This window comes from Eschscholzia californica, unplaced genomic scaffold, assembly GCF_041429995.1.
Source record: "Eschscholzia californica isolate CP2 unplaced genomic scaffold, dmEscCali1.0.p SCAF_4, whole genome shotgun sequence".
NCBI lineage: Eukaryota > Viridiplantae > Streptophyta > Magnoliopsida > Ranunculales > Papaveraceae > Eschscholzia > Eschscholzia californica.
The window spans coordinates 53,615,299-54,094,118 of NW_028238461.1; the positions used below are offsets into that span (position 1 = coordinate 53,615,299).

The 478,820-nt window shown below is 36.0% G+C and overlaps 59 protein-coding genes, 4 long non-coding RNA genes, 4 other non-coding genes and 2 pseudogenes across 103 annotated transcripts; 31 read left to right on the plus strand and 38 right to left on the minus strand.

The window, feature by feature from the left end:
• Nucleotides 1-885: 885 nt before the first annotated feature.
• On the minus strand, nt 886-11,427 carry LOC147546163 (uncharacterized). The gene is made up of 3 exons (XM_086636841.1): nt 11,294-11,427; nt 10,034-10,285; nt 886-5,468 (listed from the first exon to the last, which is right to left on the minus strand). The coding sequence occupies exon 3, from the start codon at nt 1,944-1,946 to the stop codon at nt 1,044-1,046; it is 903 nt and encodes a 300-aa protein (XP_086492967.1). The 5' UTR covers nt 1,947-5,468; nt 10,034-10,285; nt 11,294-11,427; the 3' UTR covers nt 886-1,043.
• Nucleotides 11,428-13,868: 2,441 nt separating this feature from the next.
• On the minus strand, nt 13,869-16,670 carry LOC147546164 (ternary complex factor MIP1 leucine-zipper protein (Protein of unknown function, DUF547)). Its single transcript, XM_086636842.1, has 8 exons — nt 16,424-16,670; nt 16,012-16,128; nt 15,290-15,924; nt 15,048-15,147; nt 14,896-14,955; nt 14,606-14,689; nt 14,415-14,522; nt 13,869-14,299 (listed from the first exon to the last, which is right to left on the minus strand). The coding sequence occupies exons 1-8, from the start codon at nt 16,490-16,492 to the stop codon at nt 13,994-13,996; spliced, it is 1,479 nt and encodes a 492-aa protein (XP_086492968.1). The 5' UTR covers nt 16,493-16,670; the 3' UTR covers nt 13,869-13,993.
• A 2,876-nt stretch (nt 16,671-19,546) lies between these two features.
• Nucleotides 19,547-21,281, plus strand: LOC147546165 (elicitor-responsive protein 1-like). Its single transcript, XM_086635898.1, has 6 exons — nt 19,547-19,655; nt 19,808-19,879; nt 20,014-20,155; nt 20,262-20,392; nt 20,491-20,545; nt 21,170-21,281. The coding sequence occupies exons 1-6, from the start codon at nt 19,589-19,591 to the stop codon at nt 21,279-21,281; spliced, it is 579 nt and encodes a 192-aa protein (XP_086492024.1). The 5' UTR covers nt 19,547-19,588.
• Nucleotides 21,282-21,972: 691 nt separating this feature from the next.
• LOC147546166 (uncharacterized) lies at nt 21,973-27,221 on the minus strand. Its single transcript, XM_086635899.1, has 10 exons — nt 27,017-27,221; nt 26,539-26,604; nt 26,192-26,330; nt 25,872-26,007; nt 25,723-25,763; nt 23,497-23,576; nt 23,257-23,322; nt 22,836-22,998; nt 22,208-22,343; nt 21,973-22,059 (listed from the first exon to the last, which is right to left on the minus strand). Exons 1-10 carry the CDS (start codon nt 27,084-27,086, stop codon nt 22,000-22,002), a joined length of 957 nt encoding a protein of 318 aa, XP_086492025.1. The 5' UTR covers nt 27,087-27,221; the 3' UTR covers nt 21,973-21,999.
• A 627-nt stretch (nt 27,222-27,848) lies between these two features.
• LOC147546167 (16 kDa phloem protein 1-like) lies at nt 27,849-29,697 on the minus strand. The gene is made up of 5 exons (XM_086633428.1): nt 29,394-29,697; nt 28,990-29,055; nt 28,764-28,902; nt 28,283-28,433; nt 27,849-28,169 (listed from the first exon to the last, which is right to left on the minus strand). The coding sequence occupies exons 1-5, from the start codon at nt 29,458-29,460 to the stop codon at nt 28,164-28,166; spliced, it is 429 nt and encodes a 142-aa protein (XP_086489554.1). The 5' UTR covers nt 29,461-29,697; the 3' UTR covers nt 27,849-28,163.
• Nucleotides 29,698-30,423: 726 nt separating this feature from the next.
• On the minus strand, nt 30,424-32,727 carry LOC147546168 (elicitor-responsive protein 1-like). The gene is made up of 5 exons (XM_086633430.1): nt 32,580-32,727; nt 32,348-32,419; nt 31,086-31,224; nt 30,810-30,954; nt 30,424-30,713 (listed from the first exon to the last, which is right to left on the minus strand). Exons 1-5 carry the CDS (start codon nt 32,641-32,643, stop codon nt 30,708-30,710), a joined length of 426 nt encoding a protein of 141 aa, XP_086489556.1. The 5' UTR covers nt 32,644-32,727; the 3' UTR covers nt 30,424-30,707.
• A 5,827-nt stretch (nt 32,728-38,554) lies between these two features.
• Nucleotides 38,555-43,542, plus strand: LOC147546169 (triosephosphate isomerase, cytosolic). The gene is made up of 9 exons (XM_086632294.1): nt 38,555-38,773; nt 39,174-39,249; nt 40,172-40,295; nt 40,383-40,467; nt 40,591-40,723; nt 41,266-41,360; nt 42,328-42,406; nt 43,093-43,175; nt 43,293-43,542. The coding sequence occupies exons 1-9, from the start codon at nt 38,735-38,737 to the stop codon at nt 43,338-43,340; spliced, it is 762 nt and encodes a 253-aa protein (XP_086488420.1). The 5' UTR covers nt 38,555-38,734; the 3' UTR covers nt 43,341-43,542.
• A 1,914-nt stretch (nt 43,543-45,456) lies between these two features.
• On the plus strand, nt 45,457-48,105 carry LOC147546170 (uncharacterized). Of its 2 annotated transcripts, XR_015224212.1 has the most exons (4): nt 45,459-45,956; nt 46,626-46,842; nt 47,216-47,770; nt 48,078-48,105. XR_015224212.1 is itself a non-coding variant. In XM_086638120.1 (3 exons), the coding sequence occupies exons 1-3, from the start codon at nt 45,732-45,734 to the stop codon at nt 47,701-47,703; spliced, it is 930 nt and encodes a 309-aa protein (XP_086494246.1). In that variant the 5' UTR covers nt 45,457-45,731; the 3' UTR covers nt 47,704-47,906. The 2 variants fall into 2 exon arrangements, 1 of the variants encoding a protein (XP_086494246.1); XM_086638120.1 differs by lacking the exon at nt 48,078-48,105 and having other exon boundaries at nt 45,457-45,956; nt 47,216-47,906.
• A 6,501-nt stretch (nt 48,106-54,606) lies between these two features.
• Nucleotides 54,607-57,728, plus strand: AS1 (myb-like HTH transcriptional regulator family protein). 2 transcript variants are annotated; one of them, XM_086636439.1, is made up of 2 exons: nt 54,607-55,557; nt 56,304-57,728. In XM_086636439.1, exon 2 carries the CDS (start codon nt 56,430-56,432, stop codon nt 57,510-57,512), a length of 1,083 nt encoding a protein of 360 aa, XP_086492565.1. In that variant the 5' UTR covers nt 54,607-55,557; nt 56,304-56,429; the 3' UTR covers nt 57,513-57,728. The 2 variants fall into 2 exon arrangements, with proteins under 2 accessions (XP_086492565.1, XP_086492564.1); XM_086636438.1 differs by having other exon boundaries at nt 54,772-55,307.
• Nucleotides 57,729-104,359: 46,631 nt separating this feature from the next.
• Nucleotides 104,360-107,234, plus strand: LOC147546172 (uncharacterized). The gene is made up of 3 exons (XM_086637339.1): nt 104,360-106,238; nt 106,351-106,441; nt 106,585-107,234. The coding sequence occupies exons 1-3, from the start codon at nt 104,413-104,415 to the stop codon at nt 106,972-106,974; spliced, it is 2,307 nt and encodes a 768-aa protein (XP_086493465.1). The 5' UTR covers nt 104,360-104,412; the 3' UTR covers nt 106,975-107,234.
• A 4,395-nt stretch (nt 107,235-111,629) lies between these two features.
• Nucleotides 111,630-117,595, minus strand: LOC147546173 (transcription factor MYB3R-3-like). The gene is made up of 9 exons (XM_086636602.1): nt 117,269-117,595; nt 116,654-116,838; nt 116,184-116,235; nt 115,983-116,040; nt 115,425-115,519; nt 115,229-115,332; nt 113,601-113,729; nt 112,324-113,387; nt 111,630-112,058 (listed from the first exon to the last, which is right to left on the minus strand). Exons 2-8 carry the CDS (start codon nt 116,809-116,811, stop codon nt 112,334-112,336), a joined length of 1,650 nt encoding a protein of 549 aa, XP_086492728.1. The 5' UTR covers nt 116,812-116,838; nt 117,269-117,595; the 3' UTR covers nt 111,630-112,058; nt 112,324-112,333.
• Nucleotides 117,596-118,244: 649 nt separating this feature from the next.
• LOC147546174 (Pentatricopeptide repeat (PPR-like) superfamily protein) lies at nt 118,245-120,537 on the minus strand. Its single transcript, XM_086636604.1, has one exon. It carries the CDS (start codon nt 120,410-120,412, stop codon nt 118,688-118,690), a length of 1,725 nt encoding a protein of 574 aa, XP_086492730.1. The 5' UTR covers nt 120,413-120,537; the 3' UTR covers nt 118,245-118,687.
• A 2,809-nt stretch (nt 120,538-123,346) lies between these two features.
• Nucleotides 123,347-126,171, plus strand: LOC147546175 (glucan endo-1,3-beta-glucosidase-like). Of its 2 annotated transcripts, none has more exons than XM_086636603.1 (3): nt 123,347-124,717; nt 125,492-125,780; nt 125,904-126,171. In XM_086636603.1, the coding sequence occupies exons 1-3, from the start codon at nt 123,668-123,670 to the stop codon at nt 125,930-125,932; spliced, it is 1,368 nt and encodes a 455-aa protein (XP_086492729.1). In that variant the 5' UTR covers nt 123,347-123,667; the 3' UTR covers nt 125,933-126,171. The 2 variants fall into 2 exon arrangements, 1 of the variants encoding a protein (XP_086492729.1); XR_015223774.1 differs by having other exon boundaries at nt 123,364-125,095; nt 125,351-125,780.
• Nucleotides 126,172-126,943: 772 nt separating this feature from the next.
• On the plus strand, nt 126,944-130,187 carry LOC147546176 (target of rapamycin complex subunit LST8). 2 transcript variants are annotated; one of them, XM_086636605.1, is made up of 10 exons: nt 126,944-127,373; nt 127,446-127,571; nt 127,799-127,900; nt 127,977-128,089; nt 128,596-128,665; nt 128,992-129,069; nt 129,215-129,331; nt 129,415-129,509; nt 129,611-129,690; nt 129,819-130,187. In XM_086636605.1, the coding sequence occupies exons 2-10, from the start codon at nt 127,461-127,463 to the stop codon at nt 130,004-130,006; spliced, it is 954 nt and encodes a 317-aa protein (XP_086492731.1). In that variant the 5' UTR covers nt 126,944-127,373; nt 127,446-127,460; the 3' UTR covers nt 130,007-130,187. The 2 variants fall into 2 exon arrangements, with proteins under 2 accessions (XP_086492731.1, XP_086492732.1); XM_086636606.1 differs by having other exon boundaries at nt 127,060-127,373; nt 127,443-127,571.
• A 1,376-nt stretch (nt 130,188-131,563) lies between these two features.
• LOC147546177 (uncharacterized) lies at nt 131,564-132,689 on the plus strand. Its single transcript, XM_086638151.1, has one exon. The coding sequence runs from the start codon at nt 131,819-131,821 to the stop codon at nt 132,515-132,517; it is 699 nt and encodes a 232-aa protein (XP_086494277.1). The 5' UTR covers nt 131,564-131,818; the 3' UTR covers nt 132,518-132,689.
• A 1,625-nt stretch (nt 132,690-134,314) lies between these two features.
• On the minus strand, nt 134,315-135,021 carry LOC147546178 (uncharacterized). Its single transcript, XR_015223437.1, has 2 exons — nt 134,933-135,021; nt 134,315-134,778 (listed from the first exon to the last, which is right to left on the minus strand). It is a non-coding gene; the product is annotated as an uncharacterized LOC147546178 (long non-coding RNA).
• Nucleotides 135,022-139,273: 4,252 nt separating this feature from the next.
• Nucleotides 139,274-140,137, minus strand: LOC147546179 (uncharacterized). The gene is made up of 3 exons (XR_015239734.1): nt 139,915-140,137; nt 139,767-139,796; nt 139,274-139,657 (listed from the first exon to the last, which is right to left on the minus strand). It is a non-coding gene; the product is annotated as an uncharacterized LOC147546179 (long non-coding RNA).
• A 935-nt stretch (nt 140,138-141,072) lies between these two features.
• On the minus strand, nt 141,073-144,868 carry LOC147546180 (GTP-binding protein Obg/CgtA). Of its 3 annotated transcripts, none has more exons than XR_015239736.1 (8): nt 144,584-144,868; nt 144,382-144,490; nt 144,098-144,180; nt 143,929-143,991; nt 142,473-143,792; nt 141,897-142,153; nt 141,441-141,518; nt 141,073-141,349 (listed from the first exon to the last, which is right to left on the minus strand). XR_015239736.1 is itself a non-coding variant. In XM_086673307.1 (5 exons), exons 1-5 carry the CDS (start codon nt 144,719-144,721, stop codon nt 142,623-142,625), a joined length of 1,563 nt encoding a protein of 520 aa, XP_086529433.1. In that variant the 5' UTR covers nt 144,722-144,868; the 3' UTR covers nt 142,259-142,622. The 3 variants fall into 3 exon arrangements, 1 of the variants encoding a protein (XP_086529433.1); XR_015239735.1 differs by having other exon boundaries at nt 141,897-142,157; XM_086673307.1 differs by lacking the exons at nt 141,073-141,349; nt 141,441-141,518; nt 141,897-142,153 and having other exon boundaries at nt 142,259-143,792.
• A 215-nt stretch (nt 144,869-145,083) lies between these two features.
• On the minus strand, nt 145,084-149,961 carry LOC147546181 (uncharacterized). 3 transcript variants are annotated; one of them, XM_086673309.1, is made up of 6 exons: nt 149,389-149,772; nt 148,995-149,061; nt 148,617-148,841; nt 148,122-148,183; nt 146,186-147,965; nt 145,084-145,872 (listed from the first exon to the last, which is right to left on the minus strand). In XM_086673309.1, the coding sequence occupies exons 3-6, from the start codon at nt 148,777-148,779 to the stop codon at nt 145,262-145,264; spliced, it is 2,616 nt and encodes an 871-aa protein (XP_086529435.1). In that variant the 5' UTR covers nt 148,780-148,841; nt 148,995-149,061; nt 149,389-149,772; the 3' UTR covers nt 145,084-145,261. The 3 variants fall into 3 exon arrangements, with proteins under 3 accessions (XP_086529435.1, XP_086529434.1, XP_086529436.1); XM_086673308.1 differs by lacking the exon at nt 148,995-149,061 and having other exon boundaries at nt 149,389-149,961; XM_086673310.1 differs by lacking the exon at nt 148,995-149,061 and having other exon boundaries at nt 148,617-148,797; nt 149,389-149,956.
• A 4,632-nt stretch (nt 149,962-154,593) lies between these two features.
• On the plus strand, nt 154,594-156,276 carry LOC147546182 (fasciclin-like arabinogalactan protein 4 pseudogene; annotated as a pseudogene). The gene has a single exon (XR_015223775.1). The product of XR_015223775.1 is annotated as a fasciclin-like arabinogalactan protein 4 pseudogene (transcript).
• Nucleotides 156,277-169,190: 12,914 nt separating this feature from the next.
• On the plus strand, nt 169,191-172,201 carry LOC147546183 (putative protein phosphatase 2C 4). Its single transcript, XM_086636608.1, has 4 exons — nt 169,191-171,087; nt 171,206-171,319; nt 171,442-171,706; nt 171,800-172,201. The coding sequence occupies exons 1-4, from the start codon at nt 169,429-169,431 to the stop codon at nt 171,913-171,915; spliced, it is 2,154 nt and encodes a 717-aa protein (XP_086492734.1). The 5' UTR covers nt 169,191-169,428; the 3' UTR covers nt 171,916-172,201.
• Nucleotides 172,202-172,214: 13 nt separating this feature from the next.
• On the minus strand, nt 172,215-184,304 carry LOC147546184 (U-box domain-containing protein 33-like). Its single transcript, XM_086636615.1, has 8 exons — nt 183,742-184,304; nt 181,757-181,875; nt 181,232-181,341; nt 179,750-180,308; nt 179,329-179,546; nt 174,115-174,445; nt 173,014-173,736; nt 172,215-172,628 (listed from the first exon to the last, which is right to left on the minus strand). Exons 1-8 carry the CDS (start codon nt 184,088-184,090, stop codon nt 172,446-172,448), a joined length of 2,592 nt encoding a protein of 863 aa, XP_086492741.1. The 5' UTR covers nt 184,091-184,304; the 3' UTR covers nt 172,215-172,445.
• A 2,533-nt stretch (nt 184,305-186,837) lies between these two features.
• LOC147546185 (actin-like) lies at nt 186,838-190,036 on the minus strand. Of its 6 annotated transcripts, none has more exons than XM_086636612.1 (6): nt 189,759-189,921; nt 189,603-189,678; nt 188,757-188,829; nt 188,176-188,569; nt 187,454-188,067; nt 186,838-187,132 (listed from the first exon to the last, which is right to left on the minus strand). In XM_086636612.1, exons 3-6 carry the CDS (start codon nt 188,814-188,816, stop codon nt 187,067-187,069), a joined length of 1,134 nt encoding a protein of 377 aa, XP_086492738.1. In that variant the 5' UTR covers nt 188,817-188,829; nt 189,603-189,678; nt 189,759-189,921; the 3' UTR covers nt 186,838-187,066. The 6 variants fall into 6 exon arrangements, with proteins under 6 accessions (XP_086492738.1, XP_086492736.1, XP_086492739.1 ...); XM_086636610.1 differs by having other exon boundaries at nt 188,757-188,826; nt 189,759-189,894; XM_086636613.1 differs by lacking the exon at nt 189,603-189,678 and having other exon boundaries at nt 188,757-188,826; nt 189,759-190,036.
• An 8,804-nt stretch (nt 190,037-198,840) lies between these two features.
• Nucleotides 198,841-203,629, minus strand: LOC147546186 (very-long-chain enoyl-CoA reductase-like). The gene is made up of 4 exons (XM_086633655.1): nt 203,028-203,629; nt 202,774-202,813; nt 199,360-200,114; nt 198,841-199,209 (listed from the first exon to the last, which is right to left on the minus strand). Exons 1-4 carry the CDS (start codon nt 203,094-203,096, stop codon nt 199,141-199,143), a joined length of 933 nt encoding a protein of 310 aa, XP_086489781.1. The 5' UTR covers nt 203,097-203,629; the 3' UTR covers nt 198,841-199,140.
• Nucleotides 203,630-207,725: 4,096 nt separating this feature from the next.
• On the minus strand, nt 207,726-211,079 carry LOC147546187 (putative E3 ubiquitin-protein ligase XBAT31). Its single transcript, XM_086636617.1, has 8 exons — nt 210,297-211,079; nt 210,108-210,167; nt 209,933-210,004; nt 209,717-209,838; nt 209,461-209,601; nt 209,233-209,340; nt 208,674-208,932; nt 207,726-208,500 (listed from the first exon to the last, which is right to left on the minus strand). The coding sequence occupies exons 1-8, from the start codon at nt 210,474-210,476 to the stop codon at nt 208,108-208,110; spliced, it is 1,335 nt and encodes a 444-aa protein (XP_086492743.1). The 5' UTR covers nt 210,477-211,079; the 3' UTR covers nt 207,726-208,107.
• Nucleotides 211,080-212,857: 1,778 nt separating this feature from the next.
• LOC147546188 (large ribosomal subunit protein eL36y-like) lies at nt 212,858-216,153 on the plus strand. 2 transcript variants are annotated; one of them, XR_015223776.1, is made up of 5 exons: nt 212,858-212,969; nt 213,237-213,348; nt 213,442-213,641; nt 214,664-214,805; nt 216,092-216,153. XR_015223776.1 is itself a non-coding variant. In XM_086636618.1 (4 exons), the coding sequence occupies exons 2-4, from the start codon at nt 213,247-213,249 to the stop codon at nt 214,692-214,694; spliced, it is 333 nt and encodes a 110-aa protein (XP_086492744.1). In that variant the 5' UTR covers nt 212,869-212,969; nt 213,237-213,246; the 3' UTR covers nt 214,695-214,873. The 2 variants fall into 2 exon arrangements, 1 of the variants encoding a protein (XP_086492744.1); XM_086636618.1 differs by lacking the exon at nt 216,092-216,153 and having other exon boundaries at nt 212,869-212,969; nt 214,664-214,873.
• A 4,613-nt stretch (nt 216,154-220,766) lies between these two features.
• Nucleotides 220,767-221,328, plus strand: LOC147546189 (uncharacterized). Its single transcript, XR_015224279.1, has 4 exons — nt 220,767-220,787; nt 220,871-220,958; nt 221,038-221,121; nt 221,253-221,328. It is a non-coding gene; the product is annotated as an uncharacterized LOC147546189 (long non-coding RNA).
• Nucleotides 221,329-222,564: 1,236 nt separating this feature from the next.
• LOC147546190 (U-box domain-containing protein 13-like) lies at nt 222,565-228,264 on the plus strand. Of its 2 annotated transcripts, XM_086636620.1 has the most exons (5): nt 222,897-224,042; nt 225,278-225,426; nt 225,548-225,664; nt 226,084-226,512; nt 226,700-228,264. In XM_086636620.1, the coding sequence occupies exons 3-5, from the start codon at nt 225,569-225,571 to the stop codon at nt 227,855-227,857; spliced, it is 1,683 nt and encodes a 560-aa protein (XP_086492746.1). In that variant the 5' UTR covers nt 222,897-224,042; nt 225,278-225,426; nt 225,548-225,568; the 3' UTR covers nt 227,858-228,264. The 2 variants fall into 2 exon arrangements, with proteins under 2 accessions (XP_086492745.1, XP_086492746.1); XM_086636619.1 differs by lacking the exon at nt 225,278-225,426 and having other exon boundaries at nt 222,565-224,042.
• Nucleotides 228,265-236,512: 8,248 nt separating this feature from the next.
• LOC147546191 (dof zinc finger protein DOF3.6-like) lies at nt 236,513-238,410 on the minus strand. The gene is made up of 2 exons (XM_086636621.1): nt 238,034-238,410; nt 236,513-237,860 (listed from the first exon to the last, which is right to left on the minus strand). Exons 1-2 carry the CDS (start codon nt 238,082-238,084, stop codon nt 236,856-236,858), a joined length of 1,056 nt encoding a protein of 351 aa, XP_086492747.1. The 5' UTR covers nt 238,085-238,410; the 3' UTR covers nt 236,513-236,855.
• A 4,152-nt stretch (nt 238,411-242,562) lies between these two features.
• Nucleotides 242,563-245,713, plus strand: LOC147546192 (heat shock cognate 70 kDa protein 2-like). Its single transcript, XM_086673398.1, has 2 exons — nt 242,563-243,252; nt 243,744-245,713. Exons 1-2 carry the CDS (start codon nt 243,039-243,041, stop codon nt 245,468-245,470), a joined length of 1,941 nt encoding a protein of 646 aa, XP_086529524.1. The 5' UTR covers nt 242,563-243,038; the 3' UTR covers nt 245,471-245,713.
• Nucleotides 245,714-247,081: 1,368 nt separating this feature from the next.
• On the minus strand, nt 247,082-249,037 carry LOC147546193 (uncharacterized). Its single transcript, XM_086673399.1, has one exon. It carries the CDS (start codon nt 248,296-248,298, stop codon nt 247,330-247,332), a length of 969 nt encoding a protein of 322 aa, XP_086529525.1. The 5' UTR covers nt 248,299-249,037; the 3' UTR covers nt 247,082-247,329.
• A 2,758-nt stretch (nt 249,038-251,795) lies between these two features.
• Nucleotides 251,796-253,812, minus strand: LOC147546194 (uncharacterized). The gene is made up of 2 exons (XM_086638056.1): nt 253,330-253,812; nt 251,796-252,636 (listed from the first exon to the last, which is right to left on the minus strand). The coding sequence occupies exons 1-2, from the start codon at nt 253,724-253,726 to the stop codon at nt 252,170-252,172; spliced, it is 864 nt and encodes a 287-aa protein (XP_086494182.1). The 5' UTR covers nt 253,727-253,812; the 3' UTR covers nt 251,796-252,169.
• Nucleotides 253,813-260,186: 6,374 nt separating this feature from the next.
• Nucleotides 260,187-261,830, plus strand: LOC147546195 (uncharacterized). Its single transcript, XM_086636623.1, has one exon. It carries the CDS (start codon nt 260,187-260,189, stop codon nt 261,693-261,695), a length of 1,509 nt encoding a protein of 502 aa, XP_086492749.1. The 3' UTR covers nt 261,696-261,830.
• Nucleotides 261,831-262,182: 352 nt separating this feature from the next.
• Nucleotides 262,183-264,775, minus strand: LOC147546196 (heat shock 70 kDa protein 4-like). The gene is made up of 2 exons (XM_086636622.1): nt 264,314-264,775; nt 262,183-264,037 (listed from the first exon to the last, which is right to left on the minus strand). Exons 1-2 carry the CDS (start codon nt 264,525-264,527, stop codon nt 262,299-262,301), a joined length of 1,953 nt encoding a protein of 650 aa, XP_086492748.1. The 5' UTR covers nt 264,528-264,775; the 3' UTR covers nt 262,183-262,298.
• Nucleotides 264,776-265,525: 750 nt separating this feature from the next.
• ALB3 (63 kDa inner membrane family protein) lies at nt 265,526-271,350 on the plus strand. The gene is made up of 11 exons (XM_086636625.1): nt 265,526-266,088; nt 266,876-266,986; nt 267,200-267,274; nt 267,702-267,762; nt 267,979-268,052; nt 268,140-268,244; nt 268,905-269,012; nt 269,094-269,197; nt 269,977-270,126; nt 270,212-270,338; nt 271,050-271,350. The coding sequence occupies exons 1-11, from the start codon at nt 265,720-265,722 to the stop codon at nt 271,152-271,154; spliced, it is 1,389 nt and encodes a 462-aa protein (XP_086492751.1). The 5' UTR covers nt 265,526-265,719; the 3' UTR covers nt 271,155-271,350.
• A 416-nt stretch (nt 271,351-271,766) lies between these two features.
• On the plus strand, nt 271,767-271,838 carry TRNAP-AGG (transfer RNA proline (anticodon AGG)). The gene has a single exon. It is a non-coding gene; the product is annotated as a tRNA-Pro (tRNA).
• A 9,879-nt stretch (nt 271,839-281,717) lies between these two features.
• LOC147546199 (Pathogenesis-related thaumatin superfamily protein) lies at nt 281,718-282,723 on the plus strand. The gene has a single exon (XM_086633863.1). It carries the CDS (start codon nt 281,757-281,759, stop codon nt 282,522-282,524), a length of 768 nt encoding a protein of 255 aa, XP_086489989.1. The 5' UTR covers nt 281,718-281,756; the 3' UTR covers nt 282,525-282,723.
• Nucleotides 282,724-284,273: 1,550 nt separating this feature from the next.
• LOC147546200 (uncharacterized) lies at nt 284,274-285,714 on the minus strand. The gene has a single exon (XM_086633864.1). The coding sequence runs from the start codon at nt 285,666-285,668 to the stop codon at nt 284,544-284,546; it is 1,125 nt and encodes a 374-aa protein (XP_086489990.1). The 5' UTR covers nt 285,669-285,714; the 3' UTR covers nt 284,274-284,543.
• Nucleotides 285,715-287,351: 1,637 nt separating this feature from the next.
• LOC147546201 (ubiquitin-conjugating enzyme E2 7) lies at nt 287,352-292,473 on the plus strand. 2 transcript variants are annotated; one of them, XM_086636626.1, is made up of 6 exons: nt 287,352-288,180; nt 288,326-288,428; nt 289,069-289,166; nt 289,255-289,355; nt 291,307-291,384; nt 292,073-292,473. In XM_086636626.1, the coding sequence occupies exons 1-6, from the start codon at nt 288,132-288,134 to the stop codon at nt 292,148-292,150; spliced, it is 507 nt and encodes a 168-aa protein (XP_086492752.1). In that variant the 5' UTR covers nt 287,352-288,131; the 3' UTR covers nt 292,151-292,473. The 2 variants fall into 2 exon arrangements, 1 of the variants encoding a protein (XP_086492752.1); XR_015223777.1 differs by lacking the exon at nt 292,073-292,473 and having other exon boundaries at nt 287,934-288,180; nt 289,255-290,174; nt 290,435-291,384.
• A 2,588-nt stretch (nt 292,474-295,061) lies between these two features.
• Nucleotides 295,062-295,134, minus strand: TRNAE-CUC (transfer RNA glutamic acid (anticodon CUC)). Its single transcript has one exon. It is a non-coding gene; the product is annotated as a tRNA-Glu (tRNA).
• Nucleotides 295,135-295,265: 131 nt separating this feature from the next.
• Nucleotides 295,266-295,996, minus strand: LOC147546203 (uncharacterized). The gene is made up of 2 exons (XM_086636180.1): nt 295,649-295,996; nt 295,266-295,542 (listed from the first exon to the last, which is right to left on the minus strand). The coding sequence occupies exons 1-2, from the start codon at nt 295,958-295,960 to the stop codon at nt 295,402-295,404; spliced, it is 453 nt and encodes a 150-aa protein (XP_086492306.1). The 5' UTR covers nt 295,961-295,996; the 3' UTR covers nt 295,266-295,401.
• A 2,719-nt stretch (nt 295,997-298,715) lies between these two features.
• LOC147546204 (uncharacterized) lies at nt 298,716-299,630 on the minus strand. Its single transcript, XM_086636181.1, has 2 exons — nt 299,287-299,630; nt 298,716-298,880 (listed from the first exon to the last, which is right to left on the minus strand). Exons 1-2 carry the CDS (start codon nt 299,599-299,601, stop codon nt 298,731-298,733), a joined length of 465 nt encoding a protein of 154 aa, XP_086492307.1. The 5' UTR covers nt 299,602-299,630; the 3' UTR covers nt 298,716-298,730.
• A 1,174-nt stretch (nt 299,631-300,804) lies between these two features.
• On the plus strand, nt 300,805-305,778 carry LOC147546205 (SEC14 cytosolic factor family protein / phosphoglyceride transfer family protein). Of its 2 annotated transcripts, XM_086635031.1 has the most exons (7): nt 300,805-300,994; nt 301,529-302,007; nt 302,862-303,016; nt 303,639-303,743; nt 304,444-304,700; nt 304,896-305,116; nt 305,203-305,778. In XM_086635031.1, the coding sequence occupies exons 2-7, from the start codon at nt 301,675-301,677 to the stop codon at nt 305,563-305,565; spliced, it is 1,434 nt and encodes a 477-aa protein (XP_086491157.1). In that variant the 5' UTR covers nt 300,805-300,994; nt 301,529-301,674; the 3' UTR covers nt 305,566-305,778. The 2 variants fall into 2 exon arrangements, with proteins under 2 accessions (XP_086491157.1, XP_086491158.1); XM_086635032.1 differs by lacking the exon at nt 303,639-303,743 and having other exon boundaries at nt 300,807-300,994.
• A 1,307-nt stretch (nt 305,779-307,085) lies between these two features.
• LOC147546206 (uncharacterized) lies at nt 307,086-311,513 on the plus strand. Of its 3 annotated transcripts, XM_086637718.1 has the most exons (6): nt 307,086-307,121; nt 307,331-307,513; nt 307,974-308,178; nt 309,003-309,330; nt 309,660-310,688; nt 311,027-311,513. In XM_086637718.1, the coding sequence occupies exons 2-6, from the start codon at nt 307,428-307,430 to the stop codon at nt 311,143-311,145; spliced, it is 1,767 nt and encodes a 588-aa protein (XP_086493844.1). In that variant the 5' UTR covers nt 307,086-307,121; nt 307,331-307,427; the 3' UTR covers nt 311,146-311,513. The 3 variants fall into 3 exon arrangements, with proteins under 3 accessions (XP_086493844.1, XP_086493843.1, XP_086493845.1); XM_086637717.1 differs by lacking the exon at nt 307,086-307,121 and having other exon boundaries at nt 307,227-307,513; XM_086637719.1 differs by lacking the exon at nt 307,086-307,121 and having other exon boundaries at nt 307,309-307,513; nt 311,039-311,513.
• Nucleotides 311,514-318,567: 7,054 nt separating this feature from the next.
• LOC147546207 (uncharacterized) lies at nt 318,568-321,823 on the plus strand. Its single transcript, XM_086636627.1, has 3 exons — nt 318,568-319,336; nt 319,610-319,777; nt 319,948-321,823. The coding sequence occupies exons 1-3, from the start codon at nt 318,707-318,709 to the stop codon at nt 321,712-321,714; spliced, it is 2,565 nt and encodes an 854-aa protein (XP_086492753.1). The 5' UTR covers nt 318,568-318,706; the 3' UTR covers nt 321,715-321,823.
• Nucleotides 321,824-322,158: 335 nt separating this feature from the next.
• On the minus strand, nt 322,159-324,516 carry LOC147546208 (pentatricopeptide repeat-containing protein At4g21065 pseudogene; annotated as a pseudogene). Its single transcript, XR_015223778.1, has one exon. The product of XR_015223778.1 is annotated as a pentatricopeptide repeat-containing protein At4g21065 pseudogene (transcript).
• Nucleotides 324,500-324,571, minus strand: TRNAH-GUG (transfer RNA histidin (anticodon GUG)). The gene has a single exon. It is a non-coding gene; the product is annotated as a tRNA-His (tRNA).
• A 1,867-nt stretch (nt 324,572-326,438) lies between these two features.
• On the plus strand, nt 326,439-332,534 carry LOC147546210 (uncharacterized). 6 transcript variants are annotated; one of them, XM_086637903.1, is made up of 10 exons: nt 326,542-326,754; nt 326,855-326,937; nt 327,450-327,594; nt 328,495-329,026; nt 329,225-330,325; nt 330,419-330,591; nt 330,706-330,793; nt 330,898-330,956; nt 331,960-332,014; nt 332,155-332,534. In XM_086637903.1, the coding sequence occupies exons 1-10, from the start codon at nt 326,629-326,631 to the stop codon at nt 332,196-332,198; spliced, it is 2,406 nt and encodes an 801-aa protein (XP_086494029.1). In that variant the 5' UTR covers nt 326,542-326,628; the 3' UTR covers nt 332,199-332,534. The 6 variants fall into 6 exon arrangements, with proteins under 6 accessions (XP_086494025.1, XP_086494028.1, XP_086494026.1 ...); XM_086637902.1 differs by having other exon boundaries at nt 326,455-326,754; nt 329,225-330,591; XM_086637900.1 differs by having other exon boundaries at nt 326,533-326,754; nt 328,495-330,325.
• A 310-nt stretch (nt 332,535-332,844) lies between these two features.
• On the minus strand, nt 332,845-337,847 carry OVA1 (methionyl-tRNA synthetase / methionine-tRNA ligase / MetRS (cpMetRS)). The gene is made up of 12 exons (XM_086637905.1): nt 337,151-337,847; nt 336,707-336,850; nt 336,438-336,587; nt 335,939-336,106; nt 335,717-335,841; nt 335,269-335,362; nt 334,999-335,097; nt 334,491-334,671; nt 334,055-334,170; nt 333,530-333,685; nt 333,273-333,401; nt 332,845-333,178 (listed from the first exon to the last, which is right to left on the minus strand). Exons 1-12 carry the CDS (start codon nt 337,487-337,489, stop codon nt 333,002-333,004), a joined length of 1,878 nt encoding a protein of 625 aa, XP_086494031.1. The 5' UTR covers nt 337,490-337,847; the 3' UTR covers nt 332,845-333,001.
• An 8,663-nt stretch (nt 337,848-346,510) lies between these two features.
• On the minus strand, nt 346,511-346,846 carry LOC147546212 (ATP synthase small subunit 6, mitochondrial-like). The gene is made up of 2 exons (XM_086637909.1): nt 346,658-346,846; nt 346,511-346,557 (listed from the first exon to the last, which is right to left on the minus strand). The coding sequence occupies exons 1-2, from the start codon at nt 346,776-346,778 to the stop codon at nt 346,511-346,513; spliced, it is 168 nt and encodes a 55-aa protein (XP_086494035.1). The 5' UTR covers nt 346,779-346,846.
• Nucleotides 346,847-347,545: 699 nt separating this feature from the next.
• LOC147546213 (methionine--tRNA ligase, chloroplastic/mitochondrial-like) lies at nt 347,546-350,138 on the plus strand. The gene is made up of 7 exons (XM_086635900.1): nt 347,546-347,797; nt 348,174-348,317; nt 348,437-348,586; nt 348,917-349,084; nt 349,182-349,306; nt 349,656-349,749; nt 349,917-350,138. The coding sequence occupies exons 1-7, from the start codon at nt 347,546-347,548 to the stop codon at nt 350,121-350,123; spliced, it is 1,140 nt and encodes a 379-aa protein (XP_086492026.1). The 3' UTR covers nt 350,124-350,138.
• A 1,712-nt stretch (nt 350,139-351,850) lies between these two features.
• On the minus strand, nt 351,851-353,382 carry LOC147546214 (methionine--tRNA ligase, chloroplastic/mitochondrial-like). 2 transcript variants are annotated; one of them, XR_015224119.1, is made up of 3 exons: nt 352,957-353,382; nt 352,573-352,801; nt 351,851-352,194 (listed from the first exon to the last, which is right to left on the minus strand). XR_015224119.1 is itself a non-coding variant. In XM_086637906.1 (2 exons), exons 1-2 carry the CDS (start codon nt 352,834-352,836, stop codon nt 351,919-351,921), a joined length of 540 nt encoding a protein of 179 aa, XP_086494032.1. In that variant the 5' UTR covers nt 352,837-353,382; the 3' UTR covers nt 351,851-351,918. The 2 variants fall into 2 exon arrangements, 1 of the variants encoding a protein (XP_086494032.1); XM_086637906.1 differs by having other exon boundaries at nt 352,573-353,382.
• Nucleotides 353,383-354,930: 1,548 nt separating this feature from the next.
• On the minus strand, nt 354,931-355,283 carry LOC147546215 (ATP synthase small subunit 6, mitochondrial-like). The gene is made up of 2 exons (XM_086637907.1): nt 355,079-355,283; nt 354,931-354,977 (listed from the first exon to the last, which is right to left on the minus strand). Exons 1-2 carry the CDS (start codon nt 355,197-355,199, stop codon nt 354,931-354,933), a joined length of 168 nt encoding a protein of 55 aa, XP_086494033.1. The 5' UTR covers nt 355,200-355,283.
• A 1,258-nt stretch (nt 355,284-356,541) lies between these two features.
• Nucleotides 356,542-359,878, plus strand: LOC147546216 (uncharacterized). 2 transcript variants are annotated; one of them, XM_086636628.1, is made up of 4 exons: nt 356,542-356,844; nt 357,392-357,596; nt 358,960-359,049; nt 359,132-359,878. In XM_086636628.1, exons 2-4 carry the CDS (start codon nt 357,484-357,486, stop codon nt 359,649-359,651), a joined length of 723 nt encoding a protein of 240 aa, XP_086492754.1. In that variant the 5' UTR covers nt 356,542-356,844; nt 357,392-357,483; the 3' UTR covers nt 359,652-359,878. The 2 variants fall into 2 exon arrangements, with proteins under 2 accessions (XP_086492754.1, XP_086492755.1); XM_086636629.1 differs by having other exon boundaries at nt 356,749-356,844; nt 357,396-357,596.
• Nucleotides 359,879-366,080: 6,202 nt separating this feature from the next.
• On the plus strand, nt 366,081-377,983 carry LOC147546217 (uncharacterized). 2 transcript variants are annotated; one of them, XR_015223780.1, is made up of 5 exons: nt 366,081-366,342; nt 366,699-366,825; nt 374,455-374,583; nt 375,999-376,125; nt 377,054-377,983. It is a non-coding gene; the product is annotated as an uncharacterized LOC147546217 (long non-coding RNA). The 2 variants fall into 2 exon arrangements; XR_015223779.1 differs by lacking the exon at nt 375,999-376,125 and having other exon boundaries at nt 366,126-366,342.
• Nucleotides 377,984-379,266: 1,283 nt separating this feature from the next.
• Nucleotides 379,267-391,037, plus strand: LOC147546218 (uncharacterized). Of its 4 annotated transcripts, none has more exons than XM_086636632.1 (11): nt 379,267-379,448; nt 379,501-379,601; nt 380,036-380,138; nt 381,573-382,801; nt 383,453-383,738; nt 383,818-384,168; nt 384,686-385,204; nt 385,283-385,617; nt 386,192-386,290; nt 386,506-386,631; nt 388,826-391,037. In XM_086636632.1, the coding sequence occupies exons 4-11, from the start codon at nt 381,662-381,664 to the stop codon at nt 390,530-390,532; spliced, it is 4,563 nt and encodes a 1,520-aa protein (XP_086492758.1). In that variant the 5' UTR covers nt 379,267-379,448; nt 379,501-379,601; nt 380,036-380,138; nt 381,573-381,661; the 3' UTR covers nt 390,533-391,037. The 4 variants fall into 4 exon arrangements, with proteins under 4 accessions (XP_086492758.1, XP_086492759.1, XP_086492756.1 ...); XM_086636633.1 differs by having other exon boundaries at nt 383,854-384,168; XM_086636630.1 differs by having other exon boundaries at nt 379,366-379,601.
• On the minus strand, nt 390,952-395,659 carry LOC147546219 (cation/H(+) antiporter 20-like). Its single transcript, XM_086636635.1, has 4 exons — nt 395,345-395,659; nt 394,129-395,154; nt 391,792-392,736; nt 390,952-391,643 (listed from the first exon to the last, which is right to left on the minus strand). Exons 1-4 carry the CDS (start codon nt 395,522-395,524, stop codon nt 391,242-391,244), a joined length of 2,553 nt encoding a protein of 850 aa, XP_086492761.1. The 5' UTR covers nt 395,525-395,659; the 3' UTR covers nt 390,952-391,241.
• Nucleotides 395,660-400,534: 4,875 nt separating this feature from the next.
• LOC147546220 (cation/H(+) antiporter 20-like) lies at nt 400,535-406,228 on the minus strand. The gene is made up of 4 exons (XM_086636256.1): nt 405,919-406,228; nt 404,752-405,780; nt 401,164-402,108; nt 400,535-401,053 (listed from the first exon to the last, which is right to left on the minus strand). The coding sequence occupies exons 1-4, from the start codon at nt 406,093-406,095 to the stop codon at nt 400,649-400,651; spliced, it is 2,556 nt and encodes an 851-aa protein (XP_086492382.1). The 5' UTR covers nt 406,096-406,228; the 3' UTR covers nt 400,535-400,648.
• A 4,455-nt stretch (nt 406,229-410,683) lies between these two features.
• ABO1 (IKI3 family protein) lies at nt 410,684-416,762 on the plus strand. Of its 2 annotated transcripts, XR_015223781.1 has the most exons (7): nt 410,684-410,941; nt 411,034-411,369; nt 412,013-415,113; nt 415,270-415,371; nt 415,712-416,030; nt 416,249-416,360; nt 416,533-416,762. XR_015223781.1 is itself a non-coding variant. In XM_086636636.1 (6 exons), exons 1-5 carry the CDS (start codon nt 410,780-410,782, stop codon nt 416,025-416,027), a joined length of 4,017 nt encoding a protein of 1,338 aa, XP_086492762.1. In that variant the 5' UTR covers nt 410,684-410,779; the 3' UTR covers nt 416,028-416,030; nt 416,533-416,762. The 2 variants fall into 2 exon arrangements, 1 of the variants encoding a protein (XP_086492762.1); XM_086636636.1 differs by lacking the exon at nt 416,249-416,360.
• A 3,947-nt stretch (nt 416,763-420,709) lies between these two features.
• Nucleotides 420,710-420,781, minus strand: TRNAC-GCA (transfer RNA cysteine (anticodon GCA)). Its single transcript has one exon. It is a non-coding gene; the product is annotated as a tRNA-Cys (tRNA).
• A 2,221-nt stretch (nt 420,782-423,002) lies between these two features.
• Nucleotides 423,003-429,743, plus strand: LOC147546223 (short-chain dehydrogenase TIC 32 B, chloroplastic-like). The gene is made up of 9 exons (XM_086636637.1): nt 423,003-423,360; nt 423,909-424,140; nt 424,264-424,343; nt 424,685-424,838; nt 424,906-424,984; nt 425,293-425,377; nt 425,497-425,543; nt 425,886-426,135; nt 429,587-429,743. Exons 1-8 carry the CDS (start codon nt 423,240-423,242, stop codon nt 426,057-426,059), a joined length of 972 nt encoding a protein of 323 aa, XP_086492763.1. The 5' UTR covers nt 423,003-423,239; the 3' UTR covers nt 426,060-426,135; nt 429,587-429,743.
• A 302-nt stretch (nt 429,744-430,045) lies between these two features.
• Nucleotides 430,046-432,787, minus strand: LOC147546224 (actin-depolymerizing factor 4-like). Its single transcript, XM_086636640.1, has 3 exons — nt 432,264-432,787; nt 431,150-431,415; nt 430,046-430,475 (listed from the first exon to the last, which is right to left on the minus strand). Exons 1-3 carry the CDS (start codon nt 432,264-432,266, stop codon nt 430,325-430,327), a joined length of 420 nt encoding a protein of 139 aa, XP_086492766.1. The 5' UTR covers nt 432,267-432,787; the 3' UTR covers nt 430,046-430,324.
• Nucleotides 432,788-433,767: 980 nt separating this feature from the next.
• On the minus strand, nt 433,768-437,903 carry LOC147546225 (uncharacterized). Of its 2 annotated transcripts, none has more exons than XM_086636638.1 (3): nt 437,156-437,903; nt 435,993-436,451; nt 433,768-434,387 (listed from the first exon to the last, which is right to left on the minus strand). In XM_086636638.1, exons 2-3 carry the CDS (start codon nt 436,431-436,433, stop codon nt 433,932-433,934), a joined length of 897 nt encoding a protein of 298 aa, XP_086492764.1. In that variant the 5' UTR covers nt 436,434-436,451; nt 437,156-437,903; the 3' UTR covers nt 433,768-433,931. The 2 variants fall into 2 exon arrangements, with proteins under 2 accessions (XP_086492764.1, XP_086492765.1); XM_086636639.1 differs by having other exon boundaries at nt 435,993-436,464; nt 437,156-437,820.
• Nucleotides 437,904-439,076: 1,173 nt separating this feature from the next.
• Nucleotides 439,077-442,877, minus strand: LOC147546226 (E3 ubiquitin-protein ligase SP1-like). Its single transcript, XM_086634432.1, has 12 exons — nt 442,800-442,877; nt 442,620-442,713; nt 442,490-442,542; nt 441,616-441,743; nt 441,445-441,540; nt 440,875-441,018; nt 440,731-440,796; nt 440,356-440,468; nt 440,152-440,262; nt 439,815-439,948; nt 439,654-439,732; nt 439,077-439,513 (listed from the first exon to the last, which is right to left on the minus strand). The coding sequence occupies exons 2-12, from the start codon at nt 442,703-442,705 to the stop codon at nt 439,411-439,413; spliced, it is 1,113 nt and encodes a 370-aa protein (XP_086490558.1). The 5' UTR covers nt 442,706-442,713; nt 442,800-442,877; the 3' UTR covers nt 439,077-439,410.
• Nucleotides 442,878-447,805: 4,928 nt separating this feature from the next.
• On the plus strand, nt 447,806-448,583 carry LOC147546227 (histone H2A). Its single transcript, XM_086636275.1, has 2 exons — nt 447,806-448,060; nt 448,169-448,583. The coding sequence occupies exons 1-2, from the start codon at nt 447,848-447,850 to the stop codon at nt 448,412-448,414; spliced, it is 459 nt and encodes a 152-aa protein (XP_086492401.1). The 5' UTR covers nt 447,806-447,847; the 3' UTR covers nt 448,415-448,583.
• An 8,874-nt stretch (nt 448,584-457,457) lies between these two features.
• LOC147546228 (uncharacterized) lies at nt 457,458-462,985 on the plus strand. Its single transcript, XM_086636643.1, has 6 exons — nt 457,458-458,757; nt 458,979-459,105; nt 460,810-461,661; nt 462,006-462,071; nt 462,151-462,349; nt 462,624-462,985. Exons 2-6 carry the CDS (start codon nt 459,103-459,105, stop codon nt 462,698-462,700), a joined length of 1,197 nt encoding a protein of 398 aa, XP_086492769.1. The 5' UTR covers nt 457,458-458,757; nt 458,979-459,102; the 3' UTR covers nt 462,701-462,985.
• An 862-nt stretch (nt 462,986-463,847) lies between these two features.
• Nucleotides 463,848-469,187, minus strand: LOC147546229 (2-oxoglutarate dehydrogenase, E1 component). 2 transcript variants are annotated; one of them, XM_086636641.1, is made up of 9 exons: nt 469,095-469,187; nt 467,241-468,889; nt 466,875-467,101; nt 466,439-466,771; nt 465,895-466,141; nt 465,520-465,648; nt 465,226-465,441; nt 464,581-464,704; nt 463,848-464,295 (listed from the first exon to the last, which is right to left on the minus strand). In XM_086636641.1, the coding sequence occupies exons 2-9, from the start codon at nt 468,789-468,791 to the stop codon at nt 464,057-464,059; spliced, it is 3,066 nt and encodes a 1,021-aa protein (XP_086492767.1). In that variant the 5' UTR covers nt 468,792-468,889; nt 469,095-469,187; the 3' UTR covers nt 463,848-464,056. The 2 variants fall into 2 exon arrangements, with proteins under 2 accessions (XP_086492767.1, XP_086492768.1); XM_086636642.1 differs by having other exon boundaries at nt 467,241-468,893.
• A 1,384-nt stretch (nt 469,188-470,571) lies between these two features.
• Nucleotides 470,572-472,268, minus strand: LOC147546230 (small ribosomal subunit protein uS8). Its single transcript, XM_086636644.1, has 4 exons — nt 472,072-472,268; nt 471,297-471,440; nt 471,024-471,184; nt 470,572-470,872 (listed from the first exon to the last, which is right to left on the minus strand). The coding sequence occupies exons 2-4, from the start codon at nt 471,427-471,429 to the stop codon at nt 470,774-470,776; spliced, it is 393 nt and encodes a 130-aa protein (XP_086492770.1). The 5' UTR covers nt 471,430-471,440; nt 472,072-472,268; the 3' UTR covers nt 470,572-470,773.
• A 2,262-nt stretch (nt 472,269-474,530) lies between these two features.
• Nucleotides 474,531-476,800, minus strand: LOC147546231 (protein SOSEKI 5-like). Of its 2 annotated transcripts, XM_086636646.1 has the most exons (4): nt 476,344-476,800; nt 476,166-476,235; nt 475,179-476,075; nt 474,531-474,871 (listed from the first exon to the last, which is right to left on the minus strand). In XM_086636646.1, exons 1-4 carry the CDS (start codon nt 476,591-476,593, stop codon nt 474,757-474,759), a joined length of 1,332 nt encoding a protein of 443 aa, XP_086492772.1. In that variant the 5' UTR covers nt 476,594-476,800; the 3' UTR covers nt 474,531-474,756. The 2 variants fall into 2 exon arrangements, with proteins under 2 accessions (XP_086492772.1, XP_086492773.1); XM_086636647.1 differs by lacking the exon at nt 474,531-474,871 and having other exon boundaries at nt 475,175-476,075; nt 476,344-476,666.
• Between the last annotated feature and the right edge of the window lie 2,020 nt (nt 476,801-478,820).

A 478,820-nucleotide genomic window follows, 5' to 3' on the forward strand; every position in this document is an offset into this window, starting at 1 on the left:
AAAGTTGTTAATAGTCTCTACAAGTAAGAACACTATCCAAAAAGACCCTACCAATATCATATCTTAATTTCTACTACTCAATAGGAACAAGCGTGACTAGGGGAAAACTTTAGGGAGTTCATAGATTAACCATAGCACGTAACTGAGTTCGAGTATAATTCAATACTTCGAATACTCGATGTTTGCACATGATTATCAGACAAATGACCAACATTAGATGTCTTGATAGATAACGTATTTACGACCTGCATGACTTTACATGATCTGTAAGAAAAAATATCCAACCAACGAGATTATAAAACCACAATCTTTTTGATAGATTTAAGGACGCCTCCATGGAATATGAGTTTTCCCTTGTGAACAATCTATTGGATCATGGGAACAATCTAAGCATATGGTCAAACAAGATAAAAAAACAGAAAAGGAAAACAAGGAAAACCTAGGAACATAGATATAACTTCTCACTCACTAAGATTTCCTTGGATTCCACAAAGATCAAACCACCCTAGTAAATTTTAGGTTATCTTTTATATCTGAAATATTTCTCCTCATATCTAGGTAAACAACTTCTTTCACATTCACCACCAAAGAATCTGGTAAGATCCACAAATAACTCCATTTTGTACCTTCTTTTATTCCCTTGTTTGCTGCTCACCCATTCTCATATTCCTCCTCCTTTTTACCATAACTCTTCAAACTTCTCTTCTAAACAGAGAAAGTAGAGAATTGAGAAAGACATCAGGGATCATGAAAAACCAGACAGACTCTAGACAGAAATTTTATGTGTCTTGTCATGACTCGTGCATTTGATGATTTTGATCTACCAGACAACGAATCACGGCAAGCCACGTATAATTCCTACCTAGAAAATGAAGGAGATGAAGATAATCAAGGTGTATACATGAATTGATTTTTCAATAAGTTGATCCATTAGAATTACATGTTTATGATAGATCAATTCAACTTCCAATGTTAAGAACACAAACAAATCAAAAAAAGTTAAAAACACCCAAGAATCAAAATCAGTCAGTTTGCTTAAAAATTTATTGATTCTTACAACAAATCACCAAAGAAAAATTAATACGTTCTTGTTGATCTTTTTGAAGAAACTTCTCTTCTAACCACAATCTGCTATCTAAAACACTTCTTGTTCTAAACATGAACACAGCAAAACCAGTTGAAGGTCTAAAAAACCAGTCATGAACATCCCACATCAAATCAACTAATAACCCATCAACAAAAATTGTTTGATTTCCTCTGAAATTCCATTGTAATCTCTTCACACGAATCACTTTCTTATTATCAATACAAACAGATAAAACTGGGTATTTTAAACCTAATTCATCTTCAGTACCACATCTTATTAAAATCTCATGACTTGTTCCATTATCACAAAATTGAGCTTTAGTTGAGTAATGGGTAGTTCCTGATAAGTTTTCTCTTCTAGATAGTAAAGTGAATTGAGAGAATGAAATTATGGGTTTGAATTTTTTTGTGATAATTTCTTCATCAATGTCACCTAATACAAGACCTAATTTTGAATCAACAATAATCACAACATAAAACCCATCAATTGGTTCAGGACTTGATTCATACCTTGCATTAGTAAGATCCCAAAACACATCAATGTTTGAATTACAAGATTCAAACATTCTGGTACCTTTTTTCTTCCTGAAAATTCGAGAATTTGTGTTGATTTTGAAGGTTGAAGATGAATCATCACCAATTGTTATACTGAGACCTTGATCTGATAGGATTTTGCACCAATTGATTGTGATTTGAACTTGTTTTTGACTTGAAAGATTTGTTTTGTAGATACAAGTTACTCCATTTAGGATTGAAGGAATGAATTTCGTTGGACGACATTTTCGATTCGGAACACTTGAACAAGATGAATCAGATATCTTAATTACCTGTTCACTAAAACATGAACTAATATCTCTCATTTTGAACAACACTAGAAGAAAAACTTGAAAACCCAGATATAAAATTGCCCTAGTAATGAAAGATGAACTTGAGAATTTGGAAAGGAAAAAAACAGAGGAAAAACAGAGGAAATACAGATTTGAGAACTAGGGTTTCTCTTAAATATTCTCTCTCACTCTCTAGCTTTACTTTCCCAGAAAATGGAAAGAGTGAGACATGGGTATTGTTCTTTTGTGAATTAGAAGGCTTCAAGTTACAGAAGATGAAATAAAAGAAGATGGGAAGTTATGAAAACAATGTTCATAGAAGAACCCATCTGTATTAAATACAATTTTCAGTTATCTAATTAAATGGGACTTGTTAATTTGGTTAATAAATAATGAAAAATAGAAAGATCAAGAAGAAATTAATTTTCTGCGTTTTTTGTCTTAAATTTATTTGACAGTTCATCATGTGATATAGCAAGAAATGGTTAATATGAATAAAGAAATTGGAGTTGGAGTTGGTCTGATTCAACCCAGATTATCTGATTGGCTGATTTACCTATTGTGCTAATTTTTTGTCTCACAATTACTAAGTTGAAAGAAACAGACAAGAAGCAAGAATTAGGAAGGGAGTTGTTTATAGATTTTTATTTTAAAATTAACACTCTATTTAGAAGACTTTATGGTTTGTATTTAGTTTTTTTATTGGTACCACTTACAACTAAGATTCTACTTTTGTTATTATTTTATTTTATATTCTCTTTTTATTTATTAATTTTTGATAGGCCAAGCTTTAACATCTTACTCAAATGCAAATCAAAGTCCTCGTATCTCTATACAAAAACCTAGATAGACTGACTGACAATCCTGGATCGTCAAGGGGGAAGGTCTTGAGTCTAGACTGTATGTACGAGCTCAAACATAATAGCTGTCAAAACCTTCAACTTAATAACTGCAAAGCCTTTCAGAAAAGCTCGTAGAGTTTTCATCGGAAACAAAATCCACTACCTAATGCTATTAAAACAATATCACTACACATGAATACAACCTTTGCTTGTCGTGTGCAACCACCAACAACTCTCTCTTGTGAGAAAGATATATGTAACCGTTTGTACACATAGCACCATCCTATCGCAAAATGTTCATGTGTCACAAACAAAATAAACATTATATCACATCAAGCTTGTACTTTCACACTGGAAATCCTTGACAAATTTGCAAAATGATGTATTAGTCACAAATTCAAAGGATGATTATAGATATTTTTGGTTTGACATGCTAATGAAGTTGGGCCCATGAATTAAAACAAGTTGAGGTAGACCACCAACTTGCAGCCCTAAAACACTATGATGTATATACCTGAGAAATGAAGAAGATAGTTACAAACTTTCCTCCCAAGTGCCCCCATATATATCTCATTTAGTGAAATATTTATTTATTTCAAGTATTAATATAGATAGACCTGGCTTTATCCTCTTACATCCTTAAATTCAATAAATTGTACATGTAGTTGCAGTTGGGAAGGAGGAAGGAGAAATAAATGTTCAATGTAAACTTATGAACAATATAATCTAGGTTTAGGTCATGGGTGTTGTAACAAAAAAAAAGGTTTAGGTCATGGGTTCTTCTACCTCTCCATAAGTTGGTAATATTAAATGTCTACTTATGGAAATGATTTCATCTCTATGCGCATGTGTATACTGTCAGATAACCTTGGGTTACCTATAACAAAATGACGAGCCTTGCTATTTGCCCGTAAAACAGGGTCGACCACCGGCTGGAGGCTGATGTGGTCTGCAACTATTGGGTAGACCATTTCTCTTTCATGGAATGTCCAATTGCTCGGGTCACATCAATTTTTGATTTGTATTAGAAATAAATCTTTGGCCTAAATAAGATTTCTCTAAAATAATACCCTAAACACTTTTCAACAAAAAAAAAAAAAAAAAAACAGTAACAACGTCAAAATTGAAGCAAATACTACCACAATTCCCCTAACTAGCTAGACCATTAGAGCTTGTTCCATTTTTCACCAATTCTTTATTTTTGTTGCAAACCATTTTCAACCAAATTGATGCTTGAAAATTTGATGGTGGGTTATGTGCCCAATTTCAAAAAGATGATATACATTGTTTGATTCACTAATGATGCTATTTGAGTCGAAATTGGGGGACAGTTTCAACTCGAAAGGTAATGTAGTCGGCCCCTATTGATGCATTTTTTTCTCGACACGTACGGATTAGTGGGAGTCGATCACATCAGCTTCTGAGTTGAAATCGACCCTCTATTTCGGGCCAAATAGCATTGTCGTTGGCTAATAACCACACATTTGTTTTTTTTTTTTGTTGAAATTGTTTTGTTTGCTTAAACACTCAAAATACTCAGCATTTTATTTGGTTGGTTGTAAAAATTTTGTAAGTACTTGAAATTTTTGAAAATACCCATAGAACTAAAGATTGGAACAAATTAAGTGTTCATATTTCACAAAAATAGAGGGTTTTAACCGGGGAGTGTTAATTGATGATAGAATTACTAAATAATAGTATTGGGGCCCTATTCCAATGTGCCACATGAAAGCGAGAAAATGAAAGAAAATATATGTAACCGATTTCTTTTTGGGTAGGTAACAGAATTCAAGTTGATGCAGCCTTTTGACAAATCCATTGTACCTTTACCTTTGTCGATTATAACTTGACGATATAAATGGTTTTCTATTTCATTTCCTATCTTGAAAGAAATACTTTATATGGGTTTTAGTTCACTGACTTTTACTTAATAACTAATTCTTGGTGAAAGATGTACATTTCATTTGCTAAAAGATTTTACAAAACAAAATGGTTGTTAAAACTCATTATTCCTAGAGAGAGAGAGAGAGAGAGAGAGAATAGGGAAATGATAGAAGAATGGGAAGTTCTGTCAGGAAAAAATGTCATACTTCATATGGAATTATTAACCCCATAATGCTTTGTCTTAAGGAAATGTTGACCATAATTAGTTAGAATGATTTTCTCTAAGAAGTCTGATCCGTTTAAATTAACATGAACATCCGCTTCGCATACCAGAGGTCCCAAGTTCAATTCTCATAGAAGTGGAAATTTATGATTTATTGAGTCCATTATCCTATGAATGAATAGCTGTGCCAAATTATACGGCTCGAAAAGAAGAATTAAAGAAAACTAGATATCCTTGTAACAAAATATTTAATGAATAATATCTTGTAAATAAATGAAGTGCTTTACTTGCAACTGTGTCCATTAATTTATAGATTTCTTAAAAAATCTTTCAAAGGGACAAGTTTGATTTTCAGAAAAAGGTCCCACTTGTATATGAAGAAGATGAAGATGATTACAAACAGCTCATAGACAAGGGGTCCCTCAACCATGCTATATTTATTTTGAAGTACCAAAGTTATATTCTTGGATAGGAAGCAAATTTATATCTATACTCTCTTTTCCTGCAACTTGAATCAAGAAAGTATATTTATTTATAAACAGAGGGTAGTAATAAGTACCTGTCATGCCCTACTACACTTTCTTCAAACACAATTGAGGTGCTTAACTGCTAATCAAAAGAAGAATACTGAGTTAGAGAATAATTTCTAATTGTCTGTTGTTTGATGGCCTACAATTATCTTACAAAAAAAATAAATCAGAATATCATTATATATTATGATGATGAGCAATATGAAATGTAATTGTAGTTATATGAAATAAATCAAGGATTTTTGAGGGAGAGGCCCAAAAAATGCCCAAAAAAAAAATTAGAACCCAGTCCAAATTGTCAGGACAGCTCACAGTTTCCTGGTTTTTATTTTATTTATCTCTCTTTTACCCCTCCACGGGAAATTTCTGTGTTTTCTGACAATCTGACGGACGACAGCGAATCAATTAATTCCCCGTACATGACGTCATGTCAGAGAAACATTCAGATTTTCTGAAAATTCAAAAATGGCGCCATTTTTTGACGAAATTTCAGCCAATTTTTTTGGATCCCTCCCATTATATTTTGTTTCAACTCCTTCTTTCTTCTTATTTATACATCCAAAAATCTTCTTTTCATCATTCTTATTTTGTTTTTCACATTTTATCTTCTTCATCTCTTTCAATCTCTAAAAACATAAATTTTCTTTTCTTTCTCTCTCTAAAAGTTTTATTTTCTTATTTTTGGATGTCCATCATTCTTTTTTGTTTCACATTTTATTTTCTTCATCTCCTTCAATCTCTAAAAACATCAATTTTCTGTTCTTACTCTCTCTAAAAGTTTTATGTTCTCATTTTTGGGTGTTCATCATTCTTATTTTGTTTCACATTTTATCTTCTTCATCTCTTTCAATCTCTATAAACATCAAAGTTTTCTGTCTCTCTCTCTAAAAGTTTTATGTTCTTATTTTTCTTCTTCATCACTCTTATTTGTTTCACATTTTATCTTCTTCATCTCTAAAAACATCAAAGTACATAACCAAATGTCCAGTGCACAGAACCATTTCCGGTACAGGAGAAAATTCCCAGTTCAAAAGTGTCCAGTACTAAACCAAATGACCAGTACATAGAACAATTCCCGGTGCACAAGAAAATTCCCCAGTACAAAAATGTCTAGTGCATAACCAAATGACGAGTACACAGAACAATTCCCGGTACACAAGAAAATTCCCACTACAAAAATTTCTAGTACATAACCAAATGGCTTGTACACAGAACAATTCCCGGTACACAAGAAAATTCCCAGTACAAAAATGTGTAGTACATATCTAAAAAATGACCAGTACACTAAATAGTTCCCGGTACACAAGAAAATTTCTTTATACAAATCAATGAAATACTACCAAAAATGAAGAAATTTGTTGAGATTGGAAAGAGATCAGAAATAAATCTGGAAAAAAAGAACGAAATTTGTTGAGATTGGAGAGAGAAATATGTGTGGGAGAAAATAAAAAAGAAATAAGAAATAAATCTGGAAAAAAGAACGAAAATGGCAAGTTGGTAAATTTTGTAATGGCAATTCTGTAAATTCATGGAAAGTACAAGGTTTAATGTCAGGTGCGTCAGACTATTTTCCAAAAAAATTCGAATTTCCCGGGAATTTTTCGATGGCAATTTTGTGAATTTATGGAAGGTACACAGTCTGATGGGAGGCGTGTCAGATTACTTGTCAGAAATTTTCGAGTTTCCCGGGAATTTTTCGATGGTCGTTTCGTAAATTTCAAAAAGAAGAAGGGTGTTTCGGAAATTCCACCCCTAGCCTGACTTTTTTGGACCTGCCCCTCATTCTTTATCTGCAGTGGGCCTGATACATATTGTTGGGCTGATTTTGGGCCTTTTGCCCAACCCCTCATAAATCAATAACGAAAACTCTGTCCGTACAAATCAGTCTATAGATACAAACCTCTCTCGTGAGAGATTAGTGGGCTGCCAATGGGTTGACTCGGGGTCAGAACCTGTGGCAAACCCACGACAAAGCCCTCTAGTGTGAGGATCCGCTCTTTCATTTGGAAGGGAAAGACTTTCATCAAGAAAAAAGAAAAAGAAAAAAAAATAGCAATAATATTTATAAATATATTGTCAGAGGGAAAGATCTGGGGTCAGTTAAAGAAGTTCTATTAAGAACTACTAAATAAATACAACTTGTTTATTTTATAATTTTATATTAATTAGAAAAAAATAATAAATGGTAACTTGTAATCGATTGAGAGAGAGAGACTGAAACAGCTTAAGCACGTTGTTAATATACGGCGCACGTCGTAGCTTATTTGCCAAACACTAATGTTATGCAAGGACAGACAGTAGCAACTAAGTTGACCCCATAAAAAGCCTCATGTTTTTATTATTTGTTTTTCTAATACATTTTGTTTTTAAATCTTTGATCTTTATAGTACTGCTAAAATGCGAGTCAAGGTCTGCCCTAGGCAGATCAAAAGACTCAATCCTAACCCTAACTCTAACGTTTTAGTTATCTAGTCGATCATAATCAATCTAACAAGATCGGACGTCTTGAAAAACTATGACTATTTCTAACCGTAAGGTGTTCCGTAGATAAAATCATAAAAATGTTCAATCATAATCCATTTAGGTAACCAGTCATTACTAATAGTCGACACTAGATTAGGATTAATCTGCTAAGGGTTGTAAACAGCCGACATGGAGACATCTAAAACCTTATTATATAATAGATTAGTGTATGCCTATAAATAAATGTACATATACAGTTATTATGAAACAACAGGTAGGAAGTATCATAATTAATGAACACTGTGAAGTCAATACTTGTCTTTAGAACTAACTGATGATTTTGTTGTTTCCTGGAACTTGTTTTGAGACATTTTATTTCATATTAAGATTAATTATAGATATCTAAACTACTATTAATGCAGCTTGGACTGCTTCCTTGAGCTAAACCAAGCCATCAAGCCTCTCCAAGTGGGGTGAGATTTTTCAACCCCACGTAAAAATTCCATGTGATAACTGATATGTATTTGTGATTTACTAGGTTTCCTCCCCGTCCTGCGGACGGGGAAGATCCCTCTTGGCTAACGCCTTTGAGGGAGATTTAATTTCAATTTTAAGTGAAATATCTAGGTGGTTGAGAGAGAAATTAGGAAGATATGGGAGAGTGGGTTAGTTATTTAGATCTCTCCTACGATTTTCTACTGTAAAGTTGGTAATTTCTAAGATGTAATCCGTGGAAGAAAAAAAATAGGGAGAGAAATATGTGGGTAGTTATTCTAACCAATTTTGACTGATTTACATAGATACCCAACTTTTTAGTGTATTTATATAAAAAGATTTTATATTATCCGTCGGATGTGTTCCCAACTAAATCTCTAAAATAAAATGTACGGTCAGACTTATCCCCTAGATAACCGACTGATCTGTTTTAATATAATAAATATACCTTCTAGACTAATGATTGTGGTTATAACTAACAGGAATCTAACTAATCCCAAGGTAAAAAACGATAGATGTTCAAATAAGAGAGCAGAATTCCGGAACAGGATTATCAAGCAGTACATTTTTGCAGCACACCAAGCAGAAGTACAGTATATGATAGCAAAGTTTTCTAAGTAAATAAAACCTAAGTCGTAATTTGCAATACAGCATATAGGGTCTGAATTTTAAATACAGAAAAGGTCTGAAGACAATGGTGTGGGGGGCTCGATATAAACAGAATATGTAATGCTACTCAACCTCAATTTCTTGCACTGAATCGAGGTACCGAATGATGTGGTAACATCTCAACTGTGACATTAAATGACCAAGTATTTAAATGTTCACATTCAAGATGCTGCCACATAATTCGGCACATTGATACATAGAAAATTGGAGCTAAACAGCATTTTCCCAAAGATAAATGTGTCACTGTATCTAAATTAATCAACCATAACGACAAATAACATATTTTTAAGAGTTCCATGGAATCCATACAGAATATGATATAGATATATAATCAGGAACATGCATATGCCTGGCCTAGTTCCAACCTACTGATCCTAGTACTAGAAGTTTAGATATATAGATAATTGATTTGAACTTTGAACCTAGATCAGGATCCCCTGTGCAGTAGAATATGAGGTGACTCGATAAACCCTAACTTAGATTGTAACAAATGGAGCAAATGATTTGCTAGAAAACACCATTTGAAACTAGAAATTCCGAGCTCTTTGTTAGACCTAATTGTTTTGTTTCGAACTTACAGCTATGTAACGGGTGCCTATGACCTAGAAGGCTAGAACTCTTAAAACAGGGTTACGTCATCATTAAAATGTACAGATGAATTAATGGGAAAAGACACAAGCAGTCGCGCATTTTTAACTCGTGTGCGATGTACCTAAACACAAATATGAGTTGACATGAATCAACAACCACATAATAAAAACATCAATTACTTGTGATACTGGCAATCCACACAAGCAAAGGGCACAACATTAATACGACATAGTAGCCAAGCCTAATTTACAAATGAAAGTTCTTTCAGCCAACCCCAGTTTATGGGCAAAAACGAAGGATACTTTTCCTAGCTTTGATCAACTATAAGATATAGTAAGACTGGCCTCAAGTTTATATCATGTGGTAAATTGTTGATAATTATTCTCAACTTTCAAATGAGGGTCCTGAGATAAGTGATTTTACCTTGGCATGCCGATAAAGTTACTGAAGATTTCATAAAACAAGTCCATTAATACTACTACTAGCTAGAGAAGAGTAGAAGACATTTAGTTTCTGTTGGAGCTCCTATGATGCCCATGAGTGAAGCTAAACTGCAAAAATACAAGTGTTGTCACAGAGGCAAACATGCAACCTTTTTCCTGTTTACCCGCCTTATTCTGATATCTTCTTTCTAATCCTTTCTATTCATTTTTGGGCCTTGGAGTACTCTGTCCGCTTCAAAAATGTATTCGATATTTTCAGAAAGAAGAAAAACAACATATATGTTAATGCCAATGATAATGTGAGAATAGTCCCACGTGGGAAAGGAAGATCTAGTAACCAAAAATAGAATGTCTAAGTCTTCTCCACTCATTACCAATTGGTTTTGAGTTAGATGACCACTTAACATGGTATCATAGATAGGTCCCCAGGTGATAGGTTTAAACCCCACAGGTGTTCCATGTCACGCGAGGGAGCATGTGTGGATAGTCCAACATAAACCAAGGTTAGCTTGTGAACCAAATCCATACGATGATACGAAGGTGTTTTAGTAAAATAATAAGCCAAGGGAAAGCCGAAAAGGGATCAATTATCTCATACTGCAAAATTGTGTTCCAAATAGTTCTTTATGGAAAATAACCCTTTGTGTACTAATATTAAAAATTCATCGCACAACTTTGGACATAACTTGCATTTGCTCTTACGAAAGATGAGCAATGCATAAGCTACAAGTTCGTGAACTTGCAGATGGTTCTCAATCAAGGAAACCGCAGATAGGTTCTTTCTTGTATTTCTGCTTAACTTCATTCCTACATAGCTTCGTCCACATAATAACACATTGTAGCTGCTAGCTAACGCCAACAGTCGGTTCTTACTTGATTTGGATCGACTTTTGCCGTGATTCTGAGTTCTGTTTCACTGAATATAGATTATATTAAAGTATCCCCAAATGTAATAACCCTATTCACTGTGATGAATGTCATTTATTGGAAAAAAGAAAGAGTGCCAGACTATTTATGTGATATAATATGAAGGCCAAGAAGTTAAACCTAGGGTTAGGGTTACTCAATTCGATATGAAAGCATAAATACCATTATATTTCCCAAAATTTGTATATCTTAGACTACAACTATATCACAACCTTCAGCAATGGAATTCCTCTGGAATTCTGTGGAATTCAAAGGATAATCTAGAACGTTTTTATCATTATAAGCCGAGGAGAACATAAAAAGGAAAAGTTACCTTCTTAGGGTTATCCGGATTATCGAAGTTTGAGACAGATCAAGCACCGGGATTCTTTTTGGTTTACAACACCGAGAGTGAAAGTAATATATGCCGGAGCCGGAAGGGATAGGGTTTTGGGAGATGCTACAATTAGAGGGTGTTTGATTTTTTAGCACTCATAAGTGATAGATATCACTTAATAAGCGCAACCCCGTTTGTTTTTTATCACTTTTAAGTGTTATGTCATTTGTTTTTCATCACTTATAAGCGTTATAAAAAATGTGAATTGTCTAGATTATCCTTGCATAAAGTCTCTTAATTTTGTATCTTTTATCCATACGCATTTACTCAAAAAACAATCATATTTAATCAAACTTCACATCATAGATTCATAAGGCAAATAAATTTTATGTTAGATAGAGTAATTTAAGAAATTATGCATTAAACAACACGATATTTATTTTTGGAGTTCTTTGTTGTGTTACAAAGCATATACAATAATATTTATTGAGAAATTGATTTTAAGTGTACGAAGAAACAAATTTGGGATAAATTTTATTAGTATGAATGTTGTAAACGAAACATCAATCAGTGAGACAACTCTATACCCGTCCGCAGCATAGTACTACTTGTAGATGGGTTACAATCGCTTACGTGTAGCCTTGATGGGTCTTTGTAACAGTTATTTTGAATAAGGAGTCCCTAGCCAATGGATCACCGACTTTTAGAAAAATCACATACACCTAGATATAGATATCATAGGCCTATCTTCATCTAATCTAAGCCTAAATATCATCTTGCTAGTCAGTTTGTTTTCTTGTTCCTAATCTTCCCTGTATGCACACCACTAATGCATCACCATACATAAACCCCCACTTTCTCTCACTACACTACTTTGACATTACAACACCATACTAACCACACAAGAAGGTAATCAGAAAATACCTCTCTCTCTCTCCCTTCTTCTCATCTTTCTTCTAACTTACACAAATTACATACATAAAAACAACAACAGAATTCATAAGCTTCTCGCAGTCAAACGATACTTCAACTTGAACCCACTTTCAACCCATGATCGAATGCACAAAACTGATTGTGCACTTCCATGTGGTAAGCAAATCCTTTTCTTATCAATCTCGTCACCTTTACTAGAAAAAAAACTCGTCGGGGGAAACAGATGTTGGTTGGACTGACAAAAAATCTCTATCCATTAAAGATACCCAAGGTTATCTTTAATTATTTAGGGTTTAGTTGGTTAATAGTTAGTAATTTCTAAATTTTGTATAGGGTTTTTATGTCTTTTTTATCACTTACTTTCATTTACAAAGTAAGTGCAAAAAAATAAGCTTCAAATTGGAGCTTACTTTTTTGCACTTACTTTGGCACCATTTCCAAGTGATTTTCACTTATTAACTGAAAAAACAAACGACCTAAAATTGCCGGCCCGCACTTAATAAGTGAAAATCACTTAATAAGTGCAAAAATCAAACACCCTTTACTCTGAGGGTCACGTAATGATTTATTTTTAAGGTAAAACATTTTCAAAATTTGACTACGATAAATTTTATCTAGGTGAAGAAACATGTCTACCGTCCTCTAAATAACAGCGGGAAGAAACAGCGAGATCCTAAGTAACTTTAGCATTTCCCTATGATTTTAAAGTTTATGCGGGAAGAAACAGCGAGTAAAACTGAAATGTCGTTTATCCGTTTTAGTAATGATCCAGGAAATATCACATGTATAATGTATTGGGCGGTTGGGCACTTGGCTCTCTACTTGAAAAACTAGCTCATGAGGTAATTTTTTTTCCGTATTTATAAATTTATGTTGTACTCTTTCTACTATTAATGTGGATCAAACTACTAGCACGCCATTTTTCTGTTATTTGTAAGATGCAGTGTTAAATGGAGGAATGTAGGGGTCGGCAAAAAGAAGTTGAACCAAACTAAACTAAAGCGATACAACTTTTTGCCAAATCAAGTGACAGTTTGAGTATTTAAGAAACAAAATAATAGCATCAACCAAACATACATAATACCAATGCTAAAATTATATATGTATTAGCCAATAATATAGTTTAATTATGTGACAAATCATATGAATCATTATGATATGTCTCACATCGCTCGCGATAGTGTCAGGTGTCTGGGTTATAGACGAATGTTCAAACTTGTAAGTGGCTAAGTTTTTTAGGTAAACTCGTGAGACCTTCGTGTAGAACAAAATCTGTAATTGTGGACTTTACATGATGTTTAAATTTTATATAAAGATAATATCTATTGTGAATCATTGAAAATTACAATCTGACAATGTGTATATAGACTTTACGCAATGTTTAAGTTAAATTTAATGCTATAAATGTGTAATATTTGCAATTGGTGGAAGATCATCTGAATCGGACCAAGCCAAACCGAATGCTTGGTTTGCTTGGTTTTGATTGATTAAAAGTCAATCGGTAACTAATCGATGCCCACCCATATCTCAAGTTCCATGTAATTTACTTCAAAAGCTTAACATTTTAAGAGATTTTGTGTTTTCAGTTACCATCCAAATTTCTTTTTGGTATACTATAAGCAAGACATCTCCGGTGATGTTTCATCTTAATACCGGTATTTCCATCACTAAAAGCTGTTAATATCTACGACATGCATACAGAATCAAAACTGTATATACACAATATAGTGAAACCCTTACAATCAATGTTAAAGTAGCAGCAGCTTATAATGGCAATAAGTAACGAAATTCAGATTTGTAAGGATGAATTTCCACCATTTTAGTTACTGGGTACTTGGTTTCTCCATTCAGGCATTCCATTATCAGTCGCTTCACCGTTCCAAACCGTGGCAATTGGCTATAGATCCACTCTAGTAGAGACTCCATATCATCTGCATAATCTTGCATATACCAATGAAGAAGCTTGGGGATAAATATCCTTTTCTTGCTTGTAATCCCTATAGAAGCTTCTAAGTACTCTGTTTTTGCTCTTCCTAACTCGTTCACTATATCTGCCGTGTAAATTCTTAGCTGCAAAGTCATGAAAACTTTCCCGTTTAGTACATAATCGAAACTAGTTATGCTCAACTTCTTGAGCGTACTGTGTGGTCGAAGGACTAGCAATGAGAGGAATGAGTTCACTTACGGCTGGTGACGACCAACTTCCTCGACAAAGAGAGAAAGTTACATCAGGTTCAGGATACTTTAGACCATAAGTATGTCGTAGCAGCCTCTCGTTTTCATCCATAGAACCCTAGTCAATTATTGGTAAATGTGTTATCTCAGAAAATATATAATATGTTAGTGCGTGTGTGTGCGCGTGTGTAGGTTACTTACATTATGCGAAGCACAAGGATGGCGGAGTATAAAATGTTCGATCGCCAGAGCATTTAGTACTATTCCACCAACATTAAGTGCAGCCTGAATGACAAATTTTAACTGACACTATATCAGCTGTCGAAATAGAAATTAAGAAGCATCATGAACAAGGCGTCTTCGGATAAACCGAACATAACATGATACATTCATTGGATCCGCGTCCGACATTGCAGAAAGATTTCTGATCTTTTTTTTTCTGATGAAAAATGCAAGTAAACTGTTGAAATCTGAACTACTTATGAACTTGCCTTGTTCATCAATGCAAGGAATTTGTCTGCTGTTGAGGGCAGTCCATGTTGAAGAAATGCCTGAAAAATGATCGAAGTAAGTTCACTTGAGTTTCCATTTTTGGTATACTATCTGTTTATTTTCGAATTAAAAGGTTGTGTTACAACAGTACATGCATTATGCAGGAATTGTAGATATTGATCCAGAACGCTAACTTTTGCTTCTCCGTCAAGAAACTTAAGTCGATTGTACAAAGTTTATGAATCAAACCCCTGACCACGAAAGAAAAATGAACCAAAATATAACTCTTAGTTCATATTCTAGGCAAGAAAATCTACTCTGTACTTATTTTATTAGTGTCATGATCTTCTAATGTTACCGAAAAGTACGTATGATTTGGAGGATTGAAAATACCTTAGTTTTGTGACTTCTTTGAAGCATTCAGCGACTCCGTTCATGTCTAACGAACGTCTCGTCACTTGGATGAAGTTCTTGTATGGGCCAACATCTCGGAATGTCTGATTAAGATCAGGTAATACACTACAAGAATCGAGGTTTGATTTCTTAGCCTCAAACGCAAATATTGGTGATTTGCAGTTGAATGAGGTCTTGGGTACAAATCCTTTCGTATTCATGCAAGAAACTGTAAGTTTAGGAACAAGAACTGATTCTTCATAGTGCAGGTCAGCTACCGGACGTCTCAGACTAAGAAATATACTTATCAAGCACTTGATCAGTTCTTCTGAGAGCCCATTCGGGTTTTCACTATTTATTTCGTTACAGTTAAAGCTTTTGGGTAATCGGGGTTTTATCTGATCAGAAGCAGAACCTACTGAACTTCGGTGCTCTCTTATCCTTGACGGTTTCACTCGAGGTTGACTTCCTTGTTTGGTTATATGGTGCTTCTGTTTCTGTTGCCGTCGAAGCAGTTCATGGTCTAAGGTTTGTTTCTTGTCTTGGTATATACGTACTGTCAGTTCTCGGACTTCTTTTTCTAAGTTAATTATCTCTTCTTCCACCTTTGTTATTTCAGAAAGAAGCACCTGTACCTGCACCCAATATTTCCAGCTCTTGAGTTTTGTTAGTAAATTGCATTCACTCACCTAACTCGATGATTTAATTACGGAAATAAGTACCTGAGCTGGAAGAAGCGATGAAAGGCGTGGGAGAGGAATTGCAGGTTGGTGCGTTGCTAATTGCAGGACTTTGTTAAGTTTCTTTTGCTTGTCTAAATCTGCCTCCATTTTTACAACCTGAAATGGGTAGAAAATTAGAAACCTTGTGGTTTTTCAGATAGAAGGTAATTTATGTGGGTGTGATGCACAGATATTGTCCCCGCTTTAGACACCTCATACAGGTATGAGAATTTTGTTTTCTAGTGGAAGCTCCAATGCTCCACGAGCCCCCCAAAAGGCCTCGGCATTTACCGAGCTTGAGCTTACACCTACAGCCCAGGCTCCGGACACTCACATGAGCGATGTGGGACTATCACAGTTAAGTATCTCTTAAAAAAAAAATCACATTTAAGTATCTCTATTATGATCTCACCTCGTCTTCGAGATGTTGTCTTTCTAGCTTCTCGTGGCTCTGTTGCATCAAGAAATCTTCAAATTTCATAATCCTTCAAGAAGCTTTAAGAATACAAGGAAGCTCAGAAAAAGTCTCTCTTAGAGCAGATTCTTGTAGTGGATTTGAGTAGAAGAATGGATTACAAGTTGTTACTTGTAACCCGCCATTTAGTGAGAGGTAGTAATGGTAGAGAGAGAGAGAGAGAATGAAATAATTGATAGGCGGTGAAAGGGAACAAGTTGTGAGATTGTTTTTATACAAATTGGGGGGTGGTGTTAATCACATGAACTCTACTCTCTCTTAATGAGAATAAGCCCGTGAATATGTGGAAGTTGAAGAACATTTTTAATACCAACCTTTGAGAAATATGAAAAAGAAGATAATATTGTATGAGATCTTACACTCTAATACTTGAGTTTGGCATAAGATTTTTTAATCAGCTCTAGCCTCTAGTGGGGTGCTCTATTAGACACTTCATAATTAAATAGATGGAGTTATTTTAGAAGCAGTGAAGAGGAAATCTAAATTTATAATGTCTTCTTCAATGTCTCTAAGTGACACTTAGAGACATTGATAGATAAATATCACAACCGCCCCAGAGCTGGGTAACTTCTTTTGTCAAAAATCTTTTGTGATTCTAGCACTTCTCTTATATAAGAGAAATTCTTTTATTTCTGCATGTCGAAAGAGATATCACTTGTGACGTTACATTTAATATTTTTGGAGTTTCATCGGGAATCTAGTTTGAGTTTATTACTAGTATAGAGAGTAGCCTAATTTTCAAGAACTTAATTGTACAAATTACTATGTATTTTGTGGCTGCGTTCTCTTTTCTTTCGCTTTTGTTTATCTGTTTCACCATCGCCATTGTTGATAACCATCTGACGTCACCATTGCCGATTACCACCATCTCTATCTCTCTCCATCTCGTCTCTCTCTCTCTCTTTCTCTCTACTCCACAACTCCTCAGTTGACAAGAAAAATAATAGAGTTACAAGATGAATGGTCCATTAAATCATTTTTGTTCCCACATAATCTAATAAGATACACGACATCTTTGTAGAACTATTGTGCATGTACCTCAAGATTGTTGCATGTAACATTGACCAACTTAAAAGAGTGGTTTGACAGGATTCAAAATCCCTAAATGGGAAGGGTGCATCGTATCCGAGCTAGGCCCAGGATGGCTATTGATCAGTAAATACAAATAAGTTTTTACTCAATTCGAAGATAATTGAAAACCAAATTCCAAAATTTTATGAATGACTTGGGTTGTCCATCGCCCTACGTGCATTTTTTGGGGCAAGTGTTTTTTTCTGGTACGAATAGGTGCGACCAACCCCCTACTAGAAGGGGACACTCGGTTACTATCCAACGTCAATTCCTCATTTCCTCTCCTTCAACTTGACTTGTACCATAACTCCAAAGTAGTTTTTGTTCTATTTCCTACTCTATTTTGCCTTCCATTGTTCTCTTCCCTCTCTGTGACGTATATGGATGGCCTGGCCTGGCTACACAGAAAGTGATGGCAAAAACAAAATTTTGTTTTTTATTCGGCATACATTTTCCAAATAGGCCAAATTTGGAATTCTTGTATGCGACAAATATCAAAGTCACTTAATCGCTTTCTTAGTAGAAAAAAGAAATGGATATGTACCATTAGATGATTCAATTTTTTCTCTATAAAAGGAAATTGTTCCAACACCAATTTATCTAAAATATGTGCAGGGAGGCTTATGTTGTCTTACCTAGAAAGCTCTTGGATGAGGATTTTATGCCATGTAAGTAATGAATCTATGTTTTCTATATTATATTTGTTAAAAGTATGAAATCTTTTCAACAACTTCATTGTTATATGATAGTGGTACATTAAAAATTTCTTAAAAATTATACTAATTGTTTCATGTGGGCGGCCACGCTGGTTCACCTATGTTTACTATGTTTCATAGTTGCCATGATATATAATAACTTTTAAAACGAGGATGAGAAAGAAGAAAAATCAGTAATTGATATTTATTATTTTGTAACTAAATTTTAACATGTTAGAAATTAAAAAGATGAATCATTTCCGTCCTTCATGTTGGCTAAAATATATCGACCAACTTTTAGAGTGTTTTCCTATCGGAAAGTGGGATTATGTCTGGCCACCTTCTCGGGTTGAATACCAGCCGCATACTCTGATTGAAATTCATCTGGGACAGTAGTCGAGCAGACCAAAGTGAAAATTAGTTCCTGGATGTCTGAGTCAGGAGCCCTAACTCCGAAGAGTGAGAAGTCACCCTATCCATGAGATAGAGATGGAAAGTAATTCTCTCATTAGATAAGAAATATTTCTTAAAATATATTTTAAGTATATTACCAAATGGACTAAGACTAATTCTCTTCTCCACGATGCAAAGGGCGAGTTCATGGTGGCCAGAGCAGACAGCATCAGGGGACAAACAGCGGAAGAATGTGAAAGTATGGCTATCCTGACCGCGGTCATATGGGCGGAGGAGCTTCGCCTGAACCACATTATTATCGAAAGCGACAACAAAAACTTGATTACAAAGATACAGGACGGTAGTAACACTATTAACTGGCAGTCAAAACACAATATAGAACAAATCAGGGATCGCATACACCACTTCGAGCATATCCAATTCCAGTTTGGCCCAAGGAAAACAAATGACAAAGCAGACGCTCTTGCAAAGTGGAGTAGGAAGCACAAAGTCAGCAAGATGTGGAGATCTTTGGATACCATGATTGATGATCTGAACTTGTAATTCTTTGGTCCGGTTTTGTATTTTCAACAAAAAAAAAAAAAAAAAAAAAAAAAAAAAGACTAATTCTCTTCCTTGTTGAATAGTTGACCACTGACTCATTGACCTAGTTATAAGTTTGACCAGAGAAGAAGTAAAGTGGTCACCCAACTTGTACAAATTTGAGTTACAAAATCATATCATATACTTATATATAAACACACTGAACATAGAAGCTCAATATACATTTATCAACTTCAATATTTCAAAAACCACCCGTTTGAAGCTCCAGAGTCATTTTAAGTTTTTTTTTTTTTTAAACCATTCGAAACCATATTTCTTTTATAAGTGATTCAATAAGAGTGATTTCAATTTGAACCTCCTGTTTTAGAGAGAGAGAGAGATGACAAGTGGGAAATTGGAGGTGTTGCTTATTGATGCTTGTGACCTTAGGAACATGGATTTCTTTGGTACATATATTTCTGTCTTCATTTCCTTCTCCTTTTTTATTTCATTTATCTCCATAATAAATTAACTATATACATGATGATTAATTAAATTTAATTAAGGATTATTAATTTTATTTTCATAACCAAGTTTTGATTTTCTTTAACAATTAAAGGTGCAGGTAAAATGGATCCATACGTGTTGATTCAATATGGTAATCAAAAACGCAAAAGCACTGTTGCCCGAGGTACATATCATTTAACTAATTTCTTAATTATACATCATGATTAATTTATCAAATTTCTAGTATATTATTATTATTATTATGCTAAATGCATATAATGAAGTAATTAAGCAAAAATAAATAAATTTGATATTCAGGGCAAGGAAGGAAGCCAGAATGGAATCAAAAGTTTTCATTTGATGTGAATTCCTCCGACATTAAAGATAAACAATGCAAGCTTAATTTTGTAATTATGGACGAAGATACATTTTCCCGCGATGACTTTGTTGGCGAATTAGTGTAAGTACTTTTTCCCCATTTTTCAGAAATAGACCATTAAAATATTACTGTTAAGGTAGAAATAAGATTATCATCCACTGATATAATAATGACATATTTTATGCAGGATATATGTGAACGATGTAATATCGTTAGGCCTAGAGACAGGAAAAGCAGAACTACGATCAGCGAAGTATCGAGTTGTTCTTCACAATAAGAACTATTACGGGGAAATTCGGATTGGGGTTTCTTTCGCTCGTAATTAAAGCTTGAATTAGTGGCTACATACTCTATAATTGTAATTAATTACAAAGTGATAGAAGCAGTTTGATCTTAATTTGTTGCATTTTTTATAGGTTCACATGGTACTACTCATTGTAATTCGTATTTCTCAAAATTCATTTATACATTGTAATCTTATTTTTAACTATAATGTAACATTTTTATCGGTATATTTACTTCCAATTATCTTCTACAATCCGAATAGGAGTTAATGGAGAAACTAAACAAAAGTTCGAACGAACAAGTGACTTACTGATCTTTTGCACACAAAATCACCAACAAGAAGGGAAAAATGATGGATCATGAACAACTTAAGAAAAAAAAATGCAAATATGCAACCAGAATGGATGGTCAATTAGTTCAAGACTGACTCAATACATACGATCTTCACATCTATTTGGTCAATGTTACAAATTTTTCTAATACAACTAACAATTTCTGGTGTCTTTAAAATTCATTTAACTTGGGGCTTCTGTTAAAAATATCGGTCCAACATCAAATAAGTGAACTTTTAAAGGCGCTTAATTTTAAATTTGGGCCTCAAATTGGCGCCAACTCCCTTGCGTGATGCTTTCGTGGATAGAGAAGAAGAGAAACATAGAGAGTGAGAGAGAGAATTTCGGTCGACTTTTCAGTTCGACGGAAAGTATAGCTAGGGTTCCAGTGGATAGATTTTTTTATTAGGGTTTTGATTGGAGAGGAAAACGGATGTTTCTTTCTTTCTTTTGAACTCATTCTTGGTTCATTTCATAGGTTAAATATGGTGTTTGCTGTTAGTGCCGTTCTTATAATTCTTGCATCAACAAGAAGATCTTCAAGTGGAAACCCTAGTTTTAAACTACTTATGACATTATATGGTTGGTGATTTTGGAGAGTAAAACCAATGCTAAAGAAGCTAATTCCCCAATTGTTAGTTCTTTCAAGCACTGTTTTCACCCTAACTACTTATTGTGGGTCTTGCTCCAACTGTAGTTCATCCACTCTAAAAACCTAGAGGTCACAACATCAATACCCAGTGGAAGTGAAATCCATCACTTATTGATTATGGGCTTTCTGTGTTATTAAAGGTATAAATTATGACGTTTAGGGTAGTTTTTGTGAGAATATTCCCGAAGAAGGGCCATCTAGCAACCAAGAATATAATGTCTAGGTCTTCATCTCTAATCAGTCAATTACTTTTGAGTTGGATTACCACAAACTTAACAGTTTCTATGACCTTTAACGTGTATGAGTGTCTTTAGGACAGTTTCACACAAATATGTCATGTTTCATATATATGTTGTCATGTTACCTAGATATGTATAAATCTTAAATTGCGAACCATTTCCCACATTCAAGGATGAGGTTCCTTTAGACTTCATGTCCATTTGTTTCAGATAAGTATTTTTTTTCCTTCATATGTCATCTTAAACGATTATTTTAGTTTGTGTTTGAATAATGTAATGAAATATCATAAATTGAAGACTTACAAATGAATGAATTTGAATTTTCCATGCTTACATGAATTTAAACTCACGATTTACATGTACATGCACGATTGATCGACAATAAATTTCACCATCTTACTAGATTTACATAATAACTTATTCAGAAACTAAACTTTGCTTCCATCCTCCCAAATCTTTGTCTACGACATCTTCTACCTGTTAACAAAAAGAACATGTCAAACTTGAAGACTAATATATCCAAAGCTGCAAGTGTCTGTCAATTAAAAACCTGGATGTTTTTTTATATTAATATTTTCTAAGGAGTAACGACACAACCAGCAAAATGGGTTTCGATTTTGCGTACCTTTTTGATGAATGTGACACCGACTTTGATTTCTCCATGATAATTCTTATTACGGAGGACTACACGGTACTTGGTCGGTCTTAATTCCACTTTCCCCTTCTCTGTGCCTAAAGACACGACATCCTTCACGTAAATCCTGCAAACCATGTAAAACCTTAGCCTTGTTTTAAGAACCGATATGTTAATAACTAGACCACATATTGTAACGTGTTAAAACTTTAACGCTGTTTTAGAGAATCAATATGTCTTCTTTTCAATGAGTTTATCTTTAGATTCATTGTTCTGTCACTTATCTTAATACTAACTAATTCTTGCTAGTTGAGTGATTTTATCTCTTATTACGTCTTTGATTGTTCATTTGTTCTTTTAGAAGACTTTAAATTGTTAAATTTACATACTTCTTTTGTCAACTACTGACTGATAGTTTTCATCCTTCTCCCAGAGCTTTATGTATTCCAGAACTCGTGGATAAAAATACATTGCTATCTACAGATTCTACACTCTTTTCGGCGTTTGGAAATTTCTTCGAAGATCATGGGTTAGTGGTTTCTTTCTACTTGACGATTTTAGTTATGTAATTTTCCATTGCTAATGTTAATTAGTATTAGTAAGTGAATGAAAAGCTTACGTTGATTCGCCAACAAAATGGTCCTTGGAACAACAGGAGCGTTTGTTCATGATTACAAGCGTGAGCTTATATTTGTGCTCTTCTTCTTCAGCATCAGGGTATTTTGCATCGAACATTAATGTCTCATTCCATTCTCGTGTCCTACGACCACGTGGCCCATGTCCTATTCATATCAAATTCATAAACATGCTTAATATTAAAATTTAAAAGTCATATCCATGAATCATGATCGTAATGTGAAAGCTTTCTAAGCCCTCTAGATAAAATTATATACAAACAAATTGATGTTAACTCTTTCCAATTTAGGAACAATTTAGGTTAAAAGGGGTAGAAGATTAGGTTCATGTTGAGATGGGTGTGACATTAGACATGAATGATTGAATTCGTTAGGTAGCCTTTCTCTGAAAACTTAGTAAGTTACCTTTGGCAATGGTGCTCTTGCCATTTTGGTTTCCATACTGAATCAATACGTAAGGACGCATTCTACCTGCATATGTTTTAGGAGGAAATTAAATCGATTCAAATATTATGAGTATATAAGCATGGATAGCACCTAAACTTCAAATGAAACATATACTTGGGAGATGATATCATAAAACAATAATATGCTTAGTTGCAGTTATTATATGAAATGGAGAGGTAAAAGCAAATATGGTTGTACCAAAGAATGTCTTTCTAAGATCACAAGCATCGATTAGCGACACCTCTAATCTCCCTCTTGTCACCATCTCCTTCTCCTCTCTAGATATGTTTCTCTCTCCAAACTAAACCCTTCAGACCGATTGATTTAAGCGCTGCTGTTTAATCTTGAACCTTGACGAGGCTTCAATCTTTATTTTGTTTCACGTATGTAAGGTTCTTATCTCTATTATATATATATATATATATATATATATATATATATATATATATATATATATGCATTGTTATATAACGTAAGTATTTCGGAAGTGGAGTGGTTGCTTAATTAGGTAACTCTTCTATAAACAATAACAAAATTATTTTCAAACATATCTTGCCATGGTCAATATGCATAGGCTCTATACAAGAATTAGCAAAATTAAAAATTTCATCCTATTCAGAATTTCAAAATTTCGTGATGAGGAAAGTAGGTAAATTTTTTATTTATTCATGACATTTTCGAGGCAATATTGCTTCTCAAAACCTAAGAATCTCCGGTGAAATCTGTCTTTTTAGTTCTTTTCTTTTACATATCTTGACGAATCTTCAGCATTGGATTCTCACAAGGACTTTTAAGATGCAGAGATACATAAAACAAGGTATGTATTTTATATAACTTGGGAAATGGAAGTGGTTTAGAAAGTTAACGGTAATTGCAAACATCATTTAGGACGACATATGGGTTGAACTTATATAAGAATATAAAAAAAGAGAATGTATGAAAAAGTAAACGACCAGATCCATGTCCTTCACCAATTAAACATTGTCTTGGATGGGAAATCTTTTACTAATTATTATAGGATTTGGTCGAGTCTGATGGCTCCCCGTGTTTATTTTCATATTCGCCTGCTGGATGTCTGGATTTGTCCTTACTCAAATTGGATCGACTCTGAGTACATCCATTTCATTAGAGTGGAACATTTCAAATTCTTAGCCGCCCGATATATCTGAGTGAGACCACGGCTTACAAAATTTGGGGGGTGCCGGGAACTGGGTCAGGTTAAGATTTGGAAGTGTACGGGCTGGGTGGGCTCACTGAGACTTTCTCAATTACATAGTTCTGCAAGTTTTATGATTGGGTTTGGATGCGAAAGGGGAAAATATTGATAATTTTTAAGACTTAGATCATTAGAAATCAGATCTTATCGAAGTTGGCCTTAATTTACACGTCCGATAAAGGATAAGCTTAATTTCCAATCCATCATGGCAATAAATCTAGAGTTCAACCTAATTTTCAACAATGTGAAAGTATTATTTATGTAATAATGTTTGGATGTCATTAAAATAATATCAACTTTCTACCTTAAAGTTGTTTTAATTGTGGCAGCCAGAGACGGAGACAGTAGCGAAGGTGGACAAGTCTTTCTATTATTTGCGTATATTTAAAGATGTCAACTACTGTGAAATACTCTTCTGTTAAAATAAGATCGAAAGAAGCGAACACTTGGAAGTTAAAAAAAAGTCTCCAACAAGGGCTGCTAACCCACATATGACAAGTGAGTTGGTCACTGACTATCTAATTATTCTTTTGACATAAGCTATGTTTTTCTTTGCACGATTAAGATCTTCATTAACATTAATCATAATCTTAAATCAGAGTAAAACAAGTTGGCATGACGCGTTTTATGCCACTAACTCTAAAGTGATGATCGAATGCCAACTTGTCATTTTTCAAAAATGAAAATCAAAAAGAAAAAAATCAAAAGAGCTTCGGCTGATTTTGTGAGAATAATAATTGAAATGCAGACCTAGATGCAAATTTTATCAAATTAGCATTTGTGTCATTTTATAATTGTTTCATGTTCATTTGCATATATGAAGACCAAAAGAGTCTAAATCGGATCTAATAGTACACGAGGATCCCATTTTTTTGATCCCATCAATAAACAGTAAGATTCGAATCTAGGTCTTTTACATTGTGACAACTTGATAGAGTCATAGTGAAAAATACCACCACCACTAATGCACCAAATATCATCCTTTACATGAACATTTTTTTTTTGTTGAAAGTTGTTTACATAAACATAACCTAGCACTTCACAGACTACCATAATCAAACAAACTTAGGTACATGAAGAACTCAAACATGTTCCGATGATGATATCCCTGATTTTGGAAAACAAAATTAAGTGCAATTCCACAATTTTGGTATGCATATACATTTGGTTACATAATCTGGTCTGTAGAATATCTGCTTATTTAGTTAGAGTTGTGCTTCCATCCGCCAAATTCTTCATCATCTTCTACCTGTTTCATTATCCCAAAAAACATAATCAAATACTATAAGATCATGAATCTAGGTTCACGGCGGAAGTTACAGGGCCGCCTTTAAATCTTCACTCCCATCATATTTACCTTGGGGGTGAAAGTTATACCAACTCGTATAGCTCCATCGTAACTTCTATCAGACTTGACGACACTATACTTTCGAGGAGACATTTCAGCTGTCCCTTTCTCAACTCCTATAGCTATAAGATCCTCCAAGTATATCCTGCATCATATCATAAAAGCAACTGCATAACTATCTGTAGTCATGCGAAATAGTCCCACATAGACAATACGAGTCTTATGACCTAAAAAATTACATTTAAGGACCTACTTTAAGACATAGATCACTAGTTAATTACGACAATTAGTAGTTGAGTTATACTACTACTTCTACTACTACTACTTACGTAGCTTCACCAATGAAATCGTCGGCAGAGAATGTGTCTTTGTCCATAATTCTTAATGTGAGCTTGCATTGTTGACCATCACCTGGGTATTGCACTCGGAAAGTAAATTTCTCGTCCCATACTGGATTGCTTCCTTCACCTGTCTCACAACTTCAAATTTCAGTTATATGAACCAAAATAAAACCCAAATATGAAAGCTATATGTAAGTGTCAAGATATGGAAGATAAAATCATATTGTCACAATTCCAAAGTTAAAGTAGAAATTAACTAGTACATATTTTTATTAACTGTTTTCGTGGATGAAGATGAGGGGTGAGTTTAGAGTCAATAGAGAGAAGGTACGTACCACGAGCAACACTGCTTTCGCGTTCCTGACTTTTGTATCTAATCACAACGTATGGATCTATCCCGCCTATATTACATATCATCATCAACATCATATAAGATATCCCCCCAAATAAACAAAATCATAGTACTATCTTATCACCTAATTAAATTAGCTTGAGAGCTAATTACTAATGTTTGTGTTTTTTATATGGTGAACTACCAAAATATCATATTTGAGAAGAAACATATTGAAAATACAGAGACCAAAATATAAACGGAAGAAAAATAAATGCTATTTCAACATGTCCGTAAAAATGGGTAGAAATAATAGTAGAGCATACGAATCCGCCAAACCAATCAAGGTACAGGGCGAAATTGGTCTAACCGTCTACATCAGGTTTCAATTGAATTTCAACACACTTGTTTGAACACCTTACGATTTAATATATAAAGCATTCAGGGAAAATATATATACTTAAGAGATAAGAAGGACAAACCGAACAAACACTCAGTATTTCCTAGACCAACAGCATCAACCAGCACCACCTCCAATATTCCGCTCACCATCTTTCTGTCTCTGTTTCTAAATCAAATTAGGTCAGGAGATCAAGAAATGGAGATCCAAAAGGGGGAGGCAGGTTTTTCAAGTAGAAATTTCTCTGTGTTTTGGTCAAAATTTGGTGTTTTAAAGTTTGGGGTTGGTTGAAGAAGAAGAAGATGAGGTAGTAGTAGTATTTAAGACTCTACCACGATTGATTAATTTGAAAGTGGTCTGATTGGAGGAAGGTTGGAGCCTTCATTTCCTTTGAAACAGTCAGCTGGTCCAGAATTGACTTCTCAATTGGACAACTCTCCTGAGTCGTGAAAGTAGTAGTAGTTGGCACTTTTACTACAAAGGGCTGCTGTAGGTGGGTCGGTCCATTACGGGTTAGGCTTGAGCCCAGCTCGCACACAATCCTATCGTTTGAGAAGTTTGTATGTACATATGGATAGATGAGGCTTCAACAAAAAAGAGATGGATAGATCACCATTTTGTACATACAGAATTTCGTAATAGAAATGGGTGGCATAGTCTTTCTGAAAGCCCATAGTTTTTGTCTCAATTTTTGTTTGATCGAGGAAATGACTTACAAACTGACAATTCTATTGTTCTTTGGTTACTTATATCGCATTCTCTCGACCTGCTCTCTGTTTTCTAACATTATCCTAATTCTAAATAGTACTAATTTGAAACAAAAAAGAATTTAATCGTCACGAGTTGAAGAAATTTAGACAAATTATTAATAGAGGTAAGTTGAGAACTTGTGATGGATTAAATGATAAATTTGATGATAACGAAGGCACCAACGAACCAACCGATATAATCCAATATTAAACATAACAACATTCACACTAAACAAGTGAAACATTTTTCATCAAAAAAAAAACAAGTGAAACATTCATAAATTCAAATATATATTAAGTGTAAAATCGCTTTATACCCTCACAATATCTTGACCTAAAAAATCACAAGACACCTTCATCCGGACGGTTCAATGAGGAGCCATACACTTTCACAAACCAAAATAAAAAAGATTAATTCAAACCTAAGCCCGCAAATAGCATATCATTTATGTAACAACTCGACTTCTTAATTTTCTCTGTTCAGTCCTACAAAAGCAAAACAAGAAAAATGAGCATGTTAATGTTTTATTCAAGCTTATCTTGGTTTAAGTCTTCTTTAGTGTGCATGAAGTAGTGAGATGATAAATAAAATAACATACCGAAATGTTTCGAGTGAAAGTAAACCCGACTTGAATTTCTCCACATTTAGTCTTATGATTATCACTTCCACTGATAATATCGTACAAGCCCGGTGGTTGATGAAACTTTCCTTCTTCCATACCCTTTGCTATCACATCCTTCACACAAATCCTGAAAACAAGAAAATAACAAATATTGTAGTCACCAACGACATTGTTGTGTTTAAACACTACTGACTATCAATCGGACAATGCATTTTTCAATTTCGTTTCACGCACATATTTAGGAGATAGTAATTCGACATATGAGCTTTCCAATCAATATTCAGAAGCAAATCAGACTACGACTCCGACACAATGTACTTTTCTTTAACTAAAAAGAACCACATTACAAACTTATAGTTCCAAAATTATAGTTCCAAAAAAATCATTCGACATACAAGATATTGAGCTCGGTACGTATAAGTATTAAATTTTAATTTGTTTTGCTAAATATACTTACGTAGTTTCTCCAAGAAAATCATCGCTAGAGAACTTGTCTTTGTCCATGATTTTGAGGACAACATCATACTTATGATCTGGTTCTGGATATTGAACCCACAACGTGTATCTTTCGTTCCATATTGGATTAAGACCGTGCCCTGCCATATTACACACTACTATCAATAAAATTGCACTTTATGCACCATTCGACAAAAAAAAAAACATTTGTGCATTGATTTCCAAACCTTTTGAAACGGGGGTCTTTAAAGTTTCGTGCTTGTACTGAATCAATACATATGGATCCGTCTTTCCTGCAAATTAATTTATATTTTTTACAAAGATCAGACGACATAGGTCACATGATTTATTGATTTAAAGAGTATCCTAAGAACATAAAGATCTACTTGGGGACTAGTTATATGTTTTTCAGATCTGATTTAACAGAATTTCGTCCTATAATTTTTCTTTTCTCAAGCTTAAATCATGAAGTAAATGTTTTAAAACTAGCATTAGAATCTGTTCTCAAAAAAGATTAATTAATTATCTGCTCAAAAATGTAAAAGAAAAAAAAGTCAAAATTCAAAAACTAGGATTCAAAACTATGAATTAGAAATTGGTAAAAGAGGAAAAAAATATGTGAATTGCTTACCCCATGAATCGGACTCGGGTATGCCTTGTGCCTCTACAATTATGACCTCCAACAAACCACCTAGCATGGTGCTCCGACCGGTTGCTCCTCCGCCTGAATATTGAAAATCCGGAGCTTCTTATCCTGTGTTTCTTCTCTGATTTTCCAACCTCCGCCCCTGGGTTTCTCCTTCTCAAATTACAACAAATTAAAGAAGAAATCTAATATTCCAAGAAAGTAGATGGAAAAAAAATAAACCTGACAGAAATATCCTTCATCTTTAATTGCTGGCGGCACGTGGGTGTGAGAATATGCCAGGACACTTGCTTATTTTGTTTCACTACCTGGGGTACAAGTATAACCCATGTCCTAGTGGTATAGATAGTTCTATCATCTCGACCATTAAGAGACGAGTTTGGAGGTGTAATATTGACAATTGAAAGTAATTTTGGGAGATGTAATCTCAATCTTTTGAGATAAATTTAGAAAGTGTAATCTTAGTTTTAAGATAAGTTCGGAAGAAGTAATCTCTACCATTGAAGATGAAAGTATATTCTAAAAAAAATATTCTCCATTATTATATAACTTTATTTTAGTTCTAAAATAAAATAATTTTCGTGAACACAATTTAAAGAGATGCTTTTTGGCCAAAAATGAGGCTGACCACACAATCCGAAAGTTGTGTGGGTTGTTCCCATTGGACATACCATTTCTCTCTCCACATGCTCTAACTAATGGGAACCGAACCACATCAATTTTTGGTTGTAGTCAGTCAGTCCTTATTTTCAGGCCAAATAGTATTTATGTCGCCAAGCTGCAATCATCCTAATTCCCAACCAACATTCCTACTTAATACAATCAATTCATCTATACGATTGCAAATAACTTTCTAGCACATTTGTAACCCAAAATTTTTTTCGACGACAAATGTTCTCCACATTCTTGGATTTTTTTTTTCTAATCTTAACAAGTCAATGTTCAAATTCTCTCGTTCATTGTAACGATGTCAAAATTCATAACTTAGGTTCAAAAAAAAAGTTAACACTTATCGTACTAGAAAGCCCTTAGAATCAATATATTAATACCACACTCATTATTTATATTACATCGTGGCTTCTCTCCCTGGCAGCAATTCATCAATGTCAAACCAGTTTCAGACAAACAGAAAAACAAGCATATGATCACTAAGTTATTGTTTTACTTATCATACTTACTTATCGTACTTATCTTGAAGTTGCTACAATCAACAGTAATACGAAAATAATTAAAAGTTTAGAATGGGCTCCTCCGCTCAAACTATTATTTTGTTTACTCTGCTGCCTATATTTGTTGTTTTTATTCCTACAAAACAAGAAGGAAATTTTGTTCGATTAAGGTGTCTTCACCATACGTAGAAGGATGAGTTTGAATAATGAATATCATATAATAAGCACATACCTTACGAGTAAAAGTGAAGCCTACTTGAATTACTCCAGATGAAGCATTATCGTTCTTACTTTCTCCGATAACATTGTACTTGCAAGGTTGTCTCTCGGCTTTGCCCTCCTTCATTCCCAATTCAACCACATCTTTCACCGAAACTCTACCAGCAGAAATGATAAAAGTAAATCATCAAACCACAATTAAAAAAGCATATACACGAAACACAGCGCGTTCCCCTGTTACCCCTTCTATTTGAATAAGTTTGTACTTATTTTTTGGGTTTATTCTTACATAGTTTCTCCGAGGAAATCGTCTTTAGAGAAGGTATCCTTGTCCATAATTTTGAGAGTGAGGTTGTACTGGCCATCTGCCTCTGGATAGTCGACCCATAATGTGAATTTTTCGTTCCACACTGGGTCACTACCTTGTCCTGCATTTAAACATTATTGGCTGGGTATAAGTTTTTTACACGATAAAAGCATCGACAGAAAATAGTTGGTTCCCATTTATGGTTTACTTAAGAACGTACCAGTAAATACGAAGTACAAGTATAAAGTTAGTCTTTAACTATGCTCCATTAACATCGATATATACACCATAAGGTTCACACTTCACAAAGCTAAAAGTTCTAAGATAGTAAGATGTTGCTCCTCTGCTCTCGTTTGTGAGAAATTTCGACTCTGAACCTACTCCCCACTATGGTTTTTATTACAAGTAGATTTGGGGCTTGATATGACATTTTACTATTACTCGACCAGCTCTGATAGTATACCGGTATACCCTGCTGCCACTGTTCCGGCCGGGGTAAGTGACTTAACAAAATTTAGAAAGAGAAAGGTAAAAGCTTTCTTTCTACATCCTGCTCGGACACGTACTTCGACCGAAATTCAATCGAGAGTGTGGTAAGGCATAAAGTCATTTTCCTTATTCGACCATCGATATATAACTATTGAAGCTGACTTTCGAATTCAACCAATCATAATTACTACGTGGAACGGTGGACGGCATATCCTTTCCACGATTCTCTTAAAAAAAATAATGCTAACCTAGTTGTTTCTCAATTCCATTTCTTTTTTAAATATTTCTATAGTCTTGTCTCTTGTGGAGAGGAGGTGAGTGCAAACCCACATACTTCAATCTACCTTGGAGCCTCACCACATGTCGGTGGAAAATTGATGTGGCCGGTCCAATTAGTCAGACCATGAGGATAGAAAATTGATGTGGCCGGTCTGATAGCATGACCAATTGGGACCGGCCATATCACCTTTCTGCCCGTGGTCCACCCCAAAAACCGGACCATTTAGCATTTTTTATCAAAATAAGTTCACAATCAACCATTTTCAACAAATTTCTTTTTTTTTTTCTAAATCAACCATTAATTAGTCAATAAACAGTCTCAAATCAGACCCGAGTTACCCTAGATCTCGAGTCCCATTTCAAAGTAGAGGAAACCCAAGAAGAGTATGTTACTCCAACAGTGCAGGAAAAAAGAGAAGAGAAGAAAAAGAAAGTGTTTGATGAGTATATATATATATATATATATATGTGTATACCTTTGGCGACGGGGCTCTTCAAAGTGTGATTTTTGTATTGAATCAAAACGTATGGATCGGTCTTTCCTCCTGCAGCAAAATAAAGGGAGTACCAACTTAATTTTCAATCTCATATAGTATATCTAATTAATTAATCACTCATACGAGTTCAGCTGAGCTACTGATGATGATGAAGATTGGCATACAAATTGCAAGGAGAGAGAGAGAAGGGTGAAATAGGAGCTGGTACCGAAAAAAGAGTCTTTATGTTGCAAGTCATGTGCATCAACAAGCTGAACCTCCAGTAAACCACTCATTTTGTATTGGTAGCTGCTCTCCCCCTCCTCCTCCTCCTGATCCTAACCCCTCTAAATATTAGTATCTTCAGCCCCCTCTCTTTCGTTTTCGTTTCCTTCTCTCTCTCTATCTCTTGAAGAACGACTTTACTAATCCTCAACTCCTCATTAATTTGGGGGTCATTATATGGGCACCACTAGACCTTCCAACCTTTCTCACTTGGTCCATGTCCCTCGTTGAGTCCACAATTGAAAAAAAAAAGGGTTATTTCTCAAATGACCCCCAACTTTGTGACCAGCTTCCTGTTTAGCCCCCTACTTTAGCAATAATTTCTGTATGATCCAATTTTTCCGTTATCTTTAACTTTTCGTTACTCTTTCTCCTCCATCTCATTTCCTCTCTCTACCAAGTCACATATCACGCCACATCATCATCTTCTCCGTCAGGGGTATTTTTTCTTCTCTTAAAAATATATATATTTTTTTATTCTCTCTCTTAATTTTTTTTTTAACCTTCTTCTCTATCTAGACCTGGTGAATAGAAGAAGGTTAAAAAAAATTAAGAGAGAGAAAAGAGTTTAATTTTTTTTATGTTTGAAGGTCGTCGACCGACGACCTTCACCGATGAAGATGATGATGTGGCGTGCTGAAATGATTTGGCAGAGAGAGAAAATGAGATGGAGGAGAGAGAGTAACGGAATGTTAAAGACAACATAAAAGGGGGTCATACGGCAATTATTGCTAAAGTAGGGGGTCAGGCAGGAAGCTGGTCACAAAGTTGGGGGTCATTTGAGAAATAACCAAAAAAAAAACTATAAAAGAAGCCGAAGGGAAAGATGAAAATGGGTAAAACAATAAATGAGATTAGCCCCCTATTAAATCTTTCATTTTTCTAATTTTGATTTTAAGAGTCATTACGTTTATTACATGACCTAGATAGATACATCATGAATTATTACTTGCTATCGTTATTCGTTAAAGATGTCTTGAGCTCTAAAGACTATATAAATATTTTCAAGACTAATTTAGAGGAGCTCAAACTCATTTATTCCTACATGGTTTATTTAACCAAAGTTCAACAAATCATTAGTTTCGACTGAAAATAGAATCTAGGATATTCAATTCCAGAATGAGTGTGTTGAGATGTGTGTAAAGACGTGATCTACGAGATAGATCGAGATGAACGATCAAGACTATTCCAAGATATTTGAAGATATGTGAAGATCCATAATATTTACTTTCATATATTTATAATATCTATTTTAATATATCTGATATTATTATTAGATAGATTTTATATTATTTCTTAGTTTAGTTAAGAGAAATTGGGAGACCTTAAACCCTAAATTCTTTATAAATAAGAGAGTTCTAGGAATTATAACATCGAGTTATGTCTGACCAATATAATTGATCAAAACCACGAGTTGTAGTGATTATTAATGAAACAATTATTTCTCTGTGGATGTAAATCATGATTATCCGACAGAACCACGTTATATTATCGTGTCAACTATTTCAATGTTTATCTCCGATTATCACATAATCATAAATTTAACAAAGTGTCTAACCGCAACACCAAGTATTTATAACTAGAGGGAATGGACGAAAGGCCCAAAACTGGGCCCAAAATAAGAGCCCAATCCAAACTCCAAACTCAAAATATTAAAAGGTTAGACACTCTGTTTTTTTTTTTAGGAGGACACTCTGTTAAATTCATGATTATGTGATAATCGGAGATAAACATTGAAATAGTTGACAAAATAGGGTGGACTTAACGATCGAACCTAATCCATACCCCAAACTCAAAATATTATAAGGTCGTGGCCTAAACCTAAACCGGGGTACTTGTCTTGATCTTGTTCACGGAGAAGGCTTAGTGTGATTAATATTTCCGCTTCTGAACTCAAGCCCAAGGCCAATGGGTACGAGATCCCGTGAACTCAAGCCCAAGGCCAATGTGTACGAGACCCCATTCATGAAAAGGCTCTATGACCCTCCCTAAAAGGCCTCCACACCTACTAAGCTTGAGCATGCACCTATATAAGCGGGTATAACGGGTAGGATAAACGGACGGGTATGAACGGGTTTGGTACGGGTTTGGTCGGGCGGACTATATAAGCGGACGGATTTCGGTCGGAACACCGGGTAAGGACCTATGCCCGCGTCCGTCCGCTTAAACTTTCGGTCGGGTGGGTACGGACTGATTCGGGCATCGAACAGTCACGGACCTTTCGGATTCGGACGGTCGTGGGCGAGTTCCGGAACACCGGGTAAGGACTTATGAAGGAAGATGAAAATGGGTAAAACAATAAAAGAGATTAGCCCCCTATTAAATCTTTCATTTTTCTAATTTTGATTTTGAGAGTCATCGTGAATTCAATAAATCATAATATTACTGCTATCATTATTCGTTAAAGATGTATTGAACCCTAAACACTATATAAATATTTTTTAAGACTAATTTATGGGAGCTCAAACTCATTTATTCCTACTTGTTTTATTTAACTAAAGTTCAACAAATCATTAGTTTCCACTGAAAATAGAATAAATTCAAGTTCCAGAATGAGTGTGTCGAGATGTGTGTAAACACCTGATCTACGATACAAATCGAGATGAACGATCAAAACTATTCCAAGATATTTTGAAGATATGTGAAGATCCATAATATTTACTTTCATATATGTATAATATCTATTGCAATATATCTGATATTATTATTAGATAGATTTTATATTATTTCCTAGTTTAGTTAGACTGGGAAACTTTAAACCCTAAATTCTTTATAAATAAGAGAGGTCTATGAATTATATCATCGAGTTATGCCTGACCAATATAATTGATCAAAACCACGAGTTGTAGTGATTATTAATGAAACAATTATTTCTCTGTGGATGTAAGTCATGATTATCCGACAGAACCACGTTATATTATCGTGTCAACTATTTCAATGTTTATCTCTGATTATCACATAATCATGAATTTAACAGAGTGTCTAACCGCAACACCAAATATTTATAACTAGGGGGAATGGACGAAAGGCCCAAAACTGGGCCCAAAATAAGAGCCCAATCCAAACTCCAAACTCAAAATATTAAAAGGTTAGACACTCTGTTAAATTCATGATTATGTGATAATCGGAGATAAACATTGCAATAGTTGACAAAATAGAGTGGACTTAACGTTCGAACCTAATCCATACCCCAAACTCAAAATATTAAAAGGTCGTGGCCTAAACCTAAACCGGGGTACTTGTCTTGATCTTGTTCATGGAAAAGGCTTAGTGTGATTGATATTATCTCCGCTTTTGAACTCAAGCCCAAGGCCAATGGGTACGAGATCCCGTGAACTCAAGCCCAAGGCCAATGTGTACGAGACCCGTTCATGAAAAGGCTCTATGACCCTCCCTAAAAGGCCTCCACACCTACTAAGCCTGATCATGCACCTATATACTCAGGACTCTCCCAATTGTGGATGTGCATGGGACTGTTACATACTTACATAGCCAATTCTTATCAATGTATGTAGGATCTTTCATGAAAGGCTCCTACAAGTTATAGCCTGATGACCATTTGTTCAAGTGGAGGCAGGAAAGAAGGTCAAGCATGAAAGAAAAGAGGCAGTCAGGTTAGCCAAAGATGACCCCCTATGAACCATTACTTGAAGGGCCAATCACTCTCCAATCATACATATATATATATATATATGATAAGAGAAGTTAATTAACCTAGTGATATGGAGGACATAGGCAAATCATCCTTGGCTACCAAACAAGACTCTTTACCTTCATGTACGACCTTTCTCCTTCTCAATCCTATGTTTTCATGTTTTGCATATATTGACTGCAGTAGGAGTCTTCCTATTTATAGAGAGTGTACTACTTACAAGTCATGAACTCTTAGAATCTTCATTAAGCATAGGAAAAACTGTATTCTTGTTAGTTCACGATGTGGGACTTTATGGGTGTGTTATGATAAGTGATAACTGAGATAAGGCGGTCAACTTCATTATGGGTGTTTTGATTGCGAAATCTAACTTGTCAACGCGTACCTAACAAGTAGATTTAGCAACTAGCACCAAACCAAGAATCCTGTGACATTCTAGTTGCGCATTCATTTTTCCTCAAAAGAAAGCTTCTAACTGCACTTGCATTTCCAATTAGTCAACATTCTTTTACCTATATAAGTAGATGATCTAGAGTAATTGAAGAATAATTCATCACGTGTGTGCCATATTGGGTCATGTATTTTGGTTTATTCCTTGTATATATGTTCATGCCACTAATGCTAAGCCCTAGTTAAGTATTATGCAGTATGGATAGGGTGTTGACCTTATTACTAAAAAGGAACATATGCCACAAGTTTTAACCTAAAAGGGAAAAGATGCCATAAACCTCTAAGAAGCCCCATGCATGTTGACAATTTCATGAAAGAGCAACATGGACCATAGTCCTCAGCATATATTCTTCATGGACATGTTGATAATGTTGCTTGCATGAGGAAAGGGAGAAGGGGGAGTATCTATAAGTAGACAAGCTAGCAAGCATTGTAAGGGCATCCAAAGAAGTACAGGAGGATGTGTGAGGGATACAGATTATGAGAAGAGAGGTCTTACATGAAGGCAAGAGACATGTTAAGTAGCCAAGGATGACTTGCCTATGTCCCTTCCCAACCAAATTATAAGGGCACTTCATATGTGACTCTTAACATTATGTAGTTGTGGGGATTCATAGGGAGTCACCTGGGCTATCTTGACTTTCTCTTTTCTTTCATGCTAGACCTCTTCTTCTTCGTATTGATTATTTGCAAGTGTAAGTGGGTTGTCCATTAATTCAGTATTTTTAGCCGTAGAAGATGCAATTTTTACAGGTTTATGGCTAGGAAAATGATTCTCTTCCCAGAACCCGGCCGGATGACGTGTCGGACGTGATGTAGAGAGAGAAACGAATTTGGGTATGTTGATCTTTGAACATCTATTTATTATTAGTTCAATATATATTTAAAATTATTTTATAATGTGATTTTAGATAATCGTATTTCATTTTCGCGCACCAAACGTAGATTAGTGGAAACGAATTCGGTATTGTGATAGTATTAGAGTTCTTAAAATCCTATCATCCACTCCTTTCGTGGTCTTCACTCTTCGCAACGGCCGGCTAGTAAGTCTTGGTTAAACCCAGGCCCTTCCAATAAGTTTTGGAGCCGGAGAAGAAATTAGAACCAGAATCGTGGAACATATTGAATTTCAGAAGAGTAGCTTATACGGAACCGATCCGGGCAAGTTAATCCTGTGGGCCTGTGGATAGCCGTCCAAACTATGAGCGTCACGCCGGCCAACGGTTTTCTCTTCCTCTCCTCATCTTTTTCTCCTATTACAATACTACCCTTGAAATAATAAATTGAGCTTTAAAACAAATATACTACTAACATAAAATGAGTCATCACCCTCATTTCATTCCTCAATTACTAAGGGGTTGTACCAATATGTCCCATGCTTTCTTTTGATAACAAATATATCAGTACAATGTATGAGTGGAAACATCACTCCATTCCATTTTTCTCCTGATACCACCACAACTTGACTAACTATTCTTTATTTAAAGTGAATATAGAGACATTTGTAAATTGATTTATAAAAACATCTCAAGTTTCTTCAAAAATGCGAAAGGACTAATCAGAATTATAACAATATAAATTCAATAACTAGACATGCTAGATTGGACTTATAAGTTAAAAGTAATATTCTTAAAGGATACATGACATTATTTAGACAAAGAACACTGATATAATATATTGATAGATAGAATAAATAAAATATAACTATCATGAAATTAACCATTATATATTGTACCATTATTAACTATTAAGGCATCCAAGTGGCATATTCGCCCCCATTGCATATAGAAAACAAAAGGGTGATATAGTAATTTAGGTAAAAACTTTTGGACTTTGTAGTGTCCGTTCATTTTTCTCTCTCCTCATCTTTTTATAAAATCAAAAAGGAGCTCCTCCTCTTTGATTCAGCAGCTAAACCAAAGCAAAAGAAAACAACTACTGGTATCTTTCTCGATCAAACTTTCAGGCGATTCTTCATATTTAGATCCTCTTCTACGATAATGGGCAGAAAATTCTTCGTCGGTGGTAACTGGAAATGCGTAAGTTTTTCTCTTGATCATTAGATCTGTTTTCTCTGCTTAATAACTCAATTAAGACATTCTCTCTTTCGGTTTCAGATTTTTAATTAAAATTCTTCACTGAAAATTAATATCATAAGATCGGATTGTGAGATCTATTTCTTTGGTTTGGATCTAAATGTAATAGTTATATATATCATGTTTACTTACAATTTAGATCTCTATTTATTGATCTTTTACTTCGATTTCGTAATAGATGAATCAATGAAAAGTGTTCAATAGTGAATTTTGTTCATGAGTTAATACTTGATTTCAGTCATTCAGATATGGGGTATTAGGTCGATTAAAAAGTTAGTTATTGAGTTTGTTTGTTTTAATAGGGTTTTAGATTTATTTCTCAATCGAATTACTCTGTTTGCAGAATGGAACTGCTGAGGAGGTAAAGAAGATCGTTTCCATATTGAACAATGCTGATGTACCATCACAAGATGTTGTTGGTGAGTGATGTATAATTTTGACCTAAATGGTTCGAATTTCTAGGTTTTGGCAAAATAGCAAGGTATTGATAGGAAAAAGGTTAATTTCAATAGAAATCCAAAAAAAAAATGACCAAAATAAAAGAAAAGCACAAGAAATTGAAAGAGAATATTGAGATTTATATTCTTAAAATACTATTTTTTTTTTATAGAGGGAATATATCCTTATATGGAGTTATTGGAAATTTATTTAGATCTACAATTTAATAAAAATAGCAAAAAAGAATGAAATATTCTAAACTTAATGTTTTTCTCTATAAGAAAATTGGCGTGTTAACAAAAATAAAAAAAAGGATAGCTAATATATGATCCTAGAGATGCGAAAAAGGAAAGATAAAAATAGTGGGAAACAAGTAATACTAGTATTTTACTTTTCCAGCAGTAAGCCAGTAAGTTATTTGAACTTCATTTTGTGTTCTTTAAGTGAATCACTTTTTATTTTTGGCCGCGACTTTGGGGAATAAAGAAAATTCTCCGGGGAATAAATTCTCGAGGGAATCCAGATTTTTTTGAAAATTCTCCGGGGAATAAATTTTCATGAGGTGTCGAGAAGATGAAGTGGTAGAGAGAGGTGATGAGATGGAGGAGTCTTTATTATAACATCTTTTAAAATTAGAAGCCCCTTGGCAATAAAAAGAAACATAAAAAGTCAATCTTATTTGACTAGTTTTAAGAAAAGTCTTTATTCCCCGGAGAATTTTCTTTATTCCCCAAAGCCGCGGCCTTATTTTTTCCTTAAACATTTTCAGACTGACTGAACTATAGAATAAAAATGCAATACCTTGGTTATGGAAATTAGTGTACAAATGACTGAAAATGTGTTATACCTTATACTCATAGTATTTAAGGTTATATGACTTGTAAATCATTTTTTTTTCCACAGAGGTTGTGGTAAGTCCCCCATATGTGTTCCTTACCTCGGTTAAAAGTTCACTGCGACCTGAGTTTCATGTCGCTGCACAAAACTGTTGGGTGAAGAAAGGAGGTGCCTTCACTGGTGAAGTTAGGTATGTTTCAGATAATGAAATGGATAATTTACTCCGCTTGCATCATGAATAGGAATGTATACAAAATTTTGATTTTTCCTTGTGCAGTGCTGAGATGCTCGCCAGTTTGGACATTCCATGGGTAATTCTAGGCCACTCTGAAAGAAGGGCTTTGCTCAATGAATCAAATGAGGTAACTTGGTTCGCATGGGTAGTATAGGACTATAGGTTATAGAAGCTAATGTAATTGTAAAGCTGTGTGTTTGCAATATCTGTTGGTATTTTGTTATTGCTAAACTTTTTTTGTTTGGTACAGTTTGTAGGGGACAAAGTTGCATATGCACTTTCTCAAGGCTTGAAGGTGATTGCTTGTGTTGGGGAAACTCTTGAACAGCGAGAATCAGGATCTACTATGACTGTTGTTGCTGAACAAACAAAAGCAATTGCAGGTACTCTTAAATTCTAAAAGTATCTGCCTTCGTAGAGAAATATTCACCTCAACGAAGCTAGATATCAATGTAATAAGGTTCATATTCACCTTGTTTTGATTTTTCTGAATTGGGATATGAGTCCTGAAATATGAGAGTATCTGCCTTCGTAGAGAAATTTAAGGCTGACCTGACTCTTAAATTCTAAAAGTTGGTGAGACTCAAATTGCCCATGATCTCCATTTTGTGATTCTATATGTGTTTTGATGTTAAGACTAACATCGACTGTGACGAAGATGTAGAGACACTCGAACTGTTTCATGAATTTATAGTCATTATGTAGCAAAAGTGAATCACTATTTTGAATTTAAGTTCTTAATTCTTGAAAATATGTTTCACTGTCATTAGTACTGGTTGATCTATCCCCTGAACTTGCATGTATTGCATAATAAATACAGGGTCATGTCCTGGCCCATATTTTCAATAGTGATGTCATTGTTCTGGACATTCGGTGTTCTTTGTCTCTATTCTTAGAACTTATTTCTGTTTTCTGCTTTTTGTAGACCGAGTATCAAACTGGAATAATGTTGTCTTGGCTTATGAACCTGTGTGGGCTATCGGAACTGGAAAGGTTGCATCTCCTGCTCAAGCTCAAGAAGTAAGTTAATGTTAACCTTTTCATGAAGTTAATGATCGATGACAGGATAGTATAGGAATAGGGGAATAGCCGTGTCTTTTTTGTTCTACTAGGTATAATCTGTGCCCATCGGGCACGAACGTTACTCGAGATGATGCATTACCTAGTTATAATCTTGAACATATTCTGCACTAATGGTTTCTACATGTAAAGAAAGTTAGGGAGAAAAATTATATCCTTTCATCGATTTGAACTGAGTGAAAAAATTAGGGAGAAAATAATCTTTAAAGTGACAAAATATGAAACATTTTTTTTATTAGATAGAATTACTTTCTCTTTCTTTATTATTTTCAAAACAAAAGTTTACTGTGAGAAATTAAGAATCCGAATCCAAGAGCTAGAATGTCAAGTGCTAATTATTTGGACGGACAGATTTCTTAATATATTAAAACCCCCGTTTAATGAGAGGGTGCATGAAGTAAATTTTGAATGAGAAGGTGACAGATTAAAAGGCGAAGATTGAGCTGAAAGAAAATAAACAACCCAGATTTACAACTTGTCACTTCAGATGACCCCAATGTTTCCTTCTCTTTGTACAGAACAGAGTAGTTCTGAGGAACACAAACCTTGTGAAGTAGAACTTTCATTTTTTCTTCAAAAAACTGTTTCTACTTTTAACTTTTTAGCCCTCTGGAGTCTGGAGGAGAGTTAGTGTTACTCTACATATGATACATATGTTAATAGTAAACTCGCAACGGTGCATACCAACTTTATGTGCTTTCAATAAATGATGCCTAGTACGGGTGGCTGGTTTTAGTGTATCTGTTAATGAGAAGTGAACCAAGAGAAGCTTTGGTATCTCTTATGTTAGATGTAAAAAAAATGTTTACTGGTTTATGTTATTGTTCCATGGTGCACAAGCATGTAGCAAGGAGTTACTCCTGCTTTCACGGACACATTTTCATTGTATTACTTTTTATGTGAATAGGTACATGCTGAACTGAGAAAATGGCTTGAAAAGAATGTCAGCGCTGAAGTCGCTTCGACCACAAGGATTATCTACGGAGGTATTTGTCGTTACCTTTCCCGACAAAATTCTCATGCTTATGTCTGTTGATTATTTGCAGAATGTTAGGCAAGTTAATAGTGTAAGAAACACTAATAGATTTCACTTAGTTAAACATCTTCAGGAATTCATAATAGCAAGATAAGGAATATGAGTAACAAATTATATTTCTAACAGGTTAGGGTCTACCATATTTAAGAAAGATAGAAAATGGTGATTGAAGAGCATTCAGTTATGTCTTTATTACCCTACCTGGTGCAGCGAATTGAAGAATGTACACAATGTAATTGAATTAGTATTATATAGGCCAAATCTCACATAATATAATGTGGATTTTGACATAATAATATGTAAGTCATTTTTTATATGGACTCTAGGGTCATGAATATTTTACACCATAAACCGAATAAGCTCAATAACTACCATCTCAAAGACATCTTGGGCCATATAAAGACCCTTAAGGCCGTCCTATGGGGGCATGGAGCCCATTTATTCCTAAATCTACCTCATCTCTACCCAACTTTAATAAATCATGGATTTCTACTTCAATATGTAAGTATATTAAATCACCTGATAAACCATATACTAGCATGTACATATACTTATTTGAATTACCGGACATCTTAATTTATTTATATCGACGGACAGTTTATTTTGCCTTGCTCATAACATGCTTTCTCATTTCAGGTTCTGTAAATGGTGCAAACTGCAAGGAATTGGGAGGACAGCCAGATGTTGATGGATTTTTGGTTGGAGGTGCATCTCTAAAGGTTGGTTTTATTTTCTTTTCTTGGATCATCTTCTTGGGTTGTTTTTATTCTGATTGCGGGGTTGAATTCCTGATGTTGCTTTTACCCACAACTTGTTTGGTCTTTCTTTTATATCAGCCGGAGTTCATCGACATTATCAAGGCTGCAACAGTTAAGAGCGCTTAGGATGTTTTCACATCGACAAACACACGCATCTGCAATGTTTGTGAAACTCTTTTTATGAGTCAAACTGAGTAATATTTTTATGGGTTTATGGTAGTGCCTGAAACTGGAACTGAACCAGTAAGATTAGAACTTTGAATAAATTGTGAATCCTCTTTTTTTTTGCAGGCTTAAGTTAATGAAACTACCTTTATTTTGAGTATAATTCATGCAATATTTTATCTGAGATATTGGTCGAATCATTAATCAATTTCTAACTCTTTTGACTTGAACCTTTGCTGGGTTGAAGTGAAAGAGAAGTAAATGATGAAGAGCTTTGGAGACAAATTGGAATGTTAAGTTTGTGGCCATCCAACCCAAAACTAATTGGCAATGAATGGAGATGACCTATGTATTATATTTGCTAGTTACCCCTTCTTCCACGTGGGACTATTCTCACAGGGAATATGATCATTTCTACCCTCTCTCTCATGTCAAACTTTATGTTTCATTTATCGTACAAGAAGAAACATATCCACTGACATACATTGACAAAGTCTGACATCAAACTCTTGAATCAAAAGTCAAAGCTTTTCTTTCTCTTCCAAAAATTTGATTGAAGTTCTAGGTTTGACTTCAACAGTCACGAGTTTCTCTCTCTCCATGAAATCTAATAAAAAAATTCAACTTGTACAAGTTCACTTTTCAACAAAAAAAAAAAACTTGTACAAGTTCAACCTGTGACAATCCATATGCAATGTCTCCGACTCTCGTGACATTAAATCCACGTTCAACTAAAAAAAAGTAATAAAGAGACGTCATCCACGGCTGCTGTTAGCTCACGAGAAAACTCTCATTACCATCCATAACTTAACTACTTCCTTTACCAAACTCTTGTATTCTAATCCAACTCTACTAATTCACCAATAATACTCATCTTTTCTTTTATTCACTAAATTATCCTTGCTAAATTTCCATCTTCTCTAATCTTGTTACTTACAACCGCTATTACTTATTTCTCCCTTTCCCGTGACAAACTGAAAGTCTGAAATTGCATTTTTCTGGATTTATGGTATAATTTTTTTTTTTTGGTATCAATGAATTTGTTTGTTTTTTTTGGATTTTTGTTGTTCTTGAACTTCAATAAAAAGGAGAAGTCTATGATGAATTCTAATTTTTTTTTTTTTTCTGTTGAAAGATGATGAATTCTAAGTTAGTTATCATTGAAGACCCTTCTCCTAAACTAATTTTTAATACGAAGTCAATCACTAACATCATAAAACTCGTGGGTCAATTTGGAACAATAAGAAAATTGACTCTGCTTTTTCAAAGAAACTTCACATGGTTCAACAAAAAAAAAAAAACTTCACGTGGGGAACATAAAAGAAACTAATATTTATGTCAAGAAAACAAATTTCTTTAAGGAAAATGGGAATTGAAGATTCTTCTTTGCCAATTATGCACAATCCTCCATTTCTATGTCTTAATTAATTGTGTCCAAGTCTAGGTGGTTAGATCAATGGCAAAACCCCAACATCCCATTGTTGTCGAGATTAATCAAATGGCACATTTAGGATGACTACGTCAAAATAGCATAACATAAAATTTACATCATACATTTTCGATACGGCATAGAAAAAAAAAGCTAATACTGTAAATGTTTTTAACACTAAAGTTTAAGATACATTAATCTGCATATGATTAAAAAAATTAGTTTGTTGTTGAAGAATTAAATTCTTTAAGAACTAGAACCAACTCAAATTATATAAAAATGTCTACTAACTTTAACCACTCATTCGAGGATATGTCTCGCCGATATTGGTATATTGGGTATATTCCGGCCTAAATTCTCTTGGAATATCTGGCCGGATATTGGGTATATTCCCGCCTAAATTCTCTCTCTTTCTCTTTGTTCTGTTTCAACTAGAATAAAGAGCATCCATAACTTAACCCTTCTTTTAAACGGCTAATGAATAAATACCACAAAACCAACCAAATTCATACCCATTTTGTTATCTTATCCATTAACAACTAAACTTGCCAACAAAATCGGTTCCTTAAAATAGAAAAATGTATAAGGGTATTTTAGTCAAATTACATTACTTTGCTTCTTAAATGTCTTCTCTTTTTTCCGTTGCTTGCGCCTTCCTTCGTTCTGTTTTTTTTCCGCTGGTTTTCTTTTTCTTCCCGCCGTCCCCAATTAACACCAAACTTATAAGAAAAAAAAAAAACAAGAATTAGGGTTTTGGTTTTCTTTGATCATCACCACCTTCTTTACTACTCCTATTCTCTATAATTCCCACATTTCGTTTTTTTTGTTTTGATCGAATTGTTCTGTTTGATTGAGAAATTCTGTATCGGGGAAACTATTCTTTTTTTTTTTTGTTGGATTTTGAATTCTGATCGGTGAGGAAGATGGATTGCCGCGTCTGTACCGCGGACGCGGATTTTTTGTTGAAATTGATAGGTGAAGGGCAATTGGTTGGTAAAATAGGTGGTTTTAGCCTTGAAAGTGAGCTTGATTTGGCAGTTTTGGTTAGTGATTTCTTGGAGAATGATAGTAGTGGCCCTAATTCAAGGTGTAGCAGTGATAGCGAATCTGGTTTCTCTGATCTTGCTCATTTATCAGAAAAGATCGTGGTTAGTTCCTCAATTTTTATTCAAATTTGGGTTTTAATCTTTTGCTTGTTTTGTTTGAAATTATTATAACTTAAATTTTTGTTTATGGGGATTAGATTAGATTAATATAATTCAATACTAATTTATATGTCTAATGTTTGAATTATATAATCATGGGTGGGGCAGAGGATTGAGCTAACCTTTTCCTGATTATGTTTGAATTATAGAAGAAGGAAGAATCTTAATTACCCAACTTATGGATTACCTAATTATGTTTTTTCGATGATAACTTATTCGATTACTTGAAAGCTTTCATTGTAACTGTTCAAATTACCTAAGATTGAAAGATAAATGTTGTTAGGTTATAAAGTGTAGATGGTATAGTACTATAGTCATTAGATTTGGAATAAAACTTTTCAATTGAGCAAGAAATGGATGTTTCGGAATCTGATTTCACCTGTGTGATTGGGGGTGTCTGATTGAGAATTGGGTATTCTCTGATTAATAAATGTGAAATAGTAGAAGGAATAGCATGCCCCTCGATGCCCGATGAAATTTTTCGGACATCCAACACGCTCTTTACCAGTCCGCAGCGAAACCTCAAACTAGAACAATGGGTTTGATTTGAATTTACTTTTATATTAGACTGGGCCAATCATTCTAACCTTCACAATTGTCTGTCATTTTCAGCTCTATAAGTACTCAAGAGATCAGCAGGAAAGCAAGCTATTATCGAAGGTACATTCCTTAATAATGTCCATTAACAAGACGGAACTTCATTGTGTCAACTTGGGTTCGTGCAATGGCGGCTGCATAAGGTTTTCTCTTGTGAAGCTATTGAGACTTTCTGGTTATGATGCAGCTGTTTGTTCGTCGAAATGGCAGAAACGTGGAAAAATCCCTGGAGGTATGCCAAAAATGAACTCATCCCGATCAACTTTGTCAAGTGTTTATCATTTACCATATTACTCACTGGCTCAATCCATTTCGTTTGCAAAATCCATGATCTGAACTACTACCTCTTGAGGGTGTGATTGCTTAATTGTGTCAATGTCATGTATCTCATTAGCTTCACATGAAAACGTATCAACCTTTAGGCAGTGGGCTTAGTTCTCTTAATATACAAGATAGGAGAAACCGATTAGAATATCATCTAGTAAAATCTTTGGTTGTTGATTTGAGGTTATTTCCCACTCATTTAAGATACAAGGCTGTAATACTAGTTATGGTGTTACTATTCTGACATTTGTTTTGGTACACTTGTGTGTTTGTTTATGAAGGTGATCATGAATATGTTGATGTGGTTATTCGTCGTGATAGTGGAATATGTGAACGTTTAATCATCGATATTGACTTCAGAAGCCACTTCGAAATAGCGAGACCAGTTGAATCCTATGCCAGAATGTTAAACTCTCTTCCCGTAATTTACGTGGGATCACTGACCAAATTGAAACAGTACCTTCAAGTAATGGTAGAAGCTGCAAAGTGTTCGCTGAAACAGAATTCGATGCCTCTTCCTCCATGGAGATCTATTCAATACTTACAGGCTAAATGGTATTCTCCCCATGGTAGAAAGCTAAATCCAGATGAAGAGACTACCCAAGATAGCAGTTCTTCTGATCAGAAGCAATGTATTGGACATTTGAGGAGGTTAAAATCTTCTCTCCAAACAGAAATTGAAGCGGAGCGGTTATTGAAACCTATAAATAGCAATAACAGGAGGCAGTCGCAGGAGAAACATAGGCTTTCGACACTGATGGCTCTATGACGAATTCAACCCATTTTTAATGAGAGTTATTCGTCGTTTTTATGCCATATTATATCAGAATTTCCTTGTAAGTGAAATATTCAAATTTTCTTTTACAATTCTTATATTAAACTAGTGATTGTGTGTGTATATTATAGTAAAAGCCTATGGATAAAGAAATCCATGGAATAAATGGGTAGAGTTTTTTTCTTTTTTGGCTTCAAGTTCCTCGTTTCGCAAGATTGTATTTTCTTTTTCTTCTATAGAATTTATTTTTATTTGTTCTTGCATTTTTTTTAACCTCTACCACTAACTTGTGGTCAATAGAATGTCTATTTTGCCGCCTTGTGCTTCTTCTATTCTATCACTTTTAAAATGCATATTTCTTGTTGCAGGAATGTAAAATGCTTAGACTGGGTGGTGATGATTTCTAACCTCTTATGTTCATAAAATACAACTGAAAATTATAGAAGGGTTAGTTCCACGTTTGCCCCCAATTTTCAACCAAATGAAAAGTTAAGCTTTGTATTTGTCCACCATTCCAGAAGATTTTTGAAGACCATATTTTCAGTAGGCATTTTTGACAATGAGTATTTTTTTTGTCCTTCAAAAGTATATCTCTTGTCTTTCGGTCTTTTTTACTGTCAGAATGAATCGAAACATAAACTTGCTGTCCACATGAAGAACTAGGATTTTGTTCCTAAATTTTTTTGTCTTTGTGTTTTTTTATGCTTATTCTAGTTTTTCTTGGCTTTTAAGGATAATGTAGGTTGATATACTACTTTTTTGATTATTCGAAGGGTGCTGCTATAGATGTTAGTCTTTTTTGCTCTTACTAGCCCACCCTTCTCTTGGGACTGATTCTCTGGGCTTCAGACTGATCAACATGTGGCTCACGGTTGGGGAAGTCCCAGGAGTGCTTGGTCTAGCCTGAATCCGTGTTGTTCAGGTCCAACACAGATTAGACTTAGTCCGAGTGAGGAACTCCCAAGAGTAAAAAAGAGGAGAGTGCCTATAGATATAGCTTATTGAGTTAGTACTTAAAATCTGAATTTATAAATGAAGTTTTTGATTTAGCACATAGAAATCAAAATGAGGGGTTTGTTGAGTTGAGCATGAGTCCGATTCCTCTTTATTGATTAAGTGTAAGGTCTTCTTAAATCTTAATCATATTGTTCTTACCCACACACAGAGATCTATGAGAGGTCAGATCGATAAGCCCTGACTGACGTTCATACTCCCAAGTCGAATGACATATCAATGGATAAGCCATCAAAACCGAAATGGCCCCTATAAATAAACCCCATCTCTCTCGACATCTCTCACTCTCCTTCTCTCTTTCTCCTATTGGATGAACATGTAAACGAGAGAGAGAGAGAGAGAGAGAGAGAATGAACATGTAATCACCCTTTGGCCTTGGAGAGCCTTGAATTTACAACATTATCTGATATGTCACATCACACTTCCTTCTACTCTCTCTTTGCCAATACTACCCCTGATACCTTTTACTCCTATATGTCTGCCCGTTGAGATCCCAAAGCAAGCTTGGAAAACTTGAGAGACAGACAAATTCATTTTGATTCCATTTTAGGAGAAAAATACTTTGAAAAAGTGAGATTGTCAACAATTAACAACTAAAAGGAATCACTAGTCAAATCCCTTCCCTAAATAAATAGTGGAGTAGTAGCTAATATTAGGGCTATATAGTACTACTAGGCACCCATGACTGTGATGCAATAAAACTAGACAGATCATACAAAAATCAGACTCTCCTAGTAGTAAGTAACTAACGGGTAGTAGGTAAATATGAGAATGGGGGTAAAAAGTAAAAAACCAACTAAAAGATGGGTAGGTAGGTAGGGTTTAAAGAAGGTTGTCATATCATCAGTCAGATCTGAAAATTCAGAATCATATAAAAAGTAAGGTAGACTGAGTAAAAGCACTAATGACAAACTAGGGGGGTTCACCTTAGTGGAAAAAAAGTTAAAAGTTAGGTTTTAAATTATATTGGCACCTCAAGTCTAACAACCAAAAGTCATCAAAGATCATTATTCTGTGAATCCAACGGTAGATTTGATTAGTTAAGTGTAGCGGGATTGAATTATGTATAAGTAGTGCGGGATAAATAATGGTAATACTGAGTAGAAGAAATTAAAGTGGGGGTTTTCCCAAGAGAGAGAGAGAGAGAGTCAGCGATGCGACGTTACGATAGTCCGCTGACAGTAATGGGGGGGGGGGGGGGGGGGTTGGGGGGGGATGGTGGTGGGGGTGGGTTCTGAGAGGAGCGCGCCCATAAGAAAGTGGGGTGGAAGTGGCAGGGGGTGAGGTTGTTGTGTCAACATCAGTCCCACTCTCCCTATGCCGGGAAAACCGGACTACTGTGTCACGGGCCTGCTCCTAATGCTTCTCCCCCTCCCCCCTGCCGACCCCCACCCCTACCCCACTTTCTTTCAACTCTCTATACTCCTCTCCTTCTCTCTCTCCCTATTATGAATGAATGGGTCCCACGCAAATCATGACGATGGCTCTTTCCCCTTTCGTCCCATTTATGATTGGTGGCCAATGCGTGGACAACCGTTTTTCTTATATGGACAATTATCTTATGTGGACAACGAAAATAATTAATTTTTTTATATGGACACAGGGGACAACTCTCTAGTCCTATTAGAATTAGATGTATTATTTTAACACCTCTCTTTTTTCTCCATAAACCTTAAGTAAGTTTGGTCTTCTTCTACTACTTCATCTTCATCATCAATCCAAAATTCTAGAGAGAGAATATTTTTGGAGAAGATTATGACATCAAACAAAGGGAAGGGAATTGTTAAAGGATGTTCCTAACCAGAAATATCAGATCTAAAAACCCGTTAAACTTCTAAAACCTAGAAATCAAAATTTTCAAAATCCTAGATTTTTTTTTTTTTTACAAACAAGTAGAGTTGCTCGTGCTTCGTGGAAAATCGACAAAACACGAGAGATCTTAACTTTTGACTTTTTGTAAAAAAAAAATTCTGACTTAGCCAATTTCGTAGATTTCCTACGAAAATTTAGCATGACAGGAGGAGACTTGCCACGAAAATCTAGCATATTTTCGTGGATTTTCCACGAAATTTACTTCGAATTTTTTGCTTTGAAATCGTTTTGTATTCTTTCAAACCACCTAAACGAAAATACAAAGTAAAATTAAAAAAGTTAGAGTTTTACCTCATCAATGTAGGGTTTGATTAGAACCCATCTAGGATTTGATAAAAAAACAAAGGGAAGTAGTAGAAACTATAGTTCACTAAAAAACAAAGAGAAGTGGTAGAAACTATAGTTTACTAAAAAACAAGGGAAGTGGAGATTGATGAGTTTTATCTTCTTCATTCATCTAAGGTTTGATAAACAAAAGGAAGTGGTAGAAACTATAGTTTACTTTCAGTAGCAGTAAAAGACTAAGAAGAAGACTAAGAAGAAGGAAGAAGAAGATGATGATGAAGAAGATGATAAAGAAGAAGACAACTTAGGTTTTCAATTTTTAACTATTATTTTGTTAATGGTCCATAAGTTAGTAACTGTTTGTATTTAAGACTTTATGGAGTTGCCCCCTTAATAAATCAAAGTCAACTAAGTCAAGCATAATTGACTCGCACGGGCCCGAAAATAGTTGTCCATATAAAAAAAAACAGTTGTCCACGTATTGGCTACCTTATGATTTTATGCACCCTTTTGACATCTCTTCTCTGGTGTCTCCCATCCTCCAACCCGCCCTAGGGATATTTCTTTAGGGTCTTTAATTCTCGATTTCTATTATCTCTTTTGTCGACCTTTAAGAGTTTTGGAGTTTGTGTTTGGTCAATTTCTCTCTCTTAATAAGACACTTTACATTCAAAAGTTCTATAAATTTATTTTATGTAACTCTCATTTAGTTCTCAGAGAAATAACAATTATCATCCATGTAACTTTATGATTGTATCACTTACGAATGAAATATGGTTTCGCTTGGTTTCAAAAAAAATATGTGATTATTATTGTTGATATGCCTTCACTGGTAAATTCAATTAGTTTTTATGTGTAATTGGGTGCCACGTACAAATATATAGGGCACTTTTGAATTTACCATTCTTGACTTGTCCGGATTGAAACCTATTTTCTGTACTATGTATTTGACTCGTCTAGGTGATTGAGCAAGACTCACTGTAAGTATATCTTAGTTGTCCCAGTGATTGAGATATTCAAACTCGTACAAATCAGATTCACAAGAAGTTAATTCCGATGAGTCAAATCAGGGGGTGAAAAACATAAGGCGTTGCTAAAAGCACCTGAAAAGATGTTATGGTCGAGTAGATCTATTAGTAGGTGATTCAAATGGTAACCAATACGTGGACAACTGTTTTTTTTTATATGGACAATTATTTTCGGGCTCGGTGTGAGTCAATTATGCTTGACTTAGTTGACTTTGATTTAATATGGGGACAACTCCATAAAGTCTTAAATACTAACAGTTACTAACTTGTGGATCATTAACAAAATAATAGTTCAAAATTGAAAACCTAAGTTGTCTTCTTCTTCTTCATCATCTTCTTCATCATCATCTTCTTCTTCCTTCTTCTTAATCTTCTCCTTACTCTTTTACTACTACTAAAAGTAAACTATAGTTTCTACCACTTCCTTTTGTATTTTATCAAACCCTGGATGAATGAAGAAGATAAAACTCATCAATCTCCACTTCCCTTGTTTTTTAGTAAACTATAGTTTTTACCACTCCTCTTTGTTTTTTAGTGAACTATAGTTTCTACTACTTCCCTTTGTTTTTTTATCAAACCCTAGATGGGCTTTAATCAAACCTTACATTGATGAGGTAAAACTCTAACTTTTTTTTAATTTTATTTTGTATTTTCGTTTGGGTAGTTTGAAAGAATACAAAACGATTTCAAGGCAAAAATTCGAAGTGAAGAAGAAATTCTCAAAATTTCGTGGGAAATCCACGAAAATATGCTAGATTTTTGTGGCAAGTCTCCTTCTGTCTTGCCAAATTTTCGTGGAAAATCTACGAAATTGGCTAAGTCAGATTTTTTTTTTCTTTTACAAAAAGTCAGAAGTTAAGATCTCTCGTGTTTTGTCGATTTCCACGAAGCACGAGCAACTTTACGTGTTTGTAAAAAAAAATCTAGGGTTTTGAAAATTTTGATTTCTAGGTTTGTTTAACGGGTTTTAGGGTTTTTAGATCTGATCTTCCTGGTTAGGAATATCCTTCAACAATTCCCTTCCCTTTGTTTGATGTAATAATCTTCTCCAAAAATATTCTCTCTCTAGAATTTTGGGTTGATAATGAAGATGAAGTAGTAGAAGAAGACCAAACTTACTTAGGATTTATGGAGAAAAGAGAGAGGTGTTAAAATAATACATCTAATTCTAAGAGGACTTGAGTGAAAATAATAGAGAGTTGTCCCCTTAGAAACTAGTGTCCATATAAGAAAAACGGTTGCCACGTATTGACCACCATTCAAATAGGTGCACGGGCTTGCATCCAAGCACTCGTTGACTTAATGGAACGACGTCAAAGACCATACTGCACCCATCTTCTACTGACAGTGTAATCTAGAGCTTTTCTTTCTTCTTTTCTCTTCATGCATAAGCTCGAATTCTCAAGACTAATACAAGATGAAAAGGAAAAAACTCCGACGCTGATTTATAATTTTCGTAATATGGTGTTTGAACAGGTTTAGAAGAGATTTAAACCTTATAAACTGATAATGTATGTCTTATTGCATAAGCCTACTTAAATTTTTATTTTTTCCAACCATTAGTTTCGACGGTTTAGATTTAAAATCATATACTTTAGTTGTAATTTCAACCGTTAGTCTGGACGGCTTAGATTTAAAATAATATAACTTTGATTTTAACAAAAAATTTTGGATTTTCAAAGTTTTAATAAAAAGGCTTCTGAACTTAATGATCAATGACTTTAATGTTCTAGACCTTTAAAAGTTTCAAAACTTTGAAGTTTTTAAACCTTTAAAGTTCTGAACATTTATGTGGAGGAACACTTAAAATTTCGGAAACCTTTGAAGGTTCGGAACAAAAAATATATAATGAAAAGGTCTTAACAAATAATAACATGCCCTAATTACCTGTCTGGGCTTTCTAGAACACGAACCAGACAACTTAGACTTTCGTGATAGCACACAGACTAGACAGCCCAGGACTTTGTATAAGTTTTGTATATTTTTTTTCCAACCCTTTTTTGGTAGGTATACTCTTTTCTTGGGTTGAACAGGGCAGCCATGGAGCTCTCAAGGTCAAATCGATCAATAGATCTAAAAGTGCTTGAGAATTCCTGGACCCGACAAGCCAATAACGTAGTTCGACAATTATATTTTTTTTTTCGTATACAGGAAGTATTAAAACAACAAATAATGAGTTATAATGTTTATCCACCTCATTAGAAACCCATCTTTTATTGTCTCTCATTGATTCTTTTTTTTGGGTTTCGGTAAGAAGAAGATAGAAGACAAAAAGATCAAAGTAAACATAACCATCTTTAAGGGATGATGGCCTATAGAGTGCTCGGTCAAATGAATCACCTACTTGTTAATAATACTTTGTTCGGATGTTTTTAATATCCCTAAATATCATTTGAATATAGTGTTTTCATTTGAGTTACTTATCTGGACTTACCTTTTCGACAAGCTAAACTAGTCCGAGACCCATACAAGTTACGAGATAGGCCCAGCACGGGGTAGGACGGACATATGTAGTTCACGAATCAGCTCGACTCGTGGCCCACAAATCGACTGAAAAGGGTGTGGCCTAGCCCAAGTTGGTGGCCCTAGTGACAACACTATTTCAGTCCAGTATAATTTGGTCTGATTGTTTAGTGTGATGCAAGGAAGCAGTGAAATGAATGAACCCTATAATAGCATCTTAATGAAACAAATCGTCGGCAATCGAGTTGAGTGAAAGAGACTGAAACAGTATCTATCTTCTACAATTTTCTAGTATAAGAAAACTACTATGCCCTCCCATCGTTATCATGGGCCAAATCCCGTTGACTTACCGTTAGCCCATTCAAATTCACAAAACACATTGCCAATTACCATAACCTATACTACAAACTAGTTTAACCTTTCTCTCTCCATATTCCAGAGTTTTACCATTTTCTCTCTCTATGTTAATACAGTAGTAGAGTTCTCTGCTCCGTTAGGTTTTCCCGTTCTCCCTTTCTATTTTCTTTGTTATAGTACTAGAGGCACACAGAGGAAGACAGAGGCTTACGGAGCACGAAGTCTTTAGTAACGTCAGCAACTTAATTTCCCACTCTCCTTTGAGGGGGTAGTGATTTTTTATTCTCTCTCTAGTTTTTTTTCTCTTCGCGTGCCCTCCTTTTTCGCCTCTGTCAGATCCTTAATAAGGGACGAAATCATTCCCCAACCCTCTCACCTTCACTCCCCCATTTCCCCCTTCTCTCTCTCTCTCTCTAGCCTGGGATTTTCTCTCTTTGTAGGGTTTCTTCCTGCAACAATATTGATTCTGTTTTACCCCTACCCCCATATCTCTCTCTCTCTCTAGAAAACAACAACATTATTAATGGTGGGTGGAGTATCTTCAAACAAGAACTAGTTTTTAGAGAGATACTAAGCCATGTAAGCCCATTTCTCCCTCTTCTTCTTCTTCCTTTCAACACTAATTTTGTTACTTCAATTTCATCACCCAGTTCTTTACTCTGTTTTTACTGCTTATTTCTAAGAACTCTTACACAATTCTGGTTTCAATTTCTTCTGCTTTAATTTGATTCTTACAGTATGTTTGTAAAAAAAGGAGCTTTTTTTTTTTTCTTATCTTTTATCTTCTTTTACGAACTCCCTGAGTAGATTGAAGAGGATGAGCTAAAAGGTATCTAGTAAAATCGACTCTGTTTCAGTTATTTGTAGTGAAACGTATCCATTTATAATTGCTAGATGTATTATTCATGGGTGTTAACAAAACTAGTTTCTCTCTCTAACCCTTGATTTTTTAGGGGTTCTTTTGGTTAATTGAGCACTACAAATCATAACTTTACAAGATCTTGACAACTTACTATGAAACTTCTCCATGATAACTCACTTCAATTTCAGACAAACCTTCAGTTTTTAAACACCAAACAGTTAATCATCTAATTATAAGATGGAAAACTGATGATGGTCCTCCAGATTTGTTTTCATAGTGATCTTGTTCTTGAGATTCGTGAGGTAAATGGGTTTCAATATAGTATTCTTTAATGGCAATAAAACCTGATCTCTCTGTTTTTTTTTTAAAGAAAATTGTATGAATTTGTAAAACCTTTTTGGGTTTACTAAAATGTGATTTATTCTTCATGTTCTATTTAACCTGCAAGTAAACAGGAACTAGTAAATAGAAAGAATTGACCTTTCTGAATGCTTATCCATTTGTTTCTCTTTCAAGATAATAATAATGACATTCTGTTTACTCACTCACTCAACAAACTCACCCAACTCACTCACTCAACTCAATCACTTGAAGACTAGTAGTTTGTAGTACAAGAAGTGAGATGGGATTGTTCAAATGCTTTCTTATTCTGTAAATTAGATTTTTTGCTTAAATTGCTCAAACTTAATTGGAAATATATTCATTTATTTCAGATGGGTTCTTCATTGAGTACGATTTTCGTGTTAATCACTAGTCGAAGTAATTACTCACATTTTCACATATCCTTAGATACAGTATGAAGGATTTGAGGCAATGGGCTATTGCTTTTGCTGCTGGAAATGAAAGAGAGACAGCGTTGGAGAGCTGAAGAAGACGCCTTATTACGCGCGTACGTGAAACAGTATGGCCCAAGAGAATGGAACCTTGTTTCTCAGCGCATGAACACGCATCTTGACAGAGACGCAAAATCGTGCTTAGAGAGGTGGAAAAATTACCTAAAACCAGGCATCAAGAAAGGATCTTTGACTGAGGAAGAACAACGACTTGTAATCCGTCTTCAAGCCAAACACGGTAACAAGTGGAAGAAAATTGCAGCTGAAGTTCCAGGGCGAACGGCAAAGAGATTAGGCAAGTGGTGGGAAGTGTTTAAAGAGAAGCAACAAAGGGAGCAAAAAGAAACATCCAAAACTATTGATCCAATTGAAGAAGGAAAGTACGATCAAATTCTCGAAACGTTTGCAGAGAAATTGGTGAAAGAACGACCAAATCCTCCATTATACATGGGAACCTCTAATGGGGGTTATCTTCAGTCTAATGCAGCTACTGCTCCACCATCAACACTACTTCCACCTTGGCTTTCTAGTTCTAGTGGCCCACCCACAACTTCCTCACCTCCTTCGGTTACATTAACTCTCTCGCCTTCTACAATTGCTCCGTGTACTTCAATGTCCTGGTTGCAGCCTGAGAGGGGCGGAAACGATAGCAACCCCTCTCTTGTATTGGGTAATTTTCCGCCAACACATGTTCCGGTTCCTCCAAGTGGAGGAGATAGATTAATGGTTCCGGATCTTGTAGAGTGCTGTAGGGAGTTGGAAGAAAGTCATAGAGCTTTGGTAGCTCATAAGAAAGAAGCAGCTTGGAGGCTTAAAAGGGTGGAACTACAACTCGAGTCAGAGAAAGCATGTCGGAGGAGAGAGAAAATGGAAGAGATAGAGATGAAGGTGAGAGCACTTAGAGAAGAACAGAAGGTGACACTTGATAGAATGGAAGCCGACTATCGGGATCAGCTGGCTGGTTTAAGAAGGGATGCTGAAGCTAAGGAGCAGAAACTGGCTGATCAATGGGCGGCAAAGCATTTGCGCCTAATGAAGTTTCTAGAACAGATAGGGCGCCGACCGCCAAGTGAACCCAGTGGAAGGTGAGAGTTTCTCTATATCTAAGAGACGTCTTCGAAGTTAACTACTATAACATATGGTGATTGTGCATATTTTGTCCTGGTGTAGTTGTGTTAGATAACTACTTATCTGTTGTTTTATTGGCTTTTTGTACTCCTTTTATGTTAGGATTGAGCTAAGTAGAACTAGAACTTGAGTTTTAGGGTTTGTAAGATTTTCAGTTCTCCTAAATAATCTTTGCATCTATCTTTACATAGAGAGCAGAAGTTTCCTACTTTCGGTTTATCAGAGCTTTAAGTCCTCCATGAATGTATGACTCAATTTTTCTTCGAGTTGAAACGACTCCACTGATATGTTGGGAGAGAAATTCTTTAGCTTGTACTAATATAATGTTGCAATAGAAACAATTTGAGAATTTAGGGCGAATTCAACACTTGATATAGAACACATTGTGATTCTTGAAAAGAGAAAATTATGAAATTTTATCTCTATGTTTAATCCAAGAGACAAAGAACTACAACCTAACCCATTTCTATGTCAGAAAAACTTGTCTTAGAAATTTCAATACTTTCTCTTTGGCATAAAAACTATGATAGTATGAATTGAAACTCATATATATCAGCATTCAAAGAATTCCACCGAAACGACTCTTATCATATGAACACTGGCTCTGTTAAATGGTATTGTGATCTTCGAAGAAAAGTCAAGCTAGGAGAGCGTTCAAATCGGTTTGAAATAAGTAAGTTTGAGCATGCAGTCAAATTAAGCAAGACATTTGGGTCATGCCAAACATATATCATCCTTCTCGTTATTAAAACTTTCGTAAAGTAATTCAGCAGTAAAAGAGAAAGCAAGACGATAGGAAAGCAGGTATGACCCCAATAGCAATAGCTAGAGCTAGCACGGCAATAAGAAACAAACATTACAACAAGGCTACACAACCCGCTTCCTTGGACTCCCACATAATCCGCATGTGAGAGAAACAAAGGGGTTCTCTCTCCACGTGACTGAACATGTGAGAGCAGAGAGAAATCCTTGTTTCTCTCACATGTGGTTCAAGTGGGAGTCCCAGGAGGCAGGTCTACTTTTTGAAGCTAAAAGGGAAAAGAGTAAAGAGTTTAGACCACGGATTTAATTATATGAAGTACGCTATTATACAATTGGGCTAAACCGTCACCGATGATTTCCAGTGGTGTTACTAGAAATATGCCCAAAAATGATGCTCACTTGTCCAAACAGAGAAATTTTCAAACTCAAAGGGAAATATTTTGGCATCCGATGTTTTTACGAACAAACAATTTATGTTATACTACTAAACTTAATAATAGTTCAATGTCGGGTCTGTTTTATGTCATCCTGTATATGTCAATTGCGAATCCCTGCTGGTATGAATTTATTCTTCGACGTTTTATGTGACCACATCTAATTTTCTTAAAATATATATACAGCAATATGTTCCATGCCTTGAGAAAAGTTGATAAATCCAAGATGAAGAAGGTTCAATAGTGTCATCCCACACACAAATTAAAGAAAAAAAAGGTTAACAATCACACACACACACACACACAATGAGGTTCTCCATACAAACTCCTCCGAGACAAACTGTTTTTTTATGCAAAGACCAACAACAACAACACACCTTTACTTACTTTTCAGTGTTCTTCTCTCTATCTGTGTTCCTTCCTGCCTTGATGTTCGTCATGATTTCTTTTTCGTTAAGCTGGTATCCCATCTCTTTCAGTTTCTTAAAAGCGGCATCAAAGGAGCGAAATGACTTTCCACTTGACATTCGAATACACTGCAAAAGAACACACCCACACACATAATGTTTTTAGCCACGAATGAACACCAGTTTTAATCAACTAAATGAACAAACTGTCATTTCAACAAACACAATGAACAAACTAATATGAGCTGAAAAGAAAGATATGGTGGACAAATCACAAAAATGTAATTGATAAGGAAAATGTGGATCTACAGTTGTTATGTCATGTCATAGCTACTTGTAGATCATTAAATCTTATTTTTAGCAAAATATTTACGACGTAATTAGTCACAATCAAGTGTTTATGATGCCATTATTTCTCAAACAGGGAAAAAAGTCGGGGGCGTAAAACACTTATAGTGACAAGTTATACTTCGGTTAATAAGGTTTTCATGACAGTATACAACTATTCGAGGAAAATATGTTTTCTCAGTATTCTATTCATACATAAGAGAGACTTATCATAAATATTCTATTCTTCCTTCGGATCACTGGACACTGGGTTAATTGCAAGTTTTTATATCACTTCTGGTACAGTGTTTCAACGATTTACTGCGGATACCTTACATGCAAGAACACAAATTAAACTGCATATTTAATTAGTTGGTGTCGATTGACCCATGGAATAATGGCTAGCTGTTGAATTTTTGGGATCTAAAACTTTCAAGAAGATGTTTTGATAATGAAACAGTGGCGGCATCACAACCTCGATCGATCTTCACAAACTGTTTACTATCTCTCTTATAGATACTACAACTACTTCAACCAGAACATGAAATCCGAGTAACAATGGTGAGTTTCTAGTCTCTTGTTTTTATCACCATCATTTAAATTTCTTCTCCCGTAAAGAATAAAGTTAACATCCAGAGAGAGTTTCCTAGCAAGAATATTAGGAATAACATTATTCCTTCAAAGATCTCTTTCATTTTATGGGCTTTGTATGTCGAAGCTTTTCCTACTCTTGATATCCTTCAATGAAGGGGTTTCATCTTCCCAAACATGTGTATTCCTTGTAAACAGGAGGAAGAAACTCAGGACAATTTGTTTTTTTCTTGCTCATTCTCATATCAGATATGGAATTCTCTTACCCCGTCTCTCATCAAGCTCACAACCTAGGTACATCATTTTAAGGACCTGGTTGACTTTAATACTTTCCTAAAGACTTTTGATAGGAATATTTTTTGAGGTGTGGAGTGCCTTGTGCTATTATTTGGAGTTTATGGGAAGAAAGAAACGCAAGGATTTATGAAGAAAAGTGTAAGTCAGGTAAAAAATCTTATAATTTCGATCAAAGCTCTCCTTTTTTATTGGAGTACAAATCCAGAATGGAAGAAATCCACCACCTTTTTGGACTTGGTTTTTAGTTAGGATGCACTAATTTGTATGTAATTTTTTATCTTTTTCTTCTGCTTTTGTTATCTTTGTAGTTACAACCTTAGCAATTAGCGAAATCTATTTTACCCTCTTGAAAATTTTTAGTTGGTGTTGATTTATTAGCTATGTTGTAATAAGATAGATGGGTAGATCTTGCAAGATATTTATAGAAGCAAATCTCCCGCCTACTTTTTTTTACACTGGCAGGTACTATTGCAAGGGTCTTGAATACGGTCTTGATATATGGATATATATTAATGATGTTTCTTCCCAGTCTGCGAATTCATAGGATGTTCTACTTGATAACTCTGGCCTTCCTTTATCAATGAACTTGCCTTTTCAAAAAAAAAAAAGAATAAGAATAATACAGATCAATGGTGGAAGCCTAGATGGCTAACCATTCATCACACCGGATGTAAGAGATAGTAAAAACATCCGCATGAGGCTTATAGCCTTGATAAAAAAAAACATCCTTATTCTTGATGTATCGGCTTAAAGTGGTTGATTTGCTCCATTGTTGGTTAGTTTCCTAGTAATGATCATAGGCTCTCCACTGGAATGATGATATTATCGCGGGTTATCATGTTCCGTCTCCGTAGCTTTGTTGTTATGCTCTAACCATATGGCCAATATAATGGCCAGAGGGGTGCAAAGGTGAAGGGAGGACTTCATATCTGTAACCATCTTTGGTTAATTTCCGTTCTATCAATGGTCGAGAGATTGATTTTGTACTACAATATATTAATATGATGAGAAAGGTTTAAAGCTTCCAAATCTTAAAAGTGAAGGGGCACTTAAGGAGAAGTTAACCAGATGATTCACAATTGGATTTTACAGACTGAACATCAGTTTGGAGTTGTGGAGCTTCTTCTAATAATCTTGTCCATGGTTGGAACAACTTTATGGATGATAGCCATAAAAGAAAGGAGACTTCAGAGGAAAACATTTATTCCAAATCCAACTTAGGAGCTAGTTCTTATGAGGATGCAACTTGACGTTCTAACTCTTAATTTTACTGAGAATTCGTGATTGGAAGGCAACCGCTTACAAGAGTCAGTCGAGGAATCGATGGAGGATGAAGCTTCTGTGTAGACTCAAGGTGAGTAGTGAGGAGATCAATCTCTGAAGGGTTGTTATCAACGTAAAGGGTGTTGAGGATAAGTACCCATCGGATCTCATGAAGAAATCTTTGACCAAAGATACTATTGATAAGGATTAATTAGTTTGTTCTAGATAGCATTGAGTTGTTTTGGTAGTGATCAAAATCTTTTGTAAACAGTGAGATCTGAGAGAGAAGAGATCTCACCTATCTATTTGTTACAACTTGTATTATATATAGATGTAACTGTCTCCACTTCAAAGTGTGGAAAAATTAATATAATTATCAAATCATTATATGGTATCAGAGCAACCTACCTCACAATGCTTATGTCTTTACTACAAGAACTACACATTTATGTGACTAGTCCCCCCATCTTATGGTGTGATAATATTGGAGCAACCTACCTCACAGCGAACCCAGTTTTCCATGCTCGTACGGAGCATGTGGAGGTTGATTTTCATTATGTTCGAAAAATGGTCAAACGCAAGCAATTAATTGTTAAAGTTATCTCTACCCAAGACCAAATCGCGGACATTTTCACTGAACCTCTATCTACCTCACGATTTCGATTTCTCCGTAGCAAGCTAAATCTCTGTGGGACAAAGTTTAGCTTGAGGGGGGTTGTTGAGGATAAGGACCCATCAGATGTCATGAAGAAATCTTTGACCAGAGATACTATTTGATAAGGATTAATTAGTTTGTTCTAGATGACCATTGAGTTGTTTTGGTAGTTATCAAAATCTAATTCCCCTTCACGTTCGCGGGAGCTATCAAACCTATCCTTGAAATTGATCCAACTATGAAAAATTAATCGAAAAGCTAAGCCAAGAAACTAAATATGCAAACATAATTAACGAGGTTCGGCTTAAAGCCTACGTCCCCGGGCGAACAAGAAAACTTTTAGATGAAAACGGCTTACACAACCCGCAAGTTCGTCCCAATACAGTATAGAAAATAACCTTCTCTCTCTCTCTCTTGCTCTCACTCTATGTTGAGTAGTTGTTGTGTTGTGTATTGTTAGACACTCAAACCCCCTAGTTATATAGGATATCCACCGTCTTAACAAGCCGCATAATAGGAACTTTGGTTTCTAAATTTTTGGTGCCAATTGCTACAAACCGCCTATATCCATCAATTCAAAACCGCCTCTTCAAGAGAGATTAAAACCGCCTCTGCCTCTCACAATGTAACTGTCTCCACTTCAAAGCGTGGAAGAACTAATATAATTATCAAATCATTATAAAGGGTGTATCTTATTGTGGGTTTCAGAGAGAAAGTTAGAGGCGGTTGAATCCTAAGGTTTTAGTGCACTACAAATACTAAAGTCCTTGAATATTTTATTGTAATCTTGTAGGTATATGTTCACAGTGAAAATCATCACGTCATTATTCGTTGTGAAGTAGGTCTCACCAACCGAACCACGTATTTCTTGTGATTGTTTGCTTCCTTTGTTCTTTTTGCCTCCTCTTCGTCAAAATAAATACCTAAACTTGTAGTATTTATACTATCACACGTTTGGTATTCTAGACAAACTGGTTATATATGTTTAGGTTAGTAGCAGTAGTTTCCTAACATCCCACATGTATAAGAATTAAGACCTAGTGTGTGAGTATGTATACCTTATAGAATTGATACCGACCAAATGAACCCATATAACCTAGAATTGTGTATGGCTACACAGTACCATCAAAGAGATATGTTATCTACAATTAATAGGGTAAATCTATAAGAATATAGAGCTAAGATAATTAGTCTATAAGAATATAGTAATATAATTAACAGATGGTTTATAAATATTACCCTATCAATTGTAGTTCCAGAGTTACGCTTGGTTTCTGCCACAGTCCACCCACGAGGCAACCACTCAAAGTTTTCACAAGATGAATCATATACTTTCTTTCTTTCTTCAATGTTCTTCTAGTAATACCATCAGAAACACCAATAACATTAATATCAGAAGTAGGTGCCCTAAATTGCTCATGATCAAGATGTGAAGTAACATTATGTATTTCCTCTATTTCTTCTGTCTTTATAACCACACTACTACTGGAAGAACCATGCAATACCATCACAAGTAGGTTGAGATGGAGCTACTACTGTTAGGGGTTGTGCTGGTAGTGCTAGAAATCCGATCCCTTCTTCAGATATGTAAATTCTAGGATGTTGAATTATTTTCTCCTCCTTTTCTACTTCCATTGCTTGTTAGTGGAAGAGAGGCTAAAAACAGGAAGAAGTACTTGATCTCAGACAGACAGAGAAGAAAGTGAGAGAGAGATACAAGCTAACCCTACTTATTGTGTCAAAAACATTTCTAGTAAATGTATGGGTCATCTCTCCTGGCCCACTTCCTAGATATTCTCCCATTGAGTACACAATTTATTTTGACAAAAATGCCTTTCTAGTCCATAGAAAAACAATTAATTTTCTTTTTAATTTCAAAATATAAAAAAAAACAATAATTTTTTTTTTGTTGCAAAATAGAAAGACAATTAATTAATGTTGATTTAATTTCCTCTTAAAAACCCTAAGTTAGAAAGAAAATTAAGGCACTTATAATATTGAAATATTAATTAAATACAGATTTAGTCTACTAAAAACAGAATCTATTTCCTTTATTATCCATGATTCCATATTTAATTACAAATTCTATCATTGTGTATTTTAATTCAAATTTTGAAATATTTATCTGATTGTGATGAAATAGAATATTTATCTGATTGTGATGAAATAGATAAATCTAAAAATATTTATCCATAATTCCATATTTTTTTGGAAAAGTAGGATGTGGTTAAATTTTTTTTGAATTTTAGACTTGTCAAAAGTTATTGTACTCTCTGTGTCAAGATGATTTTTTTTGTTGAACTCTGCATCAAGATAATTGACTATATAAAACTTTGAGCTCCAAAATCTATTTTTGAAGAAACATTTTTTGCGAGTAAACTCACGAAAGCATTTTCTTCATTTTGGGCAACATAGTTACTATTTTTCAACTATATAATTGAAAACAAAAGTCTTTATCAATCGCTACTTACCTTCATATTTTCATTGTTCATTGATGAGAAATTTGTTTTACTTTTATTTCTTCAATTAAATACGTGAATATACTTAGTCGTTTCAATCTTCGCATTAACTTTTACATGGTATTGGACCTAATTAACATGGTTAAAATGATAATTCACTTTGTTAGTAGAGAGTATAAAAATTGTTAACTATACAAAAGTTATTTCCACATTTTACATATTTCACTATGAAATATTTTTTTAATATTTGTTTAGAAAATATTCGATCATATATATATATATATATATATATATATATCAAAAAGTGATGAAGCTCCACTGTTACAAGACGAAACATAAAACGTAAAGTAACCCATCAACCTGATACAGCATCAAATTTCAAAACAATACCATTGATTCATGAGAATTTGGATAGATAAATAAATAATTATATTTAGGCACATTTATCTTAATCCAGACACCTAGCAATATATTCCATGTCTTGAGAAAAATTGGTAGACCCAAGATGAAGAAAAAGGTTCAATAGTCATCCCACACAAATTAAATAAAAAAGTTTAACATTCGCAAACACAAACACAATGAGGTTCTCCGTACAAACTCCTCAGAGACAAACTGTTTTTTTTTTATGCAGAGACCAACAACAACAACAAACCTTTACTTAATTTTCAGTGTTCTTCTTTTTATTTGCTTTCCTTCCTTCCCTGATGTTCGTCATGATTTCTTTCTCGTTAAGCTGGTATCCCATCTCTTTCAGTTTCTTAAAAGCCGCATCAAAGGAGCGAAATATTGGCTTCCCAGTTGGCGCTCGAATATACTGCAAAAAAACACAAACACACAAATATATAGTCGTAATCAACTAAATGAACAAACTGTCATTTCAACACAAAAGAAAAATGAACAAACTGACATGAGCTAAAGAAAAATGAACAAACTGATAGAGAAAATGTAGATTTACAAATGTTATGTCATGTGATAGCTACTTGTTCTAGACTGCAAAATCTTATTTTCAACAAGATATTTACGACTCAAGTAGTCAAACGCAAGCGTTTTATGATGCACTTATTTCTAAATAAAGAAATGAAAAGAATCCGGGCGTAAAACACTTATAATGACAAGGTATACTTTGGTGATTAGTGTTTCCGTACCGTATGACAATTACTCGTGGAAAATACGTTTTCTACATATTCTATATATACACAAGAGACAGTTAGTGATGTTAAATACTAACAATATCATTAAAATATATGAACAATTACTAAGTCAATAGTATACAATTACAATGTTCACATATGTAGCATAATAAATGTTTTCATGTTTTCCTCTCTAAACTACAAGATAGAAAAACATAATCTGTTCCTCCTTAGGTTCATTGGGTCAGTTGTAAGTTTTCCTTTATCACTTGCAGTAGGGTAGTTTGAATACTTGATTTTTTTAGTAAATTGTTTCAACTATTTAATGCGAATTTCTTATACCCAAGAACACAAAATTGCCTTGTATATCGTCGTAATAGTTGATTAAATGTTGTTGATTTATAAGCTATGTTATACTAATTAATTAAGATATATGCGCAAATCTTCTCTGAGCAAGATTTTTAGAAGCAGACCTTTGACCTACTTCCTTTCATTGGTAAATACTGTTAAAAGTGTCTTCGGTATGGGTCAATGTCTAATCCAGTTCGCTATGTGTTTGATTATGTTTACCCTAATCTTATAATGTTTGTTATCGATGATTTTATGACGAAAAACATGCCATCAAGAGAAACAATAATACAAAAAAGTAAACAATGAAAGAGAACACGAGAGACTTGCGTGGTTCAGTTGATGAGACTTACTCCACGATGACGCAATGATTTCTACTATGAATGAAGAACATGTTACGAAGATATTTCAAGAGTTTCGGTTTATATAGCCCACTAGAAATCCTAATCCCACCACCTCTCTTTCCAACTCCGAAAATACATGAATCCCCTGACATTGATAACCACCCTAATAAGACTATATATGCTGAGCATATGCAAAACGGGCCAGACAAAATTTTATCATTCATGGAAGCAGTTTCTCGGTCGCAAACTGGTTTAAATATCGACCTTTGTTCAAGAAACTTTCGACAAATGTAAAGGGTGCATCCTATCGTGGATTTTGGGGAGAAAGTTAGTGGTACTTGAGTACTGGGGATTTTTGTGTGCTGTACATATTAAAACCATTGATAAGTCTTTGTAATCTTGTTCTTAATTCATAATGAAAATAATCACTCTATTGTTCCCCAAAGTAGGTCTCACCAACCGAACGCGTAAACCTATTGGCTCGTGTGATTGTTTACTACTATTATTATTTTTCTTGTTCTTTCGTTACAACAAATACCTAAACTTATATATTTAGTTTGTAGTATGTAAACACTATCAGAGGTTATGTATTCTAGACAAACTGGTTCTGTTTAGGTTATAATTTATAGTACTCACGTCGTAGCATCCCACATATATGATACCTAGTGTTAGTATCTCATATAAAATTGATAATGACTCAAATGAAAACATATGACTTAGAATTGTACTACACAGTACCATCAAAGAGGCATGCTATCTACAATTAGTATCTATGATAAAAATGATAGCGACCACTTACCATGGAAGCCGTATGATACCAACTATGATCAACGTTAACTAATATATCACATGTAAGTTTGTGTAAGATCTTTACAAATTCATTTTCATCTTATCTTTATTAAGTATTTGATGTTTTTCGTTTTACCAAATCTAGGTATCCATAAATAGTAGTAGAGAGAACTTTTTTCTCCAGAAAAACTAGAACAAAAAAACTAATTAAAATAAAAACAGATATAAGAGAAGTGGATAATTACCCTATCAACTGTAGATCCAACGTTGCGCATTATTTCTGTCACTGTCCATCCCGGAGGCAACCACTCATAGGTTGCACAAGATGAATCATATATTTTCTTTCTTTCTCCAATGCTTCTAGTACCACCAGAAGCACCACCACCATCAACACCACCATCAGAAGCAGGTACCCCATATTGCTCATTAGAATTCGAGGAATCATACATTTGCTTTCTTTCTTCGAAGTTTCTAATCCCATAAGAAGCACTCAGACCATCAAAAGTAGGTTTCGTAAGTTGCTCATCAAAATGTGAAGAAACATATATTTTCTTCGTTTTTTCAGCGTTTCTAGTACCATCAAAACCACCAACACTATCAGAAATAGGTGTCCTAAATTGGTCATAAAAATGTGACGACTCATAGGTTTTTTTCTTTTTTATAGCGTCTCTGGTACCATCAGAACTACCAACACTATAAGAAATAAGTGTCCTAAATTGGTCATAAAAAAGTGGGGAGCATGTTTTCTTTTTTTCTTCACCATTTCTAGTACCATCAAAACCACCAACACTATTAGAATTAGGTCTCCTAAATTGCTCATAAAAATGTGACGAATCATATGCTCTCTTTTTTCCTTCACCGTCTCTAATACCAACAGAACCTCCTACACTATAAGAAACAGGTGCCCTAAATTGGTCATAAAAATGTGACGAATCATATGTTCTCTTTTTTCCTTCACCGTCTCTAATACCAACAGAACCTCCTACACTATAAGAAACAGGTGCCCTAAATTGGTCATAAAAATGTGACGAATCATATGTTCTCTTTTTTTCTTCAACGTTTCTTGCACCATCAGAACCACCAACACTATAAGAAATAGGTGCCCTAAATTGATCATAAAAATGTGACGACTCATATGTTCTCTTTTTTCCATTTCTCGTACCATCAGAACCACCAACACTATAAGAAATAGGTGCCCTAAATTGGTCATAAAAACGCGACGAATCATATGTTCTCTTTTTTTCTTCATCCTTCTTAGTACCATCAGATCCACCAACACTATTAGAAATAGGTGTTCTAAATTGATCATAAAAACGTGACGAATCATATGTTCTCTTTATTTCTTCAGCGTTTCTAGTTCCACCAGAACCACCAATACTATAAGAAATAGGTGATCTAAATTGGCCATAAAAATGTGACGAATAATATGTTCTCTTTTCTTCTTCAATGCTTCTAGTACCATCAGAACCAACAACATTATAAGAAATAGGTGCCCTAAATTGCTCAGAAAAATTTGACAAATCATATATTTTATTTTTTTCTTTTGCGTTTCTAGTACTATCAGAACCACCAACACTATAAGAACTAGGTACCCTAAATTGCTCATAAAAATGTGGCGAATCATATGCATTCCTTTTTTCGTCTGCGTTTCTAGCACCATCAACATCAAAACTAGGTATCTCGTATTGCTCACCAAAATGTCTAGAGGACACTCTTACCTGAGGTTCAGTAGGAGCTACTGCTCTGAGTGGTGGTGCCAGTAGTGCGAGATGTCTAGAGTACACTGTTACCCGAGATTGAGTTGGATCTACTGCTCCGAGTGGTTCTGCCGGTAGTGCGAGATGTCCGATGCCTTCTTCAGATATGTATATTCTAGGATATTGAATTATTTTCTTCATTTTGATTAGTAGAAGAGAAAGAGAGAAAGGCTAAAAGAACCAGGAAGAACTTGATTTCAGACAGACAAGAAAGTGTGTGAGAGAAAAGCTTACAGCCCTACTTGTGAAAAGGCATTTCTTATAAGTGTCTGGGTCATCTCTCCTGACCAAATCCCTAGATATTCTCCCATCGAGTACACAATTTATTTTTTAAAAAAATGCCTTTCTAGTCCACAGAAAGATAATTATTGTTGATTTAGTTTCCTCTTAAAAAAAAAACTAAAGTGATTTATTTTAGACTTTAAGGCATTTATAGTATTGAAATCCCATATTAATTGAGTACAGATTTAGTCTAATGAAAATAAAATATGCTATATCTATTTCTTTTATTATCCATCCTTCTATATTTAATTACAAATTCTATCATTGTTTATTTGAATTCAAATTTCAAAATATTTATCTGGATATGATGAAATAGATAAATGTAGAAAACATTTGATGAAGATCTTTCAAACAAGATCCTACATATATTTTCAAAAAGTAATACACTATTATTCTCTGTATCAAGATGTTGATTGTATACAACTTTGAGCGCCAAGATCCTTTCATTTTTCTCAAAAAGTCATTTTTTTTTAAAGAGTCATATTTTTTCGAGTAAATACACGGCACCAATTTATACTTTCAGTATAACGGAACTCTTTATCAATCGTTGCTTTCCTTTTTTTTTTTTTTACTTTCATCATCGACTTCATTGATGAGAAATTTGTTTTACTTTCATTTCTTCTGTTAGATACGTAAAAATGCTTAGTCGTTTCAATCATTGCATTAATTTTATGTCGTGATTGAAACTATTTTAAAATGGTTAAAATAATAGTTCACTTTCTTAGCGAAGAGACGAAGAGTATAAATTGTTAATTATACAAGGATATTATTTAAGAAAATTTATTCCACCATCTTACACATTTCACTAAGAAATCTTCTTTTAATATTTTAGAAAATATTCAATCATATAAATGAAGAAGTGTTGAGAAGCTCCACTATTACAAGATGAAACATAAAATATAAAATAACCCATCAACCTTACGAACAAAACCTTAGTACTTACGGATTCATAGAGTATCGAAGCTTAAAACAATTAATATCACTATTGGTTCATGAGAAGTACAAATCTTCCGAGCAACTAATAGTTTTCATTAAAGGACTTATGTTCAGTTGGAGTTCGTCGTTGGATTAGAAGAAGACTACTCCGTTTTAGGATTTGGTTGTTAACCAGCGGACTTTAATAGTTATGTAATTATGGTTTTTTTATTTTGCGATATTTTCTTTTGTATTCTCCAATCTCTCATTTTTCATTGAAATCGCCATTATCTAAAAAAAATATCGGCACATTTCTCTTAAGCCAGATACACCAAATGATAGAGAAGAGCGAATTCGATGAAGCTAGGTCTCCCTTAGAAGCTTGGACATTCCATGTGAGAGGCGGTTTACTAATACCCAAATTTAGAAACCAAAGTAGGCGGTTTCATTCCAATAGGCAGTTTGGTTTCTAAATTGGCATCAATTGTGAGGCGGTTTAGCAACCCAATTGTGAGGCGGTTTGGATTCCTAAATTGGGTTGGGTTTCTTAAATTGAACCGGCTTATAATATGTATAAATAGGGGTCTTGAGTGCTTGTATTCAACACCAACACAAGCAACAACTCTTCTTTAGAGAGCTAGAGAGAGAGAGCAAGAGTGAGAGAAATTTTTCATAGTTTTTTGAGCGGTGTTAAATTTCTCGGTCGTCGAAGATTTAGTATAGAAGGTTATTACTATACGGTACCATCTTGGGACGAACTTGCGGGTTGTGTTAGTCGTCTTCATATATCCTTCAATAAAGATTTCTTGTTCGCCCGAGGACGTAGGCTTTAGGCCGAACCTCGTTAATTTCTGTTCGCATATTTGATTTTGGCTTAGCTTTTCGATTAATCTTCATAATCGGATCAATTTCTAGGATAGGTTCGATAGCTTCCGCGACTTTCAGTTATAACAATTGGAACCAGAGCCTTGTTGAGATTGAACGAAGAGAAAATGGGATCGAGAAGTGGTACGGTCAAATCAGGGAAATATGAGATAGAGAAGTTCAATGGGAAAAACGATTTTTCTTATTGGCGGATGCAGATGAAGAATCTGCTAATCTCGCAGAAATTACACAAGACGTTGACGGGAAAGAAACCAGGAGATATGTCAGATGAGGATTGGGAGGAGTTAGATCTCGAAGCACGGGCCACCATTATGTTGTGTCTTGAGAGGGACGTGGCGTTCCTAGTAGACGGAGAAGCAACGGCGGCGAGTGTGTGGTTAAAGCTAGAAAGCAGTTTCATGACGAAAACTTTAACAAATCGGGTCTACTTAAAATCTAAATTATTCACATGTAGAATGGAAGAGGGTTCTTCTATTCAGGAATATGTGAATAGGTTTGACAGGATTATCTCAGATTTGAAGGATATTGATGTTAAGGTTGAGGATGAGGACCAAGCCCTCATATTGTTACTTTCATTACCTAAATCCTATGAGAACCTTGTTCAAACTTTGATGCTTGTTGGTGATAGTCTAAGCATGGAAGAGACGAAAAATTCGCTATTAGCGGATGACCTTCGTAAGGTTGCTACTAGCAGTATGGCGTCGGGTGGAGTAGACAAAGAACAAGCACAAGGGTTGTTTGTAACGAGGGGGAGGAGTAATGAAAGGGGAAAGGGAAAGGGCGGGAAATCTAGATCCAAATCTAGAGGCTCTTTCAAGAAAACATGCTTTAGTTGTGGTGAGCTTGGCCACTTTAAAGCGGCTTGTCCAAAGAGAAAGTTGAAGCAAAAGAACGAAGGCTACAAGGAGAAACAAGAGATGCAAGAGGCGGGATATGTGTCAGAAGAGGCGGACGAATGTTTCTCGGTGACAGAGGTGTCTGAGAAGATCTTCGATAAGTGGATGCTTGATTCAGGGGCGTCACACCATATGTGCCCAAATAGGGAGTGGTTTACTACCTATAGGAGTATAGATGGTGGTACAGTTATACTGGGTGATGATAGTATATGTAAAACTGTGGGACTCGGAACAATACGGATCAAGATGCACGATGGAGTGGTGAGAACATTGACGGACGTAAGACACATACCCGATTTGCGGAAAAAATCTAATTTTCCTTGGTGTGTTGGAGCGGAACAGCTGTAAGATAATTATAGAGAATGGCTCCATAAAAGTCGTTAAGGGTTCTTTGGTGGTAATGAGAGGTACTCGTTACGGTAATTTATACAAACTTTTAGGGACAACAATTACGGGAGATGTAGCAGTAGGAATCAGTGGAAGGGATCCAACGGCTAGTACGAGGCTTTGGCATATGCGCCTTGGGCATATGTCAGAAAAGGGTCTATCTTTGATGTGCGGGAAAGGCTTGTTGAAGGACATGAAGAAGCCTTGCATGGAGTTTTGTGAGCATTGTGTGTTCAGGAAGGCACACAGGGTGACGTTCTCTACAAGCAAGCACAGGAGCAAAGAGGTGTTAGACTACGTACACACCGATGTCTGGGGACCGGCAAAGTTACCTTCCAAGGGTGGTTCCAGGCATTTTGTTACATTCGTTGATGATCATTCGAGATTTGTCTGGCTTTATTTTCTGAAGCATAAGAATGAGGTATTCAACACATTCCTGGTGTGGAAAGCAATGGTTGAGAACAAAACTGGTCGAAAGCTGAAGACGTTAAGGTCGGATAATGGGACCGAGTACACGGATGGGGCATTCAAGGAGTTTTGTAATCAGGAAGGCATTGTGAGGCACTGGACAGTAGTAAACACACCTCAGCAGAATGGAGTCGCAGAGAGATTGAACCGTACACTACTTGAGAAAGCTAGATGTATGCGCTCCTATTCGGGATTAGGCGTAGAATGGTGGGCAGAATCTGTTGCTACAGCTTGTTATATTGTGAGCAGGTCTCCACATTCTTCTTTAGATGGCGGCATACCTTACGAGGTGTGGTCAGGTGAACATGCAGATTACGGGAGACTTAAGGTTTTCGGTTGTACGGCCAATTACCATGTTAAAGGTAACAAACTTGACAATAGAGCAAAGAAGGCAATTTTCTTAGGATATGCTACAGGAGTCAAGGGTTATCGGCTATGGTGTACGGAAGACAAGAAGTTTGTAATCAACAGAGATGTGATGTTTGATGAGTCATCTATTGTAGCTATGGCGAAAGCTACGGTGCCTAGTTGTGGTGATGTTGGGTCTACTAAAGCTCAAGTAGTGGAAGTAGAAATCGAAGACCAACGGGTTTCTAGGAATCATGATCAGGTGGAGCATCAGGATAATACTCAGGATGAGGAAATTGATGAACCCGATCATGAGGAGGTTCAAGGGGAAGGTACACAAGTTTTACAACAACAACAGCAGGATGTTTCGGTACACACTAGGCCGAAACGGTTATATAAGCCGGTACAGAGGTTAGGGTCAGACAAACCTCTTAGGCATTACGGGCAGGCAAATGTGGTTGAATATGCACTCTCGGTGGAAGACGACGAGCCGGTCACCTTCAAACAAGCTATTACCGCGGCGGAAAGAGAGAGTTGGTTGGTTGCTATGCAAGAAGAGATGGAGTCTCTTCACAAGAACCAGACATGGGAGGTTGTCCCATTGCCCGAAGGTAAGTCTGTTATTGGTTGTAAATGGGTGTACAAGAAGAAAGAGGATTCTTCCGAAATCAAGGGTACAAGGTATAAGGCAAGACTAGTGGCCAAGGGTTATGCACAGAAAGAAGGGGTCGACTACAATGAGATTTTCTCACCGGTCGTGAAACATACTTCTATTCGGGTGCTATTGAGTATTGTTGCTCACAGGGATCTTGAGCTGGAACAACTCGATGTTAAAACCGCCTTCTTGCACGGAGATTTGGAAGAAGAAATCTATATGGCTCAACCTGAGGGATACAAGGTTGAGGGCAAAGAAAATCAAGTATGTCGTTTGAGGAAATCTCTTTACGGATTGAAACAATCCCCTCGCCAATGGTACAAACGATTTGATTTTTTCATGCTAAAGCATGGTTTTCGCAGAAGTGACTATGATTGTTGTGTATACATCAAGAAGCTTCGCGAAGGTGACTTTATTTATCTCATTTTGTATGTGGATGACATGCTTATTGCTTCTCGAAGCATGGTAGAGATAATTAAGTTGAAATCTCAACTCAGTCAAGAGTTTGAGATGAAAGACATGGGCGCTGCAAAGAAGATACTGGGAATGGAGATTAAGAGAGAGCGGTCAAGTAAGAAACTGTACTTGAATCAGAAAGATTACGTCGAACGAGTAGTCTCTCGATTCGGGATGCAGAATGCGAAGGCGGTGTCAACACCTTTGGCACCACACTTCAGGCTCTCGGAAAAACAATCTCCCACTACTACGGTGGAGAAGGATCATACGAATCGTGTACCGTATGCTAGTGCAGTTGGCAGTTTGATGTACGCTATGGTGTGTACTCGTCCAAATATTTCACAGGCGGTCAGTGTGGTTAGCAGGTTTATGGCAAATCCGGGGAAGACACATTGGGAAGCTGTGAAGTGGGTCTTGAGGTACTTGAAGGGTACTACTGATACGGGTTTGTGCTTTGGTGGAGACACATGTCAGGTAAGCGGTTATGTTGACTCAGATTATGTTGGCGATCTAGATAGAAGACGATCTACTACTGGTTATGTATTTAGGGTACATGGTGCTCCAGTTAGTTGGCGATCGATGTTACAATCTACAGTTGCGTTATCTACTACGGAGGCCGAGTATATGGCTATGGCCGAGGGTGTGAAGGAAGCATTGTGGTTGTGGGGTCTTCTGGACGATCTGGGGATTAAGCAGGAGTGCGTAGATGTATGGTGTGATAGTCAAAGTGCAATCCACTTGGCGAAGAATCAGGTTCATCATGCTCGTACTAAGCATATCGATGTCAGGTATCACTTTGTACGAGATGTCATAGAGAAAGGTGATGTTTCTCTCATGAAGGTACACACAAATGAAAATCCCGCGGACATGTTGACTAAAGTGGTGACGTGTAGCAAGTTTCAGCATTGCCTGGAATTGCTACAAATCGACTCGTGTTAAGTTGCCCGAAAGGGCGTAATGGCGACAAGGTAAACTTTATGTGAAGGGTTGGTAGAACTACGGTAGGCTTGATCCTGTAAAAGGGTACGTAGGCAACCATGGTCATATGGTGCAGTCGGATGAAGTTACAAGAAGCAGATATATCTTACAAGGAGTATCCTAGTGTTCGTCCAAAATTTGAAGAGTATCAAATTGTGTACGAGGTGGAGAATTGTGAGAGGCGGTTTACTAATACCCAAATTTAGAAACCAAAGTAGGCGGTTTCATTCCAATAGGCAGTTTGGTTTCTAAATTGGCATCAATTGTGAGGCGGTTTAGCAACCCAATTGTGAGGCGGTTTGGATTCTGGGTTGGGTTTCTTAAATTGAACCGGCTTATAATATGTATAAATAGGGGTCTTGAGTGCTTGTATTCAACACCAACACAAGCAACAACTCTTCTTTAGAGAGCTAGAGAGAGAGAGCAAGAGTGAGAGAAATTTTTCATAGTTTTTTGAGCGGTGTTAAATTTCTCGGTCGTCGAAGATTTAGTATAGAAGGTTATTACTATACGGTACCATCTTGGGACGAACTTGCGGGTTGTGTTAGTCGTCTTCATATATCCTTCAATAAAGATTTCTTGTTCGCCCGAGGACGTAGGCTTTAGGCCGAACCTCGTTAATTTCTGTTCGCATATTTGATTTTGGCTTAGCTTTTCGATTAATCTTCATAATCGGATCAATTTCTAGGATAGGTTCGATAGCTTCCGCGACTTTCAGTTATAACATTCCAGCTATCTATAACCGAGTTAGTGATGCAGTGACTATAAGGCACTAAAGAGTGGCACAGAGTGGTATGGAGAGCTTGGTTTTATTTTGCTTACACTGAGTGAGGGAGGAAATTTTCTTCCTAGGGCCTGAAATTTGAAGAGCTAGTGCTTGGTCATGAATAGCACATACTATGTTTTTTTTCCTTTTTAAACTTTCAACCAGTAGTGATAGCTTCAAAGGAAATTCAGAATAGTAGTACTACTTCGTGTATCTATAGTCGGGTCGAAAATGTTCAACTCATGATGATCAAACCCACATCAATATCAACTCAATCAGTACATCATATATTATAGGAATGTCGACATATATAGTGCGAATTAACTTGTTCAATTACATTCACACCAGTTTCTTAAGCTACATTACTGTTTTCACATCAAGCAAGGAAAGACTAATTCTTAGCCAACTGGTTCTTTTCTACAACATCACGAGCCTTTTTGTTTTCTTTTTGGTTTTTCGTTGCTATCCTATGCAGCCTGTTAGCCTCGTTTTCATTTACAGATATTCCCAGCTCACGGAATCTGTCGAAAGCACTTTTCAAAGATCGGTGTAGTAGTCCATCATTAGGTTCATAAACGAACTGCATAATAACAAAACAACAAAATTAGGGCAACATTAGAGGTACTTGGGATCAAAATCCCCAACTGATTAAAGTAATCTCAAATTAATCATAAAAAAAATTTACTCCCGATTTTGCAAAATTGAAACAATTGATATTATTTCTTTTACCTACATATTCTATCTTTTAAATTGACAATTAGTTACTCATTAGTCAAATATATGAAAAACAATAGCAATCAAACCTTAGCATGATAAAAAAACATATTTCTTATCAGAAATATTATGAAAAGATTGACTAAAGAAAAATCTTAGGGAACGACAAAAATCAATCATACTCGAGGCAGAAATCTTATGTGGTTTGTTATGGTTCGTGTTTTCGATGATCTAATCAACCGAACAACGAACGACAAATAGTATACTATTTCCGCCCAAAGTCTGCCTAGTTTTTCTTGTTCCCTAACAACTAGAGGCATTAGCATAGTAGAATGAAAAAGGCATACATATACACACACAATTTATAAACAATGTTTGATTTTCAGTTACCGAGTCAAGTCTTCCGGTAGGTTGAGTTCTATGTTCGACAAACCATCCAAGAGGGAGCCAGGAGTAGTTTGGACAAGATGATGTAAACAATACAGAATGAACATCTCCATCCTTTGGATCTGATCTGACCCTCTTCTTGGAAATGCCAGTTAACCCTACTTGTTGATCAACCGGGGGAATACGGTTCAGTGGAACCACTTCCAGAACTTCTTGATCCAAAACAGGCACAAGGGCCATCTCAGGTGACTTCTCAACTGAACTCAAAGTTTCAACTCCTTCCGGGGTCTTGCTTTCTGGGTTCATTTTGATTGAGAGAGAGGGGAATGGATGAAGATGGAGAGAGTTAGACAGACAGAGAGAGAGATGATGTTTACATATAGGAGCTGGTATATATAGTTCTTAGGTTGTATAAAAGGATTGTGTTATACAATCCATGGGATTCTAGGAGATATAACGGACACACCTGCCCAAAATCAGAGTTGGCAAAACAGCCAACTATTAATGATTTACTAACTTTTGTCAAATTAATCCAAATGTCAATTAATTCTTGATGGACTTTCTCACTGCTTTTAATAACGGTTGATTATCATTTAAATTTGAAATATTTTTTTTTTAATGTTTTCTATCATTTTTATACATAAAATTATAATTTGTTTCTGTTTTTAACGAGAAAAGATTTAACGACTATCTATATGCCAATTCTTCCAGAGTTAAAAGTAGAAAAGGTTTATGCCTTGAACCGTTAAGGTAATTAAATAATAAATAGGGATCCCTTGAATAAATAATTTGCTTTATTTTGGAATGGGGAGACCATTTTAAATATTGTTTGGCTAATTAAGGGGAACTATAGAGAGGTGGAGATAGTCATACAAGATAAAAAAAGTTAACAATGTTGATGGTATGTCCGGGCAGTATCCCGGCCGGGGTACTTGGACGGGAATAATCTAGTGGGAGAAAGTGTTACCCCGGTCGGGTTTCGGCCTGGATAATTGTCAGGGCATACCATCATTTTTGAAAAGTTAATGTGATTAAATATGATTTAATATGAGAATTATTTTTTTTCCCTGTTATACTATCACATTAGAAGTACAGATTAAGAGTATTGGCTTAGATGCATCATGAGATCATAAGGCATTTGTATCATAGGTGTATGATAAGCTACCACATAAACAAGTAAACAGCTATATACAGATGTGATAAAACAAATTAGTTTTCGGTATGGGAGGCCATTAGTAGAAAAGCAACCATGGTATAAAGAGTTTGTCCATTTTTGCAGATTGTTAACGTCGATCTCTTTAACTATCTCAAAACTAGAGTTGAAGTAAGCATGTACAATGAATATCACATTATAAATAAACTTCTTAAATCTCTTGCAAATAAAATTTCATCTGCTGTCTATTTTAGCATACGTAATTTGAGTTGTAATGACGAGAACTCTATAACATAAGAGAGAATATTTTACGTTTGTATGGAATTCATAATTATATTACTCAAATTGATTTGTTTAAACCGAAGAAGACGTCTCAAAAATTAATTTTGTATGTTTGAAGAAACGTACGTAGCTTTATTAGTTGATGATCACTCTACATAATGTTCTTATTATATGTATGTTCCACGAAGGCAAAATACTACCTCAAAAAAATGATTTTGCTCGGTGTTTATCTAAAAACAGAGATATATAGTAGTAAACGAAGATTTTGGTCTAGTGTTCGATCGGTCTCTTATACTTTCATGCATCATTGACTTATTTTTAAGAAGTGTTGGAAGGCTGAAGGAAGACTGAGAATGTAATTCTTCATTTCCTGGGTATTGGCTCAAGGGATTAAGCTTGATCTCATAAATAGGAAGCTTAGATTCAACTTGAGCGTACACCTATAGCTCAGACTCCAGACACTTTCGTGCGCGATGTGAGACTATCACGAGAATGTAGATTTTTTTAGCAAATTCGGTTTGGGACGAATTTGTATAAGTGACACATATAAAAACCGTTGCGATTTAGATTTGAATGTCATATTATATGTAAGTAAATAAAAAGCAAATTAGTTCAACAAAAAATAAAAATAAAAAGCAAATTAAAAGGAAAAGAGATCTTAAACATCTAATTTAATTAGTTTAAAACTTGAATTCAGAAAAGCAACAACAATCCTATTGAAACACAGTGATGAGTTCCATAGGTGACGCGGTAGTAGCCTGTGCTTGTAACGCGGTAGTAGTTGGTGCTGAGTCTGAAGCAGCAGGTTCTGACTCCTCCGATTCTGGTTCAGCTATTGTCTTCCTTCGTTTTGGTTTGGTTATTATTCCAGTTCTTAAAAAAAATAAAACCGATTTCTTAGACCGAAATCGATAGTCGAACACTGGATCATAATAATACTGCACGCATATATAAATCATATGAAAACATCGTTACTTTCCCCGGTAAATGCCTCAATGTATATGTATATACTATAGTAGTAAAAGTAATTCTCTTGAACAAATAAAAGAAGTTGGTGCTGTGATATATATTTACCTTGTCCTTCCTACTACCATTGGGTCGTTCCTTTTCTTCCATCCTCCAGTCTTCGGGTAGCCATATCGGCCACTCAGTATCAGGACTAACTACTAGCATTTCTGCTTTTGTTTTGGCTTCGTACGATACACGCTTCCTTCCACGATTCGACTTCAAGATGGTGGGTACGGGGGTTGTTACTTCAAGATTATCAGTTATCGTTATCTCATTCCCCGACAATTGTTGAACATCAGTGGCCACTTTGTCATCAAATTGATGAGCCACTTCTTCACTATCATCATTCCATGTCTCGTCGTTTAAACCTAGACACCTCTCTAGTTCAACCTCCCAATCATCCTTGTCCTCGCCCGTTTCTGCCCTAGGAAGCATTGGATCCATGGCAAATGAACAAGGCAGAAAGAGCTAGAGAAGAATGATGAAGATGAGAAAATGGAGAAGAGGTATTTATAGTGATTTTACACTAGTTGTATCTATGTATCTGTATGATATAGTATATCTTTTCATAACTATCTTACAATATGTATATTTGGGTATGTAATTTAATGGCATGAGTGTATAAACTTTTATAATATGTATCTAAATGATCTTCTAAGAATATTAAGGTAGTTGGCCATAATGATAAACTAATTTTTGATTTTTGAAATAAGATATTTTGGATATTTTCTATGAGAAAATCATGTAAAAAAAATCTATGAATTGGCAAAAATAAAACTTATAGGATCATCGAGCACCGGCCATATTTTACCTTCTTCTTTTACCATTTTTAACAAAATATAAGGTCTAAATTCATCATTTTCTGTAAAAGAATAGTGTTTAATCTATAATATACTTTATAATCTATAATCATTTTCTGTAAAAGGAATAGTGATTAATCTATAATCATTTTTACCACGTAAAGTCATTTTTTTAAAAGAGTCATATTTTTTCAAGTAAATTCATGGCACCCGTTTATACTTCACCGGTCAGGTCAACGGAACTCTTTATCAGTCGCTACTTTCCTTTTTTTTTTTGTACTTTCATCGTCGACTTTATTGATGAGAAATTTGTTTTACTTTCATTTCTTCTGTTAGATACGTAAACATGCTTAGTCGTTTCAATCATCGAATTAATACGTGGTGATTGAACCTATTTTAAAACGGTTAGAATAATAGTTCACTTTCTTAGCACAGAGTATAAATTGTTAATTACACAAGGACGTTATTTAAGAACAATTATTTCCACATCTTACACAATTCACTAAGAAATCTTCTTTTAATATTTATTTAGAAAATATTCAATCATATAAATGAAGAAGTGTTGAGGAGCTCCACTATTACAAGATGAAACAAAAAATTTACAATAACCCATCAACCTTACAAACAAAACCTTAATACTTATGAATCCATAGAGCATCCAAGCTTAAAACATTGGTTCATGGGAAGGACAGATCTCCCGAGCAACTAATAATTTTCATTAAAGGACTTATTTTCAATTGGAGTCTGTCGTTGGATTAGAAGAAGACTACTCCCTTTTAGGATTTAGTTGTTAACTAGTGGACTTCAATTTTTATGAAAGGTCGCGGCTTTGGGGAATAAAGAAATATCTCAGGGGCATAAAGACCTTGGTCAATAAGATTTGACCTATGAGACGTATTCATTTTGGGTCCAAAAATTTAAGTTTTTGTCTTTTGCCTCCTAATCTTCATCTCTCTTTCTCTTCAACTCTCACGTTACTCTCCCCGTTGTTTGTCTCTCTCTCTCTGGCATTCTCCCGGTCTCTCTTTGTCACTCTCCCTCTCCCACTATTCTCTCTCTATCTCCTACCAAGCACCTAAAAAACCTAGCATAACAACAGATCCAATAGAAGGAGAAGAAACTAGTCTTAGACCTTTCAACAAACCCCTGTTCCTTTACTTTTTCATTACCTTCAACATGTTTATTTGATATACAAATTGAAACTCCAACTAATCCAATCCCAGACCTCTTTATCAATGAAAATACAACCAGAAGACATATTCACCAAAAGCTAGGGTTTCATCATTACCAGAAAACATATTCGCCAAAAGCTAGGGTTTCATCAATACTAGTGTAATAGGCAGTTTCTAAAGTTTCTAATATGATGGATATAGGCGGTTTGGCAAATTCTTATAGGCGGTTTAGTTCGGATGCATGTAGGCAGTTTCCAATAAACTCAATGCGGTTTTGGTTTCCAAAAATTGAAGTCGGTGGTGAGCATCCAATTTAGAGATGGTCGGCTTATAATAGTTATAAATAAGGGGGTCTTGAGTGCTTCTAATCATCATCAACACAACTACTCAACAACAACTCTTCTTTAGAGAAAGTTAGAGAGAGAGCAAGTGAGAGAGATTTTGTTCATAGTTTTGAGCGGTGTTTAATTTCTCAGTCGTCGAAGATTTAGTATAGAGGTTAATTTCTATACGGTACCATCTTGGGACGAACTTGCGGGTTGTGTGAGTCGTCTTCATCTATCCTTCAATAAAGATTTCTTGTTCGCCCGAGGACGTAGGCTTTAGGCCGAACCTCGTTAATTTCTGTTTGCATATTTGATTTTGGCTTAGCTTTTCGAATAATCTTGGCTTAGCTTTTGAAGATTATTCGAACCTATCCTAGAAATCGCGGAAGCTATCGAACCTATCCTAGAAATTGATCCGACTATGAAGATTATTCGAAAAATAGCGAAGCTTCTTGATGTATACACAACAATCATAGTCACTTCTGCGAAAACCATGCTTTAGCATGAAAAAATCAAATCGTTTGTACCATTGGCGAGGGGATTGTTTCAATCCGTAAAGAGACTTCCTCAAACGACATACTTGATTTTCTTTACCCTCAACCTTGTATCCCTCAGGTTGAGCCATATAAATTTCTTCTTCCAAATCTCCGTGCAAGAAGGCGGTTTTAACATCGAGTTGTTCCAGCTCAAGATCCCTGTGAGCAACAATACTCAATAGCACCCGAATAGAAGTATGTTTCACGACCAGTGAGAAAATCTCATTGTAGTCGACCCCTTCTTTCTGTGCATAACCCTTGGCCACTAGTCTTGCCTTATACCTTGTACCTTTGATCTCGGAAGAATCCTCTTTCTTCTTGTACACCCATTTACAACCAATAACAGACTTACCTTCGGGCAATGGGACAACCTCCCATGTCTTGTTCTTGTGAAGAGACTCCATCTCTTCTTGCATAGCAACCAACCAACTCTCTCTTTCCTACGCGGTAATAGCTTGTTTGAAGGTGACCGGCTCGTCGTCTTCCACCGAGAGTGCATATTCAACCAGATTTGCCTGCCCGTAATGCCTAAGAGGTTTGTCTGACCCTAACCTCTGTACCGGCTTATATAACCGTTTCGGCCTAGTGTGTACCGAAACATCCTGCTGTTGTTGTTGTAAAACTTGTGTACCTTCCCCTTGAACCTCCTCATGATCGGGTTCATCAATTTCCTCATCCTGAGTATTATCCTGATGCTCCACCTGATCATGATTCCTAGAAACCCGTTGGTCTTCGGCTTCTACTTCCACTACTTGAGCTTTAGTAGACCCAACATCACCACAACTAGGCACCGTAGCTTTCGCCATAGCTACAATAGATGACTCATCAAACACCACATCTCTGCTGATTACAAACTTCTTGTCTTCCGTACACCATAGCCGATAACCCTTGACTCCTGTAGCATATCCTAAGAAAATTGCCTTCTTTGCTCTATTGTCAAGTTTGTTACCTTTAACATGGTAATAGGCCGTACAACCGAAAACCCTAAGTCTCCCGTAATCTGCATGTTCACCTGACCACACCTCGTAAGGTATGCCGCCATCTAAAGAAGAATGTGGAGACCTGTTCACAATATAACAAGCTGTAGCAACAGATTCTGCCCACCATTCTACGCCTAATCCCGAATTGGAACGCATACATCTAGCCTTCTCAAGTAGTGTACGGTTCAATCTCTCTGCGACTCCATTCTGTTGAGGTGTGTTTACTACTGTCCAGTGCCTCACAATGCCTTCCTGATTACAAAACTCCTTGAATGCCCCATCCGTGTACTCGGTCCCATTATCCGACCTTAACGTCTTCAGCTTTCGACCAGTTTTGTTCTCAACCATTGCTTTCCACACCAGGAGCGTGTTGAATACCTCATTCTTATGCTTCAGAAAATAAAGCCAGACAAATCTCGAATGATCATCAACGAATGTAACAAAATACCTGGAACCACCCTTGGAAGGTAACTTTGCCGGTCCCCAGACATCGGTGTGTACGTAGTCTAATACATCTTTGCTCCTGTGCTTGCTTGTAGAGAACGTCACCCTGTGTGCCTTCCCGAACACACAATGCTCACAAAACTCCATGCAAGGCTTCTTCATGTCCTTTAACAAGCCTTTCCCGCACATCAAAGATAGACCCTTTTCTGACATATGCCCAAGGCGCATATGCCAAAGCCTCGTACTAGCCGTTGGATCCCTTCCACTGATTCCTACTGCTACATCTCCCGTAATTGTTGTCCCCAAAAGTTTGTATAAATTACCGTAACGAGTACCTCTCATTACCACCAAAGAACCCTTAACGACTTTTATGGAGCCATTCTCTATAATTATCTTACAGCCGTTCCGCTCCAACACACCAAGGGAAATTAGATTTTTCCGCAAATCGGGTATGCGTCTTACGTCCGTCAATGTTCTCACCACTCCATCGTGCATCTTGATCCGTATTGTTCCGAGTCCCACAGTTTTACATATACTATCATCACCCAGTATAACTGTACCACCATCTATACTCCTATAGGTAGTAAACCACTCCCTATTTGGGCACATATGGTGTGACGCCCCTGAATCAAGCATCCACTTATCGAAGATCTTCTCAGACACCTCTGTCACCGAGAAACATTCGTCCGCCTCTTCTGACACATATCCCGCCTCTTGCATCTCTTGTTTCTCCTTGTAGCCTTCGTTCTTTTGCTTCAACTTTCTCTTTGGACAAGCCGCTTTAAAGTGGCCAAGCTCACCACAACTAAAGCATGTTTTCTTGAAAGAGCCTCTAGATTTGGATCTAGATTTCCCGCCCTTTCCCTTTCCCCTTTCATTACTCCTCCCCTTGTTACAAACAACCCTTGTGCTTGTTCTTTGTCTATTCCACCCGACGCCATACTGCTAGTAGCAACCTTACGAAGGTCATCCGCTAATAGCGAATTTCTCGTCTCTTCCATGCTTAGACTATCACCAACAAGCATCAAAGTTTGAACAAGGTTCTCATAGGATTTAGGCAATGAAAGTAACAATATGAGGGCTTGGTCCTCATCCTCAACCTTAACATCAATATCCTTCAAATCTGAGATAATCCTGTCAAACCTATTCACATATTCCTGAATAGAAGAACCCTCTTCCATTCTACATGTGAATAATTTGGATTTTAAGTAGACCCGATTCGTTAAAGTTTTTGTCATGAAACTGCTTTCTAGCTTTAACCACACACTCGCCGCCGTTGTTTCTCCGTCTACTAGGAACGCCACGTCCCTCTCAAGACACAACATAATGGTTGCCTGTGCTTCGAGATCTAACTCCTCCCAATCCTCATCTGACATATCTCCTGGTTTCTTTCCCGTCAACGTCTTGTGTAATTTCTGTGAGATTAGCAATTTCTTCATCTGCATCCGCCAATAAGAAAAATCGTTTTTCCCATTGAACTTCTCTATCTCATATTTCCCTGCTTTGACCGTACCACTTCTCGATCCCATCTTCTCTTCGTTCAATCTCAACAAGGCTCTGGTACCAATTGTTATAACTAAAAATCGCGGAAGCTATCGAACCTATCCTAGAAATTGATCCGACTATGAAGATTATTCGAAAAGCTAAGCCAAAATAAATTTCTTTCTGTGAAAAAAATTGATCCGACTATGAAGATTATTCGAAAAATCGCGAAGCTTCTTGATGTATACACAACAATCATAGTCACTTCTGCTAAAACCATGCTTTAGCATGAAAAAATCAAATCGTTTGTACCATTGGCGAGGGGATTGTTTCAATCCGTAAAGAGACTTCCTCAAACGACATACTTGATGTATAACAACTAGAATAATCAATCTTCTTATTCTCTTCAGATCTTCAACGAATCATTACAAGCAAAACAAACTAACCCCCTTCAAACCCAAATAAAAAAAGAAAACCTTATAGTCTTAATCTTGCTTTCTCTCTCTCTAAAAACCAACAAGTTGTTGATTTTCATTCTTTTAACCAACTATTAATTCTTTTCTTCTTGTACAACAACAACTATTAATAACTTCTGATGAGATGCTTCCTCATGGACCTAGACTTTGTTTCAATGAAACAGAGAGTGATGAAGATTTAGGGGTAAAATGCAATGAGGTTTATATTTGAACTAAAAAATAAATATGCCTCTTAAGTTAATCAAAATTGACTGGGTCTTTATTCCCTGGAGAATTTTCTTTATGCCCCAAAGAATCCACCTTATGAAATTATGTTTTTTTATTTTGCGATATTTTCTTTTGTATTCTCCAATATCTCATTTTTCATTGAAATCGCCATTATCTAAAAACTATACTAGCACATTTCTCTTAAGCCAGATACATCAAATGATAGAAAAAATTAAGAGAAGAGCGAATTCAATGAAGCTAGGTCTCCCATAGAAACTTGGACATTCCAGCTATCTATAACCGAGTTAGTGATCGATGCAGTGACTATAAGGCATTAAAGAGTGGCACAGACTGGTACGGAGAGCTCGGTTTTATTTTGCATACGCTGAGTGAGGGAGGAAATTTTCTTCCTAGGGCCTGAACTTTGAAGAGCTAGTGTTTGGTCATGAATAGCACATACTATGTGTTGTTTTTCCTTTTTGTTAACTTTCAACCAATAGTGATAGCTTCAAAGGAAATTCAGAATAGTAGTACTACTTCGTGTATCTATAGTCCGGTCGAAAACGTTCAACTCATGATGATCAACCCCACATCAATATCAACTCAATCAGTACATCATATTATAGGAAGGTCGACATAAACTTGTTCAATTACATTCACACCAGTTTCTTGAGCTACAATATTGTTTTCACATCAAGCAAGGAAAGACTAATTCTTAGCCAATTGGTTCTTTACTACAAGATCACGAGCTTTTTTGTTTTCTCTTTGTTTTTTCGTTGCTATCCTATGCAGCCTGTTAGCTTCGTTTTCATTTACAGATATTCCGAGCTCACGGAATCTGTGGAAAGCACTTTGCAAAGAGCGGTGTAGTGGTCCATCATTAGGTTCATAAACGAACTGCATAATAACAAAAACAACAAAATTAGGGCAACATTAGAGGTACTTGGGATCAAAATCCCCTACTGATTAAAGTAATCTCAAATTAATCATAAAAAAAAAGATTTACTCCCAATTTTGCAATATTGAAACAATTGATATTATTTCTTTTACCTACATATTCTATCTTTTAAATTGACAATTAGTAGCTCATTAGTCAAATATATGAAAAACAATAGCAATCAAACCCTAGCATGATAAAACTATGTAGAGCAAACATATTTCTTATCAGAAATATTTATGAAAAGATCAACTAAAGAAAAACAAGTCATATTCTGGACATAAATCTTATGTAGTTTGCTGTGGTTCGTGTTTCCGATGATTCTAATTTATTGAACAAAGAATCACGGCAAGCCATGTACTATTTCTACGCAGAGTCTTGCCTAGTTTTTCTTGTTCCCTAACAGAAGAAGTACCGATGAACATGCATACATACAATTAAGCGACTGGAGGCATTAGCATAGTAGAATGAAAAAGGCATACATATACACACACAATTTATAAACAATGTTTGATTTTCAGTTACCGAGTCAAGTCTGCCGGTAGGTTGAGTTCTATGTTCGACAAACCATCCAAGAGGGAGCCAGGAGTAGTTTGGACAAGATGATGTAAACAATACAGAATGAACATCTCCATTCTTTGGATCTGATCTGACCCTCTTCTTGGAAATGCCAGTTGTTAACAGTAGCTATTACATGAAGAAAGAGCTAGGGTTTCGAATAGAAGAGAAGGGAAGTTTCGCACAGACAAGAGGCTAGGGTTTCGAATAGATGAGAAATGAGTTAGGGTTTTCTAACTCATCCTTTTATATGTGGACCAGTCAATGCATCTTGACTCCGAGTCAAGTCCTGGTCGTAGTCCTCTTGGTTCTCCTGGTCAAAGTCAGTCATGTCTGAAGGCAGCCACAAGTCAGCAAGTCAGCAAATCCATTTATCTGAAAGCTCTCTCGAGTCAGCTAGCTGAAATAGTATAATAACAAGATTAGTTACTAAACTGTTTTAGTTTGTTAAAACTAAATCTGTTATTATAACTAATTCAGTTATAATAACAGATCTTCTTCTTTCTCTCTTCTTCTTCTTCATTACTAGTATAAATAGAAGTTGTAATCACAATTTAGAATTGATTGGAATAAAATAGGGTTTTGGAAATTCTTACATGGTATCAGCTTCAGGCTAGATCTTCATCAAGTTTTCTTCCAAACTCAACAACAATCTCAACATTAAGATCAAACATCTCGCAAAATCAAACATTTCAAAGTTAAAATTCGTTACTACAACACAAAAATCATCACAATCTCAGTGATTATCACAGAAAACTTACTGTTTTTTCAGGCCTTTTCATGGTTTCCGCAACTCAAAGCAATCTTCCTCCAATTTCAGCAGTAACAAGCTTCATTACTGAAAAGTTGGATGATTCCAACTATCTTATGTGGAGAGATCAAGTCGAGACAATGCTTAATACCTATGAACTCATAGGTTTTGTTAATGGTTCCATTGAAGAACCACCTCAATTGAAAATCATTCATGGAGTTGAACAGGTGAATCCAGATTATCAGCAATGGAGGACAAAAGAGAGTTTTGTCAAATCTTATCTCAAAAGTACACTTTCAAAGTCAATCTATTTTGATATCTATGGACTTCAATCAGCTCAAGAGATATGGAATTACCTTGATCTCACCAACAATGAAGGCTTAGAATCAAGGAAAGATCAACTTAGAAGAAAACTTCAAAACATTAAAAAAGGTGATGCTTCTATAGCTGAATATCTTAGAGAAATCAAGCTTATTTCTAATTCACTTTTATCTGTTCATGATAGAGTAACTGAGTCTGAGCTAGTTAGAATAGCTATTCATGGTCTGTCTTCAGAATATGACCAATTTGTTATAGCCTTAAGGGCTAATAATGAATCTCTTTCTTTAGCTCAACTTAAATCAAGGCTAGGTCAGCATGAACAATGGTTATCTACCAAAGATTCTGCTCATGAAGTCTACTATGTTAATAGATCAGGATATAGACAAGGGCAGAAACAAAAACCCTCTCCTACTTTCTATAAGAATCAAGCTATTATTAAAAAAGAAGGTATTGTTCTTAATAATTCAAACAATTAATATAGAAATCAGAAGGCAGAAGACTTTGATTTCTCTACAGTACCATGTGGGATATGTAAAAGATGGGGTCATGCTGCTGGAGTATGCTATTTTAGGTATAGACAACATAAAACTCAAAATGGATATCATACTGAAGACATTCAACAAATACCTCAAGATGCTGAAAATATACAACATGATTCTAAATCCTATCCATATGAGGAAGAATCATTGCTAGAATGTAACAATGCAGCAGTTCAAAATCATACTTTTAGTGATGAAGATGATGATTTTCAAGAATGTCATACAGCTATAGTGTCTGATGAGAATGCAGATGAGTTTCATGATTGTGAAAACTTTCATATAGATATGGAACTGTCAACTGAAACATGTTATACAACTAGTAATCTGCCCAATACTACTGCTATCAAAGAACAGTCTTGGCTGGCTGACACAGGAGCCAGTAGTCATATGACTCATACTTCTGAAAACATATTATCTCCTCAAATTTATCAAGGGACTGAAGCAGTTATGGTGGGAAGTGGTAAATTTTTACCAATTGCAAGTACAGGTACATCAAAATTATCCACTTCTAATTGTGTCTTTGATCTCAATAAAGTTCTTTGTGTGCCTAATCTCAAAAGAAACCTATTATCTATCTCAAAATTCACAAAGGATAACTCTGTTTCAGTTGAGTTTATGCCTTGGGGATATAGTATTAAGGATATTTGGTCCAAAAAGATCTTAGCTGAAGGGCCAGTTAAAAACAGTCTATATCCTATAGAAGTACAACAGAATATGACTCCACATAGATCAATAGAAGCACATATGACACAAACTGCTACAACTTTTGATACATGGCATGCTAGATTGGGTCATTCTCATCATGGTATTGTGAAACAACTTCATAAAGAAAACAAAATTCAGCTATCTACAAACAGTGACAAGTCATTTTGTAACTCATGTGAACTAGGAAAGAGTAAATGTTTGCCTTTTGACACATCTCATACCACCACTAATACACCTCTTCATTTAGTTCATTGTGATATATGGGGGCCTTCTGCTATTACTACTCCAAATGGTGCTAGATATTATATCTTATTCTTGGATGATTTCAGCAAGTATAGTTGGATTTATGCTATGAAGTTAAGGTCTGATAGCATCAAGTGTTTTCAACACTTCAAATCTACAAATGAGAATCTACTCAAGGTAAAGATTGTTTATTTTCAGTCTGATGGAGCCCCTGAATTACAGAAAGGGGATTTCAGATCCTTTTTAGACTCTAATGGCATTATCTTTAGGAGTTCCTGCCCATATACTCCCCAACAGAATGGGAAGGCAGAAAGAAAACATAGACACATAACAGAGTTAGGAAATACTCTGTCTTTTCATTGTTCTTTACCTAAGTCTCTTTGGTTTGATGCATTCAATACTGCTGTCTATATCATAAACAGACTGCCTACTCCAACTCTTCAAGGTATGTCACCATTTGAAGTATTGTTTCATGTTGTTCCTGATTATTCCAACTTAAGGATCTTTGGGTGTGCTTGTTATCCTCATTTAGGAGAGCTTAGAAAAGACAAGCTCAGTCCTAAGAGTGTGAAATGTGTCTTTTTGGGGTATAGTAATGAGCACAAGGGATATAGGTGCTTTGATCCTACCACCAAAAGACTATATATTTCTAGACATGTTACTTTTGATGAAGGTAGTTTTCCATACACCAACATCCATAAGAACAAGTCTAATTGTGATCAGAGTTCAGAGCCTTTCATTTCATTACCTCTGCCCTCTCTTATCACTACTCAGTCCTTACAGCCTGAATTAGGTACATCTAGTCCTAGTACTAGCTCACCAGCTAATTCAAACTCAAGGGAGTTGTCTGCTCATGAGATAGGGACACCTAACAATAATATTAGTACACCAGCTATCTCTCAAGTTCAATCACAAACTGAGCAAATAATAACTAGAGGTAGAAATGGTATTATCAAGCATAAAAATCTACCCACTGATTTTGTGGCTCACTACTCATCATCTCACACCCTTAATGTAGCCTATCTTTCCATTCTAAAACTACCCACTGAACCAACCACATATAAAGAGGCAGCAAAACAGAAAGAATGGTGTCAGGCTATGCAAGAAGAATACATGGCATTGCAGGAAAATAAAACTTGGTCATTAGTTCCATATCAAAGTTCAATGAATGTATTAGGCTGCAAATGGGTATACAAGCTCAAACAGAAAAGTGATGGCACTATAGAAAGATATAAAGCAAGGTTAGTTGCAAAAGGATTTCATCAACAAGAAGGTGTGGATTTCTCAGAGACATTTAGCCCTGTTGTCAAGGCTACTACTATAAGGTTGATTCTCTCTTTGGCAGTAACAAAATCATGGCATATAAGACAGTTAGATGTGTCAAATGCATTCCTTCATGGAATTTTGGATGAGGCAGTGTTTATGGTTCAGCCTCCTGGATTTGTACAACCAGATAAAGAGTCTCATGTTTGTCACCTTCATAAAGCCTTATATGGCCTTAAACAGGCTCCTAGGGCATGGTTTAATAGATTTGCCACCTTTCTCTACCACTATGGCTTTCACAAAAGTAGGACAGATCATTCCATGTTCATACTTCATAAAGATTCAGAGATGATAGTACTGTTATTGTATGTTGATGACATCATTCTGACAGGCAGCTCACTGCCTCTCATCAACAAGTTAATCAGTGATCTTAGTGGTACATTCAAGATGAAGGACTTAGGGCCTCTAGCTTATTTTTTGGGAATTGAGGTCTCTCAAGGGTCTTCTAAGCCAGGTATTCTATTAACCCAGCAAAAATACACATTACAACTTCTTCAAAAGGCATCTTTACTAGATTCCAAACCATCTAAGCTACCTGTTTCTAGTGGTCAGAGACTTTCAATTTCAGATGGTGATGAACTACCTAGCCCTACTGAGTATAGGAGCTTGGTTGGTGCTCTTCAGTATCTAACCTTAACAAGACCAGATATTTCATATGCAGTAAACTATACAGCTCAGTTTATGCATAAACCCACATCTTCTCATCTGGTTCTAGTCAAAAAGATTTTGAGATACTTAAAAGGGTCTGTGGGTTCTGGTGTTCGATTATCCCCTAGCAATATTACTCAACTTACTGCTTACTCAGACTCAGACTGGGCTGGCTGTCCAGACTCTCGAAAGTCTACAGGTGGTTTCTGTGTTTTTCTAGGTTCTAACCTAATATCATGGAGTTCAAAGAAACAGGCAACTGTTGCGAAATCATCTACAGAAGCAGAGTATAAATCTTTATCTACTACAGCCACAGAATTAGTTTGGGTTCCATACCTGATGAATGAACTTAAGTGTTCATTACAAAAGCCCTTTCAGTTGTTCTGTGACAAGATAAGTGCCAAATATCTCGCTTCGAATCCCATTTTTCATGCTCGCACCAAACATATTGAGGTTGATTTTCATTATGTTCGAGATCTAGTGGCTGATGGATCGGTTCAAGTTCTTCATGTTTCCACAACAGAACAGCTGGCGGATATCTTTACGAAAGGGTTATCACTCGAGGTTTTTGCTCGTTTACGAAGCAAACTCATGGATCATCTTTCATCTTCACCATGAGTTTGAGGGGGGCTGTTAACAGTAGCTATTACATGAAGAAAGAGCTAGGGTTTCGAACAGAAGAGAAGGGAAGTTTCGCACAGACAAGAGGCTAGGGTTTCGAATAGATGAGAAATGAGTTAGGGTTTTCTAACTCATCCTTTTATATGTGGACCAGTCAATGCATCTTGACTCCGAGTCAAGTCCTGGTCGTAGTCCTCTTGGTTCTCCTGGTCAAAGTCAGTCATGTCTGAAGGCAGCCACAAGTCAGCAAGTCAGCAAATCCATTTATCTGAAAGCTCTCTCGAGTCAGCTAGCTGAAATAGTATAATAACAAGATTAGTTACTAAACTGTTTTAGTTTGTTAAAACTAAATCTGTTATTATAACTAATTCAGTTATAATAACAGATCTTCTTCTTTCTCTCTTCTTCTTCTTCATTACTAGTATAAATAGAAGTTGTAATCACAATTTAGAATTGATTGGAATAAAATAGGGTTTTGGAAATTCTTACACCAGTTAACCCTACTTGTTGATCAACCGGGGGCATACGGTTCAGTGGAACCACTTCCAGAACTTCTTGATCCAAAACAGGCACAAGGGCCATCTCAGGTGACTTCTCAACTGAACTCAAAGTTTCAACTCCTTCCGGGGTCTTGCTTTCTGGGTTCATTTTGATTGAGAGAGAGGGGAATGAATGAAGATGGAGAGAGTTAGAAAGAGAGATGGTGTTTACATATAGATATAGGAGGTGGTATATATAGTTCTTAGGTTGTATAAAAAGATTGTGTTATACAATCCATGGGATTCTAGGAGATGTAACGGACACACCTGCCCAAAATCAGAGTTGGCAAAACAGCCAACTATTAATGATTTACTAACTATTGTCAAATTAATCCAAATGTCAATTAATTCTAGATGGACTTTCTTACAGCTTTTAATAACGGTTGATTATCATTTAAGTTTGAAATAGTTTTTTTTTTAATGTTTTCTATCATTTTTATATATTAAGTTATGATTTGTTTCTGTTTTTAACGAGGAAAGATTTAACCACTATCTATATGTCAATTCTTCCCAGTTAAAAGTAGAAATGGTTTATGCCTTGAACCATTAGTGAAATAATAAATGGGGTGTCCTTTGAAGAAATAATTTGCTTTATTTTGGAATGGGGAGACCATTTTTAATATTGTTTGGCTAATTAAGGAGACCTACAGAGAGGTGGAGATAGTCATACAAGATTAAAAAGTTGACAAGGCTGATGGTATGCCCGGGCCGTATCCCGGCCGGGGTACTTGGACGGGCATAATCTAGTGGGAGAAAGAATTACCCCGACCGGGATTCAGCCTGGATACTTGCCAGGGCATACCATCGTTTTTGAAAAGTTAATGTGATTAAATTTGATTTAATATGAGAATTATATTTTTTTTCCTGCTATACTATCACGTTAGAAGTACAGATTAAGGAAGTATTGGCTTAGATGCATCATGAGATCACAGGGTATTGGTATCATAGGTGTATGATAAGCTACCACATAAACAAGTAAACAGCCATATACAAATTAGTTTTCGGTATGGGATGCCATAAGTAGAAAAGCAACCATGGTATAAAGAGTTTGTCCATTTTTGCAGATCGTTAACGTCGATCTCTTTAACTATCTCAAAACTAGAGTTGAAGTATGCATGTACATTGAATATCACATTATAAATAAACTTCTTAAATCTCCTTAAAATAAAATTTCATCTGCTGTCTATTTTAGCATACGTAATTTGAGTTGTAATGACGAGAACTCTAACATAAGAGAGAATATTTTACGTTTGTATGGAATTCATAATTGTATTACTCAAATTGATTTGTTTAAACCGAAGAAGACGTCTCAAAAATTAATTTTGTATGTTTGAAGAAACGTACGTAGCTTTATTAGCTGATGATCACTCTACATAATGTTCTTATATGTATGTTCTCGCACGTCACTGAAATTAATTCTTCATATTAATGTTTGAATTCGAAATCCACTGATGTACATCATTCCATGAAGGCAAAATACTACCTCAAAAAAATGATTTTGCTCGGTGTTTGTCTAAAAACAGAGATATATAGTAGTAAAGGAAGATTTTAGTGTAGTGTTCGATCGGTCTCTTATACTTTCATGCATCATTGACTTGATTTTTAAGAAGTGTTGGAAGGCTGAAGGAAGACGAAGAATGTAATTCTTCATTTCCTGGGTATTGGCTCAAGGGATTAAGCTTGATCTCAGAAATAGGAAGCTCAGATTCAACTTGAGCGTACACCCATAGCTCAGACTCCGGGCACTTTCGTGAGCGATGTGAGACTATCACGGGAATGATTAGATTTTTTTTAGCAAATTGGGTTTGTGACGAATTTGTATAAGTGACACACATAAAAACCGTTGCGATTTAGATATGAATTTCATATTATATGTAGGTAAATAAACAGCAAATTAAAAGGAAAAGAGATCTTAAACATCTAATTTAATTAGTTTAAAACTTGAATCAAGAAAAGCAACAACAATCTTATTGAAACACAGTAACGACGACCGCCTAGATTAAAAGAAAGTTAAAGAAAACATAACATATGACTAAGTTAAAGGAAAAGCAACAACAATCCTTATAGTAGCTTTATTTTACTCCTGCCCCAGATCATAGGAATCAGATAATATCTGCTTCTCAAATTCCTCCAGCAGCTCCATTGTGGTCTTTTGTTTGAAACTGCATATACAAATCAATCATGAAAGTCTCATAAGTCGAAATTAAGATAATACTTAAACATAATGCTTTATCTATAATAACCTCACCTTGTAACATATGGCTCAGTCGCAAAATCTGTATACATTTCATGAGTGATGAGTTCCACAGGTGGTTCCACAGGTGACGCGGTAGTAGCTGGTGCTTGTAACGCGGTAGTAGTTGGTGCTGATTCTGAAGCAGCAGGTTCCGACTCCTTCGATTCTGGTTCAGCTATTGTCTTCCTTCGTTTTGGTTTGGTTCTTATTCCAGTTCTTAAAAAAAATAAAACCGATTTCTTAGACCGAAATCGATAGTCGAACACTGGATCATAATAATACTGCACGCATATATAAATCATATGAAAACATCGTTAGTTTCCCCGGTAAATGCCTCAATGTATATGTATATACTATACTATAGTACTAAAAGTAATTCTCTTGAACAAATAAAAGAAGTTGGTGCTATGATATATATATTTACCGTGTCCTTCCTACCACCATTGGGTCGTTCCTTTTCTTCCATCCTCCAGTCTTCGGGTAGCCATATCGGCCACTCAGTATCAGGACTGACTACTAGTGTTTCTGCTTTTGTTTTGGCTTCGTAAGATAGACGCTTCCTTCCACGATTCGACTTCAAGATGGTGGGTACGGGGGTTGTTACATCAGGATTATCAGTTATGGTTATCTCATTCCCCAGCAATTGTTGAACATCAGTGGCCATTTTGTCATCAAATTGATGAGCCACTTCTTCACTATCATCATTCCATGTCTCGTCGTTTAAACCTAGACACCTCTCTAATTCAACCTCCCAATCATCCTTGTCCTCACCCATTTCTGCCCTAGGAAGCATTGGATCCATGGCAAATGAACAAGGCAGAAAGAGCTAGAGAAGAATGATGAAGATGAGGAAATGGAGAAGAGGTATTTATAGTGATTTTACACTAGTTGTATCTATGTATCTGTAAGATATAGTATATCTTTTCATAACTATCTTACAATATGTGTATTTGGGTATGTAATTTAATGGCATGAGTGTATTAACTTTTATAATATGTATCTAAATGATCTTCTAAGAATATTAAGGTAGTTGGCCATAATGATAAACTAATTTTAGATTTTTGAAATAAGATTTTTTTGATATTTTTCTATGAGAAATCATGTAAAAAAAATCTATGAATTGGCAAAAATAAAACTTATAGGATCATCGAGCACCGGCCATATTTTACCTTCTTCTTTTACCATTTTTAACAAAATATAAGGTCTAAATTCATCTTAATAACATTAACTAGCCTATTATTTTGAGGTTCATGATTACATATTAATTAAGGATTTAGAAGAATATTATAGATTTATCATTTTATGTAAAAAGAATAATGATTAATGTTAAACAAAAAAGGAATATAAATTGGATAATATATTCCCACTGGTATGAATAGTATGGAATCATTTCTTTTCTTAGGGAAAATGTGTCATTGCATGGTCAACTATGTCTTGGTTCTTCAATCCCCCAAATTTTACTTACGGTTTTTTCTATGATTAGCTTATGGAGTAATAAGCATCTGGTCTAACAATCCAACAATAAAGATGAATTGATACATAAAAATAAAACGTTTTCTTGTGTTTTTTCTTTTAAATTGACTATGACAGTCATTATAAAGACATTGATAAACAAGATAACGGGCCGAATTTAAACCTTGAAAGAAAAGGGCCAAAAGCCCACTAAACTAATGGCCTAAAACTCATCTAACTATATTATCTGTAGCTTTAATAACCCAAGTTCATAAACCATTGATGATTTTTTTCTGGGCTGGCCTATTTCAAATTTGATTTGGTGCCACTACATAACGTGTCGTCTTTCTGGTCTATATTTGATCTTCTTTTCATCGGGTCGTCGAAGGAGCCCAAAACCCAAAAAGATTTCATCTTCTCTGCCGCACCTGCCTACTATTTGTTGGTGCATTTGGATAGAAACAACAGATTACTTGGAGATATTTTATAACAGTGGATGGATCAAACCCAACTTATTACTAATATCAAATCAACCATCTTCTCTTGGAGCTGCAATCAACCATGGAACAAAGACTTAAGGTTCTCTGATTTTATCATTCACTTAGATGACATCTCTCCTGTGTAATCTTTTTAGGTTGTTTTTATTTTGTTTCTGGTTTATGTTTTCCTCTCTTGTGATTTGTAACTCATGCTTTTTGCTTGTTATTGTTGTTGTTGTTGTTGTTTTCTTAGCAGCATGATTAATATATTGTCTTTATCAAGAAAAATAAATCATTATCGAAGCTGGGACCTCCATAATTTAGGAGCTAGCTAGTACATGCATTACTAACTGAGCTATCAGTTGTTAGCTTTTCTTGTTGCTAATTGAACAAAACGGTATTTTGAGATATCTCATACACTATTGCTAGCCACACTTCCGTGCATGCCTTGAAGGCTTGAACCCTCCGAACTGAAGTTCTAGAGGTCACTCATTTTAGTATTATTTGCATCCAAACATGCTTAATTTCGGAAAATAGTTTCTTGTACAACGGCCCCTTTTATAGAACCCAAAGCCCAAGTGCAGGCCTCGAACAACTTACCTAAGGGTTAATAGACAAGCGCTTGAGCCCTCTAACCGAAGGTCATTGGCTTAATTTGTCCCTTTTTCTAAATAAAAAAAAAGTTAAATTTTGTTATACCTAAATACTTAACATGATATATACCTTATGAAATTATGATCGATGGATGTTGATTTTGGTAAGCTTGTTTTCAAGATAATTAACCAAAACCAAACTAATCATCTATTAATATGAATGTGTGCTAGTTGTTGATTGCATATATTAAAATCATTTGGCAATCTTAAATGAAATATATATTTTAAGAAAACATTGAAAATGTTTATCTAAATTCCAATTCAACTAAAACATACTTATTGCCACAGATTATCTGTGATTTACAAGTGATCTGTCAAGTGTGGTTAAATTTCCTCTTCGTCATATACAAACTGTGGTTTAACATAGCCAACGCAACTTTGTGTTATCTGCCCTACTTGGAGAACTACTACTTCTTACTAATGTATTCTATCTGGAGTTTGCCTTTAGTCTTCTTCATCAAGTATAAGATGATAGTATGACTTTAACAGAGATAAATTTTGACAAAATTTACAGTTTTCTCTTTTAAGAATGTTGGTTGTCGTTTAACAACGCGATATATGCTTTGTTATAGTAGAACCGTCATCTATTAACTATATATCTAAACGAAGTTAATTAACTTTGTCACGGGAGAATTTGGGACAAATGCTTTTGTTAGGATTACTGTCACAATACTTTTTCCCTTGTGAAATGTGAACTGTTACAAACAGTTGTTTTGGTTGTCCCTTAAGCATAACTAGACTAGACTTGGGCATTAGTAACTTTTGAGGGTTTGAAATATTTTATAGAAAACAATATTATGAGCTTAAATTCATATGACCTTGTTGCTTGGGTGGAACAAATATATATAATTTAAATTAATTTTGCCTATCATAACTTGTCGTCATCAAGTACGTTTTCTTTTCCAACTTAACGCTAACAACATCCCCTTCTATATATAACCTGAAACTCTATATTTCCAATCCAGAGTTATTAGATTTCTCCAATATTCTCCAACTCCATCGGCTGTCAGCCGTTAACCTTTTTTTCTAAATATTCCCATGCGCTTGGAAATTCTAGGGCTAGATTAGAATTTTAGACTAATCATCCTTGTTAACTTTAACCCATGAAGAGCCTTTAGCATTCTTTTTTTTTTTTTTTGTTAAGGACTTTAGCATTCAATATAGACATAATAGAGATATATTTAATTAATAGTTTTTCATATAAACCAAACTCTAATGTTTCACCAAAGATATCCCAATTCAAACTTCAAATAAAAACAAGTACTAGAGGTGTAAGTTCTTGGTGAACAAGATGACCCCCCGCCCGACTCTCACCAGCCTAGGGTTTTGAGCTTGATTCACCAGCACTCATCTTCCCATTGTGAGAGGTTTCAACAGCCTATAAAAGGAAGACTTGTTCATTACCATTGGAAGAAACAATTTCATGAGCTTGAGTTTTAAGAGATAAAGATGCACGTAGTTTCCCGTTGACGGACTCACCTTTAGTTGACGCAAACGCTCCTGGGCAGCCTTTTGGGTCCGGTACTGATGCCCTTCCGGATCATAGTAAAGCTGCAGAAAAACAACCATGGTGGAAACCAAAGTGGTAACCAACCAAAGCACACCAAATAAGTGAAAAAATAAAAGCATTTACATGAGGCATAGAGTTATTTCATGGCATTCACAGATCCACTTTCTAATATAAAGGCTGAAAGGAGTAGTACAAGCCCGGTCTTGTGAGATGATATTCTCCCTGGAAGTCTTTTTATCATTACCATATTCTTCATTACTCTGTTATTGAGCTCTAACCAAGTGGCCTATAAAATAACAGGAGGGATGCGCATAAGGATGAAAGATTTCCTATCTGTTACCTTTTTTTTATTCCACTCTATTAAAATTTGAGAGATGGAATAGATTGTTCGTAACGAAACGTTGGGAGAGATTAATTGACTCCTAAATTTTAGAAGTGAAGGGGCAGGTAAGGAAGAGGTTTGTTGATGATTCCCAATTAGACTTGCAAAGAGAACATCTGTTAGGAGCCGTGGAGCCTCTCTTGATGATATTATCCATGGTGTGTAACCACATCATGCACTATAGCCCATAAAAGGAAGGAGACGTTCAAGGGGATAACCTTGTTCCAAAACCATTATGGTATATATTATTTGAACTTGAGCTAGCTAGAGAGGATGGTGTTGCTTATTGTTTAATTAAGCTTTTGGGACAAAGATTTAACTGTAAATCCTTACTCTAAAACTTATCTGCCATTAAAGCGAGTATGAAGGTCCTTAGAGGGATATCATCTTAAACTTAATTACCTATCGTTAAAGCACTTTAGAGTGTTTCTGTTAATGATGGTGAAAAGTTATCCTTCCGGGAAAAAATGTGGCTAGATGCCGCTGCTTCGTAAACATCCTTACTGTACCTTTGGAAGAAATCTTAAACGAAGAGCTTTTACTTATCGAGCATCCAAATTAAATGGACAGGGATTTTAGAATGGCAACTAGTTTGTCATTGTCTCTAGCATATCAGCTTCATATCTTCTAAACCGGTTAAGTACATTTGTCACCTCTATCAAATTATGTTAGTTCATTCTCGTTTAAATCTCTCTACGATCACTTAGAGGTACAAACTTCTCCTTCAGATTCTTGTTTAGCTTTTCCTACGGGCAAGATTTGGAACAAATTCATTCCCACGAAGATCTTCTCCTTCCTTTGGGCTCTATGGGAAAATCAATTCCTACTACGGATATTCTTCGAAAAAAAGGTATGATTATGCTTAACCAATGCGATCTTTGTTTATTAGAGGAAGAATCCAACAACCTTTTATTCTTAAAGTGTCAGATTTAGTCAAAATTTTCAAATCATACCCGCCACATCAGCTGGTAACTTCTTTTGTCAAATCTTTTGTGATTCTAACATTTCCTTTATGCAAAAGATTATGGTACAATCTTTGTGGTGGATCGATGTAGGATTTTACTTCTTGTACAACGGTTGATGAAGTTTTCTTTGGTTCCAAAAGAGTGAAAAAAGTTTGATCATAAATTTTTCTAATCTCACTAGTGTACTCCTTATGTTATTATTTGCACTTTACGGTTGGAAAAGAAAGAGAGGATCTTCAATGAAAAGTTTAGAAGAACCCAACATTTGATCATCTAGAGTTACCTTTTGGATTGGAACTACTCCATTCTCATATTTAGTTTTCCGGAAATGATAGATGTACGATTAAGAATATGGAAAAAATATCCAGATCTAGGTGGCAGTCTTGGAAATGAGAATTGAGATTGTGGTGTTTAATGCTACTCCTTATTCCCAAGACTGCCCCATAGGATTTGACGGACTTTTAATTGTATATATAGCATTTCTCTTAGTTTTCGATTGACAAGTTTTGATTTCCATGTTTTTATCATTTTGTTTGTTCGACTTCTTTTAAATGACTACTTTTAACCATCTTTGTTTTTTCAATGAAATTACCATTATCCAAAAAAAAAAAGTTGTAATACTGTAGTTTGGAACATCTTATTTACAGCCTATTCCTGTAATTTGAAACTCTTTTTAAATTTATTGAGGGGCGAAGAAATATTTCTCAAGTAATATCTTTTTGGAACACTTGACACCCTGATTTGATCAAATGTATCGCTTAATTTAAGTCTAATTGCAGTTCTACAGTCCCATAACGTTCTGATATATACCAATTATGACTCCCCTCCTACATTAGGCAAAGGACATAAGCCATGTTAAATTTAGAGTAGATATTTATTAACGTGTATATATACTGACCCGGTCCCATGCGAAAAATTCAATCTTATATGAACATCTCTTGTAAATTGTTGGGGATTCTCTGTTTGTATATTGAAGTACATTTTTAGGCAGTACAAAATACTTTGTAGATAGAGATATCGAACAAACATAAAGAACATAATTTTCGTTCATCAAATTGATTAAAAAAAAATATCAAGAAACCATCAATTTTACCAAGCAAATTCAAAAGGCTATATGGAGGGATTTGAACAGTAGAATAAAAAAGAATGTTTTTTAGATATGAAAATCGACTTAGTAACTACTAATTACTAGGGCATCCATCCTTACTTCAAATCATCCCTTAAATCATATAATAAGTGTGGTCCATGCATCCTATTGAAGAACAGATGTATCCTTACTTCAAATCATCCCTTAAATCAAATGTATCCTTACTTCAAATCATCCCTTCGCCGGAGTGGTTTGTTCTTGAAGAACAGATCTCGGTCTGTTCTTAATTAAGTAATTCTTGTATTTAACAAATTCTCGGTCTGTTCTTCATTGAACAGACCACTCCGGCGAAGGTCTCCCTTCGCCGGAGTAATTTTAGAGAGAGAGAGATGAAGAGAGAAAAAAAGATTTAGTTTGAAGGTCGTCGGTCGGCGACCTCTGCCGGAGAAGGTGATGAGGTGGCGTAACAGCTGATGTGGCGTGAGTTGGCAGAGAGAGAAAACATGATGGAGGAGAGAGAGTGACGGTGTTATAACGGAAGGAGGTCATATGAGTATTTCTCGTAAAGTAAGGGGCCAGGCGGGAAGCTGGTCACAAAATTGGGGGCCATTAGGGAAATAACCCTATCATATACCAAAACAACTCATCCTCTGAGCATGACTCATCCTGTTAACTGTAACTTTTTGTCCAAATAAGCATGGGTGAGCATTTATTTTGTTATATTAATTTGTATTTATTTTGTGGGTTAATTTGACATTGACCCCCATTTATAATGTGATATTAGGACTTCACCCCCAAAATCAAAACTGTTTAGGCGTTAACCCCCAATTGGCCTTTTTCCGTCAATTACACGTTAACTGGTCAGTGTGTGAGTCACACGCGTGAGTCGTGACCAAACTACCCCTCGTACCACCCTCCATCTAATCTAACGGTCTCCATTCCATCTCCCGATGAAGGGTCCAGATCTAACCGAGATTTTTTTAATCTATGAAATCCAAATTTCAACTGCCTACTACCCGCGAGAAACGTTTGGGGTCCTTAGTTCCATTTCTTCCTCATCGAACCAGGTAAACCCTAATCTGATTTTGAGCTCGATCATCATGATTCTAAACGAAATCGTTAGGGCTTTCTTCTTGAATCACTTGTAAAGTATTTTCCTCATTTGATTCTTCCCTTTGCAGCTCGTTTTGACTGAAGAAATAGCTTTCTCTCTCTAGCCCTAAGTCTGAACTACCATCAATGGAGAGAGGACGAAAGTCCAACATTTCTTTGTAAGTACTAATCAACCTAAGTATAATGTTATTTAGCATGTATATTATGATGGGTTTAAGGTGAAATAGGTTAAATGTTCATAGAAATGGCTAAATGTTCATCAAAAGGTTAAATGTTCATAGAAATGGCTAAATTTTCATAAAAATGGTTTCTTACACTCTGTTTGTCTTAGTTGTATATCATAGAAGGGTTTCTAGACACTTTCCATTATATCATATAAGGGTTTTTAGGCTCTATTTATGTTTTTTTAGGCTCTGTTTAGGGTTTTTAGGCTCTGTTTAGGGTTTTTAGGCTCTGTTTTGGTATTTTAGGCTCTGTTCATATTATTGTGTCTCATGTTCTTGTCATATAAGAGTCTGCTTCTTTTGTCAAGAGTCATATAAGACTCTACTTCATGTACTTGTTGATTTTTATGATTATATGCTATCATCTGTTCATGTCTTTAGGCCTAGCAGAGAACTTGGCAAAAGAATGTTGGTGGTAAATTATGATGGTCATTGGAAGAGCTATATTTTTCCTAAAAAACATTATTGGACTTGTGAAGACTATATGAGTGGTAAAATTGCCTTAATTCCAAATGTTGATAGTGATGAGCTTAACATAATTGACTTGGTTCAAGGGATGGTAAGTAGGGACAAAGATCTAGTTGGGCATGACATGAGCTTTTTTTACTTGAAAGAGGGTATTATCTGTAAAGTTGTTAAAGAAGCAGATTTGCTAACATGGTGGATTGAAGGGGACCTTGAATCAAGAGGTAGAGCACAGTTGTTTCTTGAGCACAATCCACCACTCAACTCAACTCCAGTTGGACAGGGTATAAAAAGAGTGAAGAAGAGGACCCCTTGCTTATTGAGTTCTAGTGCTGTTAGGAAGAAATTATATCAAACATCAAGTCCTATCAAGGATAAGATTGAGGTCAGTCAAGTTTCTAGGGTGGAAGAACAGAGCAACATAGTTATTGATTTGGTTGGTAGTCAAGAAGTGGCAGACAGTGGAAGAAAGGATAAGGGAAAGAAGAAAGTTTATGATGTCAACTCAGAGTTTGCTGATCTTATTGAAGAAGAGTTAGATGATATGCCCAACTTGGATGGTATTGATCCCAATGTTACAGAGTCCATTATAGAACCAAATTTGACAAATGAAAGTAATGTGACTCTTGAACCTCAAATCCCTCAAGACCCTCAGACTGAGGGTTTGCCAGATGAGTTGGATGATCTCCCTGTAGAAGATAGTTATCTTAGTTATAATTCATCAAGTGATGATGATTATGACCCAAGTAAGGACAGTGAACAGATTGAGGAAGAAGCAGATGTAGCTTTAGATGAAAATGGTTATAGGCCAAGAACTCAAGAGTTTAATGAGTTTGTGCAAGAGTCAGCCAACATTTACACCAATGAAGACTCTTTGGAGCACCAAAGGCCTGAACTTGCAAAAGATGTGCTAACAGTAGGTCTTATGTGGGACAATATACATGAAGCCAGGAAGTTCTTGAGAAGATATGTTGTTGATCAAAGATTTGAGTACAAATACATCAAAAATGAGGAGTACAGATTAAGAGCCAAATGTGTTAATGCAGCCAGTGGTTGTCCTTGGTTCTTCTATGCAAGGAAGAGTGTAAAGGACAAAGGCACAATTGTTTTGAAACAACTTGATAATAACCACACTTGTGAGCATAACTCTAGATTGAAGAACAAAATGGCTGATTGTATGTTTGTAGCTCAAGTTTTGGAGGAAACAATTAGAGCACAGAAACCAAAAAACTTTAATCCCACAAACATCAAGGCTGCAATGTGGAAAGAATTTACAGTGGAGATAAGTTATTGGACTGCTTGGAGAGCTAGGTCCATAGCTCTTGAGAGGATATTTGGTAACTATGAGGATGGTTACAAAATGGCACCTGCCATGTGCATGAACTTGCTTGCTGCTAACCCTGGCTCTATGGCTACATGTGCAAGGTCTGATTTTGATCACACTTTCAAAAACTTGTGCATTGCATTTAAGCCATTTTTAGATGGTTTTGTGAAGGGTTGTAGGCCTGTTATTGGGTTGGATGGCTGCTTCTTGAAAGGGAAGTATGGTGGTGTGTGTTTGTCTGCAACTGCCTTGGATGGGAATAATGGGTTGTATCCATTGGCCATCTACATCTGCAAGTCAGAGAGCTTTGAAACTTGGTATGACTTCTTAAGACAACTAGGTGAACATGTAAGAGTGCATCCAAAATTACTAACTTTTATCTCTGATAGGCAAAAGGGGTTGATAGAGGCTGTTGCACAACTATTTCCTAACAATCCTCATAGATTTTGCTTTAGGCACATGTATAAGAATTTCAAGAAGTCTTATGGTGGTCAGAATCTTATGCATTTGGCTTGGGGTGCAGCCAAGGCATATAAAAGAGAAGATTATCAATTGTGGGCAGATCAATTGAAGAAAGACAATGAAGCTGCATATCTTTGGTTACATAGGTGTGATGTTAGTTCATGGAGTAGAGCTTTTTTTGATCAAGGAACTAAGTGTGAGCATATTACCAATAATCTTTCAGAGAGCTTCAATAGTTGGATAGGAGACTTGAGAGACTTACCATTGTCATCTATGATAGATAAGTTTCACTTGATGATGATGTCTTTGCTATATGAGAGAAGGAAAATAGCTAGACAGTGGGATCCCAATGGGATTGTACCAAGAGCCAAGAGGGTAATAGATGGGTATCAAAAGAGCATAAGCAAGTTTAGAATCCAAGGAGCCAGTGACCATCTTTTCAATGTGTATGAGGTAAATACTGCAAATAGATGGACTGTGAACTTGGCTAACTTGAGTTGTTCCTGTTGTGTATGGGATCTTACTGGAATCCCATGCATTCATGCTGTCCCTATCATCATGCAAACTAGGAGATCATGGGCAGAGTAAGAGCTTATAACTTATAACTTTTTTGACAATTCTTTAACCATTTGTAGTTTAAGATTACATTACAACATGTGTAAACCTTTTTAACATTTCTTATAACTTCATTGATAGATTTTGTAGTGATTATCACAAGGTAAGTACTTACCTAATTGCATATGGTGGATTTATAACTCCAATGAAGCAAAGCAAAGACTGGGGTGAAGTAAGTGTTGCTAATGATTGCTTTTTTCTTTGATGAATATTACTTTGTTATTTGGTTAATCTTGTCCTAATGATTGTTTATGTGATGTGTTGGTTAATCTTGTCCTAATGATTGTTTATGTGATGTGTTGGTGGTGTTTGTAGTCAATGTATGAAGTGCTTCCACCCATCATAGTTAGGCCAGCTGGGAGGCCAAAGAAGCAAAGGAGGAGAGGTGTAGATGAAGGACCTTCCAGCCAGAAGAAGCCAAAGAAGTGCAAGAGATGTGGTGGTGTGGGTCACAACAGTAGGACCTGCAAGGGTGGGCAATCACAACCACAAAGACCCCCACCAACTCTGCCTAGGGGAATGAATGGTGCTACACCATCTACACAACAGTCCACCACCACTCAGCCATCAACATCCACAACCCAACCATCAACATCCACAGCAAATCCAGGATGCAGGACATTCTTTGGCAGGTCACCAACAATACCAATGAACCAAGTGTTTAGGCCTTCTAAGTTACAACCAAGAAAAGCAGGGAAGGAGTAATTAGGTTGGGTTTATCATTTTGATCATTTTGTGAAGAACATACTTATAGATTTTGCTCTTTTTTTTATGGAAATATGGTTATGTTTAGATAGTTGATCATTTTGTGAAGAGCATTAGGTTGGGTTCATCATTTTGTGAAGAACAGTAGGTTTGAAAACTAAGGAAGATGTGTTAGGTATCTAACAGGAACTATGTTAAGTCTTGTTAGGTTTATGTAACATGTACTTTTGGAGCTATAAAAGTTGGGTATGTTTTGAATCTTAGTTTTTTTGTAAAGTTCAAACCTTTTGAATGTGAGTTGCTACAAATGTCTAATCTTTAACTTCTAACTTATTCAATATCATCTTCATACATACATACTTGGGTACCCTACATACTTCAAAGTTTTACATTGTTAAACTTGTTACAAAACTCTTCAAGAGTAGTTGTTATCACTATTTGAGCTTGAGAATGGTTACTTTGCTTCTGTCCTTGGTTCTTATTCATCGGGCAATCTTTCTTCCAGTGACTTGGATCTCCACAACCATAGCAACCCACGACTCGATGTTGTTTCACACGTTGAGTTTGATATTCAAGCATGGCTTCATCTAGCCACTGAAAAGATTCACATTTGAGGTATTGGCATCTTAAATACTTTCTTCCGGGGTTTCTTGAAGTACTCGACACCATCACTTTTCGAATGCCATCACAATTTCTCTTCGTGCATGCGGAGTAAAGAAAGGGGCAACTTAGAGCTACATGAGCCTTCATCTCACAAATTTGACACATGACTTCCTGAAAACGAAAATTGCACAAAACAGTTGAGATAACACCCCACTGTAAATACGATAATTAGGGAAGGACCCCCAACCGAAAATAGAGGATAACAGTGTATACCTCAGATGATGAACTACACTTAGCTCCTCCTGCCATGGTTTTCGAAACAATGAACACAATTTAAGGTTTCAACCCTCCCAAAACTTCATCATCCATCGATTGAATCTCTTGTTTTTTATAAGCTTTTAGGGTTGTTACCGTTGGGAGCTTTTGGGGGTAGTTTTGGGAAACATAATTCAACAGCTATTTTAAAATATTCAATCTGGACCGTAGATCGGGAGATGGAATGGAGACCGTTAGATTAGATGGAGGATGGTACGAGGGGTAGTTTGGTCACGACTCACGCGTGTGACTCACACACTGGCCAGTTAACGTGGAAAAGACGGAAAAAGGCTAATTGGGGGTTAACGCCTAAACAGTTTTGATTTTGGGGGTGAAGTCCTAATATCACATTATAAATGGGGGTCAATGTCAAATTAACCCTTATTTTGTCTCACTCAACAACACAAATTCCATTTTGTTATATAAATTTAGAAATCCTATTGATCCTTTCATCAACTTTTCTACCGATTGAAACATTTTAGTAGGAAACAAGATTTATCTTCAAAATTAGTTAGAAATTGCTTTTTGCATCCTTATTATAGTTGTTTGTTAGCACAACTTGGGGATTAATAGGTCGGATTTCGGGTAAGTTGCATGGTTGTATCTAATTAGATATTAATTTCTTATCTTCATATCTTATATTTTATCGATAAGAAAAATAAACTTCTATTTCTCCACTAAAAATCGTAATTACTTTTTATCATTTTCACAAGATTAGATGTCATTCTAGATGGGATAGATGGCGATCAAAAAAATTTGACCGAGAATTTAGCCAAAACTCCCTAAGAAATTATGACTTTGGTTAAAAAAGATACATCAAAGTTTTTTAGGCTTCACCTCCCTGGTGACAATTATGTAATTTTCTATTTCAGTGAAAAGACCAACCTAACCCTAGTCTAAGAAAATACCTTGCAAACACCTTGCACTGCCTTGCAAACACTTTGCACTGCATTGCAAATGCCTTGCAGAGCCTTGCAAACACCTTGCATGATTTTTGCAAACACCTTGGATAACCTTGCAGAGCCTTGCGAACACCTTGCATGACTTTTGCAAACACCTTGCATAACCTTACAAACACCTTGGAGAACCTTGCAAACACCTTGCAGACTTTGTAAACACCTTGGATAGCCTTGTAAACACCTTGCACTGCCTTGCAAACACCTTGCAGAGCCTTGCAATGAGCTTGCAGTGCCTTGCAAATAACTTGCACAGCCTTGCAAACACCTTGCAAATAGTTTGCAAATTAGTTTTTGAATTGATTTAACATTGAATTTGTTACAAATTATTATATTTTGTCTAATAGAATGTTGTATCAAAAAACTAGCTAAACCCCTTACAAAATCATAATAGTCATTTTATAAGCTCTAGTACCATCTTTTTATATTTCTTCGAAAAACTTCCAAAGCTTTCATGAAATTTTCAATTTGAACATAAGCCCTTATCATGATTGTCCAAGAATAAACATTCTCACGGCCATTTTCATCAAACAACTTTATAGCTATTTCAACCAACCCAAATCTTGTATAACTAACTACATTGCATTCCGAGCAACAAGATCTCTTTCAAGCATTTTATCAAACACATTCCTTGCATCAACTATACTTCCACAACTTCCATATAAACATCAAAACATCATAACTAACATAGCAAACAAATTACTTCAATCCTAAATAATGAAAACTTGAAAATTGCAACTTTTTCTCTCTAGAATTCTTCACAAAAAATTAACTCAAAACCTTCAAAATCATCTTCAAACAATTAAAGAGATCCAATTACAAAAACCTAAAATATATTGAAGATAAAAAAATTCAGGAAATCGTTTTCGACCTTATAGAATCAACTCGGGAAAATTGTCCAATCCACCACGCTCATTTGATTTTTCTTCATTGATAGAAAACAACTTCCTAGTTTATTAGAAATTTGTTTTTTTGGTATTTTTCATCATACAAAGGGTAATTCTGACCTTAAAAATGTGAGTGCTTACAAGATTGTCCTCCAAGAACCTTTTGAAAAGTTATTTGAAGCCTAGCTCTTTAAAAAGATGAGATGTCTTTTTAACCAAAAAAATCCGAAAATTGGGCCTTCGGCCCAATTTCCTGTTTTACTTTTATGAAATTTCAAAAAGATCTTAATTTTAGCAAAATAAATACGAGGATAAATAAACTCCGTAGAGATGCATCAGGATATCTCCCTTTAATAATTTCAATATTACTTTTTGTGTTTTTTCCATCCCGTCAAGAAATATCTTTTAAAAGGTGGGTGTTACGAGAAAATAAAGAAAATTTTCAGGGTGCAAAGTTTTGGACGGAAACAAAAGTAATTTTGAACTTTTTGTTTCCTCCAAACACCCAAACCCTTATAATTTTCAGCTTCTTCCCTCTTCTTCCTTGCCCACTACCAGTCTACCACCATCAACAAGGACGGAATTAGAACTAAAGATCAAGGGGGGTCAAATTCGAAAAGAAACAGAGAAGTCTTAAAACTAAGTTTAAAATTTAAAATATATGTTGTCTCAAGGGGTTGACCCCGAGTCACTTATTAGATCATAACCACGCAATCCAACCAAAAAGGCTTCAACACTTTGTTGCTGGTTCTAACCTATTATTTGTACTAATACTGTAATCCTTATGATTATGGTTGTACATTAAGTCACCAAGGCTAGGTCGAGGGGGGCCATGGCCCCCTCAGACCTAGCTGTAGTTTCGTCCATGACCATCAACTCCAACGACTTCCATTACAAATTCCGGCACTTCCACCATCTCTGGCGACACATATTCTTCTCTTATCTTTCCTCTCTCTTTCTCTCTCTCTCTCTCTCTGTCTCTCTCTCTCTTTTCTCTATCTCATCTCTCTTTCCTCTCTCTTTTGTCTATTTCCTGCGAAAGGGATGAGCCCCTTTGCGCCCCTTCACCTGAGATAGAGAAAGAGAAGAGAAAGAGAAAAGAGGGAGAAGAGAAAGAGAAAAGAGGGAGAAGAGAGAGAATATGAGACTCCGGCGAGTTTTGTAGGTCGGTGACTATACAGGCGACATAAAATATAGGGTGTGTTTGGGAGGAGATGTTTTGTTTTCCGCCTTTTGATATTTTATTCTCCGGATTTTTTTCTTATTTCCCTAAAACGTCGACCCTTTAAAAATTCAAATTGCATATGTTCTCTTGAAGAAATTCAAATTTCACATTTATAAGCAATAGTTGGCCTCTTAATAGTGGACCTGTCTTCTCGCCATGCCCAGTTAAAGATTACACCAGCCCAACATGATTCGTACCATCTGGAATATCAAAACACTTGCGGACACTATTTTTGTGGTCCAAAAGTGTCTATGGTTGGGCAACTTGTGTTTCTTTATGTGGGAAGTTGTATAGGCTAACAGGGTTTATACCCTGTCTGAACACAATCGCATTAAGTCGAAACGAACACGAAATGGTGGTAACGGTGGTGACAACAATGGTACTGCCGTGCTGCAACGGACAAACAGTAGAGTAGTTGATGGTGGTGATTCTGCAGATGAGAAACAAATAGGCCGGTCACCAGTTCCTCTGGTCTCTTTTTTTTCTTCTTCTGTGATATTCAGACGTGATGTTTTCTGCGACTTGGAAAAGTCTAGTTTTGGTGGTGCCTATATCGCTGTGTTTACTTGGTACAACCATTGTGTGCCCTTAACACTTCCCATTTCATTTTTAACCAATTCTTCACAAAAGATGAAGAATGAACAATCAAATGGAATCAGAAACATCAACTGAGCCAAGAATATATATATATATATATGGCAGTTTCAGGTAAGAAGAAAATAAACAGGAATCGTACTTTGTGATTTTGTTGTCTATTGATATAATTATCTCAAGCTTTTATTCTCCCTCCTCTCAGTGAGGGACTTTTAAGAAGTTTTAACAACCCAACCAACAATCATAAATATTTTGGAGCGTCGGATTTTTATCGTGTCCTTGTTCTATGAATGTATCATTGTATGATGACATGAAGTATGTTTCATCACAAAAAGAATTTCAGATCTTCTGCTACCTGGTGTCGGTGATATTGTATGTGCCGTGGTGATAAATAATCTTCGTAGATAAACATTTTTCGTGCAGTTCCTCCTCGAAACTTGGACCTATAGTCATGGAGGAAACATCTTTAGCCTTCAGCTTCAATATTTGCATCAACTCTATCCACTACATAAACACAGAGGAGAACAGAAGTATAATTGTTAGAAATTTAGACACAAACATGACTCTGACAGAATTCTCGTCGAAAGAGATTACCCATTGTTCACAACATAACAGATCAAACTAATACCAATTTTTAGTCTGGGTAGTTGAAAGGAAGAGAAGAAACTGAGTAAAAGAACTGGTGAAGAGAATATAGTGCAAGCGAAGAAACGTCTATAAAACACAGAAGCAGAAGTCCATACAAAATTATATTTGTAAATATACTCACATTTTATAAATCAGGTCACGCCCATCTTTACCGTTTGCGTGCAATCATCTTTAATACGAGGATTCCCCTTGACCAAATTCATTGATGTGGTTCTGTCGAAGTTTTGTTCGTCTAACGTGAAATCAAGTTGCTTTCCGACTGACTTGAAAAGAGAAGTTCGTTTCAACCTTAACCGATATGGAGGAGAAGGCTGGCCCGTTCCTCCGTTACTATGACAATCAGCAGTCTTGAACAAACTTGAAGTTGTAGCTTCAGAATGTTCTTGGTTATTTGCAGGTTTTTCGTTTACTTCAGGAGTGCATAAACTGAGCTTAGGTTCTACTCTATCTGTTTGCTCTCTTCCTGCTGGGGGCAACGGTGAACAAAAAGCTTCCCTTTTTCTTTTTCTAAATATGGACGGAGTATTTGGGAAGGTCTTAGCAGCATTCTTCAGTATAGATTCTGGGGTTTGCCCACTCTCGATACTACCCTTAGTAGAAACGGGAGTGAAGTAACTGTTAGCTGACATATCAGAACTTGAGCTATAAGTCTTCTGCCTGAAGCAACATGTCTTTACAATATTGGGATCCAAAGGAATACCGTAATTCTCTAACTGTGGCGGTTCATAGTATAAAGAACCAAATTTTGCAACCTCAGTCTGTCTAATAGTTCCATCAACTGGATCAATTTCCCCAATTTTACTTTTCGCTGACTTCGGTGTTGAATAAGAATTGCTATCTACATCTAGTGTTGACGTATTTGTTTTCCCCTTAACATTATTTGGATTTGTGAGGCCAACTACTTGAACACCTGCTGAATCATCTTTAGCTAGAAAGTGTGGAGTAGTTGATCTTAATTTATCTTTGCAGTCTTCTTCAACTTTACACAAATCTTCAGTTTCCGAAGTTTGGGTAGTTAATTTATTCGAACAGGCAGAAAACTTTCCTGTGATTTTTTGTCTCGAAATGTCTTTGGCAACACTTTCAGCAGGTTTCGGGACAGGTGGAAGTTCTCCAGTAGCTAAATAGAAATTTAACTTTTTCTTCAAAGAACTATTCCAGTGATTCTTAATTGAGTTGTCTGTCCTGGATGTACAAAAGATTGACTGTTAACATTATTAAAAAAAAAAAATACTAGATTCGTACATGTAGATGTACATGTACCAAAACATGTACAATTCCATGCTTAATTCTAGTTTATCCTAAGTGTTTAATGTCACCTTAAATTCTTCTGTTTAGATTAAAAAAATCGGTAACTACTATTCTGAGAATCTCAGCACATTGAACAGTGAACACTACCTGCCAGGCAAGACTCTAGCAATCTCAGCCCATTTATTCCCATATACCCGGTGGGCATTCATCACTGCTAGTTCCTCCTCGGGGGTCCAAGCATCTTTTTTTATCATGGGGTTTAAATGATTATGCCACCTGAAAAAATTCAAACTATTGTGAAGAGGAACTACAAGGCAACAAAATCAATACAGAATAAACAACAGAAACTATTTTGAGTGAATTAGTTGAAAATTCCAAGCTGGATAGAATTCAAGATGTCAAACGATATATGTACACGCCAGCAGGTGACACCACTAAGTCAGTTTCTTCGTTCGAAGTCTGCCCATGAAACAATTATCGCCAACAAAGTGCAGCTGAATGCTCTAAAGATGATTCTAACATCCAGCTATACCATATTCTTAACTATAAAAGCATTAAAAAATTTCCCTTGGGCTTGTAGAATATATTGTTTTTTTTTCACTAAATAAGGCAGTAATATGAAGGAAGGAATAAATACAGCGTATAAGAAACCAGCTGTATGGATGTCATATGGGTTGAATAGAACTAAATACATAAAGAGATACTTACAACATGGCATAAAGAGCTAGCTAAAATATAAAATCTTAGTTGGACTCTTATCAAGTGAAATAATTTTAAAAAGTCGTGCTGGAAAAGAAAACAAAATCAGTCTAGAAAAACTTCATTATTACTGGTATAGTAAGAAAACATACAAAAAGCAAGTAAATAAACTGAATAAAATAGCTAGCCTAATATGGTAGCTTTAGACTGATTTTGTTTACATTATCTCTTCTCGTGTGGTGTTTTTCTCCTTTGAAGTGTGCTCCGTGGACCAAATTAACAACCTGGAAATCGTCTTGTCTGGTACCACCTCAAGAGTCCAACATGGGTGCATCGAACCCATAAAATGGTCTAGGCAGGTCTATAATAATAATCTCACCCACATCATCATTGGGGAAGGATGAAGCCAGAGAGAGAGAGAACACGATGAAGTGGTTATGATAAAAAAAAAAAAAAAAAAAAAAAAAAAGGCTAATGGGTGAGGTTTAGACACTACAGTTGAACGAGTGGAAATGGAGGGGGAGAGTCTTTTCAATGCATACAAACTACAAGCATGTGTGATGTCTCTGTAATAAACTCTATGTACCTAGAAAATGAATCTAAAATATATTCCGCCATCTGAGAACAGTCTCATGGTTTCATCCAGAACATTACGAGAATATTTAGGTGGTTGTTTTAATAACAATTACAAAATTTACATTTTTGTGCATTCTATTCGTTATTATTAAAATCGATGTTGTTAATACACTTTGTACAACGGCTTCATACACGTTAAGAAAGTTTAATATGTAATGACCGTAATTCTACCTCTTACCATCTAAACGGGAGACAGACTGACAGAGTATTCATTGTTCAGACCTTCTTAATAGAGCAAGAGAAAAATGAAATGTACAGTTAACTAATTGAGCATTATGACTCGTGAGAATCTAAGGTAATCATATACTCTATATGGATAAGCCATGTTAAAGATCTACGTGCAGCAGCAAAGCCAATTTTGAAATGTAAAAGCAAATACATTCTATAGAAGAAACTAAATTAGCATACTTTATTAGACTATATCATCTTATGTTAATTACCTTTCCCGGCACTGCTTTCCTATGCGACCTGGCAAGGATTTAGCAATTACAGACCATTTAGTTGGTCCATACCTTGACACCAACTCAACAATTCTATCATCCTCCTGTAAACAAAATCAGCAACTAACTAAGACATCTAGATTTGAATAAAACTACATGTAAACATTAAAACCAACCAAAAACTTTGGCATCATACCTCCTGGGACCATGGTCCCTTAACGAGGTCTGGATTAAGAACCTTCTGCCATCTATGCAGACATTGCACTTCCGACCTATCAGGGAAAATTTCAGCTGCATTTACAATAAATTAGATCATAAGACCACCCTAATGTCCTAAAAGAATCAAGAAAAAACGGACAGCAATTAAATGGTACCCTTCCTTGACGGATACATAAAGTTGTGATTGAAGATAGTAAAGTCATCATACCACTTGAAAAGTGTTGTGCTCTAAACCTTCAAGATGGATTAGAGTAAGTAATAGGCAGTGGTTAAATATCATCCATTACCAGTTTATTGAACTTCAGTATTGGGTGAGAATTTATTGGGGTAAAAGTACTAAATAGGCTCATGAAAGATCAATGGTAGAGAAAAAGATGTCGTGTTAAAACGCGAGATATGCCAAGCGACAAGCAAAAGAATATTCAACAAGTGCAAAAAGCAACAGCAGATCTACTAGAAACTATGTGCTTTTAATTGCTAAAACAACCAAACTAACAAAGAAAAATACTAGGGAAATCAAAGAAAAGATCCTGACCTATCTTCTTCCAACTCTTTCCCTTAAATAGTTCAACAGCAGTTCTTAACGTTTCATCCTGTACAAGTTCAAGAGTAAACCAAGTGTTAAAGAGACCACATAGACTACTGAAGGACCAATGAAGTGTAAGGGACGACGAAATTAATGATGACAACTGGCTATCGTCGACAAAACTACATGCTTTGATATAAAACTACTCACTTCCTGTGGAGTCCAACCTCCTTTCGCTCGCCTGATAGGACCAGTAGTTTTCCTAAAATAAAGTTAAGAAGACAAAAAATCGTCACAAATTTAGTACAATTACACAACTCCCCAACTATAAAGATAACTGTTGGCATGTTCCGTTTTTCAAAATTAGCATGTGTAGACAAAACTACAGAAGCCGAACGTTCTCACTCTAAGAACTTACTAAAGTATTAAGAACCTGTTTTTAGCTCTAACATTAATCCTACTAACGTTACCCATATTCAAACTATATTAATTGTCTCAAGTTAATCCCATGTTCTTCTCAATGGGTCGTAGCTTTATATAAATGGATAAAACTGTACCAAATAATTTCAAAAATCAACAAATATAAGATACCCAAATCCCTTACCAAGTTTACCCAGAATCTAATATTCCATATCAGTACATTTAGCTAATTAAAATGTAATAAATCTGACTACTAGTACTTTTGAGATTGGGCTGGGGAAGTAGCAGTGGTGCTGCAAATTCCAGGCGACTTCAACGCGACGCTACAACTACCCTCTGAAACAGAAGAGCTTGATGTTGCAGCTGATTGTTTGTTCTCAAGGCAAAGCTCCATTTTTACCTCATCCATCTCCTCCATCTATAATTATCTCCAAATTCCAGCATGCTGAGAAATATAAATTCCATTAGACCACTTCAAAATCTCAAAAACTAGTACAGAACTACATATACAAATTCAACAAACCCACAAAACTAGAACTACTAAACCAGTCTAAATCCCCAAAAACCCTAGCAACAACCTCCAATACTTTCTTATCTAAACCTTAATATAGATCATAGATCTTAGAATCTCAAAATCAGATCAAACCATTAACCACATAACAGAATAAAATAAAACTGAAGATAAGATTTAAACACGAAATTCTCTAGTTTTGACTTGAAAACTTGAAAAATTAGAGAATACAACCTAAAATTTCATGAAACTGGGGCAAAACAATCTATTCAATTGAATTTGATAAACAAAACACAGTGATAAAACAAAGATTAAGAAAACGAGATTTAGGCCAATTAAACAACAATTAACGTAATCTCTATACCTGAAGAGAAAACGAAGTGAAGAAGTTCATCCGGCAAGGAAGATTTTTTTTTTTAGAGAGAGAAAGTGGTGTCTGTTGAAGGGGAAGGAGAGAATAAAAATGAATTAATTATTAACAACTCAGATCCAACGACGTTATCGTTTGCTTCCGTTAACTTGCCTTCTTCACATTTCAACCTTTGATTTGTTTTCTTTAAGCTTTTCTTATAACGGAATTTGACGGCGTTTATTAAGGGCGTTAAAAATCAAAAATGAAAAGTTTGAACCTCAAACGGCACTCTGAACTTCTCTGACTCTGCCCTACCCCGGGTTAAACGTCGAGCATCTTATTAGGGAAGATGATAGATCCAGGTTCTTTTATAACCGTTGGATTATATCTGATTAATATATCTAGTGGGGCCCTTTGAAATTGATGTTTCAACTAATCTGATATCTAAAGGCTTGAAACATTCGACTTGGGAGATTTTGGACGGTTGAGATTGTTTTAGGATGTTAATGATGTGGAGATGGAAACGGTCAGTTTTACCTAAAGAGTAGTTTACAAGAAAAGAATAAAAACCAACCGGATATCAACGGTTGAGATTTGGTTTTATTACCACCATTGCCATAGGATGTGGTACCATAGCAGCTCTAAAATAGTGAGTATTAGTTAAAACATGAAGATGTTGACAATTACGATAACCCACTAACAAAGTAATTAACCCGCTAATCCATCACAGATTCCTCCTCATACCACCTCAAATTGTAGACCCGTTCTCTTAAGTGGGTGGATTGAGGCGGTGTATCCGTGTAGGTATTTCTTCCCAACCTAGACGTAGAGACTTGAATTAACTCAAGTTAGACTTCACGATGTTTACTTTTATACGATGTATGCGTCTGAGGTTGGGAAGTAGTTGATCCAGACAGAAGTTTGAATTCAGACGACGAAAATCAGTTACGAAAAACGAGATCGGTCTCACATAATATCCCTACAAGTGTTTAAAAAGTTACTTGGCCTTAGAAATCCTCCACAACCCCTACATCCAAATTCACTATCAGTAAACGCCTTTAAGTATTGTTCAAAATAAACTTCTCAAAGAAATTGACTACATTATGTAATAGTATTATGATCATGACATGTTGCGAAACTGTGTAATCTTAATTTCTAAATGTGTTCCGAGTATATACATAAGCTTCTCTTCATATGTAGCTCAATAGGAGATCCTTTGTGCGGCTTGGTGGTGACGGGAACCATTAGGGTCTTGGTCCTGGGCAGCGAACAAGCATAACCAAATGCTACAGAGCGTCTACCGTCCCATACGCATTGAGATAGAGATCTGAACTGATGAATCTCATGTTAACAACTGTTTGCTCAAAAAATTCAGTATCGTTCTACAAGAGAGAAACGAGCACACCCAACAACAACAAACCTCTTCTCTCTCTACTCCTTCACTTGTTCAACCTCATGGTCTTCATGTTTGGCTTTCGATACAGAATTATAAATTGATTCAGGTGGCTCTAACCCAAACCCAACCATCTCATTAACCAATAACTCAGCTTCTTGCAACTTACCATCTTTGCAAAGAACACCAATGGTTAAACCATAACTAGCCATATTAGGAACCATTCCATTCTCCACCATTTCCTTAATCAATCTAAATGCCCTAAAAGAACTCCCTTGTTTGCAATACCCATAAATAATTGTATTATAAATCACATCATTTGGCTTCAAATTCATCTCGCTCATTGAATTAAACAATTTCATTGCATCTCTCATGTTACCCATCATACACAACCCATGTATCAAAACACCAAAAGTATAAACATCAGATTCTAAACCGGAACTCTCCATTTTCGATTTAACTTCAAACGCTTTTTCAATGTTGTTTGATTTAACAAATGCATCTATAAGAACAGTATATGTTACCTTTGAAGGAGATATTCCTCTTTGTTCCATTTCCTTAACAAGATTTGCAGCTTCAACTAAATTCCCAGCTCTACAAAACCCTGAAATTAGAACATTATAAGTAACTAAAGACACATATAGACCTCTAACTTTCATCTCATCAAGTAAACTTGAAGCTTTATCGAATTTCCCAACTTTACAAAACCCATCAATTAGAGTGTTATAAGTGATTGAATTTGGATTCAAACCAGTTTTCCTCATCTTACTAACCAATTTTTCTGCCTCAAATGGTTTCTTAACTCCACATAATCCGCTAATTAATGAATTATATGTTACGACGTTGTACACAACTTCTCTCTCAAGCATTTCATCAAACAGGATGAAGGCTTTACTCATATCACCATCTTTACAATACTGATTAATCATAGAATTATAAGTATAAATGTTTCTAACAATGCCTTTGAGTTTCATCTCCTCATAAAGCTTGAATCCATCATTTTTAAGTCCCTTTTTGAAATACCCATTAATCAGAGCTGTATAAGTGAACTCATTAGCCACTAAACCCAACTTCCCCATATTGAAGAACAATCTTTTAGCTTCTTCAATATTTCCATTTTTACAACACCCATCAATTAAAGTAGTATATAAAACAACATTTGGAGAAAACCCCATTTCTTCAAATTGAGATAAAATCTCAAATCCCTTTTTCAAATCACCAAAATCACAACAACCCTTCACCATTATTCCGAAACTATAACTATCTAATTCAATCTTACCTTTTGTTTCATGAAATACCCACCAAGCTTTTTCAAATAAACTGAACTTTAGAAGAAGAGTTAGAAGATTATTGAAAAGGTTTGATCTTGGTATAACGCCCCTATTGATCATTTGGTGAAAATAAAAGAGGGACTCATCAGGCATTTGAGATTGGATATGGGCATTGATGATTGATTCATACAGAGGAAGAAGAAGAAAAGAATTGGGAGGGTTAGAATCAAAAGGGAATTGTTGAGTTATGTATTGGAAAAGAGATGAAGGGGTGAATGATGAAGAAGATAATTTACCAGAGAGTAACTGTAGAAAGAGAGATTGAGTTTCTGCCACCATGTTTGAGGAGATTAGAATGTGGAGAAGAACAGCTGTGGATTCTTGTGTGTGTTTAAAGCCTTCTTGGGTGGAAGAATTGAAGAGGGAAAGTGCTTTCAGAGGTGGGATTTTCAACATTTTCTGAATCAAAGTTGAAGCTTGGTAGGTTGACATTATGGATTCTTCACATTCCTTCTCTCTTTACTCAGTTCACGTTCTGGTTTCATATAACTATGAACCCAAAACTCAGTAGTCTCGTACAGCAATAGTGTTTTTATACTTATGAAATTCTACAGCAATAGTGTGATTTTAGTACATTTGGTTTTAAGGTTAATTCCACTTTAGATCCCAAAAATGACCAACACATCAAAAATGACCAATTGTTTGGCCCCCTAAAGAATCTTTTTTAGGAGTCAAATTTAGGACTTTTTCATTACCTATCAGGCTATCTCTCCTACTAACACAAAATCTACAAAATTCATATTTTAGGGTTCACCAACCAAACCGTTTGACATGGTACTTTTATCGTATGTGGTAAACAGGAGGTAAACAACCACACTTCTTTTATTGTTTTATTTCAAGCAACAAACATGAACCTACACTGCTACACATATATATACATTCACTAAACGATTAACACATTAATGATGAATTCGTTTAATTGTATAAGAAAAATTCGTGTATTTGTATAAAAAAAATACAAAATTCGAAAAATGACTTATATCCTAATTTTGATTAAGTCTAGGCGTTAACTCCGCCATATTTTTACTTTGGCCTACCACCCACTAGCCAATTTTTCTTTTGTGAAACTTCTATAAATCCACCCCATTGAACGGGATAATAATAAAACTTGAGTCGGCCCCTATAGTCCCAACTCCCAAGCTTCAGACGTCCCTTTAACCAGTGTAGAACAATAACAACAATTTTAAAAGTATAAAAATATCTCCGTAATAGTCTCGATTTACATTTTAACTAAACAACAATGATACAAGGATGTAAATAAAAGTCTCACCTTAAGTCTCTATCGTACATTTGCTTTAATGCATGAGTGCTATTTGTTAATCGGACCCCTAATATTTTCCTAAATAAAACTTGAGACAGAAGTACACAAGTGAAACAATTATACTTCCCTCTATTCACATGTATTTTACTATTTTTTTTTTTATCTATTCACACATGCGAACATATAGTTTGAGCTCCACTATCCGTTAAACATTTTGAAAGGTTGATGTTTCACGAAAATTTTAAAAAGGGTTATTTTTTAAATGGTTCCCAACTTTGTGACCAGCTTCCTGTCTAGTCCCTATTTTAACAATAATTTTCGTATGGCCCCCTTTTCCGTTATCTTTAACCTTCAATTTTTTTTCTCTCTCTCTAAAAAAAAAATTTTAAGAAGTTTCGGCGGCCAGATCAGGGTCTGTTCGTCATGAACAGCCCTCCTCCGAAGGGAAACCCCCTTCGCCGGAGTTTAAAGAGAGAGAGAGATGAGAGAATTAAAAAAAATTAACAAAAGAATTAAAGAGAGAAGAAAAATGGAACCTTGATGGTCTTAATATTCAACTGATTCAAGTGTTTCTGAACTTCAAGCTTCTGTCTTGAAATACCAATTCGACCCGAACAACTTAATGGCAACAACAACAACATCATAGATAAAAATGATCTCATCAACATTGTTACCCTACTAATCTCACTACCACCCATAATGAAGAACAATAACCCTAAATCCAAAACCAGATGAAACCCAAGTTCAAAAACAACTAATGGTGTGTTTGGTTGCAGGATTCCTAAGTAGGATTCCTATCAAAAGTGAGATTTGGTAGGAATCATGAATCCTTGGTCTGTTTGGCTACCAAGAATCCTAGGACTCTTGAATCCTAAGGATTCCTAATTCCAAAATTTGTATTGGACCAAAATCTCACCCTACCCCCTAGGATTTGCTAGGATTTTGGATTAATGAACCTAAATTTCAAACTTAAAATCAACAAAAAAATATTTCCTTCTACAAAATCATTATTTTTTTTCAAAATCATTATTTTTTTCAAAAATCATATTTTTTCTAAAGACGTTTAAAAATACTCAAATAATAATAAATCATAGGATTCTTAGTCACCAAACAAGTCAAAAAATATTACTTGGATTCATGAATCCATAGAATCATGAATCCCAAGTACTCATGAATCCACGGATTCATGAGTCCGCCATCCAAACACACCATAAATTTCTCTTTCACATCCATCTAAAAGTGATTTTACACAGTTCTACTCCCTCCCCACTTTCTCTTTCTCTCTCTCTCTATAATTATAACTAGTAGTAGAAAGAAATATTTCCCCCAAATAATTCTCAAATAAAGGAGTAATTGGGGGAAGGTTTGGGTAGCTGAATAAAAATCGGCGACGGTGATGTGTCTACTAGATAGATTTTTTTTTGTTTCTCTCTCTAAAATTCGGTGGTGTGATGAACAACCCTCCAGCGAAGGGAAATCCCCTTTGCCGGAGTTTAGAGAGAGAGAATTTAAATAAAAAAAAGTTATTTTTTTAGAGAGAGACAGAAAAGAGAGAAAAAAATTGAAGGTCGCCGGCGACTCTGTCGGTGGAGATGATGATGTGGCGTGCTGAAATGATGTGGCAGAGAGAAAAAATGAGATAGAGGAGAGAGAGTAACGGAATTAAAGATAACAGAAAAAGAAGGTCATACGAAAATTATTGCTAAAGTAAGGAATTAGGCAGGAAGTTGGTCACAAAATTGGGGAAATTACCCTTATAAAAATTGCATAAACAAAACTAACAAATAGAAACATATAGACGTTAGCTTTTGACTTATCTGACAGCTAACAAGTGGTACAACGGAAGTTGCGGGAACTACGCGTTTCCTTACCGCCAATAAACACAATTGTCACTCACTTGTGCAGTGGGTGGACGTTATATTTACACAAGGATCGAGGTTCAACATCATTACGACCACCTAGTTTTGTTCACTCACATTACAAGTAAGTGAACTTTATCATCAATATCCACACCAAAACGTGTCACGTGATACCGTGTTTCCAACGCCAATTCAAAATTTAGGTACCACCACGGCTATATTTTTGGTCAAAATAGTCGACGAATAGACACTTTCCCTTTTTTTCTTTGGCTTACAACTCACCCCTTTTTTAAAGCACAAACTCACGAGTAATTCTAGTCGATACATACAAAAAGGTTCCTAAATTTGTTGTTGTTCTTTTTTGTTCCAAAATTATGTCTTCATCTTTATCTCCACCCAACTCATAATCCACTTTCCCACTTCTTTCGCTCATCCAACCCCCATCTTTCTCTCTCTCTCTCTCTCTATTCTCAAATCTCTTCGTTTCCCTTTCTCAATAAATACCATTCTTCTACCTACAACAACACCGACCGATCCTCTCTCTCTTTCTCTCTCTAGAACTTAACCATGGCCACCGGCGCCAAGTTATCACCTATTCCCTTCTTCCTTGTGATTCTTCTCTCTCAGACATTTACCTCCTCTGTTTACTCAATAGGTGTTAACTATGGCACTCTCGGCAACGATCTCCCACCTCCGGCCGACGTCGCAGCTTTTCTCAAATCTCAAACTACCATCGACCGAATCAAAATCTTCGACACCAACCCAGATATGCTTAGAGCTTTTGCTAACTCCGGCATAGCTGTTACTGTCACCGTCGGTAATGGTGAAATTCCAGCACTTGCTAAACTGCCCGCCGCTCGTAACTGGGTCGCCGCTAATATCTCTCCTTTCCACCCACAGACCCGAATAAACCGAATCGCCATGGGTAATGAAATCATGGCTACTGCTGATAAAAATCTCATCGCTCATCTTGTTCCAGCTATGAAATCACTTCATTCAGCTCTTCGACTCGCTGGTATTAATGACATTCAAGTTTCTACTCCTCACTCACTCGGCATCCTATCTTCATCCGATCCACCGAGTACTGGCCGATTCAGACGCGGTTATGACCGGGCTATATTCGCCCCGATGCTCCAGTTCCTTCGTGATACCAAATCCCCATTTATGATTAACCCGTACCCGTATTTCGGATACTCACCAAGAGATGAAAATTACGCCCTGTTTAAACCTAACAGAGGTAAACACGATAAAGCAACTGGGAAAACGTATACAAATATGTTTGATGCTCAAATTGACGCTGTTTATACCGCAATGAAGAAATTAGGGTACGGTGATGTGGATATTGTTATAGCTGAAACGGGTTGGCCTTCAATTGGTGACCCGAATCAACCTTATGTTAATATTGCTAATGCTATTTCATTTAATGGGAATTTAGTGAAGCATGTTACTTCTGGTGTTGGAACTCCATTATTGCCTGGAAAGAAGTTTGAGACTTATATTTTCTCTTTGTTTAATGAGAATCTTAAACCGGGTCCAACTGTGGAGCGGAATTGGGGTCTTTTTCGACCCGATAAAACTCCTGTTTACAACATTGGTGGGATCTTGAAAGGTGGACAGGTAAATCCTTACTTTAAACCCTTGAACTTTGTTTTGATTCGTTTTGGCGGATAGGGGTGTTTTTTTTAGGGCAATTGGTAAAATCATAGGATTTTAGATTCTGTTTGTCTACCACTAGATCTACTTATGTTAATATATTGATATCATTAGATTTAGTTACGTCGATGTGTTAATATTATTAGATATATTGTACTTATTTTGACGTTGTAAAGCAATCTCACGTTAGGCGGGTGGCATGCGCCTTCTAAGATCACGAGTATTTTTGAGACATTTTAAAGCCGTGATGGTGCTAAAATGCCATTACCAAAGAATATAGCTAGTAGTTTAGAAGGTTGGACGATAGTTTCTACTGTGACTTTGTGATGCTGCCTTGAGAGGGTGTGTTTTTTTTTTTTTTTTTTTTGGAATTTGACTACGATCTACGTATGTCGTTACATTTGGCATTGATACATCAAAGATGTGATACGCTCAATAACTGCCCACTCAAACTGAAACAAGACCGGGCCTATAGCCCAATATGACAATGGCCTAAAGCCCAACTACATTATTTACACCCTAATAATCTCAAATCAAATAACCAAAGATTCCACCTTCTCTGGGATTCGAACCTGAGACCTCCAGGGATTTCTGGAGTTTTGTTTATAAATCAATCTTAACACAGGTGGGACTTGGGAGGCAAAATTTAACAGGAGAAGACGTTACCTTTTCCAGTGATGCTTCATTTAATTTTATCATTTTCTTGAATTTTGTTTTAATTTTGATAACATGATATAGGGTGGAAAATCACCAGGGAGGCCTGCCCCTAGTGTGCCAGCAGGGGGTAAGCAATGGTGCGTGCCAAGTCCAACCGCAACCGATGCAGCTTTACAATCCAATATCGAATATGTGTGCAGCCAGGGAACGGTTGATTGCAAAGTTATACAGGCAGGTGGTGCCTGTTTTAGTCCAAATACTATTAGGTCTCATGCTTCTTATGCCATGAATGCTTATTATCAAGCTTCTGGTCGCCATCCCTTCAACTGTGACTTCAGTCACACTGCCATCCTCACCTCTGTCGATCCCAGTAAGTCCGTCTCTATATCATATTTCTTTTTCTTGTGAATACGGGTTGTAGTTCTGGTTTAAATGTCTATTTTTTTAGTATAAAGTATATTATTAATTTTTTCTGTCGTTGTTGTCATTGCAGGCCATGATACATGTAGATACGTGTCGTAAATGGATGGTGATGAAGAATTTTTATATTAGAAGAGAGATGGGTTTGGGGTTAACCTCCCATGTTACTAATTAATTATATTTAAGACTTTCTTTTCTCTCTAATTTGATTAATGATATGATGGGTGAAAGCCTATTCTTTGACAAGGCTTCCTTATGTGTACTTTTGTTTAATCAATGAGCCACATATCAAAGTGGCAACATATACACAATTTGATTTTACTCAACTTTGTTTATTCTTCTATTGTGTGTTTTTGGTTGTATTTCCTTTGGTTTTTCAACTACATCCCAATTTAATCTTCTCACTTCATACCAATTTAAAACAATAAAATGCAAAGTTGAATCTCATTGAAAAGATTGAAGTAAAGACTTGTAAGGATTAGTTCACTATGTGACCAATTGTAAGGAGGCTCACAACATGATTAGAGGAAGGTATTTCTTGGTGTTCTTATAACGCCCTCCTTATGTGATGATTTTCCTCCCCCAATGTCCCAAACAATCATTGAAAATTTCAAATGGATTAATTTACTCAAACTCAACTCGTCAAAGTATTTCGTCCAAACCTTAATATAAAAACTCAAGGTCTTCTCGACTCTATCCTAAGTTGTACGAGTTATTTGTCCATCACACTAATCAAAGATAATCATTATCGCATGGAATTAACTTGAATAACAGTTCAATCAACTAAAACTCAATTCACACAAATACTCATCTTTTTTTGTTCGAAATGAGTGTAAGATTCAAAGCTTTATAAAATCTGCATTGCTACAACCATAAAAAATATAGACATATTTGGGAGAGAAAATGAAGTCAAAGGTTAAGAATTGGGGACTTATTCGCAAATCTAGAGAGAGTTGACCCTAGACTAAAAGTAGTTGATTTCTTATTCTCTTCTGAATCGGCTTTGAATTTTCGGTTGTTTAGTTATAAGATATCCTAATTTTCATTTACCGAAGGAAAAGTTGTTCCTTCCATGTCCAAGAGTGAGCAAGCAACCCAACTTGTTGCTTTGCTTTGCTTTGCTTCTATAGTAGGATTGAGATGTGTTTGTGGAAAGGAAGTGCCAGTTTCGATTGCACTTGCCCAGCCCGCGAACCCGTAAAGGACTACCCTGGTCCACAAAAGTTGCCGGGTCTACCAAACGGGAAGAATCGAATCAATACCAACTCGTATCAGAGAAAAAATGTTTGGCGAAACGTCGTCCTGGCATCTTCTCGTTTCACCGTCGAAATATTTAAACCCTAATTCCCCTCCAAAGTCATGTTAGGGTTTCTCAGTTCAATGCTTCTCATCTTCAATCAAATCTCAAGTCTTCCATTCACGTATTAGTTTTAGTACAAAGAGATGGTGAACTTCATAACAATTTGAAGAGATCTCTCATTTTTCATTTTTCCAGCAAATCAATCAATCAATTCATCATCGCTAAGAGGAAGATTTTTAACCGGTAAAATACTCATTTTTTAGGTTTAGTATTCGTTTAGGATCATTGTTTTGATTCATTGTTTGATGGAAGCAGGAGGAGAAGATCATAATGACCCAACAACCATCAGTGATCCTCGCTACTGCTGGATACGATCACACAATCCGGTTTTGGGAAGCTAAGAGTGGACGATGTTATCGTACTCTTCAATACCCTGACTCTGTAAGTTCATTTATTAGTTCCCACTTCATTTCTTAATAAATGAGTATATATTGTGAGTTTGGATTGTTAGGGTTTATGGGTTTTGCTCATTTCGTGATATCTATTGGGGGTGAATTATTTGCTTTCAGAATCTTGCTTTTACTTACTAAGATTTGTTGATATCTTTTGAATTTATTGGATAGACTATTCGTAAAAGAAAAGTGATTCTATTGTATGTTTCTTTGTAGCAAATTAATCGACTTGAGATAACCCCAGATAAGCAGTATGTAGCAGCAGCAGGAAATCCGAATATTCGACTTTATGAAGTCAATTCGAGTAGCCCTCAACCGGTATGTTTTAATCACTTGGGATTTATCCATCTTTTGTCAAAGTTCTAGCATGAATTTTTCTTGGTTTTAATTGTAGGTTATAAGCTATGACTCGCACACTAATAATGTTATGGCTGTGGGGTTCCAATGTGATGGAAACTGGATGTATTCAGGTTCTGAAGATGGCACAGTTAAAATTTGGGATTTAAGGTAAGAAACTGTTGTTCTACTTGTTCCAATTTTTCACTTTACTTGTTTAATTATTACGCAATGATCACTTCAAATCTGCTCCGTCGTTGAAGTATATTTTGTCTTCATACCTTATCTGCATTATGTGGATTTGACTTTATGAATCCTTCTCATATCAATTTAGATACAATTTTATATATTGTATATGTTTGTCGGTGATATTACTTATCAGTGGCATTAAGTTGTCATTTACTCATATGAAACTGAACTTTAGTGGGCTTTAAGTTAGATATTTCCAAGTTATATTCGATATTTTCTTTTCCCTTCCATGTGAACGAACTCACCTTAATTAAGCTTCGTCATTGTCTTCAATGTATATACATGTTGTTGAGATATGTTCTATTATATATACTTCTTTCACATTCCATATCATATCGCAAAACAAAGCTCATGAATGTTGTTTCATTTAGTTTTGGATTGTGCACATATATGCTTGATTCTTATAGCTTTCCCGTAAAATTCATTAGGGCTCCTGGCTGTCAAAGGGAATATGAAAGTCGTGCTGCTGTAAATACTGTTGTTTTACATCCTAATCAGGTACCTTTCTTTTTTCTCTTCAACGATGAGGAGAAATTTATTAAATATGCAATCAGACTTATCTCCTTGTATCACTATTTCATAACGGATGCAAGAATTGTGTGTGAGTTGAGACAGTACCAAAAAGTAATGGATGCAAAATGTTTGTATCCCGCAACCAATATTTTCGAGTTCTTGGGTATGAATATGGAGTCTGCACGTGGCTGTTTCTGAAAAACTCGAATGACTTGGCCATTTATTTGACCATCATTGCATTTTGTTATATCAATGGAACAAAATTGAGGCATATCATAGTCTAATAATATCTGTTACATGTAATTTTGCAGACAGAACTAATTTCTGGAGATCAAAATGGCAATATCCGTGTATGGGATTTGACAGCAAACTCATGTAGTTGTGAATTGGTATGTGTTTGTATCAATTGCTTAAGCGGCATGTTCGGATATTTACTCTTTATTCTTTATTTAGTTGTACTTTGACAATTAAATCCATTCACATTTTATTACCACGATTGAAGATATGTATAATGTAAATTTGATAAAAATGCAGGTCCCAGAGGTAGATACAGCAGTTCGATCCTTGACTGTGATGTGGGACGGGAGTTTAGTTGTTGCTGCAAATAACAATGGAACATGTTATGTTTGGCGCTTGTTACGTGGAACCCAGGTATCTTTCTTAGATATTAAATGTGATAAGCAATTATCTCGTGTTGTTTTTTCTCATTTGACCCAAGATTAAATCTGATGCAGACCATGACCAACTTTGAACCTCTTCACAAGCTTCAAGCTCACAATGGCTACATTTTGAAATGTTTGCTCTCACCTGAGTTCTGTGAACCTAACAGGTCTGATATTCTACTTCAAGAACATGTTCTTTCTCTTATATTCAGATAATGAAGATATACAAGCTTTTAGGTTGATATCTAATTAATTTTCTATATTACAGATACTTGGCCACTGCATCATCGGACAATACTGTCAAGATATGGAACGTTGATGGTTTCACACTGGAAAAGACTTTAGTAGGTAATGCTTAAATTATTTCCTGGTACAAAAAACCCGTTCTGTTTTTATTCTACTACCACTGAGACAAGAATTATGATGCTTCAGAAATTTCTATAATTTAGCTTAACTAAACTATTTTGTGTTAACAGGACATCAGCGATGGGTATGGGACTGTGTGTTCTCTGTGGATGGTGCATATTTAATCACAGCTTCATCCGACACAACTGCGAGACTGTGGAAAATGGATACTGGAGAAGCCATTAAAGTTTACCAAGGGCATCACAAAGCAATTGTTTGCTGTGCACTTCACGACGGTGCCGAACCTTCCCAGTCCTAAGCTTTGGAAAATGGGTACATTGTCTTACACCTTCAAGTAAAAGTCTCTCCGTATATAAGCAAACCTTGTATTGTGGTAGTAACAAAGGATTTAAATTTATCAGCTTGTTGTGATTGGATTTCGGATAGGCATTGTTGCAAACTAAAGGTGTTATTTAAAGCTATGATTAGTTTGTTGTTCATTTCCTGTTTATGGTTTGAATCGTCAACTATAGTTTGTAATTCAACCTGTTACTGCTTATCAGTTTTCCGTTCTTCAGTTCCCCGAATCGTGAACCATTTCGATGATCATCAGTTAGGTTTTGTTAAGTAGGCAGTCGATTTCATCAGACGTACAAATTCAGTATCTTGACCTAACCCGCACTGGATCGCGCAACCTGGTCCTGGTGTGTTAAGTCGAACTCATCCTCTTACACGTGCTGCAAATACACGTATATCTAACGAGGTCAGTTGATACAACAATCATGACTGATTTAGTGTTGGTATTTTACGCCCTTATGGCACAGATACAGGCTTGATAGTTCCATAACCCACCACACAGGGATATGATATCCAAATATAAAAAATTTGTGGGCCTTGTGATAATAATGTATATTTCAAGGTCACTCCTCTGATAAGTTCTGTTGTAAAGCAAAGACTTAAAAGAACTTGTGCCTTTAGGTGGAAACAACTTTAATGAGAAGAGTTGTGGGTTGTCAGATTAGCTAATCCAACACACTTGTATATATATTTATATAATTATACATAAAATAAAATTCTACACGTGTAAACTTTTACGTTCGTTTATCTATTTACATTTCTACATAACACTCTTCCCACCGTATGTGCGGTCAGATGGTTGATATTGAGTTTAATTTCTTGAAACTTTGTTGTATTTTCGACATTAAATAGACTTTGTTAGACCTGTACATCTAGCCCATCTTATGTTCATCATAAATCATCTTTTTGAATGAATTATATAAAGGCCTAAGTTCTTTATCTTTTATCAACTTCCCACCAGATTGATGGCAGTTGGAGCAGTCCTTTTGCCACCCAGACTTGGGGGCCACACACCACCATTTTAACATTTCAATTTTTGGTTCTCCAACTTTCAACCATTCAAACATCAAACTTTTTTCTCTAATTGGGGTCACCAAATATCAAGATGCTGGATTCCCTTCACTCAATTGATCTTATCTTCAACTTACTCTTTTGGTTGGTTAGTTAACCTACATTTCTTACTTGCTCAATCATCAATCTTTTCAAATCTGTAACCTAAATTCTCTTTAACCTACTAGAATTCATGATTATAACTTATAAGTGCATTGAAGAAGAATCACATGAAGATTGTGAGTACCATCAAAAGAACAAGACCCTTTACCCTAAAGCTAAATTTATAGACATCTCATCTCCACATGTTATGTTTCTCATTTCTAATTACTCAGATGTCCTTCACTAACAATAATAATAACAAAAAAATGGGTTAGTATTCTTGGCCAATTTTAGGCCAAACTCAATGTTGAGCTTCACCATTCTTGGCCATCTCAAATATACATGTTAGGCCTGTCAAGAGTCTCACATGGAAGAAGGTATATCTAGCAACGTAGAGTATAATGTTTAGGTTCTCTCCCCTCATTGCTAGTTATATCCCGTCATTGCTAATTGGTTTTGAGTTGGATGTCTACACACTTGAAGTGCCAATAACATCATGAGTCACTTTTTTGTTATTAGAGTATGCAAGTATAGTTTCACAATGACCTTTCCTACTTTCATAAAATAAACCCCATCTCTCTCTCTTTGTTTCTCTCTCTAAAACAAGAGTTATACACAAATTATGGAAAAGAAAGAGAAGAAGAAGAAGAAACAGAAACTAAACCCAAATGAAGAACACCAAAAACCATCATCATCATCAACAACAACAACACCATCAGATTCTTATTCTTTCAAGCGAAGTTCAGACGTTAAAGGAATTCGATTCGGTGCCCAATTCATCATAAAATCATTCACAATCAAACGAGCTTCACCTCTACAAATTCTAAAATTACTTTCTCTTGAATCTCCTTCTTCTGATAATCATCATCATCATTTATTTCCATCAACAACAGCTTTTATACCAACAAATTTCACAATTTTAGCACACCACGCATGGCATACTCTCACTCTAGGTCTTGGAACAAAGAAATCAAAAGTTATCATCTTTGTATTTGAAACAGAGAATATGAAAATGTCAGTTGATCGTTCATGGCCACCAGAAATTCCATTAGGGGAAGTTAATAGAAAATTAATTCGTGGGTTAAATGGGTGTGAAATGGCTAGATTCAAGTTCAGAAAAGGGTGTATTACTTTTTATGTTTATGCAGTTCGGAAATCAAATGGATTAGGGTTTATGAGAGCGGATGATCTTAGATTAATTTTACAGTCAGTGGTTGCTTTGAAAGATTTCTTGGATCATACAGCTATGCTTGCTTTACCAAATCAAAGAAGTATTAATTACTCCTCATCACAACTTCAACCCACCACCATGGCTCATTAAAACCTAATTTCATAAATATTTACTCTTTCTCTATCTTTTTCATCTTTGATTTTGATTGTCATTTTCATTTTGGGGTGGTTCTCTTTTTTGTTGAATTAATGTTTTTCTTAATTGTAATTTACTTTGATAAGAGAAATTAGTATTGGTTAATTAAATACTTTTTTTATTTAAAGGAAACTTGAGAAGATTAGTTGTTAATTAATTATAAGTGGGAAATGATTTGTTTGATCTTGTGTCATGAGTTGTGTGGGGGGTTTAATTGTTTAAGATTATGAACAGGTCTTATTATGAGCACGGCTGTTTACTTGACATCAGCTTGATCTAATAGATAATGGAGTTAATACAGAAAATTATGCTTAGTTTAAAAATTAACCTGGCAAACTGGGACCCACTTTAGCTTCTAGGGGCTCCGAAAATGGAACCCGCCTACCACTAGAAGTTGATGTAGTCGGCTCTCATTGATCTAGTTGCTTCGAGATAAAAATGTCTAAACAAATGAGGGTCGGCCACATTTGCTGCTGGTTGGGTTCGACCCTCCTTTAGTGGGTCATTTAGCACTTCTTCTAAACTAATCAAATTTTAGAAAATTAAGGAAATGCTAGAGGGTGGTGTTTAGTTATATATTTATTTTTTCCAAAATTTATTTGTAATGACTGAATCAGTTAAATTAAATTAAGAAGAATTTTGATTCAGACAAGAAAAGAAATAAACACCAATTTAGATTTTGGGTTACAGTCTTTTCATCAATCATATGCATAGATAAGATATTTTTTGGTCTCTGTTTTCATCTTCAATTTCATTTAAGAATTTGTTCCATTAGGTTTACAAACAAAATAAAGTCATATCACATTCTTTTATTACACTTTGTACCTTTGTCTTTTGATTAATACTCAATGGCACTAGTTAGAATCATTGGTGTCCCCATCTCATCAAGATCTCCATGTTACCATGTACTATTGTTAACTTGGTAAATCTTTTATGAAAATTGTCATGGATTTGAAAATACAAAAATAGAATACTTATGGATACGATTTAAAACGATAAATTGTAGTAACATTTATCAAATTGATGTAAATGGATGCGAGTAAAAATCAAAATCTCATCCTAACATACTAAAGCGTAAAAAAGCGACACCGTTGTATTCCAAAGACTCCTCATATGCAAAAATACTTTAGGATCCAAATTGGAATAGATCATTCATTTCTGATTCAATCAAGGGGTTTCTCATTTCCTTCGTACAAAAACTCAAGAATGCAGAGTTTTTGGCCAAGTTATTCGGCATAGGAACAACAACCTAACTCGTAAAGCTTGACATCTAACTCGATTGAGAGAATAATCTCGAACCCCTATTGTGACAGTTGATATTTAGGAAGTTACAAGAACAAATATTAAACGAAAAACAGCAAATCCCTAAGAAAACTAACTTTGTCTTCTTTGAGTTGCCGACACGGCGACACACATAAGTGCTTGAGGAACTTTTATGCCCATCGAAGGACCAATAACACAGGACTTTTCTTGACATAAGTTATGATTTGTTATCAATGTTAAGGTATACAGCTCTGTACTCAGACTATCCGACAGGCATAGAGTGCCTCAATAGGCTTGTGGACTTTTGGGCCATGAATAAAGCTCTAGATTCTTTGTACTCTTTTTGTGCTTGGACTTCGTAGCGAAGGTGACGACAACATTAGTATTTGAGGAGTTTGGGTTTTCGCAAGTTTATCTCAGAAAACATTTGATTTGGCCTAGTAAGCTATTATCATTTACACAAGGTTCGTAACAAAAGAGATAAGAAGAGAGTAAATACAAACTGTTATTTATTGAAGAAAAAGGTACTACGAAAGTGAAGTGAAACATATTTCACCACAAAAACTTACTTTACATATCAGATTGCACCGTTTTTCGACGATCAATCATATTTTTTTGTGGACAAATACAATTTCACATACATCAATACCTTTTACATTTATTGGAACATACAAACACCAAATAGTCAAGAACAACACTAGCAACTCAAGATTGAGAAGCCACCATGACTACTACTTTTATTTAGAAAGCATATTTCACACCATATACACCACCATAGAAACATGTACTACAAGATCGTAGATACATGTTTCATTTTCTTCATGTCAATCTTCTTAGCAGTTGCAAGGATCACAACTACAGCCTGATCCGCACTTACATCCGCCTTCCATGTTTCTACAGTTGCAAGGATCACAACTGCAACCAGATCCGCACTTGCACCCGCCTTCCATGTTCTACAATATTCAAATGATTTATGTTAATATTATGACCAAAATTGTATGGTTAATGTATTTTTACTAGAGTAGTCCAATTTCTATAGGAGGGAAAGTTAGAAGGTGAGATAAAAACATCAAAATAAGACAGAGAAAAAGAATTAACTTTTCTTACCCTTAACAGCAAGAACTTTTTTTCTCCAAAGAAAGATAATTGAAAGGAAAAGAGTTGATTATGAGCTAGCTTTAGCTTTGTGTATGTTCAAGTTAATGCTCTGATTCCTATTTATAAGGAAAATCAAGAAACATTGTTAGAATCAACCATACACGTGTCAAGATCACAACCGCCCAAATAGAATTTTTAGACTTGTAAAGTCAATTTAATGATAGGGGCATTTAATTTTAGTCTAATCGAGAGGGTTGGGATATTTAGTCGAATTAAAAGATTGCCACAAAGTGTGGGTGGGGGGGGGTAGACATTTGAAGATTGGTCATTCAAATCTAGACATTTGAGAATCTTGAAATGTCAGAGGCATTTAAATCCCGACATTTGAAAATCCTGAAATGTCTTAGGCATTCAAATCCCGACATTTGAAAATCCTGAAATGACTGAGGCATTCAAATCTAGACATTTACAAATCTTCGAATGTCTGTAGCATTCAATTATAGACAAAATATCCGCAGACTTTGGTAGACTTCATAGTTTGATGTATTTTGTAAAGGATTTGAGACAAATTTGGAGCCCAAAATGTCTTTACGAAAACAAGAGACATTTGGAGTCCATCATTTGATTAAACAACAATAATAAAATTAAAATAACAAATGACCACCAAATGTCCATCAATGTCCACAAATATTTACAGATGTCTATAAAAGTCGAAAAATATATTTTTTAAATGTTCATACAAATATATTATTTTATGTGATTACACAATAATAATAATATTAAAATAATAAATGACCACAAAATGTCTAACAATGTCCACAAATATTTACAGATGTCTGAAAGTCGAAAAATATATTTTTTAAATGTTCATACAAATATATTATTTAATGTGATTAAACAATAATAATAATATTAAAATAACAAAATATCCACCAAATGTCCATCAATGTCTGCAAATATTCACAGATGTCTACGAAAGTCGAAAAATATAATTTTTAAATGTTCATACACAATTATTATTTCATGTGATTAAACAAAATAATAATATTAAAATAAGAAATGACCACCAAATGTCTAGCAATGTCCACAAATATTTACATTTTGTCTATGGATCAAATGTCTTGAAATGTCTATAAAGACATTTTGTCTACAAACTCAATGTCTTGAAAATGTCTATGAAGACATTATGTCTATAATAAATCATTTACCGAAATCTCTTGAAATGTTTCGGGACATTTTGTCTATGAATGTCTGTGAAAGTCTCAATCCACTACCCTTTATAAATCATTATAGACTCTAAGGTCTTGGTAATTTTAATTATTAATAATTAAAGCAAAATTTTGTGGCTTTCTACATTTTTATTGGTTTTTTAAACATATCTTCTTGGGCTAAGTCATGGTGAGTTCTTTTATCCAGTTGTAAATATTATGAAATTATATTTCTAAGTTTAAGCAAAAATTATTTACTATATTTTAATGTGCAATTCTCAACTCTTACCTCTCGTCAACGAGACGACTTTTTAGGCTTTGGAATGGGACAGAGTAAAAACGGGTTGCGTTTTGAAGATAAGCTTTGAAAACATCATACTGGGCCCATCCGCACAACACATTCGTCAGCCCAAGCCCCTATCCGTTCATGCCTACCTCAATAACTTGTCATTCAATTTCTTATTCAATTGAAATTGGATTAATTGCACTTCGCCCCCAATTTGTTACAAACGGGGAAACTCGACCTCTATATTTGTCCAAAACTTTAACTTGGCACTCAAGATCATAATTTTGTTAATCAAACTTAATAGTCAATAATTTATTTTCCTGTTAATAACTAGTAGTGCATAGGGCTGGGAAAACGGTCCGGGACCCCGGGGTCCGGCCCGGACCGTTAGAGACCGATTACTCCCCGAGCCGGGCTAACCCGGCCCGATGGCTCGGGCTTATAGGGACGGGCTCGGACAGGGACTCAAACCCGAGTCCCGGCCCGATAAACCCGCCCGAAATGTCCGCCCGATACCCGTCCGTTAAGATGTACCCGCTACCCGCTAGAACATCTGTGTGTCCACCTTTAAATCCAACGACTGAGTACACTTCAGCCGTTGGATTAAATAGGGTACACCCCTTGGAGGCTTGGACTTATAAATAGGGTTTCAAAAGACAAAACTTTACCCTAACCCTAATATCTGCCTCTCTCACTCCGCCTCTCTCTCTCTCTCTACCATCCATTAACATTTACTCTATCCCTTCTCAAATCTCATGTAAGGCTGAGAGTAAGAGACCAAGATAAACTAAAACCGGAGCCTTCTTCCTCATTTTCTCCGATCTACATGTGGGTTTAGATTCTAGAAGATAAGATGATGTTCGGTATACGCCGATGATCTTCGGATCACATGAAGCGGTTAAGCTTTTGAACATTATCTTCGACATTAGTTACTTTTTTTTCTGATTTAATATTATCATGATATATATATGTTCTTGGTTTTTACTGTAATTGTTTTTTTATTTATTTTTCATGTTGTAAAACAGATCTTAAAAATTTGATCAAACAAATATATATGATTAAATGTTCTTGATTTGTTTTTTATTTTATTATTGAGATTTTCATTGTGTAAATATCTCTCTTGATTGATCAATCTTGTTTAGTAATGTTGTAATGTTGTAATTTTGGTTAGTAATCTTGGTCAGTAATGTTGTAATCTTGGTTAGTTATGTTGTAATTTTTGTTAGAGGACTGATATTTTGCAGTATTATTTTTTCCCACCATTTCCTGTCAGTTGAACTTCATCATGAACAAGTTTGAAATATCCTAAAACACTAATGCTTGAAATTTCATCATGAATAAGTTTGAAACTTCCCAAAACATTAATGCTTGAAATTTTGAGGCTGCTTATAACACACCCCCTCCTTAGTTAAGACATTGTTGATTGAACTTTTTGTTTTGATTGAGGTTTTGGATAGTTGAGACTTGAGAGGACCAATTTTTAGTATTGTAATTTTTCAATATAATAACCCGAGCCCGTCCGGCCCGAGCCCTTTTGAACCCGCTCGGGCAGCCGGGCTCGGACGGGCTACGGGCACCAATATGGCGTTTTTGGTCCGGCCCGATCCGCCCGACTCCCTACTGCGGGTTCGGCTTATCCGAGCCCGATCCGCCCGAGTCCGGCTTATTGTTGCCCGAGCCCGCCCGCGCCCGTCCGATTCCCACCCCTAGTAGTGCATCTACTCCGCAATGCAGAAGTCTCAGGTTCGATCCTATGGAAGTGCAAATTCAGAATTATTGAACTTTGTTATGAATAAGAAATTAGATGGCCTTTAGTCCGGTAATTTCTGTAGAGTTTAAATTCCATATAGTTTATCGTGCTTATCACATCGTATTGATGTATCAATGTCTTTGTGATGACTATCGTAGTTAATATTCAAAATAATAATAATAATTTTTTTCCCTCTTTACCCATCATTTCAAAAAGGTTGGGCTCTTTGTCCATTAAAGAGTGGTAGAAAATGTTGTTGGCAGCGCCGGACTAACATTGTTGGTGATCTTTAAAAGTCTTTTTCGGTTATGTTTCTTTCTGTCACCACCGCGGCCGTCACCATAATCATTATCATCTAAGCTCGTTTTTGAAATAAATGATGGTGATTGTGGTGGTGGTGGTGGTGGTGGTGGTGAGAGGAAGAAGAGAAACATAAAAAAATGTTGAAAGTTGTTGGAAATGCAGTCTGGCCATTCCTGACTATATTTTGTTGTGACCCTTGCCTATGCTACCATAGGGGGAAACTTTTTGAGGTGAACAGTAGAAAGAAAAAAAATGTTAATAGACAAATTTGACTAATAAAATCATTGTCTAGAGAACTATATTGGAGTGTTAGAGAATAAATATAGGTGCCAAATTTTCCAATGGGCTATTTCCTGATTGGCCCCCAAAAGTATGATCAGATTCCCGCGTGACCCCCTAAAGTAGGAGGCCACGCAGGAACCTGGTCATACTTTTGGGGGCCAATCGGGAAATAACCCTTTTCCAATTGGTCACGAAGTCTGGCCTAAATTAGAATTAACCCATTAGGATTCTCCATGTACATGCCCATAAAACTGTTGAGTTGAGAAGGTTTTCTTTGTGTAGGTCTACCATAATTGTTTTAAAGGGAGCCTTGCTAAACAAAATTCTTCACTATCCACACTCAAATAGGAAATTGACATCATTTCTTGAGTTCTTATGGCCTTCAGCTGACCAAGTTCTTGCAGTTTTTTTTCTTTCTTTCTTGTTTTCTATCTTAATTTCTTTCTTTATTTGTACTCGAGTAACTATGATCAATTTCCACATTTACATTTACTGTACTAGAGAAGATCCAGAGACACTTAACACAAACAGATGATTTTATTAAACCAAAGAGGTAGCAACATAAAAGTTCACAGAATGACAAATCTCACCAAACCACTTCTTTAACATTTCAACTATCAAAATGAAATCTTTTTGTTTTTGGCTAGGTTGACATAATTTTCAAACACCAATACCCTTTTCTTGTTTTGGCACACCAACAAACACTGAGTAGCCAAGAACATAATTAAACAATACAATATTGACTACTACTTTTATTTTAAAAGCAAGCAAGCTAGCTTCATCACATGACCAGAGACCAATACTATAATATGGTAGGTATATGTTTCATATTCTTCTTCATTAATTAGCAGTTGCAAGGATCACAACTGCAACTTGATCCGCACTTGCATCCACCTTCTATGTTTCTGCAATAACCCAATTTACTTGTGTTAAAATTATCATCAAAACACTATATCTATATATATATTTAGTACATATTAATGATCTAGAATTTTAAGTGGGAAAAAAACTTACTCCTTTGCAGATACAGAGCTAGTGTTACATCTACAATCATGAAATAAAAAAGAAAAAAAACTTGGGATCACTACTTGAAGAATATTAATTTCAAAGAGAACAATAAAAGTTAGACGAAAATGAATCATGGTATTGAAAACCTCCTTACCCTCCACATGAAGAAGTGCAAACACAGGCAGAACTGCAAGAAACACAGTCACAGCAAGCCATATTTCAGATAGAGAGAGAGAGAGATGGTTGAGAGCAAGGGAGATAATAATATGGAAAGTTGATTTAACTTATGAGCTTTGTGTGTGATTTTAGGTTGATACCAAGACCTCCTCTTTATAAGGAAAACTACAAGAAAGAGTGATGAATTACGTATTTACCTTGATTCTTTTTTTATTTGTCACCATCTACCACTTATAAAAAATATTAGCCCAAACTTATTTTATTGGATTTGATTTTGGAGCATACGGACAAGTATGTTGGGCATAAAAACTTAGTCAATCAACAATTACTTAGAGGACTTATTTATATTTTTTTAAACTAATAATTTTCTTGATTGACAATTAATTCTCAATCTTTAGTCAATCAACAAGTATCTCTCTCTCTCTTTAGATTTCTCTCACTGCATCTCTGACTCGTTGGCTCTCTGTCTCGCTACAGTTGGCTCTCTGTCTCGCTACAGTAATCCCAGGACTCTATGAGGGTTTCAGATTTTTGAGGGTTTCAGCGGGGAAAAATTTGAGTCAAGTAAATTTTTAAACTAAAAATTACATATGCCCCCTATCGCCCTACGTCAATATTGATTGACAAAGTCTTCACCCTACAGAGATTTTTATTGATGCCACAAACCCCTTCAATTTTATCCAGTAAAAATATCAAGTTGGGTTTAAGTCACTGTCAGTCTGTGTCAGATGACATGTAATTGGTAAATAATTGACTAATTTAATAGAGGTTATCGTGCAAGGCTTAACTTCAAAACCGGCCCACATAATTTATAAAGAGACGACTTCTAAGCCCACACTTTGCAAATGCTTGGGCTTCTGGCAAAAAGTTATGTGTCATGGGCCCCGTTAGCCCAAGTCTGTGCTCATGGATGACGAACCTACATATATTTCATTAAATTATCCATCTAGGAAGGGTCAAATTCATTTAGGTTTTTGCCACACGATAAGAGACAATTCATTTTCTTTTAAGTTAGAAAATCTGTACAACTAGTAAGTAAAAAATAACTTTGACTTGTTAGAAATAGAAATAAATTATGACTTAACAGTAGTAGGACCCTTGAAAATGCGATCTACTTCGTTCTAAACCCCAAACAAGAACAAAAATATTTATTGATCATTTTTTTTTTGGGTAAGGAGTTTATTGATCTTTAAAGTACACTAGAAGTAGTAATAGTAGTAATGGGTAGTATAAGGTGACGTTATTTTTCACATATTAGTTCACAAAATGCTATAGATATAATGAGAATGAGAACCCACTTCATCCTAGATATAATTGTTCCGACTATCCATCATTTGCAGGTGCAGTTGTCTTCACACTCGCAGTAGACTCCCTCCTCTGCTTCTGCAATCATCTCTAGACCCTGAAAATATCTGCGGAAAACAACTTAAATTAACAAAGGTTCCACCACGATCACTTTCCAACATATGCGATTTTCTATGCTTGTGGGAAGATGAAACTTACGCCTTCCGAACAGCAACCCCAACAACTGTGCTGGCGGTGGTCTCTTCAGTGTAGCTCAAACCTGGGTACCTCTTGCATCTGCATACCACAATTGAGAGACAGATTCTTTAGAGAGAGAGAGAGAGAGAGATACTTGAGTAATAAAGATCTTGCGACATGCATTATGTACGAGATCCTTTAGAGATTCTTCTTCAGAGAGAAGAGAAAACAAACTCAACATAACGAAAATGAAGAATTTGAAAAGCTGTTTGTTTATGTTCTGCGTAAATTCATGACAAAATTCCAAGTAAAAAATCGAAATTCAAATCAAACACAACCTAGGTTCTCACAAAATGGGCATACCCAGGGAGAGAAAATTGTAAGTGATAACAAACATGAGCATTAATCAAAAGAGAAGGAGAATAAATTAAAACCCCAATTAGAACAAAGGAAAAAAGAACAAGAAGATAGATATACCCTCCACAGCCATTGCATTTGCAGTCTGCTCCACAACCACAGTTTCCTCCACAGCAAGAAGACATTTTCTAGTAAATGAAGATCTGATGAAAAGTTAAAGAGAGATGAAACCAGCTTACAATTCTCACTCTTGATGTGTTTTACAGAGGGTAACCCGTCACCATGACATGTATTTATAACGCAGTTGAAGAGAGAGGAGAGAGCTTGAAGTATTTCCACCATAAACGTGTATACATCTCTTCGTAACAGAATCCAATCTGTCTAAAGCAGATAAAGAAGGGTTTCGATTTCATAACACGTATATGTACAAGTGTGAATGAACTAAACATGAATAGAAGTTCCTTTGGATCTATATACAGCTGTTACTAAAAACATCCCAATCTACACTTTATTACCAAAATAGAAACATTTATCCCCAAACTTACACAAAATCGTAAGCAAATTCATTTTTACTCTCTAAAGATTCTATACTGTTCTTAACATGAAACTAGGTCACGGTCACAAAACAAATTCATTTATGAATTGATATATGGACACACATTGTTAAAAAGAAAATAGATAAAATGTATTGCTTACCAATCTCTAATGGCAGCTCGCACATACAGAAGTTTGAAGGTAGTTGGTAGTTAAAATAATTGCTTTCGTGCGTAGTCATCCTGCTAGAATAGACATCAAAACTTTTCTTGTTTTTTATTACGTTTACTAGTTACTACTAATAACAATACCCTAGTTCAGTGTCATCCCATCTAACTCCAACTTCTTAAAACCTCCGCCGTTAACGAGTGAACGGAGACCAGTTTTCAACTCTGTTACACCTTCTTCAAGAACTGCACAAACAGGGAAAATGGGTACACCTTGAACTCTTCTCTTTAGTTCTTCATAAACATCTTCTGCACCATCTTCGTCGATTTTATTCGCCACTACTAAGGATGGTCGATCTGATAAACCCGTTTGATGGTACTCAAGCTCTAAAACCAAATCTTTTAGCTGTTCCCATGGAGGAATACCCTTTTTACCATCTAATGCTGCAGCTAAATCTAGCACGTAAGCGATAACTTTTGTTCGCTCTATGTGACGTAGAAATGCATGCCCAAGTCCACGATTTTCATGGGCACCCTTTATAAGCCCAGGAATGTCAGCCACGGTAACGGAGAAATAATCATCATAGTTTAAATTTCCTATACTTGGTCTTAGAGTTGTGAATGCATAATGTCCTACTGTGGGTTTAGCCTTTGATATGGCCCCTAAAAGAGTACTTTTACCAGCATTTGGCATCCCAACAAGACCTATATCAGCGATACTCTTTAGTTCTAAGACAAGAACAGCTTCTGAACCTGGCAAACCGACAGAAAGTGAAGATTGATCTTCGTCATCTGGCATTTCAGGAGTGGATAACTTTGACACTTTTCCGAAAGAAGCATTTCCAAGGCCTCCTTCTCCCCCACGAGCAACAACTACTCGTTGGCCTGGCACTGTTAATTCTGCAACATTGTATTCAATCTCTTCCTCTTCTTCGTCCACTTCATCTTCATCCAATTCAGTCCCGCTAATGCTTTCATCACTTTTCAAGTCTTCATTTTCACTCTCATCGTCCTTCTCAGAATAAGAAACAAGTTCCGCTTCATTGTTGCTGGACTTTAAGTCACTAGAAGAACAAGACTTGGTATGAAACTCGCTGCGGGAAGTATGCAGGGGTTCACAGACTCTGTCTTCTCTCTCCATTTCATTTAAATTTGGGATGTTAGTCTTAGTTCTCTGATCAGAATCAGAAGAACCAACCTCAAGTTCATCTGGAATATCCCAAGGATCTAAAGCCTTCGAGGTATGGGTTTCAACAACAGAAGGAATTTCACCATCTACAAGATGAATCACAGTGCCAACAGGTACTAGCACGACCTACCAGATAAAAATCAAGCAACTCAGTACAATATGTTCAGCTAATACCATCAAATCATTAGAAACCGATTAACAGGTCATATATCTAAACTCCCACTAAGATAAAGGAACTAGCTTTGATTTTTTGAATTATAACCTTGTCTGATCCTCGGCTTCCGATCTTATTCTTTGAGACTCCATGACCACCTCTTTTTGCATTCTGTCACAACAAAATCATCAATAACAATTCTTTCATTGATTCACGAAATTAAAACATGGGTATCTCATTGAAGTTATGAGAATGAAATTAGAGAAACATAATGTACCGTGTGATGTTGAAGACCTCTCAAGTCCCAAATTGTAGAAGAGCATTCTAGTATCACATCACCACCTCTCCCACCATTACCACCTTTTCCCCATTTCCACCACACAAAAAACTAATAAATATCTCTTCTAGTGAATGAACCCAGACAGGTAGACAATAAAAAAAACTGAAATCTTGCTTAAGATGGAAATTTTAAAACATGGGTAGGGTTTTTTTTTTTGTGAAATTTCAACATTTGAGACACTAAAAAGTTTGAAACTAAAAGGAGAATCAGAATGAACCAACCATCAGGTTTTCCACGGCGTTCATGGCGACTGCGGCGTAAACTACAACACCCATTACCTCCATCTCCTCCTTTTGCCCAAAGCCTAAATCTGTCTATCATCTTTCTCTCCTACCAAATCAATACCAGTAAATTAACATCAATAGCTTATACCCTTAGTAGTTGAATCAAGCTTTATGACCAATAGAGAGAGAGAGAGAGGACCTGTAAAGGAGCAAGCTTTGGTTTCTTGATTGGGGTGTCTGAGTAAGAAGAGGAAGAACATAGAAGCCATGGGCGCTGTTGGGTTGATCTTCGTAAGCCTGAGACTCTCTGAATGACTGATGAGCGGCACGACCACATTCTCTCTCTACTCTCTCTACCTTAATTTAGGGTCTGACCTAATATAGTGCTCAAATAGAAGGTTTGGTTTAGACACTGTTATTTATGTCAGACAAAACCATTAATACCAAACCGTAGGAAGTTGTCGATATTGTCCCCGTTTTTACCATCTCATACGGGTACGGCCGTATAGGTTTTGTTCTTGACGAGAGCTTCACGGGCCTACCAAAAAGATCTTCGCACTTACTAAAACTTGAGTGTACACCTAAATTCCAGACTCGAGACATTCTCGTGAAGGATGTGGAACTTTCACTTTAAACAAGACATAATCGTATAAACAACAAGAGTTATCGGTAGGTTGCAACATTTGTTGTAGACATAAATTGTAGCAGGACCAAAGTTCATATTTTCTCAATCAGCAAAAGAAAATCTATATAACAAGTACAGTATATGTTTAAAATGTTTCTTCCTATCACCTCTCTTACGGGGCGGTGACTTTCAACTGAAATACTAATTTACATGTAAATTTTGGTAGTGTATGATACAGGTTGAAACAAGCTCTCAAGTATAACTAATTTCGTCTAGAAGATCATTGAATATCGATTCTTCCAATTCAAGTCCCACACATTCAGACTCAAATTGAAGGTTCATCCATCCATCCACTTTAGCCAGATCTCGGGTCACGATATAATCCATTGAAAGATCATCTCCTGGTTGTGATTTCAGGTTCCAACTAATGTTTGACCATACCTCTTCAAGAACATGATGTCCGATAGGCATAGGACGAGTCAAAGAATTGCAGGACAATGGCCTCGGACAGTAAGTGAATGATCGCTCATACACTTCTAATAGTGTCTCATTAATGGTATCAAATAGAAGCTGGTGATTATAAGAGCTGCTGCTGGTCTCTTCTTCAATGCTGACGCTGACGCTGTCTTGTTTGTTCGGTGAGAGGCATTCCATTTCTTCGAACAAAGAAGGATCTAAAGGTTGATCAGGCGAATGCCAAGTTCCTAAGTACTTATTTCCGAGGAACCCTGATAGCTTCAGCATATCTTTTACATATTTGAAGTCAGCTTCATCCTTCTTATCGACATTTATTAAGTGCACAGTATCGGGTGATCTCAGAATCACGTCAGCAGATTCAAAACCTGGCTGATCTTGGCAATGACCTGTTACCATTTAATAAAATCAATGAAATTGTTACTTTTAAACATTTTGCCCCAAAAGCACAAAAACATGGGAAAATAATATGCTAGACTGATAAGTGCCATCTCCATTTGCAACTAAAGCTAAGAACTGCTATGTTTGAAACTTGAAAGGATTTTCTAATCCTAAAGAAACTGTGTCAACATAGCTTATCTTAGACCTCGAAAGGTCCAAACTATTGTAGTCCGTCAGGGAAGTTTGACGACACTAACATTCATAAATACGTGTGAGTGGTACTGGGAATTAAATGCTGAAGATATGACAATAAATCTTTACCTTCTGAGATAGGAAACATTCCGGGGCTAATGAGTGCACCGTCTTGAGAAGAAAAGTCAAAAACAGATATTGGACTGGCTTCTATCAGCTTACTACTACTTGAGTTGTTTGCAAGAATTTCCTGCTCATTTTGAGAAAAAGAAGTACACTCAACCATTGTCTCATCTAGATGGTCACTTGTCTCGCTTTCACCCACTTCAGCAATTCCATTACACTCAGTATCATGTAACAAACGCATATGATCTGTTTTGAATGGACTACTATCATCTAATCCTATTGAGCTTTCTTGATTTCTACTTTCTGCAGTATCATGTAACAATCGCATATGACCTGATGAATCTTGTTCCTTACAAGTAAGGCTTTCATTATCTTTATTACTGTTAACAAGAAACCATGTCGGCTTCCCTGAGAAAAATGCATCAGGTGTGACCTCAAATTGAAGAGAACGGAAACACTCGAGATCAGGTAGAGAGAGGATCCTTCCCAAGGAGTTCCGGGCACGATTAAGTTGTATAGGCCCCTCTTCACTTGGCATGTCAGTTGATTGATTTTTGGCTTCTGTATTGTAGGTAGACTCAAACAACTGAGCATATCTATCCAGAGATTCATTCAGAGATGCTGTCCTTCTCATGCCGCAGTTCCTGCTCTGGCGAGGGTTAGGAGCAGCTCTCTCGCACTCGGTACTGCTTTTCGAACTGTCTTTACTATCTACATCAATTGGAGACTCCTTTGACTGTCTATGCATCCATCTTTTAGCACTCCTAGAAAACTTACGTCCATATGGAACTCTATGAAAGATCGAATCCATCAAAATTCGGTAGCGCTCCTTTCTGCTCTCTTTGATTGCATGCCTTATCTTATACCTAATATCCCTGAATCTATGACCCCTCTTTTTCAACTCGTTGGTTAAACCTGGAGAAAGATCATTCTTTCTCACAGTATCGCTAACTTCCACACTTCCTTGATCCGGCTTTAGAATGCTATCTGCAAACTTTTCAGACACTAACTGTGTACTTTTTTTGTAGCTATCCTCTGCACACTCATTTGTCCTAAAAGTAGAAGGTATATCGTCAGTCTTCTCCAAAGTCCCCTGTAATTGTCCATTTATCTTGGCTTTGAGCTTGAACTTCATAATTTTTCCCTCTGTCAGACTGGTTAGAGGGAATGTTCCTGACCTTTTTAAGCCTCTCCTTCCATTGGAGGCCCACGGGCCATGGATATGATGGGCTAAAGCATAATCTGGGTCCTGTAGGATTTTCAGAAACAACGATTTTTTTTCAGTAAATATCTCTAGAGCATCGAGAAACTCCTTTGATGGGCAAACAGCTACATCTCTAAGGACCTCCATATCGCTCAATGCCTTCTGCTTTAAAAAGGGTTCCCGGATTGCTTTTTCGCTCTCAGTTACCAGTCTCTTGAGCTCCTCCATCTGTCCAGGCCCTAAACTTTTCAAGGTACCAATGGTATGACACACCTCACAACGATTATCAAACGGAAGGTTCATGTGAACCAAGTTCGATGTGCTGAAAGAAGTAATGGAAGCGTCTTGGTTGAGATCAGTTATTGGACTGTCACCATCTATCCTTAGTTCATCGGGTAAATGTCGATATGAAGGTTGCAGATGATGGAAGGAATTAGTTCGCAATAATCGTGAAGGGCGTGATATACTCCTGTGCTTGTGGTCGCCATGTTTAGACATCGCATCAGCAAACAGTTTTCTCATCCGGACTTTTCCAGATTTTTTCTTAGTCGGACTCGACCCTGACATCTTTTCTTCAATCTGTAAGATTATAAATTGAAAGAATTCACTGTCATTTATCGCGGCTTTTGCATGACAGTCAGAAAATAGATAAAGGAGTGAAACACAAAAAAGTGGAACTGGCAAATGTATTTCTCTTTTATTGAACTTGTACTATAAAATAACTTGGTAACTCACCAGGACTTTATCTACTCCATGATGCAAGGATTCTTGTGCTTCATCACCAGTATCAAGGACATCTATCAGGAGGAGAAAATGATAATAATCAAATAAAGCATGTGAGACTGAATAAGAGGTACTCAGTGCTTTAATTGTGTCAAAACGTGTTATAGGGCTGTGCCGTATAACCCTTCAGCTTCAAGGCTTCAAAATCTATTTTCCCTCTCGAGTCTTGAGACATCCAAAGCTCTCATAACTTTAACCTTTAAAGTGTCGTCACAAGAGTTTTTTTGTTCGTTTTTTTTTTAAAATGTCAGCATACTATAAGGCGTATGACTCTGTGTCTAGAACCCTTGACCTAGAGGGTGGAAACCAACTTGGTAACTACTATAACCAGAGGTTGTTGACATCGTGACAAGAGATATTATTGCGAAGGCGAAATTGCAAACTGTTGTAAAATTATAAGATACGAAATTACAAATATAGAAGCGTGAAATGGAAAGAGAAGCTTACCTTCGTCACGTCTTCCACCACTATGTCTCCGGTGGGGAAGCATCTTTTTGACAGTATGCCATTGATGGAAATTAAGAATATGAAGTATTCCCCACATACAACCAGGATGAGGTTTGCTCTTAAATGTCAAAGTACAATAATCCCCGTCAAATTCCTCTTCCATATATCATTACAAAATCCCCTTTGAATCGGCCCAACCAACAAAACAAATTCAGATATCACATGCTAGAGTGCCCAATTTTTTGGGCATTTTAATGCCCAGCTGATGTGGAATCACTAAAAGACAAGGTTTTTTCAAAGTTTGACTACGGTGGGGACCGCTTTTATTTCTAAATGAGGAAATATGTCACCCTCTAAGTTTACCAATTTCTAAGTCACTTTATATATCCTGAGATAAACAATCACATAATCGAAATCTTCATTCTTCAATCTCTAAAAATATCACCTGTTTTATAATGTTTCTCAAATAACAGTTTGATTTTATATATAAGAAAAACGGAAATGTTGAAGAATACGTTAGACGATTCAAAATTGATGAAGGATTAACAACTTCTGATTTGTGTTTCCAATTAATTGAAATGTAACAGTTCCATTATTCATCTAAACTTCTCTTCACAATTAAAGCCGAACAAAATGAAAACATAAACAGAGCAAATATTCTTTTAAGAAACAATCTTATAATCAAACAAACATAATTTCAATTACAACATTAATGAATTCCGATCGATCAAAATAACAACAGAAATTAACAACGGGAAAAAAAATGATTTACCTGTATTGGCTGCAAATTTGTTGATAAGGAAAAAAAAAAAATTGGCGACGATGGAAGAATTCCCGGTGATCGGGAGGATCCGTTAAATTTTTAAGATTGCAGAAAAATTAGGGTTACGATGTGTTTGAAAGAGAGAGGTGAGAAGGATGGGAAGAAAATGACAGATGTTGGTTTGAGAAAGGAGAAAAGGAATTAAATAGAATAAAATCCAATCCCGAAAAATTCGGTAGGTTTGTTTGTCGTTCTAGTTTACGTCGGTCTGCGAAATTCGCTCGTACTTTCTCGCTTTCATTCGTTTGTTAATGGCTATCTCCCTCAAACTCAATCGTGTTGGTTGTTTAGAGAGAGAGAGAGAGAGGTTGAGAAGCCGTTGAAATCATGCATGTCTAACTTGCGCGGAAGGGGACAACAAATAACGCCACAACCTAAACGGAGCGAGTGAATTGGGATGGGGACCAACCCCAACATGTACTTGGTGTGTAGATAGATAGATATCTGCACCTAAGAGAGATAAATTCCACACTAGTTCATAGCTTTTCTCTGTCTCACCCATTCTTCTAATGAATTCAATCCATCTGAATCCAATAGAAATTTGATTTATATTAAGGATTCAAATGTAACTAGAATTTTTTTAAACGAGAAATTCTATTCATCTCTCCATTTTGATTTTTTCCCCAGCCCTCCGCTGATGTGATCACATATCACTTGAGTGTAGAGTAATTGGAGATAGAAGGAGAAAATATAATCCAGTGATATGTCGCCACATCAGCGAAGGATTGGAAGAGGGACCAAAATGGAGAAATTAATAGAATTTTAAAAAATGTGACTTAAGTGAATTTAGATTTAAAGTGAGATCTCAAATTCAACTTAAGAAAGAAAACTATCAGGTTGTCCAATAGAAAGACCAAAATCAACCCCTTCGGGCTTCCTAAGCCAACAAATAAGATTAATTATTTATTATTTTCGCTATTTGAATCAATGTTCCAAAAGATATATCACAATGAAACAACCGTTAATTGAAGCATGTCCCTCCCTGTATAGGGGTGGCAATTTGGTCCGAACCGGTGGGTTTTTTTCCAAACCCGCCCCTAATGGGACGGGTTTTACCGCCCCGTTAATTAAACGGTTCGGGTATGGTATGAAGTTAAAAAAACTAATCGGGTTCGGGGCGGGTTTGGTATTAGATAGTAAACTCCGCCCCGAACCGATTAGTATGTTATATATTAGTATATGTTTTATTTAAGGTTACGTTTCTAAAACTTTAATCTATATTATCAATTTAATTATTTTATGTTTTATATTATTTAAGTAGTTGTAATGTTTATGATTGATAAACTCAAAGTCTTACAAAATTTTGTTAACAATTGTTATGTTAATTCAAACAAAAATAACTTTTGCGAAACAAAATACTTTGAACCCGACCCGGCCCGACTCGTTTTATATTAAACGGGGCGGGGCGGTAATGGTTTAGCAATTTTTAAGTGGGATGGTAATGGTAATTGAATATCTACCCCGATTAGTTATTGGGACGGTTATGGTAAAACCCGTTTACTAACGGGACGGAGTTGGGAAGGGGATGAACCGTCCCAAACCCGCCCCGTTGACATCCCTATCCCTGTAGGGTCCAACTTACAAGCATGTCCTCCAGCTTGTAGCTCTCACGACTGAAATTAAAGCCACAACGCGTAAACCTTCTCGAAACTAGAGGTCTCCCAACCAACTCGAGACTATGTCCACTATCTCTCAAGAGAAACAGACAAATCTAAAGATGAGCATCCGTCAAAACGCAACTTCAACTGAAACCACCACTTAGAAACTTGAAATAATTCAAACCATTTGTTTTTAATCTAATAGCTGGTAAGCTTAATTATTGTCCCCAATTTTACACAAAAGTTTAATTTAATCGCTACCTCTCGTCAATTGATTGATCCCACTTGGTTTAAAAGTAATTGGTAATATTATATATTGAGTTAGTCGCATGGATAAATTTACTGGCGTAAGCTTTTTATACCCTAGATAAATGTAGAACCGTAAGAATATGAAAGTCCCAACATTCCTAAGGATGTCTTGGATATCACTTATTTCCATGAGAAGTAATGGTACCAAAAAAACACATTTACATTTATGTTGTCAAAGTGATATTTTTAGCCTTTGTAATTTTGATAACAAAATGGTAAAAATGTTAATTAGAAAATATAAAAGTAGATGTTTGTTAATATAAGATTCTAAATTTTATGATGTTAATTTAGAAGATACAAATATCTTTTCGACGATAAAAAGGTAACAATGTCATTTTACCGACCTAAGGTAGAATTAATGCAGACTAAAAAAAACAAGAGGTAGAATACCTTTCGGTACCAAGGAAGACATATATATTATTGTGATAATGTGAGGGAAAATTAGTTGTTTGGCGATAGAGGTAAAAATGTTAGTTTGACATAATAAGGGTAAAAATGTAATTCACTCGCATAAGGGTGCAAATATCATTTTTTTTTTTTTTTTTTTTTTTGTTAAGGGTGCAAATATCATTTTAGTTATATAAAAGTAACAATATTATTTGGTAACATAAGAGAACAAAATGTCATCTTTAAAAACCTAAGGTAAAAATGTCATTTTTACAACCAAACAACCAAAGGTCAAAAGTGTCATTTTGACAACATAAGAGTAAGTAAAAACTCTTAATTCTACCCCATATTAAAATACATAAAAACGTGATTATTATATTCGTGTCAATTAAATAACAAAATTATATTATTTCACGAAATAACAAATAAAACGAAGTCGTACTTTCTGATATCAATTACAACTTAAATAAACTTGAAATATCAAGATAAATATCTAATAATATCCTAAATAAATATCTGCAATAGACCAATAACAATCAGACGAACTTTTAAATATCTATGTAATTAACTTTAAATAAAAAGAAAGGGTATAACTGTCAAACATAAACAACCACTTAACGTGTGTTTTTTTATAATTGACTATGATCTACAATTGTCAATGGTATTGATAAATAAAAGATGTGATAAACACGATAACCGCCTAATTTAAACTCTTACAAAGACCAACTAAACTATGGTTTAAAAGTCAACTTCGTTATTTATACTTTAATAACCAAAGTTCAATAAACTATAAAATCCACCACCTGTGAGAATTGAACCTGCTAAGATTTTAAGTTTCAATTTATTTATTTTTTATTTATGTCAACATCGATCAACCGTGGTTAGGGAGGTCCCTTTTTAATCTAATCGAGACAATATACATGAAAGGATTTTGTACTGTTGCAAAATAAAAGCACTTTCCGGGTCGGACCCACCACAATTGGGTGGTCCATTTAATCTTTACAGATGTCTCACCAAGTTGATTAAAATACATAAAGGTTTGGACTATGGTTACAGCCAAGCAACACCTATCTTCTCCCGCACGTGTCATCTTTAACCTCCAGCTTCCCCATAATATATAATACGTCACGTTTTACTGTAGTAAAAGAGCTACGCTAACTCAGCAAGGACCTATTCTTAGCTGTACTTTTACGTGGCAGATTAAGAAACTGCGACAATTTACTTTGATGAAATATCGTTTTGATGAGACATTTCTGTCCTCCCATAACTCATCGGTAGTTCCTGTCGTACTCCGATCTGAGCAAGATAGTCAGACTAAAGTTAAAGATCATGGGCCACCCAAAGAATAGCCATTGGGAGTAAAGGCATAATGTGTGTTCTAGCAGATAGTTCGGTAATCTCAACCATGAAAGATAAATTTAAGAAATGTAATTTTAGTCATCCCAGAAAAGTTTGAAAAGTAGAACTTCTCTAGTGTAACACCCAGAAAAGTATGAATTAAGATCCTTTTCCTTAGGTGACACTATTGAGATTCTCAATTCGAAATACTTCTCCAGTGCAACTCTCAAAAAACTCAACACATTTACTCTTACTTTTTATTTTAATACTCGTAGGTGAAATGATGATGTGAGTCAATTAAGATACAACAATAAATGTCGAGTATCTCAACTTCTATTGGTGCCACATCATATTGAGATTCATATTCGATGTTGCATTAGAGAGTGATTTTTGTTAGAACCTCACGTAATTCTGAATGTCAGTTTGAATTTTTTCTTGAAAAAATAACAATTTGTATTAGAGTTAATTCCTATATGGCCCCCTACTTTGTGACCAACTTCCTTTATGTCCCCCTTTTTTTCGTAAATTAAATTATGGCCCCCTATTTTCAGGTAAATGTCATTACTACCCTTCTTAATCCTAAATTTAAAACATTAAGAAAAATTATTTCCACCTCACCCCTCTCATCTCTCCCTACACCTCACCCCTCTCTCTCTCTCTCTCCAACTCACCTCTCCCTACACCTCACCCTCTCTCTCTCTCTCCAACTCACCCCTTTCTTCTCCGGCAAGGTGGCCGGCAATTTTCCGGCCGGCCACCTTCAAAGCTATAAAAAAAAAAAAAAAAAATCTCTCTCCTCTCTCTCTCTAATTTTTTTTTTTTTTTTTTTTAAAATCTCTCCACTCTCTCTCTCTCTCTAAAACTCCGGCGAATTTCCCTTCGCCGGAGTTTTAGAGAGAGAGAGAGTGGAGAGATTTAAAAAAAAAAAAAATTTAGAGAGAGAGAATTTTTTTTTTTTTTTAAGGTTTGAAGGTGGCCGGCCGGAAAATTTTCTGGCCGGCTACCTTTGCCGGAGAAGAAAGGGGTGAGTTGGAGAGAGAGAGAGAGGTGAGGTGTAGGGAGAGATGAGGTGGAGAGAGAGAGGGGTGAGGTGGAAATAATTTTTTTTTAATGTTTTAAATTTAGGATTAAGAAGGGTAGTAATGACATTTACCTGAAAATAGGGGGTCATAATTGAATTTACGAAAAAAATGAGGCCCTAAAGAAAGCTGGTCACAAAGTAGGGGGCCATATAGGAATTAACTCTTTGTATTAAAAAATGTACACAAAGTACAATTAAAATATGAAGTGTGTTGTAAAGTAATCTCACATCGGTGGTGACACAGACATAATGTTCCTCTTAAGAGGTAAACCACCTCTACCCCCTCTTAAGAGGCAAACCACCTTTTTCTATTGAGCTTTTTAAAACGGCCAGCCCCAAAAATATCACACCCGATTAGTCCTCATCATACTATAATTGTTAGAGTTTACTGTTTACACTAAAAAAACCACACCAATAATTAAGAGAAATAATTAATGAGTAGGTAATCCCGATAAACTTAAGATTAATAAATAATTAAAAGAAAAAAAGCTGAAATATACGTAGGTAATAGGAAATGAAAGAGGAAAAGAATATTCAATCATCATGATCATTGTCACCAAGGTCTTCATCAACTGTCTACCATTCAATTTTCTCTCTCTTTCTCTCTCTACACTTCCTTTACTTCATCATCCACACTCTCACTCCCTCACAAGAAAGAGAGAGTGAGAAAGAAAAAAAGAATGGGGACACATTCCTTTCCCCATTTTACCCTAATCTTCTTCTTCTTCATTTCATCTTCTCTTTCCATAATCTTCCCTTCCCCAATCTTCTCCCTTAACATAACTTCAATTCTTTCCACATTTCCCGATCTATCTGATTTCAATAATCTCCTTATCAATACCTCCGTCGCTCAAGATCTGACCCAACGTTCATCTGTCACTCTCCTTGTCGTCCCAAATAAATTCCTTCGTTCCTCCTCCGATCTGACCCACCATTCCAACATCGCCGATGTCCTTCGCTACCATGTTTTACTTCAGTACCTTTCTTGGCCTGAACTTCGTCAGATTCCGGTCACCGGTAAACTCATCACTACCCTTTATCAAACAACAGGTCGAGCAAATAGTAATCTTGGTTCTGTAAATATTACACGAAATCCCATTGATGGTACTATTTATGTTCGTTCCCCTGTTTCTTATTCACCATTAAATGTTACCCTTATCTCTTTGATTAAAACCCTTCCTTATAATGTGAGCATTTTTACTGTTAATTCACTTTTAATTCCTTATGGGTTTGATTTAATGGCATCAGAAAATCGACCCCCATTAGGTTTAAACATAACAAAGCATTTGCTTGATGGTCATAACTTCAATGTTGCTGCATCAATGTTAATGGCGTCTGGTGTTTCAGATGAATTTGAAAGAGATGAAGGTGGAGCTGGTATAACAATATTTGTACCAACTGATGATGCATTTTCAGATCTACCCATAACTGAAAGATTACAATCATTACCAGCTGATAGCAAAGCTGTGATTTTGAAATTTCATGTTTTACATTCATATTATCCATTAGGTTCATTAGAATCAATTGTGAATCCTGTTCAACCAACATTAGCAACAGAGGATATTGGAGCTGGTAGATTTACTTTGAATATAAGTAGAGCTAATGGATCAGTAATAATTGATTCAGGTTTAGTTCAAGCTTCAATTACACAAACTGTTTTTGATGAAAACCCAGTTGCTATTTTTGCTGTTTCAAGGGTTTTATTACCAAGAGAGATTTTTGGGAGAGGAGGATTATTACCTCCTCCTCCCACCACCATGAATCAAAATAATTATGGAGCTCAACCACCACAAGTTTCATTATCACCTGATAATAATTCACCTGCTGGGTTAGAAAGTCCATCTTCAACTCATCTTTCTTCTTCTTCATCTCCAACTGGGTTCAGTGACAATGGCAAATCAAGCAAGGTCATTAATGGCAGAACCAGATTCTCATTCATTTTTTCAACTATCTGTATAGGTTTGTATTTAATTCTATGAGATTATCATTTATCTTCTAGTACAGTATTTAATTTCTTCATCAAGTTTTTTTTTTTTTTGGGGTTCTGGGTTGTGAATCATTTGATAATGTTATAATAGGGGAAATTGAATTTTTTTTAGCTGTAAAGAAACAGCAATTTTTTAATGATTTTTCTTCTGGGTGGGTAGGTATTAAAGAAGAAGAAGCTAAGTGAGAGTATATAGTACTAGTAGAGTATTAATTTGGTTTCATCAGTATAATTTGAGAAAATCTCAACAAAAAAAAAAAGTATAATTTGAGAAAAAGAAATAAAACCATTTTTTTTCTGCCCTGTTTGGTGTTAAAGAAGTTGAAATTGGGTATTTGCTTTGTAAGTTTGAATGATTGAAAGTAAAAAGATTCATCTTTCCCATACTTGTATTGGACTTGTGAACAGATAATTTTCCATTTAGGGGTTCTCTCTCTCTGTCTCTCTGCAATAATAATCAGACATAAAGGGAAATTGGATAAAAAGCACAAAGGATGTCTCTTTTTTCTTCCAATTTTTTAGTCTATCATTACTTGTTTGTTTTTCAATCCATGGACCAGCTGTGTGTGTCGACAACTGTGATAATGTCATCGACTTTTTTTTTTTTTTTGTTGAAATAGTTAGGAAAATAACCTAATTAACTTGTTCAGGAATATGAAGATAAACGATGTGAATGTAAAAGCAGAGACACCAAGATTATTTAACGTGACAAAAAACCCCTCCAAGATAGAAGGTAAAAACCCACGGGACCTAGTCCAGAAATCTTCCACTATAATTAAATAATGGGTTACACAATTCTTCAAGATGTGTAGAAACACCCTTGGACAACTCTTCATCAAACCTATGGTGGATAAACTGAACAAAGAAACAAAGAAATAAAATCTCTTACTCCTTAGGATTTGACCAAATCCTAGATTACTAAAGGTTGAAAAAGATAACCACAAACTAAATTGCTTCACAAGATTAATAATCTTCTTTTCTTCAAACCAATATTCTGCTCTTTCAATCTCTCTTGAAAGAACCACTTCAGAAATCTCTCTTTCTCTGACTTCTCTTTGTTCTGGAAGTTGTTGTGTATAATCTCTTCCATTTCATTCCCTTTTATAATGATAAATAGGGAGGTTTACCAAAAGAAATAGGAATTCCTTTTTAGGCTTGAAAAAATAGAAACTTCTATTTTTTTTCCCCAAACAAGGAATAAGGGAAATCCTATTCCAACTAGGAGTCCTTTTATTATAAGGAGGGACCCCAACAAACTCCCCCTCCCGACTTATGAAGAGGGACCTACCATCCCCAAACCTGCAACACTGCTACATAGCTCATGTTTACCTTTGGGTAATGGTTTTGTCATCATATCTGAACCATTGTCGTCAGTATGGATTTTCTCGATCTTCAACACCTTTTCTTCAAGAACATCTTGGATCCACTGGTATCTCACATTTATATGCTTGGACTTGGAATGGAAACTAGAATTCTTACTGAGGTGGATGGCACTCTGACTGTCGCAATGAATAACATAATTATCTTGTTTCATACCAAGTTCTTCTAACAGTCTCTTCATCCATAACATCTCCTTGCAACATTCTGTAATGGCAATATATTCTGCCTCTGTAGTAGATAAAGCTACACACTTTTGTAATTTAGATTGCCACGACACTGCTCCCCCTGAAAATGTAAATAGGTAGCCTGATGTGGACCTTTTAGAGTCTACATCTCCTGCCATGTCTGCATCTGTGTAACCGACTAATACTGGCTTATCATTACCAAAACATATACGAGCTTTAGACGTACCTCTAAGATACTTCAGAATCCACTTCACTGCTAACCAATGCTCTTTGCCTGGATTAGCAAGAAATCTGCTTACTACTCCAACTGCAAATGCAATGTTCGGTCTTGTACACACCATTGCATACATCAAGCTTCCTACAGCTGAAGCATAAGGAATTTTCTCCATTTCTTCTTTCTCACTTCTAGTTGATGGACACTGATCACGAGTCAACTTGAAGTGACTGGTTAATGGACAACTCACTGGTTTTGTTTTGTCCATATTGAACCTTTCTAGAACCTTCTCGATGTAACTTTCTTGTGATAGCCAAAGTTTTCCAGCTTTTCTATCACGAGAGATATCATGCCAAGAATTTGTTTTGCTGGACCCAAGTCTTTCATATCGAAATACTTGTTTAGTTCCTTCTTTAACCTGCTAATTTTATTAGCATCCTGACCAACAATCAACATATCATCAACATAGAGTAGAAGTATAATCAAATCTCCATCAGGAAATTTATGAACGAAAACACAATGATCTGAAGCCGTCCTGTGATACCCTTGATCCTTCATGAATGATTCAAACTTTTTGTACCACTGTCTTGGTGCTTGTTTCAGTCCATATAAACTCTTCTCTAACTTACAAACCAAGTGTTCCTTACCTTTAACTTCAAACCCTGTTGGTTGTTCCATATACACATCTTCCTCCAAGTCACCATGAAGGAAAGCGGTCTTGACATCTAGTTGTTCAATTTCTAGGTTCATACTTGCAGCCAATCCCAATACTAACCGTATAGAGGACATCTTCACCACTGGAGAGAAAATCTCATCAAAATCATTACCCTGCTTCTGCCCAAATCCTTTCACCACTAGGCGTGCCTTATACCGTGGTTGTGAATTTCTTTCTTCGGTTTTGATTTTGAAAACCCACTTATTTTTAAGAATTTTCTTATTATTAGGTTTTTCAACCAACTTAAAAGTGTTGTTCTTATGCAATGATTCAATCTCATCTTGCATAGCTTTCAACCACTCCTTCTTGTGTTCGTCATCTATGGCTTCTTCATAACACTGTGGTTCTACACTATCTGTAACCATCACATACTCGTGTGGAGGATACTTGGTAGATGGTGTTCCCTCTCTAGTCGATCTTCTCAATTCAGCTGGTGGTTCATGTTGAACTTCCATTCCTTGCTCAACATCATCACCCATAGGAACATCTTCATGAGCTTCATCTTCATGATTTTGTTCTTCACCTGCATTATCATGCATAACCTTAGAAGAGATATGTGGATCTAGATCAATGAGATCATTACTATGATTCTCATGCTTCTCAACTTTCCCGAAGTCCTTAATAGTTTGATTTTCAAGAAAGACCACATCTCTACTTCTAATAATCTTCTTATCGACTGGATCCTATAACCTGTATCCGAATTTCTCATCTGCATACCCTAAAAAGATGCATTGCTTGGCTTTATCATCAAGCTTTGCTCTTTGATCTTTAGGTATATGCACAAAAGCCCTGCAACCAAACACCCTTAAGTGTTCATAACTGACTTCTTTCCCAGCCCACACTCTCTCAACTACATCTCCATCTAATGGTGCTGAAGGTGATAAATTGATCAGATAACATGCAGTACGCGTTGCTTCACCCCAGAAACTTTTAGGCAACTTAGCTTCTGAGAGCATACATCTGATCATCTCCACAGTAGTGCGATTCATGCGTTCTGCTACACCATTTTGTTGTGGAGTTTTGGGAACTGTCTGTTCATGTCGAATACCATGGGTTTTGGAATACTCTTCAAACGACCCGATGTATTCTCCTCCATTGTCAGTGCGAATGCACTTCAATGGTTTTCCTGTCTCCCGTTTTACCATGTTGTGGAAATTCTTGAAAACTGCAAGTACCTGATCTTTGGTCTTTATGGCATATGCCCAAACTTTCCTGGAAGCATCATCTATAAAAGTAACGAAATACAAAGCACCACCAAGTGTTTTGACCTTTAAGGGTCCACAAACGTCAGAATAAACGAGTTCCAAAACACTGGATTTTCTTTCAGATGCATTCCTTTGAAAGGATACTCTATGTTGCTTTCCTACTAAACAATGAGAACAAGTGTTTAAATTTATACCTTTTATGTTCGGTAAGTCTTGTCGTTTAGCAAGGATTTGAAGTCCTTTCTCGCTCATGTGCCCGAGTCTTCTATGCCAAAGATCAGTGGAAGAATCTTTTTCAACTGCATTCAATTCTCCTTTACACAGTTTTACTTGAGTCCTGTATAAAGTACAACACTTCTTCCCTCTTGCTATCACCATTGACCCTTTTGTAAGCTTCCACTTTCCATCACCAAAGTGACTGTGGTACCCTTCACCATCTAATACTCCGGTAGAGATTAGGTTATATCGAAGATCTGGTATATGCCTCACATTCTTAAGAATCAATGTACTCCCTGCTCGTCTCAATTTTCACTTCTCCGATTCCTACGATTTTTGAGAAACCTAAGTTTCCCATTCTGACTTTGCCAAGGTCACCAGTTCTGTAAGAGTTAAAGAAATCCTTACATGGAATAGCATGATACGAAGCACCTGAGTCAACCAACCATGTTGTTTCTGGTTCTGACTCAGCCATACTTAAGCAAGTGTCTCCACAACCTGAGAGTAAGATAATGTCATCACCTGAGGCAACTGCCGCAACATTATCTTGTTTTTCATCATCCTTTTTATTTTCCTTCTTTGGTTTCCTGCAATCACTCTTGTAATGACCCATTTTTCCACAACCAAAACATCTAACTTCTTTCTTTGGTTTTGATCTTCCCCTTGACTTATCACGGTTATGAGGTTTTCTACTTTTACCTCTCCCCCGTCTTTCTGTAACAAGTGCCTCTGAATGAGACTCGTCTGACGATGATTTCCTTCTTGTTTCTTCATTCAACAAACTACCTGTTACGTGATTCATACGCATTATGCCATCAGGAGCAGAATTGCTAAGAGACACCACCAATGTCTCCCAACTATCTGGTAAAGAATTTAGAAGAAGTAAGGCCTGCAACTCATCATCCAAAACTAACTTCATTGCAGAAAGCTGATTTACTAGACTTTTCATCTCATTCAAGTGTTGAGCAATTGAGGTTCCTTCTTTATATTGTAATTTTCCTAGCTTTCTGAACAAGTAAGCCTTTTTGGCAGCTGTCTTCTGATCATACAATTCTTCTAATTTCCTCCATAGACTAAAAGCGGAAGTCTCCGTCGATACATGATGAAAAACATTGGGTTTTACCCATTGTCGAATAAATCCAACAACCTTACGATCTAATACCCTCCAGTCTTCTTCATCTATCTTCATCGGTTTTGTACCGTGATTTTCAATGGGTGCAGCTAGGTCTTTGCAGTATAACAAATCTTCCATTGTTGCTTTCCACATCAAGTAGTTTTCTCCATCTAAACTAATCATTCGATTAGTATTCACTTCCATATTTCTGAACAATAAATCCAACCTTAGCTCTGATACCACTTGTTAGGAAAATAACCTAATTAACTTGTTCAGGAATATGAAGATAAACGATGTGAATGTAAAAGCAGAGACACCAAGATTATTTAACGTGGCAAAAAACCCCTCCAAGATAGAAGGTAAAACACCACAGGACCTAGTCAAGAAATCTTCCACTATAATTAAATAATGGGTTACACAATTCTTCAAGATGTGTAGAAACACCCTTGGACAACTCTTCACAAAACCTATGGTGGATAAACTGAACAAAGAAACAAAGAAATAAAATCTCTTACTCCTTAGGATTTGACCAAATCCTAGATTACTAAAGGTTGAAGAAGATAACCACAAACTAAATTGCTTCACAAGATTAATAATCTTCTTTTCTTCAAACCAATATTCTGCTCTTTCAATCTCTCTTGAAAGAACCACTTCAGAAATCTCTCTTTCTCTGACTTCTCTTTGTTCTGGAAGTTGTTGTGTATAATCTCTTCCCTTTCATTCCCTTTTATAATGATAAATAGGGAGGTTTACCAAAAGAAATAGGAATTCCTATTTAGGCTTGAAAAAATAGAAACTTCTATTTTTTTCCCCAAACAAGGAATAAGGGAAATCCTATTCTAACTAGGAGTCCTTTTATTATAAGGAGGGACCCCAACAGAAATAATGTAATCGACTTTTAACTTGATTTTAGGTATGTATAGAGTTACAGATAAAGGTCATTTTAAAAAAAAATTATTTTAAACGAGCAATAATTGGTTGTGAACTGATACAATTAAAAAATAGAAATATTTTGTGTCACTCTTTAACTCACATCGGTCTAAGAGCATCTCCAGTGCGGGTCGGCTGGGGCGGAGGCCCCAGCCGACGCTTCAATCGCCTCTAACATTAGGGGCTGATCTTGGCCGTTGCATTATCCAACGGCCAGATCTGCCTTAATTTTTTATTTTTTTGTAAAAAAAGAAAATTAAATACAAAATTAAAAATAACTAAAAAATTAAAAACAACTTAAAAATCAAAACCAACATTAATAATAAAAATATATTAATACAAACTGACTTGTGCATTAAAATATTAAAATACATTGAACGAAAGTGTCGGTCCCCGAATAATTTTTCAACTTTGGAAAAAAAAAATATTATTTCGAAAATAGTTAAAAACGTGTTTTGTATATACACAAAACCACACAAGTTTCTCGCATATAAACAAATTTTCGGTCTCAAGAGATGCTGGGGTTGGAGCTGAATTTTTGAGGTTGAGCTGAGGCCAAAAATTTTGGGTGAAAAAATGGTTTTTTTCGACCTAAGACGGACTTGAGTTTAAGTTACTCTAACAAAAAGTTTCAGTAAGTGGCACGGAACTATAATATCTAGGTTTTTTTAATAAGTTCGTTTCAGTTACAAAATCGTCCATTTAGAGAGATTATTTGTCTTATTTTTTTTCTTAAACAGGGCGTTAGAGTAATGTTTGATTTTATGTGATTAGTTGTTTAGTAGATTAATATAATCCAATAACCACAGTCTATACAAATTATTTTTAGTGTTTAGTTCTATTTTTGGCTAGCGCTTTGGAGAAAGCTGAAAATTTTCGGGGTGTGAAATTTTAGAGGGAATTTTGAAATTTTTTTGGGGAAAAATATTTTATGGGGAATATGTTTCAAAATAAAAATAAAAATAAAAAATCCTCCACCTCACCTCACTCTCTCTCCACCTCACCTCACCTCACTCTCTCTTCACCTCACCTCTCTCTCTCCACCTCACCTCACTCTCTCTCCACCTCACCTCTCTCTCTCTCCACCTCACCTCTCTTTCTTCTCCGACCAGGTGCCGTCCAGAAATTTTTCGGGAGACGACCATGAAAATAAAAATAAAAAATTCACTCTCTCTCTCTAGAAACTCGGCGAAGGGGTTTCCCTTCGTCGGAGTGCGGTCTGTTGAAGATGAGGTGGAGAGAGTGAGGTGAGGTGAGGTGGAGGGTTTTTTATTTTTATTTTCCTTTAACAACTTACAAAATAAAATTGTTAAACAAAATTGATTAATTTTTTACCAAATCAAAAACTATTTTGCTTTCCCAAAGCGCTGACCTTATTTTTTTCACCCAGTAGTGTGTTTTTCCTTGTGTGCTAGCATGGGCCGTACTAGGGCTAAATCTGCCTTCCTCCTGGAGTCCCGGGGTAGTAGTGTCAGACTCTGACCTTCTCGTTTGATTCAAACAGTGAAAATGAGTTTCCCGGCGTAAAAAAGGGATAAAAAAGGGATGCTCTAACTATGAATAATGAGTGGATAAGATCTTATGTTGGGTTGATATAATTTGTAACCGCCGTCGGATGATGGGATGTAATGAGAGTTGCGATGGGTAGATAGAAACTGCCAGATCTGATGGATAATGAATGAATGAAGCCGCCCAGTCTGGCACTTACGTATTGGATTGCGTCATACGCACGGGTGGCTTATATTACGAATTGAAAAATAACACGGTTCCCAGCCCAGCCCATCTTCCGACCGAATCCCAAACAAAATCTAGTTAGGGAAGATTTTCAGTGGTCACCTAGCTCGGTCGGGATTCAGTCAAGAGACATGTCGGACGTAATATCACAACTTTTAAAAAAATTATTCTTTTACCAAGTAAGGTAAAAAAAAAAATAGGACGGGATTATAGGGATTGGATCATAATCATCAATTCATCACAAGAACTGAAGAACGGATCATAACACACCACGTAAAGTTTTTACTTCGAGTATGCAACATTTTCTTCTTCTTTTACACCTATGAATTCATCACTCTTGCTTGGTCAGGAAATTATAAATATGAATGCTTATTGTTGTCTACGAGTCTAAGCTGTCTGACTACTCTCTTAAATTCTAGAGGTCTTGCGCTCGATTTCAAATGAAAAAACCATTTTTCCTTTGCCGAACTTCATCAAAAAGTGGAAAAGGAGGATGCTCTTTTCTTCCATCGGTCGCTTCTACAGGTGGTGTTTGCCATCGCCGACCTTCATTTTCTTTGGTTTTAGTGAATAAACAATCACACAAAATCAATGGTGTGTATGTTATTGTAGTATTGTGTATTAGAAAAGTCTAAATTTAGGTAGTGTGTCTTTTATCAATGTATGGCCTTGTGAAAACTATGTGTGCTCATAGCACTTCCATCTACTAAAAGTCTAAAACCTTTTGTAGAAATTAGTATTGGGCCTCTCTTCTTATGGAGGGCCAGAACGAAACTACACATTTATTATGCCCACTGATGTAAAATAAACATAACGGCACCACCAGAATTAATAAGCTCAAGTGCTCAACCTTGTATGGTTTCAGAGTAACAACCTAGCCGATGCCGATAAGTTTTCTTGATGAATTTCTACACTGTACAATTTTCGACACTTCTTCACGTTTGCCATTAGCGTTAAAGCGGCATTTTTTCCATTTAAAACTGATCACTAGTTGTATGAGAAGGCCAGTGAAACCTTTTATTGGATTTCACTAGATGAAACTTCAACTTAAATTCCATTAGCCCATCAAAGAAGTTGTGTGTGTGAGAGAGAGAGAGAGAGAGAGAGAGAGAGAGAGAGAGAGAAATGGTTAATGGTCACATTCACTAAATGAAGCAAAATAATATTGATGAAGGGGCATATTATCAATCTCCATAAAGGCATTTAAAAACCAAGGCCAAGAATAAAAAAAAAAAGGTGACAAACTCATTGTCCACTTGTATTGTGTCTATTGGTGAAATTTTATCATGATGAATATCAAAAGATGTTGATTTTTTTTTTTTGTTAAGAGATCAAAAGATGTTGATGTGTATGGACATGTAGATGAATAAAGAATGAAATTTGGGCTTGAATACTTGTTATTAGGTAATGGTATATAGTAGTGGTGATAGTGCTAGATGATGGTGGTACTTTGCAATTGTGATAGTGGCAAGTGACATTATTCCATTTTGTCAAAATATCTCATTTGTGTTTGCTCAATGGGTGGCATGTCCATGTCTTTTGCACTAAAATGGTCAGCCATCTACAGATGAACACGGGAGTCTCAAACTGTCCGATTCGAGTATCAAACTATCAGTATATAAACAAAATATAATTTAACCGTTTATTCTTCCACATAGATAAGATTTGAGAAAAAATTAAAAACAACCTATTACAGTTTGATTCAGAAAGATATCCTTGTTGAGGGTAGTTCTTTTTATCCTTTCAAGTCATTTTCACTCGAATATCATGAACTTTTTTTGATATTGTCTGGTCACTTATTTGCTTCTTCCCCTTGCCATAACCATTAAAGTATTGTGTTTGGCACTCCACAGTGGAGGCTTTTCATGCCTAAGGCCTTAGTTTTTGAGAGATACTAATTTAATGTAAGATAGATCAACAATTATTTATCTATATGGAAATCAAACAACCATAAACTTGTTCTCGGACTGAGGTTGAGCAAACTCTCTGAAAAGATTAAGTTAACTCAAAAAAGTAGGGCACGCCTGAACTTATAAGTCCAAACTATAAAAAAATACTATCGGCAGAAAAGCAAAGGTAAAAATTTAGGGGTGTACTCGAATCGAGCCGAGCCGAGTAGTAAGATGTTCAAGCTCTGTTCGTGTATTTGACTGTCGAGCTCGAGCTCGTTCGAGTAATTGTCCACTTGTTCAAGCTCGGTTCGTATAAGTTTGAAAGAGCTCGAGCTCGAGCTCGGGCTCGCATTGTTTTAAGCTCGTTTATGAAAATACTTCAAATTAAATCATTCTAAATCATCAAAATACTTCAATGATCATTTGTCACATACAATAATAATGATTCATTTTCCAATAATTTTTTAATGGTTGATATTTCATGTACAAGTTTCAATACTAATACGTAATTATGTACTATACTACTATAAGAGTATGTTAAACGAGCTGTTCACGAGTAGCTCGTGATACACTAAAGAATGTTCAAGCTCGGCTCGTTTATGTAAACGAGCTTGATTTTGAGCTCGTATTAAGTTCGGGCTCGTTAATATTCGAGTCGAGCACGAGCAATAGTCGAGCCGAGCTCGAGCAGCTCGTTAAGAGCTCGGCTCGTGTACACCCCTAGGTAAAATAAGGGTCACTGTATTAAAGTATAAGAGATTGGGGGCCATATCATTCCCCTTGCAAATATACCTTTTTTTTTTTTTACGAAATATCCTCTATAAATTGTAGTTAACTAAAGGAAAAAAAAAACTTTCAACAAAAAAAAAAAAAAAAACTAAAGGAAAAAAAAAAGTCAGAGGTCATGTCCTCATATGTCTATATGTAGCTCCACTACTTCTCTTAAGCAAGAACCAAAAAAACTAAGAAATAACCCAAAAGTCATATTTCATAAAAATAAAAAAAACCAAAAAGTCAATTGGGGACAGAGCATGAATAAAAATGTAAGATGGTCTTTCTTTTGGGAAGGTCTGAATTTGATTGTATAGAAGCTTCCAAGGCCAAGTCAATATGTATTTTTTAGGTTTATAATTTTCTACAGGGAGAGAGAGAGATGAGAATGGGTCATGGGTGGGGTGTCATGATATTGTTTCTTGTATTTTGTTTTTATGGTTGTGATTATTTGTATGAGTTAGTTGGATTTCAAAAAATGAAGGTGGGTGGGTGAGAAGTGGGTCAAGCATAAGAAACAAAAATAATAGATTAATGGGGAAGGTGGCTTTGAAGGTTTGTGTTCCACTTATGTTTAATAATATTAACTTTGAAACCCTCAAAGTAATTAATTAGGGTTTTGTTTCATATGCAAGTGGATTATCAAATCTTTTTCAAAACTTTAAGAGTTAATTCCTATATGGCCCCCTACTTTGTGACCAGCTTCTTTTATGACCCTTTTTTTTTCGTAAATTCAAATATGGCCCCCTATTTTCAGACAAATGTCATCACTACCCCTCTGATTAATGTATTTTCAAAATAAAATAAAAAACAAAACCTAAATTCCACCTCACTTCCTTCTCCACCACTCATCTCTCTCTAACTCACCTCTCTCTCTCCAACTCATCTCTCTCTCTCTAACTCACCTCTCTCTTCAACTCACCTCTCTCTCTCTCTCCAACTCATCTCTCTCTCTAACTCACCTCTCTCTCTCCAAGTCACTCCTTCTTCTCCGACGAAGGTCGCCGGCCGGCGATCTTGGTCGGAGAAGAAGGAGTGACTTGGAGAGAGAGAGAGAGGTGAGTTGGAGAGAGAGGTGAGATGGAGAGAGAAAGAGAGATAATGTGGAGAGATATGTGTGGGGGAGTAGGAAGTGAGGTGGAATTCAAGTTTTTTTTCATTTTTTTATGTTGAAAAAATATTAATAAGAAGGGTAATCAGGACATTTACCTCAAAAAAGGGGGCCATATTTGAATTTACGAAAAAAGGGGGCCATAAAGGAAGCTGGTCACAAAGTAGGGAGCCATATAGGAATTAACTCAAACTTTAATAGGAGACGTATATAAAAGTATGGGAGTGCTAAGTACACCAAGTATTTTGCTTAATTTGGATGAGTTATATTCATTAAATGATAAAAAATTTAAAATTTGACTACGATCTGGGCCATCATTTTATGTGAGTGAGTACGTGTTCATAACAACACTTACATCAAAATCTTTTGTACACTTTGCATTTCATTTAAGTATGTAGCTTGATCATTATGAATTTCAAATAACAAAATGATGCATCGCTTGAAAATTCTGAGTAGATCACAGTCGAGTAACTAATTTGAGAGAAGATGCTTGTGAGTTCTATACTGGTCACATCTTTCTTTAGTGTAGAATTATCCTAGTTGACTAAACACGCCATTTGTCTTTTTAATTTTTCACAACTCTCATGAACATTTCATTTTAGAATATGTTAAAGGGTTAATCTCGTTTCGACCCTCATTTTGTGACCAACTGCTGATTTGGTCTCCAATTGTGTTCGCAGGTTCGATTTGACCCTCAAACTTGGTCAAGTTTCCAATTCCACCCTCATGACATTTTTGTAATTATAAACTTCTTTTACCAATCGTTTCTTACTCTCCCTCTCCCATATCTCGCTCTCCATCTTTCTCCCCCCTCTAACCCTCTCACTTTGCTCCTTACTTTGTCAGAGAAGTTTTCCCATTCGCCAAAACCTTGGCTAGGTCTGAGAATCCAGATCCAGACGAAAAAAATCCAATAAGAAGAGGGTGAAGTTTCGGCGATAATTCCTGCCGTTGGAGTTGAGGAAGGAGAAAGGATAAAGGGAGAGAGAAAGAGAAGATAGAGAGAACAAGAGAGAGAGATAAAAGAGAGGGAAAGTTAAATGGTGTGAAAGAGGTTTTAAAAAAACTTAGGTTGTCGAAAAAAAGTTGTCAGTCGACGATATATTGCCTGCGATCTTCATAAGTTATAGATGATGAGGTGGAGAAAAGAGAACACATGAGGTGGAAAATGAATAAATATGAGTTAAATATACGAAATATTTTTATAACAACAAAAATGTCATTGACCTTATAAAGGTCAGAGACCAAATCGAACTTCAGAAAACAATATAGTACCAAAACCAACTGGGTGATACAATTGGTGGACAAAAATGATCTTATGTGCTCAGAGGAAGTACATTTATGTATGGCATCATTTAATCAACAATGGAATAAAATTCAAAATAGCAAGTTTCAACAAAAAAAAAAAAAAAAAAGAAAAATTCCCACACGGTTATAAAAGTCGCCAATTGTTAGTCAACTCTTTTCTTATCTATTCCCCTCGGCTTAAATCCAACGCTTACAATAGCATCTTGATTTTCAATCCTTTGACTTTACCCCAATTGACGGGTTTCTTTATCTATCCCCAAAAGTCAACTCTCTCACGTGGGAATACTGGAATATAATCAAATAAAAACGTAATTTTAAATTAAAGCATTCAAAAGTCAACTCTCTCTTTCTATCATCTCTTTCTCTCTCATTTTTTCTTCTTCATATTCTTATCTTCTACTCTTGTTTTCTCTTTTCTTCCCCCAAGAGAAACCCCAAAATTTGAATCAAAAGTGATGAAAGATCAACTTTAAGTTTCAATCTTTTTGTTGTTTTAGACTTGTTTTTCTCTCTAATGGGTAACGGTTGTGGAAAGCTTGGAGTTTGTTTTAATGGAGGATATAAGAATCATGAATCAAATGGTAATATAATCACAGGACCCTTGGATGAGGGTTTGGGTCATTCTTTTGTTTATATTCGTCCTGATACAAATCGATTTGTTTCATCAAAAGTTTATTCAGAAGAAACAACTAGTAGTACAATTTTTAGGTCAATTTCAGGTGCTTCTGTAAGTGCTAATACTTCAACTCCTCTATCTACTTCTTTTGTTGATCTTTATTCTTGTAATAGTTTTGATCGAGCTTCAGCTTTTGAAAGTTCTACTTCTTTTTCTTCAATTCCTTTACAACCAATTCCAAAATACTTGATTAATTCAGATCAATTTCCTGGGTTTTCTGGTAGAATTTCTGGTTCTGGTCCAATTATTGAAAGAGGGTTTTTATCAGGACCAATTGAAAAAGGGTTTATGTCAGGACCCATTGAAAATCATAGGGTTTTTTCAGGTCCTATTGAGAAGAAATCTGATCAGTTTCAGTTTCTGAGGAGTTTTTCTAATGGGGGTTTTGTTTTAAAACCAAAATTGAGAAAAGGGTCTTTAATGGGTAATCTAAAAAGGTCAATTTTGAAAAGATTTTCTCGTGGGCAGAAATCAATTGTTGCTCCTGTCAACAAAGGATCATCTGTTCCTCCAATTAGGGATTTGGATTGGAGTAATGGGTCAGATAGAAATGGTGAGAATGAACTTACTATAAGTAGTACTACTAATTTGAGTAGTGATTTTAGTGTTGAATTTGATGAATCTTTTGAAAGTCAAAATCTTCAATGGGCACAAGGTAAAGCTGGTGAAGATCGAGTTCATGTCGTAATTTCAGAAGAACATGGATGGGTTTTTGTTGGGATTTATGATGGATTTAATGGTCCTGATGCTACTGATTATCTTCTAAACAATTTGTACCCATCTGTTCATAAAGAACTACAAGGTTTATTATGGGAAGACAAATCCCAAACTTTAATTGCTTCAAATTCCGAAAAGGCGGTTTCAATTGAGCAATCAAGAACAGAGAATCAGGAAGTGGAAAGTTGTTCTAATTGCTTTGAAGCAGAGAAGTATCCATCTGTAATGGAAAATGATCTTAATTCGAATCTGAAGAGAGGGAAGAGTAAGAATTCGAAGAGTAGATTTCGAGGGGCGGGGAAGAAATGGGAAGATAATCAGAGAAGATGGAAAGGTGAATGGGATAGAGAGAGATTGGAATTGGATAGAAAGTTGAAGGAGGAATTGAATCAATCTGGTTCAGAAGGGATGAAAAGTATTAACCATTCAGATGTATTGAAAGCTCTTTCGAGGGCATTGAAGAAGACAGAGGAAGCTTATTTCGATATAGCGGATAAGATGCTCATGCAAAATCCTGAATTAGCTTTAATGGGTTCTTGTCTAATGGTAATGTTAATGAAAGGAGAAGATGTTTATTTGATGAATGTTGGCGATAGTCGAGCAGTTTTAGCTCATAAACCAGAGCCTGATCTTGGGTTAGGCAAAACTTGCCATGATTTGGATCAAATCAAGGAGGAAACTTTGCATGATCTAGAGTCCTGTAATGACGATCAGATCGAAAAATTACCCAATTTAGCTGCTCTTCAACTCACAATGGATCATAGTACTTCGATTGAAGAGGTAGAAATTTAAAACTCTCTTTCTTTTCAACTTTATAAAGTCCATTAACTTATTAAATATGATTCTTGAGCTTTTAGCATTTCATGACTTCGGTTTATCTGTTTCTGTTGTACTTCAGGAAGTGTTGAGAATCAAGAACGAACACCGAGATGATACTTCTGCTATATCGAATGACCGAGTAAAAGGTTCATTGAAGGTTACACGCGCTTTTGGTGCTGGCTTTCTTAAACAGGTACATTTTGATTTTATACACTCCAACTTTCAAAATTCACTCTGGAAATGCTCTCCAAAGACTTAACCATTTTATCGTTAAGTTTGGAAATTTGACTCATTGTCTTGGGAATTTTCTTGCAGCCCAAATGGAACAATGCACTTCTTGAGGTATTCAGAATTGACTATGTTGGAAACTCTCCATACATCACTTGTTGTCCCTCTCTCTACCACCACAGATTGAGCCCAAGAGATCGATTTCTGATATTATCTTCGGACGGGCTTTATCAATATTTCACCAATGAAGAGGCAGTTTCTAAAATTGAGACGTTCATCGCTTCATCGCCAGAAGGAGATCCTGCCCAACATCTCGTCGAAGAAGCCCTGTTCCGAGCAGCAAGGAAAGCTGGTAAGAACTAAACCTCAAACAAAATTTTATGACTGAAGAGAAACTTTAAATTTATGTATCTAACATTACTCTTCTTTCCTTTGTTTTTTACAGGTTTAGACTTTTATGAGTTGCTAGAAATACCACAAGGAGATCGCCGCCGTTACCATGATGATATTTCCATTATCGTTATATCATTAGAAGGAAGGATATGGAGATCCTGCGTGTAAATATTGACATTCGTAAATTTTAATATACATATATAGAGTTATTTACTCAGAAATTCTCTCGCAATTTTTCTGTCTTCATTTTTTCGCTCACCAACACATCATACTAGTGTGGAGGGCCAAATGTGAGAACATTGTAGCGAGTTTCAGAGATTGTAAAGCTGTTTCAGATTGATCTGAATTCTAAAGCATAGATAGAAAATTGTAGCTTTCTAATAAAACTATAATCCTTGACATGATTTAATTATTCAAATTAGCGAATGGAATGTCTGATCACGTTGGTTTCAAATTAGAGATAGAAATACTACCATGACAATTGATATATTTCATATAGGAATCAATAAAAATCTGAAAAATATTGACTTCAAGGTACAAACTGAAGATTACTGCAGCAGCACTTGCAGTGGCTGCGTACTACTATACATATGCTTGCTCGGTAATCAGTATACATTCATAGAGCCTGTATATACACATATATGTCAGAAAACAGCAGTATTCAGACGTACGAACTTGCGCGAGGGGAAGTTCCTTCTTCAAGCTTGGCAGAGCCAGTCTCGAATGGCAAGTTGAAGTGCACGGTTGGGTGTGAGATGCAAATGACTCAACTTTAAATTGGTCATTGGAGAAGTATCACGTCCGTTCTTCAACCATCCACGCATCGCCTCACCTTCATATGTGAAACCATCTGCTGCTACATGAGGATCATGCATTATCTCCTGCAATTACCATGATACAGTCATTTTATGTCACACACCAGATAGTTATGACATATACTAAAAAATATTTCGCCTTTGTTTTTACCATAATAATAGGCATCATGTTCTGAAGGAGTAGTTTTGAAAATCTAGGATCTATGTGAAACATTTTATATGAAGTATGTCTAGTATTAAAATCGAAACAATTTTTTCTCCGTTTCAGGTTTTGGGTTTGTTTGAAGATGCATATGTATGTCATACATAGCTCTCTCTCTCTCACCAATGCCAGGTTACTATTTCTGGAACCATCGTGTTCAATGACAATATCAAACTGGCTCAAACCCAAAATCTCTAGCTTAAACCTCACTACCTCGGTAATATTTACGAAGGTTATCTTGATCCTCACCTGAAAAATTGGACACAAGAAAAAAGATGGAGCTGTTCGCTCTTCAGCGAGGGGCAAATTCTCTAACTCCTGGACCAGATTTGGTGTTAGTTGAGGCCTTTCACGACTGTTCATCTCACAACATTGCAAACCTAGCTCCACTAATCTCCTAGCAATAAATGTAGGCCATTCTCCAGCTGACTTGTCCAATATGGATACTATTCTTCCACAAAACAAGGCTCTTCGGACCTCACTAACTAAACCTGCAGGGGACCGTCCAGTGAGTAGCTGTAGAATGATAACGCCAAATGAGTAGATATCTGACTTGAGTGTTTCATTTCCTGTCGTCCATAACTCTGGATCTTTATATGGCAATGCAGAATTTGGCTCTGAACTACGGCCAAAACTTGGGCACCGAGCATTATCCTCTGAAACAAGCCGGCGGATCCCAAAATCGGTGATCTTGCAGTTGAACTCTGAGTCGAGAAGGATATTTTCAGGCTTCAGGTCACCATGGACAATCTTTTCAGGGTTGGAAGAGTGCAAGGATAGGAGTGCACTTGCTATTTCTGCAACAATACGGGTTCGAGTCTTCCAGGGCAGAAGATGCTTGTTGGTTTTACTGAAAAGGTGGTCTTGGATGCTCCCATTGGGCATGTACTCGTACACCATTGACCAGGCTTCTGGGCATGTTCCGATCAAACTTACCAAATTAGGATGTCGTAATTTGCTCAGAGTTTGGACCTGCTTACATGAAAGTGACTGTTCATTTAGCGTCTAGTTTGACAACTGACCGTTTTTAGGCTAATCTTGAAAACAATCACAGTGCTAGGCATACTAGAGAGAGAAAGAATAAGATGGCCATTTCTGAGCCTAGCCTGGACCTCTAATATTATTTTAACTTTTACTAAGAAAGTGGTGCGTCTCTGTGTGTGTGTGTGGGGGGATATTATTTTAACTTTTACTAAGAAAGTGGTGCGTCTCTGTGTGTGTGTGTGGGGGGGGGGGGGGGGGGGGGAGTGGGGTGGGGTGTATGCCCACGAGGCAAGTGCAGATAGGATGTCTAATTACAAATGTGTATGTTTATTTAAGGGTAAGAAAGATACAAAAGGAGAGATGTACCTCTTTTTGAAACTCTAACCTGCTTCGAATATTAAATGGATGTAGCTTCTTGATAGCAACACTTTTATCTAACAGCTCCCCTTTATAAACACAACCAAACTCTCCATTTCCTATCTTGAAGTTCTCTGAAAAGTTGCAAGTGGCTGACTCCAGATCCGACAAACTAAACTCTCTGAGTTCTTCGGAGTCACTCTGAAGCGCAAACTCATCACAGTTTGAAGCTCCCACATGCACATGATTCTTCCACTGATCAAATCGAAGCATGGCATTGTCTCTATGCCGCTGGATTTTCTGCTTTTCTATTTGGACAACTGCTACGGAGGCTTGTATTTAATAGATAAGAAGTTATAATATGAATTGTGAGAACTGAGAAGTACTGGATCATGATGAGATACATGGGATCATACCCATAAGTTGTTAAGAGTTAGTTATAAGTTTGTTAGTAGTTAAAAGTCAGTTAGAGAGTTAGGTAAAGTTCTGTTTTTCCTTCTCTATATAAACTTGTACTTCCTCTTAAATCAATAATAAGAATCGAATTCAACTATGGTATCAGAGCAATTTTTCCAAGCTTCCGATCATCTTCAACCCTAAATTTTCTCTCTCTAGAAATAAACTTTCACTGTTCTTCATTTCTTCTTCTTCTTCTTCCTCTTCGATTATCTTTTCTCATCTTCAAAACCTAAAATTCTCTTCTTCATTGTTTACTCCTTCTCTGAAAAACAATGGAATCAACGAAAATTACTTCCTTGTCAATCAACTCCATGGGAAATGCAATTCCTATCAAACTTCAAGCTGATAATTACTTAGCATGGAAATCAATGTTTCTTCCTATCCTAAAGAAATATAAGGTTCTAGATCTAATCGATGGAACTAGACCTTGTCCTGATCAATATATAGATGCAGCTAGAGAAATCATAAATCAAGACTACATAGATTGGATCGATGAAGATCAAACTCTTTTGATATGGATTAATTCCACTCTTTCTGATTCAGTAGTACCTTATGTTGTTGGAACAACAACCTCAGCTCAGTTATGGCGAAATCTCGAAGAATCATTTGCTACCTCTTCAACAGCTCACATCCTTCAACTTGAAAGACAATTACGAGATTGTAAGAAAGATAATGATACAATTCCTGAGTTTCTTTCAAAGATTAAACGAATTTGTGACAGTCTAGCTGCTGCTGGAAGTCCAGCATCTTCTAAAGAAGTGATAGTAAGTATTTTAAGTGGTCTTCCCTCTGAATTTGATGCTTTCTCTACCTCTATTCGAATTAGGAATCCTCCTGTTACTATTAATGAATTACACAACCTATTACTAAGTGAAGAAATCACTTTGAATGATAAGATGAAGAAAATGAGTATCTCATTAGATAATCATGCTTTATTAGCTTCAAATCAAGGTACAAGTTTTCAGAATAAGAACATTTATTCACATAAAACTCAAGGTAATACTTCTTATCAAGGAAATACTTCATATCATGGTTCTCAAAATCGAAATCAGTTCAGTAACACAAACTCAGGTAGAGGTTCTGGTTATTCTCGAGGAAGAGGAGGTAGTAGTATGTATTCCAGAGGGTTTGGTAATCGCAATCAACATCAATCCTCTAATATCTCTTCTACTAATCGACCAATTTGTCAAATCTGCAACAAAGTTGGACATACTGCTATGGAGTGTTATCATAGGCTTAATTTTTCTTATCAAGGAAGGTCACCTCCATCTAATCTTGCTGCTATGCTAGCCTCTGCTAATGTGTTTGGAAGTAATCCTTGGTTTGCTGACTCTGGAGCAACCAATCATATTACACCTGATCTCTCTCAGTTAGCTTCTTCATCTGGTTTTCATGGCACTGAGAGGATCAATGCTGCTAATGGCCAAGGTATGCTTATAACACATACTGGTAATACCTCCTTTGTTAAGAATAATAGGTGTTTTAGACTTCAAAATGTACTTAGAGTTCCTCAAGCTACTCATAATCTTTTGTCAGTACATAAATTTACAACTGATAATAACTGCTCCTTAACCTTTGATCCTCTTGGATACTATGTGAAGGACCTCCACTCGACCAAGATCATTTTCCAAGGGCCAACTGAAGCTGGTCTATACCCAATCTCTCTTTCTCCTAATAAATCAAGCTCAACTCATGCTCTCTCTATTCAGCCTTCTCAAGAGCATCTTTGGCACAGAAGACTTGGGCACCCTTCATTTCAATCTCTTCAAAGATTGAAACAGACTATTATTCCTAATAATACTCCTCTCAAACCTATTTTTTGTAATGAATGTCAATTGGGAAGGAATAAAAAGTTACCTTTTACTGTTTCTATAACAAATACTTCTCAACCTCTTGAATTACTTCACATAGACCTCTGGGGTCCTTCTCCTATTCCTTCTATAAGTGGCTATAGGTATTATGCTAACATTATTGATGACTTTACTAAGTTTTGTTGGATTTTGCCTTTACACAACAAATCAGATTTTAGAAATGCTTTTGTTATCTTCAAAACTACAATAGAGAACCAACTGTCTTGCAAAATTAAGACTATAAGAACAGATGGAGGAGGAGAGTTTCTAAACAATGTTTTCAAAATCTTTCTTCAAAATGCTGGTATCATTCATCAATTGACATGTCCCCATACCCCAGAGCAAAATGGTACAGCTGAATCAAAACATAAACATCTCTTAGATGTTGCTAGAACTTTGCTAATTCAATCCTCTCTTCCACATGGTTATTGGTTAGAATCTTTGTATACAGCCAACTATCTAATTAATCGATTACCAACTAAGTCTCTTAGCTTTACTTCTCCTTTTGAAAAGCTATTTCATCATTCTCCTGACTATCACTTTCTCAAGGTTTTTGGATGTGCATGTTTTCCTTGGCTCAAACCTTATGCTACAAATAAGCTTACTCCTAGAAGTAAGACTTGTGTGTTTATAGGATATACACAGGACCACAAGGGTTACAAATGTCTAGACATAACTACTGGCAGAGTATATGTCTCAAGACATGTAACTTTCAATGAAAATTACTTTCCTTTCTCTAATATCTCTCAATCTCTTTCACATCCCTCCATTATTAATACTTCCCCACCCTTGTTACCAACACCACCACCACCTAACTTCACATTACCACCACCAACATCACCACCTAATTTTTCATCATCACCACCTATTTCTTCATCATCAACATCTAATTCTCCACCAACAACACCTAACTCTCCACCTACTTCTCCACCTATCCCTTCTACAACTAATTCCTCTTCTACTTCACCTAATTCTTCATCACCTTCACCTGTTCTTACTCCCTTATTACCCTCTCCTCCTTCTTCCTTACTACCCATTTCAAATCAACACCCTATGCAAACAAGATCCAAGTCTGGGATTTTTAAACCAAAAACAATATCTCTTGCAACCAAACATCCTATATCTCCTGTCCTATTGGCTCACACTTTCCCTCCTACTCCTACTTGTTTCACACAAGCTAATAAAGATCCAAAATGGAGAATGGCAATGAGTGAGGAATTCTCTGCTCTTCAAAAAGCCGGTACATGGTCTCTAGTCCCTCCTCATCCAAGTCAGAATATTGTTGGATGTAAGTGGGTGTATAAGATTAAGCAGAATTCTGATGGTTCAATTGAGAGGTACAAGGCCAGACTTGTTGCTAAAGGTTATCATCAACAGGAAGGCTTAGACTTTCAAGATACCTTTAGTCCAGTGGCTAAACCAACCACAATTCGAATTTTATTAAACTTAGCTGTTCAAAATGATTGGGAGATAAGACAATTAGATGTTAGCAATGCTTTTTTACATGGGTCTTTAAAAGAGACAGTCTATATGAGTCAACCTATTGGTTTTCAAGATCTATCCAAACCCAATTATGTATGCAAGTTACATAAGTCTTTATATGGCCTCAAACAGGCCCCAAGAGCATGGTATGAAGAATTAGTTGACTCCTTGCTTGGTCTTGGTTTCCAGAAATCAAATGCTGACTCTTCTCTCTTCATTTATCATCATGGTCATGACTTAGCATATATGTTAGTCTATGTTGATGATATTTTGATTACTGGTACATCTTCTACACTATGTCAAAGACTCATCTCTGAATTAAGCACAAAATTTTCTATGAAGGATCTTGGTCCTTTGCATTATTTCTTGGGTCTTGAGGCAGTAAGAAACTCTCAAGGTATCACTCTTACCCAATCTAAGTATATTCTTGATCTTCTAGAGAAAACAAATATGTCTGGGGCAAAACCTTGTTCAACACCACTTGCAGCTAAGACCAAACTTCTTCCTACTGATGGATCATACCTCTCTGATCCAACTGTCTATAGAAGCATTGTTGGGGCACTTCAATATCTTACATGGACCAGACCAGATATAAACTTTGCTGTAAGTCAGGTCTGTCAATTTATGCATAAACCTACTGATGTTCATCTTAATGCAACCAAGAGAATTTTAAGGTATCTAAAGAGTACAATTGATCATGGTATTCGAATCTCCAAATCTTCATCTTTTACACTTCAAGCTTATGCTGATGCTGATTGGGCTGGAAGTCCCATTGACAGTCGTTCAATGGGTGGTTACATTATCTACTTAGCTGGTAATCCAATTTGTTGGTCTGCAAAGAAGCAACCCACTGTCTCGAGGTCATCCACAGAAGCTGAGTATAGGGCCTTAGCACAATCAGCAGCTGAGGTTGTTTGGGTTTGTTCTCTTCTTAGAGAACTTCATTGTTCCCTCTCTACTGCTCCAATGTTGTTCTGTGACAATGTTTCTGCATTATCTTTGGCTTCGAACCCAGTCTTTCATTCCAAAATTAAGCATCTAGCTTTGGACTTTCATTTTATTAGGGAATTGGTTGCTTCTCGAATGCTTCGACTTCAATATATTCCTACAGTTGCTCAACCAGCAGATACTCTCACAAAAGCTTTACCTGGCCCAAGGTTTCATCTCCTCAAAACCAAATTGAAGGTTTGTTCTACCTCCAATTTGAAGGGGGATAATAGATAAGAAGTTATAATATGAATTGTGAGAACTGAGAAGTACTGGATCATGATGAGATACATGGGATCATACCCATAAGTTGTTAAGAGTTAGTTATAAGTTTGTTAGTAGTTAAAAGTCAGTTAGAGAGTTAGGTAAAGTTCTGTTTTTCCTTCTCTATATAAACTTGTACTTCCTCTTAAATCAATAATAAGAATCGAATTCAACTAGTATTAGCTTTAATTCCCTAGAAGCTTCTTTTTGACGAGCGTTTACCTCCTGGACACGACTATCAAGGAAAGCAACATTTCTCCTTTTCCTTTGGAGCTCTCCAGATGTATTTTCTCTTTGCTCCAACGCCTTCTCTTGTTCTATTCTAACACTGCTTATTGCAGCCTCAATTTCATTTCGTAATTGTAGTTCACGTGTGCGAGCAACTTCAATATCTTTGACCTATAACAACCAGGTAGAGAACAAAACATCGTCACCGAGCTGTCCGCATCTCTATCCAAACTTCAAAAGTTATGAGATTCTAAAAGGGAAAAAACTAAGACTGACAACTTATACAATAATCACTGTTACGACTTAAACACAATTTACCCTCTTTCAAGCCCCTGAAAAGAGCCAAGCAATAAGAACATGAAACATCAAGTTACCTTGTTCATAATTTGCGCAGCCTCAGATTCCAATCTTCTTCGCTCTAGCATTTCTGCGAATGCTTCATCTTTCGCTTTTTCGGATTCTTTTGTGGCTTCAATAAGCTTATTGTACAACATTTCTTCCTCAATATTGGAATCTAACCCAGATGACCCCCTTAGTTCAATAGGTGTGTACCCTAATGATGAACTGCTACTGGTTGAACTTGATGAACTCTCTGAAATTCTGTTCATAAAACTGGATCCCGTGGCAGCTAAAGCCACTTCCAGTTGATCTGGACTTATTTTACAATTTCCACTCGTTCTATCACGGAATCTAGTGGAACTGCATGAACTTTCTCCGAGATAGTTGGGATCAATAACGGTTTCATTGTTACAATTAAGAGAACCTAATCCTTCTATAAGAGCTGCTTCAGATGGCTTGAAATGGAAACCTTGAGTGGCCTCCCTTGTCCAGATATGTCTTCCTTTGTTAACAAACCATATCTCACAAAATGGTGGGCCATTTTTGGCAGCATAGTCTGCATTGGAAAAGCTCCTTTTCTTCACCTTCATGTAACTGTAATATAAAGTGTAGCGGTATGAACTCTTTACTTGCAGAAACAACAGGCAACACAAAATTCATACCACATCGAACTTAACAAAGAAATACACAATCTTTACAAGGCCAAGTGAATAGTTAGGAGCACATAGAAGTAAGAGGATATGTGGATAACATGCTGCAGAAGTGGTGGAATCAAATATAAATCAAGTACACGAGTCAGACTGTTATCCCAAGATCTATATTTTAAGTAATGCCAAATTGCAAGTAGATGCTCGAGTAAGATCTAAAGTACAGGTATCCTAACATACACAAAAGTTTACAGATCGATTACCTTTCCAGTGAAAGCATATATGCTTCACTGGCACCTTGTGATACAAAACCTTTCTCCCCAACTACTACTTTCTACATCCCAGTTAAAGAAATTTAAAGCAGGATTTATTTTTTCCCTTCCTTTACTTATATGTGATTAATGTCATTTCACTAATCACAGAGAGTTGAGGTTCTGTGTTTCGTAATTAAACTAAGTTGCCTTTATGATCATCATGGTACCTGCAGAAACAAAAGATGACACGCCTAGAATTTTTTCTGTAGATGTGCATGCTTTCAGTAGGCTGGTCCATCTGATAAGCATTTGTATATTTTTTGTATTTTCTTCCTTTCACAAAATCCATGAAAATGAACAAAAGTGAACTTAACAATAATAATAATAAAGAACCCATTCTTCAAAGATTCAAGCCTAAGCTTCCACTTTGTCCAAGAACAAATCATTACTATTATCTTATGTCAAATGATAAAGTGCTACTTAATAGAAATAATGAACATGTTTTGACCAGCAGTAACTTAATCTTAATGGTAAAGGAGTATGATGGATGGAAACTAATGAGGAAAATTATAAAAACAATCAAAACTCACAACATCACAGGTAATGCCAGACTTACTTGTCTCGTTTTGTTTCCATAACAAGATTCTTAATATGATGACTACTTATGAGCTCTACAATGCCCTTATGAACTTGTCCAGATGCAACTGTAATGACGCTAGCCTTAATCTGCAAGAGAAGTTATTACATGAATTCCACTGAAAAATGGGTTAACAAAATAAAAGACTTGCTGATTGTAATGAGATGGGAAGTGCATGCTACTAAAGGGAAGAAAGTAAACGCCAGGGCGCACGTGAAATTATCTAAAGGCTGGCGTAAGGCGTTGAATTCACCACATAAATTTATTTAATTCTAAAACCTTCTCCAAGAATTCAGTTCCGAGATGCATAGTTCTCGATTCAGAATCACTCCCTCATTGATGAAAATCATATATAATCAAATTTTTTCTCTGAACAAATGAAAATCTTAAATAAAAATAAGAAAAATACATAAAAACCAATCTCTAAGTTAAAGAAGAGACCATTTCTTATTAGAGATGGGTACCAAAGACATTGAATTATAGAAGCTAGAGAGAGAGATAAACCTTTGATCTGGTACAAATAGCCAAGTAATTAAACAGGAGTTTAGTGTTCCTTTCTCTTTCTTCTTCCCGGTATGCAGACAACAGTTCTTTATTGGCTTGACTTGCGGGAAGTTTTCCCACTGCACCATAACATAAAGAAAACTTCAGAGACGACCTTTATAAGAAATGGCCATTTTAGCTACAAATATATGAGTTTCTGCATAAACAGGGAGGTCAAACTTAATATATTAACATCTCTAAGTTGTTAGGTAAGACTCTTTCAATCCCTTTCAAGTTAGGTGACACAACCACTTGGCATGTATTCTGCTTACATTTTGAGCTTCGTCTGAATTGTGTTTTTGGTGAACTATATAAAGGAAGACATGAAAATAGGACATGATTCATCATTAGTATTAAAAAAATATTAAAACCCCTCCCTCTGCAGCAGTTCTCTACGGCTACTTTTTGCAAATAACTTCTTCTGAAGTTGCAAAACTTGAGCAGAAGAAGACAAAACGTAGAGCCATAGTACCTCTTACCACAACCATTACATGAAGCTAGCATTTTGTGACTTACTACTATAAAAATGGTCAAGGAAACTATAAAATCACACCAAAAGGTATTAGCCCTCGATTTATCTATAAGAATTTTTAAAAAGACCTCTATAATCTTTAATTACTAAATGACATATAGACTTCAAATCCACCCCCCCCCCCCCCCCCCCCCCCCCCCCACCACCTTAACTCGTGTTAGCGATTGACAATGATTTGGTCACGATGGTCTATTACCAGCAAAATAACCTTAATATCTTACAACCCTAAGAGCATTATTCCTCAACTAATTTATGAATTATGAAGCAGATTTGACTATTCAAACGCGTTGACGTTGGCCATGATGTCATTCTCAAGGCTTAAGCATACTCCCATTACTATAGAATGCAAAAAAACAAAATAATGGGACCATGATAAGGATCTAATGGTTTTCATACATCGGTTGAATACTTTATTTTGACCAAAACTGACGTTAAGAAAAGAGACCGTTCGATTTAAGTACCATAGTGTGATGTCATCTACAGGCATATTCCAACAATAGAATATAAATTTCCTAAACAGAAACCCTTCGAAAACTTGAAACAGTAATGATTATTTTGATGACATATAATTCAAGAGCTTATTTTGACTGTATAAATACGGCTTTCTTTTATTTATATATACGAACATATGTAGCATACAGCGTACTTGTATGAAGCAAAATCGGCTCTTGAAGACATCTATATATATATAAACATACATACATGATTGAGTTTAGCAGACTTCTTCCAAACATTTTTAACATGGTATATAGTCATATTAACAAGTAACCACAGTAACTCCCATAAATAACCCTCCACTATTGCCGTATAACATATAATTACCATGTAACGAACTCAAAACCCTTCCGAGGGTTCTAATGTAACAGAGATGCCTACAAATGATAATCTATAAATTAAAAGAACCCGCACTTGGCTAATAAAACGTATGTCGCAAGTTTCAGGTTTCAATTCTAACAGCAAATAGGAACATAGGGAAGACAATTTGGTTTCCAAAGGTACCAAAACAACCTAATTTTAGTATTGCAATTTGGGATCAAGTGTTTGTAGTACCGAGATTTTATTCTTAAAATGTTGAGTTTTTCCCCAAGTGGTTGATGAAATAGTTTTGCCTTACTACATGAGTTGAAATGACAACCTTCCTCAAAGATAATGGACATAAATCACTTCACTAAACGAATTGTTGATAGTTACTCAGTTTTCTTTTGCCCAAATGCAAACGAGTAAACCAATTTTAAACATTTTATGAAGATGGATGAAGGAGCTCTTGTATGTTCATTTACTAGGACAAACACAAAACCCTAACCAAAGAAATTTCACCTGACCGAAAAACTAAAGATAAAAAGACAAGCATAGTTGAGAAACTGAGAATTTTATCATGATTGAATCAAAAACCTAAAAGAGAAAAAGAACTTACAAAGTGTCGGAATAGTCGGAGAAGGTTGATAAACATGAACAAGACAAATTTCTCTATTGGTGAACTGTTTAAAACTCCAACGAAGTAAAGAAACAGTTCTCTCTACCGAACTTTCAACAACTACATAAACCTTATCATCACCACCAGCGACTTCACCACCACCACCACCACCGCTACCACGACCACCTACTTGTTCAACAACACATTCAGCTCTCAAAGGAAGAGAAGAAGCCATACAATTTCCACTACCAAATCTAAGATTATTAAAATCAAGTGCTGCAGCCGCAGCCACCGGGGAGAATAAACCGGCGAAATGATGAGGAGGCAGTGATGGATTTAAGAGTTCCATTTTGGCCGGTAATCAGAAGACAACCGGAAATTTATCAAGGAAGAGACAAGATTTTCCCTCAAACTAGTACTAGTAATATTCTTCATTACTACTAAAAATATATTTTAATAAAATTGGGGGAGAAAGTATTTTAGGATCTCAGAGAGAATTATCCCAATTTCTATTCTTTAATTCTTTTCCTACTACTATGAGCTTCGTTGACTAGTTCTCTCTCACAAAATGACAAAACGTCCATTTTTTTCTTAGGTGTGACATTTCACTATTGGATGAAGATTTTCCACCAATACAATTAATACACATGGATTTGGATATTCGCATCTCTTAATCCTTTCTTTCATTGGTCCATCATTTTTTTGGTAGTTTTTTTGATGAAAAATCGGTTGAAAATTCGTCTTAAAGTCGTTCCGTTGACGGACAATAAGAAGACCTATTGTGTGGTTGTGTCAATCACTTAGATTTCTCTCGTCAATCAATTTGTAACATTCATATCTAGAACTCTAATTCGATTATTTTCAAATGAATATTGTACTTCAAGTGTGGTATTAAGCATCTTACCCGGAGAAAGGCTACACTCATCGGTAACTTATTGAATTAAAAAAAATATACTCACTATTGTCATTGACTCTACTAGACTTCACAATACGTAAATTTACTCATGAAATGTCGTCATTAATTACTTCTTAAGGTTGTTGACGTTTGTTGATAACCACTTATGTTAGCACATAAGTTTTACTCGTTAAAAGATTGTCTGAAAATTAAATTAGCGATACTTGATGAATGATCAAAAGATTTTACGTGGGCTAGTTTCTTTTTGAGTTATGTTCTTTCTTACCCATTTAATTTCTTTTAATATCGGTGTACCTAGAATTAATCATTATTCTTGTTCCTACTATATCCCTTTCACATAAACTACTTAAACACATTGTATATAAATATTTCCTTTTGTTACTTTGGGAAGAAAAATATTTGATTGAACCAATAAAAGGGAACAAGAACACTATGTTCCCACCCTGGAAACCTGAAAGAGACTAGCAAATAAAAAAAAATTAAGTTTTTTTTTTTGGTCCACTATACCATGATCCATGAGGATGGAGTGAACTAAACTTAATTGGTTGCTCGTTCAAAAAAAAAAACAATCAAGAAAATATCAAATTATTATAGTATATTCCATATTTCACTAGGGATATTTGGGGGCAACAACCTCAACCTATACGAACAAGTGAACGATTGTAATCTGGAATTTTAAGCCACTTGAGACTCTCATAGAAAAACAAAAGAAAACCCATTTGGGTAAAAACAAATCCAAATAATTTCATAACATGGGGTTCACCAACTAAATTGTGACTGAAGTCCGACTTTTATCATTTGATTTCATTTCTCTATTAATATCATTTCTGAGTTACAATCTTGTACGATCGAAGAGTCGGCGATTACAAGAAAGGTGGATAATTTTATCATGTAAATTATTTCAAGTTATTTTAACTCAAATATGTCACCAAATATTATACTCATTGAACAAGTCACATGTCCAAGCAAACTTATGACAATAGTTCAAATCATATTCTAAATATTGAAACTCTCTAATGATGGATCGTGGGACCAAACAGCCTAATTATCATTATTATCAAGATTAGGTTTGAACCAGTTTCACTTCCAATGCGGCAGCTTCCACTCGGGGGAGATATTACAAATTATTTCTGAGAAGTCAGTTTGCTCTTAACCACTTCCAAGGAGGCAGTTTCCACTCAGGGAGATAATACAGATTATTTGTGAGAAGACAGGTTACTAAATCACTTCCAACCAAAATCCAATATAAACCCTAAATTACAATAAAAGTTAGGTCAATACTAAATCAAAACACCTCTACCCAAGGCTGATGAGGTGCTCTACACGATTCCTTATAAATAACCTAATCTATACAATACGATTAAAACTGAAGTACTTATAAGACGGTGGTAGCAAATGCCTGCCTTGGAAAAGATCTAACTAAGATATCGAAATCTTCACAAGTATCTGTTTTCTTATATTGTCCTCCCATTGTGTTCGAGTTGAAAGTACTTGTCAGTTCTCGTGGCGCGTCTGTCTATCCGAGGCTTGTCTGCTTTGGTTGGTTAACTTAAAATATATACTTGACAATTGGTGTTTAATAACGGAATGGTAACGTCCACCACCCTTTGGTGTAGCGGTTGGACACCCCTCTTAAGCCCATGAGGTCGTGAGATAAATTTGTCGGGCTTTAGGCCTCTTTCATGTTGTCGGGCTTTAGGCCTCTTTCATGTTGTCGGACTTTAGACCTCTTTCATTATGGTTTAAGCCTCTTTCATTATGGTTTAAATTAGACAGTTATCGTGCTCATCACATCTTCATGATGTATCACTGCCTTGTAACGACTAACGTAGATCATAGTCGATTTCTCAAAAAAAAAAAAAAACGGAATGGTAACTGAAAACAACACTAGTAGGTCAAAACTCGTCAGGCCCATCCCATTTTCTACAAGTCTTTCTTATCTATTCTAAACTACAACTCTGCAAGAAGAATGGGTGTCAATCTAGTCAGGGATGTGCTTCGACTATAGTGATATCCGTAGTTAGTCCTCTAAGCATCGACCTAGTCGGAAACACAACTCCCAGCAAATGGTGCATTACATTTTTGAATTTTGGCTCCCAATGTAATGAACCTCTACGTACAATTTATTAGGATAGGAAGACTGCAGTTATAAACTTGGAAGAGAAACAAGAACATGCAAATGAAAGAATTGGAAATTTTTAGCCATTACTCTCTTTCAAGATAAACATTCAAAATGAGACAAGTAGAAAGTACACACACAAACCATAACAAAAAAAAAACATTGAGTTAATAAGAAGAAATAAATGTTGACATATTATGCAAAACTGCATTTGTTTCCTTCACATAACATATGATTACCGAGTTCATGATCAGAAGCTCTCCTTTTTTCGCAATTCGGATAGTATATGATCAGAAGCATTTCCTGTGAACTATCGAAGGACCAGATTCATCATACTCAGCCTTTGCAATCCACATCTGCACACAATAATATAATTCATAAATTCTCTTAATCAAGAATTGGCAGCAAACACCACTTTAAGATTCATAAGCAATATCTTAGGTAGTATATTTATCACGAGTATTTCATTGTTTGAATCTGACTCGTCTGACTTAAGTGGACCCAACATCAACTTGATCAGTCAGATATGACAAGTCAGACAAAAACTAACATTCTGGAATCCCATTTGGGTCAATCCAGACCTCGAGTCAGATTTCAGACCTGATTTGGAGAAAAAACAAACACCACCTTGGTGATTTAACTCATTTGTTATGTTATAATGGTAAAAAGGAGCATACCTGCTGGAAAGTGCTGAGAGAAGCCAAGATAGAGCCTCCGATCCATACACTGTATTTCCTTTCGGGTGGAGCAACCACCTTGATCTTCATACTGCTTGGTGCTAGAGCTGTGATCTCCTTGCTCATCCTATCAGCAATGCCAGGGAACATGGTGGATCCACCACTGAGAACAATGTTACCGTAAAGATCCTTCCTGATATCAACATCACACTTCATGATGGAGTTGTATGTGGTCTCATGAATACCGGCAGCTTCCATTCCAATCATGGAAGGCTGGAAAAGAACCTCTGGGCATCTGAAACGTTCAGCTCCAATGGTGATCACTTGCCCATCAGGCAATTCGTAGCTCTTCTCAACACTAGAGCTTGTTCTAGAAGTTTCAAGTTCTTGCTCATAGTCAAGAGCGATGTACGCGAGCTTCTCCTTCATGTCTCTGACAATTTCTCGTTCAGCGGTGGTTGTGAAAGAGTAACCACGCTCAGTGAGGATTTTCATTAGGGCATCAGTAAGGTCACGACCTGCAAGATCCAGACGCAAGATTGCATGTGGTAGTGCATATCCTTCGTAGATTGGAACAGTGTGACTCACACCATCCCCAGAATCGAGAACAATACCTGCACAAATTGTTCATATCTTCAATAAAACTTACAGAATTTAAACCTGCATGCTAAGTAACAAGTGATGGTGAGTCTTTACAAAAATTTGAGTTTCGAGTTGCTTACCAGTAGTACGACCACTGGCATAAAGGGAAAGGACAGCCTGAATTGCCACATACATAGCAGGTGTGTTAAATGTCTCAAACATAATTTGAGTCATCTTCTCACGATTAGCTTTAGGGTTGAGAGGTGCTTCAGTGAGAAGAACAGGGTGTTCCTCTGGGGCAACACGAAGTTCATTGTAGAACGTGTGATGCCAGATCTTCTCCATGTCATCCCAGTTGCTGACAATACCATGCTCAATTGGGTACTTCAATGTTAGAATACCACGCTTAGACTGAGCCTCATCCCCAACATAAGCATCTTTTTGCCCCATTCCAACCATCACACCAGTGTGACGTGGGCGTCCGACAATGCTAGGGAACACAGCCCTTGGAGCATCATCTCCTGCAAACCCAGCCTAAAAAACAGATGAACATCAATAAGAATCACGAGTTCAGAGGACAAATATGATATGGCAGGGAAAAAAGAAGAAGCAATTATAATGTCATCTTCATAGAGTCATAATAAGCAAATGAACAAGAATATTACTTTTCCGCTAACCAACATTAACATTATTAAACTCTTAGGGGGGTGTGGGTTCGTACCTTAACCATACCGGTTCCATTGTCGCACACGAGAGGCTGAATATCCTCTGCATCTGCCATTTTTAATCACCTGCTGGTAAACAGTTTTAGATTAGAATACCACCAAGAACTCAAAAAATCTTATATGGATGTAGGTCTATCCACTTTTCAGATGCAAATACGCGATAAGCCATCAGCATCCACAAGTCGGATGCAACTTAACTCAAAATTAAGTAGCAGTTCGATTTATATCCTTGCGGGTAAAATCACAGTTTATCAAGAGCACATCGACACAATGACAAAAAGACCTTGCCAGTTATTTCCATTCAATTTGTTTTAAATTCCAATAACTAGATTTAACAAAAGACTAGTTTTCTATTTTTATAGAAATCATTAGGTTATCCTATTACATGGAATCATGGATCATAACAAAGGAGATTAAGCTCTGTAAGAAATATGATGATTAGAAATCAATGAACAATGTGGACTTCACGTGAAGATCCATGATCCCATGGATAGGCATTCAGATAACCACATAAACTACAAATTAAACAAGTGATTATAAATAAAAACAGCTCTCACAATGTTCTTTTAAATCCAAATTATTGCCACAAATCATTGAGAAAAATTAAACTAACCACATTAATCAAAAAATTAATCGAAATGATAATGACAAATGAACACCTGTTTTAAAACAAACACAAAATCCAAAGCATTGCCCTAGAATCAATAAGAAGTATCGACATTAACCAAAAGCAAATAAATTCTCAGATAAAGAAGATGAATATAACAATCAAATCCAAGCATCTCTTGCATGAATCCAAATAAAACAAGTACTAATTGTTTCGAGTAATGAGAAATGAAAACCTTGGATCTAAAACGACGACGGAGATTACAGATCGATCGTCGCAATCGATCTGAGTGCCCTTCCGCAAGGATTGATCTAAGAAAGAATTGAACACTAAAATAGAAGATAGATTGATGAAACTAGAGAGAGAGAGAGAGAGGAAGAGAAGAGAGAACCTTTGGGAACCCTAGAATTCGCGTAAACGGAAATCCGATCTGAGCTGCCCGCCGCACCCTTGTGATTCAAAAATGGAAACCAAAAGAACTCCCAACCCCACAAATAAATGGATTTTTCAAAGTCCCCACTTTTTATGGGATCTCAACCGTTAACTCCTTCTTTGTAGATCAGCGGCCCACCTCACTCGTCATTTCCATCTGGCCGTCTGGCCTATGGGGCTCCCGTGCGTGGATCGATCCAGCTATGTTTCCGTTGCTTTTCTTTCCCTTTAGCAGTCGGTGTTTATAGAGCTTGTTGTTGTATTTACAGAGCTTCACTATTCATATTTAACTCTTTCAAAATCAGTCCACAAGGGTCTACCAATTACAATAAACGTCCCAAACGAAAATGTCCCATCCACCGAAAAAGTTAAGCGTGAAGTACAATTGGATGGTTGGATTCACGTTACTTTCTCTCTCTTGATGAAACATGTATACATGACGAGTGTCAATCGTTTGATCGAATTTCACACCAAGGTTTTGACAACTCTTACATTGTTGCTCCAAAAAATCTTAACATCTTATCTCTTGGGCCCAGGGTCGGAACTAGAATTTCAGGGTCGACATGGTTAAGTTATATTTTCTATAAAGTAAACTTCTAAATAATAGAAGAGATCTATATAAAATATAAACAATAGATGAGATATTTTCTGTATAAACAACAAACTTTTATAAGGTACAGACTTACGTGATACAGTGCAAAACAATTTTTTAAGCTAACATAATATCCTTACATATCATGATTCTCACATTTATCTTAATATTCTAACTAAACAATCCAAGGGATTTGATTTCTTAGCTCTGTCAGGGACACCAAGCACTCCACTAGTGGAGCTAAACTAAAACCTGCTATAAGTAATAAGTTGATAGTTGAAATTATATATGTGGAGAGCAGCATGAGCCACTCTCTAGGTTAGTCTCCACATAATTTTTTCCTTGCTGGACCCGATGACCATCTTCATTCAACGTATTTAGTTACCCTCTATTTGTCCTCTTTCTCCTCTTTTGATTCCTTCTATCTCTTTTGTTTTGTTGAAACTCTTCTTTTGCTTTGCTGAAACTCATGGGGCGGGAGAGGAACAAAGATGAGATGAAAAAAGGAAAGATTTGAGAAGAGAGGAGACATGAAGAAGGATGGCGAGCTAGAAAAATGAGGGGGACATGGGGTTTTTGGCTCTTCAAATTTTTACTCTAATCCAGCGTTTGTCTTTCGAATGATTATTTGGTAGTGAAAGAGCAAATACGATTAGTAATATCTTTGAGATCTCTAAATACCAAATTTGTATTGATGTTAGCTATTTTGGTGACCTGTTTATCTTTCCTGATGCGACTCAATCGGTATTTTCTTTGTTTGTGGGGATCAAACACATTTTATTACACACGAACCTGTTTTTAGTTTAGAAATGTGTAAAATTCAAATTCTGATATCTTCAATGGAAAGACGGTATATGTATCTATTCAACTCAAGTGAACTTTTTTATTAGGAACAAAACCATTGATTATGCCTCCAGGATTCGAAACTCATTTGAGGTGTCTAGATACTACTAGGGAAGTAAAGGGCACCACAAGTTTGTCTCAATTAACTATTCCACCAAATGAATGTTAATCTATCAAGATGCACTAAAATGTCATATTCTTAGTCTAAGAAAATGTTTATTTACCAATGAGGCAATGAGAACCCCATAGATAAGAAAGTAAGAGAAAGAAGATACTTGAAAAAGAAGCAAAAAAAATTAAAATAAGATGGTGAGGATAAAATTCACAGAGAAAGCTATGTAAGTGGGCTGATGTACCAGATTATAGTGGAGAACATGTCCTGTTGTCCTTGTGTTTGTATAAAAAATGTCACTTCTGTCAGATTCACCAATACAATTCCTCCAAAGTGTAGAGAGAGAAAGAGCCAATCGAATTTGAGATTCATGGGCTTGAAATTTAGAAGAGAGAGAGAGAAATATGCATGATTATAAGAAATGGGAAATGATGCTTAGAGATGGTAACTGCAAAAATCATATCGAGATTGATGCAACATGAGATGCAATGATTCCCATGAGAATGTTGTAGTATATTATTTTAATTTTTGTAAGTACATTTTAAGAAAGACTATTTTATACAAAAATGTATGTATCTTTATATACTTTAAAGAAGAAAAATAAAGTATAAGATTCTTCTTTTTTATGAAGTGATTTTGATGATGAAAAGTTGAAAACTAACCCTTCATCAAAATGGTCCCCTCTTTTGGGCTCAAAATTACTATATTTATGATAATAAAATAACTCTCGCATGTATTTTTTTTTTTAATTTAGATTACCAGAATGATATTTTTACACGTTATCAAAATTCGAAGTTCTTTTTTTATTAATGATAAAAATTTATTGTGTATTTGATCATTACATTTGTGTGTTTCATGAGGTAATGATATTAGATTCTTAGAATAAAGGTGTGATAATGTAAAAGAGAATATTTAGTTTAATATGAAATCTCATCCTTACTCCTTTTTTTTTTTGATGAGAGTCATCCTTACTCCTTATACTACTCTTACTAATTCTTATTTTTTTATTGCATTCTTTACAAGATTTGAACTCATATTTTACGATATTGAATATTAGTCTAAATATGTGCAAAATTGGGCTCAATATACCACAAACAAGTTTTTTTTGTTCTTAATGTCATCATAATTTTGAAAGAAGACCGCAATCAAATTAACAAAAATAAAAAGTCAAATCCAGATGATCAATTTATCAATGCATCTAAACTATCTAAGTTTGTAAAATATAATGAATTGAAGCAAGGTCTCTTAAAGGTATAATGAGAGCTAAATTCTGATTTTGGAATGATAAATACAGACGTTATCAACCCAACTGATGCAGGCGCATAACACGTGGGCCCACGTTCACGCGTGCCCACGTCCCGGTCGGCCACAATAGTGGTCCTAATTAGTATAGGATTAGGAAGTTACTTTAATTTGGTATTTCTTTATTTAGAAGTTTCTATGTTTTAAGTATTTTATTATTTAGGAATCCTAGTTTGAGTCTATCTAGGAAAGTCTGTTATCCTATAAAAGGAGGTCTAGTCTATTTTATTATTCATATTGAAGAGAAAAACCATTGAAGTTAATCAAGTTTTAGTTTATTTATCGTTTTCTTTACAGTTCTTCGTTTATTTTCTTGTTCTTATTTTAATTCCGCTGCGTCTACATCAAGTGGTATTCAGAGCCATAAAAATTCTGGATTTTTTTTTTGTAAAAAAAAAATAAAATAAAAAAATCTATGGATACATCTCCTCTTGAGTGTTGGAAATTTTTTCCACGTTTATCTTGGGATCCTATTCGAGATATAACTCAATTTTATATTGATCGAGAAGATGAAAGAAAAATTCATCAAATATCTAAAATTCCACTCTTCGAAGGTCAATTTCATATAAATTTCTGGATTCAACACATGGAAGATTGGTTTAGAAATCAAGACGTTCCCGACGAAGATAAGGTTTTTTTGGTTGAGCAACATATGTCCGAAAGAATCTATGAACAATATAATGCCCTGCAATGGAGACTTATTGATCAAGGAAAATCGATCATTGATGATTGGGATACATTGAAAAGTATTTTCAGGTATGGTTTTCTTCCTCTCGATGAATGTTTGTCATGTGTAGAAACAAAAATTGAATTGAGAAGACAGTTCTCCGAAGTTACTTCAATCACTAAGATCGATGATATTGAAGGAGAAGTTCAAGGAAAAGGGAACAAAATTCAGTCAATGGCGGAGGAGGAAGAAGGAAGTAATTTTCCTTCATCAAATCTAAATCCTAGTCGAGATATGAAACATCAATGTCTGACCAAATTTTATGATTCATATGACATTCCGGGAGACGACACATCCTTGTTTCGAATCATAAAATTTTACCGCATCAATTATGTCTCACATCACCTCCGTACTCTTATACACCACCACCGTACTCACCACCATATTCACCATCACCTCCATCTTCTTATTATACACCACCACCATATTCACAACCTCTTATACCATCTTCGACACCACTGATGGAACAACGACAACAGCAACATCAACAGCGACAACAACAACAATCATCTCCTTGTCCATACCAACCGTCAACACCACCACCACCACCACCACCACCGTACTATTATTATTCACAACCTCTTATTTCCATTAACCATGAAAAAGTAATAAAAGAAGAAAAAGAAGAGTTTGAACAAGTTGACGAAGTTGATTACAAAGAAGTTGTAGTTAAAGAAGAAAAAGAACAAGAAGTTGAAAAAGATGATTCCAACTATAAACAAGTACTAACAGAGGATGATTCCATTGATATTAAACATGAAGATCACAACGAAGTTGAAACTGAAGAAGATGAAGATGAATATTCCCCAGCAATAGAAGAAGATAATTTTGATTTTATTTGGGATCCAGGAGCTTTGACAGTTTCGACTCCCCATGATCAAACAAACTTTCATTCATTATCATGGGAGAAACCTATTTCGTATTCAAATAATAGTAGTACCCCACGGTCTTCAAATAAACGATCACAACTTGATAATGCTACCACTTTTACGAGGTTTAAAGGCAAAATTTTACAAGATAACAGGTATTGGGGAGCTCAACTATATGTAGATAATCAACTAATTTGGCTTGAGACGTTAGCAGATAATGAAGAATTTCGTTATGATCCTTCATCGAGTGATCATAACACAAAGACTGGAGATCATCCCACTTGCGATGTTGACTTTGAATCAGCTTTTGTATTTCATATTTACCCTACTGAAATCTTCTCCGGTAGACAGTTTAAATTCAATCAAATTCATTATGAAAGCAATCTATCAACATCATCGTCGTCTGAAGATTACTGGATGAAGACAAAACGTTTCCTGCTCAAAGATCTGATTACTAACACTGATGCCAATGATAGTTATGTTTTGTTATCTTCTCCATCAACAATTTCTTCATCACAGTATATTACTAAGAAGTCAATTGTAAATTCAGTGGAGAGGAGGGAAAAATCAACTGAAACTATTACAAAGATGCCTACATACAAAGTAATTGGCAGAGAATCATCATCATCTTCAATGGCTTCATCACATGAAAGTCTTTACTTGAGAAACATGGAATTAATGAAAGGAGGTGGATGGAGCTTCGCCTTACCACACGGGAGGCCAAACGTAGGAATATTAATTGGTGTGTCTAACGTGTTCGAGAAAATGCTCCTTAGAAAAATCAATGGGATACTTGCTACATTAACGGAAAAGAGTAATGTGAAGAAAAAGAAAAGTATCTCACCACCAGTTCACTTTTTAGCTTCCGGTGAACACGAAATCGTGATATATTGGAAGATGATTTTGGAGGTCTGATTTTTCAAAGAGGATATTTTGGTATGTGCAATCTTCTTCATCCCACTAAAAGATGATGGCCGATGTCACAATTTGTTGGATGTTTCTTCACTACTGTGGATTTTACGAATCTCGTCGTGTCAAGGGGTCCAGATTATATTGGGTTCGTTAGTCCATCATTGTCTTTTACCGATTGTCTGCAAATTTCGTTCGAAGTGGGAATTACGGATCGCCATGGCGGAATACAGAGTATACGGGTGGCTCACATTGTTTCCTTCATCGAAACGGTTCGGGATGAACCTTCTGGGGAACGGGGTGCTGATGCAGGCGCATAACACGTGGGCCCACGTCCACGCGTGCCCACGTCCCGGTCGGCCACAATAGTGGTCCTAATTAGTATAGGATTAGGAAGTTACTTTAATTTGGTATTTCTTTATTTAGAAGTTTTTATGTTTTAAGTATTTTATTATTTAGGAATCCTAGTTTGAGTCTATCTAGGAAAGTCTGTTATCCTATAAAAGGAGGTCTAGTCTATTTTATTATTCATATTGAAGAGAAAAGCCATTGAAGTTAATCAAGTTTTAGTTTATTTATCGTTTTCTTTACAGTTCTTCGTTTATTTTCTTGTTCTTATTTTAATTCCGCTGCGTCTACATCACCAACTATAATCAAATTCAACCGATATAAGACCCAATCTTACACCAAGAGTTATCATCCAACTAGATTCGAATTCATTGATCAAATTCAACCGATATAAGACCCAATCTTACACCAAGAGTTATCATCCAACTAGATTCGAATTCATTGATCAAATTTAACATATATAAGACCAATTCTTACACCAGTGGTTATCATCCAACTAGATTCGAATTCAACAATATAAGACCCCATCTTACTCCAATAATAATAGGGAAGATACCCACTTTGAAAGAGAGACAAGGAAAAGGTAACATTAATTATTTCCACTTTGAGAAAGAGATGGTACCATTATCCATGACCTACCCATCTTACACATACATGACTAGTGTTGGCAATGGTAGGATCAACCATCAACAACATATATGGAGACACTATTATTCATTAGAGGAATGAGAGCCACCCTGAGAAGTCCAGGGTAAAATCAGATTGAACAATTAGAATCCTCGGATCAACATCTTACGTTAATATTTTCAAAAATCCTTACGATCCATGATAAATTTTGGCTTTGTAGCGACCTAGATCTCGATAGGCTTTCTACTTCATTATTAGCCACGAGGAAACCATTTTCGTTCAACAAATTGAATAGGTTTAAAGTTCATCAAACCATCATAGCCAAACGTCCGCTTGTGAGAAAACAGACAGTTTTATCTCTGTTGTTTAAATATAATATTTGGGTGTTTAGATAAGGTCCTATTCATGTAGCATACCATGTGCATAGATTCATCAAAGTTTGCAAAAGATCTGAAAAAGGTAAAAAGTGAGGGATTCAAAAGCTAAATTTTATAGTTAACCGGCCCCTTTGACATTCTACTAGACAAATGAGAAGAGTTATAGATCCGAGTTAGAGAGAGAGAGAGAGAAAGATGTTAGTGTGATTTTTGAATTTTTCTATGTGTTTTGGTAGATCAAACGTTTACCCCTACTTCAACTAAATTAGTAAAAAAAATGAACTTTGTTTAGTTATCATACCGATGTCGAAAAACCAGAATCATATCCATGCTCTCGCAACGTAACTCTTCTTCACTAGCCTGCACTTTGAGTATTTATTGAACAATTAAACCATCATCAATACGTTGTTGTTTACCTATGTTTATACAGTTACGATGTTAAACAGGTTTTATATGTATCGTGGAATAACAGAGTATTGTAATTTATTAGACCCAAATTAGACTTGGGTGAAAATTGACAATGAAACAGCAAACATTCTAATTGAGAGTCCTTAGTCAACCAGACTACCCCATCACACACGTAGTAATAAATAAACCACACACTACCCCATCACACACGTACACACACACACTAAAGAAAACCACAATTTTCAAGATTGGATCCCAAAAATGGGAGAGTGAAGTTTTCAAAGCTCAAAAGCTCCTTTTTAGCCAAGGATCCTCCTATCTATCTCTATGGTCTCCTCTCATACCCTTATTCCTTCCTATACCAACCCTTATTTCTCTCTCCCACTCATAACCCACTCTCTCTCTCTCTCTCTCTCTCAATCTCTCTTTTTTCTCTCTCTCTCATTGGAAAGGGTCACAAAAGATACCCAAGGAACCTCCTGAGAAAATTTACTTAAAAGAACGTAGAAAACATGACATTTCATGATTCTATTCCCATCTAACATTACACAATTCCAATCTCTCTCTCTCTCTCTCTCTCTCTGAGCTCATTTTTCATAGTGGGTATGTCGAATTCTGATTCACTTATGGCTGAGAAAGATCTGAGATCGATCAAGTTAGAGTTTTTATTAAGACCCAGACAAGAATTCACTGATAATTGTGGAACACCAACCTCTCCCGGAGATCCTAAACTCCTTAATTGCCATGAAGAAGAAGAAAAAGAAGATGGTGGTTGTCAAGAAGACAGAGTACAAAAACAGAGTCCTAATGGAGAAACAGAGGACAACAAAGAGAACATTATGTATGAGGAAATCCCAATTCATTTAATGCCTCCATTAAAATTAGGAGAACTCAGAGATGAAGATGAAGATGGATTTCGAACTCCAACGTCGCTTGATAAAAGAATCCCATTGTTTCCACAGTGCCCACTAGCACCAAAGAAACCAGCTGCCAAGTTAGTAGTCTCATCCAATATTACTAAGAAGACGACGAAGATGAAAAGGAAATTATCTTTGAAGAATCACCATAATTACCAATTTGTTGATGTATCATCACAAGAAATTGATTCATTATTTGGTCCTGAACTACTTGCTAATCTTGGTCCTATGGTAAAGAAACCTAGAAGCTCCACCATTACTTCTTCATCATGAATAAATAATATATGTACGTTTAGTTTGTTAGTAGTTAGTTATGATGGAGAAATTTGGATCATTATTAATATCTATTCTGAAATAAAATGAATTGAAGCTCCATGTATTATTTCATCTCTCTCTCGTATATATAATCTAGGGTGTGAATTTTTAATTTTTTTCAGTTTCTGGTCATCCAACCACCACGCACGCGTGTGACATTCGTAACTATCGCACCTAGCTCTAGTTTGTTGCCATCCAATTAAAAAATCAATTAGCGATGAGTGAATAGGACTTGGACAATATATTTCTGGTGACTATTAGATTACCCGTTTCCCATTATGACTATTCTCATATTAAAATTGATAGGGTTGGCGATAATTCTCTTATAATAATTGTTAAGTACAGAGGAGTTAATGAGTTCATATGGTATAAACATAACATACCAACAACAAATGAGGCAAAAATAACAAGTATAGCAATAAGTTATTTGCTTACTAGTCTTGGACATGTGGGAAGTTAGCCGTTTCACAATCTACTATAATAATGCTGCCAATTTCTCCATTATTCGAGAAACCCGTAGGAGAATGACCCTCTACCTGGCCTCTATCCCGGCTGAATCCAGGCCAGGATAGTGGGCCGGCATAGTATCAGGGTTGAAACCCATACCTTACTTTAAACAAATGTCATATCTATTGGTTAAAGCAAAAGTATGTGCAGAAAAAGTATAGAAACTGAAAAAGGGTCACACATTCACATTTCAGAATCCAGAATCAATAGATAGAATTTTGTAATGTCAACAAGGAACAACACATTAAACAAGCAGGAAGCCAAATAACAACACTGATTTATAATCAAAATAAACCTTAGGACGAGAAAAGAAAATAAACACCTTAAACTACGTCGAACTTATTTTTGTCTAAGTTGAACAAGAAACGATAACTTAGTTTCATGCTTACAATCACAACGCTGACATTTTAGATATCTTGAAGCCGGGTTCCGAGATTCCATGAATTGCAGGTTTTGCCACAGCGAAATCCAGTCAAGAGGTTGTCGAGTTAAATGAATGGAGGAAGTATCACCCATCTTCGTGGGTACTTAGGCCTGCCTTCCTTTCCGTCGAATAACTGCAGCAAAAGAAGAATAAAAGCTTAGAAACTAGTATCAGATATAAAAAGCTATAAAGTCATTTATATGACGAGTTAATGCTATAAGGCCTTGGCCATCACTTCCGTCCTAATTTTCGGATCCGAACGATTTGTTTGTATGACACATACCTTCTTAAGCCGTCGGTGTTTTGCGAGAGCCCAATTGGTCATGATAAAAGCAGCAACAGCAGCAAACACATAACCAGCAACAGTCTGTGTAGCAATATTGAAACCTACCCACTGATATATCTCCGTAGTGTAATTAGCACAAGTAACTAAATTAAACAAAAACCCACGAGGAATTTGATACCCGCCATTTCCATCAGGACTTCGAAGATTTCTAAGCAAAATATGACAATAGAAGTTTGAAATTTGACAAATCACTCCAAACCCAAACCCTATCTTCATCTGTAAATCACTAACAGGAGTATAAAGTGGGTGATTCACATAGTAAGCAATGAACGCACCAAAAGACCAGTAATACAAACAGTTTCTGAACACATTTGAAAGTGGTGAAGTTGCATGACTAAATCTATGCACGAAAAATGTTTCCATTATTCGTTTAAAATAGTGGAAACACCAGACATATGTCGCGTATGTCTGCACTGGGTGGATAACCCGTTCGCCTTTGTACCCCAAGTACTGATACACGTTAAAGTAGTAAAAGATGGGATATATGACTAGAGGGCCGAAATATTCCCAGAAGAAAAGGGTACTGTATAAAACCTGAGGACCTAGATCCTTGAATACCACAGTCAAGTTACCAGAATTCCCATCACAATAATCCTGTATAGTTTTCTTTGGGGCGAGGACGACAGGTTTCACCTTGGTTCCAGGTTCGAGTGGGAGAGTTAGCCGCTGCCTAGAAGGATAGTACTTCTTGGCTGTAGAATTTTAGAAAGTAAAACCAGACAACCAATATCAAATTTTTGAAATAAAAAAAAATAAAAATTACAAATTTAACAAAAAAATGGTTTGAGGTAATCGATGCCGAACTAGACCCCATCTAGTTACATTAAACATGTTCTTTAAGCATGATAACCTACTTAACCATTTAATCACTGTGTACTTTCTAACCTTCTCTGATAGGGAATTACATGACCCCCCAATTCAGTTCAAATTCTACAAATTACTTTGGTGTTATGGTTTTACTCATATTCCTAAACTTGAATTTTTTTTTCGATTAAGAACGACCATCAAAATCATGCATAAATGGAGTAAGTTGTTCAAAACAATTCAGAAACACCTAGATCGAAGTGAAAAGAGCATGAAACATCATACTAAAAGCTACTAAAACTGTTAGACCACCCCAAAAAGATATCCTAGAATAACGAAGTTAAGTATCAAAACTCATACCTATAACTAATTGTCCGAAACCATTAAAAAACGTATGATATCAAAAGGAAAGAGTATGAAATGTCAAACTAAAAGCTACTAAAACTGTTGTTTTGTCGAAAGATATCCATAAACTTCAACTGAGAGTTTCAGGTCTTCAGCCATCAGAAGGTCCCGCAGTTGCATGTGTCCATGTCCCAAATGCTTGCTCTATTGACTGTTTAGTAAGCTGATTCTTGTTCGATTTCCTCGCAGATCTAAATACTTTCTTAGCTCTTGAATACAGAACAGGGTTGAAATCTGAATGCCTCTTGAGTACTTTGACATTACTTAAAGAACTACACTTCATCATTGTGTCACAATAGGCCTGAAGAACTGGTGCATAATCAATTGCTAGCTTTTTTGCTGTCTCAACCTCTAATTTCTCCTCGTTGGTTAGTGTTGGTACACCATAAACGTAACTTTGTAGATGGTACCTCCATGGATCTGCTAAAATCTTTTCATCAACTATATGTAACGGGAGATCTTCATAGCCGCCAGCTTCTTTTATCTTCTCCCACAAGTTAGCACTTATGAGTGATCGAATTATTGCACATGATGTCGTGATCAATGCCTGACCTGCTGGGCCATAATTTAATCGGACTCTAAAAACATCCGCTATGGTCAAATTATTTCTTTCGATTTTCAAGACTTCCATTGGTCTCCTTACACCGATCCATGTTAGAGCCTGCCCATATAGCACTTCATTAGGCAAATAATTGAGGATTCCATCAAGTTTAGCTAAGCTAGCCAGCTTCTTTGCTCTTGCTACATATTCACTAGCACTTAACTTGGTATATGCTACACTGTGGTGCCTAAAACAGAACTCGAAAAAGAATGGTATAAACTGACATATGCTTGAAGCTATGGAGGCATTTTCTTCGATACGAGCTGAATCGGCCAACATTATACCACATGAGTTCACAGGTGCAGGTACAAGCTTAGTATAAGCTTGACCATCAAACCAACCAGCCTTAAATGCCTCCATCCTAAGCGTACCCCATTTTACTGCATGCAATGGATCAATAGCCTCATATTGTGTCTTTGCCAGAGCATAGACAGCAGCAATAATGTAGTCTGGGATCTCGTGCTGCCAAGTCCCCTTTCCTACTTTCTCAATTGGGCAAGTTGGTATCGGCCAATCACTAGGTACAAGCATGTAAAGATCGTTTTGAAGGGCCCCCATGGGAATTAGTTCCGGATCATAGAAAGGTCTATGCATTTCAAGAAAATCATCGTAGACTTTCCTCAGTATTTCATCCGAAACTTGTCCCTTTACATCATCTTCATCTCTACTTCCATCTTGGTATCTTGCATTAAGTTTTTCACCTCCGAAGTCTGAGAGCATCGATGTGAATTTCCTCTTTGCTCCAGTAGTAGCTGGGTGAATATTTGCAGCTTCTCCCAGGTCTATTGCTTCATCAATGTGTACACGATCATTATCTTGCTTCATATCAGGAGGGCTTTGACCTAGCTTAGATCATGTTAGTTATGGGGAAAATTTATGACATCTCATAAAGTCACATCTGTAACTTTTCAGACCTCCATAGAACATTAATGACCGTGTCATTATTAAGTGTCAAGTGAAGTTAAACACAGCAAGAAAGTCCGTCACAAGGTTCACATAAGCCGTGAAGACGCGTCAGTCATATCTATACTAAAGTTATTTACGGAGTTCTAAAGTTGTAACCACATACATGTACTAACCTCACATCGAAAAATTGTTCTAATTCAAATTCCTAGTAAGTCATAGTACTCATGTGTACGGTCATAGCTAGGGAGAGTCTCCGTGCTTGCAGGAAACACGGAGATTCATATAATGTAATTGACGGAGATTCTTATGTCGGGCATATGGAAATCAGCATGGGAAACAGAACAATGAAAAAGATAACAACATAGATATAGGGAAAAAGGGTCGGGCATGCGATACAACTGCAACTTGACATTTTAACAATGGATATAGTTCTTAGCCTACCAAATTCAATTTCATTTATCAAACATGGAAAGATATTTCATGACATACAAATATTAAGCTGAGCAATCAAGGACAATTACTAATAGGCAAGAAAATCATTTCCAATCAAGAAATTTTACAGCTTATAACAGGCATGATGAATAAAATTGCATTTTAGCAAACTATAGTCACTAGTGGTAGAGATTGTTACTTACTTCTTTCATGAATAGCTTCTTGGAGATCACTCACTGTAGCCTGGATAACAAAAGCAAATAAAAAAACGATCTTCTGAATCAAGATTCTCATTCACAGACAAGTCAAACTTCAATACAAGAAGAAAGTTGAGATCCCAAACAAGAATAACAGAGAAACCCAACTTAGAGAAACCCACATTGAAACAAGAGAAATGAACAAATTTGTGAAAAATAAGAGAAACCCATTGAAATTTTAAGCAAGTAAAAGAACATACCGAATCATTGAGGTCAATCCCACCTTTGACAATTTCTCTACCACTTCGAGAAACAACAGTGACCTTCATCCTAATAGAGGAGAAGAATACAACCCCACCTTCAAGAACAATGTAAGCTACTACTACTACTACTGAATCAGAATAGAGATGTTCAAGTGTGGGGAAGAATAAGGTTGAAGGTCATTTTATGGAAGTTGAGAGGTGGTGGTGTTTGTTCTGTAATTAAAGAGGGTTGGTCTTTCTCTAGGTGAGAAATGGATGGAATTTATTGAATGGGGCTGTGTTTGTAGTTCAATGGTTTAATGCTGTGTAGTTGAGGGTAGGAGGGCTAACCATTCCTCCATTTAAGATTTTTTTAATGTTTTCCCCAATCTCAAATCAATCTGAATTAGTTAATTCAGATCTGGCTTTGAGAAAATGAATACCAGCTAAGTTTAGTAAGTGATGAGATTTTTTTGGATGACCTTATTTTACTCCAAACAATTTGTTTAATTGTTTGAACTTTAATTTCAGTAGCAAAAGCTTGAACAAAATGTGAGTGGGTTTTTTTTTGTTCCCACTCCTCTTAGGAAGTTTAAAAACTGAAACCCTAACCCACAACCATATAATGCAGTTAGATTCATATTAGTTGGATCATGATTACCTCTACCTCTTACTATAAAATACTAATACTAGTAATTAATTTGGGGAGACTTGTAACTACTAGTCAAAAGTTGCATCAAGGATGTTCCTTTCCAACTAGTACAGTATTTCTTTTCATGAATTCAAATTCCCTACAAAATACAAATGATCCACCATCACAACGTTTTTCATATTAATACAGGCTACAAAATCTTAAAATGCTAAATGATCGAAAAAATTATGACTCCAAATTGATGGGACTGGTCATTAGTGGCCTGCCCCTAAAACTTCTGCTTTTAATTTTCTAGGTCCTAGACTGCTGCCCATAAGACTTGATGCTTGGTTCAACTTTCATGCTTGCAAAGCCTAGCCCGGAATATTAGGTACTGTACAGTCTTGTTATCGATTTTGTACGTAGTTTGTTCCATCTTACCGTAACCGTAAAACCAGTGAGAATAGGTGCAACAATAAAACCTGAGAATAGGTTCAAAATCTACTACCCATACTAAACAATGGAACTAGTCCCCCATCACTTGCCCATTTTCTTGAAGTGGAAATGAAAGTGGCTAATAACTCTGCCAGGAATCAAAGCCCAATGATACATGGACCATATGAATACGTTAAAGCCCAGTCTATTACTGGTGGAGCTAACTCGGTGTTTGTTAACGGGCTTGTTGCGCCTCCTCAGTCGTCAAGTCCATCATGCAGTTCTTAGATCTTGGAAGGAGAAACAAGAGAATCTTAGATGATTATGGCAGTGGGTGTGGAGTGCCAGTATTATTGCTTGTATGTGTGGACAGGCTAGCAATAGAGAGGAAGTGAAAATTTATGGGTTTTAGAAGGTGGAAACTTCTCCATTTTTCTCATTTCATGACATGTTTAAACTTTACCATGAAATTTCAATTGTGATGTTTTAAACTCTGGATTATTATCAAATAGACACAATTATGTGATTTAACCTCAATTTTTAGTTGGATAAGAGTGAATTTTTTTTTTATAATTAGGTTTACTGTCAAATTGATTGACAAGCCTTTTTGGGTCCCTAATCCCATCATTCTAAAAATTAAAGTAATTAAAACCACCTTTAAACATGTCTAACAACTTGCATTTGACTGGTTTTAGTGATAATTAGAATGTTCTCTGGCTTGAATTTGATGATACATGCACCACCCAAGCTCATCGTCCGTAAAATGTCACTTTTACCCCTTTCCCATTAGCCACGTAGGGCGGCCAGTGTACTAGGCGGTCAAGTAGGCAGAGGTCATTTATCACCTCAGTAATTGCAGTCTACTAAACATAACCAAGGGTTGGTGCCGAACTAGCGGAAAATCAGAATTTATCTGCAGTGGGTTTTCTGTACCCAAAGTTATTGGTCAGGTAAATGAAAATCACTTCAGTAATTGCTTCACGTATGACGTTCTTCGAGTTTAACACTAATTTTTTTTTTCTTTTTTTAGTGTGACGTGTAGCATGTATGACTTTTAAACTTGTTGCGTGTAGGTCTAGCTCTGTTACCATGTTAATTTTGTTGTCATCAAACTCAAAGTCCATTGGCATCGCGAGTGATGTTTACCTAAACGTTATATTCTTTTTCTTTTTTGTTGAACTCTAAACGCTATATTCTTAGTTAGAGTATCATTCTTCTTTAATGTGAAGTTTTCTTATTCGGCCTATCCTTTACTGGAATTAAACAATAGATTCATATTGTTTTCAACTAAAGAGAATAAGCTAGAGAGGCAACCAAAATAAATAAATACTGTACTATTCTTCTAAAAAAAAGTTTGAAAATTCCATTAGCCTACCACATCTCATAACCCAAGATATTTACTACTTTTTAAGTTGTCACTTGTGCAAAAAGAATAATGAGGTCATTGTTTGTAGCTTGTGAAATTCAAGTTCTTTTTAAAATGACTCAGCAAAGGTGATGTGTACCTTCCACCCACACACACACACAAATATCAGAGAGACACAAACTAACATATCATATATATACTTCTCTTATGTAATTGCCATCTGCCAACATGGATCAACAAATTTGGATGACATCAACAAAAAAAAAAGTAAGACTATGACATACAAACAAAGAGAAGCTCAACTACAATATGGGTCCACTTAGCTACTACTAGTTAAGCTGCCATTATTGATGAGCAAGGCTCAGTTATTCACCTAAAAAATTATCCAAATTTCAGGTAAGAATACGAAGTGAACGATCAAGATTTTGTCCAAACCATCAAGAGATAAATATATTGGCCAATAAGTCGTATTCTGGCCAGACTTCTGTCACCCTCGTCCGCGGGTAGTAAAACTTTTCCTTTGTGAGGGCTGAGGCTGAGGGGAGGGACCCTTGAACTGTTTTAATCTAGTTGGAAATCAACCACATGGAAGGAAGTTGCCCTATGGTTTTGTCATGGTTGGGTCTCTCATCCCCAACCTATCTAATCTCAATAAACTCCCAATAACAGATCTTTTTTTTTTTCTTGTCCTCTTTATTATAAGCTATTAACTTTGAGAAGATCGTAATTTTCATTGTATAGGTTTAAGAACTCAAGAGTAGGCGAAAAAGAGATGGAGTCAAACTTCGTCGTTATCTTTTGTATAGACGTCTTACGAGATGCAGAAAGAAATATGAACCAAAATTTCTTTTTGGTCGAAAAGTGATTTGAATGAGAAACTTTATTAGGTTGTAAGCCTTCAAAGTTCAAAATATGAAATTAATAGTCAGATTTCAGATAGTGGCAGGCATAAAGGGACATACTTTTCTTTTCATTAAGGTGTTGTTTGTTTTTTTTTATCGTCTGAATCTGAATTGGCTGAATCTGAAATGGTTGAACCGAAATTGCTGAATCTGAATTAGCTGAATAATCAACAAGTTAGCATGTTTGTTTTTTCAATCTGAAATATTATGTCTGAATTAAAATATTGACCTTTATACCCCTGGTTATTAGGAATAATATCATCAAGTCCCAACTTAAATAAAACCCTAGGTAAACCTAGAAAACCTTAAATTAAGTTTCTTACCTCCAGCCTCCCTCTCTCTCTCTAATGAAGGTCTGGAGAAAACCCTAGATCTCCCTCGTCGGATCTCTCTCTCTCCTCACTCCCTTGCCAGATCTGTCCCTCTTTCCCTCGCCAGATCTGTCTCTCTTTCCCTCGCCAGATCTCTCACTCCCTCGCAAAATCCATCTCTCTCACTCCCTCGCGAAATCTATCTCTCTCTCCCTCGCCGGATTTCCTTCTCCCTGTGGTGGTTGTGGTGTGTGTTGTCTTGGTGGTTATGATGTGTGGTGGTGCCCGTGATGTGTTGGTGATGTGCTTTGGTATTGTGTTGAAATGGTAGTGGTGGAATGGTGGCGGCTTACATGGTGGTGGTGGTGGTGGTGTTGGTCTGACTTAGTTGGTGATGGTGTGGCTTACATGGTGGTGGTGGTGTTGGTCTAACTTGGTGGTGGTGGTGTTGGTCTGACTTAGTTGGTGGTGGTGTTGGTGTAACTTAGTTGTTGATGGTGGTCTGACTCATTTGGTGGTGGTGTTAGGTGGTGGTGGTGGTCTAACTCATTTGGTGGTGGTGGTGGTGGTGGTGGTCTAACTTAAGTGGTGGTGGTGGTGGTGGTGGTCTAACTTGGTGGTCTAACTTAAGTGGTGGTGGTGGTGGTCTAACTTAAGTGGTGGTGGTGGTGGTCTAACTTAAGTGGTGTTGGTCTGACTCATTCGGATTAGAAGATTGTTGTAAATCAGTGGGGGTATAATGGTCATTTCATTCGGATTAGAAGATTGTTGTAAATCAGTGGGGGTATAATGGTCATTTGACCTATTTCAGCATTTTGATCTCTTTTTCAGACTTGTTTTGAAGTCTGAAATATATGGACTTCTTTTCAGCCTATTCAGACCACAATTTAATTCAGCCAATTTTCAGATTTTCTTAAATTAAAAAACAAACATCTGAAATCTGAAATTTCAGTTCAGATTTCTGATCTGAAAAGAAGAAAAAACAAACAGCACCTAACTCTTCTTTTCAATTTCATTTGTGAATTCTAAAATGCTTCAGAAAACAAAACATCATACTTTCCCCCATAAACCTTCCAAAACCATCAATCGATTTACTTCTGATTCAATCTAACGTAAAATCAACAACATTATTACATTCCCAACCATTCAACTAAACTCGTACTTGTGATTTTCGACGTATTTCAGAGAATCACCAAACAAACTACAAACTAGTACCCAAATACGGCATAAGCCTCCTTCGTTTAAACCAAAGTCTAGTGACGCACTTGATACACACAGTTCCGACGTGTAAATCTCCATCGACCATAGGGTTCAAACCTTATTTTTAACATGCTCGGAATCTCCTCTTCTTTGCTCCAACTTTCAAATACTCAAACAAATAGAGTTTCTTCTATACATGAAACCCAATTCCCAATCCGTGAATATGTAATTGACGTAGTGCCATTTGATCTTCTTAAGGCTTATTATCATCGACCCACTCATTTTCAGCTGCAATTCTTCCTGAACTCCGGCCGCCCAATCTCCCAAATGAGCCCATGGCTGATATACCCTTGAAACTACTACTTCCCTCACTCAAGTTCTGTGATTTTCTTGGCTTCCTTAGCTTCGGCGAGTTGATATCTCTATCAATATCAGACTCGTTCTTGCTCTTCGCAACTACAAGCCTGGCTATGTTACTTCTGCAGAAAGGGCAGATGGGAATAGGAGTGATTGAAGTAGTAGGGTTTGGCTTGTTGTGACAACACAAAGCCAGTGTGCAATGTGCACACATTTGATGTCCACAGTCTTGAACCTCAATTGTGCAGACTTGATCAAAGCAAATGCAGCATAGCTCGTTGTCGCTAACCTGCTCAAGGTGGTTATTTTAGCATTACAGAGAAACAGGGTAGTTACAAATATACATATATATGTGTGTATATATATATGTGTGTGTGTGTGTGTGTGTGTGTGTGTGTGTGTGTGTGTGCGCGCGTGTGTGTGTAGAGAGAGAGAGAGAGAGAGAGAAGAGATGAGATTCACCTCGGAGATACTGTCGTCGATCCCACCATCGGAAGCCGAAGGAGAAGGAAGTGAATATGAAGTACCCTTTAAAATGTTCTTCTCTCTTTCCTTGTTAGCCTCCATGAGCGCTCTTTCTAGCAGAACCTTTGCTTCTGGGTTGAGCTCACTGATGAACTTCAATGGAGATGGCCAAACAAGAGGCTCTGCTGATGAAGGATTCAGCAGAGCTGCACATCCTCCATGCTTATACCTCAATGCTACTGCATATGGGATTCTCCTGTAAATTTAACACCGACGATTTCGCCTTGTTAAGCTACCAAAGAATAAAGTACGAAAAACAACATATTCCCACCAATTTAAGCTTGCCTAGTATAGAAATCTTGATTGGGTTTTTTGTAATCTAACAAAGACTAACTAGAAATATAAATTAAAAGTGGGTATTTGTTGCACTAAGCTCTAGTTATAATACTCAAAAGCGATGAAGCTTCTCCGGACACTACAAAGGATTTCAGTTAAGACATCAAGGAAAACCAACATTAGGAGCAAAATGAATTTGTTTGGAGTAATCAAGATTTACCCAGTTGTATCTCTTTGAAGTCGATCTGCTCCCCAAGCAAGAAGTTCTCGAATACAATCTAAGGAACCTCCTCTAGCTGCTAAATGAAGAGGAGTGCTCCCTAGACGACTGCAATTATGAAATAGAATTTTGTTACTAGATCGAATTGGAATTTGTAATTTGTAATTGAACAAAACAACATGCAGGTTTTAATAGATAGATGTAAAAGAAGATCGAATATAGGAGTACCCGTGACCTCCCGTGGAAGCACAAACAAGAGCACCGTTGTTTAACAAAATATGAACACAATCCGACTGTCTTTGCCGGGCTGCCAAGTGCAAAGGGGTTGCTCCATTATCGTCTCTAACGTTCACAAATCGTGTGAACCCCCTGTAATTTTATCGAACACATAATAACTTAACCATGATCAGTATACAATTTTAAATCCTCAATAACCCAGATGCGAAATTCATGAAACAATTTGATCAAGAAATTCAATACCCACCACGAATTTGAAACAAGGGAAGATTGAGCAGCCGAAAGAATAGCTTGTAAGCAATCTGAATGTCCGTAATAAGCAGCATAGTGCAAGCAAGTCCTCCCATTAACAGAATCAAACATCAAAACCTAAGAAATTATAAAAAAAAAAGGAAACCCAAATTAATATAGTTATTACTCCAGAATCTAGTAAAAAATGGATGGATGAAGTTCTTATGTGTACATTTGCTCCAGCTTCAAGCAGTTTTTCGACACAAGAGATCTTCCCATGCATTGCTGCTAACATAAGTGGACTCTAAACCAATAACAAGAAAAAAAAAATCAAATTATTGATCTAAGATTTGGAATCCTTCTTTCTCTATGATGTTTAAAATGAAAAATCAGATGGAATTTTATACCTGTTTATGACGATTCACAATATCTGGATTAATAGTTTGACTCAATATCATGGAAAGAATCTACCCATACCCACAGGAGAAAAACACAATTAGAAGCAAAATCAGAGAAACCCATCGATCAAAACCCATAAATTCAACTAAAAAATGATCAAAAGAAAGTAAAAGATGAAGATAAACTCATAAACCCACCTCGATTCGACCATTAGCAGCTGCAATATGAAGTGGAGAAAGCCTGTCATAAACAGTGGTTTGATCTAATAGAGTTGGATCTTTGTCTAAAAGAAGCTTAACCGTTTCAGTATCACCCACTTGGATCGCTCTGAACAGAACATGTTCAAGACTCGCTCTACAACTCAGTGCTTGACCCATCTTCTTCTTCTTCCCCAAAAACTCAACTGGTGGTACTCCCAATTCAGAGTTCTTCACACTCTTTGGGATTTGGGTTTTCCCCCAACCTTATCGTACGCCACCTTCCACAGAGAGAGAGAGAGAGAGAGAGGACGGCGTCGATTATGGTTGATGATGAAGAAAGGAGACAACACTAATTAAGTATGAGCGCGCAGGGGTAGAGAGAGAGAGAGAGAGAGAGAGAGAGAGAGTAGAGTGAGAAAGAGGTTGGAGATTGGAGCTGCCCATATGTACGGAGGTACCTGACCGTAAGATTTCGGGCAGCAGTCGGATATTTAAGGGGACCATATTTTTAGGAAGGAGAGCTTTTTAGATTTTATTTAAATCATTTCTTGACTGATACTGTACATCTCGGCCGTACAGAAACTGTATCTAATCTAACTACTTGATCGTTAGATTTGTGTCCAGATTCGGATCTGGATATGTTATATTACTGAATCAGTAGATAACGGCCGTTAAATTATTATTCTTGTGTCATTGATAGTTTGATGGCAACTGTAAGTCTGTAACGATAATAATAGGTAATTGATTTACCCACCGTAAAAACTAGGTAACTTGTTCTTTACTTGTGGTTTTTGACTTACAAGTTTCTTTCTTTGTTTATGGAGTATTTATTACCATAAAAAGAAAAAGAAAAAAAAAACTTACACATTTTGTTCTTCTGCTAGTAATTCTGAAACAAATTAGAAATATAGTTCAGTGTATATGATCCTAGATTGTATTTCAGTATAATATTGTTTTGTAATTAACTAATGTTTGATACTTTGATTGGTAAGAGTATTAATAATTGTTAATGGACACATAAGGCATTAGGTAGGATATTAATATTTGTTTTTCTTTTGATATTTAGTTTTTTTTAATAATGTATGAAGAGTTGGTATAAAAATTGTAAACATTGTATTATTTATAGTTCAGATTTTTACAAAAGAAAAAACAAAGTTATAAGAATAGAGTTAAAAATTGAAAAATACAAGCTTACCTTATACTCATAATTGTAACATTTTATGGTTGTATCATAACCCGCCAAACAAATCATCTCATAGGTAACAATTGTCTCACCATCCGTGAAAAGATGAAGAGCAGCAATAAAATCTAACAAACAAGTGTGTAGAGTCGAACATGAGATCCCACTGTTAGAGTCTACTGTAACCCATCTAGACTCGAGCATGAGATCTCGATAAACCAATACAACTCCATGTACCATTCGAACGAATCAATCTATACTTGTCTCAAAAACACAAAAATGAATAACAACTTCCAGGTAGGATGACACAGGAATTTAACATGTCCGAAGATATAAAAATTCCAAAGTATAGTATCGACTCCTAGGTTATCCTCAAAGACTTCTCGAAAGAAATAATATTCAACTTCTTGCCAAAAGAAGAAAAACTAAGATACAGTAAAACTACATTGAATAAACTTTAATTTGTCATCAATTTATTTATGATACCCATTTAAAGTGTATTTGGATTATTCTAAAACAAAACGCCCTTACAAGTTTTGATAAGGTGAACTTGAAAACTAAAATAAATTCGAATTGATTAAACATGAACATTAGATAAGTTGAAAATGAACATCTCAAGTAGAACAAGTTTAGCTTTCAACAAAAAAAAAAAGTACAACAATTTTATTAGAAACACATCCAAGACTAAAATCAACGTTAACTTACATTTGTTTAAATCAAATGGTACAATTATTGGAATCTTCAGCTTAATTCGTTTAATAGTTTAATGAAGTTTGGATGGTACGTACAAAACATCGAGATTGATGCAACTCTATATAATAACGCAGTTCTAATAATGAGGTATTTGTATCGATAGAGAGCATCTCGTAGGTACGTGAATATGATACATGTTTATGTTTATGTGTCAAATTAAACAAACGTTAAATAGTACAACATATGTACTATTTTTAGTTATTTTTTTTGTTGAGAGTTTTTAGTTTTTCCTTGGTTCAAGTAACATTTCACTCAAAGAAAGATGGTAAATCTTTTGAGTTTTTACAACATTATATATGAAGAGATTATAGAGTTGTCAAATTTATGGAGTAGGGATCTGTGCATTCCAATTGAACATAAGCTTCCTTTAGTAATTGGGGGTTAAGAATCAAGAGTCACTATAGGTACTCTCTAAAGTGTAATGCCATTCACCAATCAATGCTTGCTTCCCATGTATAGCCCAAAAAAAGAGTGCCTATATAATTTCCAAAAATTCTTCTCTAGTATATCTAGGGTTTTAAGAGATAGTTTTGTCAATTGGGTTAGGCTTGGACAGTTATAAACCGAAGCCCGTTGTGGTAACGAGCCCTAGAATTTAATAAGCCCATAAGTCAAGCCCACCAAAGCTAGGGTATCGATTTACCAACCAGAGGTTCTCACTATTAAAGCGATTGAAGAAGAGTATCAGTGCGAGTTTCGCAGTTTGGTTTTGCCGGTGGAAATCTCAGATCGAATAGGTACTGTTTCTTGTTCTTGATTTCAATTTAATTCACAAAACTGTTACTTTCTGTTCTGATCCTATACTTGTACATGTCAAACCCTAAATCAATCTAGTTACTTTTCGTTTTTCTAGGGTTTTATTTTATTTATGAATAGGTAACATTTGATGATTATACACTGTCATTGTTAAATATTTTTTTAGGCCAACATCTATAAATTAGGTTATATGAATGAAAGATAAGTAGAAAATGGGTTTGATTATATTGTATAATTATTTTGAGCAGGTAAGTAATAATGGCTCCTCAACAACCCAAATCTGGGCTTTTTGTTGGATTAAACAAAGGTCATATTGTCACTAAACGAGAACTAGCTCCTCGTCCTTCTGCCCGAAAAGGGGTAACTATCCTTCTTCTTATTTGATTTGGAATTCGGCATCGAAATGTGAAGCCATATATGTTTTGGTTGCTAACTTTGTAAGTTTTGTTTCAGAAAACTAGCAAGAGGGTTCTCTTTGTGAGGGGTCTTATTCGTGAAGTTGCAGGATTTGCTCCCTACGAGAAAAGGATCACTGAGCTTTTGAAGGTAGGGAAGGACAAACGTGCTCTTAAGGTGGCCAAGAGAAAGTTGGGCACCCACAAGAGAGCCAAGAAGAAGAGAGAGGAAATGTCCAACGTTCTCCGCAAGATGAGGTTAGCATTTGCTTCCGTTATTCTCTTCCAATGCGGTATTAGTTATGAAATATGTTAAGGAACATGTTAGACCCGTAGTTACTAAGTAAGTAATAATACATATACACCCACACACAATGCTCTAGAAAACGTTTTTTCGGCTCAAGGCCTTTACTTTCACAAGGCGTCAAGGCGAGGCAGCGCCTCGAGGCGTACTTTTCGATGCGTAAAACTGTAAAAGGCATGAACTATTTGTTTTTAAGGAAATTGAAATCTACTATGTAAAAACATAACATAGTTTTCTACTTTAATATCATAATATCTGGAGTGTTTAATAAAACAAAAATACCGATCTTAATATGTTGGCCAACAATTAAAAATAACAGGTGAGTTCATTTGCACACATTTTATTGGTTTTGTCATTTTACTACGTTAATTTTCCATCACCTAATCAAGCTGCAGTCTTAGTGTGAACAAGTCAGTCCTTGGAGTGGTGTATTACGAGATGCCTTAATCTAGGATATTGTGTAACATAATCTTTGTTCATAGTTCCCTTCATTGTTATCTTGTGTTCAATCAATGCATTAACTTAAAGAAGAATCCACAAAATCAAATATTGTGGGTAGCTAAGATGTCAAATTTCCTCTCATGTTGGTAACCCTTCAATTTTGTGGTGAAACATCAAATAAACAAGAGAGTCCCGAATGTTCTTTTGTGTTGGGTTTCTGATTACTGTTTATAGTCCAACTTGCGTTTCGAATACGGAATCGTAGTCCATCTAGCTAAGGAAAGTAATTTTCTTGTATAACTCAAGTTTATTTATTCTTGAGCTATTTTCACTCTATTGTATGCTCTCGACTCATAATGATAAAAAAAAAAAGAATACTTCACTATATCACAACATATTTAGCTAATCCAATAGTATGTAAAATGGAGAAGTTAATTCTGATATATTAAGATGTTTCTAAAGCTTCAGTAATAGTGCCCATTGTGGTTGGAGTGATAGTTTATAACTTTTCCGCCATTGTTGCTTCTTTGTCCAGGTCTGCTGGTGTTTCAGAGAAGAAGAAATGATGAGATACTTGCTGAAGATCTGATTATTTTAAGCTCCCCAGTTTTCTAGAACTAGTGTTGCAATTTTGAATGTTCAGCCCCTTTGATGGTTTTCTTTTTGTTAGACAATGTGTATCCCGAAAAGGGAGATTTACTGTTTGGACCCCCTTTCTTATAATTGACTTGCTGTTTGGACTCCCTTTTTCCAGTGTTGCATTTTGGACTCCCTTTTGACGGAATCATTCGAGAATATTCCGTTTCTAAAGTTATACTTAAAAAAATTCCTACTTTACCCTTACATAGTCAATATTGCAGTTTGGACCCCCTAATTTATTTAACAAAAGTAGTTTGGATTCATCTTCTTCTTCTATTTAACCCATGTTCTTCCTCCATTTGAGCAAAATCAAGATAAATTTGCAACCCATGAAAAATCAGGATGAAGAAACATGAATTCCTAAAATCAAAGGGTTACCACCCAAAATCCCGTAATATCTTCCTAACCCTAGTTGAAGTAATGAAAGTAAACTAGTTCAAACTTCTAATGGATCAACAAAACCTGAAAATAACTCATGAATTCATGGAAGAAGACTGGTTTTTATAATCAATAGTTTACTTGTTGACTTAATAAACCACCTATTAATTCATGAGTTTGAATTTTAATTTGTGGAGTCCAATTCTTACTAATAACCCTCTTTCATATTCTCTGCAAATTCCATTTTCAAATCTTTCTGGTAACCACTCTGATTTAAATTCATCATTTACATCAAACCTAGTTGGATTTCTTAATCCCCATATGAAAAATTTATCACTGACTTCATATCCCTGGGTATGAATTTGCAGATTTAACCATATTATGAGAGTTGGGTATGGAAAATTTTGTTTTTGGATGGAAGATACGATAAAGTAATAACATCATCATCGTTATCACCTACGGTTAGTCTGTGAGGAAGATGAGTCCAGATTGAGTTATAGATAGAAATGGTGTATGATCCACATATATATATATATATATATATATTAATTCGTGAGGAAGACGAGATCCGAATGAATAACCGACGTCAACGACGAACACAAGAACATATCGGATATGATACGATTGGTGGACGACCATTGTTGGATTCAGTGATGATTTCCATTCTTCCTCCAACTTTTGTTCCTCTTCCTCCTAATTCATTAACAAAACCATCCATGGATTTGAAGATGATAAAGTTGTAAAGACTAAGAACAGTAACAAAGTAACTCAAAAATGATGCCATGAGTACTATTGTTAATTCTAGAGAGAGAGAAGGGTAAAATAGTCCCGTGTGTTTTGGAGCAGTTATATTTAACATTTTTTTCGAAAAAGGGAGTCCAAAGTGCAACACTGGAAAAAGGGAGTCCAAACGACAAGTCAATTATAAGAAAGGGGGTCCAAACAGCAAATCTCCCCGAAAACTATGACTTGATATTCTTCAATGGCAGTTTCTGATGATTGTGATAATGGGTGTACACCTATAAGAGCATGTCCAACCCCAGCCGGGTTGAGGCCATAAATTCAAATTTATGGCCTCAGCCCCCCGCTCCAAGCCCAGCCGCTTGGAGCGGAGGCTGGGGCTCGGTGTTCAGTCGCCCCTAACATTAGGGGCGACTGAACACCGGCCCCAAGTGACCGTTGGGGCCCCAACGGTCACTTGGGGGGCATCCCCTAGCCGTTGGAACAAATCCAACGACTAGAAATGGATCCAACCCCTATAAATAGGGGTTGGATCCATTTTCATCTCTCACCCTCTTCTCATCACTTTCTTTCTCTCATTCTTGCAACTTCCTCTCCATTTCTATCTCTCTTTCTTTCAATTTTTTTTTGATCTTTTCATTTGTTCACCCATGGATCCATTAGACATCAATGAATTCGATAACCAAAGTTATATGGAAATGTTGTCCCCTAATTCTACTTACCCGTCGGCTCAATTAGGAGTTGATGATTATGAAGTATGTGAGGATTCTTGTGTGCAAGGAGGGACGTCTTCGACAAAGATAACTAAACGGAAACCGTATAAGCCGGATGAAGATATTTTACTTACTAATTGTTATTTGAAAATCACATTTGATGCGGTTGTCGGAAATAGCCAAAAATATAAAGTATTTTGGCAAAAAATATCAGATGAATATAATGCGAGTGCAAAGTTTCAACGCACACTTAGAAGTTGTAAATCTCGTTTCAGTGAGATAAGCTCGGAATGTCAAAGTTTTATATCGACTTTGAGGATAATAAATAAAGTTCCAAAAAGCGGAGAAAACGATTATGACCGGGTAATTGTTTCTAACTTTTTAATTTCTTTTTTCTATCTTCTCACTTCATTCATATAATATACTTATATATATATTTTGTTTATTTTAGTTACAAAGAGCTATCGAATTGTATAAAAAAAATCATCAAGGTAAAGGGTTTAGGTTCCTACATGTTTACAAAATTTTGATGACACACAACAAGTGGATGGCAGACATGCCAGGAGAGTCAACATCCGGTAAAAGAGATTCTAATACCAATCCATCGGAAGAAAGACCAATTGGCCGTAAACAAGCCAAAGCAAATGCAAGAGTTGGCGAACCATCCACACATTCTACCGCTTCAAAAACTCCCAGTGAGGGATATTGGGAAAAAAGAGACGAAGATTCCCAACAAAGATCAGTAACTTTGAGTGAAGCAGTACAGGTTCAACAAGAGACCCTAAAGGTGCAACAAGATTTTCTACGGGTGCAAACGGAGGTGGCGAACCGACAATATGCGATGGACTTAATGAAGATTGATATTAGGTCTCTCGACGAACATGCTCAACAAATGCTTTTAGCGGCGCGAGAGGCTTGGTTCAACGGTGCACCACGAGACCCAAAAAACCTCTTCTAGTTATTTTTAATTAATTTTTCTAGTGTTGTTTAGTCGTATTTAAGTAGTTTTAAATTTTTAATCAATTATTAGTTGTAATCGATGTTTTTTTAATTGAATTTTATTAGTAAATTGGGAAATTCCAAATTCAAATTTTCGGCCTCAAGATAGGCTGGGGCTGGAGCTGAATTTTAGAGGCTGAGCTGAGGCCAATAATTTTAGGTGAAAAAGTGGTTTTTTCGGCCTAAGACAGGCTGGGATTGGACTTGCTCTAAGTCTCATTCCCTTCCAAGTAGTTTCCGCATGTTTTCAACAACAAAAAAAAAAAAAAAAAAAGTAGTTTCCGCATAAATACATAATCATTTAAACAACTGAAAAGCAACGTGTCGTTTGGGTACATATTATGTATTACTTCTTCTAGGGTTTACTCGTATGCTAAGGGATGGTTGTTTAGTCTTTCTGATTAGGAAATTGCAACTCAATTTCCTGGCATAAAATTAAGTAAAAATTTCAGGGGAGATAGAGAGTTGAAGACATAAACTATTCATATTCTTTCAATGGAGAAGCTTCAAACAAGCTTCCTCAAATGGAAAGAAGGTTTAACAAGAAACAGGTTAACTCGCTAAGTAGTTAATAACCATCACCAGACTTGAACATAAACAAGATCTCTGAAACTCTCTCTATATATGTAGATATAAACTCACAACTGGTTCATTAATTTGTATTCAACATTTGATCAATCTATCTAATATAATCTTCATCTTGGTACAACTACTTGAGTTGCAGGTACTATCTTGTATTTTAACTTCTCCAATAGGGCCTAACTCCCATTAAAACCGACTTGCAAGAAAAAACGTTTTTAACTTGCAGGAACGAAAAAAAACAAGAAAAATCAACTCTGGGAAAATGAAATATACTGAGGAGAAGCATCATAGTCACCCACACCACCTAGAGTTGGTGCGCCATGAAGTCCCTTACACATGTGATGGATGCAAAGAAACAGGGTTCGGATTAAGATATAGATGTGAACCTTGCAATTTTGATCTACACAAAGACTGCATTTTCGCATCATCTTCCACAACTCACCCTTTCTACAAACAATGTAGCTTCAACTTCTATGAATCCCCACCAGGTTATCGTGAACGTTATTGTGATGCTTGTGGAAAAGATATAAAAGGGTTCGTCTATCATTGCCCAAAACACGGGCGAGATTTACACCCATGTTGTAATAATCTACCAAATGAGATAATAGGAGAAGGTGTGAAGTTACAACTTAAAGAGAAGTTATCTTATGAGTGTTCATATTGTGGGAAGAGGAAACTTTGGAAAGGAGGAGTAACCGGATGGTCTTATGTATCTACATGCAAGGATTATCATTTTCATGTTAGTTGTGTGAAGGAAATGCTTGTGAATAAATGGAAGAATGGGCACTTTTTGAATGTTAGGAATGAAATAATTGTCCATGAGAATGAAAAAACGAGTTTGACAATATTTGAACACAAAATGGAACTGAGTAATGTTCGTCTTCAGAAACGTTCAAAATATCAAAAGTATCAGAAGTATCTGAGGATATTTAAAATGGTGGTGAAGGTTATTGTATCGACTATCCTAGGAGATCCGACGGCTATTGTTGGTTCCATAGTTGAGGCTCTAATTCATCAACCAAGTTAGATATATGCACTCATGGTAGTGCTATGGAAGTAACTAATAAGTCTTTATTGTAAATATAGTTTCTTTTATTTTCCAAGTAATTAATAAGTCCTTTTTGTGTATATAAATGCAAATAAATTGATATATACAATTTTTATTTCACTCTTTCAAATTAAAACAAGTAAAAAGAATGATAAATTAGATAGTTGTTCAAGAAACAATCTCTCCCAATATGAAATCTTCATTGGAAATGAAGTGAGAGTCTGTCTAGCCTGGTTTGACCCATTTCATACCCTTCATTTAATTATTTGGTAGAAAGTTATTCTCCAATCATGTATGAGATTCAAAATTTTACAATTGTTTATAATGTATGATTAGTTAGGTGAATGGATATAAAATATTAAAACAACTCCACCTTATTCTAAGAATCAAATTATGTTTTTCTAAGTATAATGATAGATTGACATTTTCTTCATCGTCCAAGAGTCTAAATCATATTTTATTTAGCAGTGTCAAGATAAATTAGATATATTGAACAACAAATAATAGAAAAGATAAATTGGAAAAATAATTAGAATTTAAAATCTTACTTGTCATTTATGAGTAACATTATTTTTGTTGAACAAATATTAGACCGTCATTATAGTATGAAGTACAGTAATAATAATTTGTTTAACTAATATGGTTTTTGAGTTGTACTTTATAAGAATAAGATAAAAAAAACTAGGTTAAAGAGATTTTAGGATGAACAAGAAATCTTGATAGATTTTATCTCACAACTCTTTGTAAGTACCAAACAATTTGGATGTGGAAGTTTGAACTACTTAGACAAATCGAACCTTGGTAAATACCATTGGAATCAAAATCCAAATCAAAAACACCAATTATGTGAAAGATCTTTGGAAAGTGAAAGAGGGGATGGATGTAGGCGGGCACACACTTAGCTGTCCTTTACTGAGGAGAAGAATAGGAAAACCATATTGTAGGATGGGGTCACATGAACCTGCCTACCACTTTCCCCTTGGTCCCACACCACCCCCTTACCCCTAATCCTAAACCACCCAACTTTCATTTCTAAAGAAAATCATTTTTATTTGAGTTAATTCCTATATGGCCCCCTACTTTGTGACCAACTTCCTTTATGGCCCCCTTTTTTTGTAAATTCAAATATGGCCCCCTTTTTTGATGTAATTGTCCTAACTACCCTTCCTTAAAATCTTTTTTCAAAATTAAAAATAAAAATAAAATTATAATTCCACCTCATTTCCTCTCCACCACACATCTCTCTCCATGTCAACTCTCTCTCTCCACATGACCTCTCTTTCCAACTCACCTCTCTCTCTCTCTCTCCAACTCACCACTCTCTCTCTCCAACTCACCTTCATCTTCTCCGATTGAAGTCGCCGGCCGGAGATTTTTCCGGCCGGCGACTTCCAAAAAAAAAAAAAAAAAAACAATTTCTCTCATCTCTCTCTCTCTCTCTAAAAAATCCGGCGAAGGGAAGGGGGTTTCCCTTCGCCGGAACCGTGAACAGAACGATCTGCTCTGTTCACGGCCAGACCTTTGATGGTAGAAAAAAATTACTTCCAACCAATAACCAGGTAAAATTACTTCTATATTTTTCTCTTCATCTCACAATAGTGTTCATAATCTCTCTTCTTAGTTTTCCTGTTCACATTTTCAGAATTCAACTATTCAATACACAGGATACCACCCTATAGGTAGTAGAATAAATGCAAGCAGCTCAACAGACCCAACCACTCAACAACAAAGTATGATGAACCCATCTCTGTCTCTCTCTTTATAGAGATGATGTTTCTTGTTGCTAACTTATGGGTTTTAATCTATTAGGTTTTCTGAAGAGGAGGCCAATATTGGTGGGTATTGGTGCATTAGCTACAAGTTTACTTCCTGCCAGTTCTGTATTTGCTAAAGGTAAACAGGGTTTGTTAACATAACTCTCCTCCCTTCATCTAAATCCTAAAATGGTATCTCATTTTACTTATCTTAATGGAGATTTGGTACTGATAACCTCACAGTCTAGATAAAAATTGTTTTGGGTGCAGATGGACTAGAAAATTATCAAGCATTTGTAGATTCATCAGATGGGTATTCATATTATTACCCCTCTGATTGGAGGGTAGGTTGCCTTTTCCAGCCTTTGCAAATTCATCCCTCTCTCTAAAAATCCGGCGAAGGGGGTTTCCCTTCGCCGGATTTTTAGAGAGAGAGATGAGAGAAAATTTTTTTTTTTTTTTTGGAAGTCGCCGGCCGGAAAAATCTCCGGCCGGCGACTTCAATCGGAGAAGATGAAGGTGAGTTGGAGAGAGAGAGAGGGGTGAGTTGGAGAGAGAGAGAGGGGTGAGTTGGAGAGAGAGAGAGGGGTGAGTTGGAGAGAGAGAGATAGGTGAGTTGGAAAGAGAGAGGGGTGAGTTGGAGAGAGAGAGATAGGTGAGTTGGAAAGAGAGAGGGGTGAGGTGGAAATAACTTTTTTTAAATATTTTAAATTTAGAATTAAGAAGGGTAGTAATGACATTTACTTGAAAATAGGGGGCTATATTTGAATTTACGAAAAAAAGGGGGCCATAAAGGAAGCTGGTCACAAAGTAGGGGGCCATATAGGAATTAACTCTTTTTATTTTTAGTAAAATTATTTTTAAAACTTCCTCAATGGATTCAAGACTACAAAAGACAGAGAAATTATCGTAATAATGCAATACTATGGAATGATGCTATATTTTTTGCAAAAACAATAAAGATTAAAATCGTAAAGGAGTATTAAAATAAAAAAGAACTTTTTCGTTGTAACGGAAACGTTAGATATTAACTCCATCAAATTAAATACTAAACTAGTAACCTCCATAGCGTAAAGGATAAATTGAAAACGGTTAGACACACATCTTTTATCCTACTAGTCTCCCTTCGCGATTCTACGACAGCGCAATGTTATAAGTATTAGAAATTAGATTCTTTTGTTTAGTTGGAAATTAGATAATCTTTTTTTGTTTAGTTGGAAATTAGATTTTTTTTTTTTTTTTGTTGAAAATTAGATTTTGTATTTTTTTTTTTTTGTTGAACTAATTAGATTTTGTATAGAAAATAAAAATTAGAGTAAATGAAGAGAAAACTAAAGTAGAGTAATTAGAGGGAGCGGTGCCACAGTGGCGAAGACACCAAGCACCATTCATCATTGAGGTAAGTACATACACGTCGACCATGTGCCGCGCTCTTCTCCATATGGGACCCACTTTCTTTTGAACCAAACAAACCTAACCCTACCCTATTACAGTATATTTTTGTTAACCCGAGGTCCAATTATTACTATTTGTTCACCCTCCCTCCATATGGGTTTTGAGATGAGAGCCGCTTTTTAGACATTAGGTCATACTTAATTGCAAAATTTGAATCACATCCTTGTTTTAAGCTAGCTCATTTTTGATGTTTCAAATTGATTTACAATATCTTAAACAAAAAAAAAAAGTTGACTCACAATATAGACTCCTACTATAGATGTAATTTTGTACCTAACCCAACAATTTTTCAAGAACTCCTTCTCTCCTTATAGAATTCTATATTTTTACACTTTCCCTAATACGGAAGTATTGAAAAATCACCAAACTCAAACAAAATTTAGTTTTGAATTTTAAAAGATTTGGTTGGTGGATTGCTGCCATGCTGCTAAGACGAATGAGTAATTCTCTTTGTTTTCTGTTTTAGACCGACCACGAAACATCTCGTGCCCAAAGAGCTATGAAAATCTTTTGATACCATGAGATGTTTCACAGTTAACTAGGCAAGAAACTCTCGATTTCGAGAGTTTCTTTGAAAAATCTCTTTGAAGCCCAATTAATTTGTCTCAGACGAAAGTGGTTCCTGAAGGCGGAAAGGGAACTCTTCTCTTCGCCGGAATAGTAAGAGAAAAGAATAAGCAATAACATGAGAGACAGGGAAGACAAGAGAGAAACAATAGAGGAGAGGAAAAAAAAAAAAAAGGAGATAGAGAGAAAGAGAGAGATAAGAATAAAGAGAAAGAGGGAGGTAAATGAAGAGATACAAAGAAAGAAAATTGTTGTTGGTAGTGGTGGTCGGAGTTGGTAGTAGTCAGGTACGACCGTACGAGAGATGAAGATCAAAAGTTAAAAACTAAATAAACGGATTTTTTGACTCAAAACACGATTTTCTCTTGGATAAATATAATTGATCAAAGTCCTCCTCCGGAGACAATTTAGGATGCCCCAAAACCGCAACCATTTCGATTAAGAAAGGACACAATGCTAATGTAATATTGGGGAAGGAGTTAAGATAGAACTATCAAAAGATCACCACCATCTCTAGTCAAGTCTAAACCCTAGTTAAGCTATTCTCACTCCAGCCGCGCCAAAAAGATAATAATAAAAACAGAAAGTCTCTGGGCGTAAATGGCTGGAAAGATTTCTCACTTTCTCTCTCTCTTATGAAGATGAAGACGATTCGCTACTTCCTCCCGTTCCATTTCCAAATTTGCTGATTCATTCTAGAGAGAGAAACTTCATTTTGTGAAATTATATCTATCTATCTAGAGAGAGAGATTTGAAGTGTTGATAGAGATGGAAGAAGATAAAGGAGTAATAGCTCAGAAATTAATAGATATAGTTAATGAGATATCAACACTAACAGATTTTAGATGTGCAATAAAGAAACAATATTGTGTTCTTTCAAGGAGATTGAAGCTATTGACTCCGATGTTTGAAGAGTTCAAAGAAAGTAGAGAACCATTCACTCAAGATACAGTAAAATCACTCGTTTCTTTGAAAGAAGCTCTTGAATCAGCTAAGGATTTACTCAAATTTGGAAGCGAAGGAAGTAAAATTTATCTGGTGCGTTTTTTTATTCATCTTATAAACTAAAGATATCCATTTGTAGCTTAATCATGGATTCTTAGTGTAGTTTTGTATAGTTAATGAGGATTAGGTTATGAAAATATCAGGTTTTTGTTTCCTTGATTTGATCCTACTCCTGTGGTTTCGTAATTTAGTATACTAATTTAGATGAGAATTAGTTGGGATATTCCCCAATAATCTGGTTTATCAGTTAATTCTTGATTACCCTATTTGTCATATAATTCACTTTACTTGTTCTATTGATCTATTGAGTTAGGACTTTAGTGTTTACAATATCCCAAGTGTTGCTCTCAAACCTCTAATTTTGGATTGGTTCGAAATATAAAAATATTGATGAAAAGGAGGTCTAGAATATTCTTTTTCAGATTAGGTTTAGCTCTCCCATGCCAAAATTCAGCAAATTAATCTATTCGTTTAGTTGTATCTATCAAACCCTCATTACGAATTAAGAGTATCTAGGTACTCAATGAAAGTGTTATTCAACATCATCCAACTCAAAGTGGTCTGGTGAAAATATTTGTTCTTTATTAGGTTGACTATCAAATGTGAAAATTGTTTTTGGTCAAGATAAGTTAAAGTACGCATCGAAAGTTGGTGTATGTGGAATGCGGTTAAGAGGCGTGGTCGTAAGTTTCTGAACGTTTGGATATAAAACCGACATCCGGATGCAAATTTGGGTTCTGTTAGCTTTATGTTAGGTGTTTGTATAATTTTTTATGTTCAAGTCAATGGGATTTGGTGTATTTTTAGTTTAGATTCTGGGAACATCTTCATCAATAGCTCCACATAAGACTGGCTTCGATTGTTCTTATGGAAGCATCATATCTTGAAATAATGGTCGACCCAAGATTTATAATGAAACCCAATATGAGCATTTTCCATTTCCAACCGAAAAGAAGAATTGAAGTTTTTTTTTCTCGGTTAAGAAAGGTCTCATTCAATACTAGGTACATGGTTAATTGATTTAAAAGGTCGGCAAAGTACTGAAATCAGCAGCACACGGGCAACTCATCAACTATCTATTTTATCCGACTTTATATGGCCAGTAAAAGATGGTTTACTTATTTTCAGCCTTCAAATTATATAGACAAGTCACAATTCCACTTTCTTATCATCCTCCTCTTTTACTAGTTAAAGTTTACACGTTTGAATTGATTTGACCACTTCCATTCATGGTTGTGCTGAAGTAGCAAATCTGATACCTGTTCCAGGATAAGCAGAGCAAGTGCATTGAATGACTTAAGCCCTGTAGAGGTGGAAACAGTGTCGCTTCGTCTTGTGTTTGCGGATTATGTGTTCTTCAGATGCATAAATCAAGCAGACTTGCTCCACTGTTCTGAACACACACACTCCGTTTCAAGTTAAAACCCAGGCTCTACGTGTTATAGTTCAAAACATTATATTTGCGGCTAAGTCATTGTGTGTAACTTGCTTTTATAGGCTATGTATAGATATTGAGTCAAGTCCTTTATCTCATGCAGGTCCTAGAGAGGGAGCAAATCATGAACCATTTCCAGGAAGTTACAGCACAGTTGGAGCAAGCTTTAAGTGGAATACCCTTTGACGAAATAGACATATCAGATGAAGTTAGGGAGCAGGTATTTATCCCACTCTTTCACTCTGAAACAAATGGGGTTTCCCCTGCTTAAATGAAATGACCACTCCAGTCTCTTGCTCTCAATGCTGGTGTAAATGAGCACGAGAGTGCTATAACTCTTGAATTTCGTTTCAAATGCAAGAATAGAAGCTTATTCTGCTGCGGGAGGATATCTACTTTTAATCTTCGTATGATGGAAAATTTAGAATATCTCAAAATGTTTGGTTTACAGATAGAGAGTCACTTATGACATCAAAGATCTCACAGGAAGCCATTTTACTTCATAAATGTGTTATGTTGAACGTCCTATAAGGAATTCATGGTCCACCTAGAATAGAAGGTGGCAAGGGCGTTACATGGGTTATTATCAATTTTATACTTTCAGTCGTCTTAAAGTTTCTTGAATTCTTGGTTTGTCAGGTTGAGCTTGTGCTTTCTCAGTTTAGAAGAGCTAAAGGACGGATTGATACACCAGATGCTGAGCTCTATGAGGATCTGTTCTCAGTTTACAAACAGACTAATGATGGAAATTCAGATCCTGATGTACTTAGGAGATTAGCTGAAAAGTTACAGTTGATGGGCATAACTGACCTTACACATGAGTCATTAGCTTTACATGAGATGGTTCTAGCGAGTGATGGAGATCCTGAGGAGAACATAGAAAAAATGTGTATGTTACTTAAAAAGATCAAAGAATTCGTTCAGACTGACAATCCTGATCTAGATGCTCCTTCAAATGAACAAGTGCCTCCTCTTGGGAGCCCCAAATCTCCAGCTATACCGAATGATTTTCGTTGTCCAATATCCTTGGAGTTGATGAAAGATCCAGTAATCGTCTCCACAGGACAGGTACAATCGCTATTGATAATTCTTTTCTCTTCTCTTGTCAAAATCTATGTGCTCCAAAACATCAAATTTCTTTTCATTTTGAGTTTTTTTGGAGAAACTTTCTCTACACGGAAACCGTCATCGGAAACCTGGGATTTTTTTACGAAGGGTTTAATATTCGATTTGACGTGATTCTACTATGTTGCAGACTTATGAAAGGGCATGTATCGAGAAATGGATTGAAGCAGGGCATGGCACGTGTCCTAAGACACAACAGACTCTTACAAGCAATCTCGTGACACCCAATTATGTATTACGTAGCCTCATTACGCAGTGGTGTGAGGCCAATGGTATGGAACCACCGAAACGAGCAGGAACCTCCCTACGGAATAAATCTGTCTACCTCTCCTCCTCCGTCGAACGTGAAAATATCGAAAACCTAATTCGTAAACTCAGATCTGGTAACCTCAATGACCAACTATCAGCCGCCGGTGAATTACGACTTCTTGCCAAGCAAAATGCAGACAATCGTGTCTGTATCGCAGAAGCTGGTGCAATTCCTGTTCTCATCGATCTTCTTCAGAAATCTGATTCACGAACCCAAGAACACGCTGTTACTGCACTCCTTAACCTTTCAATCTGTGAGGAAAACAAAGGTATAATTGTGTCTTCTGGGGCTTTACCCGGTATAGTCCGTGTACTCAGGAAAGGAAGTATGGAAGCAAGAGAAAATGCAGCTGCCACACTTTTCAGCTTATCAGTGGTGGATGATAATAAGGTGACTATCGGTGCATCTGGGGCGATCACCGAACTTGTGAAATTGCTAAGTGAAGGTAGTCAGAGAGGGAAGAAAGATGCAGCAACTGCACTCTTCAATCTCTGTATCTACCCAGGGAACAAAGGACGAGCCGTTAGGGCAGGAGTAGTTCCTACTTTGTTGAAATTACTAACAGAACCTGAAGGTTGTATGGTGGATGAGGCATTGGCTATACTTGCTATACTAGCGAATCACTCTGTAGCGAAAGCAATAATTGGTTCTCGCAATGCTGTTCCGGTTCTGGTAGATATAATTACGAATGGGTCCCCGAGGAACAGAGAAAATGCAGCTGCAGTTCTTCTACATCTCTCGTCGGGAGAACAACAATTACAACACCTAGCAGAAGCTCAAGAGCTCGGCGTGATGGCTCCACTTCTGGATCTTGCTCAAAATGGCACAGACAGAGGAAAACGAAAAGCTGGGCAATTGATCGAACGTTTAAATAGGTTGCTTGAAGAGCAGCAAAACGAGACCCAAGCTCCTCAAACCGAAACCCAAGAATCAGAACCACCATCTGCGTCAAACCACGACGACAATTTATTCTTTTAACTACTTTAATTTTATTTATTTTTCTTACTCAATTTCTCATATTCCTTAGTTGGTTTTGAGAAACGAAAAGGCGGAAATCTTGCTTGATTGGGAAAAGGAAGGAGATGGCACATAACTTGGTCCATCTTCTAAGCCATTAATTATTTGTTCCCTGTGGGGGTTGAAGGATATGAAGTATCACCCAAATTAAGGAACAATCTAAAGAAGAGGAAGAAAGAAGAAACAAAGTGTGAACTACATAATTGTGTATTGTATCAATGTATTACCATCTGTTATACTATAAACATCCTAAATTTTTATCAAAGGAAAAACATGTTAATTTGTATCTTCAAATGTGCTTGAAATTGTAACGTTTATAGAGTTTTTTCTTTTTTAATAATGCAAAATAATGAAAACTTGTTATTTAAGCTTGTCTTCTGCATCAATTGGTTTTGGTACATATAAGGATAGAATATGCTTCTAGTTATCTGAAATCGTCGTACATACTAATACACCCTAAACCAAAGACCGTAGAAATTACCCTAAAAAATCATTGTTTATACGACAATAACACCCAAAAAAAAAACATATAACCTGCACAACTGTATTGAATTCTCATCTACAATTTTCCTTATCAAAATTCTCTTCACCTCATCCGTTAACATGTTCTCCCATGTTGCTCCATTGGTCTCACGATAGGCTATTTCATTGCAAATTCTCCCATGTTGATCTAATATGTCTAAAAGGTAATTTTCATAATGTCCCATTGCAATATCTAATGTAATTCACCTAATTAAATATCTCAAAATTATCGGATGTCCACCTAACTCTGAAAATCTAATCCAACTTCCTACTTCTTAAGAAAAATTAAAAAAATTAAATCTAGAAACCAAATGGGAGATTTTGACATTGACCCCCCACTTTTATATGGACTACAGCCCCGTTATTTTAAATTTTTGATTTACACCCCCATATAGAAGGAAAACGTTACCTTCTAGTTAAATGCCAGTTGTGTGAATCACACATGTGAATCAGAACAAAAACGCCCTTATGTATGATTTTGACATTGACTCCCACTTTTATATCGATATTAGGACTACACCCTCATTTTTTAAAAACTTTTGATTTATACCCTCACGTGGACGAAAACGTTAATTTCTAGTAAATGTCAGCCGTGGGAATCACAAGAAATTAACTTTCTCCGTCTACGTGGAGGTATAAATCAGAAGTTTAAAGAAAATGAGAGTATAGTCCTAATATTGATATAAAAATGGAGGTCCATATCAAAATCTCCCTAACCAAATTGTTGGAATGATTGTTATTGTAATAGAAGGTCATGAATCATGATAGGGAACATGTGGACCTAGCTCCAAGGGCTGGTGGGCTTGTTTAAGGTGTTTGATTGATCCACTAAAGAAGACTTCTCTCTTAAGGCTTAAAGTACTGCACAATTTCCATACTCTAAATTGAAGAATAGACTACCACTTTTATAGTTGTCTATTTTTTTATTGGTAAACTTCTCAATTCTCTCTCTCTCTCTCATATGATGTGATTGTTATAGGTGTTAGGTGATGTTTATAACTTTAAGACATAAATAGGACAGAGAAATACTTATAATTATATTAATTAAGTGCTCTTAATGCTCCATGCAGCATGCAATTAAGGTTGCATAAATCAAGTGATGTTATAATATGGGAGAACCATGTAGCTGAAATAACCAGCTAGCTAAGGAATCAAAAAGTAGAAAAGAAATATTATAAGACAACATGCATGGTCCTCTTTTAACAAAAAAAAAAAACATGCACGGTCCAAATTCAACTTTAGTGGGAAATTAAAATTATAAAAAGAATAAACTTAGTACTTGAGAAAAATGAGTGAATAAGACACCCTACTCTAGGTTTTGTTCTCTCGTAACAGATCAACTTGAAAGTTTTGTTCTTTTAATCCAGATAAAGAAGTAATTAAAATTAACTTTTTTTGTTTCAAAGAGAAAGGAGAGAGAAAAATAACAAAAATATTTTGTAACAGAAAAAGTGAAAAAATATATTAACAGTAACAGAGTTGTACATATTCTCAAAAAAAAAAAAATCATCTAAATATTTTACATAAATTAGAGACTAGACGAGTAACTAGACGAGAGACTAGACGAGAAACTAGTCTTATCAAGGAGGCAATTTGGAAAGAAAAAAACAGTATTTTATCAGTTAGGAAGGGATGAACTAACAGTCATAGAGACTAGATACAATCTACATATGAAAGTAACAGATGAAATTGGATAACTATTTGGACAGAACCAGACTATATATATACTGGACCACTTCAATTATGAAGCTATGACTTGAAATAAGAGCAGTTGGATTAATAAATTTCAATGGGGGATTCTGAGTACTTGACCAAACAAATATTACTAGTAGAATTTGTTGTAAGTTGTAACAGTACTAGTTTAGTCTTTACTTGTTTGACTGGTCGTTTAATATATAGGACCTATAATGTACACCAACAAATTAAGACAGACAGAATACAGTATTCATCATATCAGCCTAGCTTCTCTCCCCCCCTCCCAAAAAGCTTCTCATTATAAGTTTTGGAATTGTGTATAATTTTGTGGACCACCCATAGTTTCATCTTCATTTTCAACTTTTCAATTCAATCATTTTGTGTTGAATGGTTGGTTTATTTATTTCTTCCTTCCTTCGAGAATCTCCTCCCTTCTTACACAGGGTTTCGAAGAGATATTCAGAAGTAATTTAATAAAGAGATAAATTACATTTACGTATCCTAGAAAGGTTGTTAAACAATAGTTCGAGAACCTAGATATTTGAATTCAAAATTGAAATACTATTAAGACTCACATTCCAGTACCAAATTTTATATTTGTATCATTTTAGAGAAATTCCATTCATCCCTCTATTCTGGTCCCTCCTCCAGCCCTCCGCCTATGTGGCAACATATCATTTGAGTACATTTTCTCACAATTCTCTCTCCAATTGCTCCACACTCAAGTGATATGTTGTCACATCGGCGGAGGGCTGGGGGAGGGATCAAAATGGAGGGATAAATAGAATTTTTGATCATTTTAGGGTGATAAAATGTTTATGCATCAGAATTTGATATGTGTTTTTCAATATGTATAGAGAAAATCGTTTTGACAGAAGACTACTCGCTCATTTTATCAACTTTAAAATGATGATAGGTCCACAGAGAAAAGGTGACTGGTTGAGCAAACGATTTTCTTTTAGTCTTTTTGAGTGGGGGAAAAGAATTAAAATGTTCTACTCATGAAAAATAATGTACCTTCGTATAGAATGCCACTCTAATTTTCTCATATTAGGACAAATTGACTTCTAAATTTTTTTTTTCCTAAGCTGATAGATTAGTATGTGAACTTTAGTGATGCATAATATGTGACAACTTAAGGAATGGTCAATCAGGATTTAGTTTATAAGTGGAGCCATCTAGAGTTTGTCTTTTGTGTTTTGCCTTGGTAATATGGAAATTGGAAAACTAGTTCATTCATTCAGTATGGAATGAGAACATAAGAACAGTTAAACATGACTAAGGAATCCTGACATGGAGGCTCAGTTGAAATTGATCAAAGAAATTGTTTTATTCCTTGATGATTACAAAAGAAATATAAGACTCTATTTATAGAGTTACAATACTACTAGTTTCTAACTTTACTAGTTTCTAATATTTTACTAGTTTCTTAATAGTTTATACTAATATATTTACTAGTTCCTAAATCTTACTAGTTTCTAATATTTGATATTTCCTAATATCTATTATATGGGATATCTTAATATATAGAAAGATATTTCAACACTCCCCCTCAAGTTGGTGCATAGATATCGCACATGCCCAACTTGTCTACCATTTTCGAAAATATTCGACTTGAAACTGCTTTGGTAAGAACATCAGCCAACTGATCTTCAGATCGGACCTTTGGTAACTCTACAATGTTGTCTTCCAACTTTTCTTTAATAAAACATCGATCCACCTCAACATGCTTTGTGCGGTCGTGTTGGACTGGATTGTGAGCAATATCACATGCTGCTTTATTGTCACAATATAATTGAATTGGTCTTTCAGAAGGATATCCTAAATCATCCAACAGGAGTCTTAACCATAACGCTTCACATATGCCATCAGCCATTCCTCTAAATTCAGACTCTGCACTTGAACGTGCAACAACATTCTGTTTTTTACTTCTCCATGTAACAAGATTTCCACCAACAAAGGTAAAATATCCTGCAGTTGATCGCCTACCATTTACTTCACCGGCCCAATCTGCATCAGTATATACATCAATAGTTCGACAACTCGAATTTTTAGTAAACAAAATACCTTTTCCAGGAGCCGCCTTCAAATATCTCAAAATGCGTAAAACAGCATTCATGTGTTTTTCACCGGGATTGTGCATAAATTGACTAACAATACTTAACGCATATGCAAGATAATCTCCTCATTCATAGCTGCTTTCCATTTTGAATCAGATAAGGCTTCCTGTACATTGTTAGGAATATATACAGTAGATAATTGATTTACAAACGACTTATTTGATTCTGACAACCGATGATCTGACACATACTGACTCATAGGATATTTGACTCTACTAGTCAGCTCAGGTTCATATGTCGGTTTAGGAATACCTCTGGTTTCACGCGACGGTAATATTTTCCTAGGTGGTTCGGAAGGTGCTTCAGGAACATCCTCGACAACTGATTGGTTTGGTGTATTACTAACCCTTGGTTCAACGGCTTCAGTTGGAGGTGAATCCACAATTTGTTCAACGATTTCATTAACACTTTCTTCCATTACCGATTCAGGTGTTGGTAATTCTGGAATTTCAATTTCAGCTCTACTTATTTCTTCAGGAATCAAATTTACTTCAATATTAGACCCAATTTTGTTCTCTTCTACATGATTATCCGTTTCTTCATAATCAAGAGTCAGAACTTCCTGCTTAGTTTTCTCCCCCTGAAGTTCAGATTCAGGTGAAAAATACTTAGAATCTTCATGAAAGATAACATCCGATGTAACAAACATTCGTTTAGTTGGAGGATGATAACATCTGTACCCTTTCTGATTTGCACCGTACCCTACAAATACACATCTTAATGCCCTTGGAGTTAATTTTGTACGTTGGTGCTCATGAAGATGAACAAATGCTACACACCCAAAGACACGGGGAGGTAAATTTGAAACTGTCGGAGAAGTTGTAGCATCCGATAGAGCTTGAAAAGGAGTCTTAAAATCAATAGTACTAGATGGTACTCTATTAATTAAATAGGTTGCAGCAAGAAGTGCTTCTCCCCAATAAGATAATGGCATATGTGCTTCGATCAACATAGCCCTGATAACTTCTAACAAGTGACGATTCTTTCTTTCAGCGACCCCATTTTGTTGAGGGGTATTTGGGCAAGTAGTTTGATGAACAATACCATGAGAAACCAAATAAGTTTGAAGTTCATGATCCATATACTCTCCTCCGTTGTCACTACGAAGTATCTGAACATTTGCGTTGTACTGAGTACTAAACTGTTTATGAACCTTCTGAAACAATAACTTTACCTCACTTTTAGATTTCATCAAACACACCCAAGTCATCCTAGTACAATCATCAATAAAGGTAACAAACCACCGAGCCCCACCCAAAGTAGGAACCTTAGATGGACCCCAGACATCGGAATGTAAGATCATAAAAGGAGTTGGACTTTTATTTAAATTTAACGGAAACGATGCACGATGACTTTTTGCAAGTGCACAAACATCACATTGAAAACTTGAAACATCGCATTTAATAAATAGCGATGGAAATAACTTCTTAAGGTAACCAAAGGAGGCATGCCCCAGACGGCGATGCCATAACCATATTTCATCTTTATTTTTTATTTCAGAATTGTTCACTACTAATGCCTGACGCAATTTATTAGAGCTTTCAGATACTAAATCCAAGTAATACAACTTTCCTCGCCTAACACCATAACCAATTGTTTGCCTTGTCCGGATGTCCTTAAAGACACAAAATTCAGGCCAAAAGATGACAACACAAAATAGAGTGGTGGTTATTTGAGACACTGATAATAAATTATGATCTAAAGATGGGACAACCAAAACAGAGTCTAAGTTCAATGTGTTCGTTAGAGTTATAGGTCCTTCCCCTACAACAGGGGCTGAGGTGCCATTGGCAGTAGAGACATATTTATGTGAAGACTCGTTTATGGTTGAGACCTGTCTAGAATCAAAAGTCATATGATCTGTAGCACCAGAATCAATTATCCAAGTACTATTCGAAAATTGTGTAGACATATTTAAAGTCTTGCCTACATTACCTGTAGTGGCTATTGTCGATGAAGCTTGCTTAACAGTTGGATCTACAAGGGTCTTCTTAGAGTTTTTCTTTCGATTATGATCCCACCATTCTGGATAGCCTAATAGTTCATAACAATGACTTTTGGTATGACCAATTTTGTTGCAGTGTGTACACTTATAAGTAATTTTGTCAGATTGACCAACAACTTTAGCAAAATTTGAATTTGCCTTATTGAGAGTCATTATTGCGGAAGCATCAGTTGCCCTTCACTTTAGCTAAACCAAAAAACAAGATGAAGATGAAAGGTTCTTCTCTTTCAATCAATATAAATTCCCAAACAAAAATTTAAGACTTTTGGCTCTGGTACCAAGTTGAAATTGATCAAAGAAATTGTTTTATTCCTTGATGATTACAAAAGAAATATAAGACTCTATTTATAGAGTTACAATACTACTAGTTTCTAACTTTACTAGTTTCTAATATTTTACTAGTTTCTTAATAGTTTATACTAATATATTTACTAGTTCCTAAATCTTACTAGTTTCTAATATTTGATATTTCCTAATATCTATTATATGGGATATCTTAATATATAGAAAGATATTTCAACAGGCTCCTCCTTCCTTCTCCACTAGATAGGGGAAAGAGTGAAATAGGAGAAAGAGGAGAGAGAGAGAGAGAGAGGTGGCAATGGGGACATGTCAAAAGCAAAAGCTGATGTTTGAAAAGTGAGAGAAAACATCTCTCACGCTTATCCATGATTTATGTGGGTCATCAAATAAATGACTAATAATGTTCCATGGATACTAGAACTTTTTCCATAAATTTGTACTTGTACAAATTTCCTAGGAAGATACTATGATTAATTAGCCCACAATTCTTTAGAAAAATACAAATATTCTAGAGAGGTAAATAAGTAATGCTAGGAAATAAGAAGAAATTAGGTAGATATTAGACAAAAATCAATGTAATATGTCGTTATTTGTATTTTCGATAATTCTGATGCATTGAACTTCAAAATACGACAAGTGACACATGATTTTTGCCTAGGATTTGTCTATTTTTCTTGTTTCACCGACATTACTCAAGATAAATAGCAAATCATATTATTATTGGGAACTAACATTTTAGCATACAACATTCCCATATGAGAAAGTTTTGAACTGCATTTGTGATCTATGATATCGTTTAGCAAACGTCTAGAGCATGGGTTATAGGTGTCAACTCAAACCCTGTTACTGTTGGACTTGAACTTCAACGGTAACAACCTGAACAATATCGAACTACTTGGCGGAATTGAACTTCAAGGTTAAGAGCGTGGACGATATCGAACTACTTGGCTTCCCGTTACCGACATTTATTTACCCTCAACTAGGAAACCATAAAAAACATCTCCCTAACTTGATCTTCTTTCGTACAATAACAGAGTCACCACCTATCTATGTCTGCTTTTCTTTTTCTCCTTCCACTCTAATCTTCTTTTTTTCTGAAACCCCCCCACTCCAACATTGTCCGACTACATTATTTACCTCTGTCTGTGTATGACCGCCTGTCTACCGACCCATGAAATTAACTTTAGTGAGAGAAAGAGAGAAGATGGATGTCTACTTTTTTTTCTCTTTCTTAAACTTTAGATTACTGATCATTTGATTGCTTTAAATTTATTCCTTCATACTAAGCACATGAAGAAGAAGGTGATGATGCCTTGATACTAGCAAAAGCATAATCCATGACCTTCCCATATTCTCTTCTTTCAAGATTAGTAAAAAAGGGAGTATAATATTATTATTATTATTTGATTAAGATTGATGAAAGAAAGAAAAATCTAAGAATGTTAGTTTTAGGAAACAGAGGAAAATCTTCCATGATTTTGAGACAATGATTAATACAGTAAATTAAGTATGTCTTGATGATCTTTGAGTTTCTCTCTCTACTCATGTATAAATGAGTAAAGGGTATGATGGGATTCTTTGGAAGTTAGTAAAGTAACTAACTTGTCAGTTAAAAATCTCCTAAAAGTACGAGAAAGATCGATGCATGTCTTTAGTTCTAGAATCCAACCCATAGATTGATTGATATAACTAGTGCTTATATCAGACAATTAAGTTATCTATTTCCCTAGATCAAATACAATTCACAGTTTAGGAGTTTACTACTAGTGCTGTTGCAATTTCCAATACATGCCCTATATACCTAGTTTAGAGTTTTCAGTGACCTAGCTCTCAGTCAGTCTATATTGATTGATGAAAACCCTAAATTACAGTAACCCAGACCTATATATTCTCCCACTTCAATTACTACAGTATCAAACTTATCATTCTCTCTTTTGACTAACTACAACTAAAGTTGATGACAATTAGTTCTCATTCACAACTACTACTACTACTACTAGTATTAAACTTCATAAAATCAAACAACCAATCAGTTCTATAAAAACATGAGTACCCATAAACTACTACACCCCAAAAAACAAAAAACAAAAATAAAAAGTGTACCATTGATCCTAAGATGAGTTCTTTAGTAATAGCTAGACAGGTTCTTCCATTTTTAATCTTTCGGAGTTTTTCACTGTCTTCGACCGACCATGCCCCTTTCTTTTTTTCTTAGTAACTAAGATGGATGTGATAATAGATAGAGCAAAACCAAGAAGTTCGAAAAAAACAAAAACTACTAAATTGGATGATAATTAAAGAGAGAGAGATTGAATTACGTAAGACGATTAATCGTTGTTGAAGAGGTGAAGTTAGATAGATCTGTCCATGCATTATTTCCACCACCCAAGTATTGATGATGATCATTTCCAGGAATACCCAAAAACTGTCTTGCTGATAAAGTTCTCATTAAACCTTGATGATGATTTTCTTCCATCTTCACTGGAGGTATTTGTCCATGAATTGATAATGAATTTGTTGATGGTTTAGCCCTAATTTGACCAACACTCTTACTACTATAACCCGCTTGATCCACGCCTTCACCTTCGTAGGGGTAAATCCCTTGTGTTGACTCCAAACTTGCAGCCAAGAAAGGGAAATGTTGTAGTTGCTGCATTCGCCACTGTTCGGCCAACCTTGAGGATAAACTAGTACTACCACCACAATTACTTCCCATCTGAAAATCTACCATTCCACTACTGCAACTAGATGGTTGTTGAATTAGACTAGTACCATAACCTAATCCTATATCAGCTGCTGAAGAACCATAATCAGAAAGATGGTGTAAAGAAGCCATGAAATTCGGTAACTGAGAAGTCGAGATGTGGCCGATCATATCAGAGCTTGTGCAACTATTGGAAGGAATAGATGAATTTGTAGAACAAGCACTTGTTAATATTGCTGTAGATTTTGAGTTACTGCTTTTGCTTTTCTTGTTCCTTCTGCAACCTCCACCGACTGGAACACTTCTTAGAGCACCACCTCTAGTCCAATACCTTCTACAAGTCTTACAGAAGTGGCGAGGCTGGGCGAGGCTATAATTGTTGAAGTAGCAGAATTTAGTATTTGTTGATTCACATCTAGGGCACTTGAGTGCTGTCTCTGGTAGTGGCAACTTGGCCATTCGGGCTCGATCGACCATTGAGTTACATGCCCTAATTGCCGACCCCGCTCCTCCACCACCTCCACCTGTAGGTGGCAGCGGAGGCGGTTGAAGAAGCTCATGAGAGTTGCCTACAGTGGTGATGCTTCCTTGTACTTGATGGTGATGATTTGTTTGCTGCAAAATAGAAAACCCTAAAAACAATCAATTCTCTAGTATATTCATCAAGAAAGAGTAACTAAAAGTGGGTTAGTATAGATGGGAATATTTATCTCTAAATTTAGCTTTTTTTTAGTGAATAAGCTATAAGAAAAGAAAGGGTAGAGGATAGAATTTGAAGAGAAACAAACCTGTTGCCAATTGAGTGGATCTAGATAGAGAGGAATAGATGTAAAAACCATGGTTTAATTTGTATCTCTTTCTCTTTTTTAAAGGTTGATGGGGTTTGTGGTGATATGGTGGAGAATCACATCAAGGAGAGAGAAGGGAAAGAGAGAAAGTGAGAGAGAACTTGCAGAGAAAGAGAAGAGAAAGATAAAGGAAGAGCTTTAATTTATTTTGTTCTTGTTCTCCCTGTCCCTTTTTCTTTTTGTTTCATTAATTTTTTTATTTGTTTTTTTAGGGTTATAGAGATGGGAATTGAAGTTTCTTCATCTGCAAGCTTTCTTTGTGATGCTTGTGCTTGGTGAAAAAAAAGTTAGTGGCTCCATCCTTATGCATGGAAAGTAGATGGAGAGAGGATGCTTTACAAATATAATATGTCTAGTAAAAGATACTAGAAGAGAAATGTCACCTTGAGGGGCCATTAAATGTAAACCCTAATGGAAAATTGATTAGTAAATAACTAGAGAGCATATTTAAAGGTTTTCTTTCTAGGAGCAAATATCAAAACAGAAATGATATGTGTACAAAATATTCTGGTTTAATTTGTGACTTACAAACTCGCTTTTATAAAAATAACACCTCAGGCATAGTCAAACTTTTAGCTCCTTTGTCTTTTTGTAAAAGCAAATCGGCAAGCTACAAATTTTAAATTTGTATGTACACACGGCATCTCCGAATATTAACTCTGAGTGGGAACTAGTAAAGTTTACACAAAATAAGTAATTTCCATTAAAATTTTCGAAAGCGAAATTAAAGGGAAGACTATTAAGTAACCGAGATTGAATTATGTGAAATCTACTACTAGTCTGAATGATAACATTAGAGTCTCACTATTCGAAAGACCAAAATTTAAGTCTTAGTATTTATAAAAGTGACACAATTCAACTATTGATTTACAGGGTATGTTTTTGCATATCTATTTTATATCTTATTTAATTCTATTAGAATTTTTATGTATAATGGAGACAGGTTTTGGTGCTTCTAAATCTGGATCCCTAACCCTCTTCATGCATAAATTAGTTCTGAAAAAAAATAAATGAATAAAGAAAAAACTAAACGGAGGGGAAAATGAAAAAGTGGGACAAAGTGGAAGGGAAGAGTCAGACTCCAAGTAGCTTTATTTATTTTTTGTGGTTATTAATTGCCAAGTTTTCTCTTTTATGCATGGAAACAGTAAATGAATATCATATGTTTTTGTTCTTTCACGTGGCTCTCTCTCTCTTTATTGATTGATGATTCAATTAGTTATATAACTCCCCCAATTTTACAATTTTCTTCCATTATTCTCTCCAATTGATGGCTCCCAAGAGCACATCCAATATGGCATTTTAATATTGCAAGTCACATTATATTTTTGTTTAAAAGCAAATCCACCTTATGTTTTGTCGACCTACTAAAAGTTAAATGGAGATGAGGATATATACTGCCCCAAGCCCCCAACCTATTTTACTTGCGCATATTCCTACTTGTTCAGAGATATCTACTGGTGCTCGGATTAATTGATACTCAGGGGCGGCCCGGGCCCAAAGCTAACAAAGCAGTCGACTTGGGCCCAACATTACGGAAGGCCTCATGTTTGGGTTTTCTATGTCTTTTTTGATATATCAATTAAATTCTAAACAAACTTATAACAAGATGGTAGTTGTAGCCCAATGATTAGGAGTTCAGGTTTATATGCAAGAGGTCAGAGGATTGAACTCTCCCATAATCACTATAAGAAATTTTGTTTATTTTTCTCGAACATGTCTTATAAAGGCCCCCAAATTTTAGTTTCGCTTGGGGCCTCCCAAATGTTTGGGCCGGCCTCGTTGATACTTCCAAAGTTCTTGAATATATTTATTTGTTATAGTCATAAAGTCATAGACTTTTTTAGGTTTACTAAAGAACTTTCCCTCTTAATTGTTTAAATGGACATTTTGTATGATTTATGAATGGGAGAAATACCCAATGCCCGTTTGGTGTGGGAATATAAATGGACTAAAGAGGAGAGGAGACGGCGAAAAAAAGATGCCTGGGGCCGTGTATTCTCCCATTTCTCACGTGCCATGTCGGTTCTTCGGTACCCTCTATGCCCTATGGACTCTAACATTATAGAGATACATGGGGTCGATAACTACAGGCGCGACCCACCACTACCACAACCATACCCGGTGGTCCAGATCTCCACCCACCCATCACCTCACCTTTCCTTCTCTCCCTACTCTCCTGGCCCAACCACAAACCACACAGACGACTGATAGAACAGTGGAAAAGGGAATTGGGCTTCCCAAAAAGTGGGTGGGGGTGTGGGTAGAGCTTTTCTTGCTCTAAAACGGAGACGCCTTGAAGAAGAGAAATTTCATAAGAACACAACATTTCTCTGTAATACCTCAACATATCCTTTGTGTACCTATAACAAAAAATGGTTTGTCCACCCTCAATCCCTCATTTAGTGCATGGTTGAACATCGATCCCCACTTAAACCCATGAAGTTCAGAAGTCGAATCTCGATAGAAGCAGTTTATCGTCAAATTTTATCCCATGTATTTAAAGCGATAAATAAAGGATCAATAGGTTTTCGGATCCTTATGATGGCCTTAAAGTTTTGGCTTATAGGGCTCAAGATGTCTTATTTGACAGATATAGTGCTCATCCAATTCATGATGTATTCCATCTTACTTTCATGATGTACCAATGCCATATAAATGTAATAATTCTTGGAATTCAATGTAAAGGAAATGGTTTGAACCTTCTTAAGCCGGATCCCCTTACTTCCCTTTTTTGTGTCCCTTACCATGTGTTCCCTTACCATGGATTGGATCATTAGAACCGTGGGTGCCTATATAACTCCAATCCCTCGCTATAGGTTTAATTAATTTTGATGAAACAACATTCACTTGGTTGCCTTCAATCCGTTTTTTCAGTTAATCCATCAAAGTGAACAAACAACGGGAGAGGACAAGTTCGATGTAGAAGTTCTTTTTTTTTTTGGTTTGTTGCAAGAGTTAGATGTAGAAGCTTAAGTAAGAAACCGAATGAGGTTGATTAGTTTCCAGAAGGAACGAGTTTTGAAGAATAGAGATAAAAAGATAAACAAGAAAATTTGGTAATCGTTACCGTCACAAAACCGATGGAGAAGAGATCAATTTCTCTAATTTTAGGGAGGCGGAAATATTTAGAGAGACAAGCATTATGGATTTTCTTACTTCATCTTCTTTTTCAGAAAACTCCACTTCCAAAGCCATTTCCGTGTTTATTTTCATCCGTTGCACCGTCACCAACCACAACCACAATTATCACTACTACTGCTACCATCATCCACCAAATCACCTTTATCTCATTGTCTTACCTAACAACAGAAGAATCCCCTCGATAGGACATTGATACATTAGAATTTTCTTTTATTAAGGTAAAACTCTAGGACTGATTGACCAAGGTAATTTTGAGGATGGCAAACTTTTTAGAGTGTTTTTTAACTTACTTTTCGGAGAAATGTGTGCTTAAACTTATTCCACTTTCAATTGATAATTAGACGTCTCCTTCCTTTGTGAGATTACTAAAGAAAAAATCAAGTACGTGGGAATACACGTGTTTACATGTTGAAGATTTTACGCTTACTTCTCGAGTGGAAGTCTATAAGGCGCATCCAAATTTTGTGATATACCCCTTCTCTCCATCAATATCCTTCAACGGTACAGTATAAGAGCTCTTAAGTTGAACGCCTGATCCTCTTTCTTTTGGAAGGGGATGTTACCCGTTTTAGTGTTTCCATTCGTTCATCCATCTATTTAAGGTATTTGAAGTATATCAGAGAGGAAAGGAAAAAAGAAGGTGAATTCATTGTTTCTCTAAGATTAATCTGATTGGAGTTGATTAATTCAAATTCTCTTTTATGGGATGTGTATCAATTTTAACCATCAGGGTCTGGACATCTTCTTTGATTATGATCTTTTCTCTCTAATTGATTAGTAAGATGGTGAAGGGATAACTCCAATTTCCATCTTCGACAAGGAATTCAGTCATGCGAGAGAAGCTGAGATATGTCAAAGGAATTGTTTTGCAGAAGAAATCGTCGATGATTCAGTATTTCAATATAATTAGTATACTGATTTGACGACTCTTTAGTGGTGGCGGCGGCTTCCCGGTAATGGCGGCGGTGGTTCTCTCGGCTGGGGGGAGTTTTAGTCTTAGTTCATTAATATTGTCGACCTTTAGGGTCTTTTCGTTCTCGATCTTGAGAATCTTTTCTTTTGTCGACTTTTGGAGTCTTTTCTTTGAATCTGTGTCTTGTTTAATTCTTTTCCCTTCATTAGACACTTTACATTCGAAGGTTCTGTGTAGAACTTTACGTTGTAACTCTCATATAGTTCTCAGAAGAATAAAAATTCTCATACCATGTAATGATGTGATGGATTTCACTATGAATGTTATTGTGATTTTACTCAGAAAAACTAAACAACAAAAAGTTCTTTCTTGTGCGTGTGCTAAAAATTGGTTAAAACTAGGCGGCGTTAATGAATGAGGCCTGGCACACTGCCTATAGAACTTCCATTTGCTAATTCTTGGAAATAATGAGCATAAAACTTGATTGGTATTGGGCCGTTTCGAGGGGTACTTCTACCCGTCCGATTAACTTGTCAGCCTCGTAAGTCATAACCACTCGATCTGTGCCGACCTATAGGCGTAAAATATCTTCAGCTCTAACCCAATAAACCAGGAGAGACCGCCAAAATCTTTGCTGTCAAACCTAGTTATTCCACAAACGTCATATCATCCAACGGCTGAAATTACAAAGATCTAAACGGAACATTCTCGAAGAACAGTCAAAAACATATAAATAACAGCCTCTTCCCTCCGTCAAAATTCCTCCGAAACCCTAGAGACTGTTTTCACATCTAAAACTAGCCTCTCTCTCTCTCTGCTTCTATACCCTTTTGTTAGGGTTTCGAATCTACTCCTTTACTTCTTTTCTCAATTCAATCAAGTCTAATAATGGCTGGTAAAGGAGAAGGTCCGGCGATCGGAATCGATCTAGGAACAACTTACTCTTGTGTTGGTGTATGGCAACACGATCGTGTTGAGATCATTGCTAATGATCAAGGAAACAGAACTACTCCATCTTATGTTGCTTTCACTGATTCCGAGCGTTTGATCGGAGATGCTGCTAAGAATCAGGTCGCCATGAACCCCATTAACACTGTTTTCGGTAAGTTTACTTATTTAGACTTCAGATCTGTTACTTGTTTTAGGTTTATAGGATAGTAAAAGTGATTATATTACCTTGTTTGATTTGAATGAAATCAGAGTAATTGCTAGTCGTTAGTTCACCTAGAATTTAGTTTTAGCATCTTAGGTCCTTGATGATAGAATAATGGATCTTTTCACATTCAAAGATTTGATTTTTAGTGGACAATGTGTTAGCTAGTACTATATTTATGTTGTTTCTACTAGTTTCTTTTCATATCCATGTTAAATTGGTAAAGCTTAAACCTTGGGAAATTTATCAAACTTTTAAGTTGAATCTGAACTAGATACTGTTAGACTAGGTCCCAGATCTGTAGTTTGTATTGATATTGAATGATTGCCTTGTTACATAGTTCTGTTCTTGATTTGATTATATATTAGAAAAATTATAGATTACAAAGTTTTCTTTGGAACCATTGCTTATGTTTGAAATACATATTTTTATTTCCCCAGATGCCAAACGTTTGATTGGTAGGAGATTCAGTGATACAACTGTTCAGGCTGATATCAAGCACTGGTCTTTCAAGGTTGTTCCTGGACCTGGTGATAAGCCAATGATTGTTGTCAACTACAAGGGCGAGGAGAAGCAATTTGCTGCTGAGGAAATCTCTTCCATGGTTTTGATTAAGATGCGTGAGATTGCCGAGGCATACCTTGGTTCCACTGTCAAGAACGCCGTTGTCACAGTCCCTGCTTACTTCAACGATTCCCAACGTCAGGCTACCAAGGATGCTGGTGTCATTGCTGGTCTTAATGTCATGCGTATTATCAATGAGCCAACTGCTGCTGCCATTGCCTATGGTCTTGACAAGAAGGCTACCAGTGTTGGTGAGAAGAATGTGCTTATCTTTGATCTTGGTGGTGGTACTTTTGATGTCTCTCTTCTCACCATTGAAGAGGGTATCTTTGAGGTTAAGGCCACAGCTGGTGACACCCATCTTGGTGGTGAAGACTTCGATAACAGAATGGTTAACCATTTTGTTCAAGAGTTCAAGAGGAAGAACAAGAAGGATATCAGTGGAAACCCCAGAGCTCTCAGGAGGTTGAGAACATCTTGTGAAAGGGCGAAGAGAACTCTGTCCTCTACTGCTCAGACCACCATTGAAATTGATTCTTTGTACGAGGGTATTGACTTCTACTCCACCATCACCCGTGCTAGATTTGAAGAGCTTAACATGGATCTGTTCAGGAAGTGTATGGAACCAGTTGAGAAGTGTTTGAGGGATGCCAAGATGGACAAGAGTACAGTACATGATGTTGTTCTTGTCGGTGGATCCACTAGAATTCCCAAGGTGCAACAATTGTTGCAAGATTTCTTCAACGGGAAGGAGCTCTGCAAGAGCATCAACCCTGATGAGGCTGTTGCCTATGGTGCTGCTGTCCAAGCTGCCATCTTGAGTGGTGAGGGCAACGAGAAGGTTCAAGATCTATTGCTGTTGGATGTTACCCCACTTTCTCTTGGTTTGGAAACCGCCGGAGGTGTCATGACTGTCTTGATTCCAAGAAACACCACCATCCCCACAAAGAAGGAACAAGTCTTCTCTACCTACTCCGACAACCAACCTGGTGTGTTGATCCAAGTGTACGAGGGTGAGAGAACCAGAACCAGAGACAACAACTTATTGGGAAAATTTGAGCTATCCGGTATCCCACCAGCTCCCCGTGGTGTTCCTCAGATCACTGTTTGCTTTGACATTGATGCCAATGGTATCTTGAATGTCTCTGCCGAGGACAAGACAACTGGACAGAAGAACAAGATTACCATCACCAACGACAAGGGTAGATTGTCAAAGGAGGAAATCGAGAAGATGGTTCAAGAGGCAGAACAATACAAATCTGAGGATGAGGAGCACAAGAAGAAGGTAGAGTCAAAGAATGCTTTGGAGAACTACGCCTACAACATGAGGAACACAATCAAGGATGAGAAAATCGGAGCCAAGCTTGCTGCCGAAGACAAGAAGAAGATTGAAGATGCTATCGAGCAGGCCATCCAATGGTTGGACGCCAACCAACTTGCCGAAGCTGATGAATTTGACGACAAGATGAAGGAGCTTGAGAGCATCTGCAACCCCATCATTGCCAAGATGTACCAAGGTGCTGGTGCTGATATGGCTGGAGGTGCAGATGAGGATATTCCTTCTGGTGGCGGTGCTGGGCCCAAGATCGAGGAAGTCGACTAATAAGTTTGCTTTTTCTAAGAGGGGTAGTTTTATTTGATTTTGGTTAATGTTTCCTATTATAGATGCTTGATATGCAGTACATTTTGGATTTTGATAAGATGGCTGAGGTATTTTAGTTGCTTCAGCCATGGATTTTGTTGGAGTAATTCACTCATGAGTGGATGCTCTCCTTTTTATCCCCCATTGTTTTCTCGTTTAGAGGATAATTAATTGTTTTGAGCAATTGAAGCAACTATTCTCAAATGATGCTTATTTTTTTCCTTTCAACCTTAGTTTTGCCTTGAAATCAAAATTAGCTGCTTCCTTTTCCGGTAATTGTTGCTCAGTATGGAAGTCTAGCCGCCCTCAGTATAATTGATATTTTGTTGTGCATCACAGGAAGTCCTCGTATAATGGATGCATCACCGGAAGCCCTCGTATAATGGATATTGTGTTGTGCATCACCAGATAATTCCGGTGAAGGCACTTATAGTATATTAAACGGGTAAATAATACTTCACCCATGTTACACCTTGAAATGAGAAACTTCTACCTCCAAAGCAAATTGAGTATAAAGAATAGAGGTCAATTCTATCATTCATTTTAGTTTGTTTCACGACTTGTTATACGTGACAAAAATTGAGTCGGTGACAAGCACATATCAGAAATTTTAAATGGAATGAGGTGTATAGAATAAGGTACAACTTTTAACCTATGTGGTTATTATTAACCAAGTTGACAGTGCTAAATGACAAAGAACAAAGTTTCGCAAAGCGTTTAGTCATTGTTCTTTGCTTTAGTTTTGTGTGTTAGGTTTTGACATCTGGTCTCTCCACTTCAATTTTTAAATTTCAAAAGCTAGGAATATGTTCAAAGGAACAAATTCTTCAAGTAAACAACTTTAACTTCTCTTCTTCCTTCCTCTCTAATTGATACCACAATTCAACTTGTACTACAAAATTCCCAATAAGAATACTTCAAAGTCCATCAATCAAACTCCTTTACATAGTGGCCTCCTCGACCCTTCTTTAAACATGTTTCGAAATATTTAAATTGTTGACTTCTCTAACTAGTCAGAATGTCTACTGCTCTGTTTCTTAGATACATTTTACGTCTACCCAACAATGTTCGAATATAGTCATCCAATGTAAAATGTCCTAAATGGTGAAATTGATCGTTTGGCTAGATCAGAATGACTACCATTTCTTTTTTTTCGTGACAGTAAAACTTAAACCGTGATATACCTATTGAGAAATGCATATTACTACTCAACTAAAGTGACATTCTTCCTCATCAAAAAAAAAAAAAACTAAAGTGACATTCACGATGAGAAAATGACATAAATTTTGGTACCTATACAATGTCATTGCAATAAGATGTTGGGACCTATGCAAAGGATGGAGTCATTGCAACCAGATGAGTTAGAGTATTGAAATCAAATTTCAAATGAAGAATTGGAGGAAAAGTTATCAAGATAATTTGAAAGTAAAGAAAAAAAAATTGCACACTTTTTGACTAAAAAAATACAAATAAGTGGAAGCAAACTCAGAACCAGTACTGAAACCCCACATGAATGATTATAAGTTTCATAGAAGTTAAAGACATGAATATAAAACAGATTAGACCAGGTCAGATTTCAAGTTTCAACATTAAGTTGCAGACAATATCTGTCCTTATCTTCATAATTCAAAATATAGAAAAAGATGGATACCATTATACCCTTTCACAAAGATGATCATGATATTGAAAAAATTACACACCAACCAACCATGGTAATTCACCAAACAAACTCTAAAAATTTCTACCAAATTCACATAAAAATTCATTGATCATGAAAAATGAACAAAAAGAAACAAAACCCACTTTCAATATTTCAATCTTTAGGGTGGGTTTTTGTTTGGTGTTCTTGTTGATGAAGGAGAAGAAGATAGTGGTAGAATCTGTGATGAACAAGAGTGATAATGAGAATGATGATGATGATCAATTTGAGTACTCTCTACATTGTTATTATCCACAATTATTCTAATAAAAGACCCATCTTCTTCTTCATTTGTTACCAAAGATGGAGATGGGTAAGCTTTGATCTTGTCATAATCTTCAATAGAAGTACTACTATTTCTTTGAACCCTTTTCATGGCTTCTTCAATCAATCTTCTTTTATAAAGTTTCTCTTCTGCTTCTATCAAGAACTTGAATTTTGGAGGTGGTGAAGCTCCTATTTTATACATCTCTGGATCAACAGATGATTCAAACAAAGGATTAAACCCATATTGATTATTCAAACTATTCATTATAGGAGTCATACAAGGAGGAGTACTAGTACTTAATCTTGGAGAAGCCATTGGTGTTAAAAATGGTGTTTCAACTGATAGAAGAAGATCACCTAAAGTTCTTGACACTTTGAAATTTTTATCACCCATTCTAGATCTTCCATCTTCTGACTCCAAATCTTCTTTTGTTTCTTCATTAATGGTGAAAAGTAATCTTGGTGGGCCAGCAAGATTATGTAATCTCATCAATTCTGCTTCAATACTATCATCTCCATAGGAATTTAAGTACAATTCCTTACTTGAATTTGATTGTTCTAAATCTTGTTCATTGTTGTCATTAAAGCTTAGTTCTTGAGGATTTAAACCAGTTGAGCTTAAAGATGAGGGTTTTTTCCAGCAAAATAAATACATGAATTCTCTTGCTGAACTACTATTACTACTATAATCATCTTGAAGTTCTTCATTAATTCTTCCCCTTTTCTTCCACCATAATAAGTAATATAGCTCTGCAATTAGAGCTAATAATAGACAACTGAAAACTAAACTCAATCCAATCCCTAAACTACTCAAAGATGCCATTTTGTTTCTGATAAATCAGATCTCAAATTCCTTCCACTTCTAATCAATCAATAATCACTATATAATCTGATTCATTCAAAACCCATATTCCACTTCTTCTTCTATCCTACTTTATTTAAGATATCTATCAAAATAGAACTCAAGATCTTAATCTTCTTTCATGAACTACACAAGTAAATCATGAAAATCACAAAAAACCCCAAACCACTAAACCTCCTAAAAACAAGACAAATTGATTACTGAAAAGCTAAAAGATCTCATTCTTGGGCATAAAAGATAAAAACCCAAACTCAAATTACTAAACCATCTTCATACTAAAATGAAAATCAGAGATGAACCCAGAGCTAAAAATCAAGTGAAATTGATGAAAAGTTTAATCTTTTTTTTACCTGAAACCCATCAGTGATCGTGCACTCAGAATCAACTTTTTAGCTCCTTTAGGTTTGAAAAACAAGAACAATTGGAAGTCGGCTGGGAAGTTCTGCTATTTTCTTTTTAGTGCAGTGATGAGTGATTATTGTATGGCTGGAGATGTCGTAACCTTCGAGGTTTGCTCACATGGAGGTGGAAAGAGCCAAACCCAAATAATATTCTATTGGAAATTAGTAGTATGGGAAATGATACACTTCAAGTTTTATCTAAAAATTGCATCTATATTTTTCTAAATTTGTTCATCGCTTCCCTTTAAAGTTATTCTTGGCCCAAACTACCCTTACTAGTTTTTTTTTTTTTTTTGAAAAACCTTGATGGGTTATTATTGGGTTCATTTGTTTTTGCTTCGGTACATAGGAAGTTGTAGCGGAAACGAAAGACTTTCGTGAGAAACTGATCAATATTAATTTTAATACGTTACAAGAAAGGGATTGAACCCTTTACGCCTTAGATCTAGGCATCTAGCTATACATATTGAGACATCATATTCAAGGGAGAACTTATATAAGCGCTGCCTAACCTCTCAATACGGAAAGGAAAATTTTAGACACACACGATACAAAAACTATTATTAGGGGTCCACTGGCAGGAAACCTTCTTCTTCAATTTGACGGAAGGATATTGTTAAATTATCTTGTGGCTTTTGTTATACATCTCCTTTGATTTGAACAAAAAATACGTAATACTTTTAGACTTTTAGTGATGATATAAGAATTTCAGCCAAAATTATTGGGCTCTATGAAGCCTTTAGAAAAAAAGTAGGTTTGTCTTTCGGGAAATTTTAAGTGCACTCACCATTTTTTATATATATACTCACATCCAAGGTAATTTTTGTTGGAGTCAGAGGAGATGCGAGTGTGGCAAGTCAAAATGGTAAGTGTATATAACATTTCTCGTCTTTCTTATTTGCATTGCTTTCTGAAACCCATGACGAGGGGCAATGAAACTAATGTCCGGCCACTTTTAGTAGTTGAGCTCGGAAACCCCTTCCGGGTTTGGGAATTGGCACATACATACTACCGTATAGAGTAATGTAGGGGAAAACACAGAATCCAGAAAGACAGAGGGAAGAAATCATATGAACCTTATCATGATTCGCCCTTCGGATGATTTTGGTTCACTCAAAATACGAATTACAGCAAAAGCGCATGATTTATGCTTAGAATTTGTACGGTTTTTCTTGTTTCTTAGCATTTTTCATATCTTACGTATAAAGGTCGTTCTTGGAATCCATCTTGTGACCTTAAGGCGTTTCAAATTTTCGTGTCCTTTTTATTGCCGTTCGTAATCTAGTTCTATTTTATTGATACATCTATCTCATCACCTAGGGGGTGTCAGGGGTGTGGCTGCTCCCCTGGCTCTGCCCATTTTCTTTAATATCGGTGTGAAAAAAAGATATGGGTACACATTTACGTATGACCATTACTCTATCATACAAAGAGTGGTATTTTAGTGGTGGTCGGTTTAGTTGAGGGCCGTTTTAGTTTCAAATCCGCTCACTTGCAATTTTTATTCTAGGAAGATAATTTGAGTCTAAATTTTAGCTTGTCACTTGACCATGAAAAAAGAAACATAAATATTTGTTCCACAATTGACATGATGTGATACACATCTATAATACTCTATATTATATACCGTAATGTATGTGTTGTTAATTTTTCTCTCGTGAATAATTGTACTTGCAATTTCCTCCCATTTTGTGTATAACTTCGCACCTCCTGAGACAAAATCGTGGATCCCCAAATGATATAATGTTGACTATACGTAGTTATCAAGCATAAATATGTTTCCTATAAAAGTTTGGACATGGATAGAGCAATCATTTCAATGACTTTGGGCCAGGTAGGGCTAAAAAAAAACAGCCTCATTGCTCCTGCTGAGTGCTTCTGTCCTGCAATTCATCTGACTCTAGGCTCAGGGACGGATCCAGGATTTTCACTTAGGGGGTGCGGATTTATATGCTTAAATTTTTTTTTCAAACATAATACTTAATAAAATATTTATATTTGTTAATTACATTATTACATCAACGGTTACAAACGCAATTGACTTCTACGAGAGTTTAATTTTACTAAATTTTTTTTTGAGAAAATTGTGATCTTTTGGTTAAAATGGACCACGTTGTAAATAGTATCTACGAATTTCATGTCTATATTTGGATTCATAACTTGAAATTGGTAGTCCAAGATCAATTGTCAAAGATGATAAATTAGAGTCGGTCCCGGTGTTGGAATGAAAAATAACTTTGGAGTCGAGTCCAGAACTTCTGGTGTTGAACTTGATGAACCCGAAGAAATTTTTTTTTTTAAATTTATAGGATTTATGGTAGATGGGTTGAAGCTTATAGGGTTTAGAGTAGATGAATTGAATTTTATAGAGTTTAGAGTAGGTAAATTGAATTTTATAAGGTTTATGGTAGATGAATAGAAGTTTATAGAAATATATATATAGAGATATATAGTAGATGAGTTGAAGTTTATAAGATTTATAGTTGGATTGAATTTTATAGGGTTTAGGGTAGTCGAATTGAATAATTTCAATTTATAACGCTTTAAAAAGATTTCTATATATAAAAGTTAAAATATTTCAAATTGCTTATAGCGGGACTCGAACTCAAATCTCAGAGTCTCATTCTCCCACAACTGCACTCCTCAATCATTGGGCCAAGCTATACTAGATGTTATTTAAAAACACACGATTGAATATATAAATATATAGACATACACAAATATACATAAAAAAAAAGTAAAAAAAACACCAAAAGTACTTGTAGTGGGATTCAAACTCACAACCTCAAGGTTGGAGCCACAACCCGGTTGATACTTAATCCACTAAGCCAAGTCATCTTTGGTGTTAGTGTTCTACATCAGAATATATGTATTAATACACGTGTATATATATATATAAAACAATTTGCTACTACTACTATAGTTTTTTTTCGGGTGGATCCAGTCGCACCCCATGGATCCGCCCCTGTCTAGGCTTGTGATAAAATCATTAAAAAATCTGGTAGTGAGCTCTGATTAGAAAGTCAATTTGAATTCAGTCAGATTCCAAGTACAAAATTTTATTTATAATCAAAGAGCTAGAATATTTCAGAAAGAAAACATCAGAAACTTCCACTTCATTTACAAAGAACTAAAACAGACTCATCCACAAAGAAAAATGACAGGGAACAAGAAAATCTAGTCAGATTATAAGCAGAAATCACATGTGGACTACCGTGATTCGTACTTTTGATGATTCAGTTCTACTAAACAACGAATTACAGCAAGCCACATAGAATTTCTGTCTATTTTTCTTTTTCTCTAACGATAATCGTCAGCAAAACCCTAAACCCATGCACACATGTATATCCTTACAAAGGACACATCAACAAGAACTTTAACCTAATCTCTTATCCATAAAGATCTCTTCCTCTTCCTCTTCCTCTTCCTCATCAATGGCAGTAGTAACCTTTCTGATGATCATCAAAAAAATCAAAGAAAGGAGAAGTAGTAGTACTTTCTTCGACGCAACTCTCATGATGAACAGATGAGTTATCATTGGAATTAGTATTTTCTGCAGAAGAATTATAAGTTGATGAAGAAAGTTGAGATATTGAATTTCTGCTTGTATTTTCTTGGTGATATAAAGGTAAGGATCCAGCTGGGTGCAAAGGAAATAAATCTAGGGTTTCATGTTGAGTTCTCCTAGTGGGATTGATGAAGATGTCCTTCACTTGACTGCCACTAGAGATATTCATCACCTGCCTCTTCTTCTTTACCAACTTATCATCTTCAAGTACCAGCCTTGGTGATAAAGTAGTAGTAGTAGTAGTACTACTACTACTTCCATGTAAAGGTACCTTAGGGTATTGGTGGTACTGATGATAATAACTGTTAGTATATGGACTGCAGCAAAACACTGATCATGCACCAAAAGAAACCCACCAATTATATGTCAAATTTGTTTAAGTAATTACAAGCATGCAAATAAAAAAAATAAGCTTTAACCAAGAAATCAACCAAATGTACATTAACCCATAACCCTAATACAAGAAAACTCAAATTCTGATTAACAACCCATTAACAAGAAAAGTTGACATTCAAGAAATCAAATAGTAATAGTCCCACATGGCAGAAGTGATCAGCGTCCAGAGTCTAAGCTATAGATGTGTGGAGCTTAAACGGAGAAAATGTCAAACTATTTTAGGTACCAAGAAAAACTAACAAAATAGGTCAACAACCCTTGATTGGAGTGGTAAGATTTACAGTCTTCCACCTTAGAGGTCAAAAGTTCGAGGTACGCTGAATAATTTAAAAAAAAAATTACAAAATCGATGACTTCCAGACTAATGTTAGGGAACAAGAAAAACGAGACAAACTCTGAACAAAAGTTATATCTTGTTCGCTAGATTAAGATTGGAATCACGCATCACAACAACCCACATGAAATTTCATTCTATAATCTACCTAGTTTTTTTTGGTTCCCTAGCATTTTTATAAGTTTTAGGGTTTGGGGTGTTAGACAAACAAGTTCATTTATTTATATTGAAGTTAGTTTATGATCATAAACCTTAATATGATTATATGGGTAAGAAGAAGAAAAGGAACTAACCGTTTGAAGGAGGAGGAGGAATCGGATGACAAAGGGGTGAAGAATTGTGTTGTTGTTGTTGTTGATGAAGGAAATGATTGATAAAGAGTAGACTGTTGGTTTCTTGTTTGTGTTTTTGCCTTTGTCTGGCTTTATGATTTTGGAACCAGTAGAAAACATTCTTCCCTTCTATGTGACCGTACACCTTCAACTTCCCTGTTATCTGTTGTATTTGTTCAGCACTTGGTGTTCTTATCCCTTGCCTGTACAATCCTTCCAACAAATTTATCTGCTCCTTTGTCGGATTCCACCTACCACTACTTGTTGTTGTTGTTGTTGTTGATGATGATGATCCCCCAATTATTACTCCTCCTCCTCCATGGTTCTTATGATCACAATCACCATTCTTTTCTTCCATCTCTATATTAGTATTTAGAAATCTAGAGAGAGTTTGATGAAGTTTGTTACTTATCTTGCATGGGTATTTGGTAGTACTAGTTTTTGTTTAATTTGGTGATATATATGGGGATCAGAAGATGTGTCGATACAGACAGAGAGAGAGAGAGAGAGAGAGAGTTAAGAGAGTCTAGAGAGAGAAAGTTAAGAGAGTCAAACATAAAGGAGGGAGGGAAATAGACATGCGTATTGTTTTTAATGCTGAAAATCTCTGAAAACATGGTGGGAGGAAGCGGCTCAAGACTGAATGAAGATGAGGAGGGCCTGAGGGGTGGACTGAATTGAGGGTTCGGACCTATGTGAATTGAAAAGACATAAATAACCCTCCCTCCTCATCTATAGTCATTTTGTTTGTTACTACTCTAGTAGTATTAGAATGAATGATGACAGTAGTCATTTGGAATCTTGGGAATGACATTTTTAGACTAGCTAGGGAAGGTAATTGATTGGGAAGATGAGGGTACGGTTGTCATTTAGTGATAAAGAAGGTCAGGCGGTTTGGGTTTACCTGCAGGCAGGTGGTGTAGTAGTAGGTCTAGTAGTCTAGTATAGAGACTTAGAGTAGGGGGATAGGGTACTAGGCCTGGCGACCTCCTTATGGGCCTTTGGAAATTGAAGTACTAATAAGATGACTGAGACCTTCAACAAAAAAAAAAATAAGATGACTGAGAGAGAGAGAGAGTCCAATAAAGAAGACTAGAGGGAGAACAAACGGCAGATGCAGTTCTTTTCTTTTTACCGTTTACTGTTTTGTGTGGGTTAACCGCATTGGGAATCCCACTACTTATTTCTAGTAGTCCTTATTTAACAAATGGTCAGCGCTTTGGGAAAAGTTAAATAGTCTTCGGTGTGTGAAATTTTAAAGTGAATATGCAAAATTTCGAAAGTTTCTGGAGAAACATATTTTACAGAGAGAGAGTGAGTGAAATTTTTTTATTTTTTCATGGTCGCCGTCCGGAAAATTTTCCGGTCGGCGACCTAGTCGGAGAAGAGAGAGAGAAGATGAGGTGGAGAGAGTGAGGTGAGATGGAGGGTTTTTTTTATTTATTTTTATTTCCCTCTAACAACTTACAAAATAAAATTGTCAAACAAAATTGACCAATTTTTTACCAAGTCTTCATACTCCGGAAACTATTTTGCTTTCCCTACAACTCTAGCCTTAACAAATTTACATCATTTTGTAATGGTTGTAATTTCTACACATCCAAAATAGATTTTAAGAAATAAAGATTTAGTCCAATGAAAATTGATTTAGTGATTATTTTCATTTTGAAAATAAATTTTAGTTTATGTCCTAGCTTGTAAACTTTATCTTCACTTCCACTCTCATATTTGATATTTGACCAATTTGAACGATCACTCACCATTATCTCTCTCTCTCTTTTTTCTTTTCTTATTTTCTCTTTCTGTATCTTTATTTTCCTCTTTTCTCCTCTGTCACCAAAATAAAGAGGAATGTTCCAGGGTAAGTCTTTATTTTTCGATTACCATTTTGGATCTCCTAAAGACGCTGTATGTTTCATTAAATACTCAATTTTAATTGTCGGAACATTTTTGTTATTTGATTTTTTTTGTAGACTTTATTTATCTCATTTGTTGGAGGACGTGGATGTATAGCAAAAAACAAAACAAAAGGTTCTATTTTTAATCTTTCATCCTCTCCCTTCATCCAACCCCACCACTCTCAAGATCCCATTCGATAGCCCTAGCACAAAACACAATTGGTTCAAATGTTGGCAATTGATCACCAGGGCCGGCCCTGAGCCCAAAGCAGGCAAAGCCTCGCTTTGGGCCTCCCGAATTTGGGGGCCTCTAAACTAGAAAATTTCAATGGTTTATCTCTTCTTATAACAGATTTTAAGGGCCCCCCACACATATTAAAACAATAGAATGGGGCCACACTTTTTGGCCCATTCCTATTGCTTATTAGTGCGGGCCCAACAACATAATATGTTTAAGTAATAAACTCTCCTATTTGCCCCAATTTTTATTCTCTCTCCCCTTATCTTTTCTTCCAACTCCGAGTTTCCAAATGACCAAACCCACATGACCAAACCCACGATTGTTCAAATTACCTCCAAATCTTCTCTTCATTATTCTTCCAGTGCCAACAACAAACTACCACCAAAGTGCCAAATCATCCCACAATCTAATTCACTAACTTTTGCTATTTCTCTCTCTAATTGTATATTGGTATGCAACTAATTAATTTTTTTCCTTAAGTGTTGCTTTTAAGCTATTTTATTTACGTCTGTAATTGTTGTTGTTGTTATAAAAAAGACTAGGTGAATACCGCACAATACGAACTCGGTAAATCTCTTTTGGTCAATATCATTATAAGTATATTATAAGTATAAAGAGAGTTGGTGAAAGATAAAATCTATGTTGTTGGGTTCACTAGATAGGCTGTTTTTTTTTGTTTTTCGGTTGTTTTCTAATTAACCTTGTGTTTTTTGGTTCTTAGTATTCTTTTTTTTAAAGGCCCGCGCCCGATAGTCCGTTGACGAATTCAAATAGAAAAAAAAAAGAAAATAGATCAAATTCTCTTTTTTTATCCTGTAAGAAACTGTCTGACGTGTTATATTATAATCTGTAGGATTATTATCATTGTTAGTATTATTAATTTGTTATCATTTGGAATATTAATATACATAGAAATAAATTAAGAATTTGCTTCAAAAGCATAGGAACAACACTTAGAATGAAAATCTGTTTAACAGAACATAATAGGCTTAGGACTTGTCACACTTCAAACTATGTATCCCTAGACATATTTAAGCATAGGTCATTCGCAAACAATAGTTGCAGATCTAGTAATGACTTTAAAACCTTCTAAATCGAGTTTTTAACTGGAATCAACCTTCCTTCTTTCTGAGAAAATTTTTACTCCAAGAATGGGTGGATCAACTTGATCTACTCAGTTTGACACAAGTACAAAAATGCAATTAGTTAACCGTTAGATACATTATAAGATTTATTAGGACTTTGAAATGGTAATCAAAATATCGTCACATGAAATCAACAATAGATAAATCTTCATTGCAGCCAGAAAAATTGTATAAATATACGTTCATGTAAAAATCATGAAAAACGTAAAGGGGCCACATTCTGATAACTCGCTTCGGGCCTCCAAAATGTCAGGACCGGCCCTGTTGATCACAAATATCCTAAGCACTAAGAGCCAATTTGAAAGTTTTGAATTTTTGTAAATGTCTTTCTGCTTCTGGATTCGGCCTAACCCCTCCTAACAAAATATAAAAATTTTATTGTTTGAATCGTCCGGGATAAAAAGACGATTTGACTAAATGTAGATACTGAATTTGTGTTTGTGTTGTGGTTGTATTAGAAAGTCCAAATATAGTCATTCTTTTTTCGGTTGAAAAAATAAATATAGTCATTTTAGCATGAGGGTCCAAAAATTAGAGTTGAAAGTGAAAAGAAGGGAAGACAAAGGGAATTGACTGCCTGATAAGGATGGATCTCTCTTCTGAAATTGTATGAATTTCAAGTAATTAGAGCTATCCATCCAACCACCAATTTCGACCAATTATTGGACAAAATTCATCGAGTTCATATTGTTGATGGTGGTGTAAGGTTTCATATGGATAAGACATTGAAAGTATATAAGTATATTAAACTTGTAGATTTTTAGACTTTGTACAAATGGGAAATGGGATTGAAGCCCAAATGGTAATGTTTGGTTTGGTTCAACTTTTTTTTATTTTTTTTTGTGGCAAATGGTTTAGTTCAACTTGGGAAGTTTTAGTCCACCATTTCTTGGTGTTAGTTGGGCATCCCTCTTAAACCCATGAGATGTTGGGATCGGGTTTCGATGGAAGCAGTTTATCTCATGTAATTTAGGCACTAAATAAAGTCGTTGTTGTCGGACTCTAAGCTAGTAAGTTCTATGTTGTCGGGCTTTAGGCCTCTTTATGCAGTTATCGTGTTTATCACATTTTAATGATGTATCAATACCTTGTAACCACTCACGTTAGTCGTAGTCAATTCCTCAAAAAAGAAACTTGGAAAGTTTTACGCACCCGTTTTTTTACTATTTACACAACGTTAATTACATAATATTTTTTGCAAAGTAATCACACAACTTTACTAACTGCAGAGGTCTCTCCATTCATACTCACAAGATGAATCGCACTATTTTATTAACTGGAGACACTTCTCCATTCATAACCACATCTATTCTCACCAAAAGATCACATTTTCACAGATAACCTCACCGAGAAATCACACTTCATTGAAAACTTCACAGGAAAATCACAATTCACTGAAAACCTTACCCGAAAATCACATTCCCCTCTCCCTCGCACACTCAAGAAAACTTTATTGGGGCTTATTCCTAGGACCCTAACCTGTTATTCGTTAAGATTTTAAAGGTTCAGAACATTCAAAGTTTCGAAACTTTGAAAAGTTTGGGCTATTAAAAGTCGTAGATCATTAAGTTCGGAAACCTTTTTATTAATACTTTGAAAATCCACAACTTTTTGTTAGAACTTTAACAAGTTCGTTAAACCTAAGACGTCCAAACTAATGGTTGAGATTAAAGCGAAAGTTATATTACTTTAAGAGTTTAACTTTAAATATTAATTGTTTACAAATAATTTTTTCATAAGAGATGGATGGTGTGGAGACAAACAAATTAGATAGGCGTTCGAGAGGAAAAAAAAGAGAGATTTTGAGATAGGAAGAAATCAACAACACTAGATATGTAAAAAGAAAAAAAAGACATTTATGTGATGGAAAAACCTGTATGAGAGCGAGTAAGAGAAATCTTGGAGGTAAAGAGTACGTAATTTGTTATTTGTTAGGAAGAAAGAAATGACCACCACAAGGGGACCAAGTAGGGGTGCACATGCCGCACCCCCTACCACAAGGAATTGACAATAATTTTTGTGCTAACCCTAAGTACGAACTTCAAAGATCCACCTAACAGGTGGATCTTTGAACTTGGTTAAATTATTAGTAAATTTGTTTCAAAAAATTTGTGGGCTAGATCTTCGTAAAAATTAATAACGCGTTCTTTCAAAGTTCTGAACTAAAAGTTTGAACTAATAACACAAAACTTCGAAGTTCTTAAGAAAATATCAAAACTAACAACGCTAAACTTCAAAAGTCTTAAGAACTTTGAAGATCTTATAAAATTTAGAACGTAACTCCCACTACTAGAACTTTTCATTGTTGGTGAAACTCGTTGAGACCCAAAATTTGAGATTTCAATGAAATCTTATTTGTGGTCTCACGCAAAACAATTGTGGGGTTTCCTTGATAGAGAGAAATAAATGGAACACAAAGATTCAAGTTCACCTTGATATGTTAGACGCTAACTTATTTTGACCAACTCAATCATCATATCTTACTGTTATCTTACTTCATGATGGAAAAATTAGATGACGGTCACTTTAATAAGCAAAAAAAATTATAAGAAAATTATAAGAATCGATGTAAAAAACTAATATAGTACAAATTTTGAAGAATAATACAAAGATACATCAAAATTAATGAACTAAATAAATATCATAAGAACGTGATTTAAGACCTCAGTGATCTTTCAACGATAATATATCAACTCTTCAAGTCATTCTAAAGACTCAAACTCCATTAATCTATGTTGTTTTATTTATATTTAAACTTAAAAAAAGCGAATTTGGGACAATTAGTGAGTGTCTAAACACAAGAAAAGGTGGACCAAATCAATAATTGTGATCATATCAAGAGCCTCACCTCTCCCAGTTGTGGCTGTTTCCGTGTAAAAGCCCCCAAAGTTTGACAGATTTGGTTAACATCCGTTACCGTTTACTTTCTCTCTCTCTCTTCTATTAATCTTCTTCGTCTCGTCTCTCTCTCTCTTCCTTCGTGTTTTATCTCCCTTTTTGGCTGGGGCTGGCGAGATAGAGAAGATGAGAATAGCTGGTTGATAAGGTCCCGATTTTGACTCAGTTTCTGATTTTCTCTCTAGTGTTTTTCCAGATTGGTAAGATTGTTTGTTTCAATTATACCCGTATCTTCTCTTGACACTGTTTTATCATCCTGTTCTACTACTAATTCAAGGTGGAAACCCTAGATTTCTTTCTTTCTTTCCTTTGTATTCGTATAAAGGGTTCCTGAAAAGAATCCCCCCCCCCCCCCCCCTCCTACAGATAAAAAAATTTCATCTTTCTTACCATATATGCACTTCTGGTTATCATTATTATTTTCTAAGAGAACTGAGGATTGTTAATTGCGATTGATACGGTTAGGGTTTATATAAATCTCCTATAGTTTCACTGCGATTCATCTGGTTACTGGGTATTTATGTTGCGATTTTTGAGTTGATTAGTTGTTATGTCAAATTTGTGAGATTAACTTGTAGAAAGTGAAGAATTGTGTACACCAGAAAAGGAAAAACACCCTGAAAGAAACCCAAAGATATGGGTGAAGCTCTCTTAACAACTCTATCCATGGAAAATCACCATCCATCTACACTACTTTCCATGGATTCTAGTGCTTCGTCCCACGAGGAATTGGACAGAGATATGAATAGGCAAATCATTCTTTCCCGACCTCCCGATATTAATCTTCCTCTCTCGGCCGAGCGTAGTCCACCTCCACAATCATGGAATCCTGATCCATGTGATATCTTAGATGTTAGCTTGGGTTCTCAGTTTTGCGAGGCCGAAACCCTTCTTAATCTCACTAAAAGTGGCCGAAAATGTGCCAAGCGCGTTGATAGCATATGGGGTGCTTGGTTTTTCTTCAATTTCTACTTTAAGCCTGTTTTGAATGAGAAAGCGAAAGGAAAGATTACAAGGGATAGTAATGGAGTTTCTGGGTTTGATAAGTCAGACCTTCAGCTCGATGTTTTCTTGGTTCAGCATGATATGGAAAACATTTATATGTGGGTTTTCAAGGAAAGGCCTGAAAATGCTTTGGGTAAGATGCAGCTGAGGAGCTACATGAACGGACATTCTCGCCAAGGGGAACACCCGTTTCCATTCAGTTCCGAGAAGGGTTTTGTCAGGTCTCATAGAATGCAGAGGAAACATTACCGAGGTCTTTCTAACCCTCAGTGTGTGCATGGGATCGAGGTTGTTCGGGCTCCAAATCTTATGGCTCTTGATGAAGAGGAGAAGAAGAGGTGGACAGAGCTCACTGGACGAGATTTAAACTTCTCTATACCTCTTGAAGCAAGTGACTTTGGTTTGTGGAGAAACCTTCCGAATACTGAGTTTGAACTCGAGAGACCTCCTCCTCCGATAAAGACTACTACACAATCAAGTTCAAAGAGATTGCTTAATGGTTCTGGTTTGAATTTGGCAACACAACCGTCAAACCATGTTAATGGTGATGGAATGGACCTTTCACCTGTCTGCAACAAACGAAGAAAGGATTATTTTGCACATGTAAACGATGATGAATGTTGTTTGCCGACTAACCCTCACCCTGATAGAATTCTTGATATGGAGATTCATACAATCGAGCCACAGTGGTTGAATGATTTTAGTGGAGTAATGAGGAATGTGTATGGACCTGTCACAGCTGCAAAAACTATATATGAAGATGAAGAAGGATACTTGATCATTATAAGCTTGCCATTTGCAGATTTACAGGGGGTGAAAGTTTCTTGGAGGAATAATTTAACTCATGGGATTGTTAAGATTTCAGGTGTGAGTACAGCTCGAATGCCGTTCATCAAGAGACATGACAGGACATTTAAGCTTACTGATCCATCTCCAGAGCACTGTCCTCCGGGAGAGTTTGTGAGAGAAATACCTCTTGCCGCCCGAATTCCAGAAGACGCTAATATTGAGGCATATTGTGATGAAACAGGAACAATGCTCGAGATTATGGTGCCAAAACACAGAGTTGGACCAGAAGAACATGAAGTACGTGTTTGTCTACGCCCTCACCTTGGAGCCAATGACCTGCAACTCAGTTGAGGCAGGGCGTAAGCAGAGAATTGTAAGGTGGTTCCCGTGGTTTAAATTTCATAGTTTATTTCTCTATGCTTAAATGACAACTATGAAATGAAAATTGGAGTATAAAATTTATAATGTGCAAATTATTTTTTCCGACGACCTTGTATCGAATTGAGTCTGCTTTTGTTGCAACTGCCAGCTTGAATGGGTGTTCTTTTATGGGTTGATTAGTATAAAGCCACTAAGCATCCTTAAAAAAAATTCTCAGCTGTTCTTTGATTACTGCATGTATTCTTCTCTTTTGTAGATCATCAGTTCAGGATTTACTCCTTTATAATCCAATTCCAAGTTGACATTTAGAAGAACTAATGAGTCTACTTCATGCTAAAATTAGGGATTGTTGTTTGAGGGCAACTCTTTTGTGTTTGGTTATCAATTTCCCCAACTCATAAACAAAGAACATCAGAATTTAGAACTTGCTCTAACATGAAAGAAACTGAAACATATATTAGACCCAAAATGTTTTTATAATATTCCCATTGAAAACACCATATGACAGCAAAATGAAAACAACTAAAAATCACACTTTCTGATTCCTCCTCACATGAAAAAGAGAACTATCACTTAGTCGACTTCTTCAATCTTGGGTCCAGCACCAGCACTGCCTGCACCACCAGTAGGAACATCATCGTCCATGCCTCCACCCATATCACCTCCAGCTCCCTGATACATCTTTGCTATAATAGGGTTGCATATGCCCTCCAACTCCTTCATCTTATCATCAAACTCATCTGCCTCTGCTAGTTGGTTGTTGTCTAACCACTGGATGGCTTGCTCAATTGCATCCTCGATCTTCTTCTTCTCCTCCGCACCAAGCTTGGCTCCGATCTTCTCATCCTTGATAGTGTTCCTCATGTTGTATGCGTAGTTCTCCAATGCATTCTTGGACTCAATCTTCTTCTTGTGCTCCTCATCCTCAGACTTGTACTTCTCAGCCTCTTGTACCATCTTTTCGATTTCCTCCTTGGACAATCTTCCCTTGTCGTTGGTGATGGTTATCTTATTCTTCTGCCCTGTTGTCTTGTCCTCGGCAGAGACGTTCAAGATACCATTGGCATCAATGTCAAAGCAAACAGTGATCTGAGGAACACCACGGGGAGCCGGTGGAATACCAGATAGCTCGAACTTGCCCAATAAATTGTTGTCTCTGGTTCTGGTTCTCTCACCCTCATAGACTTGAATCAACACACCAGGTTGGTTGTCTGAGTAGGTAGAGAAGACTTGTTCCTTCTTTGTGGGGATGGTGGTGTTTCTTGGAATCAAGACAGTCATGACACCTCCGGCTGTTTCCAAACCAAGAGAAAGTGGGGTAACATCCAACAGCAATAGATCTTGAACCTTCTCGTTGCCCTCACCACTCAAGATGGCAGCTTGGACAGCAGCACCATAGGCAACAGCTTCATCAGGGTTGATGCTCTTGCAGAGCTCCTTCCCATTGAAGAAATCTTGCAACAATTGTTGGACCTTGGGGATTCTAGTGGATCCACCAACAAGAACCACGTCATGTACTGTACTCTTGTCCATCTTTGCATCCCTCAAACACTTCTCAACCGGTTCCATACACTTCCTGAACAGATCCATGTTAAGCTCTTCAAATCTAGCACGAGTAATGGTGGAGTAAAAATCAATACCCTCAAACAAGGAATCAATTTCAATGGTGGTTTGGGCGGTGGAAGATAGAGTTCTCTTCGCCCTCTCACAAGCTGTTCTCAACCTCCTGAGAGCTCTGGGGTTTCCACTGATATCCTTCTTGTTCTTTCTCTTGAACTCCTGAACAAAATGGTTAACCATCCTGTTATCAAAATCCTCACCACCAAGATGGGTGTCACCAGCTGTGGCCTTAACTTCAAAGATACCCTCTTCAATAGTGAGAAGAGAGACATCAAAAGTACCACCACCAAGATCAAAGATAAGCACATTCTTCTCACCAACACTGGTAGCTTTCTTGTCAAGACCATAGGCAATGGCAGCCGCAGTTGGCTCATTGATAATACGCATGACATTGAGACCAGCAATGACACCGGCATCCTTGGTAGCCTGACGCTGAGAATCATTGAAGTAAGCAGGGACTGTGACAACAGCGTTCTTCACAGAGGAACCCAGGTAGGCCTCGGCAATCTCACGCATCTTAATTAACACCATGGACGAGATTTCTTCAGCAGCGAATTGCTTCTCTTCGCCTTTATAGTTGACTGAAATCATGGGTTTATCACCAGGACCAGCAACAACCTTGAATGGCCAATGCTTGATATCAGCTTGAACAGTGGGATCACTGAGCCTCCTTCCAATCAATCGCTTAGCATCTGGAAAAGTTCATAAAAAGTTTTCGTTAATTCGAGTGAACAGACAAAGCTAAAGCTGGGATCTTGGAAACAATACTACTTCCAAATCAAAATCTACCTAATCAAGAGATTGTTAAACCTAACGTGAAACACAAAAAAAAACAAAAAAAAAACAATTAAAAGCACAACTTTCAACACAATAGTGAACATTACGGATGCCCTAATCTTCAAAATCTATACAATCAAGTTAAAAAATTCAAAGATAAACACAAAGTGAGATTGTAATAGCAAACTTACCGAAAACAGTGTTGGTCGGATTCATGGCGACCTGATTCTTAGCAGCATCTCCGATCAAACGCTCGGAATCAGTGAAAGCAACATAAGATGGAGTTGTTCTGTTTCCTTGATCATTGGCAATGATCTCAACACGATCGTGTTGCCATACACCAACACAAGAGTAAGTTGTTCCTAAATCGATTCCGATCGCCGGACCTTCTCCTTTACCAGCCATTATTAGACTTGATTAAATCAATCAAAACGATACTCAAAAGATCTATGAAGAAATAGATGAAATCGGAAGTAGAGATTTTAACAGAAACGCTTAGGGTTTAGAATTTAGAACTCAGAATGAGTTGATTCGAGGGAGAGAATGGAGGTACATATAGATTCTTAACCGTAGTTTCCAGAAAGTTCTCGTAATTTCTTGACCGCTGGATTTTATTTGAATCAACGGTTCGGATTTCTGTGTTCAAATTTATCACCGCCTAAGTTGGGTACGCGCGAAGGAAGTAGAATGGTTTATTTTGACCTGGACCCAACTATTTAGTGGTATTTGTTGTTCACTTTCCATTTTCACGATAGGATTCAAATTAACCCCAAGTCCAGTCTAAATCCCTACCACCGTGAATCTTTCACCAACCACCATCTGTATCTTCTCCTTCGTTGACCACTACCACCACGACGATCATCCTCACCACCACTACTCTACTAGACCATCACCATCATCTTCTTCACGCACCACCCACCACCATGGGACAGTGGACCTGTTTTCTTAAGCTCGAGCTTGGTGGAGTACCTGTCAACTTTTCCGAACACGACTTGCTTATGTTTCAAAGAGTTCGAGTTCACATCGTTTTAAGTCCATTTACTAAATTAATTCCAATTAAAACAACTTCTCAAATAACAATAATGATTAGTGAACACTACGAAAAAGAAAAAGAAATGTTCACTTTAAAATACTTAATATTTGTGTTGTCAGTCACTTTCTTTGGTGGAGCAAATGAAGAAGATGAAAAAGCTGTCACAGGGCACAATGAATCAAGTTCTAATTTAGAAAAAAAAACCCAGTTGCGTATCTAAACCATAACTTTTTTTTGAAAATGGGGGTAAACCTCAAAAATAACAAATAGTTTGGAGTCCATGTCAAAATAACCCGATTAGAATCCATTATTTTGTGACCGTGGTAGTTACACGTCGTTTAAAATACGGATAGTATACACGGTCCGGGTTGAGCCCACAGGCTGGGCGGCTAATTACCTAACTTGGGTTTACTTGGTTTTCCCTTTCTCCTCCTCCCTCCAAAAAAGAAGAAAGAGAAACGGATAATACAAAGAAAGAAATATCTTTCTCCGGTGGGAATTTGGGAGGTTCACTTCCTCCTCTCTCTCTTTCTACTTTCTCTCACTAGAATTTAAGCTCCAAAAATGGCGAAATCCCTAATATTTTCACCTTGTTTGAGTAATTCTAGTCCTTTTTTGTCTAATCGTCGTCATGTTATCCACACATCTCCTTTCCTTCCACCAAATCTGAATCGGAAACTCAGTCATACAAGAGTTAAATTCAGCTTTCAAGAGATTCCTCCTTCTTTTGATCATTCTTCTTTCGATTTTCAAGCGATTGTTAATCGAGCTGAAGGATTGTTATATACTCTTGCTGATGCTGCTGTTGTTGCTGCCGATTCAGCTTCTAGTGGTGTTGGTGGTGTTGATGGTTCTGGTTCGACTGATGTCGCGGTTCAGAAGAGTGGAGGATGGTTTGGTTTCATCTCTGATGCCATGGAAGTTGTTCTCAAGGTAATTGATTTGGTGAATTTGGATGTATAAATATGCTTTCTTTAAAATTAGTGATTGTTAGTTATTACTCACTGTTTTTATAATTCAGATTAGAAAAATGAATGTTTTGAGCAATTACTAGACTTTTATGTCATGTGGTGTTCGAATTTCGAAACTATTAGTCTATGTAAATAACTTAGATTGTTAAATTTGTTCATTTGTTTATTGTAAGTAACAAATATACATTCATACCGCTTAAGGGTTTCAAGGGTTGGTGAAGTCTGCGAGGAAAGACAATTATTCGCTGATATGTTCCGTGCCTCCGTTTAACAAATTTGGAAGTTAGAGTTGCCACGCTAATTAATGTGTCGTCCGTGTCGAAGGGATGATTTTCATTTCTATTTACAGAATACGTCTGATATCTTAGATTTTGATAGCCAATTATTAAACATGAAAATTAGGCCATGGAGTGAAGCAGGCAGTTTGTTTCTTGTATTATTCTGCTGTTGTTGTTTTTCTATGATAGTGGAGTGCCCGAGTCTCTTAAAGTATACTATATACTACCCGATTAGAAAAAGGGAAATAGCCCCTTGGGGTGGCCACAAGTTAGTTGAACTGTCGACCTCTAATTTTGTAATGTGGAAGCCTATACCACTGTTGAGGCCCCCTTTTCGTTTATATTTGCGATGTTTTTTTTCATGTCCTAATTGGCTATGTTTTTTGTGGATATATGTCTGAATCTTGAAACTGTGAAATGAATGAGTGAAGACGTCAAAGACATAGATAGTTAATAATTTGTTTGTTACAGATATTGAAGGATGGACTTTCAGCTGTACATGTCCCTTATTCATATGGGTTTGCAATTATCTTGCTTACAGTTCTTGTTAAAGTTGCTACACTTCCATTGACAAAGCAACAAGTAAGTCTTTCTCCACTCCCAATGTAATCTAAATAAGGTAAAAGATGTCCGCTTTTTTCCTTTTAAATGTTTGAATAATATGTTTTTTTCTCTAGGTGAATATGGGTATTCCCATGCATAACAATTTTAATTATTTAGGCATGTTATAAAGAGAAAGAGATTATTTTTTTAATAGAATGTAGGTGGTAACTGTTTATTTTTTAAAACATGTAGGTTGAGTCAACACTTGCTATGCAAAATCTTCAACCCAAGATCAAAGCTATCCAAGAAAGATATGCCGGCAATCAGGTAAAGTACATTTTATGCTGTTGCAATGGTCACAACCACCAAATCAATCTTGAACAATCAGTCATTTCTTGACTAAGCACATGAGGAAGGAATTTAAATTACTCTAAAGCTGAAAAATATCCGTTAGATATCTTTCATCCGCCTGGCCTGGTTTTCGGGGATGATATCTTCATAAATTGATGCCCTGCTGTCCTACCAAAAATTCAAGAACTGTCTTTTAAGGACTGGAAGTGATACTGGTCGGTATCTATTGCCCCTTTCCCCAAAGATATGCTTATCTTCCTACGTATTATAGTTTTTGCTAAAGGCAAGTGAAGTCATGGCAAAAAGGGAAGTTCCAACCCCTCTTTAAGTGTTGGTAAGGATTGACTCCTGACCATAAAGTTTGATTCTTTCTGTTATTTTCTTGTTTGATACTCCCCTGCAGGAAAGAATACAGCTTGAAACTTCACGTCTTTACAAGCAGGCTGGGGTCAACCCATTGGCAGGTTAAGTGTAGCACTCAATTGCACTTCCACTCTCTTTTGTTAGTTGGTGATCAAGTATTCATTTCATAGTTTTGCATTTTTTTTGTTGACATGCTAGTCATTTATGTCTACTGTCAAGTGATTTCTACCATCCTCCATCCTGTATTTTTAGAGTACCTGATCGCCTTCACTAGTATCTGTAAACGTCCTGTAACACTCTGCTTTGCTCACGAACAGGATGTTTTCCAACTTTGGCTACCATACCAGTTTTTATTGGTTTATATCAAGCTCTCTCGAATGTTGCTAATGAGGTAACGAGATAATATTTCAAGCTATTCTTTAGGTCCTAATACTATGCAACTTAGAGGACTTCTAATTCAGCAACTTTGTATCTGAAGGGACTGTTGACAGAAGGTTTCTTTTGGATTCCATCGTTGGGCGGCCCAACAAGTATTGCTGCTCGACAAAGCGGATCTGGCATTTCCTGGCTTATTCCGTTTGTGGTAACATAAATTCTCGTAACATATGATTAAGAACAAACATTTTTGTTTTTTTTTTTTTTGAAGCCAAAATACCATATATAATAAAAGAGTTACAATGTTAGACCAAAAAATAACACATTACAAAGCTTTGGTACTAACTAGTAACCTATTTTAACATTTGAGGGCTAAAAACTAATAACTCAGTTTCGTGAGTGCAATGCCGAAATTGCAAGATCATGGGCCTCTCTGTTAGAGTCACGTGGACAAAAGAGAAACTCCAGCTGTCTCCTAAATTATGTAAGGGTAATGGTATAAGTATACCAATCTAATGTGAAGCATGGTCTGCTTGGCAATATGAAACCTCTAATAGAATGTAGATGGGAGACTATTGTTCTTTACTAGGGCTATGTTGGAAAATGTAACTCTTCTAAGCTCATAAAACTTTACTGACCAAAGCATAAATCATAATGGGTCAAAGAAAGTAGGGAATTGGTGTGTGGTGGTGGAAGGAGACCATCAAAATAGAAACCTTAGGGTCTATCATTTGGAACCTCCGGAATGATGAGAACACGATAAGGTTACTATATCCCTCAGTATGCTCGAGCTGTAATAGTTCTAAATTCCCGTGTTCTTTTTCGCTTTGTGCTTCTGTATAGATAATAATAGACAAACATCTTGCAGGATGGGCATCCACCCCTTGGCTGGCAGGATACCGCAGCGTATCTTGTCTTGCCTGTTCTTCTTGTTCTCTCTCAGTATGTTTCTATGGAGATCATGAAGCCTCCACAGGTATAGTTATTAAGAGGTTTCATCTCTATTGATTCTATCCAGAATATGAAAATTGATTAAACTTTTGTCTTCTTTTGGCAGACAAATGATCCCGCCCAGAAAAACACACTTCTTGTTTTCAAGTTTCTTCCCCTCATGATTGGTTACTTCTCCTTGTCCGTTCCATCGGGGTTGTCAATCTACTGGTAGGTATCAGATATTATGATGTGTAATACCAGTCTAAGTGTCTTAGACCAAATCACTTCTGATGAGAAAAGGAAACTGAAAAGAACAAAAAAGGAAAAACAGATACCTGCAAAGATATTCCTATGGGGAAATCCTCCGACAGATAATTATAAGGGATATAATTTTGTGTTTAGGAGTAAAGGACAGTGAAACTTAGAGAATGATAGGAAAAACAGATACCTGCAAAGATATTCCTATGGGGAAAGCAATTAAGTAATTAGGATATTGTGGTTATTGATTTATTAATGATATTTTTCTATCTTCATCTTACAACTAAAATGAATGTTTGGTATGTGTGAATTATGCATCATAGATTCAGAAGATCCATGGACTACCTTTTCCATAGCTTAACTGATTCCTCAATATCTCTAATCTTCCTTTCTTTTGCTATTCCCCCAATTCATGGGAACACAGCTTTCTCCTATTACCTGTTTTTATGTAGCTTACATTATATCCACCTATTTATCATCTCTTTGTCTCTTTTTTGAAATATCATTCTGGCAGTGAGATCAAGTGTTCTTGTTTGTTTTAGATTGTAATAATTTTTCTCCTTGCTGCCATGTTCACCTTTACTTTGCATATCTATCCATGAGAATTACGTTTATCTTATCTTATACAGTATCATCTGCATTGATATTTATATATGCTGTCACAGTTAATTTCTTATTTCTTAGATTCTTCAATCACATTAGAAAAGCATTACGCTGTCTTTGAATGTTTAAAATTTAAATGCCTCTAGGTTTACAAACAACATCCTCAGCACTGCACAGCAAGTATGGCTACGTAGGCTAGGTGGTGCAAAACCTGTCGTAAGTGAGAATGCAAGTGGAATCATTAGTGCAGGAAGAGCAAAACGATCATCATCTCAGCCAGAACGAACTGGTGAAAGGTTGGTCTTATATTTCAAAAAGATAGCTCAGCTAATTATATGAGCCACTTATTTACTTTTTATATGACAATCATGGAGTAAACAGGTTTCGACAACTAAAAGAAGGCGAGAGTAAAAAAGGATTAGCCAAAGCTTTACCAGCTGAGGGAGTTCAGAATTTGGTATCGACATCTGATGCCGATGATGCCTCTGATGAGGAGATAGACATCAAGGTAACATACCAGTCTATAGTTTTATGGCGGTTGAAATGTTGCTATCTGGTCTGAAAAAGTTACACACCCACTCACTTTTGTGGTATTGAATTGAGGTCCACCCTTTTCAATCCGAGTCCATGGAGTTCTGCCCCACATGGCTGGATGTCGCAGCCGAACTCTCAGTTGGCCCTTGTTTCTAGTATTTGTGTTCTCCATTTTAATTATGTTTTAGACAATAAACTTCCACCTACGTTTTTACATCAGATATGTACCAAAATTTCTGCCAACATGCCGCTACTTTCGAACACTTCACCGTCCTACACTATTTACATGTTAACAGATGATAGTTGGCGATTTAATATCCAATCAGCTTTATGTCAAAATACGGGTGCTTTATTCCTATCCCATTATAAAAGAAAGGCGTTATGACTTAGTGATCCTGTAATTTAATCGAAGTCTTTTCCTATGTGCCTATGTGGCATCACAATGGTCTAGGTTTGGAGACTTGTGTCGGTAACTAGTGAAGTGTTGTGCTTAATTTCTTCAGATATGTAGGCTGTAATGACCGCCAGGGTTCAGGTGGGTCATCACCGAAAGAAGTACTAAAATTCCAACATTAATTTGTACCAAGTCCCTTGGTTTTAGAGAAGGGTTATTCTGAAAAGCTTATTAAAAAACTTTCATCTATACATGTTCAAATTTTTATTATTTTGGATCATTGAGTGGCAGGATGAAGTTCGAGAAGAGGCGTATGCTTCTAATGGCAGCAAACCTGTGCCAGAATATTCTGGTCCCAAGAAGAGCAAGCGATCAAAGCGGAAGAAAACTGTGTGAATTAGGTCATGTATATCTATCTTTTCGCTGCTTATAGCTTCTGGTGAGTCATGTATATCTCAACAGATTGTATTTTGATCAATATATAGTTGGCCATTTTCATCTTGGCCCCTTGTTTACTTCTAATTTTTTTCTCTGCAAATTCACGAAAATCAACTGTGGAAATTAATTAATGAGAAACGTTTGTTTCCTAAAACTATGTTACCTAGTGGCTAATAATAGAATAAATGAAGAAGATGATATTGTACATGTGGTTCCAGTGAGTCCAATACTCATGTTCATTTTTTTTTTTCCTCATTGTCTGCTTCCGACATGTTTGAATTCGAATTATCTGACTTAAATAGATCAACAATCAACTGAATCAGTCATTAAGACCATTTAGACAAAAACTAACATTCTAAAAAGTAAAATCTAATTTGCGTCGATTCGAATCCGTCTCACTAAGAGAAAAATCAAACTCTACTTGGTACATAGGAATTTCTATAATTCAAAAACCATGAACAAGTAATACATTACAGCCTTAAAATTTGATCAGAAGTGTTTCAATAGTGGAACTTGCTTAGTGCAATATCACAGTATAGTAGAATGATAAATACAAATCTTAGCATCCTAGGGCATTTGGTCTAGTGGTATGATTCTCGCTTAGGGTGCGAGAGGTCCCGAGTTCAATTCTCGGAATGCCCCTCACTTATTTTATTTTTCTCCACCGCCACCACACGTGTTTCTCAATCCGAAAATCTTGCTATCTGAACCTAGGGTTTTCAAGAAAATGGATACCTCTTCTGTTCATGAAATCATAATTTGTATATAAAATGGTTATATTGGCTTCGAAATCAGAACCTTACTATATAAAATGGTGGTAATGTTTTTTGTGTATTTCATGTAGGAAATGATGCCTTCTAGTGCCCAATCGAAATAAACAAACAATGGCATGTCAGACAATAATTTAACAGTAGGTTAAAGTTAAAAATGAACCCTAGATAGAAATTGTGCGAATAAATAAAAGAAAAAAGTTGGAAATTTCAGGAAAATGCCAGTTGAGAATGTTTACTTAAATATTTGTTCAGCATATATTAATGTAATCTTTCTCTTGTCACTTACACTAATTCCATTTACTTTGAAACTCTACTAAAAGTTTCTCTTTGAACGATACCTACAATTTTATTTTATTCGTTATAGATAACATTTCTAAGTTAATATATAAACGAACGTATCTTTGTTCAGAGCAATGTCTTATGGTTGACGTTATACGAAATATCATTTTAGTTTATATCTGACGTAATTTATTTATTTACACGATCAATCTAAGACCAATGAGCCTGCAGATAGTACAAGGCTTCTTAATTTGTCCCCAAACAGGCGAAATGAAATGGAGATGAGAGGGAAATGGGGGAGTAGATAGTAAAACATGTGGTCTAACAATCTGATAAAACTAGACTGATTATATTTTTCAAAGAGTCTTTGCCGTATATAATAGAATCACAATATAACATTCGAGAAAAAACAAAAAATGAGACCATTGGTCTTCATAATACATACTTAAAACACTATTATTTACAAGGTGGTATGCTATATGTACAATGATGAAATATTCATGAAGCATAATCTTGAGACATTGGTCAGTGTAGCACCAACATATTTGAAGTAGTATACATATATTATTGTATCGAGTTGATTTATGTACAATATGATGAAAATCATGAGATAGAACCTTTAAACTGTTTTTGGCACTTAAATATTTCTCGGACAATTCATGTACAGAGACATTTTAGATCAAAAACCCACTGTTTTGTAGTAGTAGTAGTCCAATGGAAACAAAAAAATAAATGGGCTTTGTCTCTTTTCTTTCTTTGCTTGAATCATTTTATTCTTTGCTAAGTAATGTAGATAGAAAGTTCAACAAAAAGAAAAGTAATGTAGATAGAGAAAGAGAGGTAAAAAAGCTTTGTTTGACAAAAGTAAGAAAAAGGAAACGCGAAAGTGGAAAAGCAGATGGCAGAGTAAACCGAGACACATTTGTTGAAGCCTATGCCAAACAAAAAAAAAGAAATCATAATCATGCAACTGACACCTCTTCCTTCCCGTGATCTTATCCTCTTACTTACGGACAAAATGGGCCTGGACTGAACGGGCTTCTACCAAATGGATCAAGAGTTAACCCATATTTTTTTTTTAGGTTGATTTCAACTTGGAGTGAGAAAGACTGAAAGAGGAGGGCTTTCTTTCTTTTTTTCTTTTTTTTTTTACTGTGAAGAGTTACCGACAATAATTTATTTGTTTTTCTTTTATTATGCGAAGAGAAGAAGCCAATGAGGGGATTAGGTAGTTTTGGGACATTCCAAATAATTTTTGGGAGATTTTATAAGGCCCCTTCATTTTTGTTAAAAGGTCTCCCCTCAGTGATAATTTAACAAGTAAAATGGTTTATGGGGAGGCCTTTTAACAAAATTAAAGAGACCTTATAAAACTTCCCATAATTAATTTTTTCTTAGACACGAAGACTTGGCCAGTTAAGTTTGACTTAAGAGACATCTTTATCTATTTGAGTCCAAAAATCAACTTGATTGATTTTAGGTCTAATCTTCTTCCTCGCCTCTACCACCACAGGCCACAACTCTCGACAACAACTGAGTATCACCTACTACAAGTTTCTTTTTTTTTATTTAAAACAATCACAATCCCGTCATCTTCATCATCTCCAACAAACTTCAAATTTGTGAGAAAATTTTTAAAGGGAATGAGAGAAAGTAAAAAGAAGAACAAAAAAGAAACACAAGAGGGAACTCAACTATAAATGTCGAAAATAATAGTGGTGGTTGTCGTTCAAGTGACGGTGAAAGAACAAAAAAGATTAATAAAATTAATTTTTTTTTTTGACACATAATAAAATTACCACTAAATGTGAGAATAGTCCCACATGGAAGAAGGGGAAACTAGCAACAAAAAATATAAAGAATAGGTCCTCTCCACTCATTGCCAATTGGTTTTGAGTCGGATGACCACAAACTTAACATGGTATCAGAGCTAGGCTCACACGTGATAGGCTTAAAAGCCACACGTGCTCCACGTCACCCGTAAAGAAAAAAACACACGTGTTATGCTCAAAGAACGCCACACGTGAGGGGGCGTGTGAAAATAGTCTCACATAGGAACCAAAAATATAAAGAATATGTCCTCTCCACTCATTGCCAATTGATTTTTAGTTGGATGACCACAAACTTAACACTAAACAAATTCTGATCTAATTACAAAATATTTTTGGTATCCAAAGGACAATGGGAAGTTTTATAAGTCCTCCCCAATTTTGTTAAAAGGCCTCCCCATGAACTATTTTACTTGCTAAATTATCATTGAGGGAAGGTCTTTTAACAAAAATGAGGGGCCCTATAAAATCTCCCAAGGACAATTGCGTAAGACTGAAATATGTGAATCACATATCATAATATTTTTCAACAAAAAAAAAAAAAAAGTTATAATCATAATATTTTGGAACCCACTTTACATAACTCCTGACTCAAGTCTCGTGTATCGACTGAAATTGGTCCTACAATACGACAAAGAAAAACAATGATTTGGAAGATTTCATCATCGGACGGTCATAATGTTGTTCTCTGGTTATTAATCGATAAGTCGATTTCTCTCTGTCTTGGCTTGATTTAGACAGAGTTTCCTTTCTCTAACTTATAGAGAGATAAACTAATAAAGAATAATTAATATTCCTTCTTTCGGGCTAACCGTGATAGGTGTTAATTTAGTCGAGGCAAGAATAAATTCTCTTTCCTTAAGACATTTTACACCCCCGTAACAGTACCAAACGTTAGGGTGAATGCCTTCGGGATACAACGACTAACCTTTCAGAATTTTAAGATGGTACTTCTATATTCTGAAAGCGGACGAACCTGTGTCAGTATTATGAGCTCTTGGACTAATGCGAATGATCTTCTAGACGCTTCTGAAATTCAAGTTCATTCGAGACTTCTTTCTTCCTTTTCTAGATATTCTAGTCTATCCAGAACCTCTAGAAAAAACTTCTTTAATTAGATATTCTAGGCCAACCAGAACCTCTAATTGTTAGAAGGGAAGAGAAGAAGAGAATGAATTGAATTGATGAAAAATGAAGTGGGTTTGATGGGTTTATATAGGAATTGAATAGGTGTATAATGTCTTTTGGGTTCAAAAGACATAGCTGTTCGAAACCAGGGGCTATAACTGAATATTATAGTCGGTTTGATCTTGGGCCATTGGATCGCGCTTGAAAACGCGGACGGAACGCTGGCCGTCAGATCCGGTTACGCGTGCCCGCGAGAAGCCCGCAGATGAGGCAGCTACCGTTAGATGCTAGCCCGGATCTATCCCGAACGCGGAAAGAACGCCATCTGTTGGATCGCGCGTAAACCCGCGCGATGAACGCTGACCGTCCAGATTGACGCGCGTCCTCTTCGCGCAAATGCCCCCTAACATGACTGTTCCTCTTTGACAGTTCAGTACCTATTTCAACCGTTTTTCGTTCAAACTTTAACCTTGAATTTCTCATTCATCCGGAATCGGATTTGAGTGATTCTTGGCTCTAAATTGTAGAGCTCGACGAGACGAACGCAATGGCGCGTTCCGTTTCTGAGTTTGACGAGTCGGCTCGAGCCAAAATAGGCTCCGATTCCAACAATCCCCCACATGAATGAAAATTTGAGGTTTTATGCTATGATATATGCAGACATACTATACTGACAGACTGACACTGACAGAGCTCATAAGCGGAACTTCGCTGCATCGGAAGAAGGTAGTCTTTCGACTTTGAACCTTTCCTAGTGAATAACTACAAGGTCTACAAGGACGGCAGTGAACTTTACGTCTTGAACTGGGTCCTGGGAATTGTAATCCAAAATAGTTATCACACAGCTAATCCCTTACTAACTTAGGTTCTCGGTTGTGTTCATTTCGGCCCTGAACATTCCCGATTTCGTGTGTGCTTTAGAGAAGTCTGCCTAAACGACCTTCTCACGGAACCGGCATCAATTCACACACATATAGGTTATCCGTACTAAGGTATCCTGCTATACCTCACGTTAGAATCAAGTTCTAAGTTTTCGGATTAATTAAAAGCTTAATGCTTAACCTCTCAACGCAGGTAACACTGTTGTCATCCTAGGAATGGGTAAGAGATAGAGATCTCTTACAGTGTTACTGTCGAGTCAGGATATAGCTTCAGTTGCCCTTTGAACCTAGATCGTGGGATCTCCAGTCATCTAGGTAGGGTTTCACCATGCCTTTACTCATTTACTTAGGCGTTAGCCCCATTCCCTTTGATGATGCAACTACTAACTCTCTAGATAACCCTTTTGTAAATGGATCCGCTAGGTTATCTTTGGATCTTATATAATTTATAGTTATGATCCCTTCAGAGAGAAGTTGCTTAACGGTATTATGTCTCCGACGAATGTGTCGAGACTTACCGTTGTACATCTTGCTTTGTGCCAGTGCAATCGCTGCTTGGTTATCGCAGTGTATGTTGATTGCAGGCACCGGCTTTGGCCATATTGGAATATCTTCAAGGAATTGTCGCAGCCATTCTGCTTCTTCCCCTGCTTTATCTAGAGCAATGAATTCTGAATCCATTGTGGATCGAGCAATGCACGTTTGCTTCGAAGATTTCCATGATATGGCAGCCCCTCCCAGTGTAAACACATAACCACTGGTTGACTTAGTGTCGTCGGTATCTGATATCCAATTTGCATCTGCATATCCCTCTAAGACTGCGGGATATGTGGTATAATGGAGTCCGTACTCCTTCGTCTTTCTTAGATACCGTAACACTCTCGTTATGGCGTTCCAATGTGTGTTATTCGGGTTACTCGTAAATCTACTTAGCTTACTAACTGAGTAGGCTATGTCTGGTCGAGTACAGTTCATTAGGTACATCAGACTTCCAATAATCCGAGAGTACTCTAATTGTCTTACTGCGCTCCCTGTATTCTTCATTAAGTGAATACTTGGATCTATCGGAGTATTCGCCACTTTGAGGTCATCTTTGCTGAATTTTTCTAAGATTTTCTCAACGTAATGCGTTTGAGATAGACTTATCCCTTCAGCCGTCTTGGAAACCTTAATTCCAAGAATGACCTCTGCTTTCCCTAAATCTTTCATATCGAAAGTTTTCGAAAGCATCTTTTTAGTTGTATTAATGACATCTAAATTATTTCCCATAATTAGCATGTCATCTACATACAAACATAGAATAACACATCCTTTAGCAGTTACCTTTGTATAGACACATTTATCACATTCGTTGATCTTAAATCCGTTTGATAATAATGTGTCATCAAACTTTAAGTGCCACTGCTTCGGAGCTTGCTTTAGCCCGTATAGTGATTTCACTAACCTACACACTTTCTTTTCTTGTCCCGGAGCTATGAACCCTTCTGGTTGGTTCATATATATCTCTTCTTCGAGTTGTCCGTTTAAGAAAGCGGTTTTCACATCCATCTGATGAATTTCCAGATTATATAAGGATGCTATAGCTACTAACACTCTTATTGAGGTGATTCGACTAACTGGAGAATAGGTGTCGAAATAATCTAACCCTTCTTTTTGTCGGAATCCCTGTGCGACAAGTCTTGCTTTATACTTGTCTATAGATCCATCTGTTTTCAATTTCCTTTTGAAAATCCATTTGCAGCCTAGAGGCTTGCAACCTGGTGGGAGGTCTACTAGCTCCCATGTATGATTTCCCATGATGGATTCTATTTCACTATTAACAGCTTCTTTCCAGAATGGAGCTTCTGGAGTAGCCATTGCTTCTGTGAAAGTCCGAGGTTCATTTTCTACCATATAGGTTAGAAAATCAGGACCAAATGTCTTAGCTTTCTTTGTCCTTTTCCCTCTTCGAGGTTCGAGTGTTGTTTCCTCGATTTCCATATCATATTCTTTAGATGTTTCTAGACTTTCCTCTTCCTCATCTCTTACACGTTTTCTACTTTCAGATGAGACTTCTGAATTCTGTTTGAAAGGAAAGATGTGTTCAAAGAACTTAGCATCTCTCGATTCCAGAATGGTGTTTACGTGTATATCTTCGATTTCAGACTTCTGTACTAGAAATCTATAGGCGCCACTATTTATTGCGGGCCCTATGTATACACAGTCCACAGTTTTAGGTCCTATCTTGACCCGTTTAGGAGGAGGGACTAATACCTTCGCCAGACACCCCCACACTTTCGTGTACTTAAAGGATGGCATCCTTCCTTTCCATAACTCATATGGAATTTTACCGGTCTTTCTATGGGGTAACTTATTTAATAAGTGATTCGCCGATAATATCGCTTCCCCCCACAAGTTCTGAGGTAAACCAGAACTTATCAAGAAAGCGTTCATCATTTCCTTTAAGGTTCTGTTTTTCCGCTCTGCTACACCATTTTGTTGAGGTGTATAAGGAGCCGTTGTTTGATGAACTATGCCATTCTTCGCACATATCTCGGCGAAAGGAGATTCATATTCTCCACCTCGATCACTTCTCAAAGCCTTAATCTTTTTATTAAGTTGAGTTTCCACTTCGGTTTTATAAAGTTCGAACTTATCGACTGCTTCATCCTTACTTCTTAGTAAGTAGACATAGCAAAACCGAGTGGAGTCATCGATAAAAGTGATGAAGTACTTTTTACCTCCTCTGGTTTGAACCATCTTTAAGTCACAAATGTCACTATGAATTAAGTCTAGAGGTTCTGTATCTCGTTCTACAGATTCAAACGATGTCTTGGTCATCTTTGATTCTACACATGTTTGACATGTTCGTTTTGAATCAATTTCGACTTTTGGAATTAACTCTAAGTTCATTAATTTCTTTAATGACTTGTTATTCACATGTCCTAGTCTTTCATGCCAAATATTAAAGGACTCACCAATATAAACTGAATTATTAACTTTATTAATAATAGACGCCTTTGGCGTTACAGAGGTTACATTTAGTTTAAATAACCCCCCACATAAGTAGCCCTTCCCAACATACATCCCATTCTTAGACAGGACGAAGTTGTTTGACTCAAAGACTAGTTTGAACCCATTCTTACTTAGAAGAGAACCAGAAACCAGATTCTTTCGGATATCTGGAGCATGAAGTACATCGTTCAAAGTTACTTCCTTTCCTGAAGTGAACTTCAGAATGATCTTCCCTTTTCCTCTGACCTGGGTGGTTGAGTCGTTTCCCATGAACAGGGTTTCTCCTTCACTTATTTCGTTATAAGAGGAGAAGAGGCCTTTGTCACCACAAATGTGACGAGTAGCTCCGGTGTCGACCCACCACTCTCTCTGGTTGTTAACCAGGTTGACTTCAGATACCACTGCACAGAGGTTCAAGTTCTGAAGTTTCTCAGTCACTTCTTCGGCTTCAGTAACCATAGCACACAGGTTCTGAGTTTCGGTATCTTCTATCAGCGAGGCTTGGTCATTCGGCTTCTTTTGTCTGTTGCCGGTTTTGGAACGACAATCCTTTGCCATATGACCTCGTTTGCCACAGTTGTAGCATAGGCCGAACCTCGTCTTTTTCTTCGGCTTTCCTCCGTCTTTAGACAGATGCTTACGCTTCTTACTCGGACCGGTCTCTACGACGTTCACATTCGAGAGTCTTTCAGAGTTCTTCTCGGCAATGCGACTGTCCTCTTCGATTCGAAGCTTTAGGATGAGTTCTTCAAGGCTCATATCCTTATTCTTGTGGCGGAGATAATTTTTGAAGTCTTTCCACCCCGTGGGTAATTTTTCAATTAGGGCTCGGACCTGGAAAGGTTCATTCGTTATCATGTTCTCTGCCTGTAGTTCCTGTAGGAGACTCTGCAGTTCTTGGACCTGGATCATAACTGGTTTTGAATCAGTCATCTTGTAGTCCAAGAATCGTCCTACGATGAACTTCTTGACACCCGCCTTCTCAGTCTTATACTTATTGATAAGGGTGTCCCACAGTTGTTTAGACGTTTCTATAACCGAATATAGATTATAGAGTCCGTCATCTAGACTGTTCAGGATATAATTCTTGCACAAGAAGTCTTCTTGTTTCCATGCCTCTATTTCAGCGGTACGCTGTGCCTCATCCTCTATTTCTGCATGGGTGGGTCTCTCCTCGGTTAAGTATTTAACCAGACCCAATGTCGTTAGGTAGAACATCATCTTCAACTTCCATCGGTTGAAGTCAGTTCCTTTGAACTTCTCTGGTTTTTCCCCATTATTTGTGTTAGGCGGAATAACTCGCAGAGTGGTTCTTGTTCGTGCCATTTCCTTTTCTGAAACACACAGAAAGTATACCAAATTAATATCTTATAACCAGAGAAATAATAATAAAATGTCTTAAGATTGTTGTTCTCTGGTTATTAATCGATAAGTCGATTTCTCTCTGTCTTGGCTTGATTTAGACAGAGTTTCCTTTCTCTAACTTATAGAGAGATAAACTAATAAAGAATAATTAATATTCCTTCTTTCGGGCTAACCGTGATAGGTGTTAATTTAGTCGAGGCAAGAATAAATTCTCTTTCCTTAAGACATTTTACACCCCCGTAACAGTACCAAACGTTAGGGTGAATGCCTTCGGGATACAACGACTAACCTTTCAGAATTTTAAGATGGTACTTCTATATTCTGAAAGCGGACGAACCTGTGTCAGTATTATGAGCTCTTGGACTAATGCGAATGATCTTCTAGACGCTTCTGAAATTCAAGTTCATTCGAGACTTCTTTCTTCCTTTTCTAGATATTCTAGTCTATCCAGAACCTCTAGAAAAAACTTCTTTAATTAGATATTCTAGGCCAACCAGAACCTCTAATTGTTAGAAGGGAAGAGAAGAAGAGAATGAATTGAATTGATGAAAAATGAAGTGGGTTTGATGGGTTTATATAGGAATTGAATAGGTGTATAATGTCTTTTGGGTTCAAAAGACATAGCTGTTCGAAACCAGGGGCTATAACTGAATATTATAGTCGGTTTGATCTTGGGCCATTGGATCGCGCTTGAAAACGCGGACGGAACGCTGGCCGTCAGATCCGGTTACGCGTGCCCGCGAGAAGCCCGCAGATGAGGCAGCTACCGTTAGATGCTAGCCCGGATCTATCCCGAACGCGGAAAGAACGCCATCTGTTGGATCGCGCGTAAACCCGCGCGATGAACGCTGACCGTCCAGATTGACGCGCGTCCTCTTCGCGCAAATGCCCCCTAACATGACTGTTCCTCTTTGACAGTTCAGTACCTATTTCAACCGTTTTTCGTTCAAACTTTAACCTTGAATTTCTCATTCATCCGGAATCGGATTTGAGTGATTCTTGGCTCTAAATTGTAGAGCTCGACGAGACGAACGCAATGGCGCGTTCCGTTTCTGAGTTTGACGAGTCGGCTCGAGCCAAAATAGGCTCCGATTCCAACACATAATACAAGAATCAAGTAACAGACGAGTAAAACACAACATCAGATGGTTAATCAACTGCACCATCTCCGTTTGATAAAATACAATCATATACAGCAGATAAACGCTTCTCATAAAGAAGACACATTCCACGTCTATAAATATCAACCCCGGAACTCTTCAGTCTTCACCAACTCACGCCCTAGTCTGTCTATCTACTCTCTCTAAAACCATGTCTTCTTCATCATCTGCTACTTTCTCTCTCCTCATTGTCTTATCATCCACTTTCCTAACCCTAAACCTACTCACACTAACTCAAGCTAACTTAATTTTAACAGTTGTTAACAACTGTCCGTTTACGATCTGGCCAGCGATTCAACCCAACTCAGGTCACGACGTTCTTGAAAAAGGTGGTTTCGTTTTACACACCTTAACTCACCGATCATTCCCCGCTCCAACTCTCCACTGGTCCGGCCGTATCTGGGCTAGAACCGGCTGTACTTACCATAACAATCATTTCTCTTGCGCCACCGGTGACTGTGGTGGCCGGTTAGAATGTGGCGGGTTGGGCGGTGCTAGCCCTGCAACCCTAGCACAATTTACCCTACACCATGGTCACAAAGATTTCTCATCTTACTCCGTTAGTCTTGTTGACGGATTTAACGTCCCGATGACGGTGACCCCACACGAAGGACAAGGTACATGCCCTGTGGTTGGATGTAAGGCCGATCTTATAGCCACGTGTCCGGCAAGTTTACAACTGAGAGTGCCGGCGGGTCATGGACCGGTGGTTGGATGTAAGAGTGGGTGTGAAGCTTTCGGTACGGATGAACTTTGTTGTAGGAATCATTTTAACAGTGCTCAGACGTGTAAAGAGTCAAGTTATTCACAGTTTTTTAAGCATGCGTGTCCCGCTACTTTTACGTATGCGCACGATAGCCCATCTCTAAGTCACGAGTGTTCTTCGCCACGTGAGCTCAAGGTCATCTTCTGCCATTGATCAACTTAAAGGTTGATTTTTTTTCTCTGTTTTAGGAATTTAGAAAAAAAAGGGTCAACTTTAGTTTGGTTGATTATGAACCCATTGTATCAGTGTTTTTTTACTTTTTCTGTTTCCGTTTTTAGGTTTTAGTAACGCAGTAGATGTAACGTTTGGGTCTGTTTTTAATGAAGAATATTGGAGTATTATTAATAGCAAATTAATTAGTTGAAGAGCCTCGTGAACTTTCTTACTCCTAAAACTCTGATTTTTTTTTTTCGTAATATTAAATAAATAAAACACAGTAATCTTTGGAGCATATTCTCTCGAAGTAAGATGTCTTTTCAACCTGTCTGGTTGCTTTTGTCGGGTTCTTTTAGTACGGTAATTTGTGAGTATTTTATTGGGTTATTTCTCTAATTGCCCCCAACTTTGTGACTAGCTTCCCGCCTGGCCCCCTACTTTACGAGAAATACTCATATGACTCCCTTCCGTTATAACACAGTCACTCTCTCTCCTCCATCATGTTTTCTCTCTCTGCCAACTCACGCCACATCATCTGTTATGCCCCCTACTTTACGAAGGTGTCCTTCGCCGGAGTAGTTTTAGAGAGAGAGAGAGGGAGAGAGTCGCCGGCCGGAAATTTGACCTGCCGACGACCTCTGCTGGAGAAGGTGATGAGGTGGCGTAACAAATGATGTGGCGTGAGTTGGCAGAGAGAGAAACACATGATGGAGGAGAGAGAGTGACTGTGTTATAACGGAAGGGGGCCATATGGGTATTTCTCGTAAAGTAGGGGGCTAGGCGGGAAGCTGGTCACAAAGTTGGAGGCCATTAAGGAAATAACCCAATTTTATTTTCGGCCAACGTTTTTAAAATTTTAAATGGAATATGCAAAATTTTGAAAATTTTCTGAGGAAACATATTTTATGGAGAATATAGTTCAAAATTAAAAAACTCTCCACCTCACCTCACTCTCCCTCCACCTCACCTCACTCTCCCTCCACCTCACCTCTCCCACCATTCTCTATGTCTTCTCCGACTAGGTCCCCGACTGGAAAAATTTCGTCCGACGACCTAGAAAGATAAAAGAAAAAAAAGTTCACTCTCTCTCTCTCTAGAAACTCCGGCGAAGGGGTTTTCCTTCGTCGAAGTTCCGGCCTGTTGAAGAAAGTAATTAAATACTCATTGGAGAAAAGAATTAAATGTTATATAATCGAGATCTATGTATAAGATTTCAATATACACTCTCCAATTACTCTGTGGTAAGTGGACTTACAAATTACAACCCAAAATGGGACAGTGTGCTTAGACAATGGTACTTTTTTCTCAAATCTATTATGGGAGCTTGGTGTTCTTAACTTTGTGAAGAGCTATAAAGAACTAAAGATCTTATAGAAAGTCAACAAATTTCCGCTTTTGAAGGTTAACCCACCATAATATATACTCTACTTCAATTTTATGACTTACCCACACCATGAACTTTTCTTTTTTATTGTGGGGAAAGAGCAAAAGAGAGCAATTGAAATTGTGTGATACCCATTTCACAAATTTCCTAGCTATAACCTTTTAGGAATCATTGTGCTATTGCAATTTTAGAGAAAGATGTTTCACTAAATGACTAACCTAAATATAACAGTAATGTTTGTCCATAGATCATATTTGTACTTAGTTAAAGGTAGGAAGTTTAAGGCAAATACATCTTATTAAACATATATATATATATATATATATTCTTAAAAAAATGTTGACGTACCAAAAATATAAGCATTCCCAAAAACAATAACACCAATATATATTTATACCATAGAACAACAAAGCCTATACCTTAGTCTTTCAATTAACACACAAATAACCTTGAATAGCAATCGATAATTAAGTTATTAGCAACACTTTTTTCTTATTAAACTAGATGCTCACAATACATCCCACATCTACATAATAATAATATGAATAATGAGACTATATGTCTCTAATTTTCCTTGTAGTCGTCAAAAGGAACTTCCTACAAGGTTAATGACATCAATTTGATCAATAATTTTATGGAACATAGCCACCATGACCTCCTCCTCCCCCACTACCACCACCTCCACCTCCACCATACCCACCTCCATGCTCACCTCCCACTCCATATCCACCACCACCGCCACCTCCAGAGCCACCGCCGCCCCCGTACACACCTCCAATGCCTGCACCGTATCCGCCGCCACCACCAGATCCTCCACCACTGCCGTATCCAGCCCCATGGTCTCCCCCGCTACCATAACCAGAGCCTCCTCCAACACCACCTCCAGTACCATATCCAGGACCATGTTCGCCACCAATGCCATAACCAGAACCACTACCGCCTCCACCTCCACCTCCACCTCCAGTACCGTATCCAGCACCGTGTTCACCTCCAATACCATACCCTGCACCACCCCCATTACCGCCCCCACCTCCAGAACCATATCCTGCACCATGTTCCCCTCCAGCACCGTAACCTACACCACCCCCATTGCCACCACCTCCTCCTGCACCATATCCGACACCATGTTCACCTCCAGCACCATAGCCCGAACCCCCACCGTTGCCACCTCCACTACCATACCCTGCACCATGTTCACCTCCAGCACCATATCCAGCACCACCACCACCGCCAGTGCCACCTCCAGTACCATATCCTGCACCATGTTCACCTCCAACACCATAACCAGCACCACCACCATTACCTCCTCCAGTGCCATATCCAGCACCATGGTCTCCTCCAACACCATAGCCAGACCCTCCACCATTACCTCCTCCACCACCACCTCCATAACTTCCACCATGCTCAATTCCACCACCATAACCAGCACCACCTCCGCTACCTCCACCACTACCATAACCAACTCCATGTTCCTCTCCTACACCTCCATAATTACCCACAACACCATGACTACCACCAGCTCCATAACCACTACCACCACCAGAGCCTCCACCACCACCGGAGCCCCCTCCTTCAACTCCCCCATAACCAGAACCACCTCCACTACCAATGCCATGACCTGCACCATAACCACCAGCACCCACCTCAAGATTGAGAAGGGTTCTAGCTGCTGAACATAAGCCTAGACCCAAGAAAAATAGCACAAAGTAAACATGACTAGTACTACTAGCAACTCTATGAGAAGCCATAATGAACATGCAATAAGAGAAGTGTGGGTTTGTTTTTGTGATGAATTTTTGGTAAGAGAATTAGGGTGGTATATATAGAGATGGAGTTGGAGCAAGAGTGAGGTCCAAAACCGCGTTATGTTGTGATTATGGAGTGGTTGGATTGCACATGTCTTTGATGATAAGTTTCATTATGCATATACATACATGATTTCATACATTACCCACTCACCAAAACTCTCTCTCTCTCTCTCTCTCTCTCTCTTACTCTCTCTCTCTTAGTAGTGAGATTTTGCTGTCCTCCATATCTCACTTTAGGGTAATGCAACTATCCCCACTTTTTTCATTCTTTTGAAAGCTAGAAACCCAAATTCAACTACTATACATGTAGCTTTTCCACATCTATAAATTTCATATTGGGTTATGTACTTATGTCTGATCATATAAGATACTAAGTTTCATTCTTAATAGGTTAGATGTAAGTGAAAACTTTTTATTAAGATTGTCCAATAAAATGAGAAATTTCTACTCTCTCTAGGTACAAATATAGAAGCATTTACTCTATACATAGCACCCTAATTATAGCATAAATGTTCTTTTCCTTAAAACAAATACAACATCTTTGACAATATTTACAATGACGTCTAAACGAAATCAAACCTTGTGACAACGTTTCGTACTATAATACATTTCTACTCTATAAATATCAAAATATTGTGAATCTTCAATTTTCTTCATACTTTTGATGTCAAAACTTTGCAATTTGAATAGATTTTTTTGGTGAACTTGAAAATATTTAAGTGAATTCAAGTATACTAATCTAAGTATGTGATAAAGAGTAGATTAATGAGATCTTCATTTTATAAAATCAATGAAAAATGATTAATTATATTATTATAAAATATATATACTCCATAAACAATGTGATATATCTCCCACTCACTTTTAATTGTCTTATTCCTAGACGAAAAGATATGGGCCCGGTTCCCCCCAAACACAGTTGACTCTTTCATAGACTCGGTCTCTTCCTACCTAGACGACGTCAGTGAGCCCTGTTACAAACTTGGAACCCATCAAAAGCCCACTTGTGCCTGGCAAGTCAAGAGACAATCCCATTTACTTGCTCTTATTTGTTAGGGTTTGATGGTGTCTATATTTGAGTCTTATGTATTCTAGTCACACTACTTTAAATGAGTTTGACGAAAAAAAGTGTGAATTTTTTTTTATGTATGAACGTTCGACTTATACACCATAAAATTATTGTTATATGAGGCAAAAAGCCATCGTAAAAAAATATTCAGAGCATACTATAGTAGTCATTTGTTTTTTAGAGTCATAAAGAGAATAAGAACTCCTTAATTTGAGAATTCCTTCTAGGACGCTATATCGATTGTGATTTTCCATTCCAACAGTAGTAAAAGTTAGATAAACCCTAATTTCAAATTGTTTCGTTCTCTGAACACAAGGTAAGAAAGTAAACAATCAACCATTTAAAATCATATCTCTTGATTTGATAAACCCTAACCTTACATTTTATTTTTGTTGAAAGGATCCCTTACCTTACATCGAACAGGGACAAGTACTAGAGAACCTAACCTAAAAAACTCAAGTAGATGAGCCTTTAGTCTAACAGATGTGCACCTTTTCAAAACAAATAAAGATTAAAGAGGTCCTATGGTTCATTCTCAAGAGTCACATGGCTACAATTATATCATGCCACTTATATACTTTCCATTTTCTTATGTGGGTGTTTCATTCTGTCTTAGCATTCTTCGTGCGCCTCAGACTCTATTGGAACTTTACCTGGCTTCGAACTGAGCAATTTGACGCCCATATATCATAAACCGCAAAAACTCTACCAAGTCCGTGATGTTCAAACACGTCATAGATTAGGTCCAGTCGGAACATCATCCGGCTGGTGAAGGTTGTAAAAGAGAGCAAAAAGGAGAGGCGCCTACATAGGCACCATTTTAATATATGGTATGGAAATGCACCCACCATTTTTTTTTTGTTATATACACTCACATATTATGGCAATCGTGAATAAGCTGCAGAAAAACGGAAGATGATAATTTACTGTGGACTAGTTCATCAAATTACGCTGTCACCAACCCTCAATTCTTCAAAAATACTAGTAAGATTGGTTAGGTGTCGTCTTTGAAGCCCGAATTTAAGAATTAAAGGTATCGATTTTCTCGAGATATGTAATTATCCAGATCTATATATGATCAGAAGTATAGCGCACGCATGCGGGAAAAAAGAAGAGGGTTTTAGATCAGATCAAATCTATCAATTCCCTCGATCTCTCTTTCTTTACTTTAAGAGAGAGAAACTAGAGAGAGAGAGAGAGAATAAATAGGTTCTCTGAATAGCCGAGTGGTCGGCCAATAATTCACTTTACGCCTCTCTCTGGTTCACTCCTATTTCGCCTTTACCGATCCACCTCCCCCCTTTCTCTATCTCTCTCTACCGCGGTGGTTGAAACGCTCTCCGATGGCCGGAGATACTCAAGCAAGCCTTCTTCTTCAAAAACAGCTTCGAGGTTAGATCGAATTCTATCTCTTCTTTCCTGCTTCCATATTGATTATTGATTGAATCGGTTTTTTAGGGTTTTGATTTGAATTTATACTCAGATTTTATTGATTCTTCGTTTAATCGGTCTGTGATTAAAAAAACTGTTTATGCAGATCTTATGAAGCATCCTGTTGATGGATTCTCTGCTGGTTTGGTTGATGATAGCAATATCTTTGAATGGAGCGTGACGATTATTGGACCTCCAGATACTTTATAGTTAGTATTCTAATTCTATTTCTTACTGATTAGGGTTAAAGATTTAATCTTTTTCACAACATGTTCCTTTTCCTATTGTTGAAGTTTGAAATTATGCTTTTTAGTCGATGTTTATCTTTTCAATTCTTGATTTGATTGAATGAAATTTGGTCAATTTTATATGTGATTTGTGTAATCCTGGCTGAATTTGTGATGATAGGTTGAAGGTTTTGAGAAAAGATATATTTTTAATTGGTTCTTTGAGTTATTGATCCTTTTCATTACCTTTATATCTTTTCTTGCTCAATGGTCTTAAGCTTTCATATGCAAAACTAGTAAGGGGATATATTCCTCTTTTTTTTTTCTATTCTCTTGCTTCAAAATATCAGAGAATCACAGCTTAAGGGGTTGACAAATTTATGTTATGTTGCATCAATTGCAATTTTGTATTCCTGTTCTTACCCTGCTCAATATCTTTGGGCTTTGTTCATTCTCTTGTTATTTGTTTTGGGTGTTTGATTATTTAGGTATTGCTTGAGGTGATAAGTTATATTGTTTGACATTAAGTATGCAGTGATTTAGGCTAGTTCTCTTACCGTCTTCTTTGCAAATACTGTTAAGTGATATACCTAGTAACATGATTGGAGTTGCTCTTTTGTAGTGATGGAGGATATTTCAACGCTGTCATGACCTTTCCGTCCAATTATCCTAACAGCCCTCCATCAGTGAAATTCATTTCAGAAATGTGGCATCCTAATGGTAATAACTCCTCTCATGGATCGATTCGACTGTTTATTCCGTGTTTCCATTTGATTGAAATATTTCTTGACTACTTTATTAACTGCAGTCTATCCGGATGGACGAGTTTGCATATCTATTCTTCATGCTCCTGGTGAAGACCCAAATGGCTATGAGCTTGCAAGTGAGCGTTGGACGCCTGTTCATACGGTATGCATAAATAAATTGTTCTTTGTTTTGTCCATCATTATCAGGATATTGCATTTATGCTGGGAGAACCACATAGTTTTTTTCTTGCATATCCCTAGCAAGGAATGAAACTTCGGTTTCGGTAGAAGTTTCGGTAAGTCCAAAAGTGGAAACGTTTCGTGGAAACGTTTCGGTCAGGTGGAAATGTTACAAATTTTTGGAAGTGATAGAAATACGATTTAGTTGTTTACAAGACTCTTTAACCATTATTAAGCACATATGGGTCAACAATAACAAAAAAGTAGTGGATTTGTAACATAACTTGTTAGTTGGAGAAGTAATCTTCAATCTCACACTTAGATCGGGGGTGGAGTTGAATATATTTGACTTCCAAAGTTATTTTAGGGGGTAAATTACTATACTAAACAATTATGTTGACTTGAAAATAAAAAATGACTGACCAGAATACAAAAGATAGTTATATAGGCGCTCCGCATAAGTGTTAAAAGCACCTCTTTCCTACACCCACGAAAATGTCTTGATGGGCGTTTTTAACACTTCAAGTGGGTGCTTTTAAAGTTCCTCTAGAAAACATAACATTAGGGTTTCGTAGAGACCCTTCTTCCTTCTTCTCTGCCGCTCTTTCTCTCTCTAAGATTTCTGAAGTGATGAAGAACACGAATCTCTTTAATTTTTTTGCCGTTCCAATCAAGGAGATGACAAGTATAGTAACCAAATGAAGAAGGGAATCGACCAAAAATGTTACTTTTGTTGAACGGATTTGGTATTTTTCGGTCTGATTTCGAATATTTTGAAGTTTCAACCAAAATTTCGGTTAATGTCGGACCAAGGTTACCAGATACTCTCCTCCACCCTACGTACCGCGTACCCGATTCACCGTACCCGAATTTCGTACCCTTTTTGGGTGGGTTTCGTCTACCTAATTTGAAAAACCGAAATATTTCGACCATTTCGGTCGAAATATTTCGAGATTTGATTCCAATTCCCTAGTTATTTTCACTTTCAGCAGCATTAATTAACCACATATAACTCTATTCTTCTAATGGAACATCAGCAGCATTAATTAACCATATATAAAGTGTACAAAATAAGTAAAAACTCATTGTAAATCTTCCATGTCTACATTAATTATTGATTTATGTAGACTTCCAATATTCTCATAAAATCCAGTTTGCCTAAAGTTAAAGCTGAGTACCATCTCTTAAGACAGGCTTCATCCTCCCTTCCATATAGCCCGCAAGGAACGAGCTCATTTAAATCCTTCAGCATCTCGAGCTATCCCAAAAGAATCAGCAAAACACGAAATCATCTACTATGCCCAACTGGCTCCTTATAGCATATGGCATGCTTCTTGCAATCATATGAATTTTCTACTTATGATGACTTGTTCATCATGAATTGAATTACAATCAAATTGCTTTGGGTCAGTTACCACTTACCAATAAGGCAATTTACGGATAAAGTGGCAATAAGATATATAATTCTTTGGGATCAAAGGTTTATGGTCACGTTCTCCTTTGTTACAACATTTTTTTCTTATTAATTGAGTTTTCGTTAACCCTATCTTCCGAGTACAGACTTCAGAGAGCCTTCTGAATTGGAATTGAATCCAAAATTGGAAAGACAGTTTAATTGACGTTATTAACTGCATGTTGCAAGGAGCAGAATGGAAAGCCAAAGTACAGTTTGCCTGTTTAGGATTTATCAAAGCTGCGTGCGATAGTTCTTAACTAGGGAGTATTAATTCACCATTTGTTGGTCAAGTAATTTTGTTAACTCTAAACTGATACACTTATAACCTTCTTCCTTTCGGTTACACCTTGAAGACTAGAATGAGAAAAGGTCAAGTGGGGAAAATGTTCTTGCGCATCGTCATATCATTATAGGCATACTTTTTACTTATCCTCATGTGTTTCATCATTTATAGTGTGCTGAAATTATTTAAATGCAGGTGGAAAGCATTGTTTTGAGCATCATCTCCATGCTTTCAAGTCCTAACGACGAATCTCCTGCAAATATTGAAGCTGCGGTGAGTTTTAAAACTTGCTTTCACTGCTATTTTCTGGGTCTTCCTCTTTATCCTCTTACCTTGCTTCCATGTGATCTATGAACTTAATTTGTCTCATTCCTTCTTATTGTAAAGTGGTAACCGGCTTTTATATTTTAAACGTATCTTTAGCAAGTTATTGACAGAAGTGAAGTTAATATGTAATGAACAGAAAGATATTTTTTCCTTTGCATGATTCCTTGTTAGATAGATATCCTTGATCCTAGTCTGACTCGTAATATTTCAGTCGGAGTGGTATTGTTAAATAAAACGAAATTAGGTAGTTAGTTTTGCCCCTACATCGGAACAGGTAGATATCCAGCTAAGAGGTACTGATCTCTTTCTTTGGAAATCAAAACTAGAGACAGGGTCAACTGCATCAGTGCAATTTTTTTTTTTGAAAATGCATTAGTGCAAAATTGAGTTACTATTCCTAAGAACTGTGATTAACACAAGATTTAATAATGTCTGAGTTATGGAAGCTGCTTTAGTAATATGCATCACATCACTTATCTTGGTACTTGAGAAAACCTTGGTTGGGGTTTAATCACAAATTCTGAGTGGTTTATTTTTCTACATGATAAGGTTTGAAAATGACAACAGTGGCACTTACCTTGCATCATTCATAGTTATGAGATATTGATATTATGTTTGCCGCACTGACTTGCAGAAAGAATGGAGGGAGAGGAGAGATGATTTCAAGAAGAAAGTGAGGCGTATCGTGAGACGATCACAAGAGATGTTCTGATTCCCGTCCTTAACCAGTGCTGCAACGCCGACTCGCTTGGGTTTCCATCTCTAATGGGAGTTTTATGAGAGAGAAAATGATGTGTTGCTGAGCTGGTATTGGAGTAGAGTCGATTTACTACATGGAAATCTCAGTCTTATCTCTTTTATGTTTCTTGCTTATTTCTCCTCGTCTTAGAAAAAGGGTGGGGGGTAGTGTCTTTTCCCTGGGTTGGACAAATGTAAGTTGTGGGAATTTGGAGATGGGATTGTGTTTAAGTACCTTATACTTTGTTAACTGGTTTATGCAGTTTATTGCCAGAAAAAGTTAGAACTGGTTAATAAGTTATGTCCCCTTTTTTTTTTGTTATCTTTGAGAGTTTTGAGTTGAAATGTTAATATTACAGGTAAAATAGGCCCTCCTCCCCCTGATCTCCAGTGGCTGTCTAATTGTAAAAGCTGGTCTTACCGTAACCGTTGTACAAGTTCCTCCGCAGTACAGTTTCCGAAAGTGGCTGAGTAGATCGAACCTGCTTATAGGCTTGGGGTCTGTGACGTAAAGCTGGGTATTCCAAGGAAGGTTTGACCAGAAACCCTCCTAGAGTGTTTGAGGGTTTGAACTCCATGAGAAAGGAGAGACAGAAAGACACGAGATAGAAAAGAGAGGAGAGAAACAGAAGAAAGAAAGATCAATGATGGTGGTGAAATCTACTCAAAATTTTGTATTACAGAAATATTTCTGTGGCTTTTTGTTATGGGTTGAGCCGATCGCAACCGACAATTTTTTTTGTTGGTTCGATTGCCTTTTCCAGTAGTTGGCTGGTCCAACCTCGTAATATTATGAGTCCTTCCAAAACCCTCATAATATTATGAGTCACTCCAAAACTCAGCGGTCGATTCTCATTACAGGTTGAATCCATAACTCGATGAGATCCTTATTAAGAGAAAATATAGTTTGTAGGATTCTAAGACGTATGAATGTTGTATAATAGTTATGAATTGAGCACTTTTTATCCTCATTTGTAGGATAGTTCCTAGGACTTCCAAGACGTATGAATGTTGCGTGATAGTTATGAATTGAACACATTATATCCTCGTAAGCAAATGATATATCAGGACCATCTACAACATTCATTTTTTTTTTCTTTTTTGAATACTGACTACAATGGTCAATACAAAGACATTGATACATTGATAAAATGTGATAAGTACGATAACTGTCTAGCTACTACTGGCCTAAAGCTCCACGAATTAATGGCCTAAAGCCCGACAAATGTTTTTTGAGAAATCGGCAACGATCTACGTTAGTCACTTAGACGTTACAAGACATTGATACATTATGAAGATGTGATGAACACGATAACCGCATAATTTAAACCATAATGAAAGAGGTCTAAAACCTGACAAATTTATTATAATATTTACTTTATATATTGCTTAAATTACATGAGATAAATCTTGATGGGAAACTGCTTGCACCGAGACTCGATCCCACAACCTCATGGGCTTAAGAGGGGTGTCCAACCGTTACACCAAAAAGTGGTGGACTAAAACCCGACGAATTAAATGATCTAAAACCCACATAAACTACTTTATTTATACCCAAATTTAATATTCCTGGATTTACACTTTTCCATGGATCTGTATTTACACTTCTCAGTGGAATAGAACTTGGGACCTCCGCATTACGAAGTAGATGCATTGACCAACTGGACTACCAATTGTTGGCTACTGTTAATGTTGTTTAAAAGGTCATGCCAACCAGGGACTGTACATGCCGGGCGAGTTATCAGGCCGCGCCTAGCCAACCGAGGTTGGAATAGTCCAGGACGGGGCCTCAAACCGGGTGGGATATACAAGGGCCCAGTCCGGAACCGGGTATAGACCAAGACGGGTCGGGTCAGCCCGGTTTTATGTAATTTAAAAAAAAAACTCTAAAACAACATAATTTAAATAAAAAATATAAATAAATATATGGTTTATTTTGAAATATATAATCCATAGTTCAGAAATGATTTTCTTGTAATATTTTTTAGGAATAAATTTAGGTTGATTTTATGAGAGAAAAATAAATATGGCAAGATTTAGAAATGATTAGTTAATAGGATATGATTTACTTAAAACAAGTTTAGAAAAGATTTTTTTAGAAGTTATTTTTGAAAATAATTAATAGAGAACGATTTACATAAATAAGTTTTTTTTTGTTGAACTTACATTTTAGGAAAAAAAAAGTTGAAAAGATTTTTGGGAAACGATTTAGAAGTTACTTTTTGAAAATAATTAATAGAAAATGATTTACAAAAATAATTTTGGAAGACTTTTTGAAATTATTTTATGAAATTGATTTTAGAAATTACTTTCTAGAAATAATCAATAGAGATTTACGCAAATAAGTTAATAAATTTCGGAAAAAATATTATGTTGGGAAGATTTTCTGATCGGGCCTGGGCCGTCGTTAGTCGTTACGTCGCGAAAATGTAATAAACACGATAACCGCCTAATGACCGTCGGTCGACTACGATCCACGTTAGTCGTTACGTCGCGAAGATGTAATAAACACGATAACCGCCTAATGACCGTCGGGATTACGATCCACGTTAGTCGTTATGTCTCGAAGATGTAATAAACACGATAACCGCCTAATTTAAACCAAGAATGAAAGAGACTTAAAGCCCAACAACAAAGAAGTCTAAAACCCGTCAAATTATTACTAACTTATATTCCATAAGATAAATCTTGCACCAAAGGATGGCAAATAGCTTCCATCGTTGCTCCAGAGGCTAGTGGACGACACTCAAGTATCCCAAATGAGTGGGTTATGATTTTACCACTGCAGCCATCAAAACATATATATTTTTTTTTTGGGTTAAGATATTTTATACTCATTAGAAGCACAAAGAGAATGCATGCTTGCACAAAAATAAAAATGGTTATTCCGTTGCCGGGACTTGAACCCGGGTCTCTCGGGTGAGAGCCGAGTATCCTGACCAACTAGACTACAACGGATCATGTTTATTAAAACAAAATGTAATTAATTATTCTTTAATTATTAATAATCCCTCCCGGAAAATCTAATGTCTTGACTAGACAACTAAAATTAAAGGAAGAGGTATTATCATACACAAGCAAGCAACCACTGAGAGTCTGAGATAGGATTTCAACAACAACACCAACACACAGGAAAAAAAAAAAAGAATGTAATGATTGAATATGCACATATTGCTTGCTCTATGAAGCACCTTTGACACTTTCTCAAACTGTAGCCCATAAAGATTAGCAATGAGAGGAAGGTGAGTTGACATAACTTCCCATCCGCACAACAATCCCATCAATATCTCTTACGTACCCAACTTTCTGTCCCCACACTTTCTCCTCAGGTTCATGCACCGCTATCGCTCCATTCTCCACCGCCCTCTGCCACCCCCCAAAATGTCAATATTATATATTACACACTAGAGAAGAGAGACAAGAGAATTATTAGATCTAGAGAGAGAGAGAGAGATAGATAGATAGATATAACCTTGTAAGCAGCATCAACGTCTGCATAAGCAAAGCAAACCTCAACAGGAGGTCTAACTTGATGATGACCACGACCATCATGTTGTGATGGATTAACAACAACTTGTCCAGTTATATCATCTGTTTCATGCTGATGGGTAGGTGTAAAAGCTATTGTGGTTTGACCACTTTCAAGTTCTCCCCATTTATGAGATTCATCTAATCTTCTAACACTAAACCCAAATGCCTTTGAATAAAATGTTAATGATTTCTCTACATCTTTCACATAAACAACTGTATATGCAAATGCTCCTTTCAATACTTGGCTTCCCATTTATTATTATTATGGATTGTTTTCCTATATATATATATATGCTCTATTTAATTTGATGATGTTGATTGAAATGATCTTTTAAAGGTTGGGTTTTTGTTGGGCGAGAAACCTTAGGATCTTGAACGAATTGATCAGTTAGAGAGAGAGAGAGAGAGACGTGGTAGACATGCATTTTGTGTACAAGCCATCTGTGAATTGAAGTCACTCTCAAACCACCATCTGTACCTATGTCCTATAACGACATTACGGGTTCACTTAACGTAACCTGTACCCTAACCGGCTAACCCAACCCACTTTATTTTCAGCCCGGTTGTATAGCCGGACCTAGGGGCGGAAATTATGCGCATGAGTCCGAACCCCACTCACAAGCACCCGAGCTCATCGAGGGCCATGGACGCCCGCACCCATTTCGGACACAACACACCAAGTTTTGGTGGTCAGGCACGGGTTTAAACTTCTACCCTAGCACCTGCTCGTGTCCGCACTCACTTAACGTCACCGATGATAACCGACTAAATTACATCAACATTTTGGGTTGATGAAGCCCAACAGTCCATGTTGGTAGGCCTAGTTGAGATGGTAAACATTATGTTTAAGGACAATCATACTTACCCACGCATTGCTTTGCAATGGCCCAAGAAAATTTCTGGTGGGTTAGTGAAGTGTTTGGCTCTGAAGACGTGAGTTTTTTCAATGTGGGATTAAATTCCTAAACGAACAACACAAAAAAACTTCTAGTTCTGTCCCACATTGTCTCTTAGAAAGGTGTTTGGAGACTTATAAATAGAAAGGAAGAAGTGAGTTTTTTCAAGTCATGGATTTACCCGCTACCCACCCGCCCATATCAGAATTACCTGAGCTTCTTAATGGGCTTGGGCAGATAAATTTCAAAATTGTCCGTCCGGTTGACATGCTTACCTAATAACCTTTGAAGTTTGGTGCTCGACTTGATGCTTCAAGTGGCCATGGACGCTCATACCCGCCCGATTTCCGCCCTAGGCCCATATGATTTTCACGCTAGGTATATAATATGATTGGAGGTTTTATAGCATCCAAACGAGTCAGAGGCAATGTTTTTATCTAAAATTTGTCCAAAACAAGTAGACTGAGTATCTATGATTCGACATTGTCCAAAATTGAGGGTGTTTATAACAACTTCTTATTTCTCTTTTTGCAGTAAAAAAATTGTCAGGCGGAGTTCAAGCTGTAATTCTGACCGACGACCTTTATTTTTTCTCTTCCTTCTCCTCTTCTCTAGCTCTCTTAACTCTCAAATAAAAGGGCTCCCCTTTGCGGGAAGTCTAGAAAACTAAGCCTTGTTTTTTTTTCTTAATTTATGAAGGTTTGCCGCTTGGAGATTGCCGACCGACAACGATCTAACGCCGTCAATAATGTCACTAGGTCAGGAAAGACAAAGGGATTGCCTCCTATATGTACATTGCCTTTAACTATTTTAGGAATTGCATTTAACAAACCTGAATTTAACAAATTATGACATTACCTATAAAACCTCCCTATTATCAGACACAAATCTACCGTATACACTTTCTTTTATGTGGGCTCGAAGATTGATACGTCTTTAACCCATGACATTGATACATCACGAACAATATTACATTAGTAATTTAATAAAGGGTCCAAGGATTTTAGATCCAAAATAAAATTCAAAAAAGGATTAAGGTCTAATCTTCTCAAAAAATACGATTTTAATCCTTTTCCCTTTTGGAAGAAATATTGTTGATACATTATGTGTTATGTATGACACATATTAAAGAAATGAAATAGAGTATGAAACTTTAACAATAATAACACGCACATATTAAAAAAATAAAATAGAGTATGAAACTTTAACAATAAATAACACGTTACTTATGAAACAAAACAAGAATCAATAAACAGAAAACACTGTAACTTTGACATCTAGACATACTTTAACTATATACTAAATGCGTTTTATTGTAGAAATATACATAATTGATACTAAATAACGTGTATATTACGAAACAGATGGTAAGTTTGAAATCAATCGGAAAAAGCTGAAAAAAAGAGAATTTTGGATTGATTTTCAAAAATGTTTTTTTTCTTATATAAAAGGTTATTTATAATGGGTATTATGATTTAATAGAAATGGTAGAGATCTATTTTTCTTATAGAGATGGATCAATTTGAACTAAATATCTATTATAATTATTATCTTGACTTAAAGTTTATATTAATACAAGAGTGAACTAAATGTGTGTAAGATTTTTGTATTAGGAACTCAAAAATTATTTAATAAACGCAATAACAACTATCTCAAAACATCTTAGAGACTAGGTGATAGAAAAACTCTTAAAATCATCTTTCAGACATATATACTCATTTATTCATATTTCTATCTTATTTATACTCAAATTCAATATATAATGAATTTTTTACTTCTAACCTTACGATATGGAGAGTAAGTATCCGACCACTACACTCAGGGGTGGTGATGCAGAGGAGGTAACCAACCAACCATGACACTAAGTGCTAGTGAAAGTCCCATGCACGTACGAAAAAAAAAAAATCAAACATTGGTTTGGTTTTTCATGAGAAATAAACAACATTTAGTTATTAAGTTTGCAGTTTTGCATTGTTACTTCCATTGTCATTCTAGATTGTATATACATAACGTCTGCTTACTTACTGATATAACTTAAGAGAGAAAAAGAGAAATTACATGTAGCTATAAAGAACTAAAACGATCATAATAATACTTTAATAGTGACTCTGGGACTTAAATGGAAGATCACTGGTGAGAAGCTTGAGGAGGCGATGAGTCGAGAGAACTTTCCATGCGAACTACGATCCCATCAATATCTCTTACGTACCCAATCTTCTGTCCCCACACTTTCTCCTCCGGTTCATGCACCGGAATAGCTCCATTCTCCACCGCTCTCTGCCACCACCATTCAAATACTCAATATGCAAAATAAATGAGAAATTTTATTCATCCTTCATTTTGGCCTCTCCCCGGCCATCCGCTGATGTGGCGATATATAAGCTAAGTATATTTTCTCACCACAGGGGAACCGAAACGGTTGGTGTGAAAAGGGGCGTGAATTGCCACCCACCCTTGGGTTCACGTTGATTTCATCAAGAGAGAGAAAGTGGCTGTGAATCCAAGAGGTGGTGGCAATTCACGTCCCTTTTCACGCCAAAATTTGTCCCCCGATCTTTTTCTCACCACTCTCCACGCTCACCACACTCAAGTGATATGTCGCCACAGGAGGGTTGGGGAGGGACCAAAATAGAGGGAATAGAGTTTTTGATACTATAAATGTTCATTTCTAACAATAACTAACCTTGTAAGCAGCATCGACATTGGCATAAGCAAAACAAACCTCAAGAGGGGGTCTGATTTGATGACCATGTTGATAAATTGGAGTAACAACTTGTCCAGTTATATCGTCCGTCTCGTGCTGGTGTGAAGGTGTAAAAGCTATGGTAGTTGAACCAGTATCAAGCTCTCCCCATTTATTTGACTTATCAAGTCGACGAACACTAAATCCGAATGCATTTGTATAGAACGATAGAGATGTTGCTACATCTCTTACATACACCACTGTGTATGCAAACGATGGCTTCAACCCTCCTCCTAATTCATCATGTCTTTCCATTTCTAAACCCTAACTACCTAATAGTAGTATTTGATTATGTTTTATTCATGTCTTTTGAGTAGTTCTGGTAGGTTTTTAAGGGGTGAAGTCTTGGCACGATAATGATCAATTAAGAGAGAAAGAAAAAAAAAATAATAGTCAGATTAAGATCGGGACATGTGGTAGACATGCACATTTTGTACATGTCATTTGTATATATTTACAGTTGGATCCATTCTCTTCAAACCACAAGTCCACAACTTTTTTTTTTTTTTTTGTTGAACCACAAGTCCAAAAAAAGTCCACAACTTGGTGGACCTACAAAAAAAAAAGATTCTGAATAATTTGTCATTTGTTGACTTCATTTTTGCTAAACGTAAAAAGTTTCAAGATGACTCATATTGGGACGGTTCTTTTACTTAAATGAGTCAGTAACACCTAGCATTGTCTTTCACCTTATTTTATTAGGTGAGAATTAGAATTAAGAACCAGGATCACGACCACTAATATAAACAGAAATAAAATCTAAAATCCGTCAAATCAGATATACTTTATTAATCTGTAGTACATCAATAAATCAAGAAAAGAAAAATGTAATCTAGAATGTAAGTACCACTAAATAAAACATAACATAAATTTTAAATGTATATTACGGAAGGTACACTTTTTTGAGGATATTTGTAAGAATAGTTCTACATTGGACAATGGGTATCTAGCAACCAAGAATATAAGGTCTAGGTCCTCTCCACTCATTGCTAATTGGTTTTGAGTTGGATGACCGCAAACTTAACATGGTATCGAAGCTAGGCCCACGCGTGATAGGTAAAAAGCCTCACGTACTCCACGTCGCCCGAAGAAATACACGTGTTAGGGGCAAAGAACCCTAAACGTAAGGGGCGTGTGAAAATAGTCTCACATTGGACAATGGGTATCTAGCAACCAAGAACATAAGGTCTAGGTCCTCTCCACTCATTGCCAATTAGTTTTGAGTTGGATGGCCGCAAACTTAACAATATTAACGACGATAGTCATGGGTCAACGCATATTATCGAACATAGGTCTCTCTATTGCAGAGTAGATGCACCACTAACTGAACTATCAGAACAAATCAGGCCGCTATTGGGCAGAGTACAAATCAGGTTCCGCCCAATATTTCTGTTCACATGGTTGGGCAAAATCTGTTTTTCGGCACCTGATTTCTGCCTAACATTGACATGATTTTTTGTGGGTCAGTAGAAGGCCTAAACTGGGGCCATCACTCGCAGCGCCCCTTGTGTGAAAAGCGGGAACATTCATTACTCCGGTAGGACCGGCGTCGAACCACCCACCCACCTTATTTGATGAATTACCCATCGGAAAAAATTTCCCATCCTTGATTCAAGAATCCATAGCTTTAGAGGTCGGTTTCTTAGAGGTAACAATCACTCTCTCTCTCTCTAACCAAATTGCAGTTTCGAACTATTTATCATGTTAAGATCGTTTTTCTTTACCTCTTCTAATCCTTCTGTTTGATCTGGTTTAGTTTTAATGCTGATTAGTTTTTCTTTTTTGTTCTTAAGATTTTGTTGGTTGCCGTAATTTTATTGTTTTGCTGATCAAATGAATTGTATGGAACTTGAGAGCGATTAAGGAATTTTTCACATTAACTTTGTTAGGAAATAAAAAAAAAATGGATGTTTTAGCAAAATTTGGCTGATCGATCAATTTAAGCTACCCATCTAGGGTATCCTATTAGGTTAAGCATAGCTTTCAAATGATACTAGGTTAACTGTTTCAGTGCCACTGATTCTTCATTTGTATTTAGTGGAAGGGACGATCATCAAGTCCATTTCTCCAATGATCATGACCTGTGATCGTCGGCATATGTATTTGTGGTAGTTTTGAAGCGTTCTAGTGGATATTACAGTTTGTTAATGCTTATTTGCGTATTCATCTTCTTAATTTGCAGGATATTTAGTTGAACCCTGGGTCACTAATCAAATGGGTAGCTAATCAAATGGGTCACTAAAAGGTTTTTTAGGTCCCTGGGTTCTTTTCGATTCATATTTCCTTTGGTTTATTAGTCGTTTTTGAATTTGATTCCAGTTTGTCCAAATGGAAGATTCTTTGCGTATTTCATCTTCGACCAATAAATTAGAAGTGTCAACCAGTGCATCGAGTAAAAGATCTCCTAGACGAGCTTTAGTTGCTTTTATCCCGAAGACTTTCAAGCATATGCCTCTGGTGAAGCATTGTAGTGGGGAATATGCTGGCCATATAGCGATCTTTTTACTTAAAGTTGCAGGTCTAGAATTGATTCGAAGGTTTTCAAAGACTAAGTTTCCATTTGCTTGGCGTGGACTCCAAGCACTGCAAATTCTTTGCTATCCACCATTTAAGTGGGTTGCAAGATGGGCACCTTTCAAGGGGCTTGTTATGGGCATGCAGGTTGGTTTCCATGATCTATACGTCATACTAATTATGAAAATTATTGTCTTCGAAGAAACTTCATAGCGTTTTATTTTTATTGATTTGCAGTATTTCATTTTCTCTACTTCCTTTAATAGAGTTGGTCAGCCTATTAATTTGGTTTCCTTGTATAAGTTTTCTCATAAATGCATATTATCGGTAATAATCAGAGAGAAACTAGAATGGCACAACACCTCTTCTATCTACGCCTATGGTAAAATGAGTGGAAGGGATTCAATCATTCCAAGGTCCTGCCAGTACAACTATAATAATTTTAGTCGCATAAGACTCATCACTTCTAAGTTTTAAGAATTTGAAGTACTATTATATAAGGATCGTGATTATGAAAGTACTTGAAACCCTTCCATTTCTATTACCTTATCTTTCCCGAGAAGGATATATTACGTTTAAACTATACCGAATGTGATATTTGCTTCCTACACTATTGATTAGGTAAAGAAGGAATTCTTTCACCATGTATTCTACCTATTAATGGCTGTAAACGTTTCTTTCCATTTCCGTTATGCTGTTCGGTTTTAGTGAGTGCATTTGTGATGGAGAATTATAGCTTGCCTTAGCTCCATCCAACATAACCAACTCCTCCTTCCTAGCTTAAAATGGTTTATCACATTCATTGCCCTGATAAGATTTCTTTCGTAAAGTAGCTATACTTGGATGAGAACTATCGTGAATAGCTTCTTTGTTTCCCTATGATTAGACTTCAACTTATATATCTGTGTTGGATATGATTCTTTGTTTTCTTTAATTTGGAAACCGTTTCCCGAGGGGTATCCATAGTCCTAATACCTTTTCTTCTTTAAATGTTTTTCCAGAATTTGTCGAAACCATTATTTTTTCTATCAATTGCAACTGCTTTCTCTGATGAGTCAGTCTATCATGAAGAGATTATTGATGATACAAATGATTCTCAAGAATCTCAACCATATCCCGAGCTATCTTCTAGACCATCAACCGAGGATACAAGCAGGTAAGATGGATCATCTTTTCTTGGTGCATAACTTGAGTTCCACTTGGAATCTCGTATTTTTGATTTATTATATAAAAATAGTATTATCCCATGTCTGAGTATAAACAATCCTGATAAGTGATATGTACTTTTCTTTTTAGGGTTTGCAATGCTCTTCTATTCCCGCTCTTATGTATTTCATTTAACGAGGCTTCTCAGAGATAATTTTTTATCATGTTATTTTAGTGTAGGGTTTTGAGTGTTTCTGTTCTGGTTTGGCACTTGTTCCGTTATATGCTTGATTTGCGAATTTTGTGCTCTATCTCTATCCTTGTGAGTTTGCTTAAAAATCTTGCTGGACGTTATGTTACCTTTTTAATCTGTATTAAGGTTTGCGATTTACATTCACTGTTGCCAGCAGTTAAGGACATTTTGGGATCTTATATAGTGTAAGCTTTTGATCATGGCTCCCTATGAAGCTGCGTATACTGGGGGAGTCAAAAACTGGCTTTATTTGCTCAGTTTGTCTTGTTTCAAGTTGCATGTGTTGCTCTGTATCTTGCTTGTGGTTGCCAGTGGTTGGTATAAAATTCTTAGTCCTCTATTGGGTTCACTCTAAGTAATTTATTTTGGAACTTATCAGCATGGTCAGCGTCCGTGATCAAGCTTCTCAGAGTCAAGAAACTGAAAGTTGGTTGCTCCAATTGCATAACGAGTTAGAAAAACATGGAATTGTATTACCTGAAAGGTAATATAGTTTTCCATTCTAATGTTTCTGTACAAATGTTCCTTATTTTGTATTTACGTTTGTTTTCATCAGCTTGATGCTTACTATACGCGTCCTTTGTCGTACTTGAGGTAATAGTAAACAAGGTGGAACTTAATTTAATGATGTTCATGTAGTTTTACTTTCTAATGAAAATATAAGTAATAAATTTAGCACCAATATCTGCATTTAATCAAGGTTGGATGTTATACAGTATTGTAGGCTAAGTTTAAAAATATGCGTCTTGAAGTCACAATCTTGCCGAGATTTCATCTGAGAGAGTTTTAAAGAGAAAAGAGAGAATAATAGACGTCCTTGCAAGAAAGAGTTCCCATTTGTGTCTCGGGAGCTTTAGTAAGTGGTGTTAGAGCATGGGACAGGATATCTTCTTTCGGAAGGGATATCCGGTGACTATTCTCAACGTTCTAAAGTGATTTGTTACCATGTCAAAGTTCGATAATATTCAATGCTTGGGGGGGGGGTTACCTATAAAGATAGTTAGTAACTGGTATTAGAGCATGGGACAGGATATCTTCTTTCGAGAGGGATATCCCGTAACTATTCACAACGTTTTAAAGTGATTTCTGACCATGTCAAAGTTCAATAATATTCAATACATAAGATACTTTTCTTTCATATATTAAGTGAAATTCAAGTCTGTCATATAGTAAATTTTATGCAGGATTGATGAGGATGAGCTCCGTAGATACTGCACTGCAGCAAATGGTGACTTTTCATATTTGGTTGCATCACTTAAAAAGACCGTTCGTTGGAGGCAGACTTACCACCTTCTTTCTATAGACGATCTTGAGGTGTGGTCGCATTTGGTGTTTTGGCATGGATATGACATAAAGCTCCGACCCTGTCTTATAATTCGCCTTGGACTTGCTTGCTCCAGCTTAACATCTCCAGACAGACCCCGTTTTGCTCAAGCAATTGGTATGCAATCTTATTGTTCAGCAGTTCAGCTCCAGTATAACTCTTAACATCCCAAGCCACTTATTTCGCGAAACTAATGATTAAATCACTGAATATTATCTTTGTCATTCAATTATGATAGAAATGTTTGTTCTCTCACCACTTGATTAATGTTAACTTAAGAATTGCACACTTCGAATTTGATTTCATCTGCAGTATCTCAGTTAGAACATGGAGTCATGAACTTGGTGATTTCAGAAGACCCTCAAGTCACAGTTGTAATGGATTGTGAAGGCTTATCTCCTTTCAAGTTTCCCATGCAAATGCTGAGATCTTGTTCTACCCTCATGCAAGATCATTACCCTAATCGCCTTGCTTGTTTACTTATAATACGGCTTCCTCCAGTTGTCCGAGTCCTCGCCCAGACATTCTTTCAGGTAAACCCCTACTTTTGAGTACTTGTCTCGTATCTTCTCCACTTTAATAGTTGTCCAACATTTTATGTATTTGTGGCTCTTATCAGGTTCTAAAACCAGCCACTCGGAAGAAATTGAGGATTGAAGGTGAAAGATATAAACACGTCCTCTCCGAGTACCTTCAAAATATCCCTTCGTATCTTGGTGGTGAATGTACCTGCCCTAGATGTTCACCCTCTTGCAACTTTAACACGCCAACTCGTCCGCCTGAGGATTCTAACGTGACAGATCCTAGTGGAGATTGCACAAGTGATGAACCTCCATCCTTAGCTGGGGATCCCCATTTCACAGATCTTGACTTAAACAGTAATTGTGAACATGTCATAAGGACTGCTATGATAGCTATGCTCATGTTATGGATTCTTATCGGGCTTCTGGCGGGTATGTATGATCCACAAGATCTTCTGTAGCCATGATAAGGCTGTACTGAACCTCGATATCTCTTTCTCTATTTATATTTCTTCATAGTTCTCTCTAGGACCTCGGAACAATAATTTTATATACTGCAATATCGAATGTGGGTAGCCTTGTTCATATAGATTTTTTGTGCCGAAAGAACTGCATTATTGTTGCAGCTATGTACAGTTTGGAAGTTATATAATGAAAAGCCTATATCTTGCTTATTTCTTGAAAACTTGGAACGAGGGGTAGTTTGTTACTTCTACAAGTGTTTTACTCATACAAGTTAGCAAGTACATGAAAAACAAAAAGTTTCGAAAAATATATCTCTAGCACATGAATCGTTACAACATGCAAAACCACCGAAGCAGATAAACTTTAAGTATTTGAATAAAAGTGTTCTTATTGATACAACAAATTCTATATCAGAGTAAACAATTTTCTTAACAAGATTCTAAACTACAAAAATAATAAATCTAAATGAAACCAATATTTTCATTTGTTTTGAGGAGCAGAGAAGTGTATGACTTCATAACGAAACATAGGGGTTCAAGAGTCAAATATTTGTCATTTACAAAATACATAAAGGTTTCTGATAAGACATACTATTAGTTTTCTTTTTTTGATTTAGGTGAAGACTTATGACCAACCTCTTCTATATTGGAAGGTGATTTCAAATCAATGGTCAGATTCCTCATTGATGAGGATTGCCAGGTAACCATGGCGTTTATCATTGGGGTGGGATTTTGGCCCGAAAACCCAGAATCCACCCACGACGGTTCGAATTCGAAGGGTGCCCGAATCGGTCCGTACTTGACCGATCGAAAGAGCTTATGCGGACGGACGCGGGCGTAGGTCCTTACTTGGTGATCCGGCCGAATCCACCCGCTTATATATTCCGCTCGACCGAACCCGTCCATATCCGTCTGTTTATCCTACCCGTTATATCCATCCGCCAATATGATTGATTTTAAGCCTTTAGATTTGTAGGGTTAGCTACAACCGTTAGATTTCAAGAGTAAAAAAATATATAACCTTAAAAAGTACTTTTCTTAATCTCGTCTTCGTCACTCTACTTCTCTAGTCTCTCTCTCCTCCAAAATCTCAATATCTCATCGGTAACTCTAGAATCCACAATACACTGATCGAAATCTCAATGATCATCTTTTAATTTTTTATTCATTTATATTTTGGAATTAAGTGGGAGTTTAGAAAGTTGCATTTAGCTGCTAAACAATTTTAATTTCGAAAAAAAAAAAATTCTTTATTTGTTCATTAGTGATCGCACCAGATCGATCGGTATCTGGTTTGTCCGACTATCAAAACGGACACTTTGTTGGAGAAACATTCGAAATGCCGCCTATATTTTGTCAGGATGTCTGAGTATACACTTAGGACTTGTGCCTGTTCCGCTCGGACCAGTTAAATTAGTGTCCGTTTTCCGCCCGTTCCGACTGCTTCCGCCCGTTCCGACTGTTTCCGCCCGTCCGGACCGATTCCCACCCACAGTTTATCATACTTAACCAGTTATTTTTTGTTGAAAGATACTCAAATCTGATAAGAATTTGTGACTTTTTCTTTGTTAGCAACTTAGACATTTCTTTCAACAAAAAAAAAAAAAAAAAAACTTACACATTTAATGTGAAGGCATATGAGTTATGACTTATGACATAGTAATAGACACACAATAAAAAAGAAATGTAACAATAATTGGAAGGCTATTAACAAAAAAAAAAACAATAATTGGAAGGCTGTTGAGACCTCAGTCTGAGCGAGAGTGAAAAGTGCTTCATTAATTTGTTGCTATTCTACTACTACTACCTTTAAGCTTCCCACCTTCTTCTTCATCATCATCCTATCATCAATCATCCCAATGGCCGAAGTAAAAGCAGATTACTTCGACCTCGAGGCTATGGTTAAACAAAATTCCTCTTGGCATCCGTGCAAGGTCTCCTTCAGGTTCGACCCCCCCCCCCCCCCCCCCCCCCCTCTCTCTCTCTAAAGATGATGGGGTTTCTACCTCTGACAACTAATCGAGATTGTATTCCAAGTTAACTTTACAAAATTTGGGTTCTCTTCTGATGAATAGAATATGAGTTAGTAAGATTTTGATCTAAACCACATTTGATTTGACTCCCATTTCTATGTGACTTTTATGTTTTATGTCTGTATTTCTAAGATTTTAATGCTTTTTTTTTCTGTTTGAATGATGAAACTGATGATGGGTTTTGTTCATAATATTAAATGATGAAACTGATGATGGGTTTTGTTAATAATATTGATTGATGAAACTGATAATGGGTTTTGTTTCGATTATCATATAACACATTTTAGTCTCTGATTATTTCTCACTTGAAACGAGGAGTTTGTGGGTTTATTGATTGTCTTAATCCTGGTTTATAATGTGTATTTGGATTAGCTCTAGTTGTGGTCTCACTTTGAATTTCGGAAGTGACTATCCTGAAGATGTTCTTTTCACTGAAGAAGAAGCCCTAGCATGTATTCGTTTTCGTTCAAATCCTCTTCAAGGTGAAGATTGTCTTCATCTCAAAGAGGGAGATCGAGTTATTGCTACTCCAAACTCACAAAGTAAAAGCCTCTTCTTTGATGCTAAGGTGGAGAAGGTACAATTCTCCTACTGATTATTGTAAACGTCTTCTAGTTTTATAAGTGCATTATATCATCATTCTTCTGACACTCCAAGTTTTAGCAATTATCGATATTGTCCCCTGCTTTAGACACCTCAGGCCCAAACCCATATGTACGGAGTTTTGTTCTAGAAGAAGGTTCCACGATCCCGCGAAAAGGTCTGAACACTTACTAAGCTTGAGCGTTCACCTATGGCCTAGGCTTCGGACACTCTCGCCAGCGATGTGGGACTTCACAATTCACAACCCCTTAATACCCCAAGGCTCTAGCTCTAGCCCATCTTGTCTACCCTGGATACAAGTATATCGAATCAAATTTCCACTTCCATTATTGATAATGGAAAGATGAAAACACATCCAAGAAATGATGAAAAGATTTTGCCTAAGGTGAAAGGTAAAGCCCATTTCGGTTTGGTGGTAACGTGTCTGTCCATTGTGGAGACCAGGGTTTAAATCTTACTGTATCAAAGGAAAACAAAATGAAAAGATATCACCGACGATAGAAGATGAATTCTAGAGTCTCCACTGGTTGCTTACATTCTAGCTTATGCACCACTAAATATGTTCTAATACTATCTTTCCTTTGTCAGCTGAGTTACTCATACTTCTAGTTCAAGTGCGGATATAGCCATATAGGTTACTTACATACCTCTACAAGGAAATTATATCTCACTAATGTAATAGTTGCTGATTGTCCCAATCACCTTAGCAAGCCATCGAATATAATCCTTTGAGTCTTTATATTGTGATAAAAGTATGCTCGTAGTCTTGTTATAATGCTTTCTTTGTGGTGTTTGTAGGTGCACAGGGTGAGGCATTCAAAGAGGACAAACTGTAGATGTACTTTTGAGATCAAGTGGCTTTGCCCCATATTTAAGGGTGAAAATGTGATTATTCCATCTAGCTCAATCATGAAAGTGGCGATAAACAAAATCGACAGTCATCCAACTGTTGCAGCGTTCTTGAATTCTGTAAAATCCTTGAACTTCTCAGGAAGATCACCATTTACCTCGCTTGGTGATGCGGACTTGGCCACTTTTCTGGATAGACAAATAGAAGAGATCATTAAACTAGCTGATTCACCCACAAAAGGGTGTGTGGAAACAAACTTTTTTGAACTTAACAAAGGTATGCGTCCTACTAGAAACCCCATCACATGAATTGTCATTTATATTGTTATGGTTTGTTCGTAGAACTATATAACTATATACTAGTAATAACACCCCGAGTAAAAAACTGGCATGAGACCTTAGGTTCAAGCCTCATTGGACTCTTTCAGGGAGTTCTCACCCTTAACTGCTCAATGCATGTGAGACGAATTGTCCGTACTTGTGATCATGCAAATGAATAAAAGGTGCTGAGTTATTAAAGTAATATCAGGTTCTTGTAAAAATTATTTGCCTTTTGGGTCATTTTGATAGTTGTTTCCTTGATGTTCTACTGGTTTACATATGTAGTCAACTTTGTGGGGCAAGAGAGGCAGGGAAGGATTATTATATCAGAGGCAAGCTTTTTAAATGACAAAGCTCCCCATCTCAGTCCTCTAGGTGCCCGTGCAGCCTTAGCTTCAATAATGCATGGTCTACCACGAAAACAGGAACTTTCTGTCCTCCATGTGGAGCAAGCTCTTCCTGGCGTATGTCCGCACAAGCCTGAAAAGCATGCCACCTCCACATTTTTGGGCGTGCGTACGTTTCTGAACTTCGATAGCTGTATCAAGGAAAAGGTGTCCATGCAAAATGATATCTTAGAAGGAACTTGTCATATTCCCGTCAATTCGGAAAGAACTGAGACTACACAATCACTTATCTCTGGAAGGAGCGGTTTTAAGAAGTCTTCGCAGATAAAAGGATCCCTTGAAGCACAACTTGAGAAACAAAACCCAACATCTATGCTTGATGACCCAGATGATGAGAGATTGAGGAGTGTCAATGTGAAGACACGTTCAACGACATTGGCAACAGACAAGAAGTTGAACCATCCTACGACAGTAACTAGGTTGACTCGATCTGCCATGCAGAAAGGAACCCGTAACTCGAATAATGATGTTAAGCTAGAATCTCTTATTGAAGATTCAAAGTCAAGTAGTCATTCCCACACTACAAGGCTGACTCGTTCAGCATTGCAGAACAAAGGACCACCTCATTCTTCAGTTGAGAAAGGGACGAGGAATTCAAATAATGATGTTGAGTTAAAATGCCCTACTGAAGATACAAAGCTTAGTCCTCTTACTAACTCAACAAGGTTGACTCGTTCAGCATTGAAGAAAGGAGTAAAATTAATTTTGATACCACAAGAGGGAAACGAAGAGAGCATCCCTGCAGAAGGTACCCGGTCAGTATCAAAAGGAAGAGATCACATTTCGCCAGTGGCTAGGGAAACCAGGTCTAAGAAATCATCATCTTCAATCGCAAACTTATCGGGAGCCCAGGAAAAGAATAAGAAGCAAAAGTTGTCTGCTGTTGCTCCACGTACTCGAAGAAGAGGTAATTTTGCACAAACTAGATATCAATCTTTTTCCTGACTTATAAAACATCTATATTGAATAGATCACACTGTTTATACCTAATTTTATGCAAACTCTGACTGTTTCTTGGAGTTGGAACGCCATGATGATTACAGATGGTTTAGAACCGTAAATAATTATTACCACAGTTCAGGCATATGGTAATTTTCGTTTATCAAACTAGCTAGTTGCATATTATAGGATTTATTCACGATTTTTTTATGGCTGAAACTATTATTTAGTAACTAAAGCAATACTAGATCACAATTTTTTATCAATTTTTTTTTATGGAGATTATAATTTAGAATCCTGTGGCAGGGGAGGATTCAGGTAATGAGGAAGATTCTCAAGCTGAGGAAAATACATATTCCAAGAACAAACTCGAATTGAGATCCTCGCCCCGTCTTAGACTCCCTCGCGCACACTGTCAAAAATAGTCTTAACCATCCATCTGCTGAACAATCCGGTAAAAGTTTGCTTCTTTAGCCATCTAATTCGCTTGCACTATCCCGTTTTATACAAATGTATAGCGAGGTTATGAGGATTATAACAAATATCATTCTAGAATCTAGAGAAAGGAAAACAAGTATACTGATATATTGAAGAGATTGACAGGAATCATTATAGACATGGATTTCTCATTGGCATCTGCCAATTATTACTTCTTCCTTAATGTCCATCACTTTTGTTTGTAATGACTAAGTAGCTAAAAGGTAAATGTAGTTGGGATCTTACCCTATTCATATGTAGAAAACTGTTCTTAGACAGCTGCATTTTAGAGATGTAAGCTTCATTTTCTGATTTAGTTTGGATGAACTACCCTAGTTACCCGTTCTGGGGAGAATTATCAGAAATAATGAGACGCGACCATGGACATTATAGGCGATGGAGATGTATCCGTAGATGATCTCAGGACTTCGCTGCAAATACGGTCGGATATGACCCGATATTCTAACATGTGCATGACAGATGACCCTAGTATTTGTATATAATGCATGTATTTTCAGGTTACAAACAAGTCCGAATTTGATAAAGAAGAGTTGTTTTAAGGTCTGAATTTCCTAGAAACACATGTTACTGGTTCAGTTGTTTTTTAAATTTCAAATGGTAGCCAGCTTTCAAACATCATTTTCTAAAAGGCCCATGAAACTAGTGTTGAGATTTTTCTGCAAGATTTTGAGAATTCTAAATCTTTCTACTCCTCAAAAGAGTCTTTTTACTACTTTTTTGGCAGTGGGTCACAACCTTACCTAGAAATTACTTTTTAACTTGAGAGGGTCAAGCTTCCTCGAAAGTCATAGAACAAAGCTAAAGCATATAAAACAACGAATCCCCACATAAACCTCTCTTTTAAAAGTTTTTTTCTCTTTTCTTTTGTCCATAAACTTTATTTTAGGCGCATGTAAACTCAGATTTTGACTCATTAGCATCCTCAAAAAGCAATAAAAAAATTAAATTAAATTTTTATGTTGCGCCAAACAGTATAAAATATCTGCTACAATATTTTCTAGGTAATATTATTCAAACGATGACAAAATTACAGTTTTTAGGCAGCCCAGATGGAGTTTTCGTCGTTGTTTGATTGATTTTTGTCTATCAAGATAGGAAGTCATTCACAAATCAACAATAGGCTAAATAATGTTAATATTAGATTGAAAATTAGGAACCCATTTGTTTGTTGTGTGAATTAATATCAATACCTCTCTAGGCACAAAGGTTCCTTTGGTAAACCACATAAAAACTTCATATTTGTAAGGGAGAGGGTAATGACAAAAGAAACGAAAAAGAAGGTCCTACAAGCACTTGAGATTTTAATACTGTAAGTTTGAAGAACAAAAAAGTTTTAGTAATTAATTCACACAAACATTTAATGGGTGGGTGCATTTTGTACGTGTAGTTTGAGAAAAAAAAATTTAGTGGGTGATTTTTGGGGTTCAACTTTTTAACAGAATCAATTTCTTTGTCTGATTTCATTGGATTTTGTCTTCTTCTTCTTCTCAATTCTCACTCATATCAATATGAAGTAAGTCTTTCTTTGAATAGATAGCCAAACTTACTTATCTTCCTTAGTAATTTATCCCCCTAGAATTCTAGAAAAGAAGTCTTGGATGTGGTTTTGGACTTTTGAGCTATTTGTATTTGATTCACCTTAATTTTAACCATATTTTATTTATTTTATTCAAGGTCTATCATAAACAACTTTGGATTGAAATTTGTTCAATTTCGTGTTATGTTTATTGACATACTCAAAATTCATTAGCAATGGGTAGAGACTGTCTTAAATATATATAATTTGGCCAATCGACTTCACATTATGTGAGAATAGTCCCGCATCAATGTGTAACAGGAAAGGGTGCTTAAGCCCTTACAAGGGATACCACATTTTGTATCGCATCAATGTGGGATTGTTTCGCAACATATCCTCCCACGACCACATAATATTATGTAGAGATTATCGTGTGATAACATATTGTTGTAGGATTGTGCAGACCAGCCTTGAGGACTTGTTAGTGATATTGTGCACTTTAGCACTTCAGAGTCTCACAAATTTAAAACGCGTCACTAGAAAAATATGCTTAAATCTTTATGGAGAGCAGCACATTTCGTCTCCAACTAAAATGACATTGTTTACAATAAAAAGATTTATGGTGTGTTTGGATGGCGGGATCATGAGTCCTTGGGATTCATGATTTCACGGATTCATGAATCCAAGTAATATTTTTTGGCTTGTTTGGCAACTAAGAATCCTATGATTTATTATTATTTGAGTATCTTTAAACGTCTTTAGAAAAAATATGATCTTTGAAAAAAATAATGATTTTGTATAGGGAAATACTTTTTGTTGATTTTAAGTTTGGAATTTAGGTTTATTAATCCAAAATCCTATCAAATCATAGGGGGTAGGGTGAGATTTTGGTCCAATACAAATTTTGGAATTAGGAATCCTTAGGATTCAAGAGTCCTATGGATTCTTGGTAACCAAACAGACCAAAGATTCATGATTCCTACCAAATTCCACTTTTGATAGGAATCCTACTCAGGAATCCTGCAACCAAACACACCATTATTGAATTGGAATTTCTCACCGTTATCAAAGTTTATTTCAGACGATTAAATTTCAAAACCCCGCAGAGATTAAACATCAAGCAAGAAGTATAAAAGCTAGTAATTTGTTTCTTCTTACTATTATTATCATTACAAGTTTGATTACGCCATTAAAGACTCCCTCGACCTAGTCTTCTTTTAATTGTGGTGTTTGGTGGGTGGCCAAATTAGTTCTTTGGTAAAGGAATGAAGGGAAAACCTAACTTAATCACTTCCTTATTTTCCCTCATATAATAATCAAACACAGCAACTAGTGCTCCATAAAATGGATTGCATCACCACCCAGTTTCCTCTTCTTCTTTTTAATACTTGCAATCGAATTCCTTGTCTCGAGGGGTGTCTTAATAATCATCATTTATAGTCGTTAGATTATAAGATTAACAATGGCATAGTCAAATTCGAACCATTCTGGAGTATATCTCTACAATTATTAATTAGATGCTAAATTAAGCTTAGAAAGTAGTGTCCTTTGCTACGACCCAATGAATGAATGTAGTTTGGAAAATATAAAATAAGAAAATCAGTTTTTTTTAGTGAACTCATCTCAAGACTGGACTAATCTCTTGAGTGGGAAATGCTAATACTACACCATTTGGATACAAACATATGATCTCACATTCCACTTTCGTATCTTAAATAGACATAAAGACGTCTCTCAGCCACGACCTACTTGTACTGATTTTCGATTCAAATATTAAATTACTAGTGGTGAAAAAAAGTAAAACACCTTTAAATTTTGACTTACATGTAATTGGAACTTTAGGGACATCCTACTTATTCGATATCGATTAGGTGAGTGTCCAGACGGACCTGTAGTTGAGATGTAAATATCTTTGGATATCAAAAGCTTCAACAGTAAAACAAAACCCCAGACCTTGCGAGGGCTGTTGATCATGGACAATATCCACTGTCTTTGGCTGGTAGGATACTACAACATTAGATCGAAAATACTTCGCTCCTAAAAATGGCGATACTTATAAGGAATCCAATGTCATGTTTAAGGTGTACGCTTTCCCCCCTTATGACCACGGCTTACTACAGTATTTACTGTCATCATGAACTGAGTTGCCACGCTAAAATATTTAAGTATTAGGCTAAACCAGCCGCACCAAACTTATGGGCTGCACTATTTTGGTTACTTTTTCTTTTGTTAATTAGATACAATTCTGGTTTTATGCCTCCAAATTTTGCCCAACAAATCAAATGGCTCATGGCTAACAACTTACCAGGTGGGTCTTAGAATAATATAAATCTTTTCCAGTACCTGCTCTGACTCTTGGGGCCTAGGCGAATGTATCGACGGCGCTCCCACACCACATATTAGTCTTTTTCTTTATCATGGTTGTCTTTGTTTGTTGTCTTTTAAAGTTCTTCTTAGTTAAGGTGTATTTAACATTATCTCACTAAGTAACATATTAGTACGGTTTGAAATTAGAAATTGTATAGGCTTTGTTGTTTGATGTCTTTGTTCTTTTAGTGCCCCTTTTAAAAGGAAAAATTTGCTTAACAAGTGAAGCATCTCACAGGAGTCGAACCTTAGACCTTAGGTTCTCCAACTAGTTGCTCTACCAATTCTGTTGTCCAAACGGACCATAAAAAAACACATTTAGTAATACTATCTATAGATAAATTATATAATTCGGACCTCCGAAATTTGGGGGCCCCAGGCGGCCTAGGTCGTCTAGACCCAAGACTGACCCTAATCTTTCCATTTCTCCTTTATGGGTTGCTGCTTTGGAGAGTTGGGAGATAAACTTATTGTTCTTTAAGGAGTTGGAATCACATACATAACTACTATACATCAATTTTAATGTTGAAGAGATTTAAAGTCATCTCTAAAATATAGTATACTCCAAACCCACCTTGTTTTTAGTAATTGTATATATGTTTGCTCCCACGGGTTTTAGTAACGAAAATAAGACATTAGTATGTAGATAGCTTAGGTGAAACAAAAACATTTGAAAATAATTCTAACGATGAAAATTCTCTCCGGCCATACTCAAAACATGAAAGGAATACACTTATCAAAAATAATTATTAGGTTTTTTTTTAATTTGATTAGGAAACTAATAAGTAACGGCTCCTAATGAAATCTTTACTTGTAATTGGCCCAAGACTAAAAAAATAGAAAGAAAAAACCATTTCTCTTAGGGAGCTTACACAGTTTATAGATGTCAGCTTGGTCATCCAAGTTGGTGGTGCACCCACAAACACAACCTTAGGCAAGCATAAGCTAAAGGAAGTAGTAATGGTGATCACCTTTACTTTAACTACTTTCTCTCACTAGAAAGGAAGAACAAAACATCATCATCATTATAATCCCACATCTTACCCTACTTGACTTGACCCTTCCTTCTCCTCAAGGAACAATAAAACTTACTTCCCAAGTACATTCCCGGCCGGACGGAAAAAAGGAACAAATATAAAAGTAATCCTTAATTTCTTTTTTGGTGGATATCTATAATGAAACCCACTTTTAATTTCATCTTCTTACTTTGTTTCCCCCCCTAATTTCATATCATCTTTACCCCTAATTATGTTTGATTTGAATGTCTCTAGAAAAAATTAGTATAAAGAAATAATGGTCCTTTTGTATGGCTTGGCTTGAGATTTTAGTCTTTCTTGATGGCTTAATTGGTTGTTGAATCACTGCTTAAACAAGTTTTACACTAACTCTAGGGCTTACTATTAAGAAGAGAAGATTTATTTGGGATTGTTGTAGAATATTTGACGACTGACCGGACTTCAAATACATAATTTTGTAACCGAGGGGCATATCATAATTTTAAGAGTTTAGAAGAGGAGTTACAGATTATGTAAATACATGTGTTTGCCTATTGTATCTATTTAAAATTCCCTAGAGTTTTTTTTTTTTTTTTGTTAAAGAATTCCCTAGAGTTTAGGGGAGTACAAAATTCAATATGTTTCCCCAACATTTTACATGAGTTTCACAATTACAAATTGCATTCTTATTTACTGCAAAACTAGAATTCTGACTTCAGTATATGTATGATCATTTAAGAATACTAGATTTTGACCCTAGTAAACCATCTAAGGATACTAGATCTTGTTTTTATGTTTTATTATTAAGATTTAGATCTAAAAATTTGTTTTGTAGTAAGGTTAGTTATAAAGAGACATCAATCATACTCATTTTTCTTGCCTACTCATTTTCTTCTCATTGCCATATTATAAAAAATATTATGTATATGTATAGTATAAATTATAATATATGTGATCATACGCCGGCTTTCCGTAGAAGACGCTAAAAAAACAAAATAATTGTATTACAAAATCTATCAGATCGCTGTCAAAATAGAACTTAACACTCATACCTTGTACAAGTTAACGGTGAAGAGAGAAACATGTGTAAGTGATGTACTAAAAATCAAATAAAATTATTAACTATATTTGTGTAAGTTAAATGAAACAAAATGTCAAACATAAATGGATTTTATTTTCCATAGATTTTTACTATATTGGGTAAATTTGATTGATAAGATTGTCTACTAGTTGGACAACCATGTCATTTTCTCTTCCCATAACTATGAAAGAAAAAATAAATGCACCCGTTGTTAAATTGAAATGTCATAATACTATTTCTTTTTTTACAAGGAGTAGCTATATAGGAATAAATTTAGTGCAATAAGACAAATTCAAATCTAAATCGTTTGTTTTGAATGATTCTTTGGGAAAGAAAATTCAGATCTTAGTCAAATTTTCTAAAGTAGTGATTACAATCTAACATAACATCGAAGAGATATGTGTCATTTAGATCTGACTTTATTAGTACCCATAATCTTGTGATTGCAATCTCAAGAATAATCAGCCATGAGATACTCCTCGAACTTAATTAGTTAAGGCTGAGTGTATAAATAGAGTATTTCTAGCAAAAGCTTTTCCAATAGCCATAATCATCATTTCTTCATAAAATTGAAAACAAAATTAAAAACAACCAACCCAACCTAATTTCTTTCCCTTTCTCCCCACCCTGAATTCCTCTCGGCCACACCCCGCCTCTTTCGACCAAATTTCTTCCACCACCACCACCACCACCACCACCTGCTAAATTCCTGAACCGCCACGGAATCCTCTTAGCCATTCATTTTTTTTGTTTTATGTCAGAAAGATTTGTCTCTTTTTCTTGCCAAAGATTTGGAATTTTGCGTTGAAAACGTGCTTCAATATAGTGTATTTTTGTTTGATGAGTTCCTTAAAACCTAATATTATGTATTATGTTTGTTAGTCGTTAAGTTTAATAAAACTAATTGAGTTAGTTGAGTTTTGCAGAAATACTCTAAGGATGTGAAGAAACTAATATGTAAGGGGGTCTGATTCCTTAAATATCAGTTCGGTCCGATTAAAATTAATTTAGTAGCATTTTACAAATGAGATGTTTTACCATATAGATCCGTGCCCTTACAGTTATTTTTATTACAATACGTGTTTATTCTATCGTATCATTTGTAACTCTTAAAATCCACTATCACTATTCTATCAAATATAGGACAAAACCAAATAGAGATCTTAACTTAAAATCAATTGGGAGCCCTCTTAGCTTCCCTTTTGTGTTATGTTACACAATTGGTTGGCTAGCTCCACAGCTCGAAGCTGCTTAATTATAAATTAGTACTCATAATTATCTACTAATATATTATTTAGAGAAACGTGAGATCTTAATTTGATTATACAACTGAAATTTTTCCTCCAAATAAAATAGATAAATACTATATTACATTTAATTTTGTAAGGTCCCACTTAAAGATTTCCTCTCTAAATACTATACTATAAAACCCCCTCTTAGCTTTGTAAACTGATAACCCAAACCACCATTGTTTATACCTCATCAATTTCTTCTTCTCATTTCCTTCATCTATTCTCTTCAAAAATATAATGTCTTCATTCATAGTACCACCACCACCACCACCGCCACCACCGTCAAGGTCAACACCACCACCACCAACACCGCCGGCACCACCACCACCAGTAACAAAAAAAACTAGTCGAACAAAAGATATATGGCATTCGCGTTTAAGTTCGGCTTTTAGAACGGCGTTGGCATGTGGGATAGTCGGTGCAATCACACTTTTCGGACCCGCCGTTCTACAACGAGAGATAGCATTTCCAGCTTTAGCATACGTGACGGTTATCCTAGTAGTAACAGAAGCGTCATTAGGCGATACAATTCGTGGTTGTTGGTATGTTTTTTATGCAACCATTCAAGGGGTGGTGCCTGCTATCTTAAGCCGGTGGCTTATTGGACCGGATCGGTTCTCAGTTAGTGCAAGTGTTATTGCCGTGATTCTCACAACGTTTCTTATTACATTGCCCGAGTCAACTCATCTGATATGTAAGCGAGTCGCCCTGGGTCAAATCGTAATATTGTATGCTGTAACATCTATTGATGGAGTGCATACAGGATTATTTTCGCACCCGGCTCATGTAGCAGCTAGTACTGCTGTTGGTGCTTTAGCTGCAGTTTTGGCTTTGGTTTTTCCTTACCCTCGACTAGCATGTTTTGAGGTAATTCATTCAAACTTCGTGTTTTTTACTATCTCTTTAATTACTTTCAGTTATTATTATTATTTTTCTACGGTAATCTCGGGGAGCGTCCGACTCCCCTAAGTACATAATATTACTACAGAACTTGAACGTTAAACGACTGAATGATTACGTCAGTAACCCTGAAAAGAATAGTCATTTCAGACGGAAAAGTTGATGAGACGTATATAGTGGGTGTGGCTAGTAAATTTGTTTTAACATTTTTGGGATGTATATATTGTTTTTTTTTTATAGGTAAAAAAGAAGTGCATGTTATTCAATGAGAATATATCAGAGAGGCTGAATCTTTTTGTGAATGCCTTTTGTGCTCAAAACAAGACATCAGAGTCTTCATCAATTTCACAGGCTAAGTCCTTGGCCAAAACAGGAACTTCTCTCTTCCAAGATATCAAAATCAAGCAGGTACATACTCCACTTCATCAATTTTTTGTGAATAACTTTGACCACTAAGGGAATACTTGGACTAACGGGTATATCGTTAATTGAATTTTGACCTCAGTCGACAACTACGGCTGAATTCGGTCAAGGTATTTGTTTCCATTTCTAATGATAAACACTCTTGTTTTGAACAGGAAAGCATGAAATGGGAGAGGCCTTTAACCAGATTAGCAAAACAATATGACATGAAACCAAGTGATAGATTACAAGCTTTGCAAATACCCTTAAAAGGGATTGAAATAGCTCTTACTTCTTCTTCTTCATTTCCTGTTAAAGTTGTAGATGAAGAACTCAAAAATGTTATAGTCACTTTGCAAGATAACATAACTTCAACATTGAAGCAAACTGAGTTCTCTTCTCCTGGTGATTCATCAACTGTTTCTGAAACTCCTAAAGGAGATGTTCAAGTTGATAACAAAGTTTTCCTCCAAACCCTTCAAACCCATTTCCCTACTACCCAAAATGATCTACCATCTTTTTTCTTCCTATTTTGCATGAAACTCCTCCATGACGAATCGAGCATGACTCGCTCGGATCGAACAACTCCAGACAACAACCAAAAGACTATGATCAATGAGACCCCCAATCAAGGATTTACTATAAAATCAATCTTGAGAGACTTGCTCATGAGAATTAGTTTCGACAGGCTAGTTTTTGCTGCGAAAAGTTCGCTTTCATTAGGACTTGCTGTGCTTTTTGGAATGATGTTTAGCAAAGAAAGTGGGTTTTGGGCAGGACTAACAGTTGGAGTTAGCATGGCTGGTGGTAGAGAAGCAACATTCAAGATAGCAAATATTAAAGCTCAAGGAACAGTTTTAGGAACCATTTATGGAGTAATAGTTTGCTTTCTTTTCCCAAAACTCTTAGAACTTAGATTCTTATCTCTTCTTCCTTGGATCATACTCACAACCTTCTTGAGGAGAAGTCGAATGTACGATCAAGCCGGGGCGATATCAGCAGTTGTTGCCGCACTAATAATCTTGGGTAGGAAGAATTATGGCCCTCCGGGCCAATTCGCCATTATACGAATCGTAGAAGCCTTCATTGGGCTAACTTGCTCAATCATGGTTGACCTTCTTCTGCAACCCACAAGAGCGTCAACAATGGCAAAGGTTAAGTTATCCCAAAGCATAGGGGCACTTAACGAAACCATAGAATTGATAAACACTATTGGTGAGAGAAAGACCAAGTCGAATATTTGTTCGATAGAGTTCAAAGAGAAGGAAAAGAAGCTAAGAACAAATGTGAATGCACTAAGTAAATTCATTGCAGAAGCTGAAGTGGAACCTAACTTTTGGTTCCTACCTTTTAATGGTACTTGCTATGGTAAGTTAATTGGGTCCTTAACAAAAATGGTGGATCTCTTGCTTTTTGCTACTAAGTCAATGGAGTATTTAGTCCAAGAATCTCACAATTTTGGGGTTTCTTGGATTGATCTCCAGGAAAAAATAGGTGGGGAACTAACTCTTTTTCAAAATATGGTTGTTCCTTCATTAAAATGTTTTCAAGAAGTCACCTTGATCAAGTCCTTACAAAAACTAGATAATGATCTAAGAAAAAAAGACATCTCTTATGACATTGAGATGGGGAAATCATCAAGAAGTGAAAATGGGTTTAGGGTTTTGATTAGTGAAAATGAAGGTGAGATGGAAAAGCTTCTAAACTCTTTTGTTCAAAACTCAAAAGAAGTGGTTGATGAAGTGGATGTTTGCGAAGGAGAGGAAGAGATTAAGATCCAAGTGGCTCTTTCTTTGATTGCTTTCGGATTTTGTATTGATGGTTTGATGAAAGAAACAAGAGAGATAGAGAAGAGTGTCAAAGAACTTGTTCAATCGGAGAATCCTTCAAGCCATGTAAACTTGTGTGAGGTTTATGCTAAAATGAATGCTTTGTATAGATAAATGAACTATTAAAATTAGATAATTTGAAGAGGTTTTCCTCAAAAAATTTAAGCCTATCGATCTTGGTTGTATTAAGAAACTTTTTATAATAAATTACTTCATAAACAAATTTCCGAGCATGTTTGAGGAACACCAAAAAAGTGTGAACTATGTCAAGGAAGAGAGTGTCGGCTTTTAGCCTCTCGCTCAAGTATTTGGTTTCTCTTTCTTTAACTGTTCGAACTTTTACTTCTTTTACTTGCGAATAAGAATAATATGAAAGCACACTTAGCTTAACTAGTACGTATTCTCAACGAGCCTTCACCTATCGTTCTTTCTTCACAAGATAAGATATACCCTTATTTTGCCCAATGAATCAAGAGCAGTAAGGACATCATTAGCCTATGGAATCTCGAAAAAAAATTAGTACTATATTATATATAGAGAAGATAAGGAACCGAAAGCTTAATCCACGCACAAAAGCTGCCGAGATTCATTCCATAAACTTAAAAAAATACACGAGGAAAAGAATCTGATAAAGATGGTTGCTTTAAGCTTACGTACTATATTTATCTGACGTATAAAATAATATACTATTTTGCATCATCCTAGTCAACTACAAAAAAGGCAAAGATCCTTTTATTTCGATCGGGACTGTTTATCTTAGAGGTCAACTGATATCAAGGTGACTTCCTGAATTTAGACCTCATTGTAATTGACTACCATATTTCAGATATCCATTACCATTAGCAATCCAGAAAACTAACCACATAGTTGAATGGGTTGGTTAGGCCAGGTCTCCTTCTAGCACAGCTCACGCCCGTATCGGTGAAAATGCTTGCATTAGCTTCAAGATTAACTTGATGTCCTTAGTCATCTTACCAGTAATCTCCACAAGAACAAGACCCTCCCCTAAAATGATGGAACCGATTTCGATCCCTTAGAGTGATCTCTCTCTCATAGATCTTTGAAATAAACTTCATTGCAGAATGACAATCATCACAAATACGAAGATTTTTTACTATTCGCAGAGGTGTCCCAGGAGTCGTCTTGATAAGACCGAATGCCACTGCTACTTTCTCGCTATGATGAACAAGCGAACGCTCTTTCTCCTCTTCCTCCTCCAACTTGATCAGTACTTTACTAGTATCTGGCACATAACCAGCTACTTTTATTTTCTCAGTTATTTGATCCAAAGTCCTGTGAATCTCCCTTGAATGCCGATGAGATTTATCTTCCACGACAAACGAGTATATTTTGTTTTCAATTTCAATAGTACTGCACCCAGGAATCTTCGATAATTTCTTCTTCTTCATCATCTTTCTTATATTCTCAACATCCTCCCACCTGCCCATTGACGCATATAAGTTCGATAATAGAACAAAATCTCCATGGTGACAAGGTTCCAACTCAAGGATCTTATTTAAAACCAATTCACCCAATTCTACCTTCTTATGTACATTACAAGCTCCTAAAAGGGTTCTCCATATAACTGCATTAGGCGGCAAAGGCATCTTCTTGATCAAATCATAAGCTTCTTCTATTAAACCATGACGACCCAAAAGATCAACCATGCATCCGTAATGCTCCAACTGAGGTTTAATCCCATATCTTCTTCTCAAATCACGGAATAACTTCCGACCTTCTTCTAGTAAACCACTATGACTACAAGCAGAGAGGACAGTAATCAGTGTGATATCATCTGGCCTAACATTAGATTTCAACATAAGATTAAAGAGATCAATAGCTTTCCTTCCATGGCCATTGATGGCCAACCCATTGATTATCGCCGTCCAGCACACAAGATTCTTATCGGGTATCTTCTCAAAGATTTCTAATGCTCTTTCGATCAGCCCACATTTAGAATACATATCTATAAGAGCTGTTTTAACACTAATTCTATGATCTAAGTTGTTTCTATCAAGATAAGAATGAACCCACTTCCCAAGTTCAAGTGCACCGGCATGAGCACAAGCCGAAAGAACACAAACCATTGTTACATCATCAGGATCAAACCCATTAACTTGCATATCTCTAAATATATTAATAGCTTCCTCTGAAAACCCATTTTGAGTATAACCAGTAATCATTGAATTCCATGTCACAATATCTCTCTCAGACATTTTATCAAACACTTTCCTTGCACTATCAACAACACCACAAATACAATACAAATGAATCAAAGTATTACCAACATGGATATCGGATTGAAACCCAGTTTTTAGAACATGGGTATGAATTTGTTTACCTTCCTGAATTCCATAAAACCGAGAACAAGCCTTAAGGACAACAGGAAATGTGTAATTATTAGGTAGTAAACCATCTTGGTGAGTAGACAAAAAGAAAAGGAAAGCTTTTTCAGGATTTAGGGTTTGAGCAAGGTGTTTAATAATGTTGTTTCGCACGAAAGTGGTTGGATTTGGAGATCGGGAGAAGAGGATGAGAGCGGAATCTATGGAGTCAGGGAGATGGTTTCGAGCATATGGAGAGAGAAGTTGGTTTTGTGGGAGACCAGTTTTGATAAGATTAGCGTGAAGTTGTTTGATTTGTGAAAGATTGGAAGATTGTTGGAGGAAGTGGGGAGTGGTTTTGAGATTGAGGGGATTTGATGAAGTGGTATTAGGGTTTTTTGTTTTGGTGGGATTGGAGTGGGAGAGATGATGATGATGATGATGATGAGATGGGGTTGTTATGGAGAGGGAGAGAAACATGGCCGTTGGTTTCCTTGGCGGGAAGAAAGTCTCCTTGTTTTAGAGTGGGAAAGAAACTTTTTATACCAAAAAAAAGGGAAAAAGAAAAAATAGAGTGTGGCTGCTGGGATTCGAGCCCAGGTCTCCACGGCCACAACGTGGAATTCTTACCACTAAACTACAGTCACTGTTGGTGATTGGAGAATGAACACTTTATTATTTAAAGGTTCCAAGGAAAAGTTTGAAGCACACATAGGCCCATCACTTCTGAGTTATAACTCCAACTTAGGCATATTTGTAGCAAGGGGCGCAGTGAAATAAGTAATGTTTGTGGTAAATCTCTTTCAAACTCAAAAAAAGAAATTAGACATTTTCGTTCTCGTATATGTGGCGTTTCTAATCCATGTCCTTTTTAGATATGTGAAGCAGGGCCGTGCCTGAGAATCCAGGGGCCCCGTGCCAAAATTTTTAGTTGGCCCCCTTGTATAAGCAAACGTAAAATCTTATTATTTTTGCGCATTCAGTTACTTTTGTGTATGTCAGGGTTGTAGCTAACATTTTCATCTCACATAATTTAAATTATAGTTTAGTTATGAATGATAATGAGAGTTTGGATCGAAATTCATATGATAGAAAGAATGAGAAATTTCAATGTGGCCTCTTCCAAAAAAAATTAAGAGAAGGTGCTAGCACTTGAACCCAAGACCTCTAGCCCAAGAGATGAACGGTGCACCAGCTGAGCTACTTCACAACTCATGCTAATCTTATAACCTTCCCGTTTTAATAGGTTTAATAAATGGCCAAAAACTTGAAAAGAGGCCCTTTGTGGTGGGGGCTCTGTGCGGGCGCACGGCCCGCACCCCCCACTGCACGGCCCTGATGTGAAGTTCATGTGGTTGCTGGACTTGTCTCGTGTGGAACTAGTTCTAGTACCACGTTATTTTGTATTTGGATCATTTCATAGTAATGATTAACAAGAAAATAAAAGTATCCTTAACAAGAAAATAAAAGTCCCATTTTAGTTGTTTTTCGTCAAAAAACAATAGGATGTCTGATGTGGCGAACCACATCAGATTCTAGCCAATGCCAGACATAACTATGAACAACCCCATGACCGAGCAAAAAGTCGCCAACTAGTACTCCCAAATTGCCAATCCATCACTCTTCCCATCCCAATTAGTAACTACTAGTGTATATCCCGTGCCCTAGGCCACCGACAGTTGTACCAATCAAATATGACGAAATTTTATTGTTATATTCTGGATACCTTCATTTGTTTGTATTATTTTTTTTATGTTTCCTTTTCTTTAAATTAACTATTATTTTATTGAGAGAGAGAGAGAGAGATTTTAATTTCTTTGTTTAACTCTTGAAATTTATTTATTTTTATTTTTTTCCTTAAATTAGTTATTTTATTTCTAAGAAGGATACGATTATTATTTTTTAAATATGTAACTTTATCTCTACGAAGGACTATATTTTAAATTTTGAGAAGGGATTCTTGACAATATCCTTTATTAAAAAAGAGTGTTTGTCCCAGTCAACGTTTTCCCTTCTGTTTTATCATATAGATTTTTTAAGTTAATTATTTTTGATTATTTTTTTCTCCACAATTCCTGAGTTGACCTTAACTTTGCCAAAGTTCTTTGAACAATCATGATGCTCTGCCCGACTACACTCCCGCTGAGATTTGACTCGGATAGTAGTCAAACAGAGAGATCTCCACAATTCCTGAGTTGACCTCAACTTTGCCAATGTTTTTTGAACGATCATGATGCTCTGCCCGACTACACTCCTGTCGAGATTTGACTCGGATAGTAGTCAAACAGAGAGATATTTTTATTTTTCGAACAAAAATTCTCTAAAATAATCGTCTTCTTAATTTAAATTTTATCATTTTTCCCTTTGAAAATTGATTATAGTCATTACAATGGTACTGATATATTAACAAGATGCGATATGCACGATAACCGTCAAATTTAAATCCTTACAAAACGGTCTTGAAGTCCAACTAAGTTGCCGTCAAAAGTTCAACTATGGCTCGTTATCATGTTTGTGGTATGCCCAAAATAATGTTGGACGTTTTCCATGGCGCCCATAGTCAGGGGGGGCGATGAAAGTGATTATTTCCCGCCTAAAAGTTAAACCCATTTAATGGAAATGGGAAAAACGCCAACTGTACCTTCTGAACTTCCTACTTTCCATTTCTTTTACACGAAAATGCAGAAAACCCTAGAGAACACTCATGCCGTTGGTTGATCCCTTCAATCCTCCCCTCTTTGAATCTCTCATGGCGTCGACCTCAATATCATGGATAGATGACGAAGACATCAATATCTACAACACTTGTTCATCCTCTTATCTCAATACCGTCTCTCCCTAACTTTATGTACCCATAAAACTCTGTCTTTTAACCTTGTTCTCTACTTGTTTACTAAATCTTCACCTTCTTGTTTTTGTTGTTTTGAAAGGTTTGTTTGCAAGATTGGTGGTTGATTAAAGCTGAAAAAGAAATTAATGGGAAAAGATTAGCAGTTGAAGGACTGACAAGAGAGTAAGTTTATTTAGTAAAAATAGGATTTTTATTTAGATTGGTTAAAGTCTTGATTTTTATGTGTCAGATTTTTGTGTTGATGAATAGGAAAGGGTAAACTTTGCATGCTAGTAAATCATCAAGCAACTTAATAAAGTGAAAAACCCTAAAGTTTAAAATCTTGAAATCCTTTTATAGATAATCAGCAGAACCAAATCAAGGTGGTGGTTGTAGTGGTGGGTGTGGGCTGGTGGTGGTTGTAGTGGTGGCCGGTGGGGGTGGTAGTGGTGTAGTGATGGTGGGGTGGTTCCTCTATTTGCCTATTGCTTGACGTTTTAGCGACGTATTTTAATGTTGAGACAATGATGAACCATTTTTTCTCTGGGTAGTCAATTTTATTCTTCCTTGATTTAAGGTTCAATTGTCAATTACTTGCAGTTTTCTCTATTTTCAGTGTTGGAGATTTAGGACAGCTAAACAAGCAGGTTTTTGCATTTTGCCGTGATGTTTAAATTCCTGCTTATATGTCACAGGCAACGTACAGTTAGAGTCTTCTCCTCTACTCCAATTATCAAGAGATATGATATCTTCACTCTTCAGACAGCTGATGGGATCACTATCATTCTTAAGAGATCCATCAACAAATTCCGAACTATGGAGAATGGGTTTTCCTTCAAGGTTGGTATTTTTTTTCTCTCCTATGTTAAGTTTCATTTTATGTTCCACTAAATTTTTTCTCAAGTTTGTGTGGTTTTTCCTGCGATATTTTGGAAGAGAGATGTATTGGGTAATTGTCGATGGTTTTGGTAGTTATTGATGAGGTGAGTCATAGTAGAGAAAATCAGGGGTGTGTAGTTAGTGGGAGTAATCCTAATCTAACCATAGGATTTAAACTTCTAAACGATGATTTAGGAAAAGATTCGCGAAAATTTATCACTGGATCTTTTTATAAATAGACTCGAAAAGCTTTGTGTTTCTATAGTTAGTATAAAATACATCATATTGTAACTGGAAATCAAGGGTGACTGGATCATGGTTGATTGTATTATTGTAATCAATGCATGATGGATTACTATGTGTCTATGTCTACAATGTTTTGTTTTTATCAAAGATCATCAATTTGGTAAAGAAAACATTGTCACGAGAAACCATCTTCTGTTTCATCTCCATGAGTGTCACATGGTCTAGTGTCTTATTAGCTTCGAAACTTAAAACAGTGTAAACAGTTTTTGACTGATGTATCGTTATAATTTGATATCATAAGAAGTTAGTGTTTTGATCCACGAATTGATGTCTACCCAGATAGTTAGTTCTGATGTATTCACCCAATAAGACCAGAGAATGAAGATATACGGATGCAGGTCCTCTCCATCGTGAATGTGTTTATTACAATTTTACAATGTAATAACACGCCTGGGTGAACCTTGGAATAGCCTATAAGAGAGACCTATAAGAGAACGCTAGAGCTATCACTGCAAGTTGGAAATTTTATTTTCTAGAGTCCCGATTAGTTATTAGTTGTTATTTTTATTCATTTTCCAAAGTGCAGTTAGTAATTCTTGTTACGTCTACGAGCAGGTGTGCAATGATTTCCTGCTTGGGTTTCCTTACTACTGGGAGAGTTATGTTGATAAACTTTTTGAAGAAACCTTAGTTTGTGGTAATGTTCCATCAAGTGTTTATGGCTTACATGAGTTGACTATGCTTCCAACTGTACACCAATGCATAGGTGGAATAGCATCGATAACAACACTGGATCACTTAACTTCCATCCCTGATGTATCTGGAAATCATATGTTAATAGAAAGCAGTCATGTTGATGAACTTGAAGAATGCATTCATCATGATTTGGAAAATCCAAGTGCTGATATACTAAGCTCTCGTCCTACTGTAATGGGGGATTCCTCACATGATAGAACTCCTTGTAAGGTGAAATGCAAGAGTGAGCTGAATTATGATGGTGATGAGGGTCTTTTACATGTAATAGATGAAGAAGGTATGGAAAATGAAGGCAAAATCGTAATAAATAAAACAGATAACCTCTCTCTTGAAGTTTGTTATGAGCAACAAAGCAATGTTCTAAAAAGTAGCCATATAAAACAGGAAGTAGGTAATTTTGCTGATGAGCTTCACATTAATAGTGAGTGGAATCCTGAAAGTCATGACTATGTTTTACATGTAACTGCTGACGAGACTATGAAACGCGAAGTTAGATCAGTGTTGAATATGCATGATAACCTCTGTCTTGAAATTTGTTATGAGCACCAAAGCAACGTTCTAAAAAGTAGCTATATAAAACAGGAAGTAGTTAATTTTGCTGATGAGCTTCACCTTAATAGTGAGTGGAATCATGAAAGTCATGACTATGTTTTACATGTAACTGCTGACGAGACTATGAAACACGAAGTTAGATCAGTGTCGAATATGCATGATAACCTCGTTTGTCACAGTTGCGATGAGCTTGATGATTGTACTGATGATATTCTTGTACTGGAAGTGAACCGAGGAGTTGTGAAGTCATCTGATGCCGAGCTGCTTAAATCTATGGATGCTCCGATTGACAAGGAAAATGACGGAAAAGTTGAAGAAACTTCGCGAAATGAAGGTTATTTGCTATCAAATAAACAAGATGGCCTCAACGATGATGTTTGTGATGAGCCTGGAAGCAACATTTTGGAAGAGAGTTTTCCCAATGCGGAAGTGAAAGTTTCTAGGTCATCCAACATTCAGGCGCTTGCAACTAATGAAACTTCGATTGATAAAGGATATGGTGGAACTGCAAATGTCCTAAATATTTCAAAACAAATCACCGGACACTCTTTGAAAGAGCTGAAAAACTGCGATCCTGCCTTGGATGATTTAGCAGGTCTTAGTGTGAAACTTTCCCGTTCTATTGTTGGTAATGGTGTTCCTGCAGAAAAAGTAGGTATAAGGTTATCAGGACTTCCTAAAAAATCCGACGACAAAAGGCAGGGTAAGAAGAGAAAGGTTGGCAGTTTGAAAAATAAATGTACAACGTTATGCTCTTTAGTACCTCAGGAGTGTGAGGCTGACAAGGTATCTCTCCTTCATGGGACAATTGGTGGTGGAGGTACATCAAGCTTACCTAATGTTAGTTCTGATGCCAGTGTTGAAAAGCATGGGTCTATGTTGCCTAACCAAGTCCTTTCTAACTGTTCTTCGAAGTTAAGAAAATGCAATGAGATCAAAGTTGAGGATGATTCTTTAAAGAAACTCTCAGTGCCTATTGATGTAAATGATGCTAATCCGTCAGAGGTCAATATGATTCTTACAGTTGACCTCAATAGCCCATCTGTCGGGTTAGGAATTTCAACGAGTAGTCAGAAGGACTTCAGTAAGACGTATTTCAAAAAGAAGGACTTCAGTAAGACCATTGGTAACTGTAAAGGTGAAACATCAGCAAATATTAGTTGCAGTTATTATACTGGTGAAGAGTCACCCCAGACGAATCACTTGCTTTCTTCTGTAATTATTGGTGCAGTAACAAATGCAAGTTCCAGAAGTGATGTTGATTGTTCAGGGAGCGGTGAGCAAGGTAAATCCTTCAGATCCTCTCTTAGTCTTAGTGATGTGGAGCAGGCTGGTGAACAATTGGAGGATCAAGAAAAATGTGAAAATAACAAAACACCAGGAAGGAACAGAAAGAGGAAAGTGGTAGGTCTCACATTCAAACTATGTTTTCTCTAGTTTGGTGCATAAAATTTCATTTCTCTATGGTTTTTGCTTGTTTTATTCTTGTGTTACATATAACTTTCTTCTTTTGTCTAGTTTACTCCTTCACCCACTACTCCAGCTAGAAGGGTGGACCTCGGCTTAGTTACCCCAGAGCATACCAGTTATGGACATTCTAGATCTGGTAACTTGGTTGTTTCATTATTGTAAACTTTTTCCCTCCTACCAACTTATCTGAGCTTGATATCTATTCCACTGGCATTCTCTCTTCTAATGGGTATTTTGCAGGGAGATTGCTTGTACCTCCACTAGATTTCTGGCGCAACCAACAAGTGGTTTATGATCGGGTATGTTAATGTTTCAAGTACTTTGTTTTGACTGCTCTACAGAATATGCACAATTGTATCACATTTATGTTGGAAATATGTGCGGGAGTATTAATGTATAGGAATCATGAATATGTTAGAAACCTCTATTTAAGGAAACATGACCCGCTAATCCTCAGAGTATTAATGTATAGGAATCATGAATGTTGTGTGGAAAGCTTCAGAGCCAAGTGTACCAACCAAAACCCTCATTAGAAGAAAACTCAAACCTGACAAGTAAAACCAACTATCCTAAAACGCAACCGAGAGAAGTACATTCAGTAGTCTTAATTGTAAGAGTCATTTATTTTGCTTGCAAATAAAGGGTTGAATTCGTGTTCCAGTTCAGAATCCAGGGATTCCTGGTTAGCAAACGAGTGAATGAAACTGAAATCCTAGTAAACCATCTATATAATATATAGGGTCCATGGGTTTTAAGTCCAAAATAAAGTTCAAAAAGGGTTTAAGGTCCAATCTTCTCAAAAAATAGGTTTTTAGTCCTTTTCCGTTTTGAAGAAACATTGTTGATACATAATGTGTTATGTATAACACATATAAAAAAAAATGAAATAAAGTATGAAAAAAATGAAATAAAGTATGAAACTTTAACAATAAATAACAGGTAATTTATGAAACAAAACAAGAATCAATAAACAGAAAAACACTTTAATCTTGACATATAAACATACTTTAACTAAGTTGGACTAAATATCCATTATAATTATTATTTTGGCTTAAAATCTTATATTAATATTAGGGTGGACTAAATGTGTGTTTAGGGGTAGATTTTTGGACTAGAAACCCAAAATTTGTAATATATATATAAGTTTCTTCATCCAGTTTGAGCGAGTGGTGAGAATGTGAACCTAGGATATTTTGCCAATTGTGCCGCTCTCAAAGGATCTTAGTTTCAAATGCTTATTGTAGTCTATAGATTAAAGTGTCTTGTATTTTATTAAAAAGATTGGACCTATACTGACTGCAGGATGGACGGATCACTGGAATTCAGAATGGACTGCCTCTTTTAGAATCTTCAACAGGTTTCCTCTCATTCTTACCATTAACTAAAGCCTTAGCTACTTATATTCATTTATTTTGATGATTTAATATGTGTCTGATTCCCCGAATCACTTGACTGTCATCTCCCGTAATGATAAATCAGAGTGTTATTCTGTTGCAGGTAGTGAATCAGCGACTCGGAAAACAAAAAGGAAACTCATATGACTTTGCTATTACTTAGTTCATCAGTGTGGGAACAGCTTTTGTGTTACTTGGTGAGTCACTTTTGTTGTCTGAATTTGAAAAAGAAGTGATTACTTTCAAATTTGGAACCACTAGCTACATCTGAGTGCTTTTTGCTGACTTAGGCTAACCGTAATGAAGTGTTAGTTTAATTATGATGACTAACTCAGGAATATATGTATTTACTGAAATTTAACGGAATGTGTATTGTAACTGTATCTGGAACCGAGGTTATTACTAGAATGTTGTATTAGGAATTACTCGATCTGTTCTCAACGTCTGGAAAACTCCTTACAAAATGCATCTCCTTTTTGTTCAGTTTTGTTCTTTTCTTTTTTCCCTTTATTTTCTTGTCCAAGATTCCAATATAATATTGGCATCTTAGTATTGGGTTGATGTTTAAATGGTGTTTAGATGCAGAAAGCAATTCAGACAGATTTTCCGACTTTTCAGCACTTGAATTCGCCATATGCCTCGTCATAGTAGAAACTGATTATTTTTACGCCTTCTAATTCTTCATAAAAATAACATTACCTTTAAAATCCTCAAAAATATTGATGTTGAAATTGAATCTAAATACAGTTTCATCTATCAGAAAAAAGTGCTGACCAGAAGTAGCAAAGACCAATGAAACACAATTAATTATGCATTGACGTAAAATCGGATATTATTCATTTTAAGTATCACTTTTAAGTGATAACAAAAATAAATAGCTTCCACTAATAAATTTTCTAAAAAAGAATGCCATTTGCACTTATTAAGTCAAATGAGAAAACAAAGACCCTCTAAGCTTCTACAGCTACTTGATTCTGAGGTTTTTGTGCCTTTCCTTTTGGAGTCTTCTTCGTCGCTGTTTCACCTCCATCTTCCTCCCCTTCTGTTTTATTTTCGATCCTTGCAAATATGGGAGCAGGTTGGGCCATAACCTGACCCTCTTTCAGTCCACCCCAGCTTGTTTCACTCTGCAAATATAACTCAAACTGTCAGTTTATCACTAAACCAAGATAAAGAAGAAATTTTGTAACATCAAAGTTCCAAAGAGATAGAAAGACATACCCAAGTAATCGTTTCAAACTGATCTCTTGAGTAACCAAGCTGTGTATATATCCTTAAACATAAGCTTGGGGTGACCGGAGACAACGCAACAGCTATAATTCTCATTGCTTCCAAAATTATTACCAGGTCCTGTGGAAAAAAAAGACATCAAACGCCAATATGAACTTTTAATTGGACTAGAAAAAAAAATTGAGATCCAATTGTCTTTTTTGGTCAAATCTCTGTCGAAATGAAAAAACATAGGTTAAGAGAGAAACCTTCGCAGCAGCTTCAGAAGAAGCACCGCCTTTCTTGAATAGAGACCACGGCGCTCGCTCATCCATATACATGTTTCCTGCATTACCAATCTCTAGTATAGCTTCACAAGCTAAAGATAGTGAGAGTTTCTCGTAGTGGTCCTTCGCTTTATCCACCTACGGAATGACAACAAGTTTCTCAGAGCAGTGGATCATAGATCAATCTCAGAGAGAGACTACATACCAAAAGTAAGCAATTCCCAAAGTTTTGCTGCATAAAATTGTCGCTATTTTGTTTATCGTGTTCATAGGAATCTAATGACGATAATCTGCTTGATAAGTAGACCCTTAAAAGAACAAAATGATTCTAACTCGATCTTCTACGACCATCTTCTAGGTGCTAAAGGTCAGATTCACGTATCATCTCCTAACTATGAGATCTCACAGAACAAATACCAATATGGACTCATAAAAATGGATTCTATAGCAGTAATCATGTATCAGCTATCTAACGGGGGTTGAAGTTAAACAGCAAATGATTTTTACCAACTTCTCCACAGTATCTTTGAATTCATTTCCTTCGACTGCTGTATCCGAATCAACGATCAAGGTCGATTTACAATTTTTCTTTAGAAGTCCAAGTGTACGGTTTAGAAGATTTCCTGCACAATGTATGGTTAAACAATTAATAATTTGATAACAAACTTCCAAACTAATACAGGCTCTTTTGTGGTTTACGTTGCACATTCCACGTGTAGTACATGGTTTATGAATATACTTTGCGATTCAGTAAATTTATAGACAGGACTCTAGGTGTCTACCTGACATGGACCATAGAATTCAGTGGGTTCTTTTGAGTATTAAATGGGGAAGTTAAAAGTACAGAAAAATGTCCGATGGAATGGTTAGGATGAACGAAACACATATACGACTGTTCAGTACTTTATCCAATTGAGTCACGAAACAATGTCGAATGTTATACCGACTGTGTTGGCAAGATGAGCATTGACTATATTGATGAAACGCTCCTCCGAGTAATCTCCATCATTTCCAAGTTCCACTTCCCTGATGAAGAAGTATCTAACTGCATCAGATCCAAATCTGAGCACCAAATCCTTTGGTTCGAGTGTATTACCAAGTGACTTTCCCATTTTCATGCCATCCTAAAATTTCAAAATAAAAAGCATTGCTGCATGAAATGAAAATAAGATTATGAGATATAATATCAGAACGTTGCACTTGGGAATCTGCAATTAGTCGGTAACATTTTCAAGTCCTATGGTACCTAAGAATGCTATTATTCACATTCATCACCTGTTTACAAGGCATTCTGTGTGTGTGTGTGTGGGTGTATGGGGATATAAAAAGGCAAAACCAAATTCTTTATGTAGAGCTTATAAGAGTTCCCATGTTTGAAGCGAGTCATTTTTTTCAAAAAGAAAGTACATCTGAAGTATGGCAAAGACATTGCTTAGGAAAGAGAATTGTACCTTAGTCAAGAATCCATGACCAAAAACCACCTTAGGCAGGTCTAGTCCAGCAGACATCAACATAGCTGGCCAATAAACTGCATGAAACCGTAAGATATCCTGGGGAAGGACAATTGAAACATCACAAGATGCAGAGGTATTATTCTATTGAGAATCAATGAGATGAAGGAAGGGAAAGCAAAAGGGAAAATGATTCATAGAGCTTGCGAATTAAGAAGCACAAACTATAATGTTCATAAAAGCAAAGAACCAAGACGGCAAGACATTTACCTTGCCGATTAAGTGTAATGAAGCAGGCCAACCTGATGAAACTGCACTCTGTAAAGTGGGGGTGTCCTTCTCTGGTGATAGTGCTGATATATACCTAACCAGCAACAAGAAGGAATAGGTAAACAATGAGTAAAGATAAAACAGGATACAAACACTAACTAGTATAATATATGAGTTGGATGGCCCCCAAAAAGATTACGTACATAAAGACATGATGCCGATGATTCCACATGATTTACAATTACATTGATCCATATTACATTTAACTGCTAACATACAGAGTGTAAGACGTGGCCGAAGAAACTAAAATTAGGGCAGCATCAGACATGAGACTAAACATTTTGAAAGGTGAGAAAAAAATGCAGATGGCCAGATACTCCAATATAAGGTCAGATATGAACGAGAAGTAGAACATATGAGAGAGAGAGAGAGAGAGAGAGCTTCCTACCCCAATAAAGCATCAAACCAGACGTATATAGTTTGTCTTTGGTCGTTGGGCACGGGAATACCCCAATCCACAGAAGCCCGTGAGATTGAAAAATCTCTCAGGCCACTCTTAATCCAACTTTGCACCTGAACAAATACAAGAAGGTGGATGCACCCATTCTCAGATTATCTTCATTAATAATCGTTGCAAAAGTTTAAGAAAGACAAATTTTAGCAACCTCACCTCATTTAAACGGAAAGAAGGCTGCACAAAATCTGGATTACGTGCCAAAATCTCCTCTAGTGACTTTTGATACTTGGATAACGCAAAGAAATAGTTATCCTCCTTGCGTGGAACACAAGGCTTTAGGTGCATAGGGCAACAATTGTCCTTGAGTAATTCCTTCTCGTCCTGCACATAAATGAAGGAAAATTCCATCAACTACGGAACGAAAAGAATATCTAAAAAACAAAAGTAAATCCTTGATGACGAAGTGTCACTAAAGATGATTTTCTAAAAAAAATTGAACAAGCCATCAACATATTAGCATATGAAAGGGACAAACTAAAATTGAGCAGTAAGATCAAACGATTACCATCTAAGAGTCTAAGTGACTAAACATTTAGGGTTAATGGGCTGAAAATGAATTCGAATCATCGACATGTTTCTCCTAAGTTATTATATAATCAATGATCAATCATACCCCGAGTGTTTGCATCTGAAATTCTGAATGAAGGTTTACCTTATACTCCTCACAGTTGACGCAATAAAGGCCCTCATAATCAGCCCGATAGATGTCACCACTGGCAAGAACTCTGGAGTAAAATTCCTTTACAATTGTTTCATGACTTGGATCAGTTGTTCGAATGAATTTATCGTATGCTATGTCTAGCTGCAGCCCAGAAGGTAAAACCAAACACCACTACATATTAGTTCATATTCAAACAAGAAATAGTACAACATAAGTTTAATCATTTCTCATAGTGAAAGTAACCAAATTCAACAACATACATCTTTCCAAAGCATCTTGTAAGCTTGTGAAATAGTGTTGCAGTGTTCACTTGGACTGGAACCACTGGCAGTAGCTGCTGTGGCTATCTTCTCCCCGTGTTCATCCGTTCCCGTGACGAATATAACCTTCTTCCCCAACAGCCTCTGACATAACGAAAAACAATAACAATGATCAGCAAGTGGACTTAGTGTGTCACCATAAAATCAATATATAGTGATATAAGTTAACCCATTTCTCCTAGTGAATGAATAAGGAAACCACCCGGGTGGGTGAAGTTTACGATTAAGCAGTAACAAATAAAAACCAACATCTGGGTGCTACTTGGAAGAGCTTGAATTAACTAAAGATTACGGGTCTAATTAAGCTCAAAGAGAGATTAGACATCATAGGTGTTAAATGAAATTTAAATTTTAGGGAGAGGGAGAGAGAGAGTTTAGGGGAACCTGAAAGCGAGCAATAGCATCAGCAGCAATGGTGGTATAGGCGCTTCCCATGTGAGGAGGGGCATTTACGTAATAAAGAGGAGTAGTGAGAACGAAGGGTTCAGGAGTGACTGACTGTCCTCGATCAGCATCGTCGTTCTGGAGCTGACTTCTGCAACTACAGAATAACGCCGCCGGCGATTTAGATGATGGCGAGGAACGACGATAAAAGATTGTTGTTCTGCTGCTGCTGCTGCTGCCATTAGCGAAATAGTTGCCTTTGGATTTCAAGGAAGAAGAAAATGGAGATAAGAACCAGAGACCGTTCTGCGAGTTGCACAGTACTCTAGACCCCGACATTTCTCTCTCCTCTCTCTATGTCTTCTCTCTCTTAATGAGAATTTCAAATTTTGGTTTTGGGTAAGGTTCAATTTGGGAAAGAAAAAACACCCCAAAATCTTAAAGTTAGGGTTTTGAACTAATCGATTTAGAAATGAATAACATATTAGCACCCCCAAAATTTCAGTTTAGGTTCAGTACTGGTTGAATTGAATCAACTTGTGTCGCAGATATCGGCAATGGGTTAGAGAGAGAGAGAGAGAGACGGAGAGAAGGCAGTGCGAGCGAGAGAGTAATTAGTGGCCTGTGAGTGAGAAAGATATGGCCTCTGGTTAGTATTATCAGAGATTTACAAAAGTTCAGAGAGCTTTTCAAAATGGAGGCGTTTATTATAAGGCCCAAAATGTTGGAGTCAAGAGAGGATCTGGCCCAGTGGTAAATAATAATGAGAAAAAAACCCACTTAGTAAAATTACCCCACTACCCACATTTATAAAAAGAAAAGACTATAGCGTCCTGGCCCAAATTTTCGAAATCTTTCCCGCCCAAAAAGAGGAAGCAGTCCCATAAAGTCAGACGCATGCCTTTTACTCTCTCATAGCCGAACATAAACGTTTCATTTCATCTTCTCATTTTCTCTCTCTAAAAAACCAAAAACCATCTTATCTCTCACTGCAAATCGTTTTTGAGCTTTAATCTCCATCATCTCTATCAAAAATTCGTCTGAAATCTAGAGAAACTAAGGGTATCTAAAATCTTTTGTTAGGGTTCCGGTTTGAAAAAGCTTTTTTCATCGGTTCGATCTTGGTTTTGTTACTCGATTTTTAGGGTTTTGGTTTTGTTACTCGATTTTTCATCGGTTCGATCTTGAAAAAACTAGGGTATCTAAAATCTTTTGTTAGGGTTTTGGTTTTGTTACTCGATTTTTAGGAGAAAAAGAAAGAGTTACTGTTGAATACACAACAATTTTATGTGGGTGTTTCTTAAGATCTTCATCATGTTCAACAAAATCAAAGATTTTGATGTGTTTTTTTGTCTTAAGATCTTCATCATGTTTCTTAAGATCTTCATCATGTTTCTTAAGATCTTCATCATGTTTCTTAAGATCTTCATCATGTTTTGATGTGTTTTAACAATATAGATTTTTTCTTCAGAAATATTTAATATGTAGAAACATTTAGGTCTTCTCAGAACACATTTGATATGTTTTAACAAATTTTGTTCATTTTGGATGGTTTGTTCTTCAGATCTACATATAAAAGATCCTGGTTTAAACATTTCTGGTTTTTGTGTTACTTTATGTTAGATTTATTCCTATTCTTTGTTTTCAAAACTTGAGGGTTTGTTTTTCAAAACCACAATACATTTGTAAACAAGTTCACATGTTGAAGATATTTTGAGTTCTGTTTCAAACATTTATGGTTTTGTTGTAGTTATTTTGGTTTTTAACCTAGACATTCAGGGGTTTGTTGGTGAATTTTGGGTTCTGTCTCAGACATTCAGGGGTTTGTTGGTGAATTTTGGGTGTTTTACTGGGTAAAAAAAATTTTGTTCTCTGTTGCATTGGACCTCTTTGTCTATACAACATTCTTATTGTCTGAAACATTTGTAAATATGTTTTTTTGTTGAAAGATATGTGGTTTAGACATACAAAATTGATTGTTTGCATATAGTTAAATGTTCATATCTTGTCTGTTATTGTTTGTTTGATGATTCTAATTGTACTGATATTTGGTTATTTGTCTGATGCAAGGAGACATCTGCTGCTGCTAGAGGCAGAAAAGATAAAGCAATTGCGAAAGACAACAAGAATAAGGACCCATCAATACAGTTTAAATGTAACTTATATTTTTAGGAGCAAATCAGGTAACTAAAACAAACATAGTTATGTTTTTTCCGAGCATATACTCATATGCTCTAAACATACTAAAATATGTTTTATTTTACCCGTAAAAATTCAGTGTACATATCCCTAAATTATGTTTATCAGATGAGTAAACTTTAACTTTGAAAACATATAATTTTTCTAAAAAACATAATTTCATTTGTTCTAAACATATCAACATGTGTTGTCTCTATACTTTGATGTGTTTATATATCTACCGGAATGCTACGGAAGAGGTAAGAGAAGTCTTGGTTGATAAAACCTGTTATTATTTGAAACATCAGTAAATATGTTTGTTGTTGAAGAAATATGTTTTCAGCAGTCAAAATGAGTTGTTTGCATATAGTTAAATGTTCATAACTTGTATGTTACTATATGTTTAATGTTTTTTAATGTAGACAATTGATTATTTGTCTGCTGCAAGGACAAATCTGTTGTTGTGCGAGGGTGAAAAAAGATCGACATTAAAGAGAAAGTCATCGTTGAAGTAGATAAGAAAAAAGGGACATCACAATCTAACATATGTTAGAGGATTGGAGGATTAAGGTGTCATGTTGTAGATATTTTTGTGAACAATTTAACATATGTTCATCTGTATCGATATTTTGAAAAAAACAAAGTTTGGAAAATGTAAACAATAGATAAAAAATGAGCTCGTATGATCTGCTGGTGCTACTTGCAATTTCGGAAAAGCAGGAACAACTTAATCTTTGCTTGGAGCATATATATTTGATAGATAGATTGATTTTATGTTCTATATTTAGTGGAAACAACATATTTTACAGATTGATATTTTAGGGTTCTATTGAAGATTTTTAGTGTTTGGAACACTTGTTTGTTTTCTTCTTTACATTTAAGTATGATTTTTGATCATGGTTGATTTGCCTTTTACATTCATTGATATGTAATCAACATTTTTTATTATTCAGAAGTTTTTACGCTATGGTAACATCAAAGAAAATCACTAAAAATCAAACTATGACATCTGCTTCATCTAAGGCAAATCGGGTAATTTCGGAAACACTTTCTTTTTTGATGTCAATAAATTCAGATATGTTTTCATTTTGGATGAGTCAATTTCTTTTTTCATGTAAACATATTCAGATATGTTTCCATTTTGGATGAGGCTATTTATTTTTGGATGTCAATAGAGTCAGATATGTTTCCATTTGGATGAGGCTATATATTTTTGGATGTCAACATAGTCAGATATGCTTCCATTTGGATGAGGCTATTTATTTTTGTATGTCAACAAATTCAGATATGTTTCCATTTGTGTGAGCCAATTTATTTTTGGATGTAAACATATTTAGATATGTTTTGAAATACCTAAAATGTGTTACTTGCATATGAAACTTTGTCTGCATTAGCCAACATATGTCCCGTTGTGCATGAAACATATTTTAGTATGTTCAGATAATAGGACCTATATTTTGTGAAATATTTTACTTTCTTCAGATAATAGAATCGTTTATATGTTCTTCAAGGTTAAGGAGGAGCTGGAAGCAGAGAGTGAACAAGAGACAAGATTGTTACAATTCAGTGAAAAGTTGGTTCTTGAAGTGAATACGGAAGACAATATAAAACTTGTCGAAGAAACTTAATATTTGGTGGAGCAAATTAATAGTTGCTTAGAGCATATCTAGATTTGTTTAGATAAATCTATTTCTATTTTGAAGTTGTAAATTTTCTTCATGCAAAAACTAATTTGTTCGGAATATTTCTGAGGTTGTAAATTTCCTTGGAGCATATATGAATTTGTTCGGAAATAAATAAATTATTGAGAGCAAACAAAGATTTGTTCAAACAAATCTTTGAAGTGGGAAATATTTTTTATGTTATAATAATATACTCGAACACAAAACTAAATTTTAGGGAGTTCAGAAATAAAAGTTAAAACATCTAAAAATTAGGTAGAAGGCAAAATAGATAATATTCATAACAAAATATTGTGGACAATCACAAAGGATAATTTGTCTTCCATATTCACTTGAAGAACCAACTTTTCACTGCATTGTAACAATCTTGTCTCTTCTTCACTCTCTGGTTCCAACTCCTCCTTAACCTTGAAGAACATATAAACGATTTTATTATCTGAACAAAGTAAAATATTTCACAAAATATATGTCTTATTATCTGAACATATTAAAATATGCTTCATGCACAACAGGACATATGTTGGCTAATGTAGACAAAGTTTCGTATGCAAGTAACACATTTTAGGTATTTCAGAACATATCTGAATATGTTTACATCTAAAAAGAAATTGGCTCATTCAAATGGAAACATATCTGAATTTGTTGACATCCAAAAAGAAATTATTTCCGAAATTAACTAATTTGCTTTTAGCACATCAATTTCTTTCTCCAAACCTGCAAAGAAGTAAAATAAAACATGAAATCTGAAAAACATGAAACATTAATGAAAACATACAGATGAACAAGAAAGTTTTATCAAAATGAAAGGCTTTCACTCCTCCATCAAATATTTGACCAATATGAGTAAACACAGGGCCCCAAGATTCAGATACTAGTGGTCGGTCCCTCAATGGTGCCAGATCTGGCTGTAGGTCAACCTCCATATGCAAGTGTTGTAGAAAAAATGTCTTCAAATTAATATATATTCTGAGAATACATAACTTTATGTTTCTGAAAATGCATTGGTTCGAAGACAAATCCTAACAAACAGACAAAAACAAATTTTATGCATCATGATTCAAATGTAATGTTCTTAAAAGGGAGAGTTTTTATGTGAAACACGCAGACAATATTTACTATCTATAAACACAACAATATATGCTTCCGTAAACATAAAATAATCTGAACAAAAAGATTTGTGTTAGTGGAAGTGGAAATATGTTCATGAAATATATGAAAACAGATAACATGAAAGCACAACAAGGTGAAAACATGAGTATATACTTCCGAAAACAGAAAATACTCTAAACAAATGAATTTGTGTTTGTGGAAGTGAAAATATGTTTCATGAAATTTATGAAAACTGAACAGATGAAAATTATGAAAACATAAAACATATTGGGTGTTTCTTAGGACATAACTTGTTGTGTCACAAAATATGAGTGTAAAAACCAAACGAAATTTCAGATACACAAAATTTAAAGAAAACGCAAACAGTATTTACTACCTATAAACAAAACAATATATGCTTCCGTAAACATAAAATAATCTGAACAAAAAGATTTGTGTTAGTGGAAGTGGAAATATGTTCATGAAATATATGAAAACAGATAACATGATATCACAACAAGGTGAAAACATGAGTATATACTTCCGAAAACAGAAAATACTTTAAACAAAGGAATTTGTGTTTGTGGAAGTGAAAATATGTTCCATGAAATTTATGAAAACAGAAAACATATTGGGTTTTTCTTAGGACATACTTGTTGTGTCACAAAATATGAGTGTAAAAACCAAACGAAATTTCAGATACACAAAGTTTAAAGAGACGCAGACAATATATACTACCTATAAACACAACAATATATGCTTCCGTAAACATAAAATAATCTGAACAAAAAGATTTATGTTAGTGGAAGTGGAAATGTGTTCATGAAATATATGAAAACAGATAACATGAAATCACAACAAGGTGAAAACATGAGTATATACTTCCGAAAATAGAAAATACTCCTAACAAACTGACAAAAACAAATTTTATGCATCATGATTCAAATGTAATGTTCTTAAAAGGAAGAATTTTTATGTGAAATACGCAGACAATATTTACTACCTATAAACACAACAATATATATTTCTGTAAATATAAAATAATCTGAACAAAACGATTTGTGTTAGTGGAAGTGGAATATGTTCATGAAATAATATATGAAAAACAGATAACATGAAATCACAACAGGGTGAAAACATGAGTATATACTTCCGAAAATACTCTAAACAAAGGAATTTGTGTTTGTGGAAGTGACAATATGTTTCATGAAATTTATGAAAACAGAACACATGAAAATTATGAAAACAGAAAACATATTGGGTTTTTCTTAGGACATAACTTGTTGTGTCAGAAAATATGAGTGTAAAAACCAAACGAAATTTCAGATAGAAATGAAGATGAAGAACAAAGAAGGTTCAATGAACAAAACATGGTTGAACAAAACATGGTGTTGATGATAATGATAATGATGATGAAGATGAACACAAACTCTCTAAAAACTAAAGAAGGTTCATGGAACAAATCATGGTGTTGATGATAAAGATCATGAAGATGAAAAAAAAATACAGAAGAAGAAAGAAACTTTTATGTTTCGAAAAAATAAAGAAGAAAGTTTTATGATGTTTTAAGAAAACGAAAAATTTACAGAAGAAGATGAAGATGAGTGTTTATGATGTTTTAAGCAAAGTGCAAAGAAAATGAAGATGAAGATGAAGATGAGGGTTTATGTTGTTTTAAGCAAAATGCAAAGAAGATGAAGATGAGGGTTTATGATGAAGATGAAGGGATGAAGATAAGGAAACTCAAACCTGTAAATATTTCCGGATCCGTGTAGCTTAGTAGTTGTTAGAGAGATACAGATGAGAGAGAGAAATGGAAGGAAAGATTTCTTTCTCTTATGGAGGATAGACCAGATATAGGAGAGAGAAAATGGATGGAAAGTTTTGAGGAGGGAAAGAGAAAGTTTTGAGGAGGGAAAGAGATATAAATGGAAGGAAAAAACCCAGGCATCTTCTCTTACATATATATATAAGGGTATAAGAGGGATTATTTAAAGTAAGGGCTTCCTAGAGATGGGAAAAGTGACCTAGGGATCCGAAATTGGGTTGGATTAGGATTATTTTTGAAAAAATGGATTTTGCAACTTATAATAATCTATGGTGGGCCAAATCCTAGTTATAGGGTCATTTTTTGGACTTTTGAGTAAAAATTTCTTTCAAGAGGTACCCAAAAACTCTTTACCAATTATAATAAAGGGCCTAATTATGCGTTCGATATAACAATAACACCCAAAAGGCGAAAACCATAAGTTTGGTAGGCCACCCATTACCATTATACATCTCCCATTAATTCCCCATGATAAGTTTACCAAATTACTTTTGTAGCGACAAACTACTTTCTCCCCATTCTCTTCCATTCTTCCGCTATCTCTTTCTCTCTCTTCCTTCTTTTGTGTTTCAAATGAAAGGTAGCTTTCGTCCACATTTAAGACCGAATTGTTTCCTTCATATGAAACACAACTGAACGAAGACAAAAGGGTAGAAGAGAAGCTAGAAGATGGGAGGGGAAGGGGAGAGAGGAAAAAGGAGAAGTAGGGAGAGGAAGAGTTAGAAGAGAGAGAGATCTAATTATGGCTCTCAGATGATCGACAGTTGCATGGAAGAGAGAGTGAAGAGGATGTGCATTATGGAAATGGGACGAGGTAGTGTCTTATTTCACCAACATAGTCGTTGAATGGAATCCATTGCAAAACAAATAGCCCCAAAAAGTGGCAAACCACAAGGTGATATTTAAATTCTCACACCCAACAAACAGACTCATAATTACTATTTGTTACTATAAGTAGACACAGTGGAATAGCTTACCAGTCAATCGATAACCAACACTTAGGGTGCTATCTGTTTACTTCCATTTGAATTTGACTACACAGGCTTGTATGAATGGTTTAGTCTAATATGATTTGAAGTATACTTGATTCAAGCATTGAAAAACAGTCTATTCTGATGATTGCACATCGAAGAGAGTTAACAAATAGTCAGTTATCTTTCTTCACCAGTAACATTGGTGAGGCAAGTTACCACTACATATAGATGATAGTTAGTGTGCCAGCAATTCTCTGAACAAATGAAATGAAACCAACCATCGTACAAGTCTAATTTCTTATTCAACTCAAGTAAAAGAAAGGCGAAAATTCAACATCAAGTAGTATTCTTGACATAGTCTGAATTGTCACTTAAACGCTGCAAAATGCGATAAAACTATCCCCATGCAAAAACAAAACAAGTCTCTGCCCCATTGGAGTTGAAGGCTCACCTGCAAGATTAAAACACACGGAAATATATTATAATATGATGTAACATTGTAGACAGAAACAACGCATAGAGTTTATGATCTTTAGAAGCACTTATATTTGGAGAATGAGAAGTATTTCCTTGCTTGATAACCCATGGGCTATAATCACCACAGTTTAAGTTATATCATATGCGTCTATATTAATACTAATATATACAAGAATATGGCATTGGAATCGAATATTCGGATATACAGATTTGCGTATATATTATGAAGCTAACTATGACCATGTTATTTCAGGTTGACTCCGGAAATCATCAAATTAGAGCACGGTACGTATTGGACACTCAAGGCTAAACTTTAACAGGAAATTCCAGATTATTATATAGGAGGGCTGAAAGGAAAGAAGTTGGATCTTGCATGAGAAAACAATGTGTATAATAATTCGGCAGATCAGGATTTCATATTAGTGTGCTAGCATTTGAGTCGATTACATTTTCCACCTCTAAGAGAGCAGAAGCATAGGTCTCAGCAGTGTTAGGTTGTACATTCACGGCAATAGGCATACTTCATGTTTTTTTTCCCTTCTATAACTCTTGTATCATCTTCGTTAATTAGGCATTTCAATGAGATTTAACACCTGAGTGTGGTTACCATTTAGGCCCAAGCGGAGAAACCTTGTACCGTAGATCTTGACAAAATAAGTGAACACATAACACTATTGCCTGAAACCAATTTCTAGTTATCGATCACCTCAAGGCTTCTACAATGTATCTAGTTACCCATCTCGACGCTTATTTACAACACATTTTTTTGAAGCATATAAACTAAAATGGGATTTGATAACATAATCATTTATTTGTCAAGGATAAAAGATCACACAAATTTCACATTCCTGCTCTTCAATCAAGACGGACAAACTATGCAATTTTTTAAACCCTAGGCACAACAAAATTTGCATGAATCTTGACAATGGGCATAGGAGTTCTACGTATCAGGTGTCAATGAGTTATTAATCTCATAGTTAGATACCACGAAAAACCCAAGAGAACCATAGATCTGCCATGTCAATTTAACAACAAGAACTAATAATGGTTTACAAAACGTCAAATTCAAATACAGCATCAGATCTTAGCCTTGGAAGTTGTAATATAAAAGGGGAAATCATAAGAGTGATTATTACCTCTTGTGCCTCTGTACGAAGGGAGAGTTTTTAGCATCTTCCTCTGAAAAAAAAAAGTAAAGATGATCAAATTAGGTTAAGGAAATTTGGATGATCAAATTAGAGAGGGAAAGATAAGAGGGGAAAAGATGAGAGAGAAATACCAGTGAGACCAAGAGACATCTTGGTGATGATCGTGCCAGTGACGGCGAATCCAACTAAGAATGGCCAGTTACGGTTCCATTCTCTCTTGAAGAAAATCGGCCATGGATCGAACTTCGGCATCCTTCCTTTGTGTGTTTTCTGCTTGTTTTTCCAAATGCTCTACCACGACGACGACTACGACGACGACTCTTTTTATCTGCTTTCTTCGACAACGCATGGGTATATTTATGCATTTATTTGGGTTTTTAGGGTGCTCCTAATTATTCACTAACTCGCTGCTCTAGGCCTGTAACATTTGACAGGCCCGGGCCCATTAATATGTATAGTGGTTAGTGGACATGCAATATAAAGTGGAGATTTTTTTGGCCAGCGCTTTAGGGAAAGCTAAATAGTTTCTGGGGTGTGAAATTTTAAAGGGAATATATAGAATTTTAGAAATTTTCCGGGGAAATAAAAAAAAAACACTCCACCTCACCTCACTCTCTCTCAACCTCATCTTCTCTCTCCCTACCATTCTCTCTCTGTCTTCTCCGATTAGGTCGCCGGCCGGAAAATTGAATTTGTTCGGATTGTATGGTATCTTCCATCAAGAAAAAAGTATTCACGAAGTTGATATGTATATGTGTGTATGTGTGTGTGTGTGTGTGTTCTGTTTCTGTTTATCGATGTTTAAGAAGCTAGGGATGGATATCTATACCAGTTCAAGTGTTATGGTAAAATCTATGTCATACTTCCACAATCTAGGTTGATAGAACTCTTTTGCATAAATCAAATATATAGTCCCAATATTATTTCTCAATTTGGTATGACAAAGTTTAGGATGTCGTGTTCGATTTCTGTACTAAGTATTTACATTTAGTAGGACTGGCATATATATTATTTCTCTAATGGCAAACTATTTCGCTAATGGCAGCAGCAGAACAACAATCTTTTATCGTCGTTCCTCGCCATCATCTAAATCGCCGGCGGCGTTATTCTGTAGTTGCAGAAGTCAGCTCCAGAACGACGATGCTGATCGAGGACAATCAGTCAATCCTGAACCCTTCGTTCTCACTACTCTTCTTTATTACGTAAATGCCCCTCCTCACATGGGAAGCGCCTATACCACCATTGCTGCTGATGCTATTGCTCGCTTTCAGGTTCCCCTAAACTCTCTCTCTCCCTCTCCCTAAAATTTAAATTTCATTTAACACCTATGATGTCTAATCTCTCTTTGAGCTTAATTAGACCCGTAATCTTTAGTTAATTCAAGATTGTTACTCAGAATTTTCCATCAAAATTGTTGTAAAGACTGAATCTTGAGGGAATTTCTTTTTCTGACAACCAACTAACCAAGTAGCACCCAAATGTTAGTTTTTATTTGGTACTGCTTAATTGTATACCGTAAACTTCACCCGGGTGGTTTCCTTATTCATTCACTAGGAGAAATGGGTTCACTTATATCACTATATATTGATTTTATGGCGACACACTAAGTCCACTTACTGACCATTGTTATTGTTTTTCGTATGTCAGAGGCTGTTGGGGAAGAAAGTTATATTCGTCACGGGAACGGATGAACACGGGGAGAAGATAGCCACAGCAGCTACTGCCAGTGGTTCCAGTCCAAGTGATCACTGCAACACTATTTCACAAGCTTACAAGATGCTTTGGAAAGATGTATGTTGTTGAATTTGGTTACTTTCACTATGAGAAATGGTTTAAACTTATTTTGTACTATTTCTTGTTTAAGTATGAACTAATATGTAGTGTTGTTTGGTTTTACCTTCTGGCTGCAGCTAGACATAGCGTACGATAAATTTATTCGGACAACTGATCCAAGTCATGAAACAATTGTAAAGGAATTTTACTCCAGAGTTCTTGCCAGTGGTGACATCTATCGGGCTGATTATGAAGGCCTTTATTGCGTCAACTGTGAGGAGTATAAGGTAAACCTTCATTCAGAATTTCAGATGCAAACACTCGGGGTATGATTGATCATTGATTATATAACAACTTAGGAGAAACATGTCGATGATTCAAATTCATTTTCAGCCCATTAACCCTAAATGTTTAGTCACTTAGACTCTTAGAGGTTAATCATTTGATCTTACTGCTCAATTTTAGTTTGTCCCTTTCATATGATAATATGTTGATGGCTTGTTCAATTTTTTTAGAAAATCATCTTTAGTGACACTTCGTCATCAAGGATTTACTTTTGTTTTTTAGATATTCTTTTCGTTCCGTAGTTGATGGAAATTTCCTTCATTTATGTGCAGGACGAGAAGGAATTACTCAAGGACAATTGTTGCCCTATGCACTTAAAGCCTTGTGTTCCATGCAAGGAGGATAACTATTTCTTTGCGTTATCCAAGTATCAAAAGTCACTAGAGGAGATTTTGGCACGTAATCCAGATTTTGTGCAGCCTTTTTTCCGTTTAAATGAGGTGAGGTTGCTAAAATTTGTCTTTCTTAAACTTTTGCAACGATTATTAATGAAGATAATCTGAGAATGGGTGCATCCACCTTCTTGTATTTGTTCAGGTGCAAAGTTGGATTAAGAGTGGCCTGAGAGATTTTTCAATCTCACGGGCTTCTGTGGATTGGGGTATTCCCGTGCCCAACGACCAAAGACAAACTATATACGCCTGGTTTGATGCTTTATTGGGGTAGGAAGCTGTCTCTCTCTCTCTCATATGTTCTACTTCTCGTTCATATCTAACCTCACGTATCTGGCCATCTGCATTTTTTTCTCACCTTTCAAAATGTCTAGTCTCATGTCTGATGCTGCCCTAATTTTAGTTTCTTCGTCCACGTCTTACACTCTGTCTGTTAGCAGTTAAATCATAAATGTAATATGGATCAATGTAATTGTAAATCATGTGGAATCATCGGCATCATGTCTTTATGTACGTAGTCTTTTTGGGGGCCATCCAACTCATATATTATACTAGTTAGTGTTTGTATCCTGTTTTATCTTTACTCATTGTTGACCTATTCCTTCTTGTTGCTGGTTAGGTATATATCAGCACTATCACCAGAGAAGGACACCCCCACTTTACAGAGTGCAGTTTCATCAGGTTGGCCTGCTTCATTACACTTAATCGGCAAGGTAAATGTCTTGCCGTCTTGGTTCTTTGCTTTTATGAACGTTATAGTTTGTGCTTCTTAATTCGCAAGCTCATTGAATCATTTTCCCTGTTGCTTTCCCTTCATCTTATTGATTCTCAGTAGAATAATACCTTTGCATCTTGTGATGTTTCAATTGTCCTTCCACAGGATATCTTACGGTTTCATGCAGTTTATTGGCCAGCTATGTTGATGTCCGCTGGACTAGACCTGCCTAAGGTGGTTTTTGGTCATGGATTCTTGACTAAGGTACAATTCTCTTTCCTAAGCAATGTCTTTGCCATACTTCAGATATACTTTCTTTTTAAAAAAATGACTCGCTTCAAACATGGGAACTCTTATAAGCAATCGTTATAAACTAGTATGAGTATAACGATTGAAATACATAATTGCATTACTATTAAAACTAGTACGACTGAAATATGCGTGTGACTGAACTAAAACTAATTAAAGATATTGATATACTTGATAAATATGGACAAAAAGTTGCGCATTAGTTCAACATCACAATTATACGGAAACAACAAGTAATATTGATATACTTGATACCCTAATCCAAGGTAAAACTACCTCCTTTGAAGTTCATAGACAAAGAAAATTAAACTAATTAAAGATATTAAGTCACCTTAAATCACAAAAACTGATTGTACAGGTGGATGGACTTGGTTTGTGGACGACGTATGAGCCCGTTTGCCAAGTCGCCGGTCAAAAGTCTCAGCCGGTTTACAAGATACAAAATTTCCACGGTCAAACTTTCTCCTTCATTGACTTCGAAGTTGTCTACAACTACTGCAATGTAATCCCTATCCAAATTTCTTTTTCCTATTCTTCTCATTGATTTTCTTTCGTACAACTTTCTTCATATCTAAAGTGACACCAAACAAACAAACATAAATGGGGTGGAAATTTTGTAATCCCTAAATTTAAAAAAAACAAATATACAAACAAGACAAATTTTTGAACTATGATAAATTTGAGTAAATCCTTAGCTGATTCAAGAGCTTCTTTCAAAGAAACAAGTGTTCTTTCAATCTTCTTGAAAGAACACAATATTGTTTCTTTATTGCACATCTAAAATCTGTTAATATCTCATTAACTATATCTATTAATTTCTGAGCTATTACTCCTTTATCTTCTTCCATCTCTATCAACACTTCAAATCTCTCTTTCTCTATCCAAATTTATATTTTTTACCATATTAATATATTAGAAATCCAAACAAACATATAAACAAGACAAATTTTTGAACTATGATAAACAGTATAAATTTCACAGAGAGAGGGAAATAATATACCTTGAATGAATTGGAGCCACTGGAATTGGTTTTCCAAATCTTCCTCCTGAATTTCTTCAACACGCCAACTTGGTTTTTGATACACCAACCCCTTCTTGTCTTTTGCTGGAACATATATAGTTGTGGGATTGGGACCAAAGAGAATCCATCTTTCTTATCACTTATAATAAGTAAAAAAGTGGAAATCATGACTGTGCTTGAGGGTTAAAAGTGGCGAATGATATATGTTGTTTTTGTGGAACATTCTGATTGGATAAAAGTTAGGGTGTTGAGAAAGATTTAGGCTCATGACCACCGGTGCAGATGGAAAACGAAAATCATCACACAACTCTATCTTCACAATGGAACGATTCTTTGAAATTACTTTACAGGAGTCGAAGGTAATGATGTCAAGTGTTGATCTCTTGCTTTTTTTTTTTAAAGAGATTTGAGTTTTAAAAGACCTGGGTGGCAATGGAAGTGGTTTTTTTAAAGATGAAAATGGATTTGAAATCAGAGAAACCAATGAGAGAGCCATGACTGTAAAAACTTTGAAAAAATCAGTGTTGATAGAGATGGCTTTCTCTATGGTTACCCTTTGTTTCAAATCCGTTTTCTTTGAAAAAACCACTTCCATTGTCATCTAGGTCTTTTAAAACTCAAATCTCTTGCAAAAAAAACAAGAGATCAACACTTGACATCATTACCTTCGACCCCTGTAAAGTAATTTCAAAGAATCGTTCCATTGTGAAGATAGAGTTGTGTGATGATTTTCGTTTTCCATCTGCACCGGCGGTCATGAGCCAAAATCTTTCTCAACACCCTAACTTTTATCCAATCACAATATTCCACAAAAACAACATATATCATTCGCCCCTTTTAACCCTCAAGCACAGTCATGATTTCCACTTTTTTACTTATTATAAGTGGGAAGAAAGATGGATTCTCTTTGGTCTCAATCCCACAACTATACATGTTCCAGCAAAAGACAAGAGGGTGTTGGTGTATCAAAAACCAAACTGGTGTGTTGTAAGCTTGTGAAATAGTGTTGCAGTGTTCACTTGGACTGGAACCACTGGCAGTAGTTGCTGTGGCTATCTTCTCCCCGTGTTCATCCGTTCCCGTGACGAATATAACTTTCTTCCCCAACAGCCTCTGACATACGAAAAACAATAACAATGGTCAGCAAGTGGACTTAGTGTGTCGCCATAAAATCAATATATAGTGATATAAGTGAACCCATTTCTCCTAGTGAATGAATAAGGAAACCACCCGGGTGAAGTTTACGGTATACAATTAAGCAGTACCAAATAAAAACTAACATTTAGGTGCTACTTGGTTAGTTGGTTGCCAATAAAAGAAATTCCCTCAAGATGCAGTCTTTACAACAATTTTGATGGAAAATTCCGAGTAACAATCTTGAATTAACTAAAGATTACGGGTCTAATTAAGCTCAAAGAGAGATTAGACATCATAGGTGTTAAATGAAATTTAAATTTTAGGGAGAGGGAGAGAGAGAGAGTTTAGGGGAACCTGAAAGCGAGCAATAGCATCAGCAGCAATGGTGGTATAGGCGCTTCCCATGTGAGGAGGGGCATTTACGTAATAAAGAGGAGTAGTGAGAACGAAGGGTTCAGGAGTGACTGACTGTCCTCGATTAGCATCGTCGTTCTGGAGCTGACTTCTGCAACTACAGAATAACGCCGCCGGCGGTTTAGATGATGGCGAGGAACGACGATAAAAGATTGTTGTTCTGCTCCTGCTGCCATTAGCGAAATAGTTGCCTTTAGAATCCATTGCAAAACAAATAGCCCCAAAAAGTGGCAGACCACAAGGTGATATTTAAATTCTCACACCCAACAAACAGACTCATAATTACTATTTATTACTATAAGTAGACACAGTGGAATAGCTTACCAGTCGATCGATAACCAACACTTAGGGTGCTATCTGTTTACTTCCATTTGAATTTGACTACACAGGCTTGTATGAATGGTTTAGTCTATATGATTTAAAGTATACTTGATTCAAGCATTGAAAAACAGTCTATTCTGATGATTGCACATCGAAGAGAGTTAACAAATAGTCAGTTATCTTTCTTCACCGGTAACATTGGTGAGGCAAGTTACCACTACATATAGATGATAGTTAGTGTGCCAGCAATTCTCTGAACAAATGAAATGAAACCAACCATCGTACAAGTCTAATTTCTTATTCAACTCGGGTAAAAGAAAGGCGAAAATTCAACAGAGTCTGAATTGTCACTTAAACACTGCAAAATGCGATGAAAACTACACCCATGAAAAAACAGAACAAGTCTCTGCCCATTGGAGAGTTGAAATCTCACCTGCAAGATTAAAAAAAACACAGAAATATATTATTATATGATGTGACATTGTAGGCAGAAGCAACACATAGAGTTTATGATCTACAGAAGCACTTATATTTGGAGAATGAAAAGTATTTCCTTGCTTGATAACCCATGAACTATAATCGCCACAGTTTAAGTCATATCATATGAGTCTATATTAATACTAATACATACAAGAATAGGACATTAGAAGCGGATATATCGATTTGCGTATATAGTTTGAAGCTAACTATGACCATGTTATTTGAGGTTGACTCCAGAAATCATCAAATAAGAGCACGGCACGTATGGGACACTCAAGGCTAAACTTTAACAGGAAATTCAAGATCGTTATATAGGAGATCTGAAAGGAAAGGAGTTGGATCTTGCATGAGAAAACAATGTGTTCGGCAAATCAGGATTTCAGATTAGTGTGCTAGCATTTGAGTCGATTACATTTTCCACCTCTAAGAGAGCAGAAGCATAGGTCTCAGCAGTGTTAGGTTGTACATTCACGGCAATCGGCATACTTCATATTTTTTTTCCTTCTAATCTTCTATGATTCTTGTATCATCTTCATTAATTGGGCATTTCAATGAGATTTAACACCTGAGTGTGGCTACCATTTAGCCCCAAGCAGAGAAACCTTGTACCATACATCTTGACAAACTAAGTGAACACATAACTCTATTGCCTGAAACCAATTTCTAGTTATCAATCACCTCAAGGCTTCTACGATCTATCTAGCTACCCATTTCGACGCTTATTTACATTACATTTTTTTAAGTATATAAACTAAAATGGGATTTGATAACATAATCATTTTATTTTTTTTGAAAACTTGATTGAATAAAAGAAACGGAAACTATACAACGGATTGAGAAAGGAAAAAGGGTTGCTCGGGTTATGTTACATTCACATAACCCATGCCTCCCAATTCCTAACTACATCCAAAAAAGACGTAAATTTAAACTTAGGCGAGCTGCTTATCCAGTAATGTATCGTTCCTTTTACATCTTCCACATCAATAACTGAGAACAAATTCGATTCCTTGAAAATTTCACATTCACATTCCTGCTCTTCAATCAAGACGGACAAACTATGCAATTTTTTAAACCCTAGGCACAATTGCATGAATCTCGAAAATGGGCATAGGAATTCTACGTATCAGGGGCCAATGCCTTCTAAATTGTAACAGACAAAATTATATCATCTGTACAAAACCGAACTACTGGATAATTTTTCTTCTTAATCAACCTTTGAGCATTCAAATGTTGTACTTTCAAACCCCTTAATGATTTCATGAAAAAGTAATTAAGAAGGATAATACATCCTGGAAATCCAAACAATCTTTAGAATTAAACTACTGAGTTGTCAATTTCATGGTAAGATAGCACGAAAAAACCCAAGAGAACCATAGATCTGTAATGTCAATTCAACAACAAGAACTAATAATGGTTTACAAAACTTCAATTGAAATACAGCATCAGATCTTAGCCTTTGAAGTTGTAATATAAAAGGGGAAAGAAGAAGAGTGATTATTACCTCTTGTGCCTCTGTACGAAGGGAGAGTTCTTAGCATCTTCCTCTGAAAAAAAAAAGTAGAAAGATGATCAAATTAGGTTAAGAAAATTTGGATGAGTTATAGTGAGAGAGAGATAAAAGGGGAAAGAGATGCAAGAGAAATACCGGTGAGACCAAGAGACATCTTGGTGATGATCGTTCCAGTGACGGCGAATCCAACTAAGAATGGCCAGTTACGGTTCCACTCTCTCTTGAAGAAAATCGGCCATGGATCGAACTTCGGCATCTTTTCTGCTTGTTTTTCCCTCTACCACGATGACGACGACTCTTTTATCTGCTTTCCTCGACAAGGCATCGGTATTTATGAATTTGGTTTTTTTAGGGTGCTCCTAATTATTCACTGACTCCCTGCTCTAGGCCCGTATCCACATTTGACAGGCCCATTAATATGTAGGGAGATTTTAAAAGGCCTCCCCGTTTTTGTTAAAAGGCCTCCCCATGGTTTCGTTGACTTAGTAAAAAATCTTTGACTTAGCTTGGTTAAAGGGCCCCCTCTTTGAATGGGTGAAAAAAACCCCCTTAAAAGGTGTATTTCACCCACATCATTTGACTACGCCACATCATCATCTTATCCGGCAGGGTCGCCGGCCGGCGACCTTCAATTTTTTTTTTTTTTTTTTATTCTCTCTCTCTCTAAAAACAAATTTTTTTTTTTTCTTTTTTTTTTTTTTTTCTCTCTCTAGATCTGGTTCATATGAACCAGATCTAGAGAGACCTTCAAGAAGGTCCGAACAGACCTGCTTGAGGGTCTGTAAAAGACCTTCAAGCAGGTCTGTTCGGACCTTCAAGCAGGTCTGAGTTTTTTTGGGATCCACATGGATAGAGACACACTCAACCGAATCAAATATTAACAAGGCTATGTCACTGATACGTTATATTTTTTTCACGAAAAAATAACAAGTAGGAGATGAAGTGAACGGTTGGCGTCAAAGTTGACGGTGTTGTTAAAATGTCGATGGTCAAGAAAAAGAAAGAGAGAGAACGAAGGTGTTAACATTTGGTGGTGTTGGTGTTTTTGACGGTGAAGAAGATGTAAATGAAAAAGAAAGATGTTGGTAACATTTGGCAATTAGTGGCGGTGGTATGTTAGATGGCGAAGAAGATGAAGATGTTAGAAAGAAATAGAGTAAATAAAAGAACGAAAGAGAGGGAGTGTCGATGTTGTAGTGAGTGTGATATTGAGATGAAGGTTAGCTTTTTTTTTTCGTATGCAGTTTTAACAATTGGCTTGGACACAGTCTATTCAGCATGTCGTCTAATTTGCTTGAGCACAGCACAGACTATGTGTGTACATATATAACTTTTCTTGTTATCTGGAACAAAAATTTGTTGTGGATTGTGTCATTTTCAGTTGTGGAGGCACCTATAGGATTTCCCAGACGCGGGACACCTCACTCATGTGCTTAAGGTCCCAACAGAATGGTGCTTAAGGTTCTCTTTGCCCCATAGTCCGATGTAGAAACACATATAGCGCCAAATAAAAATTTTGGTAGAATTATCGCTTGGGTTTCGCCATTTGTTTCTTTCGTAATGAGATAGATTGGGTGAGAATGAGGGGAAGGTAAATTATTGAAAATTTTATTGTTATGTCAACAAAAAAAACAAAAAAAAACATGTGTTGTTGGACCAATTTCAAATCATTTTTCCCTTAAAAATGTGGACCATGGCGGGAAACCATACCATTTAGGAGGGATAAGATACACGCGCGCGTGCAACTTTGAGGGTTATTTTGGTCAACCTTTAATAGCTTACTTTCCCATTTAAACTAGGTTATTTTTTTTGTTGAAAATCAATCTAGGGTTTTTGTGTTGTTAAAGTTAGGGCTACGTACTTACGTCATTCTTCCCGCGCTAGCCCCAATCAGCTCAGAGGTGGGTACAATTTGTTCTCTTTTTTTTTTGATGAAGGGTACAATTTGTTCTCTATTTCAATTTTATGAGGAATATTCCAAGTTTAATTTGCTTTGTTGAACGAACTGTTAGGTAATTTGATCCAAAAAAATTACTATAGAAGTATCTGTTAGTAAAAAGCATTGAAAATTAAGGGCAATTTGTAGTTTGATAGTTATGGTAGAGATTTCGTAGGTAATGTTTAAAGGCGAAGAGCGTTGTTGCTTTATAATCTTAAAGTTAGGGTTTTGATTCTGTTTAAAATAGTGGTGTCTTTATCTGGATTGGGATGGAGATGTTTCCAAATATTTAGGTTTAGGACGAGTTGAATTGTTTAGGAGTTGTCTCGAGTCAAATTTGGTGTTTTCTCTCTCTACAATTACTGATTTTCCTTTATTTATTTGGTCCAGTGAGGGTTAGAGATTGATATGGTGGGTTGGGATTTTATTAGTGTGGATGATGAAAGAATTGATAAGTGGATCAAGAATTGTGGAGGTTGTTTGAATGTTTGATTTGTGTGGTGGTGTAGACAGGTAAAGAGGAGAGGTTTTGGTGATTCTGGGTGGTTGAATTTGTTGGTATTGGATCTTTGGAGCAGTTGGGTTGGGATCATTGTTTAATATGAGCCCACATAGAGATAGGAGCAGGAGCCCTCGAGGTGCTAGACGTTTCCGCAGCAACGACCGTGCCCTTTACCGCGACGCTCCATATCGAAGGGATCGCAGTGGTCCGAGGTATACAAATCTGAATGCATCTGAGTTATGATGTTGGAGAATTTTAATTTATTATTAGATTACTTGTTATTACTGTCTATATGAGTTTGCGCTGGTGCCCGTTGGTCATGATAAACTATTTTCTGTTTCTAGTTCACTTTTATGAGGAAAACAGAGTTCTCTTACTGAATAACGTACATTATATTAAGTGCACTTGCTTTATGCTGATACGTAAGCCAATTATTGGTCAAGTTTTAAGAAAGGAATTAAATTTTCAAAATATTTCGGTGGAAATGACCGAAATATTTCCATTTCCATGGCTACCAAAGTTTAAATAAGTTTCTCTTAACAATGACTTGTCAAGGAAATACATTTAGAAATAATGTGGTCTAAATGACCGAAATATTTCCATTTCCATGTCTACTAAAATTTCCACCGAAATCGAAATTTCATTTCTGGACTTGTAAGTGGCATTTGAGAGCTAGAATGCACCAACAAAACCTAAATGCAACTTCATGAAACACGAGGGATGATGTTTTTTTTATCCAATATTAAATTACTTTAGTCTACTTATTCTTTCCATCTCTCTAAATTTACTTTTATTGTCTGTTAGGGCATTGAAAGTTAAAAGAAATTTTGTTCTCAGAGCTGTAATATAAGTCTGTGTTTTAGATATTCCAATAATGTCTTCTGGTCTTTGTCTGGTGTTGTGGAATTTTATTCAAGCCAAGGGGACAGTAATGTCACTGTTTGCAGAATTTAGAAAAATGGGTGAGGCTTCAATTTTGGGCGTTAACATTCAGAGTGAATTTGCATTACTAGGAGTTACGAATGATTCTTTGTACAAAGGCATGCACATAGAAGGAGAAATTTATACTGTTAAACTTGGAACTGGCTGGGTGTTTGCTCATTTTTTAACTGCAACTAGGAGTAGCTAGTCACTGTATCAGATAAATGGGTCACCTGTTACTTATTATTTTTGTCTCTGATATTTGCTTCTCGTCCTTTTCTTTACCAAAAGAGCCCATTTTCTTGTTCCCATTTCTCTCCTCTCTATTCCGTCTCCCCCAGCCCTCCTTTAGAAAAAGAGGCTTAGTTGGGTAACCAAATTGTGAGAGGATGACAATGATTTTGTGGGTTGACGTGTCCGATTAAGAAGTGACCAGAGTTTAGTCGAATTGGCTCTCGGGCACATAGTGACTAGTATGAAAATCAGATTTGAGTAGCTATGCGGAAACTGCGTTGGTAAAGGTGGCTGACTTTAATATGGGGTTGGAGTTTGTCAGTTGGTGTACTTCTTTGAAACTAAGTTTTACTGAAAATAACTTCATTATCACTTACCATTTTTTGGAGTTAGGCCCTAATATGTTTTTTTTTTCTGCAGGGACAATCTTTGCAAGAACTGCAAGAGACCTGGGCATTTTGCGAGAGAGTGTCCGAATGAAGCGATTTGCAACAATTGTGGACTTCCTGGGTAAGAATAGATTTTATGAATATTAATCAGTTATACCCATGGAATTCAGAGTGTAGTCTTATAAATAATGTTTGGTTAACAGGCACATAGCTTCTGAGTGCACTGGAAAGACAATGTGCTGGAACTGCAAAGAGACAGGTCATGTATCAAGCGAATGCAACAAAGATCCAATATGCCATGATTGTGGCAAAAATGGTCACTTGGCACGGGAATGTCCAGGCTCAAGCCTTCCCCTCCATGATCCAAGAGTCTGCAACAATTGCCACATGATAGGCCACATTGCTGCTGATTGCACCAACGAGAAATCATGCAACAATTGCCGAAAACCTGGACATATTGCGCGGGAGTGCCCAAACGAGCCCGTCTGCAACGCCTGCAATATCCCGGGGCATATGGCTCGGCAGTGCCCCAAAGCAAATCTCGCACCGCAGATTGTTGGTAGGCCCTTTCGGGACATCATTTGCCGCAATTGCAGCCAGCCAGGGCACATGAGTCGTGACTGTGTATCAATTGTCATTTGCAACAACTGTGGTGGACGGGGCCATATTGCTTACGAGTGCCCTTCTGGACGGATGCTTGATCGTGGGTTTCGAAGGTATTAACAATGGGTGAAAAGTCAAGCCTGAAGTTTATTGTTGACATTTTTTTTTTTTATTTCATACACCATATCCAGTTGTATCCGAAGCGAACAGCATAAGATCCTTTATTGGTGATTCGGTGAACTCATTTTGTTGTTTGGAACGAACATTTAGTGGGTTATTACAGAAACCATCCTCTTATCAATTTATGTGTGTTCTTCACTAATAAGAATTGATCTGGTTGAGTGTCATATTCCGATTAAGTTTCTTCTCAGTTCAAAGAGTAAAGTTTCCTTTTCTCTCCCTCAGTCTGTGAGAGTGTATCCGCTCAACAACATATGAGTTGTAGTCGAGTCGATTGGAAGTAACCTACTTACCCAAGAGAACAGGCGCAAATGAAATTGACTCGATCTCGAACCAGGCCGATTTTCAAGGGTTCCACTCGTCATTATGAAAAAGATAGAGGGATAATTTCGTAAACTTGACCTCTAATAAAAACAACTGCCTCACTAGATTCTTCTTCGTTCGCGGGTAAAAACCGTCAGATAATTAATGGTTTTCTTCTTCTTTTCTTTCTTTATTCATTTGACTTCCTTGTTTTCTTGACACATTCTCCATTCCTTCTGTGCAAAATAATGGCGATAATGTACTCCATTTTCGGTATGTGCCAATTACATTATAACTTGTATAATACACAGGATGATCATTAGTTCTAATCTTCTACCTTTGGGTTTAAGGTCAGAGCTTGACCTTAACATTGTCATGTGGTTTTATTTAGGGTTTCAAGTCAATTAGTATGGTGTCGTTATTTCTTTGTTCTACTTTCGTATCAGTCTCTACAATGTAGATTAAAGCAGTTTGGTACTAGTGGGGTTTCACCATCACCAGTTGTCTGTTAAAATGTTAAGGTAGTAGTATAATCTTGACATTTGAGTTATGGAAGCCTTGAACTTGTTGAGCTGAAAGACTACATTTAAATTGGAAAGTGTGTTTCCAATACCTGTTGGAGGTTGATCAATCAATCAAATCCTTCGTACTAACCTTACCAACTATATATATGTCATTTTAAAACATAGATCATAACTTCTTCGTGGAGTATTTTTGTGACTTTAAGCTCCGTCTCTCATTATACGCGTGCCGTGAATTAATTAGCAGTAAAACTAACTCTTGGTAGAGGATCTAGGGGCTCAATTTATAGGTGCTCAAGTTTTTTTCACTTGTACGTAACTATATTTTATCATTTTAGTTATCCTCACATTTTAAAGTTATTCATGAATATAGATACTCAGAGGGTCTACACAGATGTTTCCACTTTCCGATTAGAGCTTCTAACTTAGAATCTTTTTTTGTAGGTACGGGCGAATATGTAGGGGAAGTGGTCGGTACACGGTAATGTGCACAGCTTCCTGATAGCACATTTGAGAAGGACAATAGGATTACACAGAGCTATGGGGGGTCGAGGACTGGAGGAAGATATATACCGGGTAAAAATGATTACACTTTCCAAAAAAAGTTGTCTTGAATTTTCTTAGTTATGTTTCTAGTATTCTAGCAAGGAAGACGTAGTAACTAGCTCTTGCAATGAAGTGACGGTATCGAATCGATCTTTTACGAGGGAAAATAACAATGTATTTTCAAAATTCAATTACTAGTGGGAAAGTTAGCAAATTAACATCTCCACGGTTTGAAGTATTAATCACACCGATAACTGTAAAGAGCCAAAACTGCAATAACTTTTCTTCTAATGCTAATTATTGTAAGTTAACTTAACATACAAGTAAAAATCTTGTCTTTCTTCTCATCATAATTCGTTATTGTTGGAAAAAACTAGTAGTATTATTAAATGGAACAAGTAGTACATGTGTGAACTAACACGAGAGATTAAGTCATTATGGTGAATAAAATAGTGATGTTCATAAGAGCATGAAACTAACTAATGGTTTATCTGCATTCGCATGACAACCATAAAAAACTTCTCTATATATATAGCTAAGAGAGAAGCTCAAGAAACATTTTTCGACAATGAAAAATTTTCCTCAAAAAACCACCCTCACGAAGTAATAGTCTTGACAGTCCTTAGAGTATAACGAAGATCCATACACGTCCTAATGAGTAATCTATATGCCATTGCAGTCCGCAGGCACACCGCTAGTAACGAGAAGCTCAGTGAGGAGAGCTTGTCCATGAAGAACATGAGAGAGAAAGTCATAATGATGGCAATCTTGCCCTACAATAAGATAATAGATTGATTAAAACATCGTAAAGTAATAAATACTAAAATAAATTTTTTCTTATGAATGCAAGTAAATAGCCAAAAAAATTGTACCTGAGAATAATACGACTCATATGGAGTAATATTTCCTTGATGAATCAGCAGCTCACCTAGATTGTCAAGGTAAGTCTCTGATTCAACTCGTAAGTCGATCTTCATATGAGGCAACTTTTTCTTTTTCTTCTTGTCCTTACTTTTCTCCATCTCCAGAATTATTGATTGACAGACGGGATCAAAAAGATGAAAAAGATTAAGGTATTGAACGAAAGATAGGAAATAAGAAGAAGTAGATGTTTGCAACTTTGCATACTAAGTAAACTAAGAATATGCATATTGAACTAATGTTGGTTCACTTTTATAGGCTCATTTGCGAGAAATATAATCTCTTTAGCCTACTAAAATGGCAAGGAATATTCCAAATTTTAAAGATTGTGTTGGTTGGATTGCATACGGTTACTAATGATAAATGTTGAAATCTTTTTCAAAAGGTACAAGTATATTTCTTGTTTTAACAACATGGTAATGCATATCCAATAACATGTTTTTGGTTTTCCATTTTATAGTTTATAGGTCAATGAATTTTGTTATTTCCATTCCTGGTATTCAATTGGGAAAATATAATATAGTATAGAGTACTCACTAGTTAGGTTTTAGTTAAGAAGCACTTAGCTGTGAAATAATTAGTACCCAAAGGGATTGATTGATACATAGACGTAAAAAAATACGTTAGGCCCTCTATAATAGGATACTGATTTCCCCATATATGCAATAAAACCACTCATTGTGTAAGATTCTAATTACTTGCTACTTAAAGATATTATACTTTGACCAATATCTAGATTCTCTACTACTTTTGATATTTTGAAATCTCGTTATATAAGGGAACAAACAATAATTATCGAAAAATTCAAAAGCGTTTCAAAATTTATGTCTTAAATTTTTTCCTGCTTGAGCACAACTTGAATTGATATATGCCGCCAAATATGTGATCGTACAGCCTTAATTTTACACATATTCTATGAGTTACATATATTTTCCTATAAAACTGAAATATATCCGGTCGTTACTGATCTCTATGGCCATGTACTTGGTGACTTAAACAGAAAAGCGAAAGTAGAAAGAAGCAAAGGGTATCCACGGAGAATTTAATATGCTTCAAATTTGGTTAGTTTATTGACATTTCAATGAGAATAATGTAAGAATAAGATCAATGTCGACAATATCTCCACAATTAGATAGAGAGAAATCGTACGTTCGTTCTACAAACTTATTTGGTACACTTGAAGTGATATCTTTTACTATTTAAATATGAAATTTGTACTATTTGCTTGTGGGGTACTGGTAGGTCAGAACCACTTGTCTTCTCCATTACTTCCTCATAGAAAACTTGAACAATGTTTTTGTCTTTTTGGTGGTGTAGTGATTTTATTTAGAGTTAATTCCTATATGGCCCCCTACTTTGTGACCAGCTTCTTTTATGGCCCCCTACTTTCTGTAAATTCAAATATGACCCCCTACTTTCTGTAAATTCAAATATGGCCCCCTATTTTCATGGAAATGTCATAACTACCCTTCCCAATTAATATAATTTCAAAATAAAATTAAAAACAAAATCCTAAATTCCACCTCACTTCCCTCTCCACCACTCATCTCTCTCCACGTCACCTATCCCTCCAACTCACCTCTCTCTCTCTCTCCAAGTCACACTCTCAGTTTCCGGCCGGGGACCTTCAAACTTAAAAAAAAATTTTTTTTTTTTTTTTCACTCACCTCTCTCTCTCTCTCCAAGTCAGACCTCACATGAAGGTCGCCGGCCGGAAAATTTTCCGGCCGGCGACCTTCAAACTTAAAAAAAAAAATTTTTTTTTTTTCACTCATCTCTCTCTAAAAATTCCGGCGAAGGGGGTTTCCCTTCGCCGGAATCTGGTCTGTTGAAGAACAGACCAAATCGGCCTGTTCTTCAACAGACCAGTTCGGTCTGTTGAAGAACAGACCGTCTGTTCTTCAACAGAACAGACCGGATCTGTTGAAGAACAGACCAGATCGGTCTGTTCTTCAACAGACCAGAATAGGTCTGTTGAAGAACAGACCAGATCTGGTCTGTTCTTCAACAGACCAGATTCCGGCGAAGGGAAACCCCCTTCGCCGGAATTTTTAGAGAGAGAGAGAGAGAGATGAGTGAAAAAAAAAATTTTTTTTTTTTTAAGTTTGAAGGTCGCCGGCCGGAAAATTTTCCGGCCGGCGACCTTCATGTGAGGTCTGACTTGGAGAGAGAGAGAGAGAGAGAGGTGAGTGAAAAAAAAAAAAATTTTTTTTTTTAAGTTTGAAGGTCCCCGGCCGGAAAATTTTCCGGCCGGCGACCTTCATGAGAGTGTGACTTGGAGAGAGAGAGAGGTGAGTTGGAGAGATAGGTGACGTGGAGAGAGATGAGTGGTGGAGAGGGAAGTGAGGTGGAATTTAGGATTTTGTTTTTTATTTTATTTTGAAAATATATTAATGGAAAGGGTAGTTATGACATTTCCATGAAAATAGGGGGCCATATTTGAATTTACAGAAATTTGGGGGCCATAAAAGAAGCTGGTCACAAAGTAGGGGGCCATATAGGAATTAACTCTTTTATTTATGGGGTTTGAATGAAGTGAGAAAAATTTAGATGCTCTCAATAGAAAGTAAATAATGGTGCCTTAGAGGTCATGGGGAAGTTCTTGTTTGTGCATCCAAGTGAATAACAAACAGACACTTCTACGCCCGTCAAGCCTTCACGGCGACTATTTACGCCCTTTGAATTTGAAGCATATGTGATATCTTATTCATTCATTCACTCATCTTTAATTTGTCTTTGATTTTATGCACTCTCTTTCCTTGCGCACAACTCACATGTGTTCCAGACTGATTGTTAGTAGGATGTAGATGCCCACTCTTACTGGCGTTAGGCCTTCTTTACACATTTTCCTTAACTCTAGGCCTTCCCCATCCGTACCATTAATAATGGTCCTATTGATCTTATGCATGAGTTGGTTCCATAGTGCTTGTGATTAAGGAGAGAAGTTGAACAGGCAATTCATAATTATTTCATATATCCTATTTGATTCGTGAATGTCGAAATTGTCATGAGTTGAACAGTTTAGGAGTTGTCTGGAGTTCTATTGTGGTGTTTTTTTTCTCTCTCTCTCTCTCTCTCTCTCTGTATATATATATATATATATATATATATATATATATAATTATTAATTTTCCTTTTTTATTTCGTCTAGTGAGGGTTAGTGATTGATATGGTGAGGTGGGGTTTTGTGAGTCTGGACAGTGAAAGTTTTGGTATGTGGATCAAGGCTTATAGAGGTGGTTTGAATGTTTGATTTGTGTGGTAATGTAGACAGGTAAAGAGGAGAGGTTTTGGTGATTCTGGGCGGTTGAATTTGTTGGTTTTGGATCTTTGGAGCAGTTGGGTTGGGATAATTGTTTAATATGAGTCCCCATAGAGATAAGAGCACGAGCACTCGAGGTGCTAGATGTTTCCGCAGCAACGACCATGCCCTTTACCGCGAATTGTTGGTAGGTCCTTTCAGGACATCATTTGTCGCAATTGCAGCCAGCCATGGCACATGAGTCGTGATTGTGTATCAATTGTCATTTGCAACAACAGTGGTGGACGGGGGCCATGTTGCTTACGAGTGCCCTTCTAGACGGATGCATGATCGTGGGTTTCGAAGGTACTAACAACAGGTGAAAAGTCGGCCCTGAAGATCATTGTTGAGATTTTATTTATTTATTTCATACATCATATCTAGTTGTATCCAACAACTTTATCAGTAGCATAGGATCCTTTCTTGGTGAACTCATTTTGTTGTTGGGAACAAACGATTAGTGGGTTATTGCAGAAACCATCCTCTTTCAATTTCTGTTTTGTTCTTCACTAATAAGAATTGATCTTGTTGAGTGTCATATTCCAATTAAGTTTCTTCTCAGTTCAAAGCTCTCTCTCGCTCGTCTGTGAGAGGATATCCTCTCAACAACGTATGAGTTGTAGTCGAGTAGATTGGAAGTAGTTATCACGACCTTCAAGGTTTGTGTGGCAATATTTCATGTAGTCCCCATTGTCATTTATGTTTCTTAAAAGAAACTACAAAATGAAAAACAGTACAAAAAAAAAAACAACATAGGAAGTAATAACCTACCAAAAAAGGAGAAAAATGAAATTAATTAGCAAAGGAAACGCAGATTTTCCAGGGTTCCAGTCGTCATTATGAAAAAGATAGGGATAATTTCGTAAAGTTGACCTCTTATAAAAACAACTTCCTCACTAGATACATTCGCGGGTTAAAAAAACCCTCTATTAATTAATGGTTTTCTTCTTCTTGTTTTATTCATTTGATTTCCTTGTTTTCTCTACACATTTAGCAATCCTTCTATGCAAAAGAATGGCGATAATGTAATCCACTTTGGGTATGTGCTAATCACATTATTATAACTTGTAATATGGGAGGATCTAAATTTCTAATCATCTACCCTTTTGGGCTTCAACTCTAGAGCTTGACTCTGACATTGTCATGTGGTTTTATTTAGGGTTTCAAGTCAATTAGTAAGTATGGTCTTATTATCATCATCATTATTTTGTTATACTTGGTATCAGTCTCTACAATGTAGATTAAAGCAATTTGGGAGTGGGGTTTCACCATCACAAGTTATCTGTTAAAATGTTAAGATATAATCTTGACATTTGAGTTAGTGGTGTTGAGGGTCTGCTCTACCGAGATGTTTCCAATTTTGGGTGGAGCTTCTAACTTTGAATATTCTTGTAGGTATTTGTGGAATTATAAGGGAATTGGTTGGCACGCGGTAATTTGCACGGCTTTAACATGTACTCGCATATTTCGCAAAGGCAATAGGATCCCAGAGAGCTATGGGTGGTCGAGGGATAGAGAAAAGGTAAATATTATTACACTTTCCAAATATTATTGTATTGAATTTTGTACTACTTTAGTACGGAAAGACGTAGTAGTAATGGTATAGTATGCGTACTAGTGGGATTTGGTTAATGTTGCTCAAGCAATGGAATGACGGTCATCGAACTGATATTCGTTGGGAGGGGAAAAGAAAAACGTATTTTCAAAATTAAAAAAACTAGTGGGAAGGTGAGCATCTTAACATATACTCGCATAAATCATATACGAATCACACTCATAACTGTGAAGTGGCCAAGGAACTGCAATTTAAAAAAATTCACATGCTAATTGTGCTAAGTTGATATAGTTTGTAAGTAAAACATCTTGTCTTTCTTCTCAAATTAATTGTTGGAAAGAAGAACTAGTATTATTGAAATAGAATAGGTAGTACATCTGTGCATAAAACTAATGATTTAAAGTTATGTGGAATCCATTGGTATCTTCTTTGAATCTTTTGTTTCTTCCAGAATACAGGCTTCTCCTTCTAGTTCCTTTGTTTCATTCAGAAGTAATTTTTTTCCTGCTCTTTTGATAAATCATCAATGGAAATTCCAAAAAAAATAGATTTATAGGTTCTCTTTGCTTCTTCAAAATGATCTTCCTTAACATATTTTGTTTTTGGGCTAGGACTTTTTTCTTCTTCTTTGCACTAGTCTTATAAAAAACTTAGTGGTTCTCCTTCTAAAGGTAGTTCGATTCTTGTGCTGTTTTTCCCTATGAATCTTCAGTTTCTCTTTCTAAATATTGTAAGTGTTAGACCTTCTTTACATAGTCTCCTTGAGGTTAGGCCTTCCGTATCTGTACCATTACTAACGGTCCTATTGATCGTATGCATGAGTTGGTTCCATAATGAGTGATTAAGGAAGTCATGGACACATTGAAACCCTTTCTCTTCTCTTAGTACTTTTCTAGTTTGAGTAACATACCTGATCCACCACCTCTATATGGACAAAATTTTTGTATGTTGTTTTATTTGAAATACAATAATTTACTTGAACTTCGAGCGGTTGTAATGAGCATGCAATATATATATCCTACTCCATTTGTTTTGTAATTATCGAAATTGTCATAATTGAAAAGATTTAAAGCTGCTTTGGAAGCTTTGAACTTGTTGAGCTTAAAGAGACTACATTTAAATTGGGAAGTGTGTTTCCAATATATGTTGGAGGTGATCAATCTATCAAATCCTTTTACTAACCTTACCAACTATATATTTCATTTTAAAACATAGATCATAACTTCTTAGTAGAGTATTTTTTGTAACTTTAAGCTCGCTCTCTCATTATACGTTTGTCATGAATTAATTAGCAGTAAAACTAACTCTTGGTAGAGGATCTAGAGGCTCAATGTCTGAAATAACATGAGAGAAATAAGACAAGATTTTTATCTGCATTCCAAATAACACGAGAGATTAAGTCATTATGGTGAATAATATAGTGAGCACATAAAAGTTTAAAACAAACTAACTGAATATTCCAATAGAGAAATAACACGAGAGATTAAGTCATTATGGTAAATAATATAGTGATGCACATAAAACTAACTAATGGTTTATCTTACATTCGCATGACAACTATAAAAACTTCTCTATATATATAGCTCAGAGAGAAGCTCAAGAAACATTTTTCGACAATGAAAAATTTACTTCAAAAAGACACCCACACAAAGTAATAGTCTTGACAGTCCTTGGATTATAACGAAGATCCGTACACGTACTGACGAGTAATCTATATTCCATCGCAAACACACCACTAGTAACATCAATGACAACATCAGTCGCGCCTTGTTTCATCCAAAAATTCGGTAGAAGTCCACGATAATGAAATGTTGTCATCACATTGAACTTATATAAGTGTGTTCAAAGTTTGAACAACCAAACACTTTCTAACTTCGAACATATCGATCCACAAAGACGTTTATACCCTTGATAGCGTTACATTTAACAATCGTTAACTCTTCAAGACAATATAATCTTTCTAACGTAGTTGAAACTATATCTTGAATGAAATCTATTAGCTGATTTCAGATAAAGATTCTTCACGGAATAAAATATATTTGTTGACGATATATTTCTCCGGTTAAACAAAATTCTCCAATAATCGTAATATCGGATTAGAAACGCATGTATGAGAGGATTTGATAATTGGTTTTTAGGAGGAGATAAATCCATTTTTAACTTCATTTCTCCATTAATAGAAACTAAAACAAAAATACCATGGTCGAACTCGAACTGAATAATCTTATACTTTTGTAGGTGTTGATCAATAAAAGATTCAACATTCTGTAAGGTTGTCAAACTTTGATCTCCATCCATTCTGTCTTGACGAAGAACTTTGTTTTCTTCTTCCTCATTAGATTTGTTTTTTACTGAATGTGTAGCCCATAAACTTATCCATCTCGTAGAAGTAACTATAGTGTTTTGCGAAACACATTCAATAAAGAACAAATCCAATGAGGAAGAAGAAAATAGAGTTCTTCCTCAAGACAGAATGGATGGAGATCGAAGTTTGACAACCTTACAAAACTTTTATTGATCAACACCTACAAAATTATAAGATTATTCGGTTCGAGTTTGACTATGACATTTTTGTTTTAGCTTCCATTGATGGAGAAATGAAGCTAAAAATGAATTTCCTTCTTCCTGAAAACCAATTATTACATCCTCTCATACATGGGTTTCCAATCTGTTATTAAGATTATTAGGGAATTTTGCTTAGTCGGAGAAATATATCGTCAACAAATATACTTTACTCCGTTAAAACCTTTACCTAAAATTAGCTAATAGATTCGTTCAAGAAATAGTTCGAACTATGGTAGAAAGATTATACCATCTCGAAGAGTTAACGATCGTTAAATGTAATGCTATCATGGGTATGAACGTCTTTGTGGATCTATATCTTCGGAGTTTGAAAGTATTTGCTTGTCCAAACATTGAACACACTTATATAAGTTCAAATGTAATGACAACATTTCATTATCGCGGGCTCCTACCGAATTTTTGGATGAAACAAGGCGGGATTGATGTTGTCCTTGATGTTACTAATGGTGTGTCTGCGATGGAATATAGATTACTCATAAGGACGTGTATGGATCTTTGTTATACTCTAAGGACTGTCAAGACTGTGTGGGTGGTTTTTTTAGGTAAATTTTTCATTGTCGAAAAATGTTTCTTGAGCTTCTCTCTTAGCTATATATCTCAAGAAGTTTTTGATAGTTGTCATTCGAATGCAGAGAAACCATTAGTTAGTTTTATACTTGTATGTGCATCACTATATTATTCACCATAATGACTTAATTGCTCGTGTTATTTCACACATGTACTACTAATTAATTCAAGACACGTGAGAGAAGTTTTATACTTTTATTTTTAACTTTATTCTTTTCGACCAATCAAAATATTCAACTTAGATAACTGAATATTCCAATAGAGAAAATATTCAATTTCTATAACTGAATTAAGTTATGAAGTCTTTTTATTTTTAATTTAAATTATGAAGTCTTTTTATATGTCGTAATCTAAATTTTCTTCATTTTAACAATTAAATTTCGAAACAGGTATAATCAGTAAAGAGAATTGAACTTTTACAGGTTTAATTGTGAATTCTTTCTACTTTTAACAAGAATAAAAAAGTTCAACTTTCCTTGCTCATTGCACCCGCTTCCTTATATATCAGTTAAAAACGAAAAAAAAGGGTATACTTTAGCATGTGCCTCGAAATTACATTTCAATCTTTTCCGAATGAGTATTTTTACTATGTCTTTTAAGGACACACGATAAGTCATAAATTATTTAATTTAGTTTTAACAAGTCCACTCACTGATTGTATTGATCTAAAATTTCTATTCAAAAAAAAGTTTCGTCTTAACATGTATCCTAAAGATACATGATAGGGAAAACCCTTTCCGAAAAGAATTTTCTTTTTTTATATGTGCCTTAAAGACACATGTTAATACATAACCTTTTTTTTGCAAGTTAGAAATCTTATGATCATTACAATCTTATGTTGTTGGAGTTGACATGGGGAGAGTCATTACCAGATGAATGTAAAAGGATCACAATGTCGAAGATAACAATATGACAAGGAAAAGTGTCCCAGACGGCAGACACTCCGTATCGGTTCTAGATGAAGTGGATAAAGAAACCCATCCAAAAACGAGGACCTCAGTAACCAGAGCTTGTGCATGAAGAACATGAGAGAGAAAGTCATAATGGTGGCGATCTTGCCCTATAGTAAGATAATAAATGGTGGTTAGTATAGGGACATGGATAAATAGTATAGGGACATGGCCAAAACATCATATTTTCATATTTAAAGTCCCTTTACTAATTAGAAAATAGAAATTGTTTTTAGAGATTTAAATCGAACAAATTAATTTTTATTTGGATAAAAACTAAGATTAAAACCATACAAGTATCCAAGTTTTCTTTTATTTTCATGTCCTTCCTTGGATCCACAAATCCTAAACAAAATCCTATTTTTAACCTAAAAACAACCATCATCTACAAACAACCTATTCTATAAAACAACCATCACCTATAAACACTACATTATTATTTACTTTTAAGTTGTTCTCATCTCTTTATTTCCTATGTAAGACATTTGTTATTTAATCCTATTAGTGTACAATGTTGATTAAATCTCTTAAAAAGTAAATATTTCGGCTACTATGTTTACTTGTTTTTATTTATCGCCAGAATTTCGGCCACTGTGGTCGAAGTATTAAACATATTTCGATCATAGTGGTTGAAATATGCCTAAAATTTCGATCAATATTCATATTTCAACAATAGTGGTCGAAATGTTGCGCATATTTCGATTACGTTGTCCGAAATTTTTTTGTCAAATTTTATTTCATCATTTGTTCCGTGCTTTTAGATAGAGAAAGAGATTTTGACTATTAAAATATTTTATCTTTTTGTGGTTAATTTTAAATATGAAATTATTATCAATATTGTCATTCGAAAGTGAATATATGATGATTTTTTTAGTTTTTCCACTAAAAGGACTAATGTCCCTTTACTAATCGTGTCCCGATACACTAGAGACCGGTCCCTTTACCAAAGACCTAATAAATTGATTAAAACATCGTAAAGTAATAATTACTAAAATAAAAATTTGTTAGGAATGCAAGTAAATTGCCAAAAATTTGTACCTGAGAATAATACGACTCATATGGAGTAATATTTTCTTGATGCATCAGCTGCTCACCTAGATGGTCAAGGTAAGTCTTTGATTCAACTCGTAAGTCGATCTTCATACGAGGCTTCTTTTTGTTTTTATCTTGTCCTTACTTTGCTCCATCTCCAGAATTATTGATTGACAGACGGGAACAAAAAGATGAAAAAGATTAAGGTATTGAATGAAAGATAGGAAATAAGAAGAAAAAGTAGATGTTTGCAACCATGCATACTAAGTAAACTAAGAATATGCATATTGAACTGATGTTGGTTCACTTTTATAGGCTCATTTGCGAGAAATATAATCTCTTTAGCCTCTAATAAAATAGCAAGGGATATTCCAAATCTTAAAGATTGTGTTGGTGGGATTGCATAAGGTAACAAACAATAAATGTTTAAATCTTTTTCAAAAGGTATAAGTATATTTCTTGTTTTAACAACACTGTAATGCATATCCAATAACATGTTTTTGGGGTTCCATTTTATAATTTATAGGTCAATGAATTTTGTTATTTCCATTCCTGGTATTCAATTGGGAAAGATATAATATAGTATAGAGTACTCACTAATTAGGTTTAGTTAAGAAGCACTTAGCTGTGAAATAATAAGTACCCAAAGAAATTCATTGATAAATAGACGTAAAAAAATACGTAACACCCTCTATAATAGGATACTGATTCCCCCCATATGTGCAATAAAACCACTCATTGTGTAAGATTCTAATTACTTTCTACTTAAGATATTATACTTTGACCAATACCTAGATTCTCTACTACTTTTGATATTTTGAAATCTCGTTATATAAGGGAACAAACAATAAATATCAAAAAATTCAAAAGTGTTTTCAAAATTTATATGTCGTAAATTTTTCCTGCTTTAGCACAACTTGAATAGATATGTATTGTTATCTGCCGCCGAATGTGTGCTCGTACAGCCTTAGTTTTACACATATTCTACGAGTTACAAATATATCCTATAAAACTAAAATATATCTGGTTGTTATTAATTTCTATGGCCATGTACTTGGTGATTTAAACAGAAAAGCAAAAGTAGAAAGAAGCAAAGGGTATCAACGGAGAATTTAATATGCTTCAAATCTCGTTAGTTTATTGACATTTCAATGGGAATAATGTAAGAATAAGATCAATGTCGGCAATATCTCCACAATTAGATAGAGAGAAATCGTACGTACGTTCTACAAACTTATTTGGTACACTTGAAGTGATATCTTTTACTGTTTAAATATGAAATTTGTAAGATTTGCTTGTGCTGTACTGCTAGGTCAGAACCACTTGTCTTCTCCATTCCTTCCTCATAAAAAACTTGAACAAGGTTTTTGTCTTTTTGGTGGTTTAGTGATTTTATTTATGGGTTTGTAATGAAGTGAAAAAAATTTAGATGCTCTCAACAGAAAGTAGATAATGGTGCTTTAGAGGACATGGGGAAGTTCTTGTTTGTGCATCCAAGTGAATAACAAACAGACACTTCTACGCCCATCAACGCTTTGCGGCGACTATTTACGCCCTTTGAGTTTGAAGCATATGTGATATCTTATTCCGTCATTCACTCATCTTTAATTTGTCCTTGATTTTGTGCACTCTCTTTCCTTGCGCACAACTCCCATGTGTTCCAGACTGATTGTTGATAGGATGTAGATGCCTAATATTATTGGCGTTAGCCTTCTTTACACATTTTCCTTGACTCTAGGCCTTCCCCATCTGTACCATTACTAATGGTCCTATTGATCTTATGCATGAGTTGGTTCCGTAGTGCTTGTGATTAAGGAAGGAAGTCAGGAACACATCGAAACCCTTTCTCTCTGTTAGTACTTTTCTAGTTTGAGTAACATACTTGATCCACCGCCTCTATGTGGACAAACTTTTGTATGTTATTTTATTTGATATACAATTGATTTACACGAACTTGGAACTGTTACAAACAGGCAATTCATATATCCTATTTGTTTCGCCAATGTCGAAATTGTCATAATTGAAAGGATTTAAAGCTGTTTTGGAAGCTTTGAACTTGTTGAGCTTAAAGAGACAACGTTTAAATTGGGAAGTGTGTTTCCGATACATGTTGGAGGTTGATCGGTCAATTAACTCCCTTGTACTAAGCTTACCATTACCAACTACTACATATGTCATTTTATAACATAGATCATAACTTCTTCTTACAGTATTTTTCGGGACTTTAAGCTCCGTCCCTCATTATACTGCGTCATGAATTATTTAGCAGTAAAACTAACTATTGGTAGAGGATCTGGAGGCTCAATGTATAGGTGCTCAAGTTTTTCTTAACTGTACTTGACTATATTTTAACATTTTAGTTATCCCCACATTTTAAATTTATTCATGAATATGAATACTCGAAGAGTTTACACAGATGTTTCCATTTTTGGTTGGAGCTTCTAACTTAGAATCTTTTTTCTAGGTATGGGCGCATATACAGGGAAGTGGTCACTACTCGGTAATGTGCACAGCTTCCAGATAGCACATTTCACAAGAGCAATAGGATTCTGCAAAACTATGGGTGGTTGAGGACGAGGAAGATATTTACTGGGTAAAAATGATCACACTTTCCAAATATTTTTGTTTTGGACCTTCTTAGTTATGTTTCTAGTATTTTAGTAAGGAAGACGTAGTAACTAGCTCTAGCAATGAAATGACGGTAATCGGACTGATCTTCTATGAGGGAAAAGAACAACGTATCTTCAAAACTCAAATACTAGTGGGATAAGTTAGCAAATTAACATCTCCCTGCTTTAACGTATTAATCAAACTAATAATGTGAAGAGCCAAAAAGTACTGCAATAACATTTTCTCCTAATGCTAATTGTGGTAAGTTGACATAACTTACAAGTAAAAATCTTGTCTTTCTTCTCATCATAATTCATTACTATTGGAACGAACTAGTATTATTGAAATGGAACAAGTAGTACATGTGTGAAATAACATGAGAGAGCAAGTCGTTATTGTGGCTAATATTGTGATGAGCGTAAAACTAATGATTTGAAGTTCTTTGGAGTCCATTGGTATCTTCTCCGAAATCTTTTGTTCCTCCCAGAAGACATACTTCTCCTTCCAGTTCTTTTTCTTGTAGCTCTTTTGATAAATCATCAATGGTGGTTTCAAAAGAATTAGGTACTGCAGCTCCCTTTGCTTCTTCAAATTTATCTTCCTTCATACCTTCTGTTTCTTTGGTAGGCCTTTTTTCTCTTCGTCTTCGCAGTAGTCTTAAAAAAACTTACTGGTTGTCCGTCCGATTGCAGAACGTTATTCACTGTTGTTTTCCCTGTGCATTTTTTGTTTCTCTTTCTGAATCTCATTTTTTTCCTGCAAAAAGTTCTGTGGATTGTAAAAAGTTGAAGCATGGCTTTTAAAGCTATATAGCTATTGATTAAATGAGCCATTGTATGATGTTTAATAACTGTTCAACCTTCATCGATCTTACAAGTCTGTGGGCAGACAAAAGAAACAAATAAAAAGATCAAGGGAAACCTTAACACGTTCTATAAGTGGTTGGAGTTAACAAGGAGAGAGTCGTTACCAGATGAGACTGAAAGTCATAATGGTGGTTAATCTTTCTTTACAATAAGATAATAAATTGATTAAAACATTGTAAAGTAATAAATAGTAGAATAAACTTTTGTTAGGAATGCAAGTAAAGTGCCAAAAAGACATACCTGAGAATAATTCGACTCACGAATCAGCTGTCAACCTATATGGTCAAGGTAACCCTCTGATTCAACTTGTAAGTCGATCTTCGTATGACGTAAGTTTTTCTTTTTCTTCTTGCCCTTACTTTTCTCCATGTCTAGAATTATTGATTGGCGTAAGGGATCATGAAGAAAAAAAAGATTAAGTTATTGAATAAAAGATGGGAAACAAGAATAGAGAAATAGATGTATGCATGCTAAGTTTACTTAGAATATGCATATTGTACGTAAATGAACTAATGTTGGTTCACTTTTATAGGCTCAGTTGCAAGAATTATGAACTCTCTAGCCTAATAAAATGGCAATGAATATTCCAAATTTTAAAGATTGTGTTGGTAGGATTGCACTAGGAAACAAACAATAAATGCTTAAATCTTTTTCAAAAGGTACAAGTATATTCTTTGTTTTAACAACATTGTGGAAATTTAGAGCTTGAATGCATATCCTATAAAATGTTTGAAGTTTTCCATTAGATACTTTATTTATAGGTTCTAACGAATTTTGCTATTTCCATTCCTGGTTTTCAATGGGAAAGATATAGTATAGTATAGGGACCAGTGAGTTTTTGGTTAAGAGGCACTTAGCTGTGAATTAATCAGTACCCAAAAACATTGATGATAAATAGATGATAAAAATAATCAGTAACGCCCGCCGCCCGCTATAATAGGATACTGGTTTCTTCCATATGTATGATTCTAATTAGTCGCTACTTAAGATATTCTAATTTGACCAATATCTAGATTCTCTGCTACTTTTGATATTTAGAGTGTCGTTATATAAGGGAACAAAACAATAAATATATAAAAGTTCAAAAGGTATATGCTGTAAACAAAATTTCCTGTTTAAGCACTTTTTTAATGCAAATTTAGAACTTGGAAAGATTGTTGTTATCTGCCGCCGAATGTGTGCTCGTATCAGATTTAGTTTTACACATATTCTATAAGTTACATATATATCCTATAAAGTTAAAACATATCTGGTCGTTACTAATCGCTACGTCCACGTACCTGGTAATTTAAGCATAAACGCAAAAGTAGAAGGAAGCAGAGAGTATCAATGGAGAATTTAATATGCTTCAAAATTCGTTAGTATATTGAAATTTTAATTGGAATAATGTACGAATACGATCAATGTCTCTATCTTTTTCTGCAATTGAGTTATTGTTATGTATCTTTTGTTATTTCAAAATCTACTTCCTAAGATTTATATTCTTTTACAGCTTCTTAATTTATGGCTTTTATGCTTTATCAGTTATTGGAGATCTTCTGGCCGGTTAACTGAATAAAACTATGTGTTTTTGGTTTTGTTATGCAGTTGACGAGGTAGAAACATTATTAAACTACTTCTCGAGCTCATTGACCAGCTGACATAAAAATATCTGCTTATATTTAGTTACTTCTCTCAGATGAAAACTCTTTGGCGTAATAAAATTTTAGTAACCTACCACGAATCTTCTTGTATCTAAGCAGTATTTTCAGGATCATACAGGTTAACAAAGTGCAACCCTCGTTCTGAGGATAACAACAGCTATACATCCTCGGGGGTCCAATGCATCCAATAAGAGCTGGAAGCACGCGGCTTGGGAAGTTGGGATGTACTCGATTTCCCTTTCCCCGTAACTTGCCTCATTGATTTCAGCTTTTCGTAACTTGACAGAGAAGTTACTAACTACAAAATTCAGCATTTGTTTCCTAATCTTTTTGTTCGTCCATACAGAAGACTGGAGGAGTCTATACTATGATACTATAGTTACTGTCATTTTCCACTTGAGCACACCTTATCATATGATGATCTTCAATGTGTTCTTAATCTCGCGGTGCTGTTGCTGCTGCTGATGGTCCTTAGGTACCAGTGATACCAATATACCCGATATTGAGGTATGTATTTTCTGGTTGGAAGAATCTAAAGAGATCAAGCAACCTTCATCATTACTCGTGGTTGAAGAACGGCCCCAACATGTGACATCCATCGCTTGTGTAATTCCTGGGTCTTTCTAGTGTTAATACACGACTTTATTTGTTGCTTCTTTCTGTTCCATTTTACCACATTAGACTACATGCATGGTTGTTTCCTTCTGTTCCTTTTTCCCACAGTAGACGAGGTGGTGACATTCCGTGAGCGGGTAATTATGGATCTTCCATGTCTCTTGCTTAGTGTGAGTGAGGTGATCATGTTATTGCAAGGTTATATATGTTCACTTTTCACAGTTCCCTGACATGGCAATGACATTTTTTTTTTTTGAAAGACTCATCTTCCATGTTGAATCATGGCCTAATCCATTAAACTCTGCCTTATCGAAAATGTAGGAGTGGGAAACGGGTTGGATTGAGTGACCACGGGCACACTCCACTGGGTTGGGCGGGTTAGGCACGCAGCTGGAGACTCCAGTCAGTAGAGTTTGACCAAAAGACTTTGTCGGCGTCCTTTCCTCGCCTGTCTGAGACCTTGCCTACGGTATTGGGGTTGTCTAGTTCGAGACCTCTCGGATTGGTACGAATCCAAGACAACTCAGAATTTCCACGTATACTACTTACTAAATACTCTAAAACCACTAGAAGTTAATCCAAAATCGATAAAATAAAAACATTTGTAGGATTCTGGATTTTTTGTAAATATTAAATTAAAAGATGAAGTCATGAAAAATAGAATTTCAGAAACCATTTTCCGTAAAAATTTGAAAACTTTTGAAGCCTTTTTAGTCTCATTCTTTAATGAATGAACATTTTGTAAAAGCCGATGAAGAAGAAGAGGAAAAAGAAGTGAAGGAGAGCTCCAACTACTGACAGACAAAATTAGTATGGTAAGGTGCCATAGAATGATAAAGCCAAAAAAGCAGGGCTGCCTATAGAAGCACCCAATATGAGACAAGTGGGACTTGAAGAAAAGTCATGGTGAGGTGCCATAGAATGACGGCCCTAAAGCCCATAGAAGAACCCAACATGAGACAATAAAGTAGGGTTTGGAAAACGTCTGACGACCAGAAACACTTTAGGATACTAAAGTCAACTGCCCTAATTAAATAAGAGAAACGATAGAGAACAAGAAAATCCAGACATACTCTAGATATACATCCTATGTGGCTTGCTGTGATTCGTTGTCTAGTGAGTTTGAATCATCAAAAACACGAATCACAACAAGCCACATTGGAAGTATGTCTAGAGTATGTCTGGATTTTATTGTTCTTTATCATTTTTCATGAAATAAACGAGCCAGATTTGAAGTAGTACTTGATATCTCACCCGAACTGGATTTGTTAGTACTAGGGGATAACCCGAAAATTTTTGTATTTATGTTATACAAAATTATCAAATATTCTAATCTTATATAGATATTGAAGAAAGAAAACTAGTTAGAGAGTTTATAGGAAGTGGGTATTTATTCTGAAGGTTAAATATTTATTAAGGGTAATGATTGACTTCATCTGGGCTCTTATAACAAAAACAAACAGGGCGCCGTTATACGACCTTGACAGGTTACGTCACTTGAGATTAGGGCAATAAAAAACAATATCAGTCGTATAATTCCTCGAGATGACTAGGAAATCCGACCGTCAAAAAAGACCCACTATTCCCCTCCTCCTCTCAGGCCAAGTTTTGGCGCCATCCCCATTCTTTTTGATACTCCAGGAACACAAGAAGAAACCAAGAAGGAGAAAAGAAAACGCAGAGAAAGAGAAATGGAGGAGAGTGAGGAGGAACTTAGGGCAAAAGTAATTGCGTCAACATCTTCATCTTCAAAACCTAATTCCAATCAGAAGAAAGTAATTGCGTCAACATCTTCATCTTCAAAACCTAATTCCAATCAGAAGAATATAAGTATTCATCACAAAGTTGACGGCGAAATATCATCAGTTGAACCCGACGTAATTCTTTTACTTATTCCCGCCTTCCGTTTTGATTAATATCTCTTGCAATTGGATTGTTTTTTTTTTCATTTCATGGATTCGATTTGGTTTCTTGGATATTTACGTTATAATACTTCAGAATTCACATTTATCTCCGTCTCTGTATGTAACTTCGATTCTTCTGGTTCCATTAGCGATTTGTTCGTTTTTTTCAGATTGGTCTCGTACTGAGATTGTAATGCTATATACTTCTTTGCTGTTGTTGTAAAACTTGCTTGAATTGTCTTTTTTCACTTGCTTTTCGAAGGATTTGTGGTCGTTTCATGATTCTGACTGTTCCACTTGTTATACTTGGAGTTGTTTTCTATCTTGAGTTCTTGTGGAGCGTTTTGGGGAACTGATATCGTATTAGAATATTAGCTAAGAGTTCCTTTCTGGTTCAATATGTGCAGGAAGTTCCTACTAGTTCAGCTCCACAGTTCACCAGTGAAACTCCATCACCAGTCGAGCCGATTGTCCTGAACAGGAACAAAATCACTCAAATTTCAGGGACTGGTAAGTGTTTATTTATTGCCTTCACGGTCAAAATATAATGGCTACAATTTTGGGTTTTTTAGAGATGGAATTATTGAAGAGTAAGTCTATCCACTGTTTAGGTAATATATTGTTTATGGAAAAAGCGTGGAATATAAGACAACTCGAAATTGCTTATCGGAAAGGTATATTCATAGGGGACGACTTAATGAAAATGTTAGTGTGTTGTGTACCTGATCCGGTACCTGTACAACGTAAGGAAGCTACATTCTTTCCATGTTGATTAAGGGTAGTGGGTATGACATGAATGGTGTTCAAGTTTGAGAAACTATGTCCTTTCTGTTTTTACGATTCATTAAGTACTTTTTGGAATCTTGTACTGAATACGACTTTCTCATCATTTACAGGTTATATTGTTCATCTAGGCCTTAATATTTTATCTTCATTTTTTTTAACTAAGGTCAAGCTAAATATCTTAATTGGCACAAAAAAGCTGTTGCAGCTTATATTCTCAACATCCATGCGACTTTTTTCATCCATTCTCTCATTTCATGTCTATAAGCACTATTTTCTGTGTTACACATGTGTAATGTGGGTTGATGTTTGCCACCTGTATATTTAACTTTAGGAAGCAAAATCATTTTCTTCTACCAGTTCCACCAGTGATGGAAACGTGGCAGGTTGGTGCAGGTTATCACTCAATCAGCTGACCAACTTATTACTGGCAGTATGACACACCTGATTTCCATTCCAATCCATAAACGGGACAATCCGTTGACTTACTACTAAATGTGACGTGTCTGATCCAGTCTCGCATTCACCTGCTTAAAACAGGAAAAATATTAATTTACTCATTTTATTTGTGGAAATACGGTCATTCTTCATTTAACTGCAGTTTAGTTTGTGGTTTGGATAATGAGGTGCATTATCAAATCTAAGTGCAATTATTTTCTAATTGGATTTATTATTTCATCCTGTTCTGGATATATTTAACGGAGAGTCATTGCTTTAACTCCCATTTTGGTATCCTTTTACTTTAAGTCATTATGATGCAGCTTAGGCATGCATATGTGTAATCCTCTTAAACCCCATACTTGCGTTCTGTCTCCGCTTAACAAAGTTTTGGAAGTAATTGTATTTGGTATGTAGCTTATGGGTACAAGTTGTGGAGCTAACATCCTACATTCTAACTTGTACTACAGTAGAACTTGTGAACTAAGCTGCTGTTATATAGGAATTGGTCTACATGGGTAGTGCATGTGGTTTAAATCTTCCTGAGGAGCTTTTTTCTTTAGGAAATGTAAAATTCCTGTCTCATAAAGTGTGTATGTTGCCTGTTTGGTCTTGAACTCTTGTTGGGCCGTCAATGCTTGTGAAAGTGGAAGAATTAAATAGGAATTGTGTTATATTGTTTGTGTGAACCTCTTCTCTGAGTACTTTATGTTTAATTGACAGATAAGCGTGTTGCTGTAAATGGACCTGCGAGCTCTGGTGAGAATCAGCTAAAAGCATCAGGTCGGCAGAGCTGTAATAAGCACCCTGAAATGGACCTGTTTTCACCTCAATCTGGTAATCAACAAATTCCGAGTTGGTATCTGCCTCCAGTGCCAGACGATAACCTAGTGATATGTTTCTCAGATGATGAGAGTGAAAGTGATTATGAGGATTACAAATCAGAAAGTACTTCGGATGAGAAAACCAGCACTGGGGTGCAAGGGAAAGGGACCCCCATTTCTCCGGAACATGTAAAACCAGAGACTTTACAACGAGCTGAAAACAATCAATTAAAGATGATGGAAAAGAAGTTACCTTTTGGTCGCGCATTCATGTCACCCAGAAGCAAGACCCTCAGAGCCAGCTCAAGGTCTCCAGTAACTTCTTTAGTTCGCCAAGTGTCTCGGATTCGAAATACTGATCTGCTGAATAAGACATTGCCGAGCCAGGTTGGATATAGTCAAGGTGTACTCATGAACAATATCGAGCTGCAAATCTTACGTCAGCAGATTGCAATACGTGAAAAGCAACTAAAGCTCCAGAAAGAAACTATTGAGCAGAACTGCAAACACAACTTAGGAAGATATCAAGAAAATAATGACTCAGAATTTAAACAGCAAACTGGGCGACAGAGAGTACGAGCTTCTGGTGAGTCGGCTGAGGATGAGCAGGCCAAGAAACGTTTAAAACATGAAAATCCTAATCATGTCAGGCTTAGTTCTGATGTGCAACAGCCAATGCTCAGACCTACCACAGACTCTATATCGAAATCAAAGACACTGCAACCGCAAAACAAGGGTCTTAATGTTGGAAATGGGGAGGCTCGGAACCAACTCAGTAAAGGATGTCATGCAGGTACAAATACCAAAGCCGATAAGCAGCAATTGGAAGTTGAAAAATCGGTTTCTCTTCTTCCTAAACGTCCACCTATTGGAGGGAAATATTGCAAGTCTTCTGCATCTTTAGTTGAAACCGCTAGCTGCGGCGTCCAAAATTTTGAGTTGCCTAGTAAGCAGAATAGTGGTAGCCTCCCAGTAGCTAGAATAATTGCTGATGTTAGTCACTGTGAGGGTACAAGATTGATTGATTCTTCAATGGTGTTAAACAAAAATGCGGAGGTAAGAGAAATGAATTGCAGATCAGATGATGGCACAGCATCCCCGCTCAAGATGCCTTCCCAAGAGAAACCAGTAAGCATTCTATTATTTTCCCTAGGCTCTTATGAAATTCTGTAATATTAATGTTCATAACTTCTTCATCGTGGTTGGGGTGGCGTAGTAGAATTCACTAAGCAGGATATCACTTTTTCATTTCATTTTATAGCCACGTATTTATGCGAGTCCATGTTGGATATGATTCACACGAACTCGTCTGTTTCCTTCAGTTCATTACGTGTGCAAATATTACTATCACTATAAATAGGTATTACGTAAAGCTTTTGACTTTCATTGCTATTTGGTTGCATATTGCTCTTGTTGTAGGGTGAGGTGTTTAGACGTATTTCATCTGCTTAATGTACTTTATACTAAGGAGGGGATATGTTGTTTGAGGAAGTTATACCTGTATAAACTCATTATAGTTTGACTACCACTTTAACCAAATTAACTGTAGTTGCTGAAGGGACTTAAGTACTTAACTATATTTTAGTGCGATCATAACAATTCAAGTATGCCAAATTTTACCGTAGTTCCAAAGAGCAATCGCGGAACTTTATTATAGACTTATAGTGCCATTTAACTTAAGTATATTATGTGGTATGGTTAGGACTTGTTATAGATTGTAGTAATATGAGTTCCTTGTTCAGTTTGATCACTGAGTTTGACGTGTTTGATAATTGCAAGGCATTTGCAGTCGATACAAAAATCTTAAGTTGTCTGGGTCGCCATAACCCCTTAGATGACAGCATGGACTCAAAAACTCTAACGGCAATGGTAGAGTTGCAAGACAAAGAATTGGAAGAAGCACAAGAGCACAGACATAGGTGTGAGGTTGAAGAAAGGAATGCACTGAAAGCTTATCGTAATGCACAGAGGGATTTACTGGAGGCTAATAGTAGATGCAGATTGCTCTATCAGAGAAGAGACGCACTTTCTACGCGATTCCAGGCTTCTATAGCACAGTATTCAAGTAAGTTAGATATACTTCATCAAGACGACATTATATCTGCTGACTTGCACTAATTCCAATCGACGTAACATGCTTGCAGATGAAAAAGAAGAGGTGTTTTTCCATGACAATGCAGGTTTCAGGACAAAGCTTTTGTATGAGCGAGGTGAAAACTTGGAGGAAGGAGAAATAGGCACCAAGGACGAGTCAGAAAGTAAATGTGCTGCTGATGATGTTCAAGATTATTCACTTACTGAGGCTTCTTTAAGGTCTAAACTGTTTGCACGTCTAGGATCAACAATTGCAGTAAAGAGTAGTGACTCGCATTTAATCGTGAAAGGCACTGACAATAACATCATTGGGTGTATTGTCAAGAACAAGATATCTCAAAAAGATGTGGATAACCAGGCACTTATGGGCATAGAACAAAATCTAATCTCGGATGGGGAAGGTATTTCACCTTCACTTTCGAGCAAACATATGTTCATAGTTGGGTTAGGACCAGCTTAGTATTGTTGCAGCTATGAGAAGTACTTTCTGCTTTTTTTTAATGAATCTTCTTTCGTGCTTCTTTAACGCCATTGAATAAGCATTGAAGTCCAATACTTTTGGTGGAATAAATGATTAAACTATTCAGTATCTCAAAGAAGTACATTTTATAGCTTCTGGTTTGCTCAATCATATTGGGGTTGCCACTCTTCTTTCGAGTGTTATGTTTATTAGGTCATATAGAAAGATTATATATATCACATAACCTGTTATGGCACAAATAATTTGGTCTAGGTTTCCTAGAAGGAGGATGAAAGGATGCTATTTATCATCACGAAGTACCTTCCTTTCAGATAGCTTATTGATACTTGATGATCTCATGCAACGCGTGCTAATTCCATAATGTTTTTCATTGTTATTGCTTTCTATATGTCGCATCTAGAAGAGATTAACTAGCAACTTTCCCCCTCTTTAACTAGGTACAAAAGGACCAGGAAAAATGATATGTGAGCTTCCTGTTCAGGTCAACAGTCAGCAGGGATATACGCATTCTTCCGCTCATCAACCTCATAGAGGTGTCAATCCTGAGAATGGCACTGTTCTATCAGATGATTGTAGGGCAACTGATATCTTGTCCTGCCTACCTTCCTCAGCTCTTAGAACTGTAGTTAATCACGTGAAGAGTACACCTCCAGTAAGTTCTATAGGATTATGGACTAGAACTCAGCCGAAAAATGTGTGTGAGATTTCAAATAATGATTGGGGTTTCAGCAGCTACAGACTGATTGATTCTATGGAATCATTTTTAAGAGGAGAGCCCACAGGAGGTTTTGATATGCAAAAAATGGGATCCGATAAGCATCATCTTTCTGTTGATCCATTTTGGCCACTCTGCATGTTTGAGCTTCGAGGAAGATGTAATGATGAAAAGTGCCGGTGGCAACATGTTAAGGACTTCAGGAGAATCGTGAAGCACCGAGATGAGTCTAGACGTGCTGGTATCAGTCTAATCCAATTAGTATTCGTAACTAACACTTGTATTTTCTAATATTCCTTAAGACAATTATCTTTTGTAGATTTTAAGGCTAGAACGTCATCAAACATCGGGAAAATTACTGGTGAATGCAAGCTTTCTCAATTTCTCCACCGCAGTGTTATGCCAGCTCCAACAGCATATACAGTTGGGCCGAATGTTCTCGGAGCTGATTCACGTACATCTGGATCTCTGCTGGCTCGGAATATAGGCCAGTACTGGCTAAACCTTTCTGGCAATTCATTGAGAGTTGACTTTTCTGCTCGAAACAATCTGTTACCAGATGTGCCTTTCTTGCATGTTAGTGATGGTCTCATCAAGGGACAAGGAAGTCGGAAAAAGAAGTCTCCGTATTTGAAGAGCCGAGATGGTTTAGCGGTTTGTAGTTCTAATCAAATTTTTTATTAGAGTAAACCCCTCGGTTATACACCATAATACCTGTGTATATACTAGAGCCTGTCAACAATCTAGTCTATACATTATATACTTCAAAATTTTGGAGATCATTATCCTCTTCAATTATTAGGTGTGCTTGTCTGAGCCTGAAAAAAGATACTGTAGTATTTGGTAGAACAGTAGAAATTTCCTGTAGTTTGTTCCGTTTTTTTCTTCTGAAACTGGTAACAAATGTAGGGGTTTAGACTTCTGTCCATGTTTTCTTTCAAACCTTTATTTTTCTTATCTGGCTTCTTGCGAATACAACCTTTATTTTGTCTGTGCTAGCCAACTTCACCTTTACATAAAGAACTTGTATACCTAAAGTTCCTTGAGGTTTAGGTATAAAAGCTGTAGCTTCATCTATTTTGTCAGTATATTTATGCTCGCCTTCTTTAATATACGTTTTAGATATCCTTCAATTTCAGTTTTGAACAATAATTATTTTTCTGATTTAGACATTCTTATTTGTTGTTAATTAGTTCTAACCTCAAACTTATATGTTTTTATCTCTTAGAAACAACTCGGACAAGGTTTGGCCGATGCTGAAAAATCCGTGGACCTGGCTATTGTTCTTTTCAAGCAGGAGGTCAATAAAGTTCAAGGGAGGAAAAAGGTTTTAGTTGTAACTTTCTCGTAGGATAAGTAACTAGGAAAAGATTAGGCTTTTATCATCTCTAGGAACGAGTAAATCACTACTTGAAAAAATTTGCATTTCCTTTCCATTTGTTTATGGAATTCTTTTTCCATTGCAAGTTTTTTTGGTTAAAACATATGTTGTATTACCATATACCTTGTAGTAACCACCTCATCGTAGAATAACTATTGCAGGCTCTATCAGTGTTGGCACGGGCTCTGGAGTCTGACCCTGCATCTGTTGTCCTATGGGTGGTTTATCTGCATATTTACTACAGGACAGAGAATGCTATTGGGAACGATGACATGTTCCTCCATGCGGTATGCTGTTATTTGTTTGTACCTAGTACTTCATTTTTTTAAAAACAAATTATTTTTCGATATATTAATCAAATCTGCTTTTTTCCTTTCGTTCAATTTGAACTTTCAGCTGTTCCTCAAAAGTAATATCAGCATTTTGTTATATTTCCCTTAGCATTAACACGTATGGTTGTTGACAGGGTGAACCACTTTTAAGAAGTTGGGACTGCAGTCACCTCTCAATCCTGATGCTGTTCACATCTATTATTATCATATTAAGCTATAGAGGAGAAACGTTTCCTGCCACGTGTCAATCCAAGATTTTATTGAGCATAGAGTTTATGGAAATATAAAATTTTAGGATACTTTGCTCTTTTAATAAGCTTTATGATAAGAAACATAGGATATAGAATTGTAGATAAAGAAAAAGAATGGAAAGTTAATCCTATCTATACTAAAACTTATCTAATATTTAACTGCATAGCACGTAAAGTGTAAACATCCGGTCATTAGGACTTGTCACTACAAATTTCTTGTTTTAGATACTGATATATTGCTTAATTTTTTTTTCAAATCGTAAAAGTCTTAGATAGTTGCACTGTATGTCGACCAAGTACTCTCTATGCTACTATGTTGTGTACTAGACTTAGTTGAAGACTACAAAGGTGTATTGTTCGACATACTAAGTGAAGTGAGTGGACGCGTGGGATATATTGTTCCCAAGCACGGTCCACACCTATTATGTATAATCTTAATGATTTTCCAATTGTCTGGGCTAGTTGTGTGTAGATTTGATCTATTATTTACTTGATTATCTATTATTTGTTTGGATGTCCGATTAGGGAAATGCTTGGGCTTTCCTTTGAAAGATAGAGTAAGGTTATAAGAGAAGGGTACCTAAATCTGAACCAACATATGAATGCTGATACTTGAGTACCTAACTAATTTTATATATAGATAATACATGCATTAACATTTACTTTTAATGATTACATATATGAAAGAGTGTATGTCTTTTGGGTACATAAGTACATTAATCAAGCTATACAGTACAGAAAACTTACAGTACATTAATAAATCTTCTGGTCCACCACCCTTTGGTGTAGTGGTAGGACATCCTCTTAAGCCCACGAGGTCTTCGGATCGAGTCTTGGTGGAAGCAGTTTATCACCAAGATTTATCCCATGTAATTTAGGCACTAAATAAAGTAGATGTTGTCGGGCTTTAGGCTCTTTGTTGTCGGGCTTTAGGCCTCTTTAGTTATTGGTTTAACTTAGGCAGTTATGTGCTTATCACATCTTAATGATGTATCAATGCCTTGTAACGACTAACGTAGATCGCAGTCGATTTCTCAAAAAAGAAAATAATAAATCTTCTGGGTATGAAATATGAATCATCCTGTTTTAGAGTAGTATTACATTGTGCATTTTCTGATTAGTGAAAGAAAGACATGACAATGTGAATCAAATTTTAGGGAGAAGGACGTCTGTAACAATCTTAGTGGTGCTCTTAATATGAGTGATGGTTACAAAAGAAAGAAGAAAGATTAGAAACAGTATCATGATCCAGAAGGAGAGATGGGCTTGGTGTATTCTGTGCATGCCATGTCAACCTTGTTTGGTTTTTCTATTATCCGTCAATAAAATTCAGGAGTCAGGACTAGATAAAATGAAGGCAGGCTTTTGTTTGTGCCATCCCAAAAAGATACACAAAGGTCGAAAATAGTTAAGAGATAAGCAGTTAGATGATCGATAAGCAATGTGTCAAATGTCGTGAAGATGCACACCTGAAATTGAGTGATGATGTTGATGATGGCACATGCTCTTGAACTTTAGACCTTCTCGTTGCAGTTTTTTTTATGTTTGTTCTTTCATGCTGTTTGCAGTTATACCTGTTATTCCTCTCTTTCTTTCTTTTCTTTTTGTAGGAAATTGCTTTTTGTACTTGAGAAATGCCAATTGCTTTGCCAGTCATACAAAACAAGGCGTTGTTTTCGATATCAGTCATTGACCCACAAAGGCTAAAATTAGAAGACCCAGAATTTGCCTTGGCTGGCAAAATGTTTCTCAAGTACATTTAGCAGTATCCTTGTGTTTCCCTCTGAAAAGTGTGCACCTCATATTTGTTTAATCTCATCTTTGTTGTATTTGCTTTTACTTTATTCCAAGACTTCAAATTTAAGCGATGCATGGAAACAAAATATTTTATTTTCCAGATCCAGAACAATGAAGATTCTTACAAGCTATGGATTATGTACATCAACAGTCGGGTACTTGTGGATGATCGTTTGGCTGCATATGACGCTGCAATCTTGGCACTATGCCGGTGTACATCTGCCTGTGACGAAGGCAGGGTCCACGTTAGTTCATGCATCTTGGACCTGTTTTTGCAGATGATGGACTTTTTGTGCATGTCTGGGGATATCAGAACAGCCATCAAAAGAATTTATGGACTCTTACCAACTGCTGAAGGCGTATCTAACAGCAATTCTTTTTCACTTTCAAATATCCTTTCGTGCTTAACTGTATCTGACAAAGGTATCTTCTGGGTTTGTTGTGTCTACTTGGTGATATACAGGAAACTGCCTGATCCAGTAGTACATCAATTTGACTTCCAAAAAGGACTTCCTTCTCAAATGGAATGGCCTTCGGTACTTTTAACTGCTAATGTGAAGCATCAAGCTTTAAAATTGATGGAAGTGGGTGTAGATGCGGTTGCTTCAGATATTAACCGTGACTTAAATGAAAGGGAAAATGCTCTTAAGTCGGCACACTTCCTTGCTATTAGCCATGTCCAGTGTGTTGGAGTGTTTAAGGGTTTGGAAAGCAGCAAGAAATTGTTGAATAAATATATTAGCCTATACCCTACCTGCTTGGAGCTTGTTATTACATCAGCTCGGTTGAATAACAATTATGGTGCGTATGAAGGGTTTGAAGATGCCTTGCGTAATTGGCCAAATGAAGTTCCTGGAATCCAGTGTATTTGGAACCAATATGCTCAATATGCACTGGAAAATGGAGAAGTCAACTTAGCAGAGCTATTGATGGATCGGTGGTCTCAATCATATTCTACACTTCCTTTTCCTCAAACTGGAAATTCCAACCCTTCTTACAAATCAAAGGATGAGTTATTTCGATTGCTTAATTTGTCTCTGCATAAATTGTTGCAGAAAGATGATGTTGAAGCACGCACCATGATGGATAAAGCATTAAAACTAGCTTCCTCTGAGGATTTTAAGCATTGCGTTAGAGAACATGCTTTGCTTGTGCTCTCTAATGTGTCAAAACCCATGGAGGATTCCCCCACTACTGGAATATTGGGCATTCTGGATACTTATTTGTTTGATTGCCGATTCTCACCAGTCTCTGAGCCATTGTCCAGGAAATTCTGCAAAAATATCAAAATGGCAAGAACGCGGCAGCTGATGAATAACATGCTGGGTTCAGTTTCTTGTGATTGTTCTCTATTAAATACAGTTCTTGAAGCATGGTTTGGACCATCTCTTTTGCCAGAAAAGATCGGTGAACTCAAGGATTTAGTCAATCATGTTGAAGCAATTATGGGTTCTTTTCCTGCTAACTACCTATTTGCATTGTCAGTGTGTCGGCTGATTATAAGCCATTGCAAGAATCCCGGTAGTGTTTCATCTGACAGTATTATATTTTGGGCGATCTCTCTCTTGGTTAATTCCATTTATCATGCAATACCATTAGCACCAGAGAAAATATGGGTAGAAGTATGTGCTATCTTGACTAATGTCGGAGAACTCCATGGCATCTCAAAGAGGTTTCATGAGCAGGCTCTGTCAGTGTATCCCTTTTCAATTAAACTTTGGAAATCCTATTTGAACCTCTCGAAGTTGACAGGAAAGGAGGGCGTAGTTATAGATGCTGCGGGAAAACGAGGCATCAAGCTTGAATGATTTTCTTTTTGTGTTTTTTGTTGTTCTGTAGAAGAATTTTGGAAGTCATACAAAATATACATATAGAGGACCCAACTGCTGGAAATGTGGGGAGGAATAGTGGGCAGGACGGCATGTACAAGAAACAAGAGAAACCAAATTCATAATCAAAAACTAAATAGTGGCCATTTTTGCAGTTTGAAGCTAACAAAGGAAATACAATTATACATAGTCAAAATAGATCGAAGAAACGAGAGAATTCTAGCAGGTTTGCACTTTTCTTCCTTCTCCTTTATGTGATCTTTTTTTGCAGCATTAGTGAGAGCATCATAAACTGTTTGGTAGAATGCAACAGCTTACTCTAACCTTTTATACTCATCATTAGACCATACTGTATTTTGTTTTTGGAGGAGTTTGTACTTACTGAGATTAGAAGAAAATTGAAAATCAAACTTTTGTTGATTAGGTTTTGAAACTATAGTTCTGTTTCCGGACTATGTTCAATGGCAACTCTACTTCATACTTAGTCCTTCTGAGTCACTGCTCGTAAATAACTAGTTGGCACTTCTAGGAACACCACACAACAGATCACACACTACATTACTCTATGATAACTATGTTTACATTATTCATGTCTCTATGTTCGATCATTCTACTTATCAAGATGATCGAATAAGTCGATCTTGATTCTTGAATGATACAACCCATACCTTGATTACACAGTAGAAAATCAGACAGTAGCAGTAGAGATATTGGGTGAAGATGCATCAGTTGTTTTGACGCTTGTTGAACAACCATCATTGATATTGCTCGACACAGGAAAAGCTCCGTTCTCTTGGAGAGAAACATCGTATTGCTGGATTACTAATACTGATGACATCAAGCCATGTCCTGATGATGCCAATATGTCACCCACAGGTCCAAGCTCTTCGTGCTCCAGTACTAGGTCTCTGAGCTCAGCCACCATTGTTGGCGAAAGTCGTCCTGATCTTCCCACAATTATCATTTCAAACTCTCCACTCTTCCCAACTGAGAGGATTTCTTCTACCATCTTACTCGCTTCCTTCTCCACGTATGTCACTATTCCATCCCATCTCTTGCGGAATTCGGTTATTGCCCGTTCATCTTGCTCCTGGTTTAGGTTTGAAAAGGTGAAACTAAAAGTTTTAGCACAATTTTGATAGAACATTCCAAAAAATACTAATCGTCAGCTCTTAGATTATCTCTGTGTGCTTACCCCAAATCAGAAGCAGAAAAAAAGAAAAAGAGAAAAGAGGCACCTTATCGTTGTCAGGATCAATAGTGTTGTTGGAAAAGCTTAAATTCATCTCGATACTACTTTCTTGAGCAGGTATTCGTGTCTGTCCTTCATTTTCACTAACAAACCGCAAGACAGTTACATTAATCCCTGGATGGTCAGCCATCCTTCCCCCTAACTCCAGTGCCTCCCGGTCATCAGTGCCACCAAAGAACACCACACAAACTCCCTGTGTGGTACCCGTATCTGTTGTATGTCGACCCTGAGACTCATTGACCTCAACGCCTAAACCACGGTCGATTAGAACCGCCACTGAACACGGTGCATCTTGAAGCACCCTCTGGTTAACCAGCTTCCAACCATGTCCTGCATTTTCCATTTCCACCTCACCCTCTTCGCCTTGTTTTCGTCTTCCATGTTTGTGAAACGGTAAGATTAACATTGTCACTCTCTTCTCTTCTGCAATATGACATACATCTTCATGCATTGTGGGCAAATCGGAGATAGACCTCAAACGAAGAACTTTAACTCGTTCTAGTTGATTGTAAGCTTTAAGAGCAAGGGCAACTCCGTCATGTGACTCATCTTTACATAGTCTATTGACGAAAGGAAGACCATTTCTACGAGCTCGTTGGACCATTAGAATGGAGGAGGGTCGATCAGTTAGTTCCTTTAGATGCATGACGTAGAGTTTAAGTAGTGATTTATCAGTAGTCGTTCGAGTTGACTCAACTAGGCTCATGAGTGAAGAAACATTGCCAGGCCCACGAACACAAGCTAGAAGGCGAAGCTCTTTCTTTGTGGAACCAAGTGAGGGCGAATGAGGGAAATCTTGTTGAAGTTTCCTGCGTGTGTCAGGAGTGGCACCTCGTGCTGGTTTATAAATTGCCATTACACTTGGGGTGGTCATGAAAGTAGCGAAGATTGCCATTAGAATTAAGATTGCAAATATCTCATCGTTGAGTACCTAAACAGAAATAGTTAAACAAGTCACAATCTGGGAGGAAAGAATAATATTTCTTAGTACCAGAGAAATTGGCCGGAATCCGATGTGGATGGTCAGGTTTTACATGACACTGTTAGAAAATATAAATACAGGCCCAAATCTGGCTTTTCAGGCTGAATTCCTGTCAATGTTTTGGGACATTCAATCATTTTTTATTTTTTGTGTGACGATAGTAGCACTGTGACGACACTCTTTCATTTGATACCGGTTGGAAATTCCAATCTTGTCCAACTAAAAAGAGACTACTGAAAAAAAAATGTGGTAAAGATGAACTTGCAGAATGGCCGACATTATATTATGGAGGTGGGGTTTTTAGAGAGAATGGAGTTTACGCTACCCAATAAGTGGGAGTACCTATCAAACAAATTTTTTGAATATCCTTATCAAAATGGAATAATATAACTTTTTAATCATTTTTAATTAACTAATTGGAATAGTTTACTATTTGAAACCTAAAAGGCCAAATGCTACTCATAAATATCTTATGTTGCTATTGTTAGTGTTTACTATCATTTTGAATATTCTCTATTTTAATCATTACAACATTATAAAGTTTATTTTTTTAGTTAATTATATTTCCAATCATTAAATAAAAAATATTACAGGAGAATGTAAAAGCATCTCTAATGCAAAATTCAAAAAAAAAAATCTATGGAAGTCTTAAGCTTCAAGTTTTAATAGAAGATCTCTAATTGGTTTTATCTTACATGAAAAAAACAAAGAGATCCTTTAAATCCTTCTTTTTTCGAATGCAAATTCCTTAAGATACTTTATTTATGTAAGTGACATAAATGATTTTGGTAGAAAATATAATTAGTTAATTATAAAAAATAACGATTTAGGAAAGAGTATTTCCATTCGTTTAAAAGAAGAGAATGTTATGTGACCTGACAAAAAGTGGCTTGAATGGCCGGAACAGGACAAATTGTTGACGCATGTGCAAAATAAGTCTTGTCTGACCATTTGGTCACTTCTTGTCTGACCAAGTAGCATAATTGATATTTTTATTAAAATGTTGAGTTAGACAATTAGAAATATTTGAGGCAGGCACTTTAGAAATATAGTTGTCTCTTAAGATCTCCAAGATTTTACTATTGCCACAGTATCTTAGAAATCCAAATTTAATTTTGTATTGAAAATAAGAAAAATTGAAGGGATTTCGTATTAAAATTGTTGAGTCAGACACCAAGACATATCTTAAGATTAACTATCTTCACGTCATCTTAGAGATCCAAATTGAGTTTTATATTGAAAAAACGTTTTTAGAATAAAACTCTAAACCTCATAGATAGCTTTATCACAAAAGATAAGACAAAAAAAAAAAAAACAAAGGAGTTTTACATTTTCACTCACCTTTTTCTCCTTGCCAATATTAAGAACAATCAACTCCACCAACCCTTTAGTGTTCATCAATAACCCAAGGGTTATAGCTTCTCTGGGTGGTATATTATTCATAATCGCCACTAAAAACGTCCCTAATATCTTCCCTACACAGGCAGTTGTTACCACAAGTACTAAAAGACCCCAAGCTTCAACCCCTCTTATTTTAGCAATATCAGTTTTCAACCCACTTGATGCAAAATAAAGTGGTAATAATAACCCTGAAACAAAATCTTCAGTCCTTTCTATTAATCTCCCTGCAAATTCTCCTTCTTTCGGTATTGTTAACCCGAAAACAAAAGCCCCAAATATAGAATGTATACCTATTAAATCCGTCATAAAACCCGAAATTATCACCCCAACTAAGGTTAAACAAATATACGTATCGTTCACTTGTTGGTGCTCATTCGAACATCGCTTAGCTACCCATGTCATAGCAGGCTTAACGACTAGTAACATGAATGAAACGAAAGCGATACCCGCTAAAAGTACCCAAATGGACACTAAAGGCCCGCTTTTACCTTCACTCGACCCGTTACTGGCTAAAGCCACGGCTAATGCTAGTAAAACCCACGCTACAACATCGTTAAAAGCGGCTGCAGCCATAGCTGTTTCGCCAACTTGGGTTGTTAAAAGCTTTAGTTCTGCTAAAATTCTAGCTAAAACTGGAAATGCAGTGATTGAAAGACTAACACCAATGAAAACTACAAATTGTGCAAACCCAACATTTTCAGCTCCTTTGACTGTTTTTCGAAGAACTAAGGCGACACCTATACCCAATACGAAAGGAAGTGTTACTCCAGCTAGGGCAATGCTGAAAGCTTTTCTACCACTTCGACGAATCGAATTTAAGTCAAGTTCAAGACCAACAAGGAAGAGGAAGAATAGTAGTCCTATACTTGCTACAGTTTCTAGTATTGGTTCACTCCATGGTGGGAAAATCTTATCTAAATAGGCTTTGTTTCTGCCTAATGCTGATGGTCCTAAAAGAATTCCACCCTGAAAATTAACACATCCAATATCATGGTTAGCTGAAAACGTTAAATTTAGCGTTTTTTAAATGAAAAATATTGGTATTTTGCGTAAATTTGGGTATATGTAGACATTAAACCTTACGTTTTTTTTTTTTTTTTTGCAAAAAACTGATATTTTATGTGGAAATATATATAACGAGTAATATGATACTTACGATTATTTCGGCGATGACTTTAGGTTGCCGGAGGGGTTTGAAAAGAAAGGCAAGAAAGTGACTAGTAAAGAGGACTAAGGAGGTTTGAATAATTAAGAGAGGAAAGGCATAGTTTATTGGGCTATCTCCTTGCCATGCACCATTTGATGAAGCTTCAATGGAAGTTATGTTGATAGGCATGACTACTATCTTGATGTATATATCTATCTATCTCTATGTTCTTAAGTTTAATGGTGATGGTATACAGACTTAGTGTATTTATAGACGGTGGCGAACGGGTTAGGACCCGCGGGTCAACTATATTTTAGGTTGATTCTACCACCACTACCAAATACCTTTACCCATATATTTAATTGTTTTTTTTCTTTATGAATTAGTAATTCTACCAAAGGAAAAATGAAATGAATCAAACAACTAATTTTATATGTTACAAGTTCTAAAAAAGAAACATCAAACAACAAATAATGATAAGACACGCTAAAATATTTGTGTTTCATATTGCAGATAGTGTTTCCCGTTGTCTGTTAATGTTGGGTGCTAATATAAATTAATCTTTTGTTTTATATCTTAATTTCTAAATAATGTAAATACTAATAGAGATCTATTTTTGTTTAATACAAGGACTATGGTACACCACTAGGTAGCTAATAGTATTTTGGGTGGATTAGAATAAGTTAAAATTTACTGATTTGCATTACAAAAAGATGAGATATTTTTAAACCATGATTGATATGATAAATTTTGTATATGTTGATTAAAATAGAATCGACATAAGATTCTAGTAAGAGTCTTCCAAAAATTACAACTTAAAGAGACCCCTATTGGCTACTCCCCAAATGCCAATGACAGTATCCAATTTTAATTATTGGAATTTGCTTGTCAAATTCTTCCATATGAGTGGATCAAATTATCAACACAAATGGTGGAGAGACATCTAGAAAATTAAAAAGTGTACCATGACCCACTATTGATTGAAAAGATGGCCAAGATAAATTATTTTATAAATAAAATGGGTTTAAAGTGCAATTACATAAAGTCATTCCTGACATTTTAAATTATCACTCCCTTCAAAAATAACTGTCACGAATAACGAGTACTAGCTTTCAGAAGGCAATGTTTATCAAAGTGTCTCGAATAATTAATAAGACGGACTTAATTTGGAGTTTTGAAACAAATGTCGACATTAAAAATCTTACTCTTTGTGGTGGCAAAAATGCAGCCATTACCAACAAGGTTAAAGATGATGGTGATTGAGTATCGAGTTTATCTATTTTGTACATGAACATGTTGAAAGTTTATAGATCAAAGGCCAAACTTTCTAACTTTGATAGGTTCCATCAAGACGCAATCAAATGATCCGACTTACATATATTCTAGTAGAGATACTATTAGGGTTTAGATAGATGATATTACTTGTTGAGTGGAAGATCCATTTGAGTAAGGGTAGATAATGATGTCTGTTATTTGGCTTTTGATATTCACTATGGGGTTATTGGCAAACATCAATATTTGACTCCCATGTCTACACCCTTTCCTCTAGGGCCACCCTTCACTAAAATTCCTCTACTTTTGGTATAAACCACAAAATACTATCACTATCTAAAATTGGTAAGTGATCTCTTGTTTATCTCTACATGGCCTGAAAGTTTTGCCAAATAATGGCCATAGTGATAACGTGGCATGCCCATTTCCACTCTCAGCATGCCATGTCATCACTCAGGCCACGCACAGGCAACATTTTCGGGTGATCTAGATTTTTCTCTTGTTGTTTAGTCGGTTCCATTATAATATGTAATATTGGAAAATTCTATAGGCGTCCTCAGTTTGGTTATAGATATAGGCACTTCGAATTTGGCCATAAACATCCTCGGAGGCTTTTTCCATCCAAACCCAAGCTTTGCTATTCCTTATTAACTAGTGTTATGGGCAATAACTACCATCATTCACAGTGGAAATAACTTGTGTTAAAAGTACGAATAAATGGATCTTAGGCACAATAAAGATGGTCTTAAGGGTCTTCATATGATCTTTAGGGCCAAATATGTCTTTAATGATGGTAGTTATTGGGCCCTAATCAATGCGTGATGTATTTTAATGTTATATATTCACGATGTATCTATATCATATAATGAACGTAATGACTCTTCGCGTCTCGTGTCAAAAAACAAAAAACTCGACTTCGTTCTCTTAAACCCCGACTTCCTCTATCTACGCTCTAGCCGGCTCTATTATATTTCCCTTTCCCCTCTTTGTTGAACCTTCTCTCTCTCACTCCATCTCTCTCCCTCTCCCTCACCTTTCCAGCATGCCCCTGTGTAGAGAGGAGTGTGTCTGACAAAATGGCGCTTGGGGTGCCCTTAATCAAAAGTCAAACGTTGAGGTTGTCTATTAGAGAAACTGGAGGTGTCTACAGAATCTCCCTTTTTGCCGGGCTAGAGTATAACATTTTTGTAAATAGAGAGAAAATTGATCTTGGAGGATTAGAAAATAATTTGTTTCTTGACAGGGTCTAATAAAAAAAGGGAAGACTATACAACTTGATAGAAATAAAAATCTATTTTATAAGAAAAAATAGCTCATTTCATAAAAAAAAAATAGCTCAATCAAATTTCCGTACAATTAAGCAATAGAGAAACAAGGATAAGAAGTAAAATCTTATGTAATATGATGATTAATCTATGGGATATGATCAACTATATATTTCATACTATATTACATACACGAAAGTAGACTTTAAACACTCCGACCTATTTTAATGTAAGAATGAGTGAATACGTTACTCGTAATAATGGTGCAAAGATAAATTAAAAAAAGCTTTCGATGATGTCCACGGCAAATATCCTAATTATATTTGGCAATAATTTTCTTATAGTTTATATCGCATATATGTATTTGAGATTATCATTTACTTCTCATTCATTTTCAGAAGAAACATTCTTGTTGATTGACTAGAAAATTCTCCAAAGGAAACCGACTATATTTCCCTAACATTCAACAATTATTTATTAGCATTATCCGTCTATATGTTACATCATTATATATTGGTGTCAAGCACAACAAAAATTGGGACTCCATTTTTCTTATAGAAAAAGTGGTTGATCATGAACCTCATTAACCTTATCCAAAGAGGATATTATGTAAAAGCTATAAATTTATTTTATTCATTTTATTTGAAAGTCAAATACTTAGCTAAGACAAAATCAAAATCAATGATTTGTTATTTGAATTCCACCTAGGATATGACAACATATCGACGTGAACAAAAAAGAGCACCATTAATCTCGATTGGAACTAATCGTGTCACGCACTGTGATGTGCCCTCGATAACAAACTCTTATTTGAATAACATAATTGTAGTTCAGTGTGTTTTGATATATATAAAGATGGAATATGCTAATACTTGCCTTTTAACTATTTTTGTTATGTCAACAGTTGGTAGCCCAAGTGGTTCCAAGGTGTTGACATAAACTCCAGAAATCCCTGGAGGTCTCAGGTTCAAATCACCAGAGAAGGTGGAATCTTTGGTTATTTGATTTGAGATTATTAGGGTGTAAATAATGTAGTTGGGCTTAAGGCCATTGTCTTGTTGGACTATATGTCCGGTCTTATTTCAGTTTGAGTGGGCAGTTATTGAGCGTATCACATCTTTGATGTATCAATGCCAAATGTAACGACATACGTAGATCGTAATCGATTTCCAAAAAAAAAAAAAAAAACTATTTTTGTTATAATGTAAAGGCACCTGTAGACTATTATTTATAACTTTGGTAATCAAGTTCAATAAATTTCGGACTCTGCTTTTGTTGGGAATTGAACCGGGGATTTTGTGGTTGCGGAATAGATGGACTACCAACTAAACTAATAGTTGTTTGTGATGGCTTTTTTCAGTCATCTAGTGGGCGATGTTTCTTCTCCTAATTACAATCTAAAGGCACCTATAGTGTGTTATTTGTTTGGCCGCTAATTTGAGAAATAAAAAAATTATCTGGAGAAAAAGGTGGAAACTCCAAAACACATAAACCAAACAAATTCTTAAAGTCGCGGGCAGTAAATCGCCAGCCGGAATTGGTCAGCAACTTCGTTTTCTCTCATGTCTCTCTCTTCTCTCTCTATCTTCTCTCCCTCCCTTTCTTCTCTCTCTCTCTCTTCTCACTATCTCCAACGAAGGGGAGGAATCAGTCTGGTTTGAATTTCAAACCAGAGGAAACCAGATCTGGTTTCGTCTGGAAACTAGGGCTCCGGCAAAGGGGTTCTTCCCCTTCGTCGGAGATATATATATATATAGAGAGAGAGAGAGCATAGAAAGGGAGATAAAGAGGAGAGAGAAAGATAACAAAGAGAAAGAAGATAGAGAGAGAGGATGAGAGTTGCCAGAAATGATGAAATTGTGATCGAAATTTGTTGTAGAGGTCGCCGAGATTTATGGTGGAAGAGGACAGTGTTCATGGTAGAATTGGGAAAGGAAGAAGTTAAAAATGTAAGAGTTTAAGTGTTTGGAGGAAACAAAAAAATTTTAATTTTTTTTTATTTCCGCCCAAACTTTATACCCTAAATAATTTCTTTATTTCCTCAAGTGACCCACCTATTTGTTTCTCTAACAATCAAGTTCAATAAATTATGGACTCCACCTTGGTTCCGAATCAAACATGAGACTTTTGTGGTTTGGGAGTAGATGGAATACCAACTTACCCATCAGGTGTTGGTGATACACTGATCCCAACCTTTTTGAGTCATTGTGTGGTCGTGGTTCCTTGTCCTAATCGCACTTTTTTTTCAATCCCTAGAAGATTTATAGTTTTCACAAAAAGAATGTAGTTTTGGAAGAAAACCTCCATTATTTTGTTAACTTCTCTCACCTTCGACCACCACCTTTTCTCTCTCCTTTCTTTCTCTTTTGTCTCATTGCCCGACAGAAGAGACAGGAACCCCTTTCTCACAACTTCTTCTCGCAAAACTAGATAAAGTAGTCTGGGTCTGAAACTTCTAGGTTGAAACAAAGGGTTAGTAAAATTGAACGAATATAGTTTTATGTAAACAAGACGAAGTCCAAGGGAGAGAACATTTTCTGTGAACAAGATAAGGTGCCAACAACCCAAAAAGTTTTAAACCGTGACCTATATTTTAGTGTTAGCGTATGATTTTCTCCCAGTGATCTCAAGTTCACTAGATGTTAATGTGATACCAATACGATTGAAACATTTAAGTTACTATAAATTTATTTCTTAAAGAAAAACAAAATTATAAACACCCCAATCCCAATTATTTACATTTAATAACAACATTGGATGGAAAGAACAGGCCCATTTACACAATAGGAGATATATTATTAGATGTGCTTGGAGATGCATTAGCACTACCAGTACCCGTACCAGTACCAGATGCGTCCAGAATGACCTTAGAAACGGGAGCTTCATCTACATGAAGAATGTCATGTTGTTGTATTACCAATATCGAAGACTTTATTCCGTTCCCGGATGAAGCTAATATGTCCCCAATTGGTCCCAACTCGGCGTGCTCAGCTGTGTGTTCCGCTAGCTCTGCCACCATCGTCGATGGGAATCTACCTCTCCCTACTATTATTAGTTCGTAATCGCCTTCCTTGCCTATTTTTGTCACACTTTCTATTATGTTGCTCGCTTCTTTCTCCACGTATTTCACTTCGCTGTCCCATCTCTTTTGAAATATTGTTATTGCACTCTCATCCAACTCCTATTCATTCATATGAATCTTTTAAGTTATTATCAAAAGTTAATAATGTGAAAGAAACTAAAATGAAGCAAAACAGACAGACAAACAAACAAATAAATAGACGGACATACCTTTTCTCTCTCACGGTCCATAACGGCCGTTGAGAAACTGTAATTTTTCTCGGTGCATTTCTCTGGACTCGGCATTAAAATAACGTCTCTAATACTTTCCGCTTTTTCTCCTTCTATGAATCGTACCAGCGTTACATTCACACTTTGATGCTCAGCCATTCTTCCCCCAAATTCCAATGCTTCACGATCGTCGGGACCACCAAAGAACAATACGCATACTCGTTGTGCCACGGTGGCAGTGGGCCCATGGGCCGACTCATCAGCCTCACCTCCTAATCCGCGGTCCACAAACACTGCCACTGAACACTGTGCATCTTGAAGGATCCTCCGATTCGCCGATCTCCAACCAGGGCCTGCATTCTCCATAACCACCTCACCATCTTCGTCACGTCGACCTTGTTTATGAAATGGCAAGATAATCATAGTCACCCTCTTTTCCTCTGCCACGTGGCATACATCTTCGTGCATAGTATTTAAGGCTGATATCGCAGTCATGGGTCGGACTGTCACCCGGGCGACTTGACCGTAAGCTTTGAAAGCAACCGCTACCGGGTCGTGTGACTCGCCCTTCTGGAATCTGTTTATGAATGGGAAACCGTTTCGACGAACTCGTTGGACCATGATGATGGAAGAGGATCGTTCAGTGAGTTCGACTAGGTGCATTATGTAGAGTTTAAGGGATGATTTCTTGGGTGCCCTAGTTGACTCAATTAGATTAATGAGTGAGCCAACGTATCCTGGACCGTGAATACAAGCTAGAAGACGAAGCTCTTTGATTTGGGTGGTCCCACTTGGATCTGACGTGGACTCTGTTTGGAGTTTTCTGCGCGTGTAAAGTGGGGCACCACGCGCTGGTTTATAAATAGCCATTACAGTCGGAGTCGTCATGAAAGTTGTGAAGAGAGCCATCAGGACTAAAATTGCAAATATCTCATCGTTGAGGACCTGAAAATAATTCATTATATTTTAATTACAACCCCCAAAAATAATTAAGAGAAAAACTAATATCTGTTTTATTCTTAATTATTCAAATTTATCCAAGAATTTCTAATAAATTTATCAACGGTGCTACATGATTTAATAACTTTTATACCTGTACACTCTGAAAGACATATCAACTTGATAATCACTTAGAATAGTTTAGAACAAAAAAAAAAAGTTGGAATTAAAGAGGAAGTTCAGAACCGTGATTTAGAAGAATCAAAATAGTAAAGTGGCTAGTTCTATGCACAGACAAATAAACATAGCCGAAAGTGGAAAAGGAATTGTAATCATGTGAAGTGTTCTTTTTGTGATAGATTAGTTATTTCATGTGACCCACGAACGATATATTTTCTAGGAAGCATGAAAATCTAAGGTAGTCAGTCTTAATATTAGTTAACTAGTTATAGACGTAAAGGTGACATACTCGTTAAAGTTAAAGATGTACTTTATAAGATAACCAATATGAAAATAGAGTATAATATATAGATATAAAAGTTGACACCAAACAGCTGTATGAAGGAGAATTGAAATCTTTGATACTGTTAATAATTTTGTTTAGTGGTTAACTGGTTATACATTATTATACTACAAAATTTGAGTTAGGACAAGTTCTTATTGCTTAAGTATAGAAAACAATCTTTCAACAAAAAAAAAATATATAGAAAACAATAGTTATTAAAACATACAATCGCCATCATAACACTGCATGCATAATTACACCAGATTACTGGTAAGTCTAAAGGATGACGTGCTACTAACTACTAACACATCTAATGAAATGAACAAGTATTAGGAGTGAATATATATATATATATATATATATATATATATATATATATATATATATATATATCATATTATAAAGTTATAAATCATGTAATATGTAATTAATCTCACCAAGCACATCTAAAATCAAAGTAAAGATTTTATAGAGAACAATTTGTTTATGTATATGGATAGGCCCATACTGATTCCTGTGATTTCAAAATTGGGGTATTTTTCTTTTTATAACGACACGTGTTCGACAATGTATACTTTTTAATTCTCCTTTTTTTTTTTTGTTGAAATACTTTTTAATTCTCCTTATGTGAAGCTTCTCATTTTTGAGGGAAAAAACAAACAACAAAAATCAATAATTAGCTTGATCATGGACTTTGATTCTCAGACATATTTTATGACAACACATATTATATATATAACAAGATAACAAAAACTAATTATGCAAATAAAAGAGATCTCATCTTAAAACATGATCAAAGGATTCTAAATTCACATGCTTAGTTCAAAACTAAATTATCAAAACCACTTACCATATATTCGAAAGCCTAACAAATCTAATTGCTGAGTAAATGCTTGAGATTTTTTATTTCATTCTAAGAACAATATGACCAAACAATATTGCATGCTACGATGTTAAGTTTGTGAATATATAAATAAAAGAAACTAAATTTTGTGAATATAAAAATAAAAACTAAATCTATAAATGAAGGAAAAAAAAGATTATATGTTGATCGTATCATAGTTTCTAGGAACAAATTAATAATGTATAATTTGTGAGTTTGTGTACCGAGCAATTATAAACTATTAGAGATTAATTAAATCCTCGAAAATAACAGTAGGTAATTATAAAATTGATAAAAAAGTAGTTTGCCTTACAATTATTTATCGGAACATTTAAAATGTGTTTTTTTTTCTTATAAAAATGAATTGGTCAATCTTAAATTAGAACCGTCCAATAATAATTGAAGGTAGAATCATTTCTTTATTTTATCGTAATTGTTTAAAGAAATTTTATTATACAGAGACATATAATGTTTGACCTATTTAATTAAGTGAAATTATTAAGCACTTAGGGGACATATTATTTCCCAAAGGTCGGAGTGTGGCAATGCTATATATAAACAAGTATGCGTAAATCTGGATCGAGTTAATTCAAACTTAGAATCAGATTTAAGGTGTAAATTAGATTTAAGACGTAACGTAGAATTAGATTCAAGATGTAACTTATATGTTTTCAAACTTGAATTTTTCATATTTGGCCGTGTTTAATACTTATAGAGATGCAATATAAAAAAAAATAAGAAGAGAGAACATCTAGTTCAATTGATGAGGCCACAAATTATTTATTTGAATTCAATTGTTGTTAAGTTTGTGGACAACCAATTTAAAACCAATTATCTCCGAGTGGAGTTGACTCATATATTACACTATTGGTTACTAAATCATGTTTCGTTTATGTGAAATTATTTTCACACGCGCCTTTACGTGTGAGATTCTGAGAGCCTAACACATATTTTTTTTCGTGTGACATGAAGTACATGAGATTTTAAATTTATGATCAGTCAATTCAAAACCAATTGTTCACGAGTAAAGATGACCAAATAACCTAACTACTACCTAACTAAGTCTAATCATAATAGATAAGTGACCAAATTTCGAGATTGGAAGAAAAGGGGAAACACTGCCTAAGAAGTAAGAAACACAAACTCCTCTTGAGACACTTTCAAAGTCTCAATGGCATGCACAAATCAACAAAATAATAGCTCCAATAAAACAAAGAAACAAGAAGAAAAATAAGTAATTTGGGTTTGAATATTGACTAACCTTTTTTTCCTTGCCAATATTGAGAACAATTAATTCCACCAAACCTTTTGTATTCATCAAAAATCCTAGGGTCAAAGCTTCCCTTACAGGTAACTTATTCATCAAAGCTACTAAAAATGTCCCTAATATCTTCCCTGCACATGCAACTGTTATTACCAACACCAATAATCCCCACGCTTCTCCTCCATTTATTTTCGTAATATCTGTTTTTAACCCACTTGAAGCAAAATAGAGTGGTAATAATAAACCCGATACAAAATCTTCGATTCTTTCTATTAATCTTCTTGCAAATTCTCCTTCTTTCGGTATTGCTAACCCGAACACAAATGCCCCAAATATCGAATGGATACCGATTAAATCCGTCATAAAACCCGATACCATCACTCCACCTAAAGTTAAAACTATGTAAATTTCGTCGATTTGTTCGTGTTCATGTGAACACCTTTTTGCTATCCTACTCATAAGTGGTCGGATAATTAGGAACATGAAAACAACAAACGCGACACCCGAAAGAAGGACCCATAATGAGACTAATGGGCTTTTCTTAGGTCCACCTTCCTCCCCGTTACCCGCTAATGCAACGGCTAAAGCTAACAAAACCCAAGCTACTACGTCGTTGAAAGCGGCAGCTGCCATAGCTGTTTCTCCGACTCGAGTAGTTAATAATTTTAATTCGGCTAAAATTCGAGCTAATACGGGGAAAGCAGTAATCGATAAAGCTACACCCATGAAAACTACGAACTGAGCAAACCCCACATCAGCTACTCCGTCTACTGTTTTACGCAGTACAATAGCAACACCAATTCCACATATAAACGGAAGTGAAATACCGGCAAGTGCAATGCTAAAAGCTCTTTTTCCACTTCGTCTAATCGACTTTAAATCAAGCTCGAGCCCAACAAGAAAGAGAAAAAACAAAAGTCCAATACTCGCTACCGTTTCGAGTATGGGTGTACTCCAAGAAGGGAAAATGCGACTCATGTATACTTTATTTCGGCCTAATGCCGATGGCCCAAGTAATATTCCACCCTGAAAATTAATCATCACAAAATCCAATAAACCTTCAAATCAATGGCATATCCCCCAAAAGGATATGACATAAAATTCCTTTAAAAAGATCGAAAAAAAAGGATTAATTACGTTAAATAAAAATGGATATATACTTACAATAATTTCGGCTATGACTTTTGGTTGTCGGAGAGGTTTGAGAAGCAGAGCAAGAGATCGACTAACCAAAAGAACTAAAGCGGTTTGAATAATTAGTAATGGGAAGGCGTAATTTAGTGGATTATTGCCTTGCCATACACCATCAGAGGAAACTTTAACAGAAGTTATATTGGCCATGGTTTCTTGCTAAGTTACACTTCTGTTAGAAACCCTAGGTTTTAGTCATTTAGAGATGAAAGACATGATGTTTATATAGAGAGGAAGGAGAGAAAGAGAGTTGGAAGTTGGTGGTGGTGATGAAAGGATCTTCAAATACGACTTTTACTACTATTACTAGTTTAAAGGTGGGTACACGCGTTTCGTTTTCTATTAGGGGTGTATTTAGTAATTTTGTTGTTGGCAGGATGCAATAATTTTATTTCTTCATTATTGATTAATTTAAAAAGAAGTTCTTAAATACCAAATAGACAATTTGTCATTTAGTCCTGGTTCTATAAATGATTGGAGATTAATCCAAATATTTTGCCACTCTAATCAACAAAAGAACAATTTGAAAGAAAAAACCAAAAAAGTATTAGAGTTCTGTTACGAGACCGTGAGAAGAATACAATAGTGTATGTATTGATATTTTAATATGTTACTATTTTTATTCTAGTTTCGTCGATTTCATGTTGTCTCAATAGCTCAAATATTTCAGAATGAAGCTCTTTAGTTCCATCAACATGATAAGAATTTTATACTTATGAAAGGTACCCTACTCCTTTAGTTGTTTAAGATTCTACTCAGTTCTCTACCATAGAAGACATGTTCTTAGATAGCATATGTTTGTACTTCACCACTTAAAAGAACTTGAAAAATGCATCGAACAACTTATACACTAATCGAGAATTTTATTTAATAGTTCAATATTTTAATTGTGATTTTTTCAAATATAGTTACAGATTAAGCACAATTCAGAGAAGAGAAAAACAACATCAATAGAATTCTTCAACGATAAAGAAATAAAATAATGATGTTCGAAGAAACCTTATTTTCACAAGTTTCATAATTCTAATAATGTCCTCTTCAAAAAAAAAATTCTAATAATGTGGCTGTCTCTAGGTAAACATGCCACGTTAATTAACTTTCAAAGAATAAATTATAGTGATCTATACATTGTTTTAATATTTTTAACAAAGATAATGATAATGATTAGAAAAAAATGGCACCTTATTAACTTAACCATGACTCGGAAATCGTTGTGTTTGACACCGATTCATAATTATGAACTAAACGATAGGTGATTCAACTCACTAGTATGAGTCATAATCTAAAACGCACCGACACAAGTAAATAAAATATAAACAGAACACATGTCCTTGTCGTGTCCGACAAAACGGGACTTCTAATAGGTGTCTTTGGAACATTTAACGGTCTAGGGAAGACGGGAAGAGATCAATAACGTTAAAAAAACAGTTAAGAATCCCTAGGAGGACACTAATAACGAAGACAACTATGGTACTTAAAGGCACCATTATTAAAATGACACAAATATCCTCATTGACTTAGAGTATATGTGAAATGATACCATTGACTTACACGTGTACGTCTCTTCAATTTTTCAAAAGTTAGGAAATGTCCCTATCACAAGGTCTTTCTTAGGGCTCTATCAAACAAGATCTCGTAGCGTAAGTGATCGATATTGTTAGACATAAATTCTAAAATTTTGAAAATTTCACATTTTATTTTCAGAAAAAGTAGATTTCATTGTTTATTGAATTTAAGGTATAGATAATGTAGTTGAACTTTAAGTCATAATTAAGTTGGGTTTTAGGTCCGTTCTTGTATTTCAATTAGGCTGGTATCGTGTATTCGTTCTTATTTCATCTCAGATGTATCTAAGACATCTAAGTCACTTTCCAACACGAAAAAAGAATATCAAACTCCTAATTGTAATTCAAAAACCATCAGTTCAATCCATTACTATTTTACTTGGAGGTTATTATAACTACTTTGTGGAGTACTGCTCTGGTTATTGATCATCAATTATCATTATGACTCCCTCCTCAATGAAGAATCTTATCTAAGAAAATATATAGTATCATTTTTCATGTTTAAGGCATAGTTATTGAAGTTATGACTTGTATATATGTAAATATATGGTTAATGTAAGGATAGTGTAGTTGATATAGATTATTTGTATTTACTTAGGTATTTTCCTTGTAAGAACTGCGAGAGAAAATAATTAACGGAAACTAGTTCACTCAAGTTCAACTTTTCTTTATTATCTTTTCATTGTTATTCGATTGGAGTTAGTGGTTTAACGGGTTTGTTATCGAATCTGACTGTAAAAATTTGATAGATAAATTGATATAAGTTTGTTAGGATGTTTTTTATGATATAACACCTCATTTATCACCAAAAAGAAAAGAAAAAAAAACAACCCTTTTTTCTTCTAAAACTTATCATTTCTTAATGAAGAACTATCTCGTATAAACTTTTATAAATTAGTAGATATCTTAATAAAATGACAAACATTCTAACAACATATCATCGTATTAACATCGACAAAAAGTGGCAAAGAAAATCTTATCGGACAAAAAAATTACAACTCTGGACCGTCCACTGCAGACTCCTCAATCTATCGAAGTGGAAAACGCTACAGGAATAAGTTTCTCGAATTATGTATGATCTTCCAAGTTCTTTCTTCCCGTCAAGTTGTCAAATAACTTTTTAAGTGATAGATATTCACACGGGTTAACCACAACTCAAGGGACCCGTGTGAAAAAATACAACTAATCAATCTCATTGTGAATGGAGATAAAAAGCATGTCACATGAATTATGAATACTTTTGATTATTTCTTACAGAATCCCACTCCATTAACTCTCTTGTTGACCTCAGTGATACCATTCGATCATACAAGGCCCATCTTGTCATTAATGTACAAAATGAGAATTGATCGTAAACAAAATACTAATGTCACTATTTTCTTGGTGGATATATAGAAGAGAAGCTCTTTTATTTTGGTAAGAATTGATGCTGATAGTAGAGTTTATTTTGAATATTCAAATCTAGAAAAACAACCATACAAAGTGGACTTTTTTGAGTGATATGTTTCCACTGAAAAACTTGTGATGGTCCTTGATTTCACGTGTCTTTTCTACAAAAAGGTCATTCACCTGGGGTCTGCCGGGCCTAATATTCCCACGGTTGAATTATCAAATTATTGACCTTTTTCCTCAATGTAAAAAAGCTCGTGTACGCACAAGCCTTTTGGTACTGTATATTGTAGAGTGCATTTCTCTTGTAAGTCTCTGAAATTGTAAGGCAGCGTCCCGGCAAAGACAATTTATTTTTCGTCTACAAACTTTATAGGCACTAAATAAAAATTGTATGTAGGAAATAATATATGAAAGAAGTTTAATGGCTTTTAGGTAGGGCAACTAATGACATTATGAGAATACTCTTTCGCTATAATATACCACCTAATCAATATAAACATGTGCACCTGTAAAACTACCTTTTCCCTCTATGTTCCTTACAAGGGCTAACCGTGTTGGCCTTGAAACATGCCCACATGCTTTGTTATGCGGCCCAGCTTTTGTTCGGCTCGGATAGCCAACCCACTTTATACCACCCTCTTCAGATGGGGAGGGTCTATAGACGCATTCAAATATCGCCACAGGCCCACCCTAGAACATGGCAGTCGCGGCAGCACTCGGACTGGGTGTAATCCGGGCTGAGTTTGAACAGCACGGGCTAAGATCAGTCCGAATGCCCTCAGATTGCCCTGTGTGTGGACCTCTGGCTGCTCAGCCCAAGGCCCATTGAGAGTGCTAAGAGAGAGGCGGGCTTATGGCAAAAAATTTAGCCCCTCCTTTCTGATGTTTGAAGTGTGTTTGTTGGACAGTAGACCAAAAACATGGTTTAGAAATTATCTTGGACAGTCAATTGCCAACAGACTTTTGTAGCAAACCCAACTAGGTAGAAATTATCTTGGACAGTCAATCAAAATAATTTTAGGCACCCCATTCTGTTTTCTTTAACAAAAATAGCTTTCCATGTATGTACCAAATGTGCCCAAAAGTTTATTCTTTTTCATTCACAAAGAACTCTAATCATCTCTTATTCTCTCCCAACATTTAAACCTAAATTTTCAAAACTCCTTTTTGAATCTCTTCTCTTATTACGAAATCATTCATACTCTCTTGCCTCCTCGAAATCCGAGTCATTGTGGCATTTTTGTTGTCTCTTTTTCTTCTTCTTCTTCAACTTATTTTTCTTATTTTCTTGAACTTCTTCATGGTTTTCTTCGTCATCTCATTATTCACTATTTCTTCTGGTTGTCCAAACATGGGAAGGGAAAAAAACAATCGAGACCCCCGATCAACATAGTTAACAATGGTCGATGACTTTTGAATGATGCTTTAGAACTAAAGGGGCGGGCACATGAAATGGCCTATATTCCAATTGAAAGTTAGGAGTGTTAACAGATGTTTAACGTAACGGATAGTGTTGTATCTGAATTGATATGTAAAAAAGTTATACAATATGATATTTACAGAATTATCCGGTATCCAATGAATAGATTCAATATGTGAAGAATGATCTGATATCGGAAGAATTATGGGACATTAGAAATTTAGAACGTATAACACATTTGCCATTTGCATCTATTTGCCATGTATAAAACCGTTATAACTGTAATTTTATATAGTGACGGAGCCGTTTAAACATTTTTCCCGGTCGCTAAACCCTAAACCTAGGGCACACAGTGGCGCGCGCTCTCTCTGTTTGTCTTCCCATCTCGTAGTTCTTCAACTGATCTTACTCGCGCAATCTAGGGTTTATACGACTCTCCCACTTGAATTTGGTCGAGATGAAGAACTTAAAACTTTATTCCGAGATCACGTCTGAGCTCGATTTGGAGTTCAAAGAAGATGAAGTTCTCTTGCTTTCCGCAATCGATATCGAGCGAAATCGTTTGTTCTTCGTTTCTTCTTCAAATATCATCTATACTTGTCAAATTCCTTCCTTTAAGGTAAGTCTTTCAAATACATCACTGAAAGATTGTGTTTTTAATAGTAATGTTGTTAAAGTGTTGTACTAATTTGTGGAAATTGTTTATACCAGAAAGAAGGGACATGGGAGAATAAGCCGCCATTTCTAACTGAAATGGAGACCATTGATTTAGAACCAGGGGATTCAATTACTGCTATTGATTATCTAATGGAGAAAGAAGCATTGATAGTGGGTACTTCAAATGGTGATCTTATACTTCATAATAAGGAAGAAGATGTTAATGAAATTGTTGGCAGAGTTGATGGTGGTGTTAAGAGTATTTCTCCTAGTCCAGATGGAGCTCTTCTTGCTGTTATTACTGGTTTTGGTCAGATATTAGTAATGACTCATGATTGGGAAGTCTTGTATGAGACTACCCTTGATGAGGATCTTCCTCAAGATGTTGACGTAAGTAAGGAATTCTTCCATTTGATCTGGTTTAGGCTATTTGAGACTGCATTATTTGATTGATTATTGAACTTTAAGACGTAATTACCATAACCCTAGGCATTCATCCAACTTAACTGTATAATTCACATTTAATAAGCGAAAATTGCTGCCCCGAAACGTGTACATCGTTTTTTTTTTCACATTGTTTCGGTATTAATCTTATCTCGCCTCCGAATTTTGTAAACCCACTAAGGTAGAGTATGACATAGAGAAAATTGTCTTTTGTTTGACATAATATTTACTGATATTTAAATCACCCGTGAAGTTTCCGACTGAAATTTTGCACTAACCTATGTTCTGCTTGAATTTCGTATTTGCATTTTATGGGAATATGTCAACTGCTAACAAGGTCATCATTACAAATTATGGACCTTCACTTGATTGGGTATTAAGAATCTCTTTGGCCAGAAATAACCACATTTGATTATAGATGTGATGTCAGAGTTATTGAATTTCCGTTGATCGATAATCTACATAAAGCTCTATATCAGTCAGTCGGGTGGTTACATCTGTCTTACTTTAAAAATCTCTCTAGACGGAAATTTGAATGCGAGTCCTGAATATTGTTAATCTGTTTAGCTGAATTTATAATATATTTCAGGGAGTACCTACTGGTTCTTCAGAAGTATTTGAATATCCTATATCTTGGCGAGGTGATGGAAAATACTTCGCAACATTAAGTGGAGCTGTCAGTTCTTCCTCACAAAAGAAGCTTAAGATATGGGACCGTGATTCCGGGGAATTGCATGCTTCTTCGAATCCGAAGGCTTTCACGGGAGCAGCCTTGGATTGGATGCCTAGTGGGGCTAAAGTAGCGACTTCCTATGACAGAAGAGCTGAGAAGAAGTGTCCTTTGATTGTTTTCTTTGAGAGGAATGGGTTAGAAAGGAGCTCTTTTTGCATTGACGATCAAATTGATGGGTCAGTCGAGATCTTGAAGTGGAATTGTAACTCAGATCTTCTTGCAGTTATTGTTCGATGTGAAGGCTATGACAGTGTGGAGGTCTGGTCCTTCAGCAACAACCACTGGTACTTAAAACAAGAAATTAGATACTTGAAGAAGGACAGAGTGAAGCTTATGTGGGATCCAACCAAACCATTCAGTTTGATTTGTTGGACAGCTGGTGGCAAGATCACGGCCTACAATTTTGTCTGGGTAACAGCAGTCACAGAAAACTCTACAGCCTTTGTTATCGATAGCTCTAAGATATTAGTATCCCCACTTGCTCTTTCTCTAATGCCTCCACCTATGTGTTTATTCAGCTTGAAATTTTCAAACCCTGTTCGGGATATCGCTTTCTTAACAAAAAACTCAAAGAACCTTCTGGCCTCGTTGTTGGCAGACGGTAGCTTGTGCGTAGTAGAGCTTCCTGCTTCTGATACATGGGAAGAGTTGGAAGGCAAAGAATTCAGTATTGAAGCTACAAAATCTGAAATGACTTTTGGGTCACTCAGACATCTCATTTGGTTAGATTCACATATACTTTTTGGTGTTTCTTACGGTGAACCTGGTTATACTGATCAACCTCTCTCAGTTACATTACCTGAGAATGGGAACTATCATCACCAGGGTACAAATCAATCTAAGGTATATAATTTGCAGGAGATCGAAATTGTTTGTTCGGAGAACTCTGCCCCTGATCTGGTGTCATCTTCAGGTTGGGATGCAAAGGTTTCCAATCAAATCTCTCTTGATGGTCCAGTAATTGGCATTGCTCCAAACCCTGTTAAAGGATCTTCGGCGTTTGTTCAGCTTGATGGGGGAACAGTTATTGAGTATGCTTCAAGGTTAGGGATCAAAAGAGGAATCTCAGGGCATTACCAGGAGAAGGTTGGTAATAATATTGGATTTTCATCTTCATGCCCTTGGATGAATGCCGTTTCAGTTTCTGATAGTGGCATTTTGCAATCTCTGCTTTGTGGACTTGATAGTAATAGCAGGCTTCATGTTAATGGGAGAGTATTAAGTAACAACTGTAACAGTTTTTCATTTTACTCGAACTCTGTAGACCAAGTGATAACGCATTTGGTTATCACAACCAACCAGGATTTGCTCTTCGTAATTGATATAGCCGATATATTGCAGGGAAACCCAGAAGTGAAATTCGAAAACTTTGTTCATGTTGCAAATAAAAACAAACAAGACGGTAGAAACTCAATAAATATATGGGAAAGAGGGGCAAAGTTGGTTGGTGTTCTTCATAGGGATGAGGCTTGTCTTATTTTACAAACTACCCGGGGAAATCTAGAATGTGTTTATCCAAGGAAACTTGTCTTGGAATCAATAATCCAGGCTTTGGTCCAAGTACGTTTTAGAGACGCTCTTCTATTAGTAAGAAGACATCGGATTGATTTCAATGTTATTGTTGATTATTGTGGATGGGAAGTGTTTATTCAATCAGCCAAGCAGTTTGTACAGCAGGTAAACAATTTAAGCCATATTACCGAGTTCATCTGTTCCATAAAGAATGAAAATGTTATGGAGACACTGTACAAGAACATCGTGTCCCTACCTTGCCTGAAAGGTAAAAGCGATATTGTAGTTGAAGATCTGAACAGTTTTAATGGGAAAGACAAAGTCTCATCTGTCCTGCTTGCTATAAGGAACGCCCTTGAGGAACACGTGCCAGAGAGTCCTGCAAGGGAGCTTTGCATATTAACAACTTTAGCCCGTAGTGAACCTCCCCTTCTTGAGGAAGCTCTAAAGAGGATAAAGGTGACCCGTGAAATGGAGCTTGAAGGGATTCAGAATCCGCGGAGGAATAGCTATCCTTCTGCTGAAGAAGCTCTGAAGCATCTACTCTGGTTATCAGATTCTGAGGCTGTTTATGAAAGTGCTTTAGGCCTTTATGATTTACACCTTACAGCCATCGTGGCATTGAACTCTCAAAAAGACCCGAAAGAGTTTCTTCCATTTCTACAGGGACTGGAGTCTATGCAACCTGAAATTATGCAATATACGATCGATCTTAAATTGCATAGATATGAGAGTGCTCTTAGACATATCGTTTCAGCGGGAGATTCTCATTATGAAGATTGTATGAACCTAATGAAGAGCAATCCACAACTTTTTGCCCTTGGGCTTCAACTATTCTCCAACGATTCTAAGAGGATCCACGTCTTGGAGGCATGGGGAGATCACCTTAATGATATAAAATGCTTTGAGGATGCTGCTACAACTTATTTGTGTTGTTCCTCGTTAGAAAAAGCTATGAAGGCCTATCGTTCTTGTGGGAATTGGAAGGGAGTTCTTACAGTGGCTGGTCTACTTAATATAGCAAAGAAGGAGATATTGGATTTGGCGAATGAACTCTGTGAAGAACTCCAAGCACTTGGGAAGCCAGCAGATGCTGCCAAAGTTGCTTTGGAGTACTGTAATGATGTTGTCAGTGGGGTGGGGTTTCTTATTGTTGCTCGTGAATGGGAGGAGGCATTGAGGATTGGATTTATGCATGGAAGAGATGATTTGGTCTCAGAAGTGAAGAGTGCAGCTCTAGAATGTTCGAGCACATTAATTCTTGAATATGAAGAAGGGTTGGAGAAAGTAGGAAAGTATTTGGCTCGTTATTTAGCTGTTCGACAAAGGAGGCTAGTGCTGGCCGCACAACTCCAATCAGCAGACAGGTCGATAGATGATTTTGACGATGATACTTCTTCCCAAGCTAGCAGTAATTTCAGTGGAATGAGTGCATATACTAGAGGGTATGCTCCTGATATCTTTTCTTTCACGTAGCTTGATGCTTTTTATTAGTGTCATTCTCTTTGAAGACTCTAATTATTAGAGTCTAATAGATCTTATAGCTACTTGAATTTCATTGTTTGTATAATTTTTATCAATCAATACTTCTTACTGACCAGCTCAAGGAAGGGCTCTAATGCTTCTATAAGTTCAAGCGCTACAAGCAAAGGAAGAGATCCGAGGCGCCAGAAGCACAAAGGTGGAAAAATTCGTGCTGGCAGGTAATGAATTTCTTGTATGTCAGCAAGTATTAATTTTTTTCAGGAAATTGGATGAGGACCTGATTTTGGTCTTCGCTAAAAGGACATGTCAACATTTTTTCGGCATGGCCTCTCAATGCGACATCTGAAACTATACTATGTGGGAACTTGTGCAAACCAGACTGAGGAAACCTGTTCAATCAAACCTTACATAGCTGGGGTCTAAAATATTTGATTGATCCTTTGTGACAAAAGCTTTGGCCCCTTAAATTTTCTGTAAAGACGGTCTATTGATGTTTATAATTATCTTTATTTGACAATTGACATTCCTCTTCGTATTATATTCACCGAACTCTGGCAGCCCTGGTGAGGAGTTGGCTCTGGTGGATCACTTGAAGAGCATGTCTCTGACTATCGGAGCACAACGTGAACTTAAATCCTTAATAATTACGCTTTTAACGCTCGGAAAAGAGGACATTGCTAGAAAGCTACAACGTGCCGGAGATCATTTTCAACTTTCTCAAAGGGCAGCAGTCAAACTTGCCGAAGATACAATCCCAAGTGACATTATTAATGAGAAAATCCAGACACTGGATTATTACATTCAAAAAGTAAGAAGTGAAGCGCCTCAATCTGAAGCGATCTCTTGGCAATCAAATGTTCTACTTCCTCCCTAATCAGTAAGTCTTTAACCTTTATTTTGATCCAACAATAGAGTTTTGCTTTTTTGCATCAGCATTGTTCTTGACAAGTTCAGTCACCACCATATCTATCAAGTTTTCATACCTCAGCCGTGCCAACTAGCTTATGAATGCTCCCCGTCAAATCCTTGTCACTTCCTCTATCCCTTGGCTCTAGTCCGGGTTGTGTTCTTTTACTAATACAACATCTGTTTTAGGTCCACGATGAATGAATGATCTTTCTTTCTCTCTCTATCTCCGTCCGTCAGCTATTAGAACTCGACATTTAACGTTCTTGAGTTGTCTTCATCGCATCTATTACATTGCAAGGTACACTTTCTAATAAGATTCCTAGTTCCTTGTAAGTAGCTTAAATCCAATTTCTGTCATTGGATTATCCAATAACTTGAATAAACATAACTTCAAACATCAATCATGAATTATAAGTGTAGGATAGTTTCAATTTGCTTTTACATTGACTATGATTATTTGTTATTTGTAGAGACTGAAAATGTGACAGACGATAAACGAGAAAATGGAGGAAGAAATGGCGGTTTTCGTAAATCTTAGATGATTTTCTTTTCTTATTATCAAAGTTAAAAACAAATTTAGTTATTTGATTATGTTTTTGTTATTTATTAGTATACTTTAAAGTGAATTTTGTATCATATGCTTGAATTTTTCAGTATACTCTTTACCCGTAAATTTTCAAGAGAAAATGATTTTGTTGTTGTAGTAGCAGTATAAGATTTTGTTTATTTTTTTTTATTTTAATCATCTCGCTGATTTGCTCTTGATGTAATCAAACGATTGATAAGAAATTCAACAAAAAAAGTCTCTTGCCGGCCTTATTGAAATGTTTACATTAATAGCTATTATTCATAACAGTGAGTTAGTTCGTCCATCAAAATCATAAATTTATTATTTGAAATTGCCGTTAAAGATTGGGTTATTTTCTTAGAGCCCCTTTACTTTGTGACCAACTTCTCGCGTAGCTCTCTATTTTATCAATAATATTGAAAAGGCCCCAGTTTTTCAGTTACGGTTAAGTGTCCGTTATTCTCTCTTCTCCATCCCATCACCTCTCTTTACCACGTCAACTCTCTCGCCACATCATAATATCTTCTCCGATAAGGTTGCCGGATTGATGTAGATTGTTGCGGAAGCGTAAAAGTAATGGAATCCACCATTATTAATAAACTAAACTAACGAAATAAAACTGATAAAATAACGATAAACAATAAACTTGATTAATAACTTGAATAATAATAAACTTGGTTGATAATATTCTTTGATCTGATTAACAAAGACAGACTGGACTTCTCTTATATAAAGATTGTACTTTCCTAGATAGACTCGAATAAAGAAAGAAGATAACTACTAAGGAAACTTTCCTAGATTGCTTGGACTCTAAACATGGAAACCCTAAATACTAAAATCTGGAAACTACGTTAATGTAGCAACCTGGCCGTTAGTCCCACTAATCTCTTGGCCGAAGGGCCCATTAAGGAGATGGCCTCCATCATACTCCCCGTCCGAGAACGAACTTGCCCTCAAGTGAGACTTAACAATGCGATCCTTAATTCCCACTTTGCACGAAAGTTGGCGAAAATCTGAAGAAGACAATGATGGACCAAATCACTGACATAAATCTCATATTTCAAAGAATCTCGCAAAAACAAATGTAGGAAAGAAGCTTCTAACAAATTGCGACATCTCCCGTCGTCTTTTAGTTTGATGAAGAAGACCACGAACACCACATAATTCACTATGGAAAAATTAACTATGAATTTCATCATCCACTTCATCACTTTCTCTGTTTCGTCCTTCTCAATAATAACTTGAATTATCTTCCCTCGTTCATCTTCGTGAAGTTTATAAACTCTAAGAAACCTAATATCAAACAGGTGATGGGCATCAACTTCTACACCTATGTTCATTGTTTCTTTGAGAAAAGAGACTCCTACAAGAGGGAGCATGAACTTCTTGGTATTAATGTCTCGTGAAGGAAAATCACTTTCGTCTTCTTCCTCGGTCATTGATAGAATTTTGATCCGTTTGTCAAGAACTTCTTCAATATCATCGATCCCGGTGACCAAAGTAACGTTGGAGAACTGTCTACTTGATTCAATCATTGTTTCAGCATATGAGAAATATTCATCCAAGGGTAGAAAAACATACCTAAAGATATTTTTCAATGTCGTCCAATCGTCTATGAATTTTTTCCCTTCGTCAATGAGTCTCCATTGCATTGCATTGAATTGTTCATAGATTCTTTCGGACATATGTTGTTCCACGACAAAAACCTTATCTTCGACATGTATATCTTGATTTATGAACCAATCCTCCATTTGTTGAATCCAAAAATCTATATGGTATTTTCCGTCGAAGAGAGGAATTTTGGAAACGTTATTAATTTTTTTCTTGATTTTTTCGATCAACGTAGAATTGTTTAGAATCTCGAAAGGGATCCCAATCTAAACGTGGAAAAATTTTCCAACACTCAAGGAGAGATGTATCCATGAAAAAAATTTCATCTTTTGTTCCCAGATTTTTAAAGCTCTGATACCAGCTGATGTAGATTGTTGCGGAAGCGTAAAAGTAATGGAATCCACCATTATTAATAAACTAAACTAACGAAATAAAACTGATAAAATAACGATAAAACAATAAACTTGATTAATAACTTGAATAATAATAAACTTGGTTGATAATATTCTTTGATCTGATTAACAAAGACAGACTGGACTTCTCTTATATAAAGATTGTACTTTCCTAGATAGACTCGAATAAAGAAAGAAGATAACTACTAAGGAAACTTTCCTAGATTGCTTAGACTCTAAACATGGAAACCCTAAATACTAAAATCTGGAAACTACGTTAATGTAGCAACCTGGCCGTTAGTCCCACTAATCTCTTGGCCGAAGGGCCCATTAAGGAGATGGCCTCCATCACGGATGGTCAATATTACTTCCTTGCATTTTAATTTCACAAACTTAGTGTGAATTTTGCATAAACCCTAATTTCAGGGGGTTTGTGTTCACATCAAGTTTGATAACCCTAATTAAATCCTAGTTTGCATAAACTCTAGTTCAAAAAAAATTAAACTCTAATTTCAATTTCTCATCAATTTCAAACTAATTACCTTACCCTAGCTCATAATACACATCAATTTCAGGGGGTTTGAGTAGTTTGAATGAATTACAAGAGAGAGAGATAGAGAGAGCACCTTCGAGATTCAAACTCGGTTTGAATATTTGCACCCCACGTTTCTGCTCGAAGGCGCCCAGTTTTTTGGTTTCAGAAAGGCTGGGCTTGTTTAACCAATGGGCATTTCGGTCACTCCACTTTACTAACGGCAGCACTCCGTTTAATCTGAAGGAAATCACCCAAAAGGTGGGGATTTCAGTAATTATTAATTAAAGGTAGGAGTTTCAATAATGTGTATTATGAAAAAGTGAGGGTTTCAGTAATTGTTCCTTGTATTAAATTTTGATCTAGATTTATGTACGATTTTGAACTAGATCTAGGTTTCTTATATCAAAGTAATCTGATACTAATTACTGCAAAATTAGTATCAGATTTCTGTATTTCATGATTGTTTTAAACTTTTGTACGATTACAAAACTGAAACCCTAAATATTTTTTTCAAGAGGAGGAGAAATGGAATTTTTTTTATTTTTTTCTTTAAGTATTAAGGTCGTCGGTCGGTCGCCGGAATTTTTGACCGACCGGCGACCCTATCGGAGAAGATGATGATGTAGCGGGAGAGTTGATGTGGCAGAGAGAGGTGATGAGATGGAGGAGAGAGGGTAACAGACACTTAACGGTAACGAAAAAAAAGGAGGTCTTCTCGGTATTATTGATAAAGTAAGGGGGCTACGAGGGAAGTTGGTCACAAAGTAGGGGGCCTCTAGGGAAATAACCCTTAAAGATCTGGTCCAAACAAGTTGACCTACTATTGTTAGAGGAGATCTTGTCCAATTATCTCTTTCTGGTCGCGCGACCTTATAAAAATGTCTTCTTCTTTGATAGTTGGTCGGTGACTTTTTGTCGGATAAAAATGAACTGGGCATTGCCAAAACCGCACTGCCTCTAACTATTTATGAGTTTGTTTTTATCAAAATTATCATTAACAACTTCGGACATTGTGTATAAAATTTTCTTGTAGAGAAAAATGTTAAAGTTCTTATTTTACGCCACAAATTATAAGGGATAAAGTCCACCACCCTTTGGTGTAACGGTTGATCACCACTCTTAAGCTCATGAGGTCGTAGGATCGAGTTTCGGTGGAAGCAGTTGCCATCAAGATTTATCTTATGTAATTTAGGCTATAAATAATGCAACAATTTGTCGGGCTTTAGGCCTATTTGTTGTCGAACTTTAGGCCTCTTTCATTCTTGATTTCAATTAGCCGGTTATCGTGCTTATTACATCTCCATGATGCATCAATACCTTGTAACGACCAACGTAGAGCGTAGTCCAATTCTCAAAAAAAAAATAAGGGATAAAATGTGAACTAGTTGACGAGGTATAAATAAGCAAGGAGATCAAATTGTAATTTCAAAGTAAAAGAAAACTATTTCATCAAAAAAAAAAAGTAAAAGGAAACATAGAATTCAAAAATACATATATCATAGAAATAGATAATTAAAACGAAAAAATTAGCAAAAGCTAGGAGGGCCCAATTGGGTTCGAACCGGTGACCTCTTGATCTGCAGTCAAATGCTCTACCACTGAGCTATGGACCCTTGGATGATATGGAATCATATTTATTACATTATATAAGCATAGATTGTGCAAAATGAAAAAAAGATTAGCATAAAATGTTTTAGGAATTAGATGATAGTATTTCCATAAATCCACCGTCTATAAAAAAGGTGGTCAATACGTGGACAACCGATCTTATATGGACAATTATTTTCGAGTCTGGTGCGAGTCAAATATGTTTGACTTAATTGACTTTGATTTAATAAGGGGACAACTCCATAAAGTTAAATAGCACTAAGTTGTGGACCATTAACAATAGTTAAAAATAAAAAACTTAACTGTCATGTTCATCATCATCTTCTTCTTCTTCCTCCTTTCGTTCTTCACTAGTTCAATCTCAGATTCCAGATTTTAGATTTGGTGCGGTATTAATTTCTTAGATCATTAAAAAACGTTAAGATGAAATCTATGTCGTCAATATCTACTCCGACCGTTCTCCCCCGAACAGTCCTTTTGGATTTCTTCATCAATGCCAAAACAAAGTTCTTCTCTCTTCATGCCTTAAAACAAACTTATAATCATCACTACCACCACCATCAAAATCTGTTATTTTCTCTCTCTACCCTTTTGTTGAGAACCTCCACATAAAATAGTTGTCTATACAAGAAAATTGGTTGTCTACTGGCCACCATAAAAAATAGGAAGACTATTTATTTTAATACATAAACTAAACCGATCTGTTCATATCGACTAATCCATACCATTTGATTGTTGTCGTTCAAAAGAAATATCTCAAACAGAAAGTATAGATTGTCAAATACCGTTTCACGTAATAAACAACAAGAGATGGGTGGATTAAAAGTACCATAATAATGAGGGGCCAGACCTACTCTGGCAGGAAGTTTATTTAAGAGTTCACATGTAAAGTAGATGATCAGTCTCTATTTGATTTTCAATATCTTGTTGCATTGTTGGTATCAAAGTTAATTTATAACACCAAGATGAAAAAAAAGAAATTTTAGCTTTTAATGGTGCATTTTCCTTCAAAAAATGTCTGTCCAAATATCACTATGCTTAGTTGGCAAAATGGAATGTATACATGACCCATTTGAGAATTCAGAAGGCCAAGATGAATAAATTTAATTGGTCTTGGTTGGGGTTGAGATGCTCAAACTTTGTCTTAATCGGGTAGACGTTTACCTTACAACTGGCAGAGCCAGTGATAAATTAATTTTGTTTAATAACGTAAAAACGTGTTAAAAAAATAGTTCACCATTTTTGTTATTTATGAACTCGACCTTACAACCTCTAAGTACTTCAAAATTGGCCAATCTATAGACTAACTTTGTTAATGGTCTCACAAGGCAATGAAGGAATGGTGTAGTATTTGAAAAGGTTTGGCACCTCAAATCCATTAGGTATTATGAAGCTAGTATATAATTACTTGGTTCTTAAATGAAGTCATTCACATTCAACTCATTTCTTCTAAATTAATTTTGAGCCGTGATTCAATGAGCTCAAAATCTAACAAGATCGATGGTCCTCGAGTTCAAACTCATAATTTTCTATATGAGCTTGAGCTCATTGAATCACACCTCATTAATTTTTGAACAAAAATACTTGATCTCGAATCCAACCCACAAACCTACTAAAAATTGTGTATTAAGAATTGAAAACAAAGTAACAACGAGCGCTTTCAAGATTTCTAACAAATCAAGTGTTCGTGTAACAAAATTACTCTATGGTGAACAATTAATTATACTCTTACAACAATAAATATGTAGGTATAAATATTTGATTCTTTGATAATATATAATTACTTGGTTCTTAAATGAAGTCATTCACATTCAACTCATTTCTTCTAAATTAATTTTGAGCCGTGATTCAATGAGCTCAAGATCTAACAAGATCGATGGTCCTCGAGTTCAAACTCATAATTTTCTATATGAGCTTGAGCTCATTGAATCACACCTCATTAATTTTTGAACAAAAATACTTGATCTCGAATCCAACCCACAAACCTACTAAAAATTGTGTATTAAGAATTGAAAACAAAGTAACAACGAGCGCTTTCAAGATTTCTAACAAATCAAGTGTTCGTGTAACAAAATTACTCTATGGTGAACAATTAATTATACTCTTACAACAATAAATATGTAGGTATAAATATTTGATTCTTTGATAATATATTATGAGTTGGTTAAATGTTAAGACAATAATAAATAAATTACTTTCTTTTCCTATAAGCAGACAAAATTTGTCTTGGGGATATATGTTAGCAATTTGGAATAAATTGACTTGTGGGTAGGGTGAGAATTTAGAAGTCATCCTTTCAATCAACCATACCTGCATTTAATTCCTACTCTTTCTCTCACTCACAACTAGAGATCCCTTACTACATTTTTGTTCTCCTATAAATCTTGTTAAAATCTTCATTTTATTTGTCTCTGTTTTTCTCTATCTCTCTCTAAAGGAGTAAAGAATTGAGAAGAGTGAAAGATGGTGGGTATCATATCACTCATAACAGGGAAGGCAGGGCTAAGTGGGTTTGGGTCAGCTTCAACTGCTGAGCAAGTTACAGAGGGAATTGATGCTAACAGCCTCACTGCTATTGTCACCGGTAATTCTTCTTTCTCGATGTATGGATCTATACATACAAACTTCTCACAGTAATACAAGATATGGTGGCACGACCCTGTGACAACCAGCTCACAACAGTCTTGTTTAGGTGTTCTTGGGGCGGAGACCTCCATTTTTCTCTTCCCCTGTCGGAGTGGAATATGTTTTTTTTTTCTTTTAGGTGTTGATCGATTACTTCGTTTTCGAAACATAGTATATAGAGAATTTTTTTAACATTTTCATATTTTATTGATGTTAAAATCTCTAAGAATTCTCCGAATATATTGCTTGAATGAAATGTCATATATGGATAATACATTTATTTGATATAGTTCTTCTTGTCTTAGTTATCACATCTTTGGTACTTTAAATTTAAACATTAATGTGAATGAAGTACTGTTGCATTATACGAAACAAAAGGTTAACCCTCTTTAGGGTTTTGTTTGTCATACTTATTCAATTCAATATGTTGGGTTTGTTTTATTCTTGTTGTTCTTTAGGTTAAAGAATTTATGATACTAATTTGCAAATCTGTTTTTTTTTTTTAAGGAGGAGCAAGTGGGATCGGCTTCGAAACTAGTAGAGTCTTGGCATTACGCGGTGTTCATGTAATAATTGCGGCAAGGAATTTGGAAATTGCGAAAGAAGCGAAACAAAATATAATGAAAGATAACAAAGCAGCTAGAGTCGATATTTTAAAACTCGATCTTTGCTCAATCAAATCTATCAAAGAATTTGCAGATCACTTTATTGCTCTTGATCTTCCCCTCAATATCCTTATGTAAATTATCCCTCATTCTACTTTCTTTTTTTAGTATAAGTAGAAAATATTAATTCTTTCTTTCTTTTTTTCACTATTATTATTTCAATAATGTAACGAAAAAGATTTGGTTCGATCTTTCAGAAACAATGCTGGTGTTATGTTTTGTCCTTACCAACTCTCTCATGACGGGATCGAGATGCAATTTGCAACAAATCATCTTGGTATTTGATACTGTTATTTGATATTTATTTCGAACTCTGATAATGTGTACAAATTTAATGTAGTACAAGAGCAACATCCACAAATATGGTATTTGGCTCAAGATCTGAATTTACTTTAGTCATATTCTATAATATGTTTGCTTTTTGTCTGACTCGTACAGAAGGCAAACCCCATTCCGTCTCTAGGTCAATTTGATTTAGATGTGCCTGGAGATAAGTCACATTAGATGAATTAGGATAAGACAAGACACAATCATAAGAAAAGAAGAAACAGCTACTACAATAAGTACAACCTAATAATGTGATTTTGAATGCATTAAATGGGGTTTTATATTATACAGGTCATTTCCACTTGACAAACCTTCTCCTTGAGAAAATGAAGAAAACTGCAAGAACTAGTGGGGTTGAGGGGAGAATAGTGAATTTATCATCTGTAGCTCACATTCACACTTACAAAGATGGGATCAAATTTGATAACATCAATGACCAAAAAGGGTATGTAATACTATCCACTATAATTCTTTCCCATATATTGTTTTTAATATGTCATCTCTATATTTAGATATTCTGATAAGAAGGCGTACGGGCAATCCAAGCTAGCAAATATATTGCATGCCAATGAGCTCTCTCGTCGTCTACAGGTAACTAAGTACATCCGAATTTACTCTAGTCTAAGAACTTACTGCGTAAATAAATTGTTGCCTCGTACATCTGACTCTTTTGAATGACTAACTTAAAGTCTAAGAACTTACTACATAAAATAAAATTAAGATGACTGTCATACCCTTAAATAATACAAATCATATGCAATTAAGCGAGTTAGATCTGGAGAGTAGGTTGGTAAACTGCATAAGTATTGGTTTCGTTTCAACGGTCCATTTGAGTGACATTAATATGTAGTAATTGATATGATTCAATCTGACTTGTTTCAATTTGACTGTACGGAAAGGAGGAAGGAGCAAACATTACAGTGAATTCTGTCCACCCAGGGCTTATTATGACGAATTTATTTAAACACTCGGGACTCTGGATCCGTATGTGCTCCTTATTTCAGAAATACAATGTTTTACATTTTTTTTTTTAATAAGATTACAAATACTTACTATGGGCCAAAAAGAATAATACTTTTCCTCTCTACTCTCCCATTTTGCAGAGATTGTGCAAGTGTTAACAATTATACTTTGGAAGAATGTATCACAAGTAAGCATATTTCTTCTTCTTCTTTTCTTGTACACTATTTGAAGTGCCTTTCAAGTCATAGCTTTTAGTGATTATTATTCTCACATGGGAAACCAGCTCAAATAGGAAAATAGTTCAACAAAAAAAAAAAGCTCAAATAGGAAAAGGTTGGTGTTGGTTCGATGGTTTATTGATTGTGGGTCATGAAGCAAACCTCTTCTAGAAAATCATTAATACTAGTAGTTGGGATAATTAAAAATGTTTAATTTGGCAGTTCTTTCTCACCAGTGCCTTCTGAATAAAATATAACAATTCAAATGCCTAATGAATGTTTTCCTCTGTCTTGGTTTTTGTTTTGCAAAGGGAGCAGCGACTTCATGCTATGTCGCCCTTCATCCGAATCTGAAAGGTTGCACGGGAAAATACTTTTTAGACTGTAACGAGATGAAACCAAGCCGACTTGCTCAAAGTGAAGTTTTGGGGAAGAAACTCTGGGATTTCAGCAACAAGTTGATTAACTCAGTCGATCTCAGTTGAATTATTATCACTCGGTACTTCTTAAAAACTATCGAAACACATAGTCAGAAGATATATGATATATATAAGCTATTATGTATTTGTTACAAATAATGATGAAAAGAAGAGGGATGGAGATTAGAGGCTTGAAACGTGTACTAAGTACACTTTCCTTAAAGCATTATTTGCCCCCTCTCGCTCGAGATTACTTGAAGGTTACAAGGCAAATTGCTTCCCAAGATATGACAAGCCTTTGTGAAACTACACCAAGTAACTTGTGGAGATTTCACTTAAGGAGCATTAGAACATAATGAGGATGGCAAAGGTTTTCCGATATTGTTTCTACATATTGTTTCATCATCCTGTTTGTTTAGAGAAAACTTTATTTATAGAAAACAAAGAGACATTTTTCAAGTAGAAAATCTTTTCACAAAAAGAGATATCTCTCCATATAATTTATCAAAAGATATAACTATTAGACATAAATTTCAAATTCAAATATTATAAAAATCAATTTCTGATTTTATAAAATAGATTACTTAATAACTTGTCCAAAATTCCAACAATCCCCCACTTGGACAATTATTAATAAAATTCCTTTGCCAAACTAAATATATTAGTATTAGTGCATAAAGTATGGTATCTTTCGATTTGCACCATACCTTAGTGTAAGTGCACAAAGTTTTATCGAAATCCCAGGTAGCTTGTAGCTTTGAACCAGTTATTCCTTGTGATAAAACCGGTAACACCACACACACTATACATTTGTTCCTTTGCTCCACACTTTTCTCGCTTAGCACTTATATGGCCATGTGCTTCTTGGTTTCATGAACTCTCCTTAGATAAACTCTAAATCTAACGAGAGGCGGCACCACCTCTAAGTTCACATAGTTGAAGTTCTTCCAGTATCTTTGCTACTTTAGAGATACTTGTCTTTGACTAAACTTCATTAAGAGTTTTAAACTCAACCTCAGTCCGTAGCAACCAACACTTACCATCCTAGATAGGGTTAGATATAAATTTAAGTGTTGAAACTAGTCACTTATCAATGACTTGTTGTTACCCATTGAACTTAAGACTAGTCATTTCCTAGTGTTAGGTTGGGTTGCCGTCAATTGTGACTTTTATGTAAAGAGTTTCAACCCCATCTCTCTAGATGTTAAAGTTTAAACATATCTCTTGTCAGAGATTTGATAAACAATGTTTATATTTTTTTAAATGTAATAATATTAATTCCATCTTGAATTAAGTATTTCGCTTAGACGTCTCCACTTCTTTTCTCTTGCTAAATCTCAGTTAAAATCAAAAGAACATGTAACAACAATCCTCTTGATATTAGATTGGCCACTCTAATGTCAAGATTGTTACCACTTTGTTGTGAATGATTTTCTAAATCTCATAAGAATCATCAACTCAATATATGCATATATTATCTCTTTTAAATATCATCTCATGAAATTGTTACCCCCACTATTTTGAATTTTAAGTTAGTATATTATTATTATTATTATTATTTTATGTAATCCTCATCGATTTACAAACAACATTTTCTCAATATTACGAGAAACAAAATTCCATAAAATATCTCATATTAATTAGTAAAACCATCATCACTGCCTTGTTGATTTTTTTTTTTTTTTTTTTTTTTTTTTTGAAACATCACTGCCTTGTTGATGGTACTTGCCTCTATATTTCCACACCAAATCGTCTGATGATTTTAGTCTCTTCTCACAAGTCACAACTATAACGGAATAGGCACCCCACCATTTTTCAATAATATTTGTCTCTCTTTTTTAAATTTCAAATAAAGTCTCAAAAGGGAGAAGCACAATTCCTCATACGAGTTCTCATTACTCCAAATTACCACACCCCCTAGATGTTAATATAGTGGATAGTATAACATCTCATCTTGATCAATGGCTCCAATTCTACGGATCAATTGTAGTAGTTTTATTTTGATAGAAAAATATTGTCATATGTTAGTGATTAAACTACATCTGCATGCCACATGATCCAAGTCTACAACTTATAAATTAATGTTACTAGTTATTCTAGTAACCCATAATAAATCTCAAATGCACAGACTATACTCACCAATATCACAATTTGGTGGTTAATGGTGTATTAATATTTTGATTACATTATAGTAAATAATATCAAAATATACAAGAATGATGTACAATTTATCATAGTGTAACACATCACTGTACGAAAAATACAATAGTGTCGCATAACACCCTTTGTTACTAATTCATTTATTAACTACACGTTAGGGCAAAGAGAAAATGTGATTTATTTAACATACATATAAATTATATTTCCAACATTCTCAATACTCAAACATACCGTGCATAAACTAAATACTCGTTTAATGTGAATATGTGATCGACAATTATTAAGAATTCTTTGCATGTGATTAAGACATGATAATAGTAAACAAGAATGGGTTATTGATCACTCCTCAAAACTAAGTTATGTAAATATCAGAAATGAAATGAATAGAATTGGAATCAAGGATTAATTCTATAATTAACAACTCATACCCTGAACCTATCCAAATCAGGGTAACCCTTTTCAATGAATCAATGATGTTTCGAGAAGTTTCATTTAACTAAAAGAATTTTATTTCTTTTTATTGGAAAACATGTTTCTTCCCATCAAATAGACATAACTATTGGCAAACCAATAAGATCAATAAAACAGAAAAACGCACCTTATTCAATTTGAGTAGCCGAATTATTCCTTCTGCCTTTGTCAGTTTTCCTAAAGTGTTCTCCTAAATCTATTGAAGAAGAAATGGTCAATAAAACATAATCTACCTCTACATGTGCCTTTTCTTCTCCTCTCTCTTTTTCTCTAATGATTGGTATATAACTCACAAATTGAATTCTTGATTCAATGTAACTTCTCTCTTGAATAGTTAAATACCATTATCATCAGTGGATCCACTTTACACAATTTCCATTCTATTAATTTTGTAAAGTCAGTCTGTCTCTCGGCAAAATTATTTTGCATCACCAAATCTCCACAATGACTTGGGTCGTTTTAGTCTCTCTTGCTCTCTACGCTAATAATGCTTTAAGATTGTTACAAATAATGATGAAAAGAAGAGGGATGGAGATTAGAGGCTTGAAACGTGTACTAAGTACACTTTCCTTAAAGCATTATTTGCCCCCTCTCGCTCGAGATTACTTGAAGGTTACAAGGCAAATTGCTTCCCAAGATATGACAAGCCTTTGTGAAACTACACCAAGTAACTTGTGGAGATTTCACTTAAGGAGCATTAGAACATAATGAGGATGGCAAAGGTTTTCCGATATTGTTTCTACATATTGTTTCATCATCCTGTTTGTTTAGAGAAAACTTTATTTATAGAAAACAAAGAGACATTTTTCAAGTAGAAAATCTTTTCACAAAAAGAGATATCTCTCCATATAATTTATCAAAAGATATAACTATTAGACATAAATTTCAAATTCAAATATTATAAAAATCAATTTCTGATTTTATAAAATAGATTACTTAATAACTTGTCCAAAATTCCAACAGTATTTGCCTATAGAAAGTGTGTAGGTCAAATATATTATTATTCCCTCACCTAGTTGTATCCTTATTCGCCAACAATGGTGATTTTAGGTTTTATAGTGTATTTCCTCTGGGAAGTGAACTCGTTCAGATATCTATTGATATATACATATTCCTCTCTGAATCGTCTTAGTTTGACTCGTTCAGATATCTATTGATATATACAATAGGCTCTACATATTCTTTATCTAACTCGAATGTACATAAATCAGCTTGAGCAAGCCATTCAAACGGTTCAAAAGAAACAAACATCTTGAAATTTAAGTCGAGCCAATTTGAATCTCAAGTCAGCATTCGCATATGTATCAACGAAATGGCATAACAGGAAATCATAACCAAACAGTTGGAAGAACAAGAAACACCCCATCCATCTCAAGCCAAAGAAAAATGAAAGGTTAAGAACTTAAAACACCCATTTGGAATTTTGACAAGACCAAGTAAAGGGACTGTCTATACCCAGAAAAAAAAAAACAGTTCCAATTTAGCTTGTATATAAGCTAACCCATCACATAAGTTCTACCAAATAACATATCACACACTTATAAACTCAGAAATAAGTTGTTATTTTACTAGTAGTAGTAGTAGAATAAAAGACTTCAGTAAAACTTGAATAACAAACCAATATCATAACCTAACCAAAGTATTAACATTTCACTTAGGTAGTAAAAGCAGCAGAATCTGTCAAGGAAATTCCTCTCTCATTAATTGACACGGCTTTTGAGAACATCCAGATCCATCTCAGTAGGATCAGTCGCTTGCAATTCTACCTGAATGCCGTCTAATTCTCTCTTGAATCTGTCCTTGGAGCTTGCGTAAATCATCTTGCTTCTTACCCTCGATGTATCAGGAGACCTTCATTTACAAACACACCCAATGTTAAAAATATGTGTATTTTTCATTTAGACCTCCAATTTATCGTCACATCTATTAGGGAAAATTAACATAAATTCCATCGTCCCAATTTTCCTTTGTCAATACAATCCATCAACTTTGGGTTTAGCTATATATGTGTTTCATGTGGTCTGCGAACGAAGCTTAAGGTGGTGATTGTGTTTTTTTTTCTTAATTGTCTGAATCTGGCTCGTTGCGATCCGGATAATTTAAATCAAATAGAGCTAACCCAGCCGTTGGGCGAGTCAGACATCGCGAGCCATACAACAAAGAAACATTTTGAAATCAGACTCGAGCCAACTCCGACCTCGAGTCATGTTTCAACCCCAGCGTAAAGAAAAACAAACAACACCAACACCTAAAATAGTATTGCCATGCTTCCCGCAGGAAGAAGAAAAAATTGGGGCAATTGGGCTAAGACCCGATTTTCCATAGCTATTAGGTACTTTATTAGGAGGTAGAACTTTTATATTTGGATCTACCATTCTTTACTTCATCTATATAAGATAAAACCTATAGTTATGTTTTTGTGATCCTAAAATGATTCAACGAAGTTTCTCTAAGATATTATAAATGTACACAAGCATCACAATTCACAACTGAAGTAAAAAAAATAGGAGTGTTAAGAAGGATACCAGGCGATGAAGAAGATCCTGCTTTTCTGGCAGTTCTCTTCTGTCACAAAATCAAAATCGTAAACAGCATAGCGACATTCATCTGCAGGAAGGGATGCAGTGAAATCCTCATAGCTTTCAGCTGGTTCGCCAAGCTTCTCCACAATAACTTGCTTCAGTTTCTCCTCGATCTTGAAAACTATAAAGCGGTGAGTTCTCTTAGCCTTCAATTCCAGAAACTTTAGCTTGCAATCGTCGTGCACAGAAAACCCAGATGACGCGTTTGCCTAAGCATCCAATTCGAATAACAATATAATCACATCTCATCAAACATATAAAGGAATATCATATGAGATTCTAAATTATAATATGAGCAAGTAAACTGTGTCATTGACAACAGTCCATTCCATAGTAAAGTAAACTTCACGTTACATAAGTTCATACAAAAATGATCGAATGCCCAAAAAATTTGGGCGAAATCTGGTCGGGTTTGGCCAAATTTTGCCCCTCTTTCTTGAGCATTCATTCTACCAGCGTTGTTGTTACAATTTCAATACTTCAAGTCAAACAAAAAAGACATCTGAAAACAAAAACCAGTTTACTTTGTTACTCTAAGTGGATCTGGATAAGAGAAGTTAAACAAAAATTATGAACTGCTTGGAAATTAAGGTACGTGAAGATAATCACAAACAACAAGAATTGCTGATGAAAAAAAAAACTAAATCAACGATTTGCACAGTATGATCTACAAATTTATTCCCCTAAAAAAAACATTTTAATTATGAATATGAATCCAAAATCAAGCTCAAAGTAATCAAATCAAAAAATTCAGAACACATAATCAAGTACCTCAAAAGAAGATCCATAGATAGATCGATGAGGATCAACAATCAGATCTATAACCTAAGCTTAACTAAAACGATCATGTTAAACCAACTCGAATAAAATCAAATCTCTCTCCGATTCCAACTCCGATGTTCAAATTGATTCCAACTCAATAACAAAAACCAGATAATTTTACAAAATAAGAAGAAAAATCGGAAGATCAATCATTGAAGCGAGCAACCAAAAGAATCGGAACCCTAGACATAAATAGTAAACGAAATATAAGGCGAATAGATTAAAGAGAACTAACCATTTCTTTGCGGGAGAGTATTGGAGAAGAGCGATCCAAGAATAGGAGATGAGTAAATCTAGGGCAAAGCTCTAGAGAGAGAGAGAGATTATAGTAGTAGCAAGGGGAAGAAGAAAAAAACCCTCCGATGATAAAAAGGAAAAGGAGGAACAGAAACGTAGCCTTCACTGTTTTCGGTGGTTCCCCTCAAATATCCCAAAAATCATGACGGTGATCAGGTGGTGCTTATGCCTACCGAACAACGGTACGCCAACCAATTATAAAATGTCATGTCATCTATACGTAGGGATACGGTATGTATTACCAGGTGAGTTGAGCCGAGTTTATACTATTATCATAAATGTCGGAAGTTATTTATTAATTTACCAGAATACCCATTGGAATTTAGTAGTAGTTTAGTAGTAGTTGAATAATATTATGGTTGATTGGGATTAAATTACAGAGATTAGTTTAAGGAGACTTGGTGCATAATTAGCATATGTTTTAAGTTGATTTAGGATGGGCTCTCGAATCTCAAGAAGAACAAGTAATACTTAATTAGTTATCTCCTCTTTTAAGCGAACGTTTTGAATTTCGTAAAAATAATAGTTTTGTAAATGAAATTCACAAACCTATTGTGTTTGGTTTCTTGATAATATTGTTTACATTATATAAAACTGATAATATTGTTTATATTATAAATAATTGACTTGGTCTTTTGACATTTCAACTTATTGAACAACCGAAATAGGACTTGTATATATTGCTAGAAACTCACACGAAATGATTTCTTGCAAGTGAAAAGATGTCTAAGTCTTCGAATAGGTCGCCTATGAGATTTTAGGGTGGGAAGATGTCCATTCTCATTTCCTAGCTAGGGCAGAGTGAAAAAAAGTTCTAGTGGCCACATGAATTTGTCGCACATGAGTTAGAAATTTAAGAGTTACCCTGGTTAGAGAATACCTTTAAAATGGAATTAGTCCTTCGTATAATAATATTCTTTGGAGCTTTACTTCAATAATACACAACTATATCATTAAATATTTCATCAAAAAAAAAACTATATCATTAAAGAATTTTTTTTTCGTTTTGGTTTTGTACATAATTAACCTGTCATAATTGAGATGCACATATATGGTACAATATATAATAATAAAAGAAAATTCTTTAGTCACCGTCGAAGTCCACTTTGTTAAAGTATTGATTGTTATTTCTCAACGAAAAAAGTTGGATTCCTTTGAGAAAAGGCATGAGTTGTGACTTGTGAATGCCCCTCGAGGAAAAGATAGAACCTAACAATCTTGACGTCGATTTTTTGGATTAAGACTACTTGTGTTATATGATTAGAGGGGTTGTGCAGTTTTCAGACTTTCAATTGAACCTTCTATAGAGTTTCAATTAAAAATTTGATAAATGATATATATGACTTGATGGGGTTCGCCTGCATCCGAGACCCAGGGAGAGAAAACGACATAAACACTAGTAAAGGCAAGAAAAAGAAAACGAAACGCTTATAGGGGAAGAATATAAAACCACACCAAACCATCTTATATACAAAATACAGCTCAAAGTGTAACCACGCATGGACTCACAAAAGCAAACCCAGTTCAAACGGAAAGAAGGCACCAAACCCATAGATCAGAGTCTCCATTTATGTACAAAAAAAGACGACACTGAAGTGCATTACTTCTAGGTAGCTTCAGTAACTGAAACATGCATGCTTGTGAGAGATGCATCAGGGTAGGTACTCCCACACTTCGAGTCCTTCTCAGGAACACCAAAATCATAAAGTTTCGGATTCGACTGACTTAGATCATCGAGAAGTAAGCTATCACTCGTTTGTGATGAAACGGGAGGAAGTTCTGAGTTGTTAGTATACTTACGGTACTGCTTCTTGTCGGTATTGCTGTTGTTCCCTCGTGAAGATTTTCCCTTTTGCTTTCGCTTTCCATGCTTCTTGTTGTTGGATTTGGATTTCGAACTGGAATACTGCTGCTGGTTGTAGCTTTTTACTGTGTGGGAGACGGTTGTTGTAGGTGGGTCTCGAACATCAGGAGCCCATTTCACGTTCAGTTTCTCCAGAGGAGCAGGTATTCCTTCTTTCTCACGCCCTCCTTTCATGGCAGATACAATCTTTGATGGTGCCTGTTCGGGTTGAGCACATACGCAACAAAAATGAGGAAAATGGAAACAAAATCTTTTCATGACGATAACAACTAAGCAAGCTCGTCAGAAATGGGGAATTACGTATAAATATAAATGTTATCTAAAACGGACGACTTCTGAAATCAAATCCTGAAACACCGAAGACATTCCTAATAAGTTTTTAACACTTCAAGAGTTCTGAATGCTTAGAAACTAAGTCAATAAAGCAAAATTTATGCAAGTCAAAGATCAACTTCATTTCAATTATCAAAGAGGTAACAAGTATATGAAAAGCATTACCAAGTTTTATCCACACCTAAGGCCTATAGTTTCCACAAATAAGGTATCTTGATTATGAATCATTTTTCCAGTAAAAAGAAAAACCAATACTAAGGCCAAATCTACCTGAGTACCTGTTTACCAAACTGGGTACTAATTACCAAATTTCCCAACTTATCTTACTTCAATAACAAAACAACAAGGAAAATAGTTTGTGGGGATAAATGGGAAAGAACAGATGATCAATCAATTCATAAGATCGTGGTACACAGTAAATGGCCTACCAATGTGAAATCCGATTTAGTATCAGATGGCAAAATTAGGAATTAGACTACCAATTACACCACTAAAAGAATTGACAATGCCAAAAGGAAAAGGCGAAGCAAATAAGTACGAACACCGACCCGCTTGACTCTTGGAATAACATCAACATCTAATTTGAAATTTTAGACGAAAGCAGGCATTTATTCAGAATAGTAAACTGATAAACCACCTGAACACGGTAACAACTCAGTCTGCAAGTGCATCTCTAATATGAAACAATCAAGAGCAGGAAAGAATTGTGGAGTCAAATCATTACTTCAATTCCATTTTAACAGAACTATTCCAAAGATGGGAAGTTCAATTAGAAGAGTATCAGTACTTTAGGGTGTCCCAGACAAACCCTAGATATATTGACATAGTGTGAACACTGTGAAAAATTACGACAATGCTAACTTGACCTCTTCAAGAGATATTGCAGAACAACTACTTCAAATGAGAAAACACCCAACTTTCTTTAATTTACTTCCTCGTAATTGAACTTTTTCAATCACATCTCCAGCCTTAAAACCATACCTATGGACATGAATAACAATACTACCTTTAAAAATGATTATCAACAAATGATATTACATTTATTAATGTTGCACGCTTATGCACGCATCATAGCGGATATAGGAGGACCACGAGAACAGAAAGTTGTCCTATCACTGGTCTAAACTTTATCTACTACTATTACTATATTGAGAAGATCTAGTGTTATTCATTACCTGCTACCTCTTGTCGTAACACTTTCGAGGATTTATAGTAAATATACGTGACAGTCACATGAGAAATAAGCACAATTATTTTCTCCTTTCCTATTTATGGATGATAATGCCTTAAATGAAACTCACACTGTGAGATTCGAGCCAATAGGAGGGCGGGGGCCATGACGTGCGCAAACTGTTATGGCATTTACTTTAAATAGACCTTAGTAGAATAGCAAGTAATTAAGTTGTTAACTTACAGTATACCCAACGAAACTGAGTAATGAATGAAAGATCGATGTAGGAAGAAACTTACAGGCAGAGAACGTGAACGGGAGTAGACTGGGTCAACAGGATCAAGGGTTCCATGCAACTCTGTACTAATAAGCTTCATCCCATCCATAGATGCAGCACTGTGATTCCCAGAAGTTGGAAAAGAAATAGACTTGTTCAATACCTTCTGAGTTGATCCACTAGAGAGCTTGGTCTCTATTTTGAACTCTTTGCTCAAATTTTCCATCCCTAGAACGCCTGTCTCACTCAAATCTGAAGATTGGATGAGACCGGCTACATGTGAAGAATCAGCTTGAACATTTAAGATCTTACTAACTGCAGTCCCAAGTTCTGATGCCTCACTTTCTTCAATGGGAGAGTACTTACTAGAACAACTTGGTTTTTTATTAACATATGATTGTTTCGCACCATGAGGATCACTTAGATACCCAGAAAGTGAATCATGACAAGGAGAACTATCCATCTCTTATAGCAAAGCTTACTGAAACAAAGAACTGCAAAGAGTTAAATATAGAAACAATGTGTTCCACTTAGAAGGACCACAACTACGCGAACGCAATATCTTCCATCCAACCAAAGCAGCAACTATATCTACTGAACCCAAAAGAGGAACAGATTTAAATCGATCTCCAACAAGACCCTTTTGCTCTAATGAGACTCTAAAACACGAAGACAAATAGAAAAACGACAAAGATTAACAGAAATACCCGAAAGGAACATATCAGTGACCTCCAAATAAGATTACAAATTACAATATCAATTTTAATTTTCAACCTTCAATTTGCTCTATATCTCTTGGCAACCATGCGAATAAAATACATAAAACGATAATGAAAATTTGTAATCTTTGCATAAAGCGCACACAAAATGTATACCATGAAACAGAATCTCATCAATGATCAAATAATATTAGAATAATTCATGATATATTTGATGAAGTCAGTACCATGTCTGAATGATAAATGGTTACGCAATAACTAGTATACAAACATACTTTAAAGGAGTATCCCCATTTGGGTATTTAGCTAAAACAGGACACAAATTTCAAACAGATCTTTCCAATTTTCAGGTCAATCAAAATTCATCCAGATCCATGCAAAAATATATAAAAATCTATACTTTTAAACCATTAACAGAAAACCAAGCTAAGTAAATGAAAAGCACAAACAAATTTGGGAATATTACCTGTAAGATAAGCTCAAACTCCGTCTCTAGCTTAACAGAAGAACAAAAACTGCCAATAAGCACTCCAAACAAAATCAATCTGAGAAAATTTTCAAAGACAGCTACAGATTTCTTGATTTCCCCGGGATAATTAGACTGACTAATAAAAAATTTGATTTACTTAATAAACACGAAGAAGAACAAGAAACCCTAAATAAGATTTAAATCCATGATTTAAAAAAACAACTAAAATCAACTCAGATTACCACGCCGATTCCATTTTTCAAGATGCTTAAGACGATGAAAACTATAACCTCCATGAAAAGAGTTTAATGAAAATATCATCATCATTGCATGCTTGTGAATCAAATCCACCAGCACCGAAAGCATGATCTATACTCTCTATCTAGCTCAAATCGGATCAAATCAGGAACCCTAATTGAAATTTTTCACACACAGATTAGTAATATAATTATACCTCCTTCAATAATCTTCTAAAAAACTAAAGAAAAACGCATAATTGTTCTTATCATGAAACCATCAAAATCAGATCTAACAATAAATGTCTAATTTCTCATGAAAAGATCTTGATTCAAACCCTAACTAACAAGAAAAATGAAGAAAACACGGAAGGAAGGAGAGAGAATTCGGAAATTTAGAGTGAGAAAGTTGACTGACCAAATGGTGGAGGCAAATAAGGGGTTTATCCTATTTATGGTAGAACAATAAGGTTCCTAAATTTGACGAGAAAATATCAGAAGGAAGGTGTAAATTCTTGTAATAATCTCAGCCGTTGATGTTATATGGTCAAGATACGATGATTTGACTTTATGATAGTTAGTGGTTGGATGATGAGGGTTTTATCCACGTACCATTTGGTGTGGGTGAGGAAGGATATTTGAATAAGGATTGGTCTACGTGGAAGACCTAATCCAAAGAGCAAAGTATCAAAGCTTTGTTTGGCTAATTATGTAGTTGCACGATGATTAGGACAGTCGTTAGTGGGTTTTGGTAGGTTTAGGAGAATTTTTGGGTTTTAACGCCGTTTCAAACACAATCACATGGCACGTGGGGTGGTGCTCCCCTAGTTTGTACACGGCTAAGAAGGAGGAATAAAAAGTAACATTATAACTCTCTCTAAATTCTACCCGGTCACATACTCCGACAAGGGTTCGGTCGAATTGTGGTGACAGAATCCTATTTCTTCTTTTTATTAAGAACATATCTTAACTGAATTTTGCGTTGGAGAGTCTTTAAAAACCAAAGGGTGATCTCATTTTCATTACGTCTAAGTGGTCACCTGTTCTACCCTAAAAGCTAATTTAAGAGGTAACTTTTCTCCCCCTATGGTGGCCAATAACCTGAGCACCACCCCGGTTCAACCATCAATTTGGGACTTGCTTCATAAGAAGAAAAATAAACTAGACCCCCGCCACCCTTGTGCAAAATTGTCCATTTCTAAAAACTCAATCAATAAAATTATAAAATTATAGTACTCTCTTTTAGGGTTTTTATTTTATTTTTGCAATATTGTACTACTTTCCCTTCATGTTGTTTTTACTTTTGTAACTTTCATGTTAGTAATTTACTTTAGTAAATCCGTAAATCCATGTTGTACTCAAAGGAGTCAAACGACTCAAAACCATGTAATGTGTTGGATTGTAATCCTACGTATGAATGAAACTCTAGTTTAACTAAAAAAAATTATAAAATTGAAGGAGGCATGCAAATAATTTGTCCAGAATGCTCATACACTTTTACATCCCTGACCCAGACCAAGAAATAGAGAAACCTTTGTGGACATGGTTTAATCGACAGTTTCGATGTCCCTTAAATGCACAATACTCTGAAGTATGAACAAAGCCAATCGAAAGAAGATCTGTACCAAAATGAACCATATCGACAATCTGCTAAAGAAATTTCATATAGAGTTAAACAAAAGGGAAGAGGAAATGAATATAATAGAAATAAGATATTAGACTCAGTAATGTCATTCAAAATCCTAGTTTGCGAAGATATCAAAGACTAATAACGTTAATAGTTCATGGACAAAGTACAAACCACATAAATGGGTTTTCTTTATCCCGGCGAGTAACTAAGGAAACTATTTCATGAATTGTTGGTATATGCTGCATATTTTAACCAACGAAAGAACAAAATTGATAACCTAGATGAGTTGAAATGGGGCGGGAATCGATCAGAAGCGCATCTGACCCAAAAATACTCAAGGTCTATCTTCCTAGTACGTGTGATTCTTCAGAATATTCAAAGCTCTATCAACTGCGGTAGGTCTTGACAATTTCCTTGATATAACATTGGCAAAGTAGACAGACGGTCAAGCCTGTGGAGCATGTCGCACAGCACAATATATGACCGCACCTGAATTTTTTTACATTTGGTAAGTTTAAATCTATATAATATGTTCAAATTTGAAATAGATAATGTACGCACGTACACATGTACGATAATACACATACGTAATAGACGGTTTGCTAAAAGAAAAAGGTTAGGGTACTTACGGAACAAAGACTTGATTACGCTCGTTCTCCCAACATATCACGCAATGATCGGGAAAGATATCGTCTCCCATGGAAGCATCTGTTCCATATTCACATTTCAACAAAGAAACCAAACAGAACATTGTAAGCTAGTTAGTTAGAGGAAGATTTTGAAAGTCTACCTTCACTATCCTTCTTTAATCGTTGAGCAGCAGCAGCTTCACGATTCTTCTTGAATCGTTGAACAGCAGCAGCTTCATGATCCTTCTTTAATCGTTGAGCAACAGCAGCAATAGCAATAGCAGCAGCACGAACACTGGGAACACGGACGACAACAAATTTTCAAAAAGAAATAGGTTAGTCTGCAGCTAGGTTTAGACAGAAGAAAGAATAAATTTCATCACATATCAGAAGATGAAGATTGGAGGTTATGACAAGCTACCTAAATCATTTAAGCCTAATCCGATTGGCCAATAGTTTGTCAACTGTAATGGAACTACATGCAGAATAAATTTTTACCGTTTCTGCAAATCCCAGCTACGTATTCTCTCCGTAATGTATTCAGTTGCTTGTTTCAAGAATAGACAAACACCCAATATTGTGAATGCCAAAGAAGCATAGTCGTACAGTCTGCGAGTAATACCTCTCTTAGATACATTTAACTACTAAAAAGTTTTTAAAGAATTTAGGAGTTTTGCATGATTTATTAGCTCAAAATACGACCTCGCCCGTTTTCCAAGGATTGCAATGAGCTGGTCAATGCTTTTTGGTGTAACATAAAATGGACCTTCCTGTGGTTGTTCAATCCGAATTGTTCCAGTCCAATCTTTAACGGCCTATCCAAAAGTAGAAGTTAAGAAACAAGAGTAAATAAATTGATCGTTCCAATATGGTTGGTTAGTCACATACATTTCATTGAATGGCATTCCAATAAACATACATCGAGAATGATTATACGTGTTTATTAGGAGCATAACTCAAATATCTTCATGATGGACAATCCGATGTACCTATCAAATCCAAGGTCGCACGTTGGGTTTCACAACATATTGCATTTACTAATGCTCTGCTACTTAGAGAAACACGTTCGAAAATTACCTTGCCAACGACTGTCAATGAGGTGCCAGTAGGAAGAACTCTTTCAGTTCGCTTGACTCCCAGCATCTATAAACCATAATGCTGTTATATGAGCACTAATCCTAGTTTAACAATCAAGAAAGGAAATACTAAGTAAGCGAAAACCTTGAGGCCTTGAAGATAATCCAGTATTCCCCGCAAAAAAGAATGCCCGACCCCATACTCCTCAAAGAATCCACTTGCCAAAGTTAACACCAAGCCTGTAGCTCGTCGGGCTCCCACAACATATACTCGACCAGTCCCATCATCCTGATTCAACCAATTGACATTGTTGTAAGAACACGTCATATTTCTAAAATGACGTCGGTTTATGTGATAGGGGAACGAATGCACCATGATTTTTTAACTTACGTTCAGAAACACGGGCGCCCCCACTACTTGTACATGTTAAACAATAATCATTTTAAAGAATCCGCTAAACTAGTAAGTACTTTACCACGATACAAAGGTGGACAGAAACTTCTTTATGTACTCAACTTGGGTCTGATTTGTTCGAAAAAAATGAAACTTTGGAGGTTAATTCCAGTAAGTTATAATGGAGTTTGTTTCACGAATTCTAGGTTTTAATGAAAATGTGGGTTCACGATACGTGGACATTCAAACAAAATTAACCGATACATCATCACCAACTGACAAAATCAAGAAAGAAAAAGGAGTAGAGGAACACTTATTCACCAGATACCAAGGAACCTCTTTACTCATGGATAGCTTCGCAGTTGAGTCTTGTACCCATGAACCAACACCCTTGTACTTTAGAAAGCAGTGTTCTGCCTGAAATAAAATAATGAACAACTTTGACATACCCATTACATTATAATCGAATTTTTCGATAATAAACTTGCTTACTGTTTCCTCCACTATAACACCTCTCAAACCATCATGTTTGCATGCAATGGGTGTGTCTGATCCGACTTGTCCAGATATTGTAACAACCAAAGGTAACACTTTGCGATCAGTAGTGTCTAGGAGCTGTGCTGAAAGTTAGAAAACTTGTGTAATCAGACTAACTTGCATGTGTGATGTGTCCCATCACAAACAAAAATCATGGCTTTGGATTTGCTCAACAACGACATTTCAGATTGTGTTTGATATCAAGAAAATGTATTGCAAAGAAGTGTGATCATTTCCATGAGTTTCGTTAAAATGATTCTGTGGGAAAACAAAAGAGTTTATTCCACGGAAATGTTAAAGACGATATTGTTTTAAGTCAATGGATCGCACCCTTAGGGTAAGGCGAAATTTTGAGGTAAAGAAATGTACAAAATTTCAAACTGACTTCAGACAAATTTCCTAGGCCATATTAAACATAACATCCATTATATGCTATATACTATATCTAAAAAGAACTGAAGTACTAAACCCTAAACCCTATTTAAGCTTTGGTAATATAATTAGTTCTCCAAATTGCCCATTTAAACTATTCAAAAACACTGTTGCTTGTGACGCCCCGGCCATGGTAGATATTCATATTGTTCCCGCTTTTGCTACTCAAGCCCACAGGTAGAGGGTTTTGTTACTGAAAACAATTCTGCAAGCCCACTAAAAGGCCTCAACACTTACCGGACACTTACTAAGTGTGACACCTATAGAGCTCTAGATACTCTAGCGAGCAATGTGAGAAACTAAATGAAGGTCAAATGGCCAACTCAATACCAAATTTGAAGTTTTGGTATAAGAAAAAGAAGAGAAAAATATAATGAAGTAAAAAAGAATCACTTACCCAAATCTTTCAGTTGGTTGACCTTAGTAACTGATCTTACAATTTTAGCATCCCTGAAAAAATAACTCACCAAAATTACAAGATGTATTATCATAAGTGAAAAGGGATCTAGAGAGAGAAAAGAGTTAACCTTCCACTATGTCTACTAAGAAGATGGAGTGCTGCAGCACTCAAGCTGCAAGTTAACCCTCCCCATGATGAAATCTTCTGATCCATTAAAAACCCTAGATTTGAAATACCCTTAGTTTGTAACCGGAAATGGCATTAATAGAATTGTATTAACAGTGAAATTTGCTATAACTAAACCAACCATAAATTTTGAGAAACAAATAAAAGACGATATGCAAAAATCTATATTTCTTTACATATTCCGAGTTTTATTAGGCAACAGAATCACTGTGGGGATTTTAAAGGGATTGTCTGGTTATTCCGATTCTAGTCATTTTACATAAAACTCTTTGTTCAAGTTTGTGATGGTGAGCTAGACGTGTTTATTATGACATTGTTAGACATCAACTATTCAAAAAAATGAGTACATATTTAAAAAGATTAGATAACTCCAAAATGACAATATAGATAAAACCAAATTGCTACCTCATCATCAGAGATGCTCAAGACATGCAAAAGGATTTCTTGAACTCACCAAGCTGGCAAGGAAATATTGTTGGGAATGAACAACTCCATCCTCAAAAGAATTGGGTGCCACCGGATAGTGATAAACTCAAAATAAACTTTGATGCGGCATTTGTTGGTGAGAAAGCTGCTCTTGTAGCGGTTTGTAGGGGACGAAATGGGAAATTCATAATGGCTATGACCTCACTTACTTGGGCGTCATCACCATTGGAAGCTGAGGCAAAAGCGGCGAAGTTGGCGGTAACATTGGCATCTTCTATTCCTGAATACGACTGTATACTGGAGGGAGATGCTTTATCAATTGTCAAAGCATGCTTAGAAAACCCGGATGATGGTCCTTGGAGAGTTAGATCAATATTGGCAGAGATCAAAAGGAAAGCTCAAATCCTTAGAAATTGCTCGTTTTTATTTTGCCCGAGGACGGCGAACCAAGTTGCTCACTTGTTAAAACTGAGGAGATCATTACGACTCCTAACTGCATTGTAAGCCAATTGGCGGCAGATTTAGCCAATATTCTTTTGAGCTCGAATAGCGAATAAATATAGGCAATTGCCTACGTTCATCAAAAAAAAAAAAAAAAGATATCAATGTGTTTAGTGGATGTGTGCTCATTTAATGTGCATACTGTGGATGTATCGATATTTTTTTGGTTAAGAATTATTTATATAAGTCCCTTAATGATGCAAAGCGGTTGATTACCTATTTCGCTTAAGAGTGACATCTGAACGTTCTCTTCTCAGGACGTTGTTAAAAATAGTGGATGATTTGGAGAAATAAGAAAAAGGTGCAAAGGCTCTAAAAAATGAGTCAACTTTAGTTGACTCATTTTTCTTTTTCAATTGTTAGAGGGAAACTATTTTGCGTGAAGTGTTTTCCGCTCATTCTCTTTCTTCTCCTCTCTCTTTCTCTTCCCTCTCTCTTTCTCTTAATATTATTAGTTGTTTTCCAGTGAAAAAATCGTCGAAAAACGACACTGATTTGGAGAACCTTAAACCACTAGCCGGATCTAGTTCGCTTTTTCGGCGGAGAGGATCCTCCCCTTCACCGGATAAATAAAGAGAGGGAGAAGTAGATAGATCAAATGGAGAAGAAGGAGAGGAAAGAGAAATGGAAATGGAGGAGTAGAGAGAATAAAGATAAATGAAGGTTGTAGATTTACTGGAAGGAGATAAGAGGAAAAAGAAGAAAAACAAAAAAATGGTGGTGTTCTGAGTTAGAGGCGTGACCAAAATTGGTGGTGGTAGACCGAGTTGGTGTTGAGAGACGAGGAAGAAGAAGAAGATGACCCGTGCCCCTTTAAAATTTTGTATCCCAAAAAGTTTGTCAAAATTCACATATTACCTTTAAAATTTTCTGCTCCGGATAATTTTCTTATTTTCTCAGATCACCCACCTTAAAAATTAAGACCATGTATTCTGCATATATTTCGTCTATAAATGCTATATAAAACGCGTGGTTGTTTTTTTGAACTTTTCAAGAATGTAAACGTTGTTTTCTTAGAATGTTAACACACAATGATATATCTTGGATGTCATTTTTAGAGAGAAATGAATGGAGAAAACTATAAATAACATTTACTGAATATTTACATAATCTATATAATAAAACAGGTTGAAAAGTGCTGACTGGGACAAACATTGGAGATAAATCCGACTGTCCGTTCGAGATCAGAACTAATTTGAATCGTTGGATTCTTTCGTTTTAATATACACATATTGCCATTAATTTCGTTTTAATATAACATAAAATGCACGTTGATCTTTCGGGGGCCGTTGGATTCTTCTGTTTTAATCTACACATTTAGTCATTAATTTCATTTAGTCATTAATTGCTATTAACATATTTGGCACCCCATCTTCTCATGCACATTGAATCTAACGGCCCTTATCAACTTCTCTTTGTCCATTCATCTTCTTTAGCTTCATATCCTCTCCCACAAATCCTAACGCCTCTATTCCTCCGTCTCCCTTTTCAATGTCATTGAATTTTCAGTTACTACATCCATATCCTCATAAAAATTCTGCTTAAAATGCTTTGAAGATCCTCAAATCGATAGAACTCTCATTTGGTTCGTATGAGCGACATCACGAGCTAGGTTTTTTTCTGTCTTCATTTGATTTTGTTTAATCTTTTCTTTAATAATCACTGTCATTCTTCTTAGATAGAGAGGATTTAATTCAATGATCTCTACAAGTCAAGCTTTTTAAAGGTATATTCACCCCTTATATTTTTCAGTTCTTCTTTCTCTAATTTGTTTATGAAATTTACTTTGTTTATTAGGTTATTAAACAACTCTGTCTGGCAAAAAAGAAAAAGGGATATATGCCAGGGAGAAAAATAAAAGTTGGATGGGGTGAGCGCATGAAATCGAACTGGGGACCTTCATATACTCAACCATTTTGTAGTCTTTAAACTATTCTTCTTTTTCTTAGGTAAAGAAAAAGAAAAAAAAAATTCTCTATTAACTGGTGTTCTTCGTACATATTTTTTTTCTGTTGCAAGTATTTATCTAAGAGTGTCTTATATTTTATGTTTTCCATGGTTATATTGGACATTACATGGTATTATTAGTTGTAATCATAATTATATTAGGGGTTTTGTAATTTAAGAATCTCTATAATTGAAGTATCAATGGTTTTAATTGATTCACTGATTGAGTTCAGTAACGGATTTTTTAGGCTTGTTTTTAATATGATAATCGATTGATATGTCCTCGATTAGATGCCATCGAATGCATTCTCAAAGTAGATTTTCAATTATTTTTCCATCTCTTAGCCTTTTAATTGATTTGTTGATTCATTAAAGTGTTTGGTTTTGTTATCAATTCAGAGAATGCTCAAAGATCGAGGCTTTGGAATAAAATGACCGATTGGAAAGATCTTGAGTAAATGAGCATTTGTTCCTCGGGCACTCAAAGTAGATACTCCGTACTCGATCTGCTATATATCTATAAAAGACAAAGTTTGGAAACAATCTCAAGCTGACCAAGAGAGACATGTAGATAGCCAAAGCAGTGTATTAACTCCCATAAGTGAATTCTTGTGTTTCTCAAGGCTTTTCGTACTCCACTTTCCTCAAATCCGAAGACCATTGTTTCAAACACATTATGAAAAGATCAAAGAGTGGAAGACAAAAGAACTCTATCTTTGTTGGTATTGTTTTAGGCAGCGGTTTGAGTTGCACCTCAAGATTCTACAACTATAAAGAATAAAGAGCAAGTAAAATCTGACTTAACAACTAAAAATGTATAGCCTCGAAGCTTTTGAAATTATTTCAGATACAAACTTATGCTTAATCTTCTCTAATGTTTATACTCTGTCTTGCAGGTGAAAGAAATAATGTTATGATTAGTGGTTTTGAAACCATTTACAAAGATTAGTGTTGAGAGCATTTATCAAAAGGAGATAAAGCTACTTCTTTTCTCTTGGCGACGACACTGCAATAAAAAAAATCCCAATGTTGTTTTGTCACCTTTTGATTTGGGTCGTCGTGATGCATAACTCCGAAAAATATGTACAAGTGGATCGTGATCATGCTTGACGCTTACTATTTGAATAATGAAGAATATGATATTAGTAAAGTGAGATAACTGAATCTACCAGTTGTGATGCAAAGGTTCACGATTCTACGAAACAATGGAAGAAGGAATATTGAAAAACCGAAAGTGTGGGACAGAAGACTTTGAATGGAAAGATCAATGAGTTTCCCTCTTACTTAGAACAAAGTTTGTGAAGGAAAATAGTAGTTCATGGTAATTAGGGGGTGGGTATTGACATATCAAATTTTGCAAGGGAATCGTCCAATATTTGTCCAAAGACGGGTTATGTTCATTTGGGTTAAAAGGGTTGAAAAAAATGAGGCTTTTGATAAATTTGGCGATCACTGTATCAAAGATTTGTTAAGGTTTAGCTCTGGTCGGTGTAATGTCATCAAACAATGTACAATAAGTTCATTTGTTTTGGGCCTTAATGGTACTTCCATCTCAGTTGTCCCTTATCTACCATCTTAAATGTGAAATTCTTGTAATCATGTTTGTGCTTCATTAAGATTTTTCTTCATTTTGATATTATTCAATGGAATCATCGTAAAAAATGTATGCATTTCTTCAAGTTTACTGGAAGTTATATTTATGTTTGAAACTTATTTTTACTGTGTCGTAGGCACGGGCTATACCTAGTTAAGAATAAAGACACGAAGTTTCGTCAACGTGTTTATAACTTCAATTTATGTACTCTGTCGACACTTTTTGCTATGATCAAGTTAATTTTGTTATCAATATTTCTTATCCAATCACCTTATTTCTCACCCCTCCTCCAAAACGACGAAACATAGGATCCACATGTTTATCATTCATTATGATCTTGATTATTAACATTGCATAATAAGATTTCCTAATATCCAATGTCAAATAAGTCCTCTCAACAACAAAAAAAGAAAAAGAAGTCTAGTTAGTCAATTATCTGCACCTAATAGGTCGATCCTAGGTGGCACTTTAAAAGACCATGAGTCACTCTAATATTGGCACAAATGCCATGACAATCGTCACATTCTTATTGGTCAAGTCTTTACCGCAAAGATCCACATCCAAACCGTCGATTAAATTTATAATCCAACGGCACAAACACTCGATCCAAGTCATACGAACTTAATAAAATAGACTATAAATATGGAGTACTTGTCTTCAACAAACTTCATTCTTGTCTGAAACAAAAAATCGAACTCGAAATGGAAGCATCAACAGGAAAGGTGAAGAAAGGATTCGCCGGAAGAAAAGGCGGTGGTCCAAAGAAGAAACCAGTAACCCGATCTGTTCGTGCCGGTTTACAATTTCCGGTTGGAAGAATCGGAAGGTTTTTGAAGAAAGGTAGATACTCTCAGCGAGTTGGAACTGGTGCTCCTGTTTATCTTGCTGCTGTTCTTGAGTACCTTGCTGCTGAGGTAAAGTTTATGTTTTTATTTGAATCTGAGTCAAATTAGGGTTAGGGTTTTGTTTAATTTCAGATTCTGATTGATGTTTTGTAATTTGGGTAAATTTTGTTTTTTTAGGTTTTGGAGTTGGCTGGAAATGCAGCAAGAGATAATAAGAAGAACAGGATTATACCTAGGCATGTTCTTTTGGCAATTAGGAATGATGAAGAACTTGGGAAATTATTATCTGGAGTAACAATTGCTCATGGTGGTGTTCTTCCTAATATCAATCCAATTTTATTGCCTAAGAAAACAGCTGAAAAATCTCTTCCTAAAGAACCCAAATCTCCAAGCAAGGTCTCAAAATCCCCTAAGAAAGCTTGATTGTTTTAGGGTTTTTATTAGAGAATTACCCATTTCTCTTTGTTATAATCTTGTATGTAATCTTGGGGTTTCTCTTTTTTTTGTGGATGTTTTAGATGCAATGACATATTAGGGTTAACAAATTGTAATGTTCTGATCTTCATATCAATGGAATCTTAGTTATGATGAATACCTCATTTGTCTTTAAATATTATTATGTACTATAAAGACTAAAGTGGGTATAAATTAGGGCAAATGTGTTACTTACATAATTGGTTTTATATCGTTTAAAATTTTTAACCTAATTTGGAACAATTCGCTTTTGAAATTATCTTGAGTTGTAGCTGTGGTAATGGAGAGGGGAACTCTCAGCTGAATTTCATTTCAAATATAACCTATTACTCCAATTTAGGGTTCATATTTCTCAACATAATGTTCTAAAGGCACACTATAGAAAATCTTGGAATTTATACAAGTAATGATGAGAATTACTCTTAGGTGCTGTTTGTTTTTTCATTTTTTCAGATCTGAAATCTGAATTGCAATCCAATTCAGATTTCGAAACCTTTGAGGGAGAGGCCGAAATTAGGATAGCCTTCCGGGACATGATTTGGCTCGAACTGCACCGTGTTAGAGCACCAGCATGTACTCCTTTGAGATAACATTTGGTCTTAGGATTGGTACTGACCAAGTGATCAGAGGGAAAAAGGGTGCAACGTGCTAGACCTAAGACTTCAACAGGAGTGATTTTCTTTCCTAATCTTTTGGGAAAACTTTGACTACCAAAAGTTTGGACTTCTGGAAAGAGAGTTCCTCTCTCCGTTACACTCAGATGTTTGTTTTTAAATTTGAAAAAATATGAAAATCTAGCTGATTTTGGCTGAGGTCTGAATTGGCTGAAAAAGAGCCCACATATTTCAGACTTCAAAACAAGTCTGAAAACAAGAGTCCATGGCTGAAATATGTTAAATGTCATTTATACCCCCATAATTAAAAATATTCAAATCTTTTATTTAGCACAACCAGACCACCAATCAGATCACCAATTAGACCACCAATCAGATCACCACCACCACCGCCAATCAGACCACCACCCCCAACCATATCACCACCACCAATCAAACCACCATATGTACAAATCAGACCACCACCAATCAAACCACCATATGTACTAATCAGACCACCACCATACAAGTCAGACCACTATCACCACCGCAGGTACAAGTCGGACCACTATAACCACCACAGATACAAACGGCCACCACCACCACCACCACCAAAAACCTCCAACAACACAAACCGAGAACCACCACCACCAAAAACCACCAGCACAAACCGAGAACCACCAACACAAACCGAGAACCAGCACCAAAAATCACCAACAACACAAACCGAGAACCACCACAACCAAAAAACCGAGAACCACAACCACCACCAAAAATCACCAACAACACAAACCGAGAACCAACCCCACTAGAATTCGGTGAGATTAACTAATAGAAAGGAGAACATAAAGAGATCTGGTCGAGTAGGTTTCGCCGGGGAGAGATCTGGCCGGGGGAGTGAGAGGGAGGCTGAGAGATGGATAAAGAGAAATGGAGCTGTTTAGGGTTTTGGTTTTATATTTATTAGAGAGAGAAAAATTTAGGGTTTTGTAAAAGGCCTTTGTAGAATTAAGTTTGTTTGTGAAAACTATTAAAAAGGGGGTATAAATGTAAAGTAGTTAACTCAGACTTAAAAATTCAGATTCAAAAAACAAACATAAGACTTACAAAATGATTCAACCAATTCAGATTCAACCATTTCACTTCAGCCAATTCAGATTCAGCCAATTCAGATTCAGACATACAAAAAAAAAACAAACAGCACCTTAGACTTGTTTTTTTTACTTTATGATTTAGTTAGTATAGTAAACGATTTCAATAAAAAGACCCAATACTTTAACATACAAAAGTAAATCTCAAACTCAAAGTGGTAGAGCAGACATTATATTTATCGATATGTAACTCTAACCAAATTTGTAACAAACCTCAGTATATCGATTTGATATTTAATAGTTCTCAGGTCTAAAGTTGAAAATAAATGTGGCTTGTAACGAGAAGAGGCGTTTTTAACAATTTTCTGGAATAAGAGTGCGCCAATTATGCGAGGCCCAGTGACGTTTACGACAAAGCGCCTTTAAAACTTCGGCATTGAAAATGTAATGATAGCTGCCTATAGAATTTATCTAAGGTAATTTGAGAACGTAACTTTTTTATCTCTGTAATATTGCATGACGAATTTGTGATGTAAAAGGAGAAACAAAATGTTTTCATATCATAACATAACAGTTAACACATATGTGTAAATAATGTTGTTGGGCTATAGGCCCGGTTCTGTTAGTGTTTGAGTGGGCGGTTATCGAGCGGCGGTTATCGAACTTATCACATCTATGATGTATCAAGTGCCAAATGTAACGACATACGTAGATCGTAGTCGACTTCCAAAAAAAAAAAAAAAAAAAAAAAACAGTTAACACATATGAGTGTTAACAAAATAAAAAAATAAAAACATATACTCCCTCCGTCTCATTTTATTTGACCTTTTGGAGATCCAACTTATTAAGGATTGTCATTCATTGCTTCCTAACTAAATGTATTTTCCTAAATTACACATATTTACTTAGAGTATTACAACAAAAACTACATTGAAACTAGTGTAGAACCAATAGAAATTTTTTACTAGTATTAAAAGTAAGGGTAGGGTGGAAAACATCAATAAAATTAGTAATAAATGAGTCTTATTTAAAGTAAGTAGACAAACATTTTGGGACTTCCTTAAAAAGAATAACACCCAAACAAAATGGGACGGAGGGAATATTAGATTGATTCTTGAACTTGGGAGTTTATTTTCTTTGTAGTATCAGCGTGCGTCGAGTCCATGACGTAGAAGGTGGAAGACTAAACTCCTTGCCACCGTTGAACTAGGGGGTTGAAGGATCAAAAGTAAATGGTAGGGCGTCTATAGGGGTTTCTGAAACATTCAAAAGTGACAATCAAACATTTTTTTTTGCTGACAGAAGTGACAATCAAACATGGGTTTTAGTTACAGGTATCCTTACTTTAATTATAAAATGTTTTAGTTTCTTTTTGGTTTAAGTTTCTCTTAAAAATATTTGGGAAGATGAAATTTCAAGGGATTCTGAAACAACCCTCATACTATACCCGACCACTCTCCCGTGTGAATCCCGACCACCTCACCCGGCGGGGATTCACCAGGAGAGTGGCCGGGCATGACAACATTTCCCATTCTAAAATATTTGAAGATCTAGTTTTCTAGATTAGGTAAGAATTCATGAAATTTATTAATTCCGTTTTGGCCCCCGATTTGTGACCAACTGGCCGTTTTGGCCCCCATAAGTGTCCGGCAGTTCGTTTTGGCCCCAAAAAATTCCTAAATGGCCCCAAATTTTTTCAGCCTCCCAATTTTACCCCCATGGCATTTTTGTAATTATCTTTTTTTTCTTTTTCTTTGTCCACCTCATCTAACAATCACCACATCACCTGTCCACCTCACCCTTCTTCTCCGGCGAAAGGTTGCCGGCCGGAATAAAAAATTCCGGCCGGCCACCTTTACCCCAAAAAAAAAAAAAAAAAAAAAATTTTCTTCATCTTCTTCATTTCTCTCTCTTCTTCATCTCCTTCTTTCTCTCTCTTCTTCATCTCCTTCTTTCTCTCTCTTCTTCTTCTTTATCTCTCTTCTTCTTCTTTCTCTCTTCTTCTTCTTTCTCTCTTCTTCCTCTTTCTCTCTAACCCCTCTCTCTTCTCTCTCTATAACTCCGGCGAAGGGGCGGAGCCCCTTCGCCGGAGAACCAGACCTTGAAGGTCTGGTTTCCAACCAGACCGGGACTGGTTGTAGAACCAGACTCGGTCTGGTTCTACAACCAAACCTTGAAGGTCTGGTTTCTACAACCAGACCTTCAAGGTCTGGTTCTCCGGCGAAGGGGCTCCGCCCCTTCGCCGGAGTTATAGAGAGAGAAGAGAGAGGGGTTAGAGAGAAAGAGGAAGAAGAGAGAAAGAAGAAGAAGAGAGATAAAGAAGAAGAAGAGAGATAAAGAAGAAGAAGAGAGAGAAAGAAGGAGAAGAAGAAGAGAGAGAAAGAAGGAGATGAAGAAGAGAGAGAAATGAAGAAGATGAAGAAAAAATTTTTTTTTTTTTTTTTGGGTAAAGGTGGCCGGCCGGAATTTTTTATCCCGGCCGGCAACCTTTCGCCGGAGAAGAAGGGTGAGGTGGACAGGTGATGTGGTGATTGTTAGATGAGGTGGACAAAGAAAAAGAAAAAAAAGATAATTACAGAAATGCCATAGGGGTAAAATTGGGAGGTTGAAAAAATTTGGGGCCATTTAGGAATTTTTTGGGGCCAAAACGAACTGCCGGACACTTATGGGGGCCAAAACGGCCAGTTGGTCACAAATCGGGGGCCAAAACGGAATTAACCCATTTATTAAATATTAATGCAGGTTACGAATATCCGACTGACCCAATTAAAAATTAGATCGTGTCATCACTACTACATCATCCTCAAAATGATTAAGTATTAATGAAGTTATAATAGTACACTAACTGAAGTCATTTTGTTTCAACAAAAAAAAAAAATGAAAGTCATCTTAAACCTGGTGGTGATAGGTCCTTTGACCCTTGAGTTTAATGATCCTTTCTTTCCTGCCAAGATACAGTCTAAATCTTGAATATTAATTGCTTACTTCTATTTTGCAATCAAATTCTTCAATCAATAAAGCATCACATAAGAAAATTGGACCTCAAAAGGGTTGAAGAGGTACTCGTGATTTGAAAATTAATCAAATTAGGGATAATGACACATATTAAAACAATCAAACAACTGTTTGGAAAGCCAATGTAGGTATTAGAATCCAAACCTACTTCCAAGTTCCATCCGACTCTTCTACTACCACAAAAGTCAGAAATTAGAAGGGACTAATTTCAATTAAACATTCTAATTTTGCAGGGTACATTGATTATGATGATGGTGATTATGGTTGAGAGAGATGGGGGACGAAAAGAGATGTCTGTAAACGTCTCGGATAACCTTTGGTCATCCTTTATCAATGCAATTGCCTTTTCATAGAAAAAAGAGATGGCTAACGAAATAATAAATCGTTATTAACTTGCCGTTACTTCAAAACGAAGCACAAATAAGATTTAAACATTTATGATCCGCGTACTATGCTTCTGACTTACAAGATTTATTCAAAACTCTACATACATGAGCTTATCAAATTCGTCGTGTTTTTCGTACACCATACACAATGAAAATTCAACATATTTAGTCTAATTTAGAGTTTTAAACAAGGCAGCGATGAGATTGAACATTTATGACCTGCGCACTATCCTTCTGATTTACAAGATTTACTCGAAACTCTACATACATGAACTTATCAAATTGGTCGTCAATTTGTTTTTTTCTTACGCGATACATAATGAAAATTCAACATATTAAATCTAGCTAGGTTTGAAAGAGAAGTGTCTTAAAAATAAGAGTAAAGGGAGTGTGTTTTCATGAGTCAAAAGTTGTGTTTTCAATAAGAAAATGACAACAACCTCATTGATATTTTATACAATATCTTAATCGTATTTTGAATGGAAACCTAATTTTTAGAAGTGAACCACTGAGGGAAGTTTAAGAATATGAAGGGTGTGAAAGTCACCAAGAAAATATGCATGTTTCATGTTTTAATCTTCATTGCTTTGCTAATCAAACCCCAAAAGTTTGTACTTTTGTCTCACCCCATTCACCCAACCCCACAACTTTTCACACTTCACATACCTAAAATAGTAGATACCAACTAGAGGAATTATAATTCTATTCTTAATTGAAGGTCTTGGGTTCAAATTATAAATTCTTAGTAGGATTTGTTGTTATTGTTCACATGTATTGTTGTGCATATAACCTATAATAGACCATATTTTCTCTACAGAGAACTTGTAGAAAATGTCTTCAAATCTGATTTTGCTTCATGAAAGACCTAATAAAACTCTAGGATCCAATTCATATTTATAGAATGAATCAAGGGTTACTAATTTCCTAACTAAACTAGGAAACCATATAATTATGTTTATATTCTAAATACACGAAACTAAATATTTTGGATCTTCAAATATCTTGAACTCTTCTTAATCGTCAGATCTCGTCATCTCGATCCACTACATACATACACGTGTTACGTACGTATTTCAATACTTTTAAGTCAAAAATCAACTATTTACATTTTTAGAAGTTTTATGCTAACTACCACTCTTATGTATTTCAAGCCGCGAACATTGTAATTTGAACTTTCTATATTTTAGTTTTTTTCTTTTCCAACTAACAAGATTTCATTAACAAATTGGAGCATTGGTACATGGACAAATTAAGTGGAGACGGTGATTCCATTCTTGACTTTATGAAGATTGTCTAGTAGTTTTAGCCATATAATCAGTTATGAGATTGGCATCTCTATACTTAATTTTAGATTTTACTCTACTTCAGGTGGCACTTGCTTATTTTATAGCGGCCTTGCCCCCATCTTATAAACCCTAATTTCCTAGCCTTGGGGCATCTTTTAAATCCTAGTTTTGTAACCTCTAGCCCACTATCTTTAAACCTAGACAACAACATTCACTATAACTGACTCAAAATTAAATAATTAGTAGTATAATAACTTTATGAGGTGACTTATTCTAATGGAGTAGTTTGGAGAGATGACTTAAATCATGCAAATTAAAATTAATATTTTATGTGTCAACTTATGATAAACCAAACACATACCTTGTGTAAACCTAACTATAGGTTTTGTTTGACAATTGAAGCTCTTGGATGGACTATTAAGCCCTAATCCGAAACGTCTAATATTTGACCATGAAATCTATAAGTAGAATCCTAAGATGAGTAAGAATTGAAAACTTCTTAACAACTACTAATATTTCCAGCGTGCAAGAAACTTCAAGCATCTTGTTTTAGAAATAAATATCAAAGATTTATACTTATCACTTTCAAAACCCTATATATTTAAAGGAGAAACTAGTACTAGTAGTACCAACTCTTTCATCACTCTTCTACTTCTCTTCTAGTGAATGGGGAAAACCCTATTTTTCTCTCTCTTTCTCTTTTTCAATCTATCTCTTTCTAGATATATCTCTCTAAGCTCAAAGATGAAGAGATTAAGAACAAGTGATGACCATGACCTTGATAAATCTTATGTTACTTCTACATGTACTAGTACTCATCATATGTTTCCATTGAACAAGAAGTCATTGTCTTCATCGTTATCGTTATCGAATAGAGTTTTCGAGTGTCAGACTTGTAAGAGAGATTTTCCATCTTTTCAAGCACTTGGAGGACATATAGCAAGTCATAAGAAATCAAGATTATTAAGAGAAGGAGAAGATTCTCATTCAATACAACTAGTTGAAGGAAAACATGAGAATAAGAAGATACCCAAGCTTCAAAACTTACTAGCAAAGAAGAAAATATCATCAGCATCAACAACACATGAGTGTCCAATATGTGGTCAAGACTTTCCAATGGGTCAAGCATTAGGAGGTCATATGAGACGTCACCGAAACCCTAGCAAATCTCTACAAGAGCTACCTAACCAGCTTTATCTTCAAGAAGAACAAGTACTCCTACGCCAAAAAGAAGAAGAACAGTTAAATTTATGCGAAAAAGAAGAAGAACAAGCGAACTTACTCAGAAAAGAAGAAGAACAAGTGAACTTACACAAAAAAGAAGAAGATCAAGCGAACTTACGCAAAAAAGAAGAAGAAGAAGCGAACTTATGCGAAAAACAAGAAGAACAAGTGAACTTACGGAAAAAAGAAGAAGAACAAGTACATGTATTGAAGAAGAAATCTAGTAGTAAACGTTTTTCATGTTGGGATTTGAATTCATTGCCACCTTCTTCGGGAATGATTTACAGTAATCAAGAAGTATTAGAAAATAATGACAATGATTTTCGTCATGATATCAAACTTCATGACATAAGTAATGAAAATATGGGTTCGAAATCAAAGCTCTATTCGTTGCTAACACAATTGCCGTCCGACTATCTCCATTTATGATTTAAATTCCCCTTCATCTTTTAGGTACATATTCACCATGTTATTTGGTGAAGTTATTAACATATAGGTGATATCTTCACTTCGCTTTACATGACATCCCAACTAGGTTGGGTACCTCATGAAGCATTTGTCACTAGATATCACCACCTGATATTATTAACAAAAGAAAGTTAACTAGTTTCAATGTTTCTTCTCTCTTATTTATGTCTCAAAATATTGAACGGAAGATTTACAATTGCTTATTCTTTTTTGAGTCTACCTGGTGATTTCTTTTTTTCCAGAGTAAGGTGGACATATGTGGTGCCGCTTTTAATGTTGTGTGGGTCAACTTCGATACGGTGTTAAGTCTTGGACGTTCAACTTAAAACTGTTCGGCGATAAATAGTAGACTTTATACTACATTCTTTGTTATCTATCTAGTGTGAAAGATGGGCTTTTATGCATAACTATTATCATACCCTTTGACGCATAAACTAAATCAACTCCCCTTCTAGAAGGTTTGAGCATGTATCTTTTACTGTAACTTTCATTGAACACACTCCAACCATACAGAGATCCATTAATTGATTTTCAAATTTTTATACCTTATGAGTGTGAACTCTAGTAGTTGAAACTGAGAAATAAAATACATTCATTCAAAAGGGAAGACTTTGGATATGTTCTAAAAATCAAAGAGGTATATTTCCTTCATCCTGGGCAATTGCTTTGTATCTCAGATTTTGAATTGTGATATACAATTTTGTCAATAAAATAGATTTCATTTGCAAACACACAATTGACTCTTCAGGTTCATATTGAGTCATTCCATTTGACCTAATTAACAAGTTCAATATGAATACTATAATATTCTCCTTCTTAATTCTTGGCCATTGGTTCATACCAAATCTTTCCTCAACTTCTTTTTAAGGTGTTTCTTAGATGACAAGGGAAACTCAACCTATATATATATATCTTCAAATGAAAAACACATAATCAAATTTAGGAGTTAGTTAAAATACAAAACTTAACCTAAACATGAAGAAGTCAACAATGTTGATAGAGTACTATATAATGTACTTATTTACAAGTCTGATACTAAATACGCTCATTACAAAATCTTTCAGAGGTAAACCTCATCGTACTAGAGTGATCGGACCAACTTAACATCATGTAGTTTTGAAGAATCTCAATATTCGATTTTGGCCATCTCAATCCTCAGACGGGCATTTCTCATGAAGAACGCCACGATAAACCACAACACAAGACCTCCAACAACCTACACCAATAAAACACAAGAAAGTTTCACTAAATATATTGGGGAAACGAACCAAATCAGATACGACCGCGTCAAATTAATCCCGTCAGATCAGACCTCTAAATGGGTCAATCACCCGTGCTAGTTTGGCATAGACTCTCGTATCTGACTGACAGAGGTATTACTGAGCTCGTGTTGTTCTAGATTCTCTTGTCCGACGTGCAACATCGGGCTAGGCCTAAGTGATAGAATTCTCTGCCACGGCTCGGCACACTAGACACGTCCCGTGCTAGAATGACATCGCCCAGAGCGGACCCGCCAAATTTGACCTCTAAATGGGGTTAAACGTCTGTGTTATTTTGGCACACACGCTTTGTATCTTAATGACACAAGTCATTTTGTGCTCGTACGGTTTTGGATTTGTGTCTGAGGTGCGGGGCTAAATGACAAATTTCTTCCACGGGCCCGACACATTGGACACGTCCCGTGCTAGAATCCAATTGCCCAGATCGACTTGTGTCGTTCTAGTCCAATCAAAATTGAGACCTGTCATCTGTTGGTGTATCACGAGTTCACGATCTCATCATCGCATGGACCTGTCACCTGTTTAAAGTTTTCCATTAGAGACAAAAGAATTGCGAAAATCTTTATTTCCGACACCTAAGAGTGATAATCTAAATTAAAACTTGACACAAAACAAATACATCTTTTTTTTGAGTTTTGTATTGGAGATGCTCTTAAAATGCAATCTATGTGAGAATCACAGTGGGATCATCTCTAATAAATACTACCAAATCTCACTTGACCAATAAGTTGACACGTGTACGTCTACGATTAAAGTTAAACACGTAATTCTGATGGGTAGTGTCATCAACCAATCTTTATCTTCGTTAAAGTAAAACACAAAAACCACTTCCCCTGAAATCCTCCCTCACGAGACACACAAACAAAACCACTCCGTCGTCGTTTCCCTGAATACTCCTCTTACAGGGAAGATCAATCGTCCGATCATCTCCACCTTTGATTCCTCGAAGGTACGTATAACTTGAATCTCTCTCTCTCTACCGATCCTAATCTCTTTCGTTCTAGGTTTAGCGAATTACTTCTTTTTTCCCCAATTTTTATCATCTGTAATTAGACTGATCATTTTTGACATTTGGTTTGTTTGAATCGAAATTTTACTAATAATGTGCATGGGTTTTGAAGGAATTGAGGTTTATCGAGGTCTTATGAACTAGGGTTTGATTTTCTGTAGGTGGGTTTCAACCGTGAAGAAGAAATCGAGAGAGAAAGGTAAATTATTTCTGTAAATTTTCAAACTTTTGGGCGTTGAAGGGAGAACTCAGATCATCAGAATCTTCTAGTTGTTCGAAGTGAAAATGGTATGTTCTTATTAAAGTAGTTCCAAGTTGTATCCTTTTTCTATGACTTGGCATATTTTCCCAGGAGTAATATTAGCTCTTTTTATATCAATTTTATAATCGTAATGTTGTTTGGGTATTGATTAGGGTTTCATGAGTATTTTAAGTGAATAAATTCTTGTATTCTTAAGGATCTATTTATGGTTGGATACAGAGTTTAGACTTGTTCGGAATTAGGTATTTTGCAGTGTCTATGTTCTTGTAGTATCTTGAGGTTTTGAATTGGTTTTTGCGTTCTATTACGTGTTACTTTGAATGTTATTTGAAACCAACGCTTCCTATTCTGCGTAATACTTGCGATGTTATAATCTACTTTTGAAATCATGCTGTGGGCTATATAAAGCAGTTCACGTAGAATAGAAATGTTTTCGCTTTCTGGTTTTAAATCCTTGGATTGTGTGTTGCCGATCTTCATATCTGGTTGTCATGGAAAATTTATTATTAGTACTATACTGGGAACAAATATGATTGTTCTTCTAAACCAGTTTCTTTACGACATTAATTGCTGGAACCTATAAGTGCGGTTTCTCCTTGTTCCTTCTATCTATCTTTAGGATCTTAGTGTCGTCATTGATATAGTGGTTTGAATAACGAACTTACTTGTCTGTCTTCGAGAGTGACCTCAGTCACCTTATGCGTTGAAGCACTGAGCCTTGTGAAAGAAGTCCTGGTGATTGTGACTAACGTTGAGTTTCATTTTGGTTATTAAATGTTTGTTTTCTTGTTGTTATTCCACACTATGATTCATTACATTCTATTTTTGTGATTCTGCGCAGATATTTCTTGTTTGTTATTTCACGGCAATAACGGCATAAACTAATGTGCTAGCTAGGTTAACTTGCTCCCTATACTAATGGGGAAAGGCAACTGTACGAAATGGAATTTCAGTTATTTCCTTGTATTGACTTTGTTCGCGTAAGCGAAGAAGTTGATTCTCTTAGCCATGTCCTAAGGAATGCTATAACTGGGATTTACATGAAAATTATGGGAACGGTCTTACTAGTTTGAGCTGCAAGTCTACCCTGCTTAAAGTTGGGTACATTGCGATTCAGCTTAGAAGTACTGCATGCATTTAGGATGTTCCTTAGGCAGTGGAAACACAAACCTTCCTTCGAGTTAACAAAATCAATTAATTTCGAATAAAGAGAAACAAATCAATTACCAAAATTGTATTTGCATAACACTACTTATATTTCATTGTGTTCCAATTTTTTTTATTGTATTCTATTTGCTAGAGAATTAACACTATTAATGGCTCATTAGCTAAATTGGGTGCAGTGGTCTGTAAGTACATGGTCAGACACGAGTTTTAGTTTTGAGGATAAAGAGTCTTGGATATATAAAATAAAGTAAATAAATATGAGCCTTATGAACAAATATTCTAGTCATTTATATGAAGTATGCCCCATGTCTAGGACAATTTTTCTTTTGATTGATGATTTACACCTGTATGTATAAACAAAAAGTCTTGTAGTTTGCTTCTGTCTGTATGTGAGTTTAGATTATAACTGATGATTTACGCCTGAATTCTGAGACTAGATTGTGTTCCAGATTTCCATCGCCGATCATTGAAAGTGGGTTGTGTTGTTGTTAATGTGACAGATCCACTTCTATTAGTTTTCTTGGGATAGCTTCTTTTTTACTTTTTTTTTGAATTCTTCTCAGAGTAATGGTTTTTGGATGGCAAAGGGTTCTGGGTGCCTGACTGATGGTGAGATGGGATACACTAACTCCCCTGCACCCGAGCATAAGCGTTCTCATCAATGGTTTCTAGATGCTATAGATACAGAGTTAGTCCCCAACAAGAAGCAAGCTGTTGAAACATCAACCAGCAGATCACTTTCAGGGGTTCCTACTCTTTCTCCATGGGATAATGGTTCCCAATATCAGTCAGCCCCAAACCACTTCACTGACAATAGATTATTTGGATCTCATCTCGGAAACGTTATAAATTATGATGCAAGAAATATTCAATCTATTGATGCGGGGAATATAGATATGACAAGAAGGAGCACTGAGGGCCAATTTGGGGTTGATCCTTCTATTGCTTTATCAATGTCTCATACTATGGAAGATACACGGTCATGTCTCACTTATGGAGGATATAGAAAAATAAGAGTCAATCAGGTTAAGGAGTCTGAAAGTGGCATTTCCCTGCCTATCGATCATTCCTTCAATAAGGGTGAGAACACTACCATATCTTTTGGTGGTTTTCAAGATGAGCATGAATCAGACCCTTCTGGAAGAATCATAAGCAGCTATGACTTGTTAATGAGTCAGTCAGCAGTTGACCAGGCACAAACAGGGGAGGAAAAACAGTTGATCGATTCGAATAGAGATGTGAAGTCAAGTAGGCAAGTGGTGAATCCTGGGTCTCAGACTCCTCGAGTAAAAATGGCGCCAAAACCTGACAAGAAGGCAGCACCTCTAAGCAACTTCCCTCCAAATGTCAGAGCTTTACTGGCCACCCATGTGTTTGACGGAATCCCTGTAAAGTATGTCACATGCTCAAGTCAGGTAAAACCAAATGCCTTCATTGTGAATCCCGTGCTGTATTTTTTATTGTCTGATGACTTGCCTTAGTGGCTAAGTCTAACTTGTTTCAATCTAAGTCTAACCTGTTTCGTCGGGGAAACAATAGTATTTGAAGTTGTACACTCCTTAGAATAGACAGACTCAAATGGGCCCAAAATCAGCTTGGGTCAGCCATTCAGATTAGTTAAAAATGGAAGACGGACATTCTTGGGATTTGACTGGAGTCAATTTATATCCCGAGTCAGATCTGAATTTGGAAAAAGAAAAAAGCACCACCTGTAATCTAACTCACATTTTACTGACTTGGTGCTATGTTTTGTCAAAAGGAGCTTCGAGGAATTATAAAAGGTCCTGGGTATTTGTGCAGTTGTCAATCGTGTAATTTTTCTAAGGTTAGTGACTACTGTTGCATATTATTTTTGTTTTCCTACTCTTAAGGATGACAAGCTTATCAAGCCATAATTTTTGCAGATATTAAATGCATTCGAATTTGAGAGGCATGCTGGTGCCAAGACTAAACTCCCAAACAATCGGATATTCTTCGAGAATGGAAAGACTATGTACGGTATAGTTCAGGAGCTGAGGAACACACCACCTGACTTGCTATTTGATGTGATACCGAGACTTACTGGTTCACCAATTAACCAGAAGGCCTTCGATACTTGGAAAGGTGAGTCCTTTGCTATTAGATTGAGAATTAATAGAAGTAAACCCAATTAAGTAGGAAATAATCTAATTATCATTTGGTCAATATTTTAAAGATTTAGGAAGTCATACAATGATCTTATGAAACTTTCTTAAATGGGGTTGAATTTTGTTTCATAGGACCACATGAAAAGAACTTGCTTTTTTTTTTTTTTTTCTTTCTGGACTGCAACGGAAAACTGCTGTATAATAATAATAGTCGAAGGGAGTAAATCCATATTCATTTTCTTATATTGCAGAATCATATCAAGCAGCGATCCGTGAACTTCAGCGTATATATGGAAAGGAAGACCTTAGTCAAATCTTCACAAAATGAAGTCGATGTTCGAAGTCTGGTGGCTCGGGTAGGTAGTCCGCGGGTTTTGCATGGCATTTATGGTTCTTCTCTTTGTCAACTTGTACAATCTTGGAGCCTTCTTCTCTTAGTCCTAGCTTCAAAGTTCAGAAAGAGGAGAGTTATAGACCTGTAAATCCATCATTTTGCTATATTGGTGACTACTGTATGGCGCATTGGAAGAAAGGAAGTCTGATTTATTTTAAAGTTTAAACTGGTACATCAAATACTCAATAGTATTTTATTTATGGAAATCTGTTTTATGTACTTTTGTTCTTCTTGCAAAAGAGAACTCATTGGGAGAATACTTTTGGTTTGTCTTGGGCGGAATCATGAATCCAAGTCCTATAGTCTATAGACACATGATTCCACATGTTTGAATTTCTTTCAAAATAGTTTTTTCCGAAAAAAAAGATTATTTTGTTTTCCAAAAATCGTTCTTTTCCAACGGTTTCTCGGAAACTGCTTTTTTTTCTGAGGACTTATTTTCTTTTCTGGGGAACCATTTTTGAGAAACTTCTTTTTTTTTTTTTTTTATGAAAAAACTGTCTCCTAAGAGAAGGTTACGGAAAAATAATTTCTGAAAAAAATGGTTCATAAAGAAGCGTTTCCAGAAAAAAAAAAAATGATTCATAAAGAAGCATTTTCCGAAATAACGGTGTCCGAAAACACAATTTCTAGTAAAAAAAGGTTTTCGAAAAGAAACTTTTTTGAAAGAGGAAACACCTAAGGAAAAAGGTTTTTGAAAAAACAATTTCTAGACGTCTGTTTTTAGTAAATCTTAAGAGTTGGGATATTAATCCAATATACTTTTGGATTTAAAAGAATTCAAGAGTCAAATAATTTTCCAAAATGATGCTAGTCCCCGCACGAATTTCAGCGGGGTGGCGTGTAGGCCATGATTTAGAGAGAGAAACTTCTTACTTTCTCCTGCCATAATTTTTGGTGTATGCATTCTATCACAGTTGCATAATTTTTGGTGTATGTTCTTACTCCCATTTAACAGCATTCTTGGACCATTTTGGCAGGAGGAAAAGAATGCCACTTCGGCAGGAGGAAAAGTAGCAATCTAGTAAACATGAAAAAAAAAAACAGTACTTGAAGATATACATATGGAAACTCCTGATAATTGAAGGCAAAAACTTTTATTAATTCAATCGTTCCATTATCAGCTAGATTCGTGTTGGAAAATTGTCGAACCAATAAGCAAATAATCTCAACGACTCATAAAATTAAAAACTCGTATAGGAAAATAGAAAGTTAGAGAGAAGGAGAAAAGGCTAAAACAGAAAATAATGTATGAGCTCTCAGTGGTCTTATATATCTTGGAAATTCTTTTCAGAAAGGATAGTTGATTGGGTCCTTCTGAATAGCTTTCTGCACGAGTTCGTTTTGCTCTTTAACATGAACAGTGTAGAAACCAGTGGCAGTAGCAGCAGATGGAGCACGACCTACGTACTTGATGTCCTCCATAGTTCCTCGTCCCACAGACTTCATTGCAGTACAAAGACGTGGTGAAATGTAACTGTATGCACCCATGTTCATTGGCTCTTCTTGGCACCACACTATTTCCGCATCTGAAATAACAACAAAACGAAAACATTATTCTTCGAAAAGTAATATCTATCAGACTCTTTCAACTTTAGCAATTTCTCACGATTCACTGTCTCCAAACAGACTCTAGTTCTTTCATCCACTCTATCTTATTTGTATCTTCTCCCTAGAACATGCTAGTAAAGCTTTAAGCTACAAACTAGAAATCCAAATATTCAACAGACACACAGTGATTACAGGAAGTAATGGAAAGCCAAAAGGAATTCCAAGTTTCCAACTTTTTTTTCTCATCTAACATAAATACGTACTTGGATATCGCTTCAATTCTCGCTGGATGAGATCATATGGGAAGGGGCAGAGCTGTTCCACTCTGCAGATAGCAACGTCATCGCCTTTGACTTTCTTGCGCTCTTCATCGATCTCATAATAAATCTGCAATGTACGCACGAGAAATGTTCAGAATTAGTTTTAAAGAGAATGTTCAAGACTTCAAGTTCCTAGTTATAAGGTTTTCTTTTCTGGAGTAAAACATCCAATGATCCTCGCCTAGGAGATCTCCCAAGTGCACACTAAACTGATAAAAAAAGCCGTAAGCAATATGTACACCAGTTGGGTGGTTGGGTAAAATTACCAACCATTATCATATGATCATCGAGACCTAAATTTATGAACGCAATGAATGTCTCTCTTAACTCAACTATTCCTAGATGATTCTTTATATCGGGGCAAGTTTATCAAGGCGCATGGATGAGGGACCCCAAACCCAATAGGTAGGATAATGAGCTCCATTGAGATAGGCAAAACCTGTTCCTTCCAGATGGTCCTATTGTCTTACAGATAACACGACTGACTACTAGAACCAACAAGTAAATTACATGGAGAATCGTGCGTTTGACGGACTTTGACCTAGAATCCCGAGATGATGCAGCAGAAATTGATCAAATTTTACAAACCTTTCCAGAGCAGAGAACCAGTCGTCTGATACCCTCCTCAAGATCAGAATGTTCGTTTTGGTCCTTGATCAGACGCTTGAAACGGGTCCCTTGTTTGTCAAAACCTGGGTGACCCCAAACATCATCAAACTCAGATAGATTTGATTTGCAGTCCTTGTGACGAAGCAGATTCTTAGGAGCCATCACAATTAGTGGCTTCCGGAATTCCCTATGTATCTGGAAAATGAAAACAGTTAGAAGTTGTAGAACACTATAGGAAAACGAGAAGCAATAACTTTATTCACGACCAATCACCTGACGGCGCAGAACATGGAAATAATTAGCAGGGGTTGTAACGTTCACAATCTGCCAGTTGCACTCCTGGATCTGCTTTCTAAGTGTTGGATCCATCTCAGGTATAACATAAGGATTATCATCACTCATCTGCATTTTGACATTGAAGATTTTTGTAGTTGGAAAAAGTTAGAACTGCAAGTCTCGAGACAAGAAAAAGAGAAACCAATCATACGGAAGAATTTGCTTCCCAATCAGGTGATAAATCACGTTCATATATCTATAGATGACAATACAAGGGCCGGCAGTAAACAGCATGACAGCAAAATAGAGTGCATAACTATTAAAGGCTGAAGTGATACATTTAGTTTACAGAATATAGCACTAGTTTATTACCTGAAGGTAGCGCTCTAATCTGGCACTTGAATGTTCAGGGCCCTGACCATCATAACCATGAGGAAGAAGTACAACAAGTCCTGATTGACGCAGCCACTTTGCCTCCCCGCTGCTCACAAACTGATCAAATATTACCTGAGCCCCATTTGCAAAATCACCAAACTGTGCTTCCCATATAACTAGGGAATTTGGGTTTTCCATTGAATAACCCAATTCAAATCCAAGTACCCCAAATTCTGAAAGAGAACTGTTGAAGAAAGAGAACATGTTTCACATGTTAGAACAGAAAAGGGAATAATCATTCCTAGCAATCAGAACAGCCAACTTGAATAGTATTAACTTCAGGTTAAGCGATTCAGAAATTTCGAACGTGAAGGGTTTCAATGTACAAGGTCACTGATCTAACCAACTGAAAGAACTAAAAATAACTTGTGAAGAAGATGTCGAGGTCCATATATCCATTGACTAGACAAAAAGATTGAAGTTAAAATGAAGACAAGTAAGTGAAAACATGCAAAAAGAAATATAAGTTATTCAATAGCACCTGTTGCTGACAGTGAAAAGCTCCTCATTTTGGTTCATCACCACGTGATCTAGAGGACAGTATTTCTCCCCAGTTTCCTGATCATGAAGTACAGCGTGCCTATGACTAAACGTACCCCTCTCAACATCCTGACCACTCAATCTCACATGATTCCCTTCAACTAACAATGTGGCAAAAGCAAGTGCTTCTCCAACTGCCCAGTCAATGCCCTCTCCCGTTTCAATCATCTGAGAGCGTTGTTCAAAGATCTTCTTCACAGCTCTATGAGCTTTGAAAGTCTCAGGAAGAGTTGTGATTGCTTTCCCAACACTCTTCAATATCTCCGGTTTAACCCTGTCAGGTAATAGTATCCAGCCATGCTAGGGAGTTAGAAAAGGCTACATCTAAAGGAAGTGCGTACAAAATCCTATAGAAAGAGTCAGAGAGCTGTGCATACCCAGTGTTTCGTCTACGTGAAATCTGCTCAGGTGACTTAAATCCAGACCAAAATGCTGAAAGCCAGTCCCTTTTTTGGGTTAGATAATCTTTGCTGTTCATGAACTCTTCGTTGAGAATGGTGTTGACTTTGCTTTGTAGCTTACCAATGTCCTCTTGTGTAATTTGACCCGTTTCTAGGAGTTTCTTCTTGTAGATCTCAAGAGCTGATGGATGGTTACGAATGACCTGGAAGTGTTCAGACCAGGTCAGCAAAATAGAAAGAAACGAAGTGCAGATACAACACTAAATTTTCATGTAATATCAATATAAGAATATTTTTGAATCAGAAGCTTTTAAATTACTACAATGAGGTAAAACGGGTCACCTTATACATATTAGGCTGTGTAAATGATGGCTCGTCAATCTCATTGTGTCCAAACCGACGATAACATACTATATCAACCACCACGTCAGAATGGAATGTCTGTCGCCATTCTGCGGCAAGCTCACAAACATGAACAACCGCTTCAAGGTCATCACCATTTACATGGAAAATAGGAGCATTCAATGCCTTAGCAACATCAGTACAATACTGTGACGATCTCCCGGCACTTGGGTCAGTTGTGAAAGCCACTTGGTTGTTAACCACAATATGGATAGTTCCCCCTGTTGTATAGTTAGGAAGGGCACTTAGATGAAGAGTCTCATAGACCACACCTTGTCCGGCAAAGCTTCCATCTCCGTGAATCAATATTCCCAAATTTTTTGTCCTGTCTAGATCATTAGAGTAAAATTGTTTTGCTCGAGTTTTTCCGATCACGACAGGATCAACTGCTTCCAAATGACTTGGATTAGCAACCAAAGAGAGATGGATTCTCTTCCCACCCCTTGTTGGTCGATCATAAGAGGTTCCGAGATGGTACTTGACATCACCAGTTCCAGTGTAAAGTCCTACTTCATCAATCGGTTTTGTACCTCCACTGAACTCATTGAAAATCTGACGAAGTGGCTTACGAACTACATTACCCAGAACATTCAATCTCCCTCTATGTGACATCCCAATAACGATACTCTCAACCCCAAGATCTGCTGACTTGTCAAACATCTCCTTCATACCAGGAATCAAAGTTTCACCACCTTCAAGACCAAACCTTTTAGCAGCTGTCCACTTGGTCGCTAAAAAATTCTCAAACTGTGTACTCCATGTAAGCCTATCAAGCATAACCTCACGACGTTGTTGGTTGTACTGCCTTGGGGTCGGTGTCTCAATCTTATCCCTCAACCAGTTACACTTTTCACGCTCTGCGATATGCATATACTCATAACCAACACTACCACAATAAGCCTGTTCCAACCGAGTCAGTATAGCTCGAAGGGTTTGAACTGGACGATTTTCCGACAGAAATCCAGCCATCCTCCAAACCCCAAGAAAGAATTCCCGATCAAGATCAGCTTCAGTGAAACCATAAAGACCCGGATCCAAATCATCGGGGATCTGACGTTCCTCCAATCCTAAAGGATCCAACTTAGCTTTCATATGTCCATTAACCTGGTAAGCTCTAACGAGCAACAACAAACGCATACTTTCTTGTATCGTTTGACCTGAAATACCAGGTGAAGTAGCAGCCTGACCAACAAAATTCCTAAAGAAATTGTCCCATGATTCATCCACACTACTAGGATCAGTTTCCCAAGCTCTCTGAAGCTCCTCTAAATAAACACTACTCGTACCATCGAGAAAACTATCAGTCAACCTAGAGAGAGGTACGGGTCGAGGAACTGGAGTTGCTGAAGCTTTTGAAGTGAAAACAGTAGAGTGAAAATATCGACTCTGAGTAGGAAGAAGTCGTGTTCTTGATGTATAAGTTCTAACCTGAGTTAAATTTTTCCTAATAGCTAATTTTGCCACACTAGAAGCAGCTCTAAACCAAGCCATTAATGAAAACTGATTCAAACCTTCCTAAAGAACTGTGATATTTTTTCTTCTACAAACTTGCCTCAGATACTAATAATACCACCATTCATTTATTCAATCTAACTACAAGTAACAAAACAAAAAAAACACATCAGTAATCAAAACCCTAGTAGGTTTTTAAATAGTGAAGTTAGATATGCACATTGATTAATGAGAAATGAAACTAATAAATAAACAAACAAGAGAATAAATAAGTAAGAGAATCAAGTAACAGGATTTTTTTTTTTTTTTTTTTGATATTGGTGGATAGATAGATGATCGTACCTGAAGGAATGAAAAGGAAGTTGATGAAGAAACCCTAGTTTTTTAGAAGAGTAAAAGAGAGGCGATGTGTTTTCCGGATGGTATGTTCGGACCAAAATGGTCAAGACAGTCAGTCACCTTTTCTCAGTACGTTCTGGAAACGGAAATTGTCGGCTAACCCTGTTTTCTCTGTGGGTCTATAACTGAAACCCAAGCCCAAACCCGAAGCCCAAAGTCCAAATAGGTGAGTTTGGGCAAAATGTTTTTATTTGGAACTTCATTCGTGATGACATGGAAATGGAAGATACTCTAGACTTTTGTGAAAGGGTCCTGCATAATTACCGGGTTTTGCAAAAGGGACATGGTCGTTTATTATTTCTCGAAAAGGTCGTGGACTATTATTAACCGTTAAATAAATGTTAGATTTAACTTTCGCATTGCATGAACAGTTAACTCGTTAAGTAGATGTAACGACATTAACCCTTGTGAATGTGAAAGAACCTATTCGGTTTTTGAACGAAGGAACATGTTGAATTCATCTTCTCCCCTTTTTCTTTCTTCAACCTTCGATTTTCATTAGAAATTTTTAGGTGGGTCATTTTGTTTGGTCTAATAGTTTAAAAGAAATTCAAAGTTACATTAATAGAAGCAGCTAGCAAATTTTGAAACAATGAATGTTATAATTTTTTACTTTTTGTGAATTTAGTGTAGTTTGATTTAATGGTGTTAAAACTTTTAAACAATATAGCTAGAATAAACGGTGTTAAAAACTTAACTAGTCAATACTGGATCCCTTCGCAAAATAATAAACAGTCATGCCCCTTTCGCAAAACCCGGTACTTATGTACAACCCTTTCGCAAAATAACCTTTTTCTTTTTTATGCAAGGCCACAAAACAATCTCTTATCTACTTGAGCTGAAAAGAATGTTGGCTTTATCTGTTGTCAACTGACTCACAATACACGAAAGATCTCCTTAGGTTGATCTAAGTTCAAATTACAAACATATTGACCTAACAAACGAGCTACTTGGTTTGCTGTTTGCCTCATCTTCATCTTCACTCCATCTTTATCAGAACCACCAGTCCTGACAAACACCACCTCCAACCACACCCACAACAACCACCTCCATCACTGCAACTTTATCACAACCAGCACCACCTCAAACAACCACCGCCACCTCAAACTAACACCACCTCCAACAACAACCACATCAACCATTTTTTATCTATATTCTAGCCGAAGATTCCCTTAATCGGAAAGTGTCAGATGCAGTTTTATTTTGATAGACCAAGCTTTTGTAGTAGTTTTAATCATAGTTTTTTGGATTAAAATTATGTACAAGTAGCCACAATTACATAAAAATCCAATATATTCTACTCCTGTTGTGAATGTAATAGAATTCTATTAGTTAGTGTCTGCCCTACCACATACAAAGATCTCACAAGATCATTCGTCCTTTTGGACTACTGAATAATCCGATAAAAGTAGCCTATTCGAATAAGTTCTTCCGATTACCAAAATGCTAAAGCAATTTAATCCAAGTATGAAACTGTTCCCAAGAAAACTCATTCATTAGCATGGTGAAGCAAACCTTCACCAAGGTGAAAGAAGTGCACTAGTACACCAAAAATAAATTACGAAAAACTCAGTAAAATAGCAAGCACATCGATAACTAGTCGTCGAGATTGAACTCTTTGTCTAGTAGAAGAAACCCAATACTTTGCCACCAACGTTCTTTCGCCTAGCCTCTTCGTGATCCATGATGCCTGCCGAGGTTGTTAGCACAATATATCCAAACTGCACATTCAAAAACTCCATTTCTCAATATCTCGTCAACGCCAATGATTTATTATGTTAAAAGGATTTTGAATTAGACCATACGTAAGCAAGTAAAAATATAATGATCTCGAGGAATTTCAGAGACAACAGAACTAGATGAAAATGATACCTGTCTTGACGGAAGCAACCTAGCAGTCCAGGGCTCAATCTCCTTAACTCCCACATCAAAACGAGGACTAATAACCCCACACTTGTTAAGCCTCCCATTTAGTTCTACAACAATCTTCCCAGACCGATGGTCATCGACATACTCAAACTCTCCAATATAACCTGTATACAAGAAAGAACTAGTAAATAATCCATACTTACTGAGGGGGCAGCGAGAAAATGACCAACTATTGAATCATTTGAGTGTGGCAAATGATTAGAGTATACTACTAACCATGTTTTTGCATCACCATGAGGAACTTGATGATCACTTTCGAGGAAGGTCTGATCATAACCTGTCGCTTCCCTCGCTTTTCTGCATTATACATGCTCTTAAGCGCATCATTTAGAACACTAACTCTAACCATCCTTGGTTAACCTGAATTCACCACATAAAGGAAAAAAGTCTTTAGTATGTAACGTCTAAAGTTAAACCCTCGAACAAAAGACAAATTATGGAGCATCGAATTTTTTGAACGATCCTCCAAACACTATATCCTCGACAAACTAATAAAAACAGAATCACTTAGGTCACTGGGGTCATTTATCCTATTTAGTCCATGGGTTACGACCATCTAATAGGCTACTCGTTGATTTCTCGAATTTCATGAATGGTACTATGGTAGTCTTTGGTATATGATGGTTCAGACCCTTGTTTCATAACGTCGTTAACGCTTTTTCTCTAGACCAATGTCACTAGACTCGTGCTGATAAATTTCATGAGCGAACGAAAACTAATAAATTTGAAGAACTCTGCCCTAGTCCCTCTAGCCCTAGATGCATAAAAGCATATTGACATATCCTTTGAAATGCATTTTTTACAGAGAAATCATGAAACACTGTCATTTAACTAATTAATATAACACATAAAATAATGTTGATGTTTTTTAAAATTCAGAAGACAAATCAATCTCTACAAATAGTCTACTGAAACAAATAAATAACCTAATTCCATTGATTTAAGAACCAACAGATTGTGATAAGAGTATAGAGATAGAAAAAAGAACCACCTGGAAGAAGATGAGCAGCCTTCTCCGATTGAAGTTTGGGGAGAGCAAAAATAAAACTAGGGTTTTGACTTCGGAGGTTTTGCAATGTATAAGCTGAATCCTTTTGAGGTGAGTTAAATTGCCTGGAAGTACCAAAGGCGCCCTTCGTTTTTGGTCAAGGCGATTCTGTAGCAACAAATTTGGAAAATGTTAGGGGCACACACACCATGGACTCACAATTGGAGGAACAACACAAAAACAAGATTTTTATGTTCACACACTTCATTTTCTTCCCCAAATCTGGCCGACTGCCCAACTTTCGCCTTCTTCTCCTAAATTTTGTCCGTCCCCCACAACCGTCTTCTTCCCAAATGTTTGTATGAATATTTCTCTTAATGTAACTCTCCCACTCTCAAGTGCAAATCCTACATTTCACCCCATGACGCGAACCAAAAGACCTAGCTTGTCCACAAACATTTAAGACTCATGCAACCCCCCGCAGATAGCTGCATACCAATTTGTTGGAATAACCACAGGTAACTTCATAACGGCGCACTGCCATATCCACCAACACAATCTTATTGGTGATATATCTAACCACTAGTACGAAGCTAATGGAGCCAGAGGTAGCATCATAACAGGACCTTAGCCAAAACGGATGCTCTCATATCACCCATGACATTAGCTACCAAGTCCAACTGTTTAAGCTCGGCAAAATTTCAACATTGACCAAGGGCTAAGTATTGTTCTAGTTCTTGTACCATGATAGATAGTGTTCTTTTTTTGTTGCAGGTAGATTGTGATTCCTTTTTTGGGATGAAATTTCCAGTAAATTGCAATGACCTACAAAACTCCAAGGTTTTGAAATTTATATCGTGGGCATGTCATATTATGAATTTGAAGTGATTACTTGCAAGGGGTTTGTGGTATTTGTATGAGATTGGTTTTGGTGAACACCGTCTCGCCAATGAAATCAAAGTTCGAATCTTACTATTTTTCACAAACATCTTCAAATCTTACATCTTTCACAAACATCTTCTCACTAGGGAGAAATATCCTATGCCTATAAAATCAAACTAATTTAATATCTATATGGGTTTGTTGAACACTTTTCAAATTAATCTGTGTTTTAACTTAGTAATTTGCAAACTTCTTTTGAAAATGTTATCTGTAAATAGTTGTAAGAAACTGTTAATACTCGAAAAGTGATACTCCACTATAAAATATGTTAGAGCATCTCCAAACGTGCTTTATTTCTTCATAAATAGAGATTTTGGAGCTCCAAAGGCTCCTCTACTTCTCTATAATGTAGAGATTGGTGAATAGTGAGCTTTCACTTCTTTATATTATAGAGCTGATTTGACATAATAGATTTTTGGTCATTGGTTGCCATATAATTTATATTTGAGTCCTTAATATCTTTTATGAATTGACACTTGTGTCCTATTACTTTTGTATTCTAGTAAACTAATAATACTATTAAATTAATTATATAATTATAAATGCCCATAATTAATACGTAACATTTTTTTTTTTTGTTGAGGGAATACGTAACATAAAATACGTAACAAAATACATAATTAGATAATAAATAAGATCATATAGAAGTGGTCGATAGGGAAGTGGTGAGTATGAAGGTGGTGGACATCAAATTAGTAGACATCAAATTGGTAGATACGGAAGTAGTTATGTAACAATATTAGGTTATATTTTCGTAATTTGTAGTAATGTACGCATTGTAATATCTCTAATATTATATGTATTTCTTAATATTATTTTATATTTTCGTAATTTGTAGTAATGTACGCATTGTAATATCCCTAATGTTATATGTATTTTTTAATATAATGCTTTTATATATAATCTATGTTAATTATATTTAATTTATCAAATTTTAGAAGTTATAAGTAATAAAAATAATAAGTTATGAATTTAAAACTAATAAAATAACAAAGATGTCAATATAGAGACTTGAATAGTGTTTTGCGTTTGGAGTGAAACTCTATTTAAGGAGTGAAAATATAGAGATTATGTCAATATGGAGGTTGGACGTTTGGAGATGCTCTCACAAGATATCCTTTATTTGACCTAGCTACTTTTTTTTTTTTTTTTGCAAGACCAAGCTACTTTTTGTTTCTTTCATCAAAAAAAAAAGCTACTTTTTGTTTGTTGAACGCAAGACCAAGCTAGTTGGAAAAGTTTTTTAAAGAAAGGGAAGAGCTATATTTCCAAACTAGTATTGAAATCAATAGGTTAAGCCAAAAAAAACCTGAAAAGGCAAGCTAAAATTTTTGAAGTTTGGATTCCATAGACAAACTTGATAAAGTATTCCAAACTCCCAAGAGAATCGAGTTTGGGAATTCACACCCTCTTCCTATTCACAACCACCAGCCCACTCATGGAATTGCAACCTACAAGGCAGTAAGGCACCCATACCTTAAACAAATCTTTAATTTCTTTTCCTCCCTTTCCACTCCCACTTTTAGAACACAAAATTATGTATTAATCATCCCTAATCATGTTCTTCCAACAAGTGACTTGAGTTGGTCAAAATTAACATTCTATATCTCAAGATGCTTAAATTAACAAAGCAAAAGATACAAACACATTTAAGATATTACATTCTTAATGTCTTCACCAATATGATGTTGGTTTCAATTTTCTCTACCCACGATTGCATTGAGTTAAATTGTTGTTACGGTTAATTCAATGGAATGTGCCATCTGTAAATCGCTTACTCCCGGCCGTGGAAATGTTTTCTTCACCTTCTTTCTTGGTTGAAGAAGTATTCTTTGGTTTTTCTAATACAAGGTTTGAGTTCCTGAAACATAAACGAAAAAGATACATTAGCGCGTTTTACTCAAATGGTCAAATCGTGTTTGTTTCTCTTTTGATACTCTAAATCTAAGTCGTCAAAATCTGATTCTTTTTTTAGACATAAAAATAGTCATTTCAAATTATTCTACAGACTTATTATATGTTTCACACAAATGAACTTGGGCTCAACCTACAATTAGACATCACAATTCGGACAAAAATCGACATTGTAAAATCACTTCCGGTCATTCATTTCAGACGATATCTGAAGTTAAAAAATTTGAATAAAAAAGGACAGAAAAAATCCTTACTTGTTAGAATTGCAAGAAGATGATCTCTTAAAAGCTGAAAATTCATCCTTTTTGGTCTCCATTAAGCTCCCACTAAAGAACTCCTTATCTTCTAATCCAATCTCTTCAAATCTTTGGTTTCCTATTGATCCCACATGATTCGCTACTTCGTTCGGTAATCTACCTCTATAGTGAGACATCAATGAGAACCCTTGATCTCTTTTTGGTGTATTTGTGTTCGTAGATGTTGATCCATCTTCTTTTACAGAAAATGATCCACAAGATATTAGTTGTTTCAGAACAACAGAAGCTTTTACTCTTCCACTTGGATGATTATTAACCGTTAGATTACGAATATCTGATTCATTTATAATACTACTACTACTACTATTGTTAGTAGATGAAATTCGTCCGTTGGATTTAATTAGAGATTCTAGGGTTTCAGGACTTGAAGATGAAGGCGGTGGTGAAATCTCTTCTCTGCTTAGTTCTGTTGTGTGATTTTCATATTGTTCTTCATCAAACAAAGTTGATTTCTTTACTTCTTCTTCAGTTTCTTCTTCTTCTTCTTTGATCATTCTTCTTCGTCGGCGTTTTTCTTCCGTTTGTGTTGCGGCATCTGCTGCTTGTCCGGCATATTCACCGGTTGATTCGTTCTTATAAACTTTATACTCATGAAGATCGATTGAACTCCATGACTGATTTCTTCTCTGAATAACAACCGGAAACTCAATATTTTCACCTGATTTATTAGTTTCAGGCAACTTTTCCGAACTCGGAGACGCGATTTCGTCAGATCTGAAACTGATATTTGTTTCCAGAAACTCCGATCCTTTGAGAATGTATTCATGACCTTGAGCTGGATAAATGAAATCATTATCTGATAAATCATGCCAAACGAATCCATTTTTATAGCTCCTGAGACAAATCAAAACATAAATCAATTCAAAAACAGAAAAAAGAAAAATGAAGATCAAAGAGAGTTTTGAATCGGAAATCAAAATCTACCGTTTTGAAGACCAGGAATACAAACTCGCCATTCCTTTTCCTCTCAGAGAGTTCAATCTATTGATCACATCTAAGAAATGGAATGAAATCAAATCAAAAGTTGAGTAAACAATCAAAATCAAAGAAGTTCAAAAGCAATAAAATCAAGAACAAATCTTTTTTTTTTTTTTTTTTTTACCTTTAAGATAGAGTCCGTCATTTGAAGAGAGAGGAACTTCAATAAAATGTGGATGTTCTAAATGACCATCTTTAGAGAGATAATAAACAACAGGAACTTTTCTAAGATCCATTTTAGGTTTAGGTTTAGGTTTTGGTTCAATCCAAACTTTAGTTCTATCAGGACTTATTATCTCTCTACTACTACTACTATCACTAGTAGTATGTGTCCATTTTTTAGGTACTTGAACTTCTGTTCTTCTTCCTGCCATTTTTGAACCACAAGGGAAAAAAACAGAAATTGCAGAGATTTTAGTAAACAAAAATTATACTAATAGATAGATATGGCAGAAAATAAGACAACGTGAACTCTTTAAATAAACAATTTGAAGATTTTACGAGACTCTGGTTTTCGTCAATTTCTAGAGAGAGAGAGAGAGAGAGGAAAGGTAGGTGACTTATAAAAGTCAGAATGAGATGAATGTGGAGGGAGCGGAGGAGCGGGTAAAGTAGGTGAACTTTCAAACTCGGGTTTATTCTGTTTTAGCTCCTTAGATGTGACTAACTAGCAATGTTGACCCTTTAGATTGTTCAATATATTGTTATGGTCCCTTTGCTAACAGTTCTGTTAGAGGAATGTTAAGATTGAATCTTGATCTATTCATCCCTTATTATCATAGCAACAAATTTCTTTCTCATCTTTCACTCATTTTTTTTTCTCTCTCCAAACTAATTGGGATGAAGATATAGTTGGGTATGGCGATGATTTGCTGATGACAAAATCTTCTATCTAGATGAAATGGGAGAGAGGGTGGGATGGTTCTCCCTACTTGCAATATGATTCAACGACAGACAAAGAGTAACCCTTTTCAGGAAAATGATGTAGCCACAAAATTTATCAAGAGGTTTGAGAGGGAATCCCAAATCAACAGATGAGGTTGATTTACTAATTTCCTCGTGATTTGTGACACATTTCACGAGGTAAGTCCAGCTGTTGATTCGAGGTTCCCGTCAATCTACAAATCTAGCGTCCGTATCAATTCTCGTCTTTTTCTCAAACAAAAAACCCCTTGCAGGAATGGTCAACTGTCACCATCCAAAATATATGAAAGACAATGAGGAAAAAGGAAGAATTTTGCCTTAAGAGGACTTTGGAACAAATGATTAAAGTTAACTCAGTTTATGATGAACCGAGTTACGGTGAAGGCCAAACGGATGAAAAATATAAGAAGCCAAAATAATCAATTGGTCAAGTCTGGGGGCCCAAAACGAAATTAGCTCATTTCCGAGATAAGGAAGGAGATGCTGAAGACAATAGGAAAACAACAAAAGAGAAAGAGTTAGTATTTGAGACTTGTCACTAACTTCCAAGTTTTCAAATTGAAATCCTCAATTTATGCGAACTTCCTCACTCGGATTGAAAAGCTTTGACTAAATGAGAAGAGGGTAAGGGTTCGTACCTTTTTGGTGTAATTGTGCACCCAATGTACAGGTAGGTGAACATTACACCAGCTCATCTTTATCGTATAGTTTTTCAGCTGTCGACTCAAAAAAGAAGGAAAACAAAATTTATGAAAATATTCTAATTTGAAACTCTGTCAGACAATTTTTATTTTTGGAGAAAACACCACTCTTTATTTTCATCTTCGTTAATCATCGTCATCATGAGTTCATGACTACCGGTCCGAAAACCACCACCACCAACGTCATTATACTCGAGTTTTATTATGGGTTATTCCCTTTAGTCCAAGTTTTTTAAATGCTTTGTGTTGGATGAGGAATTTCAGGATATAAGAGTTTACCACATTTCACTTTCGTCTGAGTTCTTTTCGATGTTAAGAATACTCAGTCGAAAGCATAGTCATCTTCAATGCGGGGAATTTCCTTGATGAAAGAGAATCTAGGAGATAGATAGTGATCCGATGGAGAAGTGGTGGTGGATGGTGACTAAGGAAGAACAAAATCACAAACAAATTTTATTTTAAAATTACTAAAATTGAATTTCTATAACATAATAAAGTCTAACTATATGAAACCAAGTCAACACTTAGTGTCTCAACAAAAAAAAAAAAAAAGTCAACCCTTAGTGGCCGAAGTGGTTGACAGTGTTGAGTGTTGACATAACTTATTCACAATGATGTTCCCCACAACTACTTTGACTGTGCCCAGCCCCTAACCATGTGCCTGCACTCGTTTTCAAACGAGGGTTCGATTCTTGTACCACTACCATAACAAACCCGAGTCAAGGACTATTTGGCAATGTACGGTTACTTATTTTCTTATTACTGTTAATAACTAATTAACTACATAAAATAGTACTACTTTATACACTCAAAATGTTCTTTACTTTTTTTGTTCTAAAACACAAAAATATGGGTATAAATGATGCAGTATGTCTACGACTCTTTAGTGCACTGTTTGGACACTCTTGCCCCTATAGGCCCATGAAGTCCAAGAGGAATATATAAGCTCCTTCTGAGTCTTAGACATACTGCATCA

Excerpts from the sequence above, each read along its gene's own strand:
- AS1 (XM_086636439.1), top strand. The coding sequence starts at position 56,430 with ATGAAAGAGAGACAGCGTTGGAGAGCTGAAGAAGACGCCTTATTACGC.
- LOC147546213 (XM_086635900.1), top strand. The coding sequence starts at position 347,546 with ATGGCAAACTATTTCGCTAATGGCAGCAGCAGAACAACAATCTTTTAT. Across the intron at positions 348,318-348,436 it reads ACAAGATGCTTTGGAAAGAT|CTAGACATAGCGTACGATAA; the intron begins GTATGTTGTTGA and ends TTCTGGCTGCAG. Across the intron at positions 349,307-349,655 it reads TGGTTTGATGCTTTATTGGG|GTATATATCAGCACTATCAC; the intron begins GTAGGAAGCTGT and ends GTTGCTGGTTAG.
- LOC147546195 (XM_086636623.1), top strand. The coding sequence starts at position 260,187 with ATGGGTGAAGCTCTCTTAACAACTCTATCCATGGAAAATCACCATCCA.
- LOC147546218 (XM_086636630.1), top strand. The coding sequence starts at position 379,416 with ATGGAGGAGAGTGAGGAGGAACTTAGGGCAAAAGTAATTGCGTCAACA. Across the intron at positions 385,205-385,282 it reads AGATGAGTCTAGACGTGCTG|ATTTTAAGGCTAGAACGTCA; the intron begins GTATCAGTCTAA and ends TATCTTTTGTAG. Across the intron at positions 386,291-386,505 it reads AAGTTCAAGGGAGGAAAAAG|GCTCTATCAGTGTTGGCACG; the intron begins GTTTTAGTTGTA and ends TAACTATTGCAG.
- LOC147546227 (XM_086636275.1), top strand. The coding sequence starts at position 447,848 with ATGGAAGCATCAACAGGAAAGGTGAAGAAAGGATTCGCCGGAAGAAAA. Across the intron at positions 448,061-448,168 it reads TTGAGTACCTTGCTGCTGAG|GTTTTGGAGTTGGCTGGAAA; the intron begins GTAAAGTTTATG and ends TTGTTTTTTTAG.
- LOC147546206 (XM_086637718.1), top strand. The coding sequence starts at position 307,428 with ATGGCCGAAGTAAAAGCAGATTACTTCGACCTCGAGGCTATGGTTAAA. Across the intron at positions 308,179-309,002 it reads TTGATGCTAAGGTGGAGAAG|GTGCACAGGGTGAGGCATTC; the intron begins GTACAATTCTCC and ends TGGTGTTTGTAG. Across the intron at positions 310,689-311,026 it reads TCCACGTACTCGAAGAAGAG|GGGAGGATTCAGGTAATGAG; the intron begins GTAATTTTGCAC and ends ATCCTGTGGCAG.
- LOC147546215 (XM_086637907.1), bottom strand. The coding sequence starts at position 355,199 with ATGCCGAAGTTCGATCCATGGCCGATTTTCTTCAAGAGAGAGTGGAAC. Across the intron at positions 354,978-355,078 it reads GATGTCTCTTGGTCTCACCG|AGGAAGATGCTAAGAACTCT; the intron begins GTATTTCTCTTG and ends TTTTTTTTTCAG.
- LOC147546165 (XM_086635898.1), top strand. The coding sequence starts at position 19,589 with ATGACAAGTGGGAAATTGGAGGTGTTGCTTATTGATGCTTGTGACCTT. Across the intron at positions 20,393-20,490 it reads GATTGGGGTTTCTTTCGCTC|GTTCACATGGTACTACTCAT; the intron begins GTAATTAAAGCT and ends CATTTTTTATAG. Across the intron at positions 20,546-21,169 it reads TCAAAATTCATTTATACATT|GTTAAATATGGTGTTTGCTG; the intron begins GTAATCTTATTT and ends TTCATTTCATAG.
- LOC147546185 (XM_086636613.1), bottom strand. The coding sequence starts at position 188,816 with ATGGCAGATGCAGAGGATATTCAGCCTCTCGTGTGCGACAATGGAACC. Across the intron at positions 188,570-188,756 it reads ATGGAACCGGTATGGTTAAG|GCTGGGTTTGCAGGAGATGA; the intron begins GTACGAACCCAC and ends TCTGTTTTTTAG. Across the intron at positions 187,133-187,453 it reads CTCTCAGCACTTTCCAGCAG|ATGTGGATTGCAAAGGCTGA; the intron begins GTATGCTCCTTT and ends TATTGTGTGCAG.
- LOC147546180 (XM_086673307.1), bottom strand. The coding sequence starts at position 144,721 with ATGTGGTCGTGCCGCTCATCAGTCATTCAGAGAGTCTCAGGCTTACGA. Across the intron at positions 144,491-144,583 it reads CAAAGCTTGCTCCTTTACAG|GAGAGAAAGATGATAGACAG; the intron begins GTCCTCTCTCTC and ends TTGATTTGGTAG. Across the intron at positions 143,793-143,928 it reads GAAGCCGAGGATCAGACAAG|GTCGTGCTAGTACCTGTTGG; the intron begins GTTATAATTCAA and ends TTTATCTGGTAG.
- LOC147546166 (XM_086635899.1), bottom strand. The coding sequence starts at position 27,086 with ATGGTGAGCGGAATATTGGAGGTGGTGCTGGTTGATGCTGTTGGTCTA. Across the intron at positions 22,999-23,256 it reads CAAGAGCACCATTGCCAAAG|GACATGGGCCACGTGGTCGT; the intron begins GTAACTTACTAA and ends TGATATGAATAG. Across the intron at positions 22,344-22,835 it reads CATTTTGTTGGCGAATCAAC|GATTTACGTGAAGGATGTCG; the intron begins GTAAGCTTTTCA and ends CATGGTTTGCAG.
- LOC147546177 (XM_086638151.1), top strand. The coding sequence starts at position 131,819 with ATGGAAAAGAAAGAGAAGAAGAAGAAGAAACAGAAACTAAACCCAAAT.
- LOC147546167 (XM_086633428.1), bottom strand. The coding sequence starts at position 29,460 with ATGCTAGGTGGTTTGTTGGAGGTCATAATTGTAGAGGCACAAGGCATA. Across the intron at positions 28,903-28,989 it reads AAAGACCCCCGTTTCAAAAG|GGCACGGTCTTAATCCAATA; the intron begins GTTTGGAAATCA and ends GTAATATGGCAG. Across the intron at positions 28,434-28,763 it reads GATTTTCTTGGAGAAACTAC|GATTTGTGTGAAGGATGTGA; the intron begins GTAAGTATATTT and ends TCTTGTTTTCAG.
- ALB3 (XM_086636625.1), top strand. The coding sequence starts at position 265,720 with ATGGCGAAATCCCTAATATTTTCACCTTGTTTGAGTAATTCTAGTCCT. Across the intron at positions 269,013-269,093 it reads AGATCATGAAGCCTCCACAG|ACAAATGATCCCGCCCAGAA; the intron begins GTATAGTTATTA and ends TTCTTTTGGCAG. Across the intron at positions 270,339-271,049 it reads ATGAGGAGATAGACATCAAG|GATGAAGTTCGAGAAGAGGC; the intron begins GTAACATACCAG and ends ATTGAGTGGCAG.
- LOC147546226 (XM_086634432.1), bottom strand. The coding sequence starts at position 442,705 with ATGGATCAGAAGATTTCATCATGGGGAGGGTTAACTTGCAGCTTGAGT. Across the intron at positions 439,949-440,151 it reads AGCTGGGATTTGCAGAAACG|TGTTCGTGCTGCTGCTATTG; the intron begins GTAAAAATTTAT and ends CCGTGTTCCCAG. Across the intron at positions 439,514-439,653 it reads CGTAATCAAGTCTTTGTTCC|GTGCGGTCATATATTGTGCT; the intron begins GTAAGTACCCTA and ends AAAAAAATTCAG.
- LOC147546188 (XM_086636618.1), top strand. The coding sequence starts at position 213,247 with ATGGCTCCTCAACAACCCAAATCTGGGCTTTTTGTTGGATTAAACAAA. Across the intron at positions 213,349-213,441 it reads GTCCTTCTGCCCGAAAAGGG|AAAACTAGCAAGAGGGTTCT; the intron begins GTAACTATCCTT and ends GTTTTGTTTCAG. Across the intron at positions 213,642-214,663 it reads AACGTTCTCCGCAAGATGAG|GTCTGCTGGTGTTTCAGAGA; the intron begins GTTAGCATTTGC and ends TTCTTTGTCCAG.
- LOC147546172 (XM_086637339.1), top strand. The coding sequence starts at position 104,413 with ATGCCCAACTTGGATGGTATTGATCCCAATGTTACAGAGTCCATTATA. Across the intron at positions 106,239-106,350 it reads ACTAGGAGATCATGGGCAGA|ATTTTGTAGTGATTATCACA; the intron begins GTAAGAGCTTAT and ends CTTCATTGATAG. Across the intron at positions 106,442-106,584 it reads AAAGCAAAGACTGGGGTGAA|TCAATGTATGAAGTGCTTCC; the intron begins GTAAGTGTTGCT and ends TGGTGTTTGTAG.
- LOC147546194 (XM_086638056.1), bottom strand. The coding sequence starts at position 253,726 with ATGGAAGAAAAGAATGGTGATTGTGATCATAAGAACCATGGAGGAGGA. Across the intron at positions 252,637-253,329 it reads TCCTCCTCCTCCTTCAAACG|TGTTTTGCTGCAGTCCATAT; the intron begins GTTAGTTCCTTT and ends GTGCATGATCAG.
- LOC147546223 (XM_086636637.1), top strand. The coding sequence starts at position 423,240 with ATGGTGGGTATCATATCACTCATAACAGGGAAGGCAGGGCTAAGTGGG. Across the intron at positions 423,361-423,908 it reads CCTCACTGCTATTGTCACCG|GAGGAGCAAGTGGGATCGGC; the intron begins GTAATTCTTCTT and ends TTTTTTTTTAAG. Across the intron at positions 425,378-425,496 it reads ACACTCGGGACTCTGGATCC|AGATTGTGCAAGTGTTAACA; the intron begins GTATGTGCTCCT and ends CCCATTTTGCAG.
- LOC147546183 (XM_086636608.1), top strand. The coding sequence starts at position 169,429 with ATGGGTAACGGTTGTGGAAAGCTTGGAGTTTGTTTTAATGGAGGATAT. Across the intron at positions 171,088-171,205 it reads ATAGTACTTCGATTGAAGAG|GAAGTGTTGAGAATCAAGAA; the intron begins GTAGAAATTTAA and ends GTTGTACTTCAG. Across the intron at positions 171,320-171,441 it reads GTGCTGGCTTTCTTAAACAG|CCCAAATGGAACAATGCACT; the intron begins GTACATTTTGAT and ends ATTTTCTTGCAG.
- LOC147546229 (XM_086636641.1), bottom strand. The coding sequence starts at position 468,791 with ATGGCTTGGTTTAGAGCTGCTTCTAGTGTGGCAAAATTAGCTATTAGG. Across the intron at positions 467,102-467,240 it reads CACAGCCTAATATGTATAAG|GTCATTCGTAACCATCCATC; the intron begins GTGACCCGTTTT and ends GAACACTTCCAG. Across the intron at positions 464,705-465,225 it reads TGGTTCTCTGCTCTGGAAAG|ATTTATTATGAGATCGATGA; the intron begins GTTTGTAAAATT and ends CGTACATTGCAG.
- LOC147546186 (XM_086633655.1), bottom strand. The coding sequence starts at position 203,096 with ATGAAGGTCACTGTTGTTTCTCGAAGTGGTAGAGAAATTGTCAAAGGT. Across the intron at positions 202,814-203,027 it reads GGATTGACCTCAATGATTCG|GCTACAGTGAGTGATCTCCA; the intron begins GTATGTTCTTTT and ends TTTGTTATCCAG. Across the intron at positions 199,210-199,359 it reads AACACCGACGGCTTAAGAAG|TTATTCGACGGAAAGGAAGG; the intron begins GTATGTGTCATA and ends CTTTTGCTGCAG.
- LOC147546191 (XM_086636621.1), bottom strand. The coding sequence starts at position 238,084 with ATGGTTTTTACATCTATTCCTCTCTATCTAGATCCACTCAATTGGCAA. Across the intron at positions 237,861-238,033 it reads ATCCACTCAATTGGCAACAG|CAAACAAATCATCACCATCA; the intron begins GTTTGTTTCTCT and ends TCTATTTTGCAG.
- LOC147546184 (XM_086636615.1), bottom strand. The coding sequence starts at position 184,090 with ATGGAACTCTTAAATCCATCACTGCCTCCTCATCATTTCGCCGGTTTA. Across the intron at positions 181,342-181,756 it reads CTATTTGTACCAGATCAAAG|ATTAAGGCTAGCGTCATTAC; the intron begins GTTTATCTCTCT and ends CTTCTCTTGCAG. Across the intron at positions 172,629-173,013 it reads TCTTGTGTCCAATTTTTCAG|GAGATAATGCATGATCCTCA; the intron begins GTGAGGATCAAG and ends TGGTAATTGCAG.
- LOC147546204 (XM_086636181.1), bottom strand. The coding sequence starts at position 299,601 with ATGGAAAGACATGATGAATTAGGAGGAGGGTTGAAGCCATCGTTTGCA. Across the intron at positions 298,881-299,286 it reads ATGTCGATGCTGCTTACAAG|AGAGCGGTGGAGAATGGAGC; the intron begins GTTAGTTATTGT and ends TGGTGGTGGCAG.
- LOC147546199 (XM_086633863.1), top strand. The coding sequence starts at position 281,757 with ATGTCTTCTTCATCATCTGCTACTTTCTCTCTCCTCATTGTCTTATCA.
- LOC147546216 (XM_086636628.1), top strand. The coding sequence starts at position 357,484 with ATGAGCCCACATAGAGATAGGAGCAGGAGCCCTCGAGGTGCTAGACGT. Across the intron at positions 357,597-358,959 it reads AGGGATCGCAGTGGTCCGAG|GGACAATCTTTGCAAGAACT; the intron begins GTATACAAATCT and ends TTTTTTCTGCAG. Across the intron at positions 359,050-359,131 it reads AACAATTGTGGACTTCCTGG|GCACATAGCTTCTGAGTGCA; the intron begins GTAAGAATAGAT and ends TTTGGTTAACAG.
- LOC147546169 (XM_086632294.1), top strand. The coding sequence starts at position 38,735 with ATGGGCAGAAAATTCTTCGTCGGTGGTAACTGGAAATGC. Across the intron at positions 38,774-39,173 it reads TCGGTGGTAACTGGAAATGC|AATGGAACTGCTGAGGAGGT; the intron begins GTAAGTTTTTCT and ends CTCTGTTTGCAG. Across the intron at positions 41,361-42,327 it reads CTCCTGCTCAAGCTCAAGAA|GTACATGCTGAACTGAGAAA; the intron begins GTAAGTTAATGT and ends TTATGTGAATAG.
- LOC147546220 (XM_086636256.1), bottom strand. The coding sequence starts at position 406,095 with ATGGCCAATATAACTTCTGTTAAAGTTTCCTCTGATGGTGTATGGCAA. Across the intron at positions 405,781-405,918 it reads AAGTCATAGCCGAAATTATT|GGTGGAATATTACTTGGGCC; the intron begins GTAAGTATATAT and ends ATTAATTTTCAG. Across the intron at positions 402,109-404,751 it reads ATATTGGCAAGGAAAAAAAG|GTCCTCAACGATGAGATATT; the intron begins GTTAGTCAATAT and ends AATTATTTTCAG.
- LOC147546214 (XM_086637906.1), bottom strand. The coding sequence starts at position 352,836 with ATGGATTCTAAAGGCAACTATTTCGCTAATGGCAGCAGGAGCAGAACA. Across the intron at positions 352,195-352,572 it reads ATGCTATTGCTCGCTTTCAG|AGGCTGTTGGGGAAGAAAGT; the intron begins GTTCCCCTAAAC and ends TTCGTATGTCAG.
- LOC147546212 (XM_086637909.1), bottom strand. The coding sequence starts at position 346,778 with ATGCCGAAGTTCGATCCATGGCCGATTTTCTTCAAGAGAGAATGGAAC. Across the intron at positions 346,558-346,657 it reads GATGTCTCTTGGTCTCACTG|AGGAAGATGCTAAAAACTCT; the intron begins GTATTTCTCTCT and ends TTTTTTTTTCAG.
- LOC147546163 (XM_086636841.1), bottom strand. The coding sequence starts at position 1,946 with ATGAGAGATATTAGTTCATGTTTTAGTGAACAGGTAATTAAGATATCT.
- LOC147546219 (XM_086636635.1), bottom strand. The coding sequence starts at position 395,524 with ATGCCTATCAACATAACTTCCATTGAAGCTTCATCAAATGGTGCATGG. Across the intron at positions 395,155-395,344 it reads AAGTCATCGCCGAAATAATC|GGTGGAATTCTTTTAGGACC; the intron begins GTAAGTATCATA and ends GTTAATTTTCAG. Across the intron at positions 391,644-391,791 it reads TTGATCCTGACAACGATAAG|GAGCAAGATGAACGGGCAAT; the intron begins GTGCCTCTTTTC and ends AACCTAAACCAG.
- LOC147546193 (XM_086673399.1), bottom strand. The coding sequence starts at position 248,298 with ATGGCATCTTTGAGTAGTTTAGGGATTGGATTGAGTTTAGTTTTCAGT.
- LOC147546176 (XM_086636605.1), top strand. The coding sequence starts at position 127,461 with ATGACCCAACAACCATCAGTGATCCTCGCTACTGCTGGATACGATCAC. Across the intron at positions 129,332-129,414 it reads GCTTGTTACGTGGAACCCAG|ACCATGACCAACTTTGAACC; the intron begins GTATCTTTCTTA and ends AATCTGATGCAG. Across the intron at positions 129,691-129,818 it reads ACTGGAAAAGACTTTAGTAG|GACATCAGCGATGGGTATGG; the intron begins GTAATGCTTAAA and ends TTGTGTTAACAG.
- LOC147546190 (XM_086636619.1), top strand. The coding sequence starts at position 223,773 with ATGGAAGAAGATAAAGGAGTAATAGCTCAGAAATTAATAGATATAGTT. Across the intron at positions 225,665-226,083 it reads CAGATGAAGTTAGGGAGCAG|GTTGAGCTTGTGCTTTCTCA; the intron begins GTATTTATCCCA and ends TTGGTTTGTCAG. Across the intron at positions 226,513-226,699 it reads TAATCGTCTCCACAGGACAG|ACTTATGAAAGGGCATGTAT; the intron begins GTACAATCGCTA and ends ACTATGTTGCAG.
- LOC147546230 (XM_086636644.1), bottom strand. The coding sequence starts at position 471,429 with ATGGTTAGAGTTAGTGTTCTAAATGATGCGCTTAAGAGCATGTATAAT. Across the intron at positions 471,185-471,296 it reads CATGGTGATGCAAAAACATG|GTTATATTGGAGAGTTTGAG; the intron begins GTTAGTAGTATA and ends TCTTGTATACAG. Across the intron at positions 470,873-471,023 it reads GGTTGCTTCCGTCAAGACAG|TTTGGATATATTGTGCTAAC; the intron begins GTATCATTTTCA and ends TTGAATGTGCAG.
- LOC147546203 (XM_086636180.1), bottom strand. The coding sequence starts at position 295,960 with ATGGGAAGCCAAGTATTGAAAGGAGCATTTGCATATACAGTTGTTTAT. Across the intron at positions 295,543-295,648 it reads ACGTTGATGCTGCTTACAAG|AGGGCGGTGGAGAATGGAGC; the intron begins GTTATATCTATC and ends GGGGGGTGGCAG.
- LOC147546187 (XM_086636617.1), bottom strand. The coding sequence starts at position 210,476 with ATGGGTCAAGCACTGAGTTGTAGAGCGAGTCTTGAACATGTTCTGTTC. Across the intron at positions 210,168-210,296 it reads CTGCTAATGGTCGAATCGAG|ATTCTTTCCATGATATTGAG; the intron begins GTGGGTTTATGA and ends GGGTATGGGTAG. Across the intron at positions 209,602-209,716 it reads TCCCTTGTTTCAAATTCGTG|GGGGTTCACACGATTTGTGA; the intron begins GTGGGTATTGAA and ends ATAAAATTACAG.
- LOC147546201 (XM_086636626.1), top strand. The coding sequence starts at position 288,132 with ATGGCCGGAGATACTCAAGCAAGCCTTCTTCTTCAAAAACAGCTTCGA. Across the intron at positions 288,429-289,068 it reads GGACCTCCAGATACTTTATA|TGATGGAGGATATTTCAACG; the intron begins GTTAGTATTCTA and ends GCTCTTTTGTAG. Across the intron at positions 289,356-291,306 it reads GTTGGACGCCTGTTCATACG|GTGGAAAGCATTGTTTTGAG; the intron begins GTATGCATAAAT and ends ATTTAAATGCAG.
- ABO1 (XM_086636636.1), top strand. The coding sequence starts at position 410,780 with ATGAAGAACTTAAAACTTTATTCCGAGATCACGTCTGAGCTCGATTTG. Across the intron at positions 411,370-412,012 it reads ATCTTCCTCAAGATGTTGAC|GGAGTACCTACTGGTTCTTC; the intron begins GTAAGTAAGGAA and ends AATATATTTCAG. Across the intron at positions 415,372-415,711 it reads GGAAAAATTCGTGCTGGCAG|CCCTGGTGAGGAGTTGGCTC; the intron begins GTAATGAATTTC and ends GAACTCTGGCAG.
- OVA1 (XM_086637905.1), bottom strand. The coding sequence starts at position 337,489 with ATGTCGGGGTCTAGAGTACTGTGCAACTCGCAGAACGGTCTCTGGTTC. Across the intron at positions 336,588-336,706 it reads ACAAGATGCTTTGGAAAGAT|CTAGACATAGCATACGATAA; the intron begins GTATGTTGTTGA and ends TCTGGGCTGCAG. Across the intron at positions 335,363-335,716 it reads TGGTTTGATGCTTTATTGGG|GTATATATCAGCACTATCAC; the intron begins GTAGGAAGCTCT and ends GTTGCTGGTTAG.
- LOC147546207 (XM_086636627.1), top strand. The coding sequence starts at position 318,707 with ATGTCTTCATTCATAGTACCACCACCACCACCACCGCCACCACCGTCA. Across the intron at positions 319,337-319,609 it reads CTCGACTAGCATGTTTTGAG|GTAAAAAAGAAGTGCATGTT; the intron begins GTAATTCATTCA and ends TTTTTTTTATAG. Across the intron at positions 319,778-319,947 it reads AAGATATCAAAATCAAGCAG|GAAAGCATGAAATGGGAGAG; the intron begins GTACATACTCCA and ends TGTTTTGAACAG.
- LOC147546231 (XM_086636646.1), bottom strand. The coding sequence starts at position 476,593 with ATGGCAGGAAGAAGAACAGAAGTTCAAGTACCTAAAAAATGGACACAT. Across the intron at positions 476,076-476,165 it reads TATTCCTGGTCTTCAAAACG|GAGCTATAAAAATGGATTCG; the intron begins GTAGATTTTGAT and ends GATTTGTCTCAG. Across the intron at positions 474,872-475,178 it reads TCTTCTTGCAATTCTAACAA|GAACTCAAACCTTGTATTAG; the intron begins GTAAGGATTTTT and ends TTTATGTTTCAG.
- LOC147546173 (XM_086636602.1), bottom strand. The coding sequence starts at position 116,811 with ATGGAGGAGATGGATGAGGTAAAAATGGAGCTTTGCCTTGAGAACAAA. Across the intron at positions 115,333-115,424 it reads AGGGACCATGGTCCCAGGAG|GAGGATGATAGAATTGTTGA; the intron begins GTATGATGCCAA and ends TTTTGTTTACAG. Across the intron at positions 113,730-115,228 it reads GGAAAGCAGTGCCGGGAAAG|GTGGCATAATCATTTAAACC; the intron begins GTAATTAACATA and ends GAATTTTTTCAG.
- LOC147546205 (XM_086635031.1), top strand. The coding sequence starts at position 301,675 with ATGGAAGATTCTTTGCGTATTTCATCTTCGACCAATAAATTAGAAGTG. Across the intron at positions 302,008-302,861 it reads GGCTTGTTATGGGCATGCAG|AATTTGTCGAAACCATTATT; the intron begins GTTGGTTTCCAT and ends ATGTTTTTCCAG. Across the intron at positions 305,117-305,202 it reads TCGCCCAGACATTCTTTCAG|GTTCTAAAACCAGCCACTCG; the intron begins GTAAACCCCTAC and ends GGCTCTTATCAG.
- LOC147546210 (XM_086637899.1), top strand. The coding sequence starts at position 326,629 with ATGCCGTTGGTTGATCCCTTCAATCCTCCCCTCTTTGAATCTCTCATG. Across the intron at positions 327,595-328,494 it reads AGAATGGGTTTTCCTTCAAG|GTGTGCAATGATTTCCTGCT; the intron begins GTTGGTATTTTT and ends GTCTACGAGCAG. Across the intron at positions 332,015-332,154 it reads TCTTTTAGAATCTTCAACAG|GTAGTGAATCAGCGACTCGG; the intron begins GTTTCCTCTCAT and ends ATTCTGTTGCAG.
- LOC147546196 (XM_086636622.1), bottom strand. The coding sequence starts at position 264,527 with ATGGCTGGTAAAGGAGAAGGTCCGGCGATCGGAATCGATTTAGGAACA. Across the intron at positions 264,038-264,313 it reads TCCGACCAACACTGTTTTCG|ATGCTAAGCGATTGATTGGA; the intron begins GTAAGTTTGCTA and ends GAACTTTTCCAG.
- LOC147546174 (XM_086636604.1), bottom strand. The coding sequence starts at position 120,412 with ATGTCAACCTACCAAGCTTCAACTTTGATTCAGAAAATGTTGAAAATC.
- LOC147546200 (XM_086633864.1), bottom strand. The coding sequence starts at position 285,668 with ATGTTCATTATGGCTTCTCATAGAGTTGCTAGTAGTACTAGTCATGTT.
- LOC147546224 (XM_086636640.1), bottom strand. Across the intron at positions 430,476-431,149 it reads AGGATCTTCTTCATCGCCTG|GTCTCCTGATACATCGAGGG; the intron begins GTATCCTTCTTA and ends TTGTAAATGAAG.
- LOC147546175 (XM_086636603.1), top strand. The coding sequence starts at position 123,668 with ATGGCCACCGGCGCCAAGTTATCACCTATTCCCTTCTTCCTTGTGATT. Across the intron at positions 124,718-125,491 it reads GGATCTTGAAAGGTGGACAG|GGTGGAAAATCACCAGGGAG; the intron begins GTAAATCCTTAC and ends AACATGATATAG. Across the intron at positions 125,781-125,903 it reads CCTCACCTCTGTCGATCCCA|GCCATGATACATGTAGATAC; the intron begins GTAAGTCCGTCT and ends TTGTCATTGCAG.
- LOC147546192 (XM_086673398.1), top strand. The coding sequence starts at position 243,039 with ATGGCTGGTAAAGGAGAAGGTCCGGCGATCGGAATCGATCTAGGAACA. Across the intron at positions 243,253-243,743 it reads CCCCATTAACACTGTTTTCG|ATGCCAAACGTTTGATTGGT; the intron begins GTAAGTTTACTT and ends TTATTTCCCCAG.
- LOC147546225 (XM_086636638.1), bottom strand. The coding sequence starts at position 436,433 with ATGGATAGTTCTCCTTGTCATGATTCACTTTCTGGGTATCTAAGTGAT. Across the intron at positions 434,388-435,992 it reads CCCGTTCACGTTCTCTGCCT|GCACCATCAAAGATTGTATC; the intron begins GTAAGTTTCTTC and ends CAACCCGAACAG.
- LOC147546228 (XM_086636643.1), top strand. Across the intron at positions 462,072-462,150 it reads AATCGTGTAATTTTTCTAAG|ATATTAAATGCATTCGAATT; the intron begins GTTAGTGACTAC and ends TAATTTTTGCAG. Across the intron at positions 462,350-462,623 it reads GGCCTTCGATACTTGGAAAG|AATCATATCAAGCAGCGATC; the intron begins GTGAGTCCTTTG and ends CTTATATTGCAG.
- LOC147546170 (XM_086638120.1), top strand. The coding sequence starts at position 45,732 with ATGGATTGCCGCGTCTGTACCGCGGACGCGGATTTTTTGTTGAAATTG. Across the intron at positions 45,957-46,625 it reads ATTTATCAGAAAAGATCGTG|CTCTATAAGTACTCAAGAGA; the intron begins GTTAGTTCCTCA and ends TGTCATTTTCAG. Across the intron at positions 46,843-47,215 it reads ACGTGGAAAAATCCCTGGAG|GTGATCATGAATATGTTGAT; the intron begins GTATGCCAAAAA and ends TTGTTTATGAAG.
- LOC147546164 (XM_086636842.1), bottom strand. The coding sequence starts at position 16,492 with ATGAAATTTGAAGATTTCTTGATGCAACAGAGCCACGAGAAGCTAGAA. Across the intron at positions 14,956-15,047 it reads ACAATTCCTGCATAATGCAT|GCATTTCTTCAACATGGACT; the intron begins GTACTGTTGTAA and ends ATCATTTTTCAG. Across the intron at positions 14,690-14,895 it reads TCCTTGCATTGATGAACAAG|GCTGCACTTAATGTTGGTGG; the intron begins GCAAGTTCATAA and ends TTTGTCATTCAG.
- LOC147546168 (XM_086633430.1), bottom strand. The coding sequence starts at position 32,643 with ATGAGTGGTTTACTGGAGGTTCAGCTTGTTGATGCACATGACTTGCAA. Across the intron at positions 32,420-32,579 it reads GCAACATAAAGACTCTTTTT|CAGGAGGAAAGACCGATCCA; the intron begins TCGGTACCAGCT and ends TTTATTTTGCTG. Across the intron at positions 30,955-31,085 it reads GATTTCCTCGGAGAAACTAT|AGTTTCGGTGAAAGATGTGG; the intron begins GTAAGAATAAAC and ends TTCTGCTGGTAG.
- LOC147546181 (XM_086673308.1), bottom strand. The coding sequence starts at position 148,779 with ATGGAAGAGGAATTTGACGGGGATTATTGTACTTTGACATTTAAGAGC. Across the intron at positions 148,184-148,616 it reads TGGTGGAAGACGTGACGAAG|ATGTCCTTGATACTGGTGAT; the intron begins GTAAGCTTCTCT and ends TCCTCCTGATAG. Across the intron at positions 147,966-148,121 it reads ATGGAGTAGATAAAGTCCTG|ATTGAAGAAAAGATGTCAGG; the intron begins GTGAGTTACCAA and ends ATAATCTTACAG.